The sequence below is a fragment of the Schistocerca cancellata genome, chromosome 4 (genome assembly GCF_023864275.1).
Source record: "Schistocerca cancellata isolate TAMUIC-IGC-003103 chromosome 4, iqSchCanc2.1, whole genome shotgun sequence".
Classification (NCBI taxonomy): domain Eukaryota; kingdom Metazoa; phylum Arthropoda; class Insecta; order Orthoptera; family Acrididae; genus Schistocerca; species Schistocerca cancellata.
Genome location: NC_064629.1, coordinates 631,137,554 through 631,714,269, shown reverse-complemented (window position 1 = coordinate 631,714,269; position 576,716 = coordinate 631,137,554). Strand labels below are relative to the sequence as shown.

Here is a 576,716-nt window from a genome sequence, read left to right as displayed (position 1 = left end):
ATGATCACACGCACGGCACAGCGGACACACCAGGAACCGCGGTGTTGGCCGTCGAATGGCGCTAGCTGCGCAGCATTTGTGCACCGCCGCCGTCAGTGTCAGCCAGTTTGCCGTGGCATACGGAGCTCCATCGCAGTCTTTAACACTGGTAGCATGCCGCGACAGCGTGGACGTGAACCGTATGTGCAGTTGACGGACTTTGAGCGAGGGCGTATAGTGGGCATGCGGGAGGCCGGGTGGACGTACCGCCGAATTGCTCAACACGTGGGGCGTGAGGTCTCCACAGTACATCAATGTTGTCGCCAGTGGTCGGCGGAAGGTGCACGTGCCCGTCGACCTGGGACCGGGCAGCAGCGACGCACGGATGCACGCCAAGACCGTAGGATCCTACGCAGTGCCGTAGGGGACCGCACCGCCACTTCCCAGCAAATTAGGGACACTGTTGCTCCTGGGGTATCGGCGAGGACCATTCGCAACCGTCTCCATGAAGCTGGGCTACAGTCCCGCACACCGTTAGGCCGTCTTCCGCTCACGCCCCAACATCGTGCAGCCCGCCTCCAGTGGTGCCGCGACGGGCGTGAATGGAGGGACGAATGGAGACGTGTCGTCTTCACCGATGAGAGTCGCTTCTCCCTTGGTGCCAATGATGGTCGTATGCATGTTTGGCGCCGTGCAGGTGAGCGCCACAATCAGGACTGCATACGACCGAGGCACACAGGGCCAACACCCGGCATCATGGTGTGGGGAGCGATCTCCTACACTGGCCGTACACCACTGGTGATCGTCGAGGGGACACTGAATAGTGCACGGTACATCCAAACCGTCATCGAACCCATCGTTCTACCATTCCTAGACTGGCAAGGGAACTTGCTGTTCCAACAGGACAATGCACGTCCGCATGTATCCCGTGCCACCCAACGTGCTCTAGAAGGTGTAAGTCAACTACCCTGGCCAGCAAGATCTCCGGATCTGTCCCCCATTGAGCATGTTTGGGACTGGATGAAGCGTCGTCTCACGCGGTCTGCACGTCCAGCACGAACGCTGGTCCAACTGAGGCACCAGGTGGAAATGGCATGGCAAGCCGTTCCACAGGACTACATCCAGCATCTCTACGATCGTCTCCATGGGAGAATAGCAGCCTGCATTGCTGCGAAAGGTGGATATACACTGTACTAGTGCCGACATTGTGCATGCTCTGTTGCCTGTGTCTATGTGCCTGTGGTTCTGTCAGTGTGATCATGTGATGTATCTGACCCCAGGAATGTGTCAATAAAGTTTCCCCTTCCTGGGACAATGAATTCACGGTGTTCTTATTTCAATTTCCAGGAGTGTAGAGAGACAGAAAATTGTCCAAAAATGAAATAGATTCATTTCTACTTTCAGAAAGACCACAGAAGTTGATTTGCGCCACCAGATGCGTATGAGCACAATAAAAACAGCAGCTTAAGATTACACTAAGGTGACAAAAGTCTTGGGGTACCAACTAATGTCGGGTAGCACCTCCTTTTTCCCAACGTACTGCAGCAACTCGACGTGGCACGGATTCAACAATATTGAGCCAAGCTGCATTTATAACCGTTCATAATTGCGAAAGTGTTGCCGGTGCAGAATTTGGCGCACGGAAGTGACCTCTCGGTTACGTCGTATAAACGTTCCATGGGATTCATGTCGCGTGATATAGGTGGCCAAATAATTGGCTCAAATTGTCCAAAATGTTCTTCAGACCAATCGCAAACAACTGTGACCCGGTGACACGGCGCATTTTCATCCATAAAAATTGAATGAAGTACATGAATGGCTGCAAATGGTCTCGAAGTAGCCAAACATATTTGCATTCACTGATCGATTCATTTGGACAAGAGGACCCAGTTAGTTCCATGTAAACACAGCCTACACCATTACGGAGTAACCTCCAGCTAGCACAGTGACAAAATGGGTCCATGGTCTCGTGGGGTCTGCGGCACACCCGAACCCTACCATCACCTCTTACGAACTGGAATCTGGACTCATCTGATAAGGCGACGGTTGTCCGGTCGTCTAGGGTCCAACCGACATGGTCACGATCCTGGGAGAGACGCTGCCGGAGATGTCCTGCTGTTAGCAAAGTCACTCCTGTTGGTCGTCTGCTACTACAGCTCATTTTCAATAAATTTCGACGAGTTGCCCTAACGGCGTTCGTCGTACGTCCCACACTGATTTCTACTGTTATTTCAAGCAGTGTTGCATGTCTGTTAGCAATGACAACTCTACACAAACGCCACGGCTCTCGGTCGTTAACTGAAGGCCGTCGACCACTGCGTTGTCCGTAGTGAGAGATAATGTCTGAAATGTGGTATCCTGGGCTCACTCTTGACACTGTGAATCTCGGAATATTGAATTCCCAAACGATTGCCGAAGTGCAGTACCCCATGCGTCTAGCTCCAACTACAAATCCGCGTTCAAAGTCTGTAAGGTCCTGTCGTGCGACCATTTTGAATTAGATGGATAGAACGAGTAACTAATTGAGAGGTACCGTATACAACTGTGAAGTAAAGCGTTTTGTGGCGAAACGTGGAAAAAGATGGGATATGTCGATAGGTTACATTCTGCGGCATCACTGAATAATTCATTTTGTATTGTTACAAGATATACGGTAGTGCTAAAGAAACTGGTATAGGCATGCGTATTCCAATACAGAGGCATGTAAACAGGCAGAATACGGCGCTGCGGTCGGCAACGCCTATACAGACAAGTACCTGGCACAGTTGTTAGATTGGTAACTGCTTCTAAAATGGCATGTTATCAAGATTTAAGTGAGTTTGATCGTGGTGTTATAGTCGGCGAACGAGTGATGGGGCACAACGTCTCCGAGGTAGCGATGAGGTGGGGATTTTTCCCTAAGACTATTTCACGAGTGTACCGTGAATATCATGAATCCGGTAAAACATAAAATCTCCGACATCACTGCGGTCGGAAAAAGGTCCTGCAAGAACGGGACCATCGACGACTGAAGAGAATCGTTCAACGTGACGGAAGTGCAACCCTTCCGCAAATTGCTGGATATTTCAATGTTGGGGCATCGACAAGTGTCAGCATGTGAACCATTCAACGAAACATCATGGATATGGGCTTTCGGAGCCGAAGACACACTCGTGTACCCTTTATGACTGCACGACACAAAGCCCCGCCTGGGCCGCCAACACCGACATTGGACTGTTGACGACTGGCAACATGTTGCCAGTTCGGACGAGTCTCGTTTCATATTGTATCGAGCGGATTAACGCGTGCGGGTATGGAGACAACCTCATGAATCCATGGACCCTGTGTGTCAGCAGGGGACTGTTCAAGCTGGTGGGGACTCTGTAATATTGTCGGGCGTGAGCAGTTGGAATGATATGGGCCCCTGATACGTCTAGGTTCGACTCTGACAGGTGACACATACGTAATCATCCTGTCTGATCACCTGCATCCCCTCATGTCCATTGTGCATTCTGACAGACTTGGGCAATTCCAGCAGGACCATGCGACACCCCATACGTCCAGAATTACTACAGAATGTCCCCACGAACACTCCTCTGGGTTTAAACACGTCTATTGGCCACAAAACCCCCCAGACATTAACCATTAACGTTATTGAGCGTATCTGGGATTCCTTGCAAAGTGATGTTCAGAAGAGGTGTCCCCCCCCCCCCTCGTACTCTTACGGATTTATGGCCAGCCCTGCAGGATCATGAAGTCAATTCCCTCCAGCAATACTTCAGACATTAGTCGAGTCATGCCACGTCGTATTGCGGCACTTCTGCGTGCTCGCGGGGTCCCTGCACGATATTAGGCAGGTGTACCAGTTTCTTTGTCTCTTCAGTATAAAATAGAGTAGATAGTATTAGAACTGATACTTACAAAACAAGCAGTCTTTAAGTCATTCAGTTACTGTGGCGTCAACTTCATAACGAGACTTAATTGTCCAGATTCACACCAGCCTTATCCAGAACAAACAAACTATCCTGAGACGAGAGTCCGGCATAGTGCTCATAGTTTTCGCCACATTTCGTGAGCTACATATGGATTCTTGGTGTTTTCAAGTGAAAAGCACCTCAGAGAAGTCAGATCTCGGTGCTTGAGTTTGAATTTGGTTAATCCCGGATTCCTGGATTAGCCGGTGCCACCCATTCTCTACGATCGTAAGTTGTTTGCTTTTTCATATTTTTTTATTTTACACCTCTTGTTCCGTAGAACCAAATTGAGGACCAAATCTCCATGATCATGGAATGATTCAGTACATGAAATTAACGTCAGAAAAGTTAAGAAAAGATAAAATACAATGTAGTCGAATACTATGCAGATGACAGGCTGCGAATATGTATTACATAATCATCACTATAACACAGGCATTGTCATTATTTTTTTCCGAGAACTCCCCGACAGTACAGAAGGAGTGGTTCATGAAGAAATACTGTAGGGCAATATCTATATTTTACAGTGTCTGTATAGTTCGATCTAATGTTCGTGGAAGACTGCTGAATATTGACAGCCGTATTACATTACGAAATGCGTTCTCAAATTGCGAATACTATTATACAACGTTTATGTAGTTTACCGGGTCCATATGAAATTTGTGCCAGACCAGGACTAGAAGCATGATTTCCTGTTTTACACGAGCGGTCGCTTTAACCGACTTGGCCATAACAGCATACCTCCAGGACCAACCCAAACTTCCATATTATGTCCTAGGACCTACGTCCCAGTGCTTGCATATAAATTGTATGAATTCAACACAGGGAGAGACATCGTCTTGCTCGTCAGACTGCCTTGTTTTTGGCATGTCCGAAGGAACACAGCATCGAACTATACAGACACGGCAAAAAACAGACATTGCCCTTCTGTACTTCATGCCAAAGTAAGGCACTCTGACGAGCAAAACAATGTGCCGCCCTGTGCGGGAAATACGGTTTGTATGCGAGCACTGTCGGACTTAGACACAAGAACATATGGATGTTTGGGCCGGTCCTGTAGTCGTGCTCGGATGGTCGACGTGATTGAGGCAACCGCTTGCCTAAAGCGGCATATCCGGGTTCGAATCCCGATCCATCACAAATTTTCATATGTTACTCGTAAACCGTGTAGCCATTTTACAGTCGTATCCGCAATTTGCGAATGTATTTCACAATAACATGAGCAAGATTTTCAGTTTTGACTTGACTGTGCGGAAATTACAGAAGGCCACAGGCCCATCAGTCCTGGGACAACACCCCCTGACCTGCTTCCTACGCTGTTTTTGGGCACACTGGACTCGCATTCGGGAGGACGACGGTTCAAATTCGCTTCCGGCCATCTAGAGTTAGGTTTTCCTTGATTTCCCTAAATGGTTCCACGCAAATGCCGAGATGGTTCCTTTTAAAGGGCACGGCCGATTTCCTTCCCCATCCTTGACACAATCCGAGCTTGTGCTTCGTCTCTAATGACCTCTATGTCGACGGGACGTAAAACACAATCTTCCTTCCTTCTATTTTAGGTCAGGGTGTGCTCTCCCAGAATTGTTGGACATTAATTTTAGCCCATGAGCTACTTACCTCCCGGAATACACTATTTTCAGTTCACTGACGCCACAAATTCGTAGAAAAATGTGCAATGTTTTTCAATATTCGTCGCTGCTACCGGACAAAGCTGCAGCTACAAAAATTACTGTGTTACCACCACCCCACTGGATTACAGCTACTGAAACAGACATTAACGAGTACTTTAACCAGTGTGACAATAAAAAAATTTTGCTAGCGCTGCCGGAGAGTTGATCGAACCAGTCCGAACGCTTGGCTGACCCATACTGTCAAAAATAAATAAATAAATAAATAAAAAATTTGGACTCGAGAATCTAAATGTACGACTAACCAACGGTGGTATCCGTTTTTTTCTTTGTTGTTATTTCATCCCCAGTTGCCCCATATGGGCGGGAGGGCGGGGCTGGCTGTCAGCGGTGCAGTCAACCCACTCTTCAGTAGTTGACAAACAAAATATAAATAAGATTAAAAATTTCTAAACAGCAAGGAATTATTTACAATTACCTTTAAATGTTGTTTAAGGTGAAAGTAAAATGGAAGTTTTTATGTATAAAAAAACATGAGTTCCTGTGCTTTGAAAACACGTTTAGCCGGCCGTTGTGGCCGAGCGGTTCTAGGCACTAGGAACATCACACACATCCATGCCCGAGACAGGATTCGAACCTGCGACCGCAGCGGTCGCGCGGTTTCAGATTGAAGCGCCTAGAACCGCTCGGCCACAACCATTTGGTTTAATGTAGTATAAGAAATGTATAGTATATAGGACTGCTAGCCAAGTATAATCTTGGGAGTGTGTCACTTATTTCGTAATTCGTCGGTGGAAGTAACTCATGGTGGGGAACCGGTCCTAAGCAACACCCGCGGGATTGGGGGAAATGTAGCGCACTACCAAGTCTTAGGTTAAATTCGCAACAAGCTGCCATGGAACGTTGCATTAACTATCACTGGCTGATAAGTGTAGTACGACGACGTGAATGTTATAGCAACATGTGCGCAACAGGATTGAGATGTGCTACCGTCAGCAGCTCGTGGTCGTGCGGTAGCGTTCTCGCTTCCCGCGCCGGGTTCCCGGGTTCGATTCCCGGAGGGTCAGGGATTTTCTCTGCCTCGTGATGACTGGGTGTTGTGTGATGTCCTTAGGTTAGTTAGGTTTAAGTAGTTCTAAGTTCTAGGGGACTGATGACCATAGATGTTAAGTCCCATAGTGCTCAGAGCCATTTGAACCATTTGAACCATGTGCTACCTGTGCTCAGAGAAAACTGCTCCACACAGCGATAACCGCCTGAGCAGGCAGGACGGTGTCACGACACCAGGGCTAGAACTGATATGAGCTACGTGACCGGGAGCCAGGCAGTAGTGCAACAAACGCGCACCTTAACAGTATAAATAATTGAATTTTTAGATAGAGGCATTCAGAGCGCAGCAGTACTGCCATGGTGCCGGGGCAACGCTAGACGATGAGACTGAGTGCCACCAGCTGCAGCCATAGGTTCAAGACAGGGTCGGGGCAGCCGCCTCTCACTCTTAGTCCACCCTGAGTCCTGGCCTAGCTTGTGCACAGCAGTCATCCCTCATCAAGACCATGAGCCACGCCTGTGTCACCTGATCACAGGTGTTCGATGTCAGAAGCAGATGTCAGGGCCTTGACCTACTGAAGAGCCGCTGGCTTACTGCGCACGTCTTACGTCGGTATCGCAGGGTGCTGACGCAAGTACTGTCCCACTGGAGTGCAGGCCCACTGCTCGCTGACCATCGCCGGCCTGCCGCGCCGGAGTGTGGCGTATCTGCCTCTTATTGGCGATAGAGAAACATTTTAACTAATAGTAATAAACTGTTTTCTCAACCACCAGTCTGTCACCCTGCCGCAGCGGCCCATCACTCCGTCCCACCCTCGGCCAACCAGGCTATTACAGAGTAGTGAGCCCCCAACAATGCATATCTTGAAGCACACGTACATTACAGACAATGAAATGTGGAAAACTAAACATAATGCATGTGTCGACAAGAAAGGACTTGTTGACTGTCACAACTTCCTGCCTTCAGTCTTAATTTCTTTTTCTTGTTTGTATAAGTTGGAACTGGCTTTAACTTGTTGACTCAGCGTGATGGTGTGTTATAAAAGCGGAACTTGAAACTGTGAGTAGCTTGTCATTTTTAATGGACCATCATAGTTGCAGCCAACATGATTGTTATCATTGTTCAATACTTTCTTCTTTTTGGTCGCAAAAGGTATGTCCGGCAAATACTAAACACTAGCATTAATAAAATTTATAATTTGGCACTCATTTACTTGGAATTCAAGAAAACAGGGATTCTTCTGATTGTACGTTGCAGAACTTCAAAGATCTAGGTGAGAGTGGGAGTGTAGTATGGAATGAAAAATTGTTGCACTCGGGAAGGGACAGCAGCATCCAATGTTGGTGCAAGATGCGTCAACAGCAAATTTGGAGCTGCAGTGCTGATTCATCTGAAAGACTGTAAAATATATTTGCCGTCAAGATCAGTGATGGTGAACTTGACTTTCTCAACAGCAAAAACTTGCACATGATCTATTTTGGAAGAGTGAACAATATCGACTTTGTTGATTTCGAAAATAGTGATGCAGCCTAACATTTTGTTTTTCGTATACATCTAGTAGAGAACTGTAAATGAAAATGTTCGTTTCTGTTCATAAAGCATTCATAAAGTGATGGCAGGGTGAGCCTGAGGGGAGGAGTAGGGGGAGGGGAGGGTCGGCGTGGCTTCACACATGACGATGATAATGATGATGATAATGATGATGTGTCGTTGATATGGGTGATCTCGTTGATAAGTGGGATATTGTCATGTACAAAGAAGGGCAGCTTACATTGCATACACTGTGACTGTTTTTGATCGAGAGTACCCATCGTCTTTCTATTCACTTGCTTTAGTGCTTTCATTGTGGAGGGTTTCTTAATGTCAGAGGTCTTCGGACATAATTACAGAATACACAGTTTAACACTGAAACATAATCATTCGCCTTCATAGATCTATCCTTACACTCACACCCACTCACAGCCTCCTGCTTTTGTTTTCATATTTCATATATATGCGAAAAATAACATTTGCTTCCAGTCATAATTGTGACTGGCAGCAGATCTTATTCTACTCCCTATAAAGAAACAATCAGGAAGTTCAGCGGCAGCCATTATGGATAAAATTCACTTTTCGTATAGTAAAATTGAATGCACTGCAGATTCTTTTATTAGTCTCGAGCATCATCCATATACTCGTATAATTGACGTCATTTGATGATTCCGGTGCCTACGATTCGATATAAGGTTGAGACTCCTCTACGTAGATGTGTTCCATCTGTAACTACATTTGCATACATCAGTTGCTAACGCAAGTGTCTAGTATGGATAAGGGAATACCCAGTTTTCATTACAGGAGACACGATCCAGTAGATCAAAGTTACACAACACTTCCTGTCCTCTAAGGAGGAGAAGATACTTAACGCCCTGCTGTCGTTTATATTATTCATATCATTCAGTGATTCAATTTAGCAACGAATCAACCCACTTTGAAGAATAATGTGGGCATATTCTGTTAGAAATGCAACTGTAAAATGAAATTATCGACCAGACTTACACTTTTATTCAATTTAGAATGTCCCGGACAACGAGAACCTATCGTTACTTAGATTAGCCGATTGTTCCAGAATCCACACGCGACATGAAGGTATTTTTCTTTCCTAGGTGCTTATTTTGGATAAAATGGGGCTCTTGATATGTACAGGTACGCCCCCGTCTCTCAAAGATGAACAATACAGGAACCTAACGTCCGATCAAGGTGAATTCCTTCTTTATGCTGCAGCATTCTGTAGCCTCGCTATATCTTCAGGACACTGCAAGACCCATCCTTCCAGCACTGTCAGAATCGATTGAAGACCACAATGATTGTGATGTTGATGATAATTATGATGATGATGTGCTAAGTATCCCTAGGTCATCTGACTTCAGTCCTATTTAAGACATCTGGGACGCCATCGTGAATATATGCCATCGAACTAGCTCTGATTAATCTCTGTAAGTTCCTGCGATTGAGCTGCCGTGGTTTATAATAGCTTCGGATTCCTTACCTTATCCTGAACGTCGCCGTCGCCATCAAGGCGAAAGCGTGTATTACAAACTGTAATGTGAAGGATGGCATTTTATAATGCGATTATACTACGATTTTCTGAAGAGTTATTGGTGTTCATCTGAAATTAGAAAATTACCACACTACCATGTATATTTAGAGATAATCTGTGACTGCAGATACAAATTATTTCAGTCAATATTTACGTTCTGGCATGACTCGTGCTAAACGGGCTCATTTTTGCGGCAGTGCTCTTCAAAGTTCAACAGTATAAATTATATGACAGAGGACTGGTTTTTGATGCTATTGCCCTTACTTGCATAGGCGTCCGGAGGGGGTGGAGACGCAAAAAGGAGATAAGTTTATTGTCAATTTTAGAGCTATGCCCCACTCGCCCCCACCCCCCCCTATACCTTCAACTGGAAGTATGCCTACAGACGGACAAGCTAACTATATGCTATATTATATTTCGGCATGGAAAGTGCTTAATTCACGTTGAATACTTTTCTTCTTAGAGCTCCTAACACAATCGCATCTTTCGATGAGCTTGATCGAAAATCATGATTTTATGTCCCGTCAACTATCACACCATTATAAATGAAACACAAACTCGAAATGGACAGGTTGTAGAAGAAAATTTATCTCCTCCTTCTCTCTAAAGTACCTACCCCGGTATTAGCCATATACGATTTGATGAAAGCATGGAAAAAGCTAAATATGGATGACGGACGGCCTAGGGATTTGAGCCCCGCCTTACCTGAAGCGAATCAACTGACCTGGCCACTCGGTGACTGCCCTCGAGAAACCATGGCCCAACAACATGCTATTGCTTCAGTTCATAGCGGTCTCCCATTCTGCCTCATTTAGATGTAATGGGCTGTACAGATGAATACATAGGGAACCAGAAAACCTATTACTGATAAATATTGTTCACTGCCGTATCAAATTAGAGCCATACCACATGTATTATTATGAAATGAGGAAACTGAGCTCGGAGGTTCCCTTTTATTTGTACGTATATATCATTTGGTGGAACATGATGCAGTTAATCAATATACGTTTTAATGAAGTGATACTTTCGAACAGATTGTAGTTCCTGATGAAGAGAATGCATGTTGAATTCAAAATAAAGAAATTTCAATTTCGTTAAATGCGATTGTATAGCTTAAACATTAATAGGGTGATTGCTGAGAACGAAATACTGTTCTTGAAGATGTCTGAAACACGTGTCTTATTTTTATTAGGTTTGTTTCCAGACCTGTAAATATGTGGTTACCGTTGTAAAAGTTACTGAAGAACAAGTCTCTGCCATTATATCAGTTTGGTGATTCGCGGGAAAATGAAGCTCATTTATTACCACTACTGATGAAATTCATGACTTTAATAGCGATAGCAGTACAGTACTACAGGCTGTTCTAATGTTCACCAATGGAATCATATTCTTGCGGGTTACTCCAAAATTTACAGATACATAATATTTTCATTGTCATAATACTGTAAAACGCTATTTCGTCGACACAAAGCAATAATTAATGCTGTGTTAGGGTTGTTGGATTAAATAACCCAATGACAGTCTAGTCTTTCTTCCGTAATGCTGTTTGCGTCTTTGTACAGTCAGGTTGTATTAATTGTGAAATAAAATCACTGGACTTATTAAGTATCGTTATCTGCTCTTATAAAATCGTGAATAATAGGGAAAAATGTATGAAACAAATTCCGTCTGAGATTTAGTAACTGCTAGGGAGTTTCAAATTGATGCAACAGCTGAAAAATTTATAGGATTTCGTAAAAAGGGAATCAGCGTAGTATGGTACTTGTACAGCTTCAAAAAATGTGAAGAAATTGTACACAGTGCACATAGATCCTCGAGCGTTAATTTTGACTTTAAGACTTACAACAAAACACTATGCCTTTCATCAGGAATAATCGATCAGATAACTGCAAACGGTCTATCTAAGAAGTGCTGTCATAAAATAGTTATTGCGAATACTGAAACCGCGCTAGAAATCGATCGATAAAAGGTAAACGTTGCGTAGCACGGAAGACATAAATCTTCACAGATTAATTGGATAACTGCCAATGACAATAATTAAGACCACCGGTGAAATTAACCGTTAGGCTGAAAGAGAGAGGAAATGCTTCAAGTATAATAGAGCAAAAATAAATACATATTTATAATTTGCAGGGGAAGAAATTTCACATGCACGTTAAGATGCATAATCAGGATTTCTTCATGATGTTCAAATCAATATGTTGTCTCTGTTCAGTATGTTAATATCATTACAAACTATATTTCCACAACACTTATGAGAGATGGAAAACTTTCAAAACGTATTCAATCAACTTCAACGAGAAAATTATTTAAAAACATAGCGAATTTCACGTTACGAAGTCGTATTCTGAGAAAGAGCGGAGGGATCCTAATATATCCAATTCTCATTTCTCCTTATTGCAGTCATGTTGAAAGTGAACACTTTTCTGCAAAAAATAAAAGACTGATACAGAACATAATAGTTTCATACATCGAATTGAGTCTTCTTGACGAGAGAATTTCCAAATGTAAGAAACTGCATTCTGGTGTAATTGAATAGCAGAATTTTATCAATGAGATCGGGAGACTCGCATTTAGTGAAATTATTTCGTGCTATTAAAGTCAATAATTATTCTCTCCGTCAGATATTAGAGTCGTTTCTGATGCAATAATTTATTTAAATGTATACTGATAAAATGTAGGAAGCTCTACCTCATGAGAAAGACGAAAAAAGTTAATGAAACCCCTTAGTTCAAGAATACAGCAGTTTTTCCAGTTTGCAATAAGAGGAGGGTCGTACGCGTCATTTGTTACTGCGGTGGACGAAATCCGTTTTACGCTAGCCAGTACATTATTTATTCATGTATTCAGTTGGTTAGAACTACACTACTGTTTGGAAAAAGTAAAACAACAAAACCGAGAGATGTGATCAGAATTAAATTTATTCCAGCGACAAGGGACATGACACTACCCTAATGATTAGCATTACAGTCCTGTAAATGCATCTTGTCTGTGGAAATTCAGTACGGAGTAGCGTCTCCACTTACTGCAATCAGAGCCGCTAGATGTCGTGGCATGGAACCAAAGAACGACCGAATACGCTGCTGGGGAATACTCTGCCACACTTTTTGTCGGCACGACTACGGAGCACCAACTGTGGCTGCAGGAGGACCTGAACTAACAAGTTTCCGACCGATCATATCCCAAACATGTTCGATGGCGACATGTCAGGCGAACGGGCACGCCAGGGAAGCAGTGGTACCGGTCGTTCTTCGCAGAAGGCTTGCACATTCCTTGCCACATGCGGCCGGGCGTTGTCTTGCTGAAATACGGCATGTGGACCAGCCTGCAGCAGGGGCAGTGCATCGGGCCGCAAAACCTCCTTGATGTAGCAGTAGCTGTTCAGATTGCCCTGAAGACGCAGGAGGCGAGATCGCGGGTTTTAGGCAATGGCACCTCAAACCATCATGCTTGACGTTTGTCCGCAATGCCGCTCAACAAAACAAACTGCCCCACTGCGTTCACCACGGCGGCTTTGAAAGCGAATGCGGCCATCACTGTGCGACAAGCTGAAGCGGGACTCGCCCGCAAGTACATTTTGCCAATCAGCACATCAATGTCGGCGTTCACGTGCCCATTAAAGTCTGCAGCGTCGGTGGGTTCTGGTCAATGAAAGCCGACGCAATGGCATTCGCGCCACCAGTCCAGCCCGCGGAAGACGACGTCTAACCGTCGACCCAGACATGTCCACACCCGTAGCAGTTCTTCAGCGTCGCGCCAATACTGTGACCGTCACGGCTAAGCGGACAAGATGGCGGTCATCTCGCGCTGTGGTCGCATTGTGTCGTCTAGTACCCTCTCTTCTTTCCACTGGTCCGACATACGCCTCACTGTGGAAGCAGCGTGTCCTGTACAACACGCAGTGTCTCGCAACGACAGACTCGTCACCCGGAGATCAATAATTCTGCCCCGTTCGAAGGCACTCTCATGCCGATACTGCACCCTGTGATGTCGGCGAGAATTAGTGGCACTTGGTTACACGTTTCCACTTCGTATGACGGCTCCACACTCACTGAGCGTTGCGTAACACTGACCTGTCCGGTAACTTATTATAGTTCCGCTGTTTTACGCGATCTCCTATCATGGCATGTTGCAGAAAATTCCACCTGAGTGTTCCACTGTTTACAAACAGTAGTATACATGCGACAAACAGGAGACTTCTTTTAATTTAGACCAAGGGTGTACAAACTTGCTGGTACCGAGGTCCACAAACTTTGACTACATAAGGGTCGCAAGCTCAAAAATATCGTGCGACAAGGTATTATTCTGAATCGGGATATCCCTCCCCCATTTCCATCTAGACTGGGCTCAAGAGAACCAAGTTCTACATGGACACGATCTCTTCGTTTCCGAATGAAATTAAAGACGAGTAAAAAATCGAAAAAATTGCAAGAACGAACGGTGAGGGGTGGGCCGTCATCAGGTGAACGGCTGACAGCATGTGGCACGCGATACGCAGTCTGTGCATCCTCTACTTAGACGAAAGCATATTGTTACAGTACAGGTTGTCGAATAATTTTCATCAAAGACTACCATTTAGATGTATCAAGAGCATGTTCCGTGAAGAACACGATCAACCTAGTGTAATGTTGGTCAACGAACAATTCTCAGTGATAAGGGTCGTAGAACACAGAAATGTAAGGTAGAGCTCAGGAAACGTACGTAACGTCATAACTGAACATCTTCAATAATGTATTACTTCAGATGCCGGCCGTGGTGGCCATGCGGTTCTAGGCGCTGTAGTCCGGAACCGCGCGAATGCTACGGTCGCTGGTTCGAATCCTGCCTCGGGCATGGATTTGTGTGATGTCCTTAGGTTAGTTAGGTTTAAGTAGTTCTAAGTTCTAGGGGACTGATAAGTCCCATAGTGCTCAGAGCCATTTGAACCATTACTGCAGATGCAGATATTTTCAAGCGAGTAACTCAACAATAATCATTTTGTGACATTTAACATACGCCAGATAATCAACTTTTCAGAAATACGCAGTGTAGTAATATGCTCTAACGTGTCATCCTTTTATTATTTCTAACACAGGGCGAGAGTAAGTGTTGCAGGCACCCAAGAAAACATGAAAATCGGACTCCTTTGTTTTGCAGTTACGTTTGGCGTTCAGTTCACGGTAGTGGGGAATATAGAAAGGTTTGAAGGAGATTTGCGGTACCATCTATAACACTGCCAGTTACTATTAAATTAGTTATAGACCGACAATGTTACTCCTGTGAAAGGATTTTAATTTTACCGTGGTCGTGCTTAATGTAGAGATTTCCATTGAAATGAAACAATAGCAGATCAAACTGGAATCAAACCAAGGTTCTGATAGTAATAAAGTAAACTGTAATTATGTAAAAGTAAACGTCGCCAGCCTAATTAGGCAAAGTTGTACCAAATAGTAGCACTATTCATAAGGAAAGTTAACTTTTAAGACCGAATTTACCTGATAATGACATTCTGTTTTGCAAATAAGAGAAAAGGCGGTAGCACGTGTGCGTTTACTCCACAGTGTAAAGTCCTTTAAAAAGCTTGCAAGCAACTCACACTGAGAATGGCAGAAAGGTTGTCAACCGAAATATTGGTACAAGAGTTAATAATATCCCGGATCCACTGCCGACAAACGGCGAGGAATAATTATGTCTAGAGCGATTTTTTGCCTTAATTAATAGGCGCTTACGTTTTGTAAACCCTTCATTATACTATCGGTGAAAATGAAGGCGTAAAAATAGATGAAAATATCCAGAATGAGATTTTCACTCTGCAGTGGAGTGTGCGCTGATATGAAACTTCCTGGCAGATTAAAACTGTGTGCCGAACCGCGACTCGAGCTCGGGACCTCTGCCTTTCACGGGCAAGTGCTCTACCAACTGAGCTCCCAAAGCACGACTCACGCCCTGTCCTCACAGCTGTACTTCATCCAGTACCTCGTCTCCCACCTTCCAAACTTTACAGAAGCTCTCCTGCGAACCTTGCAGTTTGGAAGGTAGGAGACGAGGTACTGGCGAAGTAAAGCTGTGAGGACGGCGCGTGAGCCGTGCTTGGGTAGCTCAGTTGGTAGCCGGCACGGTAACTCAGCGTCTTCGGTCAGAGGGTTAGCTGACCTCTGTAATAAAGAAACTGAGTTAATGGATCAACGACGGGCTAAAACGGGAGTCTTGCGACGTCCGCCCCGAGCAGTCGCAACGAACGAAAACGAACAAAATGAGATAAAAAGAAGTTGGTAGAGCACTTGCCTGTGAAAGGCAAAGGTCCGAGTTCGAGTCTTGGCCCGGCACACAGTTTTAATCTGCCAGGAAGTTTCATATCAGCGCACACTCCGCTGCAGAGTGAAAATCTCATTCTGGAAACATCCCCCAGGCTGTGGCTAAGCCATGTCTCCGCGATATCCTTTCTTTCAGGAGTGCTAGTCCTGCAAGGTTCGCAGGAGAGCTTCTGTAAAGTTTGGAAGGTAGGGGACGAGGTACTGGCGGAAGTAAAGCTGTGAGGACGGGGCGTGAGTCGTGCTTGGGTAGCTCAGTTGGTAGAGCACTTGCGTGTGAAAGGCAAAGGTCCCGAGTTCGAGTCTCGGTCCGGCACACAGTTTTAATCTGCCAGGAAGTTTCAGATGAAAAGATATCCAACCAGTGGCTGTAAGACCTACAAAATATAACCAACCAGTATTTAACGAAAATTGGGAAAAAACTAAAATATTTGACCTAATTCACACTCTTTACCGTTATTACAAAGTATCTTGCAAAACCACATTAAAAAATCTACTGATGATGGCCCATATATGATTATAGATGTTCAGACATAGCAAAAGCAGGTAGAACACAATCCTACAATTTATTCCTGTTAAGTTTCCAAACAGGATTTCCATAATGAAGACCGGTTTGTCTACTGTTGGAAACTTTAAGATTTTGCGTATGGGATGACGAGACGTGGTAAGTTTTGTGTTTAAAAATTTTTCTAGTTTCTGTATTAAATCGTTCTTTGATACTACCACCCAACATGGGAAAATCACCTAATTGTATCGGTGATCTGAAAAATGCTATCAATTTTGTCCTCCGACTATCTACTACTTCTGTTGTTTGTTTAACTTGCTTTTTCCTGCTGCTGACCTGAAATTATGAATACGAAAACTAAGGTGTGCTACCTTCCGCTGAAGAAGGCAAACTAGAGATAAATGTAAATGGTTGCGGAAACATACTTAACATTTTAGGAACAAATAATCCTGACCAAATAGAGGAAGGTCGGTTAGCATCGAACGGTTAAGCTTTTCTTCAAATTTTAAATACATTAATGGGTTGATATGAAAACAATAATGTACTGTCATAAATCATAAAACAATCATCCATTTACTCTTAGGGAGGAGAATTACTATTATCTATTGGTTTCTAAAATTTATCTGAATTTTAACTAAGTAGAAAGGTTGGAGGGTTGTATCGGACAGGATGTAAATTATAGAAAATAAGCAAATATTTCTCACGAAACACTTGTTTATTGATATTAATACATGGCAAGTGGTAAATGTTTATTGAATTGAGTGATTTTAATAATTTTAGGTTCACAAATAGTCACTAAATGATAAAAAATAATAAATCTTCAATTTTACGCACTTAACAATTAATTTTACTACATCTTGAACACGACTTTTAGTTTTTATTCAAGAAACAGCCATCGCATTCATAGTACAGAGCGCTGTTTTCAAGGTCTGCGCAGTTTTCGTGGGCCCAGTCGTTACACAGTCGACACTGGATCCAGTCCTCTTCAAAAGTTTCGTCACAAATAATGCAGGGAGTCACGCCATAACTTCTAGTGTTTTCATCGTCAATTTTTTGTTTTTTCTTAGAATTTTCGCTGGATCTTTCCATTTCTGTTGTAGAACTATCCTTCCTTTTACACCATCCAATTTTTCTATTTTTCTAAGGTTTGGTTCTAGCTAGGTCTACAGGCTTTTTTGAGGTTTGTTCTTTTTTCTTCCCTTCTTTCAATTTATGTTTTTCTTCCCTAAGTTTCCACTTAGCTTCAGCAGCTTTTTATCTCTCTTCCTGTTCTTCTTTCTTTACTTCCAGTTGTTTCTTGTGTGGAGTTGAGGTCAATATTTCATTCTTCTCTCCACGATTCTGCCTTGATACAAATCTACTAGAAAAATGACAGGGGAGAGGGGAAACTGCCTCTAAAATTTGTTGAGTCTAAGATGTCTTAGGGGACTCAGTTGCTGGATCATGATTCGAGGACTCTGGTAATGCAGACGAGGAGCGCGGACTCGGGTAATGGTGGGCAGGCGAGGGGGATGGTGAAGATAGGCCTAAGGCAGATGAGGGGCCTGGTAAAGACTTGGCAGCAGATGGTCATTGTAAAGGCATGGCAGTGGAGGAGCGAGGTCCAGAACTGGTGGATGAGGTACCAGTTGATTCAAGGTTCTTGTTTAGTGAAGGAGCGTAATTCAAGTCGCTGAAAATATTTCGCTTCAGGGGAGAAATGCCTGTGAATTCAAAGCCAGACTTTGCCAACTCCATCCTGCAAATCCTTGAGAAAGCTTAGCTCACTAAACTTGCTATGTCCTTCAAGGTTATCTTCATGTCAAGATACTGTCGCATCCAGTACGAACATGCCTCATGATAAGCATTTTTAAAATGTTTCATAACAGTTCTGTCCCGTGACTGTAGTTTGTGGGAAGTGCGTGGAGGTAGGCTTAACATGTGAATGTCTTGTTGCTTTGCAAACGTTGTGGTGTCCAAGTTCTTGTGACTTTAGTGGCCATCCACGATTAGTAATACAGGGGTTTTCTCAGTTGGATTCACTAGTTCTACGTACAAAACAAGCCATTTGAGGAAACCATACTTAGTGATCCATCCCCTTGGTTGGGCAGCAAAAACACTTCCTGCTGGGGCATCTTTCTTCAGTGCGTGTGTGAAATCTTATGGGACTTAACTGCTAAGGTCATCAGTCCCTAAGCTTACACACTACTTAACCTAAATTATCCTAAGGACAAACACGGACACCCATGCCCGAGGGAGGATTTGAACCTCCGCCGGGACTAGCCACACAGTCCATGACTGCTCGGCTAATCCCACGCGGCCATCTTTCTTCAGATCATTGTCTATTCGAACACGGGGGAAGACAAACAGCGGTGGGATAAGCACATCCCCTGCAGCATTAATTGAGAGAAGAATCGTGACATTCATGCCTCTCTCACCTGGGGTCAATTTTCCAACTTGCTTTTTACCTTTAACTAACATTAATTTCAGTCTGTTGGAATGAACAGACGTTACGGCAGTTTCGTCGGCGTTAAAAATCTTGAAGGGGCTGAACTTATACTTGTCCATCAACTCAGAAAGTATGTCGAAAAATCGGTCAACTTGTTCTTTTCTGGGACCTGCTGCTCTCTATAAACTTGTTGATTCCGCTGTCCTCAGACGCAGATCTGGATGTCTTTTCATAAAGTCATAGCAGAAGTCTTTTCCTGCCTTCAATTTTTCTTTATTGAACCTATGTTTTATTTTCATTTTCTGAGCAAATTGATAAGCAAGCTTCAAAAACTCTTCCTTGGTTAGTGGCTTTTGCTGACTGTCTAGAGTTTTAATGTGTGTGTAGAGTACTTTTGAGTTTCCCAGTTTCGGTTTCAGTTCTAGCTCCTTCCCCTCCGGAAATTTCTTAAGCCGAAATTAGAATTATATTAATACCTTCAGCTGCTGACGGGCGTTGATATGTGTCAACGGGGACAGGTGAAAATGTGTGCACCGACCGGGACTTGAACCAGGGATCTGCTGCTTACATGGCAGACGCTCTATCCATCTGAGTCACCGTGGGAACAGAGTATAGTGCGACTGCAGGGACTATCTCGGGCACGCCTCCCGCGAGACCCACACTCTTACCTTGGATGTCCACACACTACATTCGTAGTGTCCCACCCCAACACACTCATTACTCGTGAAAGACATTCATACCAAGTCCCGTAAGAGTTCGCGGAATATGTGTGCATCCACACAGAAGAAGGAAGTCGTGGCCAGTATTGCCAGAACTTTACACTTACATGGATGTGGGGTTTGCTCTTTCAAAAAAAAGAAAATGTTTCAAATGGCTCTGAGCACTATAGGACTCGGACTCAACATCGGAGGTCATCAAAAAATGTCCAAATGTGTGTGAACTCATATTGGACTTAACGGCTAAGGTCATCAGTCCCTAAGCTTACACACTACTTAACCTAAATTATCCTAAGGACAAACACGCACACCCATGCCCGAGGGAGGATTTGAACCTCCACCGGGACCAGCCACACATTCCATGACTGCAGCCCCTAAGACCGCTCGGCTAATCCCGTGCGGCGGAGGTCATCAGTCCCCTAGAACTTAACTACTTAAGCCTAACTAACCTAAGGAAATCACACACATCCATGCCCGAGGCAGGATTCGAACCTGCGACCGTAGCAGTCGCGCGGTTCCTGACTGAAGTGCCTAGAACCGCTCCGCCACCACGGGCGGCTATATAAGTGTATAGTTCTGGCAATACCGGCCATGACCTTCTTCTTCTGTGTGGATGCACACATAACCCCGAACTCTTACGGGACTTGGTAAGAATGTTTTCCACGAGTAATGAGTGTGTTGGGGTGGGACACTACGAATGTAGTGTGTGGACATACAAGGTAAGTGTGTGGGTGTCGCTGGAGGCCTGCGCGAGATAGTCCCTACAGTCGCACTATCCTCTGGGCATTCAGTGGCTCAGATGGATAGAGCGCCTGCCATGTAAACAGGAGATCCTGGGTTCGAGTCCCCGTCGGGGCACACATTTTCACCTGTAGCCGTTGATATACACTCCTGGAAATGGAAAAAAGAACACATTGACACCGGTGTGTCAGACCCATCATACTTGCTCCGGACACTGCGAGAGGGCTGTACAAGCAATGATCACACGCACGGCACAGCGGACACACCAGGGACCGCGGTGTTGGCCGTCGAATGGCGCTAGCTGCGCAGCATTTGTGCACCGCCGCCGTCAGTGTCAGCCAGTTTGCCGTGGCATACGGAGCTCCATCGCAGTCTTTAACACTGGTAGCATGCCGCGACAGCGTGGACGTGAACCGTATGTGCAGTTGACGGACTTTGAGCGAGGGCGTATAGTGGGCATGCGGGAGGCCGGGTGGACGTACCGCCGAATTGCTCAACACGTGGGGCGTGAGGTCTCCACAGTACATCGATGTTGTCGCCAGTGGTCGGCGGAAGGTGCACGTGCCCGTCGACCTGGGACCGGACCGCAGCGACGCACGGATGCACGCCAAGACCGTAGGATCCTACGCAGTGCCGTAGGGGACCGCACCGCCACTTCCCAGCAAATTAGGGACACTGTTGCTCCTGGGGTATCGGCGAGGACCATTCGCAACCGTCTCCATGAAGCTGGGCTACGGTCCCGCACACCGTTGGGCCGTCTTCCGCTCACGCCCCAACATCGTGCAGCCCGCCTCCAGTAGTGTCGCGACAGGCGTGAATGGAGGGACGAATGGAGACATGTCGTCTTCAGCGATGATGAGCGCCACAATCAGGACTGCATACGACCGAGGCACACAGGGCCAATACCCGGCATCATGGTGTGGGGAGCGATCTCCTACACTGGCCGTACACCACTGGTGATCGTCGAGGGGACACTGAATACTGCACGGTACATCCAAACCGTCATCGAACCCATCGTTCTACCATTCCTAGACCGGCAAGGGAACTTGCTGTTCCAACAGGACAATGCACGTCCGCATGTATCCCGTGCCACCCAACGTGCTCTAGAAGGTGTAAGTCAACTACCCTGGCCAGCAAGATCTCCGGATCTGTCCCCCATTGAGCATGTTTGGGACTGGATGAAGCGTCGTCTCACGCGGTCTGCACGTCCAGCACGAACGCTGGTCCAACTGAGGCGCCAGGTGGAAATGGCATGGCAAGCCGTTCCACAGGACTACATCCAGCATCTCTACGATCGTCTCCATGGGAGAATAGCAGCCTGCATTGCTGCGAAAGGTGGATATACACTGTACTAGTGCCGACATTGTGCATGCTCTGTTGCCTGTGTCTATGTGCCTGTGGTTCTGTCAGTGTGATCATGTGATGTATCTGACCCCCAGGAATGTGTCAATAAAGTTTCCCCTTCCTGGGACAATGAATTCACGGTGTTCTTATTTCTATTTCCAGGAGTGTATATCCACCCCTGTCGGAAGCTGAAGGTATTAATATGATTCTAATTTCGTTCTAGATGAAACAAATAATTGTGAGATTGTTTCATATTCAGACAGACAATCCTAACTCCACAGAAGTCTTAAATGCTCAACGCCATATCTCTGGTAGAAATTTTGCGTTGAGTCGTGCCATCATAGTATGACGCACCAAATCCCTACTTCACTAACACTTGCATGTTCCACATACACATGCTAGAGAAATATTGTTAGTCCCTCGCTACTACAGCGTTCACCGGTGCAGAATATCCGAGCGAAGTAATCTTCCTGGTAGAAACAGTTAAGCACGCAGAAGGGGCCAACGTATCAGGCGTTGCACCCACTCCGATCTGGATGCATGCAGTGATTCGGCTGGGAAGTCGCTGTCTGGTCTCCTGAGGCCAGTTGTAGCCGGTTCTTCATGTCCTGAATACTGCCACTGGGACGGAGATGAAGTCCGAGATGATCCCACACGTGTTCTATCGCGGACGGATCCGGGGAACTGCCTGGCCGCGGGAGAAACTCTGCATCACGTAGGCAGTTCAGAAAGATACGTTCCGTGCGTGTACAAGCATCGTCCTGTTGAAAAATGTCAGAACAGTACTGTCATATGAGAGGTGACACATGAAGGCGCAGGAAGTCCATGGTGTATCGTTGTGTCATCAAAGTTCCCTCAGTCACTAAGAGCTGATTCGGGAAATTATACCCGATGAGTCCCCAAATCATGATTCCAGGAATAGCACCGCTGTCTCTTCAAAGCATTGGGAGAGTAGCTCTCTCCAGATCACCGCCTTACTCACCGACGGCGGTCATCTGGGGTAGTTTGACGACGAGTAAGCCTGCCCCCACGTTTCCATGCAGTCCAACATCGGGCCACTGTCAAATTCGAATTTTCCAAAAAATCTCATTTTTGCGATTAAACCAGCCAACCAAATAGACAACTAGGATGAGGTCGCTTTAAAGCTGTCACGTGGTGATAAGACTGTCTCACTCGAGTTCGCAGCATCTCCGTGTCCTTCACACTGATCACGCAACGTCTGTCGCTGTTCACACTCCTTATGGAGGGTGTCCCACTCAAACCTCCCTGATTTCAAAGATCCAGGACAAAAAAAATCACAGTATATATGACAATGAAAAATGCACCACACTGTCGAGCATCTCAAAGAATTTTTTACGTGGATTAGAACTTGAATAGTGGCAACTATACAGGATGGTCCATTGATCGTGACCGGGCCAAATATCTCACGAAATAAGCGTCAAACGAAAAAACTACAAAGAACGAAACTTGTATAGCTTGAAGGGGGAAACCAGATGGCGCTATGGTTGGCCCGCTACATGGCGCTGCCATAGGTCAAACGGATATCAAATGCGTTTCTTTATGTAGGAACACCCATTTTTTATAACATATTCGTGTAGTACTTAAAGAAATATGAATGTTTTAGTTTGATCACTTTTTTAGATTTGTGATAGATGGCGTTTCCAGGTCCCGGTTTAAATACACAATACGTAATACATTGACATCCGATCATGTCTTCCGGGTGCTTCACCGTTTTTCGTTAGCCAGCTTAGATTCAACCTCATGCCAACGTCAGACCCGTTGTGTGATTCTGGCGTCTAGTGCCTTTACAGCTTCAAAGAAGCAGAAAGCTTCAGAGTTCCGATACTTAAGAGAAAACCAGCTCTCAACAGCTCAATGTGCTTACATGTAGAAAAAATTCCGAAGCGGATGGTTACTATTTCAGTAAAGCTGGAGAGAGAGAGTAATCTAAGGATACACTGGCAAAATTGTTAAAAATTCTTTATCTCTATAGCATCTTTCCCACATAGCTTAGTTATGTACTTATAGCTTGTACTGAAACATTTCTACTGTGTCTTAAAGTAACTCTACTACTTAATCTTCAACATTTACAATAAAAAAGCATGAAAAATGTCAAAGACGTCAATAATGGTCTAGTAGGCAGACTTACTTTTCAGAACGGATTTTTCTATTGAATTTACAACTGGATGTATAATTTACTCCATGCAGCTATTACACTTGTAATCTCTAAAAGTATCGCAAAATTTCTAATTTGTCCTAAAGTAATGAAATTTCACAAAAAAATTTGGTTCAAATGGCTCTGAGCACTATGGGACTTAACATCTGAGGTCATCAGTCCCCTAGAACTTAGAACTACTTAAACCTAACTAACCTAAGGACATCACACACATCCATGCCCAGGGCAGGATTCGAACCTTCGACCTAAGCAGTCGCGCGGTTCCGGACTGAAGCGCCAGAACCGCTCGGCCATCACGGCCGGCGAAACTTCACACTTTCAACCTTTATAGTAACCTCTATAAAATTATGCAAACAAGATAATATGTTTAGAGTCATTCACATCATTTTATTTTAAGTGAGGGCTTAACATGGCGGCAGAATGTGCACGAAGTGACGTGAGCAAAGTAGAAGCACACGGCACAGGCAACTCCCTGTGCGCAGTGCGAAAAACCGCGCCACATACACTTGTCTCAGTTGTGTCTGTTGCAATGGTCGAAGTGCAAAGAGAAACTTTTCATCACCAATAAATTTTATGTCTATAGTCAACATTGAAGAATGTCTTCGTAGTCGTTTAGTTCCTCTGGGCTAGCTGCGAGTATTCTTGTAAAAGATCACATTATTTTTAAATAGACAGTCTCACGCTTTGTAGTCCCATGATTTCAAACCATATTCATTTCCCTAGAATCGGATTACATAGTGCGAAACCAGAAGATTTTGGGCACTCAGTTTGCACTGGTTTAGATAAATTTCAAAATATGTGAACACGTGCAGGACATGATGAAAGATACCTGAACAAAAACATTCCAATCGCTATGAATAAATCGTCCAATAAGACTGAAAAATCCACTGAGCTATAGTTGAATCATTAAAGTTTGCACCCATTATCATGAAATCACTTCAATTATAACGTGATAGTATGTCAAGATAGCATAAAAGTGACTCGAACCTGAATGAAAGATACGTTTGATGTGTTTCCGAATTGTTGCCTGCCAATGTGCTTCAATCCACTTTCACGATTATTGGTTGCTGTTTCGGCAAGCTGACAGGCTAGCTGTCACATGACCGTTACTCACTTATGTACAGTCGACGCTATGCCGATCAAACTGGCCAGTCCATGACAATGCATTTAATGAGTGTATAAAAAATCATATAGACATTTGGAACTTCACATTGAAAGGCGTTGATTTTGTGGAATTTACTGACATTAGTATGCTGGAGACTTTACATTTCGTGATATATTGGCTGCTATCGGAAAAAATGCCTGAATTAAACGATATTTGTGAATGTGTAAGGGGCGATCAAAAAGTTTCCGTTCGGAGGCCGTACAGTCTAGATTCGGTATGCCAATCAGGCAAAATCACCGTGAGCTTTGAGCCAATTGTCTCACCGACACACCGGGTTGAAGATACCCGTTTAGTAAAATCACGTGTGCTGCTGCGTGAAGAAGTCCGTAACTGCCTACTGCACATCATCGTCCGACAGGAATCGTTCACACTTCAAGGCCTTGTTTAAAGGACCGAAGGAGTGATAATCGCACGGGAAGAGGTCGGGGCTATTTGGTGTTGCTCGAGTGTCTCCCATATGAGTCTTCCGCTTTAAGACATTTGCGATCTGTGGATGTGCGTTATCATGAAGTAACAGCACCTTTTGTAGTGCACCATTCCATAACGGTGGTTTTCACAGACATGCTGCCCAATACACATTCTTCATTCTCCGATGGATGTCTACTGGCGTTTGTCTTTCGGCACGCAAGAAAAGAATAACAGCACTATGTCCTGTTTGGTTATAACGTCGTCATAGTTCAGCCTTCTACATTTACCAAGCACTTCGGAAAGACACCAATGTCATACTAATCCCTTGTCTACATGTCGGTGTATAGATACCGAGATTGAAGACGTGGTATATTGCATATTCGCTGCAGCAGCGTCCTCAAACGGAAACTTTTTGATCGCCCTTTATATTAGGCTTCTTACAAATTATGTTATACGCCCGACTGTTTTACACCAAGTGACTCATGCAAAAACTGTCGTTTACCTTCGATTAAAAATATGCCCTCACAGCCAGCATGTAATCGTTACGATTGTGTAACCAGTATGCAACCTAACTCCTAACGAACTGCATCCCCTAGGCCTCGGTGTGCCCAGCTATTCATCATCGATCTGTACTGACACAGCTATCGGATACCCCAGCATCAGCTGTTACGTCAGGGATAATACAAATAGCAAGTACATTCAGGGTACGCCAAAACGAAATGCACTCCGGAGCACGTATTTACACAAGATGGCACTTCATCACATGGTTGAAGTTTTAATCAGCTCTAAACGGCAGTGTCCAAAAGTTATTGTTGGTTAACACTGAACTCTCGCCAAAGCAATCTGCCAAAAACAATTCAAATGTATCTCTCATGTAATATCTTGACAAGTAAATGTTAGTGCCTCCTTCTTGAAAGCTATGCACATGTATTATTGTGAAGCTATAGTCGTTTATTTCTACCACCAAGGATCATGTGTGGTTTAATCTACACGCTTTTCTGACGATTCGTCCACGCAGTTACATCTGTTGTTTGCCTCTCCAGTATATATTAATTTTCTACTATTTCGTGTTCCCTGAGCCGCCCCAACTATACTTTTTCGAACTGCTCTTTGGTACCCTGTAACACGATATACAGTGGGAGTGTTCGCTTAATGAGGTATTACATGTTGCGCGAAAGGCCGTTTCTAATGCCTCATTCGGTCTAGAATTTTTGGCTCATCTCTGTTTTGTTAGAACTGTTTTTTCACATCCAGAATTACATCTAATAGTTTACAATTTTTGTATCATCTGTAAGCTTAATTAATAGTTACTAACAATTATTTATGAGGTTTCAGCAGAGCACTGATAAAAGTCAAGCTTTCAAGTAGAGAGTTGTTGATTCCATGTTTTCGACAATTTTCCCTGTGGCCATCGACAATTGCTACGAACAATAACGTTTTATATGCTCGCCGTCTGCATTCCGACAACTGTGAGACAATGAACCAGCAAACAGTTTTCATGCTGGGATGGTTCGGCTATCGACTTTTTACTGCGCTGTACAAGAGATCAATTCCCGCTATCCTTCTGCTTTTAGTACACGACTGTGTATTGATGCAGAGCGCAGCGTTGCTCATTCGATCCCTCCCTTGGGTTTTAAGAGGCTGCCACGATCTTAAGAAACTGAGCGCCGGGCCCAACCCTTACTTAATTTGTTGACGTTGTCCTTGTTTATTGTGTTTTCTGTTTACTCTCAACTTAATAGACCGCTTAATGACGCTCTCCAAGAAACGTGAAATGTGTGACAAGACCAGTACCGCTGTGCAAATTCTATGTTTATATTCAATACAGTGCTCGGTGTGAGCATTTTATCAGATGGTAAAACTTTTACTGTTCTCAGTTTGTTATTTTCAGGTCCTTCACAGTCTTCTGTCCCAAACCTTATGGTAGGCTTGCTGCTGGTCTGTGGAAGAATACTTCAGATGTAATTTTTTGTAGCGTACCAGTCAGAATCACAAAATATTATTGAAAAACACAGGGATTTTATACTTAAGACCATCCACGAAATCCTTTTCACTTGTAGATGGGTAAACCCTAAGACTGATGACGATAATCATTACTGGTCAACACACATTTTGCTACCAAGAATCTAAGAACGATTTTAGGGTCTCTCTTTACTACAACGGTCCGCAGCTCGTGGTAGTGCGGTAGCGTTCTCGCTTCCCACGCCCGGGTTCCCGGGTTCGATTCCCGGCGGGGTCAGGGATTTTCTCTGCCTCGTGATGACTGGGTGTTGTGAGATGTCCTTAGCTTAGTTAGTTTTAAGTAGTTCTAAGTTCTAGGGGACTGATGACCATAGATGTTAAGTCCCATAGTGCTCAGAGCCATTTGAACCATTTTTTTTTTTTTTTTTTTTTTTGCAAATTTACTCGCGCAGGGCTGGACTGGTCTCCATGTTCGCCCGATATGACTCCTTTTGACTGCTTTTTGTGGAACACATCCGACCACGCTGCTCGAGCTTGAATCGGCTGTCTGTGAGGCATCTGAATCAGTTTCCGTTGGGACATTACAGGATTTGATGGCAAATTTCATTGTTAGTTGGTGCCACCATCGTACTGCGAGTGGTGGACATTTCGAAAAGTCTGTTATGTGATTGTAAACACTGCTTGCGGAGGACGAGTTTAATTAATCACGCTCATACTGCACGAACTGCACAGGGTACAGAGCCATGTGTTAGCAACTTTTCGAACTATTTTGAAACTTCTGTATAAAATTCTCGCAGCTTTCAGAATAAACAAACTGCTTGTTGCAAACGTCTATTGATATTTGTTTTCGAGACGGTTAGGTTTGAAATCAGGGAATCCTTCGCTGGAAAGCCTGTAGAAATGCACAAAATTGAGACTGGAAGATAGCTCAGAGAGTTGTGACTGGGTGGTCATTTACATAAATTTGGTTGATTCAGTCACCTAGACTGTCCACTATAATCTTCTAGCTCACAAGTTATGAAGGCTAGCAAGTGTATCAGAAAATCTTAGAACACATTGCCCATTCTTTTCATCATTACATAAAATACAGATCATTCGCTAAAAAGACTAATGTCCTCTTGCCGTGATATAAAACAATCTCATTTTAAATGTGGTGTTCAGAAACTTTTACACGACAGGCACCACATAACAGTAAGTCCTCTTGAAGGAGGAACCACCTTGTCGTTGAGCGATGGCCTTTACGGAGGCGCGTTAGTATTACCCTGTACTATCTCTAGATCCAGTCGCCTGAAAGAGGAACGCTACGACCAAACTGCCTTAGGCTCATTCACTCGGGTTATCCAGAATATGAACCATAAGGTATGTTTTCTTCTGCATCACTGATGATTATGCTGTAGAAACTTCCGTCATCCACGATAACAACATCCGTGTTCACAGGACTGCGTGTATACGTTCCAAGCTTGACAGACCCTCAGATACCGTGTCTTAACTCGACTAATACGCTGAATCGTTAGATCTTAATCCTATATAAAGTGCTTGGAACTATTTGAAACAGTGGGTGAAACGTAGTTGACAACATACCGGCAATTTAGTAGCTCTATACTATCTAATCAACAACAAGGGACTTCAGCTGGATATGTCACACCGGTAGAAATATTGGGACCCTCTTCTTAGCCGCAATGAGGTCATTATGAAGAATAGAGGCGGTGTACCATAATATTGCCTTGATGTCTCAAGGGCGTGTGTAACGAGTTTCTCATTTTCGCGTGGTACATAATTTTTTTCAGCGTTTCCTGTATGATTACTCTTGTAATTGGTGTACTAGGAAATATAGTAACACCACAATGGGGATATTTAACTGTAACAAAAATGCGTTATTATTTCTTACTTACAGATTTGTAATAGAGTCTGCATCACTTCATTTATTTTAACTGCGTCCCTCTGCATCTACGTAGGCATGACTTCCTCGCAAAGAGTTCTTTCGTTCGAGTTGAAACGGTTCAGATGATGTTCGAAAGATGAATTCTTGCCAGGGGATCCATTTCGGTCTGAGTGAAGTCAAATCAAGTAAACCAGATGGCCACGAATCAGATCCTTCCCTTTTCAGTGAACACCTGGCATAGTTTTTGACATGGTCGAAGAAAGGAGGAATGCAAGGAAGATATTAGTAAGTGAACTAAAAACGGATGAATCCGAGAAAAAGATACTTCCAAGCCAATGAAAATCACTCATCAAACTTATTCACGGAAGAACAGGAAGATGAGAAATTACTGGCATATACGTGACAAAAAAAAAAAAAAAAAAAAAAAAAAAACGCGGTGCCTACGTAACCAGTAGCAGAACAAGAGTCTCTAGATACATCAAGAAAATCTCTTTCAAGAAATCTCCCGGTGCTTGTGGCCTACAAGTAGAGAATTGATTTAGGTAAAACTGCTTCGAACTCCATCCACCTAGAGCTCCATCATGAATAAAAACCACCCGTTTCCACTTCTTCTTAATATTAGCTATTACATCACAACACTTTCACATCTACTACTATACACTGATAAGGTGTGCTAACCGCCTCGACATGCCCGCATCTGGAGAAATCTTGTGCACTTGAATGGGTGCGGAAATATCCTTTCATTCACGAAACGCAGAATGTAGCGGTCTACTTCTGGTCAGCTGCATATTAAATCAGTAACAGTGCTGCAGGGTGGGTTGGCCAAAGACAGTGCGAGGGTATGTTTCAGTCTCTAACTTTATCCTAAGAATGCGAGAATGCCCTGTGATTCCCATCCGCATAGAGAAAGATTGTAAAGTACGCACTATGCTCGAGGTGCTGTCTGGTATATTTTGATGATGTATAAGATCGAAAGTTAACAATGAATGGACGTACTGCACACTTATCTATCTACATTCACAATGGTACTCGCAAAGTAGAGGAGGAGCGGTATAGCGATAATATTGAAATTGGGAAGCATACTGTCGCATCATTGGTCAGTGTCGAAATTACTGTAAGATTGCTAAAATTAATCACACTATCAACTGTGATGCATATTATTACAATACATCGAAGGTGTCTTTTCCATCCCATCCATCCACTCGTACACTGGTGATTACCACATAATGATTGAGTGACATCGCTTGTTTGAGATGGAGAAAGAGTTTTGGTGGAGGGGTAACACATTCTGGGGATGGATAGCACCGAAACAGGGATCGTGTATATGACTGAAATACACTCCTGGAAATTGAAATAAGAACACCGTGAATTCATTGTCCCAGGAAGGGGAAACTTTATTGACACATTCCTGGGGTCAGATACATCACATGATCACACTGACAGAACCACAGGCACATAGACACAGGCAACAGAGCATGCACAATGTCGGCACTAGTACAGTGTATATCCACCTTTCGCAGCAATGCAGGCTGCTATTCTCCCATGGAGACGATCGTAGAGATGCTGGATGTAGTCCTGTGGAACGGCTTGCCATGCCATTTCCACCTGGCGCCTCAGTTGGACCAGCGTTCGTGCTGGACGTGCAGACCGCGTGAGACGACGCTTCATCCAGTCCCAAACATGCTCAATGGGGGACAGATCCGGAGATCTTGCTGGCCAGGGTAGTTGACTTACACCTTCTAGAGCACGTTGGGTGGCACGGGATACATGCGGACGTGCATTGTCCTGTTGGAACAGCAAGTTCCCTTGCCGGTCTAGGAATGGTAGAACGATGGGTTCGATGACGGTTTGGATGTACCGTGCACTATTCAGTGTCCCCTCGACGATCACCAGTGGTGTACGGCCAGTGTAGGAGATCGCTCCCCACACCATGATGCTGGGTATTGGCCCTGTGTGCCTCGGTCGTATGCAGTCCTGATTGTGGCGCTCACCTGCACGGCGCCAAACACGCATACGACCATCATTGGCACCAAGGCAGAAGCGACTCTCATCGCTGAAGACGACACGTCTCCATTCGTCCCTCCATTCACGCCTGTCGCGACACCACTGGAGGCGGGCTGCACGATGTTGGGGCGTGAGCGGAAGACGGCCTAACGGTGTGCGGGACCGTAGCCCAGCTTCATGGAGATGGTTGCGAATGGTCCTCGCCGATACCCCAGGAGCAACAGTGCCCCTAATTTGCTGGGAAGTGGCGGTGCGGTCCCCTACGGCACTGCGTAGGATCCTACGGTCTTGGCGTGCATCCGTGCGTCGCTGCGGTCCGGTCCCAGGTCGACGGGCACGTGCACCTTCCGCCGACCACTGGCGACAACATCGATGTACTGTGGAGACCTCACGCCCCACGTGTTGAGCAATTCGGCGGTACGTCCACCCGGCCTCCCGCATGCCCACTATACGCCCTCGCTCAAAGTCCGTCAACTGCACATACGGTTCACGTCCACGCTGTCGCGGCATGCTACCAGTGTTAAAGACTGCGATGGAGCTCCGTATGCCACGGCAAACTGGCTGACACTGACGGCGGCGGTGCACAAATGCTGTGCAGCTAGCGCCATTCGACGGCCAACACCGCGGTTCCTGGTGTGTCCGCTGTGCCGTGCGTGTGATCATTGCTTGTACAGCCCTCTCGCAGTGTCCGGAGCAAGTATGGTGGGTCTGACACACCGGTGTCAATGTGTTCTTTTTTCCATTTCCAGGAGTGTATGAGGAAGCAATCGAAAATGGTTCAAATGGCTATGAGCACTATGGAACTTAACTTCTGAGGTCATCAGTCCCCTAGAACTTAGAACTACTTAAACCTAACTAACCTAAGGACATCACACACATCCATGCCCGAGGCAGGATTCGAATCTGCGACCGTAGCGATCGTGCGGTTCCAGACTGAAGCGCCTAGAACCGCTCAGCCACTCCGGCTGGCTGAAGGAATCTAAACGGAACATCATCAGCTATTCTGTCACTGTGACAGATGAGTTTAAGGTTAGAGGCCACCAGTCACCTTCGGACAGCAGTTTGGAAACGCTCCACAATGCCACAAAAAACTTCCAGTTTCCTTATAGTGTGACAGCCTTCTACTAAAAATCCTCCAGTGTGTGTGTGTGTGTGTGTGTGTGTGTTTGTGTGTGTGTGTGTGTGTGTGTGTGTGTGTGGGCGTGTTATTTTAGCAGCAGCAACAACATGATTTACACCATGCAACGTCTAGTTTTCTGTGAGAGGCAATGGACCAGAACGTGTTAATGTTAGTTTAGAACCCGACACAGACCTCAAAGTCGTGGCGGAAAAAACAAACTGTATGGCAGTGTAAAAAGGGCGTTACAGTGGAAAAAAAGAAACATATTTCAAACAACGACACACAGTCACTCTCTAGCGACTGGTAGTATAGTCTGTGGGATACAGTCATTCTTCTACAGTACAGGCAATGAAACTTTACACTGGTCTGTGCAGTGGATCAATACCGGTATATTTAATAGTATCCCCGCATATGCTCGATGCCACACGTAGAGAGTATCTGCTTTCGATATATCAGAAGAGAGAGATGCGGTAAAAATGTATCGGATGAAGTTAGCGGAGCTTTTATAGTTCGTAATTTTTCTCTGTTGGATGGTACAGAATAACGATGATAGAATGTTGGAGTGATAGACGTGCATGGACCCTGAGGGACGCGGATCTGCTTCGGACTGAAGTACCTGTATGATGTTGAGTCTTCCTAATTTTCCTGGTAAGAAGCACCATTGTAACTGTTCGTACTGTCTTTATACTACCTCATGTTGCAGGAGCAGGCTTCGTTTGGTGCCAACCTTACATATCGTACATGGCTGGTGGAGCTATGACAGCATGTTCCTATTTCTGTCGAATGGTCAAAACACTGTCCTGTCGCACTATCTCAGCTTCGCCTGTTTCTGCACGGACTGCAGAATGTGTTAGATATAGCTTTCCCTGACTTCTACTCAGTTACGACTTAAATTGGAACGTTCACATGCGAAAAGCTGCAGGGATGGCAGTGCAGAGTCTGACGAACAGTTGCAGTATGTGTAGGGACTACCTAAAATCACGTTGGAATTTTACTGTAGCAGATACGTTCGAAAAATCTGACTCGTTTCCAGATACCAGGGTGCCAGAAATATGATTCCCTAGTGGCTGTAATCACTAAAAGATTTCTCCATAGAATCCAACGCAGGTACGTGGTTGAATGGAAAGACATGATTCCAAATCTCAGACAGCATTTCTACCACAAAGCTTAGAACAAGAGATCTGAAAAGATAGTGTACATTTCTTATGACCTCAATCAGCACACCATTTACTGTATGTGATCATACTCAATCAACCATCTCCTATAACCCAGTGGATATATCGCAGAACCTCTGACGTGGCATCGAGACAGAATGTGTTCTAATACTGGAGAAATATGTAGCGACGGCATGAGGTGGTTGCAAATACGGGCTTCATACCGCGTTACTTAGCCGAATCACTTTCTCAATTCGGCGATTTTATTACTAATTTTCACTGTTGCCGACATGTAACCACACTGTTGGTCTGTTGATGTACACTCTGGCGATCACAGTCTATATTTAATGTCGCGGTTTTTTCTGAAAAAAACACTTCATTCGGAGATAATGCCATACCTCGATTTATAAGGTTGTATAGTTCTCAGCACGGATGTCGTTAACGATACTTGTGAACACCTGTAGAACCAAGACCGCTTCTGACAGGAACATAGTCGTTGCGATCGTGTTCTTAACAATCGGCGGTTTGTAAGACAGTCACGTTTCTCTTTGTAAGACACTATGCTACCACTCGCAAGAAAAACTTATCATACATGTGCATCCATTGCTGGTTTTCGGTCAGTTTTGTTTCATATCATCAGCAATCAGTTATTGGCGAAGTATTATACACTACTGGCCATTAAAGTTGCTACACCAAGAAGAAATGCAAATGATAAGCGGGTATTCATTGGACAAATATACCATACTAGAACTGACATGTGACTACATTTTCACGCAATTTGGGTGCATAGATCCTGAGAAATCAGTACCCAGAACAACCACCTCTGGCCGTAATAACGGCCTTGATACGCCTGGGCATTGAATCAAACAGAGCTTGGATGGCGTGTACAGGTACAGCTGCCAATTCAGCTTCAACACGGTACCACAGTTCAAGAGTAGTGACTGGCGTATTGTGACGAGCCAGTTGCTCGGCCACCATTGATCAGACGTTTTCAATTGGTGAGGTCTGGAGAATGTGCTGGTCAGGGCAGCAGTCGAACATTTTCTGTATTCAGAAAGGCCCGTACAGGACCTGCAACATGCGGTCGTGCATTATCGTGATGAAATGTAGGGTTTCGCAGGGATCGAATGAAGGGTAGATCCACGGGTCGTAACACATTTGAAATGAAACGTCCACTGTTCAAAGTGCCGTCAGTGCGAACAAGAGGTGTCCGAGACGTGTAACCAATGGCACCCCATACCATCACGCCGGGTGATACACCAGTATGGCAATGACGAATACACGCTTCCAATGTGCGTTCACCGCGATGTCGCCAAACACGGATGCGACCATCATGATGCTGTAAACAGAACCTGGATTCATTAAGGTTTGCCATTCGTGCACCCAGGTTCGTCGTTAAGTACACCATCGCAGGTGCTCTTGTCTGTGATGCAGCGTCAAGGGTAACCGCAGCCATGGTCTCCGAGCTGATAGTTCATGCTGCTGCAAACGTCGTCGAACTGTTTGTGCAGATGGTTGTTGTCTTGCAAACGTCCCCAACTGTTGACTCAGGGATCGAGACGTGGCTGCACGATCCGTCACAGCCAAGAGGATAAGATGCCTGTCATCTCGACTGCTAGTGATTCGAGGCCGTTGGGATCCAGCACGGCGTTCCGTATTACCCTCCTGAACCCACCGATTCCATATTCTGCTAACAGTCATTGGATCTCGATCACCGCGAGCAGCAGTGTCGCGGTACGATAAACCTCAATCGCGATATGCTACAATCCGACCTTTATCAAAGTCGGAAACGTGATGGTACGCATTTCTCCTCCTTACACGAGGCATCACAACAACGTTTCACTAGGCAACGCCGGTCAACTGCTGTTTGTGTATAAGAAATCGGTTGGAAACTTTCCTCATGTCATCACGTTGTAAGTGTCGCCACCGGCGCCAACCTTGTGTGAATGCTCTGAAAAGCTAATCATTTGCATATCACAGCATCTTCTTCCTATCGGTTAAATTCCGCGTCTGTAGCACCTCATCTTCGTGGTGTAGTAATTTTAATGGCCAGTAGTGAACTTAGTAATAGGGGATGCGTGATAGGTTTGTGTTGAGCATCAGGTTTATAAAGTATGTGTGTATGTGTATACCGACATGTGCAAAGAAAATGACGATGTCCAGTCGTAAGGAAGGTATGTATTTGACGTGGAACACTGCGATAGCAAAGGGAATTGAAATTTTTTTATTTAGGAAAGTGTGTGAAGTCAAAAGAATGGTACAGATATTTCTGTTTCCGGAGCCACAACCATCGGCGGGGGGTATTTTGCTCATTGTCGAATGTCGTCCAGTTGAGTACAGTGATAAAATATATACCTAGCCGGTTTCCTAGGACGATTCCTTCTGGGGGTGTGGGGCACGCAGCGGCAGTGGCCTGTGGCTGGAATGATTCACGTTTCCGGCTAAGAGCAGGAGCTGTCCAAATGGAAAGGAATGTTAGGGTACAGGAATGTACCTGACCTATCCGTCTCATCCTCTAGATGAATGAATAGCGAACTAGTACTCAGTATGTGTTGGACACTCTTTGTGAACACGTGTGTTGCCCATGGAAATTTGATAAGGTTTAATACAGACGTGTGTTTGCGCTGGACCAAGATTCCCTCCCATGTTGACTGCTTTTGCACATTTCCCTTCTTTAGTTGGTTGAAAGAACATCGATTGTTGTGTGTGTTGTGCGCATACAGGAGGTGAAAGACTGGTGGAAGACACGTTTGCTGGTTCTCTAGACATGAGGAACACCTTAGCTGACTTTGTAAATCATAAGGATGAGTTAGAATCTGTTATATCACCGATATCGGTATTCGCTAGTAGAAATATCAGTTTCCTCTATGTTTTTCGAGTTTTCACGTAAAGATCTTTATAGATGGGATACGTTTATATTTACACAGTGTTTTACTGCACGCTGGACCTCACTGAAATTTCAGGCTTCTAGAGAAATTATTTCCAGTCTATATCTTCGGAGTTGTATTGTGCAAGTAATCGGTAGCATGTTATGTGCTTGATGTCGAGAAGTATCGCGAAAATGGTTCGATATTCTGGCAAACTATGTGAAAATACGTATGTTCTTGTAATCCCAGAATCTGGAGATGTGTGTAGAAAGCAAGCAGGTCGGGACCAGAAACAGTAAGGCCTTTGTGCCGAGGGGAACCGACCCAGCCTTTGTACAACAGTTCAAAGAGTGACGTTGGTCCACTGAGGTTGCTACGTTATGCATCGGGCCAGTGCGTGTGTGGGAGCAGATGAATTGTGACCGTCGGCTGCCGTGGATGACCCACTCACTACGCAGGACATGTCTACTGCTGCGAGGACTATGTACAGTCCACGTGCTTGTTTTGTCTGTCTTCGTATTGTATGTACGAGTGTCTGGTGGCCACTAGCTACATGTAGGATGCAGAAGTGATGATTTTGTTTGGCGTAGGATACGAATAATGAGCTCACTACAACGAGACGATATGTGGTGATATATAGCTAGGTTGGAGATCGGTTTCACACTGAAATATTCAATCTTCCATAGTAAGTGGCAGAGCAGTGTAATTGAGGAAGTGTCTTTCCATATTTGACGATCTGAAGACCACTTTTGCAGGGTTTAACTGTGAGTTCAATATAGCGATCTGTACAATATAACTGCGTGGGGTAGACACGCTGTCTGAGACACCTTGTCATGGTTCACACGGCTCCCCCTATCGGATGTTCGAGCTCTCCCTTAGGCATGGGTGTGTGTGTTGTCCTTAGTGTAAGTTAGTTTAAGGTACATTAATTAGTGTGTAATCCTAAGGACCCATGATGTCAGCAGTTTGCTCCCATAGAACATTACCACAAATTTCCAAAATTGTGCAAAATAGTTCTGCCGCTGAAAGTCTCGTCTGAAGAAAAAAGAAGTGCACAGTGCTTCCACACTGGTAGAGTCAGTAATTTGGCAGGTAAATTCAGTAAAAGCCAATCATAATGCTCCATCCATTATAAGATATCCATTGTGCTGGGACATACGAGCCTCTGCAGACTGGTTTGAGCAAGATGGGGGCAGAAAGTTATGAGAGTAACGTCTTGTCTTCTTTGTTTAATTGTTCAAAGACAAGTTGAAGCAGACCATCCATCTCTGCTGTGATGCTGTCCCTCATCCGCCATTGTAGCATTAGGACATCTCCAGACCAGTAGCAGTAGGACACCGAAAATTCCAACCATTTTTCTCTTCTGTAGGACAGTGCTTCGATTTCTGTTTGCATAATTGTTCTGATTTCCCCAGTCTGTGCTTAGACAGTGCTCTCTTTCCAGACAACAAGAGTGCTGTTATGATTAACGGTGTTACCGTAAGCGTGCACAGACATAATGAAGGCTTTTATCAATGAGAACGTTAACCATTTCTGAGACGTATGTTAAAAGCAGGACGTCACGGTTTCCAGCAAGGGAACAAGTGATGCCTCGTTAGGATCACCAGGAAGAATGCATTCAGTGTTATTCTGGGCTATTTTCGTAAACAGGTAATGTTAGGAAAAGAATTTCCATGCAGACAAGCTGAGACATCACGAAAGCTCCTACAACAACAAAAGCGACCGTTAACTGTTTCTGCGACACCTTACGATTTCTGGGAAGGGTCTGATATGTAATAAACGGGCTGTCTAGTTAGAATCGCTAGGAAGTATGCATCCTGTGTTATTCTGGGGAGCATTGCGAAAAATTTCTGTAGCGCGTCCAGAGGGAGATTTGGCTGTTATTTTCGTAGACATGTGACGTCAGCATAACACTGACAACCTTTTACCTGTGCCACAAGGGTGAGCCGCTATGCAAACATCTCGCTGAGGATGAGCCACTATGCGAACATCTCGCTGAACCGCAGGTACAAAAGTTATCTGTCATAACGCCACCAACAGTGCCGAGGTAAACACGTGTTTAAACAGAAATTTCTCATATCGCCGCCTCATGCTTGTAGGATCCGAATGAACATCTGCACATGGCTCAGCAGCTGACGTTCCGATTGTCATTTCACAGGGGCCGCCGGTGCATCCCGACTCCTGGCAGTGTGTGCGGTGGCATTATGTGTGGTCCAGTCGACAGGGGACAGTGGGCGGTGCGTGCTTTGCAATCGAAATATTTTTAATTGTGTAATTACGTGTGATGTGTGTTTCATGATGGTATTCCTTGCGTGATTGGAATAAAAAGAAGAGCGATCGGTTTAATTACTTCTTACAAGACCTGCATCTTTCCAAACAGCAGAGAATGATGAGCAAGAGAAATCCAGCACCTGCAAACTGAATTTTTTATAAATAAACAATATACCCTTGAATTTCCCTTCATGAGACCCTTCCTCTCCACCGCAGAGCCGCCAATTTCCAGGTAGAGGAGGGAAAGGTGAGGGGGAGAGGGAAAGGGGGGATGGGGTAGCGGGGAGGGGGATCGATTTCCTGAAAAATTCTTTAAATAAATAAATAAACTACATTCCTTACACTGCCACAAGTAATTAAACAATATTCCATACATTGTATAAATTTTTTAAACAATATTCCATGCACTGCAGTCGAATTCCCCCCAAATGACCAATTAACTGGGTCTTTTTCCCGGCAATTTCCAGGAGCGGGGTGGAGTGGGTTTACCAGACAGGGAGTGGTTAATTAATTGATGAATTTAATTAAGTAGTCAATCAAATTGGTAAGAGTGAGAGGGGCTGTTCCAGTAACTCAGACCTGAAAGTGTACCTGCAGCAGCGTGGTGGAGGGGGTGGGTTGGAGGTTTCCTGAGTGATGGGGGGAGGGTGGGGAGGGGAGGGGGGGACAATATGTTAAGGACCTGTCAATCAAAAGGAAGGACCCATTTAGCAGAACAATAGGTTAAGGACCTGTCAGTCAAAGGAAAATAATAGGTTAATGACCTGTCAGTCAAAGGAGAACAATAGGTTTGCCCCTGAGTGCCTACCTGCCCCTGATGTACGCAAACTGCACTGACAAAACGAGCTGGTGGCGCTGTTGCCCCACTACTGTGGTACTGGGCACCCTCCGCCACACACCATACGGTGACTTGCGGATTATGTATTTAAATGTAGATGTAGACACCAAAAGAGAAACTTCAGTAAGTTATTCAATAACTTAAATCAGAAAAAGTGCCAGAAAAGAAGATACCAAAAAAAGGTTCCTATACATTTTCAGTCTGAACTGAATCATGAATATGGGCATCGCTAAAATCTCGTGATTAGTTGAAAGTATTATCTCCTATCTACTGAGGCGAAGCGTGTACCACTTAGTGCTCCACATAAGCATTGAAAGTGTCTCGAGCTGTCTTTTCGTTTAAACGATATGATTCTCAGCATAGACTCACAAGGAACTTACATCAGTCCAAAAACTTTCGTAACTAGGAAATTCGCAGAAGCAATCACAGGGGAATTTTGGTGTTATCGGCTCGATAATTGTGTAGCGGAAGTTCGATTCAAAGATATATGTTACAGTTAGAAAGCATACCACATTCTGAATAATTAAATTAATGAACATGGTCATTTGGAAGCGCGATCTGTCTCAAATAATAACATTTTTGATGAGACAGAACTTCCGCATGCACAACAACGGATAATTCTAACGTCATTCTGCAAGATTTAGGTCTGAACACTGACTAAAAACACTGCACAATTAACTATTGTCGTGTATTAAGCCTTGCCTTATAGACTCAGCTGGTTCAGGACAAACGTACTTGCCATCTGTAGCCTTCAGTTCATGAAACATCTCATATTCTGAGCCAGTATGGTGGAGGGAATGAATTTCAGTGACACTGTTTCTCCAACAGTATGCCTTGGAGAACTGCGTCACGTAGACGTATCTGTAATGCTGTGCAAATTCTGAGGAAAACAGTAACAAAAGCGCTACATAATTAGATGACACTGTTCGTGAAAATAACACAGTGTGGGATAATGAAACCCGTTTCTACGAAGCAACTCTGATATAAATATTATCAAGTGAGAAACACGTGGTAGAAAACGTAGACAAAGGGTGTATGTAAAGTAACGAATTCATGAAAGCCAAAAGCACCTAATATGCATTATAATGATGCAAATGATTATACAGATGCAGTGCATCCGATTCATGGCGTTCACATCGAAAATCTATATCGTCACACAATGTATCTTCAAAACAGGATTACAAACGATTACAACGTTGGGTACCGTGATTTTACGAGAGAGAGAGAGAGAGAGAGAGAGAGACGTAAGTCGCTTGTAACCAGGAACAGATAATGGCTTCCACATACGCAATGGAATGGAATGGACTACAAACGAATGCTCGGTTCAGTCTGCAAACCAAATGAGAAACACGACGGAATTAGCGTAGCAAGACATGAACCATCTGTAAGATTCCAGTAACATTAATGAAACGCGAGTGCATGAAGCAAGCAGCTGTCTCATGAAATTCTTTGAAACAGCATGTTGAATGCGCACGCCTCTAAATACAGAAGACAGATTAGGAAATTTGTGGTAAGTTCTTATTGGACCAAACTGCTGAGGTCATCGGTTCCTAATCCTACACACTACTTAATCTAACGTAAACTAACTTACGCTAAAGACAACACTCACACCAATGCCTGAGGGAGGACTCGAACCTCCGACGGGATGAGCCCCGCGAACCGTGACAAGGTGCCTAGACCACTCGGCTACCCCGCGTGGCTCAGAAGACAAACTTCTACTTTAAACCTATCTCATAAAGAAGCAGCAGTCAGCGTCGGAAGCAAAAGTCGAAGCCAGAGTGCCGTTTTGTTTAACAACAAGCGATAGACTAACTGAATTACGGCGGCGAGTCTCATGAGTGGTTGTCACAAATCAAAGCTGTGAGAGCGAAGAAGAAATACCACAGGGGTGCCGTTCAAATATACACCTCGTTGGCAAATGAATCCGCCATCGACCAAGATTCTCTGAGAAAATAAGTGACTTGCGTCTGGCGCACGAGTGCGCGTAATGTGAAACAAGTTAGCAGGTTGCAGCCACATGTCAAGTTGGAAATAAACTTACTCTGTCTGAGATCTTTTTAGACTCAGCACCAATTGTTATTATAGTCAAAGGTCAAATTACAATTAATTTTCTCTAATTTATTCTTTATTATTTTAGCAAATTAAATCAAATAGTAAACATGTGATTACTATTTTTACGCAGAATATATAAATTATTCCTCTAACAAACCTGATTTCCCGTAAAGAGACTTGATAAAATCCAAAAACTCACTTAGACTCATCGAAATGCGAACAAGATTATAGTTTCATGTCCAGTGGACAAAGTCATTAGAGACCATGCACAAGTTAGGATAGAACAAGAAAATTGTCATTTGCCTTGAGGATCATTCCATACCAAGTGCTTACAGACCCACCATCTCCAATCTGAATGAAATTTTGCTCGGCTGTTCCTCATACATTACACTAACAAGATGAACTCCCCAGTGAATCCCACTCAGATTTAGAGGTAATATGGCCCAGTGGATAGCTCGTCAAAAACTGAACACAGATCAAACGTAAAAACAAGAATGTGTGCTGAACTGTGAAAAAAAAGCAAAATAGAAACAGTGTATGATCCAAGTTCAATATATGCAGCATCAGGCAACTTATAGAGCCAAGGCGTCGTGGTCGTCTGGACACGGTGTTGCATCGGAAAAGGGGAGATCGTTGTTCAAATCTCTCCCGTGCCAATTTTATTAATTGTCCTTCTTGTCATTGGACATAGACACAAATGTAAATACAATTAACAGGCCCGTCAACGACAAGGCGGACAGTTTTTAATTTTGTGAAGAAAAAAAAAATATCGTAAGGGAGATTCGAACACGGATGTTCTGTGCTTTAGTCCAATCGCGTGACCACAGAACCAACACACTTTCCCCTTACCAGTTCGCTTGATTTTGCATTTTTACGCATGCATCGTTCTCTGTTTCTATTTTGCTTCTTTTCTCACGGTTCAGCACACTTTCTTCCTGTTTTAATCCTTGACCTGCGTTCAGTTTTGCCGGCCGGAGTAGCCGATCGGTTCTAGGCGCTACAGTCTGGAACTACGCGACCGCTACGGTCGCAGGTTCTAATCCTGCCTCGGGCATGGATGTGTGTGATGTCCTTAGGTTAGTTAGGTTTAAGTAGTTCTAAGTTCTAGGGAACTGATGACCTCAGAAGTTAAGTCCCATAGTGCTCAGAGCCATTTGTGTTCAGTTTTTGAGAGCCTAGCCAATGGACCATCTTACTATTAAGTCTGAGGATGATGCGTTGGGATGTTTCTCTTGTGAGCTGTGCAATATTTGAGCTCCAAATGCTAAAAATTTTGGTTTTAAGATGCTACCAGTAGGAGGCTGAAAAGTATTGCATGAGTTCACACGTCAGTTTTGGCGAATTTGAAGACTGCTTAAAGCTGAAAACAAAAGTAGGCTAATTTAGGTGAGACATTTCGATTAGATGCACCACTTTTTGAGCTCTTTACGCAAAAAAATTTTCAAGACTGAGCCATTCACCGGTTTCATGCTGTATGAAGTCAACTTAGCCAGAAAAATTAATGGCAAAAATTTTTCCACCATTATCAAACAGCATAATTTTTGAAGAAAGCACGTTGAGTGCCCTTTAGGAATTCTGCAGTGGGGTTACTTTTTACCAGTACTACCGAACTTTAACAGATATTTATGAGGAGTCTAGACATTATGAGGAACGGCGGTTAGTACGGACCGTAGGGTAGCATGGGTCACTTGGTATTTCTCGGATTTGCTACAAACCCAGGGGGCGAAGGCAGTGCTTGGAATAAAGCGCGGATGTCACTCCACCATTTTCTGGACCTTACGTGACGTAGCTGTTGTGTTTGTATTACAAGTAAATTTTATTTGCTTTTGAGTTCAAAGCTGGCGAAAAGCGTACTTTTCAGCATCAGTTTATACTTTTAAAGGTAAGAAGTAATATTATCATAGTAGCATTAATATTTCAGTAATCTAATGTTGGGTGTGTCGTAATAAAGAAATTTCGCTCACTCAAACTGGTTTCTGTTTCCGCCATGTTTCAATGTCCAGTGTCAGTGGGGTGGTATGGGCCATACCAAATTTGGGTGCTATGGGTTGTTTAATTGTTTTTATTGTTTAGGGCACGTTGCCAAGCTCGAAGAAGCGTGTAAGTGAGGATCGGAGGAGTGGTCGGAGACTGCAATGAAGCAAATGACTTTAATATGGCTCTCAGCGCTATGGGACTTAACATCTGAGGTCATCGGTTCCCTAGAACGTAAAACTACTTAAACCTAACTAACCTAAGGACATCACACACATCCATGCTCGATGCGGGATTCGAACCTGCGACTGTAGCGGTCGTGTGGTTACAGACTGTAGCGCCTAGAACCGCTCGGCCACCCCGGCCGGCTGACTTTAATAGTTCTAGAAATAAAGTGCAAAGCAGATTAAAATCATAATAATCAGCATATGGCGATTTCCAAACCAACAGTTAACGGTAATTGCGAAGAAATGCTTGTAACACACATGAGAAATGTAGATCCTAGGTTAATGTCGCTAAATAAGATTGAATTTCAAAAGCTGCCTTACGATGTGACAGAAAATTTAGAACTGTCTCGCAGATATAACTCAGAAAATAAATTGTCAGGTAAAAATTTATATCAAAACTTTATGAAGAAACACCCAGAACTATCTTATAAAAACGTCAGTCCAAAAGTTTAATGCATTGTGTCAGGTTCAATCGATCATAAGCTCAAAGATTTTTCAACCAACCGGTTTTTTAATTATCTCGTACTTTTGATATACACCTATGAGCAAAATATTATGACCACCTGCTTATTAGCTGGTTTGGTAGTCTTTGGAACAAAATACATCACTGATTCTACGTATCAGACAGTTGTTGGTAGGTTTGCGGCGGTATGTGCCATTGAATTTCAAAGCACAGGTCATGTAATTTGCGCAAATGACGGGCCGCTGATTTGCGTACGCCATGATGGCACTCGACAGCAACCCAGATGGGTTCCACAGGATTTACATGAGGCGAATTTGTCGCCCAGAAATCGACGTGAGTTCATTATAATGCTCCTCAAACCACTGCAGCACGGTTCTGGACCGAGGCACGGACAATTATACAGCTGAAAGATAACGTCGCCGTCGGGAAGGGCTACAAGGATGAATGGATGCAGGTGGTTCACAGCTATCAGCGTGTCTTGGATTACTACCACAGGTCCAATGCGAGCTCAGAAGAACGTCTCTCATAGCATAATATTGACCCCACCAGCCAGCGTCTGTGACGCTCTGCACCTTTCGAGGCGCTGTTCACCTAGAGACAAGCAGCGGTTGTATAGCAAAAATTTGATTCACCCGAAGAGCTGACACGTTTCCATTGACCGATGGTCGAATCCAGAGTACGCGAAGGAACTTGCCCCCCATTCTACGGTGTACCGTAGGTCTCTAGAAGAGCGTAGCGTTCCAAAGGATTGGAAAAGGGCACAGGTCATCCCCGATTTCAAGAAGGGACGTCGAACATATGTGCAGAACTATAGACCTATATCTCTAACGTCGATCAGTTGTAGAATTTTGGAACACGTATTATGTTCGAGTATAATGGCTTTTCTGGAGACTAGAAATCTACTCTGTAGGAATCAGCATGGGTTTCGGAAAAGACGGTCGTGTGAAACCCAGCTCGCGCTATTCGTCCACGAGACTCAGAGGGCCATAGACACGGGTTCACAGGTAGATGCCGTGTTTCTTGACTTCCGCAAGGCGTTCGATACAGTTCCCCACAGTCGTTTAATGAACAAAGTAAGAGCATATGGACTATCAGACCAATTGTGTGATTGGATTGAAGAGTTCCTAGATAACAGAACGCAGCATGTCATTCTGAATGGAGAGAAGTCTTCCGAAGTAAGAGTGATTTCAGGTGTGCCGCAGGGGAGTGTCATAGTACCGTTGCTATTCACTATATACATAAATGACCTAGTGGATGACATCGGAAGCGCTATGGGACTTAACATCTGAGGTGAACAGTCCCCTAGAACTTAGAACTACTTAAACCTAACTAACCTAAGGACACCACACACATCCATGCCCGAGGCAGGATCGAACCTGCGACCGTAGCGGTCGCGCGGTTCCAGACTGTAGTGCCTAGAACCGCTTGGCCACCGCAGCCGGCCTTTATGAACATCAAAAACATTTATTTTTATTTAAAATCCTATTTTTTGTTGCATGACTCATAGTACCCGACATTTTTCTTAATCTCTCGAGTGGGAAGTCTTAGAAAATATTTTATAGCTGAGCATCGTTTTGGTTAGAATTTGTTTCCTCCACTCACAAAAAAAAGTTCAAGGATAGGTTTTATGCAGTTACACAAAAAAAGTTTTATATCAATTTTGGTTGAAATGGCCCTTCTAGTCGGCGTTCCCTTAATATGTGAGGAATACATCAATCTTCTGCGCATCAACTTTACTTTTCTTGTTTTGAAGACTCTCTGGCTAAAGCTTTAAAAATGAGCCTGAAAATACCACAGTAAACCTCTGTACCGCTACTGCTGCTGTGCTACGGCTCTTAGAATTTACCCACATAACTGCTGCTGCAGCAACCAGTTACCTCTCCTTTCCAATATTAAAATGTACTGAGCCCATCACATATACGCAGCAACAGTCACTATCAATAATACAATGTTATCTGCGTAAACTGTAAGACCAAGGAATAACAAGAAACCAAGCAAGATAAGACACAGGCCGTAAGCTCAGTTTAGGAAAGGATGGGAAAGGACGTCAACCGTGTCCTTTTCAAAGGAAAGATTTCCTCAGTCGCCTTAATCGATGGGCAGAAACCACAGAGAACAAAAATGACGTTGATCTGACGTAGATTTGAACAGCCGCTCTCGTGTGTGTTAAAAAGTGTGCCACATGGCTCTGTCGATAAGACGAAAGCCAAAGTCAGTTCTATTTTCAGGCACTAAGAGAATCCCGTGTCGCTGAACAGGGAATTTCCCAGTGGAGGTCGTTTGCCATTGCCTCTCACTAACCTGTTACGAAATACAGTATCCCGTCTATGTTTGCATCGTGAGGCTATATGTACGGAGAGATATTGTGTCTTTTTTATCCTGAATCAGTAGAGATTGACACGGAGAGACATGGTGAAATATCGTGCCTCAGGTATATAGCTTACTTATCATGAATGACACCCATTCGAAATTCGAATTGTCGTTAACAGTCGCCATCTCCTCACTCCACAAGATACTACGGAGCGGTTGCAGATTCAGGTCAGAGAATTTGATCCAAGGTCGCCGCACAATTCTTTTTTAGCGATCTCGCCTTCGAGTGAAAGGATGAAAATTATTATATAAATTACTCAAAACGAAATGTATAATTCAGTTTATTTGCAGCGCAACGTGATAATATTTCACTGAGAAAATGATGTACGAATAAAGCTAACCTGTGAAGAATCATGGCCTTTTACTCCACATGACGTTGACAGGAAAAAATACTGGGTATCGCTCTGGAAGAAGAGATTTTTAAGAGTTCTTGGATGCGGGTACCGATCTGTGATGGAGAAGTTTGACGAGCAAGTGTCTCCTCAATAAAATTGTCAACACGATCAATCAGTATCATATTGCGTGAAAGTGGAAGCCAGAAACAGAACATGCTTTGTATGGGATACTGCTTGAACAGTCAGTGCTAGGTGATTTTGCTGGAATATCGCACACTAAAGACATTGAGATGGTACGTGATGGTATTTCAGTGATTACAACGTCGATTCAAATTTACAAATCACATGGCAATATGATCCAACCTACCAGTAGGCTATGACGTTGCACCCCTTCTGGCTTGAATTCATGCACTGAATCGACTGAGAAGTCATTGTTTTCTCTCCTGAGGCTAGCTGCCCCGCAACTATTGCAACTGGTACTTGATATCCTGAGTACCGACGCTGGAACAGAGTTGACACCCGAAATGGTCCCACTCATGTTCCGTCGGGTACAAACTTGGGGATCTCGCTGGCCAGTCGGCCAAATGGAGTCCCACAATGAAGCCCCTTTCAAACTCCGTCAGGTGCTGATAACGCCGTCTGACGCAATTACGCGGCTTCTCTCTGTATTTCACAGTGATCGCTCAGCATCTGACGCTGTTCATGCCTGGTAACAACACTAAACACGAATATCACTAATACATTCTGATGGCCTTTTTACATGTTACAGAGAATGGCAGTTCTAATAATTTATATATCCATCTACAGTGTGTACGGGTACGAAATTTTATTGACATCCTCACATGTCTCTCGGGTGCTTCCCGTTTTTCGTCGGGCAATGCATACACTTCGAAGCTACAACTTCCATCAGACCTCATCAAGATACAGAGAAATTCAGAATATATTTTGGTACACTAAACACAGTTTTCAGAGCTGAGATTTCAAAATGGCTCTGAGCACTATGCGACTTAACTTCTGAGGTCATCAGTCGCCTAGAACTTAGAACTAATTAAACCTAACTAACCTAAGGACATCACACACATCCATGCCCGAGGCAGGATTCGAACCTGCGACCGTAGCGGTCACGCGGTTCCAGACTGAAGCGCCTTTAACCGCACGGCCACACCGGCCGACTCTGAGATTTCAGTGCGCCTAAAAGGGAAAGTTAGAGATTTCGTATTATCGAGAAACTGGGGGAACGAGTGTCGAGGATATGATAAAGGATTTGGGATGGACATCATTAAAACATAGGCGTTTCTCGTTGCTGCCGAATCTTCTCACGAATTTCAATTACCATCTTTCTCCTACGAATGCGAAAATATTTTCCTGACACCGTCCTACTTAGGGTGAAACGTTCATCATAATAAAATAAGAGAAATCAGACTCGCACGGAAAGATTCGTATTTTCCGCGTGCTGTTCGAGAATGGAATAACAGAGAATTATTGTGAAGTTGATGCGATGAACTCTCTGCCAGGCACTCAAGTGCGATTTTTAGAGTAGCCATGTAAATGTAGAATGCGTGTTTGGAAAAAACTTATAGCATTGAAACATGGATTTTCAGTGCAGAAAACTATTCAAAAACAGACTAGTGCTCAGCGAGAAATGAAGAGGTTCATTTGGATATTAGAGACAGAAGAACGATCAAATTGTTCAAGGAATAGATCGGAGTGGACAGCGCGTTTAAGATTGTTATGAAAACGATATGGAGGTGGGTGGGACACGTAGTCAGTCAAGTTGGGTAGATGGCAAAAGAAAACATGAAAGCATAATGAAGGAATTTTTTGGGGAAGTCATTATGCAGCAATGGGGACATGCCGACGGACTTTTGGAAAACAGGAACAACACAATTCCGAAGGTGACAAGGGCAGATAACTGAGAAAATTATCGCACAGTCAGCTTAACAGTACATGCCTCCAAATTGCTGAGACGAGTAGCCTAGAGAAGGATGGAAGAGAAAACATTTGGTCTCTTGGGTGAATGCAGGGTGAGTCAGAAGGAAAGCTACATGCTTCGAGGGGTGATAATAATACTATGGCTAATAGTTATTCTCAACATGAGCGTCATATGAACGTATGTCTTGTTCTTAACGCATTCCGAGGAAACTAATGAAAACAATGAGGAATAGAACTAATACAGGTGATAGTAAAGGAAACATCGTGATGTATTATTCTGTTTATTGTGTGCATTTCCTCACAAAAGATGTTCAAAAAGTCCACCGTCAACTGCGATGCAATTTGCAGCTCTTGTAGACAGCTGCTGTGTCGCTGTTATGAGCGCATTTGTGGGATCTTTACGTAATGTTAAAAACAAGCGAGTAGTTCCCCCTTTGTGTGCAATGTCCACCTGTAGACTTCGTTCTGAAGCAAACCTCACAAATAGTAATCTAATGGAGTAAGATCAGGTGATCTCGGTGGGCAAGAATTCACTCCACGGTGACTAATCCAAAGCCCAGGATACGTTTCAGTGAGGTACTGTATCAATGGCCGTATGGAATATGCAGTAGTTCCGTCGTGCTGAAAGTACTTAAGACGTCGTGTTGCCAAATGAATATCTTCCAAGTGTTCTGGTGACACATTGTGAAGAAAATCATGACACCGTTCAAAAATGGCTTTGAGCACTATGGGACTTAACTTCTGAGGTCATCAGTCCCCTAGAACTTAGAACTACTTAAACCTAACTAACCTAAGGACATCACACACATCCATGCCCGAGGCAGGATTCGAACCTGCGACCGTAGCGGTCGCGCGTTTCCAGACTGATGCGCCTAGAACCGCTCGGCCACACCGGCCGGCCCATGACACCGTAATCCATTAAGAAGTTTATCTAAGACCACTGGACCAGTGAGTTGATCATAAGTAATATCATACCACACGTTCACTGAGAAACGTCACCGAAAATTTGTTTCTACAGTTAGTGTAGGCAAGTTAGACTTTTACTCCCCAATAAATGTGCACAAGTTGGAAGTAATTTTAATCGACGCTAGGAATCCCGAATAAGAGTTAAATGAGTTTGCGACGATTTCTGGCTTTTTCTAAACTTTTGAGGACCGAAAACCCAAGATTTTTTTCAGTTTTTCGCTGATAACTCGAAAAGGATACAACCTACAGAAAATATCAAAATGAAAGAGAACAAAATTTCTCGTAGCATGAATCACTTAAAAGTTAAAATAAGTTCAGCCGTTCAGCCGCAATCAATCGTCAAAAATCAGCAATTTTTACCAGTTTGGCGGAAAAGTGAGTTATGCTCATTTACAACGCCTGTAACTCAAAAACGGCTCCTCCAAATGAAAAGTGTAATGCATGAAAGTTGTAGACCATCATTTTTGCGTAAAAAGAGCTCCTGAAATTAAAAATACACTACTCTTTTCTCCAAAGAACAAGAGAAAGTGAAAATATTCGTAACGCTAAATTCCAACTAAGACTTTTTTATGAAGTCATTTTTTTTAACACTAGATGCTTCTCATTCGACCAAATATTCAGATTTAAGGGTAATTTAGTTAGGTACCTAACTAGGTAGTTAGCTCTATGTATTAATTATTCTAGTAGCTCATTCAAGCAAGTGTTTTGAGAAAAACCCGTCTGTCAAAATTGCAGAGGAATTTCATTCGGAGGTTTGCAGCTGCCCTGTGTACAAACACAAAATGAACTTCACTCCTGCCTCAGCGACCTTATCCGGAGTGGCGTTGGGATCCATGAAGTCTGAGGCGACGTGTTGGAGGTTCGCGTTCTTTCGAAACATGTTTATACATTTGATTGTGCCCTGTTAATAAATTGTAGGGGTGGTGTCACAGCCACTGAAGGCTTGAAGAAACAATTTGTTGTTTGGTTTCTTCAGAGAGCTTAGAACTGTTGGGGTTGTAAATGAATGTGTCTTGGTTGCTTTTTCCAAGCTTGATATGGAAGATATTAGTGACGGGTTCTTCGGGATCACTACTGTCAGCTATGTGGTCAGTCAGCAGGACCAATAAATCAGTATCTTCGGGGACAATGAAGGCGTTACCTGTCTCGACTTTTGTATGACTGTGCCAACAACCAGGGGTCAGCGTCCTCACTAGCCTGCTTGACCTGATGCCATTCAGCATATAATTTTTCTATCAGCATTGAGATACGACATTTCTTATTAACGTCGTGTGGTAAGATCCGTTCTTTTGGCATAATTGGCGACATTGTCTCATCAGGTAAACCAGAAGTGGATGACATAGTGAGGGCTCTTCGGGAACGTTCAGAAGATTTTATATTTTCTCAGCTCTCTTCTCAAGGTGTCCATCAAACACTGTGGTTCAATCGGACCAAAATATTTTTTCGATGTAGTTCACGTGCTTTTTAAGGATGGAGGAAAACACTTCACCAGTATTCCAGACAACTTGGTGTAAGAGAAACCCACCGTCAAGACAGAAATCTGTGTTGCTTGTGATTTTATCGTTGACTGGATAGAACAGCTTAAAATGGCCTGATTTTCTTGTCTTGCGCATTATTCTGTTGTTCTCAAAAATAGTTGATGGATATGGGGCTAGCTCCGAGGTGAAGCGTGACTCGGGCTTTTGTGGTGACTTCATATGGAAAGAGATTCGACGGAAAATTGTATCAGGACTGATAGGGACTGGTTAACCTTTCGTCTTGACTGTACACTTCACGGTTCGTAGGGGCACACTCGGTTCACCCTCAGGAACTGCTCTTCTTTAAAGTTTTTCCTTGGAATATTTTCAATGCATTTAGATACTCCTTCTACTATTATCATAAACACAAGCAATTGACACAAACGAAAGTAGCAAATTTTAAATTTAGAAGCTCTTTTTACACAGAACTTTCATGCACGACACTTTTCATTTGTAGTAGCCGTTTTTGAGTTACAGGCATTGGAACGTAGAGTAACTCGCTTTTCCGCTAACTTGGTACAAATTGTCGATCTTCGTCGATCGACTGAGGCTAAAATGCTGAATCGATTTTAACTTTTAAGCAATTCATTCTACGACAAATTTTTTCTCTTTAATTTTTGGAATTTTCTGTAGGATGTATCGTTTTAGAGTGATCAGTGAAAAACAAAAAATTCCTGATTTTTTGGCCCTCAAAAGTTAAACACGAGACAGAAATTGTTGCAGACTCATTTAACTCTTATTCAGGGTACCTAACGTCGATTAAAATTATTTCGAGGTTGTGCATATTTTTGACCAGCACCGCCTTTTTTTGGGAAAATTTTCCTGGGCTACATTGCACGTGAGTGCAGGTGAAGTGTGACGTGCGACTGAGGCACATGATTTTCAAACAGCTGTAAGTCGGGTACGGTTAAGAAAAGGACTTATGTTTATTTGAGGTTTTTTGTTCAGAATCACCAATAATACTACTCCTCAAAGCAGGTATTTTTCCTCTTGACTCACTGTGTATCGGATTCGCCTTACGGAAGTTAGGGCGGCAGAGGACAAACAGTTCTGACGTTACGCTTGATAATGGAAGCAAGACTTAAGAAAAATCAAGACATTCTTATTGTATTTGTCTGTCTCAAAAAGGCGTTGGTCAATATAAAATTGAGCAAGGAGTTCGAAATTCTCAGGAAAGTAGGTTTAAACTATAGGGAAACACGGGTAGTACACAGTAGTATAAGAACCAAGAAAGTAAATAAGAACAGAAGACCAAGACGAAGTGCTTCTTTTAAAAATGGTGTAGAACAGATATGCACTGTCTTCCCTACTGTTCAACGTGTGCATTGAAGAAGCTATGATGAAAATAAATTGGTTCAGGACTGTGACTAAAATTCATGATGAAAGAACATCAACTGTAAGATTTGCTGATTATATTGCTATTCCCCGTTAAGCGAGAGTAAGAATTATAGGACATAATGAATGGAATGAACATCTAATGAACACAGAAAATGGACTGAGAGTAAACCGTAGAAAGACCAAATGGATGAAGAATAGCAGAACTGAGATTAGTAAGAAACTTAATATCAACAATGGGTTCCACGAAGTTGACGAGAAGCTACCGTGGAATCAAAATAACGAATGGTGGACAAGCAAAGAAGTTATAAAAGCAGACTCGTACAGGCAAAGAGGACAGTCCTTGCCGAAACCAATCTGCTAGTCTCAAATATTGACCTACAGTTGATAAAGAAATGGTTCAAATGGCTCTGAGCGCTATGGGACTTAACTTCTGAGGTCATCAGTCCCCTAGAACTTAGAACTACTTAAACCTAACTAACCTAAGGACATCACACACATCCATGCCCGAGGCAGGATTCGAACCTGCGACCGTAGCGGTTGCGCGGTTCCAGATTGAAACGCCTAGAACCGCTCAGCCACTCTGGCCGGCAAAAGAAGAAAATCGAAGGGTTTGAAATGTGGTGCTACAGAAGATTCTCGAAAATTGGATGGACTGATGACACAAAAAATGAGGAGTTTATCCACAGAATCGGCGAGGAAAGGAATTTGTGTAAAACACTAAAAAGAAGAACGGACAGGTTCATAGGATATACAATATGTGTTCAAAAGTGTCCAGAACCACTTAGTAGACATGAATATGAGATGCGCCGACCCTTCGTCGCTATGACGGCTTGAACTCTGGTGGGGACAGTTTCAGTGTCAGAATGTCTGTGAAGAAACGGCAGTCCGTTCTTCCTGAAGAGCCGAACCAGAGAAGATAGAGACGTTTGACTCTGGGGACTGGAGCAGAGTCGAGTTCCTAACTCATTACAAAGGTGTTTCATTGGGCCCAGCTCCATTTCAGGAATGTTATTGTCCCCAAACCATTGCCTCACAAACGTCGCTTTACGACAGGGTGCGTTTTCTTGCTGACGCAATCAACCATCGTCTCCGAAGTGTTCTTCTACTGTACGCAGCACTCAATGCTGTAAAATGTGTTCATATCCTTCCGCGTTTAGCGTTTACGCAAGCACAACAAGGCGACCAAAACCTGAACACCCCCATATCGTAACATCACCTCAACCGTAGTTCAGTGTTGGCACTCCACATGATGGCAGGTAACGTTCTCCAGACATTCGCCAAACCTAAACCCTTCCGTCGGATTGCCATAGTATATAGCGTGATTCGTCACCCCATTTACTCGCTTCCATTTGTCCACTGTCCAGTGTCGTCGCTCGTAGCATCACCTCAAGCGCCACTTACAGTTAGCACAGACTACAGAAATGTGTGACATATGAGGAGTTGCTCGTCCACTGTACGTCATTCATTTTAACTATCTACGAAGTCACTGTGTTAACTGGACTTCTGGTAGCACTTTGGATGTCACGAGTGATTCCTTCCTGTGATTTCAAATTATTTTTTACAATCGCCCTCCGCAGTGTTCGACGTTCCATGCCTATCAGTACACGAGGTCTGCCTGGTCTTAGTTTAGCTATGGCTGTTACTTCGCGTTTCCACTTCAAAATCACATCACCGGCTGTCGATTCAGGTAGCTTTAGAAAGATTGAAATATCCCTGATGGAACTGTTACTTACTGAGCTTCCCTGATCGACACTTTCTGCTGTAACTACTTTTCTAGTAACGACACAATACCCCTCCCCCCCTCGCCTCCTTTTATGCTGGCGGGTCCGCTTCTCGGGAAAAATAAAGGTCAATTCCGTGTTACATAGAACACTTTTGATCAGGTATTGTATGTTAAGACATCAGGAAGTAACCTCCTGGTGCTAGAGGAATCCGTAGAGGGTAAAAGCTGTAGGAGAAGACAGAGATTGTAATATACCCAATAAATATTTGTGAATATTCGTTGCTACTCTCAGTGAAGAGGTTGTTACGGGAGAGAATTTCGTGACGCACCACATCAAACCGCTACGGTCGCAGGTTCGAATCCTGCCTCGGGCACGGATGTGTGTGAAGTCCTTAGGTTAGTTAGGTTTAAGTAGTTCTAAGTTCTAGGATACTGATGACCACAGATGTTAAGGCCCATAGCGCTCAGAGCCAGGCCAAAGGTACTGATATAAGGACAGCGTGTGATAACAAGATAAATATTTTCAAAGCCATAAGTTTGCTTGCCTTATTTGTAGCTGTTTGACCAGATTCTACAGCCCGTTTAACTAAGCTTGAGGCGAGATTAAAATTTTCATAGCTACAAATGAAGTTAATTATTTCACGCGAGTGCTTGACACTGAGCTTAGTAAGTACGAAACTGGGCATCAGAACACTTAAGTAGCAGTATGAAGTTGGTATGAACTGTCCCATGTGGCACTAGGTCACCATTAGTAGAATGGATACTGCCAAAACTTATTAATGTTGCGTAGTGCAAATTAAAGACGTAATGCAGTGTGATGTCAAGGTATGAAGCCGGCCTCACATTAGACGTATATCTGAATGTGGATTCGAATGTGGCTGACGAGTGCTCGGAATCCATGACGCAGCACGTGCCCACCGCCCTAATTTACTCTCTCAAGTGTCAGTTATCGGCTGAATCTGGAGCGACTGTTACACGTATTTTGATTCCAGAAATGGAAACGTGTATAATAGATGTAGGCTGTACGAGCTGCCAATTCACTCTCGGAAATAAAGTATGATGAGAAATAGCAAAAAGGGAAGGAGTGTTCAAATAATGTTGTAAATAGAGAAGAACACTATCCTTTACTTCTATGGCGTTGGAATATCTCTTTAAAATCTGACGTAGATTCGAATTTCCTTAACATAAGTAAACAATATTCCGTGATAATGAAGTAACAAAAAAAGATGAAGATTGGTATTTAACGACCCGTCGGCGAGGATGTCACCAGACACGGAATACTATCTCGGACTGGACAAAGATCAGAAAGGAAATTGGCCGTGTCCTTTCCAAGCCAAACATCTAAAAATCCAGTTTAATCTATTTACGGAACCGCAAAATCTCTAAATCTGGATGCCTATAAATGAGATAATTTTTCATCCCTTCCGAGAGCCATCGTGTGCTTTAACAAAACATTACGATAACAATAGCGAGGAAAGAAGAAAAACAGTTTCATTGTGTAGGGCGTAATTTGCATTGGTGTGAAAAGCTGCAATCGCAGTGACGAGACGAGTAATTAAGCAGTTATTCACAGGGCGGGGCCTGATCGATAGGCGACGGCGGCCGGACGCCACCACAAGCGCATTACGGGCCGCCGCGCGCAGCCTCCCGCCTCTCGCTAAACTCGGCACGCATTAGTGCGCCACTCCACTAAACAATGCCGAATCATTAGTCTTCTGCTACACTTCTCGAAAATTTCATCGAAGGTTGCGACGGATGCTACGGGACGTTCAGAGCAGTATACGACTTGCTGCGATAGCGCAACGCATGGAGCGCCTGGACTACTGTCAGCAAGTCAGTTATACGAGTAGAAGACCTCAGCTTCTGAAAATCGCCTATTGGCCTGAAATAATCACAGGCCTGGATGCCGTTGTTAGGTGGCTTTGCAAGTTCCGCATGATAAGATGATGTGGTACCAACGTCTACATCTACGTAGGTGCTCGGTTATCCTCTAGCCGGTGATTATACTGTGCTACAAAGTACCTCCCATACCGTATACTGAGGTTACGGGTGCAAGGCATTTCATATAGATCCCAACTGAATTTCATTACATTTAAACGAAAAAATGTGTGCAACGTATAACTATCCTTGCACAGCAAACCAACGCATACGATGGGCGGAGGGATGGGTGACGGCAACTGCGCAACTGTGTGCTATAAGCATGCCTGACCTAGGGAGTAACTACTGTCGGAACCTGATAATAGTACTGCCTATGAGAATTACTATAATTGAACATATTTTATGGGGTAGTAACTGTCTTTCATTGCTTATTGATTGGGTATTGAGTGAATCTGGTTAGGGGATTGGGTTGTTTTGGGGGAAGAGACCAAACAGCGAGGTCATCGGTCTCATCGGGTTAGGGAAGGACGGGGAAGGAAGTCGGCCGTGCCCTTTCAAAGGAACCATCCCGGCATTTGCCTGAAGCGATTTAGGGAAATCACGGAAAACCTAAATCAGGATGGCCGGATACGGGATTGAAGCGTCGTCCACACGAATGCGAGTCAAGTGTGCTAACCACTGCGCCACATCGCTCGGTGAATCTGGTTAGGAAGGATGTCTCATTTTCGATTAGAGCTTCATGATTTTGACTGAGATAGATTTTACATTTATTCTTTAAACAAACAACTCGTTCATTTGATTCTACACACATTTTACTCTACACACAAATCTAAATGAACTATGCAAATGGTCTCTTGTTTCATATTACTGTGTGCCACACTATGCTGAAGTTGGTGGGATTAACTATCACCTTTCTCTCCAACCAACCAGATTACTTCTGTTAAAACATGCCACACACACACACACACACACACACATACATAAATTTACTCGAGGCGCCGCTATTCTATGGACCGCGCAAAGGGCAAATGCGAGAAACCAGAAAGGCTACGTAGTGGGGCGTAGGATGAGAGTTCCATAAGCAAAATCAAAGACTGAACCAAAAGAACTACACGGTATCTAACTTATTAGTTGATAAACCGAAATAAAGTGCGTTTCTGCAGCAATTGCCGTGACCTGTACCGTCGCGGCTCAGCCTATTCCAGCTCTAGTTGGCGGAAACGAGTAAAGACGCTTCTCTCATCGGAAATATTACGGCGAAAGCTCTGGTTTTAACACGAAAGGGATGATTGAAGGCAATGATCATTCGAAATAATTAAGTACCGAGTATTTATCCAAACAAAGCACAGGCCGAACGCATGAACAGACCGTCCAGTATCGTAAACATTCTGGGCTCAGACACAAAACTATCACAAAATTTACAAAGATAAATGGTTATACTAAAAATCACACTAATGAGTTCACGGAGTGGTTAAGTACATTGCCCATGTCTTTATTAAGCTAGGAGCTACCCTCACATGCCACGTAGTGTGAGCAATAACCGTCAGTGTTCGCACAAATAAAACTACCTGGAAGTTTACAAAGCTTGCAGAAAACGCGCGCCTCTCATTTGATAAAATTTATCTTCATGTTTTAACATGAAAGAACATTACGAAAGCGGAATACTATTATTACTACCGTGCTCATTCTCTATCTGCATGACACGAGGCGTGAAGACAACACGTAAACAAACACATCAAAATTCACAAAATATTTACGTAAAATGAAACGTCCCCTTAGAAAAATTATACACGACTGTGCATAAACTGACACACAATATTTTTTAGCGCAACGCAATCTGACTTTCAGAAATCCCTACAAAGGAATGGCCCTGAATAACATTAACCTGTACCTTTCACAAATCACTTACCTCACCAAAAATCTTCGTTACTCGAACTACTGCAATACAGCGTGCCAGCTAAATAAAAGATTCAAACTACTGAAGGCACTAACTACTGAAAGGCATAGTTAGCAAATGAAAGATTTTAATAGAGAACAATCAATGTATTTACCTTAATAGTCATAATATATATAGCAGTTCATGACATCCATTCTGTACTCAAAAATCCGCCATCTCATTTCCCACATCCACCACTGCTGGCGGCTCACCTCCAACTGCGCAACGCTACGCGCTGTTCACATCCAGCTGCCGCTGCCCAACACTACAATGGCAGACAACAATGCAAACTAGCCACAGACTGCACACAGCACAGCCAGTGATTTTCATACAGAGCGCTACGAGGCGTTACCAATATAAAAACCTAAACAGCCTACTTTTTTTATATTGTCCTCTCACAGGGCGACTGGACGAGGCCACCCGACCCGTACCCATATTGACTCTCCGCCTCGAAAGACGCTAACGCGTTACAATGTGCCACTCACTCTGCAGTGAGCACAGTCTCCCCGCTTTTGGTGCGCTGGAAGATGCCTTGACATCAGAACCCGTGAGCGAAACAAGCGACACCTGAGGTGTCCCGTGCGACGCGCCAGGTGCTCCGCCACCGCTACACCCGGAGACACAGCCCAAAACAGCTGACTGTGGACAGCAGCGGTTTCCGCTTCCCGCGAACTGGCGCTAACTCCTCCCGTGTCCCCACAAAGCATTTACACACTCTGCCCACTCTACTACTAAAATTCGGATGAAAACAGCACCTAAAAAGTAAAAAAAACTGACCCACTATCTTTTAAAGAAGGATTTGAACTACCAAATTTATTAAAAACACAAACGCAAGCTACTACAAAACACTGAGCCTGTCACAGATAGTAGTTTACTACACGCTGACAGCCTAAAACAAAGGACCTGCATTCTTGGTAGCTTACGTACAGAGGCTGGCGCCTAACTGAGCTGTCTATAATGGCCGCTGGCTGTTCACAACAAACGACAGCTGCGCTACAGATGGCGTAAAGCAAAACAACTTAGTTACTAAAACATAAGACTATGCCTCTTAAATTAATAAACACTCAAGGAATTTAAGAATTCAACTACAAAAGCACACACATAAAGTTAAATAAGTAACTCGCTTCTACTTAGAAGCACCTAATAGAATACAAAAAGAACGAGCTACTTTCCTCTGGTGGTTCACGAAAGGAACCTGGCGTCTAAAGAACAGCTGTTACCGGCTAGTATATGCTGTAAGTTTGTGGGATCTACCATATAGCCCCACCTCCAAAATAGCCCGCTTTATTAATCGATGCTACGTAGGAACATTAACACGAACATTTTCAGAGACTGTGAAAGTTATATGAAATAAGATATGAAAAAGAATTTTTAATTATTAAAAACAGGTGTGATTCCAATTTATTGGGGTCTTCAGAGATAACACCGCACAAGTTGCAGCCGTTATTCATATCCACCAGGCATCTTTTTACATGACGGCATAGTAACAGTCACTGAAACCATCAAATGATATTCGTTTTTGTACTGGTTCCCCTGTACTGGTCGCAATTTCTTTCGCTTCCGCAAATTTTGTGGCTCTCTTTTTGTGGAAAGTTCTGTGTTTTATAAAGAGCTTTGCCCTCGTTACGTCTCAAAAACCAGTTGACAGTAAGTTTGATACACTACCGAATATAACCAGAAAATGTGAGTGGGGATAACCGTTCATTTGAATTTGTTTCTTGTTATTGATCAAACAACGAAACTACTGGTGACATATCGTTAGCGCATTCAAATCGTGACAAATATCAAAATTTTTTATCTTTGTACAACTGCGTTAGTTCCGGATGATCGCACAATCTGTTTATAGATACTTGACATAAAGTCACGTTATTGTCCATGCCACTGTGGTTTTCCTGGGGACTGTGTGTTACTATTTAACACTAAATTCTCTATTTTACAGTTGTCTATATTCCGGAAATAATGCCTCACGTGGCATTTAGCTCTAACTTTTAACTGTTACTCTAGCAACATCAATTTTATCGTTTCAGTGCTGCTGTCGAAGACACTGATTTTGTTTTTCACGTTATCCTTCATTGTAAGTACGTTGAATGTACACGATTTAACAAATAAAGATGAAGAAAAATTCGTAGAAGAATATGAAAATGGGAGCGTCTTATTCGTTGTTACGAATTAGAGAAATCTGTTTTCCATTCACAATCAGAAGTATTTTCCATATAAAGCATCACAAATCAATAATTTCTTCCATCGTTAGCGTCGTTCTAGTCTTACTACAGGTTCCGTTCTAATTATCTTTGCCTATTGTCTACGTAGAACATTCTCCATGTCTGGGAAATCGTTATTGTAAGCGACGGCAAAGTTACGGAATTCAGATACTGTGATTTGTCTACTCTTCCTCGAATTCATCTGAATTTCAAAGTTCGTGTCCGCCTACAGCTTCAGACTCACCTAAGAATCTTTCTGCAAATGAAGACGGAAACAAAAGAGGCGCCGGGAGATACTGACTTGAGACAGGGATCAACAAGGGCATGGCTGCGGACCTCCGTCTGTGGCAGAGCCTCCCTCAGGGAGGATGCGGCCTATAGAGCCAGCGCCACCTGCGCCACATCGTACGCTCTGCACTGACTCAACGAAGTAGGTCCATGCCGCCGTAATCAAAAGATCATTTCGTTCTTCAAAAATGTGCGTTGTAGCCAACAAAGGTTTCATAATTCAAATCCCTCTGGTTCTTTCGTTCTGTATTACGAGGTCTGTTCAGAAAGTAAGATCCGATCGGGCGTGAAATGGAAAACACCGTGAAAATCCGATGAAGGTTTACACATATGTGTTGGGCAGTGTCTCTAGTATGCCCGTCGGTCGAGTCACTTCGCTCTTTTCAATTTTTCAATACTGTGCGCACAGTGAACATGTAAAGATGCCTAGAAAATAGCGCCTCCCGCCAAGTATGGGTGTCTGCCGTGAGATTTCGCCTGATTTCATGCAGTCCGCATAACTGTCATCGTTTCATTCTTCATGACATTTCTTGGCAGCACACTGCAGGGGAAAAGAAAACTCTCCTGCAGTGTCTTCGATGGGAACCCTTAGATCACCCACCATATAGCCCGAACGTGGCTCCCTCTGATTTTCATCTCTGTTCACATGAACCACTAGTTAGGGAGACAACATTTTGCCACAGACAACGAAGTGCAGACCAGCGAACAGAATTGGTGGGAAGGACAGGTGGCTGTCTTCTATTGTGAGGGTATTGGCAAGTTGGTACGACGCTACGACAGATGTCTAAATCGGTGCGGCGACTGTGTAAAGAAGTAGCTGGGAGGTGTAGCTAGTTGCAAATATAACACATTTTTTATTATTTTCACAGCGGTTTCTATTTCGCGAACGACCGCACCTAATTTTTCGAACGTCTCTCGTATTAAAAGTAACTCGAGTAACTGATGCTACTATTGTGCATTATAAGGACAGTTTACGTATATATGCATAGTATGAGTATGTAAATTTTCATTTCCCTCATTTTTACTGTATGTAGGCAACCCTGAACATCACCACTGTATCACCTATAGTAATATTATTACGTCCAGAAATTCCTTTCACGTACTGTGTATGTTACAGTACGCGAAAGGAATTTCTTAACGTAATAAAATTACTATAGGTTATACAGTGGTGATATTGAGGGCTGCCTACAAGTACCTCTGGGTATTCAGGGGACTACTGCATGGAAACTAATAGATATACAGAAAACAGAGAAAACAGACACATATTAGGGGATCGAGCATCTCTCCAAATTTTTAGTTCACATTACATGTGTTCAATACTGATACTATTAGTGACGCGGCAAACATGAATACGTGCGTGCAGTTCATAGAATTCCCTGACAAGAAGTGCCTGGGAATGCGTGACAGCAGTTCTCTTTGGAAATTTTTGCATTTGGTTCCATGTTTGGAGGCTCAAACTAATTCGATGTGGCAATACGGAGCGGATGACGTGTCTGTATGCTTTGACACGCCTACCCGCTAGCTGCGCCACGGCGTGTATTGCGAATCGAAACTTGGAGAGGCGCTTTATCCACGGGAATGTGTTCCCTCTCAGTATGTCTTGCTGTTTTCACGCAGCCGCCTTCTGAACACCGAAAGGTACTCACGAATAATCCCGCACGTCGAAATACGTCTGGAACTGAGGGTCGTTTTCCTGGTACACCGAACTGCTTGAGAATAATTTTTATACTGTCTCCACATCCTTATAAAATACCGATCTGATTCCTGTCAGAGAAATACAAATGATGAACAGACGAATACAAATATACACAGAATAAAATGTGGACGATTTATAGAAAGATGGCGCACACAGCTTTCTGGAATAGAATAACTCACGAATCTGGTTGCAGAAATTCATTTAAGGAGTGAAGCATCATAAAGACAGAAATTGTTCAGGAAAGAATCAAGCAGTTGAATGCAAATTTGAGCGCGATGTTTCGACACTAGTGTTGCACAATACTAGCACATGCAAACTAGAGGCCCTGCAATCCGTTTAGGAATATCTATAAAGCAGACTACTTTTCTTTCGGTGCAGAACTGCAATTAGCGCTATGAGAGTGAGAGAAGACGGCTGGAATAGCCAAAATGATCGCATTGTAACGCATTAAATGGTGCCTGTAGCCGCAGCAACAAGTTCTGGAAGGAAGGAAGGTTGAGTTTAGCGTCCCGTCGTTATCGAGGACATCGAGGTCATTAGAGACGGAGCACAAGCTCGGATTGTGTCAGGGATGGGGAAGGAAGGGCCTTGCCCTTTCAAAGCAAACTTCCCGGTATTTGCTGGTAGTTGCTTAGAGAAATCACGTAAAACCTAAATCTAGATGACCGGAAGCGGGTTTGAACCGTGGTCCTCCCGAATGCGAGTCCAGTGCGCTAACCACATCGCCACCTTGCTCGGTGACCATATTCAGTGCACTGACCACCACGGTCAACGAAGCATGCCGATACAGCACCCTCAGCAGAGAGCCGATTCTATGCTCGAATCTACTTGCACAAAGCAATGACCTCCGACACTGACCGCCTTTCAAGAAGCTCTCGTGTGATGGAAGAATACAGCAGTGCTACCTGTTCCGCATAATCAGTCCCCCGGCAACATTATTTATATCCATGAGGCCAGCTATTCATCGTCTGACTTTAGGCTATGTTATGACCTGTGTCTGATGCCTCCGTGAAGACAAAGACGTATCTTTGACATAGCTGTCAGTACTGTCACCATGGCTCAAACCCTTGATTGTTACTTGGTCGCCCAGGCTCTTGGCAGCCCTGCACTCTGCACCCACTGCAGGCTTATGCACTGGGATTCAGCCACCTTTCCTTGCCCTGAGCCTTGAACTAAGGTCCACTCATCCCTGTGACACCTAGGCGTGACACAGCCAATCACAGCTATCCATCCTCCAGTGTGGATTTCATGGCACTGGGTCACCTTATTATCACCTGGCCACATTCAACAGGAGAATAGCAGACGCCGTATCCTGGACTGCTACGAGCTTAGTTACACGAGATGCTCACAGGGCCTGACGCAGCATCAACAGGTGCTCCGTATGCTCTGCTACTGAGAAGCATGGTGCAGCGAGGATAGCTATGCCGGGAGGTGCTGTGATGGCATATTTTTCACTTCCACCGACATCATAGCCATCAACACCCATGGCCAAGAAGGCTGAATTATTGTAAATAATAAACAGTGAAGGGCTTTTGTATCATGAGATGCCTCTTTCTGCTGCACCCACATCGAGCTCCAGTATAGAATCACTTGCCCAATTCAGGCCTTCCTGCCGGCCGGAGTGGCCGAGCGGTTCTAGGCGCTACAGTCTGGAACCGCGCGACCGCACGGTCGTAGGTTCGAATCCTGCCTCGGGCATGGATGTGTGTGATGTCCTTAGGTTAGTTAGGTTTAAGTAGTTCTAAGTTCTAGGGGACTGATGACCTCAAAAGTTAAGTCCCATAGTGCTCAGAGCCATTTGAACCATTTTTTTTTAATCAGGCCTTCCTGACACCTGATCACAGAATAGTGTCTAGGTATCATCTATTTGACAAACTATGATGAAGAAAAACTGACTGATGTGAGGCACCATAGACTGGTAAGCGTTTAATTGCTCGTAATTCTGTAATTCACAGACTGTGAAAACAATTTTTAATCATAGGTTCAGCATGCAGGAGATCTAGCCGATATCGGCCAAAATTTAAATGTCAATCGCCCACACAACTTCTGAACACAGAATGTTTGCAAAGAGTGCAAAACCGTAGTTTGACATGAAGCGCAATTGAGAGTGTCGTCTTCATTTATAAGTCTCAGTTTGGCTTTTCAGTGTAACAGCAGATGGGTATAATTGTGTTTTGTGAGGAGTATTAAATATTTTAGGAGGTGACAATATAGACTAATTCGAATGAAGCATCCTATGCAACAAGTGCACTATTTTAATTAATACATTTTTATTAGGTCGCTTTCTTGTCTGTCTGGCTGTTCAGTACTGATTTTGAAATTGAATTCAAGCTAACTATCCAATGAGTTAAGTACTTTAAATTTTGAACATAGTTCAGTAATGGATAACAGTGCAATATTAACTCGCATTCTTGTTTGTCTGATCCACTTAGGATGAGAAAAGAGTTGGTAACGCCTGACATCTCAGCTGCCCTGCACGACCTGCATGTTGTGAGCATAGTATCAGAATGCATTCCAGGCAGTATGTGTCCAACTCAAAGACGGCTGCCACATGGCACTGCTATGTCTGCAAGTTCTGGTATTGCTTCCGCAGCGCTGGCCTCAATGCACCAAAGAACCAGGTCCGCCCACGTTTCTGGCCAATTGGTGTTCACAGTGGCACTGAAAAACTAGCTGCGTCTTAGGTTTTCACTATTGGATTACTCGTTTGAACTTCATTATTCTGCCGTGTTGTCTCCGTTTCCCATTTTGCTCTAGTTGTTGTTGTCCTCCGTTCATTCTCCGTTAACTGCTGTTGATGGTCCCTGGCTGGTTAGCAGGCTTTGCTGGTTCTTTGAGTCGTTCCGTAACCTTGTCAGATGCCATTCAAAATAGTCTGTAATAATAAAAATAAAAATCTTATAAAAATCAAACAAAATTCATTTTGCCTGGTTTTGTGTTTTATTTTTTAGGAAAACAACAATAAAACAGTTTGATATATTATTAGTAAGTAGGTATAACACTATACTATATCAGAGATGATCGGGTGAGATGGCACTGAAATCAACCTGAAATTTGACACATGTCTCTTAGAATCTCATCAGAATGTTTAAAATCCATTGAGAAATTGCAGACACACAAGAATAAAAACTAGAAAAGAATTATTTAAATAAAAGTGAATGTGTAATGTATCACGTTCTTAAATTGGACTAAAAAGTATAAAATAATTTATCCTGGCCCCATATAAATTTGTAAACCTACATATACAGCTCTGAAAATTTGTGAGTGTGAACTTTTAATAGCTATGAAAATACCTTTAAGATTTGTAATGAAAAACGTGGGCACATTCAATGCACAATTGATGCATGAATAGTTCACCACCTGACTATTATCTGTTGCGTGCTCCCCACGTTTTTAGTTATAAATATTACAAGTATTTTAAAAGCTATTAAAAGTTCACGGTTACAGCTTTTCAGAACTTTCTCTATAGCTTATCAATCTATATGGGCTAGGAGAAATTATTTTATACTTTTTAATCCCATAAAAACGTGTTATATTAAAAATGTATTTTTATTCAAACAATTATTGGTTACAGAGATAGCCCGCATCTCGTGGTCGTGCGGTAGCGTTCTCGCTTCCCACGCCCGGGTTCCCGGGTTCGATTCCCGGCGGGGTCAGGGATTTTTCTCTGCCTCGTGATGGCTGGGTGTTGTGTGATGTCCTTAGGTTAGTTAGGTTTAAGTAGTTCTAAGTTCTAGGGGACTGATGACCATAGATGTTAAGTCCCATAGTGCTCAGAGCCATTTGAACCATTTTGTTACAGAGATATAGCTATTAGAATGTAACACAAACAATAACTCACAGAAGGTGTTAAGCAAAGGTAAATCATTAAGTTCAAAGCTGATTTTCATGAATTCCACCACCGACTTCCATGCACTTTCGAATTCTAATAATAACATCACGTGTATCTCTTCGGAAGTTGTTTAATATTCTTTCATGAGGGCATTACTATTCATAATCAGAACTATCAATTTGTCTTTTGTGGTTACTTTTTCTTTGTAAACTTCGCCTTCCAATCATCCCCACAGGCCAAAATCTAAAGGGGTTGTGTTTGAGAACTCCGGTGGCCAAGAGGTGCGACAATTTCTTCTAATCCATTTACTGGGAAATAGTAGCTTTGGATTATCTGTCACCTGATGACGAGAACGTGCAGCCGCTCCGTCATCCTGGAAGAACATACCCAACCCTATTGTCGAAGGAATTTCTTCCAATAATGCTGGATGGTCATTTTCAAAAAATTGTAGATAACGATGCCCTGATAGACGATGGGCTAACACAGCAGGGCCAATAAGTCGACTATCATATCGCACCACAGTTTCACACAGAATCGTTCTTGAAAATGCGTCTGCACAAAGGTATGTGGGTTTTTCCGGCCGGGGTGGCCGAGCGGTTCTAGGCGCTTCAGTCTGGAACCGCGCGACTGCAACGGTCGCAGGTTCGAATCCTGCCTCGGGCATGGATGTGTGTGATGTCCTTAGATTAGTTAGGTTTAAGCAGTTATAAGTTCTAGGAGACTGATGACCTCAGAAGTTAAGTCCCATATTGCTCAGAGCCATTTTTTTTATGTGGGTTTTTGTCGGACCACCAAGTTGAGTCACAGATGTTAATGATAATATTACGAGTCAATGTGGTTTCATAAGTAAACAATCTTAATGTGATTATTCGACGACTGACAAACTGTCTACTGGCTTCTGTCTCGGGTTTTTCGGCCGACGTTCATCTAATGATTTTACTAACGTTTCGTCAGCACGAGCGGCTGGCATTATCAAAGCTTCACCCTCCATTGCCGGTGGTGAACTGGATGGCAATGTTGGGTGAAACTTTGACAATGCCAGCCACTCGTGCTGGCGAAACGTCTGTAAAATCATTAGATGAACATCGGCCGAAAAACCCGAGACAGAAGGCAATAGACAGTATGTCAAAACGAGGCCACGAAAGCCTTAACAATTTGGTATTCGACGACTGCAATTTTCCAACAGCAAAATTCCAGTTGTCTACCTACATCTCCTTCTCAGACATGTAGAATCCGCTGTAAATGATAAGGATAGTAACTGTGGGAACGTAATATCCACCATACTCTTGTATGCAGAACTCTGATATGTGTAGAAATTTTTGCGTGTGATTTTTGAAGGACCACGTTCTACCAACAGAATAATGTCTTCTACTTCCTCCACGACCAGTTTATTTGCACGGTCAGATGAAATATGATTGCTGGGCACTGCAACAGTGTCAGGTGTTTTAGTTCAAATGGTTCAAATGGCTCTGAGTACTATAGGACTTAACATCAGTCCCCTAGACTTAGAACTACTTAAACCTAACTAAGTACATCACACACATCCATGCCCGAGGCAGAATTCTAATCTGCGACCGTAGCGGTCGCTCGGTTCCAGACTGAAGCGCCTAGAACCGATCCGTCACACCTGTCGGCTGGTGCTTTAGTGAAAACACGAGTAAAAATTCCTGAGCCTATTACTCTTCTCCTAGGAAATCGCCTACAGTGTTCATTACAGCGTTTTCACTACAAAATCCTTAAACAAATACAGTTAAAGCAAACAGAACTGAACACTGAAAACAGAATGGACAACCGGCCTCTCTCACAGCGGGACTGCGCCTACTCATCATCACCGATTTCGTCCGAATTTATGGTCTCTACACAGATTGGCCAGAACTGAAAGTGAGAGAAGTGGGAGCTGCAGATAGGCAATCGTTTATAAAAAAAATGGAATTTCTGGCATGGGGCACAGAAATAGGGTAGAACAGAAATCCGTGGTCGTCGGCGCGAATCCATATGCAGAAATCTGTTTTCTTTGTTTTTATTTTCAATTTTTACGTTACTCACATTGTAGATAAATCTAAATGGTTGGGTTCAAATGGCTCTGAACACTATGGGACTCAACTGCTGAGGTCATTAGTCCCCTAGAACTTAGAACTAGTTAAACCTAACTAACCTAAGGACATCACAAACATCCATGCCCGAAGCAGGATTCGAACCTGCGACCGTAGCGGTCTTGCGGTTCCAGACTGTAGCGCCTTTAACCGCACGGCCACTTCGGCCGGCTAAATCTAAATAATACACAGTATGTTGTATTTACTAAAATCTTCATAAAAGGATGACAAGGAAAGGCAAAAGAAAATTTGGGATTGCTAATAATTTTAAAAAAGAATTATGTGGGCAGTCACAAGGACATTGTAAATAACTTTCTAAGTAGGGATACTACTTAAAGTATCCAGAACTTTTTATTCTGTTAGTTTCATTTTGCACTACGAGCAACTCACGGCAGCTGCACGTGAAAAATAGACTCCCTGGTTTTACGATGTCAGTCTATCGCCATCACGAGTAAATCACCAACCGTAAAATAAAAAAGGAATTTAATTTTACCCAATTTTATGCCCAAAGTTCTCGTCTATGCCTTACATTCCTTTCCTGGAAATTTGTTTGAAATCCCAAACGCTTCTTTGACTTTGTGTTGCACACCTTTAATGAAAATATTAATATACACCATATATTGACCGCTACTTAGGTTTATTTGCAATATAAGTAACGTAAAATGGAAATAAGACAAGGATTTCTGGTCATATGAGTATAGGGTAATATCAACAGCAGCAGAAAATGGTATAACGGGAGTAGGATTCGTTATGAATAGGAAGGTAGAGCAGAGAGTGTGTTGTTGTGAACAATTAAGTGATAGGGTTGTTCTTATCAGAATCGACAGCAAACCATCACCGAAACGATAGTTCAGGTATACATGCCGACATCGCAAGCTGAAGATGAAGAGACAGAGAAAGTACATGAGGATACTGAAAGGGAAATGCAGTACATAAAGGGAGATGAAAATCTACGAGTCATGGGGGATTGGAATGCAGTTGAAGGGGAACGAATAGAAGAAATGGTTACAGGAGAATATGGGCTTGGGACAAGGAATGAGAAAGGAGAAACACTAATTGAGTTCTATAATAAATTTCAGCTAGTAATAGTGAATACTCTGTTCAAGAATCACAAGAGGAGGAGGTATACTTGGAAAACGCCAGGTGATGCGGGAGAGATTTCAGTTAGATTACATCACGGGCAGACAGAGATTCCGAAATCAGATACTAGATTGTAAGGCTTACCCAGGAGCAGATATAGACCAAGATCACAATGCAGTAGTGATGAAGATTAGGCTGAAGTTTAAAAGATCAGTCAGGAAGAATCAATGCGCAAAGAAGTGGGATAACGAATGACGAGATACGCTTGAAGTTTTCTAGGACTATAGACACAGCAATAAAGAATAACTCATTAGACAGTACAGCTGAAGAGGAATGGACATCTCTAAACAGGATAGTCACAGAAATTGGGAAAAACCATAGGTACAAAGAAGGTGACTGCGAAGAAACCATGGATAAGAGAAGAAATACTTCAGTTGATCAATGAAAGAAGGAGGCAAAAAAATGATCACGGAAATTCAGGAATACAGAAATACAAGTTACTAAGGAATGACATAAATAGGAGGTGCCAGGAAGCTAAGGTGAAATGGTTGCAAGAAAAATGTAAAGAAATCGAAAAAGAAATGATTGTCGGACGGATTGGACTGACTCAGCATACAGGAAAGTTGAAACAACGTTCGGTGAAATTAAAAGCGATAGTGGTAACATTAAGAGTGCAACGGGAATTCCACTATTAAATGCAGAGGAGAGAGCAGATAGGTGGAAAGAGTACAATGAAGGGCTCTATGAAGGAGAAGATTTGTCTGATGTGATAGAAGAAGAAACAGAAGTCGATTTAGAATAGATAGGAGATCCAGTATTAGAATCATAACATAAAAGAGCTTTGAAGGACTTAAGATCAAATAAGGCAGAAGGGGTAGATACCATTTCATCAGAAGTCCTAAAATCATTGGCGGATGTGGCAACAAAACGACTATTCTCGTTGGTATGTAGAATGTATGAGTCTGGCGAAGTACCATCTGACTTTCGAAAAACATCATGCACACAATTCCGAAGACTGTAAGTGATGATAAGTGCGAGAATTATCGCACAATCAGCTTAAAAGCTAATGCATCCAAGTTGCTGACAAGAATAACATACATAAGAGTGGAAAAGAAAACTGAGGATGTTTCAGATGACTATCAGTTTGGCTTTAGGGAAGGTAAAGGCACCAGAGAGGCAATTCTGACGTTGCGGTTGATAATGGAAGCAAGACTAAAGAAAAATCAAGACACGTTCATAGTATTTGTCGACCTGCAAAAGGCGTTCCACAGTGTAAAACGGTGCAAGATGTTCGAAATTCTGAGGAAAATAGGGGTAGGCTATAGGTAGAGACGGGTAATATACAATATATAGAAGAGACAACACGGAATAATAAGAGTGGACAACCAAGAACGACGAGCTCGGATTAAAAAGGGTATAAGAAAGGGATTTAGTCTTTTGCCCTTACTATTCAATCTGATGGAAATAAAAGAAAGGTCCACGAGTGGGATTAAAATTAAAGATGAAAAGATATCAACGATACTATTCGCTGATGACATTGCTATTGTGAGTGAAAGTGAAGAAGAGCTACATGATCTGCTGAATGGATGAACAGCCTAATGAGTGCAGAATATGAATTGAGAGTAAATAGAAGAAAAACGAAAGTAATGAGAAGTATCAGAAATGATAACACAGAGAAACTTAAAATCAGGATTGATGGTCACGAAGTACATCAAGTTAAGGAATTCTGCAGCCTTGGCACCAAAATAACCAATGACAAACGTAGCAAGGAGGACGTCAAAAGCAGATTAACAACGGCAAAAAGGGCATTCCTGGCCGAGAGAAGTATACTAGTATCAAACATAAGCCTTAATTCGAGGAAAAAATTTCTGAGAATGTACGTCTGGAGCACAGCATTGTACGATAGTGAAACATGGACTATGGGAAATCCGGAACAGAAGAGAATCAAAGCAGTTGAGATGTGGTGCTACAGACGGATGTTGAAAATTAGGTCGACTGGCAAGGTAAGGAATGAGGAGAGGAAAGGAATATGTGGAACATACCGACAAGTAGAACGGACAGGATGATAGGACATCTGTTAAGACATCAGGAAATGACTTCCATGGTACTAGAGGGAGCTGCAGAGGACAAAAACTGTAACGGAAGACAGAGATTGGAATACATCTAGCAAATAATTGAGGACGTAAGTTGCAAGTGCTACTCTGAGATGAAGAGGTTGGCACAGAAGAGGAATTCATGGCGGGCCGCATCAAATCAGTCAGAAGACTGGTGATTCAAAAAAAAAAAACTAACGTAAAAATTCACTCAAGGGTTCGGTCCCCAGACCCTCTAACATTACCGTTCTGAAGCCTTTCCACTACTCCAGCCGCTGCCTCATACTCATGATGCGGCCAACGCGAGTCAAAAATTCTGTTTTATTCTGAAGACTTGGCCATCTGGAGCTCCCACTTTTATCAATTTCATTTCTGGCCAAGCCCTGCATATACCATAAATTTTGATGAAACCGGTAGTGACGAGTAGGCGCAGTCGCTTGTCAGTCGATCGCCGATGTCAAACGTGTTGCCATAGTGTCAGGGGGATCGGTCAGGAGGGAGCCGAGCCCGTAAGCTCTTCGTTTCATACGCGTGAGGTCTCTGGATCTAGTCACTCTACTGGTACTTTTTTTCATTCCCACGTAATTCTAACAACACTCTTATAATGGCTGTGTAAATTATCAATATCTAATGAATAATTCATTATTTTCATAAGCTTATCCTAAAAAAAGAAGAAAACTTTTTTCGTAAGGAAACACGAGAACTTTCAATCAAATCAGTATAGTCATTTTATTTATGTTATTGCATCTATATTTGTGACACGTATATGGATCACTGCACGGATCAGGATAACATAGATAATAGAAACGTGGGAAACGACAGTTACTGCAACATACAGCATATGTAATGAACGCCGAAGTTTTGCACGTGCATGGTTTTTTTCCAATGTGTCTATTGCAAGACGTACTTGGTTTAAATTTGCGAAGGGTTCTGAGTCATCACATAATTTCGCTGCTTCTCAAGGATATCGAAGCCTATCACCGGATGTTGTTGCAGAGAACTTATACTGTACGATTGATTGAATTTTTATGCAGTCTTCTCTAGAAGCTCACTCTATTCTGTTTGAAGGTGTACGCGCAATTTTGTAATCGTTGTATAAGGTTCTTTACCTGTCTGTAAAAATAAAAGTAGCAAGACTTCAGCAGCAGAGTAAATTTTGGGGGAATTACGTTAATACTTCACGTTGGCAGACCACCTCCGTCTTTAAAACTTTACGTGTGAATGAAGAGTAAAAACATTATCAGCTACGAGATTCGATTCAGAGACTTTGTCCTTTTGAAGTTAAACACTTACTCTCTCGGCCGTGTACTTCTTGAATACTATCGACCATACAAAGTATATAAGCAAGCCAAAAAATTTTCAAACTCGGTTTTCTCGTAAATCCTTGAGAGTTACGTCTTCCTATTTACGTGTGTTGAATTCGTAGTCGTGCCCTACACACCCTGTCAGTATGAATCAAATCGATGAGGGGAATTTCATACGGTCCCCTTCTCAGCTATTAAATAATGTGGGGGAGCGCATTCGAAGTTGAATCAAACCAGCACAAAACCAGTTAAAGGGCAATGTTCTTCATAATTAAACACGCGAAGCGGTTATAGATGTCTACCAGTTTTGGAAGAAAGAAGCTGTGCTAGATCCATCGAAACTAGAATCTACATTGAAACGAGTGGCCTAAGCAACTGGTGTATTTTTTACTCCCGTCCGATGAGCTTTGGCTGGAAACAGTCCAGGCAGGTGAATCCCAGAAATTTTCAGCACCTCATCGGAAACGCGCAGAAAATCTTGGAAGACCCGTTTAGACAATTTTAGTTAGCTTGTCTTTCACATGGTCAATAATTTCTGCGTTACAGATAAAATAGAACACATTTTAAGAAACATCCATAAAAATTACAGAGTTTCTCAAATTTGGAAGGAAGTATAACCACATTTCGAAAAATCCTTCACAGCCTAGGATTCAGGTGGAAGGGGACGGCGAGTAATCACAAAGAACTGCAGGGAAAAAGTAGTATGAAGAAAAACGAATTGTTTACTTAAAAATCATCCGGGAGTACAGACCTGAGTGTCGTCCAGGTGTCTACATGAAGGAGCCATATATTCACAATTGTCTTGCAACATCCTACAGATGGGCTGACAGTTCACTACAGGGTCTGTTCGAACCAGTTTCGAAAGGAAGCAGAATTATTATCATCCATGTTGGTGGGGAGGACAGTTCTGCACCGAAAGTATCCGAAAGATTTAAATCTGGCCAGGTAACGGGATATTATCACGACTTAGACTTCTCAAATTATGAAAAGTTGTTCAAGGAAGGATTAACACCTAATCCATTATCTCCTAGTGTCTTCGTTATGGATAACGCCCCTTACCACAATAAGCAGTTGTCTCGTGCTCCGTCATCAACCTCTACGAGGAGAGAAATGATATTCTAGTTACCAAAAATGGTACTTCCTTTCCACAATGACATGCTCGGACCCGAGTAACATTCATTGATCAAAATAAACAAACCAGGCCAGTGCACTTATAAAACAGACAATGTTTTAATCAAACTTGGTTATACTGTATTACAACTTCCTCCATACCTCCCAGAATTTAATCCTAACGGGATGATATGGGTAAGTGTCAAGAACTGCGTCTCTGAACTTAATGTGACATTCAGAATGGGCTCTTTATTAAAACTTGCAGATGAACAAATTGCTTCCATAATAAAAGAAGAGTTGGAGAAATGCTGTTAGCACATAAAGAAGATTAGAGATAAGTATATTTCAAGTGAATGTTTACTAGACCGAATGCTGGAGATGATCATAAATGTTGGGTGTTGTACAGACTCGAATGGTGGTAGTCATAGGGACGCAAGAAATATTGACTCCGCAAGCGAAGATGAAAATAAATCAACCTACATTGAACGTGGAACTGAAATAGACACAGGTACAGAAGATGAGGAAACGTAGGTTGGATCATTTTGTGAATATTTTCTTACGTATAGAAATAGTTTCATTGATGATTCATAATATTATGTCAAACTACGAACATTATTATCTACAGTGTTTAGTTGTTTCGGGACTTATCCGAAAGATCTATGGCTGTCCTCTTAACAGTGAAGCTTCTGTTTAGGAGCAAACTTTATATTTCACAGGGCTGCTCTTGTAAAATAAACCCGCTTACCCCTTTCTATGTATACTCGTACCGCCTCTAACCCCGTTGCTCGTCCCCTACATTGCAGTGATCGCCCCCTCCCTTGCATTTCCCTCCTGCGCACACGAGATACGAGTGTCCTCTGTTTGCATGAACTGTTCTGTATCAACACACTCAGCATTTACGAAGGCTTGCGGCATGCTTAAAAGATAGCGTAAAATTGGCTAACAAATCAAAATCACAGTAGAAAAATTTAATTATGTAAGCTCAAGCACAACTTCACAAATTGAACTTCAAAATAAAAGTGGCAGTAGATAAATGAAACCCAAAGCAACTGGAGTTCCAATACGCGAAATGAAAACTTTTCTCTGTAACCACCTCTATCTATAGGCAAAAAAATTGAACACATGGTATAAGGAATTTTTTTCTGAATTAGGCTACAGGTATCTTACCACCAAGAATCTATACATCTGTACATCTCCGGGTTTTCCTGTCACTATGTGAAGCCTAACCTCAGGAACTACTGGTGAGATTTTGATATGTTTTTCACTAATAGACTACCTGATTTACGACAAAAGTTTGTATGTATACTCTATTAACGCGTGCTACTCGTGCGAAGCCAGGGCCGGTCTCTAGTATTTAATATTTCTCCTGAAACGCCCTGTATAGAAGACAACGGTCTAGAAAATAGCCATTAAAGTGTTACGTTCGCCGATGCAATTTTACATGTGTCTGTCATATCTTTCAGTGGACGCACATAGGCAGCTCCCATCGCCTTCAATTCGCAGCACATCCTATTTTTTAAAGAATATATGTATTTCTGATGCAACGAAATAGTAAATGAAAAATTGGATTTGTCCACGGTTGGAGGCTGGAGCTGATGTAGGGTAACCTGAAGCGGATGCTGGAGGTGGTGTAGAGCAGAGATAAGAGTATCACAAATAATATTAGTTATGTCTCGTACACTGATGACTACCGGCTCTAAATTGCAATAATTCCAGAATAAATGGAGGACCCTTTTCGCAAAACCCCCTTTATGTATTTTTACTTAAAATTAGTTTTTTCTTAACACCTACTGTTCAGCTTCCTCTGCAAGCCTATGCAGCCAGCTTTAGCAAAACTTACTTCATTCCGCACTTATAGTACAGAGAATAGAGCCGGTTTCTGGCAAAACACGCCTTATGTGTATGTAGGGGTCTTTTCAAAACCCGCTTTATGCTACTTGCTTTGCGACAGATGTTAGAGGTATCGCTAGGTTTTCTCATAATTCGTTTAATGTATGACATATGACAGAAAAAGTTCTTTTCTGACCGTGTTGTGGCACTCCTGCAATAATTGTTTTGCTTGTCTCTAGATGGCAGTGCATATTACTGTGTGCACCAACTAAGCTAATAATCGGCGTGGTGGTTGAGGGAGCTCCCATTAGCCACCGCGCCGAGTGTTGACGAGAGGTATTCCGTGGAAGTTAAGTGTATGAGATTAGACTTGTGTTAAGTACTGAATATGGAAGATGATGATGAATGTAATATTCCTGTGGGTCGAACACGTGGTGGGCGTAAGAGGACAGAAATGAAGGAAACATCTCCAAAGCAAAATCATCTCGATATTCAAAGCAAAATGCTTCGAATAATATTGACGTCCGGCATACTGAAAGAGGTGAGCGAAGCAGACATGAAGAGAAAGACTGTCATGCAAGCAAACTCTCTTACGCTGAAATAATCTACTACATTGCTCAGGAGATAAAAGCAAGCAAGGTGTATTCCTTTTGTCATACATGAATGTCTCAGCACGAGCTAGATACATTGTACATCCCACTGAAGCTAAGGCTTGTAAATCTGTTTCTATCGAGTATAAGACAAAACTTCGAGGTGGATCACAAGTACCAGTTTGCGCTGCTACATTTAAAGAAATAGTATATCGCGGGATCGCATAGCCCGGATTGCTCAGCATTATCAGGAACATGAGACTGCACTACAGGAACGAAGAGGTGGCTCAAGAGCAACATAAGCCGACATAGTTATGACCCAACATGTGAAAGAGCACAATGTAAGTGCAGAGAGTGTCATTACAGCAGAGGGAAAATGAGTAGGTCATATTTGCCCCCAAACATTATATGTAAATATAATGTGAGAAAATAATTGCAAAGAACAAAGATAAGCAGGCAATAAAAGCTGCTCTGTGCCAAAATGCAATGCAGTATTTTATAAGGATTTTAATCTCGGCTTTGGTAATCATCACAGTGATCTGTTCAACATGCATGGAACTCGAACTGAAAATAAAGATCGCAGAAATCGAAGAATGCCAGGAAGTGTGTGAAACTAACATACGCTGGAATAAGCCCTTGTAAGAAAAGTACCATAGCATCATGAACAAATACTCTGAAGACACTGTAAAAGTTGTCTTTGACATGCAACAAAATCAACCTCTGTCAGAGCTCTCTGTTGGAGAAGTCTTTTGCACACGACAAGTATGGTTCTATAACATGTGGCGATGCATAAACGAAAGCAAGGTACTGATAACATTATTCAACATACTTGGCGTGAAACAGAAGTTGGCAGAGGTGCATATGAAATCGCGTCTGCACTACAATATGTTGTCCTACATTACTTGGAAGAGAGAGCTAAAGATATTGGTAAGAGAGGATTGAAACTTGAGCTTTCTTCAGACTCGAGGACCAGTGATAACTATGATCTTAAAATGCACTGTATGCTGGCACATTTTTGGAACACACTAAAGTGCTCTATCAACTTACCCTCTACTTTCATGTTCGCGGACATAGTTTCATGCCACCGGATTCTGTGTTCGGTAGAGTTAAGAAGGATTATCGGAAGAAAGAAGACTCCGTATCACCTTGTGAATAAAGGAATATTCTAGCGAAGTTCAGAAAGGTACTGGCGTGGGAAGAAGACTGCTTTTCCTATGACTTCAAACGGACATCTAAAGAAATACTGAAGTCTACTTTGTCCTTCATAATGATTGATGCACGAGCAATAACTGACAGACAAACCAGTGGTAAGATTCAACGTGCTTCTAAAACGACGTATTTTACTGGATCAGTATGTTGTGATGTATTAAAGAACAACTTTCCTTCGTTCAGAGCCATGAAATGTGCTGCGGTTATTAGCAAGACAAGCCACGTGATTGGAGATAAGGAGAAGGATGTAATGAAGCTAATGCGTTTTCTTACCATTCCCAAGAATGCAGCAAGTTTCTACAACGACATCCTGAGGAGTATGAAGATCGTGACAGCTCACTGAGAATTTATGAGGATAAAGGGTCCTCTGAAGTTGGGTAGAAGAGAAAAAAGAAATATTATTTTCAAACTTTAATGTAGAAAACGGACATTTAATATTCAGGTGTCACTGATCTAGTTTGAGCATAAAGCGAGTTTTGAAAAAGAAAATTGTTTCCATATTCCCGGCAGTTGATAAACCATAAAAAATTTATATACAAAAGCCATATTAAAATATATTCAGAACTATAATAAATTTTCTAACTATAAAAAAGTTTTCCCTCTCATCTTGCTTGTTAATTAAATTAATGTGTCTTCTGTAAAATTATATAAAGCGAGTTTTGCAAAACCGGTCCTCATTTATAGAATAAAATAGTTGACGGCGTCACTCTCGCTTTCTGAAGATGATTTCTTCACAAAATAACTCAGCAATACCACAGCTGTTGTAAGAATTAAGTGTGCGCGCCACGCCTGCGAGATTGATCTGTGGCGCACAGGCGAGGTGAGTGAGAGGTCGTGTCCCAGGTAACAAAGATGGCGCGCGGGGTGAATCTCTCCCTTGCTCGTATGCACAAATCACTGAGATTCAGTTTTCATAACCGCTCATCGCATACCTTTCGAAACATTACGTACGCCTCTCGCTTTCAATGTTTCTCGAATACAAGCAGTATCCGTAAAGAATAAAGCACTCTTTCTGCATTCCTTTGTCACTGCAATGTCTCAGTCTACATTGAGGTAGCAAATGCGTTTATATGCAAATACCTCTTGACCTCTTTGCACAGTAGCGTATCACTGAATGCTTAGTAATACGATTTGATTTTCAGCTACTTTTCTTCATCATACGATAAATGACTTATAAGTTCAGACGTCAATCATTGTATCGTGTAAAACAAAGGGCTATTTAGATTATATACAAAACAGGCTAATAGGGAAAGAAAAACTGCTGAGGCATCGATTCAATCAATAAGGATGACTGTTCCTATGCTTCTCTGAACTCAAGTGTGTGTATTCCAGAATTTATAATAGTATAATTAGCTAATTTTTTGTGCTTTATGACAGCATGTACGAGTGAATGGTTTGAAAAGATTCGTTGCAAACCTTCGCAAAACAAAGGTTTGTTTCAGTGGCCATATTATTCGCAAACTGTATAAATTTCACTTTTCTGTGGAATAACCAAACTTACTTTTTCTATAACAAAAAAGTGAATATTTCAGCTCACACACAAAATATGTTCTTAAAAGTAGTACTGAAAACACGTATTGATTAAAAATTTCTACTACATTTCAGAACGCAGAGAAGGCCGTTTGTTTATTGAAAAGCTATTTACCAATTTTAAAATGATTGTTGGATTTTCTTATGTCAATAATTCTGGTGAATATTGTATAATTTTTTTCCATTTCTTTCATGTGGGGATGATAAGACCAGAATCTTATTGCGCTTTGCTGATCAGAAGGGAGGGAGAGGACGTAGTAACTGGTGAGATGACGCACACGAAATTGGCCTTATACTCCGGAGGAGCAGTGTTCTGATTCTCAAACCAGTCATTCAATTTTAAATTTTCCATAGCTTTCCCATATCACTTCATCACTTCAGTCGAATACTCTGATGTATCCTTCAAAAAGGCAACATCTGATTCATTTTCTGACCCTTCATACTTCGCCTGTAGTGAAACTTGCGTTTAAAATGATGTTACGATGAAATTATTTAATGAGTTTGGGAAACTATTAATTTATAGTTACAATGCTTTCACAGAGAGGCGTTACCCAGTGGCTCATCCATTGGCTTCGCCTATGACAGGATCTGGAGAAACTACACATTTTTGGTTCCAATGCTTTCGCTGGAGTGTTTCTTTTGAAAGGGACGTTACTTATTTCCTTCCGCGTATGATTTTGTTCTTCTTCATTAATGACGTAAAAATCGACGTAGCGTTAAATTTTAATCTTCCTTCATTTTTAACCGTTATCGTCCTTTTCCTTTTCACAAGTAGTGACAATTTAAGTGAATCAGTTACCGCTGCAGTATCTCGGTTCTCTAATACCTTCTAGTTCCAAGATATCATCGAGACAGCTGTGCATGAAGCGTTTTAATCACACGAATGAAATTCGCCTTACAGCGTTGGTTTATTTCCTTTCGTATTTTCTGTTATTTCTACCTTGAGCGTGCAAACTAACAGAGAATATTTTATTCAGATATTCATGTTTTACGATACTCCTTGTTGTGCCTGGGAGAGGCGGAGGGGGAGAAGAAATAGCGTCCGATAACATTTGTTTGTGTCACTGCACACCATACTTCCTTGTGTCTGCTTTGTTTTTCCTGTTCCACAGAGTGGAATGCGTGACAGGGAGGACTTCTTGTTATTCTCTCCGCACACACAAGCGCGTCACACAGACTCTTATTGGAATTTTCTGTGGCGCGAAAAGAAAGAGCTGATGGATTACATTCAGTGAAGCTGGGCGATACCATACATATCTTTTGTTGGCTAGTTATACGGAAATTTCGTAAGCAAAGTTGGCGTCCGTGTACTTTGCAGAAACAATAATAATAATAATAATAATAATAATAATAATAATTTCGTGTGGCTCACTAGCCTGGTGCAAGTCTTTCAATTGGACGTTACTTCGGTGACTTGTATGTCCCACACCTCGATTTGATACGACATAGAGTAACAGGCAGATTCACGAGCACGTACAGCTTACCAAGGAAGCCACGAAACTAAAGATGCGTTGTGTCGAGGAACGTGGTTTTTGTCGCAGTGTGATCATTCTGAGTTCCCATCGGTCCTCGAGGTAGCTGAAATGATTGATTCAACAAAGCTAAAGTATCTTCACTGATACTTCTCCTGATGTGAACAACTGCTTCTTGGCCTCATAATCAAATATGAAAACAACTAAAGGAGCAGTAATAACTATTTTTCCGGCACTGGTTATCTAATAGTAAGACGTTAGATCATTGTTGAAAGACAGTCAGTAGCTACATACAGTTGTGTGTCCCCAGATACTCTTAAATAGCCACCTGAAATAGTTGTCGTGTCGTTATCGAGACGCTTTGTTAGGCGAAGCGTGACTCATTTGTTTGGTGTCAGTAACGGTTTCCCTACCTGCTGAGCCGTATCATTGGAAACGAAGAATGTGGCTCAGCTGACGAAGTGAACAGTCCAATATTTCTCTTCAGGAAGGTTTGGAATAAATTGCTTATTCGTGTCTCGCAATGATAGAAGCATCAGATGTATTTAAAACACACTTTGAGAAACTGTTGAAATGTTACGGCGATATTTTAAACAAAACGCAGCAGTCGTAACCGAAAAGTAAGAAAGCTGTACCTACAGTTAAAATAAAAGAATCTAGGAATGCCGAATTTTGCGTAACATTTACAGAAAATCGTTTTTTAAAGAAGCCGGTAAGTTTAAAAAGTGTGTGACAGCATTCCTGAGTCTGCCGCATGCAGAAATAATCAGTCTCTGGCAAGAATACCAGGTAAGAAAGCGTGGAATGAACGATATTAGTTTTTTCATAGCTTTTTGCTGCTCATATGAACAGAATTACGTAAACTGTAGCTTTTTCGGGAGGCCGTGAAGTTCGTATTAATGAGGCAGAACCATCGTCTGCGAATGTGGTTCTCGGTTGGATGAAGTGATGTTCGATACCTGAGATACGGCCGCCCGGGGTAGCTGCGCGGTCTCAGGTGCCTTGTCAAAGTCCGTGCGGCTCCCCCCCGTAGGAGGTTCGAGTCCTCCCCCGGGCATGGGTGTGTGTGTGTGTTTCGTCCATAGTTTAAGTTAGATTAAGTAGTGTGTAGGCTTAGGGACCGATGACCTCAGCAGTTTGGTCCCATAATAACTTACCACAAATTTCCAAAATTTTTACCTGAGATACAAAGAGAAAGTCATTACATAGGAGGCTCAAGGGATGAGAGGATTGACCTTGAATGAAGTGCGGGGGTTGGTCATCTTTACACAGCCGAAATTTCTTGCGGTGCAAGAGGAGGTGAAAAAACTGCAGCTATAGGTGTTACGCCTACGAAAGGAAAAACTAATGCGGAAGCAAGAACAAAGGCTTAAGAGAGACTAGGGATGATCGCACTATATTTTACTGTAACTGTTTGCGTTTTTAATATTTTTGTCATGGAAATAACTTAAAATATTAGTAAACTATTATTTATATAATTAAAGTTAACAACAAACAATCTGTTCATCAACGACGAGTCAACTAACAGTCTACAGTGGTCGAGTGGTGCTAAATGCTACGGGTGTCGCGGATTATACTCTAGCAAAGGGCAGGTCTTCACAATTTTGAGTTTTACAGTCGTTTCTTCATTGCGCAGTATGCACCAATACCAAGTCTCCTATGACGTATGACTTATTTACTCACCTGTGCCTAAACACCAACTCAGCTGTCTTAAAAAACTGAGGGCCGTGTCGCACTTCCACGAGTCGCTGTTTGTTTTATTAATCCCAAACGGAAGTCGTATTTGAGTCGGAGGAAGGGATGATTCCTTGCTGAAGACGTATGGCCCTTGATACATACCTATTTCTTAGTAAGGAACTGGTCTGAGGCTCGGAAAATGTGTTTCAAACCGCGTCTCATTTTTATTGACACTAACATTGTTCTCTGGTGCTGACTGTCATGTTGTGATTTATGACTTTTGTGCATGAGGCGGAGAAATATCTTACTTATTGCATTAATACAGGATTGTCCAAATGTCTGATATTGTAATATTTCTTATGTGATTAAGCTGTAGTTCTTACACTCTGCATCCGTAAATTTGTTTAAGATTAATCTTTGACAACTAAACTCATGTTGCACAATGCAGGGAGTTATCATGTCGCCCAGTTCTTCTGGACATAACGATTATATGCTATTCTACCCATCAGTAAACCAAGGACTTCATTAGGTAGTAGGTGCTCCATAACTTAGCAAATAACGAAAGAGGAACCCATGCACGAGACTATACAGATGCCGAATTGCTACCTATGACGTTTTCGAGCTTCCTTCGTTCGCCTGAACAACACTCTGTATCTGATCAGAACACATCTAGATGAAATAGATGACTGCAACTGTAAAACGGTATGCGCATCAGGATATAGCAGTTCGTAACTAGTAACTTTAGGTTATGAATTATTCTAGGTACATCGTCACAACTCCTCTCTTGTTTGTATGTTATCATCTAACAAAACTGAGGGGTAATTTACCGTAAGTTAGTACGTGTGTGTGTGTGTGTGTGTGTGTGTGTGTGTGTGTGGTCAAAGAACGAACCACAAAACTATAGTTCTGCCCTAACTTAAATTAACACGTAACTAATTCAACACCAGACAAAGGAAAATGAATTTATTGAACATAATAAATAGACCTCCCATAAGCAATTGAAAATGGAGGAAAATGGCTCTGTGCGTCAACGTCGAGAAGAATCAGACGACTTTACATCGTTTTGGAGAACTGGAAACTGTTGTATGAGCGTCGTTTGCAGAAACACAGGACTGACAGTGACGCTTCATCCTGTGAAAAGGCCGTCAATGACCGCTTGCGTCACTGAGAGTAATTCACAATCTCAGAGAAGCTGGCCTGCAGTTCCTCCTGACCCTGGGCTAGAGCGAAAACCTGTTATAGTTAAGTCTAGTGAGCGGGCAGGCTACTGCATTTGAATATTACCATCACTACTCAAAATTAATCCGTCAATCGCATTGGTTTAAAAGTGCAGGAAATCCTGCCAGACAGCACCTTTGGAAGAACCCAACATAAAGTACCATGATTTCATCTCGGTACAAGGCGGCTGTTAATCTTCCCTTCATCCGTGACTGACACGACTATCTTTACACCATCACGAGCTTATGGTTCAAACCAAGATTCCTCTTTCTCTCCAGATGTAAATCTATTGAGACAAAGTTTAGAATCTGTTTCAATAAAGTTGGCCATTAGCTCTTGTGTCCAAGCGATAACATTTCTGAGACATTTTCTATTCTCTAGTAGTGTAACATGCTAGTATAAGGCCCTTATACTTCCGTCTTTTTTCAGGAGATTCAGCAGATGTTTCGTTATGATCATAATGGTCAAAGGTAGTACGTTCGAACCTTCATACCCTCACGGAAAACAATGGTTTCTCTGTACTGATACCATACTTTTCCGTGCGCACCAGAACAGCTGGGTACATTTTCATATGTCATTGTGGGGCTCTGTCGTACTGAGTCATCAAGCAACGTCAGCTCGAGCCTCCTGTCTCGCTACAGCACGCCGAGTTGCAAAGCTATTCGTTCATACGAGGCTCGTGAGGAAACTAATGACTGATTTTTTATCTACCAAAATTTTTGTTTCTTTTTTTTAACAACAATAGTGTCCCCTTGAAAGTAGTTCCCTTGTGGCAGGTATACATCGGAGGGATCGTTGTCCCCAGTCTAGGTAGCAACGCTGAAAAGCTTCAATGGTAGGGCCTTCAACATGTCGGTCACTTTCTTTTGAATGTTGTTTGGAGTCCCAAAATGATGCACTCTTAGGACTTTTTCAATTTCGGGCAATGAAAGTCACAAGGACTCGGATCACGTAAATAGTGGGGCTGTGGAACAACAGGAACGACTTTTGAGGTAAAAAATTCCGTGATGGAAGTGGCCGTGTGGAATCGAGCGTTGTCTAAAATATCCGGTCTCTCTCGATTCACCCTTTTCCTGAGGTTTTCAAGTACATCTTTGTAAAACGCTTGGTTGACAGTTTGTCCTTATCTCTGTTGGTCCATCATGGCCAGGGGACATGGGCTGGTAAGTCACGTCTTCGTATGAAGCACTTGTATAGCGATTGGAATTCACAATACCCAGTGTTTTATGGCGCTACACGATAAGTTGGTTTATTTGGATAAAAGCGTATGGGGCCTGAAAATGGCAAAATGAACTGCCGAAACTGGTTGCTTTCATAATAAAATAAGATATCTTAAAGTACACGGCTGTTGGTGAAGTTGTCATTGAAAAGTTTGTCCTTATTGTTAAACGTCGGTCTGATCTCAGAAGAGCACCCACAAGTCTTCGTCTGTTTTTGAAGCTGAAAGTCTCCTTGAGCAAGGTTCATCTTCAATGTGTTCTCGGCCTTCCAAAAATAATTTGTGTCAGCGAAAAACTTGTGCTTTGATAAAGAATGTTCCTCATTGGTCTGTTTCAACTTGTCAAAGATGACACTTGTGGATTCCCCAAGTTTAACACAAAACTTGATGGCATAACTTTACTATAAATTCCGGTGTTCCATTTTCGTAACACATAACAAAAACACAACTTTACTAATGGCTCTCTCAAAAATCAGGTGATGGCTGTACGGAGCCGAAGCTCGGACTGTTCACCGGTCTACACAAATAGAGTAACACAGCTTTGACAGATCGCTCGCAGTGTTGTTAGTGTCATTACATTTCTCATACACCTCGTATTAACATATGAGGCAGGAAACCCCGAGACAGACACGTATGAAACAATTAAATATCATATTATGATGTTAGTGCACATTTACAAACTAGTTAGAAAAGGTCAAGTAACTTAATTCGAAGAACTGCAGTATTTAAAATTAGGAGGTCTAATGTGCGTCCACCAGCTTCTACGCAATTGAAATAACGGACGCTGCGTATATCGGAAGATTCCCCGCGTGTCTAGAAAGGTACCAGCAGCGACAGCAGTTCTTAAGGCGATTCGAAGAAAGGTGGTTAGCACGAGCTGGTAGGTTATCCATAGAACAAAAATTCCAGAGTGGTGAAGACTCCTCATCTAAGTGGCCAGGATACATGATCACCGCGGTCGATCTATCGGTTCCAGAACAGAGCTGTCAAGTGACTTTCTGCAGCATTGCTCTCTCTGGGTGGCACCCCATTGCGGTGGAAACATATCCTTCGTCTAACATGCAAATTCTCTTCTACCAGCAGTTGTTGTGACACGTCCGGGATGTCTCCTCCTCCAGAAAAGTTTGCTAACATTTAAATACAAGGGGCGATCAAAAAGCTTCGCTTCGAAGGCCATACATTCCAGAACCGATATGCCAATCTGGCAAAATAGCCGTGAGCTTTGAGGCAATCATTCCATCGACGTACCAGGTTGATGATACCCGTTTGGTAAGACAACGTGACTTGCTGCGTGATGCAGTCCGTAGTTGCCTGCTGTATATCCTCGTCCGACATGTACCTTAGACCGATCAAGAGTCCTTTTTTGATGGATCGAAGGAGTGATAATCGTATGGGGAGAGATTTGGACTATAGGGCGAGTGCTGGAGTGTCTTCTATTTGAGTTAGCGTAAATTATGCGTTACGACATTTGCGACATGTGGACGTGCGTTGTGTCGAAGCGAGACCAGCACGACAAAGGTAGTTTTTGATAGACACGCTGCCCATAGACATTCTTTATTCTCCTGTGGATGTATACCGACGTTTGGATGCATATGGTAATAACGTCGCCATAGTTCACGTTTCCGCATTTACCCCACTGTCGGAAGGACACGAAAGCCACACTCACTCCTCGTCCACATGTCGGTGCTGATGTACAGGCATCTGAGTCACGCTACGTTGCATCTATGCTGGAGAAACGCTTTCAAACGTAAATTTTTTGATCCCCCTTATAAAAGTAAAAAATCTGTCTTTCTCTGAAATGGTTTCTTGCTATTGCCAGTCTGCATTTTATGTCCTCCTAATGCAATAATCTTCGTTTGTTTTGCTGCCCAAACTCATCTGCTTCTCTGAGTGTTTTGCTCCTCAGTCTAATTTCTTCAGCATCGGTTGATTTCACTAGACTACATTCCATTAGTCTTGTTTTATTTTTGTTGATGTTCATCTTATAACCTCAGGCCACAGTCAATTCCGTTCATTAAAGGTCTTGCGTATTGAGTGTATGCGAGCCAAGTTCAGCAGCCTCACGTAGTTGGCAAGTGAAACAGACCCAGTGACTCCCATATCCGATTTCAGCGAACGTATTTGCTTGTTTGAAATACGTTTTCCTTGACGGTTTCTATCATCTGCATTAATGTGAGCGAATTTATTCCTCGTGTACTATGCACATGCTAGATGATCTTTATAAATGGGGACGAACTGTAGGAAACTGTTCTTGGTAGGATACGGAGCAAAGAGGGTCATATGGGCATATACATATCCTACTGTCTTATAAACGTACAATGTCCCTCATATCTCTCCTCGATCTTAACACTCTTGTCTGAACAATATGGCAGAAACTCCCGTTCAAATCAGAGAAAAATCTTTCCTGCCCCACTTCGTCACTTTCCCAAGGTCCTTCTCAGTAGCAGGAACCTGACTCTGGAATACATCCAGCATTCTATTAGAGAGATGCATAACATATTCAGCTTCAGAAGACAGTTAATGGCACACCTACTAAAGGGACAATAACGATTACCATTGTCCCTGTACACACTCCTTTCCCTCGTAAATCAGTCTTTCCAACCAGATCTTCCTAATTTCCCAGTATTCTTAGCTGGTGTAGTCTCCTTTCCTTTTGTAAATCTATAAATTCTTTTTGTATCTGCCACTATCACTGTTGTTATCATTGTCTTTATTATTATTATTATTATTATTATTACTTTACTATTATCACTATTAGTGGCAGCAGCAGCAGCAGTAGTACAAGTTGTTTTTGTTGTGGTCTTCAGTCCTAAGACTGGTTTGATGCAGGTCTCCATGCTACTCTATCCTGTGCAAGCTTCTTCATCTCCCAGTAACTACTGCAACCTACATCCTTCTGAATCTGCTTAGTGTATTCATCTCTTGGTCTCCCTCTACGATTTTTACCATCCACACTGCCCTCCAATACTAAATTGGTGATACCTTGATGCCTCAGAACATGTCCCACCAACCGATCCCTTCTTCTAGTCAAGTTGTGCCACAAATTTCTCTTCTCTCCAATTCTATTCAATACCTCCTCATTAGTTATGTGATCTACCCACCTAATCTTCAGCATTCTTCTGTAGCACCACATTTCGAAAGCTTCTACTCTCTTCTTGTCTAAACTATTTATCGTCCACGTTTCATTTCCATACATGGCTACACTCAATACAAATACTTTCAGAAACGACTTCCTGTACAAGTATTGCCACTATTATTTCTGTTAGTTTATAGATAGCATTATTTGCCCACAAATTCACTAAATACACTCATATCATTTTAATAGTATTTGTCATATTAAAATGATTATTTCTTAGGTAACTATGTGTGAAACCAAGGCCCGATGTAAGAAAAGGCCTGATGGCCTTAATCAGATCAGGTTAAGGGGGGGTAGGACGTCAAACGGGCCGACTTGGAGCAGGAGAGGCACCACAGGACATTTTAATTTCCACTGTCTATACTTTTACAAGTAAATTCATAAAACTTTGTCAGCATGACCAGGAAGGATTCAGGATTCACACTCGTAGCAGCGGAAGTTCAAAAACATAACAAAATAATTTTTTTTACTCGTGAAATTTCATACTTTTTTCACTTACTATTGGCTGCATTTGTTGTTATAGGTACACTTTTCTTCATAAGCAAGAGAGACTGTTCGATGAATTTTGCACATCATACAAACCATACTTACAGGTGTCTGAAACTCTTGAACCTATTTGATTTATGAAAACATGAATGAGTTGTTACTTTTTAAACTTTATGTTCAGAAAAAAATCAAATTTTGTAGTTAATTATCTCAATTTTTACCACAGCTTTTAATAGATTTGGAAAATTCTTGAATTTCATACACCTGTAAGTATGGTTTGTATTCTGTGCAAAATTCATCAAAGAATCTCTCTTACTTGTGAAGAAAAATGTACCTATAGCCACAAATGCAGCCAACAGTAAGTGAAAAAATGATGAAATTTCATATCTAAAAACATTATTTGGCTATGTTTTAGCACTTCCACTGCTATGACTGTGAATCCTGAATCCTTCCTGGTCATGCTGACAAAGTTTTATGAATTTATTTGTAAAAGTATAGACAGTAGAAAATAAAAAGTCCTGTGGTGCCTCTCCTGCTCCAAGTCGGTCCGTTTGACGTCCTACCCCCCTTAAATAAACAAGTATAGCTGGATATGCATTGCAAGGGAGGTACACCGACTTGAAGGTGAAGATAAGAGATCTTTGACAGTGTAGGTTTCAAAGATTGAAAGCACATGTGAGCACACGCCGTGCAAGTGCTCCGCGCTCAATAGGGCAGTGATCTGGGCCACCAGAGATACCTCTTCCGGCATGGAAGGTGGAGTCACTTGCAGATACGCCTCGTCTGTGTGGCGTTGTGGAAAGATGACTCGTTCCACATGGCGATAGCCAATAATCTCCGCCCTCACATTGAGGCTGAACCGGAGCTGACGGTTCGCAGCTACCATACCGCGGGGACTGTCTGTAGCCCAGAGATTGGTGTTGCGAAGCTTAACGAGACCGTGTTTCGTGGAGGAAGCCTCATCTGTGAATCGGATGAATGATGGAAATCCGAGCACAGTGGTGTCCTGTGCGAAGAACCAGCGACAAAACCGTTGCAGTGGAGGCTAGTCCGTAATAAGACCAGTCAGCTGTGTAAAGTGATACGGATAGTGGCAGCTGTCGTGAAGGATGTTCCACACAGTCGTCTGGCTTATCCCTTCCTGGCGGGCCATCTGCCTCGTCCTGATATCGGGATAAAACAGATATTTTATCTCCGCCTTCGAGGGGCAGTTTCTCCCGAGGAACGCATTCCTGGACATACGTCCATACCCTCTTTCTCGCTCCTTATCCTCTCACGGATCGTTTCCTGCAGTTTGTCCCCATTTAGCAAAATCACCTTGCCTAAGCAGCGTTAACGATCCCTCTTAGAATCAGTAAACAGCGATGACGGCAGCGAATGACCTTTCTGGCGGTCCAACCCCAGCGCGGCCGGCGTACGACGCAAGCGCGCATATTTGCTTAGGAAGTTTGCGCGGCGCGAAGTGCGGGTAGTGTGAGGCCCGGCGCTGGCTCCTCCCCGCCGGGCGCCGCGTATTGAGCGCGTCTGCAGCGCAGGCGCCGCCGTCGCGACGCCGTTGGCGGGCCGGCGCTTCGTCGCATGGCGCGCCGCGCTTCGCCATTGGCCGGCCGCTCTTGCGTCACGCCGCCGTCCGCACACGTCACACCCACGCCCTCCGCCCCCGCGCCTGCGCCCGCGCCAACGACCGAGCCCGCACCCGGGCCCTCCGGGCCCTCCGGCCAAACGGCCCCCAAAAAATGCGCCACTAACTCATGAAATTTCGAGGCGTCTGCTTCCATCACAATTACAAGAATGTAGCACCCGTCTTACAACTGTAGGGGAATCCCTTAGTTGTATGAAGCTTTGTGGAAACACTTCGAGCTGGCTTTATTAGCCGACATTAACTGAATTTTTCCGTGAAAACTTTTACGCTAAATTCCAGTTGATGCCATTCTTATACGACTTGTCGTTATCACTGTTCTTTCCATTTGCCAGAAGTTAGCAACAGAAATAATATAGTCCTGTGATGTTAAAAACATTGATGAACATCTTACAGGCAATCAGTGAAATCGGTCATTTTATGGAATACCTAGCCAATAGATAGAATACCAAGAATCATTAGGCAGGGTATGAGATGCATCTTATTTATCACTTTGACGAAGCATTTAACACAATGTCTGTTACGTTTAACGCAAATTATGAGAAAAAGCTAAATTAAATATTTTGACTGTTATAAGAGCCACAGACATCATTGTCGTCAAACTTTGAGCCCAGTTCGGTTAGAGTTCAGTGGTGTCAGTGTGTCAATTTCGCTAAAATGGTGGCTGCACGTGATGACTGTGAAAACGTTGTCGTTGATGACCGTGCAAATGCAATGGAATAAAGATTCTGTAGAAAGTTACAAATAATGAGTAATTCTGCAAGGTACAGTGTTTTTCTAACAGAAGACGGGCGCTGTAAGGGAATAACAAGGGTCTTGAATACGTCCAACACTGCGAAAAAGAAGCAGCCTCTTCATTATTGGTTAAAGAAGAAGTACAGTGTAATGAACGTCCAGAGAACACAGGAACACAGAAACTGGTACAACTACTGAATGAAGTATATGGTGCTATCAAATTTTGCGCATCAGATGGTGAGTTGTTTAACACACTTTACGAGACGCATTCTTTTATTGACCATGGTGAGCGAGACAAGACGACATTGAAGTTGTCTACCAGATATGTTAATATGACTTGTCATGATAAAGAGCATTTCGTACAAATCTGTGAACTCTGCTAGCGGAAGCAGAAGGGCTGTAGAAAAGGCATATTAGTAAAATCACTGATTTCGTCTCAGTTAAATTCTAAATGCCAGGTTGACGTAATTTATTTTCAGACTCATCCTTTCATTGTAATTTTATACTTTGCCTGTGTTCATTTTGCATTTCATAAAATACCTACGCATTTCATACATTTCCTAGAAAAATATCAGCAAAATTAAAATTAAATACCTTGCCAAAAGGTTCTAGGCATCCTATGTATTGCTGAGGCATTTTTACAGTTATTTGATTCGACACTTTTCCAGTAACAAATATAAGACAGCTTGAACAATTTGAAACAATCTCGGAGCTTTGGAGGTGATGAAAAATCCAATTACAAATCTGTGTGTCATGCAACTGGTTGTAAGTAAATTATCAGTTGTGATATTTTTTCAGGCAGCATTCAAATTATGCCACAGTCTTTTACCTTGCTGTCTGCTTTAGTCTTTCAAATTAGAGCCTTTGAACCTTATAAGACTAACTGAGAACTTTCTTTAGTAAAAATACACCGAAATTGACTCATAAATCACTGAAGTGGCGTCTAGTCGAAAAGCTTGCGTCATTTACATTTCTTTCGACAGCCAACAATTTCGGATGGCCCCCATAAGAGGCACGAAACATCCCAAATGTTAAAAATGTTGAAAAATGTAGCGCAGCTGCAGTGCCAATAACGATTCGTGTCGTCGTAAAACATACTCTCTTGTTTTGCAAGGTACACAGAAATTATTACGAGTGATACAAACACCTGTGGTCGGTATCGAGATACTGTATCGTGCAAGGAGTACCATAACGACTTCACGTTGGACTGCAAATGATTCCTAAGTGGTGTACATACAGTAGTGCCTGTTGTTATGAGAAACCAGTTTCGATGATTACAGAAACAACTTATTATTTGCAAACACTGGTTCAGTATTAAAGAGCATATGAAATACGAGAAAGAGAACTATCGTGCATATTATCACGGTCTTTGATACAGCTTCTTACCACTGTTGAGTCTGCATTTAGTCCAGAAGTAAATATTATTCCAGAAGGTGGACACCCACAGCTCTTAATATATGAAGAACGTCATGATTACCGCCAAGAGCTACTGATGAAATTTTTTTATTTAACAATCAGTTACAAGATAACTGCAATTTCCAGTATTTAGCTGCATCATTGGTAAATAGTGCGGCCGAGACTGCGTTGATGAAGCTGATGATGATCCTTGGAGCGAAACTGGTTCTTATATAAAGAAATTTCATCAGCATCTCTTCTCGCTAATCATGAAGACCTTCTTAGAGGAAGAAGCTAATGAGCCCCATTTGGAGGAGACTGTCCTTGTGAGATGACGATTTACCAGTTCACAATAAACTGAGTGTTCAGTTCTAGACAAGGCAATTGAATAGCCGGCCAGTGTGGCCGAGCGGTTCTAGGCGCGTCAGTTTGGAACCGCGAGACCGCTACGGTCGCAGGTTCGAATCCTGCCTCGGGCATGGGTGTGTGTGATGTCCTTAGGCTAGTTACGTTTAAGTAGTTCTAAGTTCTAAGGGACTGATGACCTAAGATGTTAAGTCCCATAGTGCTCAGAGCCATTTGAACCAAGGCAACTGAATATTTCATCATCTGGCTATATCACTGCTAAATACCGCTTCGAACACAATAAAAATTGTAGTATCTCTCGCTATCTAAACTAGAAATTATCTGAAATCTAGTCTACTGCGTCACAATTGTCAAGAAGTAGATACGTTCGAAATAGCGTAATTTTTCTTCTACTAGTGTTTTTCAATATTAAAACAAGGTCTCTCAACTAAAGGCGTTTGCCCTGCTCCCTGAATTCATCAATAAGATGACTGTGTATCTGTTCATAGCAAAGCGAAATCTGTAATTAAGAAAAGACAATACCATAGCTAGAAAACAAGAATTTTTGGTGGTAGCACACCTACTCGTAACTGGAAGGAAATCAGTTGAAGCGTAGACGGAAAAGTTGTTAAGTGCCACATCTTGCAAAATGCGTTTTCAGTGTTATTCTGTTACCGATTCTCTGTTATATACCCCTGGACTTGTTCCAGATGCCAAATGATGGATAAAATGTTTCAGACATTCAGTATTAGATGACGTAGAGTCTTTGTGCCAAGCAGCGCTTCCTCCCGGAGTTGCAAGATCCGTATGTCAATGTCTCCTCCGTTTGGTCTGGGATGGTTTGGAGAGATAACACACAGGTCTTAGGTGAGTGGGAACAACTTTTTGAGCTGCGATAGAGATTCTGGAACTACAGAAAATTGAAGGAAAGTAAGCAAGGCTTTTGTTTTGGAACATTTACATGAGAATTTTGAGTCATCTAAAGGTATGAACCCATTCCGTGTCATACAACTGACTTCTTTGATTTTAAAGCTGCTGCTGAAACATTATCGTCACTGCAGACGTGTGAGACCTCCGGAGTCCGAATATCCGCGCGGCACGGTTTTAATCTGACAGGAAGTTTCAAAAACTTAGCACTTATAACTAGTCCGTTTTCTAGTATGGTACTTAGAACGTTCTTAATAAATTATTTATTTTCTAATTTGTTTCATTTTTTGCGGTTATGACGGGAGCAGCGTAATACCTTCTCAACTCTTTCGGATGGAAATAAGTTACGTACAAAAACAGATAGATGGTTTATTGAGTCTCCTGGAAAATGTGATATTTGTCATTTGGAACGTTTCCCATTTTCACTCTTAAATTTGTGCTTCAGTTCCGTAACATACCGATGGTCTTTTTCTAACTTCGTAATAAAGAAATTTTCTGGGCCCTTTTCGAATCCTCAAATTCAAGGGACGAATCAAAAATCAGGGAGAATTTTTAGATGGTCCGGCATAAAAACCTCGCTAGCGCACAAGTCTAATGATGAAGGTATGTAATAACTTTATGAATCGGAAAGAGTACTACTGTGCACAAATGCCTAAGCGAAAAATCGTTCGTCTTTGTCTTAACTTCACTCTTTGCGTCTCCATTCCGTTTCTCTAGTCCGTGGACACACCATTTACGCAATGCTCTCTCTCTCTCCCTCTCTCTCTCTCCCTCTCTCTCTCTCCCTCTCTCTCTATTAGCTTAAAACCCCGTGTTTTATTAAGTACAATGAGATTTATGGTAGTTATTGTTTCCATTTATAAATAACAGATAAACGTATTATCTCCAGGATACTGTAATGCTTCAGTTATGGAAACGTCAATCAGATTCGGATTAAACATATTTGCAGGTGGTGTGACGCCTTATGTCTGAAATTCAAAAATGGTTCAAATGGCTCTGAGCACTATGGGACTTAACATCTGAGGTCATCAGTTCCCTAGAACTTAGAACTACTTAAACCTAACTAACCTAAGGACATCACACACAACCATGCCCGAGGCAGGATTCGAACCTGCGACCGTAGCAGTCGCGCGGTTCCAGACTGAAGCGCGTAGAACCGCTTGGCCACACCGGCCGGCTTGAAATTCAGATTCACAAAGGAGTTTCTGTCAGTGTTTATAAAGAAAGAAAACTGTATCATCCGTGCCAGGAGAAAGAAAAACGGCGAAGTTCTGTAAACTGTGCAAAGAATGGAAATATTTTTAGATCACAAATACGAAGCCCTCAGCTTCGTTCGAGTTCGTATGCTTTTATCCCGATGCAGCATTCGTTATGTATTAGAGTGTAGTTAGATATTTCGTAGCTGCCACCGTTGCCTTAGTTGTTGACTTAATTGGCGAGGCTGTCAAAATGCACTTACATGTCGAACGGTGTGATACCAAAATGGTCATGATGTGAAGTGTGAGCGGAAAATTACAAGGTGATTTAGCTGCCCCTACCGGTCGTTTTACGCAACCCGCAATGTTGTAACTGGACTTCAAAACCACACACGGGATTTTCATATTCACTCGCTCTCTACGCGCAATCTATTAGTCTTACAGAAAAATGAGCATGTCCACTTTGTACGAAGTTTAATGTAGTTAAATTTTGTACTGGGACACATTTTCGTTGGAGGCCACGGTTTTCGAATTATTCTAGAAAAACGTGCAAAAGTGATCTTCAAAAGTACCTTCACCCCACACTCTCCTCACCGGTCAGCGTATCTAGTATGTTGTTCGCGGCACTCCCTCCTTCCACTGTACCAAAATTATCGGCTAAATGAACTATTCCCGATATTCGACTATTTTGTTCTTCATTCATTGGGCTATTAAGCCACCAGAATAGCAGGATACTTCGTTAACTTTAATTTAAATCTGCCTGGGAACGTAATCAATCGAAAACGACTTTTGAAAACGTTACGCTAAAAATTCCATCCAAATTTAACCCTTACAAGGAGAGTATTTTCGTAGCACAAGGCCTGACGAATGCGTTCTTCCCCCATCCTTGTCTACCTAAGCTACACAGTGTCCGATGGACTGTTTTAGCCTAATTACAAACTGACTTTTCTCGAATGTATCCTTCACGTATACCTTACCAGGCTCACTATGCAGTTCTCAGTGGTTAGTGACTAGTAACCATCACGCCCGATTTGGAGATTGGTTTAACCTATGCATCCAGTTTCACAGAAAAGACTCGCCGCATTGTAACCTCCTTCAAAATACCTTTTCTCGAGACTACATTTCTACAATAATTGGTTTCACATTATTAACAGGTAGGGACACTCCACGCTTACTCAGAATTCTTTGATGTTTGGTGATACGTCTCGAAATGTCACGCATTCCTTCGGCCTGAGAGAAAATATTTACATGTGAAGTTTGTCTGGCTGTTTCAATGACAGTCATCTTCTCGGTAAACTAGAAAAAAACGTTTTTGTTTGCATTTAAGATGGATGCGGGACAAGCTATCGCCACGCTAAGGGTATTTTGTAGTTTCTTGTCTCTAATGTGTACTCATATGTTACCATTTTACGACTATTTTTTGAATGAAACAAACGCAGTATAACTAATGCAGTCGCATCGATTTTTAAGTCATTACTGAATATTTCTCAGATGTCCTTCAATTGAATGTCGACCTGTTGAGCGTAGCTACATTCGTGCCAAGTAAGGCTTTTATCGTCTCTGGATAAATTACAATCAGTGCAGGTAAGTTAAGGAATGCTTCAACCAGCTTACGCTGTACGTTCTTCCTTACTGACTTTTTCTTGTTTGTCACGAATGAATAGTCGACGAGAGTATCTTAAATCAGGTTTACTCTATTAAATGAGTTCGTATTTTACGAAAATAAAAATCAAAATGTTAAAGCAGTTCATGTGGTACCAGAGAAAATACAGCATGTCATTACTGAAGGGTGACTGTGATGAGGGTTTTCTTCTCTATTACAGTTCAGTGTTCTGTCAATGACAAGGTAATGAGTGAAATAGTACGAGATCCAGTTGGACGGAGAAGAGAAACGAAAATATTTTGGGCGAACTGAAAAAACTGAATGGGATTGCCTTTGAGCCTAAGGCCTAATGACTATGCACCGAACCCATCTCTCTGTGAATATGAATCCAGATTTTTCTCGCTCTCTATTTGCTCGTTATGCACAAATTGATCCATTGCTCAAAAAATTGACTTCTTCCAGAATATTTCGGAGATCCTGCGTTATCTACATATTACTTAGAGCCACCTAGTGGCTAGACATACACGCGTCTTGGCTTCTCAACAAGCTGATTACATGCTTGCATTCAAACATAAGATGTGCCTTTTAAACATGTTAAGAATCTATACCAGCAATGCAGCAGAATTAGAACGATAATTTAAAGTGAAGCACTCAAGTCACATTTTCGTATCTAGATTTTTCTGTTTGTTTCGGTGTACACTATCCTTTGGTAACGCTGGTGTTTTATACCATATATTAACATTTTTCAGAAAGATAAGAAAATAGTGGGTGTTATTCATAGATGCATGTGATATATAATGAGTTGGCAGCCAGGCGCCATGGCGAACTTCACACTGAACTTAAGTACCTAATCCACGCGAAGGTTGTACAGCCACGAGACGTAAACCTGCGATGGCGTAGTTGACAAAAGAAAAAAAATTACAATAGAGAAACATGACACTGCAAAAAAAATTGTGAAAAATATATAAAAGCCTCAGAGAGGTTATGATACGATCATATTGAAGAAACGAAGCACCATTTATTGATGTGGCTAATACGATGTTACGGCGTCTGTAGTACGACGCCATGCGGCAACTGAGCAGGTGTGGAGACCTTGAGGGACTTGATTTGCTCCACAGAAAGAACAGAAAACTTAAGCAGTTGTACTGCAGATTCGTATGGTCAAACTGAGGTCCAGGTTTCGTTCTCATTTAGACCCAAACGTGCCACATATCCGTGAAACGCGCTGGCTGCGGTGACTTGTTAGGACTTTAAATTAATAACCCTGAGAGACTGAACGCAATTACTCGCAATAGCTCGTCACTGCTCGAAGTCTTTCGAGACGTCCGCTTCTCAAAATAGAAGTATTAATGGAACCATTACTGTTGTACAGAGACGATTTTAGTCAAGAAACTCTGTGACAAAGTCACTGTGCAGAAAGATAGTTGATGCTAATGGTAACAAAATGACACCTACAAAGTACATGATGTGCAATGAAGTGGAGCAGGCGGCTACTGTGTTGACGAGTGTTCATAGTGTTCACAGATTTGGTATAAAACAGTTTTTTATCCGTCATGATGTGTAACGTGGAACACAATACCGACGGAACCAAGTAGTAAAAAGGATGTGCCTGACTTTAGACATATCAAACATCATTCAGTGAGGTAAGAGACGAATTTCTCAATTGCCGCAGTGCACTGTTATTCAGAGTTTCCAGCATTAGGGAAAATTCAGGTCTACAGGGAACTCGATTCAGAACTGGGATGGAAAGGTGATCATGGTGAAGAGAGGCCGCTGGCTTGTGTCACCGATCGTGGCTGCCAGTGTTGTTCCTTTTCAACACTTTTATGCACGTATAAACCAAAGGAATGTATACCACATGGATGTTTGAAACATAACGGCACACAGAAATTAATTTCTCACCCTTGATAGTAAATTGGTTCAGCTACAATGAGCGGCGAAGCACGAATATCGGCCGCTGGCACGGTAATTCACCGTGTTCGGTCAGAGGGTTAGCTGCCCTCTGTAATAAAAAAAAAAAAAACTGAGTTAATGGATCAACGACGACCTGAAACGGGTGTCTTGCGACGTCCGCACCGAGCAGATAAAACGAACGAAAACAAACATAAAGAGATAAAAAAAAAAAACGACCGTGGTGAACTGGAAATTTCATATTGTTTAATGAATGACATTCTTGTCTGTTCGTTAATGATATGCAGCGCAATTTTCATTAAAAAACCTCAGACTTCCTCCTGAGAACACTGTATGAAAGAATGATAGAACATGAAAGCCGGCCGGTGTGGCCATGCGGTTCTAGGCGCTTCAGTCTGGAACCGCGTGACCGCTACGGTCGCAGGTTCGAATCCTGCCTCGGGCATGGATGTGTGTGATGTCCTTAGGTTAGTTAGGTTTACGTAGTTCTAAGTTCTAGGGGACTGATGACCACAGATGTGGTCATCATGAAAGAGGCTTATATGATGTTGTGTGAAAGTTTTAATTACATAGAGACTGGTCCGTGAGTTTAATTAGGCCGACTACATCTAGGTAACAACTAATCAAGTTTAGCATTTGCTTGTCATGTTATCGAAGACAGTAACATTATGTGATCTGACTTCTGAGATGATAATCTTTGCTACATTAGGCTAGTTGGCAACTGATTAAATTTCGTCAATGGGAACTGACTGGTTATTAAATTAGTTTTGCAAGCATTAAAAGCGCAACCGGAGTAACTAACAGAAAATTTAAAACTAAGAATATGTCTTACTACTGACGGAGCTAAGAAATGATACCTGCCATCTGCGGCATGTATTTCCACAAACTGCGAACTTCACACAGACTATCCTACTCTGACGATCCCATCGTCAGAGAGACATTACCATCTCTTTGTCATGTAGATTCCTAACTATTGAGGTGATGGTGCAATTTTCCTAAAACTTTTAACTGTGCCAAACTTCCCAGAAATAAAATTTGTAATGCTTTAAGAATTTTAACACACCTCTGACCACATCTGTAAATTCATCACGAAAGCTGAATGAGAACCTATCTTTTTGATGACAGTCTATACATCCGCTTATTGCTCTTGCATTTCTTCTATTCCTCCTCCGTCAGTGTAAGATGCTATGATACGTTCCATTGAAAGTGCCAAAAAAATATGAAACTTATAATTACATCGGTGTACGTGCAGGGGGCGATCGAGGTGCCCACCATTTTGTAAACTCGGAAAAGACGAACTAAATGTCGTACTATTAGTGTCTATAAATTTTATTAAGTTAAACGACATTATTTATTACGAATGATATGATAAGTAATTTTTCTATTACGGTAACCTTTGTTCTATAATGTAGCCTAATAAGTAATTATTAGGCAGGAACGGGATACAAATCTCTGTCCGATAACTTGGATTTACTATTTCCTTGATTCCGTTAGATCATTTTTGCTGACCACCTGCATTTGTTCTAAAATAATACCGAACTACTTCACATTCCGTATACAATTGGATAAGATGCTAATTATCTAGGTTTTCCCTTCTTAAAACTTCAATCTACCTTCCAGAATTAGCTGAATGTGCATTTTATATCGCAGATCCATGATAGATAGTTTCATGCTTAACCAATTAAGAACTTACTACGAACAGGCTGGTCTTCAAGACTAACGACATTAAGTAAAAATACCGTAAATGACTATGAAAATATACACGACCGCAAAGCACAAGTAATAGATTTCCATCTGTATACATAATACGCAAGCCGAAATACGAAGCATGGAGCAGGATGCCTTATACCACTGCTAGTAATTTCCTTTCCTGCGTGTTTCCAATGGGAAGTCAGAGCTTAGTCTAGTTCAACTGCACTTCATGAGTACTTTTACGTTACGAAATTAATCTGACTTTCCACGTGAATACGTATAGTGTGTGTATTAACTACATGTGAACCGATTGTCCCTTAACCAAGCACTAATAGTGCATCTTTAATAGGCCTGGCTTGAAAATGAGCTTGGTAGTTCCAAACCACTCGCCAGCTTAATAAAGCGCAAGTGTGACTGGATTACGATAAAGAATTTCCTTTCCTGTTCCACTCGCAAATTGATCGAGGAAAAATCGACTGTATGTATGCCTCCGTACTAGCCTTTATTTCTCTTATCGTGTCTTCGCGGTCCTTCAGTGAAATGTACATTGGTATCAGTACAATCGTTCTGCAGTCAGCTGCAAAAGGCGGTTCTCTAGATTTGTCAATAATGTCTCGCGAAAAAACGTCGTCTTCCCACCAGGGAATCCCATTTGAATTCACGAAGCACCTACGTAATCGTGTGTTGATCGAGCCTATCGGTAACAAGTACAGCAGAACGCCTCTCAATTGGTTCGATGTCTTTCTTTAATCCGACCTGCTGGGGATCGCAAACGCTCGAGCAGTACTCAGGAATGGGTCACACTAGTGTTCTACACGTGGCCTCCTTTATAGATGAGCTATACTTTCCTAGAATTCTCCCAGTAAACCGAAGTCGACCGTTCACCTTCCCTACTATCGACTGTACGTATTCATTCCATTTCATAACGCTTTGCAACGTGACGGCTAGATATCTACTCGTTGTGACCGTGTCAAGCAGAACACCACTAATATTGTTTTCGGACATCTGCATTAACTTCCTAGATTTAGTGCAAGCTGCCTTTCATCACACCAAATAGAAGTTTTGTCTAAGTCATCCTATAGCCTCCTACTGTCACCCTACGAAGACATTCTCTCACACACTACATCGTCATCTGAAAGCTGTTGCAGACAGCTGCTCATTCTATTCGTCAGGTCGTTTATTCGCATAAAGAACGAAAGCGGGACTATCACACTTCCCCGAGGCACCCCTGACCATATCCTTGCCTCTGATGAACACCCTCGTCGACAAGGACAACGTATTGGGTTCTGTTATTTAAAATGCCTTCGAGCCACTCACATATCTGAGAATGTATTCCGTATCCTCGGACCTTCGTTAACAGTGTGCAATGGGGCACAGTGTCAAATATTTTCCGGTATTGAAGAATGTAGAATCTGCTTGATGCCCTTCATGCACAGTTAGCAGGATAACATGCGAGTACGGGCAAAATGAATTTCTGATCTGTGGACAGAACCTATCCTGTCTCAAGGAAATTTATTATATTCGAACTGAGAATGTGTTCAAGTATTCTTCAGAAAATCGATGCTAAGGATATTGGCGCTTCTTATACACATGAGTCATCGGCGCTTTTTTCCAGTTGCTTGGGTCTTCGCGCTGGGCGAGAGATTCGCGATGAATGGAAGCTAAGTAACGGGTCAATGCCGAGGAATACTGTCTGTGAAGTCGAACTGGGATTCTGTGCGGATCTGGCCACTTATTTATTTTCAACTCTTTCAGTTGTTTCTCTGAAGCAAGGACTGCTTATTTCTGTGTTCTCCAAACGGGAGTATTTGTGATGGTCAGACGATGGTATGTTTGTACGATCCTCCTGCGTGAATGATTTCTCAAAAGCAAAATTTTAATCTTCGGCTTTCTTTTTGTTTCTTCTACTGCCACACCACACTGGTCGACGAGTGACTGAACAGAAGCCTTCGACCAACTTAGCAATTTCAGGAAGGGCCAGATATTTGTCGGGTTTTTGTTATGCTCTTTCACTAATGTACAGTGGTTGACGTTGTTATATGCTTAGAGCATAGATCTTTTTATAGATGCGCGAATATCTACCAACTTTTGCCTGTCGACAATTCTGCGTTCTTTTCTGAACCGAGACCACAACGATTTCTGTTACCTCAGCATCTTCCGAATTAGTTATTACACCAAGGTGTGGGTCTTTTCTCCATTTTTTTCGTTCAGCAAAATCAGTTTACACTTTGTCCGTAATATGTACGGTGAAACTGCGCGCGATGTTCTGACTGACGATGTACTCAATTCAATTTTAATGAAACACATATCGCAGTCATTAAAGACAGTAGATGTCAAATTTGTTGAAGAAACCATGCGAGGGCTGCTTTGAAAGATTCAGAAAATCTAGGGAAAACTCGAAATAGGATATTGAACGTCGTTTTGAACATCTCTCGTACCAAATACCATACCTTCTTCTTAACTACTCCAATATAAACTGATCCTCTTATTCATTCGCCATTTTGCAAAGCTGTCAATAGCATCAAAATTATAGATTTTTTTTATTGCAACGAGAACTGACTTTACAAAATGTCAGCGGGGTGATAGCGAGCGGGCGGTGGTGGGCGGCAGGCGCAGGCGGCAGGCGTGCGCAGTGGCGGCGCCCTCGCCCCCGCACGCCCCCGCGCAGGGTCCGCTGCAGCCCCCGCAGCCGCTGGCCTCGGCCACTTCCCGGTCTGCTCTCCGCCCGACGGCCAGCCGGCCCGCTCACCGCCAAAGTGGCACACTCCGCCAGCCCTTTCGAAGCCGCCACCGGTAACATCTACAACCGGCTGAGCGGCATACTACAGCAGATCGCCTGCTTCAAGAAGTACGTCTTCCCCGGAGAGCAGGCCATGAGCCGCTTCGTGCTCAGCCGGGATGTCGGCCAGATGCACTACAATGGTAAGTTGGCGCCAAAGCTGCCGGCGCAGCGCTCACCAGCTCTACGGCCGCCCTTTGCCGTCAATCTGCCCGGGGCCTCCAGTTGATTTCGGGCGATTCTGAGGCCACCCTCAGATTCCCACTGTTCTCTCCTTTCAGGCTCCCCTCGTGTTTGCCCTAGTTTCCTGTTTTCTCTGAACTAACGCAAAGGTCGATTGTCAGTTACAGAAACTGTCTTCTGCAAAGCCGTCCATTTGACGGTGCAACTACAATCTCGTCAATTACATTTAGGCAAATGATATGGAACGGCGTAAGCATTGCTGGTCACAGAATTTATCGCCTCCTTCCTACCACTAATGAACGGAACAGAGGTGATTGTATATCAGTAGATCTAGGCAACATCGCTCACTTTTCGTCAGCACATCTGAAATCATCCCTTTTTTTCTCTTTTAAATTCCGTAGGTCCTAAAGCGACATCTCGCGACCTACTTTTCAGCCTCCATCTTGTCGATACCTCCGACGGACCCGGCTGCCATTGGTCGCCTTGCAAATACCGCTCAATGACTCTCCTTCCCTTTGGGATTACTTTAGCTCGAGCATAGAGTGAATTGTTCTCTTATTTCTTCTTTTTATAGCTCAAATTTTTTCCCAGATACTTCAGCCCTCTAAATAATGAGCGCCATTCTCAGTCGTTTAAAGCGAGTTGTAGCAGTCTACAAGAGGTTCGATGAATTGTTGCTTGTTTCATACTCGATAAGCACAGATTGCACTACTCAACTGTGTCTCTTTTCGAAGTGGGAACTTCCGTAAAATCTATGCTTTTAACAATGGTACTGATGTTAAGAGTCATTAACCAATACATGTAACTGACTATAATTATTTGCAAGGCTGTGGGGCGATAACTTTTACAGAGTCGCTTTGTCACTCATAATGTATGCTCTTATTTTGCATTCACTTAATTTTTTGTTTGTTCATATGTGTTTGTGAGTACATGCAATTTTCTAATGTAAGAACTCATTATTTTACTATAAGTCCACAGTATCTCCGTAAACAGATGAAACACTTTTGTTCCAGTTCGTCAGCCACCGAATCAATACATCACCATCTGTCATATGAATGAATTGAGAAAGCACAAAATTCTACGATTATAAACTATGCTCACCACTAAGAGGTTTGATTTCCAGTGCAGAAATTCTAAGGTTCCATGGAACAAAAGCGTCGTGCATATTCTGAATCAGCTCCTCAGCGAAATAGATGTCCTCTGTTTCCTTCCTCTAGTCACACTTTCTCTGAACCAGCAGCACCGTAATGAAAGCAAAGTCCCCATTGCAAGCACATAAATAATGACGAACCAAAAAGTCCCAAATTATGCAGCAATTCAATAAGAATATGTAATACAGTTACACTAAATATAATTCATTGTCTATTTGTATTTCATAAAATAAGGTTCATTTTAAGACCCTCTGCAATTGGTTCAGCTGCAGCATCCATGTTTGCACCCTCTTCAGTGAATTTCTCATCGTGTCATTATTTCTATTTTGAACTGGCTCATGTCCCTCCCTTTGGCGGCTCCGTGTCGAGCCCAAATGATACATATTTCCTCATTCGTATTCACGCACCAGGTTCGTACATAGTTTCCATCCTTTTCTTACATCAGCTACAGTGGACAAGATCGCATTGAATGCTCTCTCACCTGTTCTTCGTAACTGCTGTATATATGTTGACGACGATTGGGTGCATTCGAGGACTGTATGACGGAAACTCCGATTCTGAGATAATCATCGAATATTTCTTTATTTTCAATAATTATGAAACTTATAAAACACCCCTGATTGTTCGCGAGCATCTACCGTTTGAGTTAAGTCTTGTTCAGTGGCTCGTCCGAGGAGCCTAGATACCTGATCGAATTCATAAATCGTCCAGTATCAGGTTTCTCGCTAATCTCTTAAGCAGGTGTTCACTTCATCTCATAGTAGCAACATGTGAACTTACAGCACAACTCGTGTTGTCCTTTTCATAGATAAAATGATCATTGCGTTACTAAAAGTTTTATTTACACCATATTCTAAGGGACATTCTTCTACGTAATATTTAATCAGGATATCGTCCAACTATAGAGTTATCTAGGCGTATGCTCGTCTATGTTCCAAATGTTATTCATAATATGCCTATTCGTTCCAAGAATTCGTTTTTGAATCTAATAAAATATTTCATCCATCTCTTTCTAACTCTCACTTCTTTTTATGGAGAAACTATTGTAAATATAGATATTAAAACTTCTTGAACCGCGTGAATGCTGTTTGCTCGATGTTTGTTTCAGAATTTACGGAAAAAATCTGTTATTTTTATTTTTCAAAAAAATTTTTTTTAGGCTTTGTTGTAGATTTATTGTGAGAGGAATAAAATTAGTGCATGTTCCTCGAAATACCTTTTTAAAGATAATTGTATATATATTATATATTTGTCTCTTCTCAAATTTACTATAGGGTGCTTTGTTAAAACGTTGTTGTGCCGAAACTTGAACATTTTGAGCTTATCTTCGTTTTATTTAGAAAATTTGGAATAATAACTACCCGAATCCTGCGTGCTGTATAATCGTCTTTCTGTTCATTTTTTTATAGAGAGGACGCTGTCAATAAAGCTTCATTTAAAAGGGAAATTGATAATATTGTTTTCTATGGCCTCGGAAAACCAGTTTTGTCTGAGACCAAGGGACCTTTAAAAACGAAAGCAAATGTTCAGTATCAACTGTCAGATACTTTTTGGCCCGAAGACATTTCATTGCCAGTGGCCAACAGAATCTTATGAAATTAAAATATCATTACCCACATTCAGTTTATCAACTCGTTTGTTATAAGAGGTAAACATCGTTAAGTAACTTCTTAGAATCAACGACGTAAGTACAGTAGACCAATTAACGATGAAACTTAATGTGTGGGACTTCAGCTTCAAATTTAATCTGTTGCGCCATAAAAAAACACGATTTCCGCGATATTTTCAGCCATTCATTAGAAGTTTCACTGGAAAACAAATACCTCATGAGCCTCCTCTTTACAAACAGTGTAATATACGAGAAATTAGGGTTCATACGAGAGCATATAGATAGTCGTTTTTCCCTCGTTCTATTTGCGAGTGGAACAAAAAGAAGATGACCAGTAGAGGTACAGGTCATCATCAACCACGCACCGTAGGGTGGCTTGCGGAGTATGTATGTAGATGTAGATGTAGAAATTAGTTTGCTCTTTCTTGCAAATATGTTACTTGCTGCGTTTCGCATTGAATGAAGTGGTGGTATGAGTTTTTGAACCTAACAAAATGTTTCAGTCATAGAAATGAACGCTTTTAGCCTTCATGAAGGCCCATAATACTCGTAAAAGTCACCAGAGATCACAATATGGTGATAACTAGCTACGATATACTCTCGACAAACAGAAGAATCAGAAATTATATGTAAGACGGATAGACTTCTGCTCAGTCCACTAACCATTTAAACAGTACAACATTATACATATTTTTCCTTCACATTATGATGCTTTTTGAATGATTGCGAGTGACTTTTAAAATTATACACAAAAATGGATTAATTTCTTTTGTTTCAAGTTTCTGATACATGTTCCCTTTGCAGAGAAGAACCAAATGAGTCGCAGAACGTCATATTTAGTTCCATTATATTTTCAAATTCTTGATAACTAAACACTCAAAGTAATTTTTACCTTGTTAGCGTTCTCCAGTGAGCAGTGCTGAGTATTTAACTAAAAGTTAGTTGTCACTCATAGAATTTGCGTAACCAATGAAATCCATAAAATCACTAACCTTTTAGCTGTGCGTCTATTACTTCCAGTAATAACAACAAAATTGAAAAGATATTTGTATGACAAGCTACATTAGTTTCTCTTTAGTTACAATAGTAGTAGTTAACTACTATTCTCACGACCTAAAAGGACACAATGCAATTTTATGACATGTCTTACATAATTTTAACGTGTTTTTAAAATGAAGAAAAAAGGCAACAATTCGAAATGTACGAGCATAACATGATTATTGTTCAGGAAAAGTCACGAAAAACTAATCCAGTCGAGATCACAATGTTTCCCATTACTGGTCTTGTAACATCGTACGTTTTGATCAAAATTGTAGAACCAAATTTCGTAACTGGTTAAACGAACACTGTATCGGACATGATTTTGGGAAATATAATAGACCTCTTATGCTATGGAGTTTCTACCGGACTCCACTATGCCAGATTACTTGAAATTATAGCGCCGTTACGCAGTTTCGTAGTAAGACGGTGCACCTGGTTCATCGGGAAAGAAGAGTACTAAAAATAAAATACGAGTGAACAGCCATTATAAATTTGTTGGTTTCAGTGCTGCTGTGAATGAGTATTATGGCAGCAGCATAGTGAGTGCCTGACGAGCTTATGCTTATCTTGTGAGTTGAAACATTTCTAAATCTGAGTACCGTTCTGCACGACGTTTTCCACCCCGATAGCCAAACTTTTAGTTCTAACTAAGTATGCAATCGGATGGAAAAAGAAACGACGATTGTTCAGAGATGATGTAACCGAGAGCGACTCCATTATATTAGAGCTTTCTTATCTACTTCCACAAATTTACAGAGAAATCTGGCACGTGTCCTATTTTCACTGCACAAAAAATTAATCTCCAAATGAGTTTGCTTCGTCCGTTAGCAGTAGCGATCCTGACTGATTAGCATTGTTTCTTATGTAGAAACGTCACTATGTTTACAAAAGATAGATAACTGTCTGCGAATACATGAGGTATTCGCAACAAGGAGCAAAAATCTTTACTTACGTTTCTGGGTCTGAAGATTTCACTAATTTCCTCTTCAGAGTCGGTATCCTAATGCATAGGTTCCTCAGAATCATGGACCCAGGTAATTCAGTCACTAGCCCATCCTCATTGTGCTGCAAAGCTATTCAACAACGTATATTCACTTTGTACCATAGTATGTTATATCCTCAGACACTATATTCAGTTTCAATAACGTAATGAATGCTGCCAACGGTATGTGACGAACTGTAAACGCTGTGCTTTACAGCTTTGTTAAAGCTTCTGGACATAATTTTTTGGTATACTCAGTAACAAACAGACCTTCAGAGACTGTGTTAGATGCTGTATTCATTCCAACCAGAGAGAACAGAGACATAGCATGCTTCGAAAACTTACAAAGGCATATTTATTTAGGTAAACGTAGGAAACCTCGTTGTACGTGGCTAATATATACCGAGGGCCAGTGTGTATCGTTGATCAACCACGGATACGCAGTCGTATGATAAACTGACAGTAAGAATGATTTGCCTCAGATTTTAGTTAAATAGTCTTCAATTTTCTTGTATCATATACACATGTTACAATGAAACTGAAGATCGTTTTATCGTAATCTGAGGCAAATTCATTCTTACTCTAGAAAAATATAGTCATTCCTTCTGTAATATTTGTCTTTACTGGCAGTCTATGTAAAGTCGCCACTGACCTAACTGTTCGTTTCTTTTTATATATTTAAAAACATCATTCTTTTAACGAGATAAATTGTGGAATATAAGAATATGTGAAATAACAGCCGAATCGGGTTATCTTGAATGAAAATTTCAAATGACCAGTAAATAAGCTAAATTACCAATCTTTGCTTAGGACTAGGATTTTAAGCATTCCGGTGAACATATAGCCTACACGCGAACGTCTAAATTGTCAATCAATACGCATTATGCGTGGTCAGAGTGTAGTATTAATCTGAATCGATTGGATACCAATGATCACTCGAACTGTAAGAGTGTGGGCTAAGAAGTCTGAAGATATTCTAACTGGAGACAAATTTATACAGTTTTACTACACATTCCAAACGCTACAGATGAAAGCTCAATTAATGACGATGCTACGTCGATAGCTATATTTTGTCAGAAAGTATTTGCAGTTGCTGCCACGGCAAACAGAAAAATACTTCACAACTCATCCTTGATCATGATATTTTGGTTATTACTTAATGCTGTTACTTTATATATTCATTTTGTTTAATGTAGGCATCGTTTACTCACGAAAACCACACAGATATCATCATACATATGTTTAAAATTTTAAATATCTTTTAAATATGGCAATTATATATATCGTCAACAAGTAATGTCACAGGACTACACATATTTCTTAACTACACTTTCCAAAAGAACCTTATTACTACTCAGAAAACTCTAAGTTTTGTCGCGATGACAAAGTATATTAATGAACAAATAATATCGTTTGTTGTGCAATTCTTCTGGAAACTACAATTTTCTGAAAATTTCCATCTTGACATGACTCTTTTGATTGTCACGGATCGTCGCAAATAACTTACCACCGAATGTAAAAATTTTAAAAATGTCGAAGTACGATTTAAAAAATTATTATCTTTCATCAGTGTTCAGTGAGCCACTAATATTTTAGTTGAGGGCACTAGATCTTACAAACTGAAGGTGTTTCAATGACGCAAGAATTGACTAGCACATACTGAAGGCAATTAGCTGCTGTTGAAATATACCACGATTTAATGAAGAATTTTTTTGTTCAAACAACAACGACGTAAAAATTATATGAGAACGCAGATAATGCTAAACTAAAATAATACAATAAAATACTAAATATTTATGCGCAGTGTATTGACTTCTCAGCACATGTAGAACGTAAACTGTTACGGCCGTTTCACACTTTGGCTCACTACACTCCTTTAGCAGGTCCTCCGCAGGTGGAAACGAAACGTTGGGTTTCTCTAAGAATTTCATTCGAACATGACATAATAAATTCCGGAAGAGTATTTTAATAAATTTCTCAGCACATGTTGTTCACATGAATCTTTGTTGTTGCTTCCGCATAGAACAGTAAATCTATATTTCAGCTTAATAACTAGGATATAGGGAAGTAACCAATGTATGGCTTTAAACAGATGCACGGTAAGTATACATAAAATGCGTACAGCAAACCAGTCACGTAGATGAAGTGACAGAACGTCTGGAACTACTTGTCTGGTGTTTCCAATCGGAATGACGTTTTATTACGTTCCTCGACGTTATTTTTTAGTCAGACCTGCAGCCCAGATTCATTTTTGTGATGCGAGTGTATCAGGCGATCAAATGTAGATTGAGTATGAGATTTCAGAAGATGACTCAGGAAAAACTCCCTCCGCCAATTTGAAATTACTCCGAAAAGTAACAGACTGAAAAATTAAAATTAAAAAAACCTGTAACACTATAAATTTCTTCCGTTGTATTCATGTAACGGCCGTGTAGGTTGCTAGTGAAGCATCTGATAAAGATCATAGTCGCCAATGGCAGCAACTAAATTCGAAAAATAACTACTATGATTACCGAAAAGTTCCAATAAAAACCTATGTATCCATCAATTCTTATAATTTAGCTTGAGGGCATAGTCAGCTATTATGAAAAAAATTTACGATACTTTTCTAATTCTGCTACGTGAATATTGCACACAAATCATGAATAATGATAACTTCGCCACAGTTTCTTGTCATATTTTCTATATTTTTTGGTGTTTCAGTGCACCACGTCTCTGAGCTTAGCTTCAAGAATAAACATATGGCGCATAAATAAAGAAATTGCTTTAATTAAATGACCAGGATTTACCTACAGCTACATTCTGGCAGCAATCACAAAATTAGCAGCCTAATAAAAAAATGTTACTTTTCTGTAATCAATAGGTTTCCATTTTTAGTGTTTACGGTGTGTGTTTCACAAGTGAACATTAGTCATTATTACTAGTACACATACATCTTTTGCGCTTGTTAAATTGTTTCAAAATCATCATTTTCAGTACATCAAACAGCTTTTTTTTTTTTTTTTACAAATTCTCATTTTTCCTTGATTAAATTTTATAGTGAGGTTCATAACAAGTTTATATTACTTATTATTTCTTTTAAAAAGCAGAGTACTACTATCAGATCTCATAATAATAAATCTTATGTGTATGAAGCATAAGTCTCAGAATAAAAAGGAACACAAAACTGTCCTTTGATCTCTGGCTGTTCATTATTGTCATCCGACTTATTTCTCGTGAAAACACCTAGATGACATTAATGCTATCCCAGTCCTTTTAAAAGCTAATATGTCAAACGCCGCTGTTAGATGAATGCTTTTCCACCTTTTACTCCTACGCTGAAAGAAGCGGTTAGTAGAATGAGAATTAAAATTGGCAATTACTTCGCAGTCTTCGCGTTTAAGAAACAACATTAGTCGTTCCGTAAGAAAATTCAACTATACACGTATTCTGTCAGTACCGTTTGTCTTTAGAATTGGGACGAGTGGAGTTGTAGCCCAATGATTAACTGTTTTCCAGTACAGAAATGCAACTGACTAGAGACCCCCACGCGGTGTTCTGTGTTTCATTTTTCTTCCTTTTTTTTTACTTTCGCTGTTTTCCTTTTTACTTCATTGAAATTCGTCGACGTAAATATATTTCCAGAACTTAGTGGGTAGTTTGAAATGCTAAATATAAATATTGCTCTTTGATACTGTGGTTGAAAAGTTAGAGAATATAAATATTAGGTGATGTTATGGTAATACTGCAGCAAATCACACATTTTAATGCTAAAGACGTCAGACTGACAATCCCGAGTTAAGACTGCAGATAAAAATTACTTTTAATGTTGATATTCCATGAGAGATTCTAAGAACTATCCTTACAGATGACCAGGGTTTAACGTTCCGTCGTCGTTGAAGCCATTAGAGATGGACCATGAATTCAGAGGAACCAAAAATATGACACTGTGTATGTCATGGTCATTTGCAGGAACCATCAGATCAATCTCTTGCAGGGAACAATGGAAAATCTAAACCAGAATTGTGTTATGAGGATTCCAACACCATTTCTTCCTAAAATAATGTCATTGTCTTAATCATTACGCCACATCACTTGGCAAAAATGGCGTTTTGATCCGGTAGAAAGCAGTAAAATGCATTTTTCGTTTGTTTGTTTTTTTTTTCTCCAAAATTACCCAACAAGGCGCGTATGCTAACTGGCTGCAAGTTGCTGCAGTTCCACTTCCTTGCTGCCAAGGTTTCTTCAAAAAGGTCGTTGAAACTAGTGTACTTCTTCATGAGCAAACTAGACTATATTATGTGACCAACACCCTGGTAGAAAAATAGAACGAATATAAAGCCGTAGTTCTAGCGACAGGTGAATCGCATTTTGGAGTAGAGCAATTTACGTGATATCACTGCTAAATAACCCGATTCATAAAAATTTATAGATGCAACTGCCACGAGAAAAGCACTTTAAGAATTACTGCTATAGAAATTGCACAGTTTCTTATGTTATTTAAATCATAAAATGCGGAGATCGATAATAAATGTTAACTCTTAGATATCAGTGCCCTTTATGTGCAATACAGCGCTAAACATAAGCAATGAAAGATCCGTAGTTCAAAGATTTGGGAGATAAAACGGAAGGGCTGTAGTAACGAGGAAGAATGTAATAATTCCAATTCTAAATAACGCAGGTGCTGACAGATGTGAATTCTACCGAACCACCAGTTTAATAAGTCTTGAGTGAAAAACATTGCCACAGATTATTTGCAGATAAGTGGAAAAACCGGTAGATACCAACCCCAGGGAATATACGTTTGCTTTCCAGAGACATCTGGACAACACACGAGAAAATTCTGACGCTATTACTTATTCTAGAACATAGATTCAAGAAAGAAAAGCCTACGTTTATATCTCTTGTACATTTAAAGAAATCTTTCGACATTGTTAACTGGACTACACTCTTTGAATTTTTGGTGGTATCATGAATGAAATATGGGGTCGAAAGGTTCTTTACAGCTTCTAGGGAACCGGAGTCCAGTTACACGAGTCGAGGGACGTGATGGGGAAGCACTGGTTGAGAACGGAGTAAGGCAAGGCTTTACCCTATTCCACATGAAATTTAGTCTTTATACTAGACAAGCAGTAAAGAGCACTAAGTAGAAATTTTAAGAGAGAATAAATGTTCAGGGAGAAGAGATAAAAACTTGAAGTTCGTCGCAGGGAGAAGAGATAAAAACTTGAGGTTCGCCGATGACAATGGAATTCTGTCAGAGACAGCAAAGGATTTGGAAGAGCAGATTAATGGAATGGATAGTATCTTGAAGAGAGGTTATAAGAAAGAACTAGGTCCGCTTCTAACAGCAGCTTATAGTAGTTCGGTGGAGTAATGAAGGGTACCTTGCGACTGGAAAAAACCGCAAGTCATTCCCGTTTGCAAGAATGGTCTTAAGACGATGCGCCTAATTATAGGGCTATTTGTTGACTCCAGACTGTTGTAGCATAATGGAACGTGTTTTATGCTCATTAATTATGACATTTTTGGAAAACGAAAATCTTCTCTGTAAAAATCAACATGGGTTCCACATACAGTGATCTGCCGAAACCCAGCTCGCTCTGTTTCACCATATCGCGGTACATATCGACGCTCAGACTGATGCCGCGCCCCTTGACTTCAAGAAGGCAATTTACACCGTACTGCACTGCCGTTCAATTAAAAAATTATGAGCTCACTGAATATCGGACCAGACTTACGACTGGATCCAAGACGTCCTTCCAGACAGAACTCAACACGTCGTTCGCAATAGAACAATAACGACAAATGTAAAGGTATTTTCCAGAGTACCCTAAAGAATGGTGATGAGACGGTTACTGTTTACAATGTATATAAATGACCTAGTAGAAAGCGTCGGTAGCTCTTTACGACTGTTCGCAGACGACGCAGTTGTCTGTAAGAAAATATCAACGCCAGAAGACAGTGTCGATTTGCAGAATGACCTAAAGAGATTTGATGAATTGTGCAGGCTCTGGTAGTTGGCGCTGAACATAAAATATCTAAGATTAACTATCCAAAGCGACCATAAGTGGAATGACCACGTAAAACAAACAGCAGGGAAAACAAATTCCAGACTGAGATTCATAGGAAGAATCTTAGGGAAATATAAACTCATCTTCGAAAGAAGTGGCTTACAAAGTGGTTCTTCGACTGCATCTTGAGCATTGGTCATCAGTCTGTGACCCTTACCACATACGGCTGATAGAAGAGAGAGAGAGAGAGAAGATCCAACGAAGAGCGGTGCGTTTCGTCAAGGGATCATTCAGTCGGAACGATAAAATTACAGATATGTTTAACACACTTCAGTGAGAGACGCGTTGTGCATCACGGAGAGTTTACTATTGATGAGACAGAGTACTTTCCGTTAGGAATCGAACAACATATTACTTTCTCTCACACACATCTAGCGAAATGACCATGATGAGGAAATTCTATAGATTAGAGCTAACACAGAGGCATACCGACAATCAATGTTTCTATGCGCCGTTGGCGAGTGGAAGTAGGAGGGGAGGTCAGTAAGCTGTACCAGAAGTAGCCTCCGACACGCACCATCAGGTGGCTTACGGAGTACTAATGCAGATTATGTTGCTGATGTAGATGTAGATAAACATTAACAGAAGAAGAAACATCGGTAATGCAGTATAGCTGAATTAATCATCTGGTGCCGATAGCATTAAAATTAGTTCATGAGCTTTCTTATTTGGGCAGAAAAATAACTAATGATAACCGAAGTAGAAAGGATATAAATGCAGATTGGCTACAGCAAGAAAAACATTTCTGGGGAAGATAATTTTGTTAATATCTAACATTAATCTAAGTGTTAGCAAGTTTTTTTAAAAGGTGTTTGTCTGGATTGTAGCCTTGCACGGAAGTGAAACATGTACAGTAAGCAGTTCAGACGGAAAGAGAATAAAAGCTTTTGAAATGTGCTGCGGTAGAAGAATGTTGAAGACTAGGTAGGTAGATAAAGTAGCAAATGAGAGAGGAACGTATGGAAATAAGAAAAAAGAGACTACACAAGTGCTCGGTTAATAGGTAGAATCCTGAGGAATCAAGAAATTTTCAGTTTTGTGATGGAAGGAACTGTTGTGGGTAAAAAATTGTAGAGGCAGACAAACACCTGAATGCAGAAGCAGATTCGAATGGATATAGGTTACTGTAATAACGCACAGACGAAGACGCTTGCACAGGATAGACTAGCATGGAAAGTTGCATCAAGCCAGTCCTCGAAGTGAAGAGCACAACAATAAGAACGAAAAAAAATTGTTGGGGTACTCTGTTACATTTATTTCCTAAGACGATAACGCTTTTTTCTGTGCCTTCCGTTCCATTGGAGAATTCTGCGTTTAAGTGTTCAGTTAAACTCGAAAAATGTCATACAACTGTTTCGTTATAATGCAATTCGTGTTTCCTTATGAATAATCTGAAATTCATCTTAAACGTGTCTTCCATTACTTCTGGATAGACCAATTTTATTTTTATCAATGCAAGTACTAACTGTGGACGCTCTCCAGTATAATTTTTTTAATAACTGTTTGTACACTTACAGGATCATCATCAAACAATACCTGACTATCCTCAACGAAAACGACAGCATGAGAATGTATTGTTGAACAACTTTTATAAACAAGTTACAGCCGAAATGAATGTTGCTAAAACTCTCAAATAGAAAGACAGGTAGATAAAAATAGCGGTAGCTATTTAATAAATGTAAAAGCTGATGTGTGGAGAGCGGTGGTTGTGGCTGTTATGTTTAAAATCATTTCTGGAAAATTTGTATTAGCGCATACGGATAATTACGCTTAACTGCATTGTAGACAGACAGTTGGGGAACTGCAGAATATCTACCAACTTTCAGTAAAATGAAAATGAAAATAAAATAAATAAAAAGCAAAATGGATGAACAGCACGGAAATTTGCGTGTCAGTTATGAAGAAATACTGAAGTGGTTTATTGAAGCCGAATGACTGATAGAAGATGGCCTATGGTAATCTACGGTATCAGTAAAGTTTCTTGCAACTACAATGAAAGAAATATCATTTTGGTGCAATCATGGCTTTAACCTTTAAAAAATGCCCAGTAACTGTCAGCCAGCGAATGGTTATATAAATATTCATTGCTATGACAATATTTCTGAAATATATCTGTTGTCTATTATAGCGTCCTATGAGATAGCAACGAGAGGTTTTGTTAGATGGCGATATGCGCTGCCTTGTAGAATGAAGACTCTTACCAATATTTTCCTGAGAACAGTTTACTTGTAATAGAAACATAATATCGTTTGCATGATGCATAAGTAGCCTGAAACTTCCTCTCTCACTTAATTATTTTCTATTATTACGGTAAAAGTCGACGTTTGATGCGGCAGTCCCTTGCTCTTTCTCACTTTGCGAGTTCTTTAGCCCAAGTCACGTGGGACTTAAGTTGTCCGGAGTGTCAGCAGCAGAGGCACAAATCCGCTTACGGGAAGTCCTCCCGTCGGGGGCGTCTCTTAAGTAACGGCCGTGTTATTCCTGGCGCTCCACTCACCTCCAGAGTCAGTTGAAGTCCAACGTATTACGAAGCTCCACGCCCGTCAACTTAACGCGCTCCCTTTCTCGTTGTTTGATACGGAATGTGAAAAAGTGGCTCAGATGCATTTGGCAAGGGAGGAGAAGGCCGCAGTCAGCATCTTTCGTGAAGCTGTTGCACGTAGTGCATTAGTGGAGTTCCCTCCTCTTTTTCACATTTGCTTCACAGTAAATGTATTAACTCTAAATAAACTGAAATATGTGATTTGAGAATAAATGTTTCCCCAGCTGTAATAAAATGAAAATTTTATTACTTTTTTAAATAAAATACGCGAGAAGTGGCACGTTAACTGTTTTTCCCACCATTAAGGGCGATCAGAAAGTTCCCGACCGAATGCCGTACAGTCCAGAACGGGTATGCCAACCAGGTAAAATAGCCGTGAGCACCGAGGCAATCATCCCTCGACGCAGTAGCTCGGAGAAACTCGTTTGGTAAAACGCCTGTCCTGCTCCTTGAAGGAAGTCCGTAACTACCTGCTGCATATCCTCGTCCGACACGATCGTAGACCATTCAAGGCCTTTTTAAGAAATCGAAGGCGTGATAATGGCATGCGGAGAAAATAAAACACAAAGCATGTTGTGATCTCAGAATTATTATACACTACTGGCCATTAAAATTGCTACACAAAATAAACGGGTATTCATTGGACAAATATATTATACTAGAGCTGATATGTGATTACATTTTCACGCAATTTGGGTGCATAGATCCTGAGAAATCAGTACCCAGAACAACCACCTCTGGCCATAATAACGGCCTTGATACGCCTGGGCATTGAGTCAAACAGAGCTTGGATGGTGTGTACAGGTACAGCTGCCCATGCAGCTTCAACACGATACCATAGTTTATCAAGAGTAGTGACTGGCGTATTGTGACGATCCAGTCGCTCGGCCACCATTGACCACTCGAGTGTCTCACGCTTGTGTTGGGACAACTTCTGTGTTACTACATTTGCGATGTGAAGACGTGCGTTACCATGAAGCAGCAGCACCCTTTGTCGCAGTTTTAGTTTTCCCACACGTTTCGACTTAACTGCAGGCCATAATTTCTCCAGCGTTACACAGTACCGCTCCCCAGTGATGGAGACACCAGGTCCGTAATGGATGAGACTGACGTCCCAGATGGACTTGCGTATTGTATTGAATCGCGACCACACAGAACTTGGAGTACCGTTCCACAACAGTGGTTTTGACAGACATGCAGCCCCATACTTATTCTTCATTCTCCGATGGTGTTTTTCCTTCGGTAGCCAAGAAAAGGATAAAAGGACGTTGGTAATGTTCCAGTTCCCGCATTCAGCCGCACACTTGTCGAAACACGAATACCACACTAACCCCTTGCACACATGTCGTTGCTTATCTAGCCGCATCGTGGTCGGTTACGTTGCATATAAGCTGCGGCAAAGTCCACAAACGGAAACTTTTTGATCCCCCTAATAGTAACTATGCTACCTACTGTAAACGGCTATTGGTTGCTGTTAGTATTTCTATAGTTTTTCATTCAGCAGAATAAATTACTGTTTGTCAAAGTTGAAAAACCCTTCAAGAACATAGAAAAAATTTAAAAATAAAACAAAAAGCATGTTGTGATCTCAGAATTATTATACACTACTGGCCATTAAAATTGCTACACAAAATAAACGGGTATTCATTGGACAAATATATTATACTAGAACTGACATGTGATTACATTTTCACGCAATTTGGGTGCATAGATCCTGAGAAATCAGTACCCAGAACAACCACCTCTGGCCGTAATAACGGCCTTGATACGCCTGGGCATTGAGTCAAACAGAGCTTGGATGGCGTGTACAGGTACAGCTGCCCATGCAGCTTCAACACGATACCACAGTTCATCAAGAGTAGTGACTGGTGTACTGTGACGAGCTAGTTCCTCGGTCACCATTGACCAGACGTTTTCAATTAGTGAGAGATCTGGAGAATGTGCTGGCCAGGGCAGCAGTTGAATATTTTCTGTATCCAGAAAGGCCCATACAGGACCTGCAACATGGGGTCGTGCATTATCCTGCTGAAATGTAGGGTTTCGCAGGGATCGAATGAAGGCTAGAGCCACGGGTCGTAACACATCTGATATGTAACGTCCACTGTTCAAAGGGCCGTCAATGCGAACAAGAGGTGTCCGAGACGTGTAACCAATGGCACCCCATACCATCACGCTGGGTGGTACGCCAGTATGGCGATGACGAATACACGCTTACAATGTGCGTTCACCGCGATGTCGTCAGACACGGATGCGACCATCATGATGCTGTAAACAGAACCTGGATTCGTCCGAAAAAATGACGTTTTGCCATTCGTGCACCCAGGTTAGTCGTTGAGTACACCATCGCAGGCGCTCCTGTCATTGATGCAGCGTCAAGGGTAATCGCAGTCATGGTCTCCGAGCTGATAGTCCATGCTGCTGCAAACGTCGTCGAACTGTTTGTGCAGATGGTCGTTGTCTTGCAGACGTCCCCATCTGTTGACTCAGGGGTCGAGACGTGGCTGCACGATCCGTTACAGCCATGTGGATAAGATGCCTGTCATCTCGACTGCTAGTGATACGAGGCCGTTGGAATCCAGCACGGCGTTCCGTATTACCCTCCTGAACCCATCGATTCCATATTCTGCTAACAGTCATTGGATCTCAACCAACGCGAGCAGCAATGTCACGATACAATAAACTGCAATCGCGATAGGCTACAATCCGACCTTTATCAAAGTCGGAAACGTGATGGTACGCATTTCTCCTCTTTACACAAGGCATCACAACAACGTTTCACCAGGCAACGCCGGTCAACTGCTATTTGTGTATGAGAAATCGGTTGGAAACTTTCATCACGTCAGCACGTTGTAGGTGTCGCCACCGGCGCCAACCTTGTGTGAATGCTCTGAAAAGCTAATCATTTGCATATCACAGCATCTTCTTCCTGTCGGTTAATTTCGCGTCTGTAGCACGTTATCTTCGTGGTGTAGCAATTTTAATGGCCAGTAGTGTAGATCATTTTTCAGTCTTGCAGTCGATATGTACAGAAGAAGTTTGATAATTATCGGTCCCACGTTCTAATGGGTACCAGGCCATCAGCTGATCCTCCACAGCTGACACTAGTCGTGGCAGTGAAGTACTGTGTATCTGCCAGTCAGTTGTATGGAGTCGCGCAGTAACCTGGGTGGAAGTGATGACGTGAAAGAGTGGCAAGAAGGAGCTGTCGTATTTAGACTTCCTCATGATCATGCCGTGTTCGGTTTGTCGGTATATCAATATATCAACGCGGATCGTCCAACGTGTCTTCAGTGAATAGTGTACCACTCGCTACCAAATAACGCGGCGTAAGAACAGTAGTCGTAAAAAGATCCTAATCAACGTGGACTGGAGATGAGTGTCATTCCATAGGAATTGCAGCTTTGGATGAATGCAGATCCATCACAAAGAAAGAAAAAATCCGAGAGAACGTTTTGAAGGGAACTGTACTCGGTTACCTCGAATAACTCCAATGCTCACAGCTGCAAACATAGCTGCACGGCTTTAGCGGGCCATTCGCCACCGACACTGGACAGTAGCTGACTGGATTCGTATAGTGTGTTCTGACAAGTCGCTATTTTGGCCCTATTCAAATAATGTGGAAGGTGTAGTTCAGTCCGGAAGTGGATCTCTATTGTTTTGAGGCTGCTTTTCGTGCCATGACTTGGGATCTCTCATTCAGGTTAACGTGAAATTGGACCTGAACGTTCATTTCAACATTCTCGGTGACAAATTGTTGCTTTGCTTGGTACGTTTTCATGATAAGAATGCTGTAGACACTCCCGTCTCCCATCTTGGCAACAGCCGTGTTCACAGGGCTCCACGAATACGTTCCTGATTCGACGAACACTGGCTCGCTAGATCATCTGATTTTAAATCCAAATAAAACGTCTTGGTCTATTTGGAACAGCGGGTAAAACGCAGCAATCAGCATACCGCAGTTTAGTAGTCCTGCGGGCTACGATAATCAATGACCAGCTTCAGATAGATACGCAATACCTAAGAAACTTGTGGAGTGTCTTCATCGCCGAATTGAGACCATTATCAAGGCTTGAGGGAGCGATACGCGGTATAAGTGTCATTTCTCCATAGGTGGCTCATTTTTGGCCTGTCCGCTTCTAATTGTATATACAGGTTTTTTCGAGCTAGATGAGAGTGAACATCGGTAGCGTCATTATCGCTTCATTACTAGAGAAAATAATCGCTGATATATAGCATGTCTTAAATACACTCTAAGACAAAAAAATAAACGATCCTCCGTGAAGGAATTATCACAATGAGGCGGAAATCGGAAGATGTAACGTACATGTACGACAAACATATAAGTACAGATTCAGAAAAATTGGATGATTTATTCAAGAGAAGAAGCTTCACAAATTTAGGAAGTCAATAATGTGTTGTTCCACCTCTGGATCTTATGCAAACAGATATGCAGCTTGTCATTGATTGATAGAGTTCTTGGATGTCCTCCTGAGGGATGTTGTGCCAAATTCTATCCAAATAGCACGTTAGATAGTCAAAATCCCGAGCTCATTGGAGGGCGCTACCCTTAATGCTTCAAACGTTCTCTGCTGGAAAGATATCCGGTGACACTGCATTGGCAAGCAGGAAGACAAGCTGTAGAGTCTCTCACTGTGTGTGGGCGGGCATTATCTTGCTGAAATGTAAGCCCAGGATGGCTTGGCATGACGGGCATCAAAACGGGGCGTAGAATATCGTGACATACCATTGTGCTGCCAGGGTGTCGTGGTTGACAACCAAAGGGGTTCTGCTATGAAAGGAAATGGCACCCCAAACCATCACTCGCTGTTGTCAAGCGTTTGGCCGGCGAAAGTTGGGTTGGTATCCCACCGCTGCCCTGGGCGTCTCCGGGTACGTCTTTGCTGGTCATCGGGGCTCAGTTCAAAGAAGGACTCATCACCGAAAACAATTCTACTCCAGTCAATGAGATTTCAGGCTGCACTGTTTTCCGCGTCCCCCGCGACACACTGTCTATACCCTTCACCGCTGGTGCTGCCACCTGCCGTCTGTGAGCGATTATTACACGTTGCCGTCGAACATGGGTTGTGGTCACACTAATGTGGTTGGGCCGTGTAGAATCATATCCAGCCTCGAAACGGTATCCTTCTTGATCTCATGTCACATGCACAACTTCAGGTGAGTACAACTCATCAGAGTTCGTCACTACATAACCTGGATGTGTACAGTAATAGGTATTACAACGAAATAAATCCGGAATGCCTTTTAGCAATTTCATTACGAGATTTAGTGCTTTTAATAAACATTAATTAACTTTCAACACTAGTTTAACCAGTCCTCAAAACAGTTTGATACATTCATAATTTCTACATTATGGCCATGGAGGCGCAACATTACTACTATGAACGTAATGATTACCATAGTCTTAAAGTTAAGGTCGTGAAATTTCGTAAAACGTTGGTCCCTATCAGTGTTGTTTGTAATGCCTATAAGTAACCATTTTTTTCTTTTTTTAAATTGAAGAAAATTGAAATATATTGCAGTTGAAATGTCATACACCGGGAATTTTCACAGATGTCCCGAATGAAAGTAGTTTACGTTTGATAAACACAAGGGGCGATTTAATAGTTTCAGTTTGAGGATTATGCTGCTGCGTACGCATTCCCATTGACAATCACAGTGGTTGAACGAACAGCTCTTTCATACTTTCAGAACTCCCAGCCGGAACTCGCTCAAAGCTGTGACCAATGACAGGCCTTGAACTCACACTCCTTCTGATCTTACGAGCAGGCACATTCACTGACTCTCTGAACATCCTTGTTGTTGTAAGACACTCAGTGATAACTTTCTACTGAATGAAATAGCGAAATAGATAGTAACCAGTATGACTGTGGACATCACACGAAGCACGATGCGGCTCCACTGCGCTAAGCCTGTACACTAAGACATCTACTGCGACAATGAGAGAAGAAACTGTTGTGGAATTTATGAGACGCGGCTGTTGCAACAATCGTCTGAAACCCTCTTCACTTTTTAAGATACAGAGGAATGGAAAGTGATGTTTCGGTATTCGTTTGTCAGTTCTCCAATTGAGGAGATGTCTGGCACGATAAGTTGACAAATGTTGAATTTTCCCGGATACAGACCTTAAATCTGTGATACTGCGTGGTGCCAGGAGCTGTTCGATGGCTCTTAGGCTGGAGTTAGTATGCCGCACCTACCCCCCTCCCTGAACCACCTTGCCCCCCACCCTAGCAGTAGTACGTTCTTCCAAGAAATAGACTTCTATCAGAAGGAACTGTCACTTCTATACACCACAACATAAAACTGTTTGCTGAAGCAGCAAGATAGCCATTAGGAGGTTGCGCAGATGATAAACTTGGTTGGTTCCGTAACTATGCTATCATCTGAGTAATTCGTGACGCGCGGAGTGGCCGCGCGGTTAGAGGCGCCATGTCACGGATTGTGCGGCCCCTCCCGCCGTAGGTTCGAGACCTCCCTCGGGCATGGGTGTGTGTGTTGTTCTTAGCATAAGTTAGTTTAAGTAGTGTGTACGTCTAGGGACCAATGACCTCAGCAGTTTGGCCCCTTAGGAATTCACACACATTTGAACATTTGAGTAATTCGTGTAATGAGCAGAATTACACAGTAGCGAATCTAGGAAACTTTGGAAAGTTTGTGGCGGCGGAAAGCATTTTAGGCTATTGGTAAAATCCAAACATAGTTTTTTGATCATAAACTTTTGTGATGCTTCGTATTAGATTGGCTGAAAATAATCTGTCTTACACAGAAACTGAAGCACTCAGATCCTGACGAGGAAACGAAAAGAAACTTCTTCACGGTTTGAGAGGTTATATGATGTTATTTCACTGATAACAAAAGTTAGTCAGATTCATACAAAAAACCTGTCAGTATTAGCCGACGTAACAGTATAAAGATGCAGGCCTACCGGCTGCGACGTACTGAGTGAATCGCACGGGAAGTGTACCACAAAGCGGTGGTATCCTCTCCTGATTGAAGATGTCTCACAATTGTTGCAACTATTCTTGGAAATTCTGGATACTGGCACTAGGACAGAGTTGACGTCCGGAATGGTCCCACATACGTTCTGTCGGCGACAGATCTGGGGATCCTGCTGACTGCGGAAGTACCTCAACATCAGGCAGACAGTTCATAGACACACGTGGAATATGTGGACGTGAATTGTCCTGCTGGAAAATGGCAGCACGATGCTGTCGCATTAGAGGTAACACATTTGGACGAAGGATGTCTGTGAAGCAATGTTGTACCGTCAGATACCCTCTCTCACTACCAGTCATGACCTGAAGTCATACACAATGGTTTCCCACAATACGATGCGAGGAGTAACACTATCACCGGCATACTCGCCGATGATAGTCATCCATGGTTGTGCAGAACCGCGATTCATCGCTGAACACAATACGACGTCTTTCATTAGCAATCCATGCTTCCCGTCACAGCATCACTCCAAGCGAAGCCGCTTGTACGAGGGTTATTCGGAAAGTAAGGAACGATGGGTCGCGAAATGGAAAATACAGTGAAAATTTGATGAAGCTTTGCACAGTAGCGTTGGACACTGTGTCTAGTACGCCGTCGATCGCATCATGTCGCTCTTTTCAGTTCTGAGCTCACAGTGAGAACGTAAAGATGGCTAGAAATTAGCCAAGTAAGAGGGCCTGGCGAAAGACTTCGCCTGAAGCTATGTAATCCACATCACATAGCTGTCATGCGGTTCACTCTACACGACAATTCTCGGCCGCACTCTGCAGGGGCAATGAAGATACTCCTACAGCGTTTTCTATGGGAAGTGTTTGATCACCCACAATACAGCCCGTAATTGTCTACCCCTCAGGTTCATCTCTGCTTATATGAACCGCTGGCCATGAAGACAATATTTTGACACAGACAACGAGCTGCAGTCCAGAGTAGAAAATTGTCGAAAAGAACAGGCGGCTGTCTTCTATAACGAGGGAATTGATAAGTTGGTACAACGCTACGACAGATGTCTAAGTCTGAGCGGCGACTGTGTAGAGAAGTAGCTGAAATGTGTAGCTAACCGTTGCAAATGAAACAGTTTTGATTTTCACTGTGGTTTCCATTTCGCGACCTATCGTTCCTTACTTTCCGAATTGCCCTCGTATTGTGTCGTTAACGGCAGCCTACAAATGGAACAATAACTTCTTAGTCAAGCTGCTGCTAGTCTCCAGTCAATGGTACAGGATGACACAGGGTATTGCAAGGTGTCTGTTACTTGTTCTCAGATGCCAGACGCAAATGTAAAGGGGTTACGATGTTGTACGTGAACAATACGGTGACGCTCCCTTGCGGTGGTGAGACATGGCCTACCAGAATCTTGATTATGAGTATGCCTGATATCACATACCTAACCTCGGGTCACTCTCACATCCTAATGAGCCACAGATTGGGATACTGCACCATCTGACTAGCCAGCCAAATGGGGATCCACAATGAGACTCTCTTCAACCTCTGCCATGTGTCGAAAACACTGTCTCATAGGATTACGCAACATCTTTGTGCCTTAACAGTGGTCTCTCACCGTCTGGTGCTGTTCACGCCCCTCATATACCCGAAGTCCGCTCCCGGTAGCTGAATGGTCAGCGTGACGGATTGTCAGTCTTCTGGGCACGGGTTCGATTCCCGGCTGGGTCGGGGAATTTTCTCCGCCCAGGGACTGAGTGTTGTGCTGTCCTCATCATCATCCTATCATCCTCATCGACTGCAGGTCGCCGATGTGGCGTCAAATTGAAAGACCGGCACCCGGCGAACGGTCTGCCCGACGGGGGGCCCTAGCCATACGAATAAATAAATAAATAAATATACCCGACAAGGTCTGACAACAACGCAAAACACTAATGAGTTCAGGTGGACGGTCAGCTTGTATGGAGAATTGTAACTCTTCTCATTTACATATCCGCCGATTGTGTGTACGTGTACGAAGTTACATTGACAACCTTTCATGTCTCCCAGGTACTTCACTTTTGTGTCAGGCAACGTATGTTTCTGTTGGATGCCGGAGACGCAATTATCGAGAGAGGACAGAAAATAACTGTTCTGGAATTAGCAATAGGTATGTACCCATGACAGTTCATGAATTCACAGCTGCCTTAAAAACGCCACAGATCTGCAGAGGAATGCATTGCCGAACTCGTAATATCGCTGGGCCATTGAGATTCTACTGAACTTTGTATCAAATCAGATATGGTATGGAAAGTACCGTAGGAAATCGTCAAACAGCGTCTTCATTAAGATAAATGTGACGTCTAATTTTTTGCACCTCTCAAGTCCTGCGGAATAGCAGAGAAATTCATTTCATAGTCCGCACGATCGTTACGTGGTACAACCTCAGATACGGACCGCACCGAATCGACTGCAGAAAATTCGGAAGTGTTGCATAAAGACAATCCAAAGATGTGAATATATTTTTAAACGATCACCATCAGCTTGAGGCAGCGAGTAACTCGCATGGCAGAGGTGTGCTAGATGCTCAGGATAGTAACCAAATCTCGTGATGGCTCTCAAGAACATGGCGGATCCAAAAGCTGATAGATTGATTTTGAAAGGAATACTGCTTCGAAATCTAATTGGTTACAGGCAAGGGTGAGATTGAACAACACACGGAGGGAACAACTTTTGTTACAGACATACTATTCGCTGAAGCTTCCTAGTGATGCTAGACGTCGTTTAAGACTGGTTATGCCCCAGAGAGGCAGCAGGGCATAAGCACTTTGCGGCATTTTTATGCAGTGTGTGTTGCCTATTACCCATTTGTCTGTTCAACGTGAAATGAAGTAGACCTAGTAAAATTGAAGCTTCTGATTCGCTTCTAAGCACAAGTTACTTAATTCCCGTAAATTACAGGCTAGTGATTTTTGGAGGTGGAGCTAGCGCCCAATAACGTTCCAGATGTGTTCCAAGGTTTCTAGATCAGGCGAATCTGGAAATCAAGACTTCAACATGAGATCGCTATTGTGCTTCTAAAACCACTGTAGCACGATTTTGGCTTTGTGACACAGATGTTTATCCAGCTGGAATACGCTGTTGCCGTCGGGGAAGACTTCAAGCATCGTTAAAAAATTCCTAGCGTGTGCTCCATCTCTAACGATCTCGACGTCACCGGGACTCTAAACCCTAATATTTCTTCCTTCCTTTCTTCCATCAGTGACATGAGCAATGCGGCAGACACTATATAAACACGCGAGTACAAGATCTGAGCTAATATCTCTACCAGTTCTCCGAGTCTAAATGAGGATTGCCCTCACTGAGCAGAAAGCTTTCGTAGCAATAGAAATTCTTCTAGATTACGCTAGATCCGGAAGTAATTGCAATATTGAAAAATAACGACATTTTGTCAGTGGAGTGAGTGATTGATTAATTTGTAAAAATTTTTTTGTTTATTTATAGACGCAATCACATTCTTATGACACAGTCATAACCGGTTTCGACCATACAATGACCATCTTCAGATTCTAAAACAATACAAAAGAAAATTTATATTAAAACCTAAAAAAAGTGCAATATTTAACCAGGCTTATTAGTAATCTAACTGAATTTATGCGAAATACATATAGTTGATATCTAAAGGTGGCATACACTGAACACAGGTTCACGGGTTGTCAAACTAGCTATAAAATGTAAAACACCGGTCTTATATAGATATAAAAATTTGTTAGATTTTGTTCACTAAAATATTTATGTCTAAAATTTTTATATCTACACTCCTGGAAATGGAAAAAAGAACACATTGACACCGGTGTGTCAGACCCACCATACTTGCTCCGGACACTGCGAGAGGGCTTTACAAGCAATGATCACACGCACGGCACAGCGGACACACCAGGAACCGCGGTGTTGGCCGTCGAATGGCGCTAGCTGCGCAGCATTTGTGCACCCCGCCGCCGTCAGTGTCAGCCAGTTTGCCGTGGCATACGGAGCTCCATCGCAGTCTTTAACACTGGTAGCATGCCGCGACAGCGTGGACGTGAACCGTATGTGCAGTTGACGGACTTTGAGCGAGGGCGTATAGTGGGCATGCGGGAGGCCGGGTGGACGTACCGCCGAATTGCTCAACACGTGGGGCGTGAGGTCTCCACAGTACATCGATGTTGTCGCCAGTGGTCGGCGGAAGGTGCACGTGCCCGTCGACCTGGGACCGGACCGCAGCGACGCACGGATGCACGCCAAGACCGTAGGATCCTACGCAGTACCGTAGGGGACCGCACCGCCACTTCCCAGCAAATTAGGGACACTGTTGCTCCTGGGGTATCGGCGAGGACCATTCGCAACCGTCTCCATGAAGCTGGGCTACGGTCCCGCACACCGTTAGGCCGTCTTCCGCTCACGCCCCAACATCGTGCAGCCCGCCTCCAGTGGTGTCGCGACAGGCGTGAATGGAGGGACGAATGGAGACGTGTCGTCTTCAGCGATGAGAGTCGCTTGTGCCTTGGTGCCAATGATGGTCGTATGCGTGTTTGGCGCCGTGCAGGTGAGCGCCACAATCAGGACTGCATACGACCGAGGCACACAGGGCCAACACCCTGCATCATGGTGTGGGGAGCGATCTCCTACACTGGCCGTACACCACTGGTGATCGTCGAGGGGACACTGAATAGTGCACGGTACATCCAAACCGTCATCGAACCCATCGTTCTACCATTCCTAGACCGGCAAGGGAACTTGCTGTTCCAACAGGACAATGCACGTCCGCATGTATCCCGTGCCACCCAACGTGCTCTAGAAGGTGTAAGTCAACTACCCTGGCCAGCAAGATCTCCGGCTCTGTCCCCCATTGAGCATGTTTGGGACTGGATGAAGCGTCGTCTCACGCGGTCTGCACGTCCAGCACGAACGCTGGTCCAGCTGAGGCGCCAGGTGGAAATGGCATGGCAAGCCGTTCCACAGGACTACATCCAGAATCTCTACGATCGTCTCCATGGGAGAATAGCAGCCTGCATTGCTGCGAAAGGTGGATATACACTGTACTAGTGCCGACATTGTGCATGCTCTGTTGCCTGTGTCTATGTGCCTGTGGTTCTGTCAGTGTGATCATGTGATGTATCTGACCCCAGGAATGTGTCAATAAAGTTTCCCCTTCCTGGGACAATGAATTCACGGTGTTCTTATTTCAATTTCCAGGAGTGTATATAAGACCTGTATTTTACATTTTATAACTAGTTTGACAACGCATGAACCTGTGTTCAGTGTATGCCGCCTTTAGGTATGAACTATATGCATTTCGCATAAATTCAGTTAGATTACTAATAAGCCTGGTTAAATATTGCACTTATTTTTAGATTTTAATATGAATTTCCTTTTATATTGTTTTAGAATCTGAAGATGGTCATTGTATGGCCGAAACCGGTTATGACTGTGTCATAAGAATGTGACTGCGTTTTTAAATAAACAAAAAAAATTTACAAGTTAGTAATTGCAGTGTTGATGCGATTCGGTGGCATGAGCTATGACGAAGTACTGACTTGCGCGCGTGGAATAGTCTTTCAAGTGCTAACGCTGGGAACGAAACGAAGGCAACGGCCTGAGGACACATAAGGGAGCAATGAAGTGCATTACTGCAAAAATTGTTTCAGTGGACTATTGTTGGTGCTAAAATGGTTGCAGATGTTGCTGCTGTTTTTCTCTACCCATTTTTGTAGCAGCTAAAGTAGTTTTAAGATTGGGCTGCTGGTTCTTCAGCTCTTGATGATGTTGGTCTCTGGTCGAACGTTTTGCAGAAAGTGTTAAAGTGACACCAAGGAACACTCAATCTCGCTACTACGAGTCCAGTGTCTTAACTAATTCCTGCACCATCCAACCTGAAAATTCAATTCGAATCAAATGAATAGATAATGAATACATCTGACTACACTAACTGTATCAAAAGCATCCGGATAACCCGATGTAATGCAGAATTTACCACTAGCTGTCACCAGAGGCGCACCCTCAGTACAAAAGGAGGCTGGGAGTATTGTGTTGTCAGAAGACAAGTAGTAAAAGTAGAGTGGGTCGGTCAGGAAAGCTCATTGACTTCGAAAGTGGACTACTCATTGGATATCACGTGAGGAAGAAATTCATTAGGGACATTTCATTCCTTCTAAAGCTGCCCAAGTCGAATGCTGACGGTGTGATTGTGAAGTGGTAATGGTAAGGAACAACCACAGCTAAACCACCACCAAGAAGACATCATGTACTGACAGACAGCAAACGACGACCATTGCTGAGAGTGATTGTAAGATATCGCATGAACTCATCAGAAGGAATCACTCTTGATGTCCAAAGTGCTACCGGCAGTACACAGTACAGCTAGCACCATGACTATTGATTAATGAGACGAAAATAATGGGATACAATGGTGAAGCAGCTCTTCATAAACCACACATTTCTGCTGTCAGTGTTAACCGACGCTTGAGTTGGAGTAAAGACCGACGCCACTGGACGGTGGATGACTGGAAGTAAATTATTTGTAATGATGAATCACGCCAAACCGATGGAAGGGTTTGGGTTTGTCGAATGTCTGGAGAACATTATCAGCCATCATGAGTAGTGCCAACAGTAAAGTACGGAGGACATGATATTACGGTTTTTTTTTCATGTTTAGTGTGTGGTCCCCTTATTGTTCTTATGAAACTACTAGATGCATAAGGATATGAAACCATTATACAGCATTGTCTACTTCGTACAAAACAAGAAGAGTACGGAGACGATGATTGCTTCTATGAACATAATAATGCACCCACTCATAAATTAACATCTGTGAGGATGGTTTGTGGACAATAACATTCCTGAAATGGACTGTCCTGTCCAGAGTCCCGACATAACCCAGTGGAACAGCTTCGGGCTGAATTAGAAAGACGACTTTGCTACAGACCCCAGTGTCCAACATCACTACCATTTTCGGTTTCAGGTCTTGAGGAACAATGGACTGCCATTCTTCCATAGACATGCAGACACCCAATTGAAAATGTCCCCAGTAGAGATCAAGCCGTCATAAAGGCGGAAGTTGAACACTCCTCATACTAATGTCCGCTAATAGGTGTCCAGATACTTTTGATCAAGTAGTGTAAATAGATAAAACTGGTCACGGTTCGGTGTTTACATTGAAAGACATAACTGAGATGGGGAGACAATATACACAATTAAGAGCATGGACGAGAAATGATATGACAGTCATGATAGTTACGCCAGGAGTGATGTAGCACAAACAAATCCTATTACTACTGAGATGATGACAATATTAGGGGCAAGTGTAAAGGTAATGCACTGCCGACGTGTTGATGCTGCTAACTGGCGACAGCACTGGGATGGCAACAGAAAGGTAACGCGCGGTGGGAGCCTGTCGACATTTATATAAACAGAGGAGAAACTACATAGAGAAATATAGAGCACGTATTGAGCTCAGTCTCTGCGACAGTCGATGTTCGGATTCTATGGAGTGCACAGCGCTGGTTCCAAAGAGTTCGTTCTCTAACGTTTCCTGCTGGACACGCCAACCTGCTTCCCATGCATATCCGTTGGCTATCTCCAGTGGCTAAGTTTGGAGACCGTATCGAGCGAATTCAAATAGTTTCACATCAATGCCCGATCACAGCATAGGCACAAACGCTATCGGTTTGCCATGGAGCCTCACGCGCCGCAGTAGACACACGTCTGTTTATCCACTGAGTTGGAAAAACTCACTAGGACAGTGTCGACGAAAATTCGTCATTTTGAATCTATTACTCTCGTAGCTGGTTCAAAATGGCTCTGAGCGCTATGGGACTTAACTTCTGAGGTCATCAGTCCCCCAGAACTTAGAACTACTTAAACCTGACTAACCTAAGGACATCACACACATCCATGCCCGAGGCAGGATTCGAACCTGTGACCGTAGCGGTCACGCGGTTCCAGACTGTAGCGCCTAGAACCGCACGGCCTCCCCGGCCGTCTCGTAGCTGGTGTTATGACCCATCATATCATTACAACTTCTAAACACAAGATGGCTGTCGTATTAGTATCTTCTGCTACTCACATGGTCATCATTGCAGTGAGTAATATAAAGCATCATCACTGCCCCTAGGAACTGGGTGATGGGCTTACATTTAACGACGATAACAGCAAAATAAGTAAATACATGACGATACTAGCTAAGAAATACTACGTCTTTCTGATGATATGTTGTCATGTAATCCCGAGGCATGTCAGTACAAGAAAGAAAGGAGGACAGCGCTTAACGCCAAATCGATAATAGTAGTCAGTGACGGTCTGGGGTCGGATAAGAATACTCACTGGTCATACCGGACTCGAGAGTCCATTACCGCAGCAACGTATTTTCGCCACCTGTCCCTGTCTTGGACGATTTCCTTCCATTCACCTCCAATACCTAGGCTCCTCAAATCAGCTTTCGCATTGTCCTCCCATCTACGCCTCGGTCTCCCCACAGGACGATTTCCTTCTAGGTGCCCTACCAGTACTCTGCGCGCTGCCCTGTCCTCATCCATTCGAGCTACGTGACCCGCCCATCGTAGCCTACGTGATTTAATAATACTGATTATGTCAGGGCTTGAATAGAGTTCGTGAACCTCTTCGTTATGCAGTTTTCGCCACTCTCCGCTAATTTCATCCCTTTTTTATCCGAAAATTTTCCTCAAAATTTTGTTTTCAAATACTCGAAACGGCTTTTCATTTTGCACAGTCAGAGACCAAAAGTCTCACACCAATACAGCATAACTGGTAGAATAATAGTTTTTTATATTCTAATCTTTAAATTCCTAGACAATATTCGTGATGAAAGTAATCTATTCAGTGAGAAGTAGCACGCATTTCCCGCCCGTAATCTCTTCTTCAGTTCGGATTCAGTCTCATTTCTCGAAGTGATGTCCACGCCAAGATACTTAAATGTGTTCAAAGAATGCGGCATAAAATCTGCTATGAGCCCTTCAAAGGCAGCGTATTGTCATTCACCTGAAGTTATTTAATGATTTTAGGACGCAACTGAATTCCCAGGGATTTGAACCAAGCTCTTCCAACTGCGAGTTCAGTATCTCAACCAATGCGCCACCTAGCTCGACTGACAATTCAACATGAAGGTGTGTAGCATCTCTTAAATTGCACCACACAACACCATTGTCTTTCAAGACGGATAGTGTTGACGCTGACACCCGCGATACGCATGTCTCCGTCAACAAAAACTAATTTGGCACTTTTCTTCAGAGAAAGTCGTGCCTTCCCTCGCTACAAGCCAGACACTACGCCCGGGGGCCGTGGTGGCCGAGCGGTTCTAGGCGCTTCAGTCTGGAACCGCGCGACCGCTACGACCGCAGGTTCGAATCCTGTCTCGGGCATGGGTGTGTGTGATGTCCTTAAGTTAGTTAGGTTTAAGTAGTTCTAAGTTCTATGGGACGGATGACCTCAGCTGTTAAGTCCCATAGTGCTCAGAGCCATTTGAACCATTTGAACACTACGCCCCAGTAGGTCAACACTAAAATCAAGCTGTATGTATATTTTCCACGCATTTCCACGTCTTGCGCTTTTCCCTTCGCCCAGTTGTTCGCTAGGGTGTGGTCAGTAATCACTTAGGAATTTTCTCCGATTGTTCTTCAGCGATCAAAACCGATGTACTGCATCCAAGGGACGAAAGAACCTGGTACTTAATAATACAGGAACGCAACTTACATCTTATTTCTTGAGTCCACACAGTTCAGCGAGCGAGGTGGTGCAGTGGCTAGCACACTGGACTCGTATTCCTCGTATTCGGGAGGACATCGGTTCAAATCCCCGTCAATTCGTCCAGATGTGGGGCTCCTGTGATTTCCCTAGATAGCTTAAAGTAATTGCAAGGACAGTTGCTTAGAAAGGTCACTGACCATTTCGTTTTCCATCCTTCCCCAATCCGAGCTTCCGTTCTGTCTCTTATAATGTCATAGTCAACGGGACGTTAAACCCTAATCTTCCTTTCCACGCACAACGTACAAAAGTCCTTACTACTGGTAACTTAGCATGATGGTATTGTTGTTGTTGTGGTCTTCAGTCCAGAGACTGGTTTGATGCAAATCACCATGCTACTCTATCCTGTGCAAGCTTCTGCATCTCCCAGTGCCTACTGCAAGCTACATCCTTCTGAATCTGCTTAGTGTATTCATCTCTTGGTCTCCCTCTACGATTTCTACCCTCCACGCTGCCTTCCAATACTAAATTGGTGATCCCTTAATGCCTCAGAACATGTCCCACCAACCGATCCCTTCTTCTAGTAAAGTTGTGCCACAAATTCCTCTTCTCCCCAATTCTATTCAGTACCTCCTCATTAGTTACCTGATCCACCCATCTAATCTGCAGCATTCTCCTGTAGCACCACATTCTTCTTGTCCAAATTATTTATCGTCCATGTTTCACTTCCATACATGGATACATTCCATACAAATACTTTCAGAAATGACTTCCTGACACTTAAATCAATACTCGATGTTAACAAATTTCTCTTCTTCAGAAACGCTTTGCCAGTCTACATTCTATATCGTCCCTACTTCGACCATCAACAGTTATTTTGCTCCCCAAATATCAAAACTCATCTACTACTTCAAGTGTCTCATTTCCTAACGTAATTCCCTCATCATCACCCGACTTAATTCGACTACATTCCATTATCTTCGTTCTGCTTTTGTTGATGTTCATCTTATATCTTCCTTTCAAGACACTGTCCATTCCAATCAACTGCTCTTCCAGGTCCTTTGCTGTCTCTGACAGAATTACAGTGTCATCGGCGAACCGCAAAGTTTTTATTTCTTCTCCGTGGATTTTAATACCTACTGCGAATGATGGTATTATGTATCCCTAATAACATTCTATTTTCCTGGAAGTTTCAGGCTTTGTTCTGGTATTTTATTTATTTATCCTCGCAATATTAATGCCATGAAGCCCTGTCTTACATCTAACCAAGCATTACACATATTCTGTATTACATTCATTACGATAAGCATGTTGGAAGTTACATCTATTATACATTATTATAAAACATTTAATAGTTACTATACTGAAGAAAGATAAAGAAAACAGGATTTACATTCGTTAATGAGAAGTACAACAATGACAACTTACGGTGTATGGTTTAGACTTTCAATTGCCTAATAGATCGGCAGTTCTTTACACTCATTGAGACATTTGGGTCATTGTTTAAGACACTGGACACGCTTTCGGGGTGTGCAGGATTCGAATCCCCGTCGGACCATCAATACTTGTTCCTTACATTATTTCCTCAAAAAGTATACAGTGAATATCAGGACGGTTGCTTTGAGGATGTCACATTTGATTTCCCGCCTTTCTAGTCTAGTCCTTACATGTGTTCCATCTCTGATGACTTCGATGTCGTGGAACATTTATCAGTAATTTCCATTACTTTTTCCGTTGGCTGTACCCTTTCATTCGGTTTTTTTTTTAATCAGAACATTTAACCGACTTGCTAAGAAAATTGTCTTTTATCTAACGTTGTTGTTGTTGTGGTCTTCAGTCCAGATACCGGTTTGATACAGCTCTCCATGTTACTCTATCCTGTGCAAGGTTCTTCATCTCCCAGTACCTACTGCAACCTACATCCTTCTGAATCTGTTTAGTGTATTCATCTCTTCGTCTCCCTCCGCGATTTTTACCCTCCATGCTGCCCTCGAATACTAAATTGGTGATCCCTTGATGCCTCAGAATATGCCCTACCAACCGATCCCTTCTTCTAGTCAAGTTGTGCCACAAATTTCTCTTCTCTCTCTAATTCTATTCAAAACCTCCTCATTAGTTATGTGATCTACGCATCTAATCTTCAGCATTCTTCTCTAGCACCACATTTCGAAAGCTTCTATTCTCTTCTTGTCTAAACTATTTATCGTCCACGTTTCACTTCCACACATGGCTACACTCCATACAAATACTTTCAGAAACGACTTCCTAACGTTTAAATCTATACTCGATGTTAACAAATTTCTCTTCTTCATAAACGCTTCCTTGCCATTGCTAGTCTACATTTTATATCCTCTGTACTTCGACCATCATCAGTTATTTTGCTCCCCAAATAGCAATACTCATTTACTACTTTAAGCGTCTCATTTCCTAATCTGTTTCCAGCAGAATCACCCGATTTAATTCGACTAAATTCCATTATTCTCTTTTTGCTTTTGTTGATGTTCATTTTATATCCTCCTTTCAAGACCATGTCCATTCCGTTCAGCTGCTCTTCCAGGTCCTTTGCTGTCTCTGACAGAATTACAATGTCATCGGCGAACCTCAAAGTTTTTATTTCCTCTCCGTGGATTTTAATTCCTACTCCAAATTTTTCTTTTGTTTCCTTTACTGCTTGCTCAATATACAGACTGAATAACATCGGGGAGAAGTTACAACTCTGTCTCACTCCCTTCCCAACCACTGCTTCCCTTTCATATCCCTCAACTCTTATAACTGTCATCCGGTTTCTGTACAAATTGTAAATAGCCTTTTGCTCCCTGTACTTTACCCCTGCTACCTTCAGAATTTGAAAGTGAGTATTCCAGTCAACATTGTCAAAAGCTTTCTCTAAGTCTACAAATGCTAGAAACGTAGGTTTGCGTTTCCTTAATCTAGCTTCTAAGATAAGTCGTAGGGTCAGTATTGCCTCACGTGTTCCAACATTTCTACGGTATCCAAACTGATCTTCCCCGAGGTCGGCTTCTACCAGTTTTTCCATTCGTCTGTAAAGAATTCGCGTTAGTATTTTGCAGCTGTGTCTTATTAAACTGATAGTTCTGTAATTTTCACATGTGTCAACGCCTGCTTTCTTTGGGATTGGAACTATTATATTCTTCTTGAAATCTGAGGGTATTTCGCCTGTCTCATACATCTTGCTCACCAGACGGTAGAGTTTTGTCAGAACTGGCTCTCCCAAGGCTGTTAGTAGTTCTAATGGAATGTTGTCTACTCCCGGGGCCTTGTTTCAACTTAGGTCTTTCAGTGCTCTGTCAAACTCTTCACGCAGTATCATATCTCCCATTTCATCTTCATCTACATTTTCTTCCATTTCTATAATATTGTCCTTTATCTAATATACTGCTGGAATACGAGACAGACGTCTATGTGTGTAACGTGCCGTTATGGACATTAATCACTGAGAACTACAGGGCACACGTGCGGCAGTGTCAGCCTCCGCTGTTGTATCGGGCTAAGCTATAAAAACAAGCTCTCAGATCGGACTGGAGGCTGTGAGCGGCGGCCGGCGCGTGCTACTTGAGGCCCCTCGCAGCACTAAATCCTCCCCTGGCGAAAGCCAGCGCAGCGGCAGCGGCAGGCGGCAGAAACACAGCGCCACCCCGCCCCACTCTGAGCCCCATCAGGGCGCGCTTTGTAATCCTCTGCTCTCACAGTCGCATTGCCGTCACTTGCAATCATCCGCAGGCGCATCTGCAGCCACGCGGGCTGACAAATGCCCGTGCTCCCTCACGGCCTGTGCGTCACGTTTCCTCTTGCTGCATAGATCGTCCTCTTTAGAGAGAACTCGCGGTAGCTTCGTTGAAACTCACAAGACGATAGAGGAATAAAGATAGAAATGAGATTCTACTTACTGACTTTTTGGAAAAAACCATTTTAAATGAGGGTTTTACGAATTAAAACGTCGTTACCTTCCGAGGCAATCACCTATTTCTGTAAAATGAATACTAAGAATGAAATGTAAATCGAGATCCATCTGTAGAAACACAATCTGTTTTCTTGTATAGTTCAAAGTGAAAAGATTGGTGACAATTATATACTTATACAATAGTTCATTTGTCACGGTTGAGCCGGCCGAAGTGGCCGAGCGATTCTAGGCGCTTCAGTCTGGAACCGCGCGACCGCTACGGTCGCAGGTTTGAATCCTGCCTCGGGCATGGATGTGTGTGATGTCCTTAGATTAGTTAGGTTTATGTAGTTCTAAGTTCTAGGGGGCTGATGACCTCAGCTGTTAAGTACCATAGTGCTCAGAGCCATTTGAACCATTTTGTCACGGTTGAGTGGCACTCACCCGAATTTTTTTTTTTTTTTTATGTGCGACCATCTTTCCTATTTATCTTGCCCATAGTTTCACTTAAGGCGAATGCCGAGACGCTTACCGAAGCAAGACCATGGCTGGTTTCCTCCCATACCTTTCTCCTCAGTCTCTACGGAATGTTTTACAAGTACATCTTCATTTAGGTCGTGATTCATACAGGTTAACCACTGTGAAGCGCATGTCATTTTGCCACATATTAGGGTTTCCTGCCGTTCCATGCACGTGCGGTGGGTGGTAGCAATGAAATTTTTTAATATCTCTGTGCACACTGTAATTAATCTCACTTAATTTTCGTAGGAGCTGATGTACAGAATGTGACGAGATAAGTGCAGATATTTTTTTATGTGGTACATTAATATGTACACACATCAACACGTTGGTTGTTTCTTCTCTGCGTCAAACAGTCTTTTCGCAAACACGTCACAAACTTTACGGCTTTATGTTTTCTGCATCGTTGTAACTACACAAATAAGTGGACCACACCTATCAGTATGGACTGACCGTTTTGTGTTCACAAGTCCGTACTTCAAATCCTGACCGACTGCCCAGTAGAAAATAATCATTAATGGCATGCTCATGGCACATGTACTTGGAGGTACTAAACAACCTAAAAACATAAAACTTTTAATAGCTATAATGTCCGCCCCAATAGCTGAGTGGCCAGCGTGACGGATTGCCGTCCTACGGGCCCGGGTTCTATTCCCGGCTGGGTCGGGCATTTTCTCCGTTCAGAGACTGGGGTTGTGTTGTATTCATCATCATTTCATCCCCATCCGGCGCGCACGTCGCCCAATGTGCCGTCGAATGTAATAAGACCTGTACCAAGGTGGCCGGACCTGCCCCGTAAGGGGATTCCCGGCCAATGACGCCAAACGATTATTTCTATAGCTATAATTATGGGTCTGAAAATAACGTAAATATTGATTTTTTTTGTTCAGTACACCGTCTTCATTCACCAATAAAAATACACTCCTGGAAATTGAAATAAGAACACCGTGAATTCATTGTCCCAGGAAGGGGAAACTTTATTGACACATTCCTGGGGTCAGATACATCACATGATCACACTGACAGAACCACAGGCACATAGACACAGGCAACAGAGCATGCACAATGTCGGCACTAGTACAGTGTATATCCACCTTTCGCAGCAATGCAGGCTGCTATTCTCCCATGGAGACGATCGTAGAGATGCTGGATGTAGTCCTGTGGAACGGCTTGCCATGCCATTTCCACCTGGCGCCTCAGCTGGACCAGCGTTCGTGCTGGACGTGCAGACCGCGTGAGACGACGCTTCATCCAGTCCCAAAGATGCTCAATGGGGGACAGATCCGGAGATCTTGCTGGCCAGGGTAGTTGACTTACACCTTCTAGAGCACGTTGGGTGGCACGGGATACATGCGGACGTGCATTGTCCTGTTGGAACAGGAAGTACCCTTGCTGGTCTAGGAATGGTAGAACGATGGGTTCGATGACGGTTTGGATGTACCGTGCACTATTCAGTGTCCCCTCGACGATCACCAGTGGTGTACGGCCAGTGTAGGAGATCGCTCCCCACACCATGATGCCGGGTGTTGGCCCTGTGTGCCTCGGTCGTATGCAGTCCTGATTGTGGCGCTCACCTGCACGGCGCCAAACACGCATACGACCATCATTGGCACCAAGGCAGAAGCGACTCTCATTGCTGAAGACGACACGTCTCCATTCGTCCCTCCATTCACGCCTGTCGCGACACCACTGGAGGCGGGCTGCACGATGTTGGGGCGTGAGCGGAAGACGGCCTAACGGTGTGCGGGACCGTAGCCCAGCTTCATGGAGACGGTTACGAATGGTCCTCGCCGATACCCCAGGAGCAACAGTGTCCCTAATTTGCTGGGAAGTGGCGGTGCGGTCCCCTACGGCACTGCGTAGGATCCTACGGTCTTGGCGTGCATCCGTGCGTCGCTGCGGTCCGGTCCCAGGTCGACGGGCACGTGCACCTTCCGCCGACCACTGGCGACAACATCGATGTACTGTGGAGACCTCATGCCCCACGTGTTGAGCAATTCGGCGGTACGTCCACCCGGCCTCCCGCATGCCCACTATACGCCCTCGCTCAAAGTCCGTCAACTGCACATACGGTTCACGGCCACGCTGTCGCGGCATGCTACCAGTGTTAAAGACTGCGATGGAGCTCCGTATGCCACGGCAAACTGGCTGACACTGACGGCGGCGGTGCACAAATGCTGCGCAGCTAGCGCCATTCGACGGCCAACACCGCGGTTCCTGGTGTGTCCGCTGTGCCGTGCGTGTGATCATTGCTTGTACAGCCCTCTCGCAGTGTCCGGAGCAAGTATGGTGGGTCTGACACACCGGTGTCAATGTGTTCTTTTTTCCATTTCCAGGAGTGTATCTGCACTTATACCCGTTATATCATGTATATTCTAGGTTCCTAATTTAACAATGATTCTTCAAAATTTGTAAGTAAACTTTCGTGAAAAAGTTTGTGTCTTTCTTCAAGTGCCTACTAGTTTGAATTCTCCAACATTTTCGTGATGCTTTCCCGAGAATCAACAGACTTGTCTTTACTCTTTCTTTGACATACTTCCCTGTTCTTATTGTAGAGGATGGATAAAGGAAAATGGACACATAAAATATTTCATTTAAGATAGGTAACCCCACTTATATCATCTGCCCCGGTTGCAAAAGATATGTTTGTTTCCCTATCTTAAGGCGCATTAAATGCACTGCCTGACAAAAAATGTGAAGCACCCACAAGGGAAAGAGGAGACGAAATGTGACATCAGGAGTTCAGAGGGGTGTGTAATTTTATTTCAGTGATTACAAAATATAATCAAATTTACAAAGAACTAGGCAATATGAGCCCATTAATCAGTATATTGTCGCATCCCCTCTGGTCTCTGGTCTAGATGCATGAACTGACTCTATTCGAAAGGATGTCGTAAGGCCATTGTATTCTCTCCGGAAGCAAGCTGGCCAACAGTTTTTCTAACTGGTCCTTGATATCTCGCATACTGGCACTGGGACGGAGCTACATCCGAACCGGTCCCACACACGTTCTATTGGCCACGAGAGTGCCTCATCGTCACATGGACAGTTCATAGACACACGTGTCATGTATGAATGAGCATTTTCCTGTTAAAAATGACACCACGATATTGTCGCTTAAGAGATAACACACGAGGACTTCCGTGACGTACCGGTGTGCACCAGAGTTCCCTCAGTCCCTGCCAGCCGTGAGCTGAAGTCATACACGATGACGCCAGGAGTAACAGCGCTGTGCCTTCCAAAGACATCTGAAGAATGGACCACCACGAGGTCGCCGCCATACTCGCCGACGGTGGTCACCCAGGTTAGCTCAGAACCGCTAAGCTCAATGCGATGCCAGACATTAGCAGTCCCTGTGTCCCGTCACGGCGCCACTCCAAACGCAGTCGTCTGTGTTGTATTAACGGCAGCCAGGCATGGGACGGTATTCCCAAGTCCGGCTGCTGCTAGTCTCAATGACACTAAATATTGCAGGGAATCCATCAATTGCCGTCGAGTGGCAGCTGCAGAGGTGAAGAGGTTACGATGTGCTTGGTGAACAATGCAACGATCCTCCCTTGTGGTGTTGAGACGTGGTCGACAGGAACGTTGACGACGAGTATGTGCTCACGTTCCCATGCAGTCCAACATCGGACCGCTTTCACATCTGAATGCCCTACAAGCCTGGATATTGCACGATTTGACTAACCGGTTAAATAGAGTTCCACAACGAGGCCCATTTCAATTTCTGTCTCTTGCTGATAATACTGCATTACACGAGAATGTGGCATCTGCGTGTCGTTCACAGTGATCGCGCAACACCTGACGCTATTCACGACCCTTATACACTCCTGGAAATTGAAATAAGAACACCGTGAATTCATTGTCCCAGGAAGGGGAAACTTTATTGACACATTCCTGGGGTCAGATACATCACATGATCACACTGACAGAACCACAGGCACATAGACACAGGCAACAGAGCATGCACAATGTCGGCACTAGTACAGTGTATATCCACCTTTCGCAGCAATGCAGGCTGCTATTCTCCCATGGAGACGATCGTAGAGATGCTGGATGTAGTCCTGTGGAACGGCTTGCCATGTCATTTCCACCTGGCGCCTCAGCTGGACCAGCGTTCGTGCTGGACGTGCAGACCGCGTGAGACGACGCTTCATCCAGTCCCAAACATGCTCAATGGGGGACAGATCCGGAGATCTTGCTGGCCAGGGTAGTTGACTTACACCTTCTAGAGCACGTTGGGTGGCACGGGAGACATGCAGACGTGCATTGTCCTGTTGGAACAGCAAGTTCCCTTGCCGGTCTAGGAATGGTAGAACGATGGGTTCGATGACGGTTTGGATGTACCGTGCACTATTCAGTGTCCCCTCGACGATCACCAGTGGTGTACGGCCAGTGTAGGAGATCGCTCCCCACACCATGATGCCGGGTGTTGGCCCTGTGTGCCTCGGTCGTATGCAGTCCTGATTGTGGCGCTCACCTGCACGGTGCCAAACACGCATACGACCATCATTGGCACCAAGGCACAAGCGACTCTCATCGCTGAAGACGACACGTCTCCATTCGTCCCTCCATTCACGCCTGTCGCGACACCACTGGAGGCGGGCTGCACGATGTTGGGGCGTGAGCGGAAGACGGCCTAACGGTGTGCGGGACCGTAGCCCAGCTTCATTGAGACGGTTGCGAATGGTCCTCGCCGATACCCCAGGAGCAACAGTGTCCCTAATTTGCTGGGAATTGGCGGTGCGGTCCCCTACGGCACTGCGTAGGATCCTACGGTCTTGGCGTGCATCCGTGCGTCGTTGCGGTCCGGTCCCAGGTCGACGGGCACGTGCACCTTCCGCCGACCACTGGCGACAACATCGATGTACTGTGGAGACCTCACGCCCCACGTGTTGAGCAATTCGGCGGTACGTCCACCCGGCCTCCCGCATGCCCACTATACGCCCTCGCTCAAAGTCAGTCAACTGCACATACGGTTCACGTCCACGCTGTCGCGGCATGCTACCAGTGTTAAAGACTGCGATGGAGCTCCGTATGCCACGGCAAACTAGCTGACACTGACGGCGGCGGTGCACAAATGCTGCGCAGCTAGCGCCATTCGACGACCAACACCGCGGATCCTGGTGTGTCCGCTGTGCCGTGCGTGTGATCATTGCTTGTACAGCCCTCTCGCAGTGTCCGGAGCAAGTATGGTGGGTCTGACACACCGGTGTCAATGTGTTCTTTTTTCCATTTCCAGGAGTGTATATGCTACCAAGCCTGGTAACAACACTAAAAACTCTGGTGGCTGTTCTACCTGTCACAGAAAAATGCACTTCTAATCATTTACATACCTGCCGATCGTGTGTGCTTTACGAAGTTGCAATGATATCCGACTTCATCTTCTTGGCGCTTCAGTATTTTTGTCAGGTAGTGTGTTTTAAAGGCCAATGTAATTATTTCTCATCCTGTATGTGAGATTCATTGAAAACAACTACATAAACATGAATACACATTAAGACGCCTACAGAGACGTGTGTCTCCTCTACTACCCTGTGGTTCTGAAGCACGTCAAAAGCGGCGATATGTCGATTATTTGCACAGCTGTTGTTTGCATACAAGGTTTGTCCAGAAAGTAAGTTCCGATCAGTCGCAAAATGGAAACAACATTCAAAATCAGAAATATTTTATTTGCGACAGTTGGCTCCACCTTCCAGCTATTTCCCTACATAGTCGCCGCTCCAGCTAGGACATCTGTCGCACCGTTATACCAACTTTCCAATACCCTCGTCATAGAAGTCAGGCGCCAGTACTTCCCACCAATTCTCTACGCTCATCTATAGCTCGTTGTCTGTGCGAAAATGTTGTCTTCAAAGCCAGTAGTTAAAGTGAGCAGAGATGACACACAGAGCGAGCCAATTACCGGCTGTAGAGCGATTGATCAAACACTTCCCATCGAAAAGGCTGCAGGAGCATTTTCATTGCCCCTGCAGATTGCGACCGAGAATTGTCACGAAGTTTGACAGTTCTGTAATGTAGGCTGCATACCATCAGGCGAAATCTCTAGCCAGGACCTCATACTTGGCGGGAGACAGTATTTTCTACGCATCTCACCATTCGCTCAGAACTGAAAAGAGTGGTGTGATGCAACCGGCAGGGGTACTAGAGACACTGTCGAACACATATGTGCAAAGCTTTATTAGATTTTCACAGTGATCCGTTTCTTGACCGATCGCAACACCATTTTGACAAGTAAGTAATTTAGTTAGGAAATCTAATACGTTAACAACAGAACGTGCCAATTATTTACAAAGTTATCGTAAGAGTATTCGTATACGTCATTCGATATGAAATCTCGTGCTCAGTTTTGAATCTATTGTATATTCCTTACTGGCGTTTGGCTGTAGTAGTTTACTGAGTAATACTGATGGAAAAGATTCAAATTAAGTACAGAAAATATGTATACAACTTTCCGAATATCCCCCATATGTATCTACAACTTTTAAGAAGATGTTTTGCTTCAAATGCTTTTCAGCATGTTGTTATAGCAGTAGTATACGGCAGCGCACTGTTATGATCACAATAATGAAAGAGCATTTTACTCAGATAGCCGATGGATATATTCGAGTCCCTGTGGTGCAGTGTCAACTAATTTCCCATCACGTAATAAAATGAAACACCTGCAGCCGTCGTTTTGATGTTATTTTATTATACTGCGACCAGTTTCAGTGTCTCAGTACACCATGTTCAGATCTTAACTGACGCTGAGAGGGTTAAACTCCAATCGCATACATGATTCCATCAGTGGCCAACATCTATGAACTGGCTTCCGTAGAACACTGTGAAAGCTTTTACATTATTCTACGGGGACCAGTTCATAGACGTCGGCCACTGATGTAATCGTGTATACCATTAGAATTCAGTTCATCAGCGCATGTTAAGCCTGGTTGGTTGGTTGATTTGGGGAGGGGACCAAACAGCGAGGTCATCGGTTCCATCGGAATAGGGCAGCACGTGGAACGAAATCGGCCGTGCCCTGTCAAAGTAACCATCCCAGCATTTGCCTGAAGCGATTGAAGGATATCACGGAAAACCTAAATCTGGATGGCCGGACGCAAGTTTGAACAGTTCTCCTCCCGAATGCAAGTCCAGTGTGCTAACCACTGCGCCACCCTGCTCGCTGTCTGTTAATGTCTGAAGATGGTGTATTGAGTCTCCAAAAATTGGTTGAAATATAATAAAATAATATAAAAATGACGGCTGCAGCTGTTCCATTTTATTATGTAAGTGAACGGCCGAAGTCCTGTAGACCATAAATCGCAAAGATGGACTAGTGAAGAAATCGCACAAATGTGTGTATTTAATGAACCAGTATCCCACAGAGCAAGTGTCGGACGCTGTAAGAATACGTGTTGCGCAGCTTTTGCCCTCACCTCAAACCCTTCAGAATATTTTATGACGGTGCGGGTATGATCAGGAAAAACGTCCGACAATCAGTGCAAGTATGTACATAAAAAACTGAGAACTTTCTATCTACTAACTAACCTTTCATGAGATGCTTATGCCACCTGACTAACTGCGCAATGTTACACCATGACTTTTGACTCCTCAGTGCATTTGGCTTCTCGTTCGGCTTCCCTCCAAGGCAACAGTATCTCTCCTGCACCATTACAGGGGCATTACAAAATTTGCATAATTGAGGTTCCGAGATTAACCTGGCAGCTCGTGGCAGACGCTACCACTAAGAGGATTTGAGCTTTCCGCTCCGTCGGCACGCATTCGCTGCTAGACTGACCGCCATTAACGCATTAAGGCGGCTTTTTGTCTCTCCTCTCAGGCACATCGCCCTCAATGTCTTTTTCCGTTGAATTTACAGCATTCACAACAATGTACAAAAACAAGATTTTATAATATGAAGAAGAATGCAGTCACATAACAAACAAATTTGAAAATGAAGCTATTTTGAGATGCATCAAAAATGCAGAAAAAACAGTGAATTTCTAGGAAGTGATTAAAAAATTTGAACCACTGTTGAATTAAAGTGCCTAAGTGCAGATTATAACATACTGCTATTGCTGAAGAAAATAGAAATTTTTCAAAATTGAATCTCAGACATACTCTGTAAATTGGTTGAGTGGCACACAGAAACTGCTTAATCTCTGTAAAGTACTAATAGTCCCTCTTGGCAAAACATAGCTTAACTGTGCCAATGTCATATAATGATCAGATAAAATTATTTTACTTTTATACTCTAAGACAAAAAAAGACGCTCCACGAAGGAATTATCCGACTGCTGTGGAAATCGGTAGATTTGACGTACATGTAGAATCAAACAAATCCTTACGACGAACAAATGAGTACAGATTCAGAAAAATTGGATGATTTATTCAAGAGAAACAGCTTGATAAATTGAGCAATGCAATAACGCACTGCTCCACTTGTGGCCCTTATGCAAACAGTTATTTGGCTTGGCATTGATTGATAGAGTTATTGGACGTCCTCCTGAGGGATATCGCCCCAAATTCTGTCCAACTGGAGCGTTAGATCGTCAAAATCCCGAGATGGTCGGAGGACCCTGACCATAACGCTCCAAACGTTCTCCATTACGGAGAGTTCCGGCGATCTTGCTCGCCAAGGTAGAGTCTGGCAAGCACAAAGACGAGCAACAGATACTCTCGCTGTGTGCGGGCGTGCATTTTCTTGCTGAAATTTAAGCCCAGGTTGGCTTGCCATGAAGGGCAACCAAATGGGAGGAACAAAATATCGTCGACGTGCCGCTGTACTGTAAGGCTGCCGCGGATGACAACCAAAGGTGCCCTGCTATGAAAAGAAATGGCACCCGAGACGTCACTCCTGGTTGTCGGAGCGTATGAGGGGTGACAGACAGGTTGGTATCCCACCGCTGGACCTGGCATCTCCAGACACGTCTTTCATGGTCGTGGGGGCTCAATTCGAAGCGACACTCACCACTGAAGACAATTCTATTCCAGTCAATGAAATTCCAGACCAGGGCAGGCCGACTACCAACCTGACGTGCACATTCCATTCCATTTCACATCGTTTTGCAAGATAACGCCTAGGTATTTATTCGTAGCGACTGTCAAGCTGCACCCTATTAACGCAGTTTTCGAGCGATACAGGACTGTTTTTCCTACTCATCCGCATTAACTTACATTTTCTACATTTAGAGCAAGCTCCCATTCATCACGCCAACCAGAAATTTTATCTACGTCGTCTTCTACATTCCTTCAGTCACTCAACGACGAAACCTTCCCGTACAACACAGTGTCATCAGCACACAGACGTAAATTGCTGCTCATCTTGTCCGCTAGGACATTTATGTACGTATAAAATAATAGCGGTTCTCTCACTCTTCCCTGGGAATTCCTGACGATACCCTTGTCTCTGATGAACTCACCGTCTAAGACCACGTACTAGATTTTCCTGGTCGGCCGGGGTGGCCGAGCGGTTCTAGGCGCTATAGTCTGGAACCGCGCGACCGCTACGGTCGCAGGCTCGAATCCTGCCTCGGGCATGGATGTGTGTGATGTCCTTAGGTTAGTTAGGTTTAAGTAGTTCTAAGTTCTAGGGGACTGATGACCTCAGAAGTTAAGTCCCATAGTGCTCAGAGCCATTTTTTAGATTCTGCTGAAATGTCAACAACGGTATACACTCACTGTAGAGGGCCACATACTGGACTTAACTGAAATGTCAGTAACGGTGTGGCTGAGATGGTAACTGTATCGCCTGCGTGTTACGATGTTGAAATACTTTTAATACAGTAACATTATTGCTCAATCAATGTGGTTTCATTCATTTCTACTTCTCTACATACATGCCTTATTGTTCCGGTCAGTTTGTGTACAACTAACCAATCTACATCCTTGTGGCTAGCAGTATCACATTTCCACTTCGCGTGACAAGTTCACTTTCGACTCTGCACTAGTTTCCTTCCTGCCATCACATCACATTAGCGCAACGAAATGGTGTACGTTGTCTCTTGGGTAATAGCATAGAGTCCGTTCTACATTTTAGACTTATTTGAATTGCATACCTATCGTGTATCTGTGACTATAATGGGTATCACTCGCGTGTTCATCTTAAAAGGAATCTCGCTAAATATGCAGACCAACTGTTGTTACTTTGGTGCATGGTTCCGACCCGCGTGTGGCACACGAACTTCTTATAACGGAACCTATCGCTCTCAGCTTTGCAGCCGCAAGAATGTAAAACATGACGTAATCACAGGTACAGGCACGGTTAATATATATTAACTGCCAAAAATGTCGAAAAGTGGTGAATTGTAGTATTATACAGGACGACCAAAGGTAACAGTGCAGTTGATTTAAGTCTGAATATAATTAGCCACCAGAATCCGAACGTCAGTAACTGATACTGCGCAGGACTAATGTGAACATGATGGTAAACTGGTTTACATATGGTGGGACGGTGCAACAAGCCGTAAACCAAGTAAATTTACTTACCTTTAAAAATAGATTGTTTTAGAGGGAAAGCCATCAAACAGCGTCTACCATTTAATAAAATTGTTGTGCTGTGCGTGTAGTCAACGTACAATTCACAATCTAAGTGTTGGAAAACATCAGTAGCAAATAACTCATGAAGTCTAGATCAGAGCAAATCGTTTGTGAAATACGGTGAAACGGGTGGAAATAACTCTCCATATCTACGCACACTACAACTGATATTAAAACTGCGTGGATGTTTTTGAACTGAAAGAGGCTTGAACGTAATGCTGTGGGACTGTCAGCACAAAAAAGCGATAGTAGTGCGGCTGAGGCTCCACATCTTGGACGGAAAGCGGAAGGTTAGGGGAGACGCCGAGGCTACCGCTACTATCTGCTACTCGTTTTCCGGCCTGTTACACTTTCTATTTCCGGCCGACGGAAGTCGCGGTTGAAAGACCATCATACAACAACCGTTGATCGATACTCGTATCTATGTTCTGTGGTTAAAGAGATAGCCCGTGAGGATCTGCTTTGTGTTACTACAAAACTTTCGCACAAAGAAACATCCGTTGTTTTGGCTCGACGGTTTTCTGCCCTCTAATATAAGCTTTTACCGATCGCATTCAAACAATTACATGACACAAAAAATCGTTGTGCTCTACATGCAGATGTTTACTACAAAGTGATTCCAAACTTCGTGATGTAACTTTGTTTGGAACTTAGGTAAACAACATTTTTAATTTCATTTAAGCTTCTCGGGCTTAGGCCAGCTTGAGTTACTGATTCTGACGTGAGCAGGTTCCGAGTGGCTATTTTTCTTTTTTTTCAGACTCTTTTTTTTTAATATTTAAGCCTAAGTAGTCTATGACGAACCTTATTTTGCACAAGGTTATTATTTTGTGACAAAATTGTACCTGTAAGTTACAGCATTGTGTGGTCACAAAGAGAAGACGATTTTTAGTAAAGATGACAGTAAAATTACACTTGTTAGGTCTATCGGCTTCATGGCTTAATAACCGGACTAACAAATCAGTTTTTAAGCTATCGCAACACCATTTTGACAAGTAAGTAATTTAGTTAGGAAATCTAATACGTTAGCAACAGAACATGCCAATTATTTACAAAGTTATCGTAAGAGTATGATAATACGTCATACGATATGAAATCTCGTGCTCAGTTTTGAATCTATTGTATATTCCGTACTGGCGCCTGGCTGTAGTAGTTTACTGAGTAATACTGATGGAAAAGATTCCAATTAAGTACAGAAAATATGTATACAACGAGTTTAAACACATATCAGTAGCATTCCATGAAAATAACTGTTTTCTCCGCAGAAGCAGCAATGTATGAAATAATTATAAAACAGCGTAATAATATCGCACAGTCAGCCATTAATGTAGACTATGAAGCCAGAATAAGAAACCAAGAATAAGATTTCAAAGTTTAAAATACGTCGTACTATGAATCCACCATTAAGTGTAATTAGCTACTCTTTGTTCTCTGTTTTTGAACGTACTACCGTAGAAAACCACTACAGTCATAACGTAAAACGTCTGCCATCTAACTTCAACTCACCACTGTTCATGCTGAGAAGCATGAGAATAATATAAATATTCTGGGAGTGAAGATGCGTTAGACTATATACTTGTTGCAGCAGAAAAGGTTTGAATATTTCATCCGTGACGGACGGCATTATAAAAGATGCAACCTAACCTACACTGCCCTTGGTCTACTACAGTAAAAAGACGTCTGTACTCTTCACCAACACCAGCTACGTCATTAAATAGTTCTCCACCTGAAGATGGTGTGAACCATCGAAAAGCGTAGTGCAAAATAAATGACTGACGTAGGAACTACTTTATTTGTAGAAAAGGTATGAATGTACCGCTATAGATGTATCTCTGTTGTCTGGAATAGATAAATAACTTTGACACATAAAACATGAAAAACACTTAATAACTAGCCACTAAAATCTATAGTCTAATAGTTACAATGCGTCTGGAAACTTAAATCCTTCAGGGGAAATCTTGGGCATCAGTTCCTCAGCATAGCTTCCGTGAACAAAACGCCTTCTAAATGTTCTACGGTTTTGTCCCATTTGCGCCATTTGTTATGCTATTGAGATCTGAATAAAGACAACAGACTTAACAGGCAATAAGATTTTTTTTAAAATATTAATTTTAATGTTTAACATACAGTCACAGATACAGCGTTCACAAATATGATTGTGTGAAAAGCCAAAATTTTAAGTTTTTGCTGCTCCACTATACGTTACTCCCACGTTATGTGGAGAACATGCGAATATCAGACATGCAGTACGTTCTCCTCTAATCTCACTAGCTTGTAGACTTCTACATATCCTGTGAAACGGTTTCGTTAAAACAGAGCGCTTTATGTAGCATTAATATTCCTTCTTATAGCCCTTAAATGCCATTTCTTACTAGTATTGAGAATCGAAAAAGGAAGAAAATATAAGTCAGGTCGAGGAAAACTGAGGATCTATGTCTATGGACCTTTGCGTGCTGTTTAACTCACTACACAGTAATGTAGTTAAACACTATCCACAAAATTGTATTCTAAGAGGATGCGAAAATAAAAACTGATCTTCCTAGTAAATTTATTTGTTAACAAGTAATGCTGCTCTCCACTTCACACTTTCACAGCACATACATCACAGACCAATGAATATTCGTAATATTTTTGGAACTTGGTCACTTCACCAGGTCGATGGGACAAGTAACTGTGAATATCTTTATATCTGAAACGACTGGCAGAAATCACACCTACGGCAATGCTAAATTCAGATCAAGATGAAGGATTCTCATTTATGTTTGTGGATGCAGTATATTCCAATATCCAAATATGTATATTTTCTGTTCATAGTTCGCATTACGTGGCTGTTCAGTCTGTAAGGTAAATCACGGACTTGCCCTTCATAGTTTCTTTCCTTAAGATACCAGATTTGCTGTGATAAGTGTAGGTCTCCACGGATACAAACACATGCATCTCATAAACGGAAACAAACAAAGGCAGAAAAAGCTTTTAATTCACGTTATAAAAATACAAGTCTGTAAGGACACGGGTACAACCAAGAACGAATTCAGCCCTCTTAATAGGGTAGATTCGTTCTCTTCATCAAGATGCAGTAATATAAAAACAAGTGTTCAAGTAGTAAAATATCAAGGGAATATCATATGTAACTGAAAGAGATGAGAGCAGAGAGTGGTAAATGAAGAAATAGATTTCTTATCTAAAGAGGTAGAGTGAACATTTTTCTTAAAAAAAAAATAGACCTTCACAGCATGAGCACCAGTCATAAATTTAAATGTCTTTTCTTTTTGATGCACTCATTTTGATTCGTGATCGCTCATTACCGAACAAAGTTCACCACATTTGATACCATGCTAGTAACAGGTTTTATCAGTTGCTGTTCATCACGGTCGTTCCACGTCTTATAGGTACTAATGCTCATATCCAAACGATTTATTTCGCTTATGTAGGCAAACACTAATATGCATCGTCAAGTACTGGCTTACAACAGCCCAGAAGAGTAAGTAACAGTCTTTCATCTCACCTATCTTCACGTATTAGAACTAAACCTACGTCTACACTCGTGGAGCGTAGACGATAAGCTAGATGGGCTGTTGTTTGTGACTGGCACGCTAGGAACGTGGAGCATTTTGAGCCAGCGACGCGCCCCCTTCTGTTGCAGACGCATACCGCGAGTACGGTGTGGGTGTGTTTGAATGGCTCGCGGGCCAACAATCGCTTACTCAGCGAGGCGATAAATCTGCGACAGAAAGGGAGCGGCGTGTAACGTGCGAGTGACGCTGCCACGCCGGCCCTACATCATGTTGTCAGCTGCAGCCCCTGCCAGATTTCACGCGGACGCAGCTTCTCCCTGCAAGCGGCCGACGTTTTACGTTTCTGACACCCCAAACTGATAAGCCGTCCTCGGAAATAATGTGTTCTGTCCGCAGTCAACCTGAACCACCGTGTCATCATTCCTTAGCATGGCGAAGGCCATTTAATTTTTAGTTCAGGACCTCCGTTTCTCTATGGCGTATTTTATAGACCTTTCTCCACGTCCCCATCGATTGGAATTAACGTTAAGTCGTTTTTGACTCTTGTCTTTGTCTTCGTGTTCTACAGTTCTGACATGGATGCGTATGACCCTAGTTGTTCTTTTGCGCCCTAAAACAAAATAAAACGAACATCATTCCTTAGAAGTACTGAGTTTTCGTAGCTGAACTATGTACGCTTATGCCCGAAGACTAAATATAATCCAGAAAGGGGAACACAGATCCTGAATATAATGTCAGAAAGTCCACGGAACAAGATAAAGCTCAGTCATAAAGTATTAGGGATACGACTGTGTACTAAAAATACGAGGGACGTTTAGTAAGTAATGCTACATATTTTTTTCTGAAAGAGGGTTGGTTTTATTCAGGATTCCAAAATACCAAATTGTTCTCCACTTTTTTGACAACAAAACCCTATTTTTTCAAATAATCTCCGTTCAATGCAACGGCATTACGCCACCCTACTGGGAGGGCTTGTATGCCGACATGGTACCATTCTAGTGTTCACCGGAGGTGAGGGTATCATCTGGAGTGCCCCAAGGAAGTGTGGTAGGTCCGCTGTTGTTTTCTATCTACATAAATGATCTTTTGTGTAGGGTGGATAGCAATGTGCGGCTGTTTGCTGACGATGCTGTGGTGTACGGGAAGGTGTCGTCGTTGAGTGACTGTAGGAGGATACAAGATGACTTGGACAGGATTTGTGATTGGTGTAAAGAATGGCAGCTAAATATAAATATAGATAAATGTAAATTAATGCAGATGAATAGGAAACAGAATCCCGTAATGTTTGAATACTCCATTAGTAGTGTAGCGCTTGACACAGTCACGTCGATTAAATATTTGGGCGTAACATTGCAGAGCGATATGAAGTGGGACAAGCAAGTAATGGCAGTTGTGGGGAAGGCGGATAGTCGTCTTCGGTTCATTGGTAGAATTTTGGGAAGATGCGGTTCACCTGTAAAGGAGACCGCTAATAAAACACCAATACGACCTATTCTTGAGTACTGCTCGAGCGTTTGGGATCCCTATCAGGTCTAATTGAGGGAGGACATAGAAGCAATTCAGAGACGAGCTGCTAGATTTGTTACTGGTAGGTTTGATCATCCCTTGAGTGTTACGGAAATGCTTCAGGAACTCGGGTGGGAGTCTCTAGAGGAAAGGAGGCGTTCTTTTCGTGAATCGCTACTGAGGAAATTTAGAGAGCCAGCATTTGAGGCTGACTGCAGTACAATTTTACTGCCGCCAATTTACATTTCGTGGAAAGACCTCAAAGATAAGATAAGAGAGATTAGGGCTCGTACAGAGGCATATAGGCTGTCATTTTTCCCTCGTTCTGTTTGGGAGTGGAACAGGGAGAGAAGATGCTAGTTGTGGTACGAGGTACCCTCCGCCACGCACCGTATGGTGGATTGCGGAGTATGTATGTAGATGCAGATGTAGTAATAGACGTCGGAGCCAACGTCTTGCTGCGTCAATAACCTTCCCATCATTTACGTACTGCTCCCTGCGGAGTACGTCCTCCACTGGCTCAAACAGATGCAAGTCGATGGTGCGAGAGCCAGACTGTAGGGTGAATGAGGAAGAACAGTAAAATGAAGTTCTGTGAGCACCTCTCAGGTGCGCAGACTCGTGTGAGGCCTTGCGTTGTCATGGAGAAGGAGAAGTTCGTGCATTTTTGTGGCGACAAACACGTCGAAGTCCAACATCGCAGGAGTGACAGCTGTGAGCGGCCGGCCGGCATGCGGGAGACCGGACACGTTTGCATGACCTTGTTGCGGAGATGACAGGAGCCTCGCCCAACGACTCGCCATGCTTTTATTAAATGTCATGTCTCCGTAGACATACTGCAAGCGCCTATGAATATATGCGCTACTCTGGTTTTCCGCCAAAGGAACCTCAATGATAGACCTCCGCCTGGAACGCGTCTCCGTTACAGACGCCATTTTGAAAGCGACATATAGCGTCGCCACCTATTGGTGCCTCATAAAACTAAAGGAGCTGAAGCGGGAGTATTCCACGATCTCCCACAACAAATTTTCAACCGTAACGGGTCGAGAACAAAATGCGTTGCATTACTTGTAGAACGCCCCTCGTATGACTGGAAAATTATTGAATCATTGACGCACATTATAAGCGAAAGAAAATAAAAGGTAATCAGATTGCAATATCTCGTTTACCCGCAGCCAAATAGCTATGCTTCATCATAAAGATAACAAAAAATTCCACCGTTTGCCACTGAATGTTTTATTTGATTCCACCAAACAAATTTAGCCTAATTATGATTGGCGTCATAACTGGTCTATAATCTAAGGACAATTATCTAATTACACACATTTTGATTATAGAGCTTTTGATAGGGGAGAGTGATTCTTCGCAGCTCATTTAAATTATCTAACTATTCACAAATATATGGCTGCTTTTTATATCTAAATACATTTTTATGTCCTTTTCATATACTCATGTGTTCCTCTATATGTACTAGATGCAGTTAGTACTGCCTGACTGGTCACATTTAAACATTTCACAGCACATAACTTACTCTGTTTCACATCTTGTTCATATGCTGTGGGGCTGACTGAGGGATCATTTGGGCTGGAGAGGGTGAGTAGAGTGAGCTGTTTGGTGCGTGGGAATGGAGGGAGGATGGGTGATGGGTTCTGTGTGTGTGTGTGTGTGTGTGTGTGTGTGTGTCTGTGATGATGATGTTTGGTTTGTGGGGCGCTCAACTGCGTGGTTATCAGCGCCCGTACAATTTCCCAACCTTTGCTCAGTCCAAGTTCGCCACTTTCCTGGATGATTATGAAATGATGAGGACAACACAAACACCCAGTCATCTCGAGGCAGGTGAAAATCCCTGACCCGCCGGGAATCGAACCCGGGACCCCGTGCTCGGGAAGCGAGACCACGAGCGGCGGACGAGTGTGTGTCTGTGTGTGTGTGTTTCATTTTTGTGAGATGTTATGAATTAGAGTACTGTTCTTCTGCTACTACAGTAGCAGTAGGACAACATTCTGGCTAATTCATATCTTCCCATAAAAACTGAAAAAAATAAATAAAAACAAAGAAAGATGCACACACAGAGCCCCACCAGCCCCCCTCCTTTCATCCCCATCCCATCAACCCACTCTACTCACCCTCCGCCGTTCCCATGATCCCTCTGTCAGCCCTATCCAATGTGGGCAAGATCATGTTCAGTGTGCAACAGGATAAGTTATGTGCAGTGAAATATTTCAATGTGACCGATCAACCAGTACTAAGTGGGTCTACTTCGTACAGAAGAACACACGTATACATGAGAACGACACAAAAATGAATGTAAGCGTAAAAAGTAGATATTTAACTGAGCTGCCAAGAATCAGTAGAGGTCTCCTATCAAAATATGTATAATTAAATAATTTTCTTTGTGTTTTAGATCACGGGTGATGCCTAGGATGAATAAGCGAAACACGTTTGGTAGACGCAAACAGAAAACGGAGCTGCAAAAGAGAGAATTTTTTTATTATCTCTATGATAAAGTATAAGGGATAATGAAATGAAAACGAGAAAAATGGAAAAATTCAGCAAACTCTTAATTATTTCAAAAGTAATCGCCGTAACTATTAATACATTCATACCACTGTGAGACAAGACGGTGAATGCCTTCATGGAAAAATGCGATTGCCTTCAGGACCATGACTGTACCCAGTGTTACCTTACACAGCCTTCCTACAGTCCCGATCTCCCCCATGAGATTTCCGTATTTCTGGAGCCCTGAAGGAAACCATTCGTGGCCGTCAATTTGCTTCAAACTAAAAGGTGCACGTCTGGGTACAATCATGTATTCGCAGGCAACCGCAAACATTTTTCCAAGAAGGCACTGACCGTCTTGTCTCGCAGAGGGAGAAATGTATTAACAGAAATGACGATTATGTTTGAAACAATAAACTGTTTACTTACTTTTTTCCATTTGTCACGTTTGCATTTGACAACCCCTTATATAACTGAAGCAGCAACTGAGGAAAAATAAGCCAGCCGCTGTGGCAGAGCGGTTCTAGGCACTTCAGTCCGGAACCGTGCTGTTGCTACCGTCGCAGGTTCGAATCCTGCATCGGGCATTGATGTGTGTGATGTCCTTTTAAGTCCCACCGTGCTCAGAGCCATTTGAACCATTTGAGGAAAAATAGCAAGAAAAAGTGATTATGTGACTAGGTTATCTGTAGTTGATGGTACACACACATTATAAGCGACGTGGCATACAATCTGCGTTATGGTTCTGGAGTATTGTTTACGATACATTTCCTCATAAACAGCTGTACAGATGTCTGAAAGAGGCATTGGTGCAGTACCCTGTCAGTGTAGCTCTCCGTGTTAACACTACTGGAGATTTTCTCCGCTCGTGGACTGGGTGTTCTGTTGTCCTCATTATCACCGACGCGCAAGTCGCCCAATGTGGCGTCGCCTGAAACAAGACTTTCCACCCGGCGCCCGAACTTTCCTGGATTGAGCCTCCGGACCAATAACGCCACGCCATCATTTCATTTCATTTCCTCTGACCACCATCAATGATATGAAGCTCTGTATGCATATCCGAAATGATGCTTCCTCCCACACAAGAATCTCACCGCTACCCAAATGGTCTCTTACATGATGTTCATTCCATCGTATCAGCTACTACGTTCCCTTCAGATGAATGTGCAATATGAATCATTCTATAAACTGAAACAGGATTCATCTGTGAATAGTGCATTCCCACAGTGTTTCGTCTATAAGTGAACAACTACACAGTTGACGGGTACGTCTATGCACTCCAAGGAGTGGGACATACTACTAGATGTATGGCATACAGATTGATTACTCCGAATTTCTGGTATGTAGTTGTTAGTGAAAGTACTACTGCTGGGTCAGCTTAAGATTGTAGAGTACACAGTTTTCGATTTCGTGATCCAGATAAAAGTTAGATAACGGTCCTGTTATGAAGTGGTTTCTGGACGTGGTATTGGCCTACAACAAAGAAATTTTGTCTCGGTACTGCCACTAAAACCTTGAAACGACAGTTTGATGTACGTTTAAGTCTGGTTAAACTAATTTGTGTCCATGGTGGACCAATACTTTTGGTCATGTTATCCTATAAAACAGGATCGAAATACGACTGAAACATTATGGGAACAATAAACTACTTTTCATTGTCTTTGAACCACATGTCCTTTCGACCCAAGAAATTCTCCTTTCCTATTCATATAGCATAACTCGGCTTTGTCGAGATATCTTGACTGAAGTGGTTGTCCATCATTTCTGTTTTCATTTTCCTCTTTCCCTTGTTATGCTTAACTTTCAAACAATGGTTTAGCACAGAAAAATGTGTGACTTAAGGAAATGGAGACCATTTGCACATATACTGAGTAACAGTGACATGTTTATGATTAGATTTATTTACATTTACAGCTTAAATCTACTATTCCTAGGCCAAGTTTTAGAAAATTGGTATAGCGAAATTTAAGGCTGTGCTTTGAATAACGTCGTAAATCAAGGAAGGAACATCCTGAACATTTTTTACTTTGATATGAGTCTTGTCATTAGAGACAGAGAGAGAAGTAGTCAAATAGATAGTCCATGACGCAGCGGAGTTCTGCCTATTGCACTGTCAGCCCCCATGGATACGAAACCTTTTGTGTAGTTCAGCGTAAAGGTATAGATAAGAACGGTGCCTTGTCAAAAAAATCCATTCAGAAAACCACTGCAGACGTGGGTGCTACAGTTCGCTTATCTGTAGGTTCGTATCCTGCCTTGCTTCTGCGCTTTGGAAGTCCCAGCTGCCACAGAAAACAAAGAGAACTCGTCGGCTCTATCCAACTGCGGCAGTCTGAATGGTTGCTGTCAGGACGACATAGACACAAAGGAGGAAGCGAGGACTGCTTCACACCTTTCATTCTAAGCATTACTCACTGTGATTCAGTCTGAAGAACATACAGTTGAATTTAATACTAGGGTCACCATTTAACTAATGTTTCTTTAATTCAACATTCTTTTTATTGAATAGTAAGTACGTGTTATGTGTTACGCTTGAGAAGTTTTCAAGTAATAGGTCATCTGGGTATGTCACTTCTAATAACCTAAAAAATATTCGAGTTATTACATGCTAAACTAAACTTTCAGTGTTAGTATACCGCAAGTTTACACCTTTGGTAGGAAAATTTTTCAACGTGTATTCGTAATGAAACACTTCAAGCCAAGTCTTTGCAATGGCTAAAATAACCACTCACACAGCTGTAGGTTTATCAAACAGAATATTAAATGTATTTAATTCAGTAAATATAATGTTACTTATGAGATCATTCCTAGCAGTAACCCAGCAGCTCAGCACCTGTTTTACCAATATGTTATAAGTTTTACATCGTTCATTTTGCAGACTTCCCGCACAGTTTTGCCAAAAACGCCGACGGCGTTCTGCGAAAGAAGAACTGATCGTCTCGTCTACAAGTGGGATACATGTCTCCATACGTGTTGGGACTGGTTTTGAAAGGAACCCTTCTATGATCCCGCTGTGACGGGTGTTCCGTTTCCATTTGACTGCCCTCATAGTGTAATCTTATTATACTGCGCTTTTGCATCAAGACAATGGCTGCTATGTCTACAGATGGTTTAAACACAGTACGATCTATAGCAGTGGCCGCACAGGATTAGATATCGCGACTAGAGGTGGCACAGAATCAATTTCACCTCACTTTTTAAGCATACACGGAGATAAAATTTCAACTGTAACAATATTATAATTATGTATTTCATCGTCCGCCCCCGGTAGCTGAGTGGCAAAGTTCCGCTTGGGACGCGACAGCGACCGGACGTGCCGGTACTTCCGCGTAGTCGTAGCGCTGCGAGCCGTGTTTATAGAAATTCTTGGATTGTGACCTGTGATATTCTCAGTGCTTCTTCACTACCGTCGTACACACGCTTCTTAATTCACTCACAGAGGTCTCGGCCGCTCATAGAGTGCAGTTATGGCTCCCAGTGTACCCCGTAAGAATACCCTGTGTTTTGCATTTGAGAATCTTCCAGGAATGTGCAACCGAGTTCTCTAGAAATCCATGACTGGAAAGTAGATATTATTGGCATCACGTCCGACCAGGTCCACACAGCATATTATCACACGGCGGAGTACTGTTTCTTTGTGAAGCTTTTAGATCAGATACAACTGGAGAAAATTTTGGTGAATACTGGTGGGAAAGCAGAGTTTCGACATCGTGATCAGTCGGTGAGTACAGTTTCAATTACTAACGCTGACATCGACTATAAACAAGTGCGAGTGTTCAATTTGCCACCTGAGGTTGAGAATTGTTTTCTTAGAGATGCCCTCGCCAAATACGGTGACAACCGACAGATTAGAAACGAAAAATTGTCGAGCTGACACAAACTCCAATGTTATAGTGGGGTTCGCTCAGTTGACAATATCCCATCCTATATAATTGTATGTGGTTATAAGGCTCATGTCATTTACGATGGACAAGTAGGCACTTGTTTTATTTGTAACACAAGTGGCCATTTACGAGATGATTGCCTACGGCTCGTTGTCGTACATCGAAACAATCTGCAACAACGACTGAGATTAATATTGGATAATGTCCTAACTCAAAATCAGACGCCTTCTGTGATTGACTCCCAACCAAGTGCACCTGTGTCAGAGGACAACGATCTCGGTAACGGCACCTTCCCACCCTTACCTCAGAAACCCGTGGCCAGTCACCCCTTAGCCGCCGGTGTTGCATTATCGGACGGTAACATACGACGCCGTGCTAGTGACAGTAGTGGCTCCGGTGACCAGGTAGTAAAACATCAAACCGATGACGCGGAGTCACGGGCCTCCACACAGGACACGCATATATAGGATGGCTCAGTTACGACCCGTCAAATTCACATTGGAACTCCCGACGCAGAAACTGTCAATACGAGTGCTGTCGAGTGTTTACAGCAATCCGTTCCGATACCGCTTCTCGACTCGTCACAGATGGTCAACACACAAGAGGCGGCATTCAGTCAACTGCAAATCGTAAACACAGAGGATGATGCACGGGGTGTTGAGCATAACATAATCACTCGTCACCTCGGAAATGCTTCCAAACAACGCGCGGAACCGGAAAGCTGTATACAACCAGCAGTGCGGCTCCAAACAAACACAGTGAGCCTACTGAAGCCGCGTCTTCGGACTTGCCGTCCCGCGTTGTGAAGCAAGGTTCAAAATGGTTCAAATGGCTCTGAGCACTATGCGACTTAACTTCTGAGGTAATCAGTCGTCTAGAACTTAGAACTAATTAAACCTAACTAACCTAAGGACATCACACACATCCATGCCCGAGGCAGGATTCGAACCTGCGACCGTAGCGGTCGCTCGGCTCCAGACTGTAGCGCCTAGAACCGCACGGCCACTCCGGCCTGCTCCGAAGCAAGGACTTTCACATACTGCTTACAGCCATGACTCGCCGACTCCGCCGTCTTCTGTGACACTTCGGACGACAGTGCGACGGCAAAATAAAGTTAAACCAAATGATTCCGTGACTGGAAGTAAGTCAAAAAGTAAAGTCAGCGCAAAAACTGGTACAAAACCTGCGGATGTAGGTTCGAAGTCCGACGGTGAGATGGACTGGACTTCCTGCGCTTCCCAACACTCACACATCTCTGACGATCAAGAGTCAAGCTTATAAGTTTTTGTCCCTGACCAATAATAGAGTTAGGACAGATTTAAAATTAGCAATGTTACGATAGTTTATCTATGAGTCCGAAGCTGACATAGTTCTGTTAGTGTCTATCTTAATTTTTCATGTATCAGGATTTGCAACAATCGTAAACACCGCGGCGGACGGGGTTACAATTACGGCCATTCTATCACGAGACGGAATCCCAGTGAGCAATACCGAAATGTTGGACTCGGGTAGAGGCATATCTTGCCTAATTTTTGACGTCACCCTCGTCAATGTCTATGCCCCATCTGGAACGACTCTAAAATCAGAAAGAGCTAACTTCTTTAAACAAGACATCATTTACTTGCTACACCGCAGCCCAACCCAGTTGATAACTAGTGGTGATATAACTGTGCGATCCACAAGAAGGATCACTCGCCAAACTTTAATTACTGTAGGGAACTACCTACATGATCTGGTCCGGCCGGGGTGGCCGACTGGTTCTAGGCGCTACAGTCTGGAACCGCGCGACTGCTACGGTCGCAAGTTCAATCCTGCCTCGGGCACGGCTGTGTGTGATGTCCATAGGTTAGTTAGGTTTAAGTAGTTCTAAGTTCTAGAAACTGATGACCTCAGAAGGTAAGTCCCATAGTGCTCAGAGCCATTTGAACCATGATCTGGTGCGTCACCTGCAGCTGAAGGATTCGGGGGAACTAAAATTTCCTACCCTCGTAAAGTACACGCACCTGACCTCCACCGCATGTAGCCATCTAGTCAGTTTGTACATCTCTGACAACAATTGCCAACATGTTCTGGACTCCGATGTCACTCCTGCTAGTTTTTCCGACCACTGCGTCCTCTGTGTCACGATAAATCTGGGCAAACAGCATACTCATTCTCGATTAGGATTTCTTGGAGCTTAAATGTTTCTATTCTCGCCGACGCCGCGCTACAGGATGCCATCTCCACGACATGGGCGGATTGTCTCAAGCAATGCTGCAGATATCCGAGCAAGATAGCCTGGTGGAATGTTGTGGTCAAACGGAAAATGCGATTATCCTTAAAAAACTACAGTTGGCAACGGGCGCAAGATGTCAAACGCACGATTGATTTTTACCAGACAATTCTGCGTGACAGAGCGAGGTGGCGCAGTGATTAGACACTGGACTCGCATTCGAGAGGACGACGGTTCAATGCCGCGTCCGGCCATCCTGATTTAGGTTTTCCGTGATTTCCCTAATTCGCTCCAGGCAAATGCCGGGGTGGTTGCTTTGAAAGGGCACTGCCGACTTCCTTCCCTGTCCTTCCCTAACCCGATGAGACCGATGACCTCGCTGTCTGGTCTCCTTCCCCACACAACTCAACTCAGTTCTGCGAGAGTTGTATGCGACTACGTCACCAACCAACACGGAGCTGACGACCATCAAACAAATAAAGGCGAAGCTTATAGGCATAAAGCGAACGCAGCTTGAAGGACTGAAGATCAGATCAAAAGCAAAATCGCTTCAAGAGGATGAACTTGCATCGCTGTATCACCTCATAAAACATTGTGCCAATCGCAAGAGAGCTTTTATCGGGGAGCTGGACACAGATGATGGACTCCGTTTGACCCGACAGAGTGATATTCTTACTGCAGTTTACCGGTACTTCACGGATCTGTACTCGCAATGCGATGCACATGGTGATGACGGCGGCGGTATCGCGCATCCTCTGCCCCCCGTAGTCACGCCTCTAGAGAACTCGGCGGTCGTACACGATTTTGCTCCAGACGAAGTCCTTGAACTGATTTCTGGCTCGCCATCAAATAAATCCCCTGGCCCTGATGGTTTGCCACAGGAATTTTATGTGCGTTTCTGGCCCATAATCGGACACGCATTTACAGATGTTCTCAATGAAGTGATGCGAGGTCGAATTGTATTGATACCAAAAAGCAAACACCGAAAAACCTTAGATAACTTCCGGCCGATTACGTTACCCAATTCTGATTACAAAATCTTTGCCAGAGCACTCAACAGCAGATTGTCTCCATTAATGAAGCAAGTAATTCACAACCATCAATCATGCTTCCCTGGCCGCACTATTATGACGCCCCTTTCGGAATATAGAGATGTAATAGCCATAGCGTCAGTCACTAACGTGAATCTCGTTTTGCTGTTTATCGACTTTTGCAAGGCATTTGATCGTGTCCGCCACGAGTATCTTCTACAGCTACTGCAGCGGTGTGGTTTTGATCAACGGGTTATTAATGTCGTGCAACATTTCGTCACGGGCATTAAAACCAAAGTCAGTGCAAATGGACAGCTTACTCAGCCTATTGAGGTCCAAAGAGGAGTGCCACAGGGGAGCCCTCTCTCCATGATGTTATTTGTTTTATCGCTCGAGCCACTCTTGCGCTCCATTCATGACCAATTTGCAGGCTTATCGATCGCCGGGACGTCCTTTGTGGTTCGTGCTTACGCCGACGACGTCGGAGTGTTACTGCGCAACGACGGAGACGTATCAATCCTCAAGACCGCGGTAGACGAGTACTGTCGCGCTTCCCGTGCTAAAATCAACGCCGATAAATGCACATTTGTCAACATTCGAGGATTCAACGCAGTTATTGCACCTTGGGCGAAGCGTATCGAAGCCCACACCACCCTGGGGATGATTATCGACAAATGCCCGCTAAAAATGAATGCAAAAAATTGAAAGCAGATCACCAATAAAATGCAAGGTGCCATCTATGAAAACAATTGGTGGTCCGTTGACATTCTACAACGCATACGACTCCTAAGCAGTTATATATTCAGTAAAGCGTACTATAGTATGCTTTCCAGTCTGCAAGATGCAGGCCAAACAGATGATGAAACTCTCTAATAGATTTATCTGGCAAAGGCATCTGTTCAAATTGAAATACACTACGTTGACGTCTTCCAGACATGCCGGCGGACTCAACATGCCTGACATTAACCGAAAGTGTACTGCGTTATATATTAAACGAATCACCCCCACTTGTTGGACAAGGAACCTCTCAGCGCAACCATTTGGCTCTTCCGAACCTTACAACCCACCGATATGCACCCACCCATTGATGTAAAATGCATTACAAACTACGACATGTCAAGCAGTTTTTTCTTGAAGTAAGCTATATTGATGGAAACTATCTCACGCAGGATTTACCGACGACGCACCTGTTATTAAAAAGATGGACATCTCCAATAGTCCAGAATCCCATTGAACTTAAATACCCGAGTGTTCATTGGAAGGCAGTTTGGGACAACTTAAGTTTAACCGCCCACACTGCTGGCGTCCACGTGGTATAAAGTGGTACACGATGTTATACCCACTAATGAAAGGTTGCATAGAATCGGCTTATGTGACAGTGATAAATGCGTTCGCTGTGGTCTGGTCGACACCTTACGTCATCGCTTCACTTGTGGCGGTCATCTCATTAACTGGAAATGGGTGCAGCAGAGGCCCGTAGCACCCCAGCCAGCCACTGCACCGACATCCTGCTCTGGCCGGACACGAAACATTTTCCCGCTACCAAGAACAACGCCGTGATGTGGCTGTTAGGACAGTGTGTGACATATACCATCATCCACAATAGTGAAGATAATCTCATTAGTTTCGAGGCTTATATGAGAACGGCACGTTGGAAGATGAAACGTTACCCAAATTTCAGGACGATGTTTGGTAACATGTTAGACATAATTTTTGAAAAACAAAGCGTAGGGTAATTCTCGACGCCTGTAAGGACACAAATCACATGCACGACGATGTAGCAGACAAACTACACAACGAATAAGGGGTTACAGCTCTTCCCAGGACTGCTCCCGGCTTCTCAACGGTGTTAATAACTTCATTTGACGCTTTCCTTAATTTATGTTGCCTGTGCATGTCTTTGTTATTCGTTTGTATGCTCAAAATGACTTTCTGTCAAGAGTTTGGACGGTTGTGAATCAATTGACAGAACTGCAATTCTATTTAAGACAGTCAATTATATACCCACGAGTACCTTATATATATATAATTCTCTTAAATATGTTTGCGTTTTGGTTCTATGTATCTGTCTGGACCGAAGATGCTATTGCAAGTTTAAAATTTTTGTTCTGTTTTGTAAGCTTAAGAATGGCACTATATTGAAATGTGTTCTTCAGTCTATTGTAGGATACAATTCGTGTTGAAACAGTTGCAGTACTGCATTATTTTGTTTTTGTGCTTATGTGCTTATATGATTGTTTAATAAAGGGAAAAAAAAGTGGTCAGCGCGACAGAATGTCAATCCTAAGGGCCCGCGTTTGATTCCCGGCTGGGTCAGAGATTTTGTCTCCTCAGGGACTGGGTGATGTGTTGTCCTAATCATCATCATTTCATCCCCATCGACGCGCAAGCCACCGAAGTAGCGTCGAATAGAAAAACTTGCACCCGGCGAACGGTCTACCCGACGGAAGGCCCTAGTCACACGACATTTACATTTATTTATTGCATCTACTGACCAGCATCGTTAGTGAGATAGCACATGGCATCATATGCAAACGAAGGAGTTTTTCTTCCGTTCAATTAATAGTATATCCCCTCATCGATAGTGCACAGTTTAGTAACTTACCTAATTTAAATTAGTAATTATTATGCATTGCTTAGTGTGTATCATGTTCTAAATAATATCTATACATATACAGAACTGAAAATTACGTGAGCACCCTCTACAACGGTTAACCTCTATATTAGCCATAATTTATCGGATTTTCTTTTTGTGATAATTTCGCGAGATGTATGTAGCGGGAAGACCCTTAACATCGACTTGCTGCAGAATTCTTGAACGTAACTTCCAACATAATAAATTTCCCAAAGACGGAAACGCTGCTCTCCACAAATCTGCACGGTTTAAAAACCATCGCTTGTGCAAAAAACAACTTGCTCTTTTCCCACATGATATCCTGCGATGAAGGACAACAGTCAGGTCCCATATTACTAGACTTCCAGAAAGCATTTGAAACGGTTCCCCATTGCGTACTGTTAACGAAGGTACGAAAATATGGAATAGGTACAAGAATATGGAACAGGTTCCCAGATATGTGAGTGGCTTGAAGATCTCTTAAGTAATAGAATGCACTACGTTGTCCTCGACGACGAGTGTTCATCGGAGACAAGGTTATCATCAGGCGCGCCCAGGAAAGTGTGGTACGACGTTGTTATTTTCTGTATACATAAATGATCTGAAGGGGGGGAATGAGCAGCAATATGCGGCAGTTTGCTGATGATGCTGTGGTGTACGGGAAGGTCACGTCTTGAGTGACTGCAGTAGCATATAAGACGACTTAGGCAAAATTGCTAGTTTGTATGATGAATGGCGGTTTGCTCTAAATGTTGAAACATGTAAGTCAATTCTTGTTGTTATGGTCTTCAGTCCAGAGACTGATTTGATGCAGCTCTCCATGCTACTCTATCCTGTACAAGCTTTTTCATCTCCAAGTACTTACGGCAACCGACATCCTTCTGAATCTGCTTAGTGTATTCATCTCTTGGTCTCCCTCTACGATTTTTGCCATCCACGCTGCCCTCCAATTCTAAATTGGTGACCTCTTGATGCCTCAGAACATGTCCTACCAACCGGTCCCTTCTTCTTGTCAAGTTGTGCCACAAATTCCTCTTCTCCCCAATTCTATTCAATACCTCCTCATTACTTATGTGATCTACCCATCTAATCTTCAGCCTTCTTCTGTAGCACCACATTTCGAAAGCTTCTATTCTCTTCTTCTCTTAACTATTTATCGTCCATGTTTCACTTCCATACTTGGCTGCACTCCATACAAATACTTTCAGAAAAGACTTCCTGACACTTAAATCTGTGTTCGATGTTAACAAACGTCTCTTCTTCACAAACGCTTTCCTTGCCATTGCCAGCCTACATTTTATATCCTCTCTACTTCGACCATCATCAGTTATTTTTCTCCCCAAATAGCAAATCTCATTTACTTAAGCTTTGTGTCGTGCCACGAATCTGCAGTGAATCTCGCAGTGATATATACTCAAAAACAAAGCCGAACACTGGAGTCGTTGTGAGGTCCTGTCAGAAAGTCACCAATGGGAGCCAAACAGTGCCTTATGGTCGGTTATGAGATGGAATTTGTTGTCACAAAGGAAAACATGGAAATTCTGGGTGGCGTACACAATGGCTGAAGCCTTCTTTTCCGTCAGAAAATAATTGTGTCGAATGGCTGTCAACGTTTTGCAGGCGTACTCGAGAGACTGTTCAGAGCTGTGAGCATTTCTGTGAGCTAAAACCGCTCCAGGCCCGTACTGAGAAGCATCCATTGCCAAGATCAGCTGTTTCTCCAGTGTAAAAATCAGAGGCAGGGCGCTGTCTATAGCAGCGTCTTTATAAGGCGAACGCCGTGTCACAGGCTGCTGGCCAAACGGAAATAACACCCCTTTTTTGCACCTCGTTAACGGATGAGTTATGTATGCCACATTAGGAAGAAATTTCGAATAATAATTGACTTTGCCCAGAAAGGATTAGAGTACCTCCATGTTCCACAGTTTAGGGACGTTATCAATCGACGTTACGTGGTGCTTCATAGGTTTCATACTGTCCTTCTAAGGAAGGTGATCCAAACATCCGATTTCTGTCTGAAAAAAAAAGACTTTAATTTTCCCGGATTACACTTAAGGCCCGTCCCTTGCAATTTAGTATACAGAATTCAAAGGTTAGTGATACGTTCCTGGGCTGAGGAACCCGTGACTATGATTTCATCAAAATATTCTGTACAGCATGTACACCTTGTGTTAATTGTTCCAAAAATTTCCGAAAATTGCGGACGCACTTGTGATGTCGAGTGGCAGGTGTGTATAATGGTACAACCCGAAAGGCGTATTGACCATTATTTGTTGAGAAGCAACACCCAGCTGAAGCTGCAAATACGCCTCCGCTAAATCTATCTTAGAAAAACACTCACTGCTCGCTAATTGCACGAGTATTTCTTCTGGGCGTGGAATGCGGTATCCATCCGCTACAGATTACGTTTTAATGGTGGACTAAAAATCACCACATAACCATAGCGCCCCCACAGACTTTCGGATAACAACCAGAGGCATAGTCCAAGGCCGTGCAACCTGTACAAGTCTCCCTTAACACTGGCCCGCAAAGTGAATGTGTCAGGCCGAGCACCGCAAAATTTGGGAACTGCCGTTGGTTTAAGGGCGATGTAGGCATCGTAATCTTTTGCAGCACCGAATGCCGGCCAAAACACTGACGCGGACTCGTGGCAGTGGTCGTTAACGCCAGGAACGGGATAGAGCCGGAAACGAGACGCACAGCATCCCGAATTGGAAAACCTAAAACTGTGAACTCGTCGAAACCAAGAATGTTTTCGGACGTTGCGCTTCCGATGGTCAGAAACGTGACCGCCAGCCTAACAAGCTGATACTCAAAATCGATCGCGAAATTGTCTTGAACAGGAATCGGCTGGTCGCTGTAACCTACCAAACGACGATTGATAGAGGAAAGAATAGGACGACCCAAGCGATGATACGTTTCAAGAGACACGAGGGACACAGATGACCTGATATTAACACGAATACAGAATGGCTGTTGCCGAATTTGCAGCGTAATGTAAGTCCTGAGCGAACACTGAGCTCCTGGCTGAGCACACAATGAACCTTCAGGAACATCATGTCCATTTCTGAGGACTGGCCACACCGGTAGCCACAGCAGGCAGCCTTCACATGTCCTTCATTCCGCCAAACCACTCGCCATGCACGCTGTTGCGGGCAGAAACTACGGACGTGTGCTTGGAAACTACTAGGATATGTGGGAAACTGCTTTGGGAAGAGCCATAGTTCGATCAAGACGAAAACGACCACGGTGTCGGTGAACGACGCCATTGCTGTGGTACTGAAAATACCGCGGCCACTCACACTACGTTCTCAACTTGTTCAATTGCAGCCTGCGAAACATCGAACATCTGAGCAAGAACCAGGACCTCCTCGACTGTGAGATCTTCCAAATTCAACGTCTCCCGACGCACCTCTCTGTACGGAACAAAACAGACGACCAGTTCACGTATCAGAGAGTTGGTATAGCACTACTGATAATGAAAACACACATATATTTACCTCCACCTTAAGTCCGGGGGTCGGCTACCCACGACTGATAGGACAGGCCCAGTTTCCTTGCCACTGATGGAAAAAATGGCTCTGAGCACTATGGGACTCAACTGCTGTGGTCATAAGTCCCCTAGAACTTAGAACTACTTAAACCTAACTAACCTAAGGACATCACACACATCCATGCCCGAGGCAGGATTCGAACCTGCGACCGTAGCGGTCCTGCGGTTCCAGACTGTAGCGCCTTTAACCGCTCGGCCACTCCGGCCGGCGCCACTGATGGAAGCCCGTATGAGAAGCCATAATGTGACTTTGCTTATGATCATAATAATTGAGCAACTAAAACTCTTGAGAAAAAGACGACGCTTCAGGGTCAGATAACAGAGAGATATCCGAGGCAGATGAAACGTTTCGGTCTCAATCCAAGACAAGCAAAAAGATTGTATATACTTTGTGATCAAATGTAACCGGACACCTGGTTGAAAATGACTTACAAGTTTGTGGCGCCCTCCATCGGTAATGCTGGAACTGAATATGGTGTTGGCCCACCCTTAGCCTTGATGACAGGTCCCACTCGCGCAGGCGTACGTTCAATCACGTGCTGGAAGGTTTCTTGGGGAATGGTAGCCCATTCTTCACGGAGTGCTGCACTGAGGAGAGGTATCGATGTCGGTCGGTAAGTCCTGCCAAGAAGTCGGCGTTCCAAAACATCCCATAGGTAACAATTTGTCCATTATATTTGGACTGTTGATCTCCGTGGCCGTGGATAATGATATTTCACTGTAAAAATACAGCAACCAGCTGGTTGCTGTATTTTTACAGTGAAATATCATCCCAAAGGTGTTCTGTAGGATGCACGTGAGGACTCTGCGCAGGCCAGTCCATTACAGGGACGTTATTGTCGTGTAACCACTCCGCCACATGCCGTGCATTATGAACAGGTGCTCCATCGTGATGAAATATGCAGTCGCCATCCCCAAATTGCTCTTCAACAGTGGGGAGCAAGAAAGTGCCTGAAACCTTAGTGTAGGACTGTGCTGTGATAGTGCCACGCAAAACAACGAGGGGTACAAGCCCCCTCCACAAAAATACGACCACACCATAAAACTACCGCCTCCGAATTTTTCTGTTGGCACCACACACCCTGGCAGACGACGTTCACCGGGCATTCGCCATACCCACATCCTGCCATCGGATGGCCACATTGTGTACCATGATTCGTCACTCCACGCAACGGTTTTCCACTGTCCAATCGTCCAATGTTTACGCTTCTTACACCATGGACGCGTCGTTTGGCATTTACCAGCGTGATGTGTAGCTTATGAGCAGCCGCTCGACCATGAAATCCAAGTTTTCTCACCTCCCGCCTGTCATAGTACTTGCAGTGGATCCTGATGCAGTTTGGAATTCCTGTGTGATGGTCTGGATAGATGTCTGCCTATTACACATTACGACCCTCTCCAACTGTTGGCAGTCTCTGTCAGTTAACAGACGAGATCGGCCTGTACGCTTTTGTGCTGTACGGGTCCCGTCACGTTTCCACTTCACTACGCATTGGAAACAGTGGACCTAGGGATGTTTAGGAGTGTGGAAATCTCGCGTACAGACGTATGACACAAGTGACACCCACTCACCTTACCACGTTCAGAGTCTGTGAGTTCCGCGGAGCGCCCCATTCTGTTCTCGCACGATGTCTAATGACTACTGAGGTCGCTGATGTGGAGTACCTGGCAGTAGGTGGCAACACAATGCACCTAATGTGAAAAACGTATGTTTTTGGGAGTTTCCGGATACTTTTGATCACATAGTGTATATTGTTTTGCCACTATATGAGTTATGCGTATTTTTATTACTATAGAACAATTATCGTTCAAGAGAGAGATAGATGTGTGCTTATACTAGAAACCTTACATATTTTGATAGATAATACAGACAATTCTTATTTTTTGGGTGACGGATTGAATTATTTTTGTTCGTAATCAGGGCCCTGTAACTATACTTGCGTATTAAATCAAGCCACAGGCATGTGCTGTTTGTATGCACAGAGTTACTCCACACAACCAAACACCTACTTAGGTACGAAACTCCAACATACAAGCACTATCCATTGCTGTTTACAGTAAATACAGATATCCCGATTTTCCGTGCTGTATCAAGAATTTTCCACACACTCTGAAGTAATTTGTAAGCCTTCGTTGCACGTCTCAGTGGCCTATTCTTTTCCCAGTAACGGTTTACAGTCTTCCTTCTTGACAATTGTTTTCGCTATGTACTTCAGTTTTAGTTTTAACTTCAGCCTCTTGTGAAATTACAATGAAATGAACACCCTTAGCTGCCTACAGGCGTTGACATACGTCAACGAGGACAAATGAAAATGTGTGCCCCGACCGGGACTCGAACCCGGGATCTCCTGCTTATATGGCAGACGCTCTATCCATCTGAGCCACCGAGGACACAGAGGATAGCGCGACTGCAGTAATGTATCACTGGTACGCCTCCCGCGTAGCCCACATCCTCAACGTATTGTCCCGCACTACATTCGTAGTGCCCCCGCCCATTATACTCATTACTCGTGGCGCGTTGCCGATACCCGTAAGAGTTCGGGCACTGTTTGTGCATTCGTACAGAAGAAGAAGATGGTCAAGTGGCCGGTGAGCCTTAACTATATATATATATACTAAGATGGTATCTGTTCTTTTGGACATGTCCGAAAGAACAGATACCATCTTAGTATATATAGTCAGCCTCTTGTATTTATAGTTTCCTTTTTCATTCACATAACACATTAACAGCACTTAAAGGAGCAAGTTCTATAATAGCAGATGTTTTAAGGATAGTGGCCGAGCGGTTCTAGGCGCTACCGTCCGGAACCGCGCGTCCGCTACGATCGCAGGTTCGAATCCTGCCTATGGCATGGATGTGTGTGATGGCCTTAGGTTAGTTAGGTTTAAGTAGTTCTAAGTTCTAGGGTACTGATGGCCTCAGATGTTGAGTCCCATAGTGCTCAGAGCCATTTGAACCCTTTTTTTGTTTTTGTTTTAACACCTGTAGAACAATATAATTGCGTAGGCTTCCGCGGCCAGAATCAGTCGACATAAAAGTTTTATGGGTATGGTACCGCGTCATAACGTAAAAAACTACTGCTGCCGGATGAAAACCAACGTTTCGGCCACGGTTGCAGCGGCCTTCTTCTCGGACTAATGGTGCGTTCTAGCTATGCAGTGTCCTTAATTTTTTGTTGTTACTGTTCACTGCGCATGCCATTACGTCATAATTCTAAAACCGCAGTTAGTTTCATTGGTCACTTAAGTGAACGCACCATTACACCCAGAAGAACGCCGCTGCAACCCTGGCCGAAACGTTGGTTTTTCTCCAGCAGCATTAGCTTTTACATTATGACGCGGTACCATACACAGAAAACCTTTATGTCGACCTGTGGAATAACATCGTTTACGGGAACCAGTACTAGTTTGTTAGTATCAATATTTGACGGTATTTTGGAAATTAATGTCCTTGATTGAGAGAAAAATATGTTTCTCCAGCTTTAATATAACATTTCTGTAAAATACTTAAATCATCTTTGTGAAACATGTATTAGTAATCTCGCCTTGTTGCTGCAGCCGTATATTTTGCAGATGTGACAGTTACATTAGATAATCTGTGCATTTTATTGAAAAACTTCAAGAGGTTTATGTCATCCCAAGTGATATTCTTGTCACCTTTGATGCAGTGTCCCTGTTTACTATGGTTCCTGTAAGCGAAGTTGTTTAATACATAACAGATATTTTTCCGATTGACATAGTGGGTTTATTTAGACATTGCCTTACCACAATTTATTTCCTGTAAAACAACGAAATTTACAAACAAATCGACGGAGTGGCTGTGGGCAGCCTTCTTCCTCCAGTTGTTGCCGATTTATTTACGGAGTTCCTCGAACAGCGGGCGGCCCAGACGGCCAGTAACAGACAAGCTAAGTGGTACAGCTATCTGGACGATACTTTTGTAGTATGGACTCACGGAGAAGAGAAGCTGAATGAGTTCTTGGTGCATCTCAATAGTATTAACCCAAAGATACAGTTTACTATGGACAATAAGAGCAATGATCAACTTAATTTTCTGGATGTATCTGTAAGTGAACGCGTAGATCGGACATTCCATTAAAGAAGATAAAAAGCCAGAAGTACTGAGTAACAGCCGGCCGCCATCTGGAAAAGTTTTTCTCCCGTTCATTAATAAAATTACGAATCGATCGGGAAAGCTTGACCGAAGTATGGGGGCGAAACGATCTTTAGACCCACCAATAACATCAATGAATATTTAAAAACGGCAAAAGATGCACGGTATCCCCTAGCAACACCTGGAGTATATACACTGATGAGCCAAAGAAACGGGTACACCTGCGTAATATCATGTAGGGCCCCCGCTAGCACGCAGCAAGTGCCGCAACACGATGTGGCATGGACTCGACAGATAACTGAAGCAGTGCTGGAGGAAACTGACACCATGAATCCTGCAGGGCTGTCCTCAGATCCGTAAGAGTACGAGGGTATGAAGATCTCTTCTGAACAGCACGTTGCAAGGCATCCGAGATATTCTCAATAATGTTCATGTCTGGGTAGTTTGGTAGCCAGCGGCAGTGTTTAAACTCAGAATAATTTCCTGGAGGCACTCTGTATCAATTCTGGACGTGTGGGGTTAGCATTATCCTGCTGGAATTGACGAAGTCTATCGGAATGCAAAATGGGCATGATTGGATGCAGGTGATCAGACAGGATGCTTACGTACGTGTCACCTGTCAGAGACGTATCTAGACGTATCAGGGGTCCAATATTACTCTAACTGCACACGCCCTACACCGTTACGGAGTGCCTTTACCAGTTTTTTGTAAAACACAATTTCTTCAGGTCTAGTTGTCCCGAAAATTCTGTATCTTTTGCTCGCTCTCCAACGCCATGCATTCGAAGATTAGGTGTGATGCAGTTTCTTCACCCTCATCACAGATCCTACATTTAGGGTCTTCTTCCGTTATACCCACTGTTTGTAGGTATTTTTTGAAATTCCCATGGCCTGTCATCAGTCCAGTAATGAGTTTGATCTCTTTCCTGTTCAATCCCAGGATTTCAGAGATTCTTTTAAAACATGGCTTGGGCGTCATTAGCTTACCATGTTTTTGTTTATGGACCTTGGTCCAATATTCTACGTGCTGTTTCCTAGTAGTAGTAGTTATAGTTAGATCATAGCCTTGGTGATTGTTAGAACAGTTTCCGGTCCAATAAATGGAGTCATTGCCCCCATCCTGGCCAATCTGTCGACTTGTTCATTGCCACAGATCCCTGAGTGGCCAGGGACCCACACTAGTTTTACCCTCTTGCTTCCCCCCTAGCTCCACCAGAGCCCTGTGGTTTTCTGCAACAGTCATAGAGCTTGTTGCAGGAGCTGCCAATGATTTCAGGGCTGCCTGGCTGTCCGAATAGATGTAGATGCTACGGTCATTGTAGCACCTACGCATATTCCCATCCACACATGCCCCGACTGCAGTAATTTCGGCTTGGAATACAGAGGCCAGCTTTTCTAGGGAGATGATGCCCTCGAGTCATGGCTGAACCCCGTACACCTCTGCCCCAACTCATTGGTCCGATTTCGACCAATCGGTGAACCAAACGATGTTCCCCGTACGTTGTCGAGCTGTTTCTCCCCACTGCTCCCTGCTTCCAGTTATTATATTTTAAGGCTTGTTGAAGCAGTTGGGAGTTATTATATAGTCGGCAGGCATTTCCCCAGCCATTCCTATATTTACCTCACTCGCTATGTTAGTTTATGATTCTCGATATCCGAATGAGACCCAGTTTTTACCAGTTTTAAGCCTGTATGCCCCAGCTCCTGCCTCCATCTTGACGTAAAGGTGTAGTGGAGACATGTCCAGCATGGCTTCCATTCCAGCGGTTGGTGTTCTGCTAATTCCGCCTGTTATGGCTAAGCAGGCCAGTCTCTGCACCTTAGCAAGCTCCTTGGCTGCAACCCGCTGTTCTACTTTTCTTCCACCACATTACGTCCCCGTAGGAAATCCTAGGCCCAACCACTGTGATGTATATCCAGGACATACCCCTGGGGCTTAGGCCCCAGTTTTTGTCACAAGCACTTCTGGAACTCGCTAGAGTACTTTTTGCCTTGGAGCAGATGCTCTTAATGTGAGGGGTCCACGTTAGTTTCTCATCTAATGTTACCCCTAGATATTTCACTATCCCCTTCACAGGTAGAGTTTCATCGAAGAGCTTTAGATTCCAACTTGAGTGTTGGATATGCCTCTTCGTAAATGGCACCACAACTGTCTTCTTAGGATTAACCCTCAGATCCTCTCTGATGCACCAATTTTGCACAATGTTCAATCTTCCTTGTGCCATATCTCTAACTGTGTCAGTAAATTTGCCAAGTATTACTATTATGACAAGGTCATCTGCGTATCCTTGGCAGAAGCACTGTCTGGAATTTTATTCACCACTAGATTCCACAATAAATGGGACAGAACTCCACCTTGTGGGCAGCCTCTAGTGGTGTTAATTACCATCTTTTCATTCATCATGGTAGCCTCTAACTTCCTTCCACTAAGCATGGCCCTGGTCCACCCACATATAGTGGTCCCTAGGTCATGCACCTCTGCTGCTCTTACCATGGAGTCGAAGGTCGTGTTACTGAAGGCCCCCTCGATATCCAGGAAGATGCAGAGGGCTATTTCTTGGAAGTGAAGTGCTATCTCGATCCTCCCAACGAGATGGTAGAGAGCTGTCTCACATGATTTACCTGGTTGATATGCGTGTTGGTTTGAATGTAGAGGGGGCCCTAATTAGCCTCCTCTCCCCAACGTATACATTAATCAGTTTTTCCAATGTTTTGAGAATGAAGGAGGACAGACTGACTGGTCTCATGTCCTTGGCCTTGGTATGATCAGTTCTCCATGGCTTTGGAATGAAGACAACCTTCACTGCCCTCCAAGTATTGGGAATGATTCCTACTGCTAGGCTAACCCTGAATAACCTGCATAGGACACTTATGAGCTTCTCTCCTGGCTGTTGCAGGAGAGCTGGAAAAATTCCATCTGGGCCAGAAGACTTGAATGATTCGAATGTTCCAACCACCCATTGGATTTTATTAAAGTCCACACACTCCTTAGCCGATTCCCAGTCCTCTCTTCGAGTGCCTGAGAACCATTGTCTCTCTGGGATCACATTCTGGTCTGTGTTGACCGGCAGAGCATATTGAGGAAAGTGAGTTTTGAGGAGCAGTTCCAGCGTCTCATATGCTGTCTTTATATATAGCCCATCCTCCTTCATCAATGTACCTCCTGGATTGGTTGGTACTCTAGTGAGGATTCTGTGAAGTCTGGCTTGAACAGCCGTGCTCTCCACCTCCTCACAGAAAGCCTTCCAGGATGTCTTCTTTGCTTTTCTGATTGCAAGGTTGTAATTGACAAGGGCCTCACGATATTTAGCCCATTGTCCTTTACGTCTCGCAATGTTAAACAGTCTCTCTGCCTGTTTTCTTTGCATTTCCAAGTTATTATTCCACCAAGGCACACTCCTATTTGTGCACTTTTTGGCGATTGTGCAGTTGTCCTGATATGAGGTCACTATGGCAGAGGTAACAGCCTCTGCTACTTCCTCAAACTCTACTGGATTCCCTATCGAGGTTTTAATTTCCGATAAGTCTAAGTCAAGGTCCCTCCTATATGTTTATCAGTCTGTTTTCTTGGGATTCCTATAGGTCATGGTCTGTCTGATTCCCATTTCAACCTTGAATTTAATGTACATGTGGTCTGATGAGGATGGCTCTAACACCACATGCCATTGTTTGACATAGCTGCCCATCATCATGGAACCAAAGGTTATGTCAATTACTTCTTCCCTTCTGCTATTCCATAATGTAGGTTCGTTACCCCTCTTCAGAAATCTCCAAATTGTTAGCTAAAAGAAATTAAAGAAGGTACTCACCTCTACTGTTGGTGTCCTTGCTACTCCACACTAGGTTGTGGTCATTGGCATCGCATCCCACCAGCAGTTGTCACCTTGTCGATGGCAAAAAAAATGGTCCAAATGGCTCTGAGGACTATGAGACTTAACATCTGAGGTCATCAGTTCCCTAGAACTTAGAACTATTTATACCTAACTAACCTAAGGACATCACACACATCCATGCCCGAGGCAGGATTCGAACCTGCGACCGTAGTGGTAAACAGTTCGTATGGCGATCACTCGTGATAATCGTTAAATCCGGGTTCGAGTCCCTGTCCGGCACTAATTTTCATTGTCATCATTCCATTACACAGCTGATGGTAGTCCATATTTGCAATTGCGAAAACATTTCATGAGTTTCCATTACTGTTTACAGCAAACGCTGATATAATGTATCCCAGCTTTTTTTGCATGTACTCTGTTTAAAGTAATTTGTCAGTATTGTTTACACACCGGCAATGGCCTGATCTTGTTTGAGCAGCAGTTTATGAAGTGATAATGGGTGTAGCCTTTGTTATAGAACGTGATTTTGTAAAAATCAGTAACCATGGCTATGACACTCGTGGTTCAGTGAATGACCTATGAGCACTTGATATTTTTACTCGTTTTGCGGTAATGCATCACCACACCAAGCATCATGTTAGATGTGAAGAAGATGAAGCATCCTGCTCAACATTAGAAACGGATAATCAGTTATACTGGCTGGCATGTTATGCTTTTTACTACATTCATATTAGACCTGTTCGAGGTTATGTACAAAACCAAATTTCCAAGGAAGGCTGCAGCAGTTAACAATTGGAACTATGGTGGTATGGCCCTCTAAAACCTATACTGACTGTATTCCCATAATCAGTCTCTCAATAATATCATTTAATGATAATGTTCCAAAATATATGATGTAAGAACCCAAGATATATCCACAAGACATATGAACTGACCAAGTACAATTTTAGGAGGGAAAACGGCGTTTTTAATAGGTATTCATTGTGATATATCACTTAAACTGGAAATGTTCGTAGTACACTAATAAAAGTTCATAATACTCCCAATACGAGATGTACACGGGACAAAAGGCAATGGTAGAACATGACAGAGATGAAATGTGGCCAAAGACAATGGCGGAAGAAGACATAAATTAAAGTTCGATATCTCATAAATACTATCTTCAGACCAAAATAAAATCATTTATCAAAATAACTAAAGACTTTGAATCCAAAAACAAAAACACACACACACGTTTCTGGTGCTGACATATTTTTTGAGAAGATGTGGAAATGACATTGATAGAAACATTTTGTCGCTGATCAAATTCAGTAGTTTTTGCAGACATTTTAAATGTTTAATTAACATGACTACACTGGGAAAGTATCATGAAACAATTTACACCACTATGCCTTATGCTCAGTGTAGGCCTAAAATGAAAATGTCAATTATCTACTTAAGATATTATTTCTTAGTCACATGTGTTTTATAATGAGTTAAGCATGGAAATAGTATTGGAGCATTTAATTTGAGAGCCTACAATGATGTTTTATGCACCAATTTTGACAGACGTGTGTGTACGTGTGATTTTGATGATGAAACTTACGTATTACAGATCAGAACTGCAAGTATTTTACATAATTTCTGGGTAAATAATTGGAACTTAGTGGAAAATTCATATTGTTCAGAGCCTTGCGATCATGGCGCAAAAAATTAAGATTGTTGAATACTTCTGAATGTGGTGCAATTTTCAGATCGTTTGGATATTTTTGAACATGGGATAATAACGGCCATTAGCACATGTGAACTAGTTCTGTCGTCTTGGACCTTTTAATTATTTTTGAATTTTTATTTTTTTAAATTTTCCCCCATCCTGCCTTTTATTCCCCATTAGTGAAATCTTGCATTTTTAAATTTCTCACCAGCTCGATCTTGAGTATAGAATTTTCCACCACTGCCAGCAACTGTAGTACCGTGACTACAGTGCCAACTAGCAGTGGACCCTTGAACTCTGCACTGGAGCTGACACAGCCATACTACTGCCTACAACACTGCGTTACGTGCCCTTCACCCAATCTTCCAGACTTCCCAACATTTCCTACATGTTCACAACAGTAACATCAACTTCTTGTGAAACTTCTATTATCTCAAAATCAATCTCATCAAAATCCTAGAAATAATCTTAGGACGGACATTTCGTTACTTCTTTCTTCGTTGCCATCTCACTATTTATAACCATCCCATCTATCTTCCCAATATACTAAAAAATCTTGGGCAAATTCTCAAACTCAAACCAATCTGGCATTCCCATCTATTAACATTCAACAAAAAGCACACATGCGACTAAAACTGCTAACAGACCACACATGAGGATTACATCCCTCCACCATCTTTCAGACCTACAAGAGCTTTATTCAACTCAATCTTATTTTCACCGGTGTGGTAATCCTCTCTGAGCCTAAAAGACTTTACCACTCCTTACATGACCTCGAATCCCATGCTGTCTGCCTTGCCTTCCGTATCCATTATCCCTCACCCACATACATCTTCTTCCAAAAATTAAATCCCATATCTTAGAACATTCTCGTCAGTTCTACGTATTCCATAAACTCGAAGACCAAAATCCCAATTCCCAAACAGTCACTTTAAATTCAGTACGTTTCGCGCTCCTATACCATCATATTTCTCCCATCCTTCACTTCCACACATGCCACATCCCGTCTTAAGGGAATTTTTAACAAGCCCTCAGTGCCTGATCCAGAACGTCCTGGTGATATTTTGCTGTCCTACCAACTACAATCCTAACCTCTGTATCCACTCGTTACATCAAGGCTCCTCTATCTTATACAACCTCTCATTATCAAAACCCAGTCCCCACTTCTCCCTAGTCCGCAGCTCGTGGTCGTGCGGTAGCGTTCTCGCTTCCCACGCCCGGGTTCCCGGGTTCGATTCCCGGCGGGGTCAGGGATTTTCTCTGCCTCGTGATGACTGGGTGTTCTGTTACGTCCTTAGGTTAGTTAGGTTTAATTAGTTCTAAGTTCTAGGGGACTGATGACCATAGATGTTAAGTCCCGTAGTGCTCAGAGCCATTTGAACCACTTCTCCCTGTTTCTGCTCCCACCGCCCACCTCTTACTCATACACTTCCCAGTACTTAAAAACCACATCCATGCCCAGAAATTGTGTCCAGATCATTTTATCCTTCATTATCCCAATCTCCCTTCCCATCTTACGACCCTCACCAGGAACCGAGGAAACATGCACAACATCCATCGCATATAACCGTCATCGACTCCACAACACCAGCCATAGCAACTCTACCTGCGTTTCGTACAAAAGTGTCATCAATAGAAATCATCTTTCGTTGTTTTTAATATACATTATTTTATTCATTTTAAATTTCAACACTTGGTGATGTACGGCATACGAGACAAATTAGGTAAGGTATTACTCCACGGATTTATTGGCTGCGCTACTGCCTCACCGTCCTCACACTGAATTGCGATATAGGATAAACTTCACAACTTAAAAGACAATAATTAAACCCCTGTAGCTATCTAACAACTTTCAGGAAAGGTACCGAGGCTCAATCACTGGATTGGAAAATGTTCATCGCTAATAGTTCAGTACATCACCTTCAACTGGCTGTTATCAGTTGCCACTGATAATTAACATAACAACAAAACAAGAACACAGTTCAAAATTAACGTGGACTAGGTCACTCAGAAACGCTACTCTCAATATTGCGTGGAAACAAATGAAGTTTATTGGTATCAAAATGTTCAAATGTGTGTGAAATCTTATGGGACTTAACTGCTAATGTCATCAGTCCCTAAGCTTACAGACTACTTAACCTAAATTATCCTAAGGACAAACACACACACACCCATGCCCGAGGGAGGATGCGAACCTCCGCCTGGACCAGCCGCACAGTCCATGACTGCAGCGCCCAAGACCGCTCGGCTAATCCCACGCGGCTTATTGGTATCAGTTAACCCTAGTTATGTCCGCCACTTTTATCTAACTCCACTTCCAGCTATTACCTCCACGCTTTGCTCTGCTGCCGCTTTTTACCAAACAAGTCCGCCCACACTAATCTCCAATGCTTGCAGAGAAAAACACGAAAATGCATAAGCAGAATTTCTACACGGGAAGTCACTTTCGAATGCTTTGTAGAATTTCCGAGTCGGAAAAGAAACTTCGTTGATCACGAAGGATCACTAACTTAAAACTTCCGAAATGCTAACCACTTAAAAACACAAATTGTGCCCCAGAGCCCCACTACCGGCCAAGTCAGTCCACGAGGGCTACCGGCGAACTCTCCGATTTCGCGAGCTCCATATTTCTCCACAAATTTATTTGGCGTTCAGCTTACCGCTTTCGTATAAGTTGCTGTCTCCTGGATGGACATAAAGAACTTTTTCTGCAATAGATGTTGACGACACCGACCGTCACTGGGTAACCACTTGCCCTTCACTTCCCTCTTGTAAACTCTAGTCACAAACCATACATGAGCATTACTGGAAATCTCTGCCTAACATCTCGCAGCACGCCTCCCCTCCCCCCCCCCCCCCCTCCATGAAAACGGTCCTGTCGTAGACAACGGCTAATGGGAAGGAACACAGCCACGGCCGGAAATTGAGATGTTACATATCTACCAGGGACAAGCGCGAGTAGGACCCGCGCTCTCAGAGTTCTGTCCAAACTTAATTAAGTGTGTAGATAGTTCGTCTACAGGTTTTGATGACCGAGTTCGTGAGTATCAGAATATGTCACATAAATGGCGGTATCTTTTCATTTGAACGGCTTAGAAGCTTAAATTTCTTACATGGCCAAGAGACCATAGGCCTCAAGATCTCACATAAACTTCAACGTCATACCTCTACCCGTTCCTGAGAAAAAGGGTCGCAACAGACAGACGGACAAGAAAGTGATGTTTTAAGGGTTCTGTTTTACCGACTGATGTACGAGATCCTAAAAATCAGTCCGTAGAATATACAGGGTGTCCGAAAAGTCTTTCCCTGATTACATAAATTGATCACTCACGCTAGATGCAAGATACAAATATGAAACTGGTGTCTAATTGTTTACAAACTATCAAAGTTTTTTTCACACATCAGTAAACTTCCACATGAGCACCCTTGGTAGCACGTAGCACATCTAGGCGATATTCAGTTTCCGTCCACACATTAGCCAACATCACTGGAGGGATCGATTCAACGACTGTGGTTATCCGTTGCCGCAGGGTTTCAAGATCTGGTACACGTGTTCGGTAGACCTCGTCCGTGACATAACCCTATAAAAAGAAGTCTAATGGGGTTATGTCAGGAGAGCGTGGAGGCCAAACCGTTGGCCCATCACGACCAATCCATCGCCCAGGAAAGGTCATATCGAGATAGGCACGGACGTCCAAACCCCAATGAGGCGGTGCACCGTCTTGCTTAAACAAGACATCGGGGTGACACTGAAGCAGCTGAGGAACAGCATACAGTTTCAACATGTCCAGATACACTGCAGATGTGATGGTAGCCTCAGCGAAGAATAATGGCCCGATAATTCGATCGTGCAATAGCGCGCACCAAACATTCACCTTTGGACTGCCTCTGGTGCACTCCATGACCTCGTCAGGGGGTTGTGAACCCCAAATGCGCACTTCATGGCGATTCACTACTCCACTGACAAAAAAGGTCGCTTCGTCGGAAAAGGTAATTCGTCTGAGATAACCATCATCGTCCTCAGTACGTGATAGCATTTCGACCGAAAAGTCATATCGACGTGTACTGTCATTGGGCAACAAGGCCCGAACGATTTGTACTTTGTATGCACGAAACAATAAACGTTTGTATAAAATGCATGGAGAGAGCTATTTGGCATCTGTAATTCACGTGAGGCCCTGCGCACCGATTTCATCGGACTTCGCAGAAAAGACTGCCTTACAGCTTCCACCCTGTCTGCTGAGGTTCTTGGTCGACCAGACCTCGGAAGGTCAGCAATCGATCCTGTGTTCTTGAACTTCTCATACCAGGCTTTAATGCTCTTGACATCAGGTGGATTCCTTCCAAATGTTGTCTGGAAGTGTCTCTGCACTGTGGTTGGTGATCGTGTCTCATGGTACCACAGGACACACTGTGCCTTCTCCTGATTGGTTAACATGGCTTCTTTGGCACTGCACCTCATCCACTACTTACTTACTGCGAACCTAAAACAGAAAAAAAAACTTTGATAGTTGTAAACAATTCGACACAAGTTTCATATTTGTATCTTACTTCTAGCCTGAGTTATCAATTTATGTAATCAGGGAAAGGCTGTTGGGACACCCTCTATAGTTACTACACTAAATACCCAACAGTACGTCGTAACTGTGGAGAACAGAATTGCATTCCTCTGTAAAAATTCCGGCAGTCAGACAGAGCGTCTCAGCTGAATTCCCAGCCTAGCAGAGCGCCTCTGTCGGCCTCAGGCAGGCAGCGGCACGCGAGGGGAATGTTGCCGCCTCGGTGTTGCACATGCCTAAGGCATGTGGCGCCGCCCGATTGGGAATGCATCGGCAAAGAAAACTGACGCACCCCTCACATTGCGGTACAGGCTGGCGCGTCGGAATGTTATTGCGTTCCTGGGTGCTGTTTAATTAAAGCTGCCCCTAGCCGGCGAGGGGCGACCCGGGAGCAGATGCGCACAAAAATTAATATTCCCGCAGATGGCGCTGCAGGGGTGCACGGCCGCGCTGGCGAACGGGCGCCGATATTGAGTGGGGCCGCACGCGCCCCAACATCTGTCGCGACGCCCACTCCCTTCTCTCTCTCCCCCCACCGTCCTGCGATGCAAGCGTGCAGGCCAGACCTGCAGCTTAGCGGCTTTCTTTGCACCTGTGCACCCCTACTGTGTGTTACTGCCATTTACCTTCTTGTTCGTAATCGAGGATGGACGATAGATTTGGATTCTGTAAGGAAACTTCCCATTCTTGACACTTTTTTTTTCAGTACAAAAACTGATAGAAGATTAGTGTTTAACCTCCCTTTATAATAATGGGGTCATTAAGACGGGGCACAAGCTCGGAATGGGAGGAAAGTGAGGAAGTCATTCGACCATGTCCTATTCAAAGGTAACCTTCTGGTACTGTAATCACCTTAACCCTTACAGTCCCAACAATATGAAAAAATATGTAATTTTAAAATTTTACACAAAACTAACCTCATAGTAAGCAACGAATACAAGAAGAAATTGGCAAAAAGTAAACAATCAATCGCTTCAAGTAGGTGGTTTCACTTTGGAATCACTCGGACACACAGTTTTCAGCCACCCATCATTTCATGTGATATGTTTGAAAGCAATTTTGCATTTTTCCTAGACACATTAGCCCGTCTCGCAACGTCCATGCACTCATACATGCACTCATAATGCCAAAAACAAAGTATATTGCTAAATAACAAGCAAAAAACAAGCTTACATTTAATAAATTTACACCAAATTGCAAAATTTATATCCAGCTACAAAATTTATGGAAGTACTTAGTGCACTAGCAAAAAACAAGTTTACATTTAATAAATTTATATACAGTTACAAAATTTATATCCCATTACAAAATTTATAAAAGTACACAGTGCGCCAGTAGTTTCATGTCGGAACCATTCATAAAAGCAGTAGTACAATCTCAAATTTACGTTACAACACTTACTTTCAATGTTAATTATCTCCTCAATATGACCACTATAAAAACCCCACACGTCATAAACTGCTACAATCACGTAGCGAACACTTCGTGGCGACTGTTGCTTTGAACGCTTTAAGTGACCGATACAGTGCATTATGTTCGTAGAAGTACCTCTCAGTGGTTTCAACCGAGAGGCATTGGTACTTCAAAACAAAATTAATAAAATGATGGTTTGAGACAGAAGGTTAAGGGATTTAGGGAAACCATGGAAAACTTATACCTAGTTGCCGAACGGGAATTTCAGCCACTGCTTCTCCTCTGCCTTCCCTGCCCCCTTCTCCATTTCCACCGTTTCCTTCCTCGAGACCAGTGTCTTATCATCACTGCACCAACTCGATCGACTAGATTTCTCAGAACAAGAGATCGAGAGATGTCAGGAGGATCGAGCGAGCTGTCCAAAGCATGCCTGATACCAGATATTCATCCTTTGGACAGTCTGCGTAGATTTCTAGCTCAGTGTCAATATTGCTCAAAATCTTATGTTATTCCCCCAATTTCTCTGGACATCCAAGGCTTTATTAAGATTTGCAACGTGTATTCGCTAGCCAGTAATATGTGAGTATTCTTTGCGAAATAATAGTAAAATTATCTATTGGTATAGTATACAGAGTGTATCACAATGTACTGCGTAAACGGACACGGTGAAAATTTACAATGACAAAAGCAAAAAATAAATATGGAACCGCAAACGAGACATTCGCGAGATCATTGCGAATGTGTGGTTACAAGCCACCACTGCCCTCAGTTTGAAATGTCCCAGTTAGTACAAACGTATCTGAAATTTAAAATGTTCGATTACGTACCCACATGAATTGGCTAAAATTTCGCCTAAGGCTTGCCTTAACAAGAAATACATTAATACTTTAGCAAGTGACATGTTACAAATCTTGTACACTCGTACGTGTTAAAGAAGATGTTCCACATGTCGACATCGCATCTGGATGCAATACTTCACTCGTCTCAAAGTGAATTACGAATTACTTCAAACACTTTCGGAACATCTCGTAAAGCTTCACTAGACGACACAATTCGCTGTTCCTGTTCTTCAACTATATCATCAAGAGTGCTGTACACTTTTGTTTTGATTGGTCCCAGAGAAGAATTCAGAGGCTTGAGATCAGATGATCTTGGCGGCCAAGGTACAGGGCTCTGCTCCACGTATTCATCCTGAAACACAATTACGCGGTAGACTTAGTCTCACATCAGCAGTAATTTTTTCTGGTACCCCATTATGCATGTACGGTCTTCACTAACCACGGTCCATTGGTGAAATTTGAGGACAGTTAGACGAGTACTTAATGGAAAAAATTAAATTTAAGAAACATTTGTACCAATGAGGTCAATATTTCAAAATCAAGTCAGTTGCATAGTAACCACACATACAAACTTACATGGAAAATGTTTTCGGATCTCCAAATATGTCCGTTGGAACACTTTTGCTTCTAGTATAGCAAGAATTCACCTGTATCAGTTTTTGCTATTAACTGTGATACACCCTATATAAATGACGGAGAATCCCCATATTCTAACGATTCTTCTCTGTGGGTGACTCGCTATCTGGCCAGAAACACCTCGCTGCTTAACCAACATATGTTATATTGTAGCTGAGATAGTGGACCTATACTCTGGAGGAAAAGGGCTACGATTTTCGCTACTAGAACTAAAATTGTACGATATTTTGCTAAATTTTTAAGGCATATCCACAAATTATTGCATTTCCTTATATTCAAGTCATGAGATGCTCAGCAGTAGCGTACATACAGGGGGTGGACAAAAATATTGAAGGAAACCGTTGGCATTCAAAACAGCTTCCAGTCGTCTCGGAATGGATAAATATGAGTACAGATCCAGCGTGGTGCCCATTCTTCCTGCAGATAACGATGATGGACGTGGATACCGTTCACGCACTCTTCTCTCCAAAATCGGCCACAAAAGCTCAGCAATACTAAGATCTGGTGAATGTTGTGGCTAAAGGAGATGCGACAATTCAACCTCGCGCTCACAAAAACCAGTCCTCGACAATGCGAGTTGTGTGAATAGGGGCCCTGTAATCTTGGAACGCAGCATCACCATTGGGGAACAAACACTGGACCATGGGATGGACCTGATTAGCCAAAATGGTCACATAATACGACTTTGGCAGACTGACCATGGTGCCCATGGAATACTACGATATGGCTGACAAAATTATCACATAACCCACCACCGATTCACTACTGGGACGTAAGCTCTGCCAGAGGTCAGAAACTGTCTGAAACAAAATTCATCCAACCAAATGACTTTCTTCCATTGCATCATAGTACAGGTTTTACGACTTCGTCACCACGTTTTCCTATTATGAATACTTGCATCGCTAATGAGTGGTTTTGAAATTCCAGCTCGCCCAGCAGTTCCCTACTTATGAAGCTCCATTCGTGTTGTTTTGGCGCTAACAGGGTTCGCGAGTGCAATATTCAGTTCTGCAATGATTTTTGCATCTGTCGCCATCTTATTTTTCGCCACAATCCCCTTCAATGACTGCATATCACGATCATTTGACTCATATTTTCTTCCACGTTGTGACTTAGCGGATGATGTTTTTCCGTTCTCCCTGTATGTGGGCCGGCCGGTGTGGCCGAGCGGTTCTAGGCGCTACAGTCTGGAACGGCGCGATCTCTACGATCGCAGGTTCGAATCCTGCCTCGGGCATGGATGTGTGTGATGTCCTTAGGTTAGTTGGGTTGAAGTAGTTCTAAGTTCTAGGGGACTGATGACCTCAGCTGTTAAGTCCCATAATGCTCAGAGCCATTTGGACCATTTTGGACCTGTATGTGGTATAAATTTTCTATACGGTGCCGCCTAGAAAACGAAACACTTCGGCTACCATCGCTAGGGAAGCACCCGCTATACGAATACCAACAATTTTCCCACTAATAGAGTCTCTGGGCCGCGCGGGATTAGCCAAGTGGTCTTAGGCGCTGCAGTCATGGATTGTGCGGCTGGTCCCGGCGGAGGTTCGCGTGCTCCCTCGGGCATGGGTGTGTGTGTTTGTCCTTAGGATAATTTAGGTTAAGTAGTGTGTAAGCTTAGGGATTGATGACCTTAGCAGTTAAATCCCATAAGATTTCACACACATTTGAACATTTTTTTAGAGTCTCTGATCTTCTACGTAATGCACTCATAACTACGCAGAACGGTGTTCTGACCACGACTGACACTTGCAACCTATTAAGGGCGTTACACAGTGTCGTTCGTGGCCAAACACAACAGTGCCATCTCAGGCTTGCCTAGAATTACATTTATGTTCAGTTAGCATTCTCGCGATTTTTCCGTATTCGTGTCCAAGCCCTATTTAGGCAGTTAGAATATGTTTCATATATCCTCATTAGCATTCACAGGAAGGGTCAGGCAAGATACGATACACAACATTCATTCAGTGCAAACGGAATAATCCTAATATAAATACGGCACGCAGTCTCTAGTAATATCACCTAAGTTTTACTATTGGAGACAGCCGGCCGGTGTGGCCAAGCGGTTAAAGGCGCTACAGTCTGGAACCGCGTGACCGCTACGGTCGCAGGTTCGAATCCTGCCTCGGGCATGGATGTGTGTGATGTCCTTAGGTTAGTTAGGTTTCAGTAGTTCTAAGTTCTAGGGGACTGATGACCTTAGAAGTTACGTCCCATAGTGCTCAGAGCCATTTGAACCATTTTATTGGAGACAAAATACGAAGAGCGTCGGGTACTGATTGAAAGTCAACACCCAAGACCGAGAGAACGAGTATTAGTCGATCACAATATTACATATTTCTCTTGGGAGTGAGGGCGCTTCTGTCGGCTTATCGCGAGTTTTAATCGTGATATTTCACGATGACACACCGAAACACTTGATAGTACTTGTATAACTGTCTTGAAATCATTGACAGTGGCCGGCCGCTGTGACCAAGCGGTTCTAGGCGCTTCAGTCCGGAACCGCGCTGCTGCTACGGTCGCAGGTTCAAATCCTGCCTCGGGCATGGATGAGTGTGATGTTAGACTTAAGTAGTTCTAAGTCTAGGGGACTGATGGCCTCAGATGTTAAGTCACATAGTGCTTAGTGCCATTTGAACCGTTTTCAGTACAAGCCAAACAGCGATTTTACAACGGAACACAAGGTTAGTAGTAATCTTTAAAGAATTTATCAGGAAGAAAGAAATGTCGCAGCTATACGAGAAGTGTGGTTTAAACTGACTTACATTGTAATATCTCTTTGATATTGTTGTAACAATGTGGGTGTAGATGCTCAATCCGACGAATATTTTATGATCCGCACTCTCCATTCACATACGCCCTGCTGAAAGCTTTCTAGGTATAGTAGTCAGAATTAAAGCAAAATTAAGGAGCTTCTTGGTAATATCCTGTTACTACCGGACCATAACTAGAAACGTTAATGACGTCTTGCTTAGTGACTTAGAAAAACAGGACAGTATCTAATACGTGCAGAAGGCCGATGGCGTTAGATACAACCATGTGCTCTCTGGAATTAGCTACGTTGGCCCAATGGGCAGTTCAGAAGGACGCAGTACCTCACGCCATCTCCCAACTGACATTAAATTGGAGATATCGGCAGCTTCCAACAAGAAGATGGAGACATGGTGGATAAAATAAATGTGTTCGAAATAACGTAAGATATCGGCCTAAGTTCCCAAATGAAAATAAATGTTCCAACCAAGATAATTTCTACTGCAAATTTATACTAATAAACAAACAAGATTTCAAAATCATCTTAACAAGAGAAATCTAAGAATTCAAGAAATATGTAATTGCTGGGGCTATAATGGTACGATGCTGTTACAAGCAAAAATGAATTGACAATATACTACTCAAATCATAGTATCTATATATTTCTGCAACATCAAAAAATATATTCCCAGGTGAAGAATATTAGAAAAAAATTGCGTAGAATTGGACAGCATTTGGCAGTAACATGCGGCAGTTGGTTCTGTGACGACAATAAATAAAGATACTAACTTTGTGCATATATGAAGACAATTTAATACTTTGAAACATAAGAACCAAAGAAATAACAATGTCAAGAGAGTTTATAAGTAGGTGTTAGATGCAATTCTAGACAAACTAGGATTCCTCATTATTCTCAAAATATTTGTTATGCTCGTTGTTTACAAAGGAAGGAATTTCTACTGTTTTAACCTATGCAGCGAATACATCACAAAGAGTGCATATATTAGTATTGCAGTGTTGAAGAATTGTCAGAAACCGCCAAACATTGTGTGCTGGAAATGTGGTTTTACGAATTATTTTGCAAATACTTCACTACACAGATAAATATATCAATTTCAAAGCTTAGAAATGATCCAGGGCGAGTCTTCTCCTGTACACCCAATAGACTATCATCGTGCATCGTGAAAAGTTTAGAATGAGTAATTAGAAATCGACTTGAGTGATGACTGGAAAAATATGACATGTTACCAGACTACTACCTCTGAAATGTTGGTTTGTATTGGATAAACTGATCTGACGTACAACAAACACACAAACAGCTCTTCCGGAAAGTATTAAATTGCTCCATTAAACATAAAGAGCTTCTGATAGTATCACATTACCAACAGTTTTCTAAAATGTTGATCTTTATTGGACAATTTGATCCGACGCGTAAGAGACACACGAAGAGCCTTCCTGGTGTATTAAATTTCTCTATTACACATAAAGAGCTTCTGAGTGAAAGAGCAAGACAGCTAAGGAATGATGACAAAAGGGAGTAATGGAAAATACCATGGGCAAATACAGATGAACACACATTCGAAGCTCTGGTTCATCAGACTTAAACACAATAAAATGTTGACATTTGTACTAACTAAGAAATATAGATTTTGGGCAAAAATAAGGAAACACCGCGAGAAATATATACTTGAACATATATTCAGATGCTAGCCAAGCCTGCAGATGTCGCTGTCGTGTTTGACCATGAATGACACTCGTGCAATACCCTCAATATATTGCAAGTGTCATTCATGGTCAGAACAGTGTTCTATGCAGTTGGGAGTGCATTATGTCGAAGGTAAGAGAAGAGAATCTGTACGTGAGCAAATTGTTGCTGCTCGTATGGCGGGTACTTTCCTAATCATGGTAGCCGAAGTGTTTCGTGTTCCAATAGGCACCGTATCGAAGATCCGTACTGCATACAGGGAAAGCGAAAAAACATCATCCGCTAAGTGTCAACACGGACGAAAATATGTGCTGAGTGATCGTGACAGACGATCATTATAGGGGACTGTGACCAAAAATAAGATGTCGGCAGCTGCAAAAGTCATTGCAGAACTGAATATCGCACTCGCGAACCCCGTCAGCACCAAAACAACACAAATGGAGCTCCATAAGTGTGGAATTGTAGGGCGAGTTGGAATTCCAAAATCATCATCAGTGATGCAAGTATTTATAACAGGAAAACGTGGTGCCGACTCTATAAATGAGTCAATTGAAGACAGTCATTTAGTCGGATGTGCCTTGTTTCACACTGTTTCCAAATTCTGGAAAAGTTTACGTCCCAGTAGTAAATCATGGTAGGAGTTCTGTGATGTTTTGGGCAGCCATATGTGGTATACAATGGGCCCCATAGTTACTTGGGAAAGTCGCATTACTATCAAGTGACCATTTGGCTAATCAGATCCATCCCATGGTCCAATGTTTGTACCCCAATGGTGACGCTGATTTCGAAGACGACAGGTCCCCTATTCCCCCAGCTCGCGCTGTCCAGAACGTGATGTTGTGAGCACGAGGATGAACTGTCTCATCTTCCCTAGACAACACAGTCATCAGGTCTCAGTATTATTGAGCTTTTGTGGTCTACTTTGGAAAGAATGGTGAGTTATCGGTATCTACTTCCATCATCGTTGCGTGAACTAGCCGCTGTTTTGCAGTACACCACGTTTTCCTACACCACGTTAGGCGTGGTAATGTGTTCTCTTTTTTGTGTTTCCATATTTTTGTCCATCCACTGTATTTCATACCGTAGTCAGTTGCAGCTCGTAGCCGTAGATTCCCAATTATTTTGAAAACGGTTCCTTTGTGGACCCACGTTTACTCGAACGTTTTTGCTTCTAATACTGTATACTTTCACCTGTGTCAGTTTTTGGTTATTACTTGTGATACGTCCTGTATACAGCCAATATTAATGTTATGCAACACCGTACTGGACACGGAGCAAGTGCGATAGTACGAAGTGTTGCCGTCTGTGCCTGTATCTAACCGAAAGCAATACCTTGAGTAAGTCATTTAGGCAAAATATAGCCTTCCTTCAAGATAACCCCGTCGCCGGATTCGAACATGGTCTTTCCTGTTGAAACCTCACCCGAAATACACCCACTTCACACCGCAAGTGATTTTGGTTAATCAGTAGCCTAGCCTTTCAACTTGCTTGTTGAAAATAGCTGCTCGGTTTCCGGTGATTCAATGTCCTTCGCGGAGAGTACTGATGAACTGTCGAGTGAGATCAAAGCATCCTGAATGACAATACTTCAGAACCAGCTACAACTAGATTTTATCAGTCAGATTTGCAAATTCTGTACCATTTTTATTTTCAATGTGTAAAACACTGAACTTCTTCATTTTAAAAAGTTAATCTTTAATACTATTAGCACTGAGTGAATGCATTCGCATCTCACACTGTCACTGTTAAGTTAGGACTAGAATTACCCTCTACCAAAACTACGGTACGGTAGTTTTGGTACAGTACATAAATGACGTAGTAAATGGTACAATTACCGGTATTATTTGTAGAATTGGTAGTGAACGAAACACGAATCAGTATGTGAGAGAGAAACAATTATTGCAAAGTATAAATTGTGTCTCATAAGTGATAAAGATTAGCTGATCGCGCAACTTCCGCGCTTTTATGTAACCAAACTGATACTTTTGGTGCAAGTACAGTTTACATGCACAAACAGAAGAAAATCTACATAATTATTGTTGTTATTTTGTACTCAATAATACTCTGATCAAAGGTCAGAGTTTGCTATTTTTTTATTAAACACGACAGTTTTTATGAATAACAGAAACGTATCTTATTTAAGCTCGCCAAAATATTGAAGTCATGTTTGATGTGATTTGCTTAGCGTTTTTTTTTTTATTTTACCCTTTTCTGAGGAAATTGCCTTTTTGAGCACTATAGGATATCTCTGGTTTTTTTAACCAAAATATCTCTGTTTCAAATTACAAATCAACAATTTTTGAAAGAATCTGAATTAATCAGTAACTATTTCAATTTTGCAATAAATACCTTTTACTTTTAAGTCACAGACAGTAGAATAACTGCGTAGCACACAAATGTACTTTAGGTTACACTTCCTTTTGTATAGCCGCACTCAGCTTCTAGACAGTCCATCACTTTTGGTTTCTAGGAGACTCTAGTAAGACACTAACTGCATACGCGAACGAACGGATCGACCTAACGTACATGTAATGCGGTAACTGGCCAGAGCTCTAGAAAAACTACCGTAGTCTACAGTTACTGATAATCTACGGTAGCTTACGGTAGTTTTACAACTCTGGCTGTAACTGATCCTCGTGTTGAGGATTCAGACTGCCTCTATCTTGATAAACGCCGTAAGTAAGTAAGTTAGGATAAAAGCGGGAGTGAGGGCTGTGTGACGCAGTGTGAGGCTGAGAGGGCGCGGATAAGCCTCTTGGGAGCGACCAGCTGGCGCTAATTGCGTAGTTAGCCGCCTGCTCGCCGGCTCAGATCAGCGGGCAAAGCGGATTGCCTCCAGCTGTACACTGCACTGTCTTTCTCATTCGCGCGCTGAGCTTCCCCAAAAGAACACGCACTTTGTTCAAACACCTTACACTTTCAGTTTCTTTCTCTCCTCCAGTAAAGAAACTGTGCCAACAAACAAATGAGTGGAAGTATTATAGAGGGTGGTCAGAAACAGTCTGAAAAGCTTGTTAAAGGGTATTACAAGGTAGGTTTTGCTGAGAAATAATTCGTTGTGCTGTTTCCTAGTTAATTACTACTGGCCATTAAAATTGCTACACCAAGAAGAAATGCAGATGATAAACGGGTTTTCATTGGACAAAAATATTATACTAGAACTGACATTTGATTGCATTTTCACGCAATTTGGGTGCATAGATCCTGAGAAATCAGTACCCAGAACAACCACCCCTGGCCGTAATAACGGCCTTGATACGCCTGGGCATTGAGTCAAACAGAGCTTGGATGGCGTGTATAGGTACAGCTGCCCATGTAGCTTCAACACGATACCACAGTTCATCAAGGGTAGTGACTGGCGTATTGTGACGAGCCAGTTGCTTGGCCACCATTGACCAGACGTTTTCAGTTGGTGAGAGATCTGGAGAATATGGTGGCCAGGGCAGCAGTCGAACATTTTCTGTATCCAGAAAGGCCCGTACAGGACCTGCAACATGCGGTCGTGCATTATCCTGCTGAAATGTAGGGTTCTGCAGGGATCGAATGAAGGGTAGAGCCACAGGTCGTAACACATCTGAAATGTAAAGTCCACTGTTCAAAGTGCAGTCAATGCCAACAAGAGGTGACCGAGATGTGTAACCAATGGCACCCCATACCATCACGCCGGGTGATACGCCAGTATGGCGATGACGAATACGCGCTTGCAATACGCGTTCACCGCGATGTCGCCAAACACGGATGCGACCATCATGATTCTCTAAACAGAACCTGGATTCATCCGAAAAACTAACGTCTTGCCATTCGTGCACCCAGGTTCGTCGTTGAGTACACCATCGCAGGCGCTCCTGTCTGTGATGCAGCGTCAAGGGTAACCGCAGCCATGGGCTCCAGATGTCCAAGCTGCTGCAAACGTCGTCGAACTATTCTTGCAGACGGTTGTAGTCTTGCAAACGTTCCCATCTGTTGACTCAGGGATCGAGACGTGGCTGCACGATCCGTTACAGTCATGCGGATAAGATGCCTGTCATCTCGACTGCTAGTGATACGAGGCCGTTGGGATCCAGCACGACGTTCCGTGTTACCCTCCTGAACCCACCGATTCCATATTCTGCTAACAGTCATTGGATTTCGACCAACGCGAGCAGCAGTGTCGCGATACGATAAAACGCAATCGCGATAGGCTACAATCCGACCTTTATCAAAGTCGGAAACGTGATGGTACGCATTTCTCCTCCTTACACGAGGCATCACAACAACGTTTCACCAGGCAACACCGGTCAGCTGCTGTTTGTGTATGAGAAATCAGTTGGAAACTTTCCTCATGTCAGCACGTTGTAGGTGTCGCCACCGGCACCAGCCTTGTGTGAGTGCTCTGAAAAGCTAATCATCTGCATATCACAGCATCGTCTTCCTGTCGGTTAAATTTCGCGTCTGTAGCACGTCATCTTCGTGGTGTAGCAATTTTAATGGCCAGTACTGTATCAGTGAAGCCAGCTTGTCAGATCGTTGCGCACTCAGATTCAAGTGGTCCTTCAGGCACGATGTCGCCAAACATGTTCCTCGTTTGGTTTCCTAAAACCAAACAAGAGAGCGATACGAAGAATTGGACATAGCACGGCAGTAAGGGTCGAACGCGAGCCAAGGGCCCAGCAGTCTCGTGCGCTGTCATCTACACTATGGCGGGCCGCTTGAGTCTGCGTGCTCAGCGGCTTGATTGACTGATTTCAACGCTAAGTAACTCGTAAACGACGCAGAGGTATCGATTTTGTCTTAACAATTATTTTTCAGCATAACGTACCCTGCAACACTCTTACAAGCTTTTCAGACTCTTTCTGACTACCCTGTATAAGCCTGAACACAGCAACCAGCTACGAGTATGGATTTCTTGACAAATAACCAGTAGCGGTTTAGGAGCTTTTTAAATCGTTTATCAGTAGGCTCTTGGGAGCTTTCATGCTGAGGCCTTGCTTTGTGATTCTTAATTCTTTCGTGTCTTAAAGGTGATTAAGACAATTTTTCTCCAGATTATAAATTAAACAACGTTAAGACAATGTTCGTGTGACTGCTCAAATAACAAATATTTTCCATATGTTCACTGAGTTTTTATGTATTTTTGTGTATCTCGCAGCACCAAACAGTTAATCACCACATAGCGAGGCCTCAGCATGAAAGATTGTAAGAGGCCTCTGACGATGTATTCGACAGTGGTTAAAAAGCTTTTCATTCCGTACTTGTTGCTGATTATTATATTCAAGTTGTAATCCTTATAATTCTACTACCAACATGAACCTCAAAGTGTCTGTTTTTGATAAAGTAGCGTTATATCAGTAACCTTACGGTATTTTGATCATATGTGGCAATAGAAAGCAATGACAAAAATTGGCTGTACTGGTGCACGTCTTGTGGAGAAGCAAGTGCCTTTTCCTGAATAAACCAAAATCGGCCAGCTGTAAAGTTGCAAAGCGTAAAGACCTCGTAGTTGCTACATAATAAATAAATGTCGTGTGACTAGGGCCTCCCGTCGGGTAGACCGTTCGCCGAGTGCAAGTCTATCGATTTGACACCACTTCGGCGACTTTCACGGCGATGGGGATGAAATGATGAGAATTAGGACAACACAACATCCAGTCCCTGAGCGGATAAAATCTCCGACCCAGCCGGGAATCGAACCCGGCCCCTTAGGACTGACATTCTGTCGCGCTGAACACTCAGCTACCGGGGGGCGGACAGTTGCTACATTATCTTGGTTGTTTAACAACGTCAGTAAGAACATGCCTTAGCTTCTTTGTTTTCATCGCTATGCCATTTTGTGAATGTCTTAACGATTCTCTGCAAGTACTGAAGTTCGCAAGTGACGTTCACCCCTGTACTGATGTCCATAACATTTTTATAATCTTTGGTGTCTCTTTGACGTCGTGCTCGGCAGTCCGAGGCCTAGCGGCGCGTGCGTCACGAATGTACGCCTGAGCACGCGGAGGCACGCAAACTACGTTTCTGCACCTGTTAATCCATGACTATGAGTGTACTTACAAACGAGAACTGCATGTTCTGCTGGAATCCGTTATAATGGAGTTTTACTTTTATTAGTCCTACAATGATCGGAAGTCCATAGGCCTACCTATAATTTGTTACGGCTGTACTGGGGTACAATAAAATTAAAATCACGCCAACATAAATATCAGTTGCATAAGGCACCACTTCTTGTATCAAATGAGGACTATTAAACAGAAGAGACTAAATGCTATAAACAAGCCGTTATACAATTTATATCGAGTATTGAGCTTAAATTAAATTTTGTTGTAGCTCTGTTAATCAGCCAGACTTCATAACAGCAGACCCCAGAAGAAAATGCAATTCCCGTTATTAAGTACACGCCCAGCTGGGAGTTAACAGGTTTATAAACGCATTTTGTATGCTAAGCTGAGCGAGCGATCGAGTTGAGGCCTACCTTCGTGACGTACGCGCCGCGGCCTGTCTTTTCCGTGGGCGTCGCTGCAGTCACAAAGCCTTACAATCAGATACAAGACAGTCGGCAAAGAATTACGTCTACACAGGATCAGCTGAAACATGACCGCTCCTCAGCGCCTGGTGGCGTAGCGTGCATGTGAAATTATAAAAGCGGAACAGAGGCGAATGGGAAATCATACCAGCCACGATACGGGCCGCAAATGAGGAGATCTACTTACGTATGCAACCTTTTCAAAAGGAAAACTGTTATCGCCCGGTGCGTAGGATCCAACATCTCGGAAATGGCCAATCTGGCCGACTGTTCACGCGCTATTGTGTGAGCACTTACAGGAAGTGGCTAAAGGACGGCGAAACCACGAGCACACAATACGCCTCATCACAGAATGTGGAGGTCGGAAGCATGCCGGCTTTCTAAAGCAGGATAGACGGCGATCTGTGGCAGATCTGACGACAGATTACAGTGCTGGAACAGGTATGTTTCCGGGCACGCCGTTCGGCGCAGCTTACTGAACATGACTTTCCGTAGCAGACAACCCATACGTGTTCCCATGTTTGACACAACACCATCGGCACGATTGGGGTGAAAATGGGATAATCGATACATGTCACTGCATCAAAGGAAACATGTCACCTGGTCGGATGAATAACGTTTCTAATTACAGCAGGTCGATGGTTGTGTTCAGATACATCGTCATCCAGGTGAATGGTCGCTCGAGTCAAGCATCGCGTCAAGGATACGGACCGGTGCAGTCAGTATTATGCTATGGTGGACATTCACTTGAACTTCCATGGAACCCGTGGCAATAACTGAAGACACCATGAGAGCTGTGGACTACGTGAACATTATAGTGGACCCACCTGCATCGCTTCATGGGTGATGCGTTCCCCGACAGCAAAGGCATCTCCCAGCAACATTGTGTGTCACAAGGCCAGAATCATGTTACAGTGCTTGGAGGTGCAAAATAGTTAACTCAGGCTTATACCTTGGCCACCTAATTTCCCCCCCCCCTCCCCATCAAAACCCGATTGGACGCTAATCGCGTGCTTGCTAGGCACCCACAGACTATCGGCGAGTAATTTTGGGAAATGGTGACCTGTGCGTAGACATTTGGTGCTGCATACCTCCGGAAACCCACCGAGATCTTATAGAATCAATGGCACGCAGGATCTTTGCTATATCGCGTTCCAAAGATGGAACAACACGCTGTTAATAGGTGATCATAAAGTTTTGGTTCATCAGTGTATATACGCAGCGAGCCACTTCTCAGTGGATGGTGGAGAATACGTTGTACCAATGTTACCTGAGTGCTATTGACAAGAGATTTCAGATCTATTCCGTATTTCTGGATTTTCGGAAGGCTTTTGACACTGTACCACACAAGCAGGTCCTAGTGAAACTGCGTGCTTATGGAATATCGTATCAGTTATGTGACTGGATTTGTGATTTCCTGTCAGAGAGGTCACAGTTCGTAGTAATTGACGGAAAGTCGTCGAGTAAAACAGAAGTGATTTCTGGCGTTCCCCAAGGTAGTGTTATAGGCCCTTTGCTGTTCCTTATCTATATATACGATTTGGGAGACAATCTGAGCAGCCGACTTCGGTTCTTTGCAGATGACGCTGTCATGTATCGGCTAATAAAGTCATCAGAAGATCAAAACAAACTGCAAAACAATTTAGAAAAGATATCTGAATGGTGCGAAAAGTGGCAGTTGACCCTAAATAACGAAAAGTGTGAGGTCATCCACATCATTGCTAAAAGGAACTCGTTAAACTTCGGATGATGATGATGATGATGTTTGGTTTGTTGGGCGCTCAACTGCGTGGTTATCAGCGCCCGTACAATTTCCCAACCTTTGCTCAGTCCAATTTCGCCACTTTCCTGGATGATGATGAAATGATGAGGACAACACAAACACCCAGTCATCTCGAGGCAGGTGAAAATCCCTGACCCCGCCGGGAATCGAACCCGGGACCCCGTGCTCGGGAAGCGAGAACGCTACCGCGAGACCACGAGCGGCGGACGCGTTAAACTTCGGTTACACAATAAATCAGTCTAATCTAAAAGCCGTAAATTCAACTAAATACCTAGGAGTTACAATTACGAACAACTTAAATTGGAAGGAACACATAGAAAATATTGTGGGTAAGGCAGGATACTTAGCAAATGTAACAGACCTACTAAGGAGACTGCCTACACTACGCTCGTCCGTCCTCTTTTAGAATACTGCTGCGCGGTGTGGGATCCCTATCAGATAGGACTGACGGAGTACATCAAAAAAGTTCAAAGAAAGGCAGCACGTTTTGTAATATCGCGAAATATGGGAGAGTGTGTCACAGAAATGATACAGGATTTGGACTCCACATCATTAAAAGAAAGGCATTTTTCGTTGCGACGGAATCTTCTCACGAAATTCCAATCACCAACTTTCTCCTCCGAATGTGAAAATATTTTGTTGTCACCGACCTACATAGGGAGGAACGATCACCACGATAAAATAAGGGAAATCAGAGCTCGTACGGAAAGATATAGGTGATCATTCTTTCCGCGCGCTATACGAGATTGGAATAATAGAGAATTGTGAAGGTGGTTCGATGAACCCTCTGCCAGGCACTTAAATGTGATTTGCAGAGTATCCATTTAGATGTAGATGTAGATGTACCTATTTTCGGTCCTATTCATTTCGCATACTGAGCGGAGGAAAAATTACTGTCTGTATGCTCCTGGACGCATCTTTATCTTACATATATTATTCTCACGATCCGCATGCAGGATATATGATGGGGGCAGCAATTAATTGCATAGTGTTCTTCGGATACAGTTTGTCTAAAATAACTGAAAGAAGTTTCACGAGAACTGTGTTTCTTCCAACGATTTCCCTTTAAATTTGGCGAGCATTTCTGTTCTACTTTCATGTGGGCGATATCGACCTGTTAAGATCCTAGCGCGTCTCTGAAATCGTTCGATGAGTGTTAACAAGCCTATTTAGAAAAGACTCCAAACTCCGAAGTAATATTCCAGGAGTCATTGCAGTAACGTCTTGTAAGCAATTTTCTTTGCAGTTACATTTCATTTTCCCAGAACCCTTCCAACAATTCGAAGTCATCCATTCACCTTCCCTAATGCTAATTTTACTTCATGCAGATTTTTAGTGTTACACCTAACTACTTATAATATGATACGTTCTTAAGCTATACATCACTGATTTTGTAATCGATTACTGTGAGGTCCTTTCTCTTGTTATATGCGTTCTCTTACATTTATCTACATTCAAAAAGATCTACCATAATCACATCAAATGGAAATTTTTTCCAAGTCTTTCTACATTTCCTTACACTCATCCTACAATGTTTCTTTCCCGTAGAAAAAAGCAGTGTCCGTGAACAATCTTATGGCACTGCTCATCTAATTAGGTAAATTGTCTGTGTAATTGAGAATATAAGAGGTCATACTACGCATCCTTGGACATATTCATTGACAATTCCGTTTGTTTATTTTATTTTACGTGTCTAGTTCCGCAGGATCAAATTGAGGAGAAATTCTCCATCGTCATGGAACGTGCCAGTACATGAACTTCTCAGAAAAGTTAATAATAGGTAAAATAAAATTTAGACCAATTATACGTAGGTGACAAGCTGCTGAATATATACTAGCATAATTAACAATGTAACACAGAATAGAAGGAGTGGGCTCTAGTCAAATATTCATGGAACCAATCACATAATTGGAAAGATACTTCGTATATTCGTATGTTGCTTAGCAGCCAACGATGCGGTAGCGTTGAATGGCTTTCGGAGATCTTTAAATTGAGAAGCACAACAAATGGCAGAGTAACAACCGAGTGAGGTAGCAAAGTGGTTAAGACAGTCGATCCACATTCGGTAAGACGGCGGTTCAATTTGCCAAATTTAGGTTTCCGTTGTTTCCGTGAATCAATAATGGATGGGCTCCTTTGAATAGGGCACTACCGATTTCATTCTTCATTGTTTCTCAGTCCGAGTATTTGCTCGGTCGCTAATTACCTCGTCGCCTACGGCACGTTAAACCGTAATCTTCTATGGGAGCAACTTAAGAAAACAATTACAAAAGTTTGTCGAAGTGACGGAAATAATGGAAAGCACGTTCAGTGGCAGTGGTCTGAGTGCTAGCTCTATCCGCCATAAAGTTTTAACTTGTAACGTACAAGAAACGCAGCGTGCACTTAACGCAGAACAAGAGAATTCACTCTCGGCAACAATCTTGAGCCTGTGGACAAGCCAAACTCTCCGCAGCATTCGTTCTCATTGACGTACTAGTCTCACAGCTCCGTGGCAGATCCTCTGCATTTCAGAAAAAAAGGGGACGAACCAGTGACGGAGTAAAACCTTAACGTGGATCGCGAACCGTGTTCAAAGGACGTATCTGATAGCGCTCTGCCCAAGAATTCCAGGGGTCTGGACTCGAGACCTGGTCCGGCACAATCCTAAAGTCACATATAATCAACACAAATTATACTTCGCACAAAACAATTCGATTCATTTTCACGCACTATATATTACGTAAAGATTTTTTACATTACACTTTCAAAGACTCAGCGGCGTTCGGGAGGACCGGGCTTCCATTCCAACTACGGTCTTCCAGAGTTAGCTTTTTCACTGCTCCTGTAAATCGCTCAAGGTAAATGTGAAATGGTTTACCTGAAAAGGATGTGTTCGATTTCCTTCCCTATACCTGTCCAACCTAAGCTTGGGCACCTTCTCTAATGAACTCGTTGTTGGCATCAAACCTTATTTTTTACTTTCCTTTACGGTAAATAAACAGTTTTGTGGCTTTTAGGCTCTTCATTTTTTCGATAAACTTACATTCTCACCTGCTGTTCACCTGATGCGGTGGTCTCGCGGTTCTAGGCGCGCAGTCCGGAACCGCGCGACTGCTACGGTCGCAGGTTCGAATCCTGCCTCGGGCATGGATGTGTGTGATGTCCTTAGGTTAGTTAGGTTTAAGTAGTTCTAAGTTCTAGGGGACTGATGACCACAGCTGTTAAGTCCCATAGTGCTCAGAGCCATTTGAACCTGATGTCACCTGATGTTCACACATTCTCTACGCTAAATTATTGAGAGACGTGATGCTGTGCTTAAGATAATCAACTCGTATTTAGTGAAACTTCCCCTTTGTATGTAAAGAATGACAGTGCTGGAAAAACTCTTACGTTATTTGATTTTCAAAGATCTGAGCAAAACTGAACGTACTTAGACAGTTCTCTCTTTACTTATTCTGATCATCACTAAACTGACACACAATATTTTTAGCGCAACGCAATCTTTCAATAATCCCTACAAAAGAATGGCCCTGACTAACAATAACCTATACCTTTCGTGAATCACTTATTTCACAAAAATCTTCGTTACTCGAACTACTCCAATACAGTGAGTGCCAATACTGCCGTCTAAATAAAAGATTCTAACTACTGAAGGCACTAACCACTGATAGGCATAGTTAGCAAATGAAAGATGTTGATAGAGAACAAACAATGTATTTACCTTAATAGAGTTCAAAACTCATTATATATATATATCAGTTCATGACATCCAGTCTTACGAATTTCCTTTTTCTGACGGACACACATCCAGATCGTCCCCTCATAGTAACCTCTCAAAATTCTGGCATCTCTCTCCCCACATCCACCACTGCTGGCGGCTCACCTCCAACTGCCCAACGATACGCGCTGTTCACATCCAACTGTCCAACACTGCACAAGCGAATATTCCAACAATGAATCCAACCAGCCACAGACTGCACACAGCGCAGTCAGCGATTTTCATACAGAGCACTACGTGGCGTTACCAACATAAAAAACTAAACAGCCAACTTACACTAGGTGAAGTCAAACGTTGATCCATATCCTTCCTTCCACTGCACAACATTAACATCACAGAAAAAAGGACTCTACTTTTCGTGGCTCTAAAGTAGTAAATATAAAGCCCTTCGCCGTAGGGATATGGAGCGAGTTTCCCTATATGCTACTTCTGACTACAAGAACAGCATACAGAAAATAGTCTTTCTTCAAGGTAACTGAACTGTCGCAACAGAAATGCTCCTCAACAGTTACAGCTTATTAGCTCTAATGATCTCTCTTTTTATATAAAAAATGTCATCCTAAACGCAGTGAGACGGCCGGAAATAGGGATAGGAATCGGCCGTGATACAATGAAGGATCGAACCTGACATTGACGAAAGGGACTCAAAGAAGACACTGGAACACTAAAGCAGAAGATCCAGCCAACTTTACAATACCGCTTCTGGCAATATGGGCCCCGTTCCACGATGACGCGCTACTGATATGATAATCTCAAGACACTATCTGGTCAGAAGTATCCTGATAGCCCTTTGTAATGCGGAATTTGCCACCAGATGTCACGAGACGAGGACCCGCCAGAATAAAACGAGGCGGGGGGTATTCTGCTAACAGAAGAGAAGCTTCGAACGTGGATTAGTCATTAGATGTCAGCTGAGTTACAAATACAGCAGGGGCATTTTACCCCCTTCTAAATCTGCGCAAATCTGCTGTTTGTGAAATGACTGTGAGGTGGAAACGGTAAGGAGCAACCGCAGCTAAACCGAGACCGCGCAGACCTCGTGTACTGACGGACAGGGACCGTAGAGAATTGGCGAGGAAGATTATAAAAAAACGCATGAAATCAGCGAAAACAGCTATTGGTGAGTTCCAAAGTCCTACCAGCAGTCCAGCTAGTACAATGACTGCGAATGGAGTTAAAAAAATGGTGCACAATGGCGGAGCATCTCCTCACAGACCACACACTTATGTAGTCAGTGCTGACCGACGTTCGAGGAGGTGTAAATAGCGACGCCACCGAACACTACATGGCTGGAACGAGTAATTTGGAGTGATGAGTCACGCTGTACCCTGATGCAATCCGATGGGAAGGTTTGGGTTTATCGAATGCCTTGGGAACGTTACCTGACATCATGTGTAGGGCCAATAGTGAAGCACAGAGGAGGTGGTGGTACGGTATGAGTATATTTTTCCTGGTTAGGGTGTGATCTTATTTCGCTTAAGAAAATGCTAAATGTGAAAGAGTATGAACACATTTCACTGCATTGTATACTGCGGACAGTAGAGGAACAATTCGGAGACGACTGTATCAGAATGATGCACCCTGTCATAAAGCACCATCTGTTAGGGTGCAGTCTGTGGGTAATAACATTCTTTAAATAGACTGGCCTGCCGTGAGTTAAATGGAAAACTTCTGGGATGAGTTACAATTCCGACTTTGCTCCAGACCCCAGCGCTCAAGATCAGTGCCGTCTTTGGTTTTGGGTCTTGAGGAAGAACAAGTTACCATTACTGCACAGACATACTGACACTTCATTGAAAGTGTCTCCAGCAAGGTTCAAGCCACCATAAAGGCGACGTGTCGGTAAATCACATATTAATGTCCACTAATAGGTGACCGGATACTTTTGACCACAAGGAAGTAAGGGAGGAAGATTAGGGTTTAACATCCTGTCGACATCGAGGTCATTAGAGACGGAGCACATGCTAGGATAGTTTTAAGGACAGGGAAGGAAATCAGGCGCGCCTTTCAAAGGAACCACTCCGGGATCTGCCTGGAGATATTTAGAAAAATCATGGGAAACCTAAACCAGGATGGCCGCGTCCGGATTTGGACCGTCGTTCTCCCGAATTTGAGTTCAGTGTGCTAATCAGCTCACTACCCCGCTCGATTTTGATCACATAGAGTAGTCGTACCTTCGCAGATGTTGGAATATCAAGTGCAGGTAATATACCCGTTACTTAACAACCATGGCATCTATTTGAATATTCACGTTAAACACTCAGACAGTCGTGAGAGCGATGAATTCGTGAAAGCGGCGCAATTTATAGATTAAGACCTCTCTGAGATTTTAATCTGCTCAGTTACTAACTTTGGTTGACTTCTGTCTTTCCAAGTTGAGGAAACAGAAAACTGAGGACTACTGTGCCTAGTGCCGGACTGGTTAGACGAAGTACGACGTAAGGAAGGATAAAGCCGTATATGTGTTGGTGGCAGTAGCGCTCCGCCCTCTTGTGGCTCTAGGGCTGGGGAACGAGGGAGTAGTGAGGATTCAGTTTGCCCTCGCAGCCGGCTTACTGCTGATCCCTGAGGTTAATGATTCTCTTCCTCCCTGCGCCAAGACTTCTGTCCCGGATTTCCCGCCTCTCTCCTGCAGGTACCAGCCTACCCATCTGTCAAAATGACACAATAAACGCCTCTAGGTGGAAGCCCATAATCTCTCTTTTCCTCCGCAGATCGCAGGGAACGAGAAATGATGAGACACATAAAAAGTGCCTACAGGATAAAAAGTTACCGAGCAAAGGAATGAGACTGTTACTCACAGGAACAACGTATTGCTACGTGGCGGTATGGAGAGTTTTGAGCGACTTATCCCGTATCACAATAAAGGATGTCAGCAAATTGATATTCTCAAACCAAAATAGTCACGCAAAAGTCTCAACTGTCAATGATTAATTTTTGCTTTGAACAGTGGCGTTAAGCAAAAATTAAGGTTCTGCATTCGCATTCTGGAGAAGCAGCGTTTAAATCCCTGTCTGCCCTTGCTGGTTTAAGTTGCATATGGTCTCCATAAATCGCTTCAGAGGCAAGTTTTGAGATGGCTCCTTTGTTAAGACACCCCTGATTTTTCTCCGGTCGAGCGGGAGCCCCGTTCCTACTGACGAGATATTAAGTCCAACATTCTGTAAGTTGACTTCCATGAACTTGAACATCATGCCACACGCAGCAGTCTGCTAGAATGTCTTAAATAAACACCTCGCACAAGCACCTTGAATGATATTCTCTGACAGTTAATTCAACCATCAGAACCGCTTAAAAACGTGAATGCACTCTTTTCTCTCTTTCTCGCGGTGTGAATTAAATCGAAGCATATAAAACAGTCTCGGCTTAAGAGAAACCATTTCAGTTCGAGAACGATGCGATAATTAGTAAAGACTGTAATACAGAGACATAATCTTCAACAAAGAAGATCAAATAATAAAAATTTCGAAATAATCCTAAATTGGAAAACACCTAAGCTAAAGAAGTGAACTCATTCTCAGCTAAAATTAAACAACCAAATTAAATACGCGACAAAACTAAATCCTGAAAATTAATTTTTGGCGCACTTTCATGGTATTAATTACTGATTTATTGCATTCAAAAAGTTATTTTCACGTATCCAAACGTTAATAAGAACTCTAAATCTTTTATAAGCCATATAATAAAAACGAAACTAGAAGTTGCTGTTTGCCAAATTTTCAAATTAAGCGCAAATACACTTCTAATTAAAACGTACGGCAAGGACAGACCCGTTATCCGTTATTTTGCAGTAACACACGGTGGCACTGCACTCTTCACTAATTGCACACCGATTAAAGTGAATTCTTACCAAGCGAAATACCATTCAAGCCGTATGTAATCCACACAAAAGTTATGACGTAATGGTAACAGCGCTTGTCAGTCATCATTTGCAAAACATTTCGCCGTGACTACGGAAAACTAATTTTTAACTGTGTAGCATGTAGTACTATTCGAAATTGTGCCTTTTCATTACTGTCTATATTTTGCCTCCATCCTATTTGACAGCGGACGTTTTGTAGAGAAATGTTCAGACGTCGTGTAGTTACAATTTTTCAACGATTGAAAATAGTTGCACCCGTAGTAAGAGGTTTAAACATTATTACCTGTTAGTAATACAAATCTTCGAGCACGTTGAAAAGCCACTTAGAACGTAACCCACATTTTTTTTTCCTATGTGCAGCAAATACTAGTATTTCAATCTGATGTCGACGCTGGGTACAACAAAAATGTGGTACACACGCGGGTATACCTGCCACTGTTCCTTTTCATTTTTTTCTGTGTTGTTTGAAATTTTCAGTCTACGCTCTGCTTTTATTTGCCCTCTACATAACAGTATAAGTTTCCTGTCTCCCTCTTCACAGTGTTGACAGAGATTAAGTCAGTTACATTACCACAGCTGTTACGACCCTCTGGTTCTTCACAACTGTCTCTACAAGCAAATTTGTATAAAAATTAATTTTCCAGTGGCACATTTACAACACCTCTCTGTGGTGACACTACACTCAAATAAAGTAGCGCACCATCAAGAAACATTAAACCAGAGAAGTAACTAGTAAAACACCCAGATAAAGTAGCAGTCAATGTCAGCCGGTTAATACAGCACTACACATCTAGATTGAGTAAAGGTTTGAATAGTCTGTTCATAAATCACAATCTACCAACATCAAGGGTTACAACCCTTTACAGGACTCTACGTTATATACCGGTAAAATAACGTGTCCAGTTACTTACATAAAATGGCATGTCCACTCAAAGGTGAGCCAAGATTCTCAGTGTTTCAGCCACCTAACATTAAGGAAGATGGAGACTTTCCCAACGAATGGAATTTCGCAGTATTGGCAGTGATCGGATGAAGAGAATTTAGTTGCAGTTTAAATTATACGGAAATATGTGGATAAATAGATGTCACAGACTCTTTTATTGCTTAAATAAACTTCACTCAATTGTCTGCGCATATTGGTTTATCTGTCTGGTGATGAATATTGAATAGTTCTGCTGTTTCACCTTGCATACCATCTTGTGAAGAATGTATTAATTGTCTTCTGATTGTAGCTCCTGGCACCGCATATAGGATTTAAAAGGAGAACTGGGCTCGTCCTTTTATCTGAACTCTTAACATAATCGGTTCATATAGTCTCTTGTAATAAACATCGTGACCAAAGTTAAACGGATATAACGAAACGCCTTGTATAGTAAAGAAGACACAAGAACATAACGGATGAGTCCCACAGAATACAGCGATAGTGTATCTTTTAGCGGGTAGCCGAGCCTGGAAACCAGCACATTGGCACCTAAAGGGAGAGTTCGATTTCAAGCAACTCCACACGTCTCCGCAAACATTTTAATTATTAGCACTATAATATAAGCCCATACACAGTTTATACCATCACAGACCTGAGTTATGCTAAGGCAACCAAGCCTTCTCGATGTAGGAGATTACCTTGAGAGTAATGGATTTCGTTTAAAAACTCCAACGTTTGTATCAGCTGAAGCCCTACTGAGGTTTTTTTTTCTTCTTAAAGGTGCTCGGAAGCATGTATAGGTGCCTAATTTTCCGGGTACAAGAGCGTGTCACTTATGACATCTTCCCCGGATTCTAATCTAAAATGGTTCAAATGGCTCTGAGCACTATGGGACTTAACATCTTAGGTCATCAGTCCCCTAGAACTTAGAACTACTTAAACCTAACTAACCTAAGGACATCACACACATCCATGCCCGAGGCAGGATTCAAACCTGCGACCGTAGCAGTCCCGCGGTTCCGGACTGTAGCGCCCAGAACCGCACGGCCACCGTGGCTGGCGATTCTAATCTACCACAGAGATATGCTCACAGCTGAAAATCATAAGTACTGCACAATCTGTACCATTAAGCTGCACCGGTGGTCTAGCGTTTCTAGGCGATCAGTCCGGAACCGCGCGACTGCTACGGTCGCAGGTTCGAATCCTGCCTCGGGCATGGATGTGTGTGATGTCCTTAGGTTAGTTAGGTTTAAGTAGTTCTAAGTTCTAGGGGACTGATGACCACAGATGTTAAGTCCCATAGTGCTCAGAGCCATTTGAACCATTAGGCTGCACCAATGCTGGGATGTATCCTCACTAAAGTGCGCCTTTGGCTGGAGAATTAAGTCAACCAACATATTCCAGAATGAAACCAACCAACATATCGCTCACGGATGCCTCTAAGACACCACGGCGCTCCTCCAGACTGATTAACGTATGGTAATTGTATTTTACGGTAAACTTAAGATACAGTTTGTGTTCTGTATTCTTCTATCTTCCTATAACTATCATACGACAAGAAAATACATTGCAGTGGCAGAATGAAGGCGTGGGCTACTTATACAAGACAATGTTCGTCCCGAATACCTGAGCTGATGGGCTAAAGGTTAAAAAGGGAGAGTGTCACCCGAATGTTTTAACCAGTCTCTTGCTAGGTATTGAACGCTATCGAAAATCTTTAGTATTTGCTGGAAGACGTAGGCCTGGTACCGCCATGCCATCACATGCTTCCCCACTATTGTCAAAGAACTGGGGATTATTCATCTTGATGAACGCAAAGGATTTTTCGGTAACTTATCAAGAATGTTAATGAACCGCCGTCACGTAGTTACAAAACAGAGTTGATCGTTTACTGCGACTAACTCCATTTTAAGGGGATAAAAAATAAAAACACCATCGTCTGCTTTCGGTACAAAAGTGGCCGTGTCACTTCTTGAGTGATATAGTCAAGAATTTCAGAGCTTCTGCACCACAAAACTCTATTATATTGTAAGGTGCTGGTATGTGAAAAGTATTTTGTCAAATTATCTGCTTATGAATCAGAGACTTGAGTAGAGAAATTCCCAACAACATGTTATGGTCTTCGGTCGAAAGACTGGTTAGATTCACGTCTCCGAGCTAGTCTATGCTGGGCATGTCTCTTCATCCCCGCACTTCTACATCTGCTCCAAGACGTTTGCTGTATTCAAGCTATGCACTCTATTTTGTTTTAAGATGTTTGCCATGCCACGTGCGTTTCACTTCTGCAGTTACGCTTTAGTTTATTATGTATCGGGTTACATTTCTTCGATTTTTCATACACTGATGCGCCAAAACATAATAACCACTGACCACAGAGAGACTGAACTGTGGCTGTGGCGCTGTGTACACGTGACGTGGTGAGGGAAGTATTTCAGCGGAGCAGAGACAAAAGGGGAATCATTGTAGTTACGATACAAGTACCAGTGGGGAAAAAACTGCTATAAACGACTATGACAAAGAGCAAATAGTTATTGTCCTTCATCTGGGAACGAGCGTCTCGGAAACAGCGAAGCTGGTCCGCTGTCGGATTTCTACCGTCGTCATCTTCTACTTAAAGTGGTTGAAGAATGGCGAAACGGATAGGTCACAGTGTGTTGGACGTCCACGCCTCATCACAGAACGTGGAGATCGGAGGCCTGTACGCTCTGTAAAACAGAATAGGCGGTGATCCGTGGCAGGTCTGACGACAGCGCCTAATACTGGTGCAGCTGCAAGTGTTTCGAAGCACACTGTTCAGAGCACATTGTTGAACATGCGGTTCAGATGCAGACAACCCCTATGTGTTTCCATGTAGACCCAACGGCATGGTCAATTATGAATGCAGTAGACACTGGATCGTCAACATTGGCACGTGGATAAATGGAAACGCGTTGCCTGGTCGACTGAATCATGTATGTTATTACATCAGGTGGACGGTGGTGACCGGATACACCGCCATCCAGGAGAACTGCTTCTCGTAACACAGGCTGGAGGCGGCAGTATTATATTATGGGGACTTTCACTTCGCCTTCCATGAGACATGTGGTAGTATTCGAAGGCGCTATGTCAGCTGTGGAGTACGTGAACATTACTGCGGACCACTTGCATCCCTTCATGCTAAATTTTTTTGTCTTCCCTGGTGGTATCTTCCAGCAGGATAACTGTCTGTGTGACAAGGCACGAATTGTGGTACAGTGGTTTGAGGAGTATCACAATGAACTAAAAATGATGGCTTGGCGGCCAAATTCGCCTGATGTGAACTTCATAGAGAACATCTGGAACGCTATCAGGCATCAGCTGTGCACCCACAAATCACCGGTCCGTAATTTACGGCGATTGCGTGACCTGTGGGCATAAATCTGATGCCACATACCTTCTGCAACCTACCGACGACCTTTAGAATCCGTGTCAAGCAGAATCGCACCTGTACTGCATTATGTATGTGGACTAACACGCTATTAGGTTGGCGGTCAGTGTGTTATGCCTCATCAGCGTATGTGCGAGTGCTTCGTAGGTGTGGCAGTAGTGCGCGTACCAACTAAGTTTGTGTGACATTGTTATAAAGGACGGCATCACTTTCTGCTTTTTCACCAAATTGCTGCATGGCTCATAACATGTGGTAAGCGTAACAATTTTTCTGTGATATAGCTAAGTAATGGTCATGGGATCGAAATTAGTTACTTGATTATAAATAAGTGGCCTACGCAGGAAAACTACTTCTTTTAAGAAATTCCTCGTAGCATCATATTTGAAAGGCTTCTTTTTTCTATTTACCTGAATGTTTTGCTTTCATATAAGACTACATTCCAGGAAAAAACTTTCAGAAGAGATTCCTAATTCTTAAATTTAATTACATGATAAAATATTTCCTTTTTCCTGGAACTTTTTCTCGCTCTTGTCAGTCTGCATTATCTATCCTGTTTACTTCTGCCGTCGTCAGTCAATTTACTGCTCAGTCAGCAATTGTAATTTCAGTGTCTGACTCTCTTAGTATCACCTGACCTTTATCTTAGTTTTAATTTTGTCAATGTTTATCTTATAACCTCCTTTTGAGACATTATCCATTCCGTTTAGATGGCCTTCCAAATCCGTTACTGTCTCGGCCACAATTTTAATGTGATCGGTAAACTTTAAATTTTATTTATTCTCCCTAAACTTTAAATCATTTTTCAAATTCTTCTTTGGTTTCATATAGAACACTCTCGGTGCACAGATACAACAACTTGGGGCATAGGCTACAACACTGTCTCACTCCCATTACTGTCTCCTTTTCTTTGCCATTAATTTCTGTAACTTCAGTCTGCTTTCTGTACAAGTTGTAGATCATGTCTCCCTTCCAGTAATTTATACCTCTCTTGAGAAGGACTGTTTTCCAGTTAATGCTATCGAACGCTCAGTCAAAAAATACAGATGCCATAAATATAGATTTGTCTCTCTTTTAATTTACTTTTATAATAGGTCGTAGAGTCAGTATTTCCTCGCATGTTTCCGGGTTTATCCGGGTACCAACCTAATCTTTCTTCAGGTCAACTTCTAGCAGTAGTGCCATTATTCTTCACGTAATTCGTAATAGCATTTTTCAGTCATGACTTACTAAACTGATGGTTTGGTAATACACCTGTCAGCATCAATCTCCTTTTGTATTCTGGTGATTTCCTACAACATAATCAAGGAGAATGAAACACTTTCAGGCACAAAGAAAGCAGTGTAAACAGTATGTAAGCTTGGAATCCAAGAAAGGAGTGAGAATACTTCGGATATTTCTAAAGCAGACATAAAATTCCTGTCGATAGTTATTTCAGGTGTTCTTGCCTCGCAGTAAGTCTAAATATAAATGAATTTGTTGTTTTTATATGAGACTGGATTCTCAGTGCTCCGCTCTTCTTATCCAGTCTGAGCTCTAAAGTAGCAGCCACAAACCAGGTGGGGATTCGATTGTTAAATACGGTTCCTTATAAGACCAGCAAAAGACGTCAGCGTTTGTAGTTATTTGGGTCCGTCGTATCATTTTTCTTATGGAGAGAGAGAGAGAGTGTGTGTGTGTGTCAACGCACATTTACAGTCCTGTGCATTAGACCCAGTCCCCCAGATCTGTGTCAAACATGTGTGTATTCTCTTTAATGGTTCATCTCTTTCTTAGCAGTAATACCGTCTTCACCAGAGCCTTTGATAAGCGATTTTGTGATATCTACTGTTTCCTTTATTATAGGGGATTGTGAACCAGGATTTGTCACTGGTTTTTCGAAGAAAAATTTTTCTTATAGTGCATCACAGTTAAGCGGGCTTGACAATTGTCGACCTGTATCGTACAGTTTTTTCAGAGTTCATTTGGAATGTTCTATTTGCTCGGCCAAAACACGGAGATGTTGGCTGGTAACGAGATAAGTTCCCCTTGAAGGTCTCTTAAAATCTTGAAGAAGTCCTGTTCTATTTCTATGAATCTAATTTTGCCATAAACTCGTTTTTCATCACGGATTATTTTGGAGTTAATTTTCTGCATCTTTCAGCAGTTCTGTGTCCGTTCCATTCATTCCTTTGTTTGATGAAGGCGCTATCGCTTTATCACAGGTTGTGTTCCACTATCTGTTTTCTTGTCTTTTAAGGTTGTCGTTATTTCAGTGCTGGTGTTTGTAGTGTGTTGCAAAGGCCTGGGTATTGTCTACTCTGTTGGATTTTGTTCACGTATATCCATAAGTACAGAATGGTCAACAATGGACTCATCGAAAGACTACTCGACATTATTAACTCAAAGAGGATCAGAATCGGCTGGTAAAAAAAAAAAAAAAAACTGAGTGATTTACAAGACATGAACGCCACAGAATAAATCTTCATAAATCGGTTAGCCTTTGGAACATTAGTAACAAAAAAAATGGTTCAAATGGCTTTGAGCACTATGGGACTTAACTTCTGAGGTCATCAGTCCCCTAGAACTTAAAACTACTTAAACCTAACTAACCTAAGGACGACACACACATCCATGCCCGAGGCAGGATTCGAACCTGCGACCGTAGCGGTAAAGAGGTTCCAGACTGAAGCGCCTAGACCGCTCGGCCACTCCGGCCGGCCATTAGTAACAGATACACGGAAAAGTTTCTAAAGCAGACCAGCAAGAATCAGTCAGAGGAACTGAAGAAAAAATGATGAATTCTTGAAGAGATTTTGGGAGACTAAAAAGGCAAAACTTATCACTCCAATTACCAAGTTGGAACGTGACGTTAAGTGGGAAAAACTAAGAAATAAAGACAGAAAAAATGAATTTGTTGTATCTTCGACGCCTAAAATATATCATTAAACTTTTGCAGATAGAGGTAGCTGTGTTCTACGGTCAGTGATCCGACGACGCTCCGGCATAAATCAAGCAACCTTATATTTACGAGGTCCGCTCCTCGGAAGAGCAATAGGGAGCTAGAGCGAGTCTCTATAGACAGGCTGTTTATCTCCAAAGTCGATTGCATAGCTCTTCGTATTCCCCGTCGTGGTTATATCGATTGCGTTGTAATTGATAAACCTTGTCACACGGGGGCAATGCGGTGATAAATCACGCCAGTATCTGGCCGCACGTCAGCACCGCGCCGCTATAAAACAGTCGCTATCTGCCGCCCATGCAAAACGCGGGGGGTAGTGAGGGGGCGCAGGGGGGAAAAAACACAAAGCGGCTTAGCATCTGCATAATAAGTGTGTGAAAGTTATTATAGATGGCTTTTATCGGCGGGCGGCCTCTTGTTTGCGGAATGCAAACCCTCGCGGCTTAGGGGTGCGCGCCAGATTGTGCGGCCGCACTGCATAAACACAGATACTGGCCGCAGGTGCTGAGCGTAGCGCGGCACAGGCTTGCGGCGGATGCTGTCACTCTGTAAGGACTGTGCGTCTGCAGCAGCACACTAAACCACCACTTATAACGTGTGAAGTGCTTTTTCATTGACTGATAACAATAATGATTCATATGTTCTACGGCGGCTTCCTTTCATCGCAATCTGTAAACGTTGTCTTAATTCGTAGTTCCACTTAGATATCAACGACATATGCTGGTGAACAGTCCTCGAGACAGATTCTTTAGTACTTTTACAGTAAGCAGACATACTTAGAACGTAACGCTAAAAACGAGTGGACGTTCATGTGAGCGTGAGAGATACGCCGACAGTTTTACCAGTTCGATAGATTCCAGTAAAAATGCTGCTACCAGTACTGGTGCAACAGCTGTTGAGTAGCATAAATCCGCTCTTAAGTACGTCTATATCTATACACATACTCCGCAAACCACCATTCGATGGGTGGCGGAGAGTATCCTGTACCACTATTAGCCGTTTCCTTTCCTGTTCCACTCGCAGATAGAGCGAGGGAAAGCTGTATGAGCCTCCGTAGGAGCCCTAATTTCGCGTATCTTATCTTCGTGGTCCTTACGCTAAATGTATGTTGACGACAGCAGGATCGTTGGGCAGTCAGCTTCAAATGCCGATTTTCTAAATTTTCTCGACGTCACCTTTCCCACAGGGATTCCCATTTGAGTTCCCGAAGCATCACCGCAACACTTGCGTGTTGTTCGAACCTACCGATAACGAATCTAGTAGCCCATCTCTGAATTGCTTCCATGTCTTCCTTTAATCCGACCTCGTGCGGATCCCGAACACTCCAGCAGTACTCAAGAATAGATCCCAGAAGCGTCCTATATGCGGTCTCCTTTACGGATGAATCACGCTTTCCTAAAATTCTCTCAATAAATCAAAGTCAACCATTCACCTTCTCTACCACAATCCTCACATGCTGGTTCCATTTCATATCGATCTGCAGTGTTACGCCCAGATATTTAAACGAGTGTGTCAAGTTGAACACCACTAATGCTGTATCGGAACATTATGAGTTTGTTTTTCCTACTCACCCGCAATTAACCTACATTTTTCTACGTTTAGAGCCAGCTACAATTCATCACACCAACTAGAAATTTTGTCTAAGTCATCTTGTATCATCCTATAGTCGGTCATCTTCGACACTTCGTACACCTCCGCATTATCAGCAAACAACCGCAGACTGTTGGCCACCCTGTTCGACAGATTTAGCGACCTTGGTCTTCTAAGTGGGTTATATTTGTTTATTGAAACTAACAGGACCTGGAGACGTACGCAAGAGTTTTAGAAAGTATATATACAAAACACAGAATATACAGCGACGGAAATGGTAAGTTTACACCATGACCACCATGACTGAATGCTACTAAACTCATACTCCCATGTTTTCATGCATGTGGAGAATGGTGATAAGAATTTCATCCGTATGCGAGCTTATCTGCGGTGCGGTGAAGTCTCATTCCTAGAAATGAAGAACAGTATGAGAACATTAAGGCTTATCGGTGTGTCTAACGTGCTGAAAATTTACAGGTGGAGATCGCAACACAACATGCTCAGGAGGCATGCGCGTGCACCTTCTCGCCATCTTTTGGATTTTGAGAAGTGTTGTATAATTGGCATGAGGGCCACAGAAACATCATACCGGTAGGTAGCATAGACAACTGACTGAATCTGAATGACTTCAGAAAGAGCCGCGACGAGAACAACGCAGAATAACGGCGTAAAAAGAAGAGTGGAGGCTCAGGTCCTTGAACTGCTACACCACGGGAAGATCGTAAGATTGTTCCACTTGCTCAGACGAATAGACGGGTAACAACTGCTGAATCCAAGAATAAATTACAGGCAGCATGTAACCAAAAATAGTTTGGAACGGATTACTAGAAATTGGGTTGTGTACTTGAGTTGACATGTGTCGCTTATGTTTGACACAGTACCGTAGACGACAGAGACTTGTATGACGTAGAGACAGAGTCAGTTGGGATATTGAGTGAGACTTTCTTGGGTAGACAGCGATGAGTTCCGCTTCCGTTCGTGGCAGTCAGAACGACACTAGGGTTTCCCTAGTCGGCATTGTGAAAGTTCACAGAAAGCAGCGATTCTCGAGACCCATGCCGCTCCAGCTCCCGGAATCATTTTGAGAGAAGCTGTTGGTTATGACAAAAGGCCTGATCTGCTAATTGTTAAACGGAGGTTGAATGCTAGCCACCATGTAGCAATACCGGTAAAACCTATTGGCATAACCTTCGTGACCAGAGTATCAAATAGCATATTGCATCAGGATGATGGAAGAACAGACGTTGCAGTTTACATCCTAAGTGGCTTGAGGAATGTACGGATCCTTAACTAACGTACCGCCGGCCGGTGTGGCCGTGCGGTTCTAGGCACTACAGTTTGTAACCGCATGACCGCTACGGTCGCAGATTCGAATCCTGCCTCGGGCATGGATGTGTGTGATGTCCTAAGGTTAGTTAGGTTTAAGTAGTTCTAAGTTCTAGGGGACTGATGACCTCAGATGTTAAGTCCCATAGTGCTCAGAGCCATTTGAACCATTTGAACTAACGTACCCGCCTGCTGAGCTCTTACCCATACAGCACGTCTGAGACGCGATGGGAAAACATAGACTTTCATATTAACCTCCGAGCAGCAATCTTCACGAACTGACACAGCATGTCTTTCAAGGATGGCAAAACATTAATCGTGATGATATTCGGATGCAGTGTGCTTCCATACTACAGTGAATAAAAGAGTATATTAGTGACCGTGAGGGTCACACTTCATGCTGATGTTCATGATGGACATTAGTTTCGCATGAAGCGAAAGTTTAATCATGTAAACCTACTAAGTGGCGAATATCTTGACAAAGTCGGTTGGTTGGTTGGGCGATTTCGGGAAGGGGACCAAACAGTGAGGTCATCGGTCCCATCGAATTAGGGAAGGATGGGGAAGGGAGTCGGCTGTGTCCTATCAAACAAACCATCCCGGAGTTTGCCTGAAGCGATTTAAGGAAATCACGGAAAACCTATATGAGGGTGTCCGGACGCGGGTTTGGACCGTCGTGCTCTCGAATGCGAGTCCCACTGCGCCACCTCACTCGGTCACAAAGTCGGGTACATATCTGATTGTAGCTTCATAGAGAAATAATTTCCATTTTTGCATTTCTGAAGCATTGTATTTTCGTATTAATTAAATGCATGTTTGGCACAGACCTTTAAACACTTCTCTATAAAATCAAAACCAATAGCTAAATATTTTGTGAGCCTTCCTAATTTTAATGTCGCACATTTGGGTCTACTCTACCACTGTCTCTTCAATTTATTCTTTCTTTGCATTTATATTTTCACTCATGCAGTCTATCAACTTTAGAAACAAGTGGAAAACCATTAGGTGAAAATTTCGTGCTGTACATTGGCTACATCAAATTTCTTACCTGAATAAAGGAAGATTAAGGGCTTAATGTCGAAACGGTGATGAGACCATCTGAGTCAGTGAAGGAGCTACCATTGGACGAGGATGGGACAGGATATTCACAGTAGCTTATTCAAAGAAACAGTACTGACACACATCTTAAGTGGTCTGAGGGAACCACGGGAAAACCAGTCTGGACGACCAGACTGTGCCACCCAGATACCTGCGATATATCCTTTCAGTTGGACACAGTACGCACACGGACATTATCGTGCAATAAATAAATTACCTGCGTTGTCGTTTCACAGAATATGCCATGAATAATCCAGCTCAGTTTTGTTGCTCACAGAGGACGTCATAACTCATTATATTGAAACGTCCCCTTAGAAAAATTAATGAATTACTGTGCTGATAAACATCTTATGTTATTTGATTTTCAAACAGCTGAGCAAAACTGAACGTACTCAGACATTTCGCTCTTTACCTATTCTGATCAACACTAAACTGACACACAATATTTTTAGCGCAACGCAATCTGACTTTCAATAATCCCTACAAAAGAATGGCCCTGACTAACAATAACCTATACCTTTCATGAATTCTTACCTCACAAAAATCGTCGTTACTCGAACTACTGCAATACAGCGAGCGCCAATACTGCCAGCTAAACTGAATGTACTCAGACATTTCACTCTTTACCTATTCTGATCAACACTAAACTGGCACACAATATTTTTTAGCGCAACGCAATCTGACTTTCAATAATCCCTACAAAAGAATGGCCCTGACTAACAATAACCTATACCTTTCATGAATTCTTACCTCACAAATCTTCGTTACTCGAACTACTGCAATACAGCGAGCGCCAATACTGCCAGCTAAACTGAATGTACTCAGACATTTCGCTCTTTACCTATTCTGATCAACACTAAACTGGCACACAATATTTTTTAGCGCAACGCAATCTGACTTTCAATAATCCCTACAAAAGAATGGCCCTGACTAACAATAATCTATACCTTTCATGAATTCTTACCTCACAAAAATCTTCGTTACTCGAACTACTGTAATACAGCGAGCGCCAGTACTGCCAGCTAAATAAAAGATTCTAACTACTGAAGGCAGTAACTACTGATAGGCATAGTTAGCAAATGAAAGGTTTTGATAGAGAACAAATAATGTATTTACCTTAATAGTGTTCAAAAGTCAAAATTTACTGTCTCGGTCCATATCATCCGCTCTCAAAACTCCGCCATCTCACTCCCCACATCCACCACTGCTGGCGGTTCACCTCCAACTGCGCAACGCTACGCGCTGTTCACATCCAGCTGCCCAACACTACATAGCAAACAACAATGCAAACCAGCCACAGACTGCACACAGCACAGCCAGTGATTTTCATACAGAGCGCTACGTGGCGTTACCAATATAAAAACCTAAACAGCCTACTCACAATATGTCCTCGAGGGAAATGTTCGACGAGCGGCAGCCCCTCACTGCGAAGTGATTATTTTCATTATTTGCAGTAATATTGTAATTTTAAACATTTCCTTTTACACACTGTAAGTAAGAACATCTTACTCATTATCTGTTACTCTCAATTGTGTGTCGTGCTAATATAAAATGAAAGTCTAAATCGCTTGTACAAGTAAACGATTTCTACGTAAACATGAAAAAGAGTTAAAAGCGGCACCCACACAAGTTTTAAGTTCTCTAACGTGTGCTTGTGCAACAGCGTGCCAAAACTCTGGAAACTTGGCAGAAGACGTGTAGTTGCGTAACAGAGAGCTGTTCTGATTGGCAAAGCTGAAGTGATTAACTGAACGACGCTCCCAGCAATACGGACAGAATGTGAATGTGTAGCTCACCTGATCACGGAAGGCGCTCCCTTGTAATTTATTAGAGGCTGTTCTCACGAGGACTTAGCCACACCACTCTAGTCTCCAAATCGAACCGTTACCTAAAATTTGAGCTCAACCGCCGTCTCCCCCACATGAAATATGATCTACACTCCTGGAAATGGAAAAAAGAACACATTGACACCGGTGTGTCAGACCCACCATACTTGCCCCGGACACTGCGAGAAGGCTGTACAAGCAATGATCACACGCACGGCACAGCGGACACACCAGGAACCGCGGTGTTGGCCGTCGAATGGCGCTAGCTGCGCAGCATTTGTGCACCGCCGCCGTCAGTGTCAGCCAGTTTGCCGTGGCATACGGAGCTCCATCGCAGTCTTTAACATTGGTAGCATGCCGCGACAGCGTGGACGTGAACCGTATGTGCAGTTGACGGACTTTGAGCGAGGGCGTATAGTGGGCATGCGGGAGGCCGGGTGGACGTACCGCCGAATTGCTCAACACGTGGGGCGTGAGGTCTCCACAGTACATCGATGTTGTCGCCAGTGGTCGGCGGAAGGTGCACGTGCCCGTCGACCTGGGACCGGACCGCAGCGACGCACGGATGCACGCCAAGACCGTAGGATCCTACGCAGTGCCGTAGGGGACCGCACCGCCACTTCCCAGCAAATTAGGGACACTGTTGCTCCTGGGGTATCGGCGAGGACCATTCGCAACCGTCTCCATGAAGCTGGGCTACGGTCCCGCACACCGTTAGGCCGTCTTCCGCTCACGCCCCAACATCGTGCAGCCCGCCTCCAGTGGTGTCGCGACAGGCGTGAATGGAGGGACGAATGTAGACGTGTCGTCTTCAGCGATGAGAGTCGCTTCTGCCTTGGTGCCAATGATGGTCGTATGCGTGTTTGGCGCCGTGCAGGTGAGCACCACAATCAGGACTGCATACGACCGAGGCACACAGGGCCAACACCCGGCATCATGGTGTGGGGAGCGATCTCCTACACTGGCCGTACACCACTGGTGATCGTCGAGGGGACACTGAATAGTGCACGGTACATCCAAACCGTCATCAAACCCATCGTTCTACCATTCCTAGACCGGCAAGGGAACTTGCTGTTCCAACAGGATAATGCACGTCCGCATGTATCCCGTGCCACCCAACGTGCTCTAGAAGGTGTAAGTCAACTACCCTGGCCAGCAAGATCTCCGGATCTGTCCCCCATTGAGCACGTTTGGGACTGGCTGAAGCGTCGTCTCACGCGGTCTGCACGTCCAGCACGAACGCTGGTCCAACTGAGGCGCCAGGTGGAAATGGCATGGCAAGCCGTTCCACAGGACTACATCCAGCATCTCTACGATCGTCTCCATGGGAGAATAGCAGCCTGCATTGCTGCGAAAGGTGGATATACACTGTACTAGTGCCGACATTGTGCATGCTCTGTTGCCTGTGTCTATATGCCTGTGGTTCTGTCAGTGTGATCATGTGATGTATCTGATCCCAGGAATGTGTCAATAAAGTTTCCCCTTCCTGGGACAATGAATTCACGGTGTTCTTATTTCAATTTCCAGGAGTGTATATTTATTTCTGTCCGTTACTAAAATGTATGTATTTCTTTTTTGCAGATCTCCTGCCGTTCTCGAAGGATGGCTTACCCGTGACGAGAGAGTTCCTGCTGAAGGTAGTGGATGTACTGCTGGAATACATCAAGCAGTCCCACGACAGGAACGCCAAGGTGCTGGAGTTTCACCACCCGGCGGAGATGCGCTCCTTGCTGGACTTGGAGCTGCCCGATCGCGGCGTCTCTCTGCAGCAGCTCGTAGACGACTGCCAGACGACGCTCAAGTACCAGGTCCGCACAGGTAAGCTGCTGCTCAGCCTCGCCGTACTTGGGTTAACGGAAGTTCACCAATTGCGGGATATCCTCACAACTGAAAATTTCTTAAAGCAAAAAACTCCGTATTCAAGCCCTGGTAGACCGTGCGATGTGGACAGGCCGCTTTGTCATCCTGCCCCATGTGGCGTCATGTTGAAGCGGTATGGAGGGAAAGTATCTTAGGCTATCTCGTAAATATTTCATAACAAATCGTTCCTCACACAGTGACTCTACTGTCTATCATTAGAATTCATAACCACTTATTGAAGTTACTTGACGAGTTATTAGAGCACAAGACCACTCACAAGTTGACAAGCATTACAACCCCACGACAGATCTTAACAGAAGTAGATTAGAGGCAACATCATAGTAGAAATACCATATAACACTGATGTAAGGCAGGTGTAATGAATAGCAAATAAAACGTCATATTGCCTTACTGAAACGAGTGAATTTATTACGAACAAAAACTGACAACAAAATAATGCTGAGAACTAAATGTCAAGGTATATTATAGCTATGCAAAGAATCCGTGCATCTTTATAGACCCGAGAGTAAAAATATAAATGTAATGAATAGGAAATAACTTGATCTTCCAGAAACCGTAGACACGAGTGATAAGGGGAAAAAAGTCTATCACCAACTCGAAGGTTTACGCGAACTTGGAGCACTGACGAGTGGTTTTAGAATTCGTGCTCGCCTGGAATTACCGGCCTAAAGGGCTCGATTCGTGTTCTTTTGATGCTGACAGGGTTCGTGAGTGCGACATTCAGCTCTGCAATGAATTTGCATCTGCCGTCATCTTGTTTTTCATCATGACTTTCGTCTGCGTTGGGACTTAGCGGATGATATTTTTCCGCTCTCCCCATGTGCAGTATAAATCTTAGGAAGGGTTCCTCTTAAAAACCAGACAGGACCAACATTTTGCCCACATTCTAATGCAATGAGCTCCGACATAATGGACTCATAAGTGCCCAGATCTCGGTTCTGATATTTGCAACGTATTGATGACATTGCATAGACGCCATTCGTGGTGAAATACAACAGCGCAATCTGAAGGCTACGCTCGCATCTGCATTTACGTTCAGTCAATCATATCACGCAGTGTTTCCATATTTTTGTCCATCAATGTATGTGCCTTATAAGACGCATCTATACGAAAGCAGAAATGACACACGGACGTAAAGAATGCTTAAGGGTTTCCTGAAATGAGTCGGTTGTTGCACCCGCTACTGTCTAAGAGTTGTGTAATCACTCATTACGAAAAAAAAGTGAAATCAAATACTGACAGTATCAGCAAACAATACACTAATGAGCTAAGCTCTTTCAACATTTAACGATCCACAACTAGGTAGTCGACGGATCAAGAAAAGTTCGTCAGACATCAACATAAACTGAAGCAATCATCTTAATTAACAATTTTTACTAAAATTCTGCACGAAGTGGATGACAGTTAACAGATGGGCTTTATTAAAATAGTAGTAGTTTTCTTGAGGGACAGCTATCGAGTTTTGCTCTTTTTTGTCACGAACTACATTTGAAGCGAACTTACGTGTTTTGATGGGTCACAACCATTTCCTTTCTTATAATTTTATAAACAAGGAAGGCAGATTGGAGCTTTGAGATTCTTGTTTTCGTGTGATAGAATTTGGAACCGGGTTACGATGTTGACAGTCATCGTTTTTATAAATTTTTAAGTAATTGTTTTAACTGATTACATGATACTGAAGTTCTACATGATAGTGATGACTTACAGGTATGATCTTCTCTTAATTGAATTTTTCTCCGTACCATACAATAAAATCTATTTTGAGCACAAGTAGATTGACTTTACTGTTCAGATCTTACAGACGCCCAAAGAGAGCAAATTGTTGATGCACCTTAAGCAGGTACATCAGTGACAATACACGTAAATTTTCTAGGGGTTGCCAGATCTATAGTATCTGTACAGATTTCGGGGTAAAACTTGGTGTGGTAAAGATAACTATCCAAAATTACTAATAGACAGGAGGACAGAGGACGTTAACGAGGACTGTTGTCTCTCACAAGAAGACCATTACCACCAGAATGCAGTATCGACGAAAGCAGTACGAGAGGAAATGCATAGCAGAGCTACTACTGTTAAACATCACTGGTCCAGGTGAATCCAAAGAACATGCTCCAGAGACGGAAGGAGCACGAAATTTGGACTGCTTACCAGTGGCGTAGCGTGGTTGTAAAGGTTGGGGAGACTCAACATTTATTATAGGGAGACAAAATAGTACAATAAACAATAATTTAAACAAAATGCATCAAATATAACAACAACAACTACTACTACTACTACTACTACTACTACCACTACCGCCGCCACTAATAATAATAATAATAATAATAATAATAATAATAACTAACTTGTTCAAAAAACAATGAGAAATTTTTAGAACTCCAGCAACAAGAGAAGACGCACTTATATCTTCTTGTACACAAGTGCAATGCGCCTGTCTTCTTTCCACGAATGAGGCTATAACTCGGTTTACAAAGATCTGATCACTGGATAGCTCTCCAAGTGGTGTCTTTTCTATTGCTAACTTGCACAAACACGACAGCCGGGTGTTGGACATTGAATTCCTTAAATAATTCTTCACTCGTTTAAGAGTACTCATGCTTTGTTCATTGCTTGCTGTAGTTACGGGTAGGGTCAAAACCAAACGCAGGAACTTCGTTGTTTCTTCATAAACAGAGACTAAAGCAATGTTGGCAATGTACTTTAAGAGGATTCTTGGAGTTAAGTGTTTTTTCATATGAACGTATATGTTACACAGTGCATTTTCAAGTTGTTCTTGTTTGAAAATAGGGTGCTGTTCTAATAACTGAAGCAGTTTCAACTTTAGGAATTCGTTTTGATAGTTTGGGAAACGCTTTTCGTCCAAAAGTTCACAAACTGAATTTGGGGAAACTCTTGAAATCTTCTTTCCATCTGAACAATTTGCAAATCCAGTATCTCATAAGTTAGTGCCCTGAGAGATGTCTTTTGACTGTCGCGGAATGATAAGTAGCCATTCAAACACAAACTGAATTTAATGCATTCATCAATAAATGTTTCCGTTCTTAACTGTCGTAACTTTCTCAAAACAGTTCTTATTTCGTCGTGGCAAGCAATTATACTGACAGATTTTGACTAAAGAACATTAAAGAAATGAACAACATAAACAAAGCACCCTCGGTAGAAACAAAGCAAGTAGACAAACATACGATCATCCATCCGTCTTTCCCACAGTGCAGCTCAAAGATTCTGTGTCCCACTGAGAGTCTGTATCATCAGTTATATAGTTAAAAACACTATATAGCTCTGATAAATGACTAGATATTGTTGAAACTGCCCTGAAATGAAAGTTACAGCGAGTATTGCTTGCATGTGGCAGTTTAAATCCTTTCTAAGTTATCAATACACTTCGTTTTGGTGATTTGTTGAAAAACGAATGGAGTGATGTAAAATCGCTTACAAACATGCGTACTTGTATAATTTTGGAGGCATGTAACAGTACCAAATTCAGTTGGTGTGCGTAAAAATGAATAAACAGCGCATAGGAACAGAACTGCTTCACCAATTGTTGTAGTCCTCTTTCTCTGCCCGCCATTACTGAAGCACCATCACATGCTTGACTAACCACTTTTCTTTCCACCTTCCATTCTTTCAATACTGTATGAATAATGTTTGACAAACCTTCAGCAGTTTTATCTCCAGAAACATCGTAAAATCCAACGAATCTGTCCTCAATTTTGTCGGTAATACTGTATCTGAATATTATACTCATTTGACTCTTGCATGACACGTCTAATATTTCATCAGCTTAAAATCGAAATGAAATTGCAGTTCTGAATTTCAGACCTTATTTTCTCATTAACTGCCAGAGTTATCATTTCTATTACATCAATCTGTATATCTGGAGAAGTTCCTTTAAAGGTTCGAGATGATGACAGATGGTCTTGGATTAAATGCTCTCCTTGAGCTAGTAAATCCAACAATTCCAGATAGTTATCTTTGTAGCTGGAGGATTCATCTTGTCGATGGCCGCGAAAGGCTAGTTCTTGTTTACAAAGAAATACAATTACCTGAATAATACAAGCCAATACTCTCGTGTTCGATGCAACTTGTTCGTTATATTTTATTGATGTCAGACGAGCGGCTTCAGAAAGGGCGTGCTCAATTCTACTTTTGCCCAATAACTGAAATGATTCTATGTTCTGCAGGTGACGTTTTGATATCTGATGCTTTGGTGCTTTCCTGTTAAAGTTCTTTATTGTACAAATGCCCTCATTGCACCATTCCCTTTCACCACCAAACAGAAGACATATATAACAATATAATCTGTTATTAACTGCATTCGCAGTCAGCCAAGTATACTTTTCGTACCAGGCTGTCTGGGAAGTGAGTTTTTGTTTGGCTTCACTTAAAACTACACTGAGTATAGGAGTAGGTCGTTTGTCCTTCAATTCGCACTTTTTTTCGTCCGGTACGTTAATCTAGAAAAAGGCGTTTTTAATACAAATTCTATAAAGTATTCAGTTCTCGCTCACTCATGTTGGCGACACAACGAAAATATGCACTAAAATCACACAAGAATGACTATGAACACAAACCGCATGACTGTTGACTTCCGTGTTAAAAGCCAGCATAGAAGCGGCAGAGACTAGTCTCGATACCTGCTAGCAAGTGCAGCGCACCGGCCTTCGTGGAAGAGAAGAAGTGGAGGGGGCGCAGGCGCACACAGCCAGGTAAGGGCGGAGACTGAGAGCAGTTGAGTCTCAAGCAGGCAAATACACCAATACTCAGCGTGCGGCGCGGGCTACGAGACTGATGTCTTCGCACATTTAGAGCTCTTAGCAGAAAGTTATTTATATTTTTGTTATGAGTTACTATTGCATCTTTTTTAAGCACGAATACAGTGGAGACTAAGTCTCAAAGTCTCCCCTCACGCTACGCCACTGCTGCTTACCAATAAAAGTATTAATGTGGTAATACGAATTCACTTCTCTTGTAGTAAGTTCAACGATTGATGAAGCAATTATATCATACTGCCTTCTACCCCAAATGAAACATGGTGGAAGGTACACAGACTATTTGATCAAAAATATCTGGACACCACTATGTATTGCAGAATTGAACACCACATGTCACGGAGGCGGACCCGCCAGTATAAAAGAACTGTGTTGTCAACAGTCAAGTAGTAACAGCAGAATGGGTCGGTCAAGAGAGTTCAGTGATTTCGAACGTGGAGTAGTCAATAAACCCACCATGGACATTGCAGCCCTTCGAAAACTGCCCATGTCGCCTGATGGTGATGTGATCGTAAAGTGCAAACGCGAAGGAAGAATCATAGCTAACCCAAGAACCGGCAGACTTCATGCACTGACGAACAGAGACAGTTGTAGAGCGCTGTGCGGGTGGGGGGGGGGGGGGGAGGCGATTGTACAATCACAGCGGTCAAACAGCTCCTTATAAGTCACACATTTTCGTGTTCAGTGCTAAGCGACGTTTGAGTTGGTGTAAAGAGCGACGCTACTGGAGAGTGGATGACTGGAAACGAGTGGTTTGGAGTGCCGTTTGGAGTTTTGGTTCAGCGAATGCCTGGGGAACGTTACTTGCCATCACTTGTAGTGCCAACAGTGAAGTTACAGCGAAGGAAGGGAGATTAGTGTTTAACGTATCTTCGACAACGAGGTCATGAGGGGCAAAGCACAACCTCTGATTAAGGAAGGATAGGGAAGGAAATAGGCAGTGCCCTTTCAAAGAAAGGAGGTGGTGTTCCGGTATGGGGCTATTTTTCGCGGCAAGGTTTGATCCTCTTATCTCGCTTAAGAAACAGCTAAATGCTGTACTGCATAGAGTAAAGAACAGTTCGGAGACGATTATTGTTTGTATCAGCGTGACAATGCTTCCTGTCGTGAAGCAGCATCTGTGAGGCAATCGTTTGAGGATAATAACAGTTCTGAAATGAACTGGCCTGCCTAAAGTCCCGACTTAACCAAGGGAACACATTTGGGATGAGTCACAACGACGACTTCGCTCCAGGTCTCACCGCGACACCACTACCTTCTCTGGTTTCTGCCCTTGAGGAATATTGAGATCCTATTCCTTCAGAGACATTCAGACACATCACTGAAAGTGTCCCCAACAGCCGCGCGGGATTAGCAGAGCGGTCTTGCGGCACGGTAACTCAGCGTGTTCGGTCAGAGGGTCAGCTGCCCTCTGTAATAAAAAATCTGGGTTAATGGATCAACGACGAACTGAACTGATGTCTTGTGACGTCCACCCCGAGCAGATACACCGAACGAAAAAACGAACAAAATGAGATTAAAAAAAAGAAGCCTTCTAAGGCGCTGCAGTAATGGACTGTGCGGCTGGTCCCGGCGGAGGTTCGAGTCCTCCCTCGGGCATGGGTGTGTGTGTTTGTCCTTAGGATAATTTAGGTTAGGTAGTGTGTAAGCTTAGGGACTGATGACCTTAGCAGTTAAGTCCCATAAGATTTCACATACATTTGAACATTTTTTTTGTCCCCAGCAGAGTTCAAGCCTAATAAAGACGACGGTTGGACATTCCCAACATTAATACCAACTAACTGGTGTCGAGATCCTTTTGATCAGATAGTATAATGGAGGATCCATAGTCAAACAGTTCATTTTAGATGACTACATAATTAATAGCGTTGTCATTATGTCGAGGAAAGAATTGAGTCTTCCAGATCGATAATTTCTCAAATTACACAAGAAACGTTTTTGTTTTACAAAGAGGAGGACAAAATAATCCGCCTGCCTTGGTATCTAAACTTTGGAAGACTATCGAATCCTTTGTCTGTGTATTGGAAAAACTCTCGAGCGGGACGACTAAATCAAGGAATATTCACAATAAATCGACCTGGATTATTCTTCGGTCAACCCTCAGAAAGTTGTGGAGCAAACCGATTTACTCACATCAGTCATATATTTACACATTTAGTACCTCAAAGTACACCACCCGCACTAAAATCATTCATAGCTCTAATTGAAACTTTTATCTGCTCTTAACAACTGATGGGAGAGTTTCTTTGCGAGGAAAGTTATTAAAATCACACTGGCCACCTTTCGTAAGGTACAAGCAGTGGTCATGCTGTTATGAATACCAAAGTTGATTCTACATAAAATCAAAAGGGGCGTCTGTGTTATTTTGGAAGCCTCTGTCCGACAAACGAGTCCGATACCTCCTGCTTGCAAACCCACGTCGTGCGGGCAGCTAGCTTCGTGGAGCGCCACAATCAGCGGCAGCGAATGGCGGCTAAAGTCAGGGTGGCAGGGGCTGCTTTGTGCTGCAGCGCCCTCCGCCCTCCCAATGGAGAGTCCCGCGGAGCCGCTCGTGTGGCTGCTGATAGCGCGATCAGTGGCTTTAGAAACACGCCCGTGTATCTTTAACTTAATTTCCTGCGGCGTGGTAATCCGAGAGGAATATGGTTACGTAATTGAATCTGCGGGTGTTAACAAGGCCATTGAGTGGCGCGATGATTCAGTTCAATCAGAGCGCATTGTCGCCGCGCCGCGGCGTGCTGCTCTGGCGCCACCGGGGGAATTCTCGGCAGCCGGGGAATGGGCCGCCTTCCGACCGCTCCCTATCAGTCCGCTGCCAGCTTTCCGCCGAGATATGCACACGGAAATAAGCCTCTGTCGCCTCTCGCATCCATCTGCCATACAGCCACACATAACGTTATGTGCAATTTTTTACCTTCATCATCGCTGTTACGTCGTGGCCGAGGTCGCTAAATCGCTTTTATGATGTTGGTCTCCAACCGAAGGTTTCCCTTTCTATTTCTGATGGTTACAGAATTTTTCGACACCGTAGTCTCTCCAGTAAGAAGAAGAGATGCGCAGTGTACAGTTACCAATCAAATGACAGAGCACTATTTTCTGGATTTCGTTTCAACTCCGCTAAGTAACGTTAAATTTTGCTCTCCCTGCGGTACTAGCGCTGCAAATTAACTGCATCAAGTTCAGTTACCTCCGTACCTTCGTATACTTACTCGCGGTATACAAAACATATTCTGGCACACAGGTCTGAAGAAGGAAATGATAAACAGTCTATGATATTACTTTCCTGAATAAATGTGCCTTCTCCTGAACACTCATGAATACGGTACTTATCACAAATTTTGCCCGGTCGAACTTACGACACAACTGGAAAAGGTAATATTGGGTTTATGTCATGTGTATTAGTTTATGACATGTTACGCTCCGAGACAGTCTTACCGGTCTACTGTGTGAAATCTTATGGGACTTAACTGCTAAGGTCATCAGTCCCTAAGCTTACGCACAACTTAACCTAAATTATCCTAAGGACAAACACACACACCCATGCCCGAGGGAGGACTCGAACCTCCGCCCGGACCAGCCGCACAGTCCATGACTGCAGCGCCTCAGACCGCTCGGCTAATCCCGCGCGGCTTTCGGTCTACTACAGAATCATATAACATATTCAGAAACCAAATATTCTGATCAGTTCCGAACAACGCACGTCACTGAGATACTTGCGGTCAGTCAATTCAGTAAATTACCTCAAATTGGCCTACAAAAATTTCCCTAGCTACATCACATGCACATCGCGAGAGATTTTCAATACTCTCACGCTCTCTTCAAGCAAACTGTTAGTTCTAGATAAAAAACGAATAGGACCTTTTCGTTCGCTGGAAGCTGCGGTTTCCGAGTTATTTATGAAAAATGTACAAAAATAATATTAAATGTATTTTGTCTTGGAAACCATTCGCAATCGGGCATATGTCCAAACGAATTTTTTTGGTCAGAATCACTGATACTATCAACCCTCGAAGCATGTACTTTTCATCCAGAGTCGCCCTATATGTTACTTATACGTGATACACTAAAGGCCTCATATGCAGATAATCGTATATATTCTTGAAGTTTTTTATAAACATCTGGTACAATGTCGCACTCACACTTACTAGGGATAAGGTGTTCCTGTGATATATCTATCCGGGTTTTAATAGAACCAAGGAGTTCTAAAGAGGCAGAGCGCAGTACATTATCCAGTATGGGTAGTCTTTAACAAAGACGTGAGCTCCAGAGAAAAGTGACAGAGCCTATTTTAATGTCATGAAACCTGAAATTACTTTTGGCTTCAGTTTTTGTTGCATATGATACATTTACTTGTGCAAAATTCTGTTCTAGATAGCACCTGCGCCAATGTGCACTTCGAGTTTCAGAATGGTTCAGTCTGATGCTGAGACGAGAAATTATTTTATCGTGTGAAAACATTCTAGTTTTACGCTTCACTGTAGCTTTTTTCTGTTACTTGAACAAATCGCATCACAAGCCAATAATAATACAAAGGTACTCACTTTTTTTTCAAAGGCTGTAACTGGAACTATCACTAAAAAGCTGCCTTAGCAAAATCATTTATGGATCTTACACATCTACGAAAATATATGTAATTTACGAAAGAGGCAGATACCATATACTCATGGATACTGATACAGCCTGTTCTAGCAGTATTAGGTTGGATAAATGGAAGATATTGCCCGTATTAGTGAAAGAGAAGAATGATTGTCACATCTGATCGGTTTTAGTTAAAGAAAACCCAAACCCTTTTCAATGACCAGCTGTTAAATACACCCTCCGATTATCTCGAAAAACCTTCCTGGAGATTTTTTATGTATAATCGCCGATTATTTTAGGTGCAAATATACTGAAAAAGGAACATACAGACTAAGAGCAGTCGTAGCAACTGAAAAGTATACCAGCGTTTATTCGGATATGACAAAAATAATATGGATGTATGAAAAGAATGGAACCAACCAGATTATCTAGACAGGTTGTGGAATTCTATGTAACCCGCAGTAAAGCTAAAACTGAAACAATAAAATGGATCTGTGCAGTAAAAGACGACCTGGAGCAAGCGGGAATAACACAACTTGGTTTACCAAACAGAAATAATTTAGGCATAAAATTCACGACTAGACAATTGTCCTGGCACAGAAAGCAAACAAGACTAGAACAACTTGGTCTCCCGTGTGAAAATGAGCCCATTCTGAGGGAATGAATGACATATGGGCACAAAAAAAAGCTAAAACGGAAACCTGAAAATGCCCGTTGTCGTGCATCACGTTATCCAGTAGGGCCCAGACTAGAACAACAGTAATAATTATAACGATAATAATAACAATAATATTAGATGAACCTCAATTAAATAAAGTAAATGAACAACGTCCTGTTCAGTCAAGTCTTTTCTACACTTCACACAAAATCGACATATTAAGCAATATATGAAGAAAAAAGTAGCAATCTGACAACTCAGTCAAGAGTCAAACGCGGTGAAGTTTTACATGGAGCGAATACGGATTATGGGATCTGAAACCCTGTAGACAAATTGATATATCCAAAATGGAAGTTGTGTTGTTCACATGACGAGCTAGGAGCTGTATTTGGAAATTTATTTACAGAAAGCTGGAGTTGTGAGCTCATATAACGTGGTGACACAGTGGGAGCTTGCGACACTATTGATGACCATCCGCTCATCCAACGGCCACAGTATTCAAGAAGAACATACCATGCATCGGTACCAGGTTTCAAGGTCTGGCTTCTGTCTCTCATTGCACAAACGCAGTATCGCACTGTAAATGTGTAAATGTAAATCACACTGTAAATGAAATCATCGGAATCAGCTACACGAAACAGTTACACTTCTAAATGGATAATGGGTATGGAGGTAAAAAGCCTTCCTGGTTTACGCTCCTGCACAACAGTAGCATACAGTGTTTACATCTCACATTTCTTCAGCACCAAGCTAAAATACAGGCTCAGCGTAATAATGACAGACAGACTTATCCCTGTAAATGTAGTTGTAGGCCGGTCACTGGTGGCCGAGTGGTTCTAGGTGCTTCAGTCTGGAACCGCGCGACCGCTATTGTCGCAGGTTCGAATCCTGCCTCGGGCATGGATGTGTGTGATGTCCTTAGGTTAGTTAGGTTTAAGTAGTTCTAAGTTCTAGGGGACTGATGACCTGAGATGTTAAGTCCCATAGTGCTCAGAGCCATTTTTTTGTAGTTGTAGTTTGGTTCAAATGGCTCTGAGCACTATGGGACTTAACATCTGTGGTCATCAGTCCCCTAGAACTTAGAACTACTTAAACCTAACTAACCTAAGGACATCACACACATCCATGCCCGAGGCAGGATTCGAACCTGCGACCGTAGCAGTCGCGCGGCTCCGGACTGAGCGCCTAGAACCGCTAGACCACCGCGGCCGGCTGTAGTTTGGTTGAAACAACGAGCGAGATTACGGAGTGGTAAAACACTGCATTCGTATTCTGGAGGACGGCGGTTCAAATCGATTTCACGCCATCCATATTTAGAGATTTCCCTAAATCAGTGAGAGAAAATGTTTGGATGGGGTCTTTTAAAAGAAACTGCCGTATTCCTTCCTAAACCAAACTTGTGCTCCGTCTCTAATGATCCCGTTGTTAATGGCATGTTCAAACCTAAGCTCATTTGTGGTTAATACACAGACATGCGTGTAGTCTGAGCATATAATGTAGATAAAACGCTGAGGTGTAATAAGACTTATTGAAGAAACTCGCTGCTTTAATTTATTTCTGAAGGCCTCGTGTTCATCAAATATTGATTCACTTTGTTCTCTGCTAATGATAGACACATCACCACAAGGTTAGCATACAACTGTAAAATAAAATTAACTGGAATCTCATTGTTTCAGTCTCAAGCTAAAAAAAGGCACGTCTGCCTTCTTCCTATTCTTCTCTGTCTTCATAAACTGCTTCCCACTTACACGAACACTGCTAACTGAATTAGTTACAGGCAAATATAATGACTCTCTAAGGTTTTTCTCATGGAATGAAGCATACGTAAAGCATCTCGTACAGTTCCAAGTAAAACTCTGCGCTTCATACGTGATCGATTTTGAAAAGAAGAAGGGAAGTTACGTTTATAGTTTCGTCAACGACGAAGTCATTAGAGAAGTCGGGGTACAAACCTGGCTAGTGCAAGGATCATAGTGGAAACTGATCATAGCCATTTTAAGGTTTTTGCCCTGACATTCACTTGAAGAGATTTGAAGGAACCATCGAAAAACTAGTCACAAATTCGTGGGCTCATAACTGAATCACCCTGCCGAATGCAGTTCCCTAACCACAGCGCCACCTCACACGGCCATGCTCATTAAACCACTGCTATGATACTTCCTCACTGCCCAATATCTTGTTCATGAAGACAGAAATATAGAAACAAAGTTATGCATGTTTTTCCTCTTACAGAACTCGCCACGATATTCATCGTTGACCCGAGCGACATAACGCACGTTAGCACACTAGACACGCATTCCGAAGGACGATGGCTCAAAGCCCCGTCCGGCCATCCAGATTTACATTTTCCCTGATACTCCTAAATCGCTTAAGGCAAATGCCTGGATGGTTACTTTGAATAAAAAAAAATTACTGCCGATTATCTTTCACAGTCCTTCCAAATCCGAAATTGTGCTCCGTCTCTAACGACCTCGTTGTCGACGGGACGTTAAACTCTAATCTTACTTCCTTCCTTGTCAATGCTGACTATCGTAATGCTATATTTTTTGTTCCATATAGCGTAAAATTTCAATTGTATGCCTCAGATTGGAAGGAAGCGCGAAGCCAGCGCTTCTCGTGTCTCGAAGCTAGAGTATGTGAGGAGAAAACTATAATTATAGTGCTTATTTTTGTCATACAAGTGTAGAAGTGTAGTACAATTCACTCCGTGAAGACTGTGATTCCAGATATGTTCATTTCTGTTGGTTTTACACATTGAAATCCACTATAAGTTTTTGCTTTATACAAAAGTGGTATTACATGGGTCAAGGCAAACAGGTTAAAAATCTATCGATTTAACTTCTTACGTTCAAGAAAATTATGTGTAATCTCATTTTGACTGACCATTCTATTCAGTCCATACTTCTATTATTAGCGATATTTTCTACTTTCTATCGTCATCTGTCAAGTAGAGTATTTCAGGCGGGTTACTAATTTACTTAGTAATTAATCGAGATTACAGAAAAATATGTACAGCATTATGATAGGTTCCGACTTCCTTTGCAAGTTATCCTCAGAATTTGTGATATTTCATTACATCTTACAATACCTTGCATATACCGTCCACGAAACTAGTTTCTGTAAGCTATTGTTTCTTCTACTGCATCACGGCTCGATATTTTGATTTGGTATCGTAGCGGAAACCACAGTTTGAGGAACCACGTTTAAGTGAAGTTTCTTCGAAGATATAATATGATAGATTGTCTGAAGATGAATTTCAAAACAGGTCGAAATCAACAGAAATATTTTTGTGACATCTGGCAAGAACATCAAATAAACCTCTTACGAAGTTATCGATCGCTGGCTCTCCACTATAGACACAATGTCTGTAATTGAAAAGGGAGTTAGATTTCTATACAGTAGACTTGTAATACAAAGGCTTTCGTACAGCTGAAATTGTATTAGCAAATCTCTTTCAGCCATTGTTCTATACTCGACACTTATTACTACGTATCGGGTTATGGACTTTCGGCTTAATAGGTTATTGTTGCAGTGTTATTTTATAGCTGCTGGTGGACTTACTTGATTTTGTTTAGTTAGTAAATTTTCGATGTATAAATTCGTTGTAATAGCTGCAAGACGTACACTGACTCGATCAACTGTTTATCCAAAATTTCTAACAACATTAATAGTACTCAAAGAGAATCACTCATTTCCGTAAGTTGAATGATTTTAGAGACGCATCAACAAACGTTGCGTCATGTACGAACTAAACAGCAGCGGCACAACACGGAAACACATGACGTAAATGAAAAGCCAGTAAGAGACTATTTAGATCTTTTCGGCAGAGATTTTGAGTTTAGTAGTTTCGATACTGTGTTTCGTACGTTTAACACACACAATAAGATTTGTGGGAAAGCAGGATGGCACACTGAAAATATCTGGATGATATTATGGATCACCGAATCATGGGTGTATTACCGACCAGCCGCAGTCAGTCAGAGGTAAGCCCGGAGTTGAATGTCACATACATCTGTAAGCTGTTTGTAGGCGACAAGATCATAAAATTGATTAAACGATGAATACGCGACTTACATTTGATAATGGGACGCTAGTCCGATACGGTGGAATCCAACGCACCTAACAAACATGACTAGCTCTAGGTGAGTCTTTAAGCGAAATACGATGTAAATTATGAACAGACTGACATAAATTACAGAATCTGGGGAGTCGAGATGCGTACGACTAAAGAAGTGACTTTGTATCTAGCGAAGTGAGCTTTGATTGAAAAAAAAGAGCTTTTGCTGAAGAAACTGCGTCACACCCCTTAGCGTACAGAGTTCCTAAAACACGAATAAGCGAGGAGACAGTGAACAAAGTACTCCCTCTGACAAAAAAGTTAAGCACCCAGAACGAGAGGAGGAAACGAAATGAAACTTCACATGTTGAGAGGGCATATGACGTTATTTCTGTGACTAATAAATCGAATCAAATTTATTAAGAACTTAGCAGCACGAGCCCACTTATCAGTATGACGTAGCACTCCCTCTGGCCTAGATGTATGTGCTGATTCCATTGGAAAGAGTGACATAACGCCGTTTTATCCACTCCTGAAGCAGGCTGACCCACAATCGTTGTAACTGGGTCTCGATGTCCTAAATATTGGCACTGGGACGCAGTTGACGTCCGAGCTGGTCCCCCACATGTATCGTTGACAAATCTGTGTATCTTGCTGGACATGGAGCGTCTCGACATAACGGAGACAGTTAATAGAAACACGTGCCTTATGGGTACGTGGAAAATCTTGTTGAAAAATGGCACTACGATACTGTCGCGTGATAGATGACACATGTTGGCGCAGGATATCCGGTGCTTACCGTTGTGCTGTCACAGTTCCTTCAGTTACTACCACTTGTGTCCCAAAAACATACCCTATGGCTCACCACGCTATAACTCCAGGAATAACACAGCTGTGCCCCTCCAACAAAATGGAAGAATGAAACCTCTCTCAGTTCACTGCCCGCAGTTCATCTGGAGTACTGCAGAACCGTGATTCAACCCTGAACACAATGCGATGCCAGTCATCGGCAGTCCATGCTTCCTGGTCACAGGATCACTCCAAACGAAACCGTTTGTGTTCTGGTATTAACGAAAGTGCGCATGGTACGACAATTCCTTAATCGAGCTGCTACAGGTCTCCGACCAAAGTTGCGGGATCGCAGAAGACGTTGGAAGGAGTCAACTACTTGTTCTCGGATGGCAGGCACAGATGTCAAGGGACTACGATGTGCTGGATTCACAATAAAGCGATCCTCCCTTGCGCTGGTCAGACGTGATTGACCGGAACCTTAACGACGAATATGTCTGCCCCCACGTTCCCCTGCAGTCCAACATCGGGCCACTGTCACATCCGAACGCCCCACAAATCTGGATATTGCACGATTCGACTAGCTGGCGTAACGAAGGCCCACGATGCGGCCCCTTTGAAACTCTGTCAGGCGCTGATAACGCTGCCTCACACGAGTATGAGGCATTTCCATGTCCTTCACAGTGATCACTCAGCATCTGACGCTGTTTAAATACCTTATACACCCTACCAGGCCTGGTAATGATACTATACACTAAAAACATTACTGCACTCTAGTAGTCGTACTACCTTTCACAGAGATTTACATACCTCCCCCCCTCCCTCCTTCCCGATGTTGCCTGCGTGAACGAGGTTACACAGACATCGGACCATGTCTTCTGGCTGCTTCACTTTTTTTGCAGCAGTATAGCAGCATAATAGGTCCAAGATTCCCATCTCAACGGCTAATCAAGCGAAGTTAATATGTTAGACAACGAGAATGTTCCAAAAGAGCAATACAAACTATCACCACACGAAAAAAGAATAAATGGACACAGACAGAATGAAACCTTACTATGCAGTGAATTGGGAGGTACTGGGGAACTTCTTGACAAATCAAAACTGTGTACTACATCGGGACTCGAACCAGGACCCTTGTCTGTCGTTGTAACCACTGAGATGTCCCAGCACGATTCTCGACACTTCTTCACAGCTTCACTTCTGCCAATACATCTCTTCTATTTCACAAACCTTACACAACCTCTCCTGCAGATCTTGCCTGACTAGCTCGTCTGGAAGAAAGGATATAACGGAGAAGCGGCTTAGTTATAGCGTAATGGTGTTTCTGAAGCGAAAGAGTATAAATGAGGACATGAAACAGAAAGAACATATCGGGCCCTTGTGCGAAAAACACGTAACAGGATTTTATTTCTTTTTAGAGTACACCAAATCTGCAGATTTTCCGTGTATGATACAGTTAAACGGCATATCTGTAATACCGATCGAGTGCGTGATCCAAATCAGGTTGGACGAACAGGAGGTGTAGAGAGTGCATTATGGAAGTGCCATTTGTTGCAGTCCCCTCTAAACAGCCTATCATAAATACAGACAGATCCAACGTGGTTAAAATGGAAGTACGAGCTCCTAATACATAGCACAATCATACTTAGAAATTCAAAATTCAAGTTATAAAGCTAAAATATACGGATACTCTCAAGTTCTCTACACACAATAAAGATAAAATTAGACTAATAATAACTCATTTAGATTACACACAATAAAGGTAAAATTAGACTAATAATAACTCATTTAGATAATTACAAGCTTTCACAGTATATCTTTGAATAGAGAGGTAAGAACCGTAATTTGAGATTTAACATAAAATGTCCTCTAATACGCACTTCGCTATTATCTGCAAAGTACAGATGAAGAAAGGGATATGTATGAAGCGTGCAGTGGCTCCAGTTTAACAAAGTACTTGTCGCTTTAGGACTAAGTGAAAAATGCATTTCTCGATCCGCCGAGTTTTCCTTCTTTAGGCAGAAACAAACTGGCGCAGACTTTCATTGGTATACGAAGAGGCCGTAAGGTTGCGAGGGACTGATCCCCGGAGGCAGCGCTACACCACTCTCGGAGCACGCAGCCCCACGCGAGTGCATTTCCTTTTAAAAGCCTCTTTTAAAGAAAGCCGAGTTTAATCAATCATTGTAATCCTGTATGGAGCTGCGGGCGAGGGGCGCATATCCCCGGCGGCACGCCACTAATTCCCCTATTTACCCCACGTCCGCCGTGATAAATACTCTGCCTCCACTCGGGCGCACCTTTCTGCAAACACCCCCGCCAGCCGCCAAATCCGCCTAGATGCCTCCACACTGATCACCACGAGCGCATCATCAGATCCCTTCCCCGATATCTGCAATCGAATGAGTGCACTAAATTTTCTTTCCCGCGAGTATTTCGAGATGTCCTCGCGTGCTCGTAGCCAATTACTGACTCGCTTCACTTTAACTGCAACTGCAAACGAGCCCTCACCGTAGCCATGCAGAGCTCTAAATCCATTGCTGTACGTTATTAAAACTACATTTTATATTTATTTGGAGCATTTCCGAAAATAAAGTACAAATATACACTACTGGCCATTAAAATTGTTACACCACGAAGATAACGTGCTACAGACGAGAAATTTAACCGAGAGGAAGAACATGCTGTGGTATGCAAATGATTAGCTCTTCAGAGCATTCACACGAGGTTGGCGCCGGTGGCGACACTTACAACGTGCTAACATGAGGAAACTTTCCAACCGATTTCTCATACACAAACAGCAGTTGACCGGCTTTGCCTGGTGAAACGTTGTTGTGTGCCTCGTGTAAGGAGGAGAAGTGCGTGCCATCACGTTTCCGACTTTGATAAAGGTCGGATTGTAGCCTATCGCGATTGCGGTTTTTCGTATCGCGAGATTGCTGCTCGCGTTGCTCGAGATCCAATGACTGTTAGCCGAATATGGAATCAGTGGGTTCAGGAGGGTAACACGGAACGCCGTGCTGGATCCCAACGGCCTCGTATCACTATCAGTCGAGATGACAGGCATCTTATCCGCACCGCTGTAACGGATCGTGCAGCCACGTCTCGATCCCTGAGTCAACAGATGGGGACGTTTGCAAGACAACAACCATCTGCACGAACAGTTCGACGACGTTTGCAGCAGCATGGACTATCATCTCGGAGACCATGGCTGCGGTTACCCTGGACGCTGCATCACGGACAGGAGCGCCTGCGATGGTGTACTCAACGACGAACCTGGGTGCACGAATGGCAGAACGTCATTTGTTCGGATGAATGCATGTTCTGTTTACAGCATCATCATGGTCGCATCCGTGTTTGGCAACATCGTGGTGAACGCACATTGTAAGCGTGTATTCGTCATCGCCATACTGGCATATCACCTGGCGTGATGGTATGGGGTGCCATTGGTTACACGTCTCGGTCACCTATTGTTCGCAATGACGGCACTTTGAACAGTGGATGTTACATTTCACATGTGTTACGACCCGTGGCTATACCCTTCATTCGATCCCTGTGAAATCCTACATTTCAGCAGGATAATGCACGACCGCATGTTTCTGTATACAGAAAATATTCGACTGCTGCCCAGGTCAGCACATTCTCCAGATCTCTCATCAATTGAAAACGTCTGGTCAATGGTGGCCGAGCAACTGGCTCGTCACAATACAGCAGTCACTACTCTTGATGAACTGTGGTATCATGTTGAAGCTGCATGGGCGGCTGTACCTATACACGCCATCCAAGCTCTGTTTGACTCAATGCCCAGGCGTATCGAGGCCGTTATTACGGTCAGAGGTGGTTGTTATGGGTACTGATTTCTCAGGATCTATGCACCCAAATTGCGTGAAAATGTAATCACGTGTCAGTTCAAGTATAATATATTTGTCCAATGAATACCCGTTTATCATCTGCATTTCTTCTTGGTGTAGCAATTTTAATGACCAGTAGTGTACATCGATAAGTCAAAACATTATGTCCAGTGCCCGCCGCGACGTTGGATGCCACGTAGTGGCGTTGCTAGTATGTGACGCGCTAACAAAAGTATGTAAGCGATGCAGACACGGACGGGGGATCGCCCTAGAGAACATATGGACTGCAAATAGGGAAATCCTTTGAGATAAGCGACACTGACAAGATTGGTATTACGCAGAGCCTGTGAACGAGTATCTCGAAAACGGCAAAGCTCGTCGAATGTTCACGTGCTACGGTCGTGAGCATCTGCAGAAAGAGGTAAAAGGACTGTGAAACTACCACTAGGAGCTAAATGGTTGGACGCCCACGACTCTTCAAAGAACGTGGGGTTCTGAGGCTTGTCTACTTTGTTAAGCAGGATAGATGCTGATCTGTGGCATCTCTGCCGAAAGAGCACAATGCTGGTGCATGCACAAGGGTTCGGAGCACACCATTCATCGTGAATTGTTGAACATGGATCTCCGCAGTAGACCATCCCCAAGTATTCACATGTTGACCCAATGACATCATTAACCACGATTGCAGTGGGGACGGAACCATCGGGATTCGACCGTCGATCAGTGGCAACGTATCGGCTCTTCGGGTGAATCACATTTTAGCAAAACTAGGTCGATGGTCATCTCCACGAACGCCGTCATCGAGGCGAACTGCGGCTCAAAACGTGCAGCGCTCCTCGGACGGAGGCTGGTGGGAGCAGTATTATGCTATGGGGACATTCTCTTGCGCTTGCGTGGGACCCGTGAAGTAGTCGAAGACAGTAGCGAACCATCGTGCTTGATGTCTTCCCCTACGACAATGTCATCTTTCAGCAGTATAATTTTCCGTGTCCTGGAGCCACAACCATGCTACAGTGGTTTGAGGAGCATTATAGTGAACTTACGTTTATGTCTCGCCGTCGAAATTCCTCTCATGTAAATCCAATGGAACCCATGTGAGTCGCGTCGGGCGCCATCATCGTGTACGAAAATCAGCGGCCCATTATTTACGCGAATTACATGGCCTGTGCATAGACGTCTAATGCCACATTCCTCCACAAACCTACCAACAAACTGTGAGATCTCTGATGCCCAGAATCAGTGGTGTATTTCGTTCCAAAGATGGACAAACAAGCTGTTAAACAGGTGGTAATAATGTTTGCGCTCATCGTTGTCTGTTTCATATCGTACTTTTGGACTGTTAATTAAGCCATTTCTCACATCCTCTTCTCTATTACTCTCTGTATTTCCATTTCTCTTGGAATATCCATTTTCTATCCACGTTCTTCACTAATTTCGCGTTTAACCTTCCGGTAGTCTTTCTCTTTTCACTTTAAAGAGACTATTCCAGAACAATATCTTCTACGGTCATCAACATTTTTCCAGTTGATTGACCTGATTCACCATGCAGGTCTCCCCATTTTCTTTACAACTGTCTTCTCCATCCCCATACTAAATCTTACTCCCTCTTTTTTGATCATCATTTCCTCCCCTTTTATATTTCGTCGTTATTTTCCATGTTTATGATCCATACGGTATATGCGTTGTGCAATAGTTTGAAACATCCTCCCTCTGTCTTTGTATATTTGCTTAGGGAAAAAAAGAGCTGGGAATGGTTTGTTTGTCTTTATTTATTTAGCATCGCTCCTAAATAAATATATTACATGCAAGCCTTGACAACATAAACACCTGATATAAGATTGACTTGAAGATCTCAGACAGGTAGGTTGTATGAAGTTTGTATACAAAGCTGATATCTTTGGCTTTTACTGTTCAACATCATTCGCATCATGTACGTTCAGGATCTGCACTTCTGAGAAGAGGAATGCGTGCAGAAATCTACCATCTAAAGCCAATCTCATTCTTGAACATATCTTTTCACAGTTAATCAAAATCTCAGATGAATACACTTTAAAAGGCGGTGGAAATTCGTTTCTCAGCAATTTCTTTCGTGGATTATTTTCTTACTTCATTATTACTTAAGAAAATAGTTAGTTGTTTCCCATGTATTATAGAATCAAACACAATACTTTTCTCCTTTTTTTTATTTTTCCTTTAGCGCTTGACTGTGCGATTTCACGTGCATTTAGGAAAAACACATGTAGATCCTGGTTTTTAGGGCTTCTTGTCAATATTCCGTTTGTTATCAGTCCGCTAGATTGTGTATATCTTTTAATATCATTAGTCAGCAGCTTTTTTGGGTTATTATTATTTTATTCGGTATGATCTTCATCTTGAAAAAAGAGTACCCGCAAGTGTAATCAAAATTTGATAAAACAACAGCTCCATTTACCTACTACAAGTCCTGTATATTCAGTTTCGTGGTAGATGTTACATGGTTCGCTTATGCGTCTTTGCATAATAAGACAAGTAAGTTAAATTACCACTTCTGAAACCACTCTGAACATAACCTGCTTCGTTAATTACTGACGCATTAGTATCAATAGATTTTTCCGATTATACTAACCGACGGCATGTACTTTCATATATCTTTGAAACATGTGAAAAAATATAATTTTTACCATTTCCCATCCTATAAGTGTGTGACTTTAGTTGTATTTTGCTGAAGTCGGGCAAAGGAGACACGATGCTATTTGGATCCATGTTTTAGGATACAGAACCGGAGTGTGGTGTTGTAGATGTAAACACAATATTTCCTTACAGCTCATATTTTAAAATACACATGGAGATACATTAATACTAAACTAAGTGTTGTGCGAGATGTCAAAATACTGCTGCCGCTTCAATTCTTATAGAACGCAACGAGTGATAATGGAACAAGCCAAAAGGTAATTCAAGAAAGGAAAATAACAAAGATAAGTCTCAAAATTACACTTCATTTAAGTTAGTGTGATGTTAAGTGCATCAGTGTTACTAGAACGAAAGTAGTAGGAGTCTCGTTAAAACTCACAAGGCAAAACTTCCCCTCTCATTCAAAGAACTGCACTGAGATTACGAGCCCGCAGGGAGCTTTCAGCACGACAAAAAGGCACGTATTTTCGCAGCGATGCACAGGAACAAGAGGGACGCTGCTTTCCAGTGTCTGGCCTGAGTTCCTGCTCTCGTCTCTCGATCACAAGCTCTGTCGGCAAACAGCAACAATCACAATGAAGCATCTTACAGAGTCATACGATTTCTTTACAACTAAATGTAGCCACGCTGTGCTATAGCTACGTATAGTCATGTTAATGTTGTAGAGTAACAAGTTGCTGTTGCAGGAGACGCGGTTGTTTTAGTATACATTTAACAAGTTTATTTCTCACAGTTTAGTTCACAAGAGGACGAAATTTGTGTTTGGATGCCAGTAAGGAATGAGCTATAATTTAAAACAAAAATATAGTGTAATCTTCGGTAACAGTATTGGATTGTACTCTGACCATCATCAGCAACAGCCGTTCGGCATTCACTGATGGACAAAATCCTTCTCTAGACTTCTCCGTGCGTTATGATTTTCATCAGTATTCACGCATGTTGCTACTGCATGGTACCTACTGTCTTCTTCCCACCTTTTTATTACTTCGAGGTCTCTGACTCCTCTCATCTCCCTCTATATCGTTTTCATGTCAGTCATAACTACGTCATCCCGTCCATTGCTACTTTTGTTTCTTATCATGTGTCGTCTAGTAATGCCCAGCATGCACTCCTTCATTACCCTCAGAGCTGTCCTAGGGTTTTTTATGGTTTTCGAGTTAAAAGTCATTTTTGCTGCCATAAATCAAAACAGAAAAAATGCAAGTACCATAAATTTTTATTTTCATACAAAAGAGGGCTTAATTTTGGCAAGTTTCCAAAAGTATTCCACGTTATTTACATTTTTCTGCTTATCTGGTTTACTGTCCTTCCAGGTGGAGCCCTAAATACAACTCATCTATAGGTTCTATGCTTCCAGTATTAATTTCTATAATTTTTTCTGTGTTGATCATAAATTAATTTAGTCTTATTACAATGGTTTTCAGGCCTACTTTCAATTTCACTGAGTAAGCTGGTTCATAGGTTGATGAAGCTTATCTTCAATAGAGGCAAGCTGTACAACATCGCCAGCAAAACGAAAACGATTCAGATACGTTCCTTTGTAGCGTATCCCTTCTTCATTTTCCCAGTTTATGAAGTCTTAAACATTCTTAGCACCTGTGGATAATATTTTTCGTGATATTGATTCTTCTTATCAGACACATCCTTCATTTCTGAATGCATTGCAGTCCTCATGAAATCTATTGGAAGATTCAGCATTCGTCAGAAATATACTGCAGTGCTCTAACGCAGGTTTAATCAATGAGTTCTTCCAAGTGCCTCATTGTGTTGTATCCACTTCTAAAACCAGCACGCAGCAGTATGCTAGAAATACAGTAGTTATGTAACTTCCAGAAATCCATCTGAAGATGAACCTGAAAAGGTTCGAAAACCGGTTCATGGAATAATAAATAACTATTCAAAAAAGTGACTGGTTGCAGTTTTATGTCCCTACATTCAATTAACAGTCATGTGTTCTAAAATAGCCGTAACGGATAAGCTTAACCAGATTTTTTTTCTTTGTTTGATGCAAGATTGTTAAAGTAGTGACTGTTTCAATGAATATCTCGACGTTACGAAAAGGATACTGATTTTATGTCTCCTTTGTTCTGAAATGCCACAGTTATAAAATCTATATCTGTACGCTGGAGTACGTAACAGGTTCGTCGCTTACAGAATTATCAACTGCGAACACATCCGAACAGCATTAATCGTTGGAAAACTGTCCACGCAAATGGACAGAATTCATCATCTTCAGCATAAATACTAGAGTCTTATAAATAAAGAGCAGATTCTCTTGAGGTGGACATGCCAGATAAAAACTTCACAAATTACTTAGCTGAAAAATAGAAATAATCACAAATTTCTGCTTGCTGATTCCCACAACTGTATACGAAACGCAGAACTAGCTCTGAACTTCCAGAGGTTTGGGGACGAGTGAAGGGGGACCGAAACAATAGAGCGAGTTGACAGATGAAAAACTAAGCGAGTATGATAGCCCTCCCGCAACGCATTACAGCGGCTGTGTGCGGCAAATCTTTTTGTCCTCTCGCGTATAGAAGTATCTCGACGAAAATCGCCTTACTGTACAGGAAATTAGATTCTGTGAAATTCTGCACTCAAAGTGAGTTTGATATGTGGTAGCTTGTACGCAACGATTCACGCACTAGATTTTGAGCGAAGATGCATCTGAGAAAATATTTGAGTATTGTTTATTAACACTGTGTCTTATTTCTAAGAGGATGAGTTTTTTTTATAAACGTGACAACAACACCTGGGTATTGTAGCGTAATGCTATTAGTGATATCGAAAGGTAGTTTTAAATATATTTTACGAATAATTTACTTACTTAGGTACCAATTCATTGGAGCACTTGTTGTCCTGAAAGGTCGAAAAACAGTTGAACTTCTACCCCAACACATAATTTTATAATGATTGCAGGTATGAGGACGGTCGTATGGACATAATTCGTCGTCTTATAATTACCTCAACCTATCACAGCCACAGCAAATAAACAGTTGTATGTGGATACTGTTGCACAAGTAAGGCTAACAACAGGGAATAACTAGAAGGAAAAATACTACTTCTTGAAAAGCGTGAGAGATACAGACAATATTCTGTAAGAAATGAAGTATCATTATATCCCTTAAGAAAGAATATGAACTGAAGTACGTTACTGTCGAGCATAGGACACATAAGTATTTTTGACATAACAGTGCCGCTGTAGTCAGTATATTTCCACCTTCTTTTTTACGACCAAAGCCTCGATGTTCGTGCATGCCCAGTGTAACAGCTGACTGCACTCCGTATATGACAAATAACGGCTTGATTTTAGCCTGCAGTTACTATTTTCTTAGGATTTGTTGGCAACCTTTTTTTTTAAAATCTGGTTTTCGTTTCAAGTCCACCTTAAGGCAAAGCGCTCACAGATTAAGACAATTGTGAGATAGGAATATGATGCGTCTGTCTCACAAATCGATACGCACAGAGCACGAGTTTACAAGGCACTGAGTTGAGACGGACTAGGGTATGACTCTTAGTTGTTTCCTACAGCCCTTCAAGTGAATACTGGGTTGGATGCCTGTCTCAGTGTCAGACTTATAACTAATATACAGTTAAAATACGAAAAGACACAAAAAATTGTTAGCATTACTTGCACACTGGTATTATAGCCACATTCATTGAGACTAGTTTATATGAAAGGGAAGCTCACCACAGAAATCAGAACGAGATCCACGGTGACAAAATATTTGCTAGAATCATATCCTGAAATTCAGAATGAGACTAAGAATGGAACTGAAAACAAAGTAATGTGAACCATCTGCTTTAGGTTAGGTTCCACAGCCGTTATGATCTTACTGAAGGTTAACGTTCATTTCCCATGTTTCTATGCATCGCTTGAGAACGAAAACTCCTCAGTAGTGGCGTATCAGTAATTTATGGTTTATGAGACAGACCAGGGTATGACTTTTAGGTGTTTCCTACACCCCTTTACTTGTATACTGAACTTGATGCCTATCTCAGTCTCAGACTTATAACTAATATATAATTAAAATACGAAAAGGTAAAAAAAAAGTTGTTAGTATAGCATGCACACTGATAGTATAGCCACATTCATTGAGACTGGTTTGTCAGAAAAGGAAGCTCACCACAGATATCAGAACCAGATCCACGATGAGAAAAACCTTGCCAGTATTAGATACTGCGATTCAGAAAAAGAAGAAGAAAGGAACTGAAAATAAAGTAACGAGAACCATCTTCTTCTTCTTTACGTTAGTTTCCACAGCCGTTATGAACTTGTTGAAGGTTAACTTTTATTTCCCATTTTTTGTGTATCGCTTGAAAACAAAAAGCTCGTCAGTCGTAACGTATCAGTAATGTGTGATTTTTTACAAAAATTTTTAGTACCGGCAGAGCTACTATCATTTAGTAAAGTCAAGTGATACGTTCTGCAGTGCTGATGCATTTTCCTCGAAGTTTTAAGTAAAGGATACGTATCATGAGCAAAAATAGACGTCAACACGACTCTAATAATGTATATTCTGAATAACGTTGTATTATCTACCAAAATTAGTACTTATCGTGACTGTAAGAGTGTTCGCTGTAGTTGAAATGACAAATGTCAGGCAGTTAACTATCTCCCCACTAATCATCAGATCGCTTCACTGATTTCTTTGCAGAGTGCACCGTTCATTTGAACACAAGTGCTAAAGGTCGAAATACGTTATGTAAAAATAGAACGACACCTTGACTTGGCTGATAATCCAAGAAGAATTAATTATCGAAATTCGCCGAGGTCTGCATTCCCATAAAAAATAGGATAATTTCGTCACCAAGAAAGTGGATTGGCTTCTGATGTTCCCCTCGTCATAATCGTAGCATAACATTTGCAGTGTTTATACAAATATACTGACTGAAATTAAGCAATGAGAAAAATGTCTTCCTTATGTATGGTTTATTAACCTCAAGACCAGCACAGATTATTGATGTACAGCATAAATGCTTTCATAACTAAACAAAATTAAAATAATTTATCAATAAACGTTTTCGCTTTAATTCCCCTTACGCCTACTGATGTATTTAATGTAGTGTATATGGTTATATATACTATTTTTATTATGGTGATCGATCCTCTAATCGAGAAACTTGGTAATGCAGACAGGGCATGGCTCTAGAAAGTAAATAGTGTGGTTGCACAAGTCGTACGAAAACAAAGAAATGCAAACAGATGAGGCTTTAAAGCAGACGCGACAGACTCCAGAAACTGTATGGAGCGCGTGGCTAGGGCAACGCGTGGAGCATGTGAAGAAGGGAGCGGGGCTGGGTCGTCTTCCCCAGGCGGCTATTATAGCACTCAATGCGTCGTGTAATCGTTCGCCCGTCCCTCTGTCACACGACTCGCAACCCTCTGTAATAGTCCCGTCGGCTCGTATTACCGCCGGAATTTTTCGAGCGATTTCGTGTGGTAATTGAATGTCAGATGGTTGAAACAATGACATATTTCCCGCCGAGGGCTGTGTACTGTAAATAAGCTATTTAAGTCCCCCAAGAGCTCGTAGGAGGGGAACGCCCCAGCAGGGGTATGGAGTGGCCAAACCGGCTTACTGAACCCTTATATATTAACCACGACTTTATACCAATGTGCTACTCGCTCGATCGAAAAAAATCTGTGACTTTGTAAACGTAGGTAGTTCTACTAAACTCAGCTCGTCTATACGTTCGTTTCGTCTAATGCATGAAACAGACATCAAACGTGCACGAAGCAGGGCAGTGCGAGTGATCATAGACTTCTTTGCCCTCTGAGAGAATGTAACAGGCATCGTGAAAGCTCTAAGATGACAGACATTTGAATAAATGTGCGTAATATCTGGAGAAGGACTGCTCATAAAATAAAAAATCGGTTTTCAGTTCTTTGTCTCAATATGGCTTCTTTAGAGACAGCGAAGACAAAATAAGTCTAATGACAGTTTGCACACAGACATATAAGCAACAGTCCTCGTCACACTTGAATCAAGAATCGAATGACAAGAAACGCAAATAAATGGAACAATAAAAAGTATCCTCTGCTCAATATAATTTGTCTCATACATTGACCAGTCTTTCCTTGATTTTGGAGGGTGTGCTTCACCATTTTGGCGAATAGCGGATTAGGTTTCTTTCTGAGTGGCTAAGAGCTCAAACATATAAACACACAGACAAAGCTTGCACGATCCGCAGACACTCGATGCATTCAACGTTTCTCCTCTGAGTTTAAGATGGCATTTGGCACTAGAAAAAATAATAGCCATAGAAATAAATTTCAGATAAAAAAAGAACAAGGCTCAAACTATGTGGAAATCTTTAATTAAAGAGATATGGAAAAGTGTGCATTGTAAAATAAAGACAGAATGAGATGGAGACATCGATCTAGTACAATATTCCAGAATTAGTAACAGAATATAACTGTGTTTTGTACATGGGTTTCCGAATATTGTTTACTACCGTTATTAACGTAGTCTCCACATTACCGCGTGTATGTAATCCTCATTTTGCCTCTTTAACATTCTTTCAATAAATCAGTAATTCTACACGTCACTTTGCTGCATCCGATTGCATGGCTTTGCGGGTTTTATACTGAAATAACGCATTAAAGAATTCAACACTTTTTGTACCAGTTGTAATAAAAGTTTATGAGTATCAGATACACCGTCAGTGACAGAGCACCTCGTGTTCCTGTTGTTAAGAAGGCGAGTACACCGTTCGTTTGTTGTATATTTTTACGAGCTCCAAACGGGAGCGACTGTAGTAATGGATAGGAACTGTGATTGCTGTGTACAGATGCGAGCTGAGTTGGCGACCCTTTGCTCACAGCTTCAGGCTGCTTTGGCTTCCGTCATACAGCTTGAGGCTGCTGCAAAGGGGCATCATTGTGGGGGGTCGGATGCGGGGATGCGAGAGACGTCGAGCACGTCCCACGTGTCCCCCGTACGGTCCACTGCTGTGGCCGCCCCGGATACTGCCTGCACTGAGGTTGACCCCTCACTCATCGAGTGGGAGATCATTCCAAAGTCTGGCAGGCAACGAAAAACTTTCCGAGGGGCCGATCGTAGGGCCTCCCCAGTTCGTTTGACGAACAGGTTTCGAGCGTTATCTGTGGCTGACGATGTCTCTGAGCCAGATGCAACCGTCCACCCTCTTCCAGAGGCAACTTCTCGGCCCGCAAGGTCTGGGCGTTCACAGAGAGTGGGTTTGCTGGTAGTTGGGAGCTCCAGCGTTAGGCGCGTAATGGGGCATGGGGCCTCTTAGGAACATGACTGCCAGGGAGGGAAAGGAAGCCAGTGTGCACTCCGTGTGCATATCGGGGGGGGGGGGGGGGGGAGGGGGGAGAGTCATTCCGGATGTGGAAATTCTGCTTCCGTCATACGTCTGTAGATATTCAGAAAAACCGTGAAGAGACTTAATCAAGTTGCGCGACGGCGGTTTGAACACCGCCAAGTGCAGTGTCTGAGCCACTGTGACACGACACTTGCTGTGAAGACTCGAGACAATGAAGTACTGTGCAAAATACGTTGGACTAAATATGTAAATACGATCTTCAAGTGTGTATTTCTGATTATGGAAATCACTTGTTTTTCAATAGAAAAGGGTCCAAAAAAGTTTTGCACCATTCTGGTGACATGCATAGCTCCTATTTTTTATATTAAATCACTTTCTCAATATTCTTTTGGTTACAGTAAATCACTACCTGCATCTAAATGTGTAATGAAAGTAAAAGTAGACCTTCATTACTAGTGCAGTTCAGTAGAGTGACATGAATTTTTTCGGCCCTTATATTGTTCAATTTTTCCAAAGAAGCAATAGCAAGTCGAGAGTTCTCAAATTTGCTCGCCTTGCGGAGATACAGAAACTGCTGATAGTATCAACTCAAAACGCATATTCAGATCTATTGAAAACTGAAATAGGAAAAGCAAAATAAGTAACCAAATAATGGAAATTAAACGAGAATTATTGCAAAATAAACGAGGAGTTGTAAGAATCACATTTCTCGCCATCTGGGATAGAACTGGTCCACAATTACAAGGTCGGCAAGGAGTCCCGTGTTTCTGACCCTGTAATGAACATCAGTCTACCATCTTCCGATTTCATATTATAGATATGGAAACTGACTGTAGAAGAATGGGAAGAGAATTGGCGCCTTTCACTCTGCCATAAAGGTCAATACTACACTACGATCCAATTATCAATCAGGAGCCCTTTCGAAAAGTTCAGCTGAACAAGTGGCTGATAACTATCTTGGTGCGAATTCGTACCATCCATGGTCCAACTTCTTCCCAATTACGACGAACAAGCATTCAGGATAAGCATTTCTACCATTGTAGGAACAAAAGAAGAAGGACATGTAAATCACTTGCTGGTTTCCTACATCCTTCGAAGTGCAGCAAAACCGATCATTACAAAACCTTGTGAAACTGAAGCTGTCACTTCTAACAAGTACTCCTGTTTCATAATGTCATGAAATTACACAGGTATACAAAGCCTGTTCGATTTTATATGAGATAGTAACGTCTATACAGAGAATATCATAATTAATGGCGTAAACGGACATAGTTGAAAGTACACGACACTAGACGCAAGATAGTCTACGTAAACATCAGCCCTAAAACGCATACCTCAATAACTATGAGCTCTTAATCTTCGCTACTGTGGAACACATCTCATCTGCTGAAAAAGTGCTCATAGCTCTGAAGGTATGTACTTTAGAACCCATGTTTACTGGACACTTTTTTCTTGTTTTGGTCATACTACCTTCTCGCAAAATATGTAAAGTAAAGAGCTTCCAGTAGAATGTTCCACAGTACCGAAGACGAAGAAGTGCTCAAAGGACTTAAAGTATGCGTTGTGGAACCTATGTTTACTAAGATTTGTTTGCTTCTAGTAACGAGTACTTCCAACTCCACGTGTTTGCGCCATTAATTATGGTACACGCCGTATATGAAATTTGGTGTACTATCTGTGGTCTCATAAACAATTTAATCTCCAGATGTATGATTCCCAATATCTGTTAGGTTGATTTTTATATTCTGTCTCGTCTATAGTTGATGTCATGTCAAGATAATTTAATTTTAAGTGTTGTGCTTATGTGGACACTGCAATATAATCTCAAATCATTATTGAAACCGTTTATATTGTGATTTCTCTGTACATATGACGTGATATATCTATCCAGGAACGAAAGAGCAAGTCACATGACAACATTTTGCACAGAGCATCATTTAATCACCACAAATACTTGATTTACAATATCAATAAAGCAGGTTGTACACATGGACGAGACCTGGACGCTCCCGAGGGATTCAGATTGCTTATACGAGTATAATAGTATAGCAGAGAGCTCGAAAGCAGATTTTAAACTGTAAAACTTCCCAGTGGCATATGTAGACTCTGACCATAAACACCGGATGCCATGAAGAGTACAGGGTGCAGCCAACTGCCGGTGGTGGCTCATGTCGGTACCTATGACGTGTGCCGCTTTGGATCGGATCGTTTCGGGCGGCTAACGGAAATGGTAAAGACTGCCAGTCTTGCTTGCAAGATTAAGCTTGGCTTCGCGATCTGCAGCATCGTCGATAGAACCGACTGTGGTCCTTTGGTGCAGAGCCAAGTGGAGGATCTGAATCAGAGGCTCAGGCAGTTCTGTGACCGTGTAGGCTGTATATTCCTTGACTTGGGCCATCGGGTGGTGGGTTTCCGGGTTCCCCTTAATAGGTCAGAATTCCACTACACACAGGAAGCGGATACACTGGTAGTGGGGACTGTGTGGAATGGACTGGGCGGTTTTTTAGGTTAGAGGGTCTCAGGGAACCACAGAAAGGGCGTCCATCTAAAAGGGAACAGGTAAAACAAAATAAGTTAGTTGTAGAAACGATCGGTATTGTACTTGTAAACTGTCGTAGCTGTGTTGGGAAAGAACCAGAGCTCCAAGCTCTAATAGAATGCACTGAAGCTCAAATAGTTATAGGTACAGAAAGCTGGCTAAAGCCGGAAATAAGTTCAGCCGAATTTTTTTGAAACGATCTAACAGTATTCAGAAAGGATAGATTAAATACAGTTGGTGGTGGAGTATTTATTGCTGTCAGAAGTAGTTTGCCTTGTAGTGAAATTGATGTAGATAGTTCCTGCGAAATAATATGGGCAGAGGTTATACTTGAGAATCGGACTAAACTACTAATTGGATCGTTTTACCGACCCCCCCCCCCCCCCCGACCACGACTCAGAAGATATAGTTGCTGATAGGTTAAAAGAAAACTTGAGCCTCATTTCAAATAGGTACCCCACTCATACAGTTATAGTAGGTGGTGACTTCAATCTACCCTCGATATGCTGGAAAAATTACACGTTTGAAGCCGGCGGCAGGCATAAAACGTCAACCGAAATTGTACTAAATGCTTTCTCAGAAAATTATTTTGAATAGTTAGTTCATGAGCCCACTCGAAGCGTAAATGGTTGCGAAAGCATACTTGACCTCTTAGCAACAAATAATCCTGGACAAATAGTGAGTATCGTGACGAATACAGAGATTAGCGACCACAGGGCAGCTGCTGCTAGGCTGAATGCCGTAACACCTACAGTCATCAAAAAGAAACGCAAAGTATATCTCTTTAAAAAAATCTGAAAAAATGCCTTAACGCCATATTAAGAGACAGTCTTTACTCCTTCCGATCAGGTTATGTAAGAGTAAAAAAGATGTGAAATGATCTCAAAGAGATAATATCGACAGCAATGCAGAGATATATACCACATAAATTAATAAGTGGTGGTACTGATCCCCCATGGTACACAAAACGGGTCAGATCGCTATTGCAGAAGCAGCGAAAAAAGCATGCCAAATTTAAAACAACGCAAAATCCCCAAGACTGGCAAACTTTTAGAGAAGTTCGATGCTTCAATGCGAGATGCTTGAGATGAACCTGCGTTCACAGCCAGTAGCAATTCCTGTCGGATTTAACACTAACTGCCACTCCCATAAACAAAATACCTTATTTTGAAGTGTAGTTGCATGTGTAGGACTAAAATTATAATGTGTTCTTTAATCGTATCCTTTAAACTGAACCGTTACGCTTCATTTCGACAAAATAATCGTGTAACTAACTAACTGACAGATAGTCGCCTTCTGTGCCTGTCGGTCAGGATCTTTCACGAGGACTGTTCTTACACCGTGGTACATGGCTACAAACGGTACACTATTCCTTGTAGATACATTGGTCAATCCGTGTTGATACACCAACAAACAGGGCACCTTCATTTATGGTGCGGTCATGCTCACTTCCAATCACAATAGTTCCTAGCTTATTTCTGCCACTATATTGTATGTCTATGTCAATCCATCGTACTGCACTGAATCCATACAACCAACATGTAGATACACACGACTTCACTGGAATGACTTACGTCGGCGGTGGAGAGGAACAAAAAAAATTGTTCAAATGGCTCTGAGCACTATGGGACTTAACATCTATGGTCATCAGTCCCCTAGAACTTAGAACTACTTAAACCTAACTAACCTAAGGACATCACACAACACTCAGTCATCACGAGGCATAGAAAAATCCCTGACCCCGCCGGGAATCGAACCAGGGAACCCAGGTGGAGAGGAACAAAACCGCCTAGTACCACTTCTACTGCTCCAAAGAGGCCAGTGTGCTCTTACAAGGAATTACTAATGTTTTGACCGATGAGCTTATAAAAGGGCGCTTCAAGGAAGTGAGATACACATTATTATGACAGGCAAGTAACTTTTATGGGATGTTGTACTACACTTCTAAGTGACTCAGAGACATGAAATCTTTTTTAACATAGTCAATTAATCCCTTCTTGCTCACGGTGCGATTCGGGAACGGCTGTCTGAATGTACCCATTGTTGGAAAATCTCTTTCCCCCAGATGTTCTTACAGCTCGCCGAAAAGATGGAAATCGCATGCTGCCATATATGGACTTCCCGATCTACCGGGTGATCAAAAAGTCAGTATAAATTTGAAAACTGAATAAATCACGGAATAATGTAGATAGAGAGGTAAAAATTGACACACATGCTTGGAATGACATGGGATTTTATTAGAACCAAAAAAATACAAAAGTTCAAAAAATGTCCGACAGATGGCGCTTAACTGATCAGAATAGCAATTATTAGCATAACAAAGTAAGACAAAGCAAAGATGATGTTCTTCACAGGAAATGTTCATTATGTCCACCATCATTCCTCAACAATAGTTGTAGTCGAGGAATACTGTTGTGAAGAGCACTGTAAAGCATGTCCGGAGTTATGGTGAGGCATTGGCGTCGGATGTTGTATTTCAACATCCCTAGAGATGTCGGTCGATCACGATAGACTTGCAACTTCAGGTAACCCCAAAGCCAATAATCGCACGGACTGAGGTCTGGGGACCTGGGAGGCCAAACATGACGAAAGTGGCGGCTGAGCACACGATCATCACCAAACGACGCGCATCAGTCGGACATTTTGTGAACTTCGTTTTTTTTTTCTAAGAAAACCTCATGTCCTTCTAAGCATGTGTGTCAATTTTTACCTCTCTATCTACATTATTCCGCGGTTTATTAAGTTTTCAAATTTATACTGACTTTTTGATGACCCAGTACCTCACCCACGTCTGTGCGGCCTTGGGCAAATTGTTGGCACCGTTGCAGTAGTGCTGGACGCGATATTGCATTTGCTCCGTATACCGCCAGAATTTCACGGTGAATCTGAGTGAATTTGTATTGTCCCGCATACTTCATTTATATCTATATCATTACCCTGCATTACTTCAACTTGTGTGTATGTTTCCAGTTACTGTGCCATTTCAACCGCACACTATGATGTACCTGTTATCCACACCGCAGCTTAACTCCGTCTGCAGACAACTCGGAACAAGCGCTCTCTTCTGACAATGCGCCATTCTTGTTGCGCAATGTTCTAAACGTCGAACGACATGTATAACTTACTTTTTGAAGTCTCTAGGTATTATCACGTCCCAGATTCCACCACTCCACAAATCGTTAGAAAAGCTACTCTGTTCACATTTCTACCAGTTTAATTGGTGGAATGAAATCCGTGGTTGTTTAGTACGCAAGTAACTCTAACGGTTTTGTAGAAAGCGTGGTGAGTGCACTCCGCAAGAGACACAAGAGGTCTTCTCAGAACGACGGGAGGCCCCCTCGCGGACAGTACGGCCAGCTGTCGAGGGAGGCGGATTATACCACGTTCCTGAACGCCCTTGACAGGCTCGTCGAGTGCAAGTGCATTAGCAGCATCCCCCGGCCTGTAAATCTGCAACACGTGCCCTCTGGTCGCAGATGGAGTTCCGGTGTTCACCTGCAGGCGCGAGGGCGGCACGCTCTGATGCGCAGGGAGATTGTTTTCGCGCAGTGAGTGGCAGGCGGCAGGCCCATGCTGCCACTCCTCTGACGAGGCCAGCTGAAGCTCAGGAAAACAAAGAACCCCGCACAGCGCACTGTTCCGTAACGTTGAGCTTCCCATACATGCAAGTAAAAGCATATGTAAGAATATACGTCTGTGTGTGTATATGTAAGAATATACGTGTGTGTGTGTGTGTGTGTGTGTGTGTGTGTGTGCTTGCGTGTCGCGGGGTGGAGGGGAGGGGTGGGCAATAGTTTTCTTTATTCCTGAATAAAGTCTGCAGCAGTGTGTGCATTGAAACGAACTCACCCGGCAGATTTATATGTGTAAACTAGATCGGGAATCGTACCACAATCTTTCTCTTTGATTATAATACCGAAAACTTATTCCGGAGGAGCGAGCTGCTTTATTGCTTTTTTTATCCTTTGATTCCCTGAACCACTGATGGGAAATTTCTGAATATTTTATAACAATGAAGTTAATTTCGCATGATGTGTCACTGTCAAGTAACGTACTTCGACCATACATTGAAAAACTGCTGCAGTACAGTACTGAAGATAATTTCAAGAAATACGCAATTAGTGTCTATTGACACACAGTCCACACCGATTTAGAAAACATCGTTCATGTGAAACACAACTAGCTCTTTACTCGCATGAAGTGTTCGAGTGCTATTGACAAGGGACTACAAATTGATTCCGTATTTCTGGATTTCCGGAATGCTTTTGGCACTGTACCACACAAGCGGCTTGTAGTGAAAATGCGTGCTTATGGAATATCGTCTCAGTTATGTGACTGGATTCGTGATTTCGTGTCAGAGAGCTCACAAAAATGGTTCAAATGGCTCTGAGCACTATGGGACTCAACTGCTCTGGTCATAAGTCCCCTAGAACTGAGAACTACTTAAACCTAACTAACCTAAAGACATCACACACATCCATGCCCGAGGCAGGATTCGAACCTGCGACCGTAGCGCTCGTGCGGTTCCAGACTGTAGCGCCCAGAACCGCTCGGCCACTCCGGCCGAGAGAGCTCACAGTTCGTAGTAACTGACGGAAAGTCTTCGAGTAAGGCAGAAGTGGTTTCTGGCGTTCCCCAAGGTAGTGTTATAGGCCCTTTGCTGTTTCTTCTGAATGTAAATGATTTGGAAGACAATCTGAGTACCCCTCTTAGCTTGTTTTCAGATGCGCTGTCGTTTATCGACTATTAAAGTCATCAGAAGATCAAAACAAATTGCAAAACGACTTAGAAAAGATATCTGTATGGTTCGAAAACTGATAATTGACCCTAAACAACGAAAAGTGTGAGATCATCCACATGAGTGCTAAAAGGAATCCGTTAAACTTCGGTTACACGATAAATCAGTCAAATCTAAAGGCCGTAAATTCAACTAAATACCTAGGAATTACAATTGGTTCAAATGGTTCAAATGGCTCTGAGCACTATGGGACTTAACATCTGTGGTCATCAGTCCCCTAGAACTTAGAACTACTTAAACCTAACTAACCTAAGAACATTACACACATCCATGCCCGAGGAAGGATTCGAACCTGCGACCGTAGCAGTCTCACGGTTCCGGACTGAGCGCCTAGAACCGCTAGACCACAGCGGCCGGCGGAATTACAATTACGAATAACTTTAATTGGGAGGAACACATAGGAAATGTGGTGGGGAAGGCTAACCAAAGACTGCGTTTTATTGGTAGAACACTTAGAAAATGTAACAGATGTAAGGAGACTGCCTATACTGCGCTTTTCCGTGCTCTTTTAGAATACTGCTGCGCAGTGTGGGATCCTTACCAGATAGGACTGAAGGAGTACATCGAAAAAGTTCAAAGAGTGGCGGCACGTTTTGTATTATCGCGTGATGGGGGAGAGAGCGTCACGGAAATGATACAGGATTAGGGGTGGACATAATTGAAACAAAGGCGTTTTTCGTTGCGGAGCAATCTTCTCACGAAATTGCATTCGCCAACTTTCTCCTCCGAATGCGAAAATATTTTGTTGACGCCGACCTACATATGGAGAAACGATGACTACGATAAAATAAGGGAAATCAGAGTTCGTATGCAAAGATATAGGTGTTCGTTCTTTCGGCGCGCTATACGAGATTGGAATAATAGAGCATTGTGAAGGTGGTTCGATGAATGCTCTGCCAGACACTTAAATGTAATTTGTAGAATATCCATGTAGATGTAGAAATGGCACTATTTTTAGAAGACAAATACTACCATGATGTCACCGCGATTCATGATGGTCCCCTGTACTTTGAAAAAGGCGGGACATCGTTCTTAATAGGGTATGTGATCACCAAGCGCCCGCCGGCCGGGGTGGCCGAGCGGTTCTAGGCGCTACAGTCTGGAACCGCGTGACCGTTACGGTCGAAGGTTCGAATCCTGCCTCGGGTATTGATGTGTGTGCTGTCCTTAGGTTAGTTAGGTACTTTAGTTCTAAGTTCTAGGGACTGATTACCTCATATGTTAAGTCCCATAGCGCTCAGAGCCATTTGAACCATTTGATCACCAAGGACGGCGGTGCATGCTCTGCAACGGGCTCCCATGCTGGTCACAGGGTTGGTAAGTAATTCTTCTGGTCTAGCGTTCCATTTCTCGATCAGCGAGGTTGACAGCTGCTGAATGGTCGATGGTGCGCTTGGACGTGCTGCAGTATGTCTTCCCATCGTTTTGTTGATCCACGTGTTATGGAAGCGGAGGCATAATATTGCAAAGGCGTACTGATCTCTAAATCTTTGAATACAATACAGTCACTGGTCACCATTATTGTGTCACTGTACTCCTTCCTCGTGTGTATCTTTTATAGGGTGCATTCCCCCCTGGTCGTAGGTTGTGTTCCAAAAATGAACAGCATAGTGACAGAAGCGATGACACTTTCTGCAGGACCTGACCATCATTTTGCAGGACAATGCTCAAGCACTTACAGTGCAAGCTGTTACTGATTTGTTTGATGATGGGGCTGCTAAGTGCTATACCACCTACTGCACCCCCCTGACTTAAGCCCTCGTGAGTTCAACTCTATATCTAAACTGAAGAAAACACTTCATGGCATTCGCTTCGGAACTGCTATAAATTCGTCGGCCAATAGACCGCGCCGCTAGAACTGTCAACACGACTGGCACTGCTAAGAGTATCCTACGATTTCCACACCGCTGGCAACGGGTTATACACAATACTGGTGACTACTTTGCAGGTCAGTAAAACTTTGAAACACGTATCTGTTTTGTACGAGTTGTAAATAAATAATTGTCACTATTAAAAGTCCAACCCTCGTATTAGGGTTTCTTCTCGTTCCATTCGCGTGTGGAGCGCAGGAAAAATGATTGCTTAAACTTCTTTCTGCGGGCCGTAATTAGCTGATCTTGTCTTCACGGCCACTGCGGGAGCGATATGTAGAAGATTGTAATTTATTCCTTAATACTGGTTCTTGAATATTTGTAAATAGGTTTTCATGGTATAATTAGCGTCTATTTTCGATAGTCTGCCAGATCAGGATTTTTAGCTCCTGAATGACGCTCTCCCGTGGGTCCAAAAAACGTGACCATTCGTGCTTGCTTTACTTGTATATGTTCAGTAACCCGCGTTAAGCAAGGCTACAGCCCAACATGTAACCTCCCCCTCACTTATCGACCTTAATGACAGTGAAAAATTAAACCACGTGTACCTAACGGAAATTTGGGAAAAAGCAATCGTCACCGAAGTTAAACTGTCGGTAAAGAGGGAGGAAAGGGTTACATCTAAATGAAAGGAAAAATGCAAATGAAACTGGTGGAAATTAATTTTGAAAAGCGGTAAAGTTAATAAAGAAAGTAAATGTGCGGCCGTTACGTTAACAATTAACTAGCGGTAATTAGATATTTGAGATTTGGGGGAAATTACGGTCGCCAGTCCTAAGGACAATTACTATAGTAACTGAAAAAGAAAGGTTATTACACATATAATTAGCACTAGAAGCGTGGCAACTGAAGGTTGACACGTGTAGTGTGAAAACTGAAAGTTTGTCAGAAGTAATAAATTTCGCTACACTCTGACTTAATTTAGCAAAAGAATTAATAAAACAGGAAAATCGAAAGTTAATTTAGTGACTGAAGTTAATAGTGAGCTTTCTTTCTGAAGCACATCGAAATTCAGTAAAATGCGGTTAGTCTTGGACTACCTCAACAATCATTTCAAAAGCTACTTGAATCTACGCAATTTAGAAATAAGAGATTTAACTTTGAACTTGAATTAAATGATTCTGAACAATTAACAATAGTAAAATTTAGTACGTACCAAGCTGAGCTGCAGTCACAGGTAAGCTAAAATACGGTAACAAAACTCGCACTCTTAATTTGTGCTTGTGTAATCTAAATATTGTAGCCAGCTATGAATACCTTAACTGAACTTTGAAATTAAAGCAGTGAAGTAGGATAATGTTACTTTAATGCTGGCGTTTGAATTTCAACGACACTCGGGTTCATTCCGGAAAAGGAAGGGACCCTGCTTGGTAATGCAATTGGGACAATGAGCAACAAAGGTTCATTCTACGTTGCTGTAATTTTGTGATTTGAACCGTTTTAAAAGCTGAGGTCTGCCATACAGTTCTAAAACTTTACGTGCGTCCAGTCTTCCTTGTCGGTTGATTGAAGGTTTGAAGCCGTCGATCGAGGAGGTGGCGACAGTCACTCATTATCGGGCGTCGCTGTTGCAGAAGCTGGATGTTGGCGCGCCTTCATCTCGACACGGTCACCAGACGAAACGGGCTCTTGATGTGCGCTAGCTATTGTTTCCCGTCCGCGACACCATGTCAGAAACTATCATCGCAAGTCGAGCGCAATTACATGCTGCCAAACCCCGAAAGCGCGGCAACTCGCGGGAGTTTCCCACAACACACCTGCTCCACTCGCTACTCCAGCCAGACTCCCTCTGCTCTGCCCGCGCTCCATGCGGCAGAGTTAACACACTACCAAAGATCCTACACACTTTGATTCTTCACACGACCAATCGATGTAATCGTTCGATAGCATAGTTCTCCCTAGGCAAAACCCAGCGTAAAAATACAAATAATATTTACAAAACAACCAATTATACATCAACATAAATGCATAAATATATATATACAAATAGTAAAACAATTACAATATGTAAAGACACAGAAATGTCATATATTCAGGTAACAAAAATAAGGAAAACAAATTTATAGTACAATAGATGGAAGTAGGAGGATATGCATTTCCGGCGTTACAAACATCTGGCCCCATTCTTGTGATACAAGCTACCTAACAATCACGAAAGACTTCCTTAGCAGGAGGATGTTAATCGCCAAGCCTCCTATTCTGTCGAAAAATCTGATGTTCTTATTCTCACGTGCCTTCTGGTTTGAAATAGCAGTGCTTCGTGTAGTAAAAGTGACTGGTGATTGATTATGAAACGTATGCTGATAGCAGCTAGGTTACTTTTATGTTGGAAAACAAAATCTTGAATTAACCCAATTACGATTCTAGCTTCGTGTTTAAATTAAAGAATCGACCACACATCTTTCTTTAATTTTGTTCATAGTTCTTTCTTAACAGCGAAATTTCACTTGTAAAATTATTGACTAGCATGACTAAACGAACCATAGACTCCCTCTGTGTTTGCGTTTTATCATACATTCATCTCCGTATCTAAGAGTATGTTGTCATTTTGTTACATAAATGGTTGTGATGCAACGGTTAAGATATTAATAGCAGCGACTGTGTAACGCTCGTCCGACCATCCCCATTCCGGTTTTCATTGGTTCAAATGGGTCAAATGGCTCTGAGCACTATGGGACTTAACATCTGAGGTCATCAGTCCCCTAGAACTTAGAACTACTTGAACCTAACTAACCAAAGGACGTCACACACATCCATGCCCGAGGCAGGATTCGGACCTGCGACCGTAGCGGTCGCGCGGTTCCAGACTGAAGCCGGTTCTCATTGGTTCCTCTACATCATAATAGGTGAATTTCGTGTTAGATCCTTGGACAAGGTCACGATCGATTTCCTTTCCCATCCGCGACCGATCTGAGCCTGTGTCCTGTCTCTGGTGCCTTATATATTGATGACGCTCACCTCTGTCCACCCTCAGGTATCAGACTTGTCCCCAGTCCACAAATAATACGTGCAATGACTGTTACCCCTCGTTAAAAAAAAGGAACTTTACACAATTTAACCTGCATGTGAGAGCTACAAGCAATTCATTTCGCTCGCTTTACGAATTTGCAATGTAGCTTTTAGATAGAAGATTTTTGTTTCTTGGATAGTGATGACCCTTCATTTTTACTTCAGTGACTGTACAATTAAATATATTCACTTCAGTATTGCAGTTAGTTAATTCGTTGCCGCGCGCGCGCGCGCGCGCGTGTGTGTGTGTGTGTGTGTGTGTGTGTGTGTGTGTGTGTGTGTGCCACACTCCGAGAAACTAGGCCTACCGAGAGATGCAGAGCGCCTGTCTTCCTCAGCTCTCTCCCTCTCTGCAAATAGAATAGAAAGGCTGAATCAGATATCGAGCGACTCCCGGATACCAGTTAATCTTTTCGAATAATCTGCTGCCTCGAACGGAAATGTGATTACCTGGGAACGAATCGGCTGTGGTTCCTCTACGGAATTGCTCTGAAGTCAACGGCAGGCAGCCAGATTGAGAAATGGGATGAAGTCCTAGTGCACATAGATGACCGTCTGAGATAAGCAGCAAACTATTTTCACTTTGAAACTTCCTGGCAGATTAAAACGGTGTGCCGGACCGAAACCCGAACTCGGGATCTTTGCCTTTCGCGGGCAAATGCTCTACCAGCTGGGCTACCCAAGCACGACTCACGCCCCGTCCTCACAGCTTTACTTCTGCCAGTACCTCGTCTCCTACCGGCACACCGTTTTAATCTGCCAGGAAGTTTCATATCAGCGCACATTCCGCTGCAGAGTGAAAATCTCATTCTGGTATTTTCACTTTGGTGGAAACGTACTTCCTCTGATTAGAGTATGCAACTCCAAAATTCTCCGCAGTGGCTTATGATGCTAATAAAAAGTGCAGCGTTGACTAGGATCAGTCTCTCATTGACTACCCTTCCCTGACGTTTGCTCGAAAATAATGCCCTCCGTGTCAGATCCGCATCCTGTCTTCCCTTCTCTTACAGTTTTTCCAGACCAATTCCCAGCAGTACACATAAACTGTGTTCATTGCAGCAAAATAAATTATTCATTTATTAGGTCAATTACGAAGCCTATAATACACATCTCAGAGAGACGCATTGCCAACGCACTTCCGTTAGGACGCTGTCTAGGACGACACAGAGTGAATTTCTCGTTGTCGTTAGCGCGTACTGGAAAATGACGGTGGTTTGCTTTTGTGGTATTGTTTTCTGTCTCTAAATTCCCGGAGCCATGACGATACGAAACGAAGCACGATTCAGTTTAACAAATGTTAATTTGTGTGGTTAAGTTACTCGTAGCAGTTGTAGAAATTATCGCCGTATGAATCCTTTTTACGCGGAGATAGTTAGTATGGATAATACCGGACATGCAAATAAACAACGACATACTAGTTCAGTATCTCTCTCACTCACTCACTCTCTCTCTCTCTCTTAAACACACACACACACACACACACACACACACACACACACACACACACACACTTTACACATGAAGCAAAAGTGAAAGGAAAAAATGTGTTTCATGACAAAATTAACGTTGCCTGCGAGTAACCCTTCAGAGTAATCAGAGCATGACAAAGCCAGGCCGGCCGCTGTGGCCAATCGGTTCTAGGCGCTTCAGTCCGGAACCGCGCTGCTGTTACGGTCGCAGGTTCGAATCTTGCCTCGGGCATTGCTGTGTGTGATGTCCTTAGGTTTAAGTAGTTCTAAGTCTAGGGGGCTAATGACCTCGGATTTAAGTCGCATAGTGCTTAGAGCCATTTGAACCATTTTGACAAAGCCAGATAAACTAGAAACTGTACGTATATTACAGGACAGATAACTTTTTTCCAATTCTTTATAGCCATTCAATAAAGACGAGCACTCTTGAATCTCTTTTGCAGCTCGCTTAACTCACAAAATGATCTACATTCCACTTCATTTGTGTTCAGTTTAGAGTGAAAAGTATATCTGTAGCAACACAAAACATTAGACATTCATAATGAGCACAACAAAATGGAATGAAAAGAAATTGGTACAGACCACATCCAATTAAATATAATAAACTAACCCCTCTCTTTCTGCTACTGCCGACCGCGTTAGCCACGCGCTTCTAGGCGTTGCAGTCCGGAACCGCGCGACTGCTACGGTCGCAGGTTCGAATCCTGCCTCGGGCATGGATGTGTGTGATGTCCTTAGGTTAGTTAGGTTTAAGTAGTTCTAAGTTCTAGGGGACTGATGACCTCAGATGTTAAGTCCCATAGTGCTCAGAGCCATTTGAACCATTTTTTTTTCTGCTACTAATACTTAGCTTGTATTCTACTAGAGCTGCTCAGAAAGTAATGCACCCTTTTTTTCTCAGCCGAAAACAATGCTACGAATTCGAAACGTTACGTATGTATTATCTGAAGTCTCCTGAGTGAGCGTTCCAAGTTTCCGTCACTTCCGACAGTTTCAAAATAACGTCTGTAGGTGATCAAGAATTGGTAGCGACAGGGCATACACATCCTTGTTTCGCGCTGGAGGAAGGTCGTAGAACGGGATGGAGATTACGTGGAAAAATAGGGTGTGTCGATAAAACACCATTCTTTCGTGTGCGTAATTCTCATTATGTTCAATAAAGAATTCTTGAAGAAAAAAAAATGTGGTGAATTACTCTCTGGGCAACACTCGTACATACACCAAAGGTTTGATTGGTGTCTCGGAAAGAGTTTGAGTCTTCGATTGTCGCACAGCCTAATTTATGTAACTACATTATACGTAATCTACTGGGTACCACACTACAGTTATAGGGCTTTGCTCTACTCGAGTCTTCACATGTCCGTTTGGATTACCGCTATTCCAATACCAACGCTAAATTCAACATATTACTTATAGTGACACTATACAGAAAATATTTATTACTGGGAAGTGGCCAAGGAACGAAATGACTCAGCTCTATTTTCGAAACTCTGCATGTGGTTGTGACGATAGTTTTGAGTTTCTTAGAAGGTAACACTAATCTTTTGAAAGAACTTAGTCCTTAACATGTGTCGTCAGTGGACAAATTAATATTACGTTCTCTGGAGTTCCAAACTTTCTGAGAATCGTTACCCAATTTTAAACAAATTTTGAGTAGGGATCATGACCGCTAATCAGAAGCACCGTGCCCTGATTTTGATTTAAGTGTATCATCGTACTGCATCTTCTGCTGATATCAACGAACATACCATATACACTCTTCTAGCTTTAAGGCGTTCGTCCCCCCCCCCCCCCCCCCCCCACACACACACACACACACACTGCAACTCAGTTTCTTTTTCTAGATTTTCGAGCTGCCTTTTCAGAGATTCTGAAACCTGTAATTTCACGGATCCTAATTAATCTCACCCTGTGCGGGAAAGAAGAAGTGTGTGTTGTGGACTCCGTGACGTATGGTAGTTTGTGCCAGTCCTGGAGGCGTGCTCGTGTTGCCGAAGTAATAAGGCGACTGCTCGCAATAAGCGCTAAATTCCGGTACGGCACAAATTTTCGTTTGTCACAAACAATTGATGTCAATCTGGATTCGCAAAATGCGAATCCATTTCTAGTCCCAGCCAGTGCGACGCAGCCAAAAGCATTGATGAGCGATAACACTATGACCACTGCACGTCGAGAGATTGAATACTGGCTGGTGGCGATGCAGGCTTGCGATTCAGTAAAGAAGGTATATAAACGGAGCACAAACGAAAGGGGAATTCCTCTAGCACCGATATGGGTCGCAAATAGTGACACCCACTGACATAAGCAACTTTAAAAATAACTGGCTTATTGCAAACTGAGAAGCCGGTCGACAGTTTGCGTGCTACTTTCGTGTGCATTTATGGAAAAGTGTTGAAGAACGGTGAAATCACGATCAGTCAGCAAGGTGTTGGACGTCCAAGTCTCATCACAGAACGCGGAGGTCGAAGGTTTGTCCGCTCTATAAAGTAAGATAGGTGACGATCTGTAGCAGATTTGACGACAAACAACAATGCTAGTGCGAGGACAAGAGTTACGTACCACATCGTTGAGCACACTCTGTAGAAAACGGGGTTCCGCAACAGCCGACCCCTACGTGCTCCCATTTTGATCCAACAACATCGTCAATTACGATTGCAATTTGCACGGGGTCATCGAGATTTGGTCGAGGATCAATGGAAGCCTGTCACCTCGTCGGACGATTCACGTTTCTTGTTACACCAGCTCGATGATAGTGTCCGGATACGCCATCATGCAGGTGAACGGCTGCTCCCGTCAAACATCGCGCCACAGACGCAGGCTGGTGGGGGCAGCATTACGCTTTGAGAAATATTTACATGTGCTTCCATGGGAAAATGTATGTTGATGCGGTTGAGTAGGAAGAAGAAACCTGTAACGTTCAGGTGCAGTATTACTAGTGTCCTCATGACACAGTCAAATCGTTTAAATATCTGGGCATAACGTTGCAAAACGATATGAGGTGGAACGAGCATGTGAGAACTGTGGTAGGGAAGGCGAATGGTCGACTTCAGTTTATTGGGAGAATTTTAGGAAAGAGTGGATCACCTCTAAAGGAGAACGCGTATTGGACGCTGGTAGGACCTATTCTTGAGTACTGCTCGAGTATTTGAGATCTCTACCGGGTCCTATTGGAGGAAGACAATGAAGCAGATCAGAGACGGGCCGCTAGATTTGTTACCGGTAGGTTCGAGCAACACGTAAGTGTTACGGAGATGCTTCGGGAACTCAAATGGGAACCCCTGGAGAGAAGGTGACGTTCTTTCCGAGAAACACTACTGAGAAAATTTAGAGAACCGGCATATGAAGCTGACTGCCGAACGATTCTTCTGCCGCCAACATACATTTTGCGTAATGGCCGCGGAGATAAGATACGAGAAATTAGAGCTCACAAGGAGGCATGTAGACAGTCGTTTTTCTCTCGCTTCGTTTCCAAGAGGAACTGGAAAGGAAATTACTAGTAGTGGTACGGTGGCTTGTGGAGTATCTATGTAGATGTAGATGTAATCGGAGATCTGTGACAGCTGCGTATCACGTGAACATTACTGGCCACCACCCGCATCCTTTCATACTTGACGTCTCCCCCGACGGCGTTGGCGTCGTCCTGCAGAATAGCTACCGTGTCACAAGCCCAGAATAGTACTACAGTCGACTGAGAAGCACGATAAAGAACTCACGTTTGTGTCTTGGCCACTAAATTCACCAGACCCGAACCTGTTGGCGCTATGGGACGCCAGTCGTTTGAGGAACATGATAGTGAACTCACGTTGATGTCTTAACTACCAGATTCACCAGTTCTGAACGTGAAATGACAGCCTCTCGTGATTTAAGTAAAATTATTAAATCTATGAAAAATAATTGTTCTGTTGGAGTAGATGACATCTCTAATAAGATATTAAAACAATGTGGAGCAATTACAGATGATGTTTTGAGTCACATATGTAATGCATCATTAACTCAAGGTATTTTCCCAGACAGGTTAAAATATGCCACTGTCAGGCCGCTCTACAAAAAGGGGGACATCACAGATGTCAATAATTATTGGCCAGTATCCTTGCTTACAGCATTTTCAAAAATCTTCGATAAAGTAATGTACTCAATAGTGGTTAGCCATCTCAACAGTAATGGGATACTAAGTAAACCCCAGTTCGGATTTCAAAAATGCTGTTCCACTGAGACAGCAATATACAATTTCACTGTCCACATGATAGAGTCTTTAAATATTAAAATGTTACAAATAGGAATTTTCTGTGACTTGTCCAAAGCATTTGATTGTGTGAACCATGACATTATGTTACAGAAATTACAATTCTATGGTATAAATGGAATAGCATATGAGTGGTTTAAGTCATACCTACAGAACAGGAACGAAAAAGTTTCCTTATATGGGTCAAGTGATTTAAGTAAGTTTGCCACTTCATCTAACTGGGGTGAAATTACATTAGGTGTTCCACAGGATTCAATCATGGGTCCCCTCCTGTTCTTGATATATGTGAACGACCTTCCTTCCTATCTGAAATAGAAAGCTGAGCTGACACAGTTTGCTGATGATACAAGCATCATTAATAATCCAGCAAAAGAAACTCCAATTGAAAATGATACAAATAAGGTCTTTGGAAAAGTCATTAATTTGTTTTCAGCAAATGGGCTTGCTCTAAACTTTGATAAAACAGAGTACATCCAAAATTCTGCTGCAAAATGGACAGTTCCTTCAATAAATATAACACATCAACAGAAGTCAGTAGAGAGGGTAGAGCATACTAAGTTTTTGGGTGTACATATAGATGAGAATCTTAATTGGAAAATTCATATTTTGGATCTTCTAAAGCGACTAGGTTCAGCAGCTTCTGCAATCAGAACAGTTGTCAATTTTGAGAATATAGAAATTACTAAGCTAACATACTTTGCATACTTTCACACTCTGATGTAATACGGAATAATATTTTGGGGTAACTCAACATTTAGACAAAAATATTCACTGCTCAAAAGAAAGTGGTTAGAATAATGTGTGGGGTTCATAGTCGCACATCTTGTTGGCATCTTTTTAAAAGATTGAGAATTCTTACAACAGCCTCACAGTATATTTACTCACTAACGAAATTTGTTCTCAACAACATGGACCAGTTTACAAACAACAGGGACATTCATGATTATAATACCAGAAAAAAGAAAGACTGACACAATCCTTTACTCAACCTATCTTTGGCACAGAAAGGGGTAAAATATGCTGATATAAAAATTTTCGACAAATTACCTGATGAAATAAAATGTCTGACAAACAGCAGTAATAGCTTCAAAAATAAATTGAAATCGTATCTCCTTGACAACTCCTTCTATACCATAGACGAATTCTTTAATAGGAATAAATACATCTATAAATATAGTATATGCATTTTTGTGCCATTTAAGGGAATGGGGTAAATAATAGAAATATTAACCTTTAACTCTGTATGTGCCCTTAAATGGCACAAAAATGCATATACTATATATATATATATATATATATATATATATATATTACAATACAGAGTTAAAGGTTAATATTTCTATTATTTACCCCATTCCCTTAAATGGCACAAAAATGCATATACTATATTTATAGATGTATTTATTCCTATTAAAGAATTCGTCTATGGTATAGAAGGAGTTGTCAAGGAGATACGATTTCAATTTATTTTTGAAGCTATTACTGCTGTTTGTCAGACATATATATATATATATATATATATATATATATATATATATATATATATATTAAAAAATTTTGTTCCATCGGTATCGCTATCGGTAGCCAACTCCGCGGCCAAAAACACCGGCCCTTAATTTACGGGAGTTAAATGACCTTTCCGTGGACATCTCATGCCCCATACCTCCTGAATCCTATCAAGCAATTCTTTAATCCACGTCACGTAGAATCGCTTTTATATTACGTTCCAGAGGTGGATCAACATGCTGTTAAGTAGGTGGTCATAATGCTTAGGCTACTCAGTGTATCTCACAATTGTATCGTCTGGGTATAATCCCACAGTCACCAATGGGACTTCAAACAGTGCAGTGTTTTGCAACCTGCAGCGCTGGCACGTTCTGCCTTGAGCATAAATCTGACAGTTTTCTGCGAAACTGTAGCTACTTGTTAAAAATCTCTTCTCCCAAAAATATGAAGATCTAGACATCTGCATACAACTTTTGTTTTTGCTTAAATGTCATGCAACCTAACGGTAGTGTTCGTGGTTACAGTTTTCAATTTGATCCCCACATACCATTGCACTATCAGCGTAATGCATCGTTCGCTCTGTCCTCTAGTTTCGCTCTAGAGTCGGCAGACACAACAGTATGGATGTCATCATTTTAGGCAACACTTCTATCGGCTGTATTCGCCCATTTAGTAATTCCAATATGAGTTCTATCGTTATGCCTTCAAACCTATCGTAGAGTGTTTTAGGGACCTGGAGTTGTTTGAGGGCAACGCTGGCCACCATAGATTATTATCGAAAGCATCTGCGATATCTGTCACAACTGCCACCTGTGTACGGCTTCTAATGACCGGCTCGTACCGTCATCCATTGATTTACCTCCGAAATCCGTATTACCTGTGACCAAACTCCACGAGCTACCTATGATTTCGTTACAGCCCACACTGTAGTCGCTCAGGCACCTTGTCCAGATTATTGTTCAAAAAAATTGGTCAATTACTTTTTTGTTCACGTGAGTCTTTATATATACCCTTCTTAATGATTACTACTCAAGTTTCTTCCTAGCTCTCAAGTACCTTCCTTAGTAATAACGACACATTAACTATGCACAGTTATCGGTGCTACCACTTGTAAAATCTCGTGGAAAATAGCAGCTGCACCTGGCTTTTCCCTCTTTTAACGGTATCAATAGACTTCCTCCTGGGTTAATGGTTATCCCTGTATTCTACCACCGTGTTCTGCATGAGTCTCTGAAGACCTTCTATATGCTCTTCAGCGAATAAAGTAAATGAACTCAAAAAACACCATTTACTGTATAAATGCAGTCAAACAATTGAAATAGGTTAGCGACATTTGCGCATATGACCATCCCAAGCAACCTCCACGGGTACAGTCCACAACCATGCTACACACACCATCATTAGGATCCGACTTACAAAATTTACCATCTTAAGAACAATCATATTCTATTAAGAGAAGCACCTTAAGTCACCAACAAGCAGTCTGCAGTTCAAATGGCTCTGAGCACTATGGGACTTAACTTCTGAGGTCATCAGTCCCCTAGAACTTAGAACTACTTAAACCTAACTAACCTAACGACTTCACACACATCCATGCCCGAGGCAGGATTCGAACCTGCGACCGTAGTGGTCGCGCGGTTCCAGACTGAAGCGCCTGGGACCGCTCGGCCACACCGGCCGGCAGTTTGCAGTTCGCCGGTTAATATCCACAACGAATTAGATGGAGGTGATGTCACCGTTGCAGTCCCCTAGTTTAAGTAAGAAAGCTGCAGTGTCCATACAGTGAGATCCACTCAGCTGCTTCACTTGCAGTATCTTGCGAACTGGTTTGAAATGGTTCAAATGGCTCTGAGCACTATGGGACTTAACATCTGAGGTCATCAGTCCCCTAGATTTAGAACTACTTAAACCTAACTAACCTAAGGACTTCACACACATCCATGCCCGAGGCAGGATTCGAACCTGCGACCGCAGCAGCAGCGCGGTTCCGGACTGAAGCGCCTAGAACCGCTCGGCCACAACGGTCGGCGATTAGTTACAGCTTATCTACAGAAGAGATTGCACACTAAACGCTTGTACGGCACATAATCAAATACTGCTCATCTGTCAAATTGAATTCACAGGGGACATCGAGTTGAATAAAGACGAGTGGTATGGTACGGGATAGCTTAAACGTATATCTAAAACCCGAACTGGCAGATACACGGAAAAAGACGCAGTACATTTCACAAGAACCTACTTAAAGATTCATCTTTCAGGGTAGAAAGTACAAACGTTTTACAGCTCCCAACATATACACTACTGGCCATTAAAATTGCTACACCAAGAAGAAATGCAGGTGATAAACGGGTATTCATTGGACAAATATACTGACATACAATATACTGACAAATACACTGACATAACTGACATGTGATTACATTTTCACGCAGTTTGGGTGCATAGATCCTGAGAAATCAGTACCCAGAGCAACCAGCTATGGCCGTAATAACGGCCGTGATACGCCTGGGCATTGAGTCAAACGGAGCTTGGATGGCGTGTACAGGTACAGTTGCCCATACAGCTGCAACAAGATACCACAGTTGATCAAAAGAAGTGACTGGCGTATTGTGACGAGCCAGTTGCTCGGCCACCATTGGCCAGACGTTTTCAGTTGGTGAGAGATCCGGAGAATGCGCTGGCCAGGGCAGCAGTCGAACATTTTCTGTATCCAGAAACATGCGGTCGTGCATTATCCTGCTGAAATGTAGGGTTTCGCAGGGATCGAATGAAGGGTAGAGCCTCGGGTCGTAACACATCTGAAATGTAACGTCCACTGTTCAAAGTGCCGTCAATGCGAACAAGAGGTGACCGAGACGTGTAACCAATGGCACCCCGTACCATCACGCAGGGTCATACGCCAGTATGGCGATGACGAATGCACGCTTCCAATGTGCGTTCACCGCGATGTCGCCAAATACGGATGCGACCATCATGATGCTGTAAACAGAACCTGGATTCATCCGAAAAAATGACGTTTCGCCATTCGTGCACCCAGGTTCGTCCTTGAGTACACCATCGCAGGCGCTCCTGTCTGTGATGCAGCGTCAAGGGTAAGCGCAGCCATGGTCTCCGACCTGATAGTCCATGCTGCTGCAAACGTCGTCGAACTGTTCGTGCAGATGGTTGTTATCTTGCAAACGTCCCCATCTGTTGACTCAGGGATCGAGACGTGGCTGCACGATCCGTTACAGCCATGCGGATAAGATGCCTGTCATCTCGACTGCTAGTGATACGAGGCCGTTGGGATCCAGCACGGCGTTCCGTATTACCCTCCTGAACCCACCGATTCCATATTCTGCTAACAGTCATTGGATTTCGACCAACGCGACCAGCAATGCCGCGATACGATAAACCGCAATCGCGTTAGGCTACAATCCTTGCCTTTATCAAAGTCGGAAACGTGATGGTACGCATTTATCCTCCTTACACGAGGCATCACAACAACGTTTCAGCAGGCAACGCCGGTCAACTGCTGTTTGTGTATGAGAAATCGGTTGGAAACTTTCCTCATATCAGCATGTTGTAGGTGCCGCCACCGGCGCCAACCTTGTGTGAATGCTCTGAATAGCTAATCATTTGCATATCACAGTATCTTATTCCTGTCGGTCAAATTTCGCGTCTGTAGCACGTCATCTTCGTGGTGTAGAAATTTTAATGGCCAGTAGTGTATATTCCGTAGACATCGCGAGACAAAAGTTTTGTGTACACTATTTGATCTAAAGCATCCGGATACCAATTAGTGGCCATTAGTATGGGGTATGTCCACCCTTTACCTTTATGACGACTTCAGCTCTGCTGGTGACGCTTTCAGTGAGGTATCTAAGTGTCTGTGGAGGAACAGCAGTTCGCTGAAACCAAGGAAGGTGGTAATATTGGACGCTGGCATCTGGAGCGAAGTTGACGTTCTAATTCATCCCAAAGTTGTTCTACTGGGTTCAGGTTTGGGCTCTGGGCATTGCCAGTCCATTTCAAGAATGTTGTTATCCACTCGCCATTGCCACACAGATGCTGCTCTATGACTTGGTGCATTGTCATACTAATGCAAACAATCATCGTCTCAGAAATGTTCCTCTACTTTACGTAGTACACAATGCTAAGTATGTGTTAATATCCTTCCGCATTTAGCGTTTTCATAAGCACAATAAGAGTATCACAACTTAACCGAGGAAAACACCCACATACCGTAACACCATTTCTTCTGCAATTCAGTGTTGGCGATACGTATGATGCCAGGTATTCGCCAAGCTCAAACCCTTCAATAAGATTTCCACAGGGCATAGCGTAATCATCTCTTCAAGCCACTCGTTTCCAGTAATCCGCTGTCCACCTGGGTGGTCAGTGACTTGAACAGTTGCCCGTCTGTTTGCACGTACACATCTCGGTAACCGTCGTTCACCACTGCCATCTATGGCCCGTGCTGCATCACAGTTGCCTTGGCGTGTGATTTGAATAGCGCCATTTTTCCAGCCACAGCCTATTTTAACCACGGCAGCACGCGAACAGTTCACACACCCAGCAGTTTCAGAAATACTTGCACTTTTGGCCCGAAAGCCAATGATCGTGCTCGTTTGGATGTCACATAAAACGCTCCGTTCCGCATTACGACAACGACAGCACAATTTTCTGCTTCACCTCCACGCGCTTTATACACCTTCCACTGCTAGTACTTCAACCTGACGTCTGTGAGCGGTTATTGCACGTTGACGTGGAACATAGGCGGTGGTCACATTAATATGACTGGACCGCATATCTCCGTGCCAACGCCGTCTCTCATTATTCAAGGGCACGTTTCCTACTATACGCCGCACCAACCACTGTTTACGATAAGCTTAACAGTCTTGTAAAATTATAAGTTATGCGACGCATTGCGCTTCATATACGGGCGGACCCCTTTGTTTTTGACACAAATCATATGTTTCCTAGCGAACATTTGGTGATTTCGTGTTATTTCTCATTGGCAATGCGTGATAGAAACATACCCGTAATTAAACTTTAAGTGTTGTTTTTATTTCTACGACATTGGAGTACACAGGCGCTGACACATCAGGCTTTACAAATACGCCAGCGAAGAAGAGAAGCTCTTTCCCCTTTGGTTACAGTCAGAGAACGAGGATAGCCGTTGCGAATAAATTTATTGCTTTCCGTGAATTCGTTAGCAATTTGAACAGACTTCCAATGAATTACTGCCATTGTCACCAGCGCGCGACGTAATTGCCCGTTACTGTCGATATCTCAGAAACATTTACGAGCAATAGAGCGAGACATTAAATGAAATACGCGCGCAATTACTCATTCACGTGCTTTGCAGACACACTCATAAGCAGTTATAATTGTTGAGATATTTATGGTAGATCGCACAACACCTAGCATTACGCCTGTCAAAAAAAATCAGCTTCAGACAAAGAGCTGACTTAACACATTCAGTATCACGCCCTTATTTAGCCGACAGATGCAGAACTTATACACAACGGTTTCAACTAGTACTATGACGTCGGTGAAAGTGAACCATTCACTACAGTTTGCACCACTATTTGCACAAATCTAAAATTTGAATATGCAGTTAATTATATCAGAGGACAACAAAAACCATTAACCTAAAAAGATAAATAAAAACAAAATAAATATGGAATCATGAACAACAAGGTACAGTTAAGTCGAAGTGCGTACGTATAATTACTTCAATGGTGTACTATAGATTTTTTTGAGAATTCTAGTCTGTTTGGAAGTAGTTCTAACTGTTCACTCTCACTGAAACTACCATCGTTTATTCCTAGGGAGAATATTAACGTTCATTTGGACGAGAGGCAAAGCTCTTTGTCAACCACAAATTTATTACAATTAAAATACCGTCATTGTCACTATATCATCGCATTAGTGAGGTAGTATCCTCTACAGATCTCAAGAAAACATTCACTCTAACGTTACACAAAAGCCATACACACTGACGGAAAAGAAATTGCACTACCAACGACATAAACGAAAGTTGGTAGGCGTGTTCCTACATCTGAAAGATGATGGCTATTCAGATTTCACGCCAGTCGTATAAGGCTGGCGCTAGTTGCGCCGCTATGTGGATGCAAATCAGGTTTGCTTTAAATACACTCTGTAACGGTCGTGAGCGTTAGTTACTTTCGAGATTGGACGTGGTGAGCTGATGTAGGTCAAGAATGCCTTTAAGGCGACAAAGACGCCTTTTCAACCCTTCACTGAGTTTGACCGATGTCGTGTAATACGGCTACAAGAATCTGGATGTTCCCTCTGTGATATCACAGAAAGGCTTGGCAGGAATGTAGCCACTATATGAATGCTGGCAGCAGTGAACACGGGAATGGACGGTCGCAAGAAGACAGGGCTCCGGATAGCCACGTGGCACTATCGAGAGGGAAGACCATCGTGTTCGGCGTATGGCTCTGGCGAATCGTACTGCATCTGCAGCAGCAATTTGAGCGGCAGATGGCTTCACAGTGACACAAAAAACAGTTACAAATCGGTTACTCGAAGGGAAGCTGCGAGCCAGATGTCCTGTAGCGTGCATCCTGCTGACTCCAAACCACCACCATTTGCGACTCCAGTGGTGTCAAGCGAGAGATCATTGGAGAGCAGGGTGAAGGTCTGTTCTGTTTTCTGCTGAAAGCTGATTCTGCTTCGGTGCCAGTGAGGACAGTGTGTGGGTTAGAAGTAGGCCTCTTGTGGGCCTGCAACCAGCCTGTCTGCGTGCGAGACACACTGGACCTACACCTGGAGTTATGGTCTGGGATGCGATTTCATACGACAGCAGGAGCACTGTCGAGGTTATACCATTCACCCTGACTGAAAATCTGTACATCCATCTGCTGATTCGACCCGTTGTGTTGCCATTCTTGAGCAGCATTCCAAGGAGTGTTTTCCAACAGTGTAGAGCTCGCCCACATACCGCTGTTGTAACCCAATATGCTCTACAGAGTGTCGAAATGTTGCCTTTGCCTGCTCGATCACCAGATCTGTCTCCAGTCGATTACATGTGTGACATCATTGGACGACATCTCCAGCGTCATCCACAAACAGCATCAACCGTTCCTGTACTGACCGACTAAGTGCAACCGGCATGGAACCTCATTCCAAAAACTGACATCCGGCACTTGTACAACACAATCTACACACATTAGCATGCTTGCATTCAACGTTCTGGCGGTTACACAGCTTATTAATGTACCAGAATTTCACATTCTCAATGGCTTATCTCGCGTTTACGTTAACCTGTGATCTTGCAATGCTAATCACTTAAATATGTTACATAGACAAATGTATTCCCGAAATTTCATTACACTACATTAGTTATTTTTTAGTGTTGCGATTGTTTTTCGTCAGTGCAGTACATGTCCCAAGTAAATTAAACCCTGTGCTAAGTAGTTTCTACAAATAATCCCGCATGCAGACTATAGGAGCGCTTTAATTTACGAGCATGCAACATCTCACAACGATGTAAGTTATGTCTTTGTTTCCACGATCCGTCTATGGATCAAGAAATACTATTTAAGTTCGTTGATTAGGAAATAAAATGAAATCGTGAACAGCTTACCAGTCTTGTTACAAAAGTTAGTCTTTCAGACGAACAGCAAGTAAACTGGTCACGTGTAGCTGAGTTTATACTCACTTTTCTTAGGGCAATCCACTCTCGTGTTCTGTTCTTGTTATGGCTTGAAAATAAACTATTTTTGATAAATTAACTTCATCCTTTGTATTCCTTGTTTAGTTCTATGGAATAAAGAGAGTTTCCACCATTTTTTCCTTGCGATATTATTGGCATCCTCACCTGTCAAATCCTCATTTCCTTTGTTGGGATGACAAAAGTTCTGATTGTCGCTTGTATCCGCTTCTATTCTATCAAGCATACCCTCTACCATTGCCTGATATAATCTTCTTAGTATCAGTTTAGCTACGTTTTTCACTCTTTTCATTTGGGGCGTAAAAAGAACTTAGCACTGTGGTGTCTTTTCGCTCCTTCATTTGAACGTGCTACAGGAACCGCGTTCAGAGGAGATAAACCATTACAACCTTCCGTGATGTAGGGATGTGGAACTACAGCGCGATATAATAACGGCGCATGTATGGGCTTATCAGGTTACTTGTAACAAGAGTAACAACGTTTGCATACGAAGAATGGTATACGAAGATAATGTACTTTACATACAAAACATCGGCAACATGGAAAAATACTGTGTACAAATGCATACATTACACTAGACAAGCTCTTTGAAAACTGGCGATACAACTGCGATAGCGAAGGCAGCTACTAGACCACATTCGGATTACACAATTATTTGGCAAGGTCACGACCATTTGGTTTTGTCTAAACTACACTTTTTGAAACACGCATTAGAGGATATCAGGTATAGTTTTGGACATGAGCCATGACTTTTTCTTCACCAATATCACCAAGAATCATTTCTCAAGCAAACCACTATTTACAGATCTCATTTTGTTTGCATCTTAGGTTCCTGGTGGGTGATTTCAGGTAAAATCATTCAGCTAAAAGGCTACGATGTTGGTGAACAACATTATCCTTGACTTCTAATCCTGAGGATTTATGCCTCGACATTCCCATATCTGGCTGTCACAATTCGTCTAGCGTCAGTCAATTCAAAACTTAACTGAAAGACTTTATCGCAAGTCGTTAACCTAAAGTAACTAGTAATCAATTTGAAAATGTCATTTAAGGTAATGCCCAATTCTTTAATATGGCATGATCTATAGCAAACAGAACATCTACATCGACTGTGAAGTGCACAGCAGGTGGTACTTCCCGTGGTACCAGTTACTAGTGATTCGACCGGTTCCATTCACGTATGGAGCATAGGAGGAATTATTCATTGAACTTCTCCTTCGCTATACAATAGGTTAATATTGCCCTCGTGATCCCTACGAAAGCCATATCTATGGGGTTGTAGTTAATTCCTAGATTCATTACTTCAAGCTGGTTTTTGATACAATGTAAGTAGGCTTTCTCTGGTTAGTGCGCTCTGTCTTCAAGCGTTTGCTAGTTCAGCATCTCTGTGACGCTATCCCATAGCTGAGACAATCCTATGTCATTCGTGCTACGCTTCTTTGTATACGTTCAGTTTCACCTTTTAGTCTTATTTGATACAGGTCCCAAACACTTGAGAAGTGTTCTAAGACGTCTCGTACGAGTGTTTTGTGCGCTATCTCCTGTATAAAATCATTGGCTTTTCCTGATATCTTACGAATCGTCTGAAATCCGTCATCCGCTTTACCTACGACTGAACCTATGTGATTGCTCCATTTCATATGCGTACAGGTTGGTACATCCAGGTATTTGTGTCAGTCGACCGATTCCAGCTGTGGCTCACTGATATTTTAGCCTTTCGATATAGCTTTTGTCCGTTTTGTAAAATGCTCAGTTTTTCATTTCTGAACATTTAAAGGAAGCTGCCAACTTATGCATCACTTTGAAACATTATCCAGACCCGATGAATATGTTTTCGAACAATAATTCTACAGATAACGCTATCATCTACGAAAAGTCTGAGATTATTATTAACATAGTCTGAAAGGACATTAGTATTCAACATGGACAACAAGGGTTCCAACACACTTCCCTGCTCCACACCTGAAGCGAATTTCTTTCCTGTTCCACTGTCAAATGGATCGATGGAAGAATGACTATTTATATGTATACGTACGAACCCCAGTTCCTCTGATCTTATTTTCGTAGTCCTTGCGCGAAATGTGCGCTGCCTGCAGTAAGATCGTTCTGCAGTCACGTTCAAATGCCGGTTCTCTAAATTTTCTCAAGAGTGTTCCCCGAAGAGAACGTCGTATTCTCTCCAGGGATCACCATTTAAGTTCCCGAAGCATCTCCGTAATTCTTGTGTGTTGATCGAAACCACCGGTACCAAATGTGACACCTCGCTCGTGGATTGCTTCGACTTGATGGGCATCCCAAACACTCGAGCAGCGCCCAAGAATGGGTTGAACTACTGCTCTATACACGTTCTCCTATACAGATGAATCACACTTCCCTAACATTCTCCCAATATACTGAAGTTGACATTCGCCTTCGCTGCTACAATCCGTACATGCTGGTTGCATTTCATATCGCTTTGCAGCGTTACACCTATACATTTAATCGACATCAGTGTGTCATGTAGCATACTACTAATGCCGTATGCTAACACTACTGGATTGTTTTTTTTTTCTACTCATCTGCAATAACGTACATTTTTCTACTTTTACAGCTACTGTCATACATCACACCAACTAGAAATTTTGACTAAGGCATCTTGTACCCTGCTACAGTCACTCAACCCTGTTACCTTGCCGTACACCACAGAATTATCAGCAAACAGCCGCAAACTGCTGCTCATCCTGTCCGTCAGGTCATTTATGTATACGGAGAGTAACAGCGTTCCAGTCACACTTCCCTGGGGCACTCCTAACGATGTCATTGTCTCTGATGAACACTCGCCGTCGAGGACAACGTACTGTGCTCTTTTACTTAAGAAGTCTTCTAGCCACTCACATGTTTAGGAACCTATTCCGTGTACTCCTACTTTCGTTAACAGTTTGCAGTGGGGCACAGTGTCAAACGCTTTTCAGACATCTACGAATAGGTAATCTGCCTGTTGCGCTTCATTCAATCTTCGCAGGATATCATGTGAAAAAAAGGGCGAAAAAGAGTGATCTGAGTTTTCCACGAGCAATACTTTCTATAATTGTGCTGATTCGTGGACAGAAGCTTTTCCGTCTCAACGAAATGTATTATATTCGAACTGAGAATAAGTTCAAGTATTCTGCAGGAAACCGATGGTAAGGGTATTGGTCTGTAATTTTGCGGGTCCATTCTTTTACCCTTCTTATATACAGACGTTACGTGCGCTTTCTTCCAGTCGCTTGGGAATTAGCTAAGTAAGAGCTAAGTAAGAGGTCAATATCGTAGAGTATTCTTACGAATTGGAAGTCCATCTGGACCTGGCTACTTATTTGTTTTCAACTTTTTCAGTTGCTTTTCTACGCGAGAGATGCCTTTTACTGTTTTCTATAACGGGAGTCGTGTGATAATCAAACGACGGTATGCCTGTTCAGTACTCCTGTTTGAATGATTTTTTTAAACGTGAAATTTAAAACTTCAGTTTTCCTTTTGATAGTTTCTATTGGCGCACCAGGCTGGTCAAAGAGTGGCTGGATAGGAGCCTTCGACCTGTTCAGCGATATTACGCAGAACCAGAATTTTCTCGGGTTCTCGGCAAGATCGTTCGCTAAGGTATTACGGTGGTAGTTGTATGCTTCGCGCATCCATATTCTTACAGACGCACGAATCTCAACTAACTTTTGTCTTTCGTTATTGCGCTTCCTCTTTTGAATCAAGAGTGCAACAGTCTTTGCTTCCTCAGCGTTGCCCTAATTTTCTTATTAAACCGTGGAGGGTCTTTTCCGTCCTTAATCCATTTACTGGGTACATACGTACATAGAGCACGAGTTACAATCCGTTTAAACCTTCTCCATAATGCCTCTATGCCCATCATTCTGGAACTAAATTAAGCGACCGCCCTATCAAGAGCTCCTCAACCCATTCACAAGTATAGCTTGAAACCTTTAGAACCGTATTTTCGATAATAAACGTCGATGTGGTACTGATTTAAATGCTTTTCTGAAGTCAAGAAATACTGGATTTACCCTGATCCCCAGTTTTCAAGATGCTATGTGAGGAAGCACGAGTTGTATTTCACATGATCGATATTTTCGAAATCCATGCAAAACAGCAGCGGAGGTCATTCTGTTCGAGATAACTCAATGCGTTTGAGCTTAGATATATTCTAATATGCTGCAACAAATAAATGTCAAGGATATTGGGCGGTGATCTTGGATCACTTTTGGTATCCTTTTTATAGATGGGTGTGACCTATGCTTTCTTCCAACTACTGAGCATTGTCTTTTATTCGATAGATCTACGGTATATTATTGTTAAAAAGTAAGCTAGCTCAGCCGTAAATTCAGTGTAGAATCTGATAGGGATTCCATTGGGCTTTTTCCACTTTTAACGATTCCAGCTGTTTCTCAACATCACTGACGTGCGTGTTTTGATGCAAAATATCATACTACCACTACAGAAGTTCCGAGTGACAAAGCTTTGGCCCCAGAATTAGTACCAAATACACTGACTGACAAAAAAGTGACAAAGAACATATGACCCCACTTATCAGCATTATGTTACACCGCCTCTGTTTTGGATAAATAGACTGATTCGGTTGGGAAGTGTGTCATAAAGTTGTCGTATCCTCTCGTGCGCAAGATACTCTACAAAACTGTAACTGGTCCCTGATAACCTGAACACTGGCACTGTGATGAAATTGACGTCCGAGCTGGTGCCACAATTGTTCTATCGGGGACATACAGTATCTCTGGGGATGTTGCTGGCCACAGGAGTACCTCAACATCACTCAGACATTTCATATAGACACGTGCCATGTGTGAACCAACATTGCCCCATTGAAAAGTGGCACCACAATTGTCGCATGAATCGTAACACAAGAGGACGCAGTATATCCATGTTGTACGGTTACGCCATCAGAGTTCCCTCAACCACTACCGCTTGTGATCTGACATCATAGCCAATGGCTCCCCACACTATGATGCTAGAAATAACACAGCTGTGGCTCTCCAACAAACTGAAAGAATGAGACCTCTCTCAGTTTGCTGCCCTACTCTCCGACAGTGGTTCAAATGGTTCAAATGGCTGTAAGCACTATGAGACTTCACATCTGAGGTCATTAGTCCCCTAGACTTAGAACTACTTAAACCTAATTAACCTACGGACATCACACACATCCATGCCCGGAGCAGGATTCGAACCTGCGACCGCGGTTCCGGACTGAAGCGCCTAGAACCACTCGTCCACATCGACAGGCTCCGACAATGGTCACATGGAGTAGTGCAGAACCACGATTAAACCCTGAGCACAATGAGATCCCAGTCATCAGTAATTCATCCTTCCAGGTTACAGTATCACTCCGAACCCAGCCGTTCGCATTGTGGTGTTAAAGGCAGCCTACTCGTGGGACCATAATTCCCTACTGCGGTTGCTGCTAGTCTCCAACCAGTGTTGTGGGATGACACAGAATGTTGTAGGGAGTTCATTTCGATGGAAACCTTGATGGCGAGTATACTTGCCCTCACGTTCCCAGGCAGTCCAGCATTGGGTCACTGTCACATTCGAACACCCCACAAATCTGTATATTGCACGATTCGACCAGCCGCCCAAATGGAGACCCACAATGAGGCCCATTTCGAACTGTCAGGTGCTGATAACGCTCTTGGGGCCGACAGCTGACCCCGAAAGTGGGCCGGCCGCGGTGTCCAAGCGATTCTAGGCGCTTCAGTCCGGAACCGCGCGACTGCTACGGTCGCAGGTTCGAATCCTGCCTCGGGCATGGATGTGTGTGATGTCCTTAGGTTAGTTAGGTTTAAGTAGTTCTAAGTTCTAGGGGACTAATGACCTCAGATGTTAAGTCCCATAGTGCTCAGAGCCATTTGAACCCGAAGGTGACGGAGGATTCGGCCATTCGTAGATCAGGACGCATTGACGAATTGTTTGTGAAGCATCCCTGTTTACAATACTCCTTTAGTCATTTTTATACAGATATGAGATTGCAGCAGGCGTGAGGCTGTTGCTCCCAGTTGACGTAGTTGGCTGCAGATGTGTATTGAACCAATGTCAGCAACTGCCAGCCCAGGAGACAGCACGCATTAGTCGCGACGGCTGCTGGAGTCAATGAAGCTGATGAAGGCTGACGTTACCACGTGCCGCCATCGATGAGTGACAGACGAAGCTTCTGGCAGTCTGACAGCCTGGTGGTCACAGCGTACATCAGGAAGGACGGTATTTAAACCGTGGTATCGAGAATCGCCGACGCCGAGAGCATATGCCTGCAGTAGGCAGTGATCATCAACAATGAGATCTCACAGAACCAGTGAACAGCAATAGAGAGACCGGGCAGCTCCCAGCCCAGGCTCTAACATGCGACGCACTAAGGATTTGGTCAATACGGAAGATAGTCTCCCGACATGTTCCCAGCGATGCGAAGGCACCAATTTGCCTGCATGCAGTCTCCTGCTGATACAGCAGAAAATATCCGTGAAAGGTGACTGGATACTTCATCTGGCACTGCAGTGGTCTTCGCCTTGAGATTAACAGCTAATGAGGACGGTGGTGTTAGGCGTCACGTACATTTCTCGATATGATCGTGTAAAGAGAACATCAGCCAACATCTGAGAGTGAGGGTCTGATTTGGGGGAGGGGGCGGGGGATGTATTTATGAGAGCCTGCTAGCCAGTAATTCTCCAAAAGCAGCTGTCCCACCCCAGAACGGAGAGAAGTCTGTAGCGGCCAGATGTCGCCATTGGGTAGCAATGAAGTTGTTCTAATTTTGGTGTTTACTCAGTTCCTGCAGGAGCCTAGCCGGAACCGTAATGTTACCCAACTGCGCATTCCAGAGGCGGTGGCTAGCTTCTTCTGCTTCGGCACTTTTCTGGATAAGCATTCTTTCATTCCGAATATGCCTTCATGTGAGATGTTGTCTGGACTTCGGGCTGACGTTCGCTTCCCTCAGTATGACGCAGTTTTGTTGAGCGTAACAGGAACAGTTCAATACATCCAATGGAGTCGCTGTATAACAAAGCTGTCGCACACGAGTACACAGCAGTGATCATTCAAAATCTGACGCTGTTCACATCTCTTATGTTTCTCACCAAACCCGGTAGCAGTACTAAACACTAACAAAACTAGCACACTCGGGAGGACGTCAACTCCAAGAGTTTCAGTACCTGCCGAATGTGTGTACGTGTACGAAGCTGACACTGACATCCGACCATGTCTTCCGGGTGCGTCACGTTTTCTGTCAGGTAATGCATCGTGGAAAGAAGACTTTTCTTGCAGATAATTTGTGTTTCATCTTTATACAGTCGTTCTCATGCTTCAGTACTCTCTCTCCAGTTTCTCCTATATATGTAATATATGTCGGAGTCGCAAGGAGATCCTAAAGGATGGTGTCCTACGTCGCTCACTGCTTTCCTAATGTAGGCTTGTTCCTTTTGATGGAGGTGGAAATATGTTCGTAAGTGCCTGGGTTCCAAAAGATACTCTCTATAGAATGGATTATATTTCTTTAATGATTCTGAGAATTTTTTTCTACATTCTCTGATTTCTCTTTGTTGGTAACAACGTCATATTATCTGTGCATATGAAGCCTCTGGTGCCATCTGCAAAATATTGATCATCGTCCACATCCATTGCTAGATAAAGGCCCACTGTAGACTTTTCCGAGCATTAAAGTCTTCAGTCATGTGCAGCAACGCTGCTGCTTCATACTCTGTAATATCCTCCACGTGCCTTCGGTTAATTCGCCGTCTTGGAATTTTCTTATGTCTCGGAACCGAGTAAAAAAGTTCAATTTTCATCTTCGATTTATTCACCTAGCCATCAATCCCAAACATTTCCATTTCATTACAGAAACAATTACGTCTTCCACACGATTAACTTGTGTCCTGTCTCTCCAAGTTAATCCACATATCCGCCTCTCCGCAGCTTCTAGAGAAACCGTCAATTTTTGAACTGTTTTCGATTTAACAGTAGTTGTGAAATTCCCATGAGAGACACATTTCAAACTTAGCTTCGAAATATTCAGCTAAGTTTTCCATGATTCCTGCAGAATTCAAATGGTTCAAATGGCTCTGAGCACTATGGGACTCAACATCTTAGGTCATAAGTCCCCTAGAACTTAGAACTACTTAAACCTAACTAACCTAAGGACATCACACACACCCATGTCCGAGGCAGGATTCGAACCTGCGACCGTAGCAGTCCCGCGGTTCCGGACTGCAGCGCCAGAACCGCTAGACCACCGCGGCCGGCTCCTGCAGAATTACTAATATTTTTTGCGTCTATGGATAGTTCCTCCCAGCTGCGAGTTTGAGCCACTCTTGTCCTATGTTCGTATGTGTCGGAAAAACTGGTGAATCTCTAAGGCTGTTCTCATCGTTAGAATTCTTTTGAGAAATTTGGGAAGAGCTGCAGATAATCAGCTATTGTCGCACGGACTGGCAGCTGTCTCTCTATACAGATTGATGCCGTTGGTATGTTACAAATTTTCAGAGATGATGGAGAAGCGTAAATGTATCAATGTGGGGTATGAGACCCCGGTCCGGAAACAACCGAATCGAAAGTTATAAGCGAAAATCGTTCTGATACCTCTGACGGTGGCCTTCTCCTACTTTACTTTCCAAATTTTTTGAGGAGCTAATATGGATCAAAACAAAAAAATATTGTCTAGTCAGTATGAGCTCTAAAATTCGTAACTCAGAGTTTTCAGCACTTGTTAGTAGCAGAGATGTCTCTCACAGTAGTGAAGATGAACAAGTGCTCATAGCTCTTAGGATATGCACTTTAGTGCCGAAGTTTAAAAGGTATTTTTTTTTTGTCAATACGATGCCTTCCCATAATATGGAAAGCAAAGAGCTTGCAGCAGAAGAGCTCTACTACCAGTGGTATTAGTAATATTTTCTTTAAGTTAAAAAAATTTAGGCTTGTGTTGAATAATTCTCTGGCACTTATTAGAAAGTGATGTATCTGTGTTTTTCGCTGCCCGCATGCTACGAAATTCTCATTGATTGTTGTGCTTTGTTCCAGGCCATCCTCACTTCTTCAACCAATTGTCATGCGGCCTGGATCTGGTCTCAATGGCAGGCGAGTGGCTGACAGCTACAGCCAACACCAACATGTTCACGTACGAGATAGCGCCCGTGTTCATCCTCATGGAGCACGTCGTGCTCGAACGCATGAGGGAAATCATTGGCTGGCGCGGTGGAGATTCTATCCTCGCTCCCGGTAAATTACGATGCCAGAGTTTAAAGATTACCCATTTATATTACGTAATAGTTCTAAAAAAAAAGAATAATTCATGACTAGCGGTACTAAGGCTCACTATGTAGAAATTACTGAATTTCAGCGTCTGTTTGTTGTGCTTTACATTTAAATTCATGTAGGCAGCATCTATGATACTTCTGTAAGCTAAAGTTATATTACTGATGCATGTAACTTACAGTTTTCTGTACAAACACCGAGGACTTATCTATGTTTATGTTATAAAAAGATTAAAAACTGTGTAAAGAATTATCAGCTGTAAAACAATGAGAAGCGTGAATATTACTCAAATGGGAGCATGGTTTCAATTTCGTCAGGTTAAGTAAGAAATAATGAAACGTCTATGTGCAATCATTTGAAGTTCACATGACAGCAATACAGTTCAGTAGTTTTATATGTAACAACAAGAAATTGCATGGAGTACAGTAACACATAACCTAGCATTTAGTAAAAATAATGTCACCTGTTCAATGAAAATTTGGAAGGAATAATTAAAGAAATAAAATAATGTTATCAAATTCCTTAGGTCTTTGTAAGGAAAACTAGATTGTCTTTTATTGACAGGAAATAGCTGGCAGGATCATATGAGATATTTCGATAATAGCAGAAGGGGAAGCGCAGTTATGTGAGAAGCAAGACGTATTGTTAGTATGTGTGTGATCATTAGTATTAAGGAAAAGTATAGGAATAGTACGCACTTTATCAAAAATTATTGTTTTGTTACATTTATAGGTTCTCTATTTTTACTATATTAAACCAATTTAAAAGTAACAAGCGGTACAATGAAGTTAAACAATAAATACCACGAATATACGACTGCGCACGGTTTCCATCCCATGGGATAATCATCCTCAGTGGTTGAGGAATTGTGTACATAAATGAAAATAACAGCCACTTAAATTATCTGTCAGTTCTCTTAGGAAATCAGAGTATTAAAATGATTTAAACCGTAACATGGAATGTGTAATCATTATCATTTTCACATTTCAACAGTTTTTAGAATGTCCATTTCTTCGAAAAGCAGTCATCACACACATAGTCTTGGGGTGTCCTCTCCAGTACATACACCAGTGCACCCAACATACCTATACCAAAATTCTCTGCCTTTACTTACTTCTCCATAGATGCAAAATAACTCATTAGGTTCTTCCCTATGTGTAGGTAGTGATTTAAATTCACCAGTGAACTGGTTATCGTAATCATTGTCGTCGTCATCGTCATCATCACAACTTCGATTACTTCCGATGACTCAGGTGTCTTCTACTCACATGTGGTTTTCTTCTTCTTCTTCTATCCCAGTCGCTCACTGAAACACCCACTTACAGCTCTTCCATTCTTGTTTTTCAACCTAGTGTCGTATTTCTCTTCATTCCTTATTTTCTTCTCCATCTAAGCTTCATCCAGCTTTTTCTCCACGAGAGTGCGGAAATATTCTCTTTCACAGCACCGTTACCCCAGTCTGTCTTTACTTACTACTACGACCAGATTCTGCTTATGAAAGTGTCATATTTATAAAGGAAATCCATGCAATGATACAATGAACTGCAAGTTTTAATAACATATTCAGGTAAAAGTAAATCAGTAATAACTGTAAGCTTACCTGGCCTGTTTTATTTGCCTCACAATCAAGCAATCCACATTTCAAACGGTGTCTGACTTCTTGTCCCTGTTAACTACTTACAGGAATCAGAAGAGGGCAACAGTAGTTGGAAGTTGTCATATCTGCTGCGTGCTTCAGATATTGAATGCGTATGATTACCCCACACTCCACCACACGCGCGCACACACACACACACACACACACACACACACACACACACACACACAAACACACACACACACACACACACGCACAGCAAAAAATATTAACATCTTAGATAGCTTTCTTCTCAGGAAAACGTAACTCTTCACCTGAATAGCATATAGTGCACCAAAGTTAGTGTCACTCCGGAACAAATAAAACGAAATGTAATAACTCTAAAAATTATGTAATGGATGATAAGATGTCCGAGAAGACTCGCAGTAGCGTAACGTTTGATCTACGTGTCGATTTCCACCACCCTTTTCCCTACTGTGAATTTTTTTGAGAAAGTAATAAATGTCAGTCTCTAAACCCATTGTTATAACATGATTCTAGACACAACATTTATGGTGCTGTAATTTGCATACTAATACAACCTTTTAAAGCCATGCAATTGCAAAATGACATTATTTTTGTGAACAGAAAGCACAATTCTTTTGCAGGTGGCTCTATATCCAACTTGTACGCGTTTCTGGCGGCCAGGCATCGAATGTTCCCAGGCTACAAAGAGAAAGGGCTGCATTCCATCAATGGTCAACTTGTCATGTACACCTCAGATCAGGTATTCCTAAAATATACATTGTTTGAATATATAATTTCCACTTCTCTGTATTATATCTACTCGTAACGTGAATCAATAGATAGTGTTGTTCCATCTGCAGATTGACTCTCTCCTTTTATGAGTGTAGCTGTGTAGGTAGTTAATACTGTGTGGTGAAAGGCAGATCTGTTTCGCATGTACGAGTATGTAGTAAAATCAACATTAGGCTGTTGGAAGGTGATGTTTCTCAAATAACTTGAGATACAAGATGTTAAGGAATTCAGGGTATATTTTGAATCAAAGACTTTGAAACATTTTCGTGCTTGCGACCCTCCTACCAAACCTATCTTCAATTTTATTTATAAGTGCCAGCAAAATCACGAAGGTTAGCAGCATTGCCGTGGTTTAAATTACAAGAAAACAGTTGTGTTAATATAATCACGCCGTGAGTATAACAGTCTGTTAGTGCGAAAGCATGTACATAGTCATTGTCGTTCGGAGAATGAAACCTGAAACACAATTTTATCAGGTAAACAAGGCTGAAAATTACCACAGCGATTTTGATGGACTGCCTATGGCACCAGCAGTAAGGGTGGACGCCAACATAATCAGTGTATTTAATTTCTAGTTCACTAACAACTTCGGGTACAGGTGACAATTATTGAACTATATGAAAAAAATGTAACGTAATTACAAGCTATGGCGTGTACACACTTTATTCAAAATGTAAACGTCACTACAGATATTTAGATATAGGTTATGACATGTTCGACATGCCTGCCATCATAGGCCATGATGTGGTGCAGAGGAATAGCGAAATTCTGCATGACCCGCTGAAGTGTCGGAAGATCGATACTGTGGATAACCTCCCGAATGGCTGTTTTCAGCTCAGCAATGGTTTTTGGGTTCTTGCTCTACACCTTGTCTTGAACATGGCGGCCAATCGAGACCCATGCCAGTGGCTCTGAGTACCCCAGAGCCAGAATGCGGTCCCCAAAGTGCTCCTCCAGGACAGCAAACACTCTCCTACTTCGATGGAGTCGAGCTCGTCTTGTCGAAATCAGGGTCACTTTCGATGAAATCATCTTCCAAAACCCTCACGTACCGTTCGGTAGTCACCGTGTCATCATAGAATAAAGCACCGATTGGTCCGTCAACGAACATTGCACACCACACAGTCATCCATTGAGGGTGAAGAAACTTCTCGATCGCGAAATGCTGACTGTCAGTGCCCCAAAAGCACCAATTTTGCTTATTGACGGGCCCATCCAAATGAGAGTGGGCTTCGTCGCTAAACCAAACCATGCATGCGTTTACTAATTCCTATCATGCCCCGCAGCCAACCGTGCAGTTTGAACGTCCTAACGCAAACCTTTCAGAAGTTTTGACTATTTTATTCTATATAGTTCAATAATTGTCACCGTGTAAGTGCTTTCTTCGTAGAAGACAGACTTGTAACGGCAGCCTGTGTCCCAAAAGTCATTTAACGAGACGAAGCTCCGCACTTAGTCCCAAACCTCTCAGACATATTCCAAAGCCACTTGCCAAGTTTTTAACTGACATTGGGCACCTAAAATCCAGTTTTTCGCTATTGCGTGGAGTTTCATCTGACACCCCACAATCCCTAAAATCAATTAAAACTACGTAGGTCGAGCGTTACTTTACTCTAAATAGTTATAGCAACGTATCATACTTCCCGCGATTTTCCTGCTATATCAGATAGTATATTTTGATGTGTCGAGCGTACAGTCCATATCCCCTACTAACGCATTATCGCTCTTTTCACCAACTGAAAAAAAATCTTATTCGAAAGACGTCATCAGACGATAATCACATTGGTGGTGATAATGTGATCGAGAGAGCAGGAAGAACAGTATTATGAAGCTATTAACCAAGTCAATTTAAATTTTGCCCCCTCCCCGACCCCAGTTCGCCTATCAGCATCACTGATCTGCGTTGTACATGGATGGCGAGAGGCGAGTGTTGTACCATATAGAATTACTCATATATTCAGAGAAAATATAAAACACGACACAAAATGTACTCCAGAGCCCGTATAATTCTCCTCCCAAGCTGCCCAATTTACAACGTCGTCTTTCCAGACACCCAACTGCCATGGTCGGTCTGTATTTCGGAATCATTCTAAGACACAAGTTTGTAACGTATTGAACAGGAATTACAGCTGTAAACATGTAATTGTGGTAAACGAATGTTGACGGAAGTTTTTGTTGCAGTGCCACTACTCAGTGAAGAGCTGCGCCGCGGTGTGCGGGCTGGGAACCGACAACTGCGTCCTAGTCCCGTCTGATGACAAGTAGGTACACAACACGCAAACCTGACGCACGTCTACAAGTCATATACATCTTGCCTAATTCCCTTTGTATTTTTCAGAGGCCGAATGATTCCATCAGAGCTGGAGCGTCTCATTGTAGAGCGGAAGATGAGAGGCCAGATACCGTTCTTTGTGAATGCAACAGCTGGAACAACAGTCCTTGGCTCTTTCGACCCTATTGAACCGATTGCTGATATCTGCCAGAAGTACAAACTGTGGTTACATATTGACGTAAGTACTCACTACATGACATTCTTTTCTACTTGCAGTCACTACCAAAAATATTACTCTACACTCTGTAAGCTCCCCTGAACTAAAAAGTGCAAAAAAGGAAGAAGTAAATATCAATTATTCTAAAAGTATCCCCAGAAAGCGATGCTGTCAAAATGTATGTCTTTTGTTGATAGTTAAAAATAACTGCTAAGAGTATTTACATTGTTCGTCCATAAGTGGCTCTTTACTCAAAGTTCGCAACACAACACAGCTATAATTACAAATTTTTGAAGCGGCAATCTCTTGACTAAAGAACAATTATCAGACGAAGCTTGACACTTTTCATATCACTGGAGAAGATCTCATTTGCTGCTCCTGACAACTGATAGTGCACAGATTCTTTTAGCAAGGCCAATGACGTCGGCCAACCTCAGTAATTCTGTGCCTTCGGGTACCTCGACAGCCAAAAGTGACAATGTGTAGAGGTTAGACAACTCTGAAATCTCTTTTTTGCATGAAAGAGTGGCTTAGAACAAGATTACAGACAGTTTTCGATCATAAAGGTTGATAAAAAGGACCTGCGGTGTGTGGATGGGCTCCATTCTGTGTGAATGCTACATTATCGAGTGACTGCTCCACAAAAGTAATCGGGAGTACTAATAAACGCCGCCTGCTCTGTTTTAACGAAGGAAGGTTCCCGACCTGTATCTCCCAGTGCTGGGGCACAGCCAACGTCCTCTGGGGGGTTGACACAGGAGGGGCTGGAATACCAGCTGAAATTAGCTGCGGAGCCGAGTGTTTTTCTGTCCTGCGGCACCGGGGGTGGCTAAACGTACATAACTGGATCAACGGCACAGAATGTTGATGGAAAGTATTACATTCCTACAAACTACACAATGGCCCATTTCGTGGAAAACGACTTACTATTTCTATACTACCTGACGCAGAAGTATCAGAAATGATAAAATATTTGCCATATGGTTGACCAAGCTGATGATAGCCGAATCCAGCGACTATAGCGATGCATAAGAGCATCTGCGGGTAATTGAGAAGGCGCATGTGGATATTTACGGCTAAAAGCTGAATGGATCTCATAGGCAGCTGTGTACCATGATCCGTTGCCCCAGAGGAATATGGACCAGAAGAGAGAGTACTTTCAGCACAAATGATTATTCCTCTAAACAAATTACTGCTCCAAACGTAAACTGTGAGAAGCATGTAGTAGTGTAGAAAATGTCCATGGCGATTGGTAGATGTTGGAATTGACATGATGCATTCGTCGTTCTAGAAAATAGATACCCGAAGCAACTGTGGCAGAGTGATCGCTTTTGTGTCATTCTAGGGCAATGGATTTGATTCGCACCTTCAGCTCTACTAAGAGATACCATTACTCCCCCTCTAAGTGAAGGAAGGTACTAACGTACACTGTAACGCCAGAGAAACTGGTACAGACATGCGTATTCAAATACAGAGATATGTAAACAGGCAGAATACGGCGCAGCGGTCGGCAAAGCCTATATAAGTGTCTGTCGCAGTTGTTAGATCGGTTACTGCTGCTGCAATGTCAGGTTATCAAGACTAAAGTGAATTTGAACGTGGTGTTATAGTCGGCGCACGAGTGATGGGACACAGCATCTCCGAGCTAGCGATGAAATGGAGATTTACCGTACGATCATTTCACGAGTGTACCGTGAATATCAGGAATCCGGTAAAACATCAAATCACCGACATCGCTGTGGCCGGAAAAAGATCCTCCAAGAACGGGACCAACGACGACTGAAGATAATCGTTCGACTAGACAGAAGTGTAATCCTCCCGCAAATTGCAGCAGATTGCAATGCTAGGCCATCAACAAGTGTCAGGGTGCGAACCACTCAAAGAAACATCATCGATACGGGCTTTCGCAGCCGATGGCCAACTCGTGTACCCTTGATGGCTGCACAACACAAAACTTCACGCCTCGCCTGGGCCCGTCAACACCGACATTGGACTGTTGATGACTGGTCGGACGAGTCTCGTTTCAAACTGTAAGGAGCGGATGGACTTGTACGGGTATGGAGGCAACCTCGTGAGTACATGGACCCTGCATGTCATCAAGAGACTGTTAAAGTTGATGGAGGCTCTGCAATGATGTGGGGAGTGTGCAGTTGGGACCACTGATACGTCTAGATACGAGTCTGACAGCTGACAGGTACCTAAACATCCTGCCTGATCACCTGCATCAATTCATGTCCATTGTGCAATCCGACGGACTTGGGCAATTTCAGCACGACAACGCAACATCTCACACGTCCAGAATTGCTACAGAGTGACTCCAGGAACGCTCTTCTGAGTTTAAAACACTTGCACTGACCACCAAACTCCCCAGACATGAAGATTATAGAGCATATCTGTCATGCGTTGCAACGTGCTGTTCAGAAGATATTTCCAGCCGCTCGTACTCTTACGAATTTATGGATAGCCCTGCAGGATTCATAGTGTTACTTCCCTCCAGACATTAGTCGAGTCCATTCCACGTTGTGTTGCGTGCGCGTGGGGGCCCTACACGATATTAGGCAGGTGTACCAGTTTCTTTGGCTCTTCAGAGCAGATATTCCAAACGATCTACAGCTGGTAATCACAACTACTTGAGTATTGCACTTCAATGTGGTCGAAAAACAAATGAAAGGAAAAGCTACTGAAAAATGAAGATAGGAGCATGGAATATTCGAACACTGCAAGAAGGTAAAGCAATAACTTTCATAGAAAGAAAGACCGCAGAATTAGCCCAAGAACTATACCGATACGCCTTCGATATCGAAAACCTGAATTGAGTTTGTGTTGCAGATCAAGGAAAAGTTTTTATTTTGGTAAAGGTAAACCAGCGATCGAGAACAGGCGCAATGGCATAGTTTTGCAATAAAAAATGAACCATCTCTGGACCTAAATGAAATACCAAAGAGGGATACTGGATCCTAATACGACACTCGGCTTGAGCCTGTGAGGAAAATATTTCATGACACTTCTGACTGAGTATACGCCCACAATGCCCAACACAGATGAGAAAACGATCACCACGAGCTACTAGAGATGAGCACGGTAGATTGAACATCACAAGAACTGACGAACAAGGTAACACAATCTAATGCTGAAAATAAACCCGCAAAATGGAGAAAAAATGGTGGCAAATTAAGACAAACGAGTTTTAAACTCTAGAAAATAAGCATCTAGTTGTCTCATTCTATGAAGCAGCTGGAAGAATCTAGGGTGCAAAGCGTTGCAAACAGCATATTTCAAGTCAGATTATGGAGCAATGCGACTACCGAAGCCAAAGGACATTCTCTATAGGTGACCAGAATAATTACATGATTCTTCTCTTGAATTTGAGTGTTCGAACGTTTCATAGCGTCAACAGTGCTGAGGAAAGCGGAAGGTGCAATAGCAAGGATAGTTGTGAGAGTGGTCCGTCTAGCAAATAACATCCTGCAGTTGTCATGAAATACAATACAGACATTATTTAATCCACGACACTTTTAATGTAGCTTTATTTTTACCAAGACCCGTTTAGAGTTTTCATTCATTTTCAGTTGGTGTAATACATTTACATTTTCATCAGTACAGCGCGGTAGATTAAAGAGTTGTCCGTGCCGCCAGTTGAAAATTGGTGAAAATTCTAAACGCTTTTGGCATAAATAAAGTTAAATAAAGAGTGCCTATTTTCTGTATTTCGTCAAGTAATGATAGCGGAGAAATCCACATGTGCTTATAAAGGACTTTTAAGGTTATGTTGAAGGGGATTTAATTCATGACTGTTTCATGCCATCACTGATCTATCCCACTTACAAGGAAAAGGCGATACTTTGAACTGCAGGTCTCACCAGTGAATACCTTTGTATAGCATATTCGATAAGGCAAGAGTACTGCTTAACTGACTAGCTGACTGGCTGGATGAAAGATCACTTTCCGATACTGAGTATGGATTCAGAGAGGACCTTGGCATTGCTGAAGCTGCTTTCTCATCACATCAACTTCAGGAGAGAAATAGTGAACAACAGTTATACATCTGCTTTGTTGATTTCAGTGTCACGTTACGCATGAAAGTTAATACTACGGCAGATCGGCTGCCCACAGATGTTTCTAATGGGTGATGCGAAACCTTTATGATAATATCTGTTCCAAGGTATGATCTACTTTGGAGCAAAGCACGAATGTATTCTCGTTCAAATACTGTTCTCATTGTTCTTATAACTGATATGTTGAAACACGATGACGATGTTTACTTCAGATACAGATCTAAGTGAAACTCTTTTTAATTTACAACAGCTGCAAAGCTACCGAAAAACTGGAAGCCATAAATTCAGTAATGTTTGGAGATAATGTGCCCATGGTTGCATCATGTATTTTCGTGCTGAGAAAAACTTAAATCTTCGATCCATTTGAAGTATCTACGTGACACCAAAACACCAGCTAGTCCTTGATGTTAATAGCCCCACTAGAGCAGTAGCTGCTTCCTCTCCCCTGATCTACAGTTTGACGCGGAGTTGTCTGCGTTCCAGCTGCCGTCCTTATCACACTTCTGTACACCAGATGACTGTATCGGAAACATAAGAGAGTTGGAAGATCAGCGTTCAACATTCCACCAATGAAGAGGTCATTACAGACGGAGCTCAAGCTGGGATTGAGGAAACATGGGACAGGAAATCAATACAGTCCTTTTCAAGGGCACCATCCCTGATTACCCTTAATCATTAAAGCAGTGTATACTGCATCTATATTAAAAGAATTCAAATCAGTTTCTAATGAGGTTCGATATCGTGTGAACGTGACGTCTTTAAACACAAGTATGCGCAAACGACTTGCTGTGTGAGTATGTACTGGATAAGAAAGAAAACATAATTATTTGTAGATACGAGCAGTGATTTCAGGTATGCGGAAAGCAATGAAATTCATCTTTGACGTAGGTGACAACAGAAAAGAACTGAAGACAACAGCTTTTGATTTTATTGAGAAGTAACGAAGGTGATGAGAAACAGTAAGGTGAGAAAGGGTCACAGAACATGTTACTAAGTAACCAAACATATTACTAATGTTACACAGTAGCTAGACTCTCCAACAAAACTGAGGGCAAGCAGTTAAGTCTGTCACTGGCGGAAATGCAAATATTATAATCTCATTTTACAAATATTAATATGAAATTTTGCAGTGAGAAGACATAAAGAATCTTTATTACGACTTAATGATGAGAAAAGACGACGCAAAAAAAGAATTTCTACTTTTTAAATGTAAAGAAGCATTTTCTGGAATTATTTACTTATTGCAGAAGACAATGAAAAAGATAAATCAGTGCCAAAGAATAAATACTAGAAATGGAGGAGACACTTATCTGAATTGAGGCAGCCGCGTGAATACAAAGAACCTATAAACTGTAAAACACAAAACTATCGAAAGTAATAGAAATAAAAAAAGAAGACTGTATTCACAAAAAGTAATAGTACCTGCTTTTTTCACTCTTTTTCCTGTGTTGTCGTAATACGAGTATTCTGATGGTAAATGCATAACAAAAAAGTAAGAAAAAGGAATAGTGAGAGGTACTCACTGTAAGAAAATTTTAACACACGACCAGAACTGAAAGTGATACTAACTGTGCAGGGTTGCTGTATAACCGAATAAAGGTAGTTAAAGTGATGTATAAAACAGGCGTTGTTGAAGAAAAGCCATATCGTAACATGTTCTGGAATAAAGTGCAGCGTTAGTATGAATCTTCGCGTAGTTTTCGAAGTCTGTACAAGTATTCACAATAAGTCATTGTCGAAAAGCTTAATTGGAACTAAACTATAATTTTTAGAGGGGTATTTGTGTGCAGAAGAGTTTAAATAATAAAAAATTAGAACGGATCCACTGTACAGTGTGCTAAATGTGTATTACAAGCAGTAAGCGTACGTAATGTTCCGTACCAATAATGAATTTAGACAAATAACAATACTCTGAAGTTATAACTAATGTACACCACATATCTGTTGAGACTGGTGCTAAAAGAAGCCTAGAGTAATCAGTTTCATGAAACAAGAAAATTAGGCAATTATCGTCAAATGTATTAGCGCTTTTGTCAGGACAGATGCTAATTCAACTGCTTTGCTCAGTAGAGTAAGTGTTTCATTTTCTTAAGCGAGTCCTCCATTCAGTAACAGGTTAATGTAGGATCTCACCCACTCGTCTCGTATACGGTGCCTAAGGAATGCAGCGTTCTCGGAATGCTATACAACAATTCAAGCAAATAATATTAGTAGTTTTATTTCTATAAAGCAGAATGACAATACTTAACTTGTATTTACAAAGCTGTCGCAAACGAAGGGCGACGTGCAACCAAATTAGAGTTCATGCAAGTTTTACACACATCGCTGATAACTAATGTCCGTGATACTGAGTCTGAGTTACACACTGGACTCGCATTCGGGAGGACGACGGTTCAATCCCGCGTCCGGCCATCCTGATTTAGATTTTCCGTGATTTCCCTAAATAGCTCTAGGCAAATGCCAGGATGGTTCCTTTCAAAGGGCACGGCTGACTTCCTTCCCTCATCCGATGAGACCGATGACCTTGCTGTCTGGTCTCCTTCCCCAAAACAACCCAAATCAACTGAGTCTGATCTGAGCGGCCGAGGCTGGCAGGAGCGGCACTTATATTCACTTCCGTTTGAGGGCGCTCCTGTCGTGGTGCTTTCCTATTCTGAGCTCCATTGGCCGAAATCGTTTCACCGCCTTCTCTGGTCTTCCGTTCTTCATCTTCGTTCTGGCGCTTGTGATTACGCCAGAACATCCCATACCCCCTCCACAAAGCGATGGACCGTTGTCGTGTATGGAGTGCGACCACGGCAGGGGTGCAGGAGTGTGGGCGCAACGTCGGGCCGGAAGCTGTGGCTGCAGGGGACGTCAAGCTTCCGGCCGTACCCCGCCAACTTGCCTGCGCTCTTGCAGAGACGTCCCACGGAAAACGACCAGAATGATACGCGTCCACCTCCTGCTGCCATGAACCAGATGAAGAAGGCGGCGACTGCTGCGGTGTGGGCGGGTCCAGCTCCATCGGTAGGACGAGAGGAGGCGGAGGAAGCGAAGGCTCCACCTCCATGGGGCCATCCCGTGGTGTCGTGATGACACCCTCTGGCGGCTGCTGTGGCCGCGCTGCCCTCTGGACCCGTGAATCTGGGGAAGAGAGACTGAAAGATCATAGGCTCCATCTCCATGGGGCCATCCCGTGGTGTCGTGATGACACCCTCTGGCGGCTGCTGTGGCCGCGCTGCCCTCTGGACCCGTGAATCTGGGGAAGAGAGACTGAACGATCATCGTGTACATGACAGAGGCGAAGTTGATTTTGATGGCGGCGCTGCTAGTCCTCTGGACCTGAAACAAAATACATGCAAGCGCTAAGTCGACGGACGATCTCGCCTCGCGCCCACCGTCTGCTGCCGCTTAAAACCTTGTAAAAGACAATATCATGCGGCGCGAAGCGATACTTGCGGCCTTCCTGCGGCGCCGGATGCTGAGGAGGGTGGGGCAGGTGGAGGAGTGTCGGATGGCGGCCGCCGTGAAGCAGTTTCGCCAGCGATAGTCCATCTCATGGGTGCGAACGACATTAGGAGAGAAACAGCTGCAATGCTTGATCTCTGGTGTGTGCGGAGCGAAGTTTGGCCAGCTGCTGCTTTAATGTTCTGACAAAACGTTCCGCTTCGCCGTCTGACTGTGGATGGAACGGTGCACTAGTTAGATGATGTATGCCATTGCGTTCGCAGAATGTTTCAAATTCATTTGACGTGAACTGAGCTCCGTTGTCTGACACTATTAGTTCAGGTAAGCCTTCTAGGCAAAAAATCAGTGACCACACCTGAATTGTGCTACGTGACGTCGTCGAGTTCACTGGCACCGCAAAAGGAAACCTGCTGTATGAGTCAACCACAATCAGCCAACGGGTGTTCCAAAAAGGTCCCGCAAAGAGTATGTGCACACGTTGCCATGGCGACTGCGACTTCGGCCAAGCAGTGAATTTTTGTGGCGGAGCGGACTGATTTTCCGCACATGCGTGACAGTGAGACGTCATCTGTTGTATTAGGGCGTCCATACCCTGCCAAGTACAGTGTCGACAGGCTAACTGTTTCGTACGAACAATTCCCCAGTGTCCTTGGTGAAGCAACTGCAATATTTCTGTTTGAAAAACTTTAGGGATCAACACACGTTACTGGCCACTGTCATTCTGAACAAGAATCACACCTTTCTGTACAGCGAGGCTATGCCGACGGGCAAAATATCGGGGCACTATAAAGTTCTTTATACTATTCAGTGCGTGAGGCCGAGATGTGCGAATGTACTTGAGCAAAATGTTCAAATCTGAATCTGCTTCCGTGGCTTGTGCAATTTTCTTATAGCTCAGCGGTAAAGACAGAAGCAATTCAGAATCATGAGCATTGATGTGACAACAAGATGTAGCAGAAGCATCAAAGTCTGTATCATGGACAATCGGAAGACGTGAAACTGTGTCCGCATTACCATGTTGAGCTGTCGGACGATACACAATCTCGTACGGATACTGAGACAACAACAAAGTCCATATTTGCAATTTTAGAGCAGTTCATACAAGAACCGGTTTCTTCAAATGAAACAAGGACTGCAAAGGCCTGTGATCCGTTACTAAGTAGAATTTTCTGCCATACAAATATTGGTGGAATTTGGTGACACCATACACAAAAGCCAAAGCCTCCTTTTCAATTTGCGAATAGTTACACTGAGCTTTGGACAACACTTTTGATGCGGAAGCAATAGGCCTGTCTTTATCACCAATCCTGTGCGAAAGCACTGCACCGATTCCATAAGAGGAAGCGCCAACTTGCAGTACATTAGGTTTCTCTGGATCAAAGTAAACTAAGCGTCGATCACTGAGCAGTGCGTCTTTAAGTTTTTGAAAAGCTGCTTGGCACTCATGTGTCCAAACAAAGGGGCATTGTTGCGACGCAAGCGATGGTTCAAATGGCTCTGAGCACTATGCGACTTAACGTCTGAGGTCATCAGTCGCCTAGAACTTAGAACTACTTAAACCTAACTAACCTAAGGACATCACGCACATCCATGCCTGAGGCAGGATTCGAACCTGCGACCGTAGCGGTCACTCGGTTCCAGACTGTAGCGCCTAGAACCGCACGGCCACTCCAGCCGGCCGCAAGCGATGCAATGGAGCTGCGATTTGTGCTGCATTCGGTATGAACCGACTATAATAGTTCATTTTCCCTAATACTGACTGCAATTCTGTGACATTGCGAGGAACTGGCAAGTCTCGTATGGCTAACAAATGCGACTGAGGAGGATTCACACCTTGACTGTTTATGACGTGACCAAGATACGTGGTTCAAATGGCTCTGAGCACTATGGGATTTAACATATGAGGTCATGAGTCACTTAGAACTACTTGAACCTAACTATCCTAAGGACATCACACACATCCATGCCCGAGGCAGGATTCGAACCTGCGACCGTAGCAGTCGCGCGGTTCCGAACTGAAGCGCCTAGAACCTACCAAGATACTGCAACTCATATTTATTTAGTCCTGCATCAGATAACACACGGAACAAAGCACGTAAATTTGCAATTTGTTCTTCAGGTGTATGACTTGCTACTACAATATCGTCCAAGTAGTTTGAACAGTTTGTCGCTTGTGCAGTCAGCTGTTCCAAATACCGCTGGAAAATGGCGGGTGCGGAAGCACTGCCAAACGGAGAAAGCAAATCTTTAAACAAGCGCAAATGAGTATTTACTACACATACTTTTTGAGATTCTTCATCGAGTGATATTTGAACATACACTTTGCGCAAATCAATTTTTGAACAGTGGCATCCAGTGCCTAATTTTTCCATTAGATCCTCTGGGCATGGCAATGGATAAGTATCAATGAGTTTGTGGATTGCCTGTAGACTTAAAGTCAACACAGAGGCGAATGCGACCTGAAGGTTTGGGGAGCAAAACCAGTGGACTTGCCCACTGACTAGCTGATATGGCGCACAATAACTCCGTTATCTTGCACTTCAGCAGCGAATTTATCCTGTAATGCAATGGGAACAGTTCTGGCTCTGCAAAATTTCGGGAAAGCATTTTCTTTCAGCGTAATATTTGCAACAAAATTGTTAGTTTTGCCTAAACATTCAGAAATGAGTTCCAAGAATTCCTTTAGCAAGCTAAATACACTGTCTTTTGCATTCAGTGCGGACACTGGCAACTCATTGGCCTGAATGTTAAAGCCGAACAAATCAAAAGAATCAAGACCAAATATGTTCTCACACGCACATGATTGTAGCACTGTAAAAGTCACTGTTCGCGTATGCTAGCGATACGTGGCACGCAAACATGTTCTGAGAACGGGAATGCCTTGTCCATTATATGCGTTGCGTGCTAATTTTAGACAGTCGTGGGGAGCCTAATAGTCCATATGTGTGAAGATTGAGCAAAGTGACAGAGTCACCCGTGTCCAATTGAAATTTCACACGTTTTCCACAGATAAGGAAATGAACAAAAAGTTTTTTGACTGACGTACCACAGACTTGGAATATACTGCATTAATGACATGGGCCTTGTGACGAGATTTTTATGAGTGGACCGAATTCTTATGTGTGTTCCGTTGCAAACATACGGAATGCACATGTCTTTTTCTGCCACAAGCGTAACACTGAGCTTGTCGGAAGGGGCAGTCGTGGTGACTGTTTAGCGAACTGGTTATGCGGCGTGGAAGGTTGTTTACTTAGAGGCTAGCGCATGCCGCCGGTGCAGAATGAGGCCATCGCAACCAAGGGACTCAACCCGAAAAATAGCTGGCTGCTCAAATGTATGAGCCGACAAGACACCAGAATCGTACTGATCGTGGTGCGGTCCTATTACGCGCACCATTGGCCGACATCGTTTCACCGCCTTCTATGGTCTTCCATCCTTCATCTTCATTCCGGCGCTTGTTGTTACGCCAGAACAGTTAATACCCGGAGTTAATGTTTAAGACAGATTAAAACTGGCTGCCGTTTCCCACTAAACCATAACAATAAAACATTAACTAATACTGCAGATCTGCAGTAAAGTATGTCTTTTTGCCACATTTATGAGCATTTTATACTATCCAGCTTGCTTTTTCACGCTGATGAGAAAACTTATCAACAGATACAATAATTCATATTAACTCCTGCAAAACAGAGACAACGGTAATCAATCGAGAGGCTCAAAAAATTGTATGCGTTTGGCCAAAGTTCTAGATCACATTAACATACTTGCATTATAAGTATTAACTTTCTTAAAAACATTAGTTGTTAGGTATTTGAAGTTTTGGGTCAGACCATGAGGTAAACAGTAAGTATGTTAGTTTGCTTCATGTTCCACGATAATTTGTACACTTAATCCTACATTTACATTACCAGGCAAAATGTAATGGATGAAGACTGGATAGAAGACCTTTATTATCTCTGTCAGTAGTCTAAACCAACTATTAGTGTGAAAACAGATGGACTTTTAGATTTTCTCCCATAAACATGCTAACGATCAACAAGAATGATGTCGCTGTTTCAGGAGATTATTTTGCATTGTTATAGAAGATGTGTGTGCTATGTTTCTTGGAAATACGCCAGCTTCATCGTTATTATTTTTCTTTCTTTTCAGGCGGCGTGGGGAGGAGGCTTGCTGATGTCTAGAAAATACCGCCATCCGAGATTCACAGGTGTCGAGAGGTGAGTGCTCATATTGGCAGCTTATAGAATATTGCCTTCTTAAATTATTATTCACTATTCGATAAGGATCTCAGCTGGAATACGGATGTCCTAAATTGTCAAGAGGCGGTATACACTTTCAATACTTTTAAAAAAAATCATAATGAAGCTTACGTTTAACCTAAGCTGCCGACTGACGTAAATATCTCTAATACTATCGAAATGAAGTGTTCATGACGCGCAGACTAATCTGTTTAATGCAGATCTACTTGTATTTCCGTGGCGTCAATGAGAATCCACCATATATGTGGCAACACCGCGAGAAATGCATGTTTAAACATAAATGCAGATGCTATCCAACCCTACAGATTGCGCTATTGTACACTACTGGCCATTAAAATTGCTACACCAAGAAGAAACGCAGATGATAAACGGGTATTCATTGGACAAATATATTATACTAGAACTGACATGTGATTACATTTTCACGCAATTTGGGTGCATAGATCATGAGAAATCAGTACCCAGAACAACCATCTCTGGCCGTAATAACGGCCTTCATACGTCTGGGCATTGAGTCAAACAGAGCTTGGATGGCGGGTACATGTACAGCTGCCCATGCAGCTTCAACACGATAGCACAATTCATCAAGAGTAGTGACTGGCGTATTGTGACGAGCCAGTTGCTCGGCCACCATTGACCAGACGTTTCCAATTGGTTAGAGATCTGGAGAATATGCTGGCCAGGGCAGCAGTCGAACATTTTCTGTATCCAGAAAGGCCCGTACAGAACATGCAACATGCGGTCGTGCATTATCCTGCTGAAATGTAGGGTTTCGCAGGGATCGAATGAAGGGTAGAGCCACGGGTCGTAACACATCTGAAATGTAACGTCCACTGTTCAAAGTGTCGTCAATGCGAACAAGAGGTGACCCAGACGTGTAACCAATGGCACCCCATACCATCACGCCGGGGGATACGCCAGTATGGCGATGACGAATACACGCTTCAACTGTGCGTTCACCGCGATGTCGCCAAACACGGATGCGACCATCATGATGCTGTAAACAGAACCTGGATTCATCCGAAAAAATGACGTTTTGTCATTCGTGCACCCTGGTTCGTCGTTGAGTACACCATCGCAGGCGCTCCTGTCTGTGGTGCAGCGTCAAGGGTAACCGCAGCCATGGTCTCCGAGCTGATCGTCCCTGCTGCTGCAAACGTCGTCGAACTATTCGTGCAGATGGTTGTTGTCTTGCAAACGTCCCCATCTGTTGACTCAGGGATCGAGACATGGCTGCACGATCCGTTACAGCCATGCGGATAAGATGCCTGTCATCTCGACTGCTAGTGATACGAGGCCATTGGGATCCAGCACGGCGTTCCGTATTACCCTCCTGAACCCACCGATTCCATATTCTGCTAACAGTCATTGGATCTCGACCAACGCGACCAGCAATGTCGCGATACGATAAACCGCAATCATCATTTGCATATCACAGCATCCTGTTCCTGTCGGTTAAATTTCGCGTCTGTAGCACGTCATCTTCGTGGTGTAACAATTTTAATGGCCAGTAGTGTATTTTGCCACGACCGGCCACTGCGCAATGTTTTCTATACCTTGCAAGCGTCGGTCGTAGTTAGAACAATATTCTGTGGCTGTGAGTGCATTATGTCGGAGCTAAGTGAATTCGAACTTGGGCATGCAGTTCGTCTCGTATGGTAGGTGCTTCCACGGTAGCCGATGTGTTTGGTATTCCAAGAGGCACCACATCTAAGATTTATACCGCTTACATGGAAAGCGGAAAAACATCAACCGCTAAGAATGTGACAGGTCACTTAAGAGGACTGTGACAAAAACTAAGAGGAAGACAACTGTAAAAGTCGTTGCAGAATTGAATGTCACACTCGCGAACTCTGTCAGCATCAAAACAACACGAAGGGAGCTCTCTAAGCTGGGGACTGCAGGACAAACTGAAATTCAAAACCATTCGTCAGTGATGCAAATGTTCGTAACAGAAAACGTTTGCCGAAGCCTTTAAACCTGGACTATAGAGCAAAGAACGAAAGGAATTTGGTCAGATACGTATTGTTGCACACTGTTCTCTGCTTATGGCCGAGCTTACGACCAAAGAGTGAAACATGGCGGCGCTTCGGTGATGATTTAGGCAGCCATGTCGTGGTATTCCATGGGTCCCATGGTTACTCTGCAAACTCGCATTACTACCAAGGAGTATGTCACTATTCTTTGTTATCAGATCCATCCCATGGTGCACTTTTTGTTCCCCAGTGCTCCAAGAAGACATGGCGCCTGCTGACACAGAGCGCATCGTGTAGGACTTGTTTTGTAGGCATGAGGATGGATTTTTGCATCTCTCCTGCTTACCACAGTGATCATAACTCAATATTATTGAGATTTTGTAGTCTACTTTGGAGAGAAGGTTGCGTGATCGCTAACCACTTCCAGCCTCGCTACCTGAACTTGCCACTATTTCGCAGGAAGAATGACAGCAGATTCCATTGAAAATCATACAGGATCATTATTTATCCATTCCGAGACGACTGGAAGCTGCCCTGAATGCCAACGGTTTTCGTCCACCGTATTAAGCATGGTAGTGTGGTGGGTTTTTGGTGTTTCCATATTTTTGTCCATCCCCTGTAGTTCAGGCAAACATCATTCATCACCAGATTGAAATTTTCACTTTGCAGCGGAGTGCGAGCTAATATGAAACTTCCTGGCAGATTACAACTGTGTGCAGGACCGATACTCGAGCTCGGGACCTTTGCCTTTCACGGGCAAGTGCTCTACCATCTGAGCTACCCAAGTACGACTCCCGAACCGTCTTCACAGCTTTAAATTCTGCCAGTACCTCGTCTCCTACCTTCCGAACTTCACAGAAGCTCTCCTGCGAGCCTTGTAGATGGTTCAAATGGCTCTGAGCACTATGGGAATTAACATCTATGGTCATCAGTCCCCTAGAACTTAGAACTACTTAAACCTAACTAACCTAAGGACATCACACAACACCCAGTCATCACGAGAGCCTTGTAGAACTAGCCCTCCTGGAAGAAAAGATATTGCGGAGACATGGCTTAGCCACAGCTTGGGGGATGTTCCCAGAATGAAATTTTCACTCTGCAGCGGAGTGTGCGCTGATATTAAATTTCCTGGCAGATTAAAACTGTGTGCCGGACTGAAAACCGAACTCGGGACCTCTGCCTTTCACGGGCAAGTGAAGTTCCATCATTCATCTCACTTTTATTTTTATTTTTTTTTTTTTCATTTCGACACAGGTCTCTGGAGTTTCCAAGAAAATACTCGTTGATTCCATCTAACGGAATTCTTTTAGCAGTACAATTCAGTTAGTAGAAGAAGTATAAATCTGAAAACAGCGCATTGATGGTTAAGTTGTACTTTGAACTATTGAACTATAGCTTTTCTTCACAGTACCTTGATAAGCTATTTTTTATTAGAGGGCGTTGAATAAATCCTCCATAGTGTCATAGGTGTGATATCCATTAAGTTTAACTCTTGTTTCTAATTTTCAAGTTTTTCAAAAATGGCTCAAATGGCTCTAAGCACTATGGGACTTAACATCTGAAGCCATCAGTCCCATAGACTTAGAAATACTTAAACCTAAATAACCTAAGGACAACATACACAACCATGCCCGAGGCAGGATCCTAACCTGTGACTGTAGCAGCAGCGCGGTTCCGGACTGAAGCGCCTAGAACCGCTCGGCCACAGTGGCCGGCTTCAAGTTTTTAACTTTGTTTTACATACACAGTCGGTCACGAAAACTGCAACATCGTGAAGGATAGAATGTAGTAAAATAATGGTTATTATATTATAGTGGTTATTATAATATATGCAGAAAGAATGCATGGTTAATTTTGTAGGTAACTTGGGGATATATTGAGTGCAAAATCTTGTACGCAGAGCTGACACGTCTGGCAGCAATAATTACTCTAACCCGGTTGGCCATTGTATTGCACAGAGCTTGGATGACATATGGGTACGTCATTGCATGCTGCTTCATTTCCTTGTTTGAGTTCATAATTCGTAGCGGCTAGTGAATGTTTGTGTGTCAGTAATTATGCACCTATGACCATATGTTTTCAGTGAGTGAGAGATTCACAAAACATGCTGGGCAGTGCAACAGTCAAACAACCTCTGTATCGAGATAGATCAGGACATCATGGCACATATAGTATTGTGTTACCCTGTTAAAAGATAACGTCATAGAGACCTCGAAAGTAACAGCGTCTGTCCAAATTACCAATTGAGAGAACTACAGGTGGTCTTATTGTCTGCCCAATGGCACTCCTATACCTTTACACCAGGTGTTGGGCATGTGCAAGGATTACGAATGGAGCCTGGCTACGTTTGTTCTCCTTGAAGCCTCCACACACGGATACACCCATCGTAATGCTGCGTGCAGAATTGGGACTCATGTGAAAAGCTGCATGGTGCCACTGCTGTGTCCAGTGTTGTCGTTGGTGCACCACTATCGACACATCTCTCTCTACTGCCACATTGCGGGAAGCTGCAACAGTGTTCGCCGTGCTAATAGACCATGGTGCTGCAGATGTTGTCGCGCTGCCCATGTGGATAGCGTTTTGCAAACAAGTCCACTTACTGACTCAGTATGCATGAAAACACTGTAGGATCCTGTGTGGCCAAAACGGTATGTGCGTCCTCTTGTGCGCTAGTCGTGTGTGGTCGCTTAAATCCTGCGTGGCGTGTAGTATGGCCCTCCTGAACATATCGTTTCCGTATTCTCATGACATTCATGAGACCCTGATCAATGCGAACATCGATATCGGGGAACAAAAAACCGCGAACTTGATGTCTCACGGCCTTGTCACTGTCGAATCCCAACACGTGCTGGTAGACGCCTTTCCTTCTTACACGAGGCGGCGGCGTGGAAATAGTAATTATTTGCATATGCAAGAATTTAGTACGCTTCATCCCAATTTGACGTCTTTTCCATGGGGTTTTCGCGCTGTTTCAATTTCATTGGCCAGTAGTATATATGGACGAAAACCCGATACATATACTAGTGTGCAAAACATAAGGACGAAAGTAACGTTCGCATGATATGTCACAGCCAATTTATTTAGCCCTATGAAACTGTTACCAAACATAGAAAGACTTGTTATGGTAAAGTACAGAAGATAACTGGAAGAAATACGCAAGAAGATAAGCAGAAATGACACTTTTATACAAAGATGTTCGATGCGATCGCAAACTGTCGTCCATTAAAATGAAGTCAGCACCGTATGTATCTTTGCAAAGACGTATATAGGGGCCGCGCGGGGTAGCCGAGCGGTCTCAGGCGTCCTGTCACGGTCCGCGCGGCTTCCCCCATCGGATGTTCGTGTCCTCCCTCGGGCATGGGTGTGTGTGTCGTCCTTAGCGTAAGTTAAAGTAAAGTTAGATTAAGTAGTTTGTAAGCTTAGGGACCGATGACCTCTGCAGTTTGGTCCAATAAGACCTTACCACAAAAAAAAAAAAACATATAGGGAATGAATACAGTGTCACAATAACGTTGAGCGGTGAATGTGCCGTGTTCGAAGATTGGGAAGTCATTACGCCCGTGTAACATTATCCCGCCCCACATCATATAACCTGGACCACTGAAACGATCATGTTTGACAAGGGATTGACCTACAAGGTGGGAACACATGTAATGCACCCAGCAACTTTGTCGAACATGATCGTTTTGGTGGTCCACGTGTTAGGATGTGGCTAAGGCATGATGCTGCAAGGGCGTACTGACCTTCAAATCTTTGAGCACCGTACACTCAACAGTCAGCGTTATTGTGACGCTGTACTGCTTCCCAAAGTGCTACTTTTCACGGGGGCAGTCGACCCCGACTTAATTCCATACCTCAGTCAGTAAAACGAAACCTTTATAGGATCATTTTGTTGGGTGCCTATCTCTCCGTCTGTTAAGGCCCCTTTTCTCAGGAACTCCCGAGGTATCAAGATGAAACTTACGTCAAATACGAAGCTCCACGGTACCTTGGTGGTGTAAAAAATTTGAGCTTCCTAGTCAACGCGAACAAAAGATGCGGCTATTTATGTCTCATATTTTGATACTCGCAAACTCAGTCATTAAAAACTATAAATGAACTATCTATATACATAATTAAGTTTGTACGGAATCTTGACGGCGCGAGACACACTCACTCTATTCCGGTTTTTATGGATGACAATGCACGACCGCATCGAAGAGCGCAGGTGGACAATCTCTTGCAACGAGAGGATATCCGGCGAACGGACTGGCCTGCTCTTTCCCCTGGTTTAACCCCATCGAGTATGTGTAAGATGCGTCGAGCAGAAGTATTGCAGCACGTGCACATGCACCGCCGACCATGTCATTCGCGCTGGTGGAGGAATGGAACGCTCTACCACAAGAACTCCGTACCAGCCTTGTGGGAGCCCGTTGCAGAGCAAGCATTGCCGGCCGTGGTAATCACACACTTTATTAAGAGCCATGCCCCGCTTTTGCAATGTCCAGGGTACCATAATAAATCGCAGTGACTTGAGTGCAATTACTGTCTTTGAATAAACCATATGTGTGCGCCCACCCTCATTGCTTATTTCTTTCAGTTACCTTCTGTAGTATACTGTAGCAGTTCTTTCTGTGTATGGTCCAAGTTTCATCGAGGTTTGTTACTCGGCAGTAACACATCATGCGTAAGTTACTTTCGTCCTTAAGTTTTGCGCACCAGTGTATAATAAGCAAGCAGAAACTATTGTTTCCTGGTATTTAGTTACAATTTTCACCATAGTTAGGACCTAGTTCGGGCATTACACAGAAAGGTAACAGCTAGGATTACCTCCTTAAGGGGAGGTTTACTATCTTTTGGTTCAAAAAAGCTATTTTTTAAAAAAAACGCATTTTTAGATCCATAAAAGTGTTCAGAATCCACCCCTGAAACGGTTTTTCCGAATACGGAACGGAAATGTTTGTTATTCGCGGTTGAACAAAAAAGTGCACTTGCCTGAAATCGGCCGTTTTCACGCACCAGTTTCGGGAATTTTGACTTTGTAGCCGCGAAAAATTTTTCTATGTGCTTGCCCATGACTAAAACTGATAAAAGTGATCAAGGAGCTTACGAGGTACTACGGCTTGGCAATCCGACTGCATTCCAAAGAGATGAAGAAGGCAATTTGGGCAACGTATTTCCACAAGTGTTCGACGGATAACCACCCACAAGATCAAAATTGTCCGGCTGGGTTAATTAGTTTGTCCAAGTGGCGCATTGCAGAGGCTACCGGACATCTGGACGACTATCAACACGACTAGCCGCTCTCCAAAGAAGTTGAAAAAGTGATTAATCCGATCTACGAGGCCCTTTCGTAGGACGAATTATTGTACCGGTGCTTGAGAGGAAACACACAGAATTCAAATGAAAGTTTGAACGCGTGTGTTTGGCAGTTAGCTCCCAAGCATTTGCATTCTGGTGCGAAGACTGTGGAGATTACGACTTTCTTGGCAGTGAGCAGACCCAACGCAGGGTATTCAGCAATTCTGAAGACCGTGACAACAATGGACGTCACCCTGGGACTATATTCGACGCAGTTCGCCAAGCATTCGGACGACCACCTGATTCAAGCGGCCGAAAACCGCTTGTCATCTGCCGTACGAGCCGCTCTGGAGCAGCGCAGAATGGATCAGATCGAACAGAACGCCATTATGAGGAAGAGGAAGGACTAGTTTATGGGCCCGGAATAGCAGATTGAACGTAAGTTGCATGATATTGCATTTATATGTAGTCAAAGTTCAAGCGCGTTTCTCTCGAAATGACCTTTTTTTATCGCGTGGTATGGTAACTTCAAATCTACTGAACCGATTGACATGATTCTTTGTTTCCGACGAAGCTAACTAAATTGTCTAGGAGTTGTACCACTTTTATTCCGATCCATCAACTATAAATATTTTTACTTGACCGACGAAGCCGAAAAATCGACGAAAAAATCCTATTTTTTTCAAATGGCCGCCATTTTGTTTACTATGGTCCAAATAACTTAAGCGAGGTACAACTCCTAAAGAACTGTATACACTTCGCTTACGTCAACTCAATTTCGATTTCAGACGAGCCGGCTGACCTGTGACATACCGCGCGTGGAGGTCTACATCGAAATTTTGTTTCGTTCCGACGGCACTTCCGCCTTTGCTCTTCGACATTTCCGGTCGAAAAAATTCCAATTTGTAGAGGAAATATCAATAAACATTTTGACCAAATTTGACATTGGTGTCTATTACACACCCCGACAAAAAAAAACTCTCAAAGAACATGCTTTTTTGGGCCAAAGATACTAAACGTCCCCTTAATTTACTGAATATCAGAACCTCGAGTTATCGCAGCTGCAAACAGACACTCGTATTCAAGACTAGCGAGATTGCAATCAACGTCCAGCCAACACGATTTAGATTTCATGATATTTATCAGAATAGCTATAAGTTAACGCTCAGATAGTTTTTATTTATTTATTTGTTTGTTTATTTATTTATTTATTTTTAAGACGACCAGAGCCTATACAAAAAAGTGTGCTACTGCTGCACTGTCGGCATTTGAAGCATTAAGCCGGCCGAGGTGGCCGAGCGGTTCTAGGCGCTACAGTCTGGCAGGTTCGAATCCTGCCTCGGGCATGGATGTGTGTGATGTCCTTAGGTTAGTTTGGTTTAAGTAGTTCTAAGTTCTAGGGGACTGATGACCTCAGAAGTTAAGTCCCATAGTGCTCAGAGCCATTTGAACCATTTTTTTTTTTTTTTGAAGCATTAACCTAGCGCCCTTTGAACGTAGGTACCACGTGATTCGGAGACAGCGCTCGTGATGGGCAGAGAACGCGCGCTCAGGTGCGGGCTGGGTCTGTGAATCAGCGTAGCTGACAATGAGGGCGGCACCCGCAGCCTGTGATTAACGGCGGCATTAAAATTCAATTAGAGGGGCGCGCCGTGCGTCGCCGCCAGCTGCCGCCTGCTCGCCCAGCTGCGATAAGCCGTCTCTCTGCCTTACCAGCTTAATCCCTCTGGCTATATACCGTATGTACAGAAGAAAACTAATGAACGTCCCGGGCATCACACGTTGAGTCCTTTTCATTGTCAGTCAAAATTTCACGAAAAAGGAGGCTACTGGAGTGTTATAAACATTGTCAAACTCTGCGAAACCTTCCATGGCAGCATATAGCGACAGGCTGTCACGCTCCTCGAATTTTCTTCGTCTCTACTGTGGTTGGCCATGCACGCTAATTATGTTACTTGAACCGTATGAAATCAGGTGTTAAATACATGTTATGAGTCAACAAGTATTCCGCGGAATTCTATATTTGGGGCCACCTTAGAAAAAGGACGAAATTTTCCAAATTACGAAAGTCACATGGCTAGTCATAGTTTCGTATCTCATTATAGTGTTTATTTTACCTTAGAAGCAACTGCAGGTAAATTTTCTTAAGTATAAATTGTTAATACGAGCTTTGATAGTAGCTTTATTCACGACCCAGAGAGATTGCTCAATTCTTAAGAAATTAGACTCATATTCGGGAGGAACAGGTTTCAAATCCCGGTACAACGATCCTAATTTGTGTTTTCCGTTGCACCCCTGAATCAGTTAAGGGGTGCCGAAAAGGTTCATTTGGAAACGCCTCGGTGGATTCCTTCTCCCACTATATCCAAATTAGCACCTTACCCTTTTCATCCCCGAGACACAAGGAAAAATATCTTACTCCTACTTTTCGGTTGCGGTGAAACAGTATTATATAAACTAAAAGCGTCTACCTGATTATGCATTCATCGTACTATGATCAAGTCCCAGTCACCTTTACATAGCAAGCGTCTAAATGTCATTGCACTCATAAACGTAAACAGGACTGAAAAGTCGAGTTTCGGTTTCGTAGTCAAGTAGGCACTACTTCGAGCGCGACACTATATTGGGCTAAAGATCGCGAAGACTGAACATATCTTTCTTTATAACAATGAATTTTCTGATGTATACTTTATTCTAGCTCCATTTAATAGACATATAAACAAGAACATCACATCGACCACTTTCTAACATGTCTGTAAACATGCCCTTGTTTCTTTTAAATTAATTTATTACTTCCAATTTAGACACGTCGTTCTGCCAACTAACGAATACCGTATTACCCATTAGGAAATAAAATATTGTAAATCGTTAACAAAATAAGAGCCTTATATTAACTGAGGTATTATATTCGACATCAGCCAATACGTCGTGTATCTTGCTTATGAGGCCGACTCTGCGGCCGAATTATAATCAGTCTCGTAGCTGAATTGCAAAGTCTCTTGCAGAGCACAATGTGTATTTCAATTTCACTGTGGCTGTGATATGACAATCAACGAGTGTCAGCGATCTCCAGAAATCTAAAAATAAGACGTAGTAATAACTCATTTTACTATTACGGGAGATGAAATAACTGGTGCCTCGGGAATGACTGATAGTGACTATTGGAAAATAGGTTGCATGGTTATTTTCTGCAGATGTCTTCTGTTAAGAGAATTTACTTAGGAATTCACAGAAAAACTGGGCTAGCAGATGTCCAGATGTTGCAACCAACCAAGTGTAGCGGCTTAACGAGTCCTGGAAGCTTTACCACGATAACATGTAGCCTGAATAACATGCTTGCCATAGAATGTGAAGTTTCCCACAGTTGCTAAAGACTCACAATCGGGAGAAACTAAACAAGGGAATGGGTGGGGTGCGGCACTAGTATGGTGCTTTCAAAGATATACAGAGAAGGCTAACATACACGCCAGCCCAAGAAGATTAGTTTTGTGGCGGCGTTCGTAGCGACAAACATTTCGCTGTAGAAACGGCTTACGAAGTCACCGCCACACTTTTAATAGCGGGCCGACCGGTCCGCTGGAACAGTGAACAGAAAGATGAAAACCCAAACACTCTGATTAAATAAAAGTCGGTACTTATCTTTATTAACGAAGATACAGAAACACAGTAGTGAACTCCGTGTCTACAGAAATCTGTCTAGTTCGAGTCGGAGCGGCTAGGTCAGCGTCGGCTGACGACAAACAACAACTCTGCTGCGATGAACACACAACTGACTAGCAAGTACACAAATCGGTGGCGAGTATACAACTGAGCGGCGAATACAGAACTGTCCTAGCGCTCGCGACTCCAGCGCTTAAGAAGCCAGAAGCCAGCGGTGGCGCGCGCAGACATGCGGCCATTTCCTGTATCGCTGGCGCTGCTTATGCGGACGGCGTCCGGACTTTGATGCTGCCAACCTTTTGGCAGCGAGCTCGGTTGGCATTACTGGCTAGGATATAACAATTAGCAATAGTTCCAAGGCACCCATTCGGCTGGTTGTATATTGGGGAGTGAGAAGTGGTGGGTGGCTGGAGGAAGAGGTAAAAAGTAGCAGGAGGTGACGCGAGAGAGGCTTGGACTTGAGATGGAAGGTGGCAGTAGTCTTTAATGATCGGTAGTGGCAAGAAAAGTTAGATGGTGTTGAATAAGCGTCATTCCATCTGTACTGGAGGACTGTGGATACTCAGCCATACTGGCGTAATGAATTAGAAATGAGTAGCATATTTTTGGATAGCGGACTGGACATGGTAGGAGCACTTTTTCATCCACGCTACTGTAAAACACATCTGTTCTACTGCAAGGTCTTTGCCTTCCATATTCTGGGTGAAGGTAGTATGGACCAAAACAAGAAGAAAAGTACAGTAAACATGTGCTCTAAAATGCATACCTTAAGAACTATGAGCACTTGTTCAGGAGAAGAGATGTGTTTCACAGTAGTGAAGATAAATAAACACTCATTGGTCTACCAGTATGCATTTTAGTACACATGTTTGCTAGAAATCTTTTCTTGCTTCGGTCCATACTACCTCTTACAAAAAAAAAAAAAAACAAAAAAAAAAAAACTTGCAGTAGAGGGGATGTGTTTTACAATATGGAAAATGAAGAAGTGCTCATAGCTCTTAAGGTATGCATTTTAGAGCCCATGTTTAGAAGACTTCCTTTCTTCTTGTTATTGAGGAATCCATTGCTGAAGTTTTACCGTTGATTTTTGGAGCACCCTACATATGTGTCCAGTGGAGTAGTAGCCTTCGTAAGCGAGGCAGAAACTGTATTATAATTTGCTACTTGAGTTCGAATTCCAGATAAATAAAAGTGAATGAATGCTGTTTTGTAGTTATATTTCTATTCAAGTGTTTCCTCCCCCGTAGTCAGTACGCAATGTAGGTTACGTTAAGGTTTTTATTACGGCCGAGATCTTGTAATTCATATTTTTTCGCGTTTTACCGATCCAATGAACAAACTACAGATCTTAGACATTAAAGTTGTCAAAGATCCTAAGAAAGTTTCGTTAGTTTAGTTTAAAGTCCTCCTGTCACTGAGTTTGTAATGTGAAGTTTGTAACGTAAAGTTTAGAGGGAGTCACACACCACTAGGATAATTATTGTGCTTTAATGTGTATCAAGTGAAGGCCGTAGACGAGAAAGCGTACAAGGAAAAATTGTACAGACGCATAACAATAAGTTGCTGTTTTAATTTCGAAGACAAACAGTGGAACTATTTCTTAATACAAAGCTGTATTTATTTAGAAAGTGGCAAAATTATATAGTGTAAGGATTTCACCAGAGATTCCGAAGGACTTCATGAAGGATTTTTGTTTTATTACACTACTGGCCATTAAAATTGCTACACCAAGAAGAAATGCAAATGATAAACGGGTATTCATTGAGAAATCAGTACCCAGAATAACCACCTCTGGCCATAATAACGGCCTTGATACGCCTGGGCATTAAGTCAAACAGAGCTTGGATGGCGTGTACAGGTACAGCTGCCCATGCAGTGTCAACACGATACAACCGTTCATCAAGAGTAGTGACTGGCGTATTGTGACGAGCCAGTTTCTCGGCTACCATTGACCAGACGTTTTCAATTGGTTAGAGATCTGGAGAATGTGCTGGCCAGGGCAGCAATCGAACATTTTCTGTATCCAGAAAGGCCCGTACAGTACCTACAACATGCGGTCTTGCATTATCCTGTTGAAATGTAGGGTTTCGCAGGGATCGAATGAAGGGTACAACCACTGGTCGTAACACATCTGAAATGTAACGTCCACTGTTCAAAGTGCCGTCAATGCGAACAAGAGGTAACCGAGACGTGTAGCCAATGGCACCCCATACCATCACGCCGGGTGATACGCCAGTACGGCAATGACGAATACACGCTTCCAATGTGCGTTCACCGCGATGTCGCTAAACACGGAAGCGACCATCATGATGCTGTAAACAGAACCTGGATTCATCCAAAAAAATGACGTTTTGCCATTCGTGCACCCAGGGTCGTCGTTGAGTACATCATCGCAGGACCTCCTGTCTGTGGTGCAGCGTCAAGGGTAACTGCAGCCATGGTCTCCGAGCTGATAGTCCATGCTGCTGGAAACGTCGTCGAACTGTTCGTGCAGATGGTTGTTGTCTTGCAAACGTCTCCATCTGTTGGCTCAGGGATCGAGACGTGGCTGCACGATCCGTTACAGCCGTGCGGATAAGATGCCTGTCATCCCGATTGCTAGTAATGCGAGACCGTTGGGATCCAGCACTGCGTTCCGTATTACCCTCCTGAACCCACCGATTCCATATTCTGCTAACAGTCATTGGATCTCGACCAACGCGAGCAACAATGTCGCGATACGATAAACCGCAATCGCGATAGGCTACAATCCGACCTTTATCAAAGTCGGAAACGTGATGGTACGCATTTCTCCTACTTACATGAGGCATCACAATAACGTTTCACCAGGCAAGGCCGGTCAACTGCTGTTTGTGTATGAGAAATCGGTTGGAAACTTTCCTCATGTCAGCACGTTGTAAGTGTCGGAACCGCGCCAACCTTGTGTGAATGCTCTGAAAAGCTTATCATTTGCATACTAACCTAACCTAACCTAACCTAACCTTCTTCCTGTCGGTTAAATTTCGCGTCTGTAGCACATCATCTTCGTGGTGTAGCAATTGAAATGGCCAGTAGTGTATTTCATCTAACGTTTTAACATCAGCTAGAGAATATTAACTAACGCATTTTCACTTATGCGTACCTCTACTTTGAGTGTACTACATCGAGGATTTTATTGTGAGTCTGCAGTAGCATCGTTTAATTATTAATGAGGAGAAAGAAGCCGAGATGGTGAGAAGTGCCCGCGGCTGCGGGTGACTGCTGTTGATAAATGAGTGTGTAATTAGCCCCATACGCAATTAGTGCAGCAGCCGGCGGCCGGCGGCCGGCGGCCTGCGACCCTGTTCCATTATTGTAATCCGCGGTTACACTTCACTGGCGCTGAATGAAACGGGAGAGCGAGGGTAGGGCTGCGCGCCGACCCTCCGTCAGAATCACGGCCGCACCCTCGTGGCCCCCGCACTTAACTCGTGCCGACACGTATACGCACACTTCCGGCCCTCATCGTCCTCCAATTTGCCGAAAACTAGCATACTATTGGCTACTTTCCACGCACTTATTTGCTGCAGTCGCGTCTCATTTTCCAGATGAACGATTCACTTTGGCGTATTACCTAGATGCTACGTTTCCGGCATCACCCGTGCAGAGTTGTGTACCGAATACAGTCTCTGTTCGTTATCCCACAACTTGTTAAATACTCTCACTGTCAACTGTATGAGAAACAACCACACCACACAAAAAATTATGACCTCATAGATACATCACGCTAATACCGTATAACACGGCCAATAACTTTAATAGAGGTATCAACTCGGCGAGGAAGGGAGTACACAAGTTTTTCTTTTATTTCATATATGCCGTATACAGCTAATGCCACTCATTGGTGTTGACAACTCATGTCGCTGCCATACTGCGGGGATGTTGCGCGCTAAATTTCTCCTGTTAGTCCAAACATACCTAAAATTTTCTATGGGGTAAAAAAAGGGTGATTTAGTGGGCCAGTCGAGGCGCTAGGGAAGTATCCACATAGCCCTGTGAACACAGTTGTTGTTATCTTAACAGCTGGGTGTGTCCACTGCATTATAATCACGAATGTGTAGAAGAAAGGCCAACAATTGGTCATCGAGAAAGATGATATGCTGACTGCAGCACAATTTTACTGCCGTCAACTTACATTCCGCGGAAAGACCACAAAGATAAGATAAGATAAGAGAGATTAGGGCTCATACAGAGGCATATAGGCAGTCATTTCTCCTTCGTTCTGTTTGGGAGTGGAACAGGGAGAGAAGATGCTAGTTGTTGTACGAGGTACCCTCCGCCACATACCGGATTGCGGAGTATATATGTACATGTAGATGTAGATCCTGGTCTATGTTCACAGTATTCTGAATGAGAATGGCAAAATCATGATACGAAAACACCCCCAAAATATCACAGAACAACCTCCGGGCTGAACTACAAGCCTCACAGATTGCTGGTTAAACGCTTCATTGTGCTGTCGGTGCCCTCGACGCCTTTCAAGAGATCATTGCCACTAGTCGGACCACTTAGCTATTGTCCCGTTTCTTCGGTGTCTGGTCCATTGAAAACGTGCGTCTTTATATGCCGTGGTAACCAACAGCCTTTTACAAGGTATCTGACTCCGTATGCTCACTTCATGGAGCTCCCTTCACACTGTTCGCTCTGAAACTGGTTGAAGTGGACCTGCATCCACTATCAGCAGAAATTCCTGTCGGGTTTGGAACCTGTTGCCATTGACAAGGAGTGACGCTCGTCTCCGACCCTTATCGGCTAGGGTCTTTTTACGACCATTGTTCTTAGCAGTGTTAAATAAAGGGCTTATTTCAATAGTGGTACAAGTCCATTACCTCCACTTTTCTGCCTATAATGCTTCTGCAATTAATGATCCAAACAAACAGAAAGAAAGGTTCCTCTCTAGTAAGAAACCATTTGCTTGAATATTTCTGGTATTTCAACAGCAGATTTTTCAGGCTCATTTAACTTTAGGACTCTGTATCTCACAATGAACAAAAATGGACTTGTACCACTATTGAAATAAGCCCTTCAAATGTCTAAGAGTGGAACGCCATTCTTTGTACACGCATTGTACTATCCCCAAAGAAACACCGACAAATCGTGTATTTTCATTCACAGTGTGCTTATGGTATGTCTGTAGACGGTAGCTCCTTTTTGCATTTCTGTCACGTCTCCACGTCAGTTCAACGTACTGCGCTGATTCCATACAACCGACTGGCATATAAACACTAGCTTACTGCCATTATTACTCACGTCAACAATGGAGGGCGCATGGCCAACTGATGAGAGTTCTGCAGAATCTACAGCGCTCCAAAGCGATCAGTGTGCTCCTTTACAGGGATAAATAACATTTTGTCCGATGAGCTTCCTTAGTAGCGTGTAACACGTAGTTTCGCCATGATGACTGTATGTACTCCAAAAATGATTACATGTTGGAAATGTCTGTTACACAGTAGTTACTTCTGCAAAAACTATTCGCCAAAAATAGCACTCTTCTCTCAAATGTTTTGCAATAGTTTATAACCTGCTCTCCATCATTCCCAGTATTCGTATATATCGTAGAAATGTGCGTGAGACTGTGAATAGCCATTCCTTTAACCTTTCAAACAAATGTTTCCAGTCAATTACTCGCTAACTGCCGCTGTCCTCTGAGATGCAACAACGCCGTTTTCAGGGAACAAACATAAAATTTGACAGTAAACGTAGTCACGATTTCCTGAATATAATTAACCATTTCTGTTAAGATTAAGAGCGGATTTCATTACAATATCGTAGTAACGGCTAGAAAAGTACCTGCCGTGCTGTTTTGGGAATGGCCCATCATGCTTAGAACGTCCTTTAACAAATGTGACCCTCTCTGAATCAGAGTCATTTAGACTTGCTGTGAATGTCACTAAGTATTGTTTTACATTTTCTGATGGTTCACTCTGTACTGCCTCTGCCTCAAGGCCCCACAGTCCCGTAAGTGGTCTACTGTGAACAATGGCCAGTTTGATAAGCACCTCAGTGGCCACTGTGGTGGTAAATTTACGCGCCTCTGGTTACAACAAATCTTTCTTTGGGTTATGTCACAATACTGAGGTCTCATTTAAGTACGCAACTACAAGACAGCAATTTAATATATGAACGAATGGTAACCGACCTTTTTTTGTGTATCCTAGTACAATCAGTTTACCATAACTGTTTGTTCACAGCTGAATGCACCTATGTCGTTACCACGAGAGCGAATTGTAGCATTTAGTTGTTTAATGATCTAAATTTTTGAAATGAAATGTATTTAGCGTTACATGATTTTTCCGGTACATGGTACATTACGTTATTACCGTTTCGTGTCATACACAGTACGCCGGTGAATCCTGATACCTGACTGAGTAGTGTTCTTGTCAACGTCTGAACTGTTCTACAGCACCACAAAATGAAACGTTTAGACCTCGCGTATACCAGTACTGTCAAAAATAGCAGCTACTGTTAAAAAATATTAAATCAGTGATGAATCCCTCCTGAAAATATAAGTGTCACGACTGAAAGTCACTAATATAAAATACATAACATATCCACGTGTCTGTGAAAGCCAATATAGCTCCCTTTTCCCGAATTTGTACTTGCGATTAAACGCCTCACAACTCTTCACATTTTTTCGTCACGTACACAGGAATATGTAGACAGTACAGTTGCGACTAACAAATACTGTATGTATGCATCAATAACTATATAATTTTGGAACCCAAACCACAACGCGCTTCAGCTAAAAAAAATGGTTCAAATGGCTCTGAGCACTATGGGACTTAACTGCTGAGGTCATCAGTCCCCTAGAACTTAGAACTACTTAAACCCAACTAACCTAAGGACAACACACACATCCATGCCCGAGGCAGGATTCGAACCTGCGACCGCAGCGGTCGCGCGGCTCCAGACTGTAGCGCCTAGAACCGCTCGGCCACCCCGACCGGCACTTCAGCTAACCAGACTCTTATAACCACAATGGCGTCCAGTCGGAGGTTCAAAATATCCAGCGTCTGCAGCTCTTTAGGAATGTCTAGTTATTTTTACAAGGGTTTAGCTCCTGCTCTACACTACCCACAGGTTAAGATAGTCCCTGAACTACAGTCACACACACACACACACACACACACACACACACACACACACACCAATAGTTTCAGTCTACGTAAAAAAGACGTGTATCATAACAAGTGACTTTCAACCGTAAATAAAAGTAGACCATTGTACAGCTATGGACAGAATTACATATTATTACTGTTTATTTTACGTACGCTTAAAGACAATGGGGTATATTTCTCTAGAAATTAAACCAGTAGAAATAGTAATATGATTACAGAATTAATTATTTACCAGTACGAGATCCGAATATCGAGCTTAGGCATTGAAATGTGGTCTCAAGATCAAAAGAAACTCATTGTATTTAGTGTTCACTGTGATCTACTATCCCAACTGGAGCGAATCGCATATCTTAAAATTAGACTGAACTTTACCAAACTAAACTAAGCACATGGAAATGCGTCTAGCATCAGTCAATACGTCAAGAAACTTTACAGATGATTCAGTTATGACAGATGATGACTAACTTCCGTTTGTGACCTTAAAATCATTATCTTCTGCGCAAGAGTAATATTTCGCAATATGATGTAGATATTGGAAATGAGAATAGAATCACTCACCTCCAATGTGATGTGGGCATTGGAAATGAGAACAGAATTAATCATCTCATTTTTGCCTTTCTTCTTGTAACTTGCGCAACACACACACTACGAAATGCATAGCATACGAAAAACAATTTACATGAATAAGCTTACACTATGAACAATAAGAGAAATGAGTGACATACGTTAACACCTTACGAAGCCATAGATTTTTTTTCTCTGTCTGTCTACCGTTAAGAATTTGCGCATTTATAGCATCATAATGCAAAAAATAGCCTTCGCCTACCTACCTAAGAAAGTTGCTCCTCGCTTCTTATTTTTCTTTTGGTCGGAACTGCCAAGTTAATAACGACGAGGAACTTCTATCCGTTTGTGCGTTTCCTTCTTCGCACTTTTTCTTTCCCATCCCCCTTCCCCAACACCCACCGCACACCCCACCCCCTCCCCACCCCCGTTTTGTTCTTATCACGTTTGGAAATTATAGTTATAAAAATGAGCTCTGGAAAAATCCACGGATGGGAAATCTTAACAATCTAATATATCAAGATAAATTATGAAATATTCGACCAGCTTCTGAAATGTCCTGAAAGCGGGAGAAAACGCTTGCCGATCGCATGTAGGAAGGACGGGAGGAGAGATCAGCCGAGGTGAAATACAGTGAAAGTGTAGCACTCCTATCGGGAAGACTGCAGACCAAAGTTAGCAACACACGAATGAAATGACATTTGTTTCAAGTCTTTCGCAGTGAATGCAACATAGACGGCGTGAGACTTTCCATTGATAGGAGAATTCAGTAGTGTAATAATTTTTCTCAACCATTCACGTAATTATTCCCGTCCATCGCTCTACAGCTGTCCAATTTGCATGAAATTCTACACTTAGGAGCCAAAGAAACTGGTACACCTGCCTAATATCGTGTAGGGCCCCCGCCAGTACGCAGAAGTACCGCAACACGACGTGGAATGGACTCGACTAAAGTCTGAAGTAGTGCTGGAATGAAGTGATACCAAGAATCCTGCAGGGCTGTCCATAAATCTGTAACAGTACGAGTGGCTGGGGATCTCTTCTGAACAACACGTTGCAAGGCAATACAGATAGGCATGTCTGGGGAGTTTGGTGGCCAGCGCAAGTGTTGAAACTCAGAAGAGTGTTCCTGGAGTAACTCTCTACCAATTCTGAACGGGTGGGGTGTCGCATTGTCCTGCTGTAACTGCCTAAGTCCGTCGGAATGCACAATGGATATGAATGGATGCAGGTGATCAAGCAGAATTCTTACGTACGTGCCAATAGTCAAAGTCGTATCCAGAATTATCAGGAGCCCATATCACACCACCTGCACACTCACACCACACCATTACAGACCCTCCACCAGCTAGAACAGTCCCCTGGTGACATGCAGTGTCCGTGGATTCATGAGGTTGTCTCCATACCCGTACACGTCAATCCGCTCGATACAATTTGAAACGAAACGCGTCCGACCAGGCAACATGTTTTTGACGGACCCAGGCGAGGCGTAAAGCTTTGTGTCGTGCAGTCATCAAGAGTACACGAGTGGGCCTTTGACTCCGAAAGCCCATATCGATGATGTTTCTTTGAATGGTTCGCACGCTGACACTTTTTGATGACCCAGCATTGAAATCTGCAGCAATTTGCGGAAGGGTTGCATTTCTGTTACGTTGAACGATTCTCTTCAGTCGTCGTTGGTCCAGTTCTTGCAGGATCTTTTTCCGTCAGAGGTTTGATGTTTCACCTGATTTCTGATATTCGCGGTACACTCATGAAATGGTCTTACGGGAAAATCCCCACTTCATCGCTACCAAGAAAATGCTGTGTCCAATCGCTCGTGCGCCGATTGTAAGATTACGTTCAAAGTCAGTTACATCTTGATAACCTGCCATTGTAGCAGCAGTAACCGATATAACAACTGCGCCAGACACTTGTCTTATATAGGCCGACCGCAGCGCCGTATTCTGCCTGTTTACGTATCTCTGTATTTGAATACGCATGCCTCTACCTGCTTCTTTATCGCTTCAGTGTATTTGCCCTACACGTATTGCCCTCATTCCTCTGATAATGATTAAGTCTCACAGCAAAAGAAACTCGAAGTCTGCGATATGAAGAAATTTTCAGCCTCTCGCCAGATCTTTCGGTCGTCAGTGAAGCTTTTATGGCCATAAAGCTGTCGTGACAATGAAACGGGTGTTAATTTGTGAGGAATACGGAACACGAATGTGAGGTCCAATAAAATGTTCGTATTATGAATCACTTGCTTCCAAAGTTATATCACTTTTAAAAAGCCAAGTTCACTCCTTTCATGCAAGATATGACACCGTTTAACCTACAAATTTTACTCTCTTGAAAGATTTGTATTCATTTACAAAATACATGTAATACGTTCTAATCGCTCTACTATACTCTTCTAGGATAAATATTAAATCATGTTCCAAGGCACTAATGGAGGAAAATGCTAGCAAGCGCTCAGCAAACTGAAAATGTTATGAAACAAGTATCTAACGAATCTTCGTGGTAGAATAAATCTAATTACCAGACCTTGATCTGAATACTGATTTTGGGCTCTCGCTATAGAAGAGATATCTCAGGTGGGAGAACGTTTTCTATGGAAGGGTGTAAAATATATTCTTCTACACTTCAGAGTAAAAAAGTCTAATAATGCGGAATGAGCACCACACGGTACTGTTCACTGTGAGGCTATCTCTTCCGGAATGGAGGCACAGGAAAATGGAATACCGAATCGGAGAGAAAGGAACGAATATTTAACGGCATGATTTACCTAACATGTGACGTGAAAATTGTAATCCATTTCATCAGGAAGGCTGAAACTGATTTGCGCTGTGAGCATAGTAATAAAAGTTACACCCAAATTAAGGTGAGCTTACGCCTGCATATTTTGAATGTTATAAAGAAATAGAGGGTTTAAAATGCTGTCAGAGACGAGGCCATCAGACACGGAACACAAGCTCGAATTGTGAAAGGAAATTAGCTGTGCCTTTTGAAAGAAATTGCTTCGGCATTTGCCTTAAACGATTTACGGAAATGACTGGATGCCAGCGTGTCTTCCTACTTCGCAACTTCGCTCTCATCCTCCTAGTAACGTACTTCATTGAACTGATAAGCTGATGTGAGTGCTGGTGCAGGATGCATATGAACTTATCTCAGCTTCGTTTGTGTCACGACTGCAATTCACCATCATTTATCAGTATACAGCGACCAGTTTTTTATCGATTCATACCCGTATTATGGCTACACTTGAAGTGCACCTAATAAAATTTCACATCTAGTCGGGAGTGTGTAATTGTTAGTGTATGCTTTTTACGATTTTAATGCTACTGTTTTAGAACTTTTCCATAAAAGAGTTGTGTCAATAGAGACACAAAGTGAGTGTGTAAAATTCAACAACTGGAATATTTGTTACTTTTTGATTCCCTGCACTTCGCATCTCTGTACTACTACGGAGTATTTCATATCATCGGTTAATGCATGGTCTAGGGGATAGCAGTTTCTCAGTGGAACAAATACCTCTAAAAACTTTAAAAAACTAAATTTTGAAATTCTAATCATCCGATTATGATTACCGAATATCAGAAACCGATTCAGATCAAACAGAATTAATTTTTACCATAGGTTACTGAGATCCTCAAAATTTGTACGTCCATAAATTCCGTTGTCCACCGTGAACAACAAAACATTAGCATAGTCTAAATGATATCTGTCATTAATTTTTGTTTCAAAGCATAATGTACATAAGTTAAATTGTCTCGTGATATCGCCAGATGACCGCTCTAACGAAAATATCGAGATTTTTGACCAGAATGACGTTTACAAAAATTATGTTCTCACAATACGAATAGTTTCTTTCTCTAGAATTTAGTTTTGTGTACCTATAGTTAATTATATTTCTGTTATTTCACAGGGCCGATTCTGTGACATGGAATCCTCATAAATTGATGGGAGCTTTACTTCAATGCTCTACGGTCCACTTCAGGGAAGAGGTATGGCTAACGTAATTTTACTTTGTCGCTGTGCTGATTTAGCTAACTCTAGTGCTAAAAACAGTAAGAAAACATTGGCTTTAATTTTAGTAAGAAATTTCTGATAATGTACGTTTGAAGCAAAGCACTCTATTGAAGCAAATCATGAATTGTGAGAAAACCGGGAAAGAAGAATATCGGAGCGTTTGAGATGTGGTGCTATAGAAGGATGATGGGAATTTGGTGTATCGATAAGATAAGAAATGAGGATGTCCTCCGCAGAACCGGCGAGAAAATATGGAAAACATTGACAATGAGGGACAGGTTGATACGACGTGTGCCAAGGCAGCAAGGAATATCTTCTATGGTGTCTGAGGGAGCTGTAGAGGGTAAGAAATGTAGGGGAAGGCAGAGCTTGGAATATATGCAGCAATTAATTGAGAATGTTGGGTGCAAGCCCTGCTCTGAAATGAAGAGGTCACCACACGAGAGTAATTCGTGGCGAGCCACATAAAACCAGTCAGAAGACTGATGACACGGAAAAATGAATGCAGCATCCCGTACAATTTTTTATGATATTCATATCGGGTGCTGGCACTAATAATTTCAGTTTAAATTCACATTTTTTTATTATCTATCATTATATTAATTTTGGAAGAGAAATGAACGAACACAATCATACCTGAAAATACACTGCTCAAAAGAATTAGGGGAATATGACTTGGGGCGTCTGTCATACTCCATTGAGCAATAACAGAGGACTGTGTATGTTATTAAACCTTTATCTTTCACAAATTAAGCACACAACAAAACATCATTACATTCTCGCTTTCTTACACAAAGAGAACTGAAATGTCCGACAGGTGTCGAAAACAAAGTGAAAACAGTCATTCATCACGTCATCCTGGGTGATTTTCATTGGACTTTGAGAGCTTCAGTAATGTGTATGCGCTTCGTGAGCATTCATCACTGCCTGACCCCTATATGATATGCTACATATAAGACCACGGAGCTCACCCTGTGGTATCCGTTCCCATTCCTTAATGAGAGCCCATGAGAGTTCTTGGACAGACTGTAGTGGAACAAGACGACCACGAACACGTCTATGAAGCATGTCCCACATATGCAAGATGAAGTTTAGGTCGGGACTCACCGCCGGCCATTCCGTTACTTCAATGTCCAGGCTTCGTAAGACATCCCCGCTGACGCCCCCGCATAGGCCCTATCATTAGAAGGAACTCAGGGCCACCACCTTGTGCAGCAGCCACCATATGGTCCAACAGGTTCTAGCTGTAAGGTGAACATGGCCAATGATATGAGCCGTATGGCTGTCAACATTGAAGCCTCCCCACAACATCACAGAACCTTGGAAATCTTCTCTATTTCCTGGATAACATTTGGCAGGTACCGCCCACCAAGGGTTTCCGCACGCGATCACGGCCATTACCTCGCGTCAGAGGATATCTGGACTCGTCTATGAATAACACGCCTCGCCAGTAACGAAGTTGCCAGTTGACATGGGAACGGCAGAACTGAAGGCGAGCAGTAAGACGTTGTCGTGTCACGGGGGGTACTCGAACAGGACGTCTGGGTCGTTAGGTCCTTTCTCGTAACCTGTTCATTGCCGTCTGATCTGACACAGAGGCTGCAGTGTTCCTTCTGAGATCGTCTTGCAGTGATCTGCCGGTATGCGTATGACGATGCCACGCAGAGATGGCGAGATACTGGTCTTCATGTGGTGTTGTAAAGCGTCAGCGATCTTGTCCAACTCGCCTTGTGTATTGATCTATCTCCCTGCAGCGTGTCCACAACCTACAGATGTCACATGGAGAGGCATTGGCATCTGCAGCGACACGATCGAAAGTCCGGCCTTTTTGGATCAAACAGACTGCCCTTGCAGCTTTCACTGCAGTAAGATATCGAATTGCATGTGCTTGGTTACATACAACGTCCACAAATGACAACTGCCATCTGCATACGTCACCATAAAACAGTGGAACACCTGCACTCGCTTCCTTCTGAGGGGTCACCTGACACTGTATGCATAACACAGAGAATAGCTGGAGAATGATTTTAATTGTTGCCTACATTGAAAGCGAAGATCTCAAGCCATGCAATAAGACCACAGATCCCGCCTATATCAAAATAGATTTAATATAACGAACGTTGATACACATGTCCCCCTAATTCTTCTGAAGAATGCACAATAGCAATTCTTTTAAAAGTACGCGCTGGTAGCAATAGAGGGCCCCAGATTGTGCAGAACTGGAACCAAGAGGACATGTGACCCACCACCGCTGACGTAAGTGTTGGCAATAAAATGGTGTGTGCATGCGCAAGTCAGTTGCACGGAATCGGCGCAATATGGTGGATCGATGTGCTGACGTAACAGAATGGCAGAAAGGATATATCATATTTGGACGTGCCCATGACCGCGCAGGGACAGAAGCTACCGGATTTGTTGGTATATCACCACCGACTATCCAACTTACACGCCGTTAGAACACTGGTTGTAAGAAGGTCTTAAACGACAGGGGCCAGAGATAAGGGTCACGCCTTGTACATAAAAATCGGTAACAAACGGAACAGAAATGACTGTTTTCAGTGATTGCAAGTCAATCTCAACAACTTTCCTACCGAACATTCCGAAGGGTACTGCGTGCAGCGGTGAATTCCAGTACCGTAAACTGGGTGTACTTGACCGATTTTCACATTCATTTGTGATTACCATGACAGTTTTTTAACTTCTGTGATATTTATCCTAGTGAACACAGGGACTTGTATGAATGGATAACATCTTAATTAGCACAATACATTTTCTAAAATGCAGAGCAAGTAATGGGAAAAATTGGGTGGTTAAAGTGAGCATGGATTTGGGGGTACATTGACCAGCCATACTTCCTCCACAACTGTCAGCTACCAGTGCATTTGTGGTCATTATATCGAAAACATAATAAAACTTTGACCATCTAGAAATAAACACGATGTTCCAAAGCTTTCTTAAGTGCTTTATTAAGCCTCATAAAAGAATAAATCTAGTACGGTACATAAATCTGTGTGTTCCGTTATCAAATTATAAATATAATGAAAGGTACTGGGGTGATGTATCACACATATAATTCCAAATTTAATTGAGCATATAATGCCTTCAATTTCATTCATCTTGAATCTAAATCCTCATTTCGGAACATCTTGTGCAGTTGGAACTGAGATGATATGTTCTTCATTTTTCGAGTCAATATCTGGCACTTGTGGCCAAAACAACTTCATTCCTTGTTTCTGGAGATATTTTAAATTATGTCTTATACCCGTATCACTGCATGAACCCCAACGGCTTCCAATGTGTGCAATATATGAATGACATTTGTTGTTCGCAGTTGTAGTCACACTGACAGTTACAAACGAGCCTTCGTCTGTATGCTGATGGTTAATGTATGTGTTCGTTAGTTCCACTCTGTCATTGGCATCTACGCTGTTTAATAAATTGTGTACCTGTAATCTTGGGGTAACAATGGCCAGTGGTCAAGGTAACCCCGAAACAAAGAAATCATGCACATGGCCTCATAAATCGCAATATAGTGGCACATATATATATGTGTGAACAAACAACTAATCAGTGGTCTGTTTTGATAATTAATCGAGTAAGATACATGATATAGTTGGAAACACCGATGGCGTTTCAGTTAAATGACATTGGTGAATTTTGTACAACCAAATTTTAACACATGTTTTCGTATACAATTATAAGTCGCAACAAGTTAGCCGACTGTTGCGAAAGAAAATCGGCACTACATGGCGCCATTTAGCGTGCATTGGTGGAATTTTACCACCAAACAGTATATACTTAACACGCAGCTGAGAGCCATAGAGAGCTTTGAAACTTTTGGGGTATGAATGGTCAAAGTAAACGCGGTGGTCAAAGTACATGGTTTACGACTTGCTGACAGCGATACATATAGCTGCACATCTTCGATGGGCCAAAAAAGTAGCTGACGAGGCGTGTAGTGAGGTCCGACGAGTAGTGATTTTGCAAACTTTTAAAATAATGCAAAGTGGCGAGTGCACGGTGGTCTAGTGCGGCTTTTAATCCGCACTATGTGAAGGGTGTAGTTCATGACAGAGGTGGCTCTGTAATGTTCTGGGAGTGTTCTTCGTACCATGGTTGGCTCAGCTCCTTCAGATTGCCGTGAACATGAACCATTATCATATTTCAACATGCACAGTGACCACGTGTTGCCGTTTCTCCTACACGTGAGTATGCTGTGGACGTACTCATCTTTCACGATGACAACAGCTGTGTTCACAGGGCTGTGCGCATGCGTTCCTAGTTGTACGAACACTCAGGCACCTTATAGTTCGACTGGCACGCTAAATCACCCGATTTATAATCCTATAGAAATGTCTGGGGATATTTGGGGTTGCGATGGAACATGGCATCCAACAACACCGAAACCTTATAGCTCTATTGTATTTAATCATCAATTAATGACTTCAACGGGATATGACATACCTCAAGAAACTTCTGAACTCTCTTCTTCCACAAACATAAGTCATTATCAAGGCAAGAAAGGTGTTAAACGGTATGTTTTCAAGGGTGACTAATATTTTGGTAATATCCTCGGCAAAGCCAGCGGTGACAAACGTATCCCATCTCGTGTAAAAGATGTATGAATAAAGCGAAATACTCTCCGATTTCAACAAGAATATAATAGTTCCAATTCCAAAAAAAAAAGCAGATGCAGACAGGTGTGGATATTACTCAACTATCCCTTTAATAAATCATGGTTGCAAAATACTAACACAAATTCTGTAAAGGAGAAGAGAAAAAACTGATGGAAGCCGATTTGTGGAAGTTCAGTTTGGTTTCCGGAGAAATATAACAAAATGTGAGGCAATACCGACCTTACGACGTCCCTTAGAGGATAGGTTAAAGAAAGCAAACCTATTTTTGGTTCAAATGGTTCAAATGGCTCTGAGCACTATGGGACTCAACATCTTAGGTCATAAGTCCCCTAGAACTCAGAACTACTTAAACCTAACTAACCTAAGGACATCACACACACCCATGCCCGAGGCAGGATTCGAACCTGCGACCGTAGCAGTCCCGCAGTTCCGGACTGCAGCGCCAGAACCGCTAGACCACCGCGGCCGGCCAAACCTATTTTTATAGCATTTGTAGACGTAGTGAAAGCTTTTGACGATGTTGACTGGACTACACTCTTTGAATTATTGAAGTATCATGGGTAAAATACATGGAACGAAAAAAGGTTACTTACAAGTTGTACAGAAACAAGAGTGCAATTACAAGAGTCGAAGGACATGATGGGGAAGCAGTGGTTCAGAAGTGAGTGAGGCAGAGTTTTAGCATATCCTGCATGTTATTCAATCTGTACGTTGAGCAAGCAGTGAAGCAAACCAAGGAGAAATTTGGAGATGGAATTAAAGTTCAGGGAGAAGAGATAAAAACTTGAGGTTTGCCGGTGACACTGGAATTCCCTCAGAGATAGCTAAGGACTTGGAAGAACAAATGAATTGAATGGATAATATCTTGAAGAGAGTTTATAAGATAAACATCAACAGAAGTAAATTGTGAGCAATTAAATATTTTTGTGGCATTTGTAGACTTAAAGTTAGCTGCTGACAATGCTGACTGGAGTAGTCTCTTTGAAATTCTGAAAGTAGCAGGAATAAAATTCAGGGAGCGAAGGCTATTTACAGCTTTGACGGAAACCAGATGGCAGTTATACGAGTCGAGGGGCATGAAAAGGAAGCAGTGGTTGAAAAGAGAGTAAATCAGGGTTATAGCCTATCCCTGATGTTAGTCAATCTATACACTGAGCAAGCAGTAAAGGAAATCAAAGAAAATTTTGGATAAGGAACTGAAGTTGAGGGAGAAGAAATAAAAACTTTGAGATTTGCCAATGACATTGTAATTCTTTCAGAGACAGCAAATAACTTTGAAGAGCAGTTGAAGGGAATGGACAGTGTCTTGAAAGGAGGATATAGGATGGACATCAACAAAAACAAAACGAGGATAATGAAATGTAGTCAAATTAAATCAGGCGATGCTGAAGGAATTAGATTAATAAATAAACCAACACAGTGGGATCACTTCTTTTATCACCGACTATCACGGGAAGAGCATGAAGAATTAGAATTATGTTCTTGGTTTCTACAAGTGCTTCATGCATAAGAATTTGAAATACTGGTTCAAGTGATTGACGCTTAGCCGATATTTCTTTTTATGATGAAGAGCTTTGGTGTGTCTGTGCCACAGGCACAGGAAGCAAAAGAATTTGGTGCAGCCTTGTTGTAGCCCAAGGAATATGCCTATGACTTTCAGATCCTTGGAAACCTGCCATTTAAACCTGTCATAGTTCAAACGCAATAACAACTGTTTCATATTATCATATGTTTCTTTCATGTAACGTGCGTACCCAGTCGGAATCGATGGTAACACATTCCCATCATGCAGTAGCACACACTTGACTTACTTTGGAGAAGTCGATGAACAACCTCAACTAATTACTTTTGTAGTCAATGGCCAAAGCTGCCATTATTTTCACCTTCGAAAAATGGAAGGAATGGCATACGGCAATTATGGAACGCAGTCACATTTACTGTCCCATTAAAACAGCTCCACTATTGTCTTGACGCCAACAGTTCAGCGTTACCTTTTGGCAATTTTATATCTCTCACTAGGTCATTAAACTCATACTGTGTTGGCTTTTGGAATCTCGGTACACTCATAGTTACACTCAAATCAGGATCTTTCAAAGAACTGGGTTTTGAAGGCGGTGGAGTAGCATTTGTTTCACTACCGCACTCGTCACTATCACAATCGGGTGGAACAGGAACAGGCAGTCCGTCTTCGTGAGGCACTGGTCACATGGCTGACGGTGTGTTAGAATATATCAAAGAAGACTTTCTTCTTGGAAGCACCATGTGGTAAAGGAGCTGTCATACAAAAGTAACAATCATTCACATGGTTTGATGGTTCTCGCTAGATCCTGAGTACAGCAGAGCCCATGAAAGATCCTTTACGATTCAACCACGAACGAGGACGATGTGCAACATACATGAGCAGCCCAGGGCTTGTCCGAGCTTCCACTTCACAGCCAAAGTACAGTCTTCATGCTTTCCTAATATATGGCGTTATTGGCCTCCTTTCCAATTTCAATGTAGCCTGTCCGCAAATGTAGCAAAAATTGTCAGCACTGTTTACGCATTTGCGGCACATATTGCATCTCAGGAATTACGATGACCAAACGCACTAACTGCACTTCAGTAACACGTTGTTCCAGCATACGAACAGAACACAGCTTGTAACAGACAAACTATGCTTAAATGAAACATGCTCCGCTTCTAACTTCCTCTTCCCCTTCCCTTTGTTGTTATGAGCCCGGGCTAAAAATAGCGACAAAATACACACAGATATTGTTTCCTGAAACTTCATCATTCTGTCTACCGTCAGTGGGATTTCGAAGCCCATAATTGTGTGAAGGGAGTGACAATGAATGCTAATAAGATATAGTTATAATGAAATTCCTGCCCCTTTAACTTGGAAACTAGATTTAATTTGAGTTTTTCATTGTTGTTTTCGTTACCAGCGTGGTCGATATAGTTAACAAACATTTATTTCATCTCAGATACATTTTCGCTGTTGGCTCGTGTAATAGACACAGAAATTTACGTTCTAACCATGTAAACATTTTGACAGCAACACATTGCTCTTTTCTTGCTGTACAACCACCTCAGCCAACATAAGTAATTATGGCAGCATGTGGAATAGGCAGATATGAAACTTCTTTACAATAAAGAATTACTTTCATTGTGATATTATAGAGCGATAGGACTTTTAAAGGTTTAGGTGCAGTCGTAATTAATATTTCCTTCCAGTTTTAAATCCTTTATCTTCAGACGCCGACGGGAACGACGCCAATTTTTCTGCTCAGTTGGTGTGACAATGTATGGGCGAATGTGCATCGACATTACTACTGGACATTACTGCAGCTGTGTAATAATATGAAAGGACTGTACATCCATAGCTTTGTGTTCTTCCCAAAATGTTATGCCCCTTTATCATTTTTGTAAAAAACCGCCTTTTCTTGCTGCACTGTGTTTTGTTCCTCCCAAACGTGTTTCGCGTTTTTCGCTTTAAGGCATCATCAGTGGCATCGAGATGATGAAGCCTTAAAACGGAAAAGGCGAAACGCTTCTGGGAGGAATAAAACACAGTGCAGCAAGAAAAGACGGTTTTTATTTACAAAACAAATATTTCTGTGCTTGCTGCGGAGAATGGCCACGCAAAGAAACTCGTTTTTATGCCCATGTTCTCATTGTTTTACTTATGGACAGATGTATACATTTTGCATGTTGACAGGGAATACTCATCAGCTGCAACCAGATGAGTGCTGAGTATTTGTTCATGCAAGACAAGCTGTATGACGTCCAGTACGACACAGGTGACAAGGTGATCCAGTGTGGCCGCCACAACGATATCTTCAAGCTCTGGTTGCAGTGGAGAGCTAAGGTACTGTAATAAATCGCAGGCATAGCTTTTCGTATGTAGTGTAGAGCGATTTACCTAAACTAGAAGCCGTTTTTTTTTTCATTACCTACAATAAATCAATCGCATTCCCTAGAGCAGGGTTCCCCACACTGTGTTTCGCGGAACACTGCTGTTCCGCTGGAAATGAATAAGTGCTCCGCGAAAGACTGTTACTAACATGGCGTTTTTCCCATATTTTGATGATATTAATAATTTTTTAATTTTATTATGATGTGTTATTTGCTATGATTTGAAATGAAGTCATCACTGAATGAAGCAGTTTTAAAAGTTTTATTAACCTTCAAAAATAACAAGCTGTTCCATCAAAGTACCAGGATTCTCATTGTTTTCCGTCAAAGAAAAAGTTTGGGAACCCCTGCCTTGGAGATAACTATAACTTATCCGACATTATTAACGATAACACCTTGGAAGTTTCTAAAGTTTCTGCTCAACTTTTATCTTTTTCCCCTAGTAATGCACAAAAAAACACCTCTGATTCTTACGTTACATTAATCGTAATTACAGGTCTGATCATAGTAGTAGCCGAAACAACTATATACATATACAGGGTGAAGCGAAATTCACGCACTCGGGCTTCACAGCGCGACTCCTCACATGCCAGCTATAAAAAAATGTCTGTCACAGAATTTCGTAGGGTGAGTACATCCGGCATGAAAAGGTCGTTAAAGAGTGCAATTTGGCAACACTGTCACTACATGTATGGTAATTACCTCTGTTAACACATAACAGTCGTGCTGTTCGGTTAGTGCAGTGGATAGAGTTATCGGTTCGCATACAGCAGGTGGAGGGTTCGATGCGTGGTTGGGGTGCATTTTTTTTTAGTTGCTACTTTGATTCAGACATTTCATACTGTAATATACACCGTTTCTTAGGTCACATTTATCGTAAGTTTACAACGTTTTGTAACGCTGAATATAACAAATACGTGATTAGACAAATAAGAAATAGACAGTTGAAACAAATGACCTGTCATGGGACAGAATAACTACAAAAACAATATCAATTTCTAGATTCTAAAGACGATAGCACAGTACAATATCACAACATATACTTGTCATTTATACTATATGTAATATGAGTGCTCAGATGTCACACATTAGCAACCAGTGACAATAATAATGTCCATATTAATGACTGCATGACCTTCAGAACAGAATGCGTTGCCCTCAGAACAACAGATGCTCAAAGGGACCTACCTTCACGTCGAAACATTGCACAACTCGCCGGGTCATACAGCTGTGGATCTTTCGCAGCAAAGCTGCATCCACAGTAACAAGAGCAGCATGAACACTCGCTACCAATTCTTCCACATTCGTCAGTAGAGTAGAGTACACGTGCTCCTTCAGGCATCCCCACAGGAAGAAATCCAGGGGATTTAGTTGAGGTGTATGCGGTGGCCATTTCTCTGGAAATGTTCTGTCCAAATACTGTTGCACATTAATTCCAGAGTGTGGAGGTGCACCATCTTGTTGGAACCATATCCACTGCCGAACATGTAGTGGAATATCTTCCAGAGCACCAGGCTGATAGTTTGAGAGGTATGGCTGGTTCAAATGGCTCTGAGCACTATGAGACTTAACTTCTAAGGTCATCAGTCCCCTAGAACTTAGAACTACCTAAACCTAACTAACCTAAGGACATCACACACATCCATGCCCGAGCCAGGATTCGAACCTGCGACCGTAGCAGTCGCGCGATTCCAACTGAAGCGCCTAGAAACGCTCGGCCACACCGGCCGGCTTGAGAGGAATGCATGACACCTTCGTACAGTCAACCGGTCAGGCAACATGTAGGGGCCCAAACACCTGTCGCCCAATATTCCGGCCGAGACATTGATATCAAAGAGCATTTGATACCGACGGTCACGGGTGACGTGCGGGTTAACCCCACACCAATGGTGGGCATTGTGCATATTGAAGACACCCTCATGAGTGAATGCTGCTGCATACAACCATATTACGGTATTCAAGAAGTCATCATTGGCTTCTTGTTATTGTTGGAAACATTCACAGAATTGCATCCGCTGATGGCGATTTGCCGGCCGAGCGATTCTAGGCGCCTCAGTCCGGAACCGCGTGACTGCTACGGTCGCAGGTTCGAAACCTGCCTCGGGCATGGATGTGTGTGACGTCCTTAGGTTAGTTAGGTTTAAGTAGTTCTAAGTTCTAGGGGACTGATGACCTCAGATGTTGAGTCCCATAGTGCTCAGAGCCATTTGAACCATTTTTGATGGCGATCTGCAGGATGCTGGTATTGCGTGAAAGCATAATGATAGGGGTGCAGTCAATGCTCATGCAGCATGTTAACGACCGTGCGTTGCAAGACATGCAGCTGCCTTGCTATGCTACGTGTACTTCGCTGGGGTTCTTTGTGTATTACCTCCAGAATAGCTTCCTCAGTAGCTGAAATATGACAAGTCTGTGGACCACCTCTGTCACGCGATGGTGGAAGGAGAGAACCTGACTCCCAAAGGCGTAGCTCCGGACGACGAAACACATTTTTGTTTGGATGGCGTCGACGAGGATATCTAGCAGCATATTCACGAGCGGCAACACCAGCCCGGTATATCAGAAGCACCAAGAACCACATATTCATCGTTTGTGGTTGCCATACGCCTGCCACACTGGTTTACAGGTTTACAATGAGAAAATTCGATACGTGTACGCATGTAGATTGGAGTCTGTCACGGGCGCGTTATTCCGCTTAAAGTAGTCCCTGTGTGTTGGACAGTGCATACAGTATAAATACGCTCTCAGTCCTGCGCGCTGTTCCACCTAACGTGCATTATCCCTCTGACAGATATTGTTCCCCATGATTCATCCCGACACTGCTAATTGTAAAATGTTCGATTTCGAATTACACTGTTTCCCTAACGGTAATAGACGTGATATTTCCGCAATCCCATCAATAGAATAATAACAATAATAATAATGTATTGAGATACGTACTAAACAGTATGCAGTTACCAGACTCAATGCTGAAAGGTATAATTAGTGGAACCATGCTGATAACACATACAAATAGTAACCGAGTTTGGACATTATTCGCAAAGCACGTCGCTAGTCCCATTGGTAATGTAAGGCCCTAACGAAATGTAAGGGACCTGGATGAGGCAAGAATAGTAGTTGGTGCTAATCTATGGGACGATTGGAAGAAGTTACAAAGGAAACAGGTTTAGCATCTAATAGATGAAGTGGTGCGAATAAACTCACGCCCACGACGTGGAAGGCTGACCAATCTTCCATTTCTACGACTATAGTATGTAGGTGCAAATGTTTTCTAGAGGACCCGCTGCAATCGCTGTTGACGATAAGGATGCCAGATACCGTGCCGCCTTTACATTTACCAAATGAAAAACATTTGCCTCAACTCAGGATCGAACCATCGACCTCCTGCAAGCTAACCCAAAACTCTGTCCACTGCACCAACTGTACAGCACGATTACTGACACCAGTAGTTACCATACACGTGGTTACAGCGTTGCCAGATTGCCACACTCTAACCTGCTTTTTCTGCCGGATGCACTCGCCTGATGAAATTGTGTGACAGACATTTTTTGTATCACTGGCATGTGAGGAGTCACTCTGCAAAGCCCGAGTGCGCGAATTTTGCTTCACCCTGTATAAGTCGATCTAGACAGCTTTATTCAGAAAGTATCCATAACTATCGCAGACTCATTCAGAATGTTTATTTCCTTTATTGATTCGGTATGTTGTCACCACAGAAAGCCAACACTGCTTTGCATCTACAAGGGCGGCATTCATCGAAAAAAAGAGGTATCAACAGATCCGAAACAGTCGTGGGATAGGCCGGCTCAAATGCAAAATTTCTACACGAATCTCAAACATGATCAGTAGGATTCAAATCTGGTAGGCAAACTGGCCACAGTGCTGAGTGATATTCTCACTTTTTAACAAACTCAGCTCTATGCACTGAATACAGTTCCCCTACAAAGTAAATAAGTCGTGAAAACATACAGCAGAATGGACCGTAGATGATCTCGTCCCTTACTCAGAGCTATCAGCAACCCGTTCCAGATGACGTGTGTACAGTGCAGATTCCTGTCTCCATCATCATCGTCACCATGATAACAGGATGGTTCGAAATCAAATGTGGAACTGTTTCGCCCTCCGTATTCTGTTCAGATGCAAATTCCATGTTTTCCTTTTTTGGGTTCAAAATGGTTCAAATGGCTCTAAGCATTATGGCACTTAACACCTGAGATCATGAACTACTTAAACCTAACCAACCTAAGGGCATCACGCACATCCATGCCCGAGGCAGGATTCCAACCTGCGACCGTAGCAGCAGCGCGGCTCCGGACTGAAGCGCCTAGAACCGCTCGGTCACAGCGGCCGGCCTTTCTTTGGGCTCGGCGCAAAAGTGCTGCCCTTCACAGTGTTGAAATATTTGCCATTTACGATGACGCAGTAGCGAAAATGCTCAAGTGTTCAGAAGTGGACCGGAGCCAGTGATCGTATTCAGGATCTCTATAATTCCAAATAAAACTCAAATATTTCTTTACTATTATTAGTAAAGCAGTTCACATGTAAATTTGTTGAAAGTTCAACTAAGGATTTTACCAAGTCTCTCACAGTAAGTGGGCTGATGGTGTCATAAGAGGGCTGTTCGGAAAGTAAGGTCTGACAGGTCACGAAATAGAAACCACTGTTAAAATCAAAAATGTTTTACTTGCAACAGTTAGCTACACCTTCCAGCTACTTCAGCCGGCCGATGTGGCCGTGCGGTTCTAGGCGCTTCAGTCTGGAACCGCGTGACCGCTACGGTCGCAGGTTCGAATCCTGCCTCGGGCATGGATGTGTGTGATGTCCTTAGGTTAGTTAGATTTAAGTAGTTCTACGTTCTAGGGGACTGATGACCACAGATGTTAAGTCCCATAGTGCTCAGAGCCATTTGAACCATTTTGAACCAACTACTTCTCTACATAGTCGCCGCTCAGACTCAGATATTTATCGTAGCGTTGTACGAACTTTCCAGTACCCTCGTCATAGAAGATAGCCTTTCAACCAATTCTGTACGCTGGTCTACACCTCGTTATCTATGCCAAAATGTTGTCTTCACAGCTAGCGGTTCATGTGAGCAGAGATGAAACTCAGAGGGAGCCAATTGCGGGCTGTATTGAGAGTGATCAAACACTTCCCATCGAAAACGCTGCAGGAGCATCTTTATTACCACTGCAGAGCGCGGCAAAGAACTGTCATGAAGAATGAAATGCATGACAGTTATGTTACGTCAGCTTCATGATGTCAACCGAAATCTGTCACTAGGCCCTCACATTTGGTGGGAGACACTATTTTCTAGGCATCTTTACGTGCTCACTGTGCGCTCAGAGCTGAAAAGAGCAACATGCCTCAATCGACGGGCATACTAGAGACACTGCAGAACACATCTGTGCAAAACTTCATCAGATTTTCACTGTGTTATCCATTTCGTTCCCGACAGAATCTTACTGTCCGAATAGTTCTCGTATAATAGTGGAGAATACTACTACGACGCAATGCAGTAACCGAGAGCCCTTACATTTTATGCAGAGGGTTTATCTGAGCAGCAAGAACGTCCATTTTTCTGAGTTTCTTATTTGTCCTAAATGATTAACGACCATTTTGAACTGAAATCGCAGTACTTTAAACGAAGTTATATTCTTTTGCAGGGAACTGAAGGCTTTGAAAGGATGATGGATAGATTAATGGAGCTATCGCAGTATATGGTACGTCGCATCAAATCTATGCCAGAGAAATTTTACTTGATAATGGAACCGGAAATGGTGAACGTCTGCTTCTGGTACGTGCCGACTCGAATGCGATCCATGACACACGATCGCGAGCGGGAGAAGTTGTTGGGGCAGGTAAGTGTGTGTAGTTTAGGAAAATAAAATCTTATTTTCATGAAATTTGCAATCTTGTGACACGTAGTTTTTGTCATGATACGTACGTTAAAATCATCAGTAGTCAAAATATATACACACATTCAAATAGTAGACGAGTTAAGGTGAATTTAGTCATCGTGGCGGAAAGCAGTACATAGCAGAAGATTTAAAAATTAACTGAGGACCTCAACATTAACTACTTACTCCAGGCTGTTGGTAAACACGTCTACTATTATTTGAGTATTCTCCATTCAGGATCTGTAACTGACACAGCAGTTGTAATATTAGTTTTGTTTTTATCATCATATTCTTTGTATAACTGTTAATTTTGCAATGATGAATCACGCTATATCATGTAACAACCCGATGGAAGTTTTTGGGTTTGGGGGTGCCTGGAGAAAGATAACTGCCATAGTGTATAGTGCTGACAATGAAGTACACAGGAGGGGAGGGGTATTTCGAAATGGGGATGTTTGTTGTCATATTTTATAGCATTGTATACTAAGTACAGCAGAAGAAAAATGCGAAGAAGATGATTGTTTGCATAAGCATGACAATGCATCGTGTCATAAAGCAGCATCTATGAAGCAATGGTTCGTGGACAGTAACATTCTTGAAATGGAATGGCCTATCATAAGGCCTGAACCGAACCGAACAGAACACCTTTGGAATGAGTTATAACATCCACTACGCACCAGACCCCAGCGTCCATCACCGCCATCTTCTCTCGTTTCGGCTCTTAAGGAAGAACAGGCTACCATTTCTCCACAGACATTCGAGCACCCCGGTGAAAGTGTCCCCAGCAGCGTTGAGGTCGTAATAGAGGCGAAGGATGTAAACATACCGTATTAATTTCCGCTTATAGGTGTCTGGATACTTCCGATCAGATAGTGTATGAAGTTCACAGATAACGAATGTGAGTATGTGATTTGTCTTTTTTTTTTTTTTTTTTTTTTTTTTTTTCGTCAGTCTACTGACTGGTTTGATGCGGCCCGCCACGAATTCCTTCCCTGTGCTAACCTCTTCATCTCAGAGTAGCACTTGCAACCTACGTCCTCAATTATTTGCTTGACGTATTCCAATCTCTGTCTTCCTCTACAGTTTTTGCCCTCTACAACTCCCTCTAGTACCATGGAAGTCATTCCCTCATGTCTTAGCAGATGTCCTATCATCCTGTCCCTTCTCCTTATCAGTGTTTTCCACATATTCCTTTCCTCTCCGATTCTGCGTAGAACCTCCTCATTCCTTACCTTATCAGTCCACCTAATTTTCAACATTCGTCTATAGCACCACATCTCAAATGCTTCGATTCTCTTCTGTTCCGGTTTTCCCACAGTCCATGTTTCACTACCATACAATGCTGTACTCCAGACGTACATCCTCAGAAATTTCTTCCTCAAATTAAGGCCGGTATTTGGTATTAGTAGACTTCTCTTGGCCAGAAATGCCTTTTTTTCCATAGCGAGTCTGCTTTTGATGTCCTCCTTGCTCCATCGGTCATTGGTTATTTGACTGCCTAGGTAGCAGAATTCCTTAACTTCATTGACTTCGTGACCATCAATCCTGATGTTAAGTTTCTCGCTGTTCTCATTTCTACTACTTCTCATTACCTTCGTCTTTCTCCGATTTACTCTCAAACCATACTGTGTACTCATTAGACTGTTCATTCCGTCCAGCAGATCATTTAATTCTTCTTCACTTTCACTCAGGATTGCAATGTCATCAGCGAATCGTATCATTGATATCCTTTCACCTTGTATTTTAATTCCACTCATGAACCTTTCTTTTATTTCCATCATTGCTTCCTCGATGTACAGATTGAAGAGTAGGGGAGAAAGGCTACAGCCTTGTCTTACACTCTTCTTAATACGAGCACTTCGTTCTTGATCGTCCACTCTTATTATTCCCTCTTGGTAGTTGTACGTATTGTATATGACCCGTCTCTCCCTATAGCTTACCCCTACTTTTTTCAGAATCTCGAACAGCTTGCACCATTTTATATTGTCGAACGCTTTTTTTGTCATATCAACAAAAAACAATTTCTTCAACACGTAATCCTGTTGCAGTAATACGCTGTAGCAATGTAGAAAATCTTTTAACGTATTTACAGAGTCATGTTGATTGACAAGAAATCATCTTCCATGTTATTCCTGCTATAAATCGAACACCAGTGGTGGCCGAGTATATGACAGGTACTATAGGGGTGAACCCTATCTTTCAGAGTACATTTTTCGGTACAGATAGATGATGTTGTAGATGCTGTTCCCAGAGAGACAGTCAAAACGCTTGTTCGATACCACAGCACGCTGAAGGTCTTACGAGGCGAGTATCAGCATTATGAAATTCGCCTTGTAGCTTCGTATGTTGTGTTAGTGCTCTGTAAATTTTATCGTTACGTTGTATTAGTTTATGGGGCTCACTAAATAGTTTATATGTTAAGTAAATTTCATTTGCTACTGACAGTTCCTTCATGAAGTTACCGTATTTTTTCTCACTGTAGATGATGTAATATAATGGAGCTTCGCAGGTACCTAACACAATGATAATGAGGCAATGGGATATATGACACTCCTCTTTTACTGAGTGCTACACTTTTCCTTTAATTTCAGTATGTCGACTGTGCTATTGGCGTTGTCTAACTTCTGACGAACAGACCACTATTAGTCACCGCTTCTTTACTTTTGGTGGCTCGTTGTGTCTCATTTCTCAGCTGTAGTATTCTAAAAATTTTAAAATATTACTGATAAGTAATGTCATAAGTTCCAATGAAGTATATTTAAGTATCCGTTAGGAATTCTGTGAGCACACTACAATTAACTGTATTGCAGATTACGCCACTTCTCAAGGGGCGAATGATGATGGCTGGTACGCTGATGGTTGGCTACCAACCATTGGACGAAAGACCCAACTTCTTCCGCAACATTATATCCAGCGCTGCAGTCACCGAAGCTGACGTTGATTTCCTGTTGTCTGAGATGGATAGATTGGGACACGATTTATAAGCCAACAGGCAAGTATGTTACCTTATATATAAAATGTATCTCATAAAGTGTCATGTACAAATATCATCACACTAATTAAAAGTCACAGATTAATTAAATGTGATTTAGCTTACTTTTGTTATCTATTGCTCATCACTGCGTTCCATTTTGACAAATTTGTGACGGATTTTCCTCCGATCTTTGAATAAACGAATTATTACTTTGGTTCTAACGACCCACTCTACAAGATGACACAGTAATTAAGACACTGACCTCGTATTACGGAATAGAGGGGTTCAATTCCCATTCCATAAAATCTGGTTAAGTATTTCCATGGTTTCGATAAATACTTCAGATGAACGCTGTGATTGGTTCTTCGATTAGGCCACGGCCGATTTTCGTCCAGTTCTTTTTCCGCCTATGTTAGCACTCTGTCTCTAATGATCCCGTCGTCGACGAGACATTACCTTTCAGTGTTTCTTTCTCTTATGATCACGATATTAACAGTATCTATCCAGCCTTCATTTCGTTAGAGCATTTTAGCTCCTACTGTTGAGTTACTTTGGACTGATAAACATTGCAAAGAACTCTGTTGTTAACATCGGGCAGAATAAAGCGTGTGTGTGTAGTACTTTACATAGATACGAGCAGCACACTGATACCCATGACGAATTTGTGAAATAGCTTTACTTTATCTGCATATTTACTTTAAATTTAATGTATTATGCGAACTTGTAAAAAGTGGAAATTTATGCCATTTAATAACATCTATAGAGGCCAACATGAATAACGATCTAAATAATTAGTACAGCAAACCTCGTGTTTTTGTTATGTCTCCTATAGTTAACGAAGTCTAGACTTCAGACATATTAGAAAAATCCTTACTTTTCATTCCACAGGCGTTATCAACTTGTTAAAGATTAAAGCAATGGCTCCGTCAAGAATATAAGGAAGGAATTGTCTAAAACTAAAATTTGTTTGCACAACACAACCGGACAGTTTAATTCCTTAAATTTCAGTATTTATTCGGGGAATTCGCCTAGAATACGAGATGTCGGTTGTCAAATAAGATATCACGACAGTGCTCATCTCAAATTACGCTATTCTACGTTCACAAGTTCAGATCTTGTTCTTGACACCTGCGAAGATCCAATATCGAGCGACGCCTTCCTATCCCGATAAATGGAACCTACCAAAGGTAAACTTCATACATTCATGATGCTCGAATACTTGTAAAAATAGATAAAGAAGAAGAATACGAAATTTTTTTAAATCATCCTATGAGTGAATCACAGTCAGTAGTGTATCAATGCTGGTACGAGCCTAGATAATGATCTAATTCATGGTCACCAACCGCGCCTCTAGGGCAATTGCGTGTGGTCTGTTCATAGTCACGATGTAACCTGATACCTATCACGTGTCAAGATGACATCCCCTTCCGCCGCTCACACCTCTAGGGCAATTAAATGACATAAAAATGGTGAGAAAGTGAAGTCACAAATGGCAGTGAAACCTACAGTGCCTTAGAGGAGAATGACACTATAGATTTGCAGTGAACTTGTAAATAACGGTGGAAAATACGCACACACACACACACACACACACACACACACACACACACAGGCACACACAACATCACGAAGTTCATACAATAACCAGTTACCCCCAACCCACTACAACCACCAGTGAAGGATAGAAATAGGGTACAAATGTACTTCACTTAAAATATACAAGAGATGAGTGATGGAGTCCTGCATGTAATCACCTCCATGATCACACACAACCTACTACCACCAGACACTGGCCACACACGTTAAAAGTTACAGCCTCGATAAGAGCCATCAGGTCTCAACTAGCAGATCGCGGACATCATGCGCCAGCCACTCACATAAGTGCATAGGGGGCTGCATCTCTGTGTCTTGCATATGAGGCACCAACTATAAGACCAGTAGGCCGCTAGTATTGAGATGTTGACCGTGTGCTATAAGTAGCGACCTTGATAAGACTGACCTGACGATGTACGAAGCAACCAGCAGAGGAAAAGGCAGCGACTACACCTGCCTTCAACAGCTTTAATATTTTTGATTACATGTCTCTTCAATTCATAACGATATTTCCAGTAATGATTCGTTCAATCACCTTGACATACTGCTACCGCTAGCAAAGTTCTCCTGCACAGTAAATTTTTTTTTAAGTCGGCTGTACTAAAATACGCTCTAGGACATTGACAGTGACAATTATACAATTACTTGTCTCATTATGACAGCCTGACCACGCCTAACAACCTCGATGGAATCACCGAATTTTCATTTTAATATGTTTGCCAAGGTGAACTATAATCTTTGTCTCTAATGGAATCTCTAAAAACAATGACACTGATCGTGTATCATATGTCACTGTGCAAGACATGTCTTCATATTTGTTCCTACAAGTACTGTCAAATCTTGATACCTATGAAATTCTCTATGAAGGAAAAGAGAAAAAAGAACATGAAAGTCGAAAATAAATAATAAAATTGCTGTGGCCCTTCAGTAGTACTGTGTGACTCATTGTGTATCTTTTCTCCAGCTTTCATTTCCTACCCACATGGACGGCACAGATTATAGTGAAACTCTTTCGTTACACTGAATTCTCGGCAAATTTGGAGGTGGGAAATGGTGATTCGCAATAGGGAGCAAAAAAAAAAAAAAAAAAAAAAAAAAAAAAAAACGTGACACACACAAACCTTTGTAAGTAATGATAGGTTTACAGATCTAATTGCCTGGTATTATTTGCCAATCTTTTTGAGTGTGCATACTTTCTCATAATTTACCGTAAACTGCTGTACTTCTGCGTAACCAGAGAAATCAATTTTCAAAGTAGTGTTTAAAATTGTGTTGCCTGCCTAAAAGGAGCTAACTTGTACGGTAACATTATTTTTGGATACTTTTTATCGCCCTTGGATTCCTCTGACTATTTCCATCTTATTGTCGCCGACAGCATTCTGTGATGAAGTAAGTCAAGAACCCATGATCTTGATCTATGAGTCACATACTGAGAGTTTTGGCCGTTAACGAAATTTCCTAATGCTGAAAGTTAGAAAAGAACGAGAATGATTTCTTATTCAATGTCACTATATATGTTCATATTTTTTTTTCCAAACGAATGGACGACATTATACTATACTACAGCGCCTGAATTCAGTTTTTTATGTCATAAGATAATCAGAAGTGACATCCCTCCTTATAAAATTCAGCAGTACATCGATTCACTGCGATCATTCCTCTCGAGTGAGGGAAGACAAAATCAGTCACTCACTGTATGGCGACTAATATGGGACACTATTTTGAGATAACGATAGAAAAAGTAAAGTAGATCGTAGGTTAGCGCCTTGTCTGTGACAGTGTCACTGAAGACGGAGCACAAATCAGCTACTGTCTGAGTCCGATCATTTCCTTAAAACCTGCAAAATAATAATACAATGATACAACATATACGTGGTGACTGAGCTGCCCCTACCGATGTCGTTTTATGCAACCCAAAATCTTATATCTAGCCTTCAGAAATCACGCGCGAGGCTTTCATATTTTCTCGCTCGCTGCGCTCAAACTAATGAGCCTACACAAAAAACGAACAGGATATTTTTGTAGGGAATTTGATTTAGTTAAATTTTTTACTGATATTCGTTTTCTTTGGAGGCCACGGTTTTCGAGTTATTCGAGAAAATGTACAAAAGTAACCTTCAAATGGAACTCCATCCGCATACTCATTCCCCACCAATCAGGATTTCTAGAATGTTGTTCGTGGCACTCTCTCCCACCACCGTCCAAAACTTTTCGACTACACGATCTATTTCAGACATTCGATATTTATTGTTTCTGTTGATTGGACTATTACGCCACCAGCATAGTTGGCTGTTTCGTTAACAATATTATTTTTAAACGTGCCCACGAGGATAATGAAAGAAAAATCACTTTTGCAAACTTTACGCTAAAACTAATTACGCTGAAAATTCGATCCGAATTTGACCCTTACATACACAGTAGTTTCGTAGTCAGAAGGTCTGACGAATAAAACCATTTATTGTTTATTCTATGCTGTTAAAATTCACAAAACTGTTAGCTAAAATTTTCGCAAATGTCAATTTTACATTTCTCAGTGCTCGACTATGCTGGTGGGGTAATAGCCAAATCAGTAGAGATAAAAAAAGGTCGAATACCGGGAATAGTTCGTGTAGTAAATATTTGGCACTGGGAGGAGGGACTGTCACAAGCATCATACTAGAAATCCTGAGTGGTGTGGGAGTAGAGGTGCGTTTGAAGGTCGTTTGTTTATCTTTTCCTTTGATAACTCGAAAACCGCGACCTCCAGCGAAAACATATGCCAATACAAAATTTAACTACTTTAAATTTCCTACAAAAACATCCCATTCTTTTTTTCTATAGGACTAACAGTTCGCGCGTAGCGAGCGAGATAATATGAAAATCTTGTGCCTGGTTTTTGAAGGCCAGATTTAACACTGCGGGTTACATAAAACGAAATCGGTAGGGGAAGCTGAATAACCCCGTATGTAGCTGTAGATTGGTGGATAAGTGACTTCAACACATTGAATTTTGCTTCGCTTGACAATAATACACAAAACAATAAGATTACCACATTTGTAAGCCGAATGTGTAATCGGAATCCTTAGGATGAGCCTCCATATTAACTGTAATTTCTCTAGATGAGTGTGGGAGGATGTAATCGGTCGTAGAGGTGCTTTGTAAGCCACTTATTCCATGGATAATGAATCGCATTTCCTTAAGAATCTGCCAACGAACCTCAGCATGGCATTTTATTTTCCTACAACTTGTATTACATAACCATTCTACTTTAAGGTATCATATGCTTGTTACAGATTCCAGTGGCTTACTACCAAACCATAAGCAAAAAGTAGTGGACCTCTTCGCCTCTTTATATACATTTATATCTTACATTTATTTACAGTCAGTCCCTACACCAATCGTTAATCCTACGCAGTTTCTATTCGCACATTTCTTTACAGCATACTGGCGCCGCAACCCTCCTATAAAATCTTTTACATCTACAACTAAACACATATTCTACAAACCGCTGTGCAGTCCTTGGCACAGGGTACACTGTAGCAGTATTCTCGATTTTCTTTCGTATTCCGCTCTCACCTATTTATCGAGGAAGAAATGATAGTCTGTATGCCTCCGTACATGCCCTAATCCCTCTTATGATCGCTACAGTGGATATACACTGAAGGGCCGAAGAAACTGTTACAGCTGCCTAATATCGTGTAGGGCCCCCGCCAGCACGCAGAAGTGACGCAGCACGACGTGGTATGGACCCGGCTAATGTCTGAGGTAGTGCTGCAGGGAGCATCCTGAAGGGCTGTCCATAAATCCGTAAGAGTACGAGGGGGTGGAGATCTCTTCTGAATAGCACGTTGCGAAGCATTCCAGATATGCTCAATAATGTTCATGTCTGGGGAGTTTGGTGGCCCGAGGAAGTGCTTAAACTCAGAAGAGTGTTCCTAGAGCCACTCTGTCGCAATTCTGGACGTGTGGGATGTCGCATTGTCCGCTGAAACTGCCCAAGTCCGTCGGAATGCACAACGGACATGAATGGATGCAGGTGATCAGATAGGATGCTTACGTATGTGTCACCTGTCAGATTCGTATCTAGACGTATCAGGAGTCCCATATTACCCCAATTGCACACGCCCGCCGGCCGAGGTGGCCGAGCGGTTCTAGGCGCTACAGACTGGAACCGCGCGACCGCTACGGTCGTAGGTTCGAATCCTGCCTCGGGCATGGATGTGTGTGATGTCCTTAGGCTTAAGTAGTTCTAAGTTCTAGGGGACTGATGACCTCAGAAGTTAAGTCCCATAGTGCCCATTTTTTGCACACGCCTCATACCATCACAGAGCCTCCACCAGCTTTAACAGTCCCCTGTTTGTAACCTCCCTTTCACTAATCGGCCTATCCTACTTGCGATATAAAATATGACCGTGGATTGCGTGTATACCTAATGGATTTTTTCTAATTGGATAAGGCTATCTTTCCCCAAGAAGTGATACCGATAAGTAGGATTAAAGTGTACAACCGACCCGTCTGATCGAAAATCTACTAAAAATAAAAAGTAATTATACCGAACAGGGCTATAATTTGAAAAATGACCGTTATTTTGTGCATTCACTCACGAACGACACTGGACAGAAAAGGGGTACCATTGATCATGAATCCAAAAGTTACACTAATGAACGAAAAGGAAATAATAAACGGTCGCCAGCCCAATAGGGCAATTTACATCCAAAATCTTGTACAAGATAATGGGAAAGAAAAACATGTATTATTAAACACTGACTTGGTAACTGAAGGTTGTCACGTTTTTTGACACTAATTTTGAGTGAGTGTGTAATGATAAAGAAAACTGAGAAGTCACTCTTACGTTATGTTTGGCATTAAATTTTGAAAAAGGCAATGGAGCAATGATTTGAAAATATGTAATTAAACTGTATGTTAGTATCAAACTTCGTTACATGAACAACGACTTTCAGTGTTCTCAACATAACGTCATCAAAGAAATTTAGAAAAAAGGTAAGCACTTCTCAAACTTCAAAAATGAAATTGCTTTACTTTAGTCATATACTGAAACCTCTGTTGTACAACAGTTAATTGAAAGTAGACTGTGGCTAAAATTCTTAAAAGTGAAATTATTCATTAATAAACTGGCTGTAACTATTCAATTTGTTTCTTATGTCACTCAGCATATAAGGAAAAAAAGGAACATGGATCCTGCTTGGTAACAATGTCTGGGGGCAATGAGGACACAATCGCCCTGAGTTTAACTGAATACTATTTAAATAAAAATGTTCAAATGTGTGTGAAATCTTATGGGACTTAAATGCTAAGGTCATCAGTCCCTAAGCGTACACACTACTTAACCTAAATTATCCTAAGGATAAACACACACACCCATGCCCGAGAATGGACTCGAACCTCCGTCGGGACCAGCCGATTTAAATAAATTTTATCAATCAAAAAATGGTTCAAATGGTTCTGAGCACTATGGGACTTAACATCTGAGGTCACCAGTGCCCTAGAACTTAGAACTACTTAAACCTAACTAACCTAAGGACCCCACACACATCCATGCCCAAGGCAGGATTCGAACCTGCGACCGTAGCGGTCACGCGGTTCAAGACTGAAGCGCCTAGAACCGCTCGGCCACACCGGCCGGCTTCATCAATCAAATCACATTCAGTTGTGTTGCTAGGTTAACCGTTAATACTGTCTACCAATGAACAGTCTTACTTCAGTGCTGTGCGTGCGACAAAACTCGGAGCCGACGACGAAACTGTGTTGCTGGAACTGCTGCTGTTGTTGAGCCACGGCTAATTACAGCAACAGGCAATCGTAATTAATACAGCCTCTTCCGCCACTGTCCACTTTCCGTACTCCTGCTACTAGACATTTGGCAGGCGCGCGTACATGATGCCGCCGAATATGGTACTTCTACTGCGTGAGCGTTAACACCACACTTCCGCACACTACAAGCGCAGGAACCCGTCTCTCTCTCTCTCTCTCTCTCTCTTTCTCTCTCTCTCTCTCTCTCCGCGCGCTCCGCGCAGCAACTCCCTACCCAAAGATTTTACAACGCACAGGCACTGCTATTATCGTTGCTAGTAGATGCGTCCGCCACTCGTGGTCTCGCGGTAGCGTTCTCGCTTCCCAAGCACGGGGTCCCGGGTTCGATTCCCGGCGGCGTCAGGGATTTTCACCTGCCTCGAGATGACTGGGTGTTTGTGTTGTCCTCATCATTTCATCATCATCCAGGAAAGTGGCGAAATTGGACTGAGCAAAGGTTGGGCGCTGATAACCGCGCAGTTGAGCGCCCCACAAACCAAACATCATCATCAGCATCATCTAGTCGATGCATATAACAATTCCTTTGCCTTTTACCCAGAGCTTATAAGTTTCACAGTAAGATACAGATAAATACAATGAAACGTCAACAGACTTCTACCTAAATTTACACATACAGCGAAGCAATGTCCTTACTTATTAAAAGAAAGCATTCAAATTACAAATATTTACATACAATTCAGAAAAAAATTATACTATATCGGTAGCAGGTGCCATGCATCCTGCATTTTCGGTGTTACATGTTGACATACAGGGTCCATCAATTCATAAGGTTATTTCCAAACCCGTACACGTCCAACCATGTAATACAATCTGAAAGAAGACTCGTCCGACTGGGCAACATGTTTCCAGTCATCAACAGCCCAATGTCGGTGTTGACGGGCCCAGGTGGGGCATAAAGTTTTGTGTCGTGCAGTCATCAAGGGTGCACGAGTGGGACATCGGCTAATATATATATATATATATATATATATATATATATATATATATATATATATATATATATAAGTTCAAATGTGTGCGAATTCCTAAGGAACCAATCTGCTGAGATCATAGGTCCCTAGACTTACACACTACTTAAACTAACTTAGCTAAGAACAACACACACACACAGACCCATGCCCGAGGGAGGACTCGAACCTCTGGCACGAAGGGCCTCTAACCGCGCTGTCACTCAGTGCGGCTGACTTCGGCTCCGAAAGGACATATCGATGTTGTTTCGTTGAACGGTTCGCACGCTGACACTTGTTGATGGCCCAGCATTGAAATCTACAGCAATCTGCGTACGGGTTGCAATTCTGTCACGTTGAACGTTGGCCGCAGTGATGTCGGAGGTTTGATGTTTTACCGGATTCCTGATATTCATGATATATTAGTGAAATGGTCGCACGGGAAAATCCGCACTTCATTGCTACCTCGGATATGCTGTGTGCCATCGCTCGTGCGCCGACTGTAATACCACGTTCAAACTCACTTAAATCTTGGTAATCTGCCATTGCAGCAGCAATAACCAATCTAACAACTGCACCAGACACTAGTCTTCTATAGGCGTTGCCGACCGCAGCGCCGTATTTTGCCTGTTTACGTATCTCTGTACTTGAATACGCATGCCTATACCAGGTTCTTCGGCGCTACAGTATATGATGGTGATGACATAATGGCAATGCAGTCCTCGTTGAATGCACTCTCCATAGTATTTTCCGAGAAATACGTTTTTTTTCATTGTATATTCGTGTGTTAATGTAATATTTATATATTTTGGAGATAAGCGATACCTGCAGCAAAGCTCCATTTACCTGCAACGTTTTTCTGATGATTGTGAATCACTTTGTCACGTGGAATCCACATCAAATACATATGACACACGTCGGGTATGCGTATATGCAAGATCAATCATATGCTCCAAGAAGTGATGCCACCTCCTACAAAACAATGTCTAGATAAAGTGGAAGAGCATACCAAAGACTGCCAAATACTTACGCGATGTATGATGCTGCTACACTGCCTGTCCCGTCTAGTGTTTTACTGTGCGGTATAGAATTCTTATCCGATGTGTTTCTTAGAGAAGCACAAAGTCAATTCACACTCCATCTCCTTACCTAACCCACGCTTGTGTTTCTTCTGTAGTAAAATACAATATTTCATATGAGTAAACTAACTGTATGATTTTCCGTAATCGAATTTCCACGTTAAATAACTAAAACTATAGTCATACAGACACACATATTCTTGCATGCATGTCATCAACTCGTTTCACTATATTCTTGGGTACGGACCTAGAGTTTCCAGCACTTTAGTAATTCATGATTGGGTGCTTGCCACTTTACATACATAGTAAGAGGTTCATTGCAAATACTGCTTGCTAATATAAAAAATACATAGCACTGTTTGTGTATAATTCTTGTGTCCTCTTTGTTGAAGTCTGTGTTAAAAATCTGCGTGTGGTTTAGAGGTAGAGAACTAAAATTATATGTAGACAGAACATAGTTTACAACCTTTTTCTCGGTGTTGGTTATGTGTAAGGTGTACTTCTACACCAGTCAACTTTCGTGTGTCCTTATTATCCCTAATGGACTCACTGCAGAACGAAATCTTTAACAGGGACTGTTTTCAATCTATTTGACACATTTGTTCCTTGACTAATACCCATATCGATATAGAATTTTGATGCATGGTATATCACAGGGACCTAGATTGAAAAAAGGATCTTTCCCATGTGTAATACTAATGACATCTGTGTTGGAGTCTGTGATAGCAAAGATCGTCTACATTATGTCTGTCAGCCCCTTATTTTAGTAGCATATCCTACAAGCTGCATTATGAACGGTTATCAGTTCCCATTTTAGTGGAGTATTGCTGTGTGGTGCCGCCTTTCACCGTAAACAAATGTTCAGTTCAAACTAAAGTCTTCTAAGGCATACACACCCCCAACCTCCTAATCTTGAAATGCAGTTTGATCACGAAGAATAGCCTGTACTCCAGCAGATCAATGGTACGGTTCAGAGACAGATCCACCTGTGTTACATCTGAAATAGTGTCTGAAGGTGAATCCACCAGCTTTAGGCGTGGGGTAGCACCTGGTGACCCCCGTGAGAGACTGACATGCCTACACACAAAATAGCGCAATTGGGATACAATAGCTAAAGTCAGTTCCTCGAACATTATTTCCATTTGTTATATGCAGCTTGTACTTTTAGTGTATATATACAGGGTGTTTCACAATTCATGTTACACACTTCTACACTCCTGGAAATGGAAAAAAGAACACATTGACACCGGTGTGTCAGACCCACCATACTTGCTCCGGACACTGCGAGAGGGCTGTACAAGCAATGATCACACGCACGGCACAGCGGACACACCAGGAACCGCGGTGTTGGCCGTCGAATGGCGCTAGCTGCGCAGCATTTGTGCACCGCCGCCGTCAGTGTCAGCCAGTTTGCCGTGGCATACGGAGCTCCATCGCAGTCTTTAACACTGGTAGCATGCCGCGACAGCGTGGACGTGAACCGTATGTGCAGTTGACGGACTTTGAGCGAGGGCGTATAGTGGGCATGCGGGAGGCCGGGTGGACGTACCGCCGAATTGCTCAACACGTGGGGCGTGAGGTCTCCACAGTACATCGATGTTGTCGCCAGTGGTCGGCGGAAGGTGCACGTGCCCGTCGACCTGGGACCGGACCGCAGCGACGCACGGATGCACGCCAAGACCGTAGGATCCTACGCAGTGCCGTAGGGGACCGCACCGCCACTTCCCAGCAAATTAGGGACACTGTTGCTCCTGGGGTATCGGCGAGGACTATTCGCAACCGTCTCCATAAAGCTGGGCTACGGTCCCGCACACCGTTAGGCCGTCTTCCGCTCACGCCCCAACATCGTGCAGCCCGCCTCCAGTGGTGTCGCGACAGGCGTGAATGGAGGGACGAATGGAGACGTGTCGTCTTCAGCGATGAGAGTCGCTTCTGCCTTGGTGCCAATGATGGTCGTATGCGTGTTTGGCGCCGTGCAGGTGAGCGCCACAATCAGGACTGCATACGACCGAGGCACACAGGGCCAACACCCGGCAGTGTCTCCTACATTGGCCGTACACCACTGGTGATCGTCGAGGGGACACTGAATAGTGCACGGTACATCCAAACCGTCATCGAACCCATCGTTCTACCATTCCTAGACCGGCAAGGGAACTTGCTGTTCCAACAGGACAATGCACATCCGCATGTATCCCGTGCCACCCAACGTGCTCTAGAAGGTGTAAGTCAACTACCCTGGCCAGCAAGATCTCCGGATCTGTCCCCCATTGAGCATGTTTGGGACTGGATGAAGCGTCGTCTCACGCGGTCTGCACGTCCAGCACGAACGCTGGTCCAACTGAGGCGCCAACGATCGTCTCCATGGGAGAATAGCAGCCTGCATTGCTGCGAAAGGTGGATATACACTGTACTAGTGCCGACATTGTGCATGCTCTGTTGCCTGTGTCTATGTGCCTGTGGTTCTGTCAGTGTGATCATGTGATGTATCTAACCCCAGGAATGTGTCAATAAAGTTTCCCCTTCCTGGGACAATGAATTCACGGTGTTCTTATTTCAATTTCCAGGAGTGTATAAGCTGTATAGGGGACTTAGTATATCGAGTTTTACACAGGAGCCGGCCTGCGTGGCAGAGCAGTTCTAGGCGCTACAGTCTGGAACTGCGCGACCGCTACGGTCGCAGGTTCGAATCCTACCTCGGGCATGGATGTGTGTGATGTCCTTAGGTTAGTTAGGTTTAAGTAGTCCTAAGTTCTAGGGGACTGATGACCTCAGCAATTAAGTCCCATAGTGCTCAGAGCCATTTGATTTTTTTTTTTTTTTTTTTTTTTTTTTTTTACACAGGAACTCATGTCCGTAAACGGTTCATTTGCATGTTACAAGGAAAACAATATGTACAGGTTTCACTCCTGTTTACTGTGATATTACGACAGCTGTTCGACATGACGACCACCAAGTTCAGTGTACACAGCGTATCTGCGCAGTAAGCGCCTAAACTCTGTCCAACATACGTGGTGTATGGTTAATCATTTCTGCTGCAGCCATGATCTGTGCAACGAGATCCTCCTCCGACTGGACAGGGCTCTCGCAAACAATACTCTTCATGTGGCCTCACAAGGAAAAGTTCAAATGGGTTAAATCTGGGGATCTTGGTGGCCAAGCATGTGGTCCACCTCTACCGATCCCTCTACCCTGTAGACTACATTTAGATGGTTTCAGAAGCGAACTGCAAAATGTACTGCTGTGCCATCAGGCTGGAACCCCATTTCGTGCCGAATGTCCAATGGCACATCTTCCAAAAAGTCCACCAGCACTTACTGCAGGAATACCAAGTACCTGGCGCTCGTTAGGTGGGGAGAGAGGATGTACGGCCCAATCACACGACCATTGCAGATACCTGTCCAGACATTGATGCCTAAAGTGTGGTCAAATCTTCGTGTACACGTGGCTTTGGGGTTTTCTTGATCCCAAATGTGGCTGTTTCGAGTGTTCAAAATACCTTCCCTGTTCATTGGTGAACAAAAGTCGCCTTGGAAGCTGAGGAAAGTCTACGAAACGGTGTAAGCACCAAATACAGAAATTGACACGCGGCACAAAATCTGCGGAGAGCACAGCGTCTACCTTATGAAGGTCATATGGGTGGAGTTGCTGTTCATGCAGGACATGCCAGACACACGAGGAGACAAATGCAAATCACGTGCAGTGGCTCGAGTACTAGTCGGTGGGTTCTCTTCAACTTGTTGAGGCGATTCCTCTTCTAATACGACAGTGCGCGCCTTCTCGGAGCGCTAAGTTTGCTCTATCGCTTGTGAATTTCCCACTTTCCCGCAGTCGATGTTCTACTCAGGCACACATGGCGTGAGATGGGAGTCACGCGATTTGGAAAGTACTCGTGGCACAAAGTTGAGCTTTTATTCCATCACGGTGAGATTCACCGTAAATTAACAACAAATCGTTGTAGTCTGTGAACATGTACTCAGGCATCCTGTTACTCCAGTACTAATCACTGTAATCCCAACTGACGCATCACCAACAAACACGAAAACAAGGCAGATGGAAACAGAGAACATCACGTGACATCGCGTCATCGTACCATTCATTAATGTGGGTAGCATACCATAACAGACGAACTGCATAAGGAACACCTAGTGCACGACTGAGTAGCTCTTCTTTACCTTGTAACATGGAAACGAACCGTTTCCGGTCACGGTCTCCTATGCAAAACTTAATGTACTATGTTCCCTTTACAATCTCTCGCAGTGTGTAAAATGAATTGTGAAGTACACTGTGTGTGTTTAGCCTATTCATGCCAGGCATCATGACTGGTTTATACTATAAAGACAATTATTGAATTATGCACAGTGCAAAAGAATTGAAGGGTCACATTTACAAAAAAAAAAAAAAAAAAAAAAAAAAAACTGTCATTTTCCTGCATTGCGACGAAAAAAAAAGCACCTTAAGCTGTTACTCTTCTGACAAATATTATTATTCCACAGGTTTTAAGAACTGATCAGACTCTGATAGTAATAGATTTGTGTTGCGTCTTCAATGCCACTATCATAGATAGCGTAGTAGATTGCTAACTGAAGGAACCTGGGTTCGATTCCCGACCGAAGACGGAGTGTTGCGTTGTTCTCACGTTCATATCGCCGCAATTGACGTTCCGCTATTGAGACTGCTGTATGATCACGTCTCGAAAGCCAATAAAATAAAATAAAAACTTCTTTACTTTTTCTACCACTCCTTCAAAATAGTGCCCAATGTCAGTCTCAATACAATGGGTGATTGAATTTCTCATCCCTCACTTGAGAGAAACGATTGCTGTGAATCGGCTTAATGCTGAATTTTATATAATGGGATGTCACTTCTGATGGGGTTTGACATCTAAGACTGAGTCAGGCAATGTCATATACACTCCTGGAAATTGAAATAAGAACACCGTGAATTCATTGTCCCAGGAAGGGGAAACTTTATTGACACATTCCTGGGATCAGATACATCACATGATCACACTGACAGAACCACAGGCACATAGACACAGGCAACAGAGCATGCACAATGTCGCCACTAGTACAGTGTATATCCACCTTTCGCAGCAATGCAGGCTGCTATTCTCCCATGGAGACGATCGTAGAGATGCTGGATGTAGTCCTGTGGAACGGCTTGCCATGCCATTTTCACCTGGCGCCTCAGTTGGACCAGCGTTCATGCTGGACGTGCAGACCGCGTGAGACGACGCTTCATCCAGTCCCAAACATGCTCAATGGGGGACAGATCCGGAGATTTTGCTGGCCAGGGTAGTTGACTTACACCTTCTAGAGCACGTTGGGTGGCACGGGATACATGCGGACGTGCATTGTCCTGTTGGAACAGCAAGTTCCCTTGCCGGTCTAGGAATGGTAGAACGATGGGTTCGATGACGGTTTGGATGTACCGTGCACTATTCAGTGTCCCCTCGACGATCACCAGTGGTGTACGGCAGTGTAGGAGATCGCTTCCCACACCATGATGCCGGGCGTTGGCCCTGTGTGCCTCGGTCGTATGCAGTCCTGATTGTGGCGCTCACCTGCACGGCGCCAAACACGCATACGACCATCATTGGCACCAAGGCAGAAGCGACTCTCATCGCTGAAGACGACACGTCTCCATTCGTCCCTCCATTCACGCCTGTCGCGACACCACTGGAGGCGGGCTGCACGATGTTGGGGCGTGAGCGGAAGACGGCCTAACGGTGTGCGGGACCGTAGCCCAGCTTCATGGAGACGGTTGCGAATGGTCCTCGCCGATACCCCAGGAGCAACAGTGTCCCTAATTTGCTGGGAAGTGGCGGTGCGGTCCCCTACGGCACTGCGTAGGATCCTACGGTCTTGGCGTGCATCCGTGCGTCGCTGCGGTCCGGTCCCAGGTCGACGGGCACGTGCACCTTCCGCCGACCACTGGCGACAACATCGATGTACTGTGGAGACCTCACGCCCCACGTGTTGAGCAATTCGGCGGTACGTCCACCCGGCCTCCCGCATGCCCACTATACGCCCTCGCTCAAAGTCCGTCAGCTGCACATAGGGTTCACGTCCACGCTGTCGCGGCATGCTACCAGTGTTAAAGACTGCGATGGAGCTCCGTATGCCACGGCAAACTGGCTGACACTGACGGCGGCGGTGCACAAATGCTGCGCAGCTAGCGCCATTCGACGGCCAACACCGCGGTTCCTGGTGTGTCCGCTGTGCCGTGCGTGTGATCATTGCTTGTACAGCCCTCTCGCAGTGTCCGGAGCAAGTATGGTGGGTCTGACACACCGGTGTCAATGTGTTCTTTTTTCCATTTCCAGGAGTGTAATATGGTGGTGTCCATTCATTTGTCACACATAACACTATCTAAATACATGGCGACGTTGAATAAAAAAATTTTCTTATCCACTTCTAACTTTCAGAATTATTGTAGTTTCTTGTCCACTATAGGAAATTTTGCTAATGTCCAAAAATCTCATTAGGTTATTCACAGACCAACACTATGCGTTCTTGCCTTACTTCGTCACAGAACTCTGTTTATGACAGTACAATGGAAATTGTGTAATCCAAGGGGGACACATAAGTATCCAAAAACAGCGCCACTTACGTAGCCACCACAACTTCAGAAACTGCTGACTATGTTGTGACTTTGAAAATTAATTTTTCTGTTTACGCGAAATACAGCAGGTTACGATAATTTACGAGAAAGTAAGCGCACTCTGAATGATTGGTAGATAATACGACGCAATTGGAGCTGTAAACTTACCAGTATAACTAAAATATATTCTCAGTTGTGAACACGAACAATCATCATCTGTGTAAGGGGATGACGAAAATGAAAATCTGTGCTGCACCAAGATTCCATCCCGGATTTTCCGTTTTACGCGAGCGGGCTTTGACTATCCGTGCACGATCCACAGCCAGACATAAACTTCCATATGTCATCGTTCCTGCGTCACAATCTGTACTTCTACACATTATATAATTCTTTTACAGAGGAGAACATTATAACTGCTAGTCGCTGCCTGGTGTCAGGCAGACTATGGTTGTTTGTATTCGCAACTGCGAAAGCATTTCATGCATTTCACAACAGCTGTAATCGCCACACTGCCCATTCCTTTGGACATGCATGCATGTTCGGTGGAACATTGCATCATTCTTCTTAAGACAGGCACTACAATATCGTACTTACCCTGTTTTGAGAGGTATGTGTGCATCAGGCTTTTTATTTCAGTTCCAATTGGGAACCACCTTTGTCCACCTCCAAACCTATCGAGAATTGTCTGTAACAAAAAGGTTTCACTGTGGACTGTCCACTCCTCATGTGTAGGAGATTAGAGGTGGAAAAAACCTACACAAGGAATCACCGTATTATTGCAAGACCATAAAAAATGTATTATTTATTTTTGGCTTTCATGATATTTTCTTTCTTGCTTTATAGAAAAATATCGTTGACAACCTTATATGACAATACTTTCTTCAACGTCTACATGAGTACTCTGCAGTTCAAACGTAAGTTCTTGTCTCGAATCACTTTTGCACTATTTCTCAATTCTTTCACTCTTCAACAGCACGTGGGAAATACCAACACTTGACTTGGTTTTGCCACCATTTTATGTCATCCTATTCGTCAAGATCAGCTGGGGGGAGGGGGGGGTGATCTTGATTTGGTCTTAGACCCAGCCCATTGGATGGGTGATCTTCATTTTCCCGCTATTCTTGTGTCATAAATAGCCACAGAGGTGCGGACAGTGGGAGGGGCGTTATCTTGATACATGATAGGTATCAGCTTACATCATGACCTTGAATTTAGCACTCCCAGTTTCCCTAGAGGGGTGGATGGTGACCTTGGCTTAGATCATTATCTGGGCCCGTAACTGCAGTGATCCTCTACTGCTGTTTAACTGCAAACTCATGCTTCATTCTACAGCTATATACTTTCACAAAGCCAAACCAAAAAAACTGATAAGAAAGTAGTTTTTTTTTTTTTTTTTTTTTTTTTACAAGGGTGCACTGCAAAGTAACGCCACTGAATTTTTAATGTCAAAACTCTTAATGCTTTTTAAACCAAATAAACGTTATTAACTTTCTACATCTCCAGTCTTCATGTCTACAGACTTATTTTTCAACATCAACATCCTGTCGACATATACATTTTTTCCAATGAGAGACCAGTTTATTGGTACCATCACTGTAGAAGGTTTGGCTTTGTTGTCAGAGACACATCCTCACCTCTGTTTGCACTGCTTCATCACTATCAAGGTGCGGTTCTCAAAGTCGCTCTTTAAGTTTTGGCAACAGATGACAATTGGGGACAAGTTGGGATGATATGGAACATAATCTATGACAGCAAACCCAAGGCATTGGATTGCTGGCGATGTCACAGCACTCGTGTTCGGTCAGGTATTGTCAGGGTGAAGGACAGGATGCTCTATAGGTGGACAAACTCTTTCAATTCGTGCCTTTAGTTTTCTGGGTGTCTCGTAGTAAACCGACGTAGTTATGGAAGCATTACTTTTCAGCACGCCCTCATTTATTGGCTGTAGTTTACGAGGGTCATTCAATAAATAATGCCCACAATTTTTTTGCCCAGAACGTATTTATTCTTCAAATTTAGAATTTCGTGACAATATCAGACAACGTCTGTTTCATATGTACTGTATTTCTACATAACCTCTATCGCATTCCATGGCCTTATGCTAACGTTGTGTAAGAGCACGTATTCCCTGTTGTTAAAACCTCTTGTCCTATACTCATAACCATATTTTCACTGCATGAATTACAACCTCATGATCTTCAAAGTGTGCCCCACGTAGAGAACACTGAAGCACCTTAACACACCTTAACAGATAAAAACCAAGGGCCCTAGGTCTCGGCTATGGAGTGGAAAAGGCAATGATACCTAACCCAATTTCACAAGTGTTCTGAGACAGTGTGGGCATGCATTGTCATGTTAAAGTAAGACCTCCCTTGTGCATTGTCATGTTAGAGATTTCTTGTCAGATCGAACTTGTCAGAAATGGTTCTTGACTTTCTTCAAAGTTTCCAAATTTGTCTCTGAATTAACAACCGACCATTTTAGGTACCATGTTCATAAGAATGACACAATCACTATCCCAAAAGACTGTCATCATGATTTTACCAGTACAGGGAGCTGCCTTGAATTTCTTCTTTTTTGTTATAGTGGATGGAGCAACTCCAGTGACTGCTTTTCTGTCTGTGGTTGAGTCATGCACCCAGGTTTCGTCACCTACAACGATCTGCGACAGAAGAATCTCTCCATTGAAATCAAATTGCTCCAACAGCTAAGACGAAATGGCTAGTGTGAAAGAACTGCATGCTTGCCATCAATTGTACAAACTGCTTATAATCTATTTTATACTGGTTTCGATCATTGCGACCATCTTCAGAGGAAGACTGTATCAACGAAACCAAATGAACAATGTACACATAGGATAAACTAAGTAACATGTCAGATTTATAAGGATAAACATGCAGAAGCACTTACAAAAAATCTGTATGTTAGATGGATATGGAATTCAACTTCCCATTGGATAAATTAAAAATCCTCAGGGTTGTAAAATGTACAACGTATAACAGACCATGATTTCTATACCAGCACATAATTGATTTCACTGCAATTAATCGCAACTATCATTAAGATAGTAACATGAGACTGACCTCTGTCGATATGAGTGCATCAAAGATCTTAAGTATATGAGTATATGAAAGATATAGATAGTTTACACTGCAAAGATCACCTTTTAGGAATCGATTTGTGTTATATACATGGTATATGCGAAGATATATATTGTCGACCATCGATAAATGTAGACTATGAAGGTCTACCTGTAAATGAACATAATATTTACATTGCATCTAAGTTGTTAACAGTATGAAGACATAGTAATCATAAGAAATGGTATGATGCAAAATATCGACTAAACATCACCTATTATATGTAACTATCTTATGCAGACACAAAATACAAAATACATTTGTCTACAGTCCAGAGTGACATAGGTCAGAAAAATCTCAATTAATATCTATTGATGACCACTGCTCAGAGAAAACTTCATGCAAAGAGCTTGTTACCATGTTACATTTAATTTGCTAATGTAAGACACTGCAAATATCTAACTTCTTCTGATATGAGTAAATCATAGTAGTTATGTATATATGGGATATCTAGATACTTTACATCATGAAGACTATCTCTTACTAAATAATTTGTGTTATGCACAACGATAATATATTGCCACATCAATGAAACATAGTTTGTAAAGTTATGTCAAGAGTAAATTATACTAGCCATATCACTGAATATAAGAAATTCTGTCTATATATGTACAAAATGAGATAAATGTATAAAAACTACAAGAACTGTATATTATGTCTATCTCTGAAAGGATGGGAAATATAGGGGTTTAGATCAAAAAATCTAAATCCCTGCTGTCACACAACCTAGACCTCTGGCACTGATCACATAGTCCATAAGCACCATATAACCTATACCTTCGATTTCAAATAAGCTAGACCTCAAGCACCTCACGACCTATAACTCAGGAAATGTCTCACTTAGACCTTAGAGATAACATTGTGCAGCAATCAGGCACCACAGTTCTATGACTTCATACCTCATCATTACTGAGGAACTACAGAAGCTGCAAAACTCAACATGTATTATTGGAGATTGTATAAGTCTGTAAGCAACCTGAAAAGTGTAACTGTCATGTTTCATCATATACTACATGATGACGAACAGTTACCTATATTTTACAGTTAATAATATATATTAACGGTCCATGGTTGACATATATCGATTACAAACAGATGGTCTTTCCATTGTGTCATATCAACATTTCTCATGCATACATAAGTTCCTTGGTATACTCGTATCCACAAAGATCAGTTATCATGTTACTACCTTAATGATCTTTCTGTTTAATCATAGTGAGGTCAGTTTCCAGCTGGTATCAAAGTCATGGCCTGCTGCACATTTTTCTGATTCTGTAAATATTTTAAGACTGATAGTTTTCAATTTCCTCAGTGGAAAATTGAATTCCATATCTAGCTAATATACAGATTTTTTTTGTAAATACTTCCACATGTTTACCATGGTTAAGCTGACAACTTATTTCCTTTACCCTCTGTGTACATTGTTCATTTGCTTTTGTTGATATAGTATTCCTTTGAAGACGATTGGTACAATTGAAACCGATAGAAAATAAAGAATAAATTTGTACAGCTTATGAAAAATGTGCAGTTCTTCAAATTCCTGACAGCTGTATCAAGTCATCCCATTAAAATCTTGACCTTTTTATTAAATGTTGTAGTCTATTGTTAGCATTTATGGGACCCATCTTGAGCACAGCTTACAATGTTCAAGAGTCACAACCATTGCACATGCATTTCTAATGTCACTGATAGCTGTAGAGTCAAGTTCTGATGTGATAGTCTGCATGAATAATGGCTTCCACGGGATTCATCACGTCAAGAGCAGTAGCTGTGACAAGACATTTTGAACATGGCCGATCACAATGTTCAATTTCTGCTCTTCCTGACGTTTTAACTCTCTTTACACAACGCCTAACAGTAGTCCAATAAGTAGCATCATTACCATTCGTTCTGCACAAACATTACCCTGGTTTCTTTTTCCACAACTCAAAAGACAATTACAGCATGTTGCTTGGAACGAGTGTCTTGTGTAGACGCGATTTTGATAGTTCACCACAGCTCTGCAATCTGGCTGAATTGTTTCAAGGTCACACACTTCCAGAAGAAATATCAAATTCGAAGCACCTAAAATGACGTTTTCCTACAAACATTTGGGGCATTATTTATTGAACAATTCTGGTACATTTAATTTTGAACACTATTCATCGGCCCTAAGGTTCCTTGTTGACACCAGGAGGTCGTCTGTCAAAGCTTTACATGCATAACCACAGCTCTTAATCTTCAACAGCATTGATGAAAGCACATTCCAGATGTTGGGTACTGTTTATATTTGCTATTCTTGAGCGTTAGTGATAGAGCTATGGTGCAGCTAACACATGTAACCCATCCCCAGATCTATACAGGAAAAGATATAAAGAAAATGGCAACTGAAAATCGAAGCAAAACACTTGAGATGCATAGAGGAGTTTGGCAAATGCTTACTAGTATATTTGTGGTACTATCAATAATTGCCCCAACAAGCTTTCAAATGATTTTCTTAATATTTATAAGATCACACTTGCAGTTAAATCTACAGACAAATATTCTGTGTATTTAAAACATGTTAGTTTTATGTCCTAGTCCATTATGCACCTCTTACAAGGTTATGAATTGTTTCAGCACCTGGAACACAAAATCAGCGTGTAATGAAGAAAGAAGAGTTAACTACATCCCATTCACCAATTACAAAAAGAGACGAACATATTTTCATAGAGACTGAAACTGAACAACTTGTATTCAGTACAACATAGCCAGATGGTAGCTGCTAGCATGATTGGGTAAGAACTCATTAGAAATAAACTGTGGTGAGTAATATGTGAGCTATTAAAATTTTCCCTCAAGGAATGTATCATTGTAATCTCAACATCAGGGAGAAATATCAGTTTATTTTATGTTTTCATAAGTGTCAATATTAATTGATGTTGTAATGTTGAAAATATATAATGAAAACAGTTGAAAGAGTATTGTGTATGGTAGTATTTGTGGCATATATATATAGCTTTATGTGTGGACACATTCAGATTAACCTGTAACATTATACTTGTTCAGCCAAATGGCAAACATGTTCATCCATGCTAGCTGTATATAAATTAACAATTGTCAGATTAAAGACATTCTACGCTGGTACGACAATACCTATATTACAATAGTAGCCATTTTGTTACATAATTAAGAATTGTTTCTGTAAATAATTATTAATAGAAATGCTCCTGTCCCAGAAATGATTTTTTGATCAAGGATAAATAATCATAAAATGTGTGTGCAATGCATGTATGTTTTACATACCATCATGGTAACAGTAGTATTTAATAGAGGCTTTTATAGAACTAAATTGAGCATAGAATTTTAATACTGTAATCCATAAAACTGGCATTAATATGGACCTTTTATTTCACTGCAATCAGAAGTACAGATGAAAAATCTGGCAGCTTACATACATTTCAGTCCTTATTTCCAATTCAAAAAGAGAGTGGCTGTGTTTCCCACTAGAAGCTCACTTTTTTGCTATTTATGTTTACTATTTGTCAGTTGATTTGGTACAAAAAAATGAGCACAACTCATCTAATAAAGAAAACCTAATATTTGGCATAAATTAATAAAGCAAACCCTCAGATATACAAAAGTTTGTTATCTTCATTTGATCTGCATGGTTCAGTGATTCTTCACAATTAAAATTATCTTCAGACATTTTGATTTTGTATTTGTGCTTTTCATAAATATGTAATAGAGTCAAATATTTAAATGACTCAGATAATCTTTGTTTAAATTATTCAGATAATCCTTTTTTAAATTATTAAAGTTATATAATATAACGATGTTAAAATGAGGCCCTATAACTGAATGATGGCTGGTTTGTGATATTTTTATCTACAAGAAGTGGCTAGAGCCTGTTAAGATTTGCACTCATTTCATAAATAAGAAAACCTGTGATGATGATCTACCAGTTAATATGAGGTACATTAAAAATAAACAACAAGAATATGTGTATGAAAAATGAATATTGAGTTACTGTTTATACTGAAATCATTCATAAACAGGAAGACTGTGATACAGAAAATTTGTCAATAATACTCATCTTGTGTGCCGAACCTATACTTGCATATTACGGCCTAAAATGGCAATTAAAAATTATTGAACAAAATGATTTTGTCATTCTTGATATTTTTAAATTATTCTACAATACAACTATCATGTTGTCAGCAAATGTATTCTGTAATATGTCAATATCATTGAAGTAGCAATAACAGAATTATTACAAAAAAGAACATATTAAAATGACTGATTTGAAATGATAAAGCAATAACCAGTGTATTTCTTTGCAACTGGTGACACTTCAGTTAATAAATCGATAGTAAAAATTTATAATGCAAATCAAAACTTTTTATGATTAGTCAATTAACATGGGAAAGGATTGTATAGTGTGAGTTTTAAAGAAGTCTCTTAGCATCTGGAGATGTCTCACAGAATTTGCTGTCCTAAAACTAATTCTCATTTCAATAGCGATGTGCTTTAAGGTCCTATAACTTTTTTGTAGATGAATGTGTGATTGCTTAACTGTGATATTAGTATATATAACATAAATGGTCTGCAAATACATAAAGTTGTTACGAGAATAGCAGAGGTTATTTTAGTGTTATATTGTATATGGTCTTAAGATAGTGTAATAACTTATCAAGTTATATACTCACTCAGTGTTACTGATGGATTCAAATTCACCAATGAAGTAAGATATAGAATCTCTGCAGAAATACATATCAGTAATAATGTAATTATATTTGAATATTTTGTTTTGTCGAATATAATTGGAGTCTTCCATATCTGAACTTAAAGAAATAAGTCTACTTATGAACTGATATGCTTTTTTTTTTGTTTACTTCCAAGGTGGTTCATATCATTTTATTTGAATTGTTTCGAGATAAACCGCTCTCATAAGATCTCTAGTCAACAATAACAGAGCATACATACAGCTGACACTGCGAAACTTTCTAACTGCTGTAGTATTTTGTTGAAGACAAGGTTTTGAAGCAAAGTGCCATGTTGACTCTTGGTTATTACCGAGTTTTATAGAATTAGAATCGCAAATAACAACTTACATAGTGCCAGATATGTGCAGGATTTAAACAACGAGACAGTCTTAATAATTCAGCGTTGTGTGAGAATGAGAAAATCATTTCAGAATCAATTCTAAAGTAGTATTTTGTTAACTTAGTAACTATTGTAATGACTGTTTAAAAAAATTTCCTGTTGCTTAACAATAACTCAAAACAGCTGTTCTGTGCACACATAATGATGGTGACATAGAACATCATCATACCTTTCCCATTATATAAACAACAGTCTATCGCATATGAAAATGTATGATATCCATTTATGACCCCTGTAACTTCTCTCGGTCTGTCCAAACAAATTATCAGAAATATGAGAATTCACTATGCTTAATGAATCTACTACCTGTATATCATTACAGTATTACATTATTGCAGTATGCCCTGATGTTTTTCTAAGTGTATAAATTAAAGGATTCATCATAAAGTTTTAGCACCAAAAATGAGATACTGATGTGTCAAATATCATGTTACTGAGTAGTACAACTCCTGAATGAGATGCAATGGCAGAACACTCTACAAAAAGTTGAGAAAGTCATTACACGTTATTTACGACAAATTGCATCAAGATTAAACGTAATCTAACATTTTAACCATAGATCATTCATCTACAAACATAATGACAAAGATTGTCAGTACAGACAACTCCCTATACTTGAAAAGCAAAAGGAGTCAGACTAACTCTATAAAAGAATAATTTTGTTTGTCCATGTGGTGTCTACCATATGAAATTCATTTAAGAAACAGTACTGCAATTTGGTAGCAGAAGTTAGTGAATTAAGTAGTTTTCAGCAATGATTAACTTGTAACAGATGCACAGTGGAAGTTTCTATAACCAATGCTTTTGTTGTCAAATAGAATAACATCAGGGTATCTGCTTTATCATCAAACTTCAGTCATTTATCCTGTCACTGTATTGCTGAAAATGTCAAAAACATTATAAAGCTGATATAAGCCAGTTATAAGAATATTATTGGAAAAGTCTCCTAAAATAATAATCTTTTCTAGGAATATGGATCTCAGAATTTCTTGAGAAGAAAAAAGAATGTTCTTCCCTTGAAACAAGGCATTTTCAGGCATTTGAAGTACTCTCCAACAGGATAATTCCACAACTGCTGTACCAGTTGTTGCTTAAGAAGACATCACCTGATACACCAACAGTTTAATTAGACGTGTTTTGGGTAGAACTCATCCTCAGATTGCCTGCAAACCAGGAATACATAGCAAATAACAGGAAATGTAACTATACAAAGAATATAAAATAGTATAAAACTAAAAGTACCATCAAAATTAAACATCTGAAATACACACCATGAACATCTTGGTGATCACATAAGTAAGGACAATATGTAAGAAACAATTATGTCATTGAAGACTGACAGGCCAGCTACAGTGTAATAACCAGTAAGATAATTTAAGACACTATGGTGGTGATGAATACAAGAGTAGTGCCACATAGCGTCAAAAGCAGAAATAATTATCACTTTTTTCCATAAGAATTGTAGTATACAAAATCAAACTTTTACAAAACCTTACAACATGTGAATAATAAAATGAACAAAGTAATAGAAATTTACAGTTACATAGAAAATACCAATGACAAAAAAGACATAGATGTAAAATGACAAACAATAAAAATTCCAAAAGAGGTACACAGATCCAAACATTCTCTCAAAATTACACAAATAAAATAAGTGAAGGAAAACAGTTTAATAAGGTACAATAAAATATAAATAATAGAAGCAATCATAGGATAGGGTAAGGACTCAAACCTTGACAGGATTAGAGGAAGGAGGCCATGCAAACAAAAATCGCTAACAAACAAAAAAATTATGTAGTAATAAAAAACCAAAGGAACACAAGGGAAAACAAAGAGCACAATATAATTTCCAAAAGCGTTAGGTTAAGTGGCAACAACCACCTCTTCTGTACATGAGCATTACTTAAAATACTAGCTGTCAACGATGCTGGGTACCTGAATCCTCAAAAAATACAAATGACAAAACTTAAAAGTATAGAAAACAGCTGCTTGGAGGTAGAGGTATAAGGAATGGGTTAATACATGCAGAAATGTTTGGAATTATAGCCCTAGTATTTGACTGAATATTTTAAAGAACCTATTACGTCTAAAACACAACTGTTTGTTCAAAATTAAAGATGATAGATGTAAAAATTTCTTATTCCTATAATACATATAGCGAACGCCCTTTTTGTCAACATGTAGTATCTACAGTCCTCCATGTCTGTGTAACATAAGGTGTCCTTCCTGTGATAAATGACAACCAAGTGCAGAAAACACCAATAATTCTGCAGCCAGTCACCATTTATCACAGATGGGACACCTTATGTTACACAGAGATAAATGACTGCATATATTCCTTTTTGAGCCAAAAGGGAGTGTACTAGATATATTAGAGAAATAAGAAATTTTTAGACACCAACCATGCAACCCCTCTATAAATATTTGTCAAAATACTGAACCTGTAATTCCAAGCATTTTCACATGTATGTCTACAACTCCAAGCAAATGTTTCTTATTCTGATATGTTTTTCATCTGTACTTTTTTGTGGGTTTAGATTCCCTAGCATCCTTCACATCTAATATTATAATTAAAGCTCATCTACAGAATGGATTATTGTTACCACTTAATCTAATGTTTTTGGAAAGTGTATCATGCCCTCTATTTTCCCTTGCATTGCTATTGTCTTTTATTGTTACATCATTTATTTTCCTTTTTGACGATTTTTGTTTGCATGCTCTTCCTCATCTAATCTTGCAGTGATTTGAGCCCTTGCCATATGCTATGATGTTTTTATTGTTTCTGTTTTATTGTACGTTATTAAATTGTTTTCCTTCACTTGCTTTATTTATGTAATTTTTTGTTGGTGTTTGCATCTATGAAACTTTTCTGGAATTTTTACTCTGTGCATTGCCATTTTACATCAATGTCTTTTTTTGTTATTGGTATTTTCTATGTAACTGTAAATTCCTACAACTTCACTTATTTATAATTCATGCCTTGTAAACTTTTGTAAAAATTTGATACTCTATACGACACCTCTAATGAAAAAGAAAAAATATTTTTTTTCTGCTTTCGACGCTATGTGGCACTACTTTTGTATTCTTCTCTGCCTTCTGGTGGCTTAAATTGTATCCTAGTTATTGCACTGTGACTGGTCAGTCACCCTGCTGTGACAAGTTTGTTTGTTACATATCATCTTTATATTCCTGATCACAGAGATGTTCATGGTGTGTATTTCAGCTGTTTGATTTTGACAATACTTGCAGTTTTATACCCTTATATATTCTTTGTATAGTTAGATTTTCTGTTATTGCCTATGTATTTCTGGTTTGCAGACAATCCGATGATGGGTTCTACCCAAAACACATAAAATAAAGTCATTTGTTTGTCAGATGGTGGTTTATTACTTAGTGACCAATACAGCAGTTGTGCAGTTCTCCTACTGATTAGGAATATGGTCGCAATCTTCCTGCATAAATTTATGTCACAACTGCATGAAGCCCTCTTCACACCAGGGTAATGTATTAAAAATATATGTTAGTGTAAATATGTTCAAATGAAGCACAGCAAATATGGGAAGAAGTAGCGATGGTCAACTCTTACAAATTTGTCTTCAGTTGTTGATAGAACGTATCTTCATTAATTCTGATGTTTAATTTCCTCTTGTAATCACCAAATAACAATAGCCTCACTACCTATATCACAGTACAGTTATACCATTGTGCACTACACAGCCACTAAAATTGTATTATTGTGATCAGAAGTTACTCATACACTACATGTTCCTGATAAAAGCTTTGTGTGGTGAATATGTTTTACTGTAGCCTCAGACAGAGATAGGACACTCATAATTCATCTAGTCTGTGAATAAAAGTAATCTACTTCAAGATCTCATTTTAGAAAACAGCTGTATTTTTGTTACTCTTATATACATTTCAGTATTTGTTAAAATAGCATTCAAAATTAAGTGAAGAATCTTCATCTTCAATTTCAAAAATAATGTTAATATTAAAAATGACCTTAGTATTGCAGTTTATTGATGCTGGAATCATGCAAACCATGCTGTGAGCAATAATTTTACTACAAATCGCTGAGGAATTTTATTTTGGAAGAAACATTGATTTCCTCCATTGGCGTTACATTTATTAGAGAGTCTATTTTTATCACAAATGAGGATCTAATTTGAATGTCCATGGCAATTTCCACAGTGGAATGCTACAAAAATATCAGTTATGAAATCACTGTTATCATCGATAGTAATATATGTAGAAAAGGAATGTATTCTTGTCTGTTAAAAAATGTGAAAATGGAGAATAATATATATGTATGTTTCCTGTTAGCTCAATGTATTTTTAATGGAATGAAATTCCTGTCATGTACATTACATAACCAACAACCAGTTTTTTGTTTCTTAAGATTATTGGTGTACAATTATATAACTAATGTTAGCACAGTATTAAAGAGTGGAGAAATTGTTTGGTGCATCCCATCAAATCAAATTATCCTCTCGACAACATTCCATGTCTTCCACTAGCAACATGTGGTCAATTGGCAATAATAATATGGTTTACCCATACTGTCATGAAACCCATGTCTGCTGAAAAATGGTTTTACAGTATAAGTTTTAAGTGTCACATATGCATGCACACGGGCTATATGAGTGTGCCTGTGTGTGTGTCTGCGTATATGTCTGTATTTGAGCGCATATGTAAGTGTGTTTGTGTGTGTTTGTTTGTTAGTGTGTATTTGTTTGTTTGTCTGTGAAGGAAAGAAAGCAAAAATATATTTTAGTATTTTCAAGTATGAAACGTTGCTGTTACGATATTCAGTGCAAGTGTCAAAATGATATATTTCAACTGTTGCTAAACAAAGATATTTATTTCTGATTTGTTTTGCTTCTCTAAAATAACAGTTTTTTGCTCAATTACTTTATTAGGTAGCTGATCAATTGATTTGTGGAAAAAACCTCAGAGAAGAAAACATTATTCTTATATGAGGAAATTTCCAATAGAGTAGAATCCAGTTCACATCTGATTTCTGACTGGTGCCTACTTATTTTAATTTCTAGATGTGTTTGATCTGTTTTGTTGATTTGAGCACAAATTCAATATAATTTTCGGCTTTGATAATAGAGCTAAAAGCAAATTTTGAAAAAATTATCCAGTGTGATAGTACATTGGATTACATCCTGCTAATAAATAAATTCAACTGTAAAATTTTCCTTGATGGTGTATTTTGATGTGAGATATTATAGAGCTACTATTTAAATACTATATTGATGTAAATTATATTTTATTGGGTTTGAAATATGCTTTCCTAGGTATATTTTCAAATATAAAAAGAATGAAGGTGTTCATAAGTTTGTTAAAAAATTAGTTATGATCTCTGATTAATGTTTAATGTCTTGTAGTGTAAACAATATATACGAAATAAAGTAGATGTTCAATGTTAGACCACTGTAATAATTGTTTCCAAGAGCATCCATTCAACTTAACAGAACTACTTAATAAATTAAATCAGCCTTTAGATGCAGTTACTTTTTCATTAAAGGTGTGGTACCACAAATCAAAATGTTTATATTTCAGCAAACTAGGTAACAATGCAGTAGTTTCAGATCTCAAGGAGGACGTCCGAACAGTTAACTGTGTAGGTACATGCAGAGGAATGGCAACTTGTTTAGAAGAATAGTTCACCAAATACTGGATATATACGTACCTAGAAGAACAGTTCATGGAGGAAGAGAGACTTCAGGACACACAGTCACTGTAAAGAAATTTCTAAAGAAACAGCAACTGCTGCGTAATAGGTATAAAGCAAAGCACTGGGTTATAGACAAAGATAAGCTGAATGATATGCATTTGGCTGTCAAAAGGGCAATACGTGAAGCTGTCAGTGACTACAATAGCGGAACCTTATCGAAAAACGTCTCATAAAACTGAAATAAATTATACAGTGTTGCAATGCCTATATTGTTCAGAAGTACGATGTAATGTTCCTTTGGGCATACGCTCATGTTCGAAGGATCAGGCACTGTGGCTACTACAGCCGTTATTAAATAAATAATGTTTTCGCAGTTGTGAATATAGACAACAATCAACCGTATAATGGAATGACGACAGTTAAAATGTATGCGGTATCGGGACTCGAACCCAGATTTCCCTCTTACCGTGAGCAGTTGCCTTACCATTAGGCTATCCGAGTAGAACTCATAGCCACAGACAAACCTCCATCTCTCCGTCGTCAACCATGTATCTACAATCTGCACTTGTACATACATTTTGTATATTCTTGTTCAGAGGAGACATTTTATTTGAAAGTAGCTTGCTCAGTGTTGGTGAATAAATACGATATTGCGATGACTGTATTGTTTAGAAGTATGATGCATTATATAGCTGACGGTTATCCATATTCGCAACTGCAAATACATTTCATGTATTTCGTAACGGCTATGTGCATCATACTTCTGAACAAAACAGGCTCTGCAGTATCGTATTTACTGACACCGGTCATGCGACTTCCAATTGAAATGTCCCCCCTGTACAGGAATCTATTTAATGAATGCACGAACGCAGGTTGTAAACACATGGTTGATGACATATGGAGGTTTGTGTCTGGCCTAGGATAGCCGAATTGGAAGGCGACCACTCTTCATATGCAAGAAATCCGCGTTCGAGTCTGGGTCCAGCACTGATTTTCACTTTCGTCATTCCATTATACAGGTAATGGTCATCCATATTTGCAACTGCGAATATATTTCATGAAAGAATGTGAAATGACTGTTATGGATGATGCAGAAACCGAAACTCGATGATGCAGAAACGGAAACTCATGGCAGCAAAACCAACGCAGCAGCACTGAACTACGTTTTCAAATTATTCTTTACAGGGAAAAATCCAGGAATATTTCCCCAGTTTAACTCTCATACCACTGCCAGTGGCGCTGAGGAACAGCTGAAATCATTAAAATTAAACAAACTCTAGGTACCAGTAGAATTATTTTCACATTATACACAGAAACTGCAGTTCAGTGAACCACCCTGTAATCTTAGTACACGCTAGATTCATCAAACAAATAAGTTTGCTCAGTGGTTGTAGAAGACTCAGGTCTCACCCGTCTACAAGAAGGATAAGAGAAGCGATGCGCAAAACTACCAAGCAATATCATTGACGTCTACCTGTTGTAGAATCGTAGAACATATTCTAAGTACAAATGTAATGAAATATATCGAACTGAATGACCTACTCCATTGCAGCGAGCATGGAGTCAGAAAACACTGATCACGCAAAACCTAACTCATACTTTTCTAACATGCTGTCCTGAAACCCATGGAACTAGGCAATCAGTGGAGTATAGTATTTCTTGACTTCCGAAAAATATTTGACTTAGTACCGCTCCAATATTTTTTAAGTAATGTACGATCATATGGGGGAATCTAACTAAATATGTGTATTGTCGATTTCGGTGTAAGGAAGACGCAGCGCGTTATCTTGGATGTAGAGTCATAGACAGAAGTAGACATAACATTAGGATTGCCCCAGGGAAGTGTACTGGTATCCTTGCTGTTCGTGTTGCACATTAATGAACTTTAATCGTAATCTCAGACGTCTTGCACGTTATTCAGTCATCAGTAATCAAGTATTATCTGAAAAAAGCTGCACAAATGTGCAATCATATCTTGATAATATTTCAAAGTAGTGCAAATATTGGTAAATTGCTTTAAAAGTACAGAAATGTAAAATTATGAACTTCATAAAACGCACAATAGCTGTATCCTGTGACTACAGTTTCAGTACGGCACGACTGAAATTGGCCTTGTCATTCTGATATCAGGCTGTAACAATCTGTTGGAATATGAAATGGAATGATGGAATAGGTGCAATTGTAGGTAAATCAGGTGGTAACTTCGCTTCATTGGTATAATACTCGAAAAAGCTAAATATGTGTACTGACGATTTCGGTGTAAGGAAGACGCAGCGCGTTATCTTGGATGTAGATTCATAGACAGAAGTAGACATAACAAAGACAAAGGAGACTGCTTACAAAGCACTCGTGCGAGTACATCTAAAAACGTAGAGAACTAACAGGGAATATCGATTGTGTACAAAGAAGGCCAGCACGATTGGTCAGAGGTTTGTTTGACACACGGGAGAGCGCAGGGAAATGTTGGAAAACCTGAACCGGCAGACTATTGGAAACAGACGCCAACTATCCAGCGAAAGTCTGCTTACAAAGTTTCAAAAACCAGTGTTAATTGACATACCAAAAAATATACTACAGTGGCCTACATATCGCTCCCGCACTGACAGAGATACCAAGATTAGACTAATGAAGTCCACACAGAGGTATTTAAACAGTCATTCTTACTGCTTTCCATATGTAACCGATATGGAAAGAAACCCTAACATGCGGTAGACTGGAAAGTCTCTGCTGCCATAAACTTCACAGTGATTTGTTCTAAATGGATGTAGACAGAATCCTCACGAATTAACAAGTTTACAGTGGTGGCCATTTTCTCAACATCTGTATATAAATTGTATGCCACACATTAAGCTTTTTTTAACTTCTGCTGATGCTTGCCGATTAGAGAGGTGGAAAAGACATACTTCTGCTTTAAAAACATTAGGTCTAAGTAGACATTTCTGAAAATATTCGTAAAGTTTAGTGGACTCGTTGTTAGCTATACTTCACATTCAAAAAGATCTTCACCGTAATATGAAATTGCAAGGTCATCTGCATATCGGAATTTCCGGCAGGCCAAGTCCAGCAGGTCTGTGTGTAAAAATTGAGTAACACCAGAGCAAGAACAGAGCCTTGAGGCGAAACATCAGCGCGTACATCTCATATGCTCTTCTTTTCACCTTGGTGTACTTTAAACCGCCGATTACTCAACACGTTACTTAAAGGGTTACCTAGAGGTTTACAAGACACTGTTTTCAGAAATTTCAACTGTAGACCCTCGCAGTGCACCATGTCACGAGGTGGTGACAGATCAACAAAAACTACTATGTTCTTGAGTTTCTTCTGGTAGCCAGTTTCTGTGTGGGTAGTGAAGGAGAATACTTGTTCACAGCAGTTTCTATGAGATGTGAATCCAGCTTGTTCAGATGGTATCACAGAATTAATTTGGTCTTGTATTCGGTTTAGCATCATTCTTTCCAGTAGTCTGTAAGCCCAGTTAAGTAGATATATTAGGCGGTAGTGTTCTGCAGCTGTTTCTTCTTTCCCAGGCTTTTTCATAGCATTAATTTTAGCTCTCTTAAATCTTGCTGATAATATTCCTGTGTGAAGAATTTCGTTAAAAAGGTGAACTAGCCACATTCGTGTTGTAGGTTCAGTGTACACCAAAAATTCGGGATGGAGCTCACCTACACCTGCAGCATTTCTATGTTTTGTGTGGTTAACGGCTGATTCCAGTTCAGTGGTCGTAAATGGAGAAGAGAATTCTGGGTTATGTTGAAGAGACTTCTTGATTTCAATAAGTTCTTTCTTTACTTGCCAAACATTTGCTGTATCTGCTGGAACCTTGGCAACTTTCGCTAAGTTACTGGCGACTGTATCGCATGAGACTGTAGACTTCTTTGTGTTGTGGGAAGGGTCTTCTCTCAGCTTCTGGATGAGAGTCCAAGCTTTACTGATGGAATGTGTTTAGTCAAGGTTCCTCGTTTCTTTGTGCCTTTTTTCTCTTCTTTGTTCATTCAAGGAATTCGACAAATTCGTAACTCTTTCTTGGCCTCCATTTTCCCTGAAATTATTAAATGGCTGGTTGATCACTTTTAAGGTACCTTCTGGGTGTGCTGTTTTTGGCAGTAGATGTTACAGCTCTCAGAAACTTTGAGTACAAGTTAGTCATGGCAGGAATCTCTTCTACTGCCTCGTCCGATAATTTTGAGAGTTTATCCGAATGCTATTTTGAAAGTTTCAGTGGGATGAAGGAGGAGATCATGCTGGAGGAATTTGTATGCCGTGGGAGATGAGAAAGGGGCGATATTAACTTTTGAAAAAGTCAGGAAGGATCGTTCTGATGATAGTTCCACTATTATTCCCAGAAGTGTCGACATTTGACAGGCAGATGTCATGTGGGCTCTTTGTGTCCCATCTTCTAGACTTGAATGTGATCTTCCCTTTTGCACAAAAAAAACAAAAAAAATTGTTCAAATTGCTCTAAGCACTATGGGACTTAACATCTGAGGTCATCAGTCCCCTAGGCTTAGAAACTACTTAAACGTAACTAACCTAAGGACATCACACACATCCATGCCCGAGGCAGGATTCGAACCTGCAACTGCAGCAGGCGCGCGGTTCCGGACTGAAGCGCCTAGAACCGCTCGGCCACAGCGGCCAGCCTTCCCTTTTGCATCATAACGCATCTTTAAGTTGTTTACTTCCATCCATTCTGCGAGAATTTTTCCACTTTTATTCTCTTCAGCATAGCCCCATTCATGGCTGTTGTTGTTTAAACCGCCTACATATATTGCAGGATGTTCTAGTACTAAAAGTTGTTTGGTCCAAGTGATGTTCAATAGTTTATAAATATTCGCTACCTTTCTGTTTCCAGTTTGAATCACCACTAGCATGAAGTTTCCTTCATCCAGTTACTCTTAGAGAATAAAGGAGACATTACTTAACTCATTCCAAACAACGATGGCTATCTCGTATAGAGGGTGGTTGACGCTGGGCACAAGTTTATTACCAGGAATATTACCTCGCTAGCTCAGAGAGTTCTAATCTTTGCTATGTCTCCTGCAGGGCTATGACATCTACCTTACGCGGTCGTAAGATTTTTGACAGGCATTCCACCCTTACTTCTGGTAAGTCGTCAATATTCAGTTGGAAAATACTGAGCATGTTTCCAGGTTGGTTATGACTAGTGCTGTTTGCACAGAAATACATTCTTGTGTATATTTTGCGTTGGATGTTGAAAATATATCTGAAACGCCTCCTGCGAGAGTTGGCCTAACTGACACCGCCTAGTTAGTTGTCGAGGGAGCACCGGTACTAATCAAGAAACAAGAAGATGCACTCGAAGGCGAACATTTGTCTGCACATACGGAGGTCTCTCGCTCATTCGATAAAAGTTAGTACTTTTTGTCAAGGTGAAGTGGAAATTTAAATAATGAAACCCAGAGGATGTCGCAGGAACAGCACCGAGAGAACAGATGACAGAACCGACTACAAGGGGTTAAAATATAACTGTAAATGAAGGAAACAAAGGAAGATCACTCAAGATGACAGAACAGTGAGACGAAAACAATACATTACCATCAAAGGTGTGTATACGAGGTTACAGAAACAGAACAGATGAAAGGCAATACAGAATGCGATAGCTGAGACAGACCACCGAAAATGGGCCCTGAATACTAACAATATACGAGTATCTGGGTGCTGTTTCCAGTATGCTATAGCTGACAATATGGTGAATTTTCTGACTCAGGCAAGTAATTATTAACGTTTGTATCTGCTGAATTATGCCGCTGTCTGTGTTTATTAGTATTAGTATGAGTAGTATTTCAGTGGTAGTAGTTTTATTCATCTTTAGATCAATTTTACAGGGAAATTGGACAAGTCTTGGTATTAAAATCAATAACAACAAATAATAATATAAATCACATACACTGGTATTTATATACACTCCTGCAAATTGAAATAAGAACACCGTGAATTCATTGTCCCAGGAAGGGGAAACTTTATTGACACATTCCTGGGGTCAGATACATCACATGATCACACTGACAGAACCACAGGCACATACACACAGGCAACAGAGCATGCACAATGTCGGCACTAGTACAGTGTATATCCACCTTTCGCAGCAATGCAGGCTGCTATTCTCCCATGGAGACGATCGTAGAGATGCTGGATGTAGTCCTGTGGAACGGCTTGCCATGCCATTTCCACCTGGCGCCTCAGTTGGACCAGCGTTCGTGCTGGACGTGCAGACCGCGTGAGACGACGCTTCATCCAGTCCCAAACATGCTCAATGGGGGACAGATCCGGAGATCTTGCTGGCCAGGGTAGTTGACTTACACCTTCTAGAGCACGTTGGGTGGCACGGGATACATGCGGACGTGCATTGTCCTGTTGGAACAGCAAGTTCCCTTGCCGGTCTAGGAATGGTAGAACGATGGGTTCTATGACGGTTTGGATGTACCGAGCACTATTCAGTGTCCCCTCGACGATCACCAGTGGTGTACGGCCAGTGTAGGAGATCGCTCCCCACACCATGATGCCGGGTGTTGGCCCTGTGTGCCTCGGTCGTATGCAGTCCTGATTGTGGCGCTCACCTGCACGGCGCCAAACACGCATACGACCATCATTGGCACCAAGGCAGAAGCGACTCTCATCGCTGAAGACGACACGTCTCCATTCGTCCCTCCATTCACGCCTGTCGCGACACCACTGGAGGCGGGCTGCACGATGTTGGGGCGTGAGCGGAAGACGGCCTAACGGTGTGCTGGACCGTAGCCCAGCTTCATGGAGACGGTTGCGAATGGTCCTCGCCGATACCCCAGGAGCAACAGTGTCCCTAATTTGCTGGGAAGTGGCGGTGCGGTCCCCTACGGCACTGCGTAGGATCCTACGGTCTTGGCGTGCATCCGTGCGTCGCTGCGGTCCGGTTCCAGGTCGACGGGCACGTGCACCTTCCGCCGACCACTGGCGACAACATCGATGTACTGTGGAGACCTCACGCCCCACGTGTTGAGCAATTCGGCGGTACGTCCACCCGGCCTCCCGCATGCCCACTATACGCCCTCGCTCAAAGTCCGTCAGCTGCACATAGGGTTCACGTCCACGCTGTCGCGGCATGCTACCAGTGTTAAAGACTGCGATGGAGCTCCGTATGCCACGGCAAACTGGCTGACACTGACGGCGGCGGTGCACAAATGCTGCGCAGCTAGCGCCATTCGACGGCCAACACCGCGGTTCCTGGTGTGTCCGCTGTGCCGTGCGTGTGATCATTGCTTGTACAGCCCTCTCGCAGTGTCCGGAGCAAGTATGGTGGGTCCGACACACCGGTGTCAATGTGTTCTTTTTTTCATTTCCAGGAGTGTACTTACAGATTTAGTTTGACAAAGATGAGACACGTAATTGGCCGTGGCCTTATAGAAGAAATGACCCCTGCATTTGTCTGAAGTTAGGAAAACCATGGAAAACCAAAGTCAGGATCGCTGGATGAAGACTGGAGCCTCCACCTTCCCGAATACGAGACCAGTGTGTTTAACATAGTGTTGCCTCATTGGTTTATCCCTAGTGCACAATACCGTTTCAGTAACAAGTTATTTAATAATGTAAAACGCTAGTGTCACATTGTCAATTCATTTCTCACTCCGTAATTGCAGACACTACACACACTGTAGACATATTGCTTCATAATATTACACTACACATACTATTAGCAGATTTCAGGACCGTAGCGACTATACCCGATTTCCATTTTGGGTTCTACAAATTCCCATTTGCTAGCCCGAAAAAATGAGTCAGTATCTCTCTGTAACAAGTGAGGTGTTGGGTTCAAAATGTTCAAATGTGTGTAAATTCCTAAAGGACCAAACTGATAAGGTCATCGGTCCCGAGACTTACACACTACTTACACTAACTTACGCTAAGGACAACACACACACCCATGCCCGAGAGAGGCCTCGAATCTCCGGCGGGAGGGGCCGCGCAATTCATGACATGGTGCCTCTAACCGCGCAGGCCACTCCGCGCGGCTGTTGGTTTCAGAAAGAGGATAAAGTGTTAGTATTACACATTGCCTAGCTTTGGGAGTAAGTGTTTTCAGAAAAGAAAAAAAAGAAGGAAAAACATAAAACTCTCTGGCATATTAAAACTGTGTGCCAGACCGAGATTCGAACTCGAGACCTTTGTTTTTTACAGGCAAGTGCTCTGCCGCTTCTATTTCTTTTTTATTTATTTATTTAATTTTAAAATCACATATGAAAAAGACGATGAAAAAGAAAGGAAAGCAATATAGTGCCGAAGTAACATCCTCGCCGCTTCACTGGGAGTAATACCCTATCCTGCGAAACTACGTAAACCTGGGACTGCCCACCGCTTCGGGGGCTCGGGGGCTCATGAAACATGCTGCGTAGAAAGATCGCAAAGTGCGTTTTGAATTTAAAGTGACGTCGGATGATTTCGTGTTGCTCTAGTAGATAATGTCAATAGTCCATGCGCGATATCACGGTCTGCGAGAGCACATAATGCGATGTGTTTCCTCCAATCCAGCGGATTGCCGACTTTTTTGTGAGAGAAAAATGACAGCGTCTGGTAAAAATAAAGCGTCCACCGTGATCGTGGAGTCGTCGGTGCGCCGGAGGAGTGCTACGATGCGTTGCGTCAGCCGCCATACATCCTTTGCCTCACCACACTGCAGAGAATGTTCATCGGTGTCCTGCATGCCACATATAAAGCAGAACGGGGAATCTACCATGTGAATATCGTACAGTCGTTAGCGGGTGAATGTCTTGCTGTTGATTAATGTATACTAAGACGATCTTGCTGCCGTGGTGAGGAGAGGCGTATAGACAGCTCGCTAAATTTATCGCCAATCCCTCGTTGCGTATTTAAGTTTGACAACATTGCTGCCATGATGACGCCTCAAGTATCGATATATCTCAGGGATAGTGGGGATCCTTGTAGAAGGTATCTGTAACTGAACATAACTAATATCAACAAATAATCGCGCGAAGTGAGACAAAGAAGGCGATATTGTGCCTACTGCCACCGGTGGTTCAAAGGGCGTGGGAAGGAGCTCGTCTAGGATCGCCGACGTGATGGGGTGTTGCCGTTGGTTCCAAGTCCGTAGCGTCGCTCGCAGGTATAGAGCTAGAACCTTGTTCCGCACATTCGTGAGATGAAGTCCTCCAGAATGGTGTGGGGGGGTTAAAGTCTCGTATTTGACCTTAAACAAAATTCTTTGGCTGACTTAGTATCCAAGGGCCGTCATTAACCTGTCAGCAATACCATGTGGATTTGGCAGTACCTGTCCAAGGTGCGGCAGTCGCGAGGCCAGATGAATATTAATGTATTCCACCCTTTGGAGCAGGCAGTGGGTTCGGAGTGAATTGTTGCGTATGTGCAGTCGGACGTGCTGGAGCAGACGTCGGTAGCTCTCCGCCGCTGATTGTCGTAGCGATCGTGTGACCAATACTCCTAAGTATCGCAAGATGTCCTCCGTCGTAAACGGACTGTGCAGAGCGTCCAGCCCTCGTCCGATGTGCATAATTTTACTTTTATTCATGTTGACCCTGCTACCCGCCGCTACTCCGTATGTAATATGAAGGGCAACCACCTTACGTACTGCGTTCTCCCACCGGTCGAGTATCATCAAGTCGCACGACGAAGGAGCGCCGCAAAGGAGGCGCATGAGGATGGTAAAAAAAATCTTGAGGGATTGCCATGCGTCGCATGGTCGAATCAAGGAAATCATGGTTGATCCTGTCAAAGGCACGATCAAAATCACATACGAACGCCGCTCGCATACGACAAGCTTCCGTCAGGGAAATGATGTCACGGTATTCATCTAACACAGAATGGATGTTGCACAGAACCCCTAAACTAGCCTGGGCTGGTTGTAATGTCTTGGATATTACACTCTTGAGCCTTGCAGTTAACATTCGCGCAAAGATCGTATAGTCAGTATTGAGCATTCCGAGCGGTCGAAATTGATGGGCGCTGACACTCTGCCGATTTCGGTATTGGTATAAGCAGTCCCGCCATGAATTGCGACGGAACGTCCGTGTCAGGGCTCAATAACTCGTTATACAACAACACCAATTGGTGCATCATTAACTCCACAAATTCACGATAAAATTCGAGTGTCAACCCATCTGGCCCTGGGGATTTATGCACCACACACCTTGTGAGTGCCCTCCGTATGTCTGCCGTTATGAGTTCCAATAACACCTCTGCATTCGGACCATCAACCTTCGTTTTCATCTGTCGCAAAATTTCTTCTCCTATCCGATCGTTCATTGGCATCCCAGTGAAAAGGAGGTGGTAATGCTCCGGAAACCTAGCAGCAATGTCCTGCTGTGACATCAGCGGCCGACGATCACCATCCTGGAGCACTATGATCAAGGATGGCGATTACGCACATGTCCCTTGGACACATGATGCATGCTAATACGTTCTCCAACGACGTTGTCCAAGCACCGAGCACGGAGTGAAAGTCCCTCCAATTGACGTCTCGCGATCGATAAAATACACGCCTGAATGCGATAGACTTCCGCTTGACGCTAGGGAGATGGCGCCCCGGAGAACAGGCACGGAGCACCATATAGTAATAATCAAGTGTATCTCGGAGCCATTTCGCGTTTTCCTTTCCATACGTTATGAGAGCTCTTCGTAACGCCGGCTTTGCACATTGCAGCCACAATGGAAGAACCGTACGGTGCATCGGTAGATGGCGGGTGCACGTCTGTCATGTTTCTTCGATCCGCTGGCGACATTCGGGATCCACCAATAAGGATGAATTAAGTTTCCGCGAACTACGGCTCCGCCAGACCAGCTGCCGTGGGGGGGGGGGGGGGGGTTAATGTGTATAAATATGCAAGGTGATCCGTAAAAGTTGTGGGACAATGTTCAACAGCTAACACGTGATCTCTTAATTCGTCAGAAACATAAATCCCATCCAGCCTGTTCGCCGAGTGGCTAGTAAAAATCGTGCAGCCCTCTCGCTGCCCATGGATCTTTTTCCACGTGTCCATTAATGCCACGTTCCGGCAGATCGTGTGTAACGCGTAGCAGGAGCTGAAATTAGGGGTTTGATCCTTCGGTGTAAGAACACAGTTAAAATCCCCTCTTACCGAGATGTTGTCATATCTCCCATGAAATAGGGGCGCAATCTCCGAGTAGAATTGCGCACGCGCCCGTCGATTGACAGATCCGGACGGTGCATAGATGTTGACAATACGAATGCCGTTCACGGTCATCGCCAAACCCCGAGCCGATGGGAGGTAACTGAGGTCACACACCGGAATCCCTTCTCTGACTAATATCTCTGTGCCACGTCCTCCGTCTGGAGTAGGCGCTAGGTAAGTGTTGTAACCACGCACGTCGGTTACAGGTGCAGGTTTCCTGAACTAGCAGAATATCCACGTCTGTGGCGTAAATCATGTCCCGGAAAAGTTTCATCTTTGCAAGCGATCGCGCGGTGTTAATGTTCTCTGTCCCCACCTTATATGCTCGGTCCGTTGTCGTTGTCATGCTCGTGTCATGTCACTGTGAACTCCAAGGGCTTCATTGCACTATTCGTGCTCAGAGGAGTGCCCGCCAACGGGCTGCCCTCCGTTGTTTTCGTTCTGTGTTGTGCCTCCTATAAGTGAGTCGTCATCAACTGGGGGTGCCAATTCCTGTATCTCTTCGACTGTTTCTGCACAGTCGCATTGGTTATCAATCAGAGAAACGTCCTCTGATGCATTTCGATGTGGCTGCCGGGACATGGTCCCTGACTCCTCCGTCGGCAGTATCGGGTCAATCGGTGTCAATAAGAGGAACCGTGAGAAAGGCGGGACATCCGGTCACCATCTGAAGGAATCCTGTCAGCGTCCTCTAAAGGCACGTGTTCTGTGTCAGACATTTCTTCGGCTCGAATAACTTCTGTGTCCCCTAGGCTAAAGGAGCACGTGCCAACCTAACTATGGCGACGCTTTTTGCGACGCTTCGGCGATCGTTGTTCGCGCGCCCTGCCCTCTGCCGCCGTAGGCGACGCCCCACTGTGTTCTTCAAAAATGTTCAAATGTGTGTGAAATCTTACGGGACTTAACTGTTAAGGTCATCAGTCCCTAAGCTTACACACTACGTAACCTAAATTATCCTAAGGAGCGCTTGGCCGGCCGAAGTGGCCGTGCGGTTCTAGGCGCTGCAGTCTGGAACCGCGTGACCGCTACGGTCGCAGGTTCGAATCCTGCCTCGGGCATGGATGTGTGTGATGTCTTTAGGTTAGTTAGGTTTAACTAGTTCTAAGTTCTAGGGGACTAATGACCTCAGAAGTTGAGTCCCATAGTGCTCAGAGCCATTTTTTTTTTATCCTAAGGACAAACACACACACCCATGCCCGAGGGAGGACTCGAACCTCCGCCGGGACCAGCCGCACAGTCCATGACTACAGCGCCTGAGACCACTCGGCTAATCCCGCGCGGCCCTGTGTTCTTCGAGCGTTTGTTAGTCCGTTGCTGCCGCCAATGTCTCGACCTCCACTTCCACGTCGCGTGCTACATGCGAGGGTGCGGAAGGTTCCTCCCTCATCTGACGTGACGTGGGTCTAGGGGCATTCTCCATGTCACCTCCATGCTCCCCTAGCTCGGTCTGCTCTTGCATCAACACGACCTTGTCACGCTCCGAACTCGGCAACACCCCCGGCGGATCACCGACCCGTACGTCATCGGCAGTTGCGTGGGAACTTCTCGCTGCGACGCTTCTCCATGTGGCAGTTGCAGGACTCGGCGTTGTATGCACTCCTAGCGGATATGTTCTTCTCCACCACAGTCAGAACATGTGCGTGGCTGGCCATCTTAAATCACAATAGATCGACATCCTCCACTATATAAATATGAAGGGATATGTTTGTTAAGGACGATCCGCACCTGTCGGACGCCGTTTAGCACGGGATAGGTGCTAAAACTCGCCCAGCGGTCGGGCGTATGACTGAGTATCGTTCCATATGGTCGCAGCGATTCAATAACCAAAAATGTGTGTGAAATCTTACAGGACTTACCTGCTAAGGTCATCAGTCCCTAAGCTTACACACTACTCCACCTAAATTATCCTAAGGACAAACACACACACCCATGCCTGAGGGAGGACTCGAACCTCCGCCAGGACCAGCCGCACAGTCCATGACTGCAGCGCCTTAGACCGCTCGGCTAAGCCCACGCGGCGATTCAATAACCATCGGTTCTGGTACCTCAAGCGCCAATTCGAAGATCCGGATGACCCTCACACCCAAGCCTGAAGGAGCTACTGTTACATCGCTGATATGGCCATCAGAGGGTCGAAATTTAAATCCTCTTCGAACAGAGGCGATAATTCTTTCACACTCAGCTTCATCGGTCATCTTGACGTATGTTGTACTGCTTACAATGGATAGGTGTATTCCAATTACGTCTGTAGCAGGTAAACTATCTTCTTCCCTCAAAAAACGCTCTATTTCGAAAGCCTTGGGTCTGGCATATTCTTTGTCAACCGTAAATTTGAGCGTAGTCTTTCTAAAATTGTTTGCCATGGCGATCTAGTCAGACAACAACACGCGCTAGTACCAGCGGTGTAAACACTTTCTCGTCCACGCGCGCCCGCGGCCGGGACAACACGTCCGTGCCGCGCCACAGGCCTAAAGCGGACTGCCGCTGAGGTACCCAAGTACGACTCAAGAGTACGACTCACGAGCCCTACGCAGAGCTTTACTTCCACCAGTACCTCGTCTCTTACCTCGCAAACACAGTGTGTAAGTTTTACGTGAAATGATAAATGTTTTATCATCGCTGTTATTATTTATTTGTGTTACATCTTTACCAGACCCCTAGTCTTTGTTATGCAAGTAATCATTCAATATATAGACTGTATTGCTTAAGAGGTGTTTTTAAACTGCCTTTTTAAATAAGTTTGTTTTAGTAATCTCTTTAATCTCCTTGAGCAATTTATTGTACAGTTTTATCGCTAGTCAGAAAATGCTGCTTTTAGTTTTACGTTTATTTATTATTAGAATTATAAGCTTTTTTCTGTGGAGTTGGAAAAAGGTTTCGAAGTTGTTGGGATCTTGATCAAATAGTCAGAAGATACAGCGCCAGAAACCAATGTCCCACTGTCGGAAGAGGTCACACAAAAGTCTGTCCTGCAGTAGCTCAAGTATGGTTGGTGTGTTTATTATTGTGACTGTCATATTAAGTAATTTAAATGTTGACTACGAGCACTGATACATTCTGTGTTTCCCGAACGAACGGTCCAATCATCTCCAAATGTTTTGTTAAGAAGGTCTGCTAATATGGGCGGGACATCCATCATGTTGATACCGTTGGTATTTTCTTACGTTCAGTGATATGTATTCCGATACGTACGGCAACGTATTTGTTGGAAACTGTAGATAACCGCAGATTATAAGTAGATACGTGAGGATGAATATCAAAAGAACCTCTGGTGGGATGTGAACACCGAATCTGATGTAACAAGAATATCAGTTTCAGTATTCTATCACATTAGAGAGATTCATTGAGAATGCTTGTATAGAACATACCGAGAAAACTGTTTGAAAGAGCGGAACGAATGGAAACAGTGCGTCAAAAATGCAAGGAAAATTAAAAAAAGGGGTAGGCCCTACAGTCTCAAATATCCGCCTAGGATGCAAGAAAACACAAAGAATAGAAAGTAATTTGGGAAGTCAGTTTGTCTCCAGCGATGAATGAAGAAGGTATGTCTCAGAAAGGAGCAGTCTTAGTACTCCAAAACGTTCTGAGTGATCTGAATGGGACACACCTGTGCCGACAGTCTTCGGACACATCTGTAAAAGGCAATAATTTACTGACAACTACCAAGGAAAACTGTACCACAAAACTGGACAGCATTCTTCTTTCTTTCCATGTAGAATCTCTTGACATTAACATATCACTCATTATAACAAATATAGAAGCTCTAATTGCCGTGCGGGGTAGCCGCGTGGTCTTAGGCGTCTTTTCACGGTCCGTGCGGCACGCCCTCGGAGGTTCGCGTCCTCCCTCGGGCATGGGTGTGTGTGTTGTCCATAGTGTAAGTTAGTTTAAGTTAGATTAAATAGTGTGTAGGCTTAGGGATCGATGACCAGTGCAGTTTGGTCCCATAAGACCTTACCACAAATTAAATTACCAGCTCTAATTACCAATATGTTCACTGATATGTACATTTTTCATCACGTTAGATTCCACGGGAACGGTTTTGCCCCACGACCGTGATGAAATCCAGGACAGAAAGGAGGTCAGCATCAGTCCTAACATAATCTTTTTTTATTTCAGCTATCGTGCAGCTATCGCCAGTGCCTTAAATGTAGTTATACAGACGCAACATGATTATAACAACATATATTCCAATGCAACTTATGCATCTACAAGCATTAGTTCAATGAATTGGACTAAGGCTTGTACATGCCTAAGTTATAGTGGAATATGTGTTGTTATAATGACGCTGAATCTATATAACTACCTATAACGCACTGATGATAGCTACACCTTTAGCTGAGATCTAGATCTGCAATAAAAAAAATTGAAATGACATTATCACCGATGCTGATCTTCTTTCTGTCCTCGATGTACATTTCTGGGTAATTTCCAGTATTACTTGCAAGCAATATACATCGAGCACTTCGCTGTCATGGCGGCAGATATCGACTTTGTTTACACCGTTGACAACAACGACAAACGCGACCGTCATGGCACCAGGTACCGATTTTGCTTACCTTGTTGATAGCAACAATGACAAAAGATGACAGTAATTAAACTTATCTTGCTCGTTACCCAGATATTCATCATCGACAATTCTGCGTGTTTTGTACAAAGTCGGAAGCCTATTGCCATAGCCAATACAGGTACTGAAATGTGTACAGATCGTCACAATCACATAACACACCTCTCGACAAAAACCGTAGTAACCGCAAATATTATTTGTAGATAATCCAGTTTCTGAGGCAATGACTGCAAATGTATATTCTTTAACCCAACAGGAGACTAAACTAGTACTCTACTGTGTCGTCAATCAACATCTACGGAACCACACGTTTCTCCATATCGTAGTTCTCTTGTGACATTTCGACAATATAATTGAAACGGGAAATAAAAGTCGGTCTTCTTTTTCTTCTTTTTTTACCATGTTTCACACACGTCTCCCCATAGCCATCCATGCAGTTCCTAAAATTGTGATGCGGCAATACATGATATTCCCAATAAAAATCCAAACCATTTACCACAGACCACAATCACGTACTTAACTCCTGTCAGGTAAGACTAGAGCAAATCGACATTCCACCGCCTTTAGTTCACTCATCTGTAGGACACTGTTGACACGGTGCACTTTCCCAAGATGTTCTGTTATCAACGCTGTGAGCAAAAGCAATAATTCATATCTGCACTCGTGATAGTCATGCGCACGAAATATATTGTTTGCAAGTGATTTTTAGAAATTCAACACTTCTGTGATGTTCTGTGGACAGTCATCTACTACAAATTATTTGTTTTAAAATGGGAGAGGGGTTTGACTCTTAGGAACTTACGGGCGTCGGTTGTGCTGTTTTGCATACCCCTAGGATGCTACAGTCCGATCTCTGGTGATCTACAGATAAAGGAGACACTCCATATAATCGTGCAAGTTAATTAAGGGAAATAATAATGTTGCGCAACAGAAATTTCTTCCTGAATGGAAATTAGTAGGGGTGGCCCAACTAAACTTAACAACTGGGTTCTAAATCACGCATATGGATATACAAGGTGACAATTACTGAACTATATGAAATAAAATCCTCATAACTTCTGAACGGTTTGCGTTGGGACGTTCAAACTGCACGGTTGGCCGCGGGGCATGATGGGAATTAGTATGCGCGTGGTTTGGTTTAGTCAACTTTCATCTGGATGGGTTCGTCAATAAGCAAAATTGGCGCATTTGTGGGACAGAATCCGCATTTTACGATCGAGAGGTCTCTTCACCCTAAACGGGTGACTCTATGGTGTGCAATGGCCAGTCACAGAATAATCGGTGCAATATTCCTTGATACCACGGAGACTACCGAACGGTACGTGGAGGTTCTGGAAGATGATTTCATCACCATTATGCAAAGTGACCCTGATTTCGACAGGATGTGGTTCATGCAAGACGGAGCTCGACGCCATCGAAGCAGGAGAGTGTTTGATGTCCTGGAGGATCACTTTGGGCACCGCATTCTGGCTGTAGGGTGTCCAGAGGCCACTGGCATGCGCCTCGATTGGCCGCCATAATCTACGCATTTGAACCCATGCCACTCCTTTTTGTGGGGCTATATTAAAGACAAGGTGTACGGCAATAACACTAAAGCCATTGCTGAGCTGAAAACAGCCATATCGAAGGCATCGACGTTCCGACACTTCAGCGTGTCATGCAGAATTTCGTTATTCGTCTGCGCCACATCATCGCCAATAACGGCGGGCTTATCGAACATGTCATAACCTAAATTCGAATATCTGTAGTGACGTTTACACGTAGAATAAAGTTTGTGCAAGCCGTAGTTTGTAACTAATTTACGTTTTTCTCACATTGTTCAATAATTGTCACCCTGTATTAATGAGAGGAGAGATCACGTAATGTATAAAACAAACAACTGTTCTCTGTATTAATCAGATTTACAATCGTAAAGTACAACACTAAATTTATCCACTGATATAAACAATTGAACATTGAAGACTTGGACAATGAGGTTGTAAGGGTGAACTATAACCTTGGCAGAGGTTGGTGGACACGGTAAGTGCAAACTTACGAAGCTAACACATGAATACGACCAGCGTCCATAAGCATGGTTAACGAGTTACAAGAAGAAGACGGTAAAATAGGATCGACCATTATTGGCATCGTCAAAGCTCATATTGGAAGCAAATAAGCTGATTATGAAATATTAAAACGGAATAACTGGGCCCTCAAGAGAATGATCTAATACCGTGTCCTTACGGAATCGCCTATTGCAAGGATGGCGCATCTCACCACACTCGTAGTGTAATGGGGAAGGCAGCGGTAGTACCGGCTGGAGGCACAGAGTTCAGCTCGCTCTCTGGCCACAACACTGAAGTGAAAGCATTTTTCTGCGCAACCGCTAGGCTCGGTTCATCAGTCGACCAGCAGCCTCTGTCATCACTCTCCAAAACTCTCCAAAACCCTAAGGCGAAGTGTTCTCTTTTATGACGCTCTGTAACTTGGCTGTGTTTTCGCCAGAGCAAAAACTCGCCAGCCAATAATGGCAAATATTGCGAGTTCTGTGCAATAAAATTTAAGTAAATACGGTAAAGAGTCTCCTACGCTTTGGATTTTTACTAACTGTTTTCAAACAAAAGTGTTCTGAGGTTCAGAGGTGGGCATAAAATCTCTCCCACTACATAGCACAATATTGAAAAAGACTTATAAGGCGCCTGACACGTTGGCACAGCCGAAAAGCTCCGTGCTCTACGAAAAAAATGTAGTAAGAACCAACCAGAACGTTGGATTCTGAAAGTTTAAACCGAACGTTATTTCGAGGTAAGGAAAATTAACAAGGCCCTCTGGGAAGAGACACCTGGCTTGAGATCTCTTATCTTGCTAATGGATTTCTGCGTAGAATATTATGGTTTTTCGACAGAAGGTAACCGTCCCAAATCCGCATGGAGTGAGGGAACTGAACGCTTGGTCGTCTACTGCGACTGCCATTTCACCTCAGCAGTGGAACATTTTCGTGGTAACCAATTCCACTTAAAAGGATTCTTATCTGTGACTGGTCAGAAGCAGTCCCTCCACAGTACTAAAAAAGAGAAGTGAGCAGATGGCAGTAAAAGAAACGGTCACTGGAGGTATCGAATCTCAATGGCAGTTATATATGCACCGTCAGTAATCTACTATTCCGTCAAGGGAAGTGAGCAAAAAATATTATAAAATATGTTGGGAATCAATATCAAAGATGACTGGCCATGTAACAAGCTCTACAGAGTACATAAAATCATGCAAAACTGACTTGAATGTGCCCTCAGTTCCAAAATGTAAACATGAAATCTGGAAATGAAGCACATGGATGAAGACTTTTGTTTCATTACCTGACACGAAATATACAGGTTACTGCCGCAAACCAAGCAGTGTGTGACAACCAAAATCGAATCTAAGACGATGGCTAAAAATGACGTAGAGAGTGGACGTTACGATTGCAAGTAACGTGAGCCGAAATCAGTATTGATGAACAAAGCCATAATCGTCTTACACAACAACACACAATCGTAGAAAGTTACAAATTAAAGTGCAAGCCTTGAGAAACGAGGCAAGAACTGCAATCGACAATCGTCGTAACAAAGGCTTCTATATTGTGATACATCTGCAGATCCGCCAGCTGCGCCAGGTATTTGTCTTGTGTAGAAGGCTAACAGCTATCTCATGTAACGTGTTTGTTGCGGCTATTGGAGTAGCGGCTACCAAAGACACAACTATGAGCCATACCGCCGTCACTTTCCAAGTCTGTCCGTCCCCATATCACAGGATTGAAAGGATATTAAGATCCCTCCCAACGAAGATGGCCTTAAGGACGATAATGCCCAGGAATAGTGTGGCACTGATATGTCTGGCGAACTTTGCTGACTCAGCATCTGTCAGCACCTCGTCAGCATTAGCATTTTTTTTTTTTTACATCTCATCTGGTCACATGCATGAAGGCCATTCTGGGAATCCTGACAACAGCATAAGCACTTTCTTATCATTCCAGGAATCCTATCATGCTCATGCAGATGTTGTTGTTACCATATTTCGCTGACATCAGCATCGTAACACGCTGCTATGTGCCAAAGCCATGGAGAGAAGGGGACGGCTACACTTCCCGCCCCCGTACCATCCCACCCCCCGTGCTCGGTAACCAATAGCATGCAATTTGCTTTTGTGTTGTCAGCATGAAGCCCCCCCCCCCCCCCACCCTCCCCTCCCCCATCCCGAGCGATTCCGCTCGGTAGCTAGCCAATACCATGCAATTTGCAATCGTGTCGTCATATGCTGCCCAGCAAGAAGTGCAGTGCTGCGTGTGCACTTTCGTGGGAGCGAGAATCGTCTGCAGTTCTCAAGCGTGTCGTATTCCGCTGACTACAGGATCAGCGCTTTCTTATTATTACGGAAACCCATAAACCGCACACCCAGCTCCGCGCACCCGGCCCTCCTCCCCCGCATTAGCACCCCGTGCACCTGCTCGTCAACATCACTATTAGTCTTGTCCACATTAAGAGGGCCCCGCTGGTTTCCAGCAGTATGCTCCCCATTCCAGCTCAGTGCTCAGGTATTTGCTACAACAACAAATTGAGTTACTATCGCATGAAAGTATTCCAGCGATCTGACGATGCCACACAGACCACCATAACGTAAGAACAACGTCTGTAAGTAATTTAGTTCTCGAAAGTACATGTAGTGTATATTAGCTATGCACTGTTGCTGTCGATTTGAGGTCTCTGCTCTATAGTGAGAAGCAGAATAATGTGCTTTGAAAGTATGAAATAATGACGTCATTGTACAGTCTATTAAAAAAATCTGGAAACTGGTAGTATCGGTAATTTGGTAGGACGTCAAATACGGAAAAACTAGTAAACAAGCTGTAAGTGGTTCCACCGCAATTGCGTCTCCTGTATTTCCCTCGAGCAATATGCTCTCCATTCAAGCGCTCAGTGTTTGGGTATTTGTTATAAAAATAAATTTAATAAATTTATTTTATTTTGCCCTGAAGATATACCCAAACAATCTAACGACATCTCACACAAATTGGTGTAAAGTCACGTAAGTCATTTAGAGCTCAAAGTAGTTTTAGTAACTATCGAACACGTGCTTATGCTCTCCATTCGGGGCCTCTGCGCTGTTCTGAGAAGCAAACTAAAATCGGCTGACAGTATAAAATAATGATGTCATGTAGGTAAGAAACGTGCACTACTATAAATTCAACTATCTAGACTATGGTATTTATAATTTTTTGACAGGCTAGAGAATATGAAAAACAATTATTCTGGTACAAAATGACATATAAATTTACACACAGAAAACACCCTTTCCTTATTTGTGTTTGGTGTAGCTGTAACATGTGAGCACGGTATGGTGTGGAAGCACCAATGTCGAATCGCTTTTGCGACAATCAGGCATTAACACCGTCACCTCAAACACACAGCTTCAGTTGACTACCGCCAGAACTTTACTAGCAGAATATATGTATTAGGGTCAAACACCACAACATTCGGCTTCCAGATAAAAGAGTGCAATCGAATGTTATAGTTGGGAACAGAATGAATCGTGTGTGGAGGCCTGTGAAAGACTGCACAAGCGTATTAATTTACATAGTAAGTTCTCCAAGTTCATCACTGTGAGACACGGTGTCAAGACAAAGCTATAGTTCCTTCTATGTGGGAACGAAAAAGTGACAGCAAGAGGGATATTGCAAATCACTTCGGAGAAAAACTAGAAATCCTGTGGTCAATACAATGGAGATGAACTGTGCATTATTATTAGTGTATACCATCAATACGAGACAGCTTACTATGTGAGAAGCAAAGCTTAAACAAAAATTGTACATCAACATTGCAGTATCTGTGACGTCATGACATTATCGGTTTGCAAACACACAGAAACAGATATGAAATAATGCGAATACAGCAGCAACACCGGTGGGGAAGTGCTAACAATTCCAGAAGTAATGTAATGTAAGTATATTCTGTAACAATAGTAGTGTATTGACCCACCAACAGATGTAGTCTACAGAAATTCTTGCCTTAGCAGTAACTGTCAGCTTCTAGCAGTAAAAAGAAGGCGAGAGAAATGTTGCGATATGTTCAAATGGCTCTGAGCACTATGGGACTTAACTGCGGAGGTCATTAGTCCCCTAGAACTTAGAACTACTTAAACCTAACTAACCTAAGGACATCACACACATCCATGCCCGAGGCAGGATTCGAACCTGTCGCGCGGTTCCAGACTGTAACGCCTAGAACCGCTCAGCTACTCCGGCCGGCCCTAAAACCGGAAACCCCATTTCTTATGCTGAGATGCAGTGCCCTAAATCAGCCTGCCTTCGGTACGGCAAAAAGAAACGTTTGATAGTAGGTACATATTATCCAGAGCTAACCCAAAGTCCAACGACAAATTTTTGTTGGTTTTCGTGAATGTTTACAGGGTTTCTTTTTATTTATCTATTTATTTTGTACAATGGGCCTGTGGTCATATATGTTTTCTGTCATACAGTAATAACGTAATTTTTATTTATTCTGCTTGTTATCCAACCCTCCTTTGTTTCTGTGAAAATACCCTCACAACGACGAAGCAATCCGTATTATTTTATCACCACAACGTGCAACAGAAAGCACAGAGTAATGCAACAACAACCCTCAGACATAACACGTACACTCCTATCACAGTGTGTTCTGTCTATTCTGATTGTGTACAGCACCTCTACCTCTATACTCTGCAAGCCAACCGTCTGTGTGTGACAGAGGGAACTTGGTGAAGCACTGTCACTCCCCACCTTTCCTGTTCCAGTCGCAAATGATTTGGCAGAAGAACGAGTGTTGGTAATCCTCCGCGTGACCTTGAATCTCTCTAATTTTACTGTCATGGTCGATTCGTGAGATGTACTTACATGGAAGCAATATATTGTCTGACTCTTCTAGGAATGTACACTCTCACAAGTTTAAAAATAAATGACGCCGTGATGCAGAACTCCTCTCGGGCAGCGTCTGCTACTCAGGTTGGCTGATCATCTCTGTGATGCTTTTGTGTTTACTAACTGAACCTGAAAAGGACCACGTCGCTCTTCTTTAGATCATCCCTATTTCGTCTTCTATCAATAATATCTCGTAATCAAATCCTATATAGTACGCAGCTCGTGGTCGTGCGGTAGCGTTCTCGCTTCCCGCGCCCGGGTTCCCGGGTTCGATTCCCGGCGGGGTCAGGGATTTTCTCTGCCTCGTGATGACTGGGTGTTGTGTGATGTCCTTAGGTTAGTTATGTTTAAGTAGTTCTAAGTTCTACCGGACTGATGACCATAGATGTTAAGTCCCATAGTGCTCAGAGCCATTTGAACCATTTTTTGAAATCCTATATATTTCATGGAAAATAATCTTTTTTTAAATATAAGTAGCTGAAAATATAAAAAAAATCTACTTACTAACCAGATTAAGGAGAACACACACATAAAAAGGTAGCATATAGCATAAAAAACAGACGACAGTTTGAATAAGATACACTATGTGATCAAAAGTACCCGGACACCTGGCTGAAAGTGACTTACAAGCTCGTGGCGCCCACCATCGGTAATGCTGGATTTCAATATGATGTTGGCCCACCCTTAGCCTTGATGACAGCTTCCATTCTCGCAAGCATACGTTCAGTCAGGTGCTGGAAGGTTTCTTGGGGAATGGCAGTCCATTCTTCACGGAGTGCTGCACTGAGGAGAGGTATCGATGTCGATACGTGAGGCCTGGCACGAAGTAGGCGTTCCAAAACATCCCAAAGGTGTTCTATAAGATTCAGGTCAGAACTCTGTGCAGGCCAGCCCATTACAGGGATGGTCGTGTAACCACTCCGCCACAGGCCGTGCATTATGCATAGGTGCTCGATCGTGTTGAAACATGCAGTCGCCGTCCCCGAATTGCTCTTCAACAGTGGGAAGCAAGAAGGTGCTTAAAATATCAATGTAGGCCTGTGCTGTGATAGTGCCACGCAAAACAACAACAAAAAAACACGACCACACCATAACACCACCGCTTCCTAATTTGTTGTTGGCACTACACAGGCTGTCAGATGATGTTCACGTGGCATTCGCCACATCCACACCCTGCCATCGGATAGCCATGTTGTATACCGTGGTTCGTCATTCCACACAACGTTTTTCCACTGTTCAATCGTCCAATGTTCACGCTCCTTACACCAAGTGAGGCGTCATTTGGCATTTAATGGCGTGATGTATTGCTTATGAGCAGCCGCTCGACCATGAAATCCAAGTTTTCTCATCTCCCGCGTAACTGTCATAGTAATTGCAGTGGATCCTGATGCAGTTTGGAATTCTTGTGTGATGGTCTGGATAGATGTCTGCTAACTACACATTACGACCCTCTTCAACTGTGCCGGCCGGTGTGGCCTTGCGGTTCTAGCGCTTCAGTTTGGAACCGCGTGACCGCTACGGTCGCAGGTTCGAATCCTGCCTCGGGCATGGATGTGTGTGATGTCCTTAGGTTAGTTAGGTTTAATTAGTTCTAAGTTCTAGGCGACTAATGACCTCAGCAGTTAAGTCGCATAGTGCTCAGAGCCATTTGAACCATTTCTTCAACTGTCGGCAGTCTCTGTCAGTCAACAGACGAGGTCGGCCTGTATCCTTTTGTGTTGTACGTGTCCCTTCACGTTTCCACTTCACTATCACATCGGAAACAGTGGACCTAGGGATGTTTAGGAGTGTGGAAATCTCGCGTAAAGACGTGTGACACAAATTACACCCATAAACTGACCACGTTCGAAGTCCATGAGTTCCGCGGAGCGCCCCATTCTGGTGTCTCACGATGTCTCATATGGAGTACCTGGCAGCAGGTGGCAGCACAACGCACCTAATTTGAAAAACGTATGTTTTTTTTGTGGGGGAGGGGGTCCGGATACTTTTGATCACATAGTGTATATGACAACAAAGATTAACAACAGGGTTACATAAGAACGGATGTTGGCCTCACAAACTAATATATGAACTAAAATAATCAATTTTTGAAAATATATGTGGTTGGATAAATAAAAAATCTACTCACCAAGCGGTAGCAGGTGTGTATGTGTGTTCACCTGCCGCCGATTGGTTAGTAGATTTTTTATCTATCACCACTCAACAAGCGGCGGCAGGAGAACACATACACACCTGCCACGGCTTAGTGAGTAGATTTTTTATGTATCCAATCACATATATATATTTTATGGATATGACGGATTCTACTGATCGTTCTGCAGTCGTGTAATCGTACGGTAATGGTCCCTTCTGTCTATTGCATACCACATTCAGCTAAAAATATAACTCTTCTGTAATCTAATTACAGGAGTCATAATTGTAAAAAAAGACGCCATGACCACGAGATCAACTTATAAACTATTATTACAACCCAGTAGACAAAACTGCAAAACGACTTTAGGACTACATATACAAAAACATTTATTAGGTAGTAGCCTAAGTCTGCTCGACGCACATGGACCCCTTTAAGTACCATGAATTCATAATTTGTTCTATATCTTTGCCATCAGACAAGTTAGAAATCAGGAGTCTATGCAGCAGATTATCTGCCTGTTCAGAATAGAATTCCAAACCTATACGGCTGGATGTGGAATGGAGGCATTCCGTTAATGGTGGTAGGTAAGGCTATATTTCATCCTGGCATGATGGTATGACAGGCCGAGATTCCACATTATAACCAGTGGTGCAGCAACATAGGCATAAGAGATCATAGAAGCAAGGAGTTCGATTTTTCTGACAGGTAGGCACAACCAACAATGGAATTGAGACTTAATGTTCAATGATCAGCTTAGTAGTAGGTACATTGCAGTATGTAAGGCTCAGGATATACACTCCTGGAAATGGAAAAAAGAACACATTGACACCGGTGTGTCAGACCCACCATACTTGCTCCGGACACTGCGAGAGGGCTGTACAAGCAATGATCACACGCACGGCACAGCGGACACACCAGGAACCGCGGTGTTGGCCGTCGAATGGCGCTAGCTGCGCAGCATTTGTGCACCGCCGCCTTCAGTGTCAGCCAGTTTGCCGTGGCATACGGAGCTCCATCGCAGTCTTTAACACTGGTAGCATGCCGCGACAGCGTGGACGTGAACCATATGTGCAGTTGACGGGCTTTGAGCGAGGGCGTATAGTGGGCATGCGGGAGGCTGGGTGGACTACCGCCGAATTGCTCAACACGTGGTGCGTGAGGTTTCCACAGTACATCGATGTTGTCGCCAGTGGTCGGCGGAAGGTGCACGTGCCCGTCGACCTGGGACTGGACCGCAGCGACGCACGGATGCACGCCAAGACCGTAGGATCCTACGCAGTGCCGTAGGGGACCGCACCGCCACTTCCCAGCAAATTAGGGACACTGTTGCTCCTGGGGTATCGGCGAGGACCATTCGCAACCGTCTCCATGAAGCTGGGCTACGGTCCCGCACACCGTTAGGCCGTCTTCCGCTCACGCCCCAACATCGTGCAGCCCGCCTCCAGTGGTGTCGCGACAAGCGTGAATGGAGGGACGAATGGAGACGTGTCGTCTTCAGCGATGAGAGTCGCTTCTGCCTTGGTGCCAATGATGGTCGTATGCGTGTTTGGCACCGTGCAGGTGAGGGCCACAATCAGGACTGCATACGACCGAGGCACACAGGGCCAACACCCGGCATCATGGTGTGGAGAGCGATCTGCTACACTGGCCGTACACCACTGGTGATCGTCGAGGGGACACTGAATAGTGCACGGTACATCCAAACCGTCATCGAACCCATCGTTCTACCATTCCTAGACCGGCAAGGGAACTTGCTGTTCCAACAGGACAATGCACGTCCGCATGCATCCCGTGCCACCCAACGTGCTCTAGAAGGTGTCAGTCAACTACCCTGGCCAGCAAGATCTCCGGATCTGTCCCCCATTGAGCATGTCTGGGACTGGATGAAGCGTCGTCTCACGCGGTCTGCACGTCCAGCACGAACGCTGGTCCAACTGAGGCGCCAGGTGGAAATGGCATGGCAAGCCATTCCACAGGACTACATCCAGCATCTCTACGATCGTCTCCATTGGAGAATAGCAGCCTGCATTGCTGCGAAAGGTGGATATACACTGTACTAGTGCCGACATTGTGCATGCTCTGTTGCCTGTGTCTATGTGCCTGTGGTTCTGTCAGTGTGATCATGTGTTGTATCTGACCCCAGGAATGTGTCAATAAAGTTTCCCCTTCCTGGGACAATGAATTCACGGTGTTCTTATTTCAATTTCCAGGAGTGTAGATGCAGTCATCCATCGATATCGGTTATATGATCCACAGGACCAGTGTGGTTTAAATGCAGCATGCTGGAGGCGCGGTTAGCATCCCTCGATGAGTGGCCATTTGCTACTGAGCAACAGTCGGATGAGCTAAGTGAAGCGGGGTGCTTATACGTCGGTAATGGTGATCAGTGTGTTTTCACTGCGGTGAAGATTTGAAGCATTAACATGTGGAGGACGATTCATCGACAACACACGCTTGGTGTAAAGGGTACTGATATCGTGGATACTATATGTCTAACGAAAAATGAGATGATTGCAGCAAATGATGTGTTAAATATTAAAAGTTAGATAGTCCTAAAATGCAGTGTCATCTAGACAGCATGTGCTTAAAGGTACTCGACTGTGTAAAATTTGCTTACAGGATGAGGTGGGTGCAGCATTCAATACATATGGATGCATTACTACACGTGCTAAATGTGCACTCTCCATTTCCTCGTGTGTTGTGTGCTCGAAATGTATGGCATCCATAGTTAGGATACTCATTCAACATTATTAAGAAAGTATTAGCAAATAGTGTATTTTTCCTTTGTAACACGTAAACTCTACAGTTCATAAATTAAAATATATATGTTGTAAAACACAGTCAGTGTCCTCTTATTTTTAAGCAAATTCATGTATGTAGCTATATCCACCTCAGATCCACACCTGCAAACTGCATGATGTGTTATAATAAATCTATTAAACAGTACTATTAGTGCATGAATCGTACAAGACGACGTTCAGACTATGAGCTATGAGGTGCAGGCCTCATATGGGAATTCATATTAGCAAGGTAAGGTAAACTCGTTGGCTTGTTAAGGTGCTATATATACAGCCTTCCACTTCAAGACCTACCCGAACTTACGATGTGTTATACATAGAAAGACCTGGTTTGACAACACTATGGCAGTAGTATCGAACTTGACGCAGTAGAGTTCAGACGTGGCGGTTTGTTGTTGATTCAGGTATGACACAGTTGGATCACTAACACTGCTGCTACTCCACCTATCAGCTAGATTAATGATGCTCCATTATACTAAGTTCCACTCATTGTTTTCGAGCAACTAATCCAGTAATGCGTCTCCTACACTTGCTCACGTTATGGTACATTAAAACCTGAGATGGAATGCCTACAGAAAAATAGTTGCGAGATGGCTGGCTGGCTTAAGATAGCCACTGTGTCCCACTGTGTGGCGACATGATATAGTGGAATGACGCATCGAGAGCCCGGCTCACAGGGATGGATTCTACAATTATTATTGGAACATTGAACAACAATTCTCTCTTTCGTTAACAGAAACGAAAGTCGGTAGGAGTGTTTCTTCATCTGAAAAATGCTGTCTATTCTAAGTTCACGACAAAAAAATGGTTCAAATGGCTCTGAGCACTATGCGACTTAACTTCTGAGCTCATCAGTCGCCTAGAACTTAAAACTAATTAAACCTAACTAACCTAAGGACATCACACACATCCATGCCCGAGGCAGGATTCGAACCTGCGACCGTAGCGGTCGCTCGGTTCCAGACTGTAGCGCCTAGAACCGCACGGCTACTCCGCCTAGAACCGCACGGCCACTCCGGCCGCCAAAGTTCATGACAGACGCATAAGAATGGCGCTAGTAGCCCCATTTTGAGGCTGTAAATCAGGTTTGCTTTAAATACACGCTATAACGGTCGTGAGTGTTAGTTATGTTTCACACTGGATGTGGTGAGTTGATGTTAGCCAAGAATGCCTGTAACGCGACAAAGACGCCATTTTCGGCACCTCACTGAGTTTGAACGAGGTCGTGTAATGGGGCTACAAGAAGATGGATGTTCCTTCTGCGATGTTGCAAAAAGACTTGGAAGGAATGTAGCTACTATACATGATTGCTTGCATTTGGCTCTGGCGTGTAGTACTTCATCTGCAGCAGCAATTGGCACCACAGTGACACAATAGACTGTTACAAATGGGTTACTCCCAAGGCCAGCTCCGAACCAGACGCCCTCTAGCGTGCATTCCACTAACCCCAGACCACCGCCATTTGCGACTTCAGTGGTAGCAAGCGACAGCTGATTGGATGGCAGGGTGGAGGTCTGTTGTGTTTCCTGATGAAAGCTGGTCCTGCCTCGGTACTTGCGATGGCCGTGTGTAGGTTAGAAGGAGGCCAGTTGAGGGCCTGTAACCAACCTGTCTTCGTGCTAGACACACTGGACCAACACATAGAGTTATCGTCTGGGGGTGCGACTTCGTACGACAGCAGGAGCACTCTCGTGGTTATCCCACACACACTGACTGCAAAATCGAACGTCAGTTTGGTAATTCGACCTGTTGTGCTGCCATTCATGAATAGCATATCAGGGGGTGTTTTCCAACAAGATAACGCTCATCAACATACCGCTGTTGTAACTCAACATGCTGCACTGAGTGTCGACATGTTGCCCTGGCCAATACGGTCACCATATCTATGTGCAATCGAGCACATATGGGACAACACTGGACGACAACTCCAACGTCATCCACAACCAGCATTAAACGTCCCTGCACTGACCGACCAAGTGCAGCAGGGATGAAACTCCAGCCAACAAACTAACATCCGGCACCTGCACAACACAATGCAAGCACATTCACATACTTGCATTCCATTTTCTAGCGGTTACACCGGTTATTACTGTATCAGCATTTCACATTTCAAATGGCTCTGAGTACTATGGGACTTAACATCTGTGGTCATCAGTCCCCTATAACATAGAACTACTTAAACCTAACTAACCTAAGGACAGCACACAACACCCAGTCATCACGAGGCAGAGAAAATCCCTGACCCCGCCGGGAATCAAACCCGGGAACCCGGGCGCGGGAAGCAAGAACGCTACCGCACGACCACGAGCTGCGGACATTTCACATTTGCAATGGCTTATCTCACACTTACATTTACCTGTGATCTTGCAATGTTAATCACTGAAGTATGTTCCCAAGATAAATGTATTCCCGAAATTTCATTACTCTACACTAATTATTCTTTGATGTTGCGATTTTTTTTTTACCAAAAGTGTAGATGTAATTTTCATATAAAAGGAAACGTAGCATTTCATTGTTTGACAACAAGATTTAGTTTACTCACATCTATTTCTACATTACATTTCTACCATATGAGACACCTTATGAGCAACGATCACGCCACCAATGTTCCAGCTGTGTCACATTTAACTCAGCAGTCACTAGTTCATTGTTGTCAACATACATTTTCAGCCAGAGCTCAGGCTATGAGGGACACCCCTCGTCCTCACCTTCCCCAAGCCCTTCACGAAGACGCACAACTCGGCTGAAATAAGTGAGCGTAAGCAACTCAGCACCGTCTCCAATGGCATGTCTGCCGAGTGCGTTCTGTGCCGATGGTTAGTCTCCATTAACCATCTTGCAGAACTTACATCCAGCTCATGGTAGAACGTTTCAGCTCCAGAATAAAATCACCAGATACAATAACGCTACTTCAATCACCATCCAGCATCTGAAATGCTATTTCTTTTTCAACAAATCGATTGTCTGGAGTGTAAAATTCTTGGCAGTCAGAGAGCACTTCGCACATCGTTCTACTGTCATAGCACATTTATTATTATTTTTTAATATTATTACTATTATTAGCGGTTATGCGAGGAGAAACAGAGTACATCAAAGCAATTCCATTTCCGAAAAAAAACAACTCGTTGTGTCTGGTTACTTTATCAGCAGTGACAAACATATTGCGAGAGGCTTACGTCTGTAACCGCTGCCCATCTCCCACCTACATTTGGCTGCAGAATGTGTGAGTGTATTAGCTCCATGGGTGCAGCGAGCTGATACTGTGTTGAGCGAGCCGCCGGCCAGCTAGCCTTGCTTCGCTTCTAAGGCAGAGACGGTATAACGCAAATGTGATAGAAGTGTGTAGGAAACGATTCTGAAGTATCTACAAGCTGCTGCTGCTGCTGCTGCTACTGCTCATCGAGCGGCGATGCATCAGAGGGCTGCTGAGTTGTCTAAAAGAAGGAAAATCGCAAGTTTTTACGAAAGCACATAGAATAATAATAATGACGAACGGGGATGGATTACTAATACATACATGTCAGATTTCCTTTTTTATTCTCTCTGGAGGTTGTGGTGATAGGAAACAATTGTCTCCTCTGCTCAGAAATACCAGGTAGCCCCTGTGACACGATGAGTGAGGGTGCAGTGGATAGGTGTATGTCCTTAGCTAGAGCCGCATCAAGAGGTTGTCCTGCTGTTGCTAACAGAAAGAAATCACAAGTGTTTGCGAAATTACACACGTACACAATAAGTAATGATAGAGAAAAGGGTGGAAAAACACTTACAGTCTTCTTATTCTTTGTATTCTAGCACTGGGCGGTGGTTGATCTCTGCTCAAATGGTTCAAATGGCTCTGAGCGCTATGGGACTTAACTTCTGAGGTCATCAGTCCCCTAGAACTTAGAAATACTTAAACCTAACTAACTAACTAACCTAAGGTCATCACACACACCCATGCCCGAGGCAGGATTCGACCCTGCGACCGTAGCCGTCGCGCGGTTCCAGACTGTAGTGCCCAGAACCGCTCGGCCATTCCGGCCGGCTGATCTTAGCTGACGATTCATAACGATACTCTCGTTGTACTGTACAGAACACAAGTAAAGAATCAGTCTGATGGTTGGACTGGTAGGAGGAAGGTCATTATTCATTACTTTTGGGTATTAAATCATTAAAATTGGATATTAAATAATGCTAATACTTCGTTAACTACACTTATTGGACAGACCATTAATAAAAGTAGTAAGAGAAAGTGGCGGCACAAGGGACCTGGATTTTGATCCATGGCCTTGAGGCACAACTAGCTCTGGACCGTGACCCATGACCTTGACCTTAGATCTTGAGCCTTGTTAGTGTTGGTGTCTCCTTGCCCCATTACTGGAAGGTAGAGGGAGTATCCAAATCAACTAACACATAGTCCCTTGAACAGGCCTGCAAAGTTGATATGCACGTTGTCCCAATGCTGATCCGACATAGGCTATGTACAAAAACGTCGAACCAGATCCAATTGCTTTCGCTCCCATGTCTGGCAGGTCTCGGCTTCATGTTCGATGTCTGGGTCAAATCTCAGGAAATATATATCACGTCTTGCCGACATCTTCACTCTCAACAACCTTCATTGTGTTTCATGGAGTAGCTTGAGAATGTGAGACTACAGTGTAGTCGGGATCACCGTGTGGAACTGACTCTTCTGAGGCCAGCAGAAGTACTGAGACTGTGGTGCATTGAAAAATAGGTACATAGTGAGTATTCTGTAGCTTTGGCAGGTGCTTTGGCCAACCTAAATGTGGTTAACATGCTACTTTGTGACGCGTTGGATTCTGATCTGTCAGTCTCGCCACTTCCAAAGCTACCGCACGAAATGTTTTTATCAAGCTAGGACAGAGAGCCCATGCTTGTTGAACCCATGATTAGGACCTATCAGTAGACGCAAAAGCGCTTCAGCACTGGTATGTTGAATGGTAGCTGTTGGTGTATCTCATAATGGTAGTTGCTGAAAAACAGTGTTAATTATTGTAATTATTGTCGCATCGTATCTGGCAGATCCACTAGAGGCCATGAAAATTAACAGGTTGTAGTTCCGTACAAGAAAGGGTGAAACCTTTTTATACAACAAATAATAACCACTGTTTAGTATTCTACTTAGCTACAAGTCATGTGCTGTGCTGTTAAATGTTATAAACATTCTTGTAATTGCTTGGTCCATGCTGGTAACTGATACCAGAACGCTAAACCGAATTGCAAAGCACCTGTTGGCAAAAATAAATACCTTCCTAACGTAAACGTGGCCAGGAAGGAAGCAGACTTCACAGACCCTCTTCTTTTTCTTTTTTAACAAAAATTCTTGTTTCACAAGCGGCGGACAGAGTTCTGAGCGTTATATGTAGTAGTGGTTAAGACACTGAACTCGTATCCAAGTATATGTCCCGCAGTCTACATTTAGTTTTCCCTGATTTCCCTAAACGCGTATGGTGAATACCGGAAAGGTACTGACATGAAACGGCCAATTTCTTTTCACTATCGTTCCCCAATCCGAGCTTGTGCTCCATCCGCAATGACCTATATGTTGATAGTACGTCAAATCCCAATCTTCCTCCCATTGTAAGTGGCGAACCACTGAAATTTGACTCAAATTTTTCAAAGCTGATTTATTGGGTGTATGATATACTGAATGCTGTGAAGCTAAATTTCCCGTAGTAAGTTCACTTGCCCTAGAACGACTGGAGCTCCATCCAATCTTTGGGTGCAGGGAGTTTATCAGTTGCTTCAACGTGGGCTGACGAGGGCCTGAGATCATCTTTGCTCTGATTATGAGCAAGGTACTCAAAACATGGTTAAAAAAACTACGTTTACTTCAATAACAATTGTGTCCACTATCCCTAAGTCAATTAAATAGGTGTTATGGTTTGCTGATCTGTTGCTCTCAGACAGACCCATGACAATAATGCCATGTACACTCTTTGACATAAAACTTGACCGGCGGCTGGCCGCTTCAGAGGCTAAGTCCGCGCCGATCGCGACATGGGACAAAGAAACTGGCCAACTCGCTAATTCTCTAAGTCCGGTTATCTGCACAATCTGACAACACTGTAGACTGCGGCACTTCCTGGAGGAAAACTTGTCCCAAGATAGAGAGACTCCAGGCTGATTACGCCTGTGGTCTAGTGGTAGCGTGCGTTGTTTCTGTTCGTAATGTCAGTGGATCGAGAGCAGCTGGCATAAAATATTTTTATAGCCTCTTCTGTCTGAATGCTGAAGACGTGAATGTAATGGTAGCGCAGATTCAATCTATTTCGCTTTGTGACACACCGATATCAAAATTTTATCTAGTAACGATTTTGCGGCAGATTTCCTGCAGACTGTCCTCCTCTGGACGCCGTATGCGGCAAAGCTCCGGGATCCATTTGCTGGCTACTGGCAGCGGCCGTGGCGACAGCAGCGGCGCTGCACTCCCCCGTTCTTTATCGAAAGCGCCTGCTACCGCTCATCGCTTTTGATGATTTAAAACGCTTTATTATTAAATGTTGCTCCACAGAAAATTTCTACAATTTCCATTCACGCTCAAAAGCAACGGAGACAGACGCCCTGATTAGTAGGCGGGTAATCGGCAAGAGCTGAGTATGGCCCGAAATTAATTTTATAGACTGGGACGAAATTAAACCACCTCACTACATTCGATGAATTTATAAATGCTTCATACCTCGTTTCTTTTCCTTTCAAACTTAATTATTTGTGCAACTTTTGGTCAATGTTTGGATGTTTTCGTCAAGCCAGAGTGAGCGTCTGTGGTGTAAAGTGTATTACAGTTCTTGTTTGATTCCTTATGGTAAGTCTATGCGATAAACTGTGTGAATACCTTGCAATGCATGCTCTGTAGCAGTGCAGGCACACTGCACATTTGGAGTTCCATGTATGGGTTCATGAAGTATTTATTGTTGATCGGAAGTGATAGTTAAGGTCATCAGATTTAAACCAGAAAAATTTGTCGTTTTGAAGGTTTCAGAGAACGGAAAGGAATTGCTAACGCCGGTGTTAGAAAACGTCTACAGTTAAACGCTATTGCAAAAATTTAGAAGATGTGAACTATATTAATGAACATGTGCACTTCATAAACAACCTTCTGACATGTTAGACCTATATGACGAACAAAGCTCAAATTTATATCGTTGACAGTCGGTTTGAATCTTTTCAGGACCTATTTTACAGTGAAGCACCTTGGAATTTGCAAAGCAGAAATCCATGATATTAACTTAATTTACTAAGTCAAAATCGGACGAAGATTGACGTTTAAAGGCATTCTTCAAATTTCGCATAAGAAATTTTTACTAGCAGTTTGCAACTCCACTAATTAAAATGGAAAATAAAAGGTTTTAGTCAGCGGCTTCTACCGTGATTCGAACTTATAGTACAAGCACTGCAACGCACAAGGGAACCTCTGAGCTAACGACACACTGGCGGCCAGGGGCGGACTATAGTCACTGCGATGTTGCGTGAGCCTCAAAACGCAACCTTAAACACAGAAACAGAGGAGCTGGAGATTACTGTTTTAACGTCCCGTCGACAACGATGTCATTAGAGACGGAGCACAAGCTCGGATTAGGGAAGGATGGGGAAGGAAATCGGCCGTGCCCTTCCTAAGGAACCATCCCGGCATTTGCCTGAAGCGATTTAGGGAAATCATTGAAAACCTAAATCAGGATGGCCGGGCGCGGGATTGCACCATCGTCCTCCCGAATGCACACACAAACAGGTGTTACTTATGTGAAGAACGCCGTTCTTGGAGTCCAGAAATTAAATATACTTTCTAATTGTGTCATCTTGCAGTGGATTATATCGTACGAGTCTTCGATGTGGAAAACGAATGTTAAGTGAATTTAGCGAGGTAACGCCGACCTACACCCGGAAGTAAATGCACTATCAGAGTGTTGACAAATACTTGCTACGACGCTGCCATTTCTCGGCTCTCTGACGAGGCAGCTCTTCAGCGAAATGCTTGCCGTGATTCTCCGATACGGTTCTTCAGAGTGGAGACGCGCGCGCACGTTTGGTTTTTATGCGGCGTTCTCCCCTGGTGGTTTCTGACGTCGCCTTGTGGGCTATGTATACATATGAGACATTCAATTATCATTAATCCAGAATGATACAAGTTTCAGCTTCCGGCGTGGAAGAAGGCTGTTGACGCCGACATTATATCATTTCAACGTAGGGAAAGCAAAACGGATCATTCAATGTTTCTCATTCAACATAAAGCATGTGAGATAAATTTCCGTAACGTTCATAATCATCTAAAAATACAAACGAAGTAAAAATACACCGGAATCTTATTCGAATTGAATATAATGTAAGATACCAAACGCTTTGCACCTCGATGTCGAATTTGTCCACTTGCAATCGTTTGCAGCATGCACATAGATTGTCATGATTACCACGAGAATGAAGAAATATGTTGGTAAGGATGGAAGCAAGAAGAGACGCAGTCAACAAATATTCTATTCCTCATGGCATTCATTTCATTTGACACGTAAGAAGAGGTAAAGCGGGAATTTACTTTCGTTAACACGAAAGATATGCCGCACATATTGATAACGAGGAAGTCTGCGTCTTCATACGTTTCCTCCTTGAAATCTGTATGCTCTATTATATACTAAGTAGCCCGATCATTGTTTCAGTAATGTTACCCTCTTGTTTGACCCCGTAACGATGAACAGATTCCAAATGCATGTCTCTGCGTGAAAGTAGCTGTTCGAACCCTTCCTGGGTTGTTTTTTGTGTTTTATTGCTTGGAATTCCTGAAGCAGACCACTGTGCCTTCCCCCCTCGTGGGTTAGGTCTCAAAACTAAACCGCTTTGTATCCAATGGCATAATTTATTCATACAGCATCAGCATAAGACTCTTGCGAGTGAGAGAATGACAATAACAATCGCAACAAGAACAAGCAAATAATGAATGATGTTTATTCCAACGCAGAAAGAGAATGGCTTTAAATATAAAAATCTATATCTATATCCATATCTATTGATCTTTGAGTTGGCACAATGAAAATATATTCTTAGCATTTAGTTACTGAATTTAGTTCTGGATGTTTGCAGAGAAAAGGAAAAGTCGGTACTTCTCGCTAGTGTAATATAATGTGAACCAGCAACTACCCTTTCCTTAGAACACGACTCAAGCAGGTCCTCAAGTAGGCACTGCTGCACTCTGTTCCCTGACATTGCTCTGATGACGGTTAATGCAGATAGTTCCGATTATGAAATACAAAACGTATTGCAGGTTAGTTCCTAGGATAGTAACATTAAATTTGCGTTGTAGGCGGCACATGAACGTGACGACTATCCATATTACTCATCAATATAAAAAGACAGTATTTTGGGAATTTAGCAGGATTACTCAAAATGAATTCTGAAATTGGGTGACTGACCGCACAGGTGCTAAACGTCGTCAAGAGTATACGATGTCCTAATCGCATTAGGAATATGAAGATCGTCTTCGACAGCTCGCAACTTTCACATTGCTATCCCCACCCTACTCCAGACAGCTCTCGGTGGAGTTGCACTACGTTGCCGATGTTATGGAAGGCCTTCAAACCGACAACAGACCACATATTGAAAAATACAAGCGAATTCTCTTGCAGCGTAAGCTTATTGTAACTAATCTAAATATTATTGGACAGGAACATTGTCCTATTCAAAAAAGTAAAATGTTACACACTGTTGACGTCAAACGGACATTATCTATGTCCTGTCTTGTGTCCTACTCATCTATAATATCAAGTGTACTATGAAAATGATTATATATAATGGAATATAAGGTAATGCATTGATACCAGATGGTGGGGGCCGGCCGATGTGGCCGTGCGGTTCTAGGCGCTTCAGTCTGGAACCGCGTGACCGCTACGGTCGCAGGTTCGAATCCTGTCTCGGGCATGGATGTGTGTGATGTCCTTAGGTTAGTTAGGTTTAAGTAGTTCTAAGTTCTAGGGGACTGATGACCTTAGAAGTTAAGTCCCATGGTGCTCAGAGCCATTTGAACTATTTAACACAAAATGACATTAAAAATTTAAGTTATTCACGAGCAGCTAGTTGAGAATATGTATGAACATTAAATGACACGACGAACCGTCATGTTCTGCATATGGATTCAAACCCAGCTCATGCAGACTAAGCAAAGATTTCGTGACTGACGGAAACTAACAGTCATTCCTGATTAGGCATACAGAGAGTGATATACCTCGATTTTAGACAGTATCAGTTAGCAAATATCAACTTTAAATTGCATAACGCAAACATTTTTAACAGACGCGAATTCCTACCCAGCATCTATTGTCCCTGTTAACGAACTACGAGAGATGTTAAATATTGCTTCTTCACAAGTAACTTACTTGAAATGCCGTGAGGTAAAGCTGTGTGTTGGACACGGATTCGAACCCGGAACCTAATCGGATTGCTATCGAAGCACAGTCAAATGTGACATATCGGAATTTCGCGGCAGTAACTAGATGTTATAACTGAAATGACGAGACGAAAAATTAATTTTTTCCTTCCCAGGACTCCAACCCGGCACCTATCGCTGTTATATTCTAGAGAAAACTAACGTTAAATATGGGTTTGTTGCACCAGCAGTGACATGTGAGCATGTTTGAACTGAAATAATATGACGAAGAGTTCAGCGCTCACTGGGAATAGAGCCCCACACATATCGTTGTTGACTACACACAAAGAGACGTCAGCTACCGAATTTTTCTCCACCAGCTGCTCAGAATAGCATCTTGAACTTACAGTCATCTCGCAAATAGTTCTGTGTCTCACTGGGAGTTAAAAACGTCAGATATCGTTAGTGTGACAGCGAATGAAAATACATTAAAAATCAAAATTATTATCCACCAGCAGACAGGTGTTCTCATGCTAGAGCTTGATAATACATAATTAAATCTTTAGTGCCGGGCCAGGATTCGATCCCATTCACGCATAATATGTGAAGGTGTTGAGGAATCTGCAGTTTTGAACAAACAACAAATTGTAGCCGAGCTGTATTGCCACGAAGGGATCAAATTCCGCGTTAAGGGCGGTCTGAGTTGCATTCCCAGTTCAGAACCAATTTTATCGACATACAGAAGCTCAAATAAAAGATGGAATAAGTGTCCTGTGACCATACATAGCGTTTGTGTCGTCACTTGAAATAAATAACTAGTATAAGAAAGGTTACTGGTGGTAGAGTTTCTACATGTCGCCACTCCAGACTTTATTGTGGTTCAACCTACCGTCTACTTGGTAAAGAAGGAATATCATCTTTAATGTGAATTTTCTGACCATGCAGCCATTATATCTCCTTCACTTGGTGTAGCCAGGAGAGAATGGAATCTGTCTCTCCCTATCTAAAATCATTGACAGAAGTGGGAATCGAACCCAGACCATAGGTATAACAACCTACCATCCGTCCAACAGACCACGAAATCCTCTTCTCTGCGAGTCATTTTTCTATCGTAACGCAGTTGTGCCACACTGGATGAGAATTCTGACACACAGGCTCCCTGTAGTAATTTGCAGCATGTTCAGTAAATTCATTTACTTGGTTGACCGAATCACCATGAACTAGCTGCCTCGGCTACCCAGTGCATACATTCGACTATTTTGTAATCACAGAAATAAAATCACGTTACTGCCACCTACACACAACTGCCAACATTGTAGGATGCAGAAGTTTAAATAAGAAGTGTTCCTTTTCACTTGAGCTATTCTATTGCGCTATCTGTTACTAGAAAACGTCGTTCAGTCCAAAAGAAAAGCTGTAACTGTTTGTCTCTCAGAAGTCAAGACATGGCCATATGCATAATCTCACAGTGCTGTGGAATCCAAAAGTTCTGAAGGAATAGTTGCCGAGCTCTGGAGCTGTTGTAGTTCCGTGTCAGCTTGCAGCATAGATAAGATGTCGCGAGTTCGAATACATTCAGTGCTACATTTTTTAAAACGCAATTCTGCTCTCTGCTGAAGTTATCAATCTAATGGAACTTTGAACAAATTCCCTTCACTTCTCAACCCAAAGTAGTCGCATGTGGAAAAAGGACTAACTACTGTGACATTTTGTCCTATTCAGGTTTAATAGACAGCAGGCAGCAGATGCATCTCGAAGATGTGCAGGGAGAGCGCATCGTGCCATAATATGTCAGAAAAGTATTTTCTACATTAGCCGTCGTGTGGTAGTGATATTTTATTCTTCTTCAAACTTTGATAGACAGCTTTAACTCAGAACAAATTTTCTACATGCATGTAATCAATAAACTGCATGTGCATTGTCAGACTGTCATAGGTAACATCAGAGAATTCGCATATATCGTTGATGATTAATTTCTCTCTCATGTTTACTATTGTTTTAACAACACTAAAGGAAACCTTACGAAAATTGTGCACTGTATTATAAGAAATGAAATAAAACTAACGATGATAACCTTACGACGAAAGTATCTGTACACAAGCATGCCTCTATCGACACGAATTAGTAAAATACTACTCACTTAGATTTTGATAGGGTCTGTGTTTAATTGGTATGCTGTGTCATACTCAAGAGGTATGCAAATGTGGCATTTCATAAATATAGTTACGTATTCCTAGAAACCCAAAATTCGCTTGTCAGCAGCGGAAAGAGGCGTTACCTGTTGTGCAGCATTGTAAGTTTTTCAACATTGCACTATGAGCTGAAAGCATTTTCTTGCGATTTCCGTATTGATGTTTGATCTGACTGCTTGTAGCTCTTTCACAGAAGGGATAAAAACGTTTCAGTCAGTGAGACTGGAACTGCGAACCGTAACAGACGCTGTTTCACATGTCAGCACGTTACCGCAGAGCTGGCGAGGGGGTATGGGTCTCAGCTTCCTATTACGACGGCAATAGTAACTAGAACTCGTAAACCGCTATTTAAAGGTCGAGATTAGTTTCAATTTCCACCTGCAACGACTTTCTTGGGCTGAAAACCGTAAATTTTCAATCTTTTGTTACCCTTCAAGCTATAATAACTCAGATTATTCAATGGAAATGACAGGTAAAATCAAGTGAACTTTGAGGCTTAATTCCGTGCACACCAGGAAGTAACTCGTCGATCACAGAGTTGCCAAACATACGTTGCCTTGTTGCCAAATCTCAGTTACAGTACCAGCAGGAAGAAGACGAACCGATGTGATCCTACAGCGGTCTGGGAAGTGACCATAGCTGGTGTCTCCAAGTCGCGGCTGCTACGGCCTGGAATACGTAATGCGTCTGATTCGCTTTCTGTAACTAGGTTTAGGGACTGGAGTGTAGTTACTAATAATACTCAGAACTGACTGCAAACTGAGCATCATAAATCAGTAACTCTCATTGTTGTTTTTATATTTCTTTCGTAAGTGCACTCAAAACTAAGAAAGTCATTCACAGGCGTTTTCCTGCCTCGCCGATAGTCGAGCAGAACATACAAATAAAAATAAAAAAGAATGTGTGTGTGTGTGTGTGTGTGTGTGTGTGTGTGTGTGTGTGTGTGTGAGAGAGAGAGAGAGAGAGAGAGAGAGAGAGAAATAAAAAGCAATGAGAGAGTGTGTAAAAAATTGTTGTAAAGAAATTGAATCATGGTATTTAAAGAAATCTTTCATTAAAATGACACGTTCCACATCATTACGAAATGTCGTATTCATGATCTATGGAACAAGAGTTAATCTAATGTAATGTAATCTAATCTAATCACATCATATTGATTATTAGCCATGAAGAGTCATGAACTACCGAAAGTTTTGCCAATACCAGTAACCAAATCTAAACTTGAAAATAAAAGACGACAATTTTTGTAATAAACCGTGACTCCTATCAAGACCCTTTCATCCCTGTTATCTAACCACGAAAGATGTCTGATATACCTCCATTCTAAAGTAACAAAGTGTGCATGCATTTAAAGATGAAGTGCATGATGTGAAGTTCTGTGACGGAGATACGAACCCAACACGTAATCCGATTGTTAACTAAGAAAAATCAAATGTTACGTATCGGTTTTTCTTACGAGCCGCTAGGTGTCTGAATCTAAAATAAGGATACAAACTTTTGTGCCTAAGCGACAATCGAACTGCACACCTACCGCGCATCCACGAATATAGCTTAAGTATCAGTTGCTTACTCATGAACAGTAAGATGTGTGCGTGTTTGACCAGAAATAACGACACCTGTTGCGATTGTTGGCAACACATGAACAGACATTGAAATTGCGCGTTAATTTTCACTAGCAGGTGGGTGTGCACTTGATAAAGCTAGAAATGAAATTATGAATATTTTTGTACTGGATCAGGTTTCAGACCCACATACTTACATTTGGAAGAGAGCTAGAGAAGATTGCAGTCTTGGGCAAAGGAACGAAATGACTGAACTATACTGTTCCGAGAGATTCAGATCCTCGAAAGAGGAGATACGAATTCGAATCACAGTCCAGCACCAAATTTTTAAACGTCTCTAGTTCAATCAAGTACAAGTAAAATAAGAGCCCTGTCCCTTTAAATGGCTATCGGTTCATCAAATAAAATAAAATTTTCTAATGTAAGTAAGTTTACTGGCGACTGTATTTCTGTTTACCATGACTTCCGCTTTGTCATTTCCCAACGAAAACTGGCTCTGCTCAGTTGGTTATGAAGGAACGTGATGTTTAATGCGGATTCTGGATTATAACGTCTTTCTCTTGAGGTTACCAGAGGTAAAATAAATCTGTTTGTGCCTCTTAAAAGTAAATGCCTGAACCCACGCATTGCACCTGTGATAGCTCGTTCCACCAGACCATTGTGGCCACATTACCCAGCCCCAGGAGTGTGCTGTAACGGATGATGTGCTTAGCTTACAAAATTAGTCACGGTGGAAAAAATGCGAGTCTATTAAATGGTCAAGTAGAAGCAAGCTTCTGACGCAGAGATTATGCTATTCTCATGTCAGCAGGATGTAAAGACTCTTCTAGGCACCATAGGCTGGATGTAAAGCCATTTTGATTTTTCACAAATTCAGCAAATTTCTTAGTTCGAGAAAATCCACTGTGAAGTGTGAAGTTGCCGGATAATTCGATTATTACTGTTATTATTACTATCATTTTATTCGTACCGCTGATGGAACACGACCGTAGTCTTGAGATAAAACGCGAGACCAGCTAATATGACGTCTGGCGACCGAAAGCACATATCGACAGAATTTTTATCGCCCCTTTCCTCTCGGTGCTGAAGCTATGAGTGTAATTCAAGCGAATCTACAATATCATATTAGCTGGTCTCGCGTTTAACCTCAAGACTACGGTCGTAGTCTAGAGTAATGTACTAAGACTGGAGTCAAGACTTCCTCTGGGAAGTGCCGCAGTCTACATGTTGCTAGATCGAGCATATTGCCAGACATAGAATTCTGAGAGGAGCATGACTGTATTGTCCACCTTACGTGAACGACTCGGCGGTCAATTTTTTGGTCTGAGACTGTATCTACAACACATATTGCTCGCTTAAGACCCAGAAGAATTTAAAAAAAAAAGTAGTTTATGAGAGCAACGTTAACCATAGCGTTCGAAGTATTCATGGTATTGTATACGTGTGTGTAAACGCCTTCCAGTGACCACTCAAGAAAGACAAGGATACACAGTCTAGCTTCAATATTATAAATACGCCTCAGTTTGTGGATGAACTCAGACTTAAGTTGATAATAATTTTGAAAATATAGCAGCACTGTACCCATTGGTGTTAAACTCGTTTTCAACCAATGATTCCCACAGCTACAGGGATACTACTTGTGATACCTCTTAGACAAAATACTTAAGCAGTGTTATCAGACGAAAAGATCAATCTGACACAAACTGTGGGAAGTTTGTTTTACAACCTTCGTACCTGGATATTCAGCTTTTTCCTATTTGAGATATCTGTGAACGTTGCTGCTTAAGACGATTTAAGCAGAAAATAAATTCCCTCAGCTTCGACAATGTTTAAAGAAATCGTCTTATCGGCACTAAATCGTGATTTGTGATTTGTTTACCGGCTGTACTCTTCCGTATTTTGCCGGTTGGAAGGCGAAAGCTTATTGACAAATTTCACACAGAAATTACTGTTACAGTGTACTTATGGAGCCAAATGAGTCAATTGCGTATTTTCCGGTGAGAAAGAGCACTGGCAAACAGTCTTCGCTACATTAGGTTATTTAAACTGGTGTCACTCTGAGCTAGAATTTATGGTCAGCGACTAAGTGTAAGGTCAACGTTTCGGATGCGAGTTTTGCGACTGTGAAATACTTTTATACATTATAGAAGCGAATATTAAATGTGCACTAATATTGCGAAAATTTTGTACTTGGACAGCTTAGAATGAAAATACTTCTGTTTATTGCAAAGGGAAACAATAGATTTTCTAAAACACTGCCTGTCATACACTACTTGAAACAGGTCATGTCGACCAAATCATGTGGAAGAACTAACAGCAACGTATATCGGAAGGCAGTAAGATCTCTTGCCTTTTGGTTTGTCAGTACTCGATAGCCACTTCTAGGCGAAAGTAAATGAAGAAAGGCAGTGCGTTTTTGTTACCAAGTAACGTCTTCGTCAATTACTTTAGTTTTAATGTAATCTACGAGTAATTGCTGGTGTTTGATATTAACATGAAAAGGATTCCGTAGACAGGGAAAGAACCTGTTCTTGGGAAACTACTTCTATAGTGACCAAAAGATACTAAATGATGTTCAAGCACTTGTGTTACAGCAGCAGTATGAATAAAATGATATTAATAATAACAGTAATAATGGAATTATCCAACAACTTCACACTTCACAGTGGATTTTCTCGAACTAAGAAATTTGCTGAATTTGTGAAAAATCAAAATGGCTTCACATCCAGCCTATGATGCCTAGAAGAGTCTTTACATCCTGCTGACATGAGAATAGCATAATCTCTGCGTCAGAAGCTTGCTTCTACTTGACCATTTAATAGACTCGCATTTTTTCCACCGTGACTAATTTTGTAAGCTAAGCACATCATCCGTTACAGCACACTCCTGGGGCTGGGTAATGTGGCCACAATGGTCTGGTGGAACGAGCTATCACAGGTGCAATGCGTGGGTTCAGGCATTTACTTTTAAGAGGCACAAACAGATTTATTTTACCTCTGGTAACCTCAAGAGAAAGACGTTATAATCCAGAATCCGCATTAAACATCACGTTCCTTCATAACCAACTGAGCAGAGCCAGTTTTCGTTGGGAAATGACAAAGCGGAAGTCATGGTAAACAGAAATACAGTCGCCAGTAAACTTACTTACATTAGAAAATTTTATTTTATTTGATGAACCGATAGCCATTTAAAGGGACAGGGCTCTTATTTTACTTGTACTTGATTGAACTAGAGACGTTTAAAAATTTGGTGCTGGACTGTGATTCGAATTCGTATCTCCTCTTTCGAGGATCTGAATCTCTCGGAACAGTATAGTTCAGTCATTTCGTTCCTTTGCCCAAGACTGCAATCTTCTCTAGCTCTCTTCCAAATGTAAGTATGTGGGTCTGAAACCTGATCCAGTACAAAAATATTCATAATTTCATTTCTAGCTTTATCAAGTGCACACCCACCTGCTAGTGAAAATTAACGCGCAATTTCAATGTCTGTTCATGTGTTGCCAACAATCGCAACAGGTGTCGTTATTTCTGGTCAAACACGCACACATCTTACTGTTCATGAGTAAGCAACTGATACTTAAGCTATATTCGTGGATGCGCGGTAGGTGTGCAGTTCGATTGTCGCTTAGGCACAAAAGTTTGTATCCTTATTTTAGATTCAGACACCTAGCGGCTCGTAAGAAAAACCGATACGTAACATTTGATTTTTCTTAGTTAACAATCGGATTACGTGTTGGGTTCGTATCTCCGTCACAGAACTTCACATCATGCACTTCATCTTTAAATGCATGCACACTTTGTTACTTTAGAATGGAGGTATATCAGACATCTTTCGTGGTTAGATAACAGGGATGAAAGGGTCTTGATAGGAGTCACGGTTTATTACAAAAATTGTCGTCTTTTATTTTCAAGTTTAGATTTGGTTACTGGTATTGGCAAAACTTTCGGTAGTTCATGACTCTTCATGGCTAATAATCAATATGATGTGATTAGATTAGATTACATTACATTAGATTAACTCTTGTTCCATAGATCATGAATACGACATTTCGTAATGATGTGGAACGTGTCATTTTAATGAAAGATTTCTTTAAATACCATGATTCAATTTCTTTACAACAATTTTTTACACACTCTCTCATTGCTTTTTATTTCTCTCTCTCTCTCTCTCTCTCTCTCACACACACACACACACACACACACACACACACACACACACACACACATTCTTTTTTATTTTTATTTGTATGTTCTGCTCGACTATCGGCGAGGCAGGAAAACGCCTGTGAATGACTTTCTTAGTTTTGAGTGCACTTACGAAAGAAATATAAAAACAACAATGAGAGTTACTGATTTATGATGCTCAGTTTGCAGTCAGTTCTGAGTATTATTAGTAACTACACTCCAGTCCCTAAACCTAGTTACAGAAAGCGAATCAGACGCATTACGTATTCCAGGCCGTAGCAGCCGCGACTTGGAGACACCAGCTATGGTCACTTCCCAGACCGCTGTAGGATCACATCGGTTCGTCTTCTTCCTGCTGGTACTGTAACTGAGATTTGGCAACAAGGCAACGTATGTTTGGCAACTCTGTGATCGACGAGTTACTTCCTGGTGTGCACGGAATTAAGCCTCAAAGTTCACTTGATTTTACCTGTCATTTCCATTGAATAATCTGAGTTATTATAGCTTGAAGGGTAACAAAAGATTGAAAATTTACGGTTTTCAGCCCAAGAAAGTCGTTGCAGGTGGAAATTGCAACTAATCTCGACCTTTAAATAGCGGTTTACGAGTTCTAGTTACTATTGCCGTCGTAATAGGAAGCTGAGACCCATACCCCCTCGCCAGCTCTGCGGTAACGTGCTGACATGTGAAACAGCGTCTGTTACGGTTCGCAGTTCCAGTCTCACTGACTGAAACGTTTTTATCCCTTCTGTGAAAGAGCTACAAGCAGTCAGATCAAACATCAATACGGAAATCGCAAGAAAATGCTTTCAGCTCATAGTGCAATGTTGAAAAACTTACAATGCTGCACAACAGGTAACGCCTCTTTCCGCTGCTGACAAGCGAATTTTGGGTTTCTAGGAATACGTAACTATATTTATGAAATGCCACATTTGCATACCTCTTGAGTATGACACAGCATACCAATTAAACACAGACCCTATCAAAATCTAAGTGAGTAGTATTTTACTAATTCGTGTCGATAGAGGCATGCTTGTGTACAGATACTTTCGTCGTAAGGTTATCATCGTTAGTTTTATTTCATTTCTTATAATACAGTGCACAATTTTCGTAAGGTTTCCTTTAGTGTTGTTAAAACAATAGTAAACATGAGAGAGAAATTAATCATCAACGATATATGCGAATTCTCTGATGTTACCTATGACAGTCTGACAATGCACATGCAGTTTATTGATTACATGCATGTAGAAAATTTGTTCTGAGTTAAAGCTGTCTATCAAAGTTTGAAGAAGAATAAAATATCACTACCACACGACGGCTAATGTAGAAAATACTTTTCTGACATATTATGGCACGATGCGCTCTCCCTGCACATCTTCGAGATGCATCTGCTGCCTGCTGTCTATTAAACCTGAATAGGACAAAATGTCACAGTAGTTAGTCCTTTTTCCACATGCGACTACTTTGGGTTGAGAAGTGAAGGGAATTTGTTCAAAGTTCCATTAGATTGATAACTTCAGCAGAGAGCAGAATTGCGTTTTAAAAAATGTAGCACTGAATGTATTCGAACTCGCGACATCTTATCTATGCTACAAGCTGACACGGAACTACAACAGCTCCAGAGCTCGGCAACTATTCCTTCAGAACTTTTGGATTCCACAGCACTGTGAGATTATGCATATGGCCATGTCTTGACTTCTGAGAGACAAACAGTTACAGCTTTTCTTTTGGACTGAACGACGTTTTCTAGTAACAGATAGCGCAATAGAATAGCTCAAGTGAAAAGGAACACTTCTTATTTAAACTTCTGCATCCTACAATGTTGGCAGTTGTGTGTAGGTGGCAGTAACGTGATTTTATTTCTGTGATTACAAAATAGTCGAATGTATGCACTGGGTAGCCGAGGCAGCTAGTTCATGGTGATTCGGTCAACCAAGTAAATGAATTTACTGAACATGCTGCAAATTACTACAGGGAGCCTGTGTGTCAGAATTCTCATCCAGTGTGGCACAACTGCGTTACGATAGAAAAATGACTCGCAGAGAAGAGGATTTCGTGGTCTGTTGGACGGATGGTAGGTTGTTATACCTATGGTCTGGGTTCGATTCCCACTTCTGTCAATGATTTTAGATAGGGAGAGACAGATTCCATTCTCTCCTGGCTACACCAAGTGAAGGAGATATAATGGCTGCATGGTCAGAAAATTCACATTAAAGATGATATTCCTTCTTTACCAAGTAGACGGTAGGTTGAACCACAATAAAGTCTGGAGTGGCGACATGTAGAAACTCTACCACCAGTAACCTTTCTTATACTAGTTATTTATTTCAAGTGACGACACAAACGCTATGTATGGTCACAGGACACTTATTCCATCTTTTATTTGAGCTTCTGTATGTCGATAAAATTGGTTCTGAACTGGGAATGCAACTCAGACCGCCCTTAACGCGGAATTTGATCCCTTCGTGGCAATACAGCTCGGCTACAATTTGTTGTTTGTTCAAAACTGCAGATTCCTCAACACCTTCACATATTATGCGTGAATGGGATCGAATCCTGGCCCGGCACTAAAGATTTAATTATGTATTATCAAGCTCTAGCATGAGAACACCTGTCTGCTGGTGGATAATAATTTTGATTTTTAATGTATTTTCATTCGCTGTCACACTAACGATATCTGACGTTTTTAACTCCCAGTGAGACACAGAACTATTTGCGAGATGACTGTAAGTTCAAGATGCTATTCTGAGCAGCTGGTGGAGAAAAATTCGGTAGCTGACGTCTCTTTGTGTGTAGTCAACAACGATATGTGTGGGGCTCTATTCCCAGTGAGCGCTGAACTCTTCGTCATATTATTTCAGTTCAAACATGCTCACATGTCACTGCTGGTGCAACAAACCCATATTTAACGTTAGTTTTCTCTAGAATATAACAGCGATAGGTGCCGGGTTGGAGTCCTGGGAAGGAAAAAATTAATTTTTCGTCTCGTCATTTCAGTTATAACATCTAGTTACTGCCGCGAAATTCCGATATGTCACATTTGACTGTGCTTCGATAGCAATCCGATTAGGTTCCGGGTTCGAATCCGTGTCCAACACACAGCTTTACCTCACGGCATTTCAAATAAGTTACTTGTGAAGAAGCAATATTTAACATCTCTCGTAGTTCGTTAACAGGGACAATAGATGCTGGGTAGGAATTCGCGTCTGTTAAAAATGTTTGCGTTATGCAATTTAAAGTTGATATTTGCTAACTGATACTGTCTAAAATCGAGGTATATCACTCTCTGTATGCCTAATCAGGAATGACTGTTAGTTTCCGTCAGTCACGAAATCTTTGCTTAGTCTGCATGAGCTGGGTTTGAATCCATATGCAGAACATGACGGTTCGTCGTGTCATTTAATGTTCATACATATTCTCAACTAGCTGCTCGTGAATAACTTAAATTTTTAATGTCATTTTGTGTTAAATAATTCAAATGGCTCTGAGCACCATGGGACTTAACTTCTAAGGTCATCAGTCCCCTAGAACTTAGAACTACTTAAACCTAACTAACCTAAGGACATCACACACATCCATGCCCGAGACAGGATTCGAACCTGCGACCGTAGCGGTCACGCGGTTCCAGACTGAAGCGCCTAGAACCGCACGGCCACATCGGCCGGCCCCCACCATCTGGTATCAATGCATTACCTTATATTCCATTATATATAATCATTTTCATAGTACACTTGATATTATAGATGAGTAGGACACAAGACAGGACATAGATAATGTCCGTTTGACGTCAACAGTGTATAACATTTTACTTTTTTGAATAGGACAATGTTCCTCTCCAATAATTTTTAGATTAGTTACAATAAGCTTACGCTGCAAGAGAATTCGCTTGTATTTTTCAATATGTGGTCTGTTGTCGGTTTGAAGGCCTTCCATAACATCGGCAACGTAGTGCAACTCCACCGAGAGCTGTCTGGAGTAGGGTGGGGATAGCAATGTGAAAGTTGCGAGCTGTCGAAGACGATCTTCATATTCCTAATGCGATTAGGACATCGTATACTCTTGACGACGTTTAGCACCTGTGCGGTCAGTCACCCAATTTCAGAATTCATTTTGAGTAATCCTGCTAAATTCCCAAAATACTGTCTTTTTATATTGATGAGTAATATGGATAGTCGTCACGTTCATGTGCCGCCTACAACGCAAATTTAATGTTACTATCCTAGGAACTAACCTGCAATACGTTTTGTATTTCATAATCGGAACTATCTGCATTAACCGTCATCAGAGCAATGTCAGGGAACAGAGTGCAGCAGTGCCTACTTGAGGACCTGCTTGAGTCGTGTTCTAAGGAAAGGGTAGTTGCTGGTTCACATTATATTACACTAGCGAGAAGTACCAACTTTTCCTTTTCTCTGCAAACATCCAGAACTAAATTCAGTAACTAAATGCTAAGAATATATTTTCATTGTGCCAACCCAAAGATCAATAGATATGGATATAGATATAGATTTTTATATTTAAAGCCATTCTCTTTCTGCGTTGGAATAAACATCATTCATTATTTGCTTGTTCTTGTTGCGATTGTTATTGTCATTCTCTCACTCGCAAGAGTCTTATGCTGATGCTGTATGAATAAATTATGCCATTGGATACAAAGCGGTTTAGTTTTGAGACCTAACCCACGAGGGGGGAAGGCACAGTGGTCTGCTTCAGGAATTCCAAGCAATAAAACACAAAAAACAACCCAGGAAGGGTTCGAACAGCTACTTTCACGCAGAGACATGCATTTGGAATCTGTTCATCGTTACGGGGTCAAACAAGAGGGTAACATTACTGAAACAATGATCGGGCTACTTAGTATATAATAGAGCATACAGATTTCAAGGAGGAAACGTATGAAGACGCAGACTTCCTCGTTATCAATATGTGCGGCATATCTTTCGTGTTAACGAAAGTAAATTCCCGCTTTACCTCTTCTTACGTGTCAAATGAAATGAATGCCATGAGGAATAGAATATTTGTTGACTGCGTCTCTTCTTGCTTCCATCCTTACCAACATATTTCTTCATTCTCGTGGTAATCATGACAATCTACGTGCATGCTGCAAACGATTGCAAGTGGACAAATTCGACATCGAGGTGCAAAGCGTTTGGTATCTTACATTATATTCAATTCGAATAAGATTCCGGTGTATTTTTACTTCGTTTGTATTTTTAGATGATTATGAACGTTACGGAAATTTATCTCACATGCTTTATGTTGAATGAGAAACATTGAATGATCCGTTTTGCTTTCCCTACGTTGAAATGATATAATGTCGGCGTCAACAGCCTTCTTCCACGCCGGAAGCTGAAACTTGTATCATTCTGGATTAATGATAATTGAATGTCTCATATGTATACATAGCCCACAAGGCGACGTCAGAAACCACCAGGGGAGAACGCCGCATAAAAACCAAACGTGCGCGCGCGTCTCCACTCTGAAGAACCGTATCGGAGAATCACGGCAAGCATTTCGCTGAAGAGCTGCCTCGTCAGAGAGCCGAGAAATGGCATCGTCGTAGCAAGTATTTGTCAATACTCTGATAGTGCATTTACTTCCGGGTGTAGGTCGGCGTTACCTCGCTAAATTCACTTAACATTCGTTTTCCACATCGAAGACTCGTACGATATAATCCACTGCAAGATGACACAATTAGAAAGTATATTTAATTTCTGGACTCCAAGAACGGCGTTCTTCACATAAGTAACACCTGTTTGTGTGTGCATTCGGGAGGACGACGGTGCAATCCCGCGCCCGGCCATCCTGATTTAGGTTTTCAATGATTTCCCTAAATCGCTTCAGGCAAATGCCGGGATGGTTCCTTAGGAAGGGCACGGCCGATTTCCTTCCCCATCCTTCCCTAATCCGAGCTTGTGCTCCGTCTCTAATGACATCGTTGTCGACGGGACGTTAAAACAGTAATCTCCAGCTCCTCTGTTTCTGTGTTTAAGGTTGCGTTTTGAGGCTCACGCAACATCGCAGTGACTATAGTCCGCCTCTGGCCGCCAGTGTGTCGTTAGCTCAGAGGTTCCCTTGTGCGTTGCAGTGCTTGTACTATAAGTTCGAATCACGGTAGAAGCCGCTGACTAAAACATTTTATTTTCCATTTTAATTAATGGAGTTGCAAACTGCTAGTAAACATTTCTTATGCGAAATCTGAAGAATGCCTTTAAACTTCAATCTTCGTCCGATTTCGACTTAGTAAATTAAGTTAATATCATGGATTTCTGCTTTGCAAATTCCAAGGTGCTTCACTGTAAAATAGGTCCTGAAAAGATTCAAACCGACTGTCAACGACATAAATTTGAGCTTTGTTCGTCATATAGGTCTAACATGTCAGAAGGTTGTTTATGAAGTGCACATGTTCATTAATATAGTTCACATCTTCTAAATTTTTGCAATAGCATTTAACTGTAGACGTTTTCTAACACCGGCGTTAGCAATTCCTTTCCGTTCTCTGAAACCTTCAAAACGACAAATTTATCTGGATTAAATCTGATGACCTTAACTATCACTTCCGATCAACAATAAATACTTCATGAACCCATACATGGAACTCCAAATGTGCAGTGTGCCTGCACTGCTACAGAGCATGCATTGCAAGGTATTCACACAGTTTATCGCATAGACTTACCATAAGGAATCAAACAAGAACTGTAATACACTTTACACCACAGACGCTCACTCTGGCTTGACGAAAACATCCAATCATTGACCAAAAGTTGCACAAATAATTAAGTTTGAAAGGAAAAGAAACGAGGTATGAAGCATTTATAAATTCATCGAATGTAGTGAGGTGGTTTAATTTCGTCCCAGTCTATAAAATTAATTTCGGGCCATACTCAGCTCTTGCCGATTACCCGCCTACTAATCAGGGCGTCTGTCTCCGTTGCTTTTGAGCGTGAATTGAAATTGTAGAAATTTTCTGTGGAGCAACATTTAATAATAAAGCGTTTCAAATCATCAAAAGCGATGAGCGGTAGCAGGCGCTTTCGATAAAGAACGGGGGAGTGCAGCGCCGCTGCTGTCTCCACGGCCGCTGCCAGTAGCCAGCAAATGGATCCCGGAGCTTTGCCGCATACGGCTTCCAGAGGAGGACAGTCTGCAGGAAATCTGCCGCAAAATCGTTACTAGATAAAATTTTGATATCGGTGTGTCACAAAGCGAAATAGATTGAATCTGCGCTACCATTACATTCACGTCTTCAGCATTCAGACAGAAGAGGCTATAAAAATATTTTATGCCAGCTGCTCTCGATCCACTGACATTATGAACAGAAACAACGCACGCTACCGCTAGACCACAGGCGTAATCAGCCTAGAGTCTCTCTATCTTGGGACAAGTTTTCCTCCAGGAAGTGCCGCAGTCTACAGTGTTGCCAGATTGTGCAGATAACCGGACTTAGAGAATTAGCGAGTTGGCCAGTTTCTTTGTCCCATGTCGCGATCGGCGCGGATTTAGCCTCTGAAGCGGCCGGCCGCCGGTCAAGTTTTATGTCAAAGAGTGTACATAATTGTTAGGTTGTGAGGCACCATTGCAGAAGATTCTCTAAATGTGTTAGTGTTATTATCAAATTTTAATTATCACCTTGAAAGGATCAAGATGCGATCACGAAACTTGATGATGGTGTTAGTCCTTCAACGAGACACATTTTTCCCAACGATGGCTGACTTAGTTTACATCTTCGTTGCAAAAGTTTAGATTGTGGTTGCCCAACAAATGTTCCACCTCGAAAATCACCTTGTCGTCATTCTGGAAATGTCTGTTGTGAAATAGTTTCTTCATCCGAGGAAAAAGGAAGAAGTATCTGCATAGCATGTGAGTACAATATGGAGCAGGATGAGGTGAGGAAAAATTTATAGTCCAAAGAAGCAACTTGTGTGACTTTGTCCTTCACTGAGTAAGCTGGGGCGTGTCGCACAGAAACACCTCCTGAAACCTCTTCCCACAATGCTTTGTCTTGAACGCTTCTCACAACGCTCTCAGCAGATTTCGCTAGTATGGTCCTGTGATGGTTTGTCCCTAACGAGGATACTTTGTTAGTACCACACCTGGGTAGTCCCATAAAATACTCAGTATCACCTCTCCCGATGATCTACATCTACGTCGACATAGATACTCCACAAGCCACCGTACGGTGCGTTATAGAGGGTACTCTGTACCACTACTAGTCATTCCCTTTTCCCGTTTCACTCGTAAATAGAGCGAGAGAAAAACGATTGGCTGTATACCTCCGTATGAGCCCTAATTTCTCGAATCTTTTCTTCGTGGTCCTTATGCGCAATGTATGTTGGCAGCAGTAGAATCGTTGGCCAGTCAGTTTCAAATGGCGGTTCTCTAAATTTTCTCAACAGTGTTTCTCGAAAAGAACGTCGGCTTCCCTCCAGGGATTCCCACTTGAGTTCCGAAATCTTCTCCGTAACACTTATGACTTGTTCGAACGTACCGGCAACAATCTTAGGAGCCCACCTCTGAATTGCTTCGATGTCTTCGTTCAGTCCGACCTGGGATGGATCCCTGACACGCGAGCAGTACTCAAGAATAGGTAGCATCAGCGTCCTATATGCGGTCTATTTTGCAGGCGAACCACTCTTTTCTAAAATCCTCCCAATAAACAGAAGTCGACCATTCGCCTTCCTTATCACAGTTCTCACATGCTCGTTCCACTTCATATCGCTTTGTAAAGTTGCGTCCAGATATTTAAATGAATTGACTGTGTCAAGCAGCACACTAGTATTACTGTAACCGAACACTACAGGTTTGTTCTTCCTACTCATCTGCATTAACTTATTTTTTCCACATTTAAAGCTAACTGTCATTCATCATACCATCTAACAATTTTGTCTGAATCGTCTTGTATCTACGTACAGTTATTCATCTTCGACGCCTTACAGCACATCACAGCATCACCAGTAAACAATCGAAGATCGCAGCCCACCGATGGTTGCGAGTTTTTCGGCGCTGATGATGAATCCACATGTTTCCATTGTTTTAAGCTCTTGTCTCGGAGTCATAGTGACACACACAGTATATGGTGACTGTAAGTCATCTGGATAGGCCTGACGCAACATTTCGTCGGGAATTTAGAATGGATGTGAGCAGTCGTGGAGCATAGCGCACGGTGCCTGATTCTTATTCAAATGCCTGATCCCTATTCAAATTGTCATGTTGAAAACTGATCCACCCCTCATTTTTTTTAAATACTGCGGCAGTACTCGAGAAACCAAAAGGTATTCTATGATACTTATACAGACCGAAAACCGAATTAATTACCAGAAGTGCTTTAACTCTGTATTTAGAAGTAATTACGAGTAAGCATAATTGAAATCCATTTTAGAATGAACTGCTTTCCTCATAACTTAACCAGTAGCTCCACTGGACATGAGATAGGATATACATCTTCGTTAGACTGAGCATTGACATATGTTTTAAAAGTGCCACTAATCCGAATTTTTATTACCGCCATGATCATTGCGATTTGTATCATTGCACCAGCGGCCTCTAAAAGATCGAGATCTCATTTAACTACTTCCCCCATAGCAAAAGGCATAGCCGTAGCCATGAAAAAACAAGTGGAATTCAGCTTTAATAATGTGTGTGCGTGGGCAACCCAGATTATATTCAAATAAATCTGAGTATTCCTTACATAAAAGGTCCAAATCATTAAGCAGAATTCTACTAGGTATTATGTTAACCGAATCTAGTATTCGAAATCCAAAACCGGTAAAGACGTCCAAACCAAAAATGTTAGTTGATAATCTTGAAAATATAACAAAAATGAAGCTGTTCTACAGGTATAGACATTTCTGTAGGCAACGTTGATTGTTACTTGGACTTTCAAAGCAATAAGCTCTACCACACAGTGTTTACTTCCGTGGAAATGTGGTGAGCCGATACGCCAGTATGTCTTAGCGGTAATTATAAATACGGAAACTCTGATATGCACTTGGCGATCCGCATCCACATTCATGGTGACCAGTAAGATCTAGCGTTTGAGAGGAGTTTAGGCAACAGCTAATGGCACCGACATGATGCTGTACAATGCGATACCATACTATGATGAAGACAGTGGGTTAGCTTTTACAGACTGAAGCGACAAGTGAACGTTTGTTGCAATCAAAAGACGTAGTATTGGCCAACTGCACCGGCTGTGACAAGGACGTAGCCAAAGGGGAGTTCCGGGTGAACCTGAACCCCCTCCCCCCGCCTCCCCTCTATCACTCAATTGAAATTACAAACGACCTACTTGCCCTGTTAGTGAAACTGAAAGATTTTTTTTTATTTTCAATCAAACGACTTATACGGGATACCCACTATTCATAATCAAACACCCCAACGTTGGTTGTAAGGTACATCACCTACAGACGCCATTTTTAAACTGTCCTGCAGCTACTCTCTCTGTCGGAAGTGACGGAAACTTGGCGCGCTCACTCAGGAGACTTCAAATAATACACCAGAAGAACTATGACAACATCTGGCATCTTGGGCTCCTCTTTAAACTCCAGCCCTACGCTCTTCCCATCAATTTTGTTTGTCTCGTTGCTTCCTTCCTCTCCCTCCTATGTCACTATCCACGATACCAACTCCCATACTTTCTGTCCCACCACTGGCGTGTCCCAAAGCTCCATCCGTTCCCCTCTCCTTTATCTCCTGCATACTGCAGATATGCCCAAACCTCCCCCACCTCCTCCAATTTGCTGATGACACCGCTTTCCTGGCCCTTTATCCTAACATTCAATGATCCCAATGTACCCTTCAAACTGATCTCAACCAGTTCTCTGCCTGGTGCAACCAGTGGCTACCTCGCATCAACTCTTCCAAGACCCAGGCAATCATCATAGGTCGTACCACCTGCTCCTTCCGACTCCACGATTTTTGCCTCACCATTAATGGTTGCCCTATATACCTCACTTCTACCCTGAAATGCTTTGGCCTCACCCTCGAGTGTCACTTCACGTTACAATCCAACACAAAGCCCATAACAGACTCCGCCTCCTGCAACTCCTGTCTGGCCGGACATGGAGACTGCATCCTTGCACCATCCTTCACACCTGCAAATCTTTGATGCATCCCATCCTTTGTTATGCCAATGTCACCTGGATTTCTGCCCCACACAGATTCTATAAAGCCCTCCAAATCCTTGATCACCTCACTTTCTGTATCCAGCTTCCATCCCCCACACGGATCCTCTACAACCTCATCCCCTTCCCACATCTTCCTCTTTTCCTCGAACACATCGTACACTGACTTGATCCCCCCCAAACCCCGGTGTCTTCTATCCTCCGTACCCCCAGTCCATTGCCGTGCCTTTACCGTTGTGTCCTGCCCACTCTCCATCTCCACACCCTCCACTTCCTTTCCCAATGCAGCTTCCAGCACCTACCCCTTCCAGATGATGAGCTTCATCCTGATATCTACCTCTCCTACCAACTCTAACCCCACCTTCCCCCTACCGAGCGAGGTGGCACAGTGGTTAGCACACTGGACTCGCATTCGGGAGGACAACGGTTCAATCCCGTCTCCGGCCGTCCTGATTTAGGTTTTCCGTGATTTCCCTAAATCGTTTCAGGCAAATGCCGGGATGGTTCCTTTGAAAGGGCGCGGCCGATTTCCTTCCCAATCCTTCCTTCACCCGAGCTTGCGCTCCGTCTCTAATGACCTCGTTGTCGACGGGACGTTAAACACTAACCACCACCACTACCCACCTTCCCCCTTTCCTCAGGACTCCCTCTCCCCTCCTTTTCCCTTCCCCTGAGCGGTTTTTTTCCTCCCTCCTACGCCCCCTCCCTTTCAAGTGCACACCTTCTGTGTCTCTGTGCTCCCTACTGACTTGCCTTCCTTCTCCCTCTCACTCTCCCTCACTGACCGTCTCTGGCCCTTTGGTTCGCCCCCCCCCTTTTTTTATTTTCCTCGCACCCTTTCCGGCCCACCTCCCCCACTGCCCCATCCTGTCCCCTCTCTTTCCCTCCTCACAGGCCTCCCTTCCCTCGTCAGGTCCCTCCCCACAGTTTTCACTTTTTGTTTTGTGTGCTTTGTCTCATGCAGTGGTTTTAAAGTGTCAACGTTCTGGTGTGTTTTAATACTGTAGCCAACTTTTAACCTGTGTGTGTGCTTCAGTATATTTTATGTGCTCCACGAATCGCCAGTTGTGTTTTTTATCTTTCTGTGGCCTTTTTAAACTGTCGCTCATTAATGTCTCCATGTAAGTGCATATTTTATCCCCCACTGTCTCCCCTTCTTATGTCTTATGTCCTCCTTTTTTCACCTTTTATATGTATTGTTTTCATGTTTTTATCAAATGTATCACTTGGCTGAAGAGCGACGGATTGTACTGCTGCCAGTCCTCCCCTTCTCATATGAGGCAGGGGAATGAAATCACAATAAAGAAAAAAACAGGCACAGTGGGGCAGCGGATCACTGTTCTAGTATTACTATTACCTATTTTTATTCTCCCAGTAGCAGCTATTCACTTGTAGATCAGCAGAAGGCTACTTCTGTGTAGTTCAGAAATAACCTGCTGTCCTATCATTAATACCCATCCTTCCCATATAGGGCTACTGTGTATCTTCATGTTCTTCCCAGCAGCAGCAATTCGCTTGTAGATCGGTAGGAGGCTACTCCCTTGTACTTCAGTGACAGCTTTCTGTGCTGTTATTATTACCACCACCCATCCTTTCCATATAGGGCTACTGGCTAGACTGGCTGGAGCAACTCTATTGTGCTAGACTAATAGTGAAAATATCCACTACACATCCACTACTTATTGACCAAACTGGAGGAAGCTACTGGCTAGTGCTCGATCAATGCCAATTCAAATTGTTTAAATAATAAATATACCACACTGCATACAAAATAAAGATTCATGTCTGTCCTTTTCCTGCTAATTTCCAGATGGGACGATGGAAGGGGAAGGCCAACAGCACTGTCTGGCGATGGTGTGAACTAGGTCAGCTGGTCACCAAACCTCAAGGTGAACACACAAAATTGGATATTCCCTACAACAAATTTGAATTTCCCGCCATTTTTTGAATTTTCCACCAACATTTCTGTTTCCTGGCTATTCTGGGGGTGGAGCTGGGGAGGGAGAAGGGACCCAGGTGCTGGCTGGGGAAAACCCATGATATCATCAGGGGGTGGGGTTAATTAATTGATCAATTAATTAATTTGTATAATTAAACTATATCAAAATTTCACTTATGCTCTCTTTGTCCACGAGCCTTTTAAAGGCCTCGTTAACAAATCGGATCCCTCCTTTTACAAAATCCTAGTTACGTCCTGCAGTAACATTGAGTACAGAATTTCATTGTGTTTGCTACACTTTTCAACCTATAAATACAGTAATAACAACAACTACTACTACTGAAACTTCCTGGCAGATTAAAACTGTGTGCCAGACCGAGACTCGAACTCGGGACCTTTGCCTTTCGCGGGCAAGTGCTCTACCAACTGAGCTTGGGTAGCAGTCTACCTTCGGCGGTGCTACGGCACGGTCGTCTGTTTACGTCCCTGCCGGAGAAGTTCGCGCTAGCGCAATTGTTTACCTCTTCGGCGTACTCGTGCGTTTAGGCGACTCGATATAGAATGGCACATGCATACCGAAAGTCGACTCTCAAGATTAGTTTTTCGAATGAATATGCGAGACCTAAAGCCTACGAAGTAGAAAGGTTCCTACGAGCCGAAGTTAAACTTGACTACAACGAACTTACCGGAATCCACCTCCCCATAGTGAGCAGTGTTGTTTACGTCAAGCTGATTAACGATGCAGTATGTGACAGAATCATCCGAGATACTAAACATGGACTCAAATTTCGTCACTATGATGGACATGTTGGAGAAGTAACTATTGATCATGCAGGACTGGGCCTACGAAACATACGTATTTTCGAACTTCCCTTCGAGGTTCCGTCTGACTTGGTCGTTGACGCCTTACGCCCATATGGAAGAGTGCTTAGCCACGTTGAGGAAAAATGGTCCAACTTCACGACTTACCCCGTTCTCAATGGGGTGCGTCAAATCAGAATAGAACTGACACAACATGTACCCTCGTACTTGTTCATCGGCGGATGCAGAGCTATAGTCATCTACGATGGACAACCCAAAACATGCTCAGGCTGCGGGAAAGAGGGCCACGTCCGTTCCGAATGTATGCAGCGGAGGATAGTGCAAGTTCCAAACGGCGAACCCGTACCTCCGTCCACGTTGACGCCGCTGCCACTAACGTATGCGGACGCATTTCGAACGGATCCCATCCCGAAGAATGACCAGCTACAGAATCCTGACAGTTTAAGGCAACCGATTGCGGCAGAGACCGCCTCCAGTGACGAAACGACGCACACCTCTGCCGCTCCGGCGCCGACGACCCACTTAACTGAGCGGAAAGGATCGGCAGGAGAAATGGAAATTGATCCTGCTGTTGTGCCGACAGCTGCTTTCGTTCCTGAGCACCGGGAGTCACTTCCGCACTCGGATACGGAGGCGCACACGCGCAAACAACGATCGCCGAAGCGCCACAAGAAACGACGGCTAGCGCCGTCGGATACCTGCTTACTGCAGTCCACGTCAGATGGACTTGGGTGTAACGTCGATACAGTGCATCCGGATGCGCAACGGGAGGTTCTACCTCCCACACAGCAGTACGACGCGAATCATGCTACACAGAGGTTGAATACAGACCCACCGGACGGAAAGCCGACGGAAGGAGTCCCTCCACCCACCGCAGCAACGCCACCGCCTACGGTCAGCCCGGCCGGAGAGACACGATGGGAGCTGGACCTCCAGCACAGGAACTGGGCCGATGAATCCGATACTGACCCCCACACCGACGACGCACCCGCCATGGCGAGTGCTGCGTCCACCGGATGTTAACCACGCAGAAGGTGCAGACTGACGCACAGACAGCATGTCACCGGGCAGCAGCACACAAATTAACATAAGCGTTCATGTGCGCTTTACGCACTGAGGAACAGCGGCAGGCATATCGAACTGCCTCTATTAATATTAATACGATCAGAACGCCTGTCAAATTGCAATTATTACGAGACATGTTGCATGCGTCAGACGTCGACATCGTTCTGCTGCAGGAAGTATGTGTTGAGAGCTTCCCCGACCTCTATGAGTACGATACGTACATTACACCTACTACCGAAGGCGGCAGCGGAACAGCGATACTTCTACGTAGCGGCATAGTAGCCGAGGACGTGGTGTACCTGCCGTCAGCGCGAGGACTGGCGCTCACAGTGCTGGGAGTACGGGTCGTTAACATTTACGCACCGTCGGGGTCAGACAGACGGCGCGACCGATCCCGATTTTACGCAGAGGAGATTGCAACACTATTCTTAGGTCGGTATGACCATGTCTTATTTGGAGGCGACTTCAACTGCGTGCTCGCACCAAAAGATCAACACCCACGTTATACTTCATGCCCGGAGCTGCGGCAACTCATACAGGATATGAATCTCATTGATACATGGGAGAAGATACATGGCAACAGACGTGGATACACCTACGTCACGAGTCACTCTGCAAGTCGTCTCGATCGCATCTACGTAACACGTCGTCTCTAACCTGCGATCCTAGATGCGGAATTGTGGCCTGTCGCCTTTTCAGATCACATAGCATATATATGCACGGTCTCCCTGAGTCGTCAACAAGTGTGGAGGAGTCGCAGTCTTTGCAAACTGAATACAGCACACCTTAGGGAACCTGAGTGCAGACGCTTAGTCGAAGTCACTTGGCATGTGTGTGAACGACGCCTCCCGACATATCCGACGACGTTGCAGTGGTGGCTGGAATGCGTTAAGCCTGCATTGCGCCGAGCGTTAATTGCATACGGACGAGAGCAGATGATGTGGAGGCGATACACGACGGAATTTTATTTCACGATGCTCCGCGAACTTTCTGTACAAGCACCTTCACAGGAGCGTCGTGCCGGTATAAAACGAGCACAGGCCCAAATAATTTCCATAACGCGCCGCCGACTGGAGGGTGTCGCAATCCGCGCAAGGGCCTTTGAACGAGTCCGTGGAGAATCCCCGTCGATGTATCACGTTATCAGAGAAAAACAACGTAGCCGCAGAACCTTAATACAGACGGTCGTACTGCCAGATGGTCGCCGCATGACAACGCAAAAAGACATTGCCAACGCTTTCGTGGAACACTACGGTCATCTCTATGAAGAAGCGGAACGCGATCGGGCAGCCTTTCATGAGGTCCGACGAACGTTCTCCGCGTGTCTCGACGAGTCGGCCAACCTGGAGTTAACAGGTGAAATCACAGTTGACGACGTAATGGAAGCGATTGATAAGGGAGCGTCGCACAAATCGCCGGGGCCCGACGGGTTTCCGTTAGAGTTCTATCGTACATTTAAAGATCTCATGATTCCACGATGGACTGCCATGTACTGCGAATTGATGTCTCCCAACGTGCCTCTTCCACCCTCCTGCGTGGAAGGAATGATCATCCCCATCCACAAACCATCTGGCGGCACAGGGATACAGGCCTACCGGCCACTGACCCTTCTTAATTGCGACTACAAGATCTACGCCAGGATACTTGCAGCACGCTTTAAACGCGTAATACGCCAAGTGATTTCACTTGACCAAACCCAGCTAGGAGGAGCTAGCAACATACAAACGGCACTCAGCGACTACCGCGATGTTATCGCACTGGCTTCAACATGTCGTCTCCGGGGTGTATTGGTATCGATAGACTTCGATCGCGCATTTGACAGGCTGAGTCATGCTTATCTCACGGACGTGATGACGAAAATGAAGTTTCCGGAAAGTTTTGTCACCGTCGTCATGAGACTACTCCACGGAGCCACATCCAAAGTGCTCATCAATGGACGCTTGGTGGGGCCCATCACCATCTCACGATCGGTCAGACAAGGGTGCCCGCTGTCAACGATATTGTATGCCATCGCTGTCGAGCCGCTGCTTTGCGGGCTCCGGAATCGACTCCAAGGAATGACGATAAGGCACAACAAGTTTATATGCCGAACATACGCAGATGACCTAGTGTTTTAGCACGGTCAGGCGACGAGGCAAGAGCGGCCTTGCATTGGATTAATTTGTATTGTATGGCTACGGGAAGTCGCCTGAACATGGCAAAGTCGGGAGCGATGAACATCGGGAGAGGACTCGCGACAGGAAGTGTAGCACCATTACAGCCGGTCAACAAGATGAAATGCCTAGGAATTATCTTCACTACAGACGTTCGACGCACGGTGGCACTGAGTTACAGACATCTTCTGCAAACAATTCGTGCGAGTGTCCGAAGTCACAGGTTAAGGGTACTGGATATGATACAACGGGTCACCTTTGCCAACACTTATCTAGCCTCTCGCATCCCCCACCTGGCACAAGTTCTTCCTATGCCGGTGGTGTTGGCCTGCAGAATCCTGGAGGCACAGGTCTGCTTTTTAAGGTAGGATACGAAACCCTCACCCTTCCTCGTAGTCGTGGAGGTCTTGGACTAGTCCACGTACGCGACCGAGCAGTGGCTATTTATGTAACCACAATGATAAAGACACCAGACAAGACACCAGACAAGTCTGACGGGCAGCTTGATAGACGAACTCGCTCCACCTTCTCGTTCGGCTCCGGTAGCGGTGGCTCACATCTCACCATCGCTTGCCCATATGCGAACCTTCTTTGTGGAACACAGTTATGTACATATGGAACTACCGACTACCAGGCCGGCAACGGCACGTGATATATATCACATCTTGACTCGACGACGGCCGAATAATGCCGTAGAGCGCCGCCAACCAACAGTTACGTGGTCAGTGGTATGGCGTACAGTGCACCACCCACACCTTGATACGGGAACGCGCGCACTGTGGTATCAGGTGGTAAATGGGAAATACGTGACTCGTTCCAGGTTGCATACAATTCATATGGCGGACGAGCCAATGTGTCCGCAGTGCAATGTTATAGACACTGAGGAGCATCGCCTGATATGCGGTCCTTCGGCGGACGTATGGTGTTTGGTCAAAAAAATGATCGCCTTCCTCCTTCGGGTGGGGCCGCAAACAATAGAACCACGCACACTACTTCTCCCAGATAGGACATATTATCCCCGAACGAAGACAAACGCAGTGACTTGGATTCGAGGCTTGACTGTGCGTTATCTTTTCCGCGACGGCAGTAACAATGTGCTTGACTTTTGGGCCTTACTACAGGAACATCACTCACAGCTTATGAGACATCCGAGATATCGAACATATTACGCAAATTTTTTAGGGAGTGCCTTGCTTGATCCCCCACCCAGTTGGGGTGTCCCGGGTAAGAGAAAGTAATTATTGTATATAAGTATCAAAACAAGAAAGGACCAGGACAGTGGAGAGGATCCACAAACACACGTGAAGACGTACCCGACACCAACGTGAGGTATGACGGGATTAGCGAGGTACGCGCCTAAAAGAGAATCGTAGACCGTTATTGTTTTGTACTGACAGAAGCAGGATACTTTATTTTATTTTTTCACTATTAAAAAAAAAGTTGGTAGAGCACTTGCCTGCGAAAGGCAAAGCTCCCGAGTTCGAGTCTTGGTCCGGCACACAATTTTAATCTGCCAAGAAGTTTCATATCAGCGCACACTCCGCTGCAGAGTGAAAATCTCATTCTGCCAACAACTACTACTACTACTAGACTTTCTGTCTACACGATGTTGGACTTTCGTGTTGTAACGTTCCAGAATAAGCGGAACGTCACAAGTATCGCTGTATTGGTAGTTTAGAAACAGTATTTGTAATGCAAGGTACTATGGTTTTGTGTATATTTTATGGAATTTGTCCATTAATACTTGTCGTTCAACTGTTGTACGAGATGTAAAGCATTATCAAGTTACGAACTACATTATTTAATACACAGGTGTAATGGTATATTTCATTAGGGACAATGGATTTCGGTCTAGGATCAGACCGACATCGGGTCCAAAAACCATCTCAGCTATGCACTTGCGTAACTGGAATAACAATTATCGGATGCACATTGTTCCATCATTGATATTAGATTATATACGTAACATTATGTCCATTTAACCTCACAGAAGTTTTTGTGTGGTCCAATGTGTCGCTCTGTCGAGCGCTGTGCTCTGTGTAGTGGTGCCACCTGTGCTGCAAGCGCTGTAACTTCTAGGTCTAGTTGATCGGACGTGAGGGCCGGTGCTTCCTCGGCACGCTTGCATCGCGGCCTGTTTTTGCAGCGGCCGCCGAAATGCTATGAACGGGGCCGCTGACAGAATGAATGCTATCGCACTGTCCTTTTATGCTACCCGCCATGTTTTCAGCTTTGTCTCCCAACACTTGTGATGAAGCTTCGTGTTCTCTGGAAGCCTGGTGAGCCATATTACGCGGAGGCGCTGTTCAAAAAGTAGGTCAGGTCCCCCTAGCGCGCGTAGGTCACACTATAGCTGACGGGGAGGGGGGGGGGTCACGTTTCTTAATACGTCGTCTGCCATTTATCTTTGGAGCCTGCATTCAGGTGCTCTGGTGACTGTACAAAGTGCTTGATTAGGCAGGCTTTAAGCGCTGTGTAGCTATGCGCGTGCAATGTATCTCTGCAGTGATTGTCTGAGCTGCACTAAAGTAGGCGACGACACAATGAAATTTTAAGGTCTCTTCCTGTACGTTACATTGGCAAAAAAACACTTTCCACATGCAGGAACCAGAGTTCTGGCCGTAAAGCCCAGAACGCCAACAGTTTAAAGTTTTGCACTTTCCTACCTTGTGGGGCTGTTTGCTGAGGCTGTTGATCATGCTGACTACCTGTCGCATTACTGCTAGCCGGTTGCAAAGCGTCGTCGCTGTCTATTTTCATGCCAGCTCCATTCCCCGAATTCATAGTGAAGTGTCTGTTCGAGGTCACCTCTGTAGGGAGGTCACTGAAGGCGTAGGTGATCCAATGGAGAATACGGATTGCACACTATAACACCTTTAATGGCACACTATATCTTACAAGGGAACCTCACCATCGCACCCCCCTTAGATTTAGTTATAAGTTGGCACAGTGGATAGTCCTTAAAAACTGAACACAGATCAATCAAGAAAACAGGAAGAAGTTGTGTGGAACTACGAAAAAAATAAGCAAAATATATGAACTGGGTAGTCTATGTGCAACATAGGCAACATCAAGTATAGTGTAAACTCAGGAGCGCCGTGGTCCCGTGGATAGCGTGAGCAGCTGCGGAACGAGTGGTCCTTGGATCAAGTATTCCCTCGAGTGAAAAGTTTTATTTTTTATTTTCAGACAATTATCAAAGTTCAGGCACTCACACATAATCAACTTCGCTCTCCAAAATTCCAGGACATGTTCAGATTTGCTTGGACATATGCAGGATTTGACGGTCTACACACGGAAAAATTTGAAAACGTTAAAAACATATGTTTTGACAGAGCATAGAGAAAACTGTGCGACTGTGAAACTGTTGCATTCATTTGTTGCAGTTTATGTGACAAACTCTTATGTTTTCATCACTTTTTTGGGAGTGATTATCACATCCACAAGAAAACCTAAATCGGGCAAGGTAGAAGAATCTTTTAACCCATTCGCCAAGTGTACAAGTTAGGTGGGTCGACAACATATTCCTGTCACGTGATGCACATGCCGTCACCAGTGTCGTATAGAATATATCAGACGTGTTTTCCTGTGGAGGAATCGGTTGACCTATGACCTTGCGATCAAAAGTTTTCGGTTCCCATTGGAGAGGCACGTCCTTTCGTCTACTATTCGCACGGTTTTACGGTGCGGTCGCAAAACACAGACACTAAACTTATTACAGTGAAAATAAAAAAGTAAACTATTCACTCGAGGGAAGACTTGAACCAAGGACCTCTCGTTCTGCAGGTGCTCACGCTAACCACAGGGCCACGGCGATCCTGAGCTTACACTGCCCTTGATGTTGCATATCTTACGCGTGGACTACTCAGTTTGCATATTTTGCTTATTTTTTTCGTAGTTCCACACAACTTCTTCCTGTTTTCTCGATTGATCTGTGTTCAGTTTTTCAAGGCCTGTCCACTGTGCCAACTTATAACTAAATCTGAGGGGGGTGCGATGGGGAAGTTCCCTTGTTAGAGCAAAATACGTCACAATATAGACAATCGCGCCAATAGAGAGTGATTCAAAGTCCTTCAATTACAGCTATTTCACACTATCTTTAGTTTGTCGCTTTTTTTTGTCGATCTGTATCGCTACAGTGGCAAGAGCCATTTTTTGGTCGTCTTGGGTCAGTCCTCAGCTGTTAACAGACAGTTTGCATACATGTCCAAAGGAACATTGCGTCGTTCTTATGAACAACCACAGGCCTGCAATATCGTATTTATTCATCAATACTAGGCAGCGACTTTCAATTAAATTTCCTCCTCTGTATGGGTGTTACATAAGGTATGTACGAGCTCAGGCTGTGACCCACGAACGACGACATATGGGAGTTTGGGTCTGGTCATAAGTCGTGCACGGGTAGCCAAAGGTAGGTAGGCAACCGCTCGCGTAAAGCGGGAAATTCGTGTTCGAGTCCCAGTCGGACACAGATTTCAATTGCCGTCATTTACTTAAACAGCCGATGGTTCTTTGTATTTGCAACTGCGAATACATTTCATGTATCTCTGAGTTATTCGGTTATGATATTAATGTTCAGAATCAATCACATACACATCTTTCAAGAAATAAATTTGGTAAAATAGAATCTATACTGCATTCGCCAGTTTACAGTCAAAGTTAGCATTTAAGAAGGATAATATACAAACATTTCTCTTAACATAGTTTGAAGCATATTAACCTATGGAGTATGATTTCTATGCCCTCATAAGACAAACTACACACTAAACCTAGGGAAAATCATGGAGTTGACAGGAATGGGGGAAAGAAATACAGTAGAAGAAGAATGGGTAGCTCTGAGGAATGAAGTAGTGAAGGCAGCAGAGGATCAAGTAGGTAAAAGACGAGGGCTAGCGGAAATCCTTGGGTAACAGAAGAAATATTGAATTTAATTGGTGAAAGGAGAAAATATAAAAATGCAGTAAAAGAAGCCGGCATAAAGGTATACAAACGTCTCAAAAATGAGATCGACAGGAAGTGCAAAATGGCTAAGCAGGCATGGCTAGAGGACAAATGTAAGGATGTAGAGGCTTATCTCACTAGGGGTAAGCCGGCCGGAGTGGCCGTGCGGTTCTAGGCGCTGCAGTCTGGAGCCGAGCGACCGCTACGGTCGCAGGTTCGAATCCTGCCTCGAGCATGGATGTGTGTGATGTCCTTAGGTTAGTTAGGTTTGATTAGTTCTAAGTTCTAGGCGACTGATGACCTCAGAAGTCGCATAGTGCTCAGAGCCATTTGAACCATTTTGAACTAGGGGTAAGATAGATACTGCCTACAGGTAAATTAAAGAGACCTTTGGAGAAAAGAGAGCCACTTGTATGAATATCAAGAGCTCAGATCGAAACCCAGTTCTAAGCAAAGAAGAGAAAGCAGAAAGGTGGAAGGAGTATATAGAGGGTCTATACAAGGGCGATGTACTTGAGGACAATATTATGGAAATGGAAGAGGGTGTAGATGAAGATGGAATGGGAAATATGATGAAACTGCGTGAAGAGTTTGACAGAGCACTGAAAGACCTGAGTCGAAACAAGGCCCCGGGAGTAGACAACATTCCATTAGAACTACTGACGGCCTTGGGAGAGCCAGTCCTGACAAAACTCTACCATCTGGTGAGCAAGATGTATGAGACAGGCGAAATACCCTCAGACTTCAAGAAGAATATAGTAATTCCAATCCCAAAGAAAGCAGGTGTTGACAGATGTGAAAATTACCGAACTATCAGTTTAATAAGTCACAGCTGCAAAATACTAACACGAATTCTTTACAGACGAATGGAAAAACTGGTAGAAGCCGACCTCGGGGAAGATCAGTTTGGATTCCGTAGAATTGTTGGAACATGTGAGGCAATACTGACCCTACGACTTATCTTAGAAGAAAGATTAAGGAAAGGCAAAACTACGTTTCAAGCATTTGTAGACTTAGAGAAAGCTTTTGACAATGTTGACTGGAATACTCTCTTTCAAATTCTAAAGCTGGCAGGGGTAAAATACAGGGAGCGAAAGGCTATTTACAATTTGTACAGAAACCAGATGGCAGTTATAAGAGTCGAGTGGCATGAAAGGGAAGCAGTGGTTGGGAAGGGAGTGAGACAGGGTTGTAACCTCTCCCCGATGTTATTCAATCTGTATATTGAGCAAGCAGTAAAAGAAACAAAAGAAAAATTCGGAATAGGTATTAAAATCCATGGAGAAGAAATAAAAACTTCGAGGTTCGCCGATGACATTGCAATTCTGTCAGAGACAGCAAAGGACTTGGAAGAGCAGTTGAACGGAATGGACAGTGTCTTGAAAGGAGAATATAAGATGAACATCAAGAAAAGCAAAACGAGGATAATGGAATGTAGTCGAATTAAGTCGGGTGATGCTGAGGGAATTAGATTAGGAAATGAGACACTTTAAGTAGTAAAGGAGTTTTGCTATTTGGAGAGCAAAATAACTGATGATGGTCGAAGTAGAGAGGATATAAAATGTAGACTGGCAATGGCAAGGAAAGCGTTTCTGAAGAAGAGAAATTTGTTAACCTCGAGAATAGATTTGTCAGGAAGTCGTTTCTGAAAGTATTTGTATGGAGTGTAGCCATGTATGGAAGTGAAACATGGACGATAAATAGTTTGGACAAGAAGAGAATAGAAGCTTTCGAAATGTGGTGCTACAGAAGAATGCTGAAGATTAGATGGGTAGATCACATGAGGAGGTGTTAAATAGAATTGGGGAGAAGAGGAGTTTGTGGCCCAACTTGACAAGAAGAAGGGACCGGTTGGTAGGACATGTTCTGAGGCATCAGGGGATCACAAATTTTGCATTGGAGAGCAGTGTGGAGGGTAAAAATCGTAGAGGGAGGCCAAGAGATGAATACACTAAGCAGATTCAGAAGGATGTAGGTTGCAGTAAGTACTGGGAGATGAAGAAGCTTGCACAGGATACAGTAGCATGGAGAGCTGCATCAAACCAGTCTCAGGACTGAAGACCACAACAACAACAACCTATTGAATGCGTTTGCGTTTCGAAATGAGAAGACAACAAACTACAAAAAATATCAAGCTAGAGTATTCTATGAATGCTCTTAATAAGTAAACCAACCCGCTAGTGTTAGTGTTAGTAATCCTAGCCGGCCGGGGTGGCAGAGCGGTGCTAGGCGCTACAGTCTGGAACCGCGCGACCGCCACGGTCGCAGGTTCGAATCCTGCCTCGGGCATGGATGTGTGTGGCGTCCTTAGGTTAGTTAGGTTTAAGTAGTTCTAAGTTCTAGGGGACTGATGACCTCAGAGGTTAAGTCCCATAGTGCTCAGAGCCATTTGAAGTAATCCTAATCTCGCACTCTTCCTAACATTGCGTCTCTCATGTTTTTCCGGGAGTATGCACTGCCACCTGGCGGGAACTAGCTTAACTGTCCAGCGGCAGGGCGACAGTCCTGTAAAAACATGGCGAAATCCTCAGTTAAGTTCACCTCGTTTACATTTTTGTGCATCGCAGGATTTTTTGAGTGTTTAAAAGTAAGCTATATTCCTAATCAAAACAACCTAATTACAATCACGTTTTTATATTTTTTCTCTATAGTTATAGTTTTAACAGCTTGTCAGTTGATCTGCAGGTAGCGTCTGCCGTATTGGAATGTCACTATCTTCCTTACATCGCCCCCTCTAGTAATAATATCGCACTGTGAGACATCACACACACACACACACACACACACACACACACAATGATTTAAACTAATAATAACAGTTTCTTGCTTTACCGTTGTTGCGCAGCATGTTTTAATGTATTGCTGCAGATGCCTCCTAAAAAGAGAAAATTGTGTACTGAGAAAACATGACAGCCACCATGACAGCGGAGAGAAAGTGGATGGGTCTGGATCGCGCATCAAAATACTTCGAAGTTCTGGGGCCGATATTGAAAGACAAAATAAACTCTGGAGACAACGAATTAAATCAATAAATTATTTGTATCTACTCAACTTGGTGGAAAACCTGTGCCTGGTCGTGAGCTGGAGCAATCAATGTCAAATACTGCTTGGATGTGAAGACTTAGTTTTACAGTTCGATTGCTAAAGATGTGAAGATAATGGCCTTTCCCTTGGCGGAAAGAACGAAGGGAATTTTGCAGCAAAATGGAACAGGGCGACAGTCGTATAAAAACATTGGCGGAATCCTCAGTTGAGTTCAGCTCGTCTACTTTTTACTGTGAATCGCAGGATTTTTTGAAATGGTCATCGTACAGTGATCAATATGTTTAAAAGTAAGCTATATTTATAACCGAAACAACGTAATTACAATCACGTTATAATACTTTTTCAGTATAGTCCTTCATGAAAAGGCATCTTGAATTAAGTTTGAGAAAATATTAAACAGTTCTTTGATATATATGAACCAATTTCAGAAAAATAAATCGCGTACTTAAATACCGTACAGCTGTGATGAGGCTGATATTACAATAGTCCAGCATAAGCCATTAATCGCCAAGTTGGAGCTGTTTCTTCTGCAGAAACACCCACAGTAATGATCGTTACAGGTGTGAGTGCTATGAGCAACATTATACCACATTTACTGTTATTTCTCAGAACAAATAAGAGCTTTTAGATAAGGTACTAAATCGAAGCAAATACATCTAGCACACATCTGGCTGGATAGATTCGTAAACTTTTCTAAAGAGTTTCAGTAGCATTTTTTAGACAGTGTGAAAACTAAAAAGGAGGATCCAGTGATATGAACGGTATCAGAACCGGCTTGAAGTTAGCCTCGTTTTCAGATATGTTTTCGCTGCCTGGTGGCGGGGGTGACAACGTACGCGACTACAAGCCACTGCGCGACTTCGGCCTGAAGTTCAGCAACCCATAATTAAATAAAATAAATGTCGTCACCACATGCCACATGCAGAATGTATTGTACACTTCTTCTTTAGCTCAATAACAAAACTTGATGCCAGGTTAACGGTCCGCCTACGTAATAACGGCAACTGAATACGTCAGAAAATACTTACCAGGCGCTTTCAGTCTCTAACTTCGGAGATCAATAACTACATAAATATCAGCCGTCGCAATGTGACACTTGCAGCATCCACAGAACGTTATTTTTTTTTAGTCCAATAACAAAACATGAAGCCTGCTTAACGGTGCGATTAGGAGATTTGGGCAGCTGAATATAACAGAAAATACGCGCTTGCCGCCCTCGACTGCTGACTTAGGAGGTCAGTAACTCAATAAATATTTGCCGTCGCAATATCCCACTTGCAGCAACCAGAGAACACACCTTCTTTAGTTCAGTAACAAAAGGTGAAGTCTTTTTAACGATCTGATTAGGAGATAATGGCAACTGAATACGGCAGGAACAACGCACTTGGTGCTCTCGTCTGTTAACTTTGGATGTTCATAACTCAATAAATACTTGGCGTCGCAATATCCCACTTCCAGCATCCCGAGAACACTGCTTCTTTGCTTTAATACGAATACAGATTCGGATACCGGTCTCATTAGGAGCTATGGCAGCAAATATGACAAAAAATAACGCGCTTGGCGCCCTCGGCTGCTAACTTCGGAGGGCGATATCTCAATAAATATTCGCCGTCGCAATATCCCACTCGCAGCATCCAGAGAACACTGTCTTTAGTTCAGTGACAAAACATGAAGTCGTATGAACGGCCCGATTAGGTGATATTGGCAGCTTCTAATATTTCTGGCTTTGCAGCCACCATATTCGGTTACGAGCAGCTCTTGTTAGAGCAGTTGAGAAGGCAGCAGTGACAAGAAGTAATCTGCTGCGAGGTACCGATGACAGAGGGTTTGTTCGGTACGGGTATCGTGAAAAAGACTGCCTAAAAAAATAGTGGTCCATCCCTGCGAGTGGTTGTTGCGTTCGAAAGTTGCGCGCCAGAATGGTAATCTTCTATTATTAATATTAGAAAAACTAAACAGCGTATTTACGCGAATTTCAAATTAAAGCATCTCTCAGTAGCGTGCCATCATTCCATTATTTCACAAGTATTAATAACCAGCAGAATAATAAACAACTGCTAAACGAAAATGCAGACGAAGCACTAACTTGGACGGCGGGCGAAGTTGATTGGCTATAAGATCATAGCTTGTTCGGCAGTGTCGGAGGACAGACACGCTGTGTGCCGCGCTATCAGTTAGGAATTAATCTACAAGGTCTAGTTTATAAATGTGAGAGCTGAAACACGTAGTTCATTAATTTGTTGAAGAATAGAAATTATTTGTGACTCTAAAGTGGAATGTAATTGTGCAGTTTCTTGTGTTCTGCCAATAAAAAGCTTGCTGTACATGGCATCCCTTGCGGGAATAATCTTTGAAGTCGAAGTGCTTGGGGATTATGGAGCTAGATTTTATTAGCGAGAACTGTCAACTGTAACCGACCAGCTAACTGTGAAAGGACTGTGATTCGTGTGAACTGTAAATGACCAGAGAACTGCATAAGAACTGTGATAAGTAGGCTTTAAACTGTGTCTGTACTGGTTTTGTACTTCAGTTGAACTATAATAACTGGTGCCGCAAAATCAAATTTTCCGATTATGCATTCAACTCAGGGCGGTGGAGCAAATAGGCATCTCGCGTGCACTGCCCCTTAGTACAAATGAGATCAGGACACGTCATCTGTGGTAACACAGAGGAGGTATGAAGGAGGGAAATACTTTCGTCAGAAAGGGTTTATGATATGCACTCCCTACGTCTGCCTCACCACTCTCTCTTTTCAACATGCCGTAAGCCGAATATGGCAGGAACTACGGCTCGGAGCCCTCGTCTGCTAACTTTGGATGTTAATTACTAAATAAATATTCGCTGTCGCAATATCCCATTTGCAGCATCCAGAGAACACTCGTTCTTTAGTTCAATAACAAAACATGAAGTCATATTAAGCTCCGGTTAGGTTCAAATGGTTCAAATGGCTCTGAGCACTATGGGACTTAACTTCTGAGGTCATCAGTCCCCTAGAAATTAGAACTACTTAAACCTAACTAACCTAAGGACATCACACACATCCATGCCCGAGGCAGGATTCGAACCTCTCCGGTTAGGGTATCCGCCACTGAATACGGCCGGAAACTACGCGGTGGGCGCATTCGGTCGCTACTTTCGGAGGTCTGTAACTAAATAAATATCTGCCGTCGCAATATGACACTTGTTGCATGCTCTGTACACTACTTATTTAGAGTACATGGGTGACTTCTTCCTAACGCTCAACAGGCATTGGTATTTCAGTGCGCTCTTAGCAGCTTTCTCCCAGGCTGCTGCTAATGGGTGTTGGGCAACGTTGAACCTAGCTGTGGCAGGGGATAGTTATCCACGTTTCTGGGAATCGGCGTTACTCAGGCAATTCCAGAATTCTGCGCATCCCACTGTCGCTGAAGATGAGATTGCTGAGGTTTGGTGATCTAGAAGGACTATTGGATGTTAGGACGTAATTATGGACACGTTAGTAATGTGTATTAATCATTTAAATCTGTTTCTGAAACAACGATAGCAACTGAATGTAAATGACAAAATGTTATCAGTAGATCGTAAAGTTTAGAGTGCGAAGAAAGAGAGGGATTATTTGCAGTGCCTACTCTGCTAGTAGAGAAAAAATTAAAGAATTACGATGTTACCACACGAAGCTACGGTTCATTTTGATATTACTGCAATGAAAGTGTCTGTAACTTTTGAGTGTGGGATTAAGAACAGAGATAACCTAGGAGAAGTTTTCGTAATGTATTCATTTACAACAAGTAATAACACAGCATAATAAAAATAGTTGGACGTGTAGGCAGTTACCAAAATTAAGAAATGACAATAGTAAGAGTAATGTAAAAACGGTAGAAGGCACAAATACAAAAATAATTACCAAACTATTACAGATGCAAAATAATGTCCAGCGGTTAAACGATATTATACTAATTTGGTATGAAAAGAAACATAAACTGTTAATTTTACAGTTTTGCTCGCCCTGCTTTTTTTCATATTATTCAGTTCTTTCCCACTGAAATCTTCGTAATTATTTTTCTATGCTTGGTCCACCCGTTCAGACAAACTTTGTACCGACCTCAACCGACCCGCCGAGTCAGATGATTCAGTTGCTGAACAGTTGAAAGAATAGTTGAGTCTCACCACAAATATGTACCACACTAATACAGTTATAGGTGGTGGAGACTTTAATCTACCCCCGATATGTTGGCGAAAATAGATATTCGAAGCCTGGGGTAGATGTAAAACATCGGCAGAAATTGTACAAAATGCTTTCTCCCATAATTTTTTAGAACAATTACTTCAGGAGCCCACTCGAAGTGTAAGTGGTTGCAAAAACATACTTGACCTCTTAGCAACAAATAATCCTGAGTAGATAGGGAGCCACATGACAGATATAGGGACTGGCGACCGCAAGGTCGTTGTAGCAAAACTGACCACAGAAACATTCAAAACCACCAAAAGTAAAAGCAAAATACTGGGGTATCAAAAAGAATCATCCGATTTGGCACGTTTACATTTCTGAAACTAAAAAACATATACAATGAATTTTGTTTTTTGATGAATGGGAAACTCAAAAAGTTTTTCTTCATACCTTTTCATAGGTGTTCAATATGCCACCCCCCTTGAGATGTATGGCATGTGTTAATGCGGAATTCAGATTGTTCCCACACTGCAGCGAGCTTATATTGAGTTACAGCTTTCACAGCTGCTATTATGCACTGTCTCACTTCATTAATTGTTGTTGGTAACAGAGGCACATAAACAGAATCTTTTATAAACATCCACAAGAAATAATCACACAGAGTCAGGTCCGGTGACCTCGGAGGCCAATAATGTAAGGCTGAATCATTTGGTCCAGTGTGACCGACCCATCGTTCACTAATCCTTTGATTTAAATGTTCCCACACTTCCAGATGCCAGTGTGGCGGTGCCCCATCCTGTTGGTAAATGAAGTCGTTCGAATCAGTCTCCAACTGTGGGAAAAGAAAGTTCTCAAGCATATCGAGATATGTGCTTCCTGTAACAGTGTTCTCGGCAAAGGAAAATGGACCATACACCTTTTCCTGTGAAACTGCACAAAACACATTAAAATTTGGAGAGTCCCTCTCATGTTGTACAACTTCAAGTTGATGTTCCGTACCCCATATTCTCACGTTATGACGGTTGACCTTTCCATTTAAATGGAATGTTGTTTCGTCACTGAATACTAAGCGTGGAAGAAAACCGTCATATTTCCTCTTGCCAAGAATGAAATTACAGAAATCCACACATTGTTGTTTGTCTCCTTCACGAAGAGCTTGCAGTGGCTTTTTGTACGGTTTCATGCGTAAACGTCGACGCAATACACGCCAGACGGGGGGCATGTTGAGCCGCCAAGCTGCATAGCGAACGGATTTCTGGGGACTCCTTGTGAAACTATGGCGGATGCGTTCGGCGTCTGTGACAGGCACTCGGCGAGAGCCCGGCGATTTGCCTTTACGCAAACAGCCTTTTTCTCGGAATTGTTCATGACATCGTCTAATGCTCTGTACTGTAGGAGGATCCACCACATACCTAGTACGAAATTCACGCTGAGCAGTTATTACTGACCCGCACTGCGCAAAACGTAGAACGCAAAATGCTTTCTGTTTCCCCGACACCATTGTTACTAGAACTGAATGGGCGCCCACTGATGCTACACAGCGGGAACCTTGTAAAACTGGAGAGTTTGCTCTTTCGAACAGTACGTTGTTCACGCACTTATCTCATATAACATAATAGTGATGATTTTTTTTTAAATCGAGTTATTCTTTTTGATATACCCTATGTATTTATTTAAAAAAGGGATAAAAATTCACTTGACGTCTTCTGGGAGATAGTCTCTACTCCTTCCCAATTATGTAAGTGCGGACCAGACATGGCTAAAACTCACAGAAATATTATCTGAGGAAGCTGAGAGGTTTATACTGTATAAATTAATAAAATATGGTACTGATCCCCCACATTACATAAAAAGGATCAGAACACTGTTACAGAAACAAAGAAAAAAGCATGCCAAATTTAAAAGAATATAAATGTCCAAGATTGGCGATGTATTACTGATGCTCGATATTTAGCATGGATTTCAATGCGGGATGATTTTAATCCGAAATTCCTTCACCATAGAAGATGACGTAAATATTCCAGATTTATAATCGAGAACAACTGACAACATGAGTCTATAAAGAATGTAAATGTCGTGTGACTAGGGCCTCCTGTCGTGTAGACCGTTCGCCGGGTGCCAGTCTTTCGATCTGACGCCACTTTGGCGACTTGCGCATCGATGGGGATGAAATGATGATGATGATAACACGACAACCCGTCCCTGAGCGGAGAAAATCTCCATCACAGTCGGTATTCGAACCGGGGCCCTTTGGATTGACATTCTGTCACGCTGAACACTTTTTTTTTTTTTTTTTTTTTTTTTGTGTGACTGATTGTTCGATTTGGCCGTTGCGGACGTCACATGACATCCGTTGAAGTTCGTTGTTGATCCTTTCACTCATTTGTTTATTACAGAGGCCAACCAGCTCTGACCGAACACGCTTGGTTCAGATGGCATACCAGTAAGGTTTCTTTCGGGAGTATGTTGATACGATAGCTTCAAACTTAACTATCATATACAAGCGCTGGCTCGACGAAAGATCCGTACCAAAAGGCCACATCAGTGCTCAACGTCGTCCTTGTGAAACACAACTAGCTCTTTGTCCGTACGAAGTAATGAGTGCGATCGACAGGGGATCTCAAATTGATTCCTTATTTCTAGATTTCCAGAAGGCTTTCGACACCGTCCTCACAAGAGACTTCTAATCAAATTGCGTGCCTGTGGAATATTGTCTCAGTTGCGAAACTTAATTTGTGGTTTCCTGTCAGAAACGTCAAAGCTCGTAGTAATCAGCGGAAAATTATTGAGTAAAACAGAAGTGTTACCCTGCGTTCCACAAGGATGTTTGATAGGTCCTCTGCTGTACCTAATCTATATAAACGATTTAAGAGACAATCTGAGCAGCCCTCTTACATTGTTTGCAAATGATGCTCTCATTTACTGTCTAGTAAAATCATCATAAGAATAAAAGCAATTGTAAAATGACTTAGACCTCATATCTGTATGGTTCGAAATGTGGCAGTTGTCCCTCAAGAAGAAAAAGGGTGAGGTCATCCACACGAGTACAAGAAGATATCCGTTAAATTTCGGTTACACGATAAATCACACAAATTTAAATTCTATAGTTCCAGTAAATATCTAGGAAATACAGTTATGAACATAAACTGGAACGATCACACAAATACTGTTGTGGGGAAGGCAAACCAAAGACAACATATTACTGGCAGCACACTTAGAAGATGTTACAGGTCTACTAAAGAGATTGCCAACAGTAGGCTTACACGTCCTCTGCTAGCCTAGCACTGTGCTGTGTGGGATCTTTGCAAGATACGATTGACGGAGGACATCGAAGAAGTTCAAAGAAGGAGAGCTCGTTTTGTATTATCGTGAAATAGGGGAGAGAGTGTCACGGATATGATTAACGAGTTGGGATGGCAATCATTAAAACAAAGGCCTTTATCGTTGCGGGGAGGTCTTTTCACGAAATTTCAATCACTAACTGTCTCATTTAAACGTAAAAATATTTTATTGTCACCAATCTACATAGTGAAAAATGACCACAATAATAAAGTCAGAGCTCGTGCAGCAAGGTTTAAGTGTTCATTTTTTCCACTTAGATAATGAAACGGTAGAGAAACAGTCTGAAGGTGGTTCTAAGAACGCTCTGCCAGGCACCTGAGTGTGAACTGCAGAGTAGTCACGTAGCCGTACATGTAAGTACTGCCGGAGGTTTTGTAGACCCTAATACTCTTCGTCGCACCCGATGTCTCCTCTCAATGTAGTGCAGCATGCTTAAGCAGTTTGTGTTCCAACTCATTCTCTGCTACGCCGGACAGAGGCAGACTATTTTAACTTTGATAATGTTCTAGTTCGACTCACATCTTCGGCAGTGCACCCAATCAGACAGAGAGTATCTCTCTAGTGGATCGTCTCTATCCCCAGAGCGGAGCTCGCTGTATCTGGAACTGAACACAGACAGGCCTCGCCAACTACCGAGGACATTTGTTTGCGCGTCGCCGCTGCGTGTGCTGTTTGTTTGCTTACGGTTTGACATCTCTGCAGTGTAGGTTGATGGTGTTCTTCTACAACGTAACGCCCTTCAAAGGATTTTCTGAAGTTGGTTATGCCGCCTTTCATATCGCGCAGGTGATCAAAAGACGAGGCGTGAGCTAAGAAGACGTTGACTTTGATGATTTTGGAACCCTCTCTGTCTTCGAGAAAGTCACTAGTATTGCAAAGCATTCTGATAGAAGGATAATTGTGCGTCAACTTCATAAATGGAGGCAGAAAGATAAGTGTGAATACAATAAAAGGTGAAAGGTCACCTATAAGTAGTAAATGCAATGTCTTGCATGAGAGTGACTAACCGGAATATTCAGTTAGCGTCATGTAATAGTGAAGTAGGAGTAGCTGAGTTAGAATTTATTACATGCAGTCTTAGAAATACGCGCAACATTGATAAACAGAAGTTCTTGATGGCCTTTAGACTCAAGCTTACTGAGATGAAGTTGCCTTGTGTCATATGTTTCAAAGAACTTCACAAACGGAAGGCACGATAAAAACCCCTATCTCAGTGCAAATACAACAACTGTACGACTTTCAAGTTCGGCAGCCTTCTTAACAACGGAACTGTCCATGTTTATGTGACAACTGATGTAGTTGGAAATCACACAAATTAGCATAAAAGATTCCGTGCTCTCAGAGCTGTCGAGAGAGAAAGGATGAAAAGTATTTTTAGAGATGTCGCTCCAAGGCGGCTGTATCTTAAATTTACGACGAAAATCTTTCTTTGAGTGCTAACATGCAAGAAGTACCGTACGCAAATTACATGTTTTGCAGCAAGTCAGATCGGAAGCTTTTTGTGATCGTGATTTAGATATGAAATGGCTTAACAACTGTAAATGCTATAGTCTCTTTTCTCTGTGAGGTTTTGGACGGATTAAATAAAAGGTTGCGAACGTTAGGTGTTTTCTTTTATTTAACGAAGGCTTTTGACTGTGTTGACCACAAAATATTACTGCAGAAGTTGGAACATTATGGAGTAAGGGGAGTAGCTTACAATTGGTTCGCCTCTTACTTTAAGAACAGAAAGCAGAAGGTAATTCTCCGCAATATTGAGAGTGGTAATGATGTTCAGTCCCAATGGGGCACTGTTAAATGGGGCGTTCCCTAAGGATCGGTGCTGGGGCCACTGCTGTTTCTTATTTATATAAATGATATGCCTTCTAGTATTACAGGTGATTCAAAAATATTTCTGTTTGCTGATGACACCAGCTTGGTAGTGAAGGATCTTGTGTGTAATATTGAAACATTATCAAATAATGTAGTTCATGAAATAAGTTCGTGGCTTGTGGAAAATAATTTGATGCTAAATCACAGTAACACTCAGTTTTTACAGTTTCTAACTCAAAATTCAACAAGAACTGATATTTTAATCAGACAGAATGGGCATATTATAAGCGAGACGGAACAGTTCAAGTTCCTAGGCGTACGGATAGGTAGTAAGCTGTTGTGGAAAGCCCATGTCCAGGATCTTGTTCAGAAACTAAATGCCGCCCTATTTACCATTAGAACAGTATCTGAAATAAGTGACATTTCAACACGAAAAGTAGTCTACTTCGCATATTTTCATACGCTTATGTCATATGGTATTATTTTTGGGGTAATTCTTCTGATTCAAAAAGGGTATTTTTGGCTCAAAAACGGGCTGTTCGAGCCATGTGTGGTGTAAGTTCGAGAACCTCTTGTCGATCCCTATTCAATAGTCTGGGAATTCTGACATTGCCCTCACAGTATATATTTTCTTTAATGTCGTATGCTGTTAGCAATATTAGCTTATTCCCAAGAGTTAGCAGCTTTCACTCAGTTAATACTAGGCAGAAATCAAATCTGCATGTGGAATGCACTTCCTTGACTCTTGTGCAGAAAGGAGTGCAGTATTCTGCTGCATCCATTTTCAATAAGCTACCACAAGAACTCAAAAATCTTAGCAGTAGCCCAAACTCTTTTAAGTCTAAACTGAAGAGTTTCCTCATGGCTCACTCCTTCTATTCTGTCGAGGAGCTCCTGGAAGAGCTAAAAAATTAAGCAAATTCCAGTGTTACATTCTTGATTTCTTTATTTAAACCAATAACGTGTCGCCTGAATATGTTTCTTATATTTCATTTTATCTGTTTCTACAATCGTGTTATAATTTCATGTATTGACTCGTTCCATGACCATGGAGACTTCTCCTTAATGTGGTCGCACGGAACAATAAATAAATAAATAAATAAATAAGAACGATTATCTGGATATGGTACTACGGTACCTCATTCAAAATGCAGAAGACAAGACATTCAGCGTGTATCAGTGCCACTTCAGATCTTTACGTATATGCTCCGAACAGGTTACTTTATTGAAAACAATACCGTTAAGGCATGCAATTTTGTATTTCGACGCAACAGGATGCGTAGCTAGCGGGCAACCAGGAGTGGAAGAAAACAGAATTTATTACTGCTACGCTGGAGTAATAAATATTTTAATAAATATTTACAGAAGAATTGTACATGTGCTCGAAATGGTAAGCGCTACGCATGACAACAACTCAACTCCAGCTTTGTTTGGATGTTTTAAACAATACTTTGTTAAAGGAGGCGTCAAATGACCAGCCCTGTCTATGATCGTAGTGAACTGCAGTAAGGGTAGAATATACGCTCTTTTCTTAATACATTAAAAATATTATGTAGTATTAATATTTTATCTGCATTAATATGTAAAGTTGATAACTGTATAACTTTTTTTCTACTGAACATTTCTCCTGCTTTAGAGCAGAATCCACCTATTTGCATATCTTCAACTCAATTATATCTTATGGCATATTTTCTTGGGTAACTCGACACTTAGAAAGAAATTACTGACTGCACAAAAGCGAGTAGTAAATTAATATGTGGTGTTCACGCACGGACTTCATGTAAGTACCTCACCAAGGAACTAGGCATTTTAACTGTGCCGTCACAGTACATACAGTACACTCACTAATGAAATTCGTCGTAAAGAATCCACCGCAGTTTAAGAAGAACAATGAGGTCCATACGCACAACACTAGAGGGAAAAATTACTTTTATTGCCCATTATTAAATCTGTCAGTGGGTCAGAAAGGACTTTCAAATATTGTTTTCAAAATCCGACTTATCTAAGCTTGTGTGGACATTTGCATTACCTACAAGTGAATGCCTGAAGTCTTCACGACAACTGGCCTCTCACGAGGTGTAAAAGCTGTTGAAGAATTTTACAGCATTATCCTTCATGGTTTGCACCAGGTGTAGGGTTTAAACCAGAGGCTCAGACGATGTGACGATACTCGTTGCTGAGAGGTATCGACCATTGCAGTTCGGTGGAGAATTGCAGGACCCTCCTTAATAAGCCAGGCGTACATCACACGCAGAAAGCAGCTACCAGGGTATGAAGAGAATGTGTGGGAAGGTACAGAGATAAGCAACACGTTTCGTCACGGAGTGGTTAGTAAGAACGACAGCATCAAGGACATGACTACTCTGGCAGACAGTACAAGATGTATATGTTGATGTGTTTACTGTTGCGTTCCTAGAACAGTCAACCGGCATATTGCTTCCTCCCACATATGTCACGCGAAAGACCGTTACTATAAAATTATGGAGATTCGAGCTCATGCATAAACTGTCAACAGGCGTTCTTCCTGCGCACCATATACGAAAGCCTTCGGTAAAAAAGGCGATAGATGTTTTCGATTATTCTGCGGCTCTTTCTCACGCGCACGTTTTAGTGGGACCTAGATAGTATAAGACTACACATATTTTGTTTAGAGTATGAAAATGCAAACATGCTGGAAAACCAGAGGGCCTTCCAGATGGTGGAAGAATATCCTTCAAAGCCAACAGGAAAGCACACATAGCTACATTTTGCTTTTACAGCAGCGTTCAAAAGATATTTCTTCTTCATGAAAACTGTAGTAATGGGTTTTAGGAGTTAAATCAGGAACACTTGTTGGGTTAACAGCGAAGGTCATTGGTCTCCTATCCCCCCCTCCACACACACACACACTCTCCGAATTTGGTTTGTGGAATTGTAATTTTGTCGTTAGAGCTCTCCGAATGTAATAACTGGTGGATCATGTATCCGGATGTATATTCTCTTGTGTTTGGTATGTTTCGTTTGAAAGTGGTTTTACATTATCAGCTATGTTTGTTCTTCGTGTGGCAACAATTCTGTGTCTTCTATTAATTAAATATCTCGCTGTAAAGTGCTGTGTAATTTACGCTTAACCTCTGGTATGTTTCAACAAGTGGCACTGAGCCATTTTGTGCTCCTTAGGGGAAAACAGAGTCAGTTGAATCAGGCAATGAAAATGGCGTTCACTGTGAATCTATCACCTCACCCACTACCAGAGATAGCTCCCGAATCACATGAAGACCCTGATCAACGAGAGACAGCATTTAGAGATGACGAAGACTGTGAGAAAATTATTGCAGGTGCCCGCCCTCAACCAACAGAGACGAAGAAAAATGGATTATTTGCATAAAATGTCAAGTGAGGCACCTTCATGTTTATTGCGATTACAGTTTGTAAGAAAAATTTCTAACTGTCTATAGATTAAGAATGTGTTTTTTCTATTAAAAACTGCTTACTGTAGCTATTACATTACATTCATCATTGAATAAAATAGTATTTATAATGGTTCAGTTAGTAGTGTTTAACTCTTTTGCACTTGTTTTCTTTATTTTTATATGTAGTGTTCTGATATCACCTCATGCGGTATTAGGAACACACCCTGTGCAATATTAGGAACACTTTTTTTAACAAATTGTATTTAACTGTTTCAGTTCTTTTATTTTATTTAACATTATGAATGTAGAATTTTGCAGTGTAAGATAAGGCGTACTATTAATTACCTTACTTTAACCCTAATATGGTTATTTTTGTAATGCACTAGAATACACACTTGAAAATTTGAATTCCCAAGTGTGGGCAGCAGGGATGCAAATATTGAACGTAGACACTGGCCTTGCAGGTGGACTGTCAGTGACCAGAGAATCCTATAGAGAACTTGTAAGAGAAGTCAGAGTAGTTGTATGCCACACAGAGAGTTCCACTAGCAAACAAAAAGAAAAACCAAGAGAATAACTGATTCAAATGTAACAGGTCTGATAAGGCATATAATGATTAGCTTCATACAGAACATAATAACTGACAATGCAGATGGCTTTACAGCTCAGTGTCTGGAAGTGAGCATCACTAATACAGCTGCTTCTTGCACTTACCTGCAGTAGGCTATCAACCCTAGATTGCTGCAGCTCGTAGAAGTTAATGGCATTGACTGTATCATGTGGGGGTGATACGTATTTCCTCTCCTCTTTGATCAGTCCAAAGGACCAATAGTGACGAGGATTATGCCTAGGATGCTCCGTCTCACCTGCTGCAATGGTGCTGAGGCAGTCATGTCTCAGCAGATTCAGGGAGTAGAACAGGGCACGGTAGTGATTCCACCACCACCGATATTCATGTATGACATGTGACCTCTGAATGACAGCATGGATGGAGGTCGTATCTGTGTATAAGAGGAGGAAATGGAGGGCGCAGCTGAACAAGGGACAGGTGCATACAGGTGTCTGTGGTGGCCCTGTGTTTGCACTTGTAAGCGAGATACAGTGTTAGGCGCCACAACTGCAGTTGATTGTGATACTGGACCAATTGCTCTTCACTAGACCACCTTCTCCTCACTGGCTGTGAAGTCAAACAATTGCCATCTCCTGTGGCCAACACCACCACCTTGGGTCCACCCTACAGTTTGGTCAAAGGTGCAAGCCAAGACCCAAGACCCTACATGTGGACTCACTGTGATGAGCGCAAAAGATAGAAGAGAGTCTGTGGTCTGCATCCGTGCAAGATTTTGCCTGAGCTGTTACTGTTGACTGGGATGGACTAATACGTAACTAGGGAGCTGGTCAATGCATCATTGTAAAATGTTGTTAAAAGAATCTTCCTCATCTGCAACTTGAAAGTACTGACAAACTGCTCCACCTGTGAGATAGATGCTTGGTGAAAGGGGGGCAGTGGTCACAGGTTTGTAGATGCTGAGTAGAGTATTATGTGCCATACATATGATATCACCACCCCTCTGTCTCCATATCACTGTAGTGGTGGGGTATTAGAAAGTATGTTGCATAATGTTGAATTTGTAGAGCAATTACACCAAAATATTCTCACATATGTTTTATCTTTGTTGGTTGAGTTTTGAGAGCAATGAAATAAAACAAAACTAAAATCAAATAAGGGATTTACGACACTTCAGCAGACATAAGCACAAGTCACAATTCTCCCCTGAAATCCACATTAGATTTTCTAGCCCTCACAATCACATCAATGTATCCCATTCCACTATATAGCCACCCACTCCCTTTTATTCGACCCACTATTTTCTTATCTCCTCTTTGTATTTTGAGGCCAACAGTTCTTTGTGTGTCTGATGCTGATTCTTATACTTCTTTTTTTTCTTCTTCTTCTCGTACATCTGCATTTCATTCCTTTGTTTCTCTTGTATCCTATTTTGGTCTCATCTAGACTTATATTTACTGCCTGCCCTCCTTCTTCTGTCATACTTATCTTCTTTGGTTTTCACACATCATCTTAGCATTTCATAGTACGTTTCTCTCTCATTATCCAGTTCCAAAAGCAACAGTCACTATTGCATGCATGACACATAACTCAAAGGCAGGCAGTTTGAATCTTGCAGGTGGCAGAAATTTTTACTGATATATTTCATTGGCAGATGGAAAAACAGATGTTAGCATCAAGTAGCTAATGAGCAGACTTTTTGCAAATGGCCTCGAATTAATTCCAACATGCCCTGTGTGTCTCACAGAGAAAGGACATGAGACATTTGATGGCAATCTATCTGACCTGTGAGAACATTAACTTCAGCAGTTCCTTAAATGCCAATACTGAGTTGCACCATCTCCCTTCTCTTATCAAAGTACAACACAAATGTGACACCATACTATACTACCTGACCACAACATTATTGCATTTGGCCTCCTGTGGCCATCATCAGAAATGCGCGGTGTTGTTACAGTAAACAATTACAGTGGGACTTCAGAAAATGCATCACATTGTGAAGGATTTCAACAGCATTGTGCATACAGTATCAAGCTGTTCAGAATGTCGTAGTGAAAGATCATAATAAAAACTCACAATAAATTGACCAAAGTGCTCTCACTCTCAGGTGCAATAATATTGTGGTCAACTAATACACATATCCATTAGTCACTACATTTGACAAACATACTTAAAAGATACAACTCTGATGCATCATGAGATAAGTAGCCATTGTGTACCAATGAAGGAAATCCTTTCAGATTATGCAGTTGAACCTACCTGTCAGTCTCTCCAAGCCAACTACATTATACAACTCTTTCTTTCTTTCAGTCTTATTCTATCCTGCTCTTTCTCCCTTTTTCACTCATCTTGTGTGGCTCTCAACTTAAGATCCTACGTACGTGTTGTTTTTCTTAAACACTTCACTCTCACTTGTCACATGAAAAAATATCTGGCTCTGAAAGCTAATCTGTATGTCATGTTTTGAATGTATCTGCTGCCTATTAATATACAGAAGTTCTCTTTCTACTCTTACCTTATTTGATTCCAAACTAAAGTATTTGTAATAGTATATCATTATTTTTAAGCTGTTGTAATGATAAACACACAGCAGCATTTGGTGACATTGATACGTCTGGATGGGTGTTTTTCTTCAAAGCTCTGAAAATAGGTATTGTTCAAAAAGCTTAGCGTATCATCCTTTCATATCTGCCTGTCTGTTGTACAGTGTCTCTTCTGTTTGCAAAGTTTTAATGTACCATAATTTACATAATGGCAGCTATGTAACAGTGCAGGATTTTCAGAGAGAATTGGGAGAGAGAAAGGTTTCATTACATGACTGTTATTTGGAAAAGTCATTCATAGTAAATCCACTAGCAAGTCCATGTGATTATGTAAAGTTGGCCAGAACTACATGATCTGAATCTGCCTCAGACTCCAAAATGTAAACATGACATCTGATAATGGAGCAGATTGCTCTAAGAATTAAATAGCACTCAACAGCTGTAACATAATGTATTCATACTTTGAAGTAACTAGCCTAATATCCACAAAAAGAAAGCCTTAACAGCAAAGGACAAAATAAAAAGTTATTGTCAAAAACTCTAATGTGTTATGTGACTTGGGTATGGTATGAATTACCTGCAGGGTTCTTCTCTGCTATACAAATATTGTCCACCTCTTCCTGCTGCCCCCCCCCCCCCCCTCCCTCCGTTCGACTTCCTCACTCAAAAAAAAATCTTTGCATACAAAATCTTAAACTTAAATTTATCCATGTTAAATGGAATGTTTTGAAAACTGTGACTGTATTGCAAATTTATGAAATAATTTCTACCACTTCAGTCACTTTAACTAATATTTTATAAGCACAATGTGATTCAGCAGCATGCTGCTTTCACCAAATGCATTCCAGTTCCAGTTACATTTACATTACAGTAATCAGAAGTGTGATGAGGTTCATTTATTGTGTGTGTCAGTGTGGTTGTGTGCTGAAGCAAAATCCTGAACAGAAAGGTACACATATTTTAGTGTGTACAGTGCATAGAGGGGTTTTGGACTTGAAGAAAGCTTGTATCCTGCAAATTATCTCTCTCACTTGCTTATACAGAATTTTTTGCTTATCACCATCATAACCCAAGATAATCGCAATGAATGGAATACAAATTAACCAAGTAACTAGTTACTACCATAGTTAATGCTCACAATGGCTAAGGTATTCACAGCAGAGCCCCCACAACACAATGGAAGACTAGTTGGCTGTCAGAGATTTTACTAACAGAGTGCAGGAAAAATAACTAGCTATATGTCTCTGTACAAGCCCTAATTACTCCCATCTGGTCTTCATGGTCCTGGCAGTAGAACTGTTCTGCAGTCAGCTGCAAATGCCAGTTCTCTAAATTTTCTCAATAGTGTTTCATGAAAAGAATGTCTTCCCTTCAGGAATTCCCATTTAAGTTCATGAAGCATCTAAGTAAGGCTTGTGTGTTGACTGAATCTGCCAGTAACAACTCTAGTAGCCTGCCCTGAATTGCTTTACCATCTTACTTTAATCTAACCAGGCGAGGAACCCAAACACTCAAACAGTACACAAGAATGGATCATACTAGTGTTCTATACGCAATCTCCTTTGTAGATGGGCCTCAAATTGATCATTTGCCTTCCCTGCTTCCAATTTTACATGCTCACTACATTTTATATCATTTGCTACTTTGCACCTACATACACTCCTGGAAATTGAAATAAGAACACAGTGAATTCATTGTCCCAGGAAGGGGAAACTTTATTGACACATTCCTGGGGTCAGATACATCACATGATCACACTGACAGAACCACAGGCACATAGACACAGGCAACAGAGCATGCACAATGTCGGCACTAGTACAGTGTATATCCACCTTCCGCAGCAATGCAGGCTGCTATTCTCCCATGGAGACGATCGTAGAGATGCTGGATGTAGTCCTGTGGAACGGCTTGCCATGCCATTTCCACCTGGCGCCTCAGTTGGACCAGCGTTCGTGCTGGACGTGCAGACCGCATGAGACGACGCTTCATCCAGTCCCAAACATGCTCAATGGGGGACAGATCCGGAGATCTTGCTGGCCAGGGTAGTTGACTTACACCTTCTAGAGCACGTTGGGTGGCACGGGATACATGCGGACGTGCATTGTCCTGTAGGAACAGCAAGTTCCCTTGCCGGTCTAGGAATGGTAGAACGATGGGTTCGATGACGGTTTGGATGTACCGTGCACTATTCAGTGTCCCCTCGACGATCACCAGTGGTGTACGGCCAGTGTAGGAGATCGCTCCCCACACCATGATGCCGGGTGTTGGCCCTGTGTGCCTCGGTCGTATGCAGTCCTGATTGTGGCGCTCACCTGCACGGTGCCAAACACGCATACGACCATCATTGGCACCAAGGCAGAAGCGACTCTCATCGCTGAAGACGACACGTCTCCATTCGTCCCTCCATTCACGCCTGTCGCGACACCACTGGAGGCGGGCTGCACGATGTTGGGGTGTGAGCGGAAGACGGCCTAACGGTGTGCGGGACCGTAGCCCAGCTTCATGGAGATGGTTGCGAATGGTCCTCGCCGATACCCCAGGAGCAACAGTGCCCTAATTTGCTGGGAAGTGGCGGTGCGGTCCCCTACGGCACTGCGTAGGATCCTACGGTCTTGGTGTGCATCCGTGCGTCGCTGCGGTCCGGTCCCAGGTGGACGGGCACGTGCACCTTCCGCCGACCACTGGCGACAACATCGATGTACTGTGGAGACCTCACGCCCCACGTGTTGAGCAATTCGGCGGTACGTCCACCCGGCCTCCCGCATGCCCACTATACGCCCTCGCTCAAAGTCCGTCAACTGCACATACGGTTCACGTCCACGCTGTCGCGGCATGCTACCAGTGTTAAAGACTGCGATGGAGCTCCGTATGCCACGGCAAACTGGCTGACACTGACGGCGGCGGTGCACAAATGCTGCGCAGCTAGCGCCATTCGACGGCCAACACCGCGGTTCCTGGTGTGTCCGCTGTGCCGTGCGTGTGATCATTGCTTGTACAGCCCTCTCGCAGTGTCCGGAGCAAGTATGGTGGGTCTGACACACCGGTGTCAATGTGTTCTTTTTTCCATTTCCAGGAGTGTATTTAATATTCATGACTATAGCAAACAGCAAATAACCAATACTGCAGTCAAACATAGAGTTGTTTTGCATACTGATCTGCATTAAGTAACACTTTTCTGCATTTAGACCAAAGTGCCATTCATCATACCAAATCAAAATTCTGTCTAAATCATCCTACAGTTACACAATGATGACACTTTCCGTACACTACAGCATCAACAGCAAAGATTTCCAGATTGCTGCTCACTGTTTCAGTCAGATCTTTTATGAACATAGAGGACGAGAGCAGTCCTATCGCACTTCCCTGGGGCATTCATGACGATACCTCTGCCTCTGATGAACACTCACCATCCAGAACAACAACATCTCTGAGCCACTCTCATACCTGGGAACCTATTCCATATGCTTGGACCATCTTTAACAATCTGCAGGGTGGCACTGTGTCAAATGCTTTCCGGAAATCTAGGAATATGGAATTTGTTTGTATCGATGATGTAGCTCTCCTCTTTTAGCCTGCTAGTATGATCAATATGACTTTGTCTTTGTTTACATTCCTAGTAACTGTTGACTACTGAACTGTTAGATTTATGGTCATCAAAGTAAATGATCCAAAACATGGCACTGCTGTCACTTATTTCATACAATAAATTAGAAGATCACACTACCATTATAGTAGAACAGTTGAAAAATTTATTTTTGTCATTACTTGCTGTACAGAATTTGAGGCTAAAGTACAACATAGTTTAGAACAGTTAGTTTTCTTATCTCTTGAAAGACTCACATATATGTGCGTAGTTAAGTTGTAGAAAAATTATTTTTATACTACCAAGTTCTAGGAGAAAATAAATCACTGAGAAATTTCTTCACAAAACAGGATCAAACAAGAAAGCCTTCAGTTGATATATGAGAAAAAAATGTGCTACTGTGAAGCTGAAAAACTTGATCCTGTGGAGTAATGCATTACCTTCTCCTTGATAGTTAATGTTATTCAAAAGCATGTCTATCCTTTAGATACAACATTACAACACAATGTATTCCTTTTTTGTTGCTGATATTGGATGCTTTTTTAGATACATTATTTATAAAACAATCCACATGTTTGCAAATTTACTTTTTTTACCTGGCACCAGGAAAATATTTAAATCATGTAACATAGTGAACGCCCACCACACATTTACATTCAAACTGTAACTTGCCGAACCATAGAATCTGTAAGCTAGCATCATCTTGCAGCATACCACTAAAATTTAAAGAAAAAATTAATTGGTGGTCTTATTTCTGCAGAATTCTATACATACAGTTCCTTTACTGGGGTATGGTAGTTCAACATCTAGGAATTGTTTGAGTACTTTACTATTGTACAGGTTTGAAATTGAAGCTTGCTTGTTTCATTCTCTCCTTACATCCATCAGTTGGACAGTAGTAATGCATTTGTACACATAAATGTGGCATTATTAATGTTATGAAACAGAAGTATGCAGGTCTTGTAGAAGAAAATAGTCAAATAGTCAAATAAAAAGTGGCAGCCATTGAACCCATCCATTAACTCTCAAAAAGTCATAACGAAGCTGCTACTGTACAACTGACCAACAAGCTTCCATTTTCTGTTTGTTGTCATCTGAAACCATATACAAAAAACTCAAATGGACATTATCAACTTAGTTAAAATTTTCTTTTCAAATTTTTCTTATAAATGCAGTCTTCCTGCAGTGAGCTTGATGCCAGTGCTTCTTGCACAACAGTTCTAGCATAATAGTTTGTAAGACTCTCAGTTGGTCATCTTTGTTAAACATTCAACGTGGGTGGCTAGAAATCTTTCTGTTGTCGTACTTCGTTTGGTACAGGTTGAACTCTGTCTCGTTTATGTAAGTACTGCCCTTTTAACATTCTTAGAAACTTGATCTCTACTGAATTACCTTAGTATTAATACTGAATTTCACTGGTGCACAGGATCACATTCTATACAGCATTATCAGTATTTGAGGCTGAACAGCTTTCAGAGAACCTAATTTAAATCAATAAAGGAAGCATAGAACTTGATAATGAGACTGCCAATGCTGTAGGCTTCTAATCAGTCATGAGCCTGAAATGGATTTATAATGGTCCCTGCTGTTAAATGGAACTGAACCTCAAATGCCCATGTTTAATATAGTTTAGTCTCTCTCTTACATTACAGTCCCTAGTTAACTGCAACTGCAACAGTAACCCACCTCAGTAAGCCCTTTAATACCACTTCTGGGATTCAGGGAGGTGAGCCATCCTGAAGTCAAATCCACCTCCTAGATTAACGATGAGGGCTGGTGATCCAGCCAGCTTGGAAACGGTTTTGAGGTGGTTTCCCACATCCAGCTAGGTAAATGCTAAGCTGGTACTCACATCATTCTCACATACATGCTACACAAACATTTAAAAAATGTGCTTACACTTGAACATGTGATTTACTTTAGACACAGACAGATGGGGTTCACAGATTCTGTACCAAGGGATGTGGTGGTGTCTGCAGCAGCATCCAGCCTGCATCTGTCACAACATTGCCAAAACTCACATTAAATGGTGACCCTGTAGACACATAGGAAAAGGTGAAGAAGAACAAGAAGAAGAATGTAGCACCATCACTATTTTTGGGGCATTCCTGTGGAAAATGGTGATTCAGCTGCACCAGTTGAAGAAGCCATAAGCAGCTGGTGGGCACTCAGGCATTGGCATGCTAGTTGCAGCAACAGGACTGTTCAAATATTGCAAGGTGGGCCAGGCTGAGAACCACAATCCTGTCGGTGCAGCAGGAAGATGTAGCTCTTGCTGGACAGGCCAAGCACTTTCTAAACCGCCAAGCCATGGATTTGTTTTTCTGTGTTTTGGAAGCGTTGGAAACGCACAACAAATGAAGTTCTAAGCAGTATAAATAACCATAAATTCTAGCAGAGGTATTGGCTATCCAGCAGCACCAACTAGAACAAGAGGGCTATGCTGGACACCAAAGTGATTTCGGTCAGCAATCAGCCACCATGAGTTTGGGCCTCTGCCACTGCCGGACCATCTTCAAGCAGGAAGTTGTCCTTCCTGGAAAGGATGGGCAAAAAAATCGATATCTCAAAATATCAATATTTTTCATAGAAATGTCATATATATTGTCAGTGTTCAAATTATCGATACACTGATATTAAATATCAAAAGTTTTTTTTCTCCTTGACTCCCAGCCACTATAGTTCTCATTGGCATATTTCTAGCCCATTCCAGCTACTACCAATTTTTACAGTTCGACAGTAAATGCCTTAAAATGGGCTCAATTTCACATTCAGTACTACAAAAGAGCACCAGATTTGAATAAGAGTGTATCTCTACTGCACATTCATGAATGCTTGTTACTAACATGTGTCATTCCTACCACTGCAAATGATAATTACAAGGTGCAAAATGCACAAATTTGGTTACAGTACTGTATGAGAATGATGGAAATTACCACTTTCTGCTCGCAACTATAAGGCAGAATGTGTGCTCCTCTTGGCCCGAGTGCCTGGATAAAGAAAAGATGGGTACACAGTATAACTAACGTAGACTTATTACAAAAATCACAGACATTACTGCACTGGTATTTAATGGAAAATGGACTCTCTCATCTGACATGTTTATGGTAAGCAGAATGTTTCATGCTCACACACACATCAGGAGTGTCTGACTCCCGAGACTTCTTTTGTGCTAAGACATTTCACTTCTTCCAGCTTGTCCTATGTTGAAAACATACAATATTCCCAAGAACGATGCAACTCAGTGTAGCATATTGCATGCCATCTATTGATGCTACAGTGAAGCCTGCAAATTGAAGAGAGAGAATTTTTGGGCGATTAGCTTCTTTTAGGAAAAGAATTAATTCGCCTGTTCTCCATCTTCACACTTGGCTCCACTGTACACCTAATAGCAGATTCTGCACAACAATTAATTGTAATTAGTTGTCTGAATGTATTAATGACCATATGGATGTCCATGTAGCATTCAGCACGTTTCAGATTTCCTGGAGTAAGTCCAATATCAATTTCTTTTATGCATCCCAATAATAGGGCAATGGAATGTTGTTGTATCACTCCTTTTGATGTGCCTATCTGTACAAATCTTATAGAAAAAAAATTAGTCTTTACATTGTTGAGGTAGATCTGCTTTCTTTGCATTTTATGAGTGTTTTTTGAAGGTTAGGTGGTAGAATGAAATATTTCGTTTTGCACTTTCTAATTGGATAAAAACATGCCATGTGGACTTACAGTTGAAGAAGTTCTAGCAGAATTGGAGAGCTATGAAGTGAGTGAAGACAATGCTGATGACTAGGATGAAAAGATTAAAAATGTGATGGTGGCCATTATTCACATGGATTATTGATATCTGCATGGTAAACACGACTCATACCAAATTGCTAACTCAGATGAGAAGATCTCACTTTTGGATGTCTGAAGAACAGTGTTGCACTTTTCAAAGAAAAGAGGACCAACACCAAAAAGCAGAGGGCCACAAGGAAACAAACTAATGGAAGGACAGGTGAGCAAACCACTTTAATATATCAATTAAAATAATAATGAGATATACATGACAAATGAAAAAATAGTGACAGAAATATGTGGTAGGTGCAATGTTGGTGTACGTGACAAGCGTTTTGTTCTATTTTGCACTGAATAGATGCTCGATAATATTAAAAACAGTGGTTTTATTTTGTTCACAATGTTTATCATAGTTTTCCATATTGACATTAATACTGCTAATTTTGCCAATGTCCCAAAAATGGAATGGTCTATAGTTTTTGTGCTAATAAACAGATCTTTTTTCCAAAACAGCTTTTTCTTTCATTTATCATTCAGGGTATCACATTAATATCAAAAAATGTTGAAAAATAAAATAATAATGTTCTTTAAATACAATCTACACCAGTTGAAAACGTTAAAAATTTTGTGTGTATTACTTAAAGATCGAATAAAATCAGTAATTTTTTTATATAGAAGGCTGTGGATTGCTGTGTTATAAAGGTTAACAGTGTTGGTCATGTCCAGAAGAGGCTGGGCACTAGTTCGAGGAAGTTGAAACAAAGTTTGAGAAACAAGAAACTGTGATGGTAAAACCATAAGAGGCAGGCTGACAGAGAAAATAATTGATGAACTACAACAGTATTAGGGGATGACCATTGTAAATAATACTGAGGATTTGTTGAAAATGAAGCAGGCAGTAAGGGCCACCATCTTCCACAGACTGTCGACTGATGAAAAACCAGTACACCAGGGTTAAAGTGCTACAGCATATGGGAATTAATCCTGGAGCAAACTGCATCAGAGAACTTGAACAGATGGACAAGGTTTGCAATGCTAGTATGCAGCACAGTTGGCCACCAAGGAGTCCAGAAAGAAGGAAAAAAACTTGGAAAAAGATAAAGAGAATGATATTCAATATGGTGCAGGGTGCTTCTGAGTGACTAAAAATAAAAGAAAAACTGAGTATATATCAAGTGAGTTACAGTCTTTTGAAACTTTAGAAGCCATTTCTGAAAATTTACATTTTTCCTTAAATCTCAGAAACCACTTCAAGTAGAGTATTCAAATTTTCAGGGAGTAATAACATACATGTCCTGACTCTACTGAACTAAAAGAAGAACATAATGTTATGTACAATTAAAATTATTTAAGATTACATACAAAAAAGTACACAAAATTTTAACCGTGTAATTAAAAAATTGCGTTTCCGAAAGCAGCGGCTGAAATGCAATTATTGTATTTCAGTAGACTCAGAACATACAGCTTAACATCCTGTAAAAGTTTCATGTCATTTGCTACAGTGGTTCCTGAAATACAGGGAAGCCAAGTAACTAAATTTAACATTGTCGGGATAGGCCGTTCCACCTGCCCTTAAGACAGACTACTTCCTTTCAAAAGAAACTTTCCTTGTCATAGCTACAATTTTGGATCCCTGGTTCAAGTGCATTCACTTTGATTCTCCTCGTGCAGCATCAGCTGCAATAGTGAAAATAACTGAGGATGTTTGATCGAAGCATACGTGGATGGGTCACCTATCCCTTGAACATAAAGTTTCAGATGTAACACAAGAAGATACTAGCAAGCCTTCAGTTTGGTCATCACAGGGAAAACTGTTGTACCAAAGCTCAATCAGCAAACAAATTTCAAGTTCTGATCTGTGCCCAATGAGTTAAATAAATATCTCTATCAATCACATTTAGAATGGAACTGTGATACTGTATAGTTCTGTATTGGTAGTTAACATTTCACACCTGTTTTTTCAGAAATTAGTCAATAATACCTAATATTCTGTTTCATTGGCAAGAGTGTTTTTCTTAATAAACTTGGTTGTGCCAGATAACACAAGCAGGCTAACAAGGAACATATTAAACAAAGAGGTCTATTAATGTCTACTGCCAATTGATTTAATTAATAAGTTGTTTCGCAAATAAGTAATTTTACAGTACACCGTGTGTGTTATTGGTTAGTATTTGTCAGTTTTTAAATCTTTGTTAATCATTTCTATGGCTTTGATAATTTTTTTAAAAAAATTCCTGCAAATATTAAGAAAAATCGACTGATATATCGAAATATCGATATTTTTGTCTCAATAATATTGATAACTTTAATAAATATCAGTACAATATATATCAATATTTTTTAAAAAATTTCTGATCCCTACTTCCTGGACTTGATACCAGAGCCCCCACGCTCAGTTCCGCAGCAGCCAGACCCCTACCCAGAGGAGGGGGCAAAAAAATGGGTGGGGGGGAGGGGAGGGAGGTCAATGGGGCCAGCGAATCATGGCCGGGGCAGTACAAAATGGTTCAAATGGCTCTGAGCACTATGGGACTTAACATCTGTGGTCATCAGTCCCCTAGACTTAGAACTACTTAAACCAAAGGACATCACACACATCCATGCCCGAGGCAGGATTCGAACCTGCGACCATAGTGGTCGTGCGATTCCGGACTGAAGCGCCTAGAACCGCTCGGCCACCATGGCCGGCCTGGGACAGTACACAGCCACTGCCATCCTGTGCTGGAGGTGGTGACCTTGTTCCTTTGCTTGTAGGGGTGAGTTCCACTCCCAGAGGCTGTCATCCCCTACTAGAGTACTAACAGGCTTCCACACCGCTGGTGCCTTCTGCAAGCAGTTATGCCATGCCTAACTGGAGTAAGCACTACTGAGCAGGCTTCCGGGTGTCAGCTTGGACATCATGGCCAGCTTGTTCGTTGACAGCTGGCCATTGCAGTGCACAAGTCTACCATGCCATGCACTAAAGGGGGCGGAGCCAAGACATCACAGCACTAACAATGTAGTAGAATGAATCTAAATAAAATATTTAAGCTACCAAAGGTATGCACTCTAACCATCACCAACTGCCACAGTCCAATTCTGCACAGAAGTGACTCTTCACCCCAGTCCACTTCAGTAAGAAGAAGAAGAAGAAGAAGTTAACTGTTATAGTGAAACTTGCTTCTCTGCAAGTCACATCACCTTTTTCTACCTGCTTTACAAGTTGTAACAGCTTAAATGTAGTAAACAGTAAATATTAAACATTGTATGATAATTCAATTCTGAAACACTTTGGAAAATTAATATTGGAGGAAGGAAGGGGGGGGGGAGAGGAGGAGGAGGAGGAGGAGGAGGAGGAGGAGGAGGATAGGTAATTTGCAATAGAAAACACAATATCTTACACATAGTAACCGTTTCATTTCGTTATAATGCACCAATGACAAAGATGACAGTATACATCCATTTTGCAATAGCAGTGACACAAACATGAAATATGTTGACATCAAAATATATTTAGGAGACAAAACATTATGATTTACATGTGAACACATACACAGATCTCTCGCTAAGTAAATGCAATACTTCACAATGTTTCAACATAAGCTGCCTTAATAATATATATGGCACATCAATATCATCAAAGTAATGAACATACAGTTTGCATGCACCATCACTAGAAACACAATAATTTCCTACAATGATAACATTCATTATAACCCAGAAACGTCTACTCTTAAAAATTAAAACTAGCTTCATATAACACTTATTTTTTATACCCCCAAAATTTATTTTTTGTATCAAATGTTTTTGGCACATTTCAGTATATTGAGAAAATATGTTTATGTATATTATTACTACACAAGTTACTAATTTTTAAAAGAATATCTAGTACATACATTAAAACACTTAACATTCAAAACAATACTGTTACTGCATGAAATCAAAGTTATGTATAAAAAAAAACTCCTTTGAAGTGAAGTGAACAGAATAAAAAGATGTAAAGCAGAAAGTTGCTTCTAAAGAATATTTAAGACATTCATTAAAGTACCAAGGAAGCTACTTAAAAAAATTCCTTTCAGTTCGGAGTAAACTCAAAAGTCCGATGGATTATAAGTAATATTCAAGTGTTAAAAGTAAAAACAGAGTATTCAGATGTTAATTGAAAGCCAATAGACTCCACATTCTCTGGGGTTTCTTTCTTGCAGGAAGAATAATGTGGTAATTATGATGTTTTGGCTGAGATAACATATCACAATTATTGAGACCATACATAAATTATATTGGTACAGGAATTCATAGACCAAGACTGCTTTTATCATTATATACACAATTAAAAGGTTGTAACGAAAAATCTTTGGCATGTCCCCAATAAAAAAGATTAAAGTATCAAAAACACTTTCTCAATCCAAAGCTTAAGTTGGCTTTATGTTCAGTCGCTCCTCTTGTTTCTCTTTCTGAATCCTTAGTTCGTAGTCCACTGGAGTGTGCTGAGGATTCAAACCATGTAGTTTCATCTGAACTGCCAAATCAAAGAGATAATCGTAGCACTCACACCTAAGTGGGTGAAACAGAGTAGGTAAAATTTTGAATCTGCCCAACTGTTAAATAAATACAATTACATAACAAACATATCTCAAAGTATTTCAGATATATAATTTAAATTCTCTTACATCATTATAAACAATGGAAAGAAGGGGAAAAATTGTTTTTTAATATAGGGAGATGTTGATCTATACAATCAAGAATGAGAGGAGAAAATTGAATTTTGAAGACATCTTTCACACAAAGCATGCATGAAAGGAAGTTCAAATTTATCAAGGAGTAGTTAACAGTGAAATAAAGCATAAATTACTCCAGTATACCACTGACATCTGACTAAGTTAGAATTTGACACTATTCATGACAACACTTGTCACCAGCAGACAATGTAAATTTATATTTTCTTTGTTGCTGAACAAAGGCAAACAATTAACATTTAAATTAGTGAGGGCTACAGCACCTTAGGGGACTCCATGGTGTATTATACCCCACTCAAGGTGTGTGTACACTGAATTGGCAACACGAAACCAGTGTTTGCAGCTGTGTCGGTACAGATCAAAGGAACGTTCTTCCTGGCCTGCTATTACTAAATGCTGCTACACAGCACGAGCGTTTGCTTCTACTGTCTGTATGAGGCACACGAGTGCCTCCGGAATGTTTATATGGCTGACTTTGAAATGTGGAACAAATATGCAAGGTTTTGATATGATCTGTTGCCAAAAAACGAAAAGTAACAGCATGTCTTTACTTCACAGGTATTGCTTTTATGAAATTTGTGTCTTTCTTTGAAAGAACTGGCACTATAATATTCACTACAATTACAAATTCAAACAGTGACATCCTAATACTGTTATGAAAACTAGAACCATCTTCCAAATGCAGCTCACACAGCATATTATTTCTGTCACATCTTCTACAGTATGTTTTTGTCTGCCAGCGATGACTACGTCATTTTATTCGTCTGCTTAATTTGTCAAATATTATTAATGCAGCACCATGTGTCATTAATTCTTCCTCTTCACTTGTCGTAGGATAGTCCCTGATATGAATACACAATGTGAAATGCTTGATGCTAGTTAGCGTAGCAGACGATGCAAATACATATGTAGAAATGTTTGTTGCTAGTGTAGGTGGGGACATGAACAATGAACAACACTGCAAACATGTTGTGGAACAAGCTGCAAAGAATGTTGCAAACAGACACATGTTTTTAAACTCAAGTGTTTCGGATACAGTGTTTGGTACATCTGAAACTGAGTGTGGCTTTCTGCCAGCAATCGGTGCACAATTTTAAACAGATGCCTGTTAGCCATGTAGTTCCATAACTATACACTTTTTATCCTGATCTATACTTCCATGTCAACTTGTGGTACTGTGGTTTGTTAGGCCTTCTCTAAACTTATCTGGTTACCTATACAAGTATCAGAGATATCATGGGGGACATCAACTGATTAGTTCTTACTGTTTATATAATAAAAGTACATTCTTCAATGAGACAATGGCTTCATCTCCAAAAATACCATTTTGAAACCAAATTTACTGTTGTCATTTTGGTTCAGGTTTTTAAGATGTGCCTGCATCCTGCTGCACAATGCTTTTACATTAACTTTAATTGATGTAGTTAAACAAGAGACAGGGCAACAATTCACAACATTTGTAAAAACTAGCATTTTCATTCTATGTAGAATTACTCTTTGACAAAGAGAGATGTTTCAGATATAAGCAATATTAGGCACATTTCAATTTAGAACTGGAAATACTGTCTATTCCCAAACACCATGTTATTGAGCAAATGATTTTCTATATTTTTTATTTAATTAAAAGTTGTGAGTGATTCCCATGGCAATTGAGAAATGGTTGTTGAAAATATTAGCTGTGTGTTTATCAACCATTACTGAACTCTTGATTTTAACGAGAGGCTTTTTTTAACAACGGACAGGCTGGGTCTCCCAGACCAAGGCAGATTTTCATCTGCAAGAGTACACTACTTATAAGTAAGCCATTCACTGTAGCTTTTCAGTTAACATTTCTAGAGACCACTACTTGTTTCATCATTCCTCTTTGTTTGCCAGTTGATTTCTGTTATGGGAAACATGTTCTGGGTCATAAAGACCCACAGTTCGTCTGTTTACATTAGCTTTTTCTGCTTGTTTCTTGTTATAGTGACTGAACAATAAAACTGCTCAAAAATGGCTTGTCAGCATCCACTAATTGATGAAGGAATTTAAACACTTGTCAGAAAGTAGTGGTGGTGGTGGTGATTTGGATTGAGATCCTAATTTTGTTACTGAAAGTGACCTGGAAACTGTTCACGGACAATTTGCTTGATTTGATAACAGATCATGTAAAACCTCTTTGCAAAAGTAACCCAAATACTGCAAGGTACTTGGAAAAAAGAGGTGTTAAGGGCATTTTTAAGTCTTTTGTACATTTCTGGCATTCTTTATGGAGGCAAAATGAATATGAAAGAATTTTGAGACACTTGTGGCACAGAAACAGAAATCTTCCCCTCCAAGCATGTCACTGAAGATTTCATCTTCTTTTGAGATGTGTTTGATTAGATAATATTCACATAATGTGATGTGTTCAAAATACAGGGTGTTACAAAAAGGTATGGCCAAACTTTCAGGAAACATTCCTCACACACAAAGAAAGAAAATATGTTATGTGGACATGTGTCCGGAAACGCTTACTTTCCATGTTAGAGCTCATTTTATTACTTCTCTTCAAATCACATTAATCATGGAATGGAAACACACAGCAACAGAACGTACCAGCGTGACTTCAAACACTTTGTTACAGGAAATATTCAAAATGTCCTCCGTTAGCGAGGATACATGCATCCATCCCCAGTCGCATGGAATCCCTGATGCACTGATGCAGCCCTGGAGAATGGCATATTGTATCACAGCCGTCCACAATACGAGCACGAAGAGTCTCTACATTTGGTACCAGGGTTGCGTAGACAAGAGCTTTCAGGGGTTGAGGTCAGGAGAGCGTGGAGGCCATGGAATTGGTCTGCCTCTACCAATCCATCGGTCACCAAATCTGTTGTTGAGAAGCGTACGAACACTTCGACTGAAATGTGCAGGAGCTCCATCGTGCATGAACCACATGTTGTGTCATACTTGTAAAGGCACATGTTCTAGCAGCACAGGTAGAGTATCCCGTATGAAATCATGATAATGTGCTCCATTGAGCGTAGGTGGCAGAACATGGGGCCCAATCAAGACATCACCAACAATGCCTGCCCAAACGTTCACAGAAAATCTGTGTTGATGACGTGATTGCACAATTGCGTGCGGATTCTCGTCATCCCACACATGTTGATTGTGAAAATTTACAATTTGATCACGTTGGAATGAAGCCTCATCCCTAAAGAGAACATTTGCACTGAAATGAGGATTGACACATTGTTGGATGAACCATTCGCAGAAGTGTACCCATGGAGGCCAATCAGTTGCTGATAGTGCCTGCACACGCTGTACATGGTACGGAAACAACTGGTTCTCCCGTAGCACTCTCCATGCAGTGACATGGTCAACGTTACCTTGTACAGCAGCAACTTCTCTGACGCTGACATTAGGGTTATCGTCAACTGCACGAGGAATTGCCTCGTCCATTGCAGGTGTCCTCATCGTTCTAGGTCTCCTCCAGTCGAGAGTCATAGGCTGGAATGTTCCGTGCTCCCTAAGACGCCGATCAATTGCTTCGAACGTCTTCCTGTCAGGACACCTTCGTTCTGGAAATGTGTCTCAATACAAACGTACCGCGCCACGGCTATTGCTCCGTGCTAATTCATACATCAAATGGGCATCTGCCAACTCTGCAATTGTAAACATTGCACTGACTGCAAAACCACGTTTGTGATGAACACTAACCTGTTGATGCTACGTACTGATGTGCTTGATGCTAGTACTGTAGAGCAATAAGTCGCATGTCAACACAAGCACCGAAGTCAACATTACCTTCCTTCAATTGGGCCAACTGGCGGTGAATCGAGGAAGTACAGTACATACTGACGAAACTAAAATGAGCTCCAACATGGAAAGTAAGTGTTTCCGGACACATGTCCACATAACATCTTTTCTTTATTTGTGTGTGAGGAATGTTTCCTGAAAGTTTGGCCGTACCTTTTTGTAACACCCTGTATAATGTCTTAAGGTAAACAAGATGCTGGGCATTGTGAATGTTTTATGCCATTTTGAGCATTGCTGGTATACAAAGCAAACATAGAACTGGATATTTCAAGAAGGCTATTTTTTCAAGCAACTGGTTTGGAACTGATAAAATCTCACATGGCACAGGGAGCTAATCAGAAGACTATCCTGATGAACATTCACCAGCTGGCAGCATAGCTATCTGGGATAACCACTGAGAAGGAAGTTGTTCCAGAAGGCAAATTAAGTCCTTGTTCCAAATGCAAAGACAACAAAACAAAATATTTTTGTAAAAATTTTGGAAGCAGCTGTGTCTGCTGTAATGTTACACAAAGATTTTGCAGCAAGTACACACTATCACAAAGCGAAACCATAATTTTTTTTATCAGATTGTATTATACACTAATATGTGTAATACTGTGTGTCACATTCTTAAATTTATAGCTTTTAAGGAATGAACAAAGAGGTTTTAAATGTTCAAGAATGTTTTTAAATACTGAATAATTCATTTTAAGAGGAATACTATCTTATTTTTAAAGAAATATATGGTAAATTTAAATATTGATAAACAATAAGACATCTTTTAGCACTGCTGTTGAAAATTTATGTCTTACTTATCCTGGAACGCAAAGGAAATGTTGGGAATGTCACACCCAGCCCACCCATTTGTGTTTTCTTTTGCCTGTCCATTCTAGGGTTAAAGCCAAGTTCCTTTTTTCATATTCCAAACCATTCTGATTTTTTTTTGTTCTTTGGGGCCTGCAGTGCAAAATATGTCCTCTAATGACATGGTTATCATCAATATCAGCCCACTACACTGCTCTTCAAATGGTTGTTATTTTATGAATCACAAAATTTCATGTAACAATGCCACAAATTTTACATAAGGCAAACCAGTAGAAACTTCAACATTAGGTATAAAGAGCATACCAGAAGAAGTGAAAACAACCTATCCACGTTTTTTCAACATCTAAACATGACATACACCCATAAATGAAGCACTAGAAATGCTCCATATTACACAAAAGGGAGCAATCATGAACATCCTTGAAGAAATAGAGACATATGCAGATGCATACAGCAACCCTGCAAATTTACTGAATGAACAAACCAACCTAAAGCACAAAAAGCACACAGAAATCTTTGTTCACATTATGAAGCAAGAAAGTGCAGAAGGTAACAAATCACAGACACTAAATAATACATATTCACAGTAACAGTAATAACAACATCAAGAAAACATCAAAAATCATAGACAATAACAAAATTATAAAAATGTAACAAAATTCTAAACCTAAAACAAATTCCAGCCAAAAACATAATTAAAACCAAACCTATAGAGATAATATAACAACCAGAATTCCACACATCCAAATTATAATGGTAATTATGTAAACATGTAATATCGATGAACCAATCTCATCCAAACTGTCAACAGAAAAACAGCGTATATAAAAACCGACTAAAGCCAGATGTGTATCTCCAATGTACACCCAAGAAGAAACTATTAATTATTAAAAAAAGACAGGGCATGGCAGCAACAATATTACATGTAAGGTAAAAAAAACAACACCAAACGAATATATTACAACTTTTCTGATCATAGTTACAGACCACTGTAATAAGACCATCACTTACTTATGTGTTTACAGAGCACCTGACGATGGCAACATGCCAAAATGGGCTCATAGTGAGTGTTTTCTACAATAAAAACCAGTTAAAGAGCAGTGTAGCTGGGTGAACTGTTTTGATTTTATTACTTTCAGATTCTGTGCGAGTCCTTTCTAATTTCACAGCTGCTTCTGCTAAAATTTTACAATTAATCTTACATTAATGTAGCTCGGCAAGATTTTATAACTTTGGATACTACACTACTGGCCATTAAAATTGCTACACTAAGAAGAAATGCAGATGATAAACGGGTATTCACTGGACAAATATATTATACTAGAACTGACATGTGATTACATTTTCATGCAATTTGAGTGCATAGATCCTGAGAAATCAGTACCCAGAACAACCCCCTCTGGCTGTAATAACGGCCTTGATACGCCTGGGCATTTAGTCAAACAGAGCTTGGATGGCGTGTACAGGTACAGCTGCCCATGCAGCTTCAACATGATACCACAGTTCATCAAGAGTAGTGACTGGCATATTGTGACGAGCCAGTTGCTTAGCCACCATTGACGAGATGTTTTCAATTGGTGAAAGATCTGGAAAATGTGCTGGCCAGGGCAGCAGTCCAACATTTTCTGTATCCAGAAAGGCTCGTACAGGACCTGCAACATGCGGTCACGCATTATCCTGCTGAAATGTAGGGTTTCGCAGGGATCGTAACACACCTGAAATGTTACGTCCACCGTTCAAACTGCCGTCAATGCGAACAAGAGGTGACCGAGACGTGTAACCTATGGCACCCCATACCATCACGCCACTTGATACACCAGTATGGCGATGACGAATACATGCTTCCAATGTGCGTTCACCACGATGTCGCCAAACACGGATGTGACCATCATGATGATGTAAACAGAACCTGGGTTCATCCGAAAAAAATCACGTTTTGCCATTCGTACACCCAGGTTCATCGTTGAGTACACCATCGCAGGCACTCCTGTCCGTGATGCAGCGTCAAGGGTAACCGCAGCCATGGTCTCAGAGCTCATAGTCCATGCTGCTGCAAACATCATTGAACTGTTTGTGCAGATGGTTATTGTCTTGCCAACGTCCCCATCTGTTGACTCAGGGACCGAGACGTGGCTGCACGATCAGTTACAGCCATGCGGATAAGATGCCTGTCATCTCGACTGCTAGTGATACAAGGCCGTTGGGATCCAGCACGGCGTTCCGTATTACCCTCTGAACCCACTGATTCCATATTCTGCTAACAGTCATTGGATCTCTACCAACGCAAGCAGCAATGTCACAATACGATAAACTGCAATCACGATAGGCTACAATCCGACCTTTATCAAAGTCGGAAATGTGATGGTACGCATTTCTCCTCCTCACATGAGGCATTACAACAACGTTTCACCAGGCAACGCTGGTCAACTGCTGTTTGTGTATGAAAAATTGGTTGGAAACTTTCCTCATGTCAGAACATTGTAGGTGTCACCACCGGTGCTAACCTTGTGTGAATGCCCTGAAAAGCTATCGTTTGCACATCACAGCATCATCTTCCTGTCGGTTAAATTTCGTGTCTGTAGCACGTAATCTTTGTGGTGTAGCAATTTTAATGGCCAGTAGTGTACATATACAGGGCGTTTCAAAAAGAAAGAGCAGATTTCAAACATTTATTTCTCAAAAACTACAAATGATAGAAACACAATTCCAACGGTCCTTCACTCAATATGAGTACCAAATGTTACACAACAAATATCAAAACTGTACCTCAATATGAGCACCATTTGTTACACGACAAATATCAAACCGGTATCTCATTTCTTGCCACACACGACGCAACTGGTCTTTAGTTACCGAATTCACGGCCGCAACAATTCGATGTCGTACCTCTTGAAGAGTAGCGGGCATAGGTGGGACATAAACACAGTCCTTTATGTACCCCCACAAATAAAAATCGCAGGGAGTAAGGTCTGGTGACCTGGGAGGCCACAGACGATGACATTGATCTTGTGCTCCTGCTCTTCCAATCCACCGTCCTGGAATGGTGTTATTTAGGTACCGTCGTACAGGTTCAGAGAAGTGTGGTGGGGCGCCATCTTGCATGAAGATGAAGTGATTTGAATCTTCCTGAAGTTGAGGAAATAGCCAGTTTTCTAACATGTCCAGGTAAATGGTTCCTGTGATAGTTTTCTCCATGAAAAAGAAAGGTCCATAAACTTTGTTTACCGAAATTGCACAAAAGACGTTAACCTTTGGTGAGTCTCTTTCATGTTGAATAACGTCCCTCGGAGTTTCACTCGCCCAAATTCGTACGTTATGCCGATTAACTTTACCAGAAATGTGAAACGTTGATTCATCTGAAAAAATTAATCGTTCGGCAAAATTGTCCTCTTCCATGTCCTGTAGAATTGCAGTTGAAAATTCGAACCTTTTGTTGTGGTCGTCAGGACGCAATGCTTGCAATAACTGCAGTTTGTACGGCTTCATGTGCAGACGGTTACTCAGAACGCGCCATACCGTTGTTTTAGACATGTTTAGTTCGTGACTTGCCCGTGTCGTGGATTTTCTAGGGCTCCTTTCGTAAGCTGCACGGACACGCTCGACATTTTCATCCGATGTGCGTGGACGACCCGTGCTTTTTCGCTTGCAGATGCAACCATCTTCTACGAATCTGTGATGCCACTCATAAATTTGCTTATGACGAGGCGGCTGTTTGTTGAATTGACGGCGGAATGCACGTTGCACACCAACAATGGACTCTAACTTTGCAAATTGCAGCACACAAAATGATCGTTCCTGTGGTGTCGTCGCCATTTTCCTACAAACAAACGCCAGCGCCACTGCGGATTTGCATGGAACTTCTGCGCGGACCATTGAAAAACTTTGAACCTTTCTCTGACAAGAAACGTTTGAATTGTGTTTCTATCATTTGTAGTTTTTGAGAAATAAATGTTTGAAATCTGCTCTTTCTTTTTGAAACGCCCTGTATTCTTTTTTCCTCACAGTATCCTTATGTCCTAAGTGAGGTATCACTTGACCTGGAAAATACTTTAAAGAAAAACTGGTAATTCATTAGAAAATAAATTTTACTTAGAAATTAATATAATCTGCAAGATAAAAGCGTCTCTAGTAAATTTCTTGAAGGAGTGATTTGAAGGTTTAAATAGATTCCTGCTTTACTCTAACTGCTCATAATAAAATGCAGACAGGGAATAGCAAGAAAAGAGCTTCTGTAAAAGAGAAATTTGGTAACGTCAGACATAAAATTAACTGTTAGGAGGATTTTTCTAATGGTATTAGTTTGGAGTGTAGCCTTGTTCTGGGGTAAAGCGTAAACAATGAACAGTACAGAAAAGAAGCGAATAGGAGCTTCTGAAATGTGGTGCTACAGAAGAATACTGAAGAGGCCTGAATCTAACTGGCGATAAAAGTAATTTGTGGCATAACGTGACTGAAAGAAGGGATTGGTTAATAGATCACATACTGAGGCCCTAAACAATCATCAGTTTAGTAACGGAAGGAAGTGTTGGGGGTAAAAATCATAGAGTGAAGCCAAGAGACGAATACAGTAAGTAGATTCAGAAGTATGTAGGTTGTAGTAGCTATTTTGAGACAAACAGGCTTGCACAAGATAGAGAAGCATGGAGAGCTTCCGTTCTGAGGGATGCTGAAGATGTTGAAGACAGGCTTTTGTCCATCATGGTCAGGAAGACCATTTATATGACTTTCCAATTTGATGTGATATCATATGATCAGGTAGATCAACTGCAAGGGGCCCGGGGCTTGTCGAGTTCCTTGAGTGTGAGACCAAACATATTGTGCAGTGCTGTGGAGACACTTTGCAGGAACTGCAATGGTCCACAAAGTCAAAACGCACATGAATGTTGCCTGTCAGAATCATCCAGTTGCATGATAGCACCCACCCCCACACTGCTAATTGGGCGACGGCCACGATTAAGTGATCTGGTTGGGAAACACTGCAACACCTTCCATACAGCCAGGATCTTTCACCAAATAATTTTCACATCTTTGGTGAACTGAAGAAAGATATGCATAGATATCAGTGTTGATTGGACAAGGAAGTGAAAGATTGGGTGTGGTTGTAGATCCATCAGTGGCTGACTGTGTTCTGTGAACTACGAAACAGGAATTGATTGTCTCATCTCCCAGTGGGACAAATATCTTGATGTGTGTTGTGATTACTTTGGAATGTAACCATTACATGTTCCAGATATGGTCGGTATTGGTTTTCATTTGACTGTTCTTTATGATACACTTAATCTAAAGTTATATGTATGTTGTTGCTTTTTCAGACCAGTATTATTTTACATGGTTCTCATTTTTTTTAAAAATCTATTATTGTTATACGTGTAGTGTTACTTCTTTTGACAAGAACTACTTTACACGGTTATCATTCAAGGAATCTTCTACACTATCACAGCATTTACTTTTCAGATATTTTTTCGGGGCTTCAGTCTCATACTGCTGAAAGAAACTGTTGCCCTCCAAAAGTTGTGGATTTATCTTTGTAAAAATGAAAATCTCTTGAAGGAATGGACATCGCACCTAGCTCCATGTTTACAGTGCTGTTTCTTTTTAGCTGCCACCACAGCTCAAACGGTCTCCTAGTGTATAAAATAATACTATACCAAACTACTGAAACAAAATATGCATGAAATAGTTTTTTTTACAACTAAATTATTAATACTACAGGGCTATTACAAATGATTGAAGCGATTTCATAAATTCACTGTAGCTCCATTCATTGACATATGGTCACGACACACTACAGATATGTAGAAAAACTCAAAGTTTTGTTCGGCTGAAGCCGCACTTCAGGTTTCTGCTGTCAGAGCGCTCGAGAGCGCAGTGAGACAAAATGGCGACAGGAGCCGAGAAAGCGTATGTCGTGCTTGAAATGCACTCACATCAGTCAGTCATAACAGTGCAACGACACTTCAGGACGAAGTTCAACAAAGATCCACCAACTGCTAACTCCATTCGGTGATGGTATGCGCAGTTTAAAGCTTCTGGATGCCTCTGTAAGGGGAAATCAACGGGTCGGCCTGCAGTGAGCGAAGAAACGGTTGAACGCGTGCGGGCAAGTTTCACGCGTAGCCCGCGGAAAATTGGCTCATGCCACAACTGGAGACCGACAGCGCCGATTTCATCTTTCAACAGGATGGTGCCCCACCGCACTTCCATCATGATGTTCGGCATTTCTTAAACAGGAGATTGGAAAACCGATGGATCGGTCGTGGTGGAGATCATGATCAGCAATTCATGTCATGGTCTCCACGCTCTCCCGACTTAATCGCATGCGATTTCTTTCTGTGGGGTTATGTGAAAGATTCAGTGTTTAAACCTCCTCTACCAAGAAACGTGCCAGAACTGCGAGCTCACATCAACGATGCTTTCGAACTCATTGATGGGGACATGCTGCGCTGAGTGTGGGAGGAACTTTATTATCGGCTTGATGTCTGCCGAATCACTAAAGGGGCACATATCGAACATTTGGGAATGCCTAAAAAAACTTTTTGAGTTTTTGTATGTGTGTGCAAAGCACTGTGAAAATATCTCAAATAATAAAGTTATTGTAGAGCTGTGAAATCGCTTCAATCATTTGTAATAACCCTGTATATAACATGTTCATGACATGTGAGACTGCTCAGTCAACTCGGTATGCTGTCCACGTGGTAACAGCATATTTTTATTTTCTAACACACCAAGGCATTGTTTTCAGCACCCAGTTATTTATCCATGTAGCTTATTTCACTTATACATTGTGCTGTTAATATTGTGGTGAAATGAACAATCACTTTGATTTCAAATTATTATTTTTGATCCATGTCTCTACTTCTCCAAGTGTCTGCTTAATACTGTGGATCAGAGGACCTGTGAAAAACTTTCTCACTTTTATAGTTTTAAATAATGACAGTATTTGGAAAGTGTGTAGTAGTTGGGATAAGGATAGCTATGGAAATGTTGCCTTTCTCTCTGAGCAGGCATTTAACCTGCAGCTACCATTTTGGAATGACAATTCTCACTGATAGCTTCTAATGTTCTTTTCCTTGGCATCATAAAACTGTCATTTACTGTTTATGGCAGTAGTATTTACACAACCCTGTTGCTCACAAAAGTTAATCATTATGATCAAATACAAACACAAAATAAAAGATGTACGAAATATAATGACAATATCTGACTGTCATCAACTGCTTGTAATTTCTAGCTTTTGACAATGCTGTTTACATTTACCTGTTGAAGGGAAGTTTAATGAGAAATATGAATATAAAACACAAAGAAGTAAATAAATGTGAAATTTTTATGTTAGAGCATAGTGTTTTTAGTCAGACTTCGTACTTTATGTAAGCATGTTAGGCTGTAGTAGCAGTAGGTAATCACAACTCAAGGCAACAGTAGCAAATATATTTCTCGTTTGGACATGTGAATTCATTTAGAAAAGTCAACTCGTATAACAGACAGTGGTCACAGTTGTTATACGTGAAAATGTTGTATACACATTATCCCATTAACACATACCTTAAAACAAATGAAATGACATTTGTAATAAGACAATATGAAAATGGAGTCTCTTATTTGTGATTATTAAGTTAGCTCCGCAAAATATAGGTATGAAGCTGGCCACCCATGATCCCCTTTTGCCTAGGATAGAAGTCTCTCTTAGTTTAAAATTTTCCACAAATGGAAAATTTTAGCACAAAATCGGTATGCAAATTTAGTTTTAACCCACTCGTGGCTTTAAATATGAAGCAAATTTGTCATAGGTTCTTACACCTTTGTTGAAGTCAGCACATGCAACTATTTTCATACGAAATTTTTTAGTTTTTAATTTTGTAGCAATATTTTAAATTGATCTAACAATTCAGAACTTACATAGTAAACAGGATGTGATGTACAATGAAGAGTAATATGTTATACTTTAAGTTTTATACAACAATTATCAAATGTAAGTTTTTCCATTTAGATGGCTAAAATTGTCTAATTTAATAGTCTACTAGTGAATGAACTTGTATACGAGAGCCTTCATATGCATTAGCTCTGCAAAAGCTGGTAGCCAGTTGTAGCCTGTAAGTTTATTGAGGAGACTAATATTTTCAGTTTTAACTGAATGTTCATTTGGATATATTACCTTTACTGACTGTTTGATACTTCCCAATAAAATTTGCACATCATAAAGTTTGCTGATCACTCCTTCAGACTACTGCATACATTATCAGGTAAAACACCTTTAAAACTTGTTTGATTGCAAGGTAAAGCAACTTCCACCAGTTCACTAAATGATACCTTAATGCTGATTCCACATCTCTCAGATACTTCAGTCAATGAACATCCCATATATCAAAAATGTTGAAGGGATCATTAGCTACACTGTGTTAATCTTTTTTGAACCAATCAATACAGGTAAAATTATTGACAAAAACAGACTTTTGAGCAATAGATCAAAAGGTCAAATATGTTAAAATTGCACAATTACACATTTGCTCGTATCTGCATCAGCCACTACAGTTTCCTTTTTATGTTTTAGTGAATATGGAATTCAAATAATGCACAAGATCAGGCTAATTGGATTTGTTTCCACATTTACTTTCACCATCACGTTTTCCATACTTTCAGGTAGTAGGTCAGGATGACATAATCAGTCAGTCAGTCTCTCTCTCTCTCTCTCTCTCTCTCTCTCTCTCTCTCTCTCTCTCTCTCTCTCTCTCTCTCTCTCTCCCTCCCTCCCCCCCCCCCACCCCACCCTCCCGTGTGTGTGTGTGTGTGTGTGTGTGTGTGTGTGTGTGTGTGTGTGTGTGTGTGTGTGTAAAAAGAAGAGGGGACACTGCCTGCAGCTCAGCAACAATTTCAACTGCAACTGTATGTGTTGAGTGCTCACTGCCCCAGTTATACATGAGTCATTTTCTTTACTGCTTCCTTTATTTGTATTACACCTAGGACTTTTAGAGTTTCACTTTACTATAGAGTGATTTTTATATTCATATGACTAATCTCCCAGAATCGTAATAGCATTTGACCTCTTCTCGGTATGCTGTTTGTGTACATTACAGTGGCACAAGTGGAGTATTCAAATGACAGTGAGGAAAACTGTTATAATTGCAGGTCCATTTCTGTCAAACATGAACTGAAACATTCAGTGGCAGCATTTTTGTCAGCCATTTAGCACTTTTAAATGGTTGGTTTTGGCAAATAAATCTGCAGGTGACCTACTTGGTATAGACTGAATTTAGGCCAACAACTCTTTATTAATGATCGAAGTATTTTGGAATATAATGAGTATTCTTTGTTCACAATGAGCAGAACGATGGCTCCCTAGTTCTGAATTGGCAGAAATCAGTTGACTTCTGTCCATTCACTGTTTTGCATCCAGCTACTGCCAACCTCAGTGATCTAAATACAGAACCTTGCATATGTAGCCACTGTGAAGTGACTGTCGTGCTGCGTCGTAAAGTAATAGGTCTCGAGTGACGAAGCAGTTCCTGGCCAATCACAGACAATGCCAGATAGTCCTCCTACTCCTTGGAGAAGGGCAAGGGGCAGTACATTACAGAGTAGAGCAAGAAAAATAATTGATAATGTCATTGAATTCTGCATGCAGGAGAGCAAAACTAAGAGTTGCTCCACCCCACTCTCAGCTGACAAGGCAAACAGTGATAACACATGAATAAGCTTCAATTCTGTGAGAATAATTCAAAGATTTTGGGAAAACAATGCAGGGAAATCACCAGAAACTTTTGGCAAAAGAAGAGGTAAATTTCAGTTCAAATTTGTCAGTTCAACAGTGCTTTAATGCTGCCTTCCCCTTTGTCTCAGTTACTTTAAAAGGGTCCTTTATTTGTGTATGTAAAAGAATTTCTTGCCATCCAGTAAGTGGCTGAAGCTGATTTTTTTTAGGAAACCCCACATAGCGAACAATTAATATACCATATACAGAGTATACTTTGACCAATTTTAAGATTAAAATGTGATGATATGACTTTAACGTCTATGCTTTTTATGGTAGTAAACATAGGGGCTTTTATGAAAGGATTATATATCAATTAGTAAAATGCATTTTCTAAAATGCAGAGCAAGTAATGGTCAAAGTCGGCATGGATATGGGGATACACTGACTGGCCATACTTCCACCACAGTTGTCAACTACCAAACCATTTATGGTCAGTTAAAAAAAAAAAAAATGCTTTATTAAGCCTCAAGAAAGAATAAACCTAGTACTTTACATAAATCAGTGTTATCAATCATCAGAATTTTAAATAGAATGAAAGGAACTTGGACGGAGTATCACACACATAGTTCCAAATTTAGTTGAGCATACCACCTTCCATTTCATTCATATTAATCCTAAATCCTCATTTCACAACATCTGGTGCAGTTAGAACTAATGTTATCTGTTCTTCATTTATCAAGTCAATATCTAGGACTCGGGACCAAACGAACTTCATTCCTTGTTTCGGGAGATATTTAACATTATATGTTATACCTGAATCACAGCCTGAAGCACAATAGCTTACAATTTGGGCAAAATATGACTTTTTTCCTTAGTTGCAGGCACATTAACAATTACAAATGAGTCTGTCTGTATACTGGTGGGTAATGTTTGTATTCCTCGGTTCCACACTGTCATTGGTATCAATACTGTTTAATAATTTATGTATCTGTCCACCTGGGGTAACAATGACCAATGGTCAAAGTAACCCCGAAACAGAGATATCATGCGCATGACCTCAGAAATCCTCTATACTGGCAGATATATACATGTGAGCAGAGCAAAAAATTAATCAGTGGTCTGTTTTGAGAATTAACCAAAAAAGATACACGATATAGTTTGAAACACCAAAGACTTCACAGTTAAATGATATTGGAGGATTCTGCACAACCAAATTTTAACACTCAGAATCACCAGCTGTTACGCAAGAAAAGTGTCACTACAAGGCACCATATGGTGTGTATCGATGGAACTTGACCCCTAAACAGTATATACAAATCACTCAACTGAGAGCAAGCAGAGAGCCATAAAACTTTTGATGTGTGAGTGGTCAAAGTAACCATGGCAGTCGAAGTAGACCGGGTTTATGTACTTGACTGGTATGCTGAAGACAGTTGGCACAAGTTGGTTTGTTCCTGTAGACCTTTCCTTTTACACCCCCCCCCCCCCCCCCCCAGAGGAAAAAGTCAGGTGGTGGTACATCAGGTGACCTTGGGGGCCGCCAGCATGGCAGTTTGTACTGCCTCTGCAGCTCTCTGCAGTGTTTCAGCCGGGTGGGACACCTCTTTGATTACTGCCGAGAGTGCAGAGATGATTGCAGACAGCTCTCCTTCTTGCACAGCGGGTGCTGCGCCATGGCTGTGAGCAGCTGGGTTGCGAATGGAGGCTGGTGTGTTGCCACTCTTGCCACCTCCTGACGATTTGGCTGCTTCTTTGCACATTTTTCCCCTGGGGGATCAATGCGCAAATCTTCAGGTGCGCCCTCATGAGCATGTTTTCCGAATCGGACCTCTTCTGTTGGTTCCGCCTGTGGACATGGAGGTGGCAGCATCAGCTGTCAGCGTTGACCTCGTGTTTGCCAGCCGCCTCGCCGCCAGTGCACCTGGGTGCAAATGGTGGAGGAGACTGTCGGCAGTCTTCTGCGTACGGTGCCTGTGTAGGCGAGCAACTGCGGCTTTAATGACTTTGCAGCTGCGGTAACTCGCCACGTGTAGGCTGCCACAGTTCGCACACTTCAGCATGTGTGTCCTCGGTAGCAGATAGTTACTTCTGGTGTGGGCACCTGCGCACTTCACGCACGCCTCAGGGAAGGAGCAGTGGTGAGCCCTGTGGCCCTTTCTCTGGCAGCGGAAGCACTGTGCCATGCCCCTCTTCTGCTTGAGATTTTCAATGGTGACCTTGGTGCTGGCCACCCATTGCAGCTGGTACAGCCGCCTACATTTTTGGAGAAATTTCCCAAGACAGTCAGTTTAAGACTGCAAGTGAGTCCCTCGTGTTAGTAACTGCCGATGGCTGGGAAGCGTACTGTAGGAAAGTCCAACTGGAAGAACATTACTAGAGGTGCAACGGTGTCGTGAAACTTGCAATAGATGAAATCATTAATACTGGTCATTCAGAAAGTACAGATAATAATGAATCATGCACAGATGAGGAACATAATGAGACCGAGTCTGACTGATTATGAGTCAGATTCTGAGCAATTTTTGTGTACCTACAATTCAGCATTACATTTGTGAATAAATGCTCAAAATTTTACTCATTCTCTTTTTATTGCTACAAAGTAAGTTTTACTACTGGTTCTTTTTAATTTTTAATTTTGTATGAGAACAGATACTGAATTAGTAGCACCAAGCATCATCATTCAACATGACATTATCAATTTAAATTTCACAAATCCTGTAAGCTTTCATTATGCCGCTGTCTTAGTTTTACTTTCCCAGACATACAATACACAGCAGAAGATAGCTGTTATAGTGGTGGCTAATATAGGGCACTGTCAATGCCACTTTGAGCACAAACTGTATGTGAAATCAAGTGTGTTGCATGATGTCGGTGAGGTCTATTCCCCCGCATTTACCCCCCCCCCCCCCCCTCAGCAGTCAGTGGGCAGAGTTTGCTCCCTACAATTCCCGTAATGGGCTACTGTGCGAGCATACGGGCACACAAACTGAGGTTGGTGACACAGAAACTGCCTATGGTATTCGTGCAGCATGCAGTTCAACTGTGCTGCTTGGGTGCTTTTGGTGCAACAGCTGATGCCTTGCAAGCAGTACTTGAGGTCTTCTCTCCTAATCTGCAATGCAGATAAACAGTTGCCATTTACTGGATCAAGAAAATTATGTCACTAAAAGTAAATGTAATATCTGGGACTTGTAAAGATATTTAAAAATGAACAGTTGAGATTGCAATAACATTTCTCTATTAACTGGTTTTGGCTTATCTTCACAATTTCGATCATGATATGACTAAAAATCTGAGGAGCCACCAGCACCAGCCATAGAGGGCCAAAAAAATTCTGAAGATGGCTTGTGGACAAGCCGAAACTGGTTAATAAAGGAATATTATTAAGATCTCGACTGTTCATTTTTAAACATAGAATCAGGTTGCTACTCTCTGTGGACTATGTTGTCAAAATTTATTGTAAATATAATTCCATCTTCATTAGAAAGTATATAATGAAACTGACAGGAGAGAGGGGGCTTTCCTGCCAGTTGAAGCTGGACATATTTCTTCTTTCCAAATGTCAGGAGAGACTGGGCCACAGCAATCATGATCATACTCCACTGACCGGGTGGCTGCGGTCACTGCTGTCTGGTGAGTAGCCTACATTAACTGTGCCTTCCTTTGAATGTGAGGGGGCATGAGCACTGTTGTCCCAGCCTGAGTTCCTGAGTCCTAAATGGAAGAAGGGAGACAGCAGGTTCAGGGGACTCCTACCTATGACATAGTGGGTAATGAGCAGCAATTTTGTTTCTCAAATGAAATACTTTTAGTCTGCTCACAAACAGGCAAAACAAAACACATACACCAAAGACTGCCATAAGCATGTGACAGGCTGTGGAGGCAGGGAATGGCTTGATAACAGAACAGGACTGAAAGGTATAAAGGTTTAGGAGACCATTAGCTTAATTTCATTTCCAAAGCCGAGTGGTCTTCAGATCTGAAGCAGAGGCTGAAAAGTAGACTGGATCTTCAATACCTCACTATACAGGTGGCAAAATGGTAAATATTACATTACACTATCATCAGTTAGCTTTCTGATCCACAAGGCTCCTACGGCTAGTGTGAAAAGCAAACTGGATCTAGAGTACCTCAAGCCACTCCAAATTTGTCACTTCCTCTAAATACTGCCACAACAGTTGTCTGCCAACAGGTAGTGAGGTCACTGTATGTACTGGGTACTTTAAGAACTAACAAAAATTTATGTGCTTTTCGTACAACATGTTTGCAATGCCAAAATTAGGCACACTTATTCTGTTGTGTGCAGCAAGTCGAAATGTCGCAGTTTTGGCAAAGGAAAGGTAAGACTGGACACAGTTTTTACAAGCTTTAGCTGATTAAATAGTTGAATTTTTCTTTACACCAGTCAGTGCTCAAGTGGTGATAAACTGTCAGCCACAGAAAGAGCATCTTCAAAAGACGTGTTCCTCCTGTTAAAATACATCTCTACACATACACAGTACAGAAAACACTCACAAGAATCTCTTCTGAGGCGTTAGGTAATGATGGCAAATGGCATGACCATATGTACAACTAAAAACATTTGCCATTACTATCATCATCGTTGCCATCTCTCTCTCTCTCTCTCTCTCTCTCTCTCTCTCTCTCTCTCTCTCTCAGCATATCTCAGCTGCCTTCCTTCAGTCCAACACCATATTAGCATTTCTGCTATATTTTCAACACTATCTGTGCTTTCCTCATCCCATCTGTAACTGTTTTATTTCCTTCCACCTCATCTAATAACCTTACCCTATTATTTCTCTCTTCTTCTGACCAGTCGAATTTTCTTTGACGTTCAGTTTCTTCTGTGATGTTGTGATGTTGTCATGCATTTATAATTGATATCTTATCCCATATTCAACAAGTATGTAATGAGAAAACTGCTTTACACAATTTTTCCATCACCACCACCACCACCACCATGATCTACATCTACTACGCATATGTTATGTTAGTTCACTAAGAACCTCTGGTTAGGTGTAAGAGTGTGCCTGGAGGCCTTACTTAATCTTAGTATGCAAAATTAATGTAAATAAACGTTTTTACAGTGTTATTGCAATTTATTGCACTGGAAGTATGATAAAAAATTTCTGACAAACTGTTTTGTTCTAATACAGAGGAGTGGCAGTGGAAGTCTAATCTCGCCTTCATTAGGAGCTCTGTGATTATACGATTGTTGTGTCACTGATCCTGTTCATGTTGATGTGGTTGGTCTACACTGGCTATTGAATTGTTTTTATGATTATATTATTAGTGCTGAATGACAGAATATAGTTTAACCAAAACAACTTGATAGTTTGTCATGTGCCACAATGTGTGGTTGACAGTTGGTTTTCAGTTAAGGCTCAGTCAAAAAGGAGCAGGCTGTTGGCCACTGCTGTCAGAAACCTTAGTCTAACAGACTAAATGTAGCACCTGAGAACAGATTACATGTGTACAACACAGCAAGTGAACCGACACACTGTCGGGGCACATTGGGAACAGTGGACAACTTGTGCACAATGCTAACAGGTTATCAGAGGAATTTACAAGAGGACCATCAGACTCATTAATCACAGCTTTTGATGAGTCTTGGGTATGTTGTAGTGGGAGCTATCCTGAGTACCTGGCTAGCAAATTTTCATGCAATGGCCCCTAGTTTAAGAGAAAATTGATGCTGAAGTTTTATGTGTACCTCCTATACCTGTTATGTTAATCAGTTTTTGACTGAACAAGTGCAGCGCAGCGACGAAGGTTTACGATTACTATGCTGTCGACATGGGCTCCAATACTGCCCCTGTGCTCTTGCAGGAGGATTCCATATAAAGACAAAAGTACTCATCCTCTATTTTGACCTCCATCACATAAATTATACAAATCAAACCAGCTGCCAGTACCAATCTATGTACAATAGACCCCTAGTGGAAAAAGGACTGAAAATCGATCTGAACAAGATTAGTCGTTCCTTCACAGCACAGTATACAATAACTGCATCAGGATACCCTTTTTTGTATGCGAGAACCACCCACGAAATTTAGTCGCACTGTTCAAAAAAGAGTTGATGAGTTGACTCAGAAATTAAAAATGTAATTGTGACCTACATGAAATCACAGAAGTTCAAAAAAGTGCTAGGTGCTGTACAAAGAGTTTAAAAACTGTCATTCTCCTGTATGTGGGTTAAGATTTGAGTGTTTGTTTATTTATTTATTTTCCACATTCAGGGATGCCTGACTGCTTAGAAAATTTACAATAAAATCTTTATAGATGGAAAAACCATTCACCACATCATAAAAGTCATCCCATTGTGTAAAAGCAATAATATTTATAGGTGAATAAATCATCAGTCATAAAATAAATTATCCAAAAGGATACATCTTTTTAACACTTCTATTAATATTTTAATTATTCAACTTTTACTTTATTTAATTTTGGAAAACTTGACAAAGCTTGCCAAAACTTGGACAATTTAGACTGCAGGATCATGAGTTTTATAAATTTGCAGCATGTTTAGCTGCTAGGATGTAAAGCAGATGGAACATGGCTCACTTCTAAGACAATATTGAACTACTAGTTCAGACAGAGCAGTGCATTTGCCGAACAGTGTGTCTTTAACATCACAACCCTTTGATCTCATTATGGATTAAAGCAGTTGTATCGTCACACATCTTTAATACATTAAAGAAAGGCAAACCTCAAACTGTAGCATTTGCAGATTTCGAGAAAGCTTCTGACAATGTTGACTGGAATACACTCTTTAAATTTCTGAAGATAAACAAGACTAAAATGACAGTGAGCAAAAGGCTATTTACAACTTGTACAGAAACCATATGGCAGTTATAAGGGTTGAAAGGCATGAAATAGAAGCAGTGGTTGAGAAGGGAGTGAGACAGGGTTGTGGCCTATCCCCAATGTTATTGAATCTGTACACTGAACATGCAGTAAAAATACCCAAAGAAAAATTTTGGGGAAGAAATTGAAGTTCAGAGGGAAGAAATAAAAACTTTCATGTTCATCAATGACATTGTAATTCTGTCAGTCACAGCAAAGGTATTGAAATAGCAGTTGAACAGAATGGAGTTGAATTACATCAGATGATGATGGTGGAATGACGTTGGGAAATGAGACACTAAAAGTAGTAGACGAGTTTTGCTACTTGGTTGGTGAAGTAACTAATAACAGCTGAAACAGAGAGGATATGAAATGTAGAATGGCAAATGCAAGGACAGCAATTCTGAAGAAGAGAAATTTGTTAATATCAAACACAGATTTAAGTGTTAGGAAGTCTATTATGAAGGCATTTGTCTGGAGTGTAGCCTTGAATGGAATGAAACACTGACAACAAGCAACTCAGACAAGAACAGAATAGAGCTTCTGAAATGTGGTGCTACAGAAGAATGCTGAAGATTAGATGGGTAGATCACATGAATAATGAGGAAGTACTTAATAAAATTGGAGAGAAAAGAAATTTGTGGCACAATTTGACCAAAGGAAGTGACCTGTTGACGGGAAAAATTCTGAGACATCAAGAAATTGTCAATTGCAGAGGGAGACCAAGAGAAGAGTACAGTAAGCAGGTTTAAATAGATGTGGGGTTCCAGTATTTATTCAGAGATGAATAGGTCTTCAGACAACAACAACATTATACTAGTACAGTCATAAACAGATTGGAGGAAACATCACGGTTTCATTATATCAATATGTGGAATGTAAGGAAATTCATAAAGAATAATCATCATTTCAAACCTTAGCCAATATACAGAAAATATACTCTTCCAGATGTAAAGGTCAAACGAAACATATTCCAAAAACCATACTTTGTGACAGATTTTGACATGGGGAAGTTCTGATTTTTAGTCTTTTAACCACTGTGCAGATAATGTATTGTCTTGTTTCAAGTTGCTCTCTGGAGATTTTCAATGAAGCGACGTAATTATTTAAAGCAAAGATTAGGGTTTAACACCTTACTGATGACATACTAATTAGAGGTAGAGCACAAGTGAGGACTGGAGAATAATGAAGAAGGAAATTGGAAATGTCCTCTTTGAGAAGACACCATCTCAACTATCATCCTAATCTATTTAGAGAAACCACAGAAAATCTATATCTGAATGGTTGGATGAGGAGTTGAAGTCAATCACTATACTCAACACCTTATTATTTAACTGGTTTAAGTAAATAGGCCAAGAGTAATGGAAATAAATTTTGTATGTGACTTACATTGCTTTGGTTTCTTGCCATGTATTTCCCCACACATATACACCATGACGCCGTACTAGAACGGCTGATGTTTCTGGATACTCTTCTAGTACTTGTTTCAGGCGGAACTGTAAGTCTTCTTCTCGAGGAGTGTTCTCAATTATAGGAACCACCAATTCCTCATCATAGTGGTAGTATCGTCTCAGTTTCTGATTAAAAATACCCTACAGGAAAAGTATATTTATTATTTCAGACATATATACAAAAGAAAGAAAAAAAAATGCAAGAATCAAATATGCTGGAACAACTAGTGGAAACAGGCCACAGGTACAGCAAAAATGAGATGAAATAACAACCAAAGAACACTTAACATATACTAACATAAAAAGAAATTTATTGTCTTGTTTGTGTTACAGCTACTTTTTGCCCTTAGCATACTTAATGGTGTGGAGAAATTTTTATTTTCTTCCTATCTTCAACCATGTTTCACACTATATATAACATGAGGCTTTGTTGTCCCCCTCAAAATCCTCTCTCTTCTGTGCCCTTGATTCAGAAACCTAAATTAATAATATACACCTTTGGATATGACCCACTGACATATTTCTGAGATATCGTCCACAAATATATTTCCTCCCTCATACTAATTTTCCTGGTGGTGGTGGCAGTGGTAGTAGTAGTAGAAGATTATTATTATTATTATTATTATTATTATTATTATTATTATTATTATTATTATCATTTCCATCTCACCTCCCTTTTCCCTTTGCTTTTCTGTCACAAATGTTTTGGCTTCCATACAGAGCTGAAAATAGAGTTGCAAATATGCAATTTTCAAACCTTTAATAAACTCGGAATTATTCTGAGACTGCATGGAGAAAAGATTTTTATCTGCATTAGTCTTGCTTTCATTGCTCTTTCATTGTAAGTGTCATGTACAATTCTGCCTCCTGAACAAAAAAATTCATTCACTTCCTCTACTGTATCTACCCCCAATTTGATGTGGAGCACAGCTTCATTTTATTTTTGTTGTCTCTCATTGTCTTAAGACTGCCTTTCGCTTAACTCTAAACTCTAAATTACATAGACAGTTTATTTCATTCACTAGTTCTCATATTGTATTGTATTTTTATTGGCCCTGTTGTCTACAAAAGCAGCTTAGTCATGTACAGGTGAATGTGGTTTCTGTGCATACATTAAAAAATACAAATATAGCACTTACTTCCAGAAAACCATATTTCCATGAACAGAACATTATTATTTGCACATTTTGAGATTTATGTTGAAGAGAGAATGAAGGAAACTAGAAGGAAACTACGTGAGGTAAACTGCATCATAATTATTATCTCTTTCCAATTATGTCATTGCCATTTTTTTCAATTAATAAATATAGTTTACCAGATATACTTTTCTTCAAGATTTCTAACATTTCAGTACCCTTCGTATAATCAGTCATTAATGAATGTTCCAGTAAACATGGGTCCGCAAATCAGCCAATTGTTAGATAAATGAAAAATGTGTGGTTACGATTCGCCACCAATTTCAATATGAAATATTGTCCTTGTCAGCACACATTTATATGAAATGAAAACTTTCTGATCAAGTCCCCATCTAATCACTCTCAGAATTCGCCCTCTAATGCATATTACTAAAATTAGTACTACATGTGATTAGTTTAGCAGGGCTGAAACAGGATTCATATAACAACAAACAAGATACAGTAGGTTTATTAGAAGTGGAGCAAAAAATTAAGACCATATAAAATTAAAACTGGCTATTTGTTTTATTACAGAGGAACAGACCAGGAAGGGAATCGAGGTACTCAGGAAAAGTAAAATTAATCTTAGAGATATTAAAGTAAACTTATACAGAATTGAAAGACTTTACATGCCAAGTAAAAAGTCTATGCAAGAACAAGCTAACAGACGGCTAAGATGGTGTAATACTACAGTGATAATTTATAGAAACAACAGCAAAGTTACACTGAGTTAATTAAAACAACTTAGAAATGAATTTGAGTGAGAGAAAATATAATACAAAGTTTTTGACAAAAATGACTTGTCTTTCTTATACTCTTACTGTTGTTGGACTTATGTTGTTATACATCACAATCTGAAAGTTAAGATGACAGACGGGTCACAGTGCCTATCAACACTAGTAACTCCACAAAGACACTCAAAGTTTACTTTAAATGTTTGACTAATTCAAGAGACAAATCAGAAAGGCATATAATTGATAATGATAATAGTAACAGTCTAAAAATAATTCCATATAAACCGCATCAAAGTATGAGGGAAGGAAAGCCTCAGGGGATGGAGTTTCAACAGGAATGGTTTAAGTCTCAGGGAAAACAATACAAAAGAAGCATGCAAAATTGTTTACTGGATACTTGCAAGGAAGACAATTCTTAGTACTTCAAAAACTGCTCCAATAATTCTGCTTCACAGCAAAGGAGAGAGAGAGAGAGAGAGAGAGAGAGAGAGAGAGAGAGAGAGAGAGAGAAACAATACACCTACTTGCCCCCTCCCTGTAATTCACAAGATACTGTCATGTCATAACCACAATCAAGTCCAAATCCAAAAGCAGGGCTGTCAATGAAGTGTAACACACAGCACTGAAATCACACTTTTTACCAACACCAACATACAGACAGTACTGCTATTTATACAAATATCAAATATTCCAGAACCTGTAATCATTAAAACATATGAAATTTCATGAACCTTCCAGAAATGATAACTAATGAATAGCAAATAATTGCTGGTGGTCAACTTTGGATTGGTGACCTGCAACGCACCAGCCAGCTGCATGTAGAACAGCTTGTAGTATTTATTGCTCCTTTCCCTGGAAAAACAACGATCTGCCATTTCAGAAATTTGTCATTGGAGCTTACGATGGTACCCTGGATATAGACTATATCAATGGTCGTCTGTACAGCAGCACTTGTGGATTCCCCATACTGGTCACATTATCACAGCCTCCTCATAATCAATGGTAGCCCCTCCCATCAAAAACTTGTGACTCTTCAGGTCTTCAGTTCCCTTGAATAAGAAGCCCTCACTGTCAATCTGTGCCTCAGGACTGTAACAAGGCTTCGTTCAGCACACATGGATGAAGAGTCTACACTTTTGTCTCCTTGATGAGTCATAATCCTTGACTTCATATGTAACGTTCTAGGCTGTATTTCACTGGCTGGTGACTGGTGTTACAGCACTCTCGGTCCTTCTCCTGGGTGTCCAGGATCCATGTGCAAGCCAGGTGTCTTGCTTCTTTGGTCCTGGCAATTAGCTCCCTTGCTTCTTTGGTCGTGGTGATTAAGTGTTTCATGTAGTATTCCATTTTGTCAAGTTGAAATGGGAACAGTATATTCAGTGTTGTTTGGCTTCATGACTATGGAGCAGAAAGGATGGTGTAAGGCCAGTAGTGTCTTTCATTGCTATGTTGTATGCAAATGGCATGACATATGGTATTTTATCCCAATATCACTGTTCAACATCAACATACATTAAGGGAATATCTGCTGTCTTATTAAAGAGTTCTGTGAGGCCATTTGTCTGTGGGTGTTAAGACATTTGTCATCATATGGATGGTGTCGTAACACGAAATTACTTCAAATACTAGTCTTGATTGGAAAACTTTTCCACAATCACAGATCATCACATAGTGTGCTCTGTGCTTCAGAATGTAGTCTTCCATAAGCAGCCTGGCAATTTCTGCTTCAGCAGTTAGCACAGCTTTAGCAACAGCGTATCAGGTGACACAGTCAGTGCTGACTATTATCCATCGATTCATGGTTCCTGAGCTCAGGAATGTCCAAAAGAGGTCCATCCCTGTTCATTGGAATGGCACTGCTACGGACAGAATTTGTACCAGATATCCTGGAGGTAACTCCAGCACAGGCTCTCACTGTTAGCTTTCCTTATAGTGGCTCACGTAGCGTCTAACGGGTCAATGGAGACCCGGCCAGTGATGTGTGTGTGATTCTGACTAGAGTCTTCATGAATTCCAGATGATCATGATGTAGGAGTGTTGTGGAAATACTTCAAGATAGTTGGCTACAGATGAGCTGGGACGATGAGCAACCGTTTCTGCCCCCACTGGATCATACTTCCTTTTATACAATGATCTGTTTATTAATTAAAATTGTCCTTTGGTCAGATCCTCCTCCAAGGCTTCTATGGTTTCCAGCAATGCTGCATCTTCATTGTGTTAAACACCAATCTCATTTAATGTAGCTATGACAGATTTTTGTCCATGCCATTGTGTTATGCCAAAGGATTCCTTGAAAGGCAGCTGGTAACCTTGTGTTTGTGTCGGTTTTTGTATACCACTGTCATGGTGTACTTCTGAAGCCCACGTCCACCTCACACGTTGACCTGATGGATCCTTCAGTCTACTCAGTCTGTGTAGAGAATGGTGGTGCGTCACAATAGTGAAAAGTTTGCCACATAAGTACTGCTGGAACTTGTTGATGGACCAAATAACTCCAAAGCATTTCTCGGTTGCAGAGCACTTCATCTTGGACATCAAGAATTCTCTGGAAGCATAAGCTATAATCTTTTCAGCATATTTCTGAGTTTGTATGAGAATTGAACCCAATCAATAACATTTCAGTGTTGGTCTGAAGTTCTACCTTTACCTTCTTGTGATACAATGTTAGGAATGGAGAAGATGTTAGTGCATCCTTAAAGAAAAGGAAACCCCTTTCTTGCACCTTGTTTCAGGCAAATGTAGCATCTCCCTGCAGTAGTTCCTGTAATTGATGTGGCTTGCTACAAAAGTCCTGTCTGAATCGCCAGAAGTACAACCACACTCTGCGAAAACTTCTCACTTTATAAATGCACTGAGGAGTCAAGAATCTGCGACTGTTCTATTTTCTCTGGATCAGGATGGACTCAGATGGCATTCACTAAATGTTCAAAGATTCTTATTTCTTTGGAAGACTAAGGGGCACTTCTTGGATTTGGGCAGGGGAATGAAATTTCTGTACACTTCAATACAAGTTGTTAGGTAGCTTAGATGTTCTTCAGACATGTTTGAGGAAAAAAACAGTAATGTTGTCGAGATGCGAATGACAAGCATATGTGCATGTATTTGTTTTTATGTTTTTCTCACAAGCACCCTGCCCTCCTCCTTTCTCTACCCCATATACAACTGGTTTTAGTGAGCAGTATGTATAGGCACATATTTGTTTCCTCATTTTGCAGTGACAAGATTTACATCATATGTTCAAAGGTGGCTGGAGTGTTATGTAGTCAAAACAGTGCAACTTTGAACTCAGAAGCTATCAGGGATTCTAAGCACAGTCTTTTCCTGGTCAGCCTCATCAACCTCAATTTGTCAGTAGTTTGTCTACTTGTCCACAGTTAAGAAATACTTTGTTCCTTTCAAGCAGTCTAGACTATCATCAATGCGTGGCAATGGAGAGAGATATTTTTTCATGGTCCTGTTCAATTGCTAGTAATTGATGCAGAAACACCATGCTTTGTCACCCTTTCTCGCAAGGACGAACAAAGGTGAGCAAGGACTCAAAGTTCAGTGATGTCATCATGCAGGATCTTCATTTCCTCACCAATTATCCTTCATTCAGCTGGCGACACCTTTTATGAATGCTGGCTTAATGGGACAATGATGATATATGTTGATATGGTGTTTTACCATGGGCCATTTGGTCCGACTTTTCTCCACACGAGATTTTAAAGCATCTGAAAACTGCTGCAGAACTGGTAACCCATGTTTATGCTGTTCCTTGGTCGAGCTATATGCTATTGGCTGTTTCATAGTGGCTTCCTCAACTGCGTTGTCTGTAGTGGTATGGGAGCATGATTCTTCGTCAATGGCACTAATCTGTCCTTCATGACCTGGTTCAGCTGTTGCTACAAACATACCTTTAGGGATGAGTTGGGGCTGCCCATGACAAAGTTCTCCTTAACCACGTACAATGGTATGATAGTTGCTGGCCTGCAGAATTCACTTGTAAGCCTGAGTAGCTTTTTGCAATCGACAAAAGCATCTGAGCATCTGGAGTGACTATTACAAATTGTCTCATTGATGATGAGAGGATTCATCATCTTCAATGGTTAACAACCACCCTGATGAATCTTATGTCTACTAATAGGATAAGATCTGTCAGTATGGAGCTCTGATTTTCTACAATATACGACTGCTTGAGATGCCAACAAAAAATCGCATCTGAGAGTTATGTTAGGACTAAATTCTGTTAAAATGACAAATTCAAAAGGTTGTGTTCTGTCACTGAGTGTTATTTTTGCATTCCATGTTCCTGTCCACTGGACATGTTTCCTATTTGTGACTTTTAGCATAATCACACACCACTGTCTACAATAAGCATTTGACATTAAAAAAAGGAAGCCCCTGAGTCAACTAGTGCCTGGACAGGTTAGCCATTGATGATGAGCATTAGCAGTGTACTGCTTGACACAGTCAGGTCAATTAAATATCTAGGCGTAACATTGCGAAGCGATATGAAGTGGAATGAGCACATAAAGACAGCAGTAGGTCAGGTGAATGGTCAGCTTTGTTTTATTGGGTGTATTTTAGGAAAGTGTGTTTCATATGTAAAGGATATCACATACAGAATACTAGTGTGACCTATTCTTGAGTACCATTCGAGTGTTTGCTATGCCCATCAGGTCAGATTAAAGGACAACATCGAAGCAAATTAGATGCAGGCTGCTAGATTTGTTACCAGTAAGTTCAATCAACATGTGGGTATTACAGAAATACTTGTGAACTCAAGTGGGTATCCTGGAGGGAAGATGACAAACCCTTCACTGAGCAGTGTTGAGAAAATTTAGAGAACCGGATCTGGAAGCTGGCTGCACAACGATTCTATTGCTGCAAACATACATTTCACCCAAGGACCATGAATGCAAGAGAAATTAAGTCCCGCAGAGGTACAGATAGTAGTGTTTCCCTTGCTCCATTTTGAGTGGGAAAGGAAACATAATGACTACTAGTGGTACAAGGTACCCACCGCCACAAACCATATGAATATTCCAGATTATGCGAACATTACAAACATAAGAAATTTCAAGAACATTGAAATGATGAATAACAAATAACTCTAGTAATCATGTTTGAATGGAGGCCTGCAGCACACTAGTCACTGATAGTAATCATTACTCCACTTTAAAATGTGACATTCATGTGAAACTGAGACATATGGGAAAATTAAGTAAACACTTTACTTTTTCAAAAGTAATCACCACAACTGTTGAAACATGGAACAAGATGTTCAGCACCTTCGTGGAAAAATATTGTCAGTTGCCTATGGAACCATGACTGTACCGAGGCATGCACCTTTTCATCCAAAGCAAATCAACAGTCACAGATCAGACTATATGGAAGATGTGGAAGGGCATTCCACTGAAACTTCTTCAGCATAGTCTGAACATCAGGCACACCAACTTCAGGAAAGCTGTGACGACTTTCTCTGACTGCAAGGGCCCACTGCTGATTGACTTTCTGGAACACAGCATCACAATTCACATGTAGTGGTGTGTAGACACTTTGCAAAACTTTAAATGCACCATCAAGTCCAAATTGACGGCAGGCTTCGTTCTGTTGCAGGATAATTCCCACCCAAACATTGCCAAGACTGTTTCACTACATTGCAGAAGTTTCACTGGGAAGCCCTTACACATCATCCACACAGTCCCAATCTCATCCCATGCAGTTTTCATATTTTTTGAGACCCAAAGAAACACATTAATAAATGTCAATTTGCTTCATAGAAAGATGTGCATGCCTGGGTGCAATCATGATTCCATAGGCTACTGCAAATATGTCTCCACGAAGACATGGACTGTATTGTCTCACAGTGGGATAAATGTATTAACAGTTATGGTGACTACTTTTGACATAATAAACAGTTTACTTAATTTTCGATCTGTCTCATTTTCATTTGATTGTCCCTTATACAGGCAGCACAACTCATGGGAATATTAACTGACATCATCAACAACCACTTATAAAGAGAAATAGATTTTAATTTTCAAGTCTCAAATGAAACTGTAGAATGAACCTATGAATTAACAATCTGCGCACAATTTAGAGATTTTACAAAAGCTTTCAATAATATTTTAGGAAGATCTGTACTTTCAGCATTTTAAAAACAAGTCAATTATTTTAGTATATTGAAAAATGAGTACACCAATGCTACAAATTTCATTGAACTTCATGAAGACAGTGATAGTCAAAAGTGAAAGAAGAGTCAGGCAAAGAGATATCACCAGAACTATTCTCAGATCTGTGAACTGGAGAAACGAAACAGTAATGTGTGTTGATGGAACCCAGCTGAAACCCTTTTGTTTTGCTGATGACATCATCTTGTTTATGCCTGATACAGATACACTTCAAGCAAGAGAACATCTTAACATAGCACATTTGAGAGTATACCTGAACAATCATATTACATTTAATGTATAATCAATATACAAAAAAGCTGAAGACAATGAGTGGATGGACTGCAAAAAAAAAGACACAAAGGAGTAAAAAGAGTAGAGTGCTCTTAGCATTTTAAAAAACTTAACTTTCCACGTGTATGAGAATGGATGTTTACAATCACTGTGCATTACAAACTATTGCTTGTGTTAGTGTCAAGGACTTTCAAATGCAAAAATCATTCAAGAAGTGAGGGATATTTTGTGAGCATTGGAGAAACAGAGACAAGAAAAACAAACTAATGGTTTGCAGGAACGAAAGGATCATAAGGTATTAATGACTGGGAGAACCTATGTGGGCTCATTTAGCTGCCTTGTGCAAGTCTTCCTTCTTTTGGTGATTAGTGCGTCAGTGAAGATGAGATGAAATCATTAGGACAACACAAACATCCAGTTCTGAGAGGACGAGGGAATTTCCTGCCCAGCCGGGAATCGAACACAGGATCCAAGAAACTAAGGGCAGTAATATTAGTACATAGACCATGAGCTGTGGACTGGATTAAAAAACAGAACAGACTTAAGGATGCAACTATACACAAAAAAAAGTTTTGCATCACCTCGGTTCCAAGAGTTCCGGAACCTGTAAAGAAAATTGGAATAGAGATCAACATAAACATCATTTCCACCATTTTTATTGCTCATAAAAACCACACATTGCATGTTGTACCACCATACAGCGAGACTTTCAGAGGTGGTTATCCAGACTGCTGTACACACCAGTACCACTAATACCCAGTAGCATGCCCTCTCGCATTGATGCATGCCTGTATTTGTCGTGGCATACTACCCAGAATTTCATCAAGGCACTGTTGGTCCAGATTGTCCCACTCCTCAACAGCGATTCAGCGTATATTCCTCACAGTGGTTGGTGTGTCACATCGTCCATAAATAGCCCTTTTCAATCTATCCCAGGCATGTTCAATAGGGTCCATGTCTGGAGAACATGCTGGCCACTCTGGTCAAGCAATGTCATTATCCTGAATGAAGTCATTCACAAGGTGTGCACCATGGGGGCGTGAATCGTCATCCATGAAGACAAATGCCTCGCCAATATGCTGCCGATATGGTTGCGCTATCTGTCAGAGGATGGCATTCACGTATCGTACAGCCATTACGGCGCCTTCCACGACCACCAGCGTCATACATCGGCCCCACATAATACCACCCCAAAACATCAGGGAACCTCAAACTTGATGCACTCATTGGATATTGTGTCTAATGCGTTCAGCCTGACCGCGTTGCCTCGAAACATGTCTCTGACAATTGTCTGGTTGAAGCCATATGCGACACTCATCAGTGAAGAGAACGCAATGCCAATCCTGAGCGGTCCATTCAGCATGTTGTTGGACCCATCTGTACCGCACTGCACAGTATCATGGTTGCAAAGATGGACTTCACCATCGACGTCAGGAGTGAAGTTGCGAATCACGCAGCCTATTGCACACAGTTTGAGTCATAACACGATGTCCTGTGGCTGCATGAAAAGCATTATTCAACATGGTGGCATCTCTGTCAGGGTTCCTCAGAGCCATAATCCATAGGTAGCGGTCATCCACGTCAGTAGTAGCCCTCAGGCGGCTCGAGTGAGGCATGTTATTGACAGTTCCTGTCTCTCTGTATCTCCTCCATGTCCGAACAACCTCACTTTGGTTCACTCCAAGATTCCCAGACATTTCCCTTGTTGAGAGCCCTTCCTGGCACAAAGTAACAATGTGGATGGAACTGAACCGTGGTATTGACAGCCTAGGCTTTTTTTTATGGTTTTAGGGCACAAAACTGTTAAGGTCATTAGTGCCCAGTCTGTGGCTTAGGTAAAAAAAAGGAAATCAGCAGCAATGGGAGTGAAACTCAAAAAGTGTGGAAACTAAAAAAACAGAAGGAAAGCTTAGAAAACCACTATAGAAAGGGGGGGGGGGGTTGTTTTCCTCAAAAAGAGCTTCAAATGACCAACGTCATCTCACCGACACTAATAAACTCGAGGACGTGATCAGCTGAGAGCGTGGCATCTGCTAAAATGGAAGATATATCAGGCGACAGCTGTAGACGGGCGCGTAGCGGAGTAAAGTAGGGGCACTCAAATAAAAGGTGTCTCACCATCCACAGTCAAGAGCAATGGGAACAAAGTGGGTGAGGATCGCCACTTAAAAGAGGTTGATGGCTAAAAAGACAGTGCCCTATCCGAAGTCTAGTTAAAATTACCTCCTCCCGACGATGAGTTCGAGAGGAAGAGGTCCAAGCACAGGGAAGAGCTTTCACATTCCGCAATTTATTATTGGGAAGTGTAGACCAATGTGCGTGCCATAAAAGAGCAATGTGACGACATAAAACTCTCTGCAGATCGGCAAAGGGAACCATGCAAACAGCAGGCTGAAGGAGGGAGACTGCAGCCTTGGCCACTATATTGACCGCCTCGTTTCCATGGATACCAACATGTCCTGGGATCGAGAGGAATGCCACAGTGACGCCAGTCCTGAATCCGGTGGACCAGAGGGCGGACAGGGTAGAGAGCTTGGAGACTGAGGAGAGAGCAGAGCGAATCTGAGCATATAATATACTGTATCTGCTGATGGCGACGGATGTATAGGTCAGCTTGGAGATCAGCGTAAAGCTCTGCAGTAAAAAACCGAATACTGGTCGGGAAGCCGAAATCGATTAGGGGTGTCGCCAACAATATAGGCACTCTCAACACCAAATGATGTTTTTGAGCCATCAGTGTAAATAAATGTGGCATGCTTCATTTGTGCGCATAGAGCAGCAAATGCCCGATGATAAACGAGAGAAGGGGTACCTTGGGAAGCCGGCAAACGTCACGGAGCAGGCAGGTCTGGGGGCAGAGCCAAGGACGTGCTGTACCCCCAGCTGTGAAGAAAGTTTTACAAAAGTGGAAGGAAAGAGAACATAGCAGTTGATGGAAGCAGACTCCCAGTGGTAGTAGAGAGTGGTTTTTTTTTTTTTTTTTTTTTTTTAGGGCGCACTACTTCAATGCTCATTAGCGCCCAGACTACGTTAGGAATGCACCGCGAGGCACAAGTTTAAAACAGCAACTAAAAGGGAAAACACGATAAAAGACAGATTGACAGGCATAGGATTAAAAAAACAGCATAATCAAATATCCTTAGACAGGTTTGTCAAGTTGATAAAACGAAGAACGCGAGCAGTTGCTCCTGGGTCATCTGCTAAAATGGCATCTAGAGTACATGGCAGGCCAAGATCAAGACGCAGTGTATTAAAATCCGGACAGGATGTTAAAATGTGGCGGACTGTCAGCAATTGCCCACATGGGCAGAACGGCACCGGCGCAGCCGTCAGCAGATGGCAATGGCTGAACCGGCAGTGTCCAATTCGTAACCGGGCCAAAACGACCTCCTCCCGCCGAGAAGGGCGTGAGGAGGACGTCCAAGCCGCGGGAAGAGGTTTCAAGGCCCGAAGCTTGTTGTTCGTAAGTGCAGCCCAATCGGCATGCCACAGCTATAAAATGCGCCGACAAATGACCCTGCTACAATCTGGTGAAGGGAAACAACAAGAAGCTGTCCGAGGCTGGAGGACCGCAGCCTTGGCCACGGCATCTGCAGCTTCGTTCCCAGGGATACCGACGTGGCCAGGAACCCACATAAAGCTAACCGGAGAACCATCGTCCACCAGCTGCTGAAGAGAGCGTTGGATCCGGTGCACGAAATGGTGAACCGGATATGGATCACTGAGGCTTTGGATGGCGCTCAGGGTATCGGAGCAGATGACAAAAGCAGAATGTCGGTGGCAGCAGATGTAAAGAACAGCCTGGTAGAGCGCAAAGAGCTCAGTTGTGAAGACTGAACAATGGCCATGGAGCCGGTATTTGAAACTTTGTGCCCCGACAATAAAAGAACACCTGACCCCGTCATTGGTCTTAGAGCTATCTGTATAAATGAAGGTCATATTAATGAACTTTGATCGAAGTTCGACAAAACGAGAGTGGTATACCAAACCGGGGGTAACCTCCTTTGGGAGCGAGCTGAGGTCAAGGTGAACGCGAACCTGAGCCTGGCGCCAAGGTGGCGTGTGGCTCTCGCCCACTCTGAAGGTTGCAGGGAGTGAAAAATCAAGGTGTTGAAGGAGGCGACGAAAGCGAACTCCAGGGGGTAGCAGGGCAGAGACATACAACCCGTATTGATGGTCGAGAGAGTTTTCAAAAAAGGAACGATAAGACGGTTGGTCGGGCATTGACAGTAGCCGATAGGCATACCGACAAAGCAGTATATCGCGCCGGTAGGTGAGTGGCAATTCAATTCACTGGCTTCAGCATGAAGACTCTCGACAAGACTAGTATAAAACGCTCCGATCGCAAGACGTAAACCCCGATGTATGGAGTTGAGGCGGCGTAAGATGGACGGCCGTGCAGAGGAGTATACGAAGCTCCCATAATCCAGCTTGGAGCGGACGATCGAGCGATATAGGCGAAGTAGGACGGTTCGATCCGCTCCCCACGACATACCACTGAGAACACGGAGGACATTTAGAGAATGGGTACAACGGGCAGCCAAATATGACATGTGGAGACCAGCTAAGTTTCTTGTCAAATGTAAGACCTAAAAATTTTGTTGTCTCCACGAATGGGAGAGCTGCGGGACCGAGTCGTAAGGACGGTGGGGGAAACTCTTTGTAGTGCCAGAAGTTAATACAGACCGTCTTCTCAGCAGAAAAACGGAAGCCATTGGCGACACTCCAGGAGTAAAGACGGTCAAGAGAACGCTGAAGACAGTGTACCAGGAAACATGTACGCTGCGCGCTGCAATAGATGGTAAAATCGTCCATGAAAAGGGAGCCTGATACATCAGCTGGGAGGCAATCAATTATTGGATTGATCGCTATGGCGAAGAGAGCGACGCTCAAAACTGAGCCCTGTGGCACCCCATTCTCCTGGCGAAAGGTGTCCGACAGGATAGAACCGACACGTACCCTGAACTGTCGATCCATTAAAAAGGAACGAATAAAAAGAGGGAGGCGACCGCGAAGGCCCCATGTATGCATGGTGCGGAGAATGCCCGCCCTCCAACAGGTGTCATAAGCCTTCTCCAAATCAAAGAACACAGCCGCGGTCGGGCGCTTCCGCAAGAAGTTATTCATAATGAAGGTTGACAAGGTAACCAGATGGTCAACAGCAGAGCGGCACCTACGAAATCCACATTCTACATTGGTAAGTAGGCGTCGAGATTCGAGCAGCCAAACCGAACGAGAGTTACCATTCGCTCCATCACCTTACAGACACAGCTGTTAAGCGAGATAGGTCGATAACTGGAAGGCAAGTGCTTGTCCTTCCCCGGCTTAGGAATTGGTACAACAATAGACTCGCGCCAGCATGCGGGAACATGTCCCTCAATCCAGATGTGATTATAAGTACGAAGAAGGAAACCTTTACCCGCTGGAGAAAGGTTCTTCAGCATCTGAATACGAATAGAATCAGGCCCTGGAGCGGAGGACCGTGACCGGGCAAGTGCATTTTCGAGTTCCCGCATGGTGAATGGGGCATTATAACTTTCACAATTCGAGGAGCGGAAGTTAGGTGGCCTAGCCTCCTCTGCCTGTTTTCGGGGGAGGAAGGCAGGGTGGTAATGAGCGGAGCTCGAAACGTCTGCGAAAAAGCGGCCGAAGGCATTGGAGACATCCTCAGGGACCACAAGGACGTCATTCGCGACCGTCAAGCCAGAAACTGGTGAGTGGACCTTAGTGCCAGATAGCCGGCGCAGGCTACCCCAGACAACAGAAGAAGGAGTAAAACTGTTGAAGGTGCTTGTGAAAGCAGCCCAGCTGGCTTTTTTGCTTTCTTTAATAATACGGCGACACTGCACACGTAATCGTTTATAATTGATACAATTCGCCACTGTAGGGTGGCGTTTAAAGGTGCATAAAGCACGTCGACGAGCACGTAAAGCGTCTCTACATGCTGCGGTCCACCAGGGGACCGGTACGTGACGTGGAGAAGTAGTAGTGTGAGGGATGGAATATTCAGCAGCAGTGCGAATGACTTCTGTGAGGGGTGCGACCTGAATATCGCAGCTTGTGAAGGTTTGATCCTGAAAGTCCGCCCTGGAAGAGAAGAGCCCCCAGTCTGCTTTGGAGATGTTCCAACTAGTTGAGCACGGAAAGGGGGTATGATGCAGGAGATGGATAACACACGGGAAGTGGTCGCTCGAATATGTATCAGAAAGTGCATACCACTCAAACCGGCGTGCAAGTTGGGTAGTACATATAGAGAGGTCTAAATGGGAATAAGTGTGAGATGTGTCCGAAAGAAAAGTAGGGGCGCCAGTATTGAGGCAGACAAGATTGAGCTGGTTGAAAACGTCTGCAAACAGGTAGCCCCTCGGGCAGGATGCTGGAGAGCCCCAATGGGGATGGTGGGCATTGAAGTCTCCAGTTAACAAAAATGGTGCAGGTAGCTGAGCAATAATTTGCATTATGTCTGCCCTGGTAACGGCAGATGACTATGGAGTGTAAACGGTACAAATGGAAAATGTAAAAGTGGGGAGAGTAATTCGAACGGCAACTGCCTGCAGGCCGGTGCGCAATGTGATGGGATCGTAGTAAATATCATCCCGGACCAGCAACATAACCCCTCCATGAGCTGGAATACCTACCACAGGGGGTAGGTCAAAATGCACAGAGGTGTAGTGTGCCAAGGCAATTTGATCGCATGGGCGTAGCTTCGTTTCCTGGAGGGCTACAACGAGCGGACGGTGCAAGCGGAGCAGCAACTTCAAGTCCTCTCGGTTTGAGCGAATGCTGCGAATATTCCAGTGAATAAGTGCCATCGTGAGAAGAAAAGGAAGATGAAAGATGGGGTCACCTCGAAGGCCGCTGAGGGCCTGGCTTCGAGCGAGCACTGCCGCCGCTATCAGTAGGCAGACAGTCATCGTCCATTGGTTCTATAGGTTCATCGGCCATCTTGTTAAGATGGCTGGGAGGGGGAGCTTCCTCTGCAGGTGAACGGCCAGATGTTCGGCTACCAGCGGTGCGACCAGGCGAAACGGATGACGGCCTGGGGCGGCAACCGCTGGGTGGCGCAGGAGAAGAAATGCGCCGTGGCGGAGAAGGAGAACTGTGCTTCCTATGAGCCTTCTTGGAAGGTCGTTTAGTGGAAGTACTGGTCGATGGCTGGGAGTTCAAGGTACGTAGCAAGTCTGCACGGGACGGTTCCTTCTTGAAGGCCCGTGCATCTGACTTCTGGGTCTTCGTCTTGGCAGAAGCTGATGAAGGTGCTTGTGTCTGAGGGGTGACGGGAGGAAGAGGAGACGTCGACCGCGCAATCTTAGCACTGGCCGAACGGACGACCGTGGTGCTGAAGGTCAGATCGCATGTCTGCGTTGCCACCTCCCTGGTAGTCTGAGGAGAGGCGAGGACAGTACTGTATTTCCCCGCTGGGAACAGCATGGGCTTCCTACTAGCAAATAGCTTGCAAGCAGCCAAGGTGGACACTTTCTCTTGGGCCCGAATTTCTTGGATACAGCATTCTTCCTTGTAGATGGGACAGTCGCGGGAGGACGCTGAATCCGTCGAGTGATCTAGTATATACCACACCACGAGACGAATTCAATGTGCGGTGAGCCTCCACCCGGACAGGGAACGTGTACAGGAGTGTGGCCCGAAGCAGTTTTTGTGCCTGAAAAGCGCTCTCAGTTTCTATGAACAAGGTACCATTACACAACCTGGTACAAGACTTAATAGTTCCGGCTATGGCATCTACGCCCTTCTGGATAACGAAAGGGTTGACAGAGGAAAAATCCTTTCCGTCCTCAGATCGAGAAACGATGAGGAACTGTGGGGCAGGCGGTAGTACTTTTGTCACTGGTGGCTGATCAAGTTTTCGTTTGTGGGCAGAAGTCGAGAGAGAAGAAGAAGAAGAGAAATCCATTGCGGAGGAATCCGCCACGATTGCCAGTGTCTCCGATGGCGCGCTCCTTCCTTGTGGGGACTCTCTCAGAGGGCACTCCCGCCTTAGGTGAATGTTTACACCTCAGGTCACACCTCCCGAGAAACAGACGGAGGGACCAATCGGCATGGTCAGAAGATATCAGCTCAGGCAATCACCCCTCCCTGGGCCTGGCCTTTACCAGGGGGTATGTGCGTGCCTTACTTGTCTACCCAGGGCGGGGAATTACGGGTTACCCCGTCACCGGCTACGCGTGCGAATGCGTGGGTCGGCCTTCAGGGAGGAAGGAAGAAGAGGAAAAAGAAGAGAGGACAGACTGTCTCAAACGCCGAGGCGGAGACCAGAGAAGGCTAGGAGAAGAAGGCAAGGGAAAGAGTAAGGAAGACGGTGAGGTGGAGAAGAACAAAGAAAGGAACCAAGCAAAGGAAGGAAGAAACGAGAAGAGGTGAAAAACCAAAATGACCGCAAATATAGGTCGTGGAACCGTCCGTATCTGGACGCAGGCGCTAACTACCCCCTTGAGGGGGAGGGACTCCTTTTAGTCGCCTCTTACGACAGGCAGGAATACCTCGGGCCTATTCTAACCCCCGGACCCGCAGGGGGTATAGTACGGGTTGGAACCAAGTTCTTGTCAACCCTTTTCGTGACTATCAGCCGTTATGCCCTGGTCAGACAGGTAGTTTTGAATTTCCTCATCGAGCAATCAGTCGAGGGAGCATGTGTAAACCACTCCGCGTGATGAATAAGTGTGGTGCGCTTCCACCGGGACAGGGAAGGTGTGTAGCAGTGAAGTTCGCAGCAATTGTGCCTGGATGGCACTGACTGTTTCTAACAACAAGGTGCCATTTCGTAATCGGGAACAAGACTTTACAGGACCTGCAACTGCATCGACACTCTTCTGAATAATTAAAGGGTTGACTGTGGGGAAGTCTTGACCTTCGTCTGACCGAGAAACAAGGAACTGTGGCACTGATGGAAGAATTGTCCATGGCTGAGACTCATTTAACTTTTGCTTGTGATCAGACATTGTAGATGTAGAGGAAAACATTGCGGAAGTATCCCCCGTGATTACTGGCATCTCTGATGGCGTGCTCCTTGCTTGTGGGGGACCTCTGAGGGCACTCCTGCCTTAGGTGATTGTTCACACCTCAGGTCACACCTCCTGAGAAACAGACGGAGGGACCAATTGGCATGTTTGGAAGGTACCAGCTTGGGTAATCACCCCTCCCTGGGCCTGGCCATTACCAGTGGGTACGTACGTGTCCTACCTGTCTACCCGGGGCAGGGAATTATGCGTTACCCCGTCACCGGCTACGTGTGGGAATGCATAGGTCGGCCTTCAGACATGCACAGGGAGGAAAAAAAAAAAAAGAGAAAGGGAGGAACAAAGAGAAGGAAAGGAAAGAAAAGAGAAGGAAAGGAAAGAAAAGAGGTCTCAAACACCGCAGCGGAGAAGAGGGTAAAGAGAAGAGGCAAGGAAAAGAGAAGGATAAAGGAAGGACAGAGACTTTCCAGCACAGAAAGCGAAGAAGAGAGACTGTCTTACAGTTACAAGTGTCCATCTCCGTATGTAGGCACAAAACATACTCCCAGAGGGGGAGAAGGGGAAGGGAAGAGGCGGAGGTGGGGGGGGGGGGATAGGGGATAGGGAAGGATGTGGAAAAGGAAGGTATGCAGCCAGGAAAGGAAAGAGAGTGGCATTAGCTCAGGGTCCCGTGCTCGCCACGCACGTATCCACAAAAGAGTTGTGAACCCCTGGGGGGAGTCGAGGCATGGTTGAACTACAGACAACATGAGCCGTGTACCTCCTTCCTGGTGGAATGACTGGAACTGATAGGCTGTTGGACCCTCTCCGTCTTATAGGCACTGCTCATGCATGGTTGTTTACATCTCTGGACGGGTTTAGTGACGTCTCTGAACAGTCAAAGGGACTTTGTCCGTGACATATTTTTCCACAGTCAACATCCATCTTCAGAAGTTCTGGGAACCGGGATAATGCAAAACTGTTTTTCATATGTGTATGATTGTCAAGTAAATGCAATGTACATGGACTGGTCATTTAGCTAGATGAATTGACACTACTACTTGTCTAACTTTTCCTGATCCCAATTTTTGAATCAGCAGAACTTTGAAGACTTCCAGCTGCTAGAGTTTTATGTGAAGTACCTGCCAACATTACAGACCTAACAATAAGAATACTGTCTATCACAGCACACACAATGCTACTTGGCTAATTTGTTTCACAATGTGTGCTCAGTTAACTAAACAGGCCTCTGTCTCAACTGCAGACAACTGCTCACAGAAAGTTTGTTAGACTATGGAATGATGCAAGGAATATAACTAACTATGTCATCAAAAGCTGTTTCGCAGAACTGATATGAAGTTTTAGCAATGTACAGCATTACTGGAAATTAAAATGTCACTTTGGTACTTTAGCAAAATGTATCACACAGGTAGAACTCTACAATATAGGCACAGTTTTTCTACTACACTGCTACATTCTCTATTCAGAGTCTGCTTCTTCCTGCCCCCCTCATCCCCACCTCCTCCCCCCTCCCCACCCCCACATCAGATGAATTTAGCAAATACTAGGAGGACTAAGAAAGTTTTTTTTCTGGATCCCAAAAGATACAAAGACCGAGAAGATGACCTAAGGGAATGTGGGTAGGACTATAATCAAGAATGAGGTCTTGAGGTAGTTTTATCCAGCAGTGTATGTAGAATGGCGATACTGTTGCCAAGGTATACTTTGTTTCTCCTCGACATTTTATATTTGTGTGTGAAAGTGCAAACATTTCTTTGTTAAGGATTACTTTTGAAGTTTATTGTAACATCTCTCTCTCTCTCTCTCTCTCTCTCCCCCCCCCCCCTCTCCCCTCCCCCCCCCCCCCCCCAAAAAACACACACATTTTAAAAAAGGACCAATCCTCAACTAGTTTTGCTGGAAACAACAATTTTCACTGCATATAAAATTAAGAGTTGATGGGGAAGAGAGGGATAGGTGGCTGTCATTTCAGCAACTCTAAACATTGAGTCTATTCATTTAATTTTCAAACTGGGGACATACAGTGATTGTAAGTGAAATTGTGCTTAAATTAATTAACCTAACTACTACTCCAAGAACAACTATACCTTGATCATTTCAAGATGGGTGCAGCGGAATTCATATTCTGGATACAAAAATGTTGCCATCACAGCAGCTTTTGAATGAGTATGTATGACTGCCCCAGCATTACGAGCTGTAATATGCAAAAACTTGTAAGATGATGTATTTAACATTTATTGCCACATTACATTAACAACAGCTGTACCTGTATATGCACACATGAAGAGAGGTGTGCACTGGCTTCTTTTCAGTTTCTTTTCAGGACGAGGCAGCTCAAGATCTTGGCCCTCCATATCAATAACAAAAAGATCATCTGGCTGAATGAGTTCCTTCTGAACACCAGAGGGCGCAATGTAAATCTTGCCGCTGTGGAATGATGAAACACATGTATAACAATGGAAATTCCTGAATTGAATAATACATAAAATAAAGGAAAAGCAATGAATTGCCTATAGCTGACCATTGTGTGGCACATTTAACACTATGGAATGCAGTGATTCCACTATCTTTCAAACTATATTCTTTCTCTCGCAAAAGTGCAAACATCTCCATTCATACACACAACTGTGCAGTTGTGTGTATAAATGGGAATGTGTGCAGATTTGCTAGAGAAAGTGCAGGAGCTCAAAAGCTAGTATAAATACTGTATTCTGTTGAGTGTTTCTACGTGCTGTGCATCAGTCCGCTATAGATGAGTGGTTGCCTTTCAAAGGTATAAAAAATCTGTACATACTACAAAAAAAAAAACCATTTGTAGATGGTGGTAGACAGAGGGAGGGGAAATGATGGTACTGACACACACACACACACACACACACACACACACACACACACACACACACACACACACACACACACACACACACACACACGAGGACAGAATTTAGGCTGGGATGGTGGAACTGTCATAGCTTTAATACATTCATTTTTTAGAAGTAGGCATGCAAAACTATTCACCACTTTACACATAAATTTCAGAACTAACTAAGGCAGAGACTGTATTGGCATTTTTAATAAAAACATACAAGCTACTAACATTTTACTATGTTTGAACTGATATCTTTTCTTTCTCAATTACTGTATTTTACACTGAATGTCATATTTTTGCCAAAAGTAGCTCACTCTATGGTGTGAAAGTTCTAGTTATGTCTTACTCTTAAACTATAATTTTCTTTGGTATCTGTAATATCATCATATCAAACTTAAGAACACAAATAAAATCTGTGGGTGCGTTCAGATCCTTCCTGAAATCAAACAACTGAATATAAAACTTTGGATGGCTAGACAGTTTTAAAAATGGGTGAACTGGAAGAAAATAGTTCCCTCGCAACAGCTAATCTTACAACAATGTATGATGTCAAAAAGGCAAGTGCCTCTAAATGACAACATTGCATTGTAAGACACTTCTGTCAGAAATTAGCAGCAACATAACACTTAGTGTTTTAAAACATTTTAGCTAATTGCATATCAAACCAAATTTGTGACTGGATTGAGGATTTCTTGGAAGAAAGGATGTAAAGTGTTATCCTGGCTAGAGTGCCATGACAACTGCATCAGTAACTTTAGGCACGTTTCAGGGATGCACGATGGGACCCTTATGGATCACGGTGTTATTAATGGCCTGCAGGACAATATTAATAGTAACCTCAGACTTTTTGCAGCTGACGCAGTATAACCCCGCTTTTACATTCCCAGAATTAACGTTTTCCCGACGTTTACAATATTTTTTATTGTTCCCATCAAATTTCCCATGTTCACAATGTTAATTTGCACCCAATTTTGTGTCAACATATTCATTACGAAAAATGTTCGTGGAGAAAAAATGATGCTGGCATGATGATGGCCATCCAGTGGTTATGTTTCTTTACATCAGAGCACTATAGTCAGCAGATTTGAACCAGTGAACATTTAACAGTTGCAACAATTTGTGCCGTATCTCCAGCTGCTGCCAAACTCTACTTGGCATCATGGCTGAGGGAAGTAACTAGGTTCGTTCAAATAAATATATTATGACCAATCACAACAACCGTTTTGAAACTGTCTCTGCTGTGCAAACATATTTTTGTGATTGTTGTGATCATCGTGTCAGCTTTGTCAAGCTGCAGGCTTTCAAAAACATTGATTACGACATATGAAATTGAGTCAAACATTACTATTTCCCAGTCAGTTATCAGTTACAGTTACATATGCTATTTTTATTGGATAAAAAACCTTTATCACATAATAAACAAGTCCCTGACAAATCTTTTGATGCCTGTTATGTACAAATATCACACGAAGTGCAAAAACGCAAAGGGGTATCCTATACATAGCTTTTACAGCTTAAAACTTTATTTCCATTTTACATTTTCCCATATTTTACACCATTTTTTGAAGTCCCTTGAAAAGTGTAAAAGCTGGGTTTCACTGTATAATGAAGTAGTAAGTACTATATGAAAATGGTGCCCAAATATCTGATCACACTGTGATAAGATTTCAAAGAGGTGCAAAGATTGTCAGCTTGCTCTAAATGTTTAGAAATGTAAAACAGTACATTACAAATAAATAAATAAATAATAGCCACAATTGAAATGAGTCACCTCATACAAACAAATAGGTATAACAACATGTACAGATTTAAATGGAATGCTCACACACAATCAAACTCAGGAAAAAGCAGGTGGCAGACTTTCTTTCACTGGTAGAACACTGGGAAAATGCAGGCTGTCTAGAAAGTAGAATGCTTTCCGAACACTTACTGCTCACATGGGACCCTGCATCAAATAGGACTAACTGGGGATTTTTATTATATATATAAATGAAAGCAGCACACATAGCTACAGCTCTTTTTTTTTTTTTTGACACATGGGAGAGAGTGTGTGTGTGTGTGTGTGTGTGTGTGTGTGTGTGTGTGTGTGTGTGTGTGTGAAACGCTGAGAAACCTCACCTGATAGAAACTTCATGTCAGATATTAATAATCCCATGAAAGCCCACTTATGAAGGTTCAAGAACCAGTACTAAGTCGTGTACTTCAGTCCAGTATGTATGGCTCCCAGTGGGATCAGGAGAAAAGATCAGACTAGTTACAGCGCGCGCACACACACACGCAAGCAAGCACGCACGCACGCACGCACACACACAGAGAGAGAGAGAGAGAGAGAGAGAGAGAGAGAGAGAGAGAGAGAGAGAGAGCGCTTTCCTATAAAGAATGAAATAATGAAGAAGAAGATTATCTAGAAGCTCAGCTCAGTATAGTCTTTTGTACATTCTTCAAGATCTTTTTTCAGTAAAAATGGTCTATATGCATGAAGACATTTATATTCCTTCATTCTTTTATTAAGAGCTTCATTATCCCAGTCAGGGGACAATCATATGGAATCAGATAATCTGGTGTGAGTCTTGGTGCTGAGTAGCGAGAAAACCAATCATGGATAGCACATGTTTATCATCATACAGGTAGAACTGCTGGCCCAGGTGTTTACTTACTGGCAACAATAGACCAAACCCGTCAGCTCTTATGCTGATACTGCCTAAAACTACTCTTGGTTCCATGAGCTAGCCCAGTTGTTACAGTCATTCAAGCTGGTCACATTTTGTGCTTTTGTCTGTGCCAGTCTCTGTACAGTGTTTGGACTTCCTGCTCCCCAGTCGACTGACTCACACAGAGTAAAACACTTCTCTCAGAGTCATTAGGAAGTATTAAATAGCTGGAAGTGCTTAAGCTCAATGAAGTTCTTGATGCAGAAACTTCTATTTGTTGGATGAAGTTGTCCTAGATGCTAAGTACAGGAAAAATAAAGGTGTGATGCAGGTTGGTTGGTTGTTTGGGGAAGGAGACCAGACAGTGTGGTCATCGGTCTCATCGGATTAAGGAAGGATGGGTAATGGAAGTCGGCCGTGCCCTTTCAGAGGAACCATCCCGGCATTTGCCTGGAGTGATTTAGGGAAATCACGGAAAACCTAAATCAGGATGGCCGGACGCGGGATTGAACCTTCGTCCTCCCGAATGCGAGTCCAGTGTCTAACCACTGCGCCACCTCGCTCGGTATGTGATGCAGGCTTTGTATTGTATACACCCATAGTTAGGTCATGAAGCTCCTTTCTGAGAAACTTCTTTTTTTTCTTGTTACAATAGAGAAGATGGTATGCAAACAAAATTTTGGCTGATGCTGAGACACTGATTTCCTCTGTTGATATGGGGTTAAACTGGTGACCATGGTCAGTAATCATTGGAAAAGAAATCAAAAATAGCACACCAAACATTCTCAGTCATAAAGGTGATGGTTATGTTTCTTGGGATGCTAAAGGAACTATTTTTATTGATTTTATGGAATATGCAACGACACATTCTGAAGCCTCGAGTGAGATGTTAAGAAAACAGATGACCTCTCCAGCCACAGTCTCTTGACCAACACTGATATGTTTTTGCACAACATTGTTGTGCTAAGCTGCCCAAAAACACAAGAATCATAACATCAGTCCAAATAGAACATTTTTCAGCATCCACACCACAACCCAGTCTTCACTTCAAGTCATTTCCACCTCATTATGAACATGAAGAACTGGCTTGTCTCCAAATGCTTTGACTCCATTTGACTCCAACTAAAAACTTCAACATACTGCCATAGTCAGGATGGGATCTACAGTGCAGAAGGAATTTACCATTTACTCAAGAGATGATAAAATGCTGAAGTATGAATAATGATCATGTAGAAAAGTAAAGCAAATATGTAGGTCTGTATTGACTCCACGATTATTTTTTATAGGAAAATATAGTTTTTTTTCTGGACAGTCCTCATAGACACACATCGATTTTGCATCATCCTGGTTCCCAAAACTCCTAAAGATACACGTTGACTAGAGGTACACGACTCGTGTTGTCTGTAGTTCAACCATGCCTAGACGGTTAATACCGTGGTTGGAGTGCCAGAAGGTTGGTTGGAGGATGAAAGGGACCAGACTGCTACGGTCATCGGTCCCTTTTTCCAAATACAAAGAACACCCACAGAGAATAAAAACGAGGAACAGAATAGATCACAGACGATACAGAACAAGAGAAACGGAGACAAGGACAAGACAAAACGAACTAAAACCACACAGAGTGTACAGTGGTTGGCCGACCATAGAAATAAAAAAGGAAAAGCCAACCACTTAGAAACACATTAAAAGATCAGTTTAAAATCATAGGCCAAAGGCCAGAATCAACACAAAAAATAAAATAAAACAGAAACACTCAGATGAAAGAATAAAAACTCCCTGCCCTAATAAAACGTAAAACTAAGGCAGCCATAACAGGGTCATCAGATAAAACGGCATGGAGCGTATCAGGCAGCACAAATGTCTGCCTGACCACAGCTAAAAGGGGGCAGGCCAACAGAATGTGGGCCACCGTCAAAGCCGCCCCGCAGCGACATACAGGAGGGTCCTCCTGGCGCAGTAAATAACTGTGTGTTAGCCGGGAGTGGCCAATGCGGAGCCGACAAAGGACGACTGAGTCCCTGCGGTTGGCTCGCATGGAGGACCGCCACACAGTCGTCGTCTCCTTAATGGCACGGAGTTTATTGGGTGTAATCCGATCGCGCCATTCAGCGTCCCAAAGCGCAAAAACTTTTCGGCGGAGGACTGCCCGCAAATCAGCCTCTGGGAGGCCAACATCCAGAGATGGTTTACTCGTGGCCTCTTTCGCCAGGCGGTCAACATGTTCATTGCCCGGGATACCGACATGACCGGGGGTCCACACAAAGACCACAGAGCAGCCACAACGCGCAAGAGTATGCAGGGACTCATGGATAGCCATCACCAGACGAGAACGAGGAAAACACTGGTCGAGAGCTCGTAAACCGCTCAGGGAATCGCTACAGATAATGAAGGACTCACCTGAGCAGGAGCGGATATACTCTAGGGCTCGAAAGATGGCGACTAGCTCAGCAGTGTAAACGCTGCAGCCAGCCGCCAAGGACCGTTGTTCGGAATGGTCCCCTAGAGTTAGCGCATACCCGACACGACCAGCAACCATCGAACCGTTGGTGTAAACAATTCCAGAGCCCTGATACGTGGCCAGGATGGAATAAAAGCGGCGGCGGAAGGCCTCTGGAGGGACCGAGTCCTTCGAGCCCTGTGCCAAGTCGAGCCGAAGGCAAGGGCGAGGAACACACCACGGGGGTGTACGCAGAGGCGCCCGGAAAGGAGGTGGAACAGGGAAAAACCCAAGCCCGCAGAGAAGCTCCTTGACGCATACGGCGATCGGACAACCCGACCGGGGCCGACGGTCTGGCAGATGGACGACTGACTGCGGGAACAGGACACGATAATTTGGATGCCCGGGCAAGCTTAGAACATGGGCAGCATAAGCGGCCAGCAAACGTTGGCGCCGGAACCCCAGTGGAGGTACACCTGCCTCCACTAGTACGCTGTCCACAGGGCTGGTGCGGAAAGCACCAGTGGCAAGGTGTATCCCGCTGTGGAGAATTGGGTCCAGCACCCGTAACGCAGATGGGGATGCTGAGCCATAAGCCAGGCTCCCATAATCCAGACGGGACTGGATTAACGCCTGGTAGAGCCGCAACAGGGTAGAGCGGTCGGCGCCCCAGCGGGTGTGGCTCAAGCATCTCAGAGCGTTTAGATGCCGCCAACACGTCTGTTTAAGCTGCCGGATATGAGGCAGCCAAGTCAACCGGGCATCGAAAACCACCCCCAAAAACCTGTGGGTGTCCACCACAGCAAGGAGTTCGTCGGCAAGATAAAGCCGCGGCTCAGGATGGACTGTTCGGCGCTGGCAGAAATGCATAACGCGGGTCTTGGCTGCCGAAAACTGAAACCCATGCGCTACAGCCCAAGACTGCGCCTTACGGATAGCGCCCTGTAGCTGACGTTCAACAGCTGCAATGCCAGTAGAGCTGTAATAAAGGCAGAAGTCGTCAGCATACAGGGAAGCAGAGACAGAATTTCCCACGGCCGCAGCGAGCCCGTTAATGGCTATTAAAAACAGGCAGACACTTAAAACAGAACCCTGTGGCACACCGTTCTCCTGGACGTGGGTGGAACTATAGGAGGCTGTGACTTGCACGCGGAAGGTACGATACGACAGGAAATTGCGGATAAAGATCGGCAGAGGGCCCCGAAGACCCCATCCATGAAGCGTAGAAAGGATGTGATGACGCCATGTCGTAGTGCCAGAAGGGCTCTCAGCAAGGGAAGTGTCCAGGAATCTCTGAGTGAACCAAAGCAATGTTGTTCGGACATGGAGGAGATACAGAGAAACAGGAACTGTTGATGAAATGCCTTGCTCAGGCTGCCCAAGGGTTACTACTGCAGTGAATGCCCGCTACCTACAGATTATGGCTCTGAAGAACCCTGACAGAGATGCCACCATGCTGAATAATGCTTTTCGTGCAGCCACAGGATGTCATGTTACGTGCAGCCACAGGATGTCATGTTACGGCTCAAACTGTGCGCAATAGGCTGCAAGATGTGCAACTTCACTTCCAACATCCATGGTGAGGTCCATCTTTGCAAGCGTAACACCATGCAGCATGGTACAGATGAACCCACCAACATGCTGAATGGACTGCTCAGGATTGGCATCACGTTCTCTTCACTGATGAGTGTCACAAATGCCTTCAACCAGACAATTGTTTGAGACGTGTTTGGAGGCAACCCGGTCAGGCTGAATGTATTAGACACATTGTTGACGTATGCCGCTGGTGGCTGCGGAAGGTGCCATAACAGCTGTATGATACGTGAATGCCACCCTCTGACTGATAGAGCAACCATATTGGCAAGGCATTTGTATTCGTGGTCGACAGTTCATGCCCCCATCGTGCACATCTTGTGAATGACTTCCTTCAGGATAACGACATCACTCGACTAGAGTCACCAGCATGTTCTCCAGACATGAACCCTATCGAACATTCCTGCAATAGATTGAAAAGGGCTGTTTATGGACGAAGTGACCGACCAACCACTCTGAGGGATCTACACAGGATGTCAGTTGTGGTTTGTCATTTATACTGAACTTTAGGTTCCCGTGAACTCTGGACTTACGTTTGAGAAAGTCTGTGCAATTCTGAATCTTACTCTTGTATGACATGCACATACAAATGCACACATTTGATTGGTTGATTATTTCCTTTTAGATACAAACATCCAGTGTGGTTCATTCTGTATCTGCACAAGTACGACAAAGCCACGGAGCTGTCCCGTCAGTACAAAAGTCATTATTCTACAGAACAGTGGATGCTTGACTATGGGGCTGAGGCGCTGGACCCCAGAAGAGGAATAATTCTGTGCGAGTCAGTTGACTGGGGAGCAGGAAGTCCAAACATTGTACAGAGGCTGGCACAGAGAAAAGCACAAAATGTGACCAGCTTGAATGACCATAACAACTAGGCTAGCTCGTGGAACCAAGAGTAGTTTTAAGCAGTATCAGCGTAAGAGCTGACGGGTCTGGCCTATTGCTGCCAGTAAATAAACATCTGGGCCAGCAGTTCTGCCTGTACAAAGCTAAACATGTGCTGTCCATGATAGCTTTTTACACTACTCAGCACCAAGACTCACACCAGCTCATCTGATTCCATATATTTGTCTCCTGACAGGGATAATGAAGCTCTTAATAAAATAATGTAGGAATATAAATGTCTTCATGTGGATAGAACAACTTTCACAGAAAAAAAAAAAAAAAAAAAAAAAAAAAAAAAAAAAGATATTGAAGAGTGGGACAATCTGGACCAACAGTGCCTTGATGAACTTGTGTACAATGTGCCACAATGAATACTGGCATGCATCAATGGAATAGGCCGTGCTACTGGGTATTAGAGGTTACTGTATACATCAATCTGGACCACAAGCTCTGAAGGTCTCGCTGTGTGGTGGTACAACATGCAATGTGAGGTTTTCATGAGCAGGAAGAAGGGCAGAAATGATGTTTATGTTGATCTCTATTCCAATTTTCTGTACAGGGTCCGTAACTCTCGGAACCGAGGTGACACAAAACTTTTTTTGATGTGTGTAATATAATTACTTCATTATTATATTCTACATAATCCACATTAGATAATAATACACTCCTGGAAATGGAAAAAAGAACACATTGACACCGGTGTGTCAGACCCACCATACTTGCTCCGGACACTGCGAGAGGGCTGTACAAGCAATGATCACACGCACGGCACAGCGGACACACCAGGAACCGCGGTGTTGGCCGTCGAATGGCGCTAGCTGCGCAGCATTTGTGCACCGCCGCCGTCAGTGTCAGCCAGTTTGCTGTGGCATACGGAGCTCCATTGCAGTCTTTAACACTGGTAGCATGCCGCGACAGCGTGGACGTGAACCGTATGTGCAGTTGACGGACTTTGAGCGAGGGCGTATAGTGGGCATGCGGGAGGCCGGGTGAACGTACCGCCGAATTGCTCAACACGTGGGGCGTGAGGTCTCCACAGTACATCGATGTTGTCGCCAGTGGTCGGCGGAAGGTGCACGTGCCCGTCGACCTGGGACCGGACCGCAGCGACGCACGGATGCATGCCAAGACCGTAGGATCCTACGCAGTGCCATAGGGGACCGCACCGCCACTTCCCAGCAAATTAGGGACACTGTTGCTCCTGGGGTATCGGCGAGGACCATTCGCAACCATCTCCATGAAGCTGGGCTACGGTCCCGCCCACCGTTAGGCCGTCTTCCGCTCACACCCCAACATCGTGCAGCCCGCCTCCAGTGGTGTCGCGACAGGCGTGAATGGAGGGACGAATGGAGACGTGTCGTCTTCAGCGATGAGAGTCGCTTCTGCCTTGGTGCCAATGATGGTCGTATGCGTGTTTGGCGCCGTGCAGGTGAGCGCCACAATCAGGACTACATACGACCGAGGCACACAGGGCCAACACCCAGCATCATGGTGTGGGGAGCGATCTCCTACACTGGCTGTACACCACTGGTGATCGTCGAGGGGACACTGAATAGTGCACGGTACATCCAAACCGTCATCGAGCCCATCGTTCTACCATTCCTAGACCGGCAAGGGAACTTGCTGTTCCAACAGGACAATGCACGTCCGCATGTATCCCGTGCCACCCAACGTGCTCTAGAAGGTGTAAGTCAACTACCCTGGCCAGCAAGATCTCCGGATCTGTCCCCCATTGAACATGTTTGGGACTGGATGAAGCGTCGTCTCACGCGGTCTGCACGTCCAGCACGAACGCTGGTCCAACTGAGGCGCCAGGTGGAAATGGCATGGCAAGCCGTTCGACAGGACTACATCCAGCATCTCTACGATCGTCTCTATGGGAGAATAGCAGCCTGCATTGCTGCGAAAGGTGGATATACACTGTACTAGTGCCGACATTGTGCATGCTCTGTTGCCTGTGTCTATGTGCCTGTGGGTCTGTCAGTGTTATCATGTGATGTATCTGACCCCAGGAATGTGTCAATAAAGTTTCCCCTTCCTGGGACAATGAATTCACGGTGTTCTTATTTCAATTTCCAGGAGTGTATATAAGAATAATAATTCATTACTTACCAAATAGAAGAGGCAGCAAGCAGTGGACTGCCATGTGCCCCCCTCCATTTGGTGGTAGTAATCTGTATTCTTAGATCTATTATTTCAGTATTGTGCATGGCATATAGACAAGATGATATCTACATAAGAGCTTGCCTTGAGTACACGGTGAAGTACAGAACAAACAGAATCTGTTTCCCACATGGATTATTAAATAACAATGGCTAATAACAAATTTTAGCAACAAAGTCAAGCAGCACAAGGGGGAAAACTGAGTAACTATATTCATACCCGTATTTGATGCTCATTCCTCCTCCAGTTCCGGAAACCCAACCCATATTGTAGAACTGGCGACACAGTGCTGGGATCAGTTTTCTTGGATGTTCCTGGAAAGGTTTGGAAAAAAAGTGATTATGATGCAGTGTACAATGAATGAGTAAACATATAATAATTCAAATGGACTAGCAAGATCTTATAAATAGTGTTCCGATTCATGCCTGTCCCTTAGATTAGGTTAGATCTGTTAAAATATTCCACTCACATTTTATAGGTTTTTTTTCAGTTCATATGGAACTATGTGCTATGATGGTTAGAAATACGAGATAAGTCACGGTGGCACACGTAGTGCAGGGGACTAAGGAGCACCCCACTCCCCAAAGGTCTTTGAGTGCTTCCAATATTGATGGTTCACAAGGACACCACAGAGCACTGCAAGACACCTACTTATATTCTTTATGCCACGACAGTTCATTTCCTGGAAGACTGCACCATCATGCCGAACACAGAACAAGAGGAGACTCATGTGGTCATGCCCCAGGATCTATGTGCTAAAATTTAGGGCTGCCTTTACTGCAGCCATTCCAGGATTATCTGCATGAAGAACCTGGTCAGGCTACATTTGTATTGGCCACAAACAGGGAGATTGAACACATTGTCAGTGGTTGGAGAAGTGCACAGTCTCCCCCCCCCCCCCCCCCCCCCTCTTTATGGTGTGTAAGATTAGCAGATTAGCAGATTCTTTCTATAGTCCATGACTACAGTGCAGAAGGATTTGTTGTCCTGGCAAAATACTCCTGACCTGATGGTACTCCAAAACTGTTGGAGATTATCTCATTTCTGAAGGTGCACCTTCCATAGCAGCAATATGTATCGTAAGTGATGAGGAAACTGTCTGGCTGACGTTTGTACACTCTGGTTCTGCGACTTTCCTGTCTACCTCTAAGCCATTCTCATCTCCACTTGAATCAAATGTTACTAGCGTGTTACTCACCTAGAGTTTACAATTAACTTTTCTTAGTGCATTCTTAAGAAAGATGAGGATATGCCAGTTCATGGTTACAATGCTACTTACTGTTTAATAGGTTAGTGCAATGAAGTATTGGCAATATAGCCATCAAAATGAAATCAGGGAAAAAACATTGTCATTAAACTTCTCAATTCTCTTCTTTCTTTCCACATGACTTCTATTTGCATTAAATAACTGAAGAACTAGGATAAAATTGATATGAAAAACTGATACTTTAGTTATAGTACAAATGAGTAGAAGTTTCCAGGGACAGAATTGCAAACTTTATGTATCCATTGTCCCCATCACAAAACCACATGCTTCAAGGTCGCATGTGTCAGCCCTTTATGTCTCATCTTGCTTCCCCCCTGGTATCGAATTCACCACCACCACCACCACCACCACCACCACCACCACCACCAATTTCATTCCCAATATTCGCCACCTAGGTGTTCAATTTTGCATGAGTAATAATCCTAGTTTAACACTGTTTATAGCAGTAATTTAAAACCTGAAAACTAGTTACAATCTTTACCAACAGATTTGTATGGGAAACTGCATTGTTACTGGGCCACTGAAGATGCATTACTTTAAGCAAAACATGTATGGTCTAAAAGACTTTTCTTACAGTCACAAAAGACGGTATATAACCTGTACTACTTAATGTAACTGCAACTGCAGAAAAATGATGCCTACAAATAAAACAGACAACAAGTAATGGACCTGAACAGCAGAATGGGATTATGAGTGGGAACTATGAACATCATAACACTACCTGGAAAGGATGAAGAGATAGTCAATATGATGGAGAAAGGAAATGGTGGCCTGACAGAACCCACAGAGAGAGCAGGTCAACTCCTTGGGGTTCATGCTGGTTCTGCAAATACTGGATTTATATCAGGAGAAAAACTTCTATTTTATGGCTGTGAGAGTACTGTTGATCGTGATTACCGTTCAGAAATGGTGCAGTTTTCAAAAATTAGTTCATTAATCAGTTGAACTTGTTGGAAGAAGGCTGCATTATTTTAATCGATAATGCAAGCTATCTTTCCATACAAACCGAAAAAGCACCATCTTCACACTGGAACAAAGACATCATGGATTGGCTTCAGAAGAAGGATGTTCAGTTTTCCCTGCTGAACACCTAAGGATGGGCTTTTATCCATGCAAAAGACAAGATGTGCGAAGAAGATCTATGAATTGGATCATGTTGCAAAGAGAATGGGGCATGAAGTTGTTAACTTCAGTCCTACCACAGCCACAATTATCCTACATGGGTTCAACCTAAACAGGATACATCAAAAAGGAATCTGAATTTTTGGGTTCCTGGTGTTGAATGCGATATACATGACACTCTGGGTCATGTTACAAAAGAAGATTGGGCTACATGTGGTAAAGTACGGAGAAGAGGTGTGTGAGAAAGAGTATTAATGCAGTTTGTTAAGGATGCTGGAACTCCAGAATTCAACAGTATTTTTGATAATTAAGCTTAAGTCTATGGCACAAGCCCATGACAGGCTTTTGGCCTGACAGCAAGGCAGTGCAGACTTTGCCACAACACTAGGGTGGGGAGAGTGGCGAGCCCATTGCGCCGGCCACATTTTAACCCTGGGAGAGAAACCCAACACTCATTTGATAGCAGGCTGAGTAGTCCTGGGGCTGTCCTGGAGGGACTGCAATGAGGAAAATTCTTGCCCCTATCTGCAACTGAACCCAGAACCTGAGTATAGTGCTCTACCCACTAGACCACTATTGATATATTTATGAGAAATAGTCACTGAATTGTTTTTTAAAGTCTTACTTCATACACCACTTGTGGAATTACGTTTGGTCTTCATGCTTATCCTTCTCTGTTTCTACAATACTGCAGTTTCTTTTTAACTCTTGTATAGTGCATATTGGTGTTTCGAGTGATTAATGAAGTGATGATGAGTCTGTAAAAGGTGCAAATATAATATCTTCGAGAGACAGAATATTCTAGGTTCTATTAAGGTTAGCTTTGGAACCAAGTCCTGGTGGTGGCATGCAAGTTCTCATGCGATGCCTTGCATGGAATCTCTCAGAGATAAACTATGTTTATAGGTATCATTATGTAATAAATCTCAGAAGTTACCAAAATTAATTTTATAGCTTTCTAACTGCAAGTTTCTTCAAGGTCAAACAAAATGCAATGACATTTTTCATTACACAGGTAAAAAATTTAATTCCTCAAAGTATTTTATTTTTTTATCTCTGAATACTTCTATATTTTTATTATAAAATGCATGTATAATTTCTTTCAACACTAGAACAACCCTCAAACTGAATAAACCAAATGTAGCCTCATCTTCTTATGCCACTGGAATGAATGACAATCAGCTGGAGTTTCACATGCTAAGATCACAGGAAGGAATCCAAAATGTGACAACCACACAATTAATGGACCTGAACACCAGAATGGATTATGAGTGGGAATGCTGAACATCAAACACTACCTGGAAAGAGTGAATACATAGTCAATATGATGGAGAAAGGAAAATATATGTACTTGGTTTAAGTGACACAATATGGAAAGCAGATAATTGCCAATTAAAAAACTGACGGGAGGCTATAAATTTTACTGGTATGTATACTAAAACAAGGCAAACAAATGGAGTGGCCCTGGTGCTTCATAGAGACATTGATGGTATTGCAGATGTCACGTACATCAATGAGAGAATCATTAAAGTCACAATAAATACTGTGAAGACTAATCTCACAATTTTACAAGTGTCTACTCTACAACAAGGGTGCAGCAATGAGGACAAAGAAATCTTCTTCCAGGAACTGGAAGATCAAATCCAGAAAAATAAAATCATGGTAATAGATATTTTGATGCCCATATAGGGGCAGATATGAAAAGGTGCTGGATGCTTATTGGTATGGAGGAAGAAATACTGGAGAACAACAACAATTAGACTTGTGTGTAAGAAATAACATCTCCATAAACAACACTTTCTTCAGGAAAAACAGACAGCCATAAAATCACCAGATATGGCTGGGATGGAAGAAGCAATTCAGTTATTAATTTTATAATAACTGACCAACAGAGTGGAGGAAGAGTAAGAGAGGTAAAAGTCATACCGACAGAACCATTTGACAGTGATCACAGATGCCTTATAGCTCATGTGAAGGAGAAAATGATTATCACAATCTACCCAAGAAAGATGCCTAAGATCAAAGAATTGAGACCAAAGAAAGCAGAACAAAAACATCTGTCCAAGTCAGATGACTGCAAAGTTACCAACAAATGAAACAGGTAGTGCAAATGAAGAGTGGGTAACATGTAAGATAGCATTAGTAAACTGCACTGTACAAATCTGTGATGTAACAAGTGGTAAAGGAAACCAACTAGTGGAATGACAGTTTAAACGAAGCTATTAAAGAATACAAAATAGCTAAGAAAGTCAAAGATGGGACAAACAAAAACAAACCCACGGGATTAAACCAGTAGATTCTCAGTATTGTTCCACACTGGAACAGGCATATACAGACGAGAAACTTTGGGTTAAATATGCTGTAAAGGAAGAAAAGGAGAGATGTTGGAAAATATTCACCCAAAAACTAGACAGCACTGGAAATAATCAAATAGTCTACAGATTGGTAAAAAGCAAAAGATCAGACAGTGAAGGCATGAAAGCAATAGAAAGAGAAAATGGGGGTCTATTCCAGGATGCAGAATGATCACAGAAGACATAGAGAGAGAGAGAGAGAGAGAGAGAGAGAGAGAGAGAGAGAGAGAGGGGTGTGTGTGTGTGTGTGTGTGTGTGTGTGTGTGTGTGTGTGTGTGTGTGTGTTTTACCAGAACCTGAAGTGGCAAAACCACTTACTGTCTGTGCAGAGACAGAATGCCTTTAAGCATATGAGAGGAGGCCAGTCAGCCAGGCCATATGAATTGACAGTAGATATGATCAGGGCAGCAGGCATCCAAGTAATACAATCGCTACATCAAACTGGAAGTCGTCTGAAAGGAGCCTGCCCCCGGTAGCTGAATGGTCAGCGTCACGGATTGTCAATCCTATGGGCCCGGGTTCAATTCCCCAGCAGGGTCGAGGAATTTTTTCCACCCAGGGTCTGGGTGTTGTGCTATCATCATCATCATCATCATCATCATCATCATCATCAACTGCAGGTCGCCGAAATTGAAAGACCGGCACTCAACAAACAGTCTGCCCGACGGGGGGCCCTAGCCATACAATTAAATAAATAAATCTGAAAGGAAAAATAAAGCACTGTAAGAAGGGGATTATAATATCACTGTTCAAGAAAGGAAATATGAGGACGTGTTCTAATTATTGAGGAATCACCCTGCCTTAGGATATTAAGAAACATTATTGAGGAAAGATTATGATCACTGTCAGAAAACCAGTTTGAAGCGGACCAACATGTATACAGAAGCAGCATAGAAACAATGGACCTCATATTTGTGCTACGTCAGTTAATAGAAAAGTGTTGGGAAATGTGTAAAGATCTCATAATTGTGTTCCTGGATGTGGAGAAAGCATTTGAAACAGTGCACTGACGTGCAGGACCTGGGACTGTTTAAAAAAAACTAATGGTTCCAAACTCACTAACAAGGAAGATGAAAATGCTATATGAAGGCTGCAAAAGTTGTGAAAATGTGCACAATGGCAGACTCGATTGGTTCAAGATAGTGAGGGGAGTGCAAGAGTGTAGTGAACTTTCCCCACTACTTTTTATTACACTTATGGACATGATTATAAGGGAAATCAAGAAGATAGGAAATGGTGATCTCAGTGTATCAGTCTTTGCTGATGATTTAGCTATTTGGGGAGATACAGAAGGAAGGTTAGATGAATGGAACTAAGTTTAAAGGAGTACCAGCTGACAGTATGCAAGAGCAAAACTGCAGCAATGATTATAAGCAGGACCTGGGTCCACGACAACCTGATGCTAGAAGGAGAGAAAATTGGATGTGGTGAAGTACAGTATCAAGAAATGGGACTGCCAACTAGACATGCAGAACACAGTATGAAAGGGGTCTAAATTTTTGTGAGAGCCAAACAGACCATTTTTAGAAAATATATCCTACCAATTATGACATACAGCTTAGAGTGCTGTGCAATTCACAAGGAAGATCTGAGCAAGTAGCAAGCATGCAAAATGAAGTTCCTGCAATCAGCCTTCTTCCACCAAGTTCAACTGATTAATGAACTAATTTTTGAAAACTGCACCATTTCTGAACGGTAATCACGATCAACAGTACTCTCACAGCCATAAAATACAAGTTTTTCTCCCGATATAAATCCAGTATTTGCAGAACCAGCCTTGCAGGAGACTTTAAGAGAGAAAATTAAAAGTGAGGACATCAGAGGAGAGATGCAAGTGGATCTGTCCATAACAGTCTGAGTACTGCACAGCTCAAGTGGTTTGGACATGTGGAGAGGACGAAGGATAACTGCCTGCCAAAACAATACTTTGATAGAAATGTGCAGGGGAAAAGACCAATAGGACAACCCAAGATGGCTGGATCAGATTAAGGAAGAACTGAAAACTAGTGGAGAAAACTGGGAAACAGTATCGACACGAGAAGTATATCAAGATAGAGCAAAGTGGAGTCAAATTTTTCATAAACACCCTACCTGGTTGGCTGGAAGGATATGAAGAAGAAGAAGAAGAAGAAGAAGAAGAAGAAGAAGAAGAAGAAGAAGATGATGATGATGATAAAAGATGTGATTTCTTTTCCAATCCAAATATATTAGTGCTTCTGAATTTTTCCATGGGTTGACATAAAAACATTTTACTTGAAAATATCTATTCAGATTAGTTTTAGCAACTACAGTAATTTACTTTTAGAAAGTGCTCAATCATATTCTGACTATAAATGGAGTGTGTAACATTTTTTCGGAACTTTTACTAACTGTCAATAATTTTGAAACTGTCAATAATTAGAAATGCTACACATAGGGAAGTTGACCTTGAACCACCTAGTTTTGTGAAAACATAATAGAATTTCACATTGTGAACCTTTCCTAGTAACCTCAGTATGCTCTAATGAGGTATTTGATTTGACTTAATAATTCTCTGTAGCAATTTGTATAAAAAGTTACTTTTTTTCTCAAATGTCTGTACAGTCATCTCTGCTTGTAGCAACTTATCTTGTTCTCAGTAGATCCTGACACATTGCAATCGTTATAGTATTTTGAAATAGTACTCTTGTAGAACATCTTCAAAGTAATGTTACTTTGTCAGAAACAAAAAGCTAAAAAATGAGGATATATCTGAATGGTTATGTTCACATTTTGGACACATTGTTAATGGTGCTGTAAAGGACAAACTATTCAGCATGCAATTATGCCTTTTATTGTGATTTCTACAGACATTTTTAGAAATGCACAGCAATTTTTACGCTAACTACATGCAACAGGAAAATATTATGAAAGCTAAAGCTGTACATTCTACTTGCAAAGCTATTAAGATGTAAATTTGTAAACTAAGACATTATTTACCAAAAAGATTATACATATATTAAGAAATATGAGGTACCCTGAGTCTTTTATGGGCAATTTCCTATGACATGTAGATAGTATGGTGTAGATAATGGTTTGAATACAAATCATGTCACAAAAAGTACCATTTTTGTGCTACAGGAACAAACCATGCTGTACAATTGTTTTTTTCCTCTTTCACCCACATTTTCTGGACAAAAAAGTGATAGCAATATACTGATACTTGTCATTATTACACTTGTACGAAACTGATGCTATAAGAACATCAAATGTCAGAGGACAATCTAAACATACACTGTTATTGTGATCATTACTAACTTTATATTATGTCTTACATTCTCAAAGTTTTAAACATGGCTGCTTGGTTCAATGACCATTTATAAATTAAAGTTGAACTAAGTACACCTCTGACGCTACCTGTAGCTCAACATATGCGGGCAGCCCATAGTGGCTACTTTCCACTCCTTCTACTTTAAAATTGTGACTAAAGCTTTTTCACTTAGTATTTATTTTATGTGTGACGTGTAATTACTGTCTCTTTCTTGTACTGTTAGTCTGTACTTACACTTTTATATAAAAAAATTTCCCATAAATTTGCACTTATGTTATAGGCCACTTTAAATAATTAATTTCTGATGAAGGCAATCATAGAAGTGTTGAAACCTGGTCAAAAAGACTAAAAATTGTGACCAAGGGCTTATTTAGTTCAACTTTAATTTCTTACATTGTTCATTTACATCCTTTTGCACTAATACAACAGTGGTTACCATTGAACATCATTGTCACACCAATTATTTAATTATATATACAATAATTATTGGCATCACCATACATTACCATCAGTCTTCCACTGGGCATAAGCAGGAGAGTGGAACACATTGTTTAATGGGTTTGTTCTTATACCACAGAAACAGTTATCTTGAGATGTGTGCTTTATTAAATCACTACCTACTCAATGCTTTCTACACATCTAAGAGTTTTTAAGTGAAATTTCTGAACCCTTGCATAGTATTTATGCTTATGTTGCAAACAACCAGCATATAATCATGCCGGGTGTTTTTGCAGCACATCTACATTACTAATTTGAAGTAATTTATAGAAGCTCCAGAAAATTAAAATTAAGAATTAAAATGAAATTCCTACCAAAACTGAATATTGTCTTACCAGTTTCTCACTGAAGTGTGGAAACAAAAGCATCAGTTTTATCTTTTATTTAACTTTTCTTTCTTTTGATGCTACTGTTTGATCTTCAGTATACAGTTTCCATCACTTCCTGCACTTTTTTAAGCTGTCTGATGCACATCAGTTGGAAGTGGCCTCTGCAGTTCCCTTCTCTTTCGCCCTACAAAGCTTTCCCAAATCTCTCTAACAAGTCCATCAAAGTTCAGCATAGGTCCATCTTGTTACACTCTTCTTTAACATTCTTTACAGGCTTTCTTTTAATCAATGTGGACCATTGTTTTCTCTGTTACGCAACAATACCAATTTTTAAAGCTCTCTATTCCCTTCCTTACAAGTATTTCAGCACACACCAACATATTCTTAACAAATGTCACAAAACTTTTATCCTATTGGCTTTCCAGGTGTTGCAAGTAACCAACAAAGTCTCACTTTTAACTGAAAGAGGAACCTGAGAGCAAAGTAAATAAAACAAGAAATATACATATGGACAAGATCATACTTAACATGCAAATGAAATCTTCTATAAATAGACAATATGAGCAGTCAAACAGCTAGCAATACAAAATCACAACAAAAATCCATGTGAAATGATTAAAGAAAATTATTCCAAACAGCATAGAGTTCAAAACACACAAAATACAAAAATAATTACAAGCCACAAATCTGGAAACGAGGGGGGGGGGGGGGGGGGGGGGGGAAATTCTTGCATATGCAGATATGCAGCAGTTTTTCTAGGCAAGACAGAAAGTTTAGTTTTGGTGTCTGTTTTGTAGGAAATAATATTTACCCCACAGACCATATGATACGGGTTTCAGACTTTGTGTATATGAATTACAAAGCTTTTAAATAGTATTTACAAAAAATTCATCACAATATGCAACTTGAAATGAGCCTACACCTGTGTAATTCCTGTGCTACAGTAGATAGTGATACGGTTATGTCTAATGCACACCTCAATACACTTGTTGTTCGTATGATATTTCTTGCCTGTTGAAAAAAAAAATCTCTTTGTGAGTTTATGTATTTATTTTGATGTTTGGAGGTCTATATTGGATGTTTCATTTATTATTTCCTTTATGTTTGGAAATCTCTTCATGTACATTTTCAACTGTTATATGAAAGCTTTAATTGTCTCAGGCAAACTGTTTTGTACACTCTGTTATAAAAAACTATATTCAAAAATTACTTAACATATTATATTTTACAAACTATCTCATGATTCAAATAATTTCTACATAAATGTCATTTCATTTGAACAATACTGATATTAATGAAAGTCAGTGATCTGTTGAAATGTAACATCTCTGTCTTTGCTCCCTGAAGTTTGTACATAGAGATAAAAGTCATTATGTCACAGTGGAGTTGAAAAGAAGTTGGTTTAGAGTATTGATGGTGCACAGGTGTGGGGAGCAAGACTGTAATTTGTCTCCATTGCAAACATGTGAAATTCATGTAAATGGTATCATCGATCTATGAAACATGAGGCCAATCAAGATATCTTTTATCAGATGTCTCAAAAACATAATATCCGTGCTTTAAAAAAGTGTTTTATTGAAAATTATTTCAAGTTTACCCATTTACATTATTCTGGAAACTAAACAGCACTTCATTATTGACCTAGTTGTTTGATGAAAGGGTTGTGGCAGAACACTGATGCCAGAAAGAGATACAAATATGTTTCTTAAACATGATAAAAATAGTCTCTTGGAGTGAGATAATACCTCATTTATTTGCAAATAATTAAGATGAATATGACTGACTATCGATTTCATCGACAAACAATTTAGGTGCTGCCGTTCTGCAACTTATGTCTTGCAAAGTTAATAAATCATTTCAATGTCTATTTCTCTTAAAAATTTTAATGATTCTTCTTTTTCTCATTTAATCAACAATATTTTTAATTAGGTGAGGTGACAGCATTCTTTAGAAAGTAAATTAAATATAGGGGGAATTTTTTGTTACTAGTGTCAGGATTTGTATTACAGTCTTTAAGATAACAAGTTGATAAGAGACAGTGGAGACAATATGTTGGAATCGCAGAGTGATTACTAGCATTTTGTACGAGTATTCCCCAGATAGGTTTCTATTTTCCTGGTACCCAGCAGGATGACACTTCTGCCACTTTAAGGTGGGGATATAAAAATTAATTGAGTGAAGAATAAAATAGAAAAGTGCATAAAATGGGAATACAGACTAGACTGATATAAAGTGTAAAATGGTAAAGCAGGAATGGCCAAAGGAGAACTGCAAAGCCACAAGAGCCTACAGGAAATACTGCTACTGCATATACAATACTGGAGAACAGAGAAGCAGCTGTAGGAACATCAAGAACTCAAATGGAAAGCCAGTACAAAACAAAATGGAAATACCGAATGTTGTAAGAAATATATATTAGGGTTATAAAAGGAAAGAAACTTGGAGTGGATGAAAATTAGATGGGAGATGTGACATTACGAAAAGAATCTAAAAGAGCACTGAAAGACCGATGTCAAAGCAAGGCACCTGTGGTCGACAATATTCACTCAGAGCTATCAAGAGCACTGGGAATGCCAAACATTGTAAAACTGTTCAAACTAGTTTGCAGGAAAGGTGAAACATCCTCAGATTCCAAGAAGAATGTAATAAGCCCAATATCAGAAAATACACTTCCTGACAGGTGTTAACATTGCCAAACAGTGAGTTTAATAAACCACAGTTATAAAACAGTAACAAATAATTTATAGAAGGATGGAAAAACTGTGAAAACTTTCTTACGGGGAAATCAATATGGGGGCCAAAGAAATACAGGAACATGTAGCAACAGTAACCCTACAACTCATTTTCGAAGATAAACTGGATAAAGGTAACTTAGTACTTCCAGCGTTTGTAGGTTTAAAGAAATCTTTCAATAATGTTGACTGTAATACACTCTTTGAAGGCAACAGGTATGAAACATGGGGAGTACAAAGTTGTGTATACATGAAAGGGAGGCCTATGGCTATAATCAGTGGGAACCAGATTGTGTCTTATCCCTGTGTTATTCAGTCAGTACACTGAGCAAGCAGTAAAAGAAACTGAAGAGAAATTTGGAAACTGAATTGAAGTTCAGGGAAAATACATAAAAACTTTAAAGTTTGGAAACAAAAGTAAAATAAGGGTAATGTAATGTCACCAAATCAGATCAGGTGAGGCTCAGATATTTATATTTGTAAATGAGATTAATAATAATCAATCAGTATTGCTATTTGCACATCAAAGTGACAGATGATGGCCGAAGTAGAGAGGATATAAAATGCTGCTGGCAACAGCAAGAAAAGTTTATGAATACAAGAAACCTGAATATCGAAAATAAATTGAATATAAAGTGAAGTGTTTGGAAGTCTTTTGAGGAGGAGGAGGAGGAGGGGGGTGAAGAGGAGTTTTTTCTTAGGGACTCAACTGAATGGTTATTAGGCCATTTATCATTTCCCTGTACATGTTGGCTGTTAAGGTCTGTACCCACAATACCCCAGAAATTGCAAAGGGGAAAGAAATTTTAGTAAAGATTGGTAGGTTGCATTAGAAGCTTTCTGTGGCTAAGATCATGTGCCACCACATGGTGTAATAAGTCTTTGGTAAGTCAAGGAAAACTGCTACCAGGTGTTGTCGAAGTGCGAAGGCTTCTCTGACAGCAGACTAATGGTAAAAGGTGGTTGGTTATGTATCTGGACCTTCGAAATCTGCACTGAAATCATGACAGCAAATGTTCGTGACTGACCATACATTCCAAGAGCTTGCATAGTCATTCTGTAATTGCCTGTATAGTGGTTGTTTTTACCTGGTTTCAATATATCGGCACAATGATACTTTCTGACACTTGGGTGGGTAAACACCCTTTTGCCAAATGATGTCAATCATCATCAGGATACTTTGTTTAGTCACTGATCATTTGCCTGTGTATATGTCTGGGCCTGGAGAGGCATTTTTGCATTGTACTAACGTGTTGTTGAATTCCCAGACTGTGAAACAGGTGTTATAGGTATCTCACCTGTCAGGTGGTGAAATATGAAATGCTATGTTTTGTTAAATTCAGTGTTGGGAAAATCTGAAAATGTTTTGAAGCTGACATTTCAGCAGAATACATCACAAGAAATTCATCTGCGTTGAAAGGATTGGTATGAAGCACACTTAGGTCTAAATCTAAAGGTCTTCCAGCTGGGAAGTAACGCCCATTGATGAATCGCAAATTTCCCCGCATATGGTCATCTGTTGTGCATGCATTCACTGAACCACTGTATTGTTCTCAACAATCCTGATTTTGTTGTTTGATTAAATAAAATGCTATTTTACACGGTTATTTATATAAAATGCCATTATTAGTGAAGGGAGTCTCCTTTATCAGTGTAATGTTCTCCGTCTGCATCTGATGGTCTCTGCTCTGTTTTGAGACCACCAAGGTACAGACATGGATCAATATGGTACTGATATATTATGCGCTGCATAAATAATCACAGTTGTTGCTTCTTGCATTTTCTTGCCAATGTATTTTTCTTGGGAAATTGTGATATAGGCTCCAGAAAAATAAGCTTCCCAACAGGCTTTTTGTATGAACCACCTTGGTAGAGCACCAATGGGTCTCAATGTGGTACAGATAAAATGACAGAGTAATGTTTGCTGTTGCACAAATCGCTGTGGACATGCTGTCTTATCATAAATACCAGATTAAGAGTGTAGAGCAAGAAGTCTATTGCATAAAACATGCCTGGGTGATGCTAAAATGTGTGTGGATCCTGTATTTATTAGTCAGAACTTATAATCCAGAAGGAGCCACTCTTCTAATTGACTTATAGTGCTTGTGTTCTCACTGCATCACAGAGAACTGTGGGTATTGGAATCACCCACCAGGATAAATGAGAGAGGTAACTGATGTAATAGTTCTTCCAGCTCATGAAAGGATATATACCTACCTGATGGGAGTATAAATTGCAAGTACTTACGAAGGTAGGCAGGTGGATTCTAATGACTGCAGCTTCAAGTGCACTGTTCAGTAGTACCTGCTCAGTAAAAGTGGTTGACTGTACCAATGTGTGAACACTTTTCAAAGCCCCAATCTTGTTAGTCTGATTAATAATAAAAACATGGTAGTTTCTGATTGTAAGTAGGTGATCTTCCATTAAATGGAATGCCTGTAGTGCAACACACAGTGGTGTGACATCAGCTGATTTCAGCAAATTGGTGGTAATAGCCATCAGTCCCACCGTATTGTCAGTAAAAGAGGGGCTGCTGGGACAGCAAAAGTGAAAGGCAGTTTGTTAAAGTTGCTCTTCTTTCACTTGAAATCTGTGTGACTGGTATAACATATGTATCTACAGGAAGTAGGTCTGTAGTGGGAGAGTCAAGCTGAAGCATTACCAAAAAGGTTTTTGATTTGTACCTTTTTGTTTGTTTGTTTATGTTTCTTTTCTCATTCAGAAGATTTTAATTTTTGTGCGGGCATGTCAGGTTGTACACCAGGGTAAGATGAGAGTGAGTGAGTGTGAGTGTGGAAGATTTCCTAGGGATGATTCCAGAAAAGGTTGGAGGGCCTCTGGCTGCATCACCAGAGGTTTATCTCGTGACATGGTCTGAGATGTTTTCACGGGAGTTAACAATTTATTGATTTAGGAAGTGTTTCACAACTTTGAACAGAGGACATGATAGCTATTTTTTAAGGAAAACTTGAAACAGGGGAGGATGATTGTCCATGCAGTTTGTGCACAGCCAAGATTGTTCACAAGGGCAATCATCATGAGCTCTACCACAGTTTCCACAGACAGGTTCTTAAGTACAGTGGCAAAAATGGAAACATCAGAAGCACCTGGTGAGTGGTGGGACAAATGGATTAACATCGTGTCCTCCAAATACCAATATGAAGGGAACTGGGTCAACTCTTGTTTTCCTTTGCTTTTCCTGTACACATAGTACAAAATGAGTTCCTCAGCAGATTGGAGCATTAGACTTCAATGAAAAGTAGTCCTGTGTCATATTAAGGCTTAGTGTAGGAGTAAGAGTGACACAGACATTTCCACACTTGGTATGTGATTAAGCACTTGTGATGGTGCTTTAATTAATAAGAAGAATCCACACACACACACACACACACACACACACACACACACACACACACACACACACACACACACAGAGAGAGAGAGAGAGAGAGAGAGAGGAATCACCATCTGCACTATTGAGAATCAAATACTGGGTAAACTGGTTGATTTCTTGTTTCTTAGACTATCTCTTTGTCCAATACATGGCTACGGAAGGGATGTCTGACAGGGTATAGGTTCCTGCATTAAATTTCCTTCTTCTTCCAATTACTGTCACAGACCATCTAACATGGGCATTAACTGGTGTAAGTTTAATTCTTTTCACTTGCATGGTGCCTACCATGAGGCCACCTACTATGGTCGAGGGCTCTCCTCCGACGCAGAGGCTCAAGCGAAGTGTTCGGCAATTGCGTTTGCGTCAGTACATAACTCGCCATTTATGATAACACCGGGGACAGCTGTTAGGGCTTGGTACCTGAACAGAAATTTGATCTTTGCCCAGACTTCAAAAGGTGACGTGTGGCACCCAATGGTGGAGAGGTATCTCTCCCAACACTCCTTCTTCTGTTGTTTGATAAGGTAGCGAACACGGGCACGGAGCCGTTTAAAGGCTATGAGGTGCTCCTGGGAAGGGTGCTGCTTATGCTGCTGTACAGCTCGCCTACACTCCTTAATTGCTTCACCGACTTCCGGCGACCACCAAGGGACTGCCTTACACCTCGGGCACCCTAAAGAGTGAGGGATCACGTTTTCTGCTGCAGAAACAGTTGTGTTAGTCACCTGTTCTACCATCACATCGACGTTACCGTGTGGGGAAGATTCAACAGTGACAGCAGAGGTGAAAGTTCCCCAGTCTGCCTTGCCCATAGCCCATCTGGGCAGGCGTCCACGTGCCTGACGCTGGGGCAGTGACAAGAAGATGGTGAAGTGGTCAGTACCACACAGGTCGTAATGTGCTCTCCAGTGGATAGATGGGAGAAGTCCTGGGCTGAAAATTGATAAATCAATGGCCGAGTAACTACCATGAGCCACACTGAAATGTGTGGCAGCCCCTGTATGTAAGAGGCAGAGGTCGAATTGTGACAGTAAAGTTTCGAGACCTCTGCCTCGGTCAGTAATCATGGTACCACCCCACAAAGGGTTATGGGCATTAAAATCTCCCAGAAGTAGGAAAGGTTTAGGGAGTTGATCAATCAGTGCAGCTAATAGTCAGGGGTACTGCACAATCTGAAGGAAGATATACATTGCAGATAGTTATTTCCTGAGTCATCCTTATTCTGACAGCTACAGCTTCAAGAGGGGTTTGAAGGGGCACATGTTTACTACAGACTGAGTTTAGGACATAAACGCAAACTCCACCTGACACTGTATTACAGTCACTACGGTTCTCTGTAATATCCCTTATAGCCGTGGAGGGCAGGGGTCCACATTGCTGGCAACCAGGTTTCCTGGAGGGTAATGCAGATAGCAGGTGTAAAGCTTAACAGTTGCTGTAGCTCAGCCAGGCGATGGAAAAGAAACACCGCATTTCCACTGGAGGATGACATCGTGAGACTGGGAAGGCATGGAACATTCAATGAGGCAGTTTACGCCTCTCAGTCATCTGCTGCCACCGATTTATTACCTGAGAAGTCTATAATTGTGTCTGAGGGTCTGGCGAGATCTAGGTCCTCAGCAGACACCAAAATCTCCAACCCATCCTCAGCCACATGGCTTGTAGGTAGCTGTGGTGTGGGTGCCACCACTATTTCCTTGGTCTTAGGGGTTTTCTTTTTTGATTTCTCTCGCTGCTCCTTGGGTTTCCCGGGCTGGGAGGACTTCACTGGCTCAGTCTCAGAGACTGAGGATGATCGTGAAGCCCTACAACCAGCTGCTTTTGGGCTCTTCAGCCACTGGCGGGTGTCATCTTTCCCACTAGAAGAAACATGGGAAAGGAGTGACCCAAGGGACCCCTTCCTAGCAAGAGAAGCTGAAGAAGACTTATACTTCTCCGGCTTAGAAGTCGGGACGGGCGTCCCCAATGGTTGGGGGGGTGTTGCTCCCGAAGTAGGTGGTGCAGGAGCAACAGGGAGGGAAATGGCCCCCCCCCCCACCAAGTGGGCAGGTGTAGTCTTCCGGCTCAGAGGTGACCTGCGTTGGTGGAGTTGATGGTGCCAGAACTGTTGTACTGGCGGCGTACGATGATGTCAATACGCACAGGATGCAGGCATTCAAATTTTCTCTTAGCCTCAGTGTAGGTCAGTTGGTCCAGGGTCTTGTACTCCACGATTTTCCTTTCTTTCTGGAGAACCCTGCAGTCAGGTGAGCAACGCGAGTGGTGCTCTCCGCAGCTGACACAGATGGGAGGCGGGGCACATGGAGTATTGGGATGTAATGGGCGTCTGCAATCTTGGCATGTGACACTGGAAGTACAGCGGGAAGACATATGGCCAAACTTCCAGCTCTTAAAGCACCACATCTGGGGAGGGATATAGGGCTTTACATCACACCGGTAAACCAAAACACCAAGATGAAGGCACCGGTGGCAACCTGATTATCCTTCGGACCCCAGTGGACACGCCAGACGAAATGTACACCTCGCAGCTCTAAATTGGCGTGCAGCTCATCGCCAGACTGCAAAAGATGGTCTTCGTGAAATATGATACCCTGGACCATATTTAAGCTCTATGGGGCATGATGGTTACAGAGATATCCCCCAACTTGTCATAAGTGAGTAACTTCCTTGACTGGGCAGAGGATGCCGTTTTGATCAAGACTGACCCAGATCTCATTTTGGACGAACCCTCCACCTCCCCAAACCTGTCCTCTAAATGCTAGTCATGAAAGATTCCCATCAGCTCTCTAACATACAAGGTACTGGGGCGAATAAGATCCGCTGCCATCCTTAGCCTGACGTTCCTCCCATAGTGTGGCCAGGGAGGGGAACAATTTGGGGTCGTACTTCTGTGCACTGAATTGACCTCATGATCACTTAGAGACTGCTGGTGTTTCACCAACAGCAAGAGATGATGGACTACGCTTCATCACGTGCTGTCTGCCCTGATGCCACCCACTCCGACCAGGGGCCTCCCCACGGGCATCACCCAGCGGCAGCAAAAGCCACCTGGCAGGATGGCCATTGCCGGGAGTCCCGATGCCCTAGGGGGATGGGCATCTACCCCTTGGCATACGTGGGGAGTTAGCAGCGCGGACATCAGTAGAGCGATCCCTGTGTGGTCAGGGGGCTACAACCAACAGGGTACATGGCAGCCTCACCACAACGGACTGGCTACCATGCTGGATATCAGGTGCAAAGAAGTCCATGGCCATCGTCTACACAGAAATTGACATTGCATAGTGCATGGTGGAAAACGCACCCAGGAAGGTGTCCTCGCCCAAGAGATAGAGAATGGGCAGGACTGCAATGCGATGACAAGAAAGTGGGCTATAGATCTCAATGCACGACGGACACGATGCACCTTGTAAGGTGCCCTTCCCCAATTGGCTCGCTCTTTGGGAAAATTTAGAAGACTGGAGGTCCAATCCTATAGGGGACCATCACATAAAGGCCAAAACATGTGAAACTCCTTTTAATCACCGCGTACGACAGGCACGAATACCTCTGGCCTATTCTAACCCCTGGCCCCACAGGGGGAATTTAAGGCTATCTAAGGATTGTGGCCATATAATAGGCTAGGTCAGCCTGTCGGTTACAGATAATGAGGTAAGACCAGTGCACATCGGTTGGTTCTCAAAGTGTTTAAATTTTTTTGTATGTCTGGTTTAAGGACATAAAATTTCTTCAAGCATTCACAAACATAAACAAGGGTGGTGGTGTGGTTTTAATAGATTTTGTGAACTGCAGTGTTCTGTTAAAAGATTTATTAAATTATTGCACGACTTTATCTCCTGCAGCGGTTATTTTCAAGATAAACCATGAATGAACTGAACTTTGGAACATTATCATACTTAGAACTCTAATACTACTAATGCAGCCATGGACTTTTACTAAGCCCTTTCATCATCAACCATGAATTATTATCGATTATACAGTCACAGGCCGTAACATTCATTCTAATATTCTGCAACAGCCATGAAGAATTCCATAAATGAGTCTGTATGCCACTGTTGATTGAAACAAAAACAATGGTTGTGTGCATTTTCCTTAGTCTACTGACACCAACAATGACTCAACTGTCACCTCAATTTCAGCGCATTGGACAATTTTTCAAAATTATCTAAATCTACATCAACATACATACTCTGAAAGCCACCATATGGTTCATGGTGCAGGGTACCTTTGCCATTACTAGCGATTTCCTTTCCTGTTCCACTTGCAATTACAGCAACAAAAATACGGCTGTCTACACATCTCTGAACAAGCACTAATTTCACTTGCATTGTCTTTGCCATCCTTACGCAAAATGGAGTTAGAGGCAGTAGAATTGTCCTGCTGTCAGCTAAAAGTACTGATTCTCTAAAAGTTTTCCAATACTGTTTTGTAAAAAGAACATTGTCTTTCCTTCAAGGATTCCCATTTGAGTTAAAGAAACATTCATATTACCTGGGTGTTTATCAAACCTACAGGTAACAAATCTAGCAGTACATCTTTGAATTGCTTCATGTTCCTTTAATCTGAACTGGTGGGGATCCCAAACACCTGAACAGTACCCAAGAATGCGTTCCATTTGTGTTCTATACAAAGCCTCCTTTGTACATGACCTACACTTTCCTCAGATTCTCCCAGTAAACTGGAATCAACCATTCAACTTTCCTACTACTGTCCTTACATGCTCATTTCATTTCGTATTGCCTTGCGACACTATGCCTAGAATTTTCATTGAGGTGACTGAGTCAGGCAGCAGGCCACTAATACTATATTTAAACATTACATAATTGTTTTTCCTACTTATTTGCATTAATTCATATTTTTCTACTTTTAGAGCAAGCTGCTACCCATTACACCAAAACCAGTCATAAGCAATCGTGCATCCCTCTGCAGTCACTCAACGACAACATTTTAGTCACATGTTGTTGCTCACCCTATCTCTCACATTGTTTATGTACATAGATAACAAGAGCAGACTGTCCCACTCGACTGGGGCACTCCTGACAATATCTTTAACTCCAATGAACACTCACCATCTAGGACAATGTACTGGGTTCTATTACTTAAAAAGTCTTTTAGCCACTCTCATATCTGTGAACTTAGTCTGCAGTGGTGCACCATGTCGAATGCTTCTAGATGTAGATGGAATCTAGCCTGTTGGCCTTCATCCGTGGTTTGTGAGATATCATGTGAGAAAAAGGGAAGCCGAATTTCACATGAGTGATGCTTTCTAAATTTGTGCCAATTTGTGGAGAGGAATGTGTCTGTGTCAAGGAAATTTATTACATTTGAACATAGAATACGTTCAAAAATACTGCAGCAAAACTGGTGTTACGGAAGTGTGCCCATAATTTTGTAGATCCATTCTTTTTACCCCTCTTATACACAGATGCCACATGCGCTTTTTTCTAGGTGTTTTGGAGTTTGCACTGGGTGAGAGACTAGGGATAAATGAAAGGTAAGTAGAAGGTCAATGATATACTGTAGTCTTTGGAAAACCTAGACCTAGTGACTTATTTCTTTTCAACTCTTTCAGTTGCTTCTCAATGCCAAGAATGTCTATTACCATGACCCCCATACAGCAGTCTATGTGATGGTCAAATGATAGATAAAACAACAGTACTTCTGTATAATCCTCCTGCTTGAAAGATTATTAAACATGAAATTTAAAACATCAACTTTCCTTTTCCTGTCTTTTATTGCCTCACCAGATTGGTTGACAAGAGACTGGATAGAAGCCTTCAACCGGCTTAGTGATTTTATATAAGACCACAATTTTCTTGGGCTATTGGCGAGATCTTTCACTGAAGTATGAATGTAACAGTAGTTGTATGTTTTGAGCATTGACCTTTTTAAGAGACATATAAATTTCTACTAAATTTTGCCTGACAACACTTTCACAGCATTTTCTGATCTGAGAATGCAAAAATGTCTATTCCAAAGCATTTTCCAAATTTGTTATTAAACCACAGTGGGTCTTTTCCATCCCTAATACACTTACTTGGCATACACTTCTCCATAGTGTGATATACAATCAGTTTCAACTCTGCCCCTAATTCCCCTACATCCATCATATTCAAACTAAACGGTGTCCATTCATTGTATAAATAAGATGTTAAAAACTGCCTGTCTGCTCTTTCCAGCATAAATGCTGCCTAGCCTTTTTAATGGAGTCATTAACTTAGAGCAGTCATTGTCACTACCAGGTATAGAAGTACGAAACTGGAATTTGGCTGCAATAATTACACATTTCTCCCACCCCTCCGTCAGGCTATGAATGCCACACAAAAAATACAGTTCTTTTTTTGAAGCGAACCAGCTAGCAAGTCATTTTCGTACATTTTCATATGAACTGAAGTGTTGTTCAGCTTGTCCCAGTGATGCAAACAGGTAATAATCAGACGGAGCCAAGTCTGGAGAATAAGCCGCATACCATAGTATTTCCCAACTGAAAGCTTCAATCGTTTCCCTGACCCGTTTTGTTGTGTGCGATGGGGCACTGTCATGGAGCAATATTACTTTGTGTTGCCCTTTCTATGTGCTGGTTGCTTTTCACATAATGCTCGATTTAAATTGATAATTTGCTGTTGGCAGCAATAAATGTTAACAGTTTCACCAGGTTTTAGCAGCTCATAACAGATACCATGCTTCTGATCCCACCGAACACAGAGCATTGTCTTCTTTCCAAAGCAATTTGGTCTTTCAGTGGATGTCAGTGGTTTGCTTTGATTCATCCATGATTAGGGTTCTCAAAATATATCCATTTTTTATCACCTGTCACTATCTGATCAATGGAGAAATGACTTCCTTTTGTACCTGGCGAGCAGCATTTCACAAGTGGTCTTTTGATTTCCTTGCTGTCTTTCATTCAGTTCATTCGGAACCCATTTTCCAACTTTCTACACGTTTCCCATAGCTTTCAACCAAAGAAGAATGGCTTTCTGCGTCACATTGTTCCACGAGTTCCTGCTGAGTTTGAGGATCATCTTATCCAATAAGGCCTGCAATTCATTGTCTCTGAACTTTTTCAGCGGTTTCTTGCATTCAACATTTCTCACGTCAAAATCACCACTCTTGAATTTTTTGAACCATTCAAAACACTGTGTTTTCCCAAGAACACATTTGCCAAAAGCTTCAACAAACATTCAATGCAATTCTGCTGCAGCTTTCTTCAAATAGACATTTGTCATCAACCGTTACAGGAAGTAGATGGCACTGCAGAGACAGTCTCATGGGATCTAAACTGATGGCTAGTACCATCCATAATCACAAATCCCGGTCTCTATACTGACACTATTGATAAGGTCAGGCCTGTTTTGTAGCTACAGGGTCCAATGTACTTCCACTGAGTGTAGGTTGTTGATCTAGCTGCTGAACACAGTTTTTGGAAACATCCCCAAGTCTATCATACAACTTTACTGAAATTCAGTTAATTCTATGTCTATGAGGCTCTTTAAACTCTCTTGAAGTTCAAACCAACAAACCAATATTTCAGAAATTCATTGCAACTTTTGCGAGCTCCAATAATACTGAAAAAAAGTGTTCATACTCTCCTCACACCCGTTTACTAGCCTCTCATTAGTGTCACATGGAAATTTCTTTCATGTCTAGAACTGTTCATTTTAATTTCCACAAATGTTGTTACAAAGATCACGTTAAAAAACAAAGAAACACAATGAAAAACATACATGATGGTACAGTCATTTCATATTCTTGAAAATCTAGAACTGTTTTGCAGTGTTCTAAATGATTCTGTGGTTTAAGTAAAAGTACCTATATTAATTAGATCCACACCAAGCTACAAGTGGTGCAGCACTGAGCAAATAGATTATGTCCTCATTACTTACAACGAATTTATGAAATGGTGGAAGGAATCAGTCAAGTCCTTGTGTATTTAACTACATCACATTTGCCTAAAATAATTTGCAGGAATCACAAAACTTAAATTAGGATGTCTAGAGTATGAGCAGAAGACTGCAAAAATCCTTCACAAATAAAGAACACAGAGTAGGACTCCATGATTCTGATCAAAATCATAACCTACCATATTAAAGACCTACCCAGAAAACAATCTCTATTGTCGCTATTGACTCAAAACGACTGACAGATCATCACATGTGCACCTTGACTTTTCTTGGTGCACTAAATACTCCATGTTGTTTTGATATCATAGCTGTAAATTGTTCATGGTTATTGTTTGTTGCAATCGCTATCCATGAAACTGACCTTGACACTTTCCTAGCATATTATAGTCCAAAACAATATCAGATGTCTCCCTCCTCCCCCAACTACTATCCTCAATGGATATTACATTATGTCTGTGTAATAAAGGTTTTTTTATAGTCATTCCATTTGGATCAGTTTATTAATGGTGTAGTCAAAAACTCAATCCCACACTGTTAGTAACAAGAATGCGTCATTATTCCTAACTCCTGTGTACGTGGCAGTTAACAACTGTTCAGGCTTTTTCCTATACATCTGGTCCGTGTAGTGCAACATTATACAGGGTGTATTATAATTAATGGTGTAAACGCATACAGTTGAAAGTACACGATACTAGAAGCAAAAAAGTCTCAGTAAACAGAGTTGTAAACGCATACATTAAGAGCTACGAGCAATTTTTCTATCTGCGATACTGTGAAACCTCTTCTACTGCAAGTTCTTTACTGTCCATATTTTGGAAAGTGGTAGTATGGACTATAGTAAGAAAAAATGTCCAGCAAACTTGCTCTAAAATGCGTATCTTAAAAGCTACAAGAACTTTATCATTAGAAGAGTTTTATTTCAAAGTAGCAAAGATGAACAAGTGTTCATAGCTCTTAAGGAATGCATTTTAGAGCACATGTTTACTGGACCTTCTTTTTCTTGTTTTGGTCCATACTACCAGTTCCCGAAATATGGAAAGCAAAGAACTTGCAGTAGTAGAGATTTGTTTCACAGTATCAAAGATGAAAAATGGCTCATATCTCTTAAGGTATACATTTTTGACTCCATGTTTACTGAGACTTTTTTGCTTCTAGTATTGTGTACTTTCAACTGTATGCATTTACACCATTAATTATGATACATCCTGTGTAATGTATAATGTGTGATGTACAATCCCCCCCCCCCTTTCACAATAGAGGACATCACCACCTTCAAACATCAGGAATGTGTCCCACTGGCACATTTCATTAAAAATGTCCTAGGAGGATCTTTTTCACTGTATGTCTGAAGCAGTGCGACAGACTAATATAAATCATTGTGACAGCAGGTCCCATCTCTCGACTCCAAAAATGTCAATCTGGTTACATGTAAGTATATTGTTGCACAGCCTCAATTTCACTGGTGCAGCTGCAGTTATAGCTGCCCCTCTCCAAAGAAAAATCCTTGGATATCTTCATAAAGTAGCATTTTATGGTATTTTTCTTTACTCATTTATGTTTGTTTGTAGATAAGATGCAAACACTGCATCACATTAGATTCTGTGACAACTTCTAATTCTAACTTAGACCAACTTCCAAGTTTATTAAACTGTAGAGTTCTGGAACTGTATGTTTGTGTGTGACCAACTTCTGTCTTTCAAATATCAGCACTGGTCTATGGAATAGGCTACTTCAATGGTCAGGTAATGTGCACAGCATACACTGTGTAGCCATTGGGACGACTTCCCTTTCCACCGGTTGAGATGCGACTTTTGCTTAGTATTAATAAAACCAAATGGCAACTCTCAACAGTGAGATGTGGCTTGTAAATTCTTAAGATACCTCAGATGGTGGCTCAGTACAAGAGTCTGATGAGATGTGCATCATGGCAGACTGATAGAAAAACTGACCCTTTGACTACAATTGCTTTTAAAACAGTCAAGAGAAAATAGCAGGAATAAAATACATTCCGAATGATATTGGGGCAGTCAGACATGCATTATTTGAAGACCCACATGCACATGACAATGAATTCAATACAGATCATCACCAGAAAATGAGTTTGTAACATTAATGTTCATGCTATTAGCAATTTAGTAAAATAGTTCATTGAAGTTACAGTAAACTGATCTAGATCTGTACAAGATGTAAGGACATGGAAAAATTCAAATATGTGCAGAGTTAAGACTGGCAAGAGTGCAAATGCTCTCCTTCACAGAGATGTGGGCCATGGAATTCCATAATGGCTGATAACTCCTTACCAGAATCTTAGGACTGCAGAATAAATAGTTTACAATAAATGCACAATAAAGGAACACGTTATGTTTCAACCCAGTTTCAGACAGATGAAACAGTATTTTCCAAGTCTTCATCTGCCTGGTAGAATTTTGCACAGAGCACAACTTAATTATAGCTAACACTTGGTTTAAGAATCATGATAGAAGGTTGTATACATGGAAGAACCCTGGAGATACTAAAAGGTATCAGATAGATTATATAATGGTAAGACAGAGATTTAGGAACCAGGTTTTAAATTGTAAGACATTTCCAGGGGCAGATGTGGACTCTGACCACAATCTATTGGTTATGACCTGTAGATTAAAACTGAAGAAACTGCAAAAAGGTGGGAATTTAAGGAGATGGGACCTGGATAAACTGAAAGAACCAGAGGTTGTACAGAGTTTTAGGGAGAGCAAAAGGGAACAATTGACAGGAATGGGGGAAAGATATACAGTAGAAGAAGAATGGGTAGCTTTGAGGGATGAAGTAGTGAAGGCAGCAGAGGATCAAGCAGGTAAAAAGACCAGGGCTCTTAGAAATCCTTGGGTAACAGAAGAAATATTGAATTTAATTGATGAAAGGAGAAAATATAAAAATGCAGTGAATGAAGCAGGCAAAAAGGAATACAAACGTCTCAAAAATGAGGACGACAGGAAGTGCAAAATGGCTAAGCAGGGATGGCTAGAGGACAAATGTAAGGATGTAGAGGCTTATTTCACTAGGGGTAAGATAGATACTGCCTACAGGAAAATTAAAGAGACCTTTGGAGATAAGAGAAACACTTGTATGAACATCAAGAGCTCAGATGGAAACCCAGTTCTAAGCAAAGAAGGGAAAGCAGAAAGGTGGAAGGAGTATATAGAGGGTCTATACAAGGGCGATGTACTTGAGAACAATATTATGGAAATGGAAGAGGATGTAGATGAAGATGAAATGGGAGATACAATACTGCGTGAAGAGTTTGACAGAGCACTGAAAGACCTGAGTCGAAACAAGGCCCCCGGAGTAGACAACATTCCATTGGAACTACTGACGGCCTTGGGAGAGCCAGTCCTAACAAAACTCTACCATGTGGTGAGCAAGATGTATGAAACAGGTGAAATGCCCTCAGACTTCAAGAAGAATATAATAATTCCAATCCCAAAGAAAGCAGGTGTTGACAGATGTGAAAATTACCGAACAAACAGTTTAATAAGCCACAGCTGCAAAATACTAACACGAATTCTTTACAGAAGAATGGAAAAACTAGTAGAAGCTGACCTCGGGGAAGATCAGTTTGGATTCCGTACAAATACTGGAACACGTGAGGCAATACTGACCTTACGACTTATCTTAGAAGAAAGATTAAGGAAAGGCAAACCTACATTTCTAGCATTTGTAGACTTAGGAGGAGGAGGAGGAGGAGGATATTAGTGTTTAACGTCCCGTCGACATCGAGGTCATTAGAGACGGAGCGTAAGCTCGGGTGAGGGAAGGATGAGGAAGGAAATCGGCCGTGCCCTTTCAAAGGAACCATCCCGGAATTTGCCTGAAGCGATTTAGGGAAATCATGAAAAACCTAAATCAGGATGGCCGGAGACGGGATTGTACCGTCGTCCTCCCGAATGCGAGTCCAGTGTGCTAACCACTGCGCCACCTCGCTCGGTATTTGTAGACTTAGAGAAAGCTTTTGACAATGTTGACTGGAATACTCTCTTTCAAATCCTAAAGGTGGCAGGGGTAAAATACAGGGAGTGAAAGGCTATTTACAATTTGTACAGAAACCAGATGGCAGTTATAAGAGTCGAGGGACATGAAAGGGAAGCAGTGGTTGGGAAGGGAGTAAGGCAGGGTTGTAGCCTCTCCCCGATGTTATTCAATCTGTATATTGAACAAGCAGTAAAGGAAACAAAAGAAAATTTCGGAGTAGGTATTAAAATCCATGGAGAAGAAATAAAAACTCTGAGGTTTGCCGATGACATTGTAAGTCTGTCAGAGACAGCAAAGGACCTGGAGGAGCAGTTGAATGGAATGGGAAATGTCTTGAAAGGAGGATATAAGATGAACATCAACAAAAGCAAAACGAGGATAATGGAATGTAGTCGAATTAAGTCGGGTGATGCTGAGGGAATTAGATTAGGAAATCAGACACTTAAAGTAGTAAAGGAGTTTTGCTATTTGAGGAGCAAAATAACTGATGATGGTCGAAGTAGAGAGGATATAAAATGTAGACTGGCATTGGCAAGGAAAGCGTTTCTGAAGAAGAGGAATTTGTTAACATCGAGTATAGATTTAAGTGTCAGGAAGTCACTTCTGAAAGTATTTGTATGGAGTGTAGCCATGTATGGAAGTGAAACATGGACGGTAAATAGTTTGGACAAGAAGAGAATAGAAGCTTTCGAAATGTGGTGCTACAGAAGAATGCTGAAGATTAGATGGGTAGATCACATAACTAATGAGGAAGTATTGCATAGGATTGGGGAGAAGAGAAGTTTGTGGCACAACTTGACCAGAAGAAGGGATCGGTTGGTAGGACATGTTCTGAGGCATCAAGGGATCACCAATTTAGTATTGGAGGGCAGCGTTGAGGGTAAAAATTGTAGAGGGAGACCAAGAGATGAATACACTAAGCAGATTCAGAAGGATGTAGGTTGCAGTAGGTACTTGGAGATGAAGAAGCTTGCACAGGATAGAGTAGCATGGAGAGCTGCATCAAACCAGTCTCAGGACTGAAGACCACAACAACAACAACATCCAACAATACAATTTGTAGCAGAGAGAGAGCCTTCATTTATTTTATTGTTTATGGTTCTGCAAAGTAAGGCTACTCTAAGTATGAATTTTTCAAAATTCCAGCAGCAGATAAATGCAAAAAGGGAAATAAAGCAGCTGCAGCAGATCGCTGGCAGGATGCACATCACATCAGACAGGGGCCAGCAAAGAAGGGACGGAATTGCAAGAATGATTCAAGACAGTCTGAACTGAGCATGTTCACTGTTTACATATTGCAATAATCTGTGTACGATTTCTAATTCACTTTTTGTTAATTGAAATATAAATTTTGACTTTCAGAACTTCTTGTGATATGGTTATATTATGTTACATAAATCTATTTCCTTTTCTGAGTTGAAAAATGTATATTACTTCCAAATATGCCAAATGTTTGAACTATTAATATAAACAAACAATATAATTACATCTTCATGCCCATAAACAGTCACAAACAGGTGACCTCCACAACAGTTGGCACCACTTGGCCTCCAGAGGCCAACATCAGAAAGTCAGCATGTATATTTGTCCTTGGGAAATATAATTTGTTGCTATATATTCTTATTTTATTATAACAAAAACATGACAGTGCAAACAATTACAGAGGCATATATGTGTTCGACTTCAGTCAGCCAGTCTTTTTTCTTCCATGCCAGATTTTTCCTTTCCTGGCCTGTAACTGCAGTTTGTTGTTGTTCTCTTGCACTGCAACAACTTTCAGCTGAGCATGATCAATCTTCGTATTTCATCACAGTATTTGTATTTCAGTCAGAGTCAGGCCTCTTCAGCCTCTTACTCATCGAACTTTCTCTTTTTATCACTTTTGCTGCTTCCCTGAGGGGTCACTTTCAGCATCAAACCTGTCTTCACCTGACTGAGAACCTCATTTGCAGACAGTACTCTTGCCTTATCAATACCACCTACACAGCCCCCTCTTAAAAAGCCACAATTTATACAGTTATGTTCATATCATTTGCAAAAATTAATGAAAAAGTCAAAATCATTCACTGCATAGTTTCTTACATGATAACTGCAGCAGAGGTGGATTATTTTCTGCTTGCAATGGATCACCACCCTTTTCAACATATTTTCTTGCCTGTGCCTTCACACTTTTTTGCCCAACCCTGCATTTCATGTTTTTAATTCTTAAAATTTTTATTTTCCTTTTAACGACATACCAAGTTCAGTATGCAGGACTGCTCTTATTTTAACCACTGCAACAGCTCTCTTCTGTTTTAGCATTTTGTTTAAAATTGTGCTGAGACATTTTGAATGTTCCATGAAGTGCATTTGCAAGTCAGCAGTTTCTTCACTCATTGCAGGGCATGAACTTGCAGCTATTTGAATACCTTCTGGAGTAAAATGTTTAACATCACTTCACTGCTTAATCAGACAGGAAAGAGCAGTAGGAGAGCTACAGCTGAGTTCTGGAAAAACAGCTCATAAAGGGAAGCTGTTAATTATACCAAACAGGCAAGTTGCAATTACCAGAATGAGATTTTCACTCTGCAGCAGAGTGTGCGCTGATACGAAACTTCCTGGCAGATTAAAACTGTGTGCCGGACCGAGACTCTAACTCGGGACCTTTGCCTTTCGCGGACAAATGCTCTACCAACTGAGCAACCCAAGCATGACTCATGCCCCGTCCTCACAGCCTGGAAGTTTCAAGTTGCAATTAGCCAAACAGACCACCTCAGTTTTCCGATGAGCCACAACTCATCAAATGAGCCTCACATAATTAATAAAGTTATTAATACAAGATATCCATTATTTCCTGAATCCTCTTTTCATCAATACATTGTACATCCATCGCTCCAATTCTTCTGTCTTCCTGAGCCACTGACACATTAAGATGAAGTAGAACTTAGCGTACTTGATTTGTATGCCTGTGAGCTTTATCTACCTCATGTAGTTTGAAAGTCACACATCATGGTGAGGGTTCAAAATAACTAGCACTTTATATGGTGCTTAGCTTGAGTCTTTCAGCTGGAAGGATCTGAATGTAGTGAGGCAGACTACTTTAATTATTGGAAATGTTTTTACAGAGTTAGTAGATTCTGCTATGATTCTAGGGAAATGGAAGTCAGTTCCAACATTTCTGTGTGCCTACTCCAGACAGTAGTTGTTGAAAAGTATTTTGTCCTAATGTCCATTCTTCTTAAAGTGTTTAGTGCAGCTTCATGATTCAGGTGATTACTGCCATGTTTAATTGGAGGTGTAATGAGTGGGACTGTTCACTGAAGTTTGCAGTCTTTCAGTAATATAGTAGTGACAATGTTGGAAAATTCACCAGGAATTCTAAATTCACTGACCTTACACCCAGTCACCTTGGTTCAGCTCCAAGGCATTCACTGGTTCTGTGGCATGCGGAATATTATGGGCACGATAAGCATTACTTGATCAGATAGCACTACTTTTTTTTATTTATTCACAAAAATTGTCTAATTATCTACAAAAGCATGTTCATTCTTAAACAGATAGTCACTCTTGTCAGTAAGTACTTTAGACTAACAACAGACTGCCAGGAAACTAAAAGGTTATTATACAAAGCACTGAAGATAAAATAAAAATATACTAGCAACAGAAACAGATAATTGAAATTTTGTGAGGATAGGAGAAGGAATCAGAGGAAAAATAATGAAAAGTTTTAGCACACTGTTAAATGAAGACACTGACAATAGTATTGACATCCAGAATCCAAACACCAATGGTGAAGAGACAGACAAACCACATGTAAATAATGAACACAACCTCTAACGTGACAGTAAGGGCAAAACTGAGGAACATGAAAAAATGGAAAACGACACAACATTTTGGTGAACTCCGTACTGATATGATAAAGGCAGCTGGGACAAAAGATTTGCATTGGCTGTACAGAGCTTTTTTTTTCCCCAGTCATCTGGGATGAGAAGCAAATTCCTGATGATTGACAAAGAAAGGAAACAGAATGAAATGTGGAAAATGATGAGTATCAATGTTGTCACATACCTTAAGGTAGTTGAAAAAATTGATACAAGGGAGGTTTAGGATGATGGTCAAACAACTCTAGGGTTACAAGAAAGAAGAATCCAGAAAATAAACACCGACCACAGATTTTTTTTTTTTTTTTTCAGACAAGAACTATACTGGAGAAGCACTGAGAACTGGAAAAGTATATTACCAAAGTATTTCCAGAGAGAAAAGGCATATGGATGTATCATAAGACAGAAAATTTGGAAATGCCTTAAAGATATAAATGTGTAAAGCTTTCTGATTAACAAGATGAAAATGTTATATCGTATGTGTTACAGGTTTGAGAGCATATGGAGGATCTGAGTTGTTTGAACACACAAGAGTTCATCAAGAATGTTTATCACCACTAATATTTATGTTAATCATGTTCTGATAGTTTAGAATCACAAGTGTAAGAGCAAGAAAAACTGAATACTTGGAATAACCAGTTCAGAGTGGTCCAGCTACCTATACGCAAAATGAAGACAGTGGAAATTTCAGACAACAAGGAACATAAAGTTGAAATATTATTTTAGATTGAACTATACTGGACTTTGTTCTCAGCTTCAAATACTCTGCCCTGAAAAACTTAAGGGTGAACTGACAAATGAAACTAACATATTAATTTTCAGTGGAAATGGATGGAAGTCTGGGAGCATGTTGCCAGCAGTCTTCCAGTCATGTACAGAAAATTGTATGTCACACGGTCTGAGGTCACCAAGGCTATAGCACCAAATGGGGCTGGCCCCACGAAATGAAGCAGTTGGATGAACGAGAAAAGACAGGGTGTTTGTTAATTAGTAAGCACTTACAGTGCACTGTGGTGGTGGTCTTTATTACAACATAGTCCAGAGGCAACATTTCGATGACTTAACATGGTAAAGAACCATCGGAAAATTGGAAAAAGGACTAAGTATGATGATGTAGCCCAAGAGTTTGGTACTGCTTACAGCACTGTTTCATGTGCATGGGGAGCATTCCTCGAAGAGGAGGAGGTGGACAAAAAGTAAACTACAGCATCAAATGATCACCATATTATCCCACATGCAAGAAAGGACCCACATCTAACAGTAGGTGCAACTGGAACCACATTTAACAGAACTTCAAGGCACACAATCTTACATTCCACAGTGGCATGACAACTGCATGGAAGTGGCCCATTTGTCTAACAACCGGTATATAGTGTTCCACTGGCACCCGCACATCAGCTGCACCATTTGTGATGACACCAAGAGTATAGGGACTGCACCATCAAGGAATGGAGTCACATGCTGTTCTTGTAGCGATTCTGGGCATACCCTCATATCGCAAGAGGTGGGGAAATGTAGTGCACCCAGGAACATTGTCTGACATTATCATTTTAGTCATAGAGATGCATAATGTTGAATGGATGTACTGACCTCCAAATCTTTGAACACAGTAAACTCATTAGTCAATGTTATTGTGACACGTACTCTTTCTCCATGTGCGTCTGTTCAGGACTACATTTAGCCCTGACCACTTTCCTGGATGACAGTACAGGACTGCACGGGACATCACAGGTGGAGGAGCTCTTTGAATGAAAGGATATACAATGAATGGACTGGCCTGCCTCTTCACCCACCACCCACCTTAAATCCTATTAACCATGTGTGTGGTGTATTGGGAAAACACATGGCCACATCCACAAACAACCATCCAGCTGTTGTCAACCACACCGGTAGAGAAATGGGATGCTATACCATAAGAACTCCTTACCAACCTTGCAGCCATCATGTGAGCATGTTGCAGTGCCTTCTGTGGTGATCACACATACTATTAGGAACCTTCTGGAATATCCAGGGGGCCATCATAAATCATGGTAGCTTCTGGGTAGCTATTGCTTTGAGAAAAAGTGTTATTTCTGTTTCTCACATTTAGTAATTCTTCCAGTTACCTTAAGTACTACATTGTAGCAGTTCTTTCTATGTATGGTCCATGTTTCAACTATCTATGTTACTTGGTAGTGGCACATTATGCGAAAGTTGTTTTCATCCTTAAATGTTGCACACCACTGTACTTGGAAAGTATCCTGTTCAAGCAAAATACAACAGAAAAGGAAATGTACAACAGAACAGAAAAGGCCTTTCCGATTTACAGTAAGTGAAAGACCTATTATGGGATATTACAAAACACTTATCAATGCTAAATTAATCCTGCTCCATACTTGCTTTGTATCAATTACGAACAATGGACTGGAGACCTATACCCTCCTACATAAAGCAAACAGAAGAAATGAAAGCTACATGAATAAAATCCATCAGAATCTTTAATCAGAAGAGTGAACAAGACAAGATCAAAAATGAAATTAGCAATGAAGCTGGCATCGAAATGTCCATTACTGGTGTTATTGAGACTGCAGGGATATGGTCACTCAATGATGATGAGGAATAATGGAAAAGGGGGTGGGGGCGAAAACAGGAACCTACTTTGACAAAGAAAACCAGGAAGGAAGACCATGGTGTAGGCCACGTAAATGGTGACTACAGACAATGAAATATAAGATGAAGAAAAACTGGAACTGTGGAAATGTGATGGACTAAAAAAATGTAGGAAGACAAGAAGAAATGATGAGTGCTAGTGCACCACACCTGAGAAACTGGAGTTGGGAAATGGATATCATCTCTGTAGGGTATATCTTCCAGGTAGTTTCAAGGGCACCTAAGAACTCTAAAACTAACTTTTCTGATCACTTTTCATCTTAATTTGCATCTGCATAATTGCAAACTGAGTGAATTCTGATATACAGCTAGCGAAAAGAAATGAACAAATACAGGAGTTCATACACTTGAAACAATCTTGAAACTGCAGTAAAACACAATGACTTAAGTAGGAAAAACACCTAGTTTTGAAGTGTAGTTGCATGAGTACGAATAAAATGATGTGTTCATTAACGTTAATACTAATCATACATATGTATCCTGTAAACTGACTTGCTCCACATCATTTCAATAAAAGACTCATTCAAATGATCTATGGAATATGTAACTAACTGACTGACTAACTTCATGCCTTTCGAAACAAGTCAAAATGCTGTACAGTAAACTTTAGTGCAAATGTTATACTATGAACAGCTATAGCATGGGCTGGTATACCACCTGAGATACTGCCAACTGGTTAAAAAAGAAAAAAAATCAACACAACTACTCTTCATATTTAATTAGGAAGAATAAAAAATAATAATAATAATAACATAAAAAAGTCAAATAGGCCTAGTAGCTCCTCTATTTCTGCTACCTGGGCAAATTTAGCTCCACAAATACTGTAGAGCTTCTCCAAGATGTGTACTATAGTTCTTGTGGGGCATGGATATGAAATACCACTTCAAAATCATTTCCAGAAGGCCCATAATATGAATGGTGGAAAACACCTCTACAACAAGTAATGCAAACAAAGAGCTTCCTGGCGTTTGATAACACTGTAAGGCAACAATTGTAAGGTTTGTTATGCAACACTGCACAGAGGAGACACACAAGCTCACTTCCACAGCGGAAGACATATCGGTTCCTGTGCGCTCTTCAAATGTGAAAATCATTGTAATCAGTAATTGTGCATAGTGTATTTTTTCTGGTTTATTTATCTATGAAAGTTTGTGGTGCTAGGTGATAATTAATTTATTAATTATGCTATCAGTGGTAGCCATACACAATTGTGACTTGTCTATCAGCTAATCTGATAAGATTCCTTTCCAACATGAAATACAGGGTGTTAAAGTATTCCAAATTTTTAGAGATGTAGTATGGACAAAAACAAGATAAAAATGCTCACTAAAATAGGCCCTAAAGTGTATACCCTAAGAGCTATGACACTTTTCATCTTCATTACTGTGATCTCTTCTACTGCAAGCTCTTTGCTACAGCAAATGACCTACAGGATGCAGTAATCAAATGAGAACACTCTCCACTGTTATTGTACATAGATACTGCATAGACACACTGGCCTAAATATTGGAGGAGGGGCTGAATTTGTGCGGCTGCATGTCCGAAATTTTATGGAACAGTCTTTCCGCCACGAAAATATGAAGATGCATATCTATGAATTATCTGTTTCGATATAAAATGTTGTTCTGCATTTGGAGCAGTTGTTTTTCATTTTAACTAAAACGAATTCCGCAGCTACATCCTGAACATATTATAATATTTTGCTAACTCTGATGCAGGATCTGTGTCAGTCTGTATCTAATGCAGTGTTAACTATGCAGAAAATTCAAAATGTCCGCTTAGTGTCATATATACTTATTTTCTGTGTCAGTGGTCTCTCATACAAACTAATGTGCTGTGCTATATGTCACAGTAGTACCTCACAAATGGCAAAAATTACTAGAAAAACCATCAGTTCTGCAAATCTCACTTCTTAGCATTTAATATTGTGGGTACAGCAAACCAAAGATTGTGATTCATTGGCAGAACACTTAGAAGGTGCAACAGGTATACTAAAGAGACTGCTTACACCATGGTTGTCCGCCCTATTCTAGAGTATTGCTCTGCGGTGTGGGATCTGCATCAGGTGGGACCGATGAATGACATCGAAAAAGTACAAAGAAGGGCAGCTCGTTTTGTATTATTGCAAAATAGGGCAGATAGTGTCACAGACATGATACGTGAATTGGAGTGACAATCATTAAAATGAAGGCGTTTTTCGTTGCGGCGGAATCTTCTCATGAAATTTCAATCACCAGTTTTCTCCTCCAATTGCGAAAATATTCTGTTGCCACCCACCTACATAGGTAGAAATGATCATCACAATAAAATAAGAGAAATCCGGGCTCGTACAGAAAAATTTAAGAGCTTGTTTCTCCCGCGTGCCATTCGAGAGGGGAACGGTACAGAGACAACTTGAAGGTGGTTCATTGAACCCCTCTGCCAGGCACTTTATTGTGAATAGCAGAGTAATCACATAGATGTAGATGCAGTAAATATCTATTAGAGTTGTTACTGTAAACCATGTTCACTGTTTTGGATAAGTGCAGTTGATACATAAATTATAATAGGACCAGTTTGTGTTTTGGTAAGTCTATGAAATGCTTTTACATTGCAGTTTTTTCCTTGCACTAATCATAATGGATAGCTATTACTCCACACGGGACATTGCAGCCACACTTATTACAGTCTGGAAAATGGAAGCAACTCTCAAGCCCATGCTGTGTATGCTGAAAAATATCTATGACCAACATGGAGTTTTTCAGAGTAAGTGTAATTCCCTAAGGTACTGACAAAAGCATGCCATACTATGAATGGACACCATGTTGAGTATCCCCTTTAGCAATAGCTCACATGTGCAGCTTGTATGTAATAAGGAGGAGATTACATTAGAAGTTCCGTTGTATCAGAGTAACAGAAGAATGTGTCTTCATTTGTTTACTGCCTTCTGTAGATTGTTTATAATAGCAATGTGCTTGTTATATAAGAAATATGTTACACAAACAGGACGATGGACAAGTCTTCACAGCTCTTAAGGTATGCATGTTAGAGATCATGTTTATTTTCTTTTCTTGTTTTGGTCGAGACTACCACTTCTCAAAATTAGATTAGATTAGATTAATACTAGTTCCATGGATCATGAATACGATATTTCGTAATGACGTGGAACGAGTCAAATTTTCCAATACATGACATAATTAAGTTAATTTAACAACATACTTAAGTTAATATAACAACTTTTTCAATTTTTGTGTTTTTTATTTTTTATTTTTTTAATATATTTTTTAATTTATATCTAAAAATTCCTCTATGGAGTAGAAGGAGTTGTCATTCAGAAATTCTTTTAATTTCTTCTTAAATACTTGTTGGTTATCTGTCAGACTTTTGATACTATTTGGTAAGTGACCAAAGACTAGTGCCAGTATAATTCACCCCTTTCTGTGCCAAAGTTAGGTTTAATCTCTAATAGTGAAGATCATCCTTTCTCCTAGTATTGTAGTTATGCACACTGCTATTACTTTTGAATTGGGTTTGGTTGTTAATAACAAATTTCATAAAAGAGTATATATATACTGAGAAGCTACTGTGAATATCCCTAAATCCTTAAATAAATGTCTGCAGGATGATCTTGGGTGGACTCCAGCTATTATTCTGATTACACGCTTTTGTGCAATAAATACTTTATTCCTCAGTGATGAATTACCCCAAAATATGATGCCATATGAAAGCAACGAGTGAAAATAGGCGTAGTAAGCTAATTTACTAAGATGTTTATCACCAAAATTTGCAATGACCCTTATTGCATAAGTAGCTGAACTCAAATGTTTCAGCAGATCATCAATGTGTTTCTTCCAATTTAATCTCTCATCAATGGCCACACCTAAAAATTTGGAATATTCTACCTTAGCTATATGCTTCTGATTAAGGTCTGACCCTTGTGGAACCCCATTCTTGATACTTCTCCAGTTTGAGGAATTTGCTGATCTTTGCATATTATGAGAACTACTTATTTCAACTTTCTGCACTCTTCCAGTTAGGTACGAATTAAACCATTTGTGCACTGTCCCACTCATGCCACAATACTTGAGCTTGTCTAGCAGAATTTCATGATTTACACAATCAAAAGCCTTTGAGAGATCACAAAAAATCCCAATGGGTGGTGTTCGGTTATTCAGATCATTCAAAATTTGATTGGTGAAAGGATATATGGCATTTTCTGTTGAAAAACCTTTCTGGAAACCAAACTGACATTTTGTTAGTACTTTATTGTTACAGATATGTGAAGCTACTCTTGAATACATTACTTTCTCAAAAATTTTGGATAAAGCTGTTAGAAGGGAGATTGGACGGTAATTGTTGACATCAGATCTATCCCCCTTTTTATGCAGAGGTATAACAATAGCATATTTCAGTCTATCAGGGAAAATGCCCTGTTCCAGAGAGCTATAACACAGGTGACTGAGAATCTTACTTATCTGTTGAGAAGAAGCTTTTAGTATTTTGCTGGTAATGCCATCAATTCCATGTGAGTTTTTGCTTTTAAGCAAGTTTATTATTTTCCTAATTTCAGAGGGATAAGTGGGTGAGATTTCAATTGTATCAAATTGCATAGGTATGGCCTCTTCCATTAACAGCCTAGCATCTTCTAATGAACACATGGCTCCTACTATATCCACAACATTTAGAAAATGATTATTAAAAATATTTTCAACTTCTGACTTTTTGTTCGTAAAGTTTTCATTCAATTTGATGTTAATACTGTCTTCCTGTGCTCTTGGTTGACCTGTTTCTCTTTTAATAATATTCCAAATTATTTTAATTTTATTATCAGAGTTGCTGATTTCAGACATGATACACGCACTTCTGGATTTTTTAATAACTTTTCTTAATATAACACAGTAGTTTTTATAATGTTTGATAGTTTCTGGGTCACTACTCTTTCTTGCTGTCAGGTACATTTCCCTTTTCCGGTTACAAGATATTTTTATACCCTTAGTAAGCCATGGTTTGTTACAAGGTTTCTTACGAGTATATTTAACTATTTTCTTGGGGAAGCAATTTTCAAATGCATTTACAAAAATGTCATGAAATAAATTATGTTTTAAATTGGCATCAGGTTCACGGTACACCTCATCCCAGTCTAACTGCTGTAGGCTTTCCCTGAAATTTGCAATTGTTAAATCGTTGACTGAACGTACTACTTTGGAGGACTGTTTAGTATTGCTGAATGGAGCACTTGGAACACTTTCTTCATTAACACAATATACATTGATTCTTAAATGTGCAACCGCAAGAAATGAATGATGAGACAGTAACAGGATCTAACACAGTACACCACCTACCTGCTCTATGCCCTTAGCAGTGAAGATGGTGGAAGTGGCATTATGGCAACTATCAACATTCATTATTTTAAGGTTAGAAGGGTAAAAGTGGCATACAACTCATGTACTATTTATGTCTGGATGTGCTGTACTTCATATTCAGTTAAAACACCTAAGATGATTTCATTCACATTGCCTCAAAGGTTTTGTAGCATGTCACGATAACATGTTTGTGATTAACAACAGAAAATTCAAATCTACTGCAGATGGACAAAAGTGGCAGTTGTGAGCATCATTTTTTTTTTTTAAACAAATCCCACAGAACTTTCTACACAGGTATTCAGCTGCAATATTGAAGCTGGGCCCTGGATGATGCAACACTGATTTCAGTGAAGCACTCCACCACTCTTTGGAAATGGGTTTTGTTTAGTGAGATGATCACAGGTATGTTCATTGAACTCCAGTGGCAGATACCATAAGAGAGACATTGCATATCACAAAGTACACCTTCCAGGACAATTCAAGCAACACCCCACTTCCTACAGCATACATCTTGCAAATAATCTCAAGTTCATACAGAAGCTTACTAAATGTCTTACTTCCTGTGCACAATTCGTAAACTGAGAAAGAATTGGAGGCAAATAATAATGATACATGAGGCACCCTCTACCACACATTGGAAAGTGGCTCGTGGAGTGCAGTCTTACACAGCAAAGCAATTATCTTGCATAGTCTCAATCACTACCAAAAGCCTAAAAGCCACCAGTAGCTACAGCAATGATCATCACATCGCAGTAACAGAAACACCCAACAAATCACGAGAATACGACAGTGCCCAACAGTATCTGGTATACCACCTCGTGGAAACACTGAGTATGACACTGCAAAATCTAAGTGTAACTGCTAACACATCAATCCTAGTGTTTAAAAATCTAACTACAACATTGCAAGTTCAAGAATAAAATCTCTTCAAGCTGCCAACATTGTTTGCATTTATTTTGAAGCACTGGTGCAGAGAGTTTTAATTAATTAATGTTTATATATAGCTTATTGAAAGAATGTGGGAAAAAGAAATGTACATAGATTTGCTGACCCAAGAGTCAAATATAAAATGAGTTTGTGAAGGAGAAGTGTAGTGTCGAAAAACATTCTGAAGCTGCAGCTGCCCAATTTCTGGAGAGCAGGTAAAGGTAACTGTCTTAGGGCTTTGAAATTATGATTTTGAAATGATAATGTGCATATAATTCTCCATTTATAGAATATTGAAAAACTTAGCTATAGGAAAGTATTACTCAATAAGAGACAGTTCAACAAGACAGTATAGCAACACTAAAATCTGTGTGGGGGATTTTGGCAGGTGAAATTGGGAAGAGGGTAGAAGATCAGGTGACTATGCTCAAAACCACAGAAAACTTAAATATTAAAAAGCTTGCAAAATCAGACACACAATTATTTTATAAATAAATTTTTACACTTGAAATTCAATAATCAGGAAATATTTTAATGTTCAAGAGCTGCCTGCAGAAAAACAACAGTTACAACAGGTATGGAAAGGAGAGGTTGGCAAAGCTTATAGGTGACAGCAAAGGTGGGGGTGGTGGGATCACTCGTGGGAAAATTCCGGCAGTTGTGGGTGTTAGAGCTGCACATTTTTTAGAATGAAGTCAGCTGATAGGTATTCCTGCTTAAGGGAAGTCTCTCTAACAAAGAAACCACTTTCGACAAAGCTTAGGTATCCGATTAATGAGGGAATTAGTATATTTCATCAAAATATACAAGGTATTATAGATAAAGTTAGTGAACTGCTTATAGATGTTGACTCTGAAATTATTGGTATATCTGAACACTTCTTAAATAAGGAGATAATTCAGAGGCTTCCTTTACCAGGATACAGGCTGGCTGGCAGCTTTTCTAGGAGCTCTTTGCGGTGTGGGGGAGTAGCCATGTATGTGAAAAATGGTCTCCCATTTAAGTCAATTGATGTTTCAAAGTACTGCACTGAAAAGGTGTTTAAATGTTGTGCAGGTGTGGTTAAATTTAGTGGAGCTAAACTTCCTACTGTTGTTATTTATAGATCCCCAGACTCCGATTTCACAACATTTTTGCTAAAGCTAGCGGAGGTTCTTGGTTCACTTTACAGGAAATACCAAAAGTTAGTTATATGTGGTGACTTCAATATTAATTGTATAAGTGATTGTGCAAGGAAAAGGATACTGGTAGACCACCTTAATTCATATAATCTTATGCAAACTGTATTTTTTCCAACGAGAGTGTAAGGGAACAGTAGAACAACCATAGACAATATTTTTGTTCATTCCTCATTACTAGAAGGGCATTCTGTTAGCAAAAAGGTGAATGGCCTTTCAGATCATGATGCACAAATTTTGAGTCTAAAAGATTTTTGTGCTGCAACACATGTTAAATATAGTTACCAACTTTTTAGGAAAGCTGATCCAGTTGCTGTAGAGACTTTTGTAAACCTTATCAAGGAACAAGAGTGGCAAGATGTTTATAGTGCTGATACAGTAGACGATAAATATAATGCTTTCCTCAAGACTTTTCTCGTGCTCTTTGAAAGTTGCTTTCCATTAGAACGTTCAAAACAGGGTACTAGCACAAACAGGCAGCTTGGGTGGCTGACTAGAGGGATAAGAATATCTTGTAGAACAAAGTGGCAATTATATCAAAATGTTAGAAACAGTCAAAATCTAAATGCAGCAGCCCATTACAAACAGTACTGTAAGGTGCTTAAAAAAGTTATTAGGAAGGCAAAAAGTATGTGGTATGCAGATAGAATAGCTAAGTCTCAGGATAAAATTAAAACTATATGGTCAGTCATAAAGGAAGTGGCTGGTCTGCAGAGACAGGTCGAGGATATAGAATCAGTGAGTAGTGGGAATGTCCGTGTTACTGATAAGTCGCATATATGTACAGTATTTAATAATCACTTTCTGAATATAGCAGGTGAACTAAATAGAAACCTAGTCCCAACAGGGAATCATATAGCGCTCGTAGAAAAAAGTGTTCCGAGACTGTTACCTGAAATGCTCCTCCATGATACTGACAAGAGGGAGATTGAGTTAATAATTAAATCACTAAAGACCAAGAACTCTCATGGATATGACGGGGTATCTAGCAGAATACTGAAGTATTGTTCCATGTATGTTAGGCCAGTACTTAGCCATATCTGTAACTTTTCCTTTAGGAGTGGTCGGTTTCCTGACCGATTAAAGTACTCGGTAGTGAAGCCACTTTATAAAAAGGGAGACAGGGATAATGTTGACAATTCTAGACCTATCTCTATGCCATCGGTGTTTGCTAAAGTTATCGAAAGGGTTGTATATACAAGGTTACTGGAGCATCTAAATTCACATAATTTGCTGTCAAATGTACAGTTTGGTTTTAGAAACGGCTTAACAACTGAAAATGCTATAGTCTCTTTTCTCTGTGAGGTTTTGGACGGATTAAATAAAAGGTTGCGAACCTTAGGTGTTTTCTTTGATTTAACGAAGGCTTTTGACTGTGTTGACCACAAAATATTACTGCAGATGTTGGACCATTATGGAGTAAGGGGAGTAACTTACAATTGGTTCGCCTCTTACTTTAAGAATAGAAAGCAGAAGGTAATTCTCCGCAATATTGAGAGTGGTAGTGATGTTCAGTCCCAATGGGGCACTGTTAAATGGGGCGTTCCCCAAGGGTCGGTGCTGGAGCCACTGCTGTTTCTTATTTATATAAATGATACGCCTTCAAGTATAACAGGTGATTCAAAAATATTTCTGTTCGCTAATGACAACAGCTTCGTAGTGAAGGATCTTGTGTGTAATATTGAAACATTATCAAATAATGTAGTTCATGAAATAAGTTCGTGGCTTGTGGAAAATAATTTGATGCTAAATCACAGAAACACTCAGTTTTTACAGTTTCTAAATCACAATTCAACAAGAACTGATATTTTAATTAGACAGAATGGGCATATTATAAGCGAGATGGAACAGTTCAAGTTCCTAGGCGTTCGGGTAGATAGTAAGCTGTTGTGGAAAGCCCATGTTCAGGATCTTGTTCAGAAACTAAATGGTGCTTTATTTACCATTAGAACAGTATCTGAAATATGTGACATTTCAACACAAAAAGCAGTCTACTTCGCATATTTTCATATGCTTATGTCATATGGTATTATTGTTTGGTGTAATTCTTCTGATTCAAAAAGGGTATTTTTGGCTCAAAAACAGGCTGTTCGAGCTATGTGTGGTGTAAGTTCGAAAACCTCTTGTCGACCCCTATTCAATAGTCTGGGAATTTTGACATTGCCCTCACAGTATATATTTTCTTTAATGTCGTTTGTTGTTAGCAATAGTAGCTTATTCACTTCCTTGACTCTTGTGCAGAAAGGAGAGCAGTATTCTGCTGCATCCATTTTCAATAAGCTACCACAAGAACTCAAAAATCTTAGCAGTAGCCTAAACTCTTAAGTCTAAACTGAAGAGTTTCCTCATGGCTCACTCCTCCTATTCTGTCGAGGAGCTCCTGGAAGAGCTAAAAAATTAAGCAAATTCCAGTGTTACATTCTTGATTTTCTTTATTTAAACTAACGACTTGTCGCCTGAATATGTTTCTTATATTTCATTTTATCTGTTTCTACAATCGTGTTATAATTTCATGTATTGACTCGTTCCATGACCATGGAGACTTCTCCTTAATGTGGTCCCGCGGAACAATAAATAAATAAATAAAACAACAAATGAGCATGAAGTACCACCACTTCTCATAACCCAAACCACTTCACACATTGCACACATTGCTAACTTATCGTAATGTATAGGGGTATTTCAAAGAGGTTAAAAATTTGAAAAGTGGTAGAAAGTAGTATGGGATTCTTTTTTGGTTATGAGATGTACTAACCAAAGAAGCAAATTTCAAGGTGCAGAAAAGGGCCATAGGAATAATACTTAAAAGCAGTACACAGGTGCAGTGTCACGAAATGTTTAGAAAGAATAATTTGGATTCCTTACTGAGCTAAATGAGTTCATCTACCAGTCTGTTGCTCACATCAGGAAAAACATTAGTAAGAATGTCACAAACAGTTCTATACATGATCTTAGAACGAGACCTAGTTTGGTATTACATTTACAAAGGAAAAATGAACTCTAAACAGCATTTTTTTTCTGGGATTCCTCCCTTCCTTTCCAGCACCTTTTATCCAGCCAGCACTGGGTAAGGACTAACATGGTGCATCTCCAGTCTAACAGCGAAGCAACCATGCCCATACATAGGCTATTACTATGATGATGTAACGAGTCCCAAAGGCTATCCCAACTGCCCCCTCCCCCCTCAGGGAGAAGAATCTCTGTACCTCTTCTGTCTGCATCTATTGTAATGGCATGGTCAAATGTGATGTCTCATCTCCCCCCTCCTCCCCCCCCCCCCCATTCAAAGTGTTTACATATCATGTAACCGAGGCCAGACATATGAACTAGCCCAGTATTTAGGTAAGTGGATATGGAAGGCCACCTGAGAACGAAGTAAATTCTGGCTGGCACAGAGGCCCCTGTCATTAATCCACGAGGCGGATTTGATGTGGGCTCAGCGCACTTCAGTGTCTTGGAAGCAATCACTTTATCATGCTTTGCTATGCGGGATTAATACCGTGTAATTTACACAAGGAGATGAAAGAGCTATTTAAAATGGATTTATTTAAAAATGCATGGCAGAAGTTACTTTGTACCACAGAATTATTCCACACTATTGTTCCACTGACAAATGTAGAAAGGGAAAAATAGTTGCCTGTATACCTCTGTAGGCACCTTAATCTTCCCTATTTTTTCCTTCTGCTCCTTACACAAGATGCATGTTGCAGATCAGATTATTTAATCATTCTACAGTCTGTTTAACATGCTGGTTCTTTACAACTCCCTCAACAGTGCTTCACAAAAAGATTGTCATCTTCTCCTCTCTCAGGATTCCCTTCTATCATCATGAAGAATTTCCATAAAACTCTAGCATTTTGCAAGTTACCTCCTTTATGGGCAGATATGATGATGCACCCAAGAACTTCTCAGAAGTTTCCCATAAAGCCGCAGTTTGCCAATCATGTTCCCTACAACTGATGTTACAATCTCATTCAATATAATGTTGGTTTGCTGTATATATTAAATTGATTTGAATGAGAAACAAGCATTTGTGTTTCAACATTACAGTAATGTTTCTTCTATCCATCCTCATAACTTACATTCATCCACATCCTAAGTAAACTGTATTCAGCACATGAACTAGCAATTCTGCAAGTCATCCTCAACTCCTCTGCAGTCATATAATGCCACTTTCTAAAACACAGAAGCATTAACAGTAAACAGTCTCAGATTACTGCTCACTCTACCCGACACAGCATTTATTTGCATGGAGAACAGGAGAGGTCCTACCACATTTCCCTGGGGGTACTCCTGATGTTACCTTTGCAGTTTGCTGTCCGAGACAATGTACTAAACATACGCTCAGCAAGCCACCTTATGGTGTTTGGCAGAGCATACTTTGTGTACCACTATCACTTCCCCCTTTCCTGTTTCAGTCATGAATGGTCCACGGGAAAATAATTGTAGACTAGTGTCATTGTTAGCTCAAATCTCACAAATTTCACCTTCAAGGCATTTTCACAATATACATAAGAAGAAGCAATATTTTGTCAATTCTTTTAGTAATGTGTGCTCTCAGAATCTTAACAGAAAACCACACCTCAATGCACTAAGCCTCTTGTAGCATCTGCACTGGAGATGAATGAGCATATCTGTGACACTTTCACACTTACCAAATGAACCTATAACAAAATGTGCTGCTCTTCTTCAGAGCATATCTTTTTCCTCTATCAATCCTATATGGTATGGATCCCAGACTAACAAGCAATATTCAAGTATTCGTCAAACATGGGTTTTTTTAAGTTACCTCTTTCATGGGCAGACTTCAGTTCCCAAGGGTTCTTCCAATGTATCTTAGTCTGGCATCTGCCTCACCTGTGATTTGTTTTAAGTGCTCATTCCACTTTACATCACTCTGTATGCATACTCCCAGAAATTTTATGAATGTTACATGCAGTATGTTACATTTGTTTATGCAGAAGGGCAACTGCCAATCCCTGCACCTAGTGTCCATCCTCTGCAGGTCTTCCAAAATTTTGTAGAACTGAGGCTTCTTTTTATGCAACCGCATCATCTTTGAAAAGCTTCATAAAAGTTCCAATGTTAGCCATTAGGTCCTATAACATGCTCTTCACATACACCTGAAGTAACTTTTACATCTGAATATTTATCTCCATTAAGAACGACATGCTGTGTTCTGTTTGCTACAAACCCTTCAACCCAATCTAAATGTTGGTCTTATTTCCATACACTATCATTTTGTCCACTAGGTAACAGAACAAAGGTGTAACAAATGTCTTCTGAAAGTCAAGGAACATGGCATCAAAATGGCACTGGTACCTTCTTATGTCTCTCCTGGAAGAACAGAGTGAGCTGGATTTCATATCATTCATCCAAGAGATTTTCAGTCTCCAGTATTCTCACAATATGTGAGCATAATACAATTTTAAAAATTCTACCACAAACTGACACTACTGGTGTAGTGCACCTATTCAATGACCATTCCTGAAAATAGGAGCAACCTGCACTTTTTCCAATCACTGGCAATGCTTCATTTGATGTTCATGCAATGATTTGAAAACAGTACAATCTTCCTCAGTGAAAAAGTTTTGGACAAATAATTTAGGATCATAAAGACACCAGAACTTGTTAAGAGGTTTTCTCACATCAATAGAAAGAATTCCCTGAATGCTTAATAGATGTCTCTTCTTATTCTAATTTTGACTTATGCAGTTCTGTTTGTCTATAAGGCTTTCGCCATGTTTAAATCTGCAGTGAAGCTCTCTGTTTTCAGAGCAGCTTTCAAGCAGTTTCCTCCCTCAAGGAAAATTCTCAAAGATTCTACCCAAGACCAGTGTTACAGATATTGGTCTATAATTTTGTGGATGTTCTATGTACAGTAACTCAGCATAGGAAGTCTTATATAGGAAGACCAGTGAAGTTTTATGAATTAACTAATGTTGGAGGTCATGTGTGAATATCTACTGCACATTAAATAGAACATAGCTGCAAATCTAGTTGCAATACAATTGGGTACATAATTTGTTTACGATTTAAGTTATTCATAATTTTCAGATATCTGTTTGGCATAGATGTTCCTTACTATATGAAAAAAATTCCAAGTGAGGTGGTACAGAACACTGTACTATCTCTCACAGTACTTTAGTTACATACAGTAACAAACACTGAATTTACAATATGGAGGAGCAAAATTCATACTCATCTAGAATATCTAGAATTAGGATTTTGTTATTACCTTGAGTCATTTACACTGATTTACTGCCCCATTCTAGACCAAATTGAGCTATCCTTCTCTCCGAAATAATGCCTTACCTCATCACCCATTCATCTCTCTGATACTCTAATAAACATTTTTTTTTAATTTTTGAGAACTCAGGCAACAAGGTCAAGAACCACTCTATATTAAACACACACTAAACCACCAACAAGTCCAACAAATGCCATTGGGACACATATACAGTCTGCGGTTTTACCTAAAAACAGTGAGCTGATTGGTAAAAGGCTATAACTCTGTCACTAAAACAATATTCTGTTGATACTGACTAACTAGAAGTGTTGGGCAAAGCAATACAAACACTTAAAAAGTATTCATTGTACAAAAGCATGTAATCAGAATAATAGTGGGAGCCCACCCTAGATCACCTTGCAGATATTTATTTAATGAACTCGGGATGTTCACAGTACCATCACAATACATCTACCACTTACAAAATTTGTTATTAATAACCCATCCCAATTCAAAAATAATAGCAAAATGCATAGCTGCAACACTAGAAGAAAGGATGCTCTTCACTATTACAGGTTAAATCTGACTTTGGCATAGAAAGGGGTGAATTATGCTGCCACAAAAATCCGATCAGTTGCCAAACAGCATTAAAACTCTGGCAGATAGCCAACCAGCATCTAAAAACAGATTAAAAATTTCTGAATGACACAGCTCCTCCTACACAATAGGTGAATTTTTGAACATGAAGTAGCAATTTTACAATGATTACATGTATGTTTAAACCCAATCCTAGATACGTAACTCCAGAAAGGAGAGGAGAGATTTCACCCTTGCAGAAGGTAAAAATCTTCTGTTATCAACAAAGAACGAATTGACTGTTGAATGATTATAATCACTTAAAATAGTTTCATTTCCTCCCACAGTGATCTTCAGACACTGGAAACGACATTATGCCCATTCCAATCATTACAGATAATATAGCGAGGCTGGACTGCACAGTTATTTCTCTTGTTTTCCTGACTATATAGACAGATCCTACACTAGCAAATAGTCTTGCTAGTAGACTAGATGGACCATTTCACGTACCAAATTTTAAAGGACATTCCTCAGTATCAATTCCAACACAGTCTCAATGCCTACAAAGATACAAAGAGCATCATTACTAAATGTAGAACAAAGCAAGCTATTTTGTGATAGTTTTCTCAGCCCTTCATTAACACACAAACGGCACCTTTTGTGCGGGATATCCAAATCGTTTTGCATCAGCTTAGGTAGTGTAATGTAAATTACAGCTTTCAATGTCAAAATTGTGAATGACATAGTTCAACCCACAAGCCAGATTAATAATGGCTCTTTAAATAGAGTATTTGAGATTGGTGTGTAACAACTTTTCTCACAGCACAAGAAATGTTATGTAACTCTGCCTCTGTCTTTCTCTTACACACACTGCACACAAAAATTGAAGTAAGTGAATATAATACTAACTGCCTATACAGATTTCGTACAATACTTTCTCCACAGTGTAAGGGGCCATGTGAGGTGGCACAGTGGTAAGATACTGAACTCTCATTTGGTATGTTGGTGGGTCATAAGGAGCATTCAATACGAATTGTCAGCTTTGCCCATTGACTTCGTGATAATGGCTACTGTGACATCATCTTTTGGTGCATATATTCAGAGTTTTATAGTTAGTCGGTGAAGCCAATGAATGTGAAAGCAAAAAACCTGATTGTGATGACAGATTGATCTGTAGCTTAGACCAGGGTCTAGGTTAGGTTCGAAGGTGACAGTTTGCTTGCGAGTTGGCGAACCCAAAGAATGTGAAACAAAGAAAATACTGTTTTAGTTACAGGCTGATCTGTAGTTTAGACCATTTTAAGAAAAACTGCCACTGATATCACATTAATAGTTGCCATGTTGTTTACAGCAATTGTCGCATGTTTCCTACATCACTGGTCAAAACTGATGGCTCTTATTAAATATTTCCCTTTATCCTGATGGCGGTTCAAATACCTGCCTGGCCATTGTAATCTACACTTCAACTCACTAAGGCAAATGCTGGGACAGTCTCTTTAAGAAGCAAACAGCAGATTTCCTTATTCTTCTTTCCTCGACCAGAACATCTACTTGGGTTCTAATGACATTGTAGTCATGGAAGTTAAACCCTAATCTTACGTTTTCCTTCCCTTCAAACTACTGTGGCAGACTCAGTAAATTGTGGTTAGGTAGGATATGATTCTTTAAGAGAGGGATTGGACGTAGTTAAATATAAATCACTGTATGTTTGTGAGGAAATCATGTAGCTGGTCAGTACGTTGTTATAATTTTCATCAAGAAAATGGGTTATAATTGTAAAACTGACTCATTTAACATCACAGTGAGAAGTCTCAATACGATTGATTGAACATGTAAACACCAGCTATAACTAATTATATCTGAAATGACCTCGGATATACAATACCTACAGAGAGATCAATTTTAATATTTAGCTCACTGACACTGAAATGTATATCAAGAAATGTGTGTCTTAATTATCTTACAGTGTCACTCCACATATACATCTGTTTATTAACATGGACAATATGCTTTTGTCAGAGTTTTCTTATAAAACTGAGCTTCCTCTGCACAAAATATTACTACAGAATCAGGAACTATAAAGGAAACATATCTTCAGAAATTTTATGTTTGGCTATGGAGATATATTGAAGCTACAGAAATGTTAGAATTTTAACGGAAAACAGTTAATGCTGGTTTAATAATACTCCAGTCACTGGGAACCAGGCAATGGTTGTGAGATGTTCTGGAAGTGAGAGTTAAAAGTAAAATCAAATGTTGACAGAGAACCTGAGGAGATGGTTCAGGCAACTAATTTGCAAATTTCCATTATTTGTTTCCTTTAGCAAGTATTGTGACTTCATAGTAAATATTTGGTTCAACTTGTGCATATTACATGTGGGTTGTTGGTGAAAGGAAGAAGAGGGCCCCAGAACAAGCACATGTCCTACTACTTTTGAATAACACTGTAGGAAATACTGTGTGTAATGTTTGAATGTGATTGATATACCATTATTCATATCCAGCTTCAAAATACTGGGGAATTATTTAACACACTGGCACAATGCATATCTGCTTGCACCTCATTTAAACACAAATCTAAAACATAAGTAATGTAGTACAACTTGTCTTCTGCTTGCCTGCCAAACTAAACACTTCTTTTTTTTCACTAGAGGTTTCAAAACAGCCAACACAGAGTACAGCCATGCTTTGTTAACTGGTACCAAGTTTTACATGAGTAAATGCCAAAGCATGACTTCTGAAGTGATAAGAAAATGTACCTGAACCCTCTACATATGACTTATCCTTTGTCAACTACATGCCCATTTCATTTGCTTGATGAGCTACACAGTAGCATATTTTCTCCAAGTGGGTTACGTAAGTATGGGGAGTTTGCTTTATTGCATTTCAAAGTGCTAAATTTAAGTAACCAGTAACATCATTAATGTGTTAAAAATGAATCAAAGTTCAGTTGACTGTAATATAATTTATTGATTTTCAGTTGTGCTTCCTCACATAACTACAATCAAATACTGTAAATTTTCCAAAGGTAACCTCACATCATTCCTGATATTGGGCAATACGAAGGCTACCTATGGAAATTATGCCATAAGAAAAATAATAGTTTCACTGTTCTTACCCTATAGTAAAAATTAATTTGTCTACAATAATATTGCCTTAATCCACTTACGTACTCCATTATGTCTCTCATAAATAGAAACAGTGGGGTGGGGGGCTACTTCATTTCAAAATAACTGCTTATGCACAATTAGTTTCCCTAGAATGTCTTGTTCTCCTTTCCCTGACTTGTGAATTACGAGTACTACAGCACCCACTGTGAACTGCTTATCACTCCAACAAATTAACAGGTAGCAATAAACAATCATGTTACTTAAAATGCAGTACACCATAATGACAGCTACAGTATTGTTCACTTCGCTTAACAGAAGAGTAGGCTTTGATGATGTATGCGTGTTTTTTTACTTCACAAACAACGTATCAAACACTTCTAAATATTTAGAGCTGGTGTTAATAACTGGGATTCAGACCGTGCAACACGCATAATGTGTTGCTTGGCTGTATGTCCGTTGGCGACGAGCGACAAGAACGCATAGCCGCAACTGTAGCAACAACTTCATACCTTCACCATCCCTTATTCATTTTCATTGCTTCTGACACGATAATGTCAGTTGTTTCAAGCGGCTCGTAAACCATTTGCCGAGGAATCATCTCCCTGTTTCTGTGGTGGGGTTTACTCCTGTTATTACTAGATATTAAATGGTAACTTCATTAGAAAAGAAACACGGATACTTAAGACTTGCTGTGCGTGGTTTCGCCTGCAGTATATGATGCACGGGAATAATTTATGCTACGTCTTACAATTTGAATTAAATATGAAAACAAGTATTGTTATACACGGCGGCAATCTAAAAACTTACATCAAACGGCGGCTGGTGAAGATCTTGGGCACTCTTTTGAGCTTCAGGTGGTTTCGTAATTGTGGACGTCATTTTTACCTAAAACACAGAAATATTGTCTTTCTATGCAACCAACACTGAATGTAGTTCGTCTGCAGCGCAAAGTTATTATAGTTAGCGTACAGTAATATCTCAGAGTATGTACACGTACTAAACCATTTTCAGGAAACAAAAAGCGTTTTGCCATGATCCTTGTGTTTTAATGTGAACACGTATAGGGAACAAACAGTTCAAAAGTAAACAGCTTCGCCGACACTAAAGCGCCTCAATGAGCAGAATATTTATTTTGATTGTGTTTCTAAATACTGTATTATTGATTTACCGTTTCACGAAAGAAAAATGATGAAAACTGCAGAAAACATTGCAAATATTTAAAGGAAAAACTTTTAAGCTGTCCACGGAAAAATTTCCACCAGAAATTCTCCTACACACCAGTCCATAAGCAGGCGCACCAAATGAAGAGGGAATTGTTAGACAAATTAAAAGGTTAAAAATTAGCAAAGCATTTGGTGACGACGGAATTGTTACAGAACTACAGAAATCAGTTGGTAAAAAAAAAAAAAAAAAAAAAAAAAAAAGTTAAATTAAATTACATCGATCACGGATACTAAACGTCCGCTACTCATGCTTTCGCCAACAGAATATGTCGCACAATAATAATTTACTTTTTTACTATTTGGTTTAAATGTGGAAACATGTAGTATTACAAACGGGGTTATGCTAAAAACTTACATCAAACGGCGACTGCACAAGATCTTGGACACTTTTTTGAGATTCAGGTGCTTTCCTAATTATGGACGTCATTTTTTACCTAAACCACGTAAATATGACCTTTCTCCACAACGAACACTGACTGAGTGACGCTGATCTGCAGCGCAAAGTTATTATAGTTTCAGCACATGAATATCTCTGAGAGGGTGTACACGTACGTAACAATTTTCATGAAATAAACCGTTTTCTCATAACACTTGTGTTTTAATATCCACACGTGTAGGAATCCAACAGATGGCACTACATAATAATGCTTTAGTGAGCAGAATATTGATTTTGATTGTGGTTCTGGATACCGATACAGTATTATTGGTA

General features: G+C 42.2%; 2 protein-coding genes and 1 non-coding gene across 3 annotated transcripts; 1 reads left to right on the top strand and 2 right to left on the bottom strand.

The window, feature by feature from the left end:
- The first annotated feature begins 102,512 nt into the window (after positions 1–102,512).
- LOC126183890 (glutamate decarboxylase) lies at positions 102,513–342,722 on the top strand. The gene is made up of 11 exons (XM_049926207.1): positions 102,513–102,698; positions 220,673–220,909; positions 285,799–285,996; positions 288,277–288,395; positions 290,609–290,688; positions 290,766–290,937; positions 302,571–302,638; positions 325,204–325,282; positions 333,645–333,794; positions 339,505–339,699; positions 342,549–342,722. Exons 1-11 carry the CDS (start codon positions 102,650–102,652, stop codon positions 342,720–342,722), a joined length of 1,521 nt encoding a protein of 506 aa, XP_049782164.1. The 5' UTR covers positions 102,513–102,649.
- On the bottom strand, positions 170,859–170,932 carry Trnai-uau (transfer RNA isoleucine (anticodon UAU)). The gene has a single exon. It is a non-coding gene; the product is annotated as a tRNA-Ile (tRNA).
- A 127,450-nt stretch (positions 342,723–470,172) lies between the features above and the next one.
- Positions 470,173–576,498, bottom strand: LOC126184554 (probable methylthioribulose-1-phosphate dehydratase). Its single transcript, XM_049926981.1, has 7 exons — positions 576,363–576,498; positions 575,592–575,669; positions 524,242–524,336; positions 513,688–513,848; positions 513,509–513,615; positions 494,027–494,229; positions 470,173–471,331 (listed from the first exon to the last, which is right to left on the bottom strand). Exons 1-7 carry the CDS (start codon positions 576,432–576,434, stop codon positions 471,190–471,192), a joined length of 858 nt encoding a protein of 285 aa, XP_049782938.1. The 5' UTR covers positions 576,435–576,498; the 3' UTR covers positions 470,173–471,189.
- Between the last annotated feature and the right edge of the window lie 218 nt (positions 576,499–576,716).

Excerpts from the sequence above, each read along its gene's own strand:
- LOC126183890 (XM_049926207.1), top strand. The coding sequence starts at position 102,650 with ATGAGCCGCTTCGTGCTCAGCCGGGATGTCGGCCAGATGCACTACAAT. Across the intron at positions 333,795-339,504 it reads GGTTGCAGTGGAGAGCTAAG|GGAACTGAAGGCTTTGAAAG; the intron begins GTACTGTAATAA and ends ATTCTTTTGCAG. Across the intron at positions 339,700-342,548 it reads GGGAGAAGTTGTTGGGGCAG|ATTACGCCACTTCTCAAGGG; the intron begins GTAAGTGTGTGT and ends ACTGTATTGCAG.
- LOC126184554 (XM_049926981.1), bottom strand. The coding sequence starts at position 576,434 with ATGACGTCCATAATTAGGAAAGCACCTGAATCTCAAAAAAGTGTCCAA. Across the intron at positions 513,849-524,241 it reads GGAATGAGCATCAAATACGG|CGGCAAGATTTACATTGCGC; the intron begins GTATGAATATAG and ends ATCATTCCACAG. Across the intron at positions 471,332-494,026 it reads TGGCAAGAAACCAAAGCAAT|GTGTGAGTGCTACGATTATC; the intron begins GTAAGTCACATA and ends TCACCCACTTAG.